The sequence below is a fragment of the Salmo trutta genome, chromosome 33, assembly GCF_901001165.1.
Source record: "Salmo trutta chromosome 33, fSalTru1.1, whole genome shotgun sequence".
In the NCBI taxonomy this organism is placed as follows: Eukaryota; Metazoa; Chordata; class Actinopteri; order Salmoniformes; family Salmonidae; genus Salmo; species Salmo trutta.
In genome coordinates this window covers 5,354,646-5,931,361 of record NC_042989.1, presented here as the reverse complement: position 1 = coordinate 5,931,361, position 576,716 = coordinate 5,354,646, and the positions used below count along the sequence as shown (strand labels likewise).

Sequence of the window (576,716 nt, the reverse complement as noted above, 5' to 3'; positions counted from 1 at the left end):
CCAAGCAGGCTCAGAATCTTGAGGGGGCAGTGCTGCTCTCGGTCTCTGACCGCATTTTTGCTGCATACAGACCGCTTACAGCAGGCCCATAAAACAGTTAGGGACTTCTCCTTAGTATCTGGGTCATTCAGGTGTGTTTCTAGGGTATAGGGTTGTGGACCGTTCCATCAATATAGGATCATAAATGAATCAATTAGATATTAAATAATTTATTTAAAAAATGTAGTTCCCCATGATAGGACAATAAATAAATAAATAACACATATAATTCATTATAAAAAGTATATTCATCATCTGAACAACATTGAAAGCTCTCTCACATCCCCGCTCACAGCAATACATTGGTTCTGGGATATGCAACCATTTCCTTTCTCACTCAACGCCACACTTTCCCAAACATAAAAAACACACACCACACCATCCACACATACTCTGTCTTCTGTTTACTGAGTTTTTATCTTCACCATGTTGAATTAGTGCCTGTATCTTCCAGTTAATTATATTTGAAGATATATAGAAAAGCTATATTTTTTATTGTATTATTACAATCCATAACCGGGCTAGAATTGTGTTTCATTATTTTCCTCATCTATAAGAACTTTGTCATTTTTAAAATAGCCATGGAGTAGTCTTTGTGTCTCTGAACGAATGGTTATCAATATATAGTTTATTGACGACGAGAGCTACTTGTTTCCCTTTTAATCTATTTTCCTTGAAAATTGGATACAGAACTTTACGCCGTTCTGCAATTTACTTTGGGAACAGGTCATTCATGAAAAGTTGGTCCAGCAAGTCTTTTACCCAGGCTTTTAACCATTATTTTATCTTTAAAGGAAGCAAATTTGGCAACGATTGGGCGTTCATACCTCTGCCCTCTCTGTCTGAAGCGCTGTAAGGAGGAACTCTCTAACTACAGATTCAGGAACTTCTCCAGAGCCAAACAAACTTCTTCACCGTAGCTTTTTGTCTCGGACAAAACAGACCATTGTGATGCATAGATCTGTTTAATTGGCCTCTCGCTCTCTCTCTCTCTCGCTCTCTCGCTCGCTCTCTCGCTCGCTCTCGCTCTCTCTCGCTTTCTCTCTCGCTCTCTCTCTCGCGCTCTCACTCTCTAGTTTAAATTACAGAGGTGGCACTAGAGGTGATTGGCCCTGCGGGAGGTGGGATTGAAGACTGCACAGAGGCAGGGGGGAGACAAGGCTGCTAAGTATTGTCAGACTAAGGTCTATTAAAACCTGTTGAGGCCACGGGTTAGCAATGAACCCTGAGACGGGATTGCTAGCAAGGCTGGAAATTCAAAACATCAAAAATCTAATAATTTCAATTTCTCAAACAATCAACTATTTTACACCATTTAAAAGATAAACATCTCCTTAATCTAACCACATTGTCCGATTTTCAAAGAGGCTTTACGGCAAAAGCATAAAGTTAGATTATGTTAGGACAGTACATAGCCACAAAAGTACAAACATCCATTTTCAATTCAAGGTCAGGCGTCACCAAAAGCAGAAACCAGCTAAAATTATGCACCAACCTTTGACAATCTCCATCAGATGACACTCCTAGGACATTATGTTATACAATACATGCATTTTTTGTTCCATCAAGTTCATATTTATATCCAAAAACCGCATTTTACAGTAGCTGTGAAATTCTGATTTTTTTCTTCTCTGAAATGCTTCCGGTGAACAACGTTACAATTTTCTAAATTACTATTCGAAAACATTGGTAAATTATAATATTGTCATTCAAATAATTATAGTTTAACATTTCGTAAATGATACTGTCTTGCCAGATTTCAAAATAACTTTACTGGGAAATCACAAGTTGCAATAAACCAGGTGCTGTGCTAAGAACAATAAGCTAGCCTAATTAGCTTAGCATCATCTTGTAACCATGTAATATCAATAATACTATTGTCAATAATCCATTACCTTTGATTATCTTCATCCATTGGCAGTTCCAGGAATTCCAGGTCCACAACAAATGTGGTTTCTTTTGACAAAGTTCATAATTGATGTCCAAAGAACTCCAAGTTGTTCCATGTTGTTAGCGCTTCGGTGGCTACTAAAAAGTAGCGCGGGGGGGGGTGTGTGAAGTCACGGCAAAAAGTTAAAAAAGTTACAAAAATAATCTATTTATGTTTGTTCAAACATGTCAAACGTTGTTTAGCATCAATCTTTAGAGCCATTTTTAACGTGAAACATCAGTAATGTTTCAACCCGACCTCACCTGTGTCTAGAAAAACGTTTTTGAAAAATGTCCCGTGTCTCATGATTGCGCAGGTGCAGGCCATAATGGAAGTGACGACATCCCACGGACGTCAACTTCAATGCATTCTTATTTGCTCCCTGTTAATCATGGAAGCTTCAAACAACTTTATAAAGATCGCTGACATCTAGTGGAATCCGTAGGAGTTGCGAACTGAATCCTTTCTCACTATGGTATCTAATAAACAATGACACTAAATAGTACAGCCACAAAATTCTCATTTTTTTTTTAAATCTATTTTTCTCAGGTTTTTGCCTGCAATATGAGTTTTGTTATACTTACAGACACCATTCAAACTGTTTTAGAAAATTCAGAGTGTTTTCTATCCGAATGTGTTAATAATATGCATATCCTAGCTTCTGAGTTGGTGTAGGAGGCAGTTAAAAATGGGCACGTATTTTTTTCAAAATGCTCAATACTGCCACCGTGGCCCGTAGAGGTTAAGGTCTAGATAGTAGAGGGCTGACACCCTGTCTTCATCCCAGGCTGGAGTGGCTGTGGTTGGGCTCAGGAGACGCATGGCCCCCCTACTTTACCCTGCCTTCATCTTCCCCGCCTATTTCCTTCTCACACATCACACACACCGCTCCTACTTCACTGGGGACTCAGTGACAGCAGAGGAATTAAGAGAGAACGACACAGCAGAGCGAAGACGACAGAGTGGAGTTACAAAAATGAAGTGGAATATATTACAATAAATCTCAACAAGACCTTGCATTGTATGGAATATTTAAAACTTCTGATCAAAGGGAATTTTAGGATAATTATGGAAGAGAGGATGATAAGGAAAAGCGATAAGGATGAAGCGACACATTTGAATGTCATTAGTGTTCTTTGATATTAACTCAGTCTTCACAATATATTTCACCTAAACAGAGGTCATCTAATATCAAGTGAATGACAAGCCAATTGAGTTAGATTTCCCTGCATGCTAATAGAAACATGGGAATATACTGTATATCATGCCTGCGTCAAGCTTAGAGCCAACTCTGACATCAACTAAAGGCATGTCACCTTCAAACGGTGACAGACAGCAAGGCATTCCTTCAACTGTATGTAACCCTTTAGTGCAAAAAATTGTTAAACACTCCCTCTTCAGTCGAGTGTGTGGTGTTGCTGTTTTTTTTACCCATCCTCTCTGTTGAGTGCTGTCTCCAGGCTTTCTGGAATATCCATCATCACCAGGGTGAGTATGTAGGGCAACGTCGGTCACCTTCACAGTCGGGTCTCTTCCCGCTGTAGCAGTACTGTCTTAACTTTCCCCTGGCCAACGGATCTCCGCAGGTCTGCATCCCCCTTGTTATGTTTGTTCCTTGTTCAATGACAAACCGGGGCACACTTCCAACAACTCCTCATGGGTAACGTAGTTATTAACACATAACAACACATCTTTCTTCCTTTAAACGAAAAGCACTTTTCTGTGTAACTAAATATGTCACATGTAAAATATCAATATTTCAATAATGCGCACACATTTCTTCAATTTTTTGTATTTTTTATGGGGTTTTCAAAATCACTCATCACGTAAGAGGCAATAAAAATATTTTGAATGTGTGAAAAAAAATAAAAACGTTTCTGTCCAATAATACTCTATTGTGGCTCTTAATTGTTTTCACATAAACAAAAACATTCAGTCCAGGTGCTTTTTTGTTGTTGCAATTCTCAGTAAGCCTTTCAGGGGCTTGGACAGTCATTTTTGGTTGTTCTGCTGGAGTGCTTACTGAATCAGTTGGACAGTGTTCGTTGTCAGTCAGTGTTGCTGAAAGCATTTGAGACTTGAGTATAGTCATCCTGATGATTCTCAGTCCCTTGAGTGAATGGCTGCAGCCTTAGAGCCACTCGGTTTCGTCTCCGTTTGGATCTCATAGTATCGCGGTGCAACATCTCTCTGCACATGTCCTTGCTGCATCCAGGTTCCTGCATCCAGGTTCTACGGAGTCGTACATGATCTCCAGGTTTCAGTTCAGTGTCTTCCCTTTTGTCATGTCACTGCTTTTGTTTCTGTTTTCTCTTTGAGAGTTTGACTTTGTGTGCAGATCTGTGTGTTCTGGTCAATTTCCTGGTTCATTCTTGGCCAGTACATTACTTACATTTACATTTTAGTCATTTAGCAGATACTCTTATTCAGAGCGACTTAAGATATCTACATGGGACAACCACATATCACAGTTCTTGTAAGTACATTCTTCCTCAATAAAGTAGCTGTCAGCAAAGTCAGAGTTAACGTAAATTCCGGACTATAAGCCGCAACTTTTTTCCCAGGCTTTGAACCTCGCGGCTTAAACAATGACGCGGCTAATATATGGATTTTTCCAGCTTTCAATTTTTTTTTCTCCAAAAAAACATTCTGTGACGTGCTCAGTTTTTTGGCGGCATGAAGCTTTCATTAGACCAATGAAATTGCCGAACGGGTTATGGTCAAACAACTTTTTTGTTTACTGTTTAGATTAAATCGAGCGCTCTCAAACTTCCCATCATTCTGATTACGGTAGTCATTTTGTCACCCTCATCATGGCAAAGACACGGAGAAATGCATATGATGCAGCTTTCAAGTTGAAGGCGCTTGATCTGGCTGTTGGAAAAGGAAATAGAGCTGCTGCACGGGAGCTTGGTCTTAATGAGTTGATGATAAGACATTGGAAACAGCAGCGTGAGGAATTGACTCAAAAAAAGACAACTAAAGCTTACTGCTAATTTTTTATTTTCTGTTACAAGCCGTGTTTCGTTAAAGCCTATTTATTTTCTGTTACAAGCCGTGTTTCGTTAAAGCCTATTTATTTTTGTTACAAGCCGTGTTTCGTTAAAGCCTATTTATTTTTGTTACAAGCCGTGTTTCGTTAAAGCCTATTTATTTTTGTTACAAGCCGTGTTTCGTTAAAGCCTATTTATTTTTGTTACAAGCTGTGTTTCGTTAAAGCCTGTGTAAAGTTCATTTGTTTCAATGTACCGGTAGGCACCTGCGGCTTATAGACATGTGCGGCTTATTTATGTTCAAAATAATATTTTTTTTTAAATTCAGTGGGTGCGGCTTATACTCAGGTGCGCTTAATAGTCCGGAAATTACGGTAGTAACGGGGAAAATTGAATTATTGTGATCATCGTTTGCATTTTTCCTCACCAAAGTGGCCCTTCTGTATTTTCTGTAGCATTTCTTAGCATAGTGTCATGGGAATGACAAACTTGTTGCCTTTGAGCATGATGTCATTCACAACGCTGAACTCTGCTATGCACATCCACTAATCCTCTACTTGAACAGTTGTTTTACCTGTGCAGGCCACCCTTTCAGTATTGTTTCTTTCAACTAGTCATTGTTTGGTCAGCTGCAGTCTCTCTTTTCATCTGCTCCATTCTCTGCAGACACAGGAAGTGATGCTACGATCATGTCGACGTAGGGCTGAATCTCAGCGTTTTTCTGTGTGTCAGCGCTCTCTTTCTTGTCAACTGCTCGAGAAAGAGTGTTGGCGATGAACATACTTTTGTTGTCTGATCATAATTTTCTGGATTCTCATTGGACAATCATTCAGTGGCTTGGACATGATTGACACCAATGGTTTGTGGTTGGTTTCTACTTCAAAGGCTTGTCAGTAGACATATTGGTGAAACCTTTCGCATGTGTATGTGCTCGCCAGTAGTTCTTTCACTATTTGTGCGTACCTTGTTTCCGCGCCTGTTAAGGCTCTAGATGCATAAGTGACGGGTTGCCAGGTGTCATCATCATGCTGTCACAGAATAACTGCTCCCAGGCCGAACTGTGCAGAAACTCTGCAGAAATCTTTGCACTTTTATCTGGATCGTAGAACCTGAGCACTGGCTCTTCTGTGATAGTCTTTTTCAGGTTTTCAAAGCAGTTTTCCTGCTCACGGGACCATTCCCATTCAATGTTCTGTTCCAGAAGACACCTGGGTGTGGTTTGACTCCCTTCTCTGAGAGTACGTCTCACACAAAGGTAAATGTTTTCACACCAAACTTGCATTTGTTCTTGTTTAATTTCAGGTTGACTTTCCATGTCAGATCCAGCACTTGTCTCATTCTTGTGTCGTGTTCTTCTTTTGTGGACGCTGAGATGATGATGTCATCCATCACGGTCTCAATCAATCAAATGTATTTATAAAGCCCTTCTTACATCAGCCGAAACCCAGCTGTCACGTCCTGACCAGTATAGGGGTAATTTTTATTTGTATGTTGGTCAGGACGTGGCAGAAGGTATTTGTTTCATGTGGTTCGGGGGTTATGTGTATTGTAGAGGGGTGTTTTATTTATATATTCCGGGGTTTTGGTGTATGTTCTTGTTTTTGTATTCTAGGTTTTTCTAGTGTGTTTATTTCTTTGTTGGTTCATGTGGCTCTCGATCAGGAACAGCTGTTCATCGTTGTTCCTGATTGAGAGCCATATTTAAGAGCTTGTGTTCACCTGTTTGTTTGTGGGTAGTTGATTTTGCACTGCTAGTATTAAGCCTGTAAAACTGTCGGTTTGTCGTTCTTTGCTTTCCGTGTTCACATTTATTTAATAAATTATAATGATGAGCACGCAACCCGCTGCGCCTTGGTCCTCTCTACCCAACGACAACCATTACAGAACTACCCACCACAAAAAGACCAAGCAGCGGAGAAAGGAGCGACGTGAATTTGAGTTGGACCAACGGGAGAAATGGACTTGGGAGCAGATTCTGGCCGGAGAGGGTCCATGGAGGAAGTCTGGTGAGGACCGGGGAACACGGCTGGTAAGGGAGCCTGAGAGGCAGCCCCAATATTTTTTTGGGGGGGGCACACGGGTAGTTTGGCTGGGCGAGGATTGAGCCTCAGGCCAAATCCCCGTACCTTTTTTGGGCGACATATGACTGGACAGGTCCTGTGCTTAGGGGTGATGGGTGCTGTGGCGAGGCCGGGTATTTTCAGGCCGGTATGCGCAGTACCAGCGCCCTGCATGTGCCAGGGGAAAGTGGGCATCCAGCCAGTAGGGGTGATGCCAGTCCTGCGCTCGAGACCGCCAGTGCGCCTCTACGGTCCAGTGTTTCCCGCTACACGCACTAGTTTTGAGGTGCGTGTCTCCAGGCTGGCACGTCCAGTACCAGCACCACGCATCAAGCTTCCAGTGAGTCAGCCCAGTCCAACTCGGCCGGTTCCTGCTCCCCGCATTAGCCCTGAGGTGCATGTCTCCAGGCTGGCACGTCCAGTACCAGCACCACGCATCAAGCTTCCAGTGAGTCAGCCCAGTCCAACTTGGCCGGTTCCTGCTCCCCGCATTAGCCCTGAGGTGCGTGTCTCCAGGCTGGCACGTCCAGTACCAGCACCACGCATCAAGCTTCCAGTGAGTCAGCCCAATCCAACTCAGCCTGTTCCCGCTCCCCGCACTAGCCCGGAGGTGCGTGTCCCCAAACTGTCACTTCCAGCACCACGCATCAGGCTTCCAGTGCGTTAGCCCACTCCAACTCGGCCGGTTCCTGCTCCCCGCATTAGCCCTGAGGTGCGTGTCTCCAGGCTGGCACGTCCAGTACCAGCACCACGCATCAGGCTTCCAGTGCGTCAGACCAGGCCCGAGTGTCCGGCAACAGTGCCTCGTCCAGAGTGTCCGGCAACATTGCCTCGTCCAGAGTGTCCGACAACAGTGCCTCGTCCAGAGTGTCCGGCAACAGTGCCTCGTCCAGAGTGTCCGGCAACAGTGCCTCGTCCAGAGTGTCCGGCAACAGTGCCTCGTCCAGTGTCCGGCACCAGGTGAGACGGCCCACTGTCCGGAACCAGGTGAGACGGCCCACTGTCCGAAACCGAGTGAGTCTGCCTGCGACCCGGAACCGAGTGAGTCTGCCTGCGGTCCGGATCAGAATGAGGTTTACAATAACTTTGAATTGTGTGAGTCTGCTTACAGCCCGGAACTGAATGAGTCTGCCTACGACCCGGAACTGAGTGAGTCTGCCTACAGTCCGGGGACAAGAGACTCTGCCTACAGTCTGGAGGACAGTAGGCCAGAACCTAAGCCACCTCCAATATAGGTGGGTTGGGGAGGAGGGGTGTAGCACAGGTGCCGTTGTTGACGGCAGCCACCCTCCCTTCCCTCCCTTTAGTTAGGGGTTTTTCTAGTGTGTGTATTTCTTTGTTGGTCCGTGTGGCTCTCGATCAGGAACAGCTGTTCATCGTTGTTCCTGATTGAGAGATTGTGTTCACCTGTTTGTTTGTGGGTAGTTGATTTTGCACCGCTAGTATTCAGCCTGTAAAACTGTCGGTTTGTCGTTCTTTGTTTTCTTGTTTTCCGTGTTCACATTTATTTAATAAATTATAATGATGAGCATGCAACCTGCTGCGCCTTGGTCCTCTCTACCCAACGACAACCATTACACCAGCCTAAAACACCAAACAGCAAGCAATGCAAGTGTAGAAGCACGGTGGCTAGGAAAACTTCCCTAGAAAGGCCATAACTTAGGAAGAAACCTAGAGCGGAACCAGGCTATGAGGGGTGGCCAGTCCTCTTCTGGCTGTGCCGGGTGGAGATTGTAACAGAATATGGCCAAGATGTTCAAATGTTCATAGATGACCAGCAGGGTCAAATAATATTAATCACAGTGGTCGTAGAGGGTGCTACAGGTCAGCACCTCAGGAGTAAATGTCAGTTGGCTTTTCATAGCAGATAATTCAGAGTATCTGCTATGAGAGAGAGAGAGCTTAGATTCACACATGACACTGGATAAGACAGGAGAAATTCTCCAGATATAACAGACTGACCCTTGCCCCCCGACACATAAACTATTGCAGCATAAATACTGGAGGCTGAGACAGGAGGGGTCGGGAGACACTGTGGCCCCGTCCGACGATACCCCCGGACAGGGCCAAACAGTCTCTTCTCCTGGAATGTGCTCGAAGATCATGTGGATGGTTTTGTGGTAGACCTCTGGCACTGAGAGAATCCCGTATGCTAGATGAAGAAATCTGTACCTGCCCTCAGGTGTGTTAAAGGTGCATAGCCTTGAGCTTGCGTAATTTAGCTTCATTTGTCAGAATCCTGATGAGGCTTCAAGCTTACTGAACCACTTTGCTCTAGCAAACTGTGACATTATCTCTTCTCTGATTGGCAACTTGAAATGCTCTCTCTTGATGGCTTTGTTGAGATCTCTCGGGTCTAGACATATCCTGAGATTGCCGTTCTTTTTCACCACAATTACCAGTAAACTTGCCCAATCTGTGGGTTCATCCATTTTTGTGATGACGTCCAACTTTTCCATGCATCTGAGTTCCTCCTTGAGCTTTTTCCTCAGTGTGAATGGAACTTTCCTGCACGTATGCACAACTTGAGTAACTTTGACATCAGTACATATTTTTCATACTCCAGGTAAACATCCAACACCCTCAAACATGTCCTTGTACTCAGTCAGTAGTGATTTTTGATAATTTTCAGTCTGTGATGCAGTGGTGTAAAGTACATTAGTAAAAATACAACTTAACTTGTTTTTTTGGGGTATGTGGACATTACTTTACTATTTATATTTTTGACTACTTTTACTTCCCTACATTCCTAAAGAAAATGATGTACTTTTTACTCCATACATTTTCCCTGACAACCAAAGTGCTTGTTACATTTTGAATGCTTACCAGGACAGGAAAATGGTCTAATTCACACACTTATCAAGAGAACATGCCTGGTCATCCCTACTGCCTCTGATCTAGCGAACTCACTAAACACATTCTTAGTTTGTAAAAGATGTCTCAGTGTTGGAGCGTGCCTCTTGCTATCATAAATTTAAAAAAGAAAAGAAAATGGTGCCGTCTGGTTTGCTTAATATAATACATTTTAAATGATTTATACTTTTACTTTTGATACTTAATTATATTTTAGCAATTACATTTACTTTTGATAGTTAAGTATATTTAAAACCAAATACTTTTAGACTTTTACTCAAGTAGGATTTTACTGGGTGACTTCCACGTATTTTCGAATAAGGTATCTTTACTTTCACTCCAGTATGACAATTTGTTACTTTTTCCACCACTGCTGTGATGTCACTACAACACTCTATTCACCAGACTGAGCTTTTCACATGCACTGATTCCTAGAATAGGCTTTACAGTCTTTTCCATGAACAGAAGCTGTGCTTTAAACTGTTTTCCCTTTGCAGCTTCCCTTGACTGGTATGTACGTTCTCCCCAGTATATAGGCTTATTCTGCTCTTCACTTTCAGTGTTTTGTAGTCATCCAGCAACAACAGGTTTACCTGAGCTCCAGTATCGAACTTGAATGGTATTATAGTCTCATTCACACTCAATGGCACAATCCATTCAGCTTTTACTGCATTGCAAATACCCACAGAATCAACAAAGAAATCTTCAGTCTCCTCCTCGACTGTGTGAACCTTTTTCTTTGTAGCTTCAGCTTTGCAGCATTTTGAGAAATTATTATTTTCCCCACAGTTGTTACACGATTTGTCATCTGTAGGGCAACTTTTTGGCTTATGACTACCTACACATTTTCCACATGTAGTGCTTTGATTTTTCTCTTTTGCTTGTTTTTGTTTCGTAAAGTGTTTTGTGTGCTGCTCCTCTCTTTGTACTGCATGCACTGCAGTTTCATTCCTGCACAGCTCTTCTTTTATTGATTATTTATTTCACCTTTATTTAAATAGGCCAATAGAAGCGAAGTAATTACAATTTAGCAAATTAACACTGGAGTGATAGATGTGCAGATTATGATGTGCAAGTAGAAATACTGGTGTGCAAAAGAGCAAAAAAAGTTAATAAAAACAATATGGGGATGAGGTAGGTAGTTGGATGGGCTATTTACAGATGGGCTGTGTACAGCTGCAGCAATCGGTAAGCTGCTCAGATAGCTGATGCTTAAAGTTAGTGAGGGAGATATATGTCTCCAAGTTCAGCGATTTTTGCAATTCGTTCAAGTCATTGGCAGCAGAGAACTGGTAGGAAAGGCGGCCAAAGGATGTGTTGGCTTTGGGGATGACCAGTGAGATATACCTGCTGGAGCGGGTGCTATGGGTGGGTGTTGTTATGGTGACCAGAGAGCTGAGATAATGCAGAGCTTTACCTAGCAAAGACTTATAGATGACCTGGAGCCAGTAGGTCTGGCGACGAATATGTAGCAACGGCCAGCCGATGAGAGCACTGTGATAGACTGCATCCAGTTTGCTGAGTAGAGTGTTGGAGGCTATTTTGTAAATGACATCGCCGAAGTCGAAGATCTGTAGGATAGTCAGTTTTACGAGGGTATGTTTGGCAGCATGAGTGAAGGAGGCTTTGTTGCGAAATAGGAAGCCAATTCTAGATGTAATTTTGGATTGGAGTGTCACGTTCACTGTCTTCAAACTCCCTATCGTAAATAAGCCAAGGCGCAGTGTGCATGGAATTCCACATCCTTTAATGAAGTGAAACCAAAAAAAACAATACAGAAGGGAAGGAAACGAAACGTGACGTTCTGGGCTGCTCACAGGCAGCTACACAAAAACAAGATTCCACAATCACAGGTGGGAAAAGGGCTGCCTAAGTATGATCCCCAATCAGAGACAACGATAGACAGCTGCCTCTGATTGGGGACCATACCCGGCCAAACAAAGAAATAAGAAAACTAGATTGCCCACCCAACTCACACCTTGACCTGACCAAATAGAGAAATAGAAAGGCTCTCTATGGTCAGGGCGTGACATGGAGATGCTTAATATGAGTCTGGAAGGAGAGTTTACAGTCTAGCCAGACACCTAGGTTGTAGTTGTCCACATATTCTAAGTCAGAACCGTCCAGAGTAGTGATGCTAGTCGGACAGGCGGGTACGGGCAGCGATCGGTTGAAGAGCATGCATTTTGTTTTACTAGCGTTTAAGAGCAGTTGGAGGCCACGGAAGGAGTATTGTATGGCATTGAAGCTTGTTTGGAAGTTTGTTAACACAGTGTCCAAAGAAGGGCCAGATGTATACAGAAATAACTTGTGCTTTGGTGGTTTCAGCTGCTCGACACATATTCACTGCTCTATCCAAAGTTAAATCTTGCTCACCCAGCAATCTTTCCTTGAGTCTATTATCAAGTATGCTACAGACTATGCTGTCTTTCACTATTGAGTTCAAATTCACACGTTTTGCTCAGTGTGTTCAACTCAGCCAAGTACTGGTCCAAACTGACTCCCTGTTCCTGATCATGAGTGAAAAACTTAGTCAATGTCAAATTTGCCTCATCTAGCTGGAAGCTATTATACATGTCCAATGCATCCTCTCTAATCAATTTGTCATCATCTCCCCCTGCTCCACTGGCTGCTAGGTAGATATTGAATCTCTGCTTGAAACATTTCCAGTTGTCGGCTGTTAACTGCATAGGAGTAGGAGGACTAAGCCTATCCATGATGGGGAACAGGTACAGTTTCAATTTCTCTAACTTCTGTAGCTTGCTCATCAACTTCCTCATCGACAGATTCCAATGCAGCCTCTCTCTCACTGCTGTCACTCTCATTGCTGCAGCTCATTACCATCACTTATCTTTTTTTTAAATGATTTTAAAAGAAATTTAATGAGTGGATCAGCTTAATATTGCTGAAAGATTGTTGCTTCCATCAATGTAAACGTCTGCATCATTTCCAATCCCCCATATAGTTTTTGGGTAAATATACACTGCTCAAAAAAATAAAGGGAACACTTAAACAACACAATGTAACTCCAAGTCAATCACACTTCTGTGAAATCAAACTGTCCACTTAGGAAGCAACACTGATTGACAATAAATTTCACATGCTGTTGTGCAAATGGAATAGACAACAGGTGGAAATTATAGGCAATTAGCAAGACACCCCCAATAAAGGAGTGGTTCTGCAGGTGGGGACCACAGACCACTTCTCAGTTCCTATGCTTCCTGGCTGATGTTTTGGTCACTTTTGAATGCTGGCGGTGCTTTCACTCTAGTGGTAGCATGAGACGGAGTCTACAACCCACACAAGTGGCTCAGGTAGTGCAGCTCATCCAGGATGGCACATCAATGCAAGCTGTGGCAAGAAGGTTTGCTGTGTCTGTCAGCGTAGTGTCCAGAGCATGGAGGCGCTACCAGGAGACAGGCCAGTACATCAGGAGACGTGGAGGAGGCCGTAGGAGGGCAACAACCCAGCAGCAGGACCGCTACCTCCGCCTTTGTGCAAGGAGGAGCAGGAGAAGCACTGCCAGAGCCCTGCAAAATGACCTCCATCAGGCCACAAATGTGCATGTGTCTGCTCAAACGGTCAGAAACAGACTCCATGAGGGTGGTATGAGGGCCCGACGTCCACAGGTGGGGGTTGTGCTTACAGCCCAACACCGTGCAGGACGTTTGGCATTTGCCAGAGAACACCAAGATTGGCAAATTCGCCACTGGCGCCCTGTGCTCTTCACAGATGAAAGCAGGTTCACACTGAGCACGTGACAGACGTGACAGAGTCTGGAGACGCCGTGGAGAACGTTCTGCTACCTGCAACATCCTCCAGCATGACCGGTTTGGCGGTGGGTCAGTCATGGTGTGGGGTGGCATTTCTTTGGGGGGCCGCACAGCCCTCCATGTGCTCGCCAGAGCTAGCCTGACTGCCATTAGGTACTGAGATGAGATCCTCAGACCCCTTGTGAGACCATATGCTGGTGCGGTTGGCCCTGGGTTCCTCCTAATGCAAGTCAATGCTAGACCTCATGTGGCTGGAGTGTGTCAGCAGTTCCTGCAAGAGGAAGGCATTGATGCTATGGACTGGCCCGCCCGTTCCCCAGACCTGAATCCAATTGAGCACATCTGGGACATCATGTCTCGCTCCATCCACCAACGCCACGTTGCACCACAGACTGTCCAGGAGTTGGCGGATGCTTTAGTCCAGGTCTGGGAGGAGATCCCTCAGGAGACCATCCGCCACCTCATCAAGAGCATGCCCAGGCGTTGTAGGGAGGTCATACAGGCACGTGGAGGCCACACACACTACTGAGCCTCATTTTGACTTGTTTTAAGGACATTACATCAAAGTTGGATCAGCCTGTAGTGTGGTTTTCCACTTTAATTTTGAGTGTGACTCCAAATCCAGACCTCCATGGGTTGATAAATTGGATTTCCATGTATTATTCTTGTGTGATTTTGTTGTCAGCACATTCAACTATGTAAAGAAAAAAGTATTTAATAAGATTATTTATTTCATTCAGATCTAGGATGTGTTGTTTAAGTGTTCCCTTTATTTTTTGGAGCAGTACTGCCAATCTTGGTGTTCTCTGGCAAATGCCAAACGTCCTGCACGGTATTGGGCTGTAAGCACAACCCCCACCTGTGGACGTCGGCCCTCATACCACCCTCATGGAGTCTGTTTCTGACCGTTTGAGCAGACACATGCACATTTGTGGCCTGCTGGAGGTCATTTTGCAGGGCTCTGGCAGTGCTCCTCCTGCTCCTCCTTGCACAAAGGCGGAGGTAGCGGTCCTGCTGCTGGGTTGTTGCCCTCCTACGGCCTCCTCCACGTCTCTTGATGTACTGGCCTGTCTCCTGGTAGCGCCTCCATGCTCTGGACACTACGCTGTCAGACACAGCAAACCTTCTTGCCACAGCTCGCATTGATGTGCCATCCTGGATGAGCTGCACTACCTGAGCCACTTGTGTGGGTTGTAGACTCCGTCTCATGCTACCACTTGAGTGAAAGCACCGCCAGCATTCAAAAGTGACCAAAACATCAGCCAGGAAGCATAGTAACTGAGAAGTGGTCTGTGGTTACCACCTGCAGAACCACTCCTTTATTGGGGGTGTCTTGCTTATTGCCTATAATTTCCACCTGTTGTCTATTCCATTTGCACAACAGCATGTGACATTTATTGTCAATCAGTGTTGCTTCCTAAGTGGACAGTTTGATTTCACAGAAGTGTGATTGACTTGGAGTTACATTGTGTTGTTTAAGCGTTCCCTTTATTTTTTTGAGCAGTATATATTTTACAGACCCCGTATGTTTTACATTGGTTATCTTGTTATTAGTCCCATCCTTCAGCTCCATTCAACCCCTCCCATCTATCTCTCAACACCATCCATTTTGGATTTCTCTTTGCCATATATTTTTCAACTGTGCTGTGATGCTTCACAAAAGTACTAAACCTTTCTATTCTCATAGCTTCTACAGATTGTAAATTAAAAATAAACATGTTTGCTAAAATAATTCTTATATTATTGATTGATTGACTATGGCTTTTCAAATGACCCAGTATTGCTATCTGCAGCGTTAGTTCCAGGCAAATGTTACAATTCTTCAGCCATTCCTGGACCTGTGACCAAAAACGAGCTACATATGGACAATACCAAAATAAATGATCTAATGAGTCTGCCTCCTCACAGCAAAATCTGCAGAGCTGGGAAGATTGTATCCCCCATATATGTAACATTCTATTGGTTGCAAGAATTTTGTACAGTAATTTAAATTGAAAATTTATATGGCACAGCTGTCAGTTTTTGTTCCTTAAATGAAATTGGTATATGTTTTTATTTATCACTTTTTTCTTTAACCATTTATCTTCTTCTACAGGGCTGACATACCATCACTTATCTTGCTAGCTAGCATATTCAAATACTCACATCACTTGATTTGTGGTAGAATGTTACATTTTTGTTGAGGAAAGTTGCAGTTAATTCTTCATTTTTTTGGTCTCTTCATAGTGACTACCAATCTAACACCATGTTATGGTTTGTTCCTTGTTTAATGACAAACTGGGGCATAGGTTTAACTACTTTAAAATGAACAGATACTTCAGTTAGCAAGGAATACTTCCAGTAACCCTGCATGGGAGACGCATTGCTTCCTTGGTAACGTAGTCATAATGTTATTAACACATAACCACACACCCCAAACAAATCAAACACATAAACACGCACGCCCACACTGCAACCTGTGCCAGCTGTAATCTTATTTATGTTTCATCCCCTTTACACCGTGCTCCTGCTCCCCACATACCTGATGATTGATGCACAGCAGGAGGGACAGGTAGGAGAGAAGGAGAGAGTAAATTAGAAAGAATAGAGAAAATAGATAAGAAGTAAGAAGAGATAGAGCGAGTTATTTAGCGTTTCTACGAAAGGTCATTGTGATGTTGTAGTCGCTTTAAACCTCATTGGTGACCTGGTGGGTGGCCAGATTTAAATGACCATTTTCAGCGATAGAGGGAGGTGGAGATAGTGGTTATGGATGTCTGGGTAACTCTCTTTTTTCCATGGCAAATGCCATGAGATGAGGGAGTGAGGGAATGGGTTTGTGTCCCAAATGGCACCCTAGTCCCTATATAGTGCACTACTATTGGCCCTGGTCAAACACTATAAAGGAAATAGGGTGCCATTTGGGACGTAACCCTGCCCTGGTGTTCATGTCCTGGAGCTGATACCAGACCCTGGACACTAAATCAATATGCATCACAAAGACTGGGGGAATTTATGGTCTCTATCGATCCTCAGTGTAACCCCTCCCACAGACATCACACTACGCACAGCCACAGACCAGAGCAGCCGAGCATGAATCATCATCACACAGCCTAGACCAGAGCAGCCGAGCATGTTGACTCCAATGCTTCCCACAGTTGTGTCAAGTTGGCTGGATGTACTTCGGGTGGTAAACCATTCTTGATACACACGGGAAACTGTTGAGTATGAAGAACGCAGCAGGGTTGCTGTTCTTGACACAAACCGGTGCACCTGGCACCTACTACTATACCCTGTTCAAAGACACTTAAATGTTTTTGTCTTGCCCACTCACCCTCTGAATGGCATACACACACAATCAATGTATCAATTGTCTTAAGGCTTCTTTAAACTGTCTCCTCCCCTTCATCTACACTGATTGAAATGGATTTAACAAGTGACAACAATAAGGGATCATAGCTTTCACTGGGATTTACTGGGCAGCATGTCATGGAAATAACAGGTGTCCTTAATGTTTAAGTGTATATATAGTGCACTACTTTTGACCAGAGCCCTATAGACTCTGGTCAAAAGTAGTGCACTATATTGGCAATAGGGTGCCATTTGGGATGCAAACAGTGTCTCCTCCCTATATTGATTTAAACTGGGGATTTCCCCTCTTTAGGCCACACTGTAAACCCTGTAAAGGCATTTTTAACTCAAATACTAGTAAGTTGTACTTAAAGTCAATGAAATGTCATTATTACTTAAATTGTTAATGTGATACTGAGAAGTCACACCAAGTACATTGTTTAAACGTATAATACAAATTGAACTTTTCCCAGCATGCTCTGCAGGAATACTTTTTAATATCTGTGTTTTTACATGTACGTACATTGAGTGATTGATTGATTCAATGTTATGCTACACAAAGATACATGTATTTTGTAAACTAAACCAATTATTGCATTTTTGCACCCGTTACTGAAAGGGTTCTTCCAGTTTAAGTAGTTTCCTCCCACTGTTCTTAATCTTGGCAGCCATTATGATTGCAGGTTGTTGGTGAATAGAAATGTCAACTGTTGGATAGACTATTGCTTGTTGTATTCCAATAGGAATTACACTTTGCAAGTCAGCATAATGTGATTTATAGTTAGGGTTACAACATTCTGGTAAGTATCCTGGGTTTTCTGGAAATCCTGGTTGGAACATAACTGGAGAAGAATGGTGAAAGTTGCAGAATTGATGTGGCCTGTGAACTATGTTTAAGGATTTACGATACACTATATACAGAAGTATGTGGACACCCCTTCAAATTTGTGGATTCGGCTAATGCAGCCACGTTGCTGACAGGTGTATAAAATTGAGCACACAGCCATGCAATCTCCACAGCCTAACATTGGCAGTAGAATGGCCTTACTCAGTGACTTTCAACGTGGCACCGTCATAGGATGCCACCTTTCCAACAAGACAGTTACATTTCTGCCCTACTAGAGCTACACCAATAAACTGTAAGTGCTGTTTTGTGAAATGGAAAGGTCTAGAAGCAACAACGGCTCAGCCGCAAAGTGGTAGGCCACACAATCTCACAGAACGGGACTGCCAAGTGCTCAAGCACTTGTCTGTCCTCGGTTGCAACACTCACTAATGAGTTCCAAACTGCCTCTGGAAGCAACATCAGCACAAAAACTGTTCGCCGGGAACTTAATGAAATGGGTTTCCGTGGCAGAGCAGCCGCACACAAGCCTAAGATCACCATGCGCAATGCCAAACATCGGCTTGAGTGTAAAGCTTGCCGCCATTGGACTCTAGAGTAATAGAAATACGTTCTCTGGAGCGATGAATCACGCTTCACCATATGGCAAATCCGACGTACAAATCTGGGTTTGGCGGTTTGGCCCAATGCATAGTGCCAACTTTAAAGATTGGTAGAGGAGGAATAATGGTCTGGGGCTGTTTTTCATGGTTCGGGCTAGGCACCTTAATTCCAGTGAAGGGAAATCTTAACGCTTCAATGACATTCTCAACGATTCTGTGCTTTCAACTTTGTGGCAACAGTTTGGGGAAGGCCCTTTCCTATTTCAGCATGACAATGCACAAAGCGATGTCTATGCAGAAATGGTTTGTCGAGATCAGTGTGGGAGAACTTGACTGGCCTACACAGAGCCCTGACCTCAACTCCATCGAACACCTTTGGGATGAATTGGAACGCCGACTGCGAGCCAGGCCTGATCGCCCAACATCAGTGCCTGACCTCACTAATACTCTTGTGGCTGAATGGAAGCAAGTCCCCTCAGCAATGTTCTAACATCTAGTGGAAAGCCTTCCCTGAAGAGTGGAGGCTGTTGTAGCAGAAAAGGGGGGACCAACTCCATATTAATGCCCATGATTTTGGAATGAGATGTTCAATATTCTTATAGCTTTTAGCCGTACCCTCATACTTATCCTTCTCTGCTCCGCTGGGGATGTAGAGGTGAATCCAGGCCCTTCAGTGCCTGGCTCCACACCTACTCCCCAGGCGCTCTCTTTTGATGACTTCTGTAACCGTAATAGCCTTGGTTTCATGCATGTTAACATTAGAAGCCTCCTCCCTAAGTTTGTTTTATTCACTGCTTTAGCACACTCTGCCAACCCGGATGTCCTGGCTGTGTCTGAATCTTGGCTTAGGAAGTCCACCAAAAACTGTGAAATCTTCATCCCTAACTACAACGTTTTCAGACAAGATAGAACGACCAAAGGGGGCGGTGTTGCAATCTACTGCAGAGATAGCTTGCAGAGTTCTGTCCTGCTATCCAGGTCTGTACCCAAACAATTTGAACTTCTACTTTTAAAAATCCACCTCTCCAAAAACAAGTCTCTCACCGTTGCCGCCTGCTATAGACCCCCCTCGGCCCCTAGCTGTGCTCTGGACACCATATGTGAACTGATTGCCCCCCATCTATCTTCAGAGCTCGTGCTACTGGGCGACCTAAACTGGGACATGCTTAACACCCCAGCCATTCTACAATCCAAGCTTGATGCCCTCAATCTCACACAAATTATTAATGAACCCACCAGGTACAACCCCAAAGCCGCAAACACTGGCACCCTCATAGATATCATCCTAACCAATGTGCCCTCTAATTACACCTCTGCTGTTTTCAACCAAGATCTCAGCGATCACTGCCTCATTGCCTGCACCCGTAATGGGTCAGCGGTCAAACGACCTCCACTCATCACTGTCAAACGCTCCCTGAAACATTTCAACGAGCAAGCCTTTCTAATCGACCTGGCCCTGGTATCCTGGAAGGATATTGACCTCATCCCGTCAGTAGAGGATGCCTGGTTATTTTTTAAAAATGCCTTCCTCTCCATCTTAAATAAGCATGCCCCTTTCAAGAAATTTAGAACCAGGAACAGATATAGCCCTTGGTTCTCCCCAGACCTGACTGCCCTTAACCAACACAAAAATATCCTGTGGCGTTCTGCATTAGCATCGAACTGCCCCCGCGATATGCAACTTTTTAAGGAAGTTAGAAACCAATACACACAGGCAGTTAGAAACGCCAAGGCTAGCTTTTTCAAACAGAAATTTGCTTCGTGCAACTCCAACTCTAAAAAGTTCTGGGACATTGTAAAGTCCATGGAGAATAAGAACACCTCCTCCCAACTGCCCACTGCACTGAGGATAGGAAACTCTGTCACCACCGATAAGCCCACTATAATTGAGAATTTCAATAAGCATTTTTCTACGGCTGGCCATGCTTTCCACCTAACTACCCCTACTGCATTCAACAGCACTGCACCCCCCACAGCTACTCGCCCAAGCCTCCCCCATTTCTCCTTCTCCCAAATCCATTCAGCTGATGTTCTGAAAGAGCTGCAAAATCTGGACCCCTACAAATCAGCTGGGCTTGACAATCTGGACCCTTTCTTTCTAAAATTATCTGCCGAAATTATTGCAACCCCTATTACTAGCCTGTTCAACCTCTCTTTCGTGTCGTCTGAGATTCCCATAGATTGGAAAGCAGCTGCTGTCATCCCCCTCTTCAAAGGAGGTGACACTCTTGACCCAAGTTGCTACAGACCTATATCCATCCTACCCTGCCTTTCTAAGGTCTTCGAAAGCCAAGTCAACAAACAGATTACCGACTATTTTGAATCCCACCGCACCCTCTCCGCTATGCAATCTGGTTTCAGAGCTGGTCATGGGTGCACCTCAGCCACGCTCAAGGTCCTAAACGACATCGTAACCGCCATCGATAAGAAACATTACTGTGCTGCCGTATTCATTGACCTGGCCAAAGCTTTTGACTCTGTTAATCACCACATCCTCATCGGCAGATTTAGTAGCCTTGGTTTCTCAAACGATTGCGTCGCCTGGTTCACCAACTACTTCTCTGACAGAGTTCAGTGTGTCAAATCGGAGGGCCTACTGTCTGGACCTCTGGCAGTCTCTATGGGGGTACCACAGGGTTCAATTCTTGGGCCAACTCTTTTCTCTGTATACATAAATGATGTCGCTCTTGCTGCTGGTGAATCTCTGATCCACCTCTACGCAGACGACACCATTCTGTATACTTCTGGCCCTTCTTTGGACACTGTGTTAACAACCCTCCAGACGAGCTTCAATGCCATTCAACTCTCCTTCCGTGGTCTCCAACTGCTCCTAAACACAAGTAAAACTAAATGCATGCTCTTCAACCGATCGCTGCCTGCACCTGCCCGCCCATCCAGCATAACTTCTCTGGACGGTTCTAACTTAGAATTTGTGGACAACTACAAATACCTAGGTGTCTGGTTAGACTGTAAACTCTCCTTCCAGACTCACATCAATCATCTCCAATCCAAAGTGAAATCTAGAATTGGCTTCCTATTTCGCAACAAAGCATCCTTCACTCATGCTGCCAAACATACCCTCGTAAAACTGACCATCCTACCAATCCTCGACTTCGGCGATGTCATTTACAAAATAGCCTCCAATACCCTACTCAACAAGCTGGATGCAGTCTATCACAGTGCCATCCGTTTTGTCACCAAAGCCCCATATACAACCCACCACTGCGACCTGTATGCTCTCGTTGGCTGGCCTTCACTTCATCATCGTCGCCAAACACATTGGCTCCAGGTCATCTACAAGACCCTGCTAGGTAAAGTCCCCCCTTATCTCCGCTCACTGGTCACCATAGCAGCACCCACCTGTAGCACGCGCTCCAGCAGGTATATCTCTCTGGTCACCCCTAAAGCCAACTACTCCTTTGGTCGTCTCTCCTTCCAGTTCTCAGCTGCCAATGATTGGAACGAACTACAAAAATCTCTAAAACTGGAAACACTTATCTCCCTCACTAGCTTTAAGCACCAGCTGTCAGAGCAGCTCACAGATCTCTGCACCTGTACATAGCCCATCTTTAATTGAGCCCAAACTACTACCTTTTCCCCTACTGTATTTATTTATTTTATTTATTTTGCTCATTTGCACCATATTATTTATATTTTAACTTTTAACTTTCTTCAAACTACAAATCTACCATTCCAGTGTTTTTTCTTGCCATACTTTATTTACTTTGCCACCATGGCATTTTTTTGCCTTTACCTCCATTATCTCACATCATTTGCTCACATTGTATATAGTCTTATTTTTTTCTACTGCATCATTGATTGTATGTTGTTTTACTCCATGTGTAACTCTGTTTTTGTATGTTGTCGAACTGCTTTGCTTTATCTTGGCCAGGTCGCAATTGTAAATGAGAACTTGTTCTCAACTTGCCTACCTGGTTAAATAAAGGTGAAATAAAAAATAAATAAAAATAAAAATAAAAAAATGAGCAGGTGTCCACATACTTTTGCTCATGTAGTGTATATGTATTGGTTCAAATATAAGGATAACTTTGACCTAGGAAATCACTTGTTGAAGGCCAAAGGACTCAAAATGAACAACTATCTCTCTGTCACTAACAAATACCGCCATGGGTGGTAACTCTGGAAATTATTTGAGGTGTGGCTTAGTGGGTGCCTTAAATATAAGTATACGTTACAAAAAAAAAACTGCATTTGTATTACTACTCATATGACGGTAGTACTGCTCAGCTATTTAAGCTTCTTATAAACTTTTTTGTTTTAGGTAATCGGTTTACTCAAAATGATTGAGTAGCCAGAACTTATCCGGTTTTACAGTGCGGTGGGCCAGTCAAGCCACAGGCCTGTGGTCCTGTATCACCTGGTGGTCCTGTATGGCTCAGTTGGTAGAGCATGGTGCTTGCCACCCATATGTAAAATGTATGCATGCATGACTGTAAGTTGCTTTGGATAAAAGCAAGTGCTAAATGGCATATATTATTATTATATTAGCATTCATCTCAACATTAGACCATGCTTTTCGAGGGGTCTGAGTCATTATCCCAAATGGCATCCTATTCCCTATATAGTAAACAACCTTTGACTAGAGCCCTATGAGCTCTGGTCAAATGTAGCACACTATATACGCAATAAGCTTCCATTTGGGACGCAGATGGAAAATGTGGAACTTAGTGAGTGAATTTAACTCAAGACACTTAACAAAGACAGATTCACTCCCAGAAGTATGGTGTTTATTTAGGGAATGGGGCACATTAACCCAAGTGTCCCTACCTGTCTTAGTTTTCAGTGTGGCATAAAATAAAAAAATATCTTGGTCATTTAATTACTTGCCTAATCTGGCTAAAAGTAATTTCTGCACCACTGGGACCAGGCTATCAATCAATGGAAATGATGACACTTACAAATAAAATCTATGATTAAGTTTGATCGATGATGAAGTGTCAGGCTATCAAGTATCAGGCTACCTCTAAAGGTGTGTGTGTGTATGTGTGTGTGTGTGTGTGTGTGTGTGTGTGTGTGTGTGTGTGTGTGTGTGTGTGTGTGTTTACTTGCACAAAGCAATCTGTTCACATGTGTGTACTTGTGTGTGTGTGCGTGCGACAGGGGGGAAAATCTATTTCACGTTGTTGTTTGTAACAGAAGAGGGGTTATTCAGCTCAAGGAAAAACAGTGATTACAATTGAATCTTCAATCGAACAGGGAGCGTGGTGATAAGTATTATACCTTTTTCTTAGACTAATCTAAATGGAATATTTTCAAGGGCAGAGGTCCCTAATGTGAAATGAAACCACAGAAAAACTCCAGAGGCTCACAAACCAAGAGAAAATTGTCTCAAAATGAAAATGCATAAATTTGTCTGATTGTAAATGTCAACCGTTTGTGTGTCTCTGTGTGAGTGTGCGTGTGTGTGCATGCCTGTATTTGTTTGTGTTTGTCTGAATCCACCTTACGTCACAGTTTCAGTGAGGTGGCCTGAGTCAATGAAAGCCCTAAAGAATCTTCTCTCCCTGTGGCTCATAGCTTGTTTATCTCCCACTGTCACTGTTCTGGGAGCTCTGCTGTGATTGCTCTGTGTATGGCTGACAGATGTTTGTTTAGAGCAGTGGTTCCCATACTGTGGGGTTAGGGGATTTTTTTTTAAAGCAACTCAGTCTGGCTTTCAACTTACTCTTGAAAGCTGTGATAGTAGAATGCACAAGGTACAATTTAAAAATTGGGTGGTGCATCATCGGTTTTCGTCTTGTCATGCATACCTTAGAGAGCTATTTATTACTTGTGAGAAATGTCCAGATCAATTAGCTCATGTCAGCTAACGAATTTTAGCTCGATTTTTTATCGCCTAGATTCTGTTGTAATGTTTAAGTCACTCATGAATACACGTTAGACTTGGCAAAATGTATAGAATTGCAAGGAAATGAGCTTTAAAACTTCAAAACATTCTCTGCACCCCATGACAGAATGTGTAGAATTGCAGGAAATACGTTATAAACCTGCAAAAATTTTCTCCACCAACAACCGGGGTGTGAGTACACAGTTTGTGTACTCACATCGCAGGATGTTCCCCAACGCTGGAAGGGGGGCCTGAGTACACACTCTGCTCCAGACTCAGTGACACCCTCAGATCTGATTTACACCTTTGTAAATACCCCCACCCCACTCCATTCACTGGACTCTGTCCATTCCATCTCCCCTCCAAACAGCAGTCCAGCTGTCATAAATACAGGGACGGTCGATAAAGACATAGGGAAGGTTGATTGGGAAAGGGTGGCTCTCACAAATATGCTCCTATCCACAATAGCATGAATGAATGAAAAAAATGAATGAATGAATGAACAAACAAATGCATGAGAAAACAAACAAATTAATGAATTATCTTTTTATTTTCATGTCAACTATTGACCCATTCCCTTACGTGATTAATGCAACTCTCCGCTCCTCTCCACCCCATTTGTATTCATACTGTATACTCCTGTACTTGACATTTCTACTTGTATTTCATTATATCTCTATACTCCTTGTACACTTAAAATCCCATCAAGCACCTATGTCTGCCCCCACATAGACTTATATTGAATCATCAATCTTCTCCACTGTCAAAAACTATTCATAAAACCACGAAGAGCATTCATTGAGAGCCTATCAGTGCTAAGTAGGGCACTTAATCACTGATAGATGCCTTGCTCATTGTAGCGCATGTGTTGTTGACCATAGACATACAGTATATCATTGTTGTTGACATCTGGGGCTGATCTGACCTCTGACCATAAGTGATCTAAAACCAATGGGAACAAAACAGTTGCAGGGCCTGAGTCAACCAGGGTGGTGTTCAGTAGGGAGAAGATGTATTGAAATGGGGAGGTCCTATTTATTTTCTCATCTTAGTGCATGTGTTGGCTGTCTTCTGGAGCATATTTTTCTGTCTATAAGTGGTCTCACTGGGCCTTAAGTTAACCTGATCTTAATAACTCTATTTGAGAGTTAGCATTGACCGTCTAGGCCAAGAGAGGTTGGCCGACCAAGGGATCTAGTATCCATTTCATTTCTATCTCGGCAGCAGTAGTATGTTTACTAAGTCATGTCACACTCTGAGCTGAGGTAAATATGTATGGTTTAATTGCCTTGATAAGTCTAGTGTTGGACATCACTGTCCAAGTGCTAAGAGTAGAGACCAGTAGTGACGAATAGGGACTAGCGGAGACCAGACTAGAGGATTATGGTTGCACATCTGTAAGGTAAGACCAGGGGAGACTAGTGGAAACCAGGGGAAACTAAAGGAGAATAGAGGAGACCAGGGGAGACTAGAGGACACCAGGGGAGACTAAAGGAGACTATAGGAAACCAGGGGAGACTAGATGTAACTAGAGGTGACTAGATGAGACTAGAGGAGACTAGAGGAGACTAGAGTATACAAGAGAAGACCAGGGGAGACTAGAGGAGACTAGAGGAAACTAGAGGAGACCAGGGGAGACGAAAGGAGACTAAAGGATACTAGAGGAGACTAGAGAAGACAAGAGAAGACCAAGGGAGACTAGAGGAGACTAGAGGAGACTAGAGAAAACTAGTGGAGACTAGAGGAAACTAGAGGAGACCAGGGGAGATGAAAGGAGACTAAAGGAAACTAGAGGAGACCAGGGGAGACTAGAGGAGACTAGATGAGACTAGATGAGACTAAATGAGACTAGATGAGACTAGAGGAAACTAGAGGAAACTAGAGGAGACCAGGGGAGACGAAAGGAGACTAAAGGAAACTAGAGGAGACCTGGGGAGACCAGTAGAGACCAGGCCAGAACAGAGTATCCTAGCTCATCTCAGGGGTAAAATCATGTTTACTGTCAGACTCCGAGCTGAGGCTTCATATTTAATGTTTAATTGCCTTCTCTTTCTCAGCCTCCCCCTATTTTATTAGCGTCTTCATGAATATTTATAAGCCCAGGCATCTGCTAAGGGACTTATTTATCGCAACGCTCATATTCAGCACATTTTCTTTCCCCACCAGCAACCCACTACCAACCACTGCTTGTATTTCCTTCCTTCCTCTTTGCTTTCTTTATTTGCTTGTTTTTTTCTCAATAAATGACTGTTATGATGAATGCCCAATTACACAACAATTCTCACCGTGAAGCATAGGGCAAAACCCCCTAAAGTAATGACAGTAAAGAGCGGTTTGTGTGTGTGAACAGTAATAACTCTCCTCTCAGAGAGAGGTGGTGCCAATAACCGTGTTGTTGAACATGGCCAAGTCTAACCTTGTCTAACCCTGCCTGTGTTTACAACACTCTGTTCTGTGTTTATCTAACCTCTCCTAATGCCTACATGTACAACAAGCTGTATTTCTCAATGCACTGGAATGGACTATTTCCCTGGGCTTCTCTATAGAAACTATAGTTTCATTACAGTTACGTTTTCTGAGAATCCTCTTTGACATAACTATCTGGCTTTGTTATACTTTCGAAACTAGCAAACAAATAATTTGTGACTACTGCTGCAATTGGATTTCCTGTTGTTTTGAAGAAATAGAAGAATACTTTGGTGTCCATTTTCTTTCCACAGAGACTCATGAGCAATGTGAAGCATCTATTCCATGGCATCGCTCTTCCTAGAAACCCACTCAGCTCAAGGTCACTGTCAAGGTCACTCCTCTCTTTCGCTATAGCTCAGTCTCCTTAAGCTTCTCCCTGTAGTTGAGGTAGTATCAGGCTCTGAACTCAGATCTGATGTAGTTGTCATTCAGTGTCTGAGGGTCAATGTGTGGAGAGTCTATCTAGCTATCTCACCGGTCCACGTTGACGGCCACTGAAACTATTTGACTCTATGGCCACCCTGACTAGTGTTCACTCCTCCCCACACACTCTATCCCCAGCCCCTAGAGACATAGGTAATGACTGGACTTTCCATCTTTTCATCTATCCCCCCCCCCTTGCTCTAATGTGGATGTCCCTCGAGACTCTTTGACACTTTGTCTCTATGGCTGCGTTTAGACAGGCAGCCCAAATCAGACATTTGTTTTACTAATTGGTCTTTTGACTAATCACATCAGATCTTTTTCAGAGCTGATCCAAATGGTCCAAAAAATATATCAGAATGGGACTGCCTGTCTAAACGCAGCCAATGTTCCCCTCTGGCTAGTGTTCACCATCCCCTCATCCTAACTTATGAGATCTCTGCTTCCACTCTGGACTCTTTATCCCTGTTATGGGGAAGAAAAATAAACTATACTATGAAACAAAAATAAATGATATGAAGCATGATAGTAAAAAGCTTTGGAGCACCTTAAATGACATTTTGGGAAAAAGGCTAACTCGACTCCATCATTCATTGAATTAGATTTCTCATTCATTACAAACCCAATGATATTGCAAAGTACTTTAATGACTTTTTCATTGGCAAGATAAGGAAACCTAGGTATGACATGTCAGCAACAAACGCTGACACTACACATCCAAGTATATCTGATCAAATTATGAAAGACAAGCATTGTACTTTTGAATTCCGTAAAGTCAGTGTGGAAGAGGTGAAATAATTATTGTTGTCTATTAACAATGACAAGCCACCGGTGTCTGACAATCTGGATGGAAAATTACTGAGGGTAATAGCGGACGATGTTGCCACTCCTATTTGACACTTCTTCAATTTAAGCCAACTAGAAAGTGTGTGCACTCAGGCCTTGAGGGAAGCTAAAGTCATTCTGCTACCCAAGAATAGTAAAGCCCCCTTTACTGGCTCAAATAGCTGACCAATCACCCTGTTACCAACCCTTAGTAAACTTCTGGAAAAAATTGTGTTTGGCCAGATACATCCTATTTCACAGTAAACAAATTGACAACAGACTTTCAGCACGCTTATAGGGAAGGACATTCAACAAGCACAGAATTTACACAAATGACTGATGATTGGCTGAGAGAGATTTATGATAAAAATGATTGTGTGGGCTGTCTTGTTAGACTTCAGTGCAGCTTTTGAAATTATCGATCACAGTTTGCTGCTGGAAAAACAGATGTCTTATGGCTTTACCCCCCCCCCCCCCCCCCGCTAGAATGTGGATAAGTTTACCTGTCTAACAGAGCACAAAGGGTGTTCTTTAATGGAAGCTTCTCAAACATAATCCAGGTAGAATCAGAATTCCCCAGGGTAGCTGTTTAGGTCCCTTACTTTTTTCAATCTTTACTAATGACATGCTACCGGCTGTTTCTATGTATGCGGATAACTCAACACTCCCGGCGCCGACAGAGATTGCCGCCTCGCTTCGCGTTCCTAGGAAACTATGCAGTATTTTGCTTTTTTATGTATTATTTCTTACATTGTTACCCCAGGTAATCTTAGGTTTTATTACATACAGTCGGGAGGAACTATTGGATATAAGAGCAACGTCAACTCACCAACATTACAACCAGGAATACGACTTTCCCGAAGCGGATCCTCTGTTTGGCCTACCACCCAGGACAATGGATCGGATCGCACATCGCGCACCGCTCCCAAGCATACTACTCGCCAATGTCCAGTCTCTTGACAACAAGGTAGACAAAATCCGAGCAAGGGTAGCATTCCAGAGAGACATCCGAGACTGTAACGTTCTTTGTTTCACGGAAACATGGCTCACTCGAGACACGCTATCTGAATCGGTACAGCCACCTGGTTTCTTCACGCATCGCACCGACAGAAACAAACATCTCTCTGGTAAGAAGAAGGGTGGGGGTGAATGCCTTATGATTAACGAGACGTGGTGTGATCATAACAACATACAGGAACTCAAGTCCTTTTGTTCACCTGACTTAGAATTCCTCACTATCAAATGCCGACCGCATTATCTACCAAGAGAATTATCTTTGATCATAATCACAGTCGTGTATATCCCCCCCCCCCCAAGCAGACACATCGACGGCCCTGAAAGAACTTCATTGGACTCTATGTAAACTGTAAACCACATATTCCGAGGCTCCATTTATTGTAGCCTGGGATTTTAACAAGGCTAATCTGACCACAAAGCTCCCCAAATTCTATCAGCATATCGATTGTGCTACCAGGGGTAGCAAAACCCTTGATCATTGTTATTCTAACTTCCGCGACGCATATAAGGCCCTCCCCCACCCTCCCTTCAGAAAAGCTGACCACGACTCCATTTTGTTGCTCCCAGCCTATAGACAGAAACTAAAACAGGAAGCTCCCGCCCTGAGGTCTGTTCAACGCTGGTCCGACCAATCGGATTCCACGCTACAAGATCGCTTCGATCACGTGGACTGGGATATGTTCCGCATTGCGTCGAACAACAACATTGACGAATACGCTGATTCGGTGTGCGAGTTCATTAACAAGTGCATCGGTGATGTTGTTCCCACGGCGTCTATTAAAACATTCCCCAACCAGAAACTGTGGATTGATGGCAACATTCGCGCAAAACTGAACGTGCGAACCACTGCTTTTAATCAGGGCAAGGTGACCGGAAACAAATACAAACAGTGTAGCTATTCCCTCCGCAAGGAAATCAAACAAGCTAAGCGTCAGTATAGAGACGAAGTGGAGTCGCAATTCAATGGCTCAGACACGAGAGGTATGTGGCAGGGTCTACAGTCAATCACGGACTACAAAAGAAAAACCAGCCCCGTCGCGGATCACGATGCCTTGCTCCCAGACAGACTGAACAAATTTTTGCTCGCTTTGAGGACAGTACAGTGCCACTGACACGGCCCGCTAGCAAAACCTGCGGGCCCGCTACCAAAACCTGCGTTCTCAGCCCTCTACTGTACTCCCTGTTCACCCATGACTGCGTGGTCATGCACGCCTCCAACTTAATCATCAAGTTTGCAGACGACACTGGTGGCTTGATTACCAACAACGATGAGACGGCCTACAGGGAGGAGGTGAGGGCCCTCGGAGTGTGGTGTCAGGAAAATAACCTCACACTCAATGTCAACAAAACAAAGGAGATGATCGTGGACTTCAGGAAACATTAGAGGGAGCAGCCCCCTATCTACATTGACGGGACAGTAGTGGAGAAGGTAGAAAGTTTTAAGTTCCTCGGCATACACATCACGGACAAACTGAAATGGTCCACCCACACAGACAGCGTGGTGAAGAAGGCGCAGCAGCGCCTCTTCAACCTCAGGAGGCTGAAGAAATTCGGCTTGTCACCAAAAACACTCACAAACTTTTACAGATGCACAATAGAGAGCATCCTGTCGCGGTGTATCACCGCCTGGTACGGCAGCTGCTCTGCCCATAACCGGAAGGCTCTCCAGAGGGTAGTGAGGTCTGCACAACGCATCACCGGGTGCAAACTACCTGCCCTCCAGGACACGTACACCACCCGATGTCACAGGAAGGCCAAAAAGATCATCAAGGACAACAACCACCCGAGCCACTGCCTGTTCACCCCGCTATCATCCAGAAGGCGAGGTCAGTACAGGTGCATCAAAACGGGGACCGAGAGACTGAAAAACAGCTTCTATCTCAAGGCCATCAGACTGTTAAACAGCCATCACTAACATTAAGTGGCTGCTGCCAACATACTGACTCAACTCCACCCACTTTAATAATGGTAAAATTGATGTAATCAATTTATCACTAGCCACTGTATATTATATAATGTTTACTTACCCTACATTATTAATCTCTTATGTATATACTGTACGCTATACCATCTACTGCATCTTGCCTTCTGATGTAATTAAATGTATCACTAGCCACTTTAAACAATGCCACTTTATATAATGTTCTCATGCCCTAAATTGCTCATCTCATATGTTTATACTGTACGCTATACCATCTACTGCATCTTGCCTATGCCGTTCGGCCATCGCTCATTTATATATTTTTATGTACATTCGTATTCATTCCTTTACACTTGTGTGTACAAGGTAGTTGTTGTGAAATTGTTAGGTTATATTACTTGTTAGATATTACTGCATGGTCGGAACTAGAAGCACAAGCATTTCGCTACACTTGCATTAACACCTGCTAACCATGTGTATGTGACAAATAAATTCGATTTGATTTGATTTATACACGTCAGCTACTACAGCAACTGAAATGACTGCAACACTTAACAAAGAGCTGTAGTTAGTTTCGGAATGGGTAGCAAGGAATAAGTTAGTTCTAAATATTTCAAAAACGAAAGCATTGTATTTGGGACAAATCATTAAACCCTAAACCTCAACTACATCTCGTAATGAATAATGTGGAAATTGAGCAGGTTGAGGTGACTAAACTGTTTGGAGTAACCCTGGATTGTAAACTGTCATGGTCAAAACATATTGATAAAGTAGCTAAGATGGGGAGAAGTATGTCCATAATAAAGCGCTGCTCTGCCTTTTTAACACAATCAACAAGGCAAGTCCTACAGGCCCAAGTTTTGTCGCACCTAGACTACTGTTGAGTTGTGCGATCAGGTGCCACAAAGAGGGACTTAGGAAAAATGCAATTGTTTCTGAACAAGGCAGCACGGCTGGCCCTTAAAAGTACACGGAGAGCTAACATTAATGACATGCATGTACATTTCTCATGGCTCAAGGTGGAGGAGAGATTGACTTCATCACTACTTGTTTTTGTAAGAGGTGTTACAAGCTGAATGTACCGAGCTGTCTGTTTAAAATACTTGCACACAGCTCGGACACACATGCATACCCCACAATGCATGCCACCAGAGGTCTCACAGTCCCCAAGTCCAGAACAGACTATGGGAGGTGCACAGTACTACATAGAGCCATGACTACATGGAACTCTATTCCACATCAGTTAACTGATGCAAGCAGTAGAATCAGATTTTAAAAAACAGGTAAAAATACATCTTATGGAAGAGTGGGGACTGTGAAGAGACACACACAAAGGTACAGACACATGCATACGCATACATTGTAATATTGTTGTTGTCACGCTCTGACCTATGAGAGCTGTTTTTTCTCTGTGTAGTTAGGTCAGGGTGTGATATGGGTGGGCCGCCTATGTTTGTTGTTTCTATGTTTAGTTCTTGTTTTTCTATTTTCTATGTTTTTTTGGGGGGGGGGGGTTGATCTCCAATTGGAGGCAGCTGGTCCTCGTTACCTCTGATTGGAGATCATATTTAAGTAGGGGTTTTTCTTCCTGGGTTTTGTGGGTGATTATGTTTGTGAGTAGTGTTTGTTCTCCTCTGCATCACAGTTTGTTGTTTTTTGTATATTCAGTTATTTTTATGTATCGCATGAGTTTCACAGAGTAAATAAAATGTGGAACTACAACCACGCTGCACTTTGGTCCGCTCCTTTCGACAGCCGGGACAGTTGTATGGTGGTATTAAACATTTTCTATTGTAGATATGTAGGGTTGTAATAATGTTAATGTTATATGATGTTTTATCTTTTGTTTTATATGTAATGTAAGTGATTTAATATGTTCGGACCCCAGGAAGAGCAGGGGATCCAAAATAAATACAAATGTCTATGGACTTGTCATCCGATATCCTTCTTCCATGCATGGGTATCCATGACCCCTGACCCTGCCTGTCCTGCTCTGACCATACTCAGAAGGCTCCCCAGAGGGACATTAAAGGTCAGAATAACTCCTTGAAGCACCTCTAACAGCTCACAACAGTCCTAACAAACACAGCAGCTAAGAAAAATAGAAAATAACAACTTTAGAACGTTTAATCCATAGCTAGGAATGCCGGGAGCTGAGAACGAAGAGAGCTTATCAATTATCAAAGCAACAAAAACACAACTCTCATTCTGATCTGTATCATTTCTCAGTCTGTTTCATGAATACAGAGAGAATACATTTAACAAGACGCCATTTGGCGGGGGGAGGGGAGTTGTGTGCGTGTGTGTCTGTGTGTATGTGTGTATAGCGCCACAGGGATGTTTGGGAGAGTGTAGCGGGTGAAGGGAGGGGGGTGATAGATGTGTTAGATACATACTTAACATGCAGAGTCATGATGCTGACCTAGCGTGGTGAAATTTGATTTGTAGTGTGTGTGTCTGTGTATTCATGCGTGTGTGTGTGTCTCAGAGGTCTGACTGGTGCCTGCTGGGCTAGCCCTTTAGAAAAACAACGACAGAACATAGGCATGCCAGGGAGATCAGAGGTGACGTTCGTAGGGATTAGAAAACAAATGATCATCTCTTCCCCTCTCCTCCTTTCTCCTCTCTCTCTCTCTCTCTCTCTCTCACTCTCTATCTCCTCTCTTGCTCTCTCACTCTTTCTCTCTCTCTTGCCCTCTTTCTCTCTCTCTCTCAATGTAATTTCTTTACCTCTCTCCCCAGTCCCTTTCCCCCAGCTTCTCTCTCTCTCTCTCAATGTAATTTCTTTACCTCTCTCCCAGTCCCTTTCCCCCAGGTTCTCTCTCACTTTCTTAATGTCATTTCTTTACCTCTCTCACCAGTCCCTCTCCCCCAGCTTCTCTCTCTCTCTCTCTTTTAATGTCATTTCTGCCTCTACCTCGCCTAAACACCAAATGACGACAAAGTAATTTGATGGAATGATTCATACAATATAATGGCAATTTCGACTTCGATTGAACTGAAGGACTTTGAGGTGCGCTGCGTGGAGTGAAAATAAAATGTTCCTTCTCGTTGCCATCTGCCTGCCCAATGACTTTATCAACATGGAATTCTCACAGCGAGTGGCAGCACGTCACAAGGTCAATCAATCACATTTATTTATAAGGCTTTTTACATAAGCATTTGTCACATAGTGCTTCTTCAGAAACAGCGTAAAACCCCAGAGAGCAAGCAATGCAGATGTAGAAGGAATATGGCTAGGAAAAACTCCCTAGAAAGGCTGGACCTATGAAGAAACCTTTAGAGGAACCATGCTCTGAAGGGTGGCCAGTCCTCCTCTGGCTGTTCCGGGTGGAGATTATAAGAGTACATGGCCATTAAGGCCAGATCGTTCTTCAAGATGTTAAAACTTTCAGATGTCAGTTGGCTTTCATAGTCGAGCATTCAGAGATTGTGACAGCAGGACAGAGAGAGAGGGAGAGAGAGAGAGAGGGTCGAAACAGTAGGTCCGAGGCAAGGTAGCACAACTTGTGCAAAATGAGCCAAAACCCCTTGGTTTAGAGGGCATGTTGCAAGTTAAATTAAAGGTTATTGTCTCTTTTATATGTGTACTATATTTGCTAAGCTATCCTTCTGATTGATAAAGTTGATACAAATTCCATTAACTAACTAGCTAGCTAGATTAGAACTGCTGGGGGAAATCTAGCTAACGTTACCTAACTCCCACCAATAGACTGAGTTCACCACCTTAGCTAGCTAAGTGGGCTGTATCTAGGTTTCTAGAAAATAACATATATTTACTAGCTATAATACAGACTATTTTGTACACTTTTTGTCAAATTACTTCGTTCCCCTGCCTGTTTATTGATGCACTGGTGACTGAAAAGTTTGGGTAAGAAATTGTCCCTCTTGATTTCACTGCAAATAAAATGTTGTTTTGGTATTTACACAAAGTGTAAGAGTCAAGTGATATGTTTCCTAATTCAGTCTGGAACAGGAGAAGAGTGGCTTGAAATACAAAGTATTTGAGGACTACAGTCTAACAATTCTTTATGATTCTTTAGCTCTTTATTGTTAGGCATAGTATATTGTTCAAGTATTGTGCAAAATGAGCCAAAAACCCTTGATTTAGAGGCCATGTGGCAAGTTCAATTTGCCAATATATAGTACCGGTACTTTTAACAAGGCACAACTGTTAATTGAAATGCATTCCAGGTGATTACCTCATGAAGGTGACTGAGAGAATTCCAAGAGTGTGCAAATCTGTCATCTAGGCAAAGGCTGGATACTTTGAAGAATTCATAATATAAAATATATTTTGATTTGTTTCACACTTTTTTGGTTACTACATGATTCCATTTGTGTTATTTCATAGTTTTGAAGTCTTCACTATTATTCTACAATGTAGAAAATAGTTCAAATAAAGAAAAACCCTTGAATGAGTAGGCGTGTCCAAACTTTTGACTGGTACTGTAAATAGAAAGTGGGGGGGCTGCTAAACATTTATTTTTTTTGAAGCACGTCCGCTAGTAATTTACGCCCCCTCAAGTGCTAGGCGCAGCCTGTGATTTTGCCGGTGACGGTCATTCAGGTGAAGACTATGGAGCTGACTGAGGACCAGCCTCTTCTGGTGAAGAGGTCGGTTCTACAAACATGTTACTCCTTGGCCTGAAGTCACAGAATAAAGCTAAAGTGATCTGCTCAAAGGTTATTGTCTCTATATGTGTACTATATTTGCTAAGCTATCAATCTGATTGATAAAGTTGATGAAAATGCCATTAACTAGCTGGCTAGCTAGATTAGAACTGCTGGGGGAAATCTAGCTAACGTTACCTAACTCTCACCAATAGTCTGAGTTCACCACCTTAGCTAGCTAAGTGGACTGTAGCTAGGTTTCTAGAAAATAACATATATTTACTAGCTTTAATATTGACTATTTTGAACACTTTTTTATCAAGCTATTTCATTCCCTTGCCTGTTTATTAATGCACTGGTGACTGAAAAGTTTGGGTAGGAAAATGCCCCTCTTGATGTCACTGCAAATAGGCTGTTCTGGTGTAATTTGGCTGAATAGGCTTGTTTTCATTTACATGAGTGTTTCATTAGTTAACTAAGTTACTGACTAATTCTAAATCGTATTCATGTTTTTGGTGTTGTTGCATTGAAGGATGAAGAGGGAGTTTGATCACTTGGGGTGGCAGGGTAGCCTAGTGGTTAGAGCATTGGGCTAGAAACCGAAAGGTTACAAGTTCAAATCCCTGAGCTGACAAGGTACAAATCTGTTGTTCTGCCCCTATTCCTAGGCCGTCATTGAAAATAAGAATTTGTTCTTAACTGACTTGCCTAGTCAAATAAAGCAGCATGCAGACAGACCAGGGTCTGTGTTCACAAAGCATCTCAGAGTAGGAGTACTGCTTTTTAGGATGTGTTTAGCCTTTTATATCACAATGAATGATGACATTGACAAGGGGGGAGCTAGTCCTAGATCACTGTTCCTACTCTGAAGATGCTTTGTAAATACAGGCCAAGGAAGAATACTGTTGCCCAATACCTTGCAAAGCAGTCTTTCACCACAGGACCCTAGAGGTATTACAGTAAAAGCTTATGAACTGAATATTTGTATGTGAATTTCCATATAAATGACACTAACAAAAAGGGTTGAATTGTTCAGCAACATGTACTGTGAACATGACTTTGGAGATGAAAGGTACATAATACGTTTATTGTCATCTCCCTATCAGGCCACTGTGTGCTGTGGCATGGGCTTGGATGGTGACACACACATCTTCTTTAATAAGCTTCCTGACTGAATACTGGGGTTGTTCCAGAAGCAATGGCCTTACCTGGGAGTACAGCAACAGTCTCTCTGTCTCGCAGCCATTCTGTCAACTTGTATTGAATGTAGCCACTCAAATTCATACAAACTGCTAAGTACGCAAGCACTGACTTATATTCATTGTCCCATTCCTTAATCTTGTCGGGGATATATATTTTAGTTGAGACACCTGTATGATATACATTAATACAAATATATTCACTCTGGACATGATACCTGCATTTATTTTAGACCTTTTCATACGCTCTAAGTGTATTTGATGTTTAAGTTATCACAGAAGTTAGTAAAAAGTTAGTAAAAATGTGATAACCGACATAACAAATACCCTTAGAGTTTTTGTTTTCTAATCTTACAATATGAGAATGAGCTGTTTATAGAACATTTTATTGCATTTGGTCATCCCCAAAATGTGGCCATTGAAAGTCTGTGGATAGCTGACGACAGGGTGGCAGGTTTTGTGATGTGCTGCTCTAGAGTTCCATAGACCAGCAGACTCACCTAGAGGAAAGGGGGATGGACACATGTCAGTTTTGATAAAAGTCTGGGAGACTTTTACATGGTGGAGAGAGCATGAGTTGGAGTTAGTACAGCAAATCCAATCCAACCATTGACCCTGGATAATATACTAGCATCACACAAGTAGACGGCCATAGTGAAGGAGGTTTACATAGTGAATCAAATATACTATTATGAGCGAAGCTTACTTCTCTGTGCTCTGGAGAGATTGCAGGTGCTTGGTCAGAAGGCTCTGGATGTCCTTGGACCAGTCTGTCTCTGTAGCACCTGGAGAGAGAAGGATAGAAGTAGGGAGTGTGCTTGAAAGAGCCCACACCCCTGACCAACCACTGGACCAGAGCCTCGTGCCTAACCTGCTAATCACAGTCTCTCTGACAGGGAGTTACTCCAGGGGTAGACATTTGTATGGTGCAAAAGGCTTCTCCACTTCAATTTGAGTGTAGCTCTTGAAATGGTATAATGCGATGTAAGGAAAATTTGATATCATGACTTACCGGCACGGAGTGCTCCATGTTCCTGTAGATTGCACGCTTCAATCTGGATGCAGAGACATTTCCTGGCTTAGAGTATGGTTGCATCTATCTCTGCCAGGCTCCAATAAATCATTAAAAAACCAACTTGCAGAGATTAACAAACTAAATTGGTACCAGTATTTAGGATTCATGTATCAGTTTGCCTACTTCATGATTGATGCCTGTAATGACAACAGAGCGGTTGTCACTATTTACCGCAGCCACAAAGTCATACATCCCGCCAGTGGCGATTTGTATATCCTGGTGGGGCAAAAAAATAAATAATAATCATGCATGCCAGCAAAAACCACAACACAACACAACACTAAACAATACATTAATTGCACTATAACAGTGACAAATGGTGCACACAAACTGTTAGGGCCTACATAAAGAAGTTCCAACTGCAGAGCTTTCTTTTCAGCACCATGGGATGAATCCTTACCACTGCTACACCTGGCTATCAGTAGTGCCTTGTCTAGCAGTGAAATAGTTCATTCAGCCTCATTTACTGCCTTTAAAAAAAATAGCTGACTTGCTTATTAAACAAATGTGGTTTCTGCTGACAATTGAGATGTACAAACTATGGCATAAGGGGACGACGAGCGGATAAGAGGCAATCAGTAATTTCGATTAAGACATTAATGAGGGAGCTAGGATGGACGTAGTCAATAAAACTATTTGTTCAGCACTTTTCAGAACATGAGCCATTCTTACAGCGACAGAAATCAGAACATGGGCCTTTCTTACAGCAATCTCCCTGAACATCAAGTCAGATCCATAGAATAAATAAAGGGGGCATATAAGCAGACAATGAAAGCTCTTACAATATTTGATGATTACATTTCTCTAAAACAGGCTGTAGGTTACTTGTGCGCCACCAAGTCAGAACAGTAGGTTAAGTTATAGAGGGGAAACGGACCAAATTATTAGGGTGAGGCATATGGACTACTAACAGCTTACTACACAACATACATTACCATTCAAAAGTTTGGGGTCACTTAGAAATGTTCTTGTTTTTGAAAGAAAAGCAAATTTTTTCTACATTAAAATAACATCAAACTGAAAAGAAATAGTGTAGACATTGTTAATGTTGTAAATGACTATTGTAACTGGAAACGGCAGATTTTTTATGGAATATCTACATACAGTAGGGGCACAGAGGCCCATTATCAGCAACCATCACTCCTGTGTTCCAATGGCACATTGTGTTAGCTAATCCAAGTTTATCATTTTAAAAGGCTAATTGATCTTTAGAAAACCCTTTTGCAATTATGTTAGCACAGCTGAAAACTGTTGTCCTCATTAAAGAAGCAATAAAACTGGCCATCTTTAGACTAGTTTAGTATCTGGAGCATCAGCATTTGTGGGTTCAATTACAGGCTCAAAATGGCCAGAAACAAAGACTTTCTTCTGAAACTCATCCGTCTATTCTTGTTCTGAGAAATTAAGGCTATTCCATGCGAGAAATTGCCAAGAAACTGAAGATCTCATACAACGCTGTGTACTACTCCCTTCACAGAACAGCACAAACTAGCTCTGACAAGAATAGAAAGAGGAGTGGGAGGCCCCAGTGCACAACCGAGCAAGAGGACAAGTATATTAGAGTGTCTAGTTTGAAGTCCTCAACTGGCAGCTTCATTAAATAGTACCCGCAAAACAAAGTCTCAACGTCAACAATGAAGAGGCGACTGCGGGATGTTCGCCTTCTAGGCAGAGTTGCAAAAAAAAGCCATGTCTCAGACTGGCCAATAAAAATAAAATATTAAGATGGGCAAAAGAACACAGACACTGGACAGAGGAACTCTGCCTAAAAGGCCAGCATCCCGTAGTCACCTCTTCACTGTTGATTTTGAGACTGGTGTCAGCTGTGCTAACATAATTGCAAAAGGGTTTTGTAATGATTAATTAGCCTTTTAAAATGATAAACATGGATTAGCTAACACAAAGTGCCATTGGAACACAGGAGTGATGGTTGCTGATAATGGGCCTCTGTACGCCTATGTAGATATTCCATTAAAAATCAGCCGTTTCCAGCTACGACAGTCATTTACAACATTAACAATGTCTACACTGTATTTCTGATCAATTTGATGTTATTTTAATAGACAAAAATAATAGCTTTTCTTTAGAAAACAAAGACATTTCTAAGTGACCCAAACTTTTGAACGGTAGTGTACACTTAGTATTATTTTCTTTGATACAGTAGACATATCTCCCTGGCATATTTCATAATTTATGCAGCAACGTACAATACATTTTTGGACTCACCTTGTTGTGCTGTGCTCACTTGAACAGGAAGGTAGCGTCGGTCCTTCATGTTTGTCACGTCCTGGCCAGTATAAGGGTTAATTGTTATTGTAGTTTGGTCAGGACGTGGCAGAGGGTATTTGGTTTATGTGGTTCGGGGTGGTGGTTTTTCTAAAAAGGGCATTTGATTTATGTATTCAGGGGTTTTTGGGCACTGTTCCTTGTTTATGTAATTCTATGTTTAGTCTAGGTAATCTGTTTCTATGTTGAGTTAATTGGGGTGGACTTCCAATTGAAGGCAGCTGTTTGGTGTTGCCTTTGATTGGAAGTCCTATATTAGTTGGGTGTGTTTGTCTGTGTAATTGTGGGAGATTGTTTCTTGTTTAGTGTGAGTGAGCATAACAGGACTGTCTAGTATATCGTGAGTGCGTTTTGTTATTTTATATATTCATTTTGAGTTTATTAAATGTTCAAAATGAACTATCTCAACTCTGCTGCATATTGGTCTTCATTTTCCGACGATGATTTCGATATATTGTCTGACGACGAAGAAATCCCTGACAATGGTCCAATTTTGTCATCAAACAGTATCGTCAAAGTCTGGCATTCTCTGGATGTATGGTGCTTTCAAGATAAATAGGAACTGGGTAAAAAAACAAGGTTGGAGCTCTAGAAAGAATCTTCAGGTCGGAGGCCTGAGTTCCTGACTTGGAATTCTGAGTTGGATGACAGTTCAAAGTGTATTTTCCCAGTCGGAGTCAATTTTTTTCAGAGTTCCCAGTTGTCTTGAACTCACTGAAGTCTGAGATTTCCCAGTTCTAAGCTTTACAGTTGTTTTAAACATGGCAGAAGTCATGCTGGATTGACAGCATGGCTAATGTACGCAACCTTTTCTGGCGTATCGTGTTGAATGTTTATCCTTTTAAGCTTGGAAAAGAGACCCTTAAACCCAGACTTGGACCACACACCCACTCCACTGAATAGCAGGCTAGTGATTGCTTTACAACGCATGCAAGTTAGCCACTGATTCCTTCCAAACCACTCATTGTTGAATTTGAGATTTCCAACTTGTTGTGTAATGTTTATGTCCAATGGCACCGATACGATGAGCACCGATACGTTTTATCTAGAATGAATCATTTCTCTTCTCTAGACAAGGATTGAAAAGGATTTGCCAGTAGATTATCAACTTGATTCATGATGATGACTACTATCTTTCAAGCTAAGATTTTTGAAAGTATGATTTTGACATGATCAGTCCAATCAAAGCTATGGTAGATATGTCATTTGATGTCATTTTATCTGTGGTCAATGACCTTGAGCCTTCTTAGATGGGCACTTTTAATGTAACTTTATGGCAGCAAGGGGCTCGCATTTTTTTTTGCTGTACCTATAGATATTGTATTGTATGCAAAATGTTATGTGACATGTATTAATGCCCAAACAACATGCAAAACAGGCAACAATAATTATTATTTATTGTATTTATTTTTTTAGCTAAACAGTTGGGGCAACTGCATCAAATCAAATGTTAAAATCAAATAAACTCGTATTTGTCACATGTGCCGAATACAACAGATGTAGACCTTACAGTGATATGCTTACTTACAAGCCCTTAATAACCAACAATGCAGTTTTATGAAAAATAAGTGTTAAGTAAAAAACAGATAAGTTAAAAATAACATAGTTAAAGAGCGGCAGTAAAATAACAGTAGCGAGGCTATATACAGGGGTACCGGTACAGAGTCAATGTGAAGGGGTACAGGTTAATCGAGGTAATTGAGTAACCTGTGACCCTGTCTGGGGGTGTAGTCGGACTGGGCCACAGTGTCTCCCGACCCCTCCACAGTGTCTCCCGACCCCTCCTGTCTCAACCGCCAGTAATTATGCCGCAATAGTTCATGTGTCCGGGGGCTAGGGTCAGTCTGTTATATCTGGAGTGTTTCTCCTGTCTTATCTGGTGTGATGTGTGAATTTAACCTGTCTGGGCTAGGGGACAGTATTTTCACGGCCGGATGAAAAACATACCCAATTTAAACAGGTTACTACTCTGGCCCAGAAACTAGAATATGCATATTATTAGTAGATTTGGTTAGGAAACACTCTGAAGTTTCTAAAACCGTTTGAATGGTGTCTGTGAGTATAACAGAACTCATATGGCAGGCAAAAACCTGAGAAAAATCCAAGCAGGAAGTGAAAAGTCTGAGAATTGTAGTTCTTCTTTTGATCCTCTATCGAAGCTACAGTGTCTGTGGGGTGGCGTTGCACTTCCTAAGGCTTCCATTGGCTGTCTAAAGCCTTCAGAAAGTGGTTTGAGCATTTTCCTGTCACTGGGCAGATAATAGGAGCTCAGTTACTGAGTGGTCTGCCTGGCAACAAAGGGATTGGATATGCGCGGTCACGCGAGCACGCCATTCCTTCTTTTTCTTCTTGAATGAATATGCTATTGTCCGGTTGGAATATTATCGCAATTTCACGTTACAAATACCATAAAGATTGATTTTAAACAGCTTTTGACATGCTTCTAAGTACGATAATGGAACATTTTGACTTTTCGTCTCTCGTTCCGTGCTCGCGCATTATGCCTTTGGATCAGTGATCTGTACGCACGAACAAAACGGAGGTATTTGTACATAAATATGGATTATTTCGAACAAAAACAACATTTCCTGTGGAAGTAGCAGTCCTGGGAGTGCATTCTGACGAAGATCAGCAAAGGTAAGAGAATATTTCTAATACTAATTCTGAGGTTAGGTTGCCCCGAACTTGGCAGGTGTCTGAATAGCTCACCGTGATGGCGAGCTATGTACTCAGAATATTGAAAAATGTGCTTTCTCCGTAAAGCTATTTTAAAATCTGACACAGCGGTTGCATCCAGGAGTAGTCTATCTATAATTCTTAAAATTATTGTTATATATTTTGTCAACGTTTATGATGAGTATTTTTCTAAATTGATGTGCACATTCACCGGTCGTTTTGGTGGGAATACATTTTCTGAACATCATGCGCCAATGTAAAATGCTGTTTTTGGATATAAATATGAACTTTATCGAACAAAACATACATGTATTGTCCTAGGAGTGTCATCTGATGAAGATTGTCAAAGGTTAGTGCTTCATTTAGCTGTGTTTTGGGTTTTATTGACACATGACCTTGCTTGGAAAATGTGATTAATTTTTGTCTATGTACTCTCCTAACATAATCTAATGTTTTGCTTTCGCTGTAAAGCCTTTTGAAATCGGACAATGTGGTTAGATTAATGAGAAGTTTATCTTTAAAATGGTATAAAATAGTTGTGTGTTTTTGAGAAAGTTGAATTATGACATTTTGTTGTTTTTGAATTTGCCGCCCTGATATTTCACTGTCTGTGTCCCGCAGGTGGGACGCTAGCATCCCATGTAGCCCATAGAAGTTTTAAGTATGCTCCCTCTAATTCCCTCTTTCTCTCTCTCTTCTCTCGGAGGACCTGAGCCCTAGGACCATGCCTCAGGACTACCTGGCCTGATGACTCCTTGCTGTCCCCAGTCCACCTGGTCGTGCTGCTGCTCCAGTTTCAACTGTTCTGCCTGCGGCTATGGAACCCTGAATTGTTCCGGATCTTCTGTTTTTGTCTCTCTCTCTCTACCGCACCTGCTGTCTCTAACTCTAAATGATCAGCTATGAAAAGCCAACCAACATTTATTCCTGAGGTGCTGACCTGTTGCACCCTCTTACAACCACTGTGATTATTATTATTTGACCCTGCTGGTCATCTTGGCCATGTACTTTTATAATCTCCACCCGGCACAGCCAGAAGAGGACTGGCCACCCCTCAGAGCCTGGTTCCTCTCTAGGTTTCTTCCTAGGTTCCGGCCTTTCTAGGGAGTTTTTCCTAGCCACCGTGCTACTACATCTGCATTGCTTGCTGTTTGGGGTTTTAGGCTGGGTTTCTGTATAGCACTTTGTGGCATATGCTGATGTATAAAGGACTTGATAAATACATTTGATTGATTGATGTACATGTAGGTAGAGTTAAAGTGACTATGCATAGATAATAACCAGAGAGTATCAGCAGCATAAATTAGGGGGCAATGCAAGTATTCTGGGTAGCCATTTGATTACCTGTTCAGGAGTCTTATGGCTTGGAGGTAGAAGCTGTTAAGAAGCCTTTTGGAACTAGACTTGGCGCTCCGTTACCGCTTGCAGTGGGGTAGCAGAGAGAACAGTCTATGACTAGGGTGGCTGGAGTCTTTGACAATTTTTTGGGTCTTCCTCTGACACGGCCTGGTATAGAGGTCTTGGATGGTAGGAAGCTTGGCCCCAGTGATGTACTACCCTCTGTAGTGCCTTTCGGTCGAGTAGTTGCCATACCAGGCAGTGATGCAACAAGTCAGGATGCTCTCAATGGTGCATATAACTTTTTGAGGATCTGAGGACCCATGCCAAATATTTTCTGTCTCCTGAGGGGGAATAGCTTTTGTCGTGCCTTCTTCACGACTGTCTTGGTGTGTTTGGACCATGATAGTTTTTTGGGGATGAGGACATCAAGGAACTTGAAGCTCTCAAACTGCTCCACTACAGCCCCGTCGTTGAGAATAGGGGCATGCTTGGGGTCCTCTTTTTCCTGTTGTCCACAATCATCTCCTTTGTCTTGATCACATTGAGGGAGAGGTTGTTATCCTGGCACCACACGACCAGGTCTCTGACCTCCTCCCTATTGGCTGTCTCATCGTTGCCGGTGATCCCGCCTATTCCATTTCACTTCTTAAAATCTGATTTTATACCTAAGCCTAACCTAACGACACTGCTAACGTTATACCTAATCTTAAATTAAGACCAAAAAGCAAAGGTTTGTCTTCATGAATTTCTACGTTTTGGCCAATTTTGACTTTGTGGGTGTGGTAACTAGTGAAAACCCAACAGACTTGATAAAAAAATCTGCATGCCATTTTGTGATATTAGCTAGGTTTCCACCCATGTACTGGGAATAAAAGGCTGTGCATTATGACGTAGTACACATTAAAATAACTTTTGCGGTTAAATTATCATGGACCGAAAGAAAAATACAAGTTAAATGGGTTTCCATCTCATTTTCAACTCTACCGATGGTTTTGTCACAAAAACTGTTGCTTTATGAAGAAAACGTGCCCACTCTGGTTTTGGCACTTGTGCTCTAACCAACAGTTGGCAGATAAAGTGCAGGTAGGCTGTGCGGGTAGGCTATCTACATTATTATAGCAACCAAGTATCGATCATCATGTCACCAGAATAAGACCCTCGATATTTATTGGAAAGGAGCATCAAGCTCATCGCGTGTACTTTCAACACTGTGAAGTTCATCATAATTAATTTAATCTGCAGTCTAATAAACTATATGGTTTCCGGAGTCGTAGTGGAAGGACCACACAACATATCATTGCGTGACTCCAAGTTTACTTGGATATGATGGTTATTGTATCAATATTTGCGCATAAAAGCCGTTTCACTGCCATTTCTTACATAATACATTTTACAGACACAAAAGGATCTCACCATGTCGAACAAACAAATTGTCTGTCGACATTTATAAAATTGTACCTGCATATCCTGTTTTCATCAGCCCGGTCATGACTTTCGTCATGCGTCAGGTAATTCATCTGCATGAAACGGTTGGATGGAAACCTAGTTAGTGGTTACGACAAATGACATGGCATCTATGTGAATGTATAGCTCAGCTATTATTTATATTAAGTCACAACGTGTCATTTCACTAACAATTGCTACCTCGACTTATTCCATCACAACATCAATGACAACATGCTCCTTTTAAACTTTTGTTAGCTGCTAGCTTAGCCAGATGCAGCCTTTAATTGAGGCCAGGCTAATTTTGCAGCAAAACTGTTTCAAATAGGGTGATTAGCCTAGGTAGCTAGCTATTAACTAAATTACAACCCTATTAATACTAGAAGTATTAACTCTATTGCTTAATTCAGAAAGTAGGCCTCACCTCCGAGTTACATCGTAGACATTAGCTAGAGCGCTCGCTAGCGTAATATAGATAACGTGAGCTAGCTAGCCAACTTGCATTCTTTCTGACATGTCATGATGCTGCTTACTTTGCAGCTGACAGATATTTAGCTACTGTATCTAACTAGATAGTAATGGTTTATGATAATTGCAGTTAGTTCATTATCTAGTTAATGTAAACTCACTCACTTTTGTACATCGCCTTGGTCCGTACAATTGACCTTATATTAGCGCCCCAAAAACGTAATACTTCCAGATCAACTGTAATGTCAATACCATTGTAAAGCACAATTTCTCCCCTGTCCAACAAAATCAATGACATGAGCTCCACGCTGCCCGTTTCTGCATAATTCAAGAAGGCAATGAGCTACGTTGGGTCTTTTTAAAAATGGCGGGTGGGAAAGCAAAACTAATGCGTGATAGTGAGAAGGACAGATGTCATGTGGGAAAACTGCTTTTTTTCACTCGATCTGTCCAACTTATCACCTTATCGCCTCTAAAATGTAAATAAAACACTATAAAGAGTTTATATAATGTGTCATTACATACCTATTTGAAGGTTTGTGTCGAATTTGAATCGGGTTTTTAGGGCGGTGCTAAAGTGATCTTCAGAAGTAAACATTGTCTTTTGAGAGTCATGATCGCTTGCAGTGACGACGCAAAAAAATTGACTTGGTATGCCCCCTTACCCCCGTCACTGTCCATTTCTTGTTTTTAAACGATGAGAGAAGTGGTGGAGAGAGATTGTAAGACAGAAATAGTTGCTTTACGCGTGCTGTACGTTACGGCATGACACGTCACAATGTAACGGAGGGTCAGTTTTTTCTACTTTTCTCCAATACTATAGAGCCATTACCATGGTGATCAACGCTTGAATAGAAACGTAGTTCACACCCCAGATTTTGAAGTCAACACAGTCGCTACAGTCCCATTAGTTTTCTTTGCAGCCTCGTTTGAATGTCGCGGTTGCACACATTTGTACGGAATGGGGTGGGTTTACATTAGCTAACTAGCTAAGTGTAAAATGGAGCTGCTAGCTAACCAACTAGGCAGTTATAAAAGACAATCACTCTGTAACTTACCATACTTCTCTGATTATCTAGACATTTCTTTAGCCAACCTCACCTGACTCCTTCTAGCCTACTGATGTCTACAGGTTCAGAACTATATGGCTGTAGACCTGTGCCTCATTGTCAAAAGGAACCAACTCTCACACTCCGACCTGGTGCAGCCAGGCAGTCAATGACTTAGCATTACAAAAGTATTCACCTAAATTTACGTCAATCCTGGACAAAGTAATTTTTAATATTTTTATGGTGCGCGTGCAGCCCAGAAGTATTTAATCAATTATATCTCCAATTGACACTGTTGGATTGAAAAAATTGTGACATATCAGCCTCATACACTTCATGCACTACTCATTATTGTGTTTTTTTAAGTGAAACATTACCTTTAAGAGGATTATGGTAAAAGAGCAAAAACATCAGGAGATCTCTTTTAAATATAAACCATATGAAACCATATCAAATTCAGTTTCAGGTCCTTTTATTCCAATCATGCACTGATCTTTAACAAAAATTATCCACAATAAAAAGCCCAAAAAACGACCACAGATCAAAGCTTATGTGACTTAACTTTCCAAACACAAACTGATGACATTAATGCATGACCTGTGATGTGAAGAGAGCTTAAATCAATTCTGTCAGACCATCCAGTGACCTCAACATGTCAATAAAGTGTGTCCATGACTGGAATCAATCCATTGAGCATTCCCCAAGGGCACATAATTGAGAGAGTGGAGAGAATAGTATAGCCCAGGGCAGATATTTAGGCCACGGGTGGATGTGATAGTGTGTTTGTGTGAGAATGTGTGTGCACATGCATGCGTTTGTGCGTGTGTGTGTGTTCGTAAGTGGTCTAACGAGAGAAAAGAGGGCTCTGTTAAGTTTTACGAACCAGAACCACCGGTCAAATGTTTTAGAACACCTTCTCATTCAAAGGTTTTTCATTATTTTTACTATTTTCTACGTTGTAGAATAATAGTGAAGACATCACAACTGTGAAATAGCACATATGGAATCATGTAGTAACCAAAAAAGTATTAAACAAATCAAAATATATATTATATTTGAGATTATTCAAATAGCCACCCTTTGCCATGATGGCAGCTTTCCACACTCTTGGCATTCTCTAAACCAGTTTCACCTGGAATACTTTTCCAACAGTCTTGAAGGAGTTCCCACGTATGCTGAGCACTTATTAGCTGCTTTTCATTCACTCTGCAGTCTGACTCATTCCAAACCATCTCATTTGGTTGAGGTCGGGGGACTGGGGAGGCCAGGTCATCTGATGCAGCACTCCATCACACTCCTACTAGGTAAAATAGCCCTTATACAGCCTGTATGGGTGTTTTGGGTCATTGTCCAGTTGAAAAACAAATGACAGTCCCACTAAACTCAAACCAGATGGGATGGCGTATCGCTGCAGAATGCTGTGGTAGCCATGCTGGTTAAGTGTGCCTTGAATTCTAAATAAATTACAGACAGTGTCACCAGCAAAGAACCACAACACCATAACACCTCCACCTCCATGCTTTACGGTGGGAAGTACACATGCGGAGATCATCCGTTCACCCCCACTGCGTCTAACAAAGATATGGCGGTTGGAACAAAAAATATCCAGACCAAATGACAAATTTCCAACGATCTAATGTCCATTGCTCGTGTTTCTTAGCCCAAGCAAGTCTCTTCTTATTATTGGTGTCCTTCGACCATGAAGGCCTGATTCACACAGTCTCCTCTGAACAGTTGATGTTGAGATGTGTCTGTTACTTGAACTCTGTGAAGCATTTATTTGGGCTGCAATTTCTGAGGCAGGTAACTGTAATGAATGTATCCTCTGCAGCAAAGGTATCTCTGGGTCTTCCATTCCTGTGGCGATGAGAGACAGTTTCATCATAGCGCTTGATGGTTTTTGCGACTGCACTTGAACAAACTTTCAAAGTTCTTGAAATGTTCTCTATTGACTGACCTTCGTGTCTTAAAGTAATGATGGACTGTCGTTTCGCTTTGCTTATTTGAGCTGTTCTTGCCATAATATGGACTTGGTCTTTTACCAAATAGGGCTATCTTCTGTATACCTTGTCACAACACAACTAATTGGCTCAAACACATTAAGAAAGAAAGAAATTCCACAAATTAACTTTTAAGAAGGCACACCTGTTCATTGAAATGCATTCCAGGTGACTACCTCATGAAGCTGGTTGAGAGAATGCCAAGAGTGTGCAAAACTGTCATGAAGGCAAAGGGTGGCTATTTGAAGAATCTCAAATATGAAATATATTTTGATTTGTTTAACACTTTTTTGGTTACTACATGATTCCATGTGTGTTATTTCATAGTTTTGATGTCTTCACTATTATTCTACAATATAGAAAATAGTAAAAATGAAGAAAAACCCTTGAATGAGTAGGTGTTCTAAAACTTTTGACCGGTGGTGTACATGGATAGTAATTCAAATTATACCGGTACATTCTCTTACCTAATACCATGCATCTCTAGTGCATACAGTGCCTTCAAAGTATTCACATCCCTTGACTTTTTCCCCCAAAAATTGTGTTACAGCCTGAATTTAATATGGATGCCCCATAATGTCAAAGTGGAATTACGTTTTTAGAAATGTTTTCAAATTAATAAAAAATGAAAAGCTGAAATGTCTTGAGTCAATAAGTATTCAACCCCTTTGTTATGCAAGACTAAGTAAGTGCGGGAGTAAAAATGTCCTTAACATACTCACACAATAAGTTGCATAGACTCACTCTGAGGGCAATAATAATGTTTAACATGACTACCCCATCTCTGTACCCGACACATTCAGTTATTTGTAAAGTCCCTCACTGGAGCAGTGAATTTCAAGCACAGATTCAACTACGTACAAGACCAGGGAGGTATTTTAATGCCTCGCAAAGCGAACATATTGGTAGATGGGTAAAAAAAAAAGCAGACATTTAATATCCATTTGAGCATGGTGAAATTACTAATTACACTTTGGATGGTGTATCAATACACCCAGTCATGACAAAGATAAAGGCATCCTTCCTAACTCAGTTTATGGAGAGGAAGGAAACCGCTAAGGGATTTCACCATGAGGTCAATGGTGATTTAATAACAGTTACAGAGTTGAAGGGCTGTGAAAGGAGAACTGAGGATGGATCATCAGATTGTAGTTACTCCACAATACTAGCCTAAATAACAGCGTGAAAAGAAGGAAGCCTGTACAGAATACAATTTTCTAAAATATGCATCCTATTTGAAATAAAGCACCAAAGTAATACTGCAAAAGAAATTGGCAAAGAAATTAACTTTTGTCCTGAATACAAAGCGTTATGTTTGGGGGTGGCTGCATCATGTTATGGGTACGCTTGTCATCGGAAAGGACTAGGGAGTTATAACATGGCTAATAGCAGGCAAAATCCTAGAGGAAAACATGGTTCAGTCAGCTTTCCAACAGACACTGGGAGACAAATTCAACTTTCAACAGGACAATAACCTAAAACACATGGCCAAATATACAATGAGTGTACAAAACATTAAGGACACCTGCTCTTTCCATGACATAAAGTGAAGGCACTGTATATACTGTATATACTGTGTGTGTGTGTGTGTGTGTGTGTGTGTGTGTGTGTGTGTGTGTGTGTGTGTGTGTGTGTGTGTGTGTGTGTGTGTGTGTGTGTGTGCGTGCGTGTGTGTGCGTGTGTGCGTCTGTGCGTGCGCGCCTGCGTGCGAGTATGTGTGTGTGTGTGTGTGCCTGTGCATGTCTCCACCACTCCTAAATGGCTTGGCTTGAATAAGTTGACTTGGCAGTGTCCCCCTTTCTGCTGGGCACTGCTACATGCCCCGTGCAGCACTATCACCATCTCCAGGCCTCCCAACAATCTATACCACTTCGAAGGATAACAGTCTCATTGAAATTAGTTTTTCCTGTTTTGGAACTCTGACTACACAGTCTCTAACAGAGCTCCTACAGCAAGGTTAAGTCACGCTCACCACAGATACCATACTGGGAGGTCACAGCAGGGGGATGCAGGGGGTTGCCTGGAAAATACACACATTATGGTACATTCACAGTCACACTGTGGTAATGTCATAGTCACACATTCCAGGACACACACATGCACACACACACACACACGCACACACAGGTTTTTAGTAGTCAATGGAATGCGAGTGTGGAGAGGGAGAGAATCAGGGAGAGGAGAGGGAGAGGGGTGAGAAGATGGGTGAGGAGAGAGGGGGAGGAGAGGAAAAGAGAGGAGAAGCGGAAGAGGGGTGAGGCAACTGGATGTCGGGGTGGGCTGGCAGCGCATTTCTAGGGTGAACAGGGAAGGTGTGGCTGCAATTATCTCTATTATTGATAATGATAATGAGTAAGTGATTCCCCGCATTGAAAGTGGCCAGGTCCCGGCGGAGCCAGATCAGACATGACACACACACACACACACACACACACACACACACACACACACACACACACGCACACGCACATACACACACTCCCCACAGATAAGACGCAGCAATGAGTAAGGCAACATCGCTAGATGAAAACAAATGAGGTGTGCTCTCACTCTTTAACTCTCTCTTTGCTCTTGCTCTCTTTCTCGCTCTCTCCCTCCCCCTCTCTATTTTTCTCTCTCACGTTCTCTCTTTCTCTCTCTCTCTCTCTCTCTCTCTCTCTCTCTCTGTCTTACACTAAAGAACCTCATTATCTGGCTAAAATAAAAAATGGAAAATATATTTTTGCTTAGCTCAGCTGGGGCTCCTTGAACGGAAGGTCGTTGCTCGAGCATGAAATGATGTATATACTGTTAATAGATGTGTTGTTTATGGTAGCATGCTAGGTCGTATATGAGAGGTTTGGGGGTACTGTATGTGGCTATGAAGGGTTGGGGGCAGCTTGCTCACAGTAAACATTTTCAGCGAAACCTGCAGGGAAAATGCATCAGGAAACTGTATCATACTTACTTACTTATTCCTTCCTCGAGAAACATAGAACCATAGCAGCGGGAAGTAGGGGTGGTGCAGCAGGCCCTGAAAAATCTGAATTTATAGAAAATGTTTTTAAAATAGTTATATATTATTATTTAATTTTTTTATATATATATATATATTTTTTCTTCACAAAAGTAGTGCGCTGGGCCTTCACTAGTCCTGTATTAGCGGACTGATATAGCCGTCTGTAGCAGGCAAAAAAAATGAATCTCAGCACCTCCCCCAAACTTGTCGTGGTAACATTATATTGCTATACACATCTACATGTATTGAATGCTAAATGCTGGAGGATGTAGGAGCCCAACTGATAGAGTGACTTAGAGCAAAGTCACTGTCAGTTTCAGAAGACAGCAGTGTGACTCCAGGCAGAGATGATGCCTGGTTTCACCCTGAAACATTACCAATGAATGTACTATACTGTAATCCACACTTTTTGCTTAGGCTGGCAAACCTCAAAACCTCAAACTTCTACACTACCTCCGGCAAAGCTTAGCAGGAAAAAAAGACACTTCTCAGATGTATTGCCAATGCCAGCTACAACCCCACTAGCCGCATCTCACCCGATTAACACCATCACTCACACTTTTGCTGCAATGCCCAGGCTACGTCTCAAATAGCAGCCTATTAGAGCCCATAGGGCTTTGGATTAAAGTAGTACACCATGTAGGGAATTGGGTGCCATTTGGGATGCAGACACTTCTTTCAATACACAGTTAACCTCCTAACTCACTCACTGTGGCATGAACCAACATTCCAATACTGCTCGGCACTTGACCAGGTCAAATGTTTCCATCACAACCAATGTTCTCTTTAACTGTGAAGTACTGTGGCAGACGTACTGTACAAGCCGAGCCAGAAAGTATTCATACACTTTGACTTATTCCATATTTTGTTATGTTACAGGCTGAATTAAAAAAAATGTGTCACCCATCTACACAGTACACAATACTCCATAATGACAAAATTAAAATATGTTTTAAGAATTTTTTTTAATTTTATTGAAAATGAAATACAGAAATATAGCATTTACATAAGTATTCACACCCCTGAGTCAATACATGCTAGAATCACCTTTGGCAGTGATTACAGTCTTTGTGGATAAGTCTCTAAGAAGTTCGTTGTTGATTATTGCTAAGTCTTGTTATGGATTTTCATAGCAATTTAAGTCAAAACTGTATCTAGGCCACTCAGAAATAGGGCTGTTGCGGTGACCGTATTGCCGTGGTCACGAGTCATGAAGGCAGTCAAATTCCATGTGACCGTTTAGTCATGGTAATTTGGCTTCTCCAAGCTCTGATGCTGCTGGTGGTCATTAGTAGCCTACCAAACTTGCCAACTGCCTGGTACTCAGCACTCTATTGTCCCTGTAATCACTCTGACATCAATGCAAATGTAATTGAAAAGCTAATCAAACACTTCATGAGAGACCATGAGCTCAATTTACTCCTGTCCCAATTGCTTAAAAAACAGAGTGATGGCATCTACTAAAAAGAGGAGGGTCCCATCAGCTTTCTATAGGCTAGGTCTACTATATTTATTTCTCAACTTTCCTAAAATTAAGCACATTGCTTGTCTTTACAACAGGAGTATAGCCTACCTGGCTGGCATGAAAATAAACAACTCGCTATATATGTGAATAGATGACATGTACCTGTTTTGAGACAGGTGCATCTAAATCAAAACAAATTTCACACATATATTATTTAGTATATGTAAAGACAAGATTAGATCAATTATAGTCTGATGGGTGACAGTATTAGCTTATCACTTGTGAATTATATATTATCACAGCATAAGAAAAAAAGCCTTTTTTTTGCAACTTTTTTGTAATCATAGTCGCACACCTCATGTAACCTAGCCCATAGGCCTATATATTTTGATAAGGTTTGTATCACAACTAAAGTGGCCAAATAAATTCTTAAAATGAAGCACATTAATCCGCTTTACAACTGGTGTAGAGCCTAACTGGCATACATAAGCAGTGCGTGAGTTTCAAGTTTGGGGAAGATCATTTTCACCATAAAAATGCACCTTTATAATAAAAGCATTACATGCATAATTGCATTTGCGGTCACTTTTGATAATGTTTTCTTCTGCTAATGGCACATTCACGCTTATAGCCTAATGCCACGTGCGAGTTGCTGCGCTTAAATATGAAGAAATAGCCTAATAGTTTATCATAATTTAAAACTAAATGTTTTGACCTTTTACGTGAGCCACATTGCGTAAAAAATGTGTTTTTTGATGCTAGTGGTTGAATTAATTTGAGATCTATTTCACCCCACAACTGTCCCAGACTACATTTGGAAAATTTATTTCTCGCACAGAATAGAATAGGTCGACATTTGTACTATGGGGGATAGTAGATTGACATAGGCTAGTGCTTTTGCTGTTCTTTAGGCCTACTCATCTTGTTGGCTGACGAAAAGTAAATGTGGACAGTTCTTCCAATATCTTCAATATTGGAATTGGAATTGTGTCCCCAATGTGTCTGACTACACTTGTAGCCTGTGAGAAAGACCCGATCACGTGATGGAGAGCCATTTGAGTGAGAGGTGCTTTGGAGTGTGCAGCACTCAGGGAGAAGGGCACACCGCAGCAGTCTGGGCCAAGGGAACAACAGCCACTGGCCGCAAAAGGCATGGATTTTTGGGGGAGCATTACAGCCACACAAAGGGGATGCCACTGCAAAATTTGAGGCTTTATCAAGTGCTTGTCAAATTGTGAATGAGGTACTTGTCAGACGATTCTAGGAGTGGTGGTTGGAGTCAGGCGCAGAGAGCAGAGGTAAAGTATACGGTCTTTATTTTCTCCGGCAACAAACTGGTCACACCAAAACAGAAGGGCGCGTAATAATAATGACCAACCCAAAACACAGGGCAAAACGGTCCGAAGAGAGAAATAAGACGTCAGCCAGCACAAAACACAAAAAAATACAAAAGCATCCAAAATTCAACCAGCGAAGCAACTACATTCACAGGGCCCACCGTCCTGAGTGGACAACAAACAATCCCGCACAAAATCCCAACTGAAAACACACATTAAATAAGTCCCCACTAATGACATACACAAAACAGGTGCGGAACAGACAGACAAACTAAACGAAACTGAAACAACGATCGGTGGCAGCTAATAGGCCGGCGACGACGACCGCCGAGCGCCGCCCGACCGAGGAGGGGCGCCACTTTCGTTGGATCCTGTGACAGTACTGATGTGTGTACAGTGTGTACAGCCTGCGCAAAAAAAAACAAAGCAGAGCTCATGCCTTTCAAGAAACTTTTTTCAAATCATCTTAAGAGTTACATCATGCAATGTATTAAAAATCAAAACATATAGCCCAATGTTTGTAGAACAACTAAAGTTACATTAATAACTCTAAATGAAGCATATAGGAATACCTATTTCTTTGTTAACCACTCGACACAGAATAGAATGTGCACTTGCTCAAATCGTTTGGAAAAAATATCCTTTCTTTTTTATTCATCTTTGTTCAAGTAAATTCTTTATACTATAAAATAATATAAATAATGCCATGGAACTAGTGTAGCCCACAGGCATTTGGCATAGCCAGATCAGGACCTAGCATAAGGACAACTCAGAGTATGCTATTCTGTTCTTCTGAAATAGACAACATTTTCTTCATATCATGCTTCTTTAGAACTGTCTAAAATAAATAATGGATTTAGTTTGAGTTTGTTTATTCTTGCTCACAGATGAAACTGAAGAAATGCAGAATTTACATGACTAATAACTGCAAAACACTCATTTCAAATACATAACACATGCGTGACATAAATAGAATATTGAAGAATTGAAAACATTACAGGACATTTTTCATGATGGAAATTTAAATATTAAAATGTGATTTAAAAAAATAGAATTTTTGGGAGAACCATTTAAGAGCTAGAGTTATTATACAGTCCAATAGCAGTGGGTAGAGTGACACACGGGCAGTTATATAGAACAGTTCGTGGCTGTTTCTCAGGAGCCTGGTGGTGCAGTTACCTCTTTTTGGACGGAGCAGGTCATTCAGTGGATGGTCAAGAGTGTGCATGTCCTTCACCAGATGCACTGCGGCCTGCTCTCGCCTGCTCTGCAGTGAGGGGAGCTGTGGTTGGACTGCTCCACCTCTGGAGATGATCCTCAAGGCCCTCCTCTGCACCCTGTCTAGTTGGGCCTCCTGCTTTTCACTGTATCCAACTAACAGCACTACACCGTATTCCAGACAAGGCCGGACCAGTGTAAGCCATATTACAGAACATTCATTTATTAGACTTTAAAATGTAGATGTTCCAAAGGTCTGCATCAGTGGCTTTTAGGCTATGTGTGGAAGTCGAAGATGCTAAATGTGTTTATGTTAATTAACGGTCAATTACCGTGAGACCGACAGTTATTTGCTTGACAATCACCGCTGACCAAATTTCTTGAACGACACAGCCCTACTCAGGAACATTCATTGTTGTCTTGGTAAGCCATTCTAGCGTATATTTGGCCTTGGGTTGTTGTCCTGCTGAAAGATTAATTTGTCTCCCATTGTCTGTTGGAAAGCAGTCTGAACCAGGTTTTCCACTAGGCTTTTGCCTTTGCTTAGCTCTATTCAGTTTCCTTTTATCCTAAAAAAAGTCCTTGCCAATGGCAAGCAAGCCCATAAAATGATGCAGCCACCAGCATGCTTGAAAATATGAATCGTGGTACTCAGTGATGTGTTGGATTTGACCCAAACATAACACATTGTATTCAGGACATGAAGTTCATTTCTTTGCCATATTTCTTGCAGTTTTACTTTAGGTCCTTATTGCAAACAGGATGCATTTTTTGAATATTTTTTTTCCGTACAAGCTTTCTTCTTTTTACTATTTCATTTGGGTTAGTATTGTGGAGTAACTACAATGTTGTTGATCCATCCTCAGTTTTCTCCTATCACAGCCCTTAAACTCTGTAACTGTTTTAAAGTCACCATTGGCCTCATGGTGAAATCCCTGAGCGGCTCCCTTCTTTTCTGGCAACTGAGTTAGGAAGGACGCCTGTATCTTTGTAATGACTGGGTGTATTGATACATCATCCAAAGTTTAATTAATAACTTTACCATGCTCAAAGGAATACTCAATGTATGCTTTTTATTTTTACACATCTACCAATAGGTGCCCTTGGAAAACAATGGAAAACCTCCCTGGTCTTTGTGGTTGAATCTGTGTTTGAAATTCACTGCTCAACTGAGGGACCTTACATATGATTGTGTGTGTGGGGTACAGAGATTATGTAGTCATTCAAAAGTAATATTAAACACTAGTATTGCACACAGTGAGTCCATGCCACTAATGTGATTTGTTAAGCACATTTTTACTCCTGAACTTACTTAGGCTTGCCATAAGAAAGAGGTTGAATACTTATAGACTCAAGACATTTCAGCTTTTCATTTTCATTTAATTTGTTAAAATGTCTAAAAACACAATTCCGCTGACATTATGGGGTATTGTGTGTATGCCAGTGACAACTCAATTTAATCCATTTAAATGCAGGCTGTAACACAACAAAATGTGGAAAAAGTCAAGTGTTTGAATACTTTCAAAAAGGCACTGTATGTATACTGAACAAAAATATAAACTCAACATGCAACAATTCCAACAATTTTACTGAGTTACAGTTCATATAAGGAAATCATCCAATTCCAATAAATTCATTAGATCATAATCTATGGATTTAACATGACTTTAACATGGCGCAGCCATGGGTGGGCCTGGGAGGGCATAGGCCCACACACTTGGGAGCTAGGCCCACCTGCTGGGGAGCCAGGCCCATCTAATCAGAATTCGTTTTTCCCCACAAAAGGGCTTTATTACGGATGTGGAGGTCCTGGGCTGGCATGGTTACACGTGGTCTGCGGTTGTAAGGCCGGTTGGGTGTACAATCAAATTCTCTAAAACAACATTGAAGGCGGCTTATGGTAGAGAAATTAACATGACATTTTCTGGCAACAGCTCTGGTGGACATTCCTGCAGTCAGCATGTCAATAGTACGGTCCCTCAAAACTTGAGACATATGTGTCATTATGTTGTGTGACAAAACTGCACATTTTAGAGTTGTCCATTTATTGTCTCCAGCACAAGGTGCACCTGCGTAATGATAATGCTGTTTTATCAGCTTCTTGATATTCCACACCTGCCAGATGGATGGATTATCTTGGCAAAGGACAAATGCTCACTAACAGGGATGTAAACAAATTTGTGCACAACATTTGAGAGAAATACGTTTTTTGTGCATATGGCAAATTTATGGGATCTTTTATTTCAGCTCATGAAACATGGGATCAACACTTTACATGTTGCGTTTATATTTCTGTTCATTATAGATCTCTACATATGGCTCTGTGTGTAGGCCTAAATGAGTCTGTGATAATATTGTTCTAATGTTTTCTTCCACATTTTGACTTTCACATGTTTAGTATTAAGCCATATCTGTATGGCTCTGGTATTGCTGGGTATGGGGTGACAACCATATCAGTATGTGCTTGATGATATGCTAATACATGTTGTAGTGCAATTAGTACTTTATAAAATTATGAGGTAATATACACTGAGTGCACAAAAAATTAGGAACACCTTTCCTAATATTGAGTTGCACCCCCTTTTGCCCTCAGAACAGCCTTATTTGTCAGTGCATGGATTCTACAAGGTATCCACAGGGATGCTGGCCCATGTTGACTCTAATGCTTCCCACAGTTGTGTCAAGTTGGCTGGATGTCCTTTGTGTGGTGGACCATTCTTTATACACAGTTCTAGACACACTCAAACTGGTGCGCCTATAACCTACTACCATACCCCTTTAAAAGGCACTTAAATCTTTTGTCTTGCCAATTAATCCTCTGAATGGCACACATACAAAATCCATGTCTCAAGGCTTAAAACTCCTTCTTTAACCTGTCTCCTCCCCTTCATCTACACTGATTGAAGTGGATTTAGCAGGTGACATCACTAAGGGATCATAGCTTTCACCTGGATTCACCTGGTCAATCTGTCATGGAAAGAGCATGTGTTCATGTTTTGTACACTCAGTGTATGTTGTAGACCAGAGCGTTTAATTTTCCCTCAAGTTCTCAATTATTCATTTTGCCATGAGAGGTTTGTGTTGGTTGCGTGTGTCTGTATATATATATATATATGTGTGTGTGTGTCCGTCCGTCCGTCCGCGTGTGCTAATAACCTTTTTACTGCAGTGGACTAAATCAGGGTCACACAGAGTGTTTCTTGGTAGTCTTAAACAAATCTACTTTGAAAAGAAAAGTATAAACCTCACAGACATGGTTATGGGCTTAAAAATATATATACACCTGTACCATGTCAGATATAGAGTTGAAATGTATTACATTTTGAGTTTGCATTCCAATATTACACTTTATATATATAGATCACAAAAGATTGAAATATGTGACCCGTTTCAAGAAGCTAGGCACACTGTATGTTGTACATCACTCCTTCACAGGAGAGGCCTTTAACCTTTATTTTATTTTTTGCAGAAATGCCTTCTGGAACATGTGAACTTTCATGTGCCTTAACAACAAACTTGTATACCCTCTGTAAATACGAATAAAACATTGAAATTACAAGCCTAGTTGGTTTAGCCCCGGAAAAAGTAACAAACCTTCCCTTCTAGCCATGATTGGCTGAGATAATGGATGGGCTGGATGTGCTGAGAGATGAGTTCGGATTGGTCTGCCATGTAGGACATTTCTGTCTATAACATGAGCTGCTCAGTATGTGTAGATAATCCTTGCTACTGCGGCTTTTTTGAAAGATAACATTAGCCATGTGGATCTGCAAAAGTGTTGCTTCTGCTCTCAACAACATTGCTGCCCAGAATTTAGCAGGCGCTATCGACAAAGGTCAGTGGGATAACAACAAGTTGTGATGGACAACTTTTCTGCACAAGGTCAGTGTGAACCAGAGTGACTTGACACAACAACGGACCAAACAAGCTGTAGCTAGCTACAAACCAAAAGAAAAAACACGCTGTCGTGAAGCGTTTATCCATGTATACGGGTACGTTTTAAATTTTGTCAAAAAGTCCTTTTCATTGCAAGTTAAAGCATACTGTTAGCTAGCTAGCGAATGTCTGATCTGTGTAGTAATATAATTTGTATGTAAGAAATCCATTTGCATTGCTAGTTATAGCCTAATGTTAGCTAGCTACCTGCAGAAGGAACCTAGTTGGTTAGCTTTAGCTACCTGCAGATTTATACTCCAGCATTTGATGGCTAGCTATGACAATCTGTTTGTACTGTAGCTATGGGTTTGGATTATGGTTCATTGTTTAGCTAGCTAGCTAGCTAGCTACATGTCTAAACAAAAGACTCCATTTTACAAGAGAATGATTACATGACCCATCATGTTAGCCAGGTGCACCTGGTGGTGATTACGGCCATTGTATTTCATGAACATGTGTACATGTCTAGACAATAGTGACCCATCCACTTAACTATAGTTTTACTTGCATTTAAGAGCAGTTGGAGGCCACGGAAGGAGAGTTGTATGGCATTGAAGCTCGTTTGGAGATTAGTTAGCACAGTGTCCAATGAAGGGCCAGAGGTATACAGAATGGTGTCGTCTGCGTAGAGGTGGATCAAAGAATCACCAGTAGCAAGAGTGACATCATTGATGTATACAGAGAAGAGAGTCGGCCTGAGAATTGAACCCTGTGGCACCTCAAAAGAGACTGCCAGAGGTCCGGACAACAGGCCCTCCGATTTGACACACTGAACTCTCTCAGAGAAGTAGTTGGGTTCCTGCCCATCAGACTATTCTCAATTTAATCTTGTCCTTACTAATTTGTGAAATTAGTTTAGATTTGGCCCATGTTCAAATGAGCAGGATCAGGGGAAAAATACATGTTATCCGTACACTGTAAAACCGGATAAGTTCTGGCTGGTCAAACATTTTGAGGAAACGGATTAACCTAAAACAGTGGTTTGAAGTATGCCTGTAAGTAGGTTTGCAAAATTCCACCAACTTTCACACAATTTTCAATGATCTTCCAAACAGGGTTTTGGGAAAACCTGTGATTTTCACCATAATTGTGCACCCTAACTGTAAATGACATTATGCTGGCTTGCAAAGTGATGTGTACCTCCTATTGGAATCTAGCCAGAGTTAGGCTATCCAACAGCTGAAATTTGTGTTCACCCGCAACCTGCAATCATAATGAGTGCCAGAGTTAAGAACAGTGGAAGGAGATTACCTAAGCCATTTAAACTCGAACAACCAGTAACAGGTGCAAAAATTAAATGATTAGATTCGTTTAGAACTTATTTTTTTAAATCTTTGTGTAGCATAACATTTAATCAATAAATCACTCAATGTTTATGCAAAAACACAGATATTAAAAACTTTTTTTTAAAACAACCTGCAGTAGAGCATGCAGGGAAGAAGTTAATTTGTTATCATACTTTTTTTTTTAATGAGTTGGTGTGACTTCTCATTTAGTTTTGAGTCCGTACCACATAAACATTTTACTTTTCATTGGCTTTGAGTACAATTTACTAGGAGTATTTGAGTTAAAAATGCCTTGGGGTTTACAGTGATATGCACTCCAATAGCAAATGGAGGCCTTGCGCTTTCCTGCTGGTCCGTTTTTCAATGTTTTATAGGGGGACCGTGCTTAATATGAGCAGCTGAGAAATAAGTAAGAACACTTACATGTATTTCACTCCACACATCAACCACTGTTTGAGGAGCATGCTCTCGCTACGTGACAGGTGATATTCCGGCCAAACTCTGTTTGCCATGGGCTCTCCAACTCTGTTCCTGCAGATACATAGTACTTAATTTGGGAAACCAAGTGTTCGGGAACATCAGTAATAACATGACACCCCCTCTGCACGTTTGAGAAAGGAATAAAGGAGAGAGGAGGAGATGGAAACGCATGGTGGTGAGATATTCTGATGCTAAAGGTAATATGTCAGCCTATTAATTATGAAAATATACAAAAATCCCTATTACTAGGCTATTCAAAATCATATACAAATTCACTAGAATTGAAAGCTAACTGTAAGCCGCCCTGCACAATCAATGAACCTACAGAATCGCCTAGGGCTATACATTCTCTCCCAGACTTGTGGATAGAAATTTGGGAGCTTAGCATAAGGTAACACAGTTCATCCAGTATGCATAAGAATACAGTCCACACTCAAAGGTGATTACTCAAATGTCTTTAATTATGCACCAAAGACATCTTAAGTCAGGTTTGTTTTATGTTTTTCTGCCATGCATAATATGCGGCAGGCTATGTATTGTATAACAGCACAATCAAAATTTTATTCAGGGTTTTTTCAGGCTTGGGCTCATAAGCCTATGCATATGCATAAGCTCTAATATCCATATGGTTGTTTTTAATTAATCAATTAGAAAGCACTGTCCATTTCGTTGTGCTAGGCTTTGAAACAATATCCACAATGACCATGTTTTACACTCAGTTTCAACCTGTTGTTGAACTTCTTTCTTCAAATGTATCAGTTTTAAAAGCACATACTGTTTTGATGATAAGTGTTTGATGTGATTTTCCATTGTATTTGCATTGACGTCAGAGTGGTTAGAGGGACAACAGAGACCTGAGTACCAGACCATTAGTGACCTGATGATCGTTAGCGAGTTGGGTACTACCAACGCATGTCCTGAGCGCATAAGAGGAGATTACCGTGACTCAACGGTCACGTGGAATTTTACTGCAGGCATGACTCATGACTGCCGGTGTGGCAGTTATACAGTCACTGCAACAACCCTAGTGATGACTTATTTATTTCTACTCTAATATATACTGGTGAAAAGTATTGCACTGTACAGGGAAAAGGATGCCATTTGGGACAAAAACATTGTAGCTCTGTAACAGCAGTTTGAATAGAGTTGACCCTCAGAGACACACAGAACCACAGGGAGCTGCCCAGTTTATTTGTTAATGCCTTTCTATACATCTACCTCCCATTGTAGAGAGAGAGAGAGAGAGGGAGAAAGAGCAAGAGCATGAGAAGGAGAGAGAGAGGAAGAGCAAGAGAGAGGGAGAGAGAGAAAGAGAGAGGAAGTGTGTGAGAGAGTGAGAGACTGAGGGAGCAGCTATATACTGTATGACTCAGTGATGCCAGCGAACCACCTCGCATCACAACAACACAGATCATTTATCACACAACCGTGTGTGTTTGTGTGTGTGTGTGTGTGTGTGTACTAGGTCTGTGCGTTTGTGTGTGTGCGTGTGTATATGCGTGCGCGAGTGGGTTTTTGTGCATGTGTGGGCAAGTGTGTGTCTGTAACTACACAACTCTGGCTTGGCATCTAGTTTAGTTTAGAGTTTATTAGTCACATGCGCAAGGTCGCATGTAATTGCAGGGTACCCTGAAATTCTTGAGCTCTGAGCTCCTAAAGTGCATGTCAAGAGAAGTGAATGGGACAATAATACAAATAATAATATATACATATTTACAACTGTAACAATGATACATGTCCGCAGATATGTGCACATGTAACAACTGCCTGAATGCCTGAACAAAGTACATGCTGCTCAATGAAAACCCAACCCATAGGGGAACATAGGGTCTAACAACACGAAGGCAATTGGTTATATTTGACATGCAGTAATGTAATAGCTATGATTGACTGACAGGCCTGTGTGTAAGTGCCTTTTCTATTATGTTAGAGAAGGACTGTCACGACTTCCGCAGAAGTTGGTGCCTCTCCTTGTTCGGGCGGCGGTCGGCGGTCGACCTCACCGGCTTTCTAGGCGCCACCGATCTACGTTTCTTTTTCCATTTCTTTTGTCTTGATTGTACACACCTGGTTCCCATTACGTTATAATTTATTCTCTATTTAACCCTCTGGTTCCCACATGGTTTTGTGCGTGTTTGTTCTTTGTTTAGTGTTCTAGACTTCTGTGCGCTGGTGCGTTTTTTCCTGCGTAGAAATTATTGTTGTTTCTTTCCGAGTAAAGTACATCTTTTACTCAGTTCTGTGTCCTGCGCCTGACTCCGTCCTACCGCTGCACACAGACACCTGGCAGAAACACACACCTCATATGGAGTCAGCAGGTGCGCCTAGTCCTCCGTTACCAGTGGAGGAGTGCGTCCAGCAGCACACAACGATGCTCCAAAATCTGGGCACAGCCATGGATCGCATGCTGCACACCATGGAGCGATGGGAGAGAGTGGGTTCTCCCACACCCCTATCAACTTCACCCCAACCCACACTGCTGACCACCCCTCCGTCACCTGGACCCAGTGGGATTCGGCTCTCGCTCGCGAGGGCATATGATGGGACGGCTGCCGGGTGCCAGGGGTTCCTGCTCCAATTGGAGCTCTACCTGGCGACCGTCCACCCGGCTCCCTCGGGATACGAGAGCGTGTTCGCCCTCATCTCCTGTTTGTCGGGGAAAGCGCTTGAGTGGGCCAACGCTGAATGGGGAGGAATAAACACAGTGTTGGTCCGCTATGAGGATTTTACCCGCCGCTTCCGGGCGGTCTTCGATCATCCACCTGAGGGGAGAGCGGTGGGGGAACGCTTGTTCCATCTCAGACAGGGGATGAGGAGAGCACAGGACTTCGCACTGGACTTCAGGACCCTGGCTGCCAGCGCGGGATGGAATGAGAGGGCCCTGATCGACCATTACCGGTGTAGTCTACGTGAGGACGTTCGTAGACTAGGGACACCACCCTTACCCTCGACCAACTGGTGGATTTGTCCATCCGGCTGGATAACCTGTTGGCCACTCGCGGACGTCCGGATCGGGGTCCGTCCATTCCATCCCCCAGCACCGCCGATCCTACACCTATGGAGCTCAGAGGTGCTGCTCTAAGAGTGACCGGAGGGGGGGGGGGCGTTTCCTGCACCTCCTGTGGCCGCAGAGGGCACACTGCTGGTCGGTGCTGGGGAGGAGTCGAGGCAGCAGGCAGGGCATTGGTGAATCATCCCAGGTGAGTAGGCACCCGACTCACCTAGAGCTCCCTGTTGCGCACATGTGTGTATGTATAGAATTTCCTGAGTTTTCCCCACATTCCCAGCATAAGGCGCTAGTAGATTCAGGCGCAGCTGGGGACTTTATTGACCGTTCATTTGCACTTAGGGATCCTTATTGTTCCTGTTGATGTGCCCTTCCTTGTACATGCCTTAGATAGTCGTCCTTTAGGGTCAGGCCTACATACCCCAACCAGAAGCCATGGAATACAGGCAACATTCGCACTGAGCTAAAGGGTAGAGCTGCCGCTTTCAAGGTGCGGGACTCTAAAGGATAAAGTAATCCTTCTAACCCCCCCCCCCTTAAAAGATTTAGATGCACTATTGTAAAGTGGTTGTTCCACTGGATATCATAAGGTGAATGCACCAATTTGTAAGTCGCTCTGGAAAAGAGCGTCTGCTAAATGACTTAAATGTAAATTTAAATGTCTAACTCGGAAGCTTACAAGAAATCCTGCTATGCCCTGCGACGAACCATCAAACAGGCAAAGCGTCAATACAGGGCTAAGATTGACTCACACTACACCGGCTTCAACGCTCGTCAGATGTGGCAGGGCTCGCAAACTATTACAGACTACAAAGGGAAGCACAGCCACGAGCTGCCCAGTGGCACGAGCCTACCAGACGAGCTAAATCACTTCTATGCTCGCTTCGAGGCAAGCAACACTGAGGCATGCATGAAAGCATCAGCTGTTCCGGACGACTGTGTGATCACGCTCTCCGTAGCCAACGTGAGTAAGACCTTTAAACAGGTCAACATTCACAAGGCTGCGGGGCCAGATGGATTACCAGGACGTGTGCTCCGGGCATGTGCTGACCAACAGGCAGGTGTCTTCACTGACATTTTCAACATGTCCCTGATTGAGTCTGTAATACCAACATGCTTCAAGCAGACCACCATAGCCCCTCTGCCCAAGAACACAAAGGCAACCTGCCTAAATGACTACAGACTCGTAGCACTCACGTCCGTTGCCATGAAATGCTTTGAAAGGCTGGTAATGGCTCACATCAACACCATTATCCCAGAAACCCTAGACCCACTCCAACTTGCATACCGCCCAAATAGATCCACAGATGATGCAATCTCTATTGCACTCCACACTGCCCTTTCCCACCTGGACAAAAGGAACACCTACGTGAAAATGCTATTCATTGACTACAGCTCAGCGTTCAACACCATAGTACCCTCAAAGCTCATCACTAAGCTAAGGAACCTGGGACAAAACACCTCCCTCTGCAACTGGATCCTGGACTTCCTGACAGGCCGCCCCCAGGTGGTGAGGGTAGGTAGCAACACATCTGCCATGCTGATCCTCAACACTGGAGCTCCCCAGGGGTGCATGCTCAGTCCCCTCCTGTACTCCCTGTTCACCCACGACTGCATGGCCAGGCACGACTCCAACACCATCATTAAGTTTGCTGACGACACAACAGTGGTAGGCCTGATCACCAACAACGAACGACGAGACTGCCTATAGGGAGGAGGTCAGAGACCTCTCCGGGTGGTGCCAGAATAACAACCTATCCCTCAACGTAACCAAGACTAAGGAGATGATTGTGGACTACAGGAAAAGGAGCACCGAGCGCGTCCCCATTCTCATCGACGGGGCTGTAGTGGAGCAGGTTGAGAGCTTCAAGTTCCTTGGTGTCCACATCAACAACAAATTAGAATGGTCCAAACACACCAAGACAGTTGTGAAGAGGGCACGACAAAGCCTATTCCCCCTCAGGAAACTAAAAAGATTTGGCATGGGTCCTGAGATCCTCAAAAGTTTCTACAGCTGCAACATCGAGAGCATCCTGACCGGTTGCATCACCTCCTGGTATGGCAATTGCTCAACCTCCGACCGCAAGGCACTTCAGAGGGTAGTGCGTACGGCCCAGTACATCACTGGGGCAAAGCTGCCTGCCATCCAGGACCTCTACACCAGGCGGTGTCAGAGGAAGGCCCTGAAAATTGTCAAAGACCCCAGCCACCCCAGTCATTGACTGTTCTCTCTACTACCGCATGGTTAGCGGTACCGGAGTGCCAAGTTTAGGACAAAAAGGCTTCTCAACAGTTTTTACCCCCAAGCCATAAGACTCCTGAACAGGTAAACAAATGGTTACCCGGACTATTTGCATTGTGTGCCCTCCCCCTGCCCCCCCCCCCCTGCTACTCTCTGTTTATCTTATATGCATAGTCACTTTAACTATACATTCATGTACATACTACCTCAATTGGCCGACCAACCAGTGCTCCCGCACATTGGCTAACTGGGCTATCTGCATTGTGTCCCACCACCAGCCAACCCCTCTTTTTACGCTACTGCTACTCTCTGTTCATCATATGTGCATAGTCACTTTAACCATACCCACATGTACATACTACCTCAATAAGCCTGACTAACCGGTGTCTGTATATAGCCTTGCTACTCTTATTTTCAAATGTCTTTTTACTGTTGTTTTATTTCTTTACTTATCTACACACACACAACATACCTTTTTTCACACTATTGGTTAGAACCTGTAAGTAAGCATTTCACTGTAAGGTCTACACCTATTGTATTCCGCGCACGTGACAAATAAACTTTGATTTGATTGATTTGACAGCTCCACTATGTATGATAACGCAGGAGGGTCATGAGGAGAGAATTAGTCTCTTCCTGATCGATTCTCCTGCGTTTCCTGTGGTGTTGGGGCTTCCCTGGTTGGCCTATCATGACCCCACTATTTCGTGGCAACAGAGGGCTCTTAAGGGATGGTCACGTCAGTGCTCAGGGAGGTGTGTAGGTGTTTCCATAGGTGCAACTACTGTGGAGAGTCCAAACCAGGTCTCCACCATGCACATCCCCCCTGAATATGCCGATTTCGCTCTCGCCTTCTGTAAAAAGAAGGCGACTCAACTACCACCCCATCGACGGGGGGATTGTGCAATAAATCTCCTGGTAGACACAGCACTTCCCAGGAGTCACTTGTATCCTCTGTCACAGATGGAAACATATGTCTCCGAATCTCTGGGACAGGGATACATTCGGCCTTACTTACTTCAACTGCCTCCTCGAGTTTCTTTTTTGTGAAGAAGAAGAATGGAGATTTACGCCCGTGTATTGACTATAGAGGTGTAAATCAGATCACGGTGAAGTATAGTTACCCGCTGCCGCTCATAGCCAGTGTGACAGAATCATTGCAAGGGCGGGCTTCTTCACCAAATTGGATTTCAGGAGCGCTTACAACCTGGTGCGTATCCGGGAGGGGGATGAGTGGAGCATTTAGTTCCACCTCTGGGAACTATGAGTACCTCGTCATGCCGCACGGGTTGATGAATGCTCCATCAGTCTTCCAATCCTTTGTAGACTAGATTTTCAGGGACCTGCATGGGCAGGGTGTAGTGGTGTATATATGTGACATTCTAATATACTCCGCTACACGCGCCAAGCATGTGTCCCTGGTGTGCAAGGTGCTTGGTCGACTGTTGGAGCATGACCTGTATGTCAAGGCTGAGAAATGTCTGTTCTTCCAACAGTCCGTCTCCTTCCTAGGGTACCGCCTGTCTGCGTCAGGGGTGGAGATGGAGAGTGACCGCATTTCAGCCGTGCGTAATTGGCCAACTCCAACCACGGTAAAGGAAGTGCAGCGGTTTTTAGGGTTTGCCAACTACTACCGGAGGTTTATCCGGGGCTTTGGTCAGGTAGCGGCTCCCATTACCTCCTTGCTGAAGGGGGGACCGGTGCGACTGCAGTGGTCAGCTGGGGCGGATAGGTCTTTTGGTCACCTGAAGGCTCTGTTTACCTCGGCTCATCCTGATCCCTCCTTGGCATTCATAGTAGAGGTGGACGCATCTGAGGCTGGGATAGGGGCTGTTCTGTCTCAGCGCTCGGGTACGCCACCAAAGCTCCGCCCCTGTGCTTTCTTTTCGAAGAAGCTCAGCCCGGCGGAGCGAAACTATGATGTGGGGGACCAGGAGCTGTTGGCTGTTGTCAAGGCTCTGAAGGCGTGGAGGAATTGGCTTGAGGGGCCTAAACACCCTTTCCTCATGTGGACTGACCACCACAATCTGGAGTACATTCGGGCGGCGGGGAGACTGAACCCTCGCCAGGCAAGGTGGGCCATGTTTTTCACCTGTTTTGTTTTCACCCTATCCTACAGACCAGGTTCCCAGAACACTAAGGCAGACGCACTGTCCCAGATGTATGACACAGAGGAGTGGTCCACGGATCCCACTCCCATGGGAGGTTGACACGGACATCGAGCGGGCGTTACGTACGAAGCCCACTCCCACCCAGTGTCCAGTTGGGCGTCTGTATGTTCCGTCGGATGTCCGCGATCGATTGATCTGTTGGGTCCAGAGTCTCCAGCAACGGTCGGCAGTCCAGAGTCTCCAGCGACGGTCAGCGGTCCGGAGCCTCCAGCGACGGTCGGCGGTCCGGAGCCTCCAGCGACGGTTCCCAGTCCGGAACCTTCTGCGATGATCTACGGTCCGGAGTCCCCGGTGACGATCTACGGTCCGGAGTCCCCGGCGACGACCCACGGTCCGGAGTTTCCGGCGAAGATCCACGGTCCAGTTCCTCAGGCGACGATCCACGGTCCGGAGCTTCTGGTGATGATCCCCGCACCAGAGTCGCCACCGAAGGGTGGAGCGGGGTCTACGTCCCGCATCGGAGCCGCCACCGAGGCTAGATGCCCACCCGGACCCTCCCCTATAGAGTCAGGTTTTGCGGCCGGAGTCCGCCCCTTTGGGGGGGGGTACTGTCACGCCCTGACCTTAGAGAGCCTTTTTATTTCTCAATTTGGTTAGGTCAGGGTGTGATTTGGGTGGGCATTCTAGTTTTTCTATTTCTTTTTTTGCCGGGTATGGTTCCCAATCAGAGGCAGCTGTCAATCATTGTCTCTGATTGGGGATCATACTTAGGCAGCCTTTTTCCCACCTTTAGTTTGTGGGATCTTGTTTTTGCGTAGTTGCTGTGTAGCCTGCAGAACTTTAAATTCGTTTTGTATTTTGTTGTTTTGTCGGTGTTCATTTTCAATAAAAGTAAAATGTTCGCCTACCACGCTGCACCTTGGTCCAATGTTTACGACGAACGTAACATTAGTTTATATCTAAAATACATTTAACTAGATTATTCCTGTCACCATACGTAATGAGAATTGTGAATTGCATCAGACGTGTAGAGTTAATTTCATTAAAATAATCGCAGAAATGTTGGAATAAATATTTAAAAGGGATGAAAGAAGTGAAATCTAGTGATTGGGTTAGAATCCAAGGGCTTTGGAAAAACATGGTATTTGAAAACACTTCACAGAAGGGCAAATTTGACAGGCACTTGAGGATGGTGATGTTAAAATGCCTCGGCATTAAAGTGGCCAGAATCAATTAACTTGCCAGGTCTTATTAGACCACATACTTTTAGCTATTCCGAAAGAAGATCACATAATTGATTCTAGAATGTGTATTAAGAAACGACTACATTTTCCTCAATATAGGCTACCTTCCATACAAACGCTATCATCTTGAACAGGTATCTCTTACAAAAGAGATTTGATCTCGGTGAGACTAACCTTCACAAAATATAGGGAAACGATTTACATTAAGTGTATCTTCATTAAGCATCTATAAACACATAAGTGTTACATTAAAGCCACATAGGGTGTCATTAACACTTAATGCATTCATAATAGGATTTTATTACATTTATAGCATTGTTACTGTACATAACACTATCATTGACACATGTATCCTTAATATAGCATTTATGAGACCTTGAGAATGACATCTTACTTATGCTTAATGTCACACATACATAACTAAAATATACTGCTCAAAAAATAAAGGGAACACTTAAACAACACATCCTAGATCTGAATGAAAGAAATAATCTTATTAAATACTTTTTTCTTTACATAGTTGAATGTGTTGACAACAAAATCACACAAAAATAATCAATGGAAATCCAATTTATCAACCCATGGAGGTCTGGATTTGGAGTCACACTCAAAATTAAAGTGGAAAACCACACTACAGGCTGATCCAACTTTGATGTAATGTCCTTAAAACAAGTCAAAATGAGGCTCAGTAGTGTGTGTGGCCTCCACGTGCCTGTATGACCTCCCTACAACACCTGGGCATGCTCCTGATGAGGTGGCAGATGGTCTCCTGAGGGATCTCCTCCCAGACCTGGACTAAAGCATCCGCCAACTCCTGGACAGCGTTGGTGGATGGAGCGAGACATGATGTCCCAGATGTGCTCAATTGGATTCAGGTCTGGGGAACGGGCGGGCCAGTCCATAGCATCAATGCCTTCCTCTTGCAGGAACTGCTGACACACTCCAGCCACATGAGGTCTAGCATTGTCTTGCATTAGGAGGAACCCAGGGCCAACCGCACCAGCATATGGTCTCACAAGGGGTCTGAGGATCTCATCTCGGTACCTAATGGCAGTCAGGCTACCTCTGGCGAGCACATGGAGGGCTGTGCGGCCCCCCAAAGAAATGCCACAACACACCATGACTGACCCACCGCAAAACCGGTCATGCTGGAGGATGTTGCAGGCAGCAGAACGTTCTCCACGGTGTCTCCAGACTCTGTCACGTCTGTCACGTGCTCAGTGTGAACCCGCTTTCATCTGTGAAGAGCACAGGGCGCCAGTGGCGAATTTACCAATCTTGGTGTTCTCTGGCAAATGCCAAACGTCCTTCACGGTGTTGGGCTGTAAGCACAACCCCACCTGTGGACGTCGGGGCCTCATACCACCCTCATGGTGTCTGTTTCTGACCGTTTGAGCAGACACATGCACATTTGTGGCCTGCTGGAGGTCATTTTGCAGGGCTCTGGCAGTGCTTCGCCTGCTCCTCCTTGCACAAAGGTGGAGGTAGCGGTCCTGCTGCTGGGTTGTTGCCCTCCTACGGCCTCCTCCATGTCTCCTGAGGTACTGGCCTGTCTCCTGGTAGCGCCTCCATGCTCTGGACACTACGCTGACAGACACAGTAAACCTTCTTGCCACAGCTCGCATTGATGTGCCATCCTGGATGAGCTGCACTACCTGAGCCACTTGTGTGGGTTGTAGACTCCGTCTCATGCTACCACTAGAGTCAAAGCACCGCCAGCATTCAAAAGTGACCAAAACATCAGCCAGGAAGCATAGGAACTGAGAAGTTATCTGTGGACCCCACCTGCAGAACCACTCCTTTATTGGGGGTGTCTTGCTAATTGCCTATAATTTCCACCTGTTGTCTATTCCATTTGCACAACAGCATGTGAAATTTATTGTCAATCAGTGTTGCTTCCTAAGTGGTCAGTTTGATTTCACAGAAGTGTGATTGACTTGGAGTTACATTGTGTTGTTTAAGTGTTCCCTTTATTTTTTTGAGCATTGTATTATATTGCTATGGGTCCCTCATCAAAGTCCTGTCATACATGACATATGAATTATGTTAATGAAACATAACACATTTTTATGAATGGAGTATTAGGTCATTGTTGGTTGGGCATATGGCGGTGTAACACAAGGTCCTGTTCATTACTTCAGCCTGGCTTCGAATCAGTGACATTTAGCACAACACTTTACGCTCGGACTCCAGAAATGTATGGCTTATCGATGAACTACGCAAAGGCAAACATTTGCTTGTTTAGGGGTGACACCATTTGTAGGTGTGTCACCTACTCATCCCCAACAGTAGCATGTGTATTGCGCTTAGATATCTGAACCCGTCTGCAGCCTTCACTCTGCCTCTGTTGTCTAACACCCCCCATGGTAACCCATCCCAAAACGGTATCGACCATCACCAGAAGGGCCATATCAAGATGTGTTAGCTACCTATATACGATAGGATTTTTCTTGACATAACATTGTGCAGTTCAGATTTGGTTTTGTGTTCTAGGTTATTGTCATGCTGAAAGGTGAATTCCTCTCCCAGTGTCTGGTGTAAAGCAGATTAGAGCAGGTTTTCCTCTAGGATTTTGCCTGTTCTTAGCTCCATTTCTTTTCATCCCAGTCTTTGCCGATATCAAACATATTCATACCACAATGCAGCCACCACCTTACTTGAAATAAGGAGGAAGTTACTCAGTGATGTGTTGTGTTTATTTGCCACAAACATAAGCCTTTGCACTTAGGACAAAAAGTGTATTCCTTTGCTGTGTTTTTTTACAGGATAAAAATCATGTCAACACCAATTATTTCACACAGAGTCCATTTAAGTTATCATGTGATTTGTTAAGCCAAGTTTTTACTCCTGAACTAATTTAGCCTTGCCTAAACAAAGGTGGTGAATACTTACGCAACGACAAAACAGCAAATTGGCCAGTGTTACCTAGTGTTGATTTTTCAGTATAACATTCCTAATGTGGTGTCACAATCACTGTCCTCAAATTCCCTGTCATAAATCAGCCAAGGCGCAGCGTGCCGGTAATTCCACATACTTTAATAGAAGTGAAACCGAACAAAAACAATAAACAGGATAAACAGAAATGAACATGACACAACTGCGGTGCACACAAAACACTAACAGAAAGAATTATAACCCACAAACACAGGTGGGGAAAAGGCTGCCTAAGTATGATTCCCAATCAGAGACAACGAATGACAGCTGCCTCTGATTGGAAACCATCCCCGGCCAATAAAGAAAAAACAACATAGATATACAACACATAGAATGCCCACCCCATGTCACACCCTGACCTAACCAAACAGAGAAAAACTACTCTCTCAGGTCAGGGCGTGACATGTGGATTCAGGTGTTAAATTAACTCCATAAGGCCTTATTCAATACTTGTTGCATTGTGTTAAATACTATAGGTTTAATGATATCATTAGCATATGATTTCTCTTGGTGAATGCCAAAGAATTGAAAATAGAGAAATGTAACAATTATGTCTCTGTCACTAACAAATGCACTCATAGGTGGTAACGCTACATTTCACTTGAAAGCAAGGCACTCTAGGAAATATGCAAATAAGGCTTTGCTCTAAGCAGTGTGTTAATTTAACACTGAAAAGCGTGGACCTGTATAGACACTGGACCAGTGTTAAATTTAACACTGTCAGTGTTGATTTAACACTGGATAATTTTCTGTGTATATTTTAGTTATTTCATTTTTATTAATTTGTACATTTGTAGAATTTTCTTTTCACTTTCACATTATGGAATATTTTGTGTAGCTCAATGATTAAAATATCACAATTAGGCTATGTGTGTGTGTGTGTCTGTGTGTGTGCGTGTGCTTTTAGGTGTGTAGGCGTGTATGCTTGCTCCGATGCTTGCATCTGCTCTTGTGTTTACATTTGCCCTGATGTGTAGCCGGAATACCAGATGACAGCCGCTGATTGGCCACATGCTGAAAAACAATGTCGTCATGGCAACTTGCACAGCGAGGGACAGGACCTTCACAAGGCTCTTTTTAAATTACACAGATGTTTTTCCCGTCAAAAGATATTAGGATTCATCGGCCTGAAAGCTTATTAACAAGCCAAGCTGCCCTCGATGCTTTAATCTAGCAGGCTCTCTCAGTGGAAGAAGGCACACAAATTAATTGAGAATTATACTTCATTTGATTGACAATAGCTATTCCAATACTGAGTGTTATTGAACTGCAACACTGGCTGGGGATTATGGATACTTAGTAACAGCCAATCACATGCTTGTCAGGAAGTTTGCTGGAAGTTAATATAGGCAGAGAATGTCAAGGTTAGAGAAGGAGGAGGTGGAGGATGATATAGTGTTCATCCCAAATGGCAATCCTACTCCCTATAGTGCACACTTTTAATCAGGACCCTCATCAAGAGTAGTGCGCTATTCAGGGAATATGGTTACATATGGGATGCAAACATACAGATGTTGGAGCTTAATTTGAGCCAGTTTGCTACAGTAGAAAAATAATCCTGCAACAACGGGAAATGTGAATTATTATGTGGATTATAATTAATAGACATTTTTGTAGGGGTGGACACATTTTCGTAAGGGAAAATCAAGTCTGACATTTCAAAGTGGAAATGAAAAAGTTCAGGAGCTTTTTAAACCTCAAATACACTACAAGTTTAAAATGTTCTGAAAGTTCTCCAGCAACAGGGTGATCAAATTAAGATCAGACTGTACTTTGTGAAAGTAACCAAAGAGTCTTTCCTCATGAGGAGATGTTGTGAGAGAGAGGGTGCATGCTAAATAGGAAAAAAAGATTGCCTCAGAGGGGAAATTGGTTTGTCTGAAGAATCAGTACTTGACAAAAAAAATTACAATCCTGTCCGTTTTGCATGTTGGGGCATGGACACTCCTTTCTGCATGTGCATTCTGACAGTGACACGGAGATCCATGTTTCGTCTCCCCCACCCACTCCCAAAGCAGTTTGCTTGTTTATTTGTCTTGAGATGGTATTCATTGAAGTCATCTGAATTAAAGCCTAAAAGCCTCCCCACCTCCCAGCTGCTCTCTCTCGATAACACACATATACACACCCCGCTCCCCGGATAAAGGCTGTTGGGTTGTTTGTTTCCATAAATGGCGCTGTGTTTGTGTTTACGCGCTGGGCAACCCACCTATTCCCCAACGGGAGCTGACAGGTTGACTAAATAATGAATGCCTGCACGCAGAGAAGCCCATCTGGCCGCTAACTTCCCTCTCCTTCACACTTCCCCTCCTCCCTCTCCTCTGCCTCTTCCCTCTGCTGCCCGGGCTCTCTGCTGCAGACTGACAGACTACCTAGCATGTCCCTCCACACAGCGAGGCCCCGATAGAGACACAACCACTAGTTAGACCGTGTTTATGTCACCTCAGAGAGAGACAGAGAGAGACGAAGAGAGAGAGACAGAGAGGCAGAGAGAGACAGAGATAGGACAGCTACTTTGCTAAGTAGCACCACAGACAGCATCACAGGAGCCCTGTCAGTGTTAAATTAACTCTCATTGGTATAAAATAACCCCAGTGTTGGTGTTAATGACCAGTGTTAAACCAAAAACATCATTATCATATTTCCCAGCATGCTCTATTGTAGTTGAATTTATAAATAGTTTGTTTCAAAATCTACAGTTGAAGTCGGAAGTTTACATACACCTTAGCCAAGTACATTTAAACTCGGTTTTTCACAATTCCTGACATTTAATCCTGGTAACAATTCCATGTTTTAGGTCAGTTAGGATCACCACTTTATTTTAAGAATGTGAAATGTCAAATTAATAGTGGTGAATGATTTATTTCAGCTTTTATTTCTTCCATCACATTCCCAGTGGGTCAGAAGTTTACATATGCTCAATTAGTATTTGGTAGCATTGCCTTTAAATTGTTTAACTTGGGTCAAACGTTACAGGTAGCCTTCCACAATCTTCCCACAATGAGTTGGGTGAATTTTGGCCCATTCCTCCTGACAGAGCTGGTGTAACTGAGTAAGGTTTGTAGGCCTCCTTGCTCGCACACACTTTTTCAGTTCTGCCCACATATTTTCTAAATAATTGAGGTCAGGGCTTTGTGATGGTCACTTCAATACCTTGACTTTGTTGTCCTTAAGCCATTTTGCCACAACTTTGGAAGTATGCTTGGGGTCATTGTCCATTTGGAAGATCCATTTGCGACCAAGCTTTAACTTCCTGACTGATGTCTTGAGATGTTGCTTCAATATATCCACATAATTTTCCTTCCTTAAGATGCCATCTATTTTGTGAAGTGCACCAGTCCCTCCTGCAGCAAAGCACCCCCACAACATGATGCTACCAGCCCCGTGCTTCACGGTTGGGATGGTGTTCTTAGGCTTGCAAGCATCTCCATTTTTCCTCCAAACATAACAATGGTCATTATGGCCAAACAGTTCTATTTTTGTTTCATCAGACCAGAGGACATTTCTCCAAAAAGTACAATCTTTGTCCCTATGTGTAGTTGCAAACTGTAGTCTGGCTTTTTTTATGCCAGTTTTGGAGCTGTGGCTTCTTCCTTGCTGAGCGGCCTTTCAGGTTATGTCGATATAGGAATCGTTATACTATGGATATAGATACTTTTGTACCTGTTTCCTCCAGCATCTTCACAAGGTTCTTTGCTGTTGTTCTGGGATTGATTTGCACTTTTCGCATCAAAGTACGTTCATCTCTAGGAGACAGAACACGTCTCCTTCCTGAGCGGTATGACAGCTGCGTGGTCCCATGGTGTTTATACTTGCGTACTATTGTTTGTACAGATGAACATGGTACCTTAAGGCATTTGGAAATTGCTCCCAAGGATGAACCAGACTTCTGGAGGTCTACAATTTTTTTCTGAGGTCTTGGCTGATTTCTTTTGATTTTCCCATGATGTCAAGCAAAGAGGCACTGAGTTTGAAGGTAGGCCTTGAAATACATCCACAGGTACACCTCCAATAGACTCAAATTATGTCAATTAGCCTATCAGAAGCTTCTAAAGCCATGACATCATTTTCTGGACTTTTCCAACGTGTTTAAAAGCACAGTCAACTTAGTGTATGCAAACTTCTGACCGACTGGAATTGTGATACAGTGAATTATAAGTGAAATAATCTGTCTGTAAACAATTATTGGAAAAATTACTTGTGTCATGCACAAAGTAGATGTCCTAACTGACTTGCCAAAACTATAGTTTGTTAACAAGAAATTTGTGGAGTGGTTGAAAAACGAGTTCTAATGACTTCAACCTAAGTGTATGTAAACTTCCGACTTCAACTGTATGTTGTGCATGTACATTGATTGATTTCTTTATCTTATGCTACACAAAGATAACATATTTTTTTCTTAACTATTCCAATCGGATAGTTAATTTTTTGCACCTGTTACGGAAATGTTTTTTTTTACAGTTTAAATGCCTAAGGTAGTCACCTTACAATGTCCTTAACCCTGACATTCTTTTTGAATGCAGGTTGCAGGGGACTACAAATATAAACTCTAGTCTATCCTAACTCTGTCTGTATTCAAATAGGAATTATATATCACTTTGCAAGCCAGCATAATGTGACTTGCAACTTTTGCAAAATTACCAGGTTGTCCAAAAATCCTGTTCGGAAGTTTCCTGGAAACAGAAGCAGGAAATCTGAAGTCCTTCAAACGTGATTTTGGGAAATTTGTGAAATTTTGCAACCCTACTTACAGGCCAATTATGCTCTTATTGTCACGCCCTGACCATAGAGAGCCATCGGTTCTCTATGGTGTTTAGCTCAGAGCGTGACTAGGGGGGTGTTCTAGTCATTCATTTTCTATGTTGCTGGTTTGTATGGTTCCCAATTAGAGGCAGCTGGTAATCGTTGTCTCTAATTGGGGATCATATTTAGGAAGCCTTTTCTCCCACCTGCTTTGTGGGATATTGTTTTGGTTTAGTGCTTTGTGTGCTCCATGTCTGCATGTTTGTTATTTTCTTTGTTGTAAGTTTCACTATTAAATAATGTGGAACTCTACGAACGCTGCACCTTGGTCCACTCATTTCAACAATCGTGACACTTATAACTAAAGGTACAAAGGATGCCCTTACTTTGTACCACCACAGTGACAAGTGTTTGTACCACTTTAGGAACAAATCTAAACCTTTATTACTTAATGTAATACAATGGCCAGGAACTCATGGTTTTTACGGACCACATCAGGCCTGCAACCTTTATTTAATGGAATCCAGCCAGCCAACTTTTGGAATGTTTTATCACCCGCAACCTTTATTCAGAATGCCTGCCAGGGTTGGAAAGACTTATATTTATACTTCGCTTGAAAAAATAAATCAATAAATAAACAAATACCCTACCATCTAACACTACACTCTCAAAAAAATGCAAAATATAACACCACCCTACTCCAATATTTAAATCTATTTAGTCCTACCTCATGCCAACAACCTGAAAGGATGGGACATCACCACTTAACACACACTGTAACTCTTCTGATGTCAAGTCTCGCAAGCCCAATTACCTCTCTGCAGCTGCCAACACAACCTCAATTTTCATTCCTGCAGTACAATTGATAACCATTGCTATAATAAGCTAATGACTTCTCCAAATGCTAATTGGAGTCAGGAGTCAGTTAACCTTGAGTCCAATCAATGAGACGAGATTGGAGATGTTGGTTAGAGCTGCCCTGCCCTATAAAAAACACTCACACAATTTGAGTTTGCTATTCACAAGAAGTATTGCTTGATGTGAATCATGTCTTGAAGAAAAGAGATCTCAAAAGATCTAAGATTAAGAATTGTTGACTTGCATAAAGCAGGAAATGGTTACAAAATTATCTCTAAAAGCCTTTATGTTCTTCAGTCCATGGTTAGACAAATTGTCTATAAATGGAGAAAGTTGTGCACTGTTGCTACTCTCCCTAGGAGTGGCCGGCCTGCAAAGATGACTGCAAGAGCACAGTGCAGAATGCTCAATGAGGTTAAGAAGAATCCTAGAATGTCAGCTAAAGACTTACGTAAATCTCTGGAACATGCTAACATCTCTGTTGATGAGTCTACGATACGTAAAACACTAAACACGAATGGTGTTCATGGGAGGAAACCACGGAAGAAGCCATTGCTGTCCAAAAAAAACATTGCTGCATTTGGAGGTTCGCAAAAGAGCACCTGGATGTTCCACAGCGCTACAGGCAAAATATTCTGTTCACAAATGAAACTACAGTTGAGTTGTTAGGAAGGAACACACAACACTATGTGTGGAGAAAAAAAGGCACAAAACTCCAACATCAAAATCTCATCCCCACTGTAAAGTATGGTGGAGGGAGCATCATGGTTTGGGGCTGCTTTGCTGCCTCAGGGCCTGGACAGCTTGCTATCATCGACGGAATAATGAATTTACAAGTTCATCAAGACATTTTGCAAGAGAATGTAAGGCTATCTGTCCACCAATTGAAGCTCAACAGAAGTTGGGTGATGCAAAAGGACAATGACAAAAAACATAGAAGTAAATCAACAACAGAATGGCTTCAACAGAAGAAAATACGCCTTCTGGAGTGGCCCAGTCAGTCCTGACCTCAACCCGATTGAGGTGCTGTGGCATGACCTCAAAAGAGCGGTTCACACCAGACATCCCAAGAATATTGCTGAACTAATACTGTTTTGTAAAGAGGAATGGTCCAAAATTCCTCCTGACCGTTGTGCAGGTCTGACCTGCAACTACAGAAAATGTTTGGTTGAGGTTATTGCTGCAAAAAGGAGGGTCAACCAGTCATTAAATCCAAGGGTTCACATACTTTTCCCACCCTGCACTGTGAATGTTTACACAGTCTGGTCAATAAAGACATGAAAATGTATAATTGTTTGTGTGTTATTAGTTTAATAAGCAGACTGTTTGTCTATTGTTGTGACTTAGATAAAGATCCGTTCATATTTTATGACAAATCTATGCAGAAATCCAGGTAATTCCAAAGGGTTCACATACTTTTTCTTGCCACTGTATATCTTGACATCACTTTGTCGGGCAAAGACTCAACATCAAAACTCAAAAGAACACACGATGACTCTTCTGTTTCACCCCTCTCGCCACCCTGTTTCAGTCACACCAAACAACGAGCATCACAAACACCGGGAATCTTCTCCTTCAGTTGGTCAAATTTTACATTTACTGCTACCCCAGTAATCAGTCCTTTCAATGGTGCCCTTTTCTTGAGAACAAACAATTCATATTTCTTGCCTCCATTCATTTAACGCTGAGCGCCTTCTCCCTCTGACCAGCAAAAACACAACCAATTATCACAAGACCACTTCTGGTTACCCTCACCGATTCCACAGTAGCCAACTCTTTTTTTCACCCACCCTGAAACCACAAATGTATCAGCCAAAAGGCAAGGGTCCACTTTTTCTACTGTCACAGACTCATCTTTAACCTGACCCTCGGTGCAAACCTCGGCTCTGAGAACTTTACCACACCTACCACCTCTGATACTTCGACCTCATTAACTTCCATTTCTCCTCCTGTCTTCAGCGCACTCTGCTTAAACTTTCTACCATTCTTCTTTAACAAACTGACTCAAGCTCACTGTCTTCTTCCCTCTCTCTCTTAGACCTCCCCTGCCTCTCTTTTCCCCTCCATTCCTCCTCCATACTCCAAGTATAAGTCTCCTTATGATAATACTGCACTTCTCCTGACATACGTCTTGTTCTTGCTTTCTCAAGGGACGCCATTTAGCCGGCTGTCACAATCTCCGTACAATCAGCACGAACAGTGCATCCCACTTATAAAGCAGCTGCTTGGCCTTGATGTTATTCTTTATCAAAAGCTACCAAACACTTTTCCATTTTCAAACAAGCACGCTCTTCCAACAACCATCCCCATGTCAATAGCTCACTCTGGACATGTACTTTCTTCTATCGCACTAGGTTGGGAAATATAAACAAGAGACTACCTAAACCATATTAAACTGGAACAACGATTTCAGTAACGGATGCAATAAATCCAAGTAACATATTGGATTCGTTTGGAAACGGTTTGTAACTTATATTTGAGTAATTAATTATTAAATGAACTAATTAACCAATAAATCAACGTACATGCACAGACACAGAAACAATTCTAAAGATAAAGCTGCAATAGAGCATGCTGGGAAATATGATAATTAGGTGCATGGTTTTGGTTCAAAGTGATGTGTATGAGTTTGAGGCCCCTGCATTAGGGTAAAACTAGGCCCTCAAAATATGGCCTTATGAAATATGTACAGTATTTTTTTTATATAACATATTCACTTAGGATCTCACTTTGTGGTGCCCATAGGACTGAAAATGGATGAATGCAACTTCCATGTCTCTGTCCTTAACAAATACAATCATGGGTGGTAACTCTGCAATTTACTCGAAAGGCAAAGCGCTCCGGGAAATATTTGAATAGGGCTTTACACTAAGCAGTGTGTTAATTTGTTTGTTTTTTAACACTGGGGAACTTGCTGTGCAGTATAGATGGATTAGCTGACAACATCACTAAAACGACGCGCGTGCTTCCATGGGGCAGAAGTCAGCGTGTTGTTGTGATTCTGGATGGCCAGATTGCTAGCAAGAATGACAAGAAACTGCCATGTGGGAAATCATAAGTGTCTCATTTCATCTTGTTCTTGATACCATGTCTTGTTTTGAGTTGTTTTGATTGATTTCATGTCAATGAAAACATGGAGAAAAAAAATCACTAGCTAGCTAACCAACAACCTTATCGATGTATTTGAGAGACAACAAGTGCTCATTGTGCAAAGTTATTTATGTTTTCAATAAACATCGGAGACTAAATATAGCTTACATATTGTCAACAATCTAAGCCAACCCGTCTGTTTTGCCACATAGTTACACACACATCAGTTTTACTGCTAAACAACCAACCCGTCTATAGTATCACAACTTGGTTATACTTATCTGTACACAATATTATTGGTTGATTGGATTGACTTATCTACACCTGGGGCATATTAAGGACAATCTAAATGTACAGATAGCAATGTATTGTGTAGATCAAATATGATCTACTGTCAGCTAGATAAAAATATTATAGGACATTGTGTGTGCTGTATTCATTATATTCATATCTGCAACATGCAGTTCCAGATACAGCCCTGCCATTAGCTGATGGCAGAAAATCCAATAGTTTCTGAAAAGTAGTCACTTCCTAAGATCTGCATTCAAATTTTAAAAAATCAAGTAGTTGCTTTCTCAAATCTGTATTCAAATATATATATATAAAAAAGTTGTTGCTTTCTCATATCTGTATTCAAATAATTGTAGTCACCTCCAGTGTAACTATTTGTACCGACAAAAAAAGTATTACTTTGCAAAAAAAGCACATATTTAAACTATTGCTATCCCAGGTTTGTAACAGTGTACATTTAACACTGACCTAGGGTAAAAATCGAATTCTAAAATGTTAAATACAAGGTATTAGTGAACACCATAACAGTGTAACTTTAACACTAAATTAGTGTAACATTTTAATGCCACCGGTGTTGGAAAGTATCAGTGTTAAAAGGGCAACACTTTAAAAAGTGTAAATTCAACACTTTCTGGTGGTTCTCATATCATCACTTAAAAAAGTGTGAAATTGAACACCCACAGTGCTCAATTTACCGATCAAATTTTGCTGTGTAGAGATCTCTGTGGTCAAAGTATTGCAGAATGTTGCCCTAGCATACCAGAACCAGAGAAAATAAGAAAAGCCACGAGGTTAACCAGAAGGTTAATGAAATCTCTGTGTTGTTACCGGACCTTATTCTGCCAAAAGAAAAGCTATTTCACTTCTGCCCTCCACTCAAAACTCCAGACGGGTTTGGAGCAGAGAGGGGAGAGTAGGGGTCACTGATTCAAGTAGTTTTCTCTATTTTAAGCCAGACAGAAAGCTATTTTTCATTACAAAAGACAAATTACTCATTTTAGTCCTGTTGATTTTGATTAAAAGTGGAACTTCATCGCCTTTAGAACTGTGTATTTGGCTGGTGCATTTGGCTGTTGTTGAATCCAGCTCATTAGGACATTCTGAAAATCCCCTTTCCCTTTGTAGCCAAGACTCCAAACTCTGTTCTGTTTTCAATAAGTGATCCATGACCATCGAAGCGCCTGAAAGGATGGATACACAGCTAAATGAAGACTTAAACCCTGTCATTAGTTCCATCACTTCGTGGGGAATATGCATGCAGGGCTGATGTACTCTCCTGGTAATGACATGTGATCATAGCCATGCATCATGGTAACCCTCAGGTGAGCCCTTAGTGTAGACAGCGTGCGTGCGTGCCAGTTCAGACAGCTATATATCCAGATGGAGCCAGGAGGGGACTGAGCCTGGGGTTGATGTGTGACGCTTGTGGCGAGGTCGTTGTATAGTCAGTTAATTTGTTTATTTGTTTGTTTGTCTGTTGACAATTCCAATTTGCTGCATGAAATCACACCCAGGTTTGGCCTGGGTATTATTGCTGCTGAACGACCAATTGAGATACATACAGACACTGGGCCAGCCCTACACACACACACACACACACACACACCTCCCAGTGCTGAGGCAAGCCAGACACTCAAGGCTCATTACGTTGATTACCCAGCATGCCTCATTAATCCTCTGGGCCAGAGGCAGGAAGTTGTCAGGCACCTGAGTCACTCAAGTAACCATGGCACTTACAGAGGTGTGTCCCCATCAAACTAGGACAACACAGGTGTAGACTAATACAGACCAGACCAACATTCACACCACTCACTGTTGCAAACCATTTTGCTACTGTGTGCCCTACTGAACATGACCCTGTACTCTCCCTGCTGACAGAGCTTTTTTTTTTTACTTCCCGTCAGGTGAGGTCAAATCAAAATCACATTTTATTTGTCATGTGTGCCGAATTCAATGGGTGTCGACTTTACAATAAAATGCTTAGGAGCCCTTCCCAACAACGCATAGTTTAAAAAATATAATTGGAACACATGAGGAATAAAATAGAGAAGAATTAAGCTATATACAGGGATTACCAGTACTAGATCAATGTGCAGTGGGGCAAAAAAGTATTTAGTCAGCCACCAATTGTGTAAGTTCTCCCACTTAAAAAGATGAGAGAGGCCTGTAATTTTCATCATAGGCACACTTCAACGATGACAGACAAAATTAGAAAAAAAAATCCAGAAAATCACATTGTAGGATTTTTAATGAATTTATTTGCAAATTATGGTGGAAAATAAGTATTTGGTCAATAACAAAATCTCAATACTTTGTTATATACCCTTTGTTGGCAATGACACAGGTCAAACGTTTTCTGTAAGTCTTCACAAGGTTTTCACACACTGTTGCTGGTATTTTGGCCCATTTCTCCATGCAGATCTCCTCTAGAGCAGTGATGTTTTGGGGCTGTTGCTGGGCAACACGGACTTTCAACTCCCTCCAAAGATTTTCTATGGGGTTGAGATCTGGAGACTGGCTAGGCCACTCCAGGACCTTGAAATGCTTCTTACGAAGCCACTCCTTCGTTGCCCGGGCGGTGTGTTTGGGATCATTGTCATGCTGAAAGACCCAGCCACGTTTCATCTTCAATGCCCTTGCAGATGGAAGGAGGTTTTCACTCAAAATCTCACGATACATGGCCCCATTCATTCTTTCCTTTACACGGATCAGTCATCCTGGTACCTTTGCAGAAAAACAGCCCCAAAGCATGATGTTTCCACCCCCATACTTTACAGTAGGTATGGTGTTCTTTGGATGCAACTCAGCATTCTTTGTCCTCCAAACACGACGAGTTGAGTTTTTACCAAAAAGTTATATTTTGGTTTCATCTGACCATATGACATTCTCCCAATCCTCTTCTGGATCATCCAAATGCTCTCTAGCAAACTTCAGACGGGCCTGGACATGTACTGGCTTAAGCAGGGGGACACATCTGGCACTGCAGGATTTGAGTCCCTGGCGGCGTAGTGTGAGTCCCTGGCGGCGTAGGCTTTGTTACTTTGGTCCCAGCTCTCTGCAGGTCATTCACTAGGTCCCCCCGTGTGCTTCTGGGGTGAGATCTTGCGTGGAGCCCCAGATCGAGGGAGATTATCAGTGGTCTTGTATGTCTTCCATTTCCTAATAATTGCTCCCACAGTTGATTTCTTTAAACCAAGCTGCTTACCTATTGCAGATTCAGTCTTCCCAGCCTGGTGCAGGTCTACAATTTTGTTTCTGGTGTCCTTTGACAGCTCTTTGGTCTTGGCCATAGTGAAGTTTGGAGTGTGACTGTTTGAGGTTGTGGACAGGTGTCTTTTATACTGATAACAAGTTCAAACAGGTGCCATTAATACAGGTAACGAGTGGAGGACAGAGGAGCCTCTTAAAGAAGGTCTGTGAGGTCTGTGAGAGCCAGAAATCTTGCTTGTTTGTAGGTGACCAAATACTTATTTTCCATCATAATTTGCAAATAAATTCATTAGAAATCCTACAATGTGATTTTCTGGATTTTTTTTCTCATTTTGTCTGTCATAGTTGACGTGTACCTATGATGAAAATTACAGGCCTCTCTCATCTTTTTAAGTGGGAGAACTTGCACAATTGGTGGCTGACTAAATACTTTTTTGCCCCACTGTATATACATGAAGGCACTAGCAGGGTAAAGTGACTAGGCGTCAGGATAGATGATAATAAGAGTAAAATAAAGAGCAGAGTAGCAGCAGCATGATAAGTGTAAAAGTTTGTGCAGTGTGTGTGAGTGATTGTGTACTTAGTCTATATCTGTGTATTAGTGTTGAGCGATTAGTGCTTTTTGAGGTTTGTTCGATTTCGGTTCGATAAAAAAATAATCACTGCTTTCGATTTTGGGTTTAGATAATGCATTGTGCATTTGTTTAAAAAAATTATGTGGGTTGAACGCTGTAACAACACAGAATAAAACAATTAATACAAATCACATGACGGTAGTGACTGGCCATTACTGCCTATTAGCCATCATTTATTCACATTACTTTACTTTAATAAAACATTTCAGTTCTTGTGTATATTATTTGTTTTATTAGATGGCTTTATTATTTCATTCCAAGTCATCATCTCATCTGCATAGAGCTGCTGCCTATGCTGTACAACAAAATTATAATTTTAGTCGTTTTTCTAAGTAAGTAATGCATACTTTTATGACTGCTGAACAACAACTATCAATCACTTGAGAATGTATTTTCAGGTATAGACACCTCGCGAAGCAACTGCTCTCTATCCCTCTCGATCGCATTCTGTCTCTTCTCTCCCTCTCCTTGTCTGCCCTACACAGACCGGACAAGTAGGCCTGCAATGGATTATGTCATTGTAGTTAATTACCATGTATAAAATTTTGGCCTGCTGGAAACTACAACTCCCTACTACAGTTCATCGCTCAGTTTGGGCTTGATCTGATTTGTCTCTAGAGAAACTGCGTATTGAGCTCACAGAAAAAGACAGAATTCAAATAAATATAAGTTGTAAAAAAAAATTGCTCAGCACTAGTGTGTGTATATATAGTCTTGTGAGTGTGTGTAGAGTCAGTGCAAGATAGGGTTAGTGCAGGTACTCCGGGTAACCATTTAATTACTATGGCTATTTAGCAGTCTTATGGCATGGGGGTTGAAGCTGTCTCCGAGTCTGTTTGTCAGAGAGCCGATGCTCTGGTACCGTTTGCCGGACGGTAGAAGAGTAAACAGTCTATGGCTTGGGTGGCTGGAGTCTGGCAATATTTTGGGCCTTCCTCTGACAGCAGATGATATAAAGGTTCTGGATGGCAGGGAGCTCAGCGCCAAGGATGTACTGGGATGTCCGCACCACCCCCGTACCACTTTACGATTGATGGCGGTGCGTTTGACATACCAAGAGGTGATGCAGCCAGTCAAGATGCTCTCAAGGGTGCAGCTGTATAACTTTTTGAGGATCCGAGGGCCCATGCCAAATCTTTTCAGCCTCCTGAGGGGGATGAGACGCTGTCGTGCCCTCTTCAGGACTGTGCGGGTCTGTGTGAACCATATTAAATCCTTAGCCAGTGGGCTGGGGAGGATGGACGATAATGTGTGTGTGCGTTTATGTGTGTGTGTGAGATGAAGTCAGGGGGCTGGGGAGGATGAATGCTGAGAGACAGCTGAGTCAGGGAGAGTTAAACTGTCACCGGCTCCCAACAAAAGACTGCCAACATTGTTGTTGTAGTGCTGGTAATGGGAGAAGAGGGTGTGGAGGTCGAGCTGGCTTTGAGAAGTGGAAGTCGGCCAGCTGGGCCAAAAATACTGCCTTTTCTGTCACTACGTTTCATAACATTTTGTCCCTACAGAACACAACCCAACTTAAATCCACTCTCTCTCTCTCTCACAGAGAAAACAGGTGGTGCTATCTCTCAACCTCAGGCATGATGCAAATAACTCAATCTGTTTTAGATACAGAACAATAACAACATTTGTGAGTTGTTGCTAACTGCTAAAATACATTACAAAATAACCTACAGATTATTCCTGCCCGAAAAACAAACATTTTCACAGTAACCTACATTCACTTTTGACTTGTTTTCTTATTCCGTACTAAGTAACAAAACTATAAGCTGTTTAAAAGAAGACAGCCTTGTTCAGCAAAACTGTATTTTTCCTGCCGTTAGTGTATTTTTCCTCCACCTCTCCCCCTCCCTCTCCCAGCCTCTCTCTCTCTCCCCCTCCCCTCCTGCCTTCCCTCCCTCCCTCCCTCCCTCTCCCCTCGCTCTCGCTGATCTCTTTATTTATTATTATTGACCCATCCACTTCAGAGGACAAAAGTAACTTTGTTACAAATACATTTTTGTTACAAATAATTTAAAAAAAGATTTTCTTCTTCTTCTTTTATATATACACATTATGGATTCATTCGATTTTTTTAAACATTTGGATTCATAGTGCTTCGACATGTCCTGTACATATGCATTTTTGTCATTTACCAGATGGTCTTATCCAAGCAATTAGTGCATTCATCTTAAGATACACCACATGACCAAAAGTATGTGGACACCTACTCGTCAAACATCTCATTACAAAATTATGGGCATTATTATGGACTTGGTCCCCACTTTGCTGCTATAACAGCCTCCACTCTTCTGGGAAGGCTTTCCACTAGATGATGGAACATTACTGCGGGGACTTGCTTCCATTCAGCCACAAGAGCATTAGTGAGGTAGGGCAATGATGTTGGCGATTAGGCCTGGCTCGCAATCTGCATTCCAATTCATCCCAAAGGTGTTTGATGGGGTTGAGGTCAGGGCTCTTCCACACCGATCTTGACAAACCATTTCTGTATCACTTTGGGCACGGGGGCATTGTCATGCTGAAACAGGAAAAGGCCTTCCCCAAACTGTTGCCAGAAAGTTGGAAGCACAGAATTGTCTAGAATGTCATTGTACGCGGTAAAATTAAGATTTCCATTCACTGGAACTAAGGGGCCTAGCCCGAACCATGAAAAACACCCTCAGACCATTATTCCTCCTCCACCAAACTTTACAATTTGCATTATGCATTGAGGCAGGTAGTTATTCTGCACAGTTATTCTGTGCTCTGCCTCTGGCAGTCAGAAGAGAGCACTCTGAAATCGGAGTAGATAGCCAGAGAGAATTTACGAATGGATCCAAACAACTATAACACTTAGCTAAGCTGTGAATGACGTGAATAATGAAGTCAATAAATGTTGGGTAGTTAGTTAGATAGCATAAAGTAAATATAATGGCAAGTTCGATGTACTAGTAGCTAACTAACTTTACAATAAGTGGTTAACATACCCGGTACATACTGCTGTAATGATATGCTATGTGCTTCGTAAGGATAGCGTAGCTAACAAGTTGTCAGCCAACATCGCGTGTAACGTCATTTATTTGAAACGTCATTACTTATTACATTGCTCAACATTTTCTTAACATTTGTCAAAATTAGTTAAAGCTTGTATACTTCATATTTTGGCAAATTTTTATTTATTTATTTTACCAGGTAAGTTGACTGAGAACACATTCTCATTTACAGCAACAACCTGGGGAATAGTTTCAGGGGAGAGGAGGGGGATGAATGAGCCAATTGTAAGCTGGGGATGATTAGGTGGCCATGATGGTATGAGGGCCAGATTGGGAATTTAGCCAGGACACCGGGGTTAACACCCCTACTCTTACGATAAGTGCAATGGGATCTTTAATGACCTTAGAGAGTCAGGACACCCGTATAACGTCCCATCCAAAAGACGGCACCCTACACAGGGCAGTGTCCCCAATAAAAAAAAATTTAGACCAAAGGAAAGACTGCCTCCTACTAGCCATCCGACACCACTTCCAGCAGCATCTGGTCTCCCATCCGGGGACTGACCAGGACCAACACGGCTTAGCTTCAGAAGCAAGCCAGCAGTGGGATGCAGGGTGGTATGCTGCTGGCTTGTATGTAGTACGACTTGTTACTTTTGTTTCTTATTCTTATTTTTTTTAACAGCATTGTTGGTTAGGGGCTCATAAGTAAGCATTTCACTGTCAGGTCTACACCTGTGGGTTCGGCGCATGTGACTAATACAATTTTGATTTGATTTGGCTTACTAACTATAGTATGGTTAGTGCGGTTAGTATAAGTATTCAAACACAGCTCAGGCCTGGTTTCTTTGATGTTTCATAGTGTTCTACTATTAAAATTGAGTTTATTTTATTTTTTTACAGGGACAGTGCACATTAATCAACGTTTCAGTAAAAGTGCCGGTTTTAGCCAGCCGGCAAATTTTCAACCGCAGTCCCTGGACAGATTATTAAAAACAATTACAATATAGACAATCATTGAACAGTGAGCACACGCAGAGTAACATAGGACAAGCAAGACATAGCATACAGACAGAATGAATTGCCATATGTCATCTCCAATGTATCGTCCATGTGAAAAGCCTGTCTGTTCAGGATGAATAATATCTGGTAAAACCTTTGTAATTCTATTCGCTATGCATTTATTACGTGAATCAGGGATGACTCCGTCATTCGTAACAAGTTTCTGTAAGTTATTTTTGGTTGGATTTCTATGTTCAATATTCAAGAAAAAGTTGGTGCTCTGTAATGCATTACAGACAATTCTTGAATAAGTTTCTCCAGTGCCTCTATGGAACAGTTTTTATTGCTATCTACCTGTGCTGTTAGTTCCTCTATTTCCTTTGTCATTCTAATCTCCTTCGACCAAAACTCCTATTGTTTTAATGATGAATATTGAATTGAATGGCCTCTGAAAGTACATTTGAAAGTGTCCCACACAGTAAGGGGATCTGCTGTACCTATGTTATGTCGGAAAAAGTCAGTTATTTTGTCTTGGTTAAGAACAGATTGTCATCCAGTAGGCTTCGATTACATTTCCAATAAATGCACGGACGTGGAAATTCTGTATGAGTTATGTGGATGCCAATTAGATGGTGTTTTGATCACATTCTGTCTCCTATGAACTATTTTTAAAACTTTTGGTGCAAGCGAGAAGGACAGGAAAGTAGTCAAATCGACTAACTTGATTAACCCTCTTCCATGTATACAAATATCTCACTAGGTCAAGATGTTTTTGCCTCCATATATTCACAAGTTCTGAGTGTGAAGTGCCTCAAGCTGATAGTCTGCAGTGTGATTTCCTATAGGGTCCATTTTAGATACTTAAAACGGTGATATAATCCCCCGCCAAAATAATAAAATCGTTGGTTGAATGTCAGATCGGTAGAGTGTTGTAGATATTTTAGAAGAAGTGTGGATTGTCGTTATGTGGACCATATACTGTAAATTGATGAGCCAAATCTGTTAATTGTCCAAAAGCATATTTAAAAGGATCCACCTACCTTGCGGATTTGCACATTCTGATTGAAATTATTGTTACTTAAAATCATCACCCCCTTTGAATTTCTTTGCCCATTACAGAAATACATTTCTCCCCCCTTATGCCTTTTCCATACACCCTCATCTACAGTGGGGGGAAAAAGTATTTGATCCCCTGCTGATTTTTTATGTTTGCCCACTTACAAAGAAATGATTTGTCTATAATTTTAATAGTAGGTGTAACGGCTGTTGTCAGGAATAGAGGACCAAAACGCAGCAGGAATGTGGATGCTCATCTTGATATTTATTTTAAATAAAGAGAACACCAAAACGAAGAACGCAAGAACAACAAAACAGTCTTGTCAGGCTCACACAGGCAAAACAAGAAACAAACAATCTCCCACACACACTTAACCAAACACATACCCATATATAGGACTCTCAATCAGAGGCAACTAGAAAACAACTGCCTCCAATTGAGAGTCCAACCCCAATAAACTAGACATAGAAATACAAAAGACTAGAGACCACATAGAAATACAAACCTAGAACATAACCCCAAAAACCCGGAACTAACTAAACCAACACCCTACTAAATAAATCACCACCCCGAACCACATAAACAAAATACCCTCTGCCACGTCCTGACCAAACTACAATAACAAATAACCCTTATACTGGTCAGGACGTGACAGTACCCCCCCTAAAGGTGCAGACCCCGGATGCACCTCATAAATATATATATTTTTTTTTAAAACAACAACAAAAAATCCCTCTAAACTAAAGGGAGGGAAGGGAGGGTGGCTGCCGTCACCGACGGCACTTGTGCTACACCCCCCCTCCCCAACCCACCTACACAGGAGGTGGTTCTGGCTCCGGCCTACTGTCCTCCAGAATGCAGACAGACTTGCTCAGTTTCTGGCCGTAGGCAGACTCCCATCATTCCGGATCGTAGGCAGACCTCTTCCGTTCCACACTGTAGGCAGACTCATTCGATACACAGTTAATCATCTTTAGCTCCGGATTGTCAACAGACTTACTCAGTTCCGGGTTGCTGATCGACTCCCTTGGTTCTGGGTCACAGGCAGACCCCTTCGGTTCCGGGTCGCAGGCAGACCCCTTCGGTTCCGGGTCGCAGGCAGATTCCCTCAGTTCCGGGTCACAGGCAGATTCCCTCGGTCCCGGGTCGCAGGCAGACCCCTTCGGTTCCGGGTCGCAGGCAGACCTCTTCGGTTCCGGGTCGCAGGCAGACCCCTTCGGTTCCGGGTCGCAGGCAGACCCCTTCGGTTCCGGGTCGCAGGCAGACTCCCTCGGTTCCGGGTCGCAGGCAGACTCCCTCGGTTCCGGGTCGCAGGCAGACTCCCTTGGTTCCGGGCTAGACACTGTTGCCGGATACTCTGGACTGCACACTGTTGCCGGATACTCTGGACTGCACACTGTTGCCGGATACTCTGGACTGCACACTGTTGCCGGATACTCTGGACTGCACACTGATGCCGGATACTCTAGACTGCACACTGATGCCGGATACTCTGGACTGCACACTGATGCCGGATACTCTGGACTGCACACTGTTGCCGGATACTCTGGACTGCACACTATTGCCGAACTCTCGAGGCTGGGCTGACACACTGGAAGCCTGATGCGTGGTACTGGTACTGGATGTGCAAGTCTGGGGACACGCACCTCAGGGCTAGTGCGGGGAGCGGGAACAGGCCGAGTCAGACTGGGTTGACGCACTGGAAGGCAGATGCGTGGTGCTGGTACTGGAGATATCAGCCTGGGAACACGCACCTCAGGGCTAGTGCGGGGAGCGGGAACAGGACAAGTCGGACTGGGCTGACGCACTGGACCGTAGAGGCTTACTGGCGGTCTCGAGCGCAGAACTGGCATCGCTCTTACCGGCTGGATGCTCACTTCCCCCTGGCAAATGCGGGGCGCTGGTATTGCGCATACCGGCCTAAAAATACTTGGCCTTGCCACAGTACCCATTACCCCGAAGCACGGGACCTGTCCAGTCACTGGTTGCCCAAAAAAGGTACGAGGATTTGGCCTGGGGCTCACTCCTCGCCCAGCCAAACTACCCGTGTGCCCCCCCCCAAAAGATATCTTGGGGCTGCCTCTCGGGCTCCATAAAATCCTCCACAGCCTTGGAAATGCCTCTCCTCAACTCTGCCCATGTCTCCTTTTCCCGACAGTCCATATCATATTCCCATCGCTCCCTTCTCCGCTGCTTGGTCCTATTGTGGTGGGAGATTCTGTAACGCTGTCGTCGGGAATAGAGGACCAAAACGCAGCAGGAATGTGGATGCTTATCCTGATATTTATTTTAAAATATGAGAACACCAAAACAACAAAACGAAGAACGCACGAACAACAAAACAGTCTTGTCATGCTCACACATGCAAAACAAGAAACAATCTCCCACAAACACTTAACCAAACACATACCCATATATAGGACTCTCAATCAGAGGCAACTAGAAAACACCTGCCTCCAATTGAGAGTCCAACCCCAATAAACTAGACATAGAAATACAAAAGACTAGAGACCACATAGAAATACAAACCTAGAACATAACCCCAAAAACCCGGAACTAACTAAACCAACACCCTACTAAATAAATCACCTCCCCAAACCACATAAACAAAATACCCTCTGCCACGTCCTGACCAAACTACAATAACAAATAACCCTTATACTGGTCAGGACGTGACAGTAGGTTTATTTGAACAGTGAGAGACAGAATAACAACAAAACAATCCAGAAAAACGCATGTCAAAACTGTTATAAAATGATTTGCATTTTAATGAGGGAAATAAGTATTTGACCCCTCTGCAAAACATGACTTAGTACTTGGTGGCAAAACCCTTGTTGGCAATGACAGAGGTCAGACGTTTCATGTAGTTGGCCACCAGGTTAGCACACATCTCAGGAGGGATTTTGTCCCACTCCTCTTTGCAGATCTTCTCCAAGTCCTTAAGGTTTCGAGGCTGACGTTTGGCAACTCGAACCTTCAGCTCTCTCCACAGATTTTCTATGGCATTAAGGTCTGGAGACTGGCTAGGCCACTCCAGGACCTTAATGTGCTTCTTCTTGAGCCACTCCTTTGTTGCCTTGGCCATGTGGTTTGGGTCATTATCATGCTGGAATACCCATCCACGACCCATTTTCAATGCCCTGGCTGAGGAAAGGAGGTTCTCACCCAAGATTTGACGGTACATGGCCCCGTCCATCGTCCCTTTGATACGGTGAAGTTGTCCTGTCTCCTTAGCAGAAAAACACCCCCAAAGCATAATGTTTCCATCTCCATGTTTGACGGTGGAGATGGTGTTCTTGGGGTCATAGGCAGCATTCCTCCTCCTCCAAACACGGCGAGTTGAGTTGATGTCAAAGAGCTCCATTTTGGTCTCATCTGACCACAACACTTTCACCAGTTGTCCTCTGAGTCATTCAGATGTTCATTGGCAAACTTCAAACGGGCATGTATATGTATTCTTGAGCAGGGGGACCTTGCGGGCACTGCAGGATTTCAGCCATTCACGGCGTAGTGTGTTACCAATTGTTTTCTTGGTGACTATGGTCCCAGCTGCCTTGAGATCATTGACAAGATCCTCCCATGTAGTTCTGGGCTGATTCCTCACCGTTCTCATGATCATTGCAACTCCACGAGGTGAGATCTTGCATGGAGCCCCAGGCCGAGGGATATTGACAGTTCTTTTGTGTTTCTTCCATTTGCGAATAATCGCACCAAATGTTGTCACCTTCTCACCAAGCTGCTTGGCGATGGTCTTGTAGCCCATTCCAGCCTTGTGTAGGTCTACAATCTTGTCCCTGACATCCTTGGAGAGCTCTTTGGTCTTGGCCATGGTGGAGAGTTTGGAATCTGATTGATTGCTTCTATGGACAGGTGTCTTTTTTACAGGTAACAAGCTGCGGTTAGGAGCACTCCCTTTAAGAGTGTGCTCCTAATCTCAGCTCGTTACCTGTATAAAAGACGCCTGGGAGCCAGAAATCTTTCTGATTGAGAGGTGGTCAAATACTTATTTCCCTCATTAAAATGCAAATCAATTTATAACATTTTTGACATGCGTTTTTCTGGATATTTTTGTTGTTATCTGTCTCTCAATGTTCAAATAAACCTACCATTAAAATTATAGACTGATAATTTCTTTGTCAGTGGGCAAACGTACAAAATCAGCAGGGGATCAAATACTTTTTTCCCCCACTGTATGGTTGTGGAGTGGGTTAATTATCCTGCCAACAATGAATATTATATTCCTTCTCTTTTAGCCAAGTAAGGACTGATCAGCTTTTTCTATTATCTGCTAAACCAGTACAATTATAGCTAGATATACTTATTTCACTCATTACCATAATGTGACATAAGTTTCAGTTATACTTACCAGTATACTTGTAACCAAAAAACAACACATTCGGAGGGCTGAGTGTCTGTGGGTATTCGGTCCTCCTTTCTACATGGTTGGTGAATTATGGTCACTAATTAGTAAGGAACTTCCCTTACCTGGTTGTCTAGGGCTTAATTGAAAGGAAAAAACAAAAATCAGCAGACTAGGCCCTCTATGGAATGAGTTTGACACCCCTGGAGTAGATTTTACAGCGGCTCATTATCGGCTCACCTTGCAGTTGTCAATCACAACAATGGAAAGCATATCATATAATTTTGTTCAGTTCATTCAGTTCATACACAATAAAAATGTAAGAAGAGCTTGGCAATAACATTATAGCCTCACTTATACTCATTCCATCCATCAAAATAAAGGCAAGGCATATCATACCAGTTCGTTCAGTTCATTAGATCCAATTGTCCGTAAAGAAGAACACGTAATAAAGTTCTTAATGACCATATTTGAGGACCGGCAATAACTGAGGAAGAAAAAATGTAATAATGATTATAAATGGTATCCGATTTACGCATCACAACCCCCTTGAAAGAATACATAACCCATTGCAGATGTCCATCAGAGAAAGATAAATATTGATTCCTTCCGAAAGATATCTCAGTTTCAAGGTCTCATCTTAGAGAGAAGAAGCCTCATGAGGTGTTGGTCTGTCACATGTTATGAAACAGTGTTGGTCGGTCACATGAATGAAACAAAACGGTAATGGTTTAAGATTTTTGAATGACATTTACGGTGTTAAATTAGTAACTATAATTGTAATAAAAATGTATACTGTAGGCTTCTCCAATATAGAACTTAGACCACCTTCAAACTTCTTCTATGTTATCATAACCTTTTTAAATTAATCAATATTCTCTATCAATGTCCTATTCACTCCGATTTACATCCGCTGAGGGAGTAGCCTCAATATAGCAATGTACGGACTTTTAATCAAAACCAATCCTTATTTTCAGTTTCGTTTAGCTTGCCAGTTAACTAATTTAAATCTACGTTTACATAGTCCCCCCCAAAAATGCTATAGTGGAGCCAAAAATGCATGTGGATAAAGTAAAAAATGTAATAAAAAAATTAAATGCAGTGTCTAGTGTCGTCTAATGTTATGTGTTTGGAACTATCTCAGCATACTCACAGCCATTTTGTAATCTTTGAGTCCCTGATGATCTGGTTGTTGATGTAAAGCTTAACCACTACTAAGCGCACGTTCTGGTTCTCTGCTCTCTGCTTTTTGAAAATGGGATAAGCTCTTTCTTTATGATGATTCTTTAGGACTGTGACCAGACCAGACCAGCCACTGTATGTCCTTCCTTCCTTCCTTCCTTCCTTCCTTCCTTCCTTCCTTCCTTCCTTCCTTCCCTCCCTCCTCTCTCTGAGCTCTTTCTTTATGATGACTTTTAGGACTGTGACAAGACCAGCCACTGTATGTGCTTACTGGCAGACTGGCTGTAATTGAGGATCAGCTGTTTAAATGGCCCAAAGCTTAGACTTCACTCTCACTAATTACTAACCACTAATGGGCTCAGCTCTCACAGTGAAGTATATGTGGTCAGGGGTAGATTACTGTTATTGACTTGAAGTGCACTGATCAGAGAGCTACTGTACCACTAACAACAACATCTCAACATGCAGCTGAAATAGGTCATAGGAAGCCACACACACACACACACACACACACACACACACACACACACACACACACACACACACACACACACACACACACACACACACACACACACACACACACACACACACACACACACACACACACACACACACACACACACACACACTGATCAGAGAGCTTCACTAACAACATAATCTCAAGTATAAAGCTTTCATAGCTCATAAGAAGTCAACCAACCCCCCTGCCTTTCAGAAGCATTTCATGTAATATTTTCAGAGCTCATAACTTATAAGCATGTTTCATCCTTCATTCTCATACTGTGCTTTTCATTCCGCTATCAAGTATCCAACTAGCTCTCACAGTCTCAGAATTAGACGTTCATCCATGTTTCTCAAACTTCAAATGTTGAAGTGTTTAAGGTTAAGTTTATGCATTAACTCTGAGACCTTATGGTTAGGCATTCATTCAAAATGGTTAAGGTAAGGGTTAAAGGTTTTGGATAGGCTTAAAACAAAAATCTGAAAAACTACTTTTTAATTGCTGGATTTGAAATTGCAACCTTTGGAATCAGTGGCAGAGGTAGATGCTTCCTGTCCACAACACCCTTGAAAACTGAAACCTACTTGAAGGCAATGTTGCGCACTGTTGCCCCTAGTGGCTGGTTTCCATATCACTCCCGACATCCTCAGACATGAATGGACGTCGAATACTGACTTGCATCACAGGTGACCTGGCTGATAGAAATAGCAGGAGCATAGAAACAGCATTAGAAATAACCATATACTTCTATTACCTAGGCACATCAGATTGTAATCTATGCTTGACTGGAGACCGGGGAAAAAGCAAGCTGAAGAAAAAGTGTTGGCCGACACTGTTTCCAACAACAAGCACTCCATTAATGGGAGTGACAGCAGCTTCCCGGGGCAGAATTTAAAAGGGAGAAGAAGCAAATAGCTCTGTGCATTTCAATGTAACTTCCTATCTCCTATGTCTAACTTCCTATGTGTCACACATGGATACGTCTCAGCAGGAGCTTGTTTCAGTACATTCATTTGTGAGCTTCTCAACATGCACACAAACCCATACCTTTCTAAGTAACTCTCTCTCCTCCCCCCTCTCTCTTTCACCATCTCTCCCTCTCATCAGCTACCAGAATTCCAGACATTTCGAAGTAACTGTCTCTCTCCGCCCCTCCTACCTTCAGCTAGATGAAAAGTCAAAAGGTAATTCCTACAAATGCATCAAGTCTAGCAGGTGCATATCAAGCAGTTACTATGGTATCAAAGTATCAGCAGTCCTCTGCAAGTTTTACCCCTCTAGCCAATCAGAAGTATAAGTACCTTTTAATTAAGTTTTTCATAACTACACAAAGTAAGCAAACACACAAACAGGCCTGCATCTAACACACAGACATGCACGCCCAGGGCCGGCTCCAGACATAAGCAACATAAACAGTATTTATATAGTCCAATTCATCCCAAAGGAATTCAATGGGGTTGAGGTCAGAGCTCTGTGCAGGCAAGTCAAGTTCTTCCACACCAATCTTGGCAAACCATTTCTGTAAGGACCTCGCTTTGTTAATGGGGCCATTGTCATGCTGAAACAGGAAAAGGCCTTCCCCAAACTGTTGCCATAAAGTTGAAAACACATAATCGTCTAGAATGTCATTGTTATCTGTAGCGTTACAATTTCCCTTCACTGGAACTAAGGGGCCCGAAGCATGAAAAACAGCCCCAGAGCATTATTCCTCTTCCCCCAAACTTTACAGTTGGCACTATGCATTGTGGCAGGTAGTGTTCTCCTGGCATCCGCCAAACCCAGATTCCTCCGTCGGACTGCCAGATGGTGAAGCGTGATTCATCACTCCAGAGAACATATTTCCACTGCTCCAGTTCAATGGCAGCGAGCTTTACACCACTTCAGTTGACGCTTGGCATTGTAAATGGTGATCTTAGGCTTGTGTGCGGATGCTCGGCCATGGAAACACATTTCATGAAGCTCCCGACAAACAGTTGTTGTGCTGACCTTGCTTCCAGAGGCTGTTTGGAACTTTAAAGTGAGTGTTGCAACTGAGGACAGACGATTTTTACGTGCTACGCGCAGATTGTTTTTGTCTGGAAAATTGCAAGCCTACTTGCAGGCCTGATATGGCCTCTAAACCATGAGTTTCAGGACACTGAATTAAGGTAAAGCTAGGCCTCAAAACAAGGTCTTATGACAGGGTTTCCCAAACTCAGTCCTCGGGACCCCAAGGGATGCATGTTTTGTTTTTGGCCCTAGCACTAAACAGCTGATTCCAATAATAAACTATTATTGGAAATTTTGTTAAGGCAAAAACCAAAACATGCACCCCTCGGGGTCCCAAGGACCAAGTTTAGGAAACACTGCCTTATGAGACACTGTATGTAATATCATATCATAAAGACTTTATTTACAATTTGTATTTATAATGTAGTCCAGCAAAATTAAGGCAGTTAAAAATGTTACAATACATTCACAGATTTCACAACACACTGTGCCCTCAGGCCCCTACTCCACCACTACCACGTATCTGCAGTACAAAATCCATGTGTATGTGTGTGTATGCATGTGTCTGTGCCTATGTTTGTGTTTCTTCACAGTCCCTCGCTGTTCCATAAAGGGTATTTTTATCTATAATCAATAATTTTACTGCATCAGTTACTTGATGTGGAATAGAGTTCCATGTAGTACTGTGCACCTCCCATAATCTGTTGTGGACTTGGGGACTGTGAAGAGACCTCTTGTGGCATATGCATGAGTGTCCAAGCTGTGCGCCAGTAGTTCAAACAGACAACTCTGAATTCAACATGTCAATACCTCTCATAAATACAAGTAGTGATAAAGTCAATCTTCCTACCACTTTCATTCCTCCTACTGGCCCTCCAACAGAATCTGGTCTCCCATCCAAGGACCAACCAGGACCAACCTTACTTAGCTTCAGAAGCAAGCCAGCAGTGGGATGCAGGGTGGTATGCTGCTGAACAGTAGTCCAGATGTGACAAAACTAGGGCCTGTAGGACCTGCCTTGTTGGTGGTGCTGTTAAGAAGGTAGAGCAGCGCTTTATTATGGACAGAGTTCTCCCCATCTTAGCTACTGTTGTATCAATATGTTTTAACCATGACAATTTACAATCCAGGTTTACTTCTTGCAGTTTAGTCACCTCAACTTGCTCAATTTCACATTATTTATTACAAGATTTTAGTTGAAGTTTAGGGTTTAGTGATTTTTTTTGTCCCAAATACAATGCTTTAGTTTTAGAAATATTTAGGACTAATGTATTACTTGCCACCCACTCTGAAATTAACTGCAGCTCTTTGTTAAGTGTTGCAGTCATTTCAGTTGCTGTAGTAGCTGACGTGTATAGTGTTGAGTAAGGGGCCTAGACAGCTGCCCTGGGGAATTCCTGATTCTATCTGGATTATGTTGGAGAGTGTTCCATTAAAGAAAAACAGTTAACTCTTCATCCACAATATAACAGGGGGTGTAAAGCCATAACACACATTTTTTCCAGCAGCAGACTATGATCAATAATGTCAACAACCGCACTTAACAGCCCCCACAATCTTTTTGTCACGTCCTGACCAGTAAGGGGTCATTTTGTTATGATAGTTTGGTCAGGACATGGCAGGGGGTGTTTGTTTTGTGTGTTGTGGGGTTTTTGGGTTGATCTATGTTATTCTATTTCTATGTTTAAATATCTAGCTTTTCTGTTTCTATGTTGGAATTGTTTGGGGTTGGTCTCTAATTGGAGGCAGCTGAATCTCATTGACTCTGATTAGAGACCATATTTATGTAGGGGTTTTCTCATTGTGTTTTGGTGGGTGGTTAATTTCTGTTTTGTATTACTTACCTGACAGAACTGTTTGGCTGACGTTTTTAGTTTCTTTGTTTCAGTGTTCAGATCAAATAAATACATGATGAGCACTAACCACGCCGCGCCTTGGTCTACTCCATTACACTTTTTATGATCAATTTACACTTCTTATGATCAATTACTCTCAGCCAATCATCAGTCATTTGTGTAAGTGCTGTGCTTGTTGAATGTCCTTCCCTATAAGCGTGCTGAAAGTCTGTGTGTCAATTTGTTTACTGTAAAATAGCATTGCATCTGTTCAAACACAATTTTTTCTAAAAGTTTACTAAGGTTTGGTAACAGGTTGATTGGTCGGCTATTTGAGCCAGTAAAGGGGGCTTTACTATTCTTAGGTAGCAGAATGACTTTTGCTTCCCTCCAGGCCTGGGGTTACACACTTTCCTATGGGCTTAAATTTAAAATATGTCAAATAGAAGTGGCAATATCGTCCGCTATTATCCTCAGTCATTTTCCATCAAAGTTGTCAGACCCCGGTGGCTTGTCATTGTTGATAGACAACAATAGTTTTTTCACTTCTTCCACTCCCACTTTATGGAATTCAAAATGACAATGCTTGTCTTTCATATTTTGGTCAGATATACTTGGATGTGTAGTGTCAGCGTTTATTGCTGGCATGTCATGCCTAAATTTGCTAATCTTGCCAATGAAAAAATCATTAAAGTAGTTGACAATATCAGTGGGTTTTGTGATGAATGAGCCATCTGATTCAATGAATGATGGAGCTGAGTTTTCCTTTTTCCAAATGTTTTATTTAAGGTGCTCCAAAGCTTATTACTATCAGTCTTTATGTCATTTATCTTAGTTTCATAGTGTAGTTTCTTCTTCTTTTCATTCAGTTTAGTCACATAATTTTTCTATTTGCAATACGTTTGCCAATCGGTTGTGCAGTCAGACTTAACTGCCATTCCGTATGCTTCATCCCTCTCAACCAGACAGTTTTTCAATTCCTCATCAATCAACAGGGATTTTCTTAAGTGATACATGCATATTAACTCTGGAAAAAGCAATTTCATAAATGTGTCAAGTGCAGCGTCTGTTTTATTACACACTACATCAACATAGGAATCACTACAAAATGTATTTTATGACCTGTTATACACTATATTAGGCCCAGCCTTTGGGACTTTGATTGTCCTAGATGTGGCTACTATATTGTGATCACTACATCCAATGGATCTGGATACTGCTTTCAGACACATTTCTGCAGCATTAGTAAAGATGTTATCAATACTGTACATGTTGCTGATTTCATTCCTGTGCTCTTTATAACTACCCTGGTAGGTTGACTGATAACCTGAACCAGGTTGCAGGTATTGGTTACAGTTTGAAGCTTTTTCTTGAGTCGGTAGCTTGATGAAAGCCAGTCAATATTTAAATCACCCAGAAAATATAGCTCTCTGTTGATATCACTGACATTATCAAGCATTACACATGATATTCAGATATTGACTGTTAGCACTTGGTGGTCTACAGCAGCATCCCACAAGAATGGGCTTTAGGTGAGGCAGATGAACCTGTAGCCATATTACTTCAACAGTATTTAACATGAGATCCTCTCTAAGCTTTACAGGAATGTGGTTCAGAATATAAACAGCAACACCTCCACCATTGGCATTTCTGTATTTTCTGTAAATGTTATAACCTTCTATTGCTACCACTGTATCATCAAATGTATTATCTAAGTGAGTTTCAGAGATAGTCAGAACATTAATGTCCTCTGTTACTAGCAAATTATTGATTTTGTCAAACTTGTTACTTAAGCAGTGCATTCGAAAAGTATTCAGACCCCTTTACTTTTTCCACATTTTGATACGTTACAGCCTTATTCTGAAATGGATGAAATTATTTAATCAATCTACACATAATACCACAAAATGACAAAGCAAAAACAGGTTTTAATACATTTTTAATATAACATTTCCATAAGTATTCAGACCCTTTACTCAAGTCTGGGCTCTGGCTGAGCCACTCAAGGACATTGAGAGTTGTCCCAAAAGCAGTCCTGCATTGTCTTGGCTGTGTGCTTAGGGTCATTGTCCTGTTGGACCCCAGTCTGAGGTTCTGAGACTGAGTATTCTCCCTCAATTGCTCAGTTTAGCTGGGCGACCAGTTCTAGGAAGAGTGTTGGGGGTTCCAAAACATCTTCCATTTAATAATGATGGAGGACACTGTGCTCCTGAGGACTTTCAATGCTGCAGACATTTTTTTGTTACCCTTCCTCAGATGAGTGCCTCGACGCAATCCTGTCTCAGAGCTCTATGGACACTCCCTTCAACCTCATGACTTGGTTTTTGCTCTGACATGCACTGTCAACTGTGGGACTTTATATAGACAGGTGTATACCTTTCCAAATCATGTTCAATCAATTACATTTACCACAGGTGGACTCCAATCAAGTTTTAGAAACATCTCAAGGATGATCACTGGAAACTGGATACACCTGAGCTCAATTTCGAGTCTCACAGCAAAGGGTCTGAGTACTTATGTAAATAAGGTATTTCTGTTTCTTTGGTTTTGTACATTTCCAAACATTTCTAAAAACCAGTTTTCGCTTTGTCATTATGGGGTTTTGTGTGTAGATTGATGAGGAAAACATTTAATTTAATACATTTTAGAATAAGGCTGTAATGTAACAAAATGTGGAAAAGATCAAGGGGTCTGAATACTTTCCGAATGCACTTTATGGTAACATGGGATATTTTGAGTACTTTTCTTCTTGGATGCTTACTTGTTTTCATTGCTTTACTGGAAAGCTGAGCAGAAGTAGATATGCTTATGTTATTTATGTTAGTGCAGGGTGAGTGGCACACAATGGACATCCTACAAGGGCACACTGCCTCAGTGCTAACAGTATAAATCTAGTTCATAGGCACATGATTACTGCATACAATAGCTGTAGGATCAGCAGAGGCATTCAGGGCAGTTAGAGGGACATAAATTAGGTCACTTACATTGTGTCTACTAACGCCTCTGGTATAATGTACATTTGCTGAAGCATTATGACAACTCAGCATCACAATGATAGGGATTAACTGAGCTGGGCTTGGGTAATTGATAAGTCATTGTTTCAACGCAGCCTTATTATGCTGTGAAAGGATCCAGGAACCCAAATAATTTGGGTGGATCCCATCCTCCTTAGAAAATGTGTTTTGTTTCCAAAAGGTATCGAAGTTGTCAACAAAAGTTCTTTAAAATCCAGCTTCAACTGTTTAGAGCTGCCCTTCATAATGTCAATAAAACCCACATGGACTATGATAGAATGGATTGCCATGTCCTGATGTAGTACATTCAGGAGCAGCTTAGTAATGTCATTTACTCGAGCTCTGGGATAGGACATTGTTTTTGCACTAGGAACGATCATATTTCTTACCATGGAGCAGGAAATACACCTACTCCCATGCTTCACAGGATTCGGAGCCGTTAATGGATGGGCGAGAGGCAGGATAACTTGAGCCCGTTGCTCCCGGCGCCTGGTGCAGGCCTCTGACAGGCAAGGGGGCTCTCAAGCAGCTAGATGTTCTTTACCATTCGGCCATCAGATTTGCCACCAATTCTCCTTATAGGACACAGCACTCTATACTACTCTGTAAACTGCTCATCTCTGTATACCCATCGCAAGACCCACTGGTTGATGCTTATTTATAAAACCCTCTTAGGCCTCACTACACCCTATCTGAGATATCTACTGCAGCCCTCATCCTCCACATACAACACCCATTCTGCCAGTCACATTCTGTTAACTTCTTACAGATCATTGGGACGCTACCGTCCCACCTGGCCAACATCCGGTGAAATCGCTGGGCGCCAAATTCAAATTACAGAAATCGTAATATTAAACATTCATGAAAATACAAGTGTCATACATCATTTAAAAGCTTAATTTCTTGTTAATCCAGCCCCGTTGTCAGATTTCAAAAAGGCTTTACGGCGAAAGCATACCATGCGATTATCTGAGGACAGCGCCCCGCACACAAAAGCATTACATACATTTTCCAACCAAGCAGATCCGTCACGGAAGTCAAAAATAGCGATAAAATAAATCACTTACCTTTTGAAGATCTTCATCTGGTTGCAATCACATGGGTCACAGCTACATAACAAATGGTCCTTTTGTTCGATAAAGTCCTTCTTTATATCCCAGAAAAGTAATTTTCAATGGCGCGCTTGACTCAGTAATCCACCGGTTTCCCTCATTCAAAATGCATACAGAATGAATCCTGTAAGTTACCAATAAACTTCTTCTAAACAAGTCAAACAACGTTCCTAATCAATCCTCAGGTACCCTATTATGTAAATAAACGATCAAATTTAAGACAGAGAATACAGGATACCATTACCGGAGATAAATAACGAAGTACGCACACTTACCGGAACGCGCCACAAACACTATAGCCAAAATGGGAGCCACATAGAAAAAATACAAATGTATTTTTCAAAAAACAAGCCTGAAACTCTTTCTAAAGACTGTTGACATCTAGTGGAAGCCATAGGAACTGCAAGCTGTGAGGACTTCCTTTTATATTCCCATTCCCAGCCGTTGTAATCAGAGGTGAGCTGAAGAAAAAAACATCTGGATGGATTGTCCTCTGGTTTTCACCTGCCATATCAGTTCTGTTATACTCACAGACATTATTTTAACCTCTCTGGCGCAGGTGGGACGAATTCGTCCCACCTGCGTAACAGCCACTTAAATCCAGTGGCGCGATTTTTGAAACGTTTGAAATACTATTACTTCAATTTCTCAAACATATGACTATTTTACAGCTATTTAAAGACAAGACTCTCGTTAATCTAACCACACTGTCCGATTTCAAAAAGGCTTTACAACGAAAGCAAAACATTAGATTATGTCAGGAGAGTGCCCAGCCAGAAATAATCAGACACCCATCAGCCACGTTTTGTTCATGCGTTCTAGACACTATCAGAATACTAAATCACGGTCACGAGCATGGCGCATGGCGTGACAAAAAATTCTAAATACTCCATTACCGTACTTCGAAGCATGTCAACCGCTGTTTAAAATCAATTTTTATGCCATTTATCTCGTAGAAAAGCGATAATATTCCGACTGGGAATCTGCAATAACCTAAACAGCCGAATGAAATTTCTCCACGGGGGCGAATCGCGCACGCGCCTCATTGCATTGTCACCTAATGGGACACTTGGAAAAGGCGATAATCTGTTTCAGCCTGAGGCCGCCTCGTCATCGTTCCTGTTTTTCCTGGGCTCTGAGAGCCTATTGGAGCCCTAGGAATTGTCACGTTACAGCTAAGATCCTTACTCTTCAATAAACAGAGGCAAGAAGAACGACTCCTTGTCAGACAGGCCACTTCCTGCATGAAACCTTCTCAGATTTTTGCCTGCCATAGGAGTTCTGTTATACTCACAGACACCATTCAAACAGTTTTAGAAACTTTAGGGTATTTTCTATCCAAACCTGAACAATAATATGCATATTCTAGCTTCTGAGTTGGTGTAGGAGGCAGTTAAAAATGGGCACATATTTTTTCCAAAATTCTCAATACTGCCCCCTATCACCAACTTAACAGTTTTGGAAACTGAGAGTGTTTTCTATCCAATACTACCAATGATATGCATATCCTAGCTTCTGGGCCTGAGTAACAGGCAGTTTACTTTGGGCACCTCATTCATCCAAACTTCCAAATACTGCCCCCTAGCCTGAAGAAATTAAAGGTCCCCAAAGCACACACATCCCTGGGTCGCTCATCTTTTCAGTTCGCAGCAGCTAGCGTGGAGTGGAAAGAGCTGCAAAAAACACTCAAACTGGACCATTTTATCTCTGTCTCTTCATTCAAAGACTCAATCGTGGACACTTACTGACAGTTGTGGTTGTTTTGTGTGATGTATTGTTGTTTCTACCTTCTTGGCCTTTGTGCTGCTGTCTGTGCCCAATAATGTTTGTACCATGTTTTGTGCTGCTACCATGTTGTGCTGCTGCCATGTTGTGTTGCTACCATGTTGTTGTCATGTTGTGTTTCTGCCATGCTGTATTTTCATGTGTTGCTGCCATGCTATGTTGTTGTCTTAGGTCTCTCTTTATATAGTGTTGTGGTGTCTCTTGTCGGGATGTGTGTTTTGTCCGATATTTTTATTTTATTTTACATTTTTAATCCCAGCTCCCAATGTCGTGGAAATATGAAATCAAATATTTCTCAGATACCGGAACTATCGGAATTCAAATAGACTTCATTACAAAGTAATAAAAGCCGAGCAATTCCATGGAACAACTGATCTCTCCAGTCTCAGGACTCTGCTTTTATACAGTTTTACCATTACATAACAAACATGGTCACTCCTCTCTATGTAAATGACCCTTTGGCCTTTCACCACCATTATCTTTCTGTCTCACTTCTTGCTTGTTCACGGCCACTTCTGACTTGTTCATGCTAAATTAAGATTATATTGGTGGTGTCACCATATTACTAATACAAAAAAGAATACATTTATTACATATATATGTTCCTAATATAAGTGCATTTCTAATAGTACTTGATTAATACAAACATGTCTTCCCTACATAAGGGATGCCGATGGCATTACCCGTATGATTGGTGAGGATCTCCATATTGCAAATGTACGGTCCCTTACTAGACATCCACAAATGTTTTTAAAATAGGCCGACGGCCTCAGGTCATGCCCCAGGGCCAGATCTTCCGGGAAGTCATCAAATAAAGTCTCTCGGACATTTCGTTTCCGTTTTATACAATTAGATTTTTTTGGTCCTTTTTCCGCTGTTCCGGAATATTCCACCAGAATTTGTGATTTGCTTATTGCAAATGGACAAAACATCACCAAAGTGACATGGCCATTTCTCCTAAACGGAAAAGATTTCGAAGACAAAACTCGTGAGCACAAGTTTGGCCAAATGGGCTTTTAGCCCAGAAACAAGATGGCGTCAATGCCTTAAAGCAATTTGTTTTTTTCCCAAAAAGTTATAGATCTAGTTGTGGCGTGTTCAGACGAATCCATTAAGGTGGGTTTCGGAGCTCTGCGTGATTTCTGTAATTTTCTGAACTCACACACACACACACACACACACACACACACACACACACACACACACACAGTCAATGGGGAGTGACACAGTGTGAGGCATACAGACACACAGAGCCTGCAATAGTTACCTGCGTTCAAACTATCAAAGAATCATCAGACCTAGAGCTCTGAAACTTTGTATACATGTTCTAGAGCTTAAGTCGATAGTGCACGGTGAGTTATGTGGCTCTAGAAGGTTCTCAGGCCTCAGCCAATTCCAATGACTTCAATTCATTTTGAACATAGCGAAAATGACGACATTTAGAAAAGTCCCAGAATCACAAGACTACGTACATTGAAACTGCCTCGGCCCATAGAGACGGACCATAAAGTTTCTGTCTGATAGCTCATTCAGGGACCCCATAGCAAAGCCTGGAAAAAGTGAATTTTCAGCAATAATTAAGGTCGCTGCTCGGGCTAAACGAGTTGGACAAAGTGGGTTTGGTGTCAGTATGTGTCAGTTTGGTGTCAGAATGATATCTTATTGACTGATGGACGCTGACTTGATGGCTGACTTTTGTCAGTTTGAACAGTGATGAACCATCACCAAAATGACAGACTGAAATCAACACTAAGTGTTGGCAAATGGCATCACCGTAGTCTCTAGTCCGTACCGAGTTCAAGGAGATGCCCCACTTGACCGTAGCTCGCTCTGTCTGACCGCAGTGACCGTGCAAAAAAGTAGGCCCAAAATGAAGCCTGACCTAAATTTGAGGTGCTTTTGGGTATCTGCCAGAGTAGGTATATCATCAGGAGTAACAGGCATGTCCCTCCTCCCCATCCCTGGACTCTCTGGTCCTTCAGGAGAGAATATTGGCTATCTGTTGGTTGCTGCACCTTGGTCTGGTTCTACCTCTGCTTCCTCCTGACTCCTGCTGGGCGCATTGGCATCCTAGCTCCTGCCTGGTACACTGACATCCTCTGCTCCCATTTCCTCCGGACACCCACCTGGTGTATCAGCATCCTTTGCGTCCTCATGGCTCGGTGGTCACCTCCTTCTCCCTGGTGCAGGGAGAAGGAGGTGACAATGGATCTCGTCTGCCTGCTGTGACCGTGCTTTGTGCCAATGGATTACTGAACAAAGTGCACCAACAAAACAGAGGTTTTTGGACATAAAGAGGGACTTTATCGAACAAAACAAACATTTATTGTGTAACATGGATTCTTGTGAGTACAACCATATGAAGATCATCAAAGGTAAGTGATACATTTTTTCGCTATTTCTGACTTTTGTTACTCCTCTACTTGGCTGGTTACTGTTTGTAATGTTTTGTGAGCTGGACGCTGTCCTCAGATAATCGCATGGTATGCTTTCGCCGTAAAGTATTTTTGAAATCTGACACTGTGGTTGGATTAACAAGAAGTTTATCTTTAAGTCGATGTATAACACTTGTATGTTTTAGGAATTTTTATTATGAGTATTTCTGTTTTTGAATTTGGCGCTCTGCAATTTCACTGGCTGCTGGCCAGGTGTTCCACTAGCTATCCCTAATATTAATACACATTTTCCCTGTTCTATCAGCTCCACTATTTTATGATGTGTATGTATCATTACAGGATATCCCATGGTTAAGGTTGATGCTTTATCATATGCATAATGTAATGCTGCCATCCCTTGTTAACACGGTGGATAACCTTGAGCCACTGGATCTATTTTAGTGTTGTAGTATGCAATTGGCTGTTTTTGTCTTCCTGGTGCATTTCCTGCATAAGTACTGCTGCTGCATATTTGTCACACCTATTTGCTACATATAGCAAAAATGGTTTTGTGTAATCTGGGACCGCTAGGGCTGGTGCTGTTTGCATTTCCATCTTTAGCGTCTCAAATGCAATCAGGGTGTCATTATTCCAGTCTAGTTTTGCCCTAAGATTAAGTTGTCCTGCTTCTTTCATTATCTCTCGCAAAGGAGCTGTTTTAACTACATATTATCCAATCTGAGCTAAATCCAGTCATCCCTAAAAAGGTCATAATTTGAGCTACCGTTTGTGGCAATGGTGCTTTGCTGATTCCTTCCAGCTGTCCTGGTGCTATTGTCTTAGTTCCATGAGCTATGGTTATTCCTAGGTACTCAACCTGGGGCTGGCAGTACTGAAGTTCTGTTTTAGAGACTTTGTGTCCTCCTTCTGCCAATTTTTTTAGTACTTTCATGGAGTCTGTATGGCGCGGCTCCAATGCGGAGGCACAGATCAATAGATCATCAACATACTGAATCAACGTTCCATCAAGCATCAAATCTTCCAAATCAGCTCTCAATATCTGATTGAACACGTGGGGCGAGTGTTTAAATCTCTGGGGAAGATGAGTATACGTGTATTGTTTTCCTCTGTATGTAAACGCAAACAAATGTTTGCATTCTTCCGTCAGGTGCACACTAAAAAATGCTCAACACAAGTCAATCACTGTAAAGTAGTTGGCATCTGGGGGAACATTGGTCAACAGCATGTGAGGGGTTGGAATTTCCGCAAGCCAATCCTGTGCTATGTCATTAAATCATGTACCAATCTCAATTTTGTACCATCTGCTTTAAGAATAGGTAGTAAAGGTATATTACAACAGCTTTGTGTTTCTATCAGTACACCTGCTTTTATCAATCCCTCAATTGTCATGCTTATCCCTTTCCCAGCTTCTGGTTTCATATGATATTGAGCTTTCCAGGGAGGCTTAGCATCTGATTTTACTTTGACGCTTACAGGGCTTGCTGATGTTACCAATCCAACGTCTGTGTTATGTTGTGACCATACCCCTTCTGGTATGATTTTTTTCAATTTCCTGCCTTTGTTCACTAACTAGCTCTACTTCTTCACCTAATTGTACTTGCTGATTAGCTGTAACCTCAACTTCTCTTGGATCCCCATTCAAAACTCTTGTGGCTAGTATCTTAATAAAGATGATGTTATCTACCTTATCTTTGGAGTGGAAAATCAATGGATTGATTATCTGTTTTATCCCATTTACTTTTCTTGGATTTCTTCATAATTGGTCCCAATTATTTTGCTATAAATCCTTGATTTGCCAACAATGTAATGTTAGGGACAGACTGAGAGACATTGTACCATTTTTGTACAAACTTTGATCCATCTCTGTCCATCATATCCATTGCAACTCCCTGTTTCCCTATAATTATGCACTGTGACATAATTGGTACTGACCCAACATTTGCATTCATTGTCCAAAGTTATTCTAACAAATGGTCTTGGTAGGGGTCATACTGCGTTGTGTAATGGTACTCTGATTTTGCTCTGCCAGCTTGGGGTATCTGAGCCTGAATAAACCTTCCCCATTTCACTATGGTTCTGTTCACTTCTGTCTCAATGTCCCCTAACCAATATACATTTGCTGTTTCTCCTGTCATTACCATTTGCAAATGTAATCCTGTTCTGTCTATTATTACCCCTTCAGCAGAGCACTTAATTTGTATGCCCCTTTTGCATCGAGCATCGCTTCCCAGTAGATTAATTTGGGTTTGTTCTGACACTAGTATGGGAAATGTTGCTGATTTGCCATCAGCTGTCAGACAGACTGGAGTTGTCATTGAAATTAGTTGCATTTGTCCCGAGAATCCTATAGTTTTGGCATATTTACCAGACGTGGGGAGATGAGAGGCAGAATTTGGATTTACACATGTGTAAGTGGCTCCAGTATCTATCTTCATAGATGTGCCTCTATTTTTTATTTGAACCTGCAGCATAGATTCTTGATTCTCTGGGCACCCCTAGTATCCTTGATTGGGCCTCGCCCATGGGTTCACAGGGCCTTGTGGTTGCCTCTGGTTGCCCTGCCAGCCATCATCCTGGTTCCAGTGATTCTGGTCCCCACATCCTTGTGGCTGCCAATTATTTTGGTTCCCTTCACCTCTGTTCTGCCAAGGATTTGTAGGGCAGTCTCGCCTGGAGTGTCCCCACTGTTGGCATCCCCAACAGACCCCAGGTAGTCCCTAGTTCCTTTTTTCTGATTATTTTGCAGAGCTTTTTGTTGCTTATTGTCACCATTCCAATTTTGGGGTTGTTGTGTATACACATTCACTACTGGTGGTGTGGGTTGCCCTTGGGCCTGCTGGACCGGAGGTGGTTGCGGCCCTCCAGGGGAGACTGCAGCCATTGTCCCTATTTCCGTCACAGAGCTGTCACGGGCCTGGACTTTCTTTTTTCCTTTGTTGGTCAGTTCTTCCAGCTGTAGCTGGGTCAGTTTTCTCTGAATGTCTCTTCCTTGTTCTGTAAGTCTCTGTTCATCCTTTCTGTGTTTTTCCACAGCATGGATCACGTGGTCACAGAATTCCTTGTGTGATTTTGAAGTCAGTCCCACCACAACCTCCAGCAGGCTCTTTACTGACTGGGACATGGCTTCTATAAGTGAGTTTCGGAATAAAGTTGTCATCAGTGGGTCTCCCTCTGGGTCCCGTTCTGTTTCCAGCTTCCACCGTTTCAGCTGTCCATGTAGGTACGCAGCCGGATTCTCTGTCTCCCCCAGTTGTTCTCCTTTCAGCGATTTTGGTTCAATCCTTGCGGGATACTCTTCTCTCAGGGCTCGCCAGACTCTAGGACAGTGTGTATCAAAGTCCAGTCCATCCCCCATTGGATCTCTCACTGTCCTTCTCAGGCCGCTGGCACATAGTACATCCTCCATTTTTGCCATTCCCACTACTCTCGCCAACAGCGCCTTGTGATCCCCCACAGCCAGTAGTTTCCCAATGGTTTGCTCTTCAAAGGTTCTGATCCACTTTCCAGCTCCATCATGCAAGTCAGGCAAGAGAGCAACCAACCATTCCAGGTCCAGCAATCCCCATGGAACGTAATGCCCCTGTGTTCCCTTTATCAAAATGGGACATTGAGGAGCATATCTAGTTGGCTTCCTCAGAGTTTCCCTATTCCTCAGGTCTCTTCTTACTTCTATCAGCTCGTCCACAGCTAAGGCCTGTTCTTCTCCTTCTTCCTCTTTTCTCAGTTGTTCTTGTTGTCTTAACTTTATTTCTATCTTCTTTAACTCCTTTTCTATCCATGCACAAAATGTTTCTGTCTCTAAATCTTCCTCCAGAGGTTCCTCATGTCCTTCCCAATTTTTCCATGCTCTTTCTAAGGCCTTTCTCATTCCCTTTTTCCTAAGTCCCTTATTCTTTTCACGCTTTCTTCTTCTTCTCTTCTTTCCCTGTAACAGAGTTTTTCCCATTCACTTTCCTCATCTAATTCCCCGAACTCCTGTTCTCTGCAGGCCCCCTGCTCTCTTCTTCCCTTTTCTTTTCTTTTTTCTAGCTTTCGCTTTAATCCTTCTACTTCTCTATCCACTTGCTCATCCATTATTTTTATCTTATCTCTTGTATCTCCATCTGATGATTCGTCATCTTGTTCTTCCTTTTCTTTTTTCCATCTTTGCCAGGGCTTCTCTCAGTCCCTCATAACAGTTCAAGTTTTCCGTCCTTGTTTCTGTGGCCTGCTCAATCTCTTTTTCTCTTTTTTCATTTTTTTCGCTTTGTCTGAGAGGGCGTAGAGGGAGTCTCCTTTTCTTCTTTTTTCTCTATTTCTCCCTTTATTTACATAATTCCTGACACCGTCAGAAATTGTCCATTGGTGTATGGTGGAGGGTTTGTAAACCACTCCACTTTTTCTTTATCTGTTTTCTTGTCATCTTTTTTCAATGTTTCTCTTGCTGTTTTCATGCTCTTCAGCAATCCTTCTCCTTCTGCTTTAAACTTTTTTAGCCCTTCATTCTCTCTTTCTCTTTTATTTCTTCTTTTCTTCCCTGTCACTTGTTTTGTGTTTTTTTTTATCAGGGTTTCTATTTCCTCACACACTGAGATGTCAAATGTTCCTTCCGCTGGCCATTTGGTGCTCCTTTTCCTTGTGTGTTCCTCCCTCTTAGACATTTTTGTTATTTCTTCCTTGCATAGGGGATGCCTAGTCCCCAGAATTTCTACAGGCGTTTTACAAATTTTTTGCCATCTGTTATTCTATTATTTTATTTATTAAAACCACTCTGCTTCTCTCGTTGCCAAGTATCTCCCAGTTAGTCCAGGGCTAAACCTACCTAATGGTCCGTTAAGCCTCGGATAGCTTGACCACACCCTATTTCCTCCTACTGATTGCCACGTTACTTTAACGTCTCTAAACCATGCATTTGGTTTATATATTATTTCTCCTGTCTTTATGTGTTTATAATAGTTCTCTCTTTTATTAATTAAGTGACGGTTCTGTAAAGGTGTGCAATCTTTCCCCACCAAGAAACGGTAACTTCCACACACTCTCACACTTTTAACCACGTTTTTCCTAAAACGACCTGCAAATCCATTTATATATATATTTCACCTTTATTTAACCAGGTAGGCTTGTTGAGAACAAGTTCTCATTTACAACTGCGACCTGGCCAAGATAAAGCAAAGCAGTGTGACACAGACAACAACACTGAGTTACACATGGAGTAAACAATAAACAAGCCAATAACACAATAAACAAGTCAATGACACAGTAGCAAAAAAAGAAAGTCTATATACAGTGTGTGCAAAAGGCATGAGGAGGTAGGCAATAAATAGGCCATAGGAGCGAATAATTACAATTTAGCAGATTAACACTGGAGTACAAATGAGCATATGATGATGTGCAAGTAGAAATACTGGTGTGCAAAAGAGCAGAAAAGTAAATAAAATAAAAACAGTATGGGGATGAGGTAGGCAGATTGGGTGGGCAATTTACAGATGGACTATGTACAGCTGCAGCAGCTCAGGTAGCTGATGTTTGAAGTTGGTGAGGGAAATAAAAGTCTCCAACTTCAGCGATTTTTGCAATTCGTTCCAGTCACTGGCAGCAGAGAATTGGAAGGAAAGGCGGCCAAAGGAGGTGTTGCCTTTGGGGATGATCAGTGAGATATACCTGCTGGAACGTGTGCTACGGGTGGGTGTTGTCATCGTGACCAGTGAACTGAGATAAGGCGGCGCTTTACCTAGCATAGACTTATAGATGACCTGGAGCCAGTGGGTCTGGCGAGGAATATGTAGTGAGGGCCAGCCGACTAGAGCATACAGGTCGCAGTGGTGGGTGGTATAAGGTGATTTGGTAACAAAACGGATGGCACTGTGATAGACTGCATCCAGTTTGCTGAGTAGAGTAATAGAAGCTATTTTGTAGATGACATCGCCGAAGTCGAGGATCGGTAGGATAGTCAGCTTTACTAGGGTAAGTTTGGCGGCGTGAGAGAAGGAGGCTTTGTTGTGAAATAGAAAGCCGATTCTAGATTTGATTTTGGATTGGAGATGTTTAATATGAGTCTGTAAGGAGAGTTTACAGTCTAATCAGACACCTAGGTATTTATAGTTGTCCACATATTCTAGGTCGGAACCGTCCAGGGTGGTGATGCTAGTCGGGCGGGCGGGTGCAGGCAGCGAACGGTTGAAAAGCATGCATTTAGTTTTACTAGCGTTTAACAGCAGTTGGAGGCCACGGAAGGAGTGTTGTATGGCATTGAAGCTTGTTTGGAGGTTTGTTAGCAAAGTGTCCAAGGAAGGGCCAGAAGTATACAGAATGGTGTCGTCTGCGTAGAGGTGGATCAGGGAATCGCCCGCAGCAAGAGCCATCCCCTCCCTGATACACTTCCACAACACAGGATAACTGTATTATACAGGATTTTCACCTATCTAAGCAGACCCTCGCTGGTTAACTTTCTTAACACAATCAAGGCGGTATCATAGGATTTCTTACCCACCCAAGCAGACCCTTGCTAAACCTAGACAAGGCGGTATCGTAGGAATTCTTTCCCACCCAAGCAGACCCTTGCCTAACCTAGTCAAGGTGGTATTGTAGGATTTCATACCCACCCAAACAGACCCTTGCTAAACCTAGTTAAGGCGGTATCGTGGGGGTTTCTTACCTATCCAAGCAGACCCTTGCCGATTTACCTTTCTTAACACAGTCAAGGCGGTATCATAGGATTTATACCTGTTTGTGTTGACCATACAGACAGACAGCCGCTACCTCAAAATGAATCAGGCAGAGCAGTCAACCAGGCAAACGGATGAATTCAAAGAAATTGAACAAATGCCCCAGATGAGCAGCTGAGTGAGCCGGATGAATTGAATTACCCACCCGTCTCAGACTGATTGAACAGGATGAATGGGCTGTGTTCGCGCACAAACCCAAATAGATTGAACAAACAAGTCTGGCCGAACTGAATCAGACAAAAAAATCCTAACTCAAACAAACTAAACAAACTGGTCAGATGAACTACCTGAACAAGACAAGTGGATAACCTCGCAGGCTCCTGAAGAAAATCACACAAACTTTAACTATGAGTAAGAACTCAGCTTACCTCTTGGTTACGGTGGCCATCCGTTTGTGAGACTTGTCCAGAAGACCCGTGCGTAGTCACAGAATTTTCACCATTCGCTGGTCCCTTGTAGCCACTCCTGGCAAGCTCACCATTTATGACATGGAAATATTCAAGCAAATATTTCTCAGATACCGAAACTTGTGAATTCAAATAGACTTTATTACAAAGTAACAAAAGCCGAGCAATTCCATGGAACAACTGATCTCTCCAGTCTCAGCACTCTGCTTTTATACAGTTTTACCCTTACATAACATACATGGTCACTCCTCTCTATGTAAACGATCAACACCCTTTGGCCACCATTATCTTTCTCTCACTTCTTGCTTGTTCACGCCCACTGACTTGTTTATGCTCATTTTAGATTATATTGGCAGTGTCACCATATTACTAATACAAAAAAGAATAAATTAATTACATATATATGTTCCTAATATAAGTGCATTTCTAATAGTAATGATTAACCGAATGTTGATTATACTCCCTACATCTGAGAAAACACTGTGATACTGAAAGATCTGCTTAGGTCATGGAAATTCTCCAACACCAACCCCAAAGGAAGCCCTTTTTCCTTTTGGTAGGCTGCCATAGTAAATAATAATTAGTTCTTAACTGACTTGCCTAGTTAAATAAAAGATGGAGAAGCCCCGCTCTATACAGAGCAGGGACGGAAGGTTGCCGATGTCGACTTTAAAATTGTAGGAGTAGGCACTGTGGCCACAGATACAGACACCCCCAGCGACGAAGGTGCAGTAAGCTCAAGCTCCAGGATGGTGAAACTATTCGTTGTTTGTATCCGCTCCGGGACTCTCGTTGAGAGTGTAGACTGCTTTGCGGGAGGCTGCTGTCTTTGGCTTCCACGGCTCGTGACATGTGACCATCGTTGATTGCCATTCTCCTCTTGCTGTGCTCCTTCAACTTTGCTTTCAGATGGGGGAGCTCCGGGAAACACCGGCCAGTCAGATAACGACAAATGACAAGGCGGAGGTGTATCCAACCAGCGCGAAAACCATCCAGCCACCGACTTAGAAATGTTAAACATTCCACTCTGCGTTTTCCCCAGTTTCTTACATAGGCTGGCGACCTGCATGACCAAAGAAGCCACCTCAGCAAGCAAACAATTGCTGAATTGGAACTCTGAGTGATCCAGTTTGTCCTGAAACAAAGCGTAGTAGATACCGTTCATTTATTTCTCCAGACTCAATTGCAAAACTCATCTGGGACTAACTTCATTAGCTTGATGGCTAGCAGTTTAGCGGCTCTGTGAAGCAGGCTTTGGCCTGTCTGTTAAGGTGGATTACGGGACAAGAAATAGTGGTCCTAGCTATTAAAAGCTAACAAAGTCGCTGAATCCATGCAGAAACAAGTTTTAGTCAAAAATAGCAAACCGGGTGTTTCCAGCATAAAATGATAATATTTGCCTAGGAACTCGCTTTGTGAAGGTGTAACAGTTTTGCTTCAGGTTGTTTTTTGTTAAGGGTGCCAGGTAGGTTGATTTCTCCATTTTGTTTGTGAGGTAACGAGTCCCGTCCGGTCTGTCAAGTCTACACCAATACAAAGGACTCATGTAAAAGTCAGCATGGAAATACACTTTTCACAAACTCTTAAAACATTGGAAATAACTTCAAAACAACTGTGTTCTTTTGCGTTGGTTGTATTACCAAAATAAATGATCACACACATAAAATAATGTCACAACACAATGATCTCTGGTTCCTCAAGAAAAGTCCCATACCTCGGGCCTAAAAATAGTACATCCCGGTAAATGAGTTCAATATATGTCCATTCTTAAAGTGTAGCGTAAAACCAGTCTCAATCATACAATCAAAATCTCAAACTTTTACCACAAAACAATAAAAAGTTATCAGAACTCCCAGTAGTCTTCACCAACAATTGAACACAACCCAACACGATGTAAATCAAGCTAAAACAAATGAAATATTGGTTGGAAAAAGTTGTAGTCAGTCAGTCAATCCAATCCATCAACAGAACTCCAGCGAAAAAAGGCCACGGAGAAACAGTGGAGATCAACTGAGATGTTGCCACGACTCCTACCGTAGGTAGCTCCCCCTCCTGTTCGGGTGGCGCTCGGCGGTCGTCGTCGCCGGCCTACTAGCTGCCACTGATTTCCTTTTCCCCCTTTTTTTTGATTGTGTGCACCTGTTTTTGGTTTGGGCTGATTAGCTGGGCTATTTTAGCCAGGAGGCCCGCCTGCTCTGTGTGCGGGATTGTTTCTCTGTTTGCTTTGCTTGGTGACACTCTGATTTTGTATTTTGCAGTAGTGCGTGTGTTTGCGCCAACAGTGTTTTGTCCCCTGTGTTTGGGGCACCTTGTTTTGTTGTGCGCTTTGATCGCTGTTTTGGGAAGGCTTGTGTTTTAGCCGTTGTGCTTATTAAAAGCCACTAACCTGCATCGCAGCTTCCTGCATTTGATTCCTCCAGTACGACACTCAAGCCTTACAGATGTCGAGTCCAAAGGAATAGATGAGTGAACCCAATCCTGGTTAATTTTGAGAGAAGGTTGAAAAGCACACTTTTTAAATACAACAAAACAAACGAAGTAAAGGAGCTTTGGAACCTTTTTGCACAGCGGATGCTGGCTATTTAATAGGGAATTAAAGGAGAAGCACCCCATCAGCAGGAGAAACACTGAGACGGTCCAGACAAATTCACAGCGTCAGAAAGGCCAAAGAACTGAACCCCAATGAATTCAACAAACATCTCTCCATCACTAACACATACAGTCATGGGTGGTAACAATTTACTTGAAAAGGCAAGGCACTCTGGGAAATTACATTGGAGGGGAGGCTTAGTGGGGGCATTAATTCAAATGTTCAAGCTTATACAACTCAAATCTGGACCCCCTACATCAGCGGTGTCAAACTCATTACATGGAGGGCCTAGTGTCTGCTGCTTTTAGTTTTATCCTTTCAATTAAGACCTTGACAACCAGGTGAAGGGAGTTCCTTACTAATCAGTGACCTTAATTTATCAATCAATTACAAGAGAGAAGCGAAAACCCGCAGACACTCGGCCCTCCATGGAATGAGTTTGGTACATGTGCCCTACATGGTCACAGTGACTGTCGGTTTGAGTAATGACTTCAAAATCACTTTTAGTAACTGTACTCAGATATGTTAAGTGCAATGGGTTTCTTCAAAAGTTTCGAATAATGACAGCACATTGGACTTTACAGTGTAGCGTCACTGGGACCAGAAGACCAGGGCACCACACCGCCGTGCTGAGCTCAGCAACATCCTAGTTGTGAATAAATAAATACATACAGTGCCTTCAGAAACTTTTCACACCTCTTGACTTTATCCACATTTTTTTGTTTTACAGCCTGAATTAAAAACAGATTAAATTGATAGGCCTGCCGATACAGTGTGTCACACAATACCCAATAATGTCAAAGTGGAATGATATTTTTAGAGATTTTTACAAATTAATAAAAAATGAAAAGCTGAAATGGATTGAGTCAATAAGTATTCTAATCCTTTGTTATGGCAAGCCAAATAAATTCAGGAGTAAAAGTCACATAACTTGCAATAATAGTGTTTAATATGATTTTTGAAGGACTACCTCATCTCTGTTCCCAACACATATAATTATCTGGAATGTTCCCTCAGTAGAGCAATGAATTTCAAACACAGATTCAACCACAAAAACCAAGGAGGTTTTCTAATGCCTCGCAAAGGGGACCTATTGGATGGATAAAAAAAAGCAGACATTGAATATCCCTTTGAGCATGGTGAAGTTATTAATTACACTTTGGATGGTGTATCACTATAAAGATACAGGCATCCTTCCAAACTCAGTTGTCGGAGAGGAAGGAGACCACTCAGGGATTTCACCATGACGCCAATGGTGACTTTGAAACAGTTACAGAGTTTAATGGCTGTGATAGGCTGTGATAGGAGAAAACTGAGGATGGATCAACAACATTGTAGTTACTCCACAATACTAACCTAAATGACATAGTAAAAAGAAGGAAGCATGTACAGAATAAAAATATTTAAAAATGCATCCTGTATGCAATAAGGCACTAAAGTAAAACTGAAAGCAATGTGGCAAAGAAATTAATTTCATGTCCTGAATACAAAGTGTTATGTTTGGGTCAAATCCAACACAACACATCACTGAGTACCATTATGTGTCATGTTATGGGTATTCTTGTCACCGGCAAGGACTAGGGAGTTTCTTAGGATAAAAATAAATAGAATAGAGCAAAGCACAGCCAAAATCCTAGAGGAAAACCTGTTTCAGTATGCTCTCCAACAGACAATGGGGGACACATTCACCTTTCAGCAGCACAATAACTTCTTTGGGATAGGGGGCAGTATTTTCACGGCCGGATAAACAACGTAACCGATTTAATCTGGTTACTACTCCTGCCCAGAAAATAGAATATGCATATAATTAGTAGATTTGGATAGAAAACACTCTAAAGTTTCTAAAACTTTTTGAATGGTGTCTGTGAGTATAACAGAACTCATATGGCAGGCAAAAACCTGAGAAAAATCTAACCAGGAAGTGAGAATTCTGGTGCTTGTAGTCCTTTCAAGTCATTGCCAATCGAACACACAGTGAGTTAGTGTTCATTTTGCACTTCCTAAGGCTTCCACTAGATGTCAACAGTCTTTAGAGAGTTGTTTGAGTCGTCTATGATGAACAGAGACCGAATGAGAAGGCTGAGAAGTTGGTGACCCCGGGAATGAGACGCGCATTCACGTGATAGGTAGCTCCACGTTCCAAAACGTTTTTCAAGACACTGGTTTCGTCCGGTTGGAATATTACTGAATCTTCACGTTCTAAAGGCCCTAAAGATTGATGCTTTACAACGTTTGACATGTTTGAACGAACGTAAATAGATTTTTTTTTTACTTTTCTTCGTGACATTTTCCTCGCGCGTCCTACATTTGGAGTAGCTGAACTGAATGCGCGAACAACAAGGAGCTATTTGGACATAAATGATGGAGTTAATCGAACAAAACAACATTTATTGTGGACCTGGGATTCCTGGAAGTGCCTTCTGATGAAGATTACTAAAGGTAAGCGAATATTTCTAGTTTTATTTATGCTTTTAGATGACTCCAAAATGGCGGCTATCTGTATTGCTTGATATTTTTTTCTGAGCGCAGTACTCAGATTATTGTAAGTGTGCTTTCCACATAAAGTTATTTTGAAATTGGACAACGTGGTTGGATTCAGGAGATGTTTATCTATAATTCTTTGAATAACAATTTAATATTTTATCAAGGTTTATGAGTAGTATTTTTGTAAATCGGTGTGCTGATTCACCGGCAGTTTTGGAGGCAAAATATTTTCTGAACGTCACGAGCCATTGTAAAATGCTGTTTTTCGATATAAATATGAACTTGATCGAACAAAAAATGCATGTATTGTGTAACATGATGTTCTAGGAGTGTCATCTGATGAAGATTGTCAAAGGTTAGTGCTGCATTTAGCTGTGTTTTGGGTATTTGTGATGCATGATAGTTGCTTGGAAATGGCTGTGTGTTTTTTTGTGTCTATGTACTCTCCTAACATAATCTAATGTTTTGCTTTCGCTGTAAAGCCTTTTTGAAATCGGACAACGTGGTTCGATTCAGGAGAAGTGTATCTATAAAATGATGTAAAATAGTCCTATGTTTGAGAACTTTGAATTTTGACATTTTGTGGTTTTAAATTTGACGCTCTGATTTGTCACTGGCTGTTGAATAGTGTGGGACGATTTCGTCCCACCTCCCCTAGAGAGGATAACATAAAACACAAGGCCAAATATTTGGAGTTGCTTACCAAGACGAACTTGAATTTTCCTGAGTAGCCTAGTTACAGTTTTGACTTAAATCGTCTTGAAAATCCATGGCAAGACTTGAAAATGGCTGTCTAGCAATGATCAACAACCAACTTGACAGAGCTTGAAGAATTTTTCAAAGAATAATGTACAAATATAGTATAATCCAGGTGTGCAAAGCTGCCAAAGGTGATTCTAACATGCATTGAAGCAGAAGTGTGAATACATATGTAAATGAGATATTTCTGTATTTCATATTCAATACATGTAAAACATGTTTTAAATCAAATCAAATTGTATTTGTCACATGCGCCGAATACAACAGGTGTAGACCATACAGTGAAATGCTTACTTACAAGCCCTTAACAATACAGTTTTAAGAAAAATACCTACAAAAATAAGAAATAAAAGCAACAAATAATTAAAGAGCAGGAGCACAATAACAATAGCGAGGCTATATACAGAGTCAATGTGCGGGGGCACCGGTTAGTTGAGATAATTGAGCTATTATGTACATGTAGGTATTAAAGTTATTAAAGTGACTATGCATAGATAATTAACAGAGAGCAGCAGCGTGAAAGGGGGGGTGGGCAATGCAAATAGTCTCGGAAGCCATTTGATTAGATGTTCAGCAGTCTTATCTCTTGGGAGTAGAAGCTGTTTAGAAGCCTCTTGGACCTAGACTTGGCGCTCCGGTACTACTTGCCGTGCGGTTGCAGAGAGAACAGTCTATGACTAGGGTGACTTGAGTCTTTGACAATTTTTTGAGCCTCCCTCTGACAACGCCTGGTGTAGAGGTCCTGGATGGCAGGAAGCTTGGCCCCAGTGATGTACTGGGCCGTACGCACTACCCTTTGTTCTGCCTTGCTGGCGGAGGCCGAGCAGTTGCCATACCAGGCAGTGATGCAACCAGTCAGGATGCTCTCGGTGGTACAGCTGTGGAACCTTTTGATGATCTGAGGACCCATGCCAAATCTTTTCAGTCTCCTGAGGGGGAATAGATTTTGTCGTGCCCTCTTCACGACTGTCTTGGTGTGCTTCAACCATGTTAGTTTGGTGGTAATGTGGACACCAAGGAACTTGAAACTCTCAGCCTGTTCCACTACAGCCCCGTCGATGAGAATGGGGGCATGCTCGGTCCTCCTTTTCCTGTAGTCCACAATCATCTCCTTTGTCTTGATCACGTTGAGGTAGAGGTTGTTGTCCTGGCACCACACGGCCAGGTCTCTGACCTCCTCCCTGTAGGCTGTCAAGCTGTTGTCGGTGATCATGCCTACCACTGTTGTGTCATCTTCAAATTTAACGATGGTTTTGGAGTCGTGCCTGCCGTGCAGTCTTGAGTGAACAGGGAGTACAGGAGGGGACCGCCTGAGGGGCCCCCATGTTGAAGATCAGAATGGCGGATGTGTTCTTACATATCCTTACCACCTAGGGGCAGCCCGTCAGGAAGTCCAGGATCCAGTTGCAGAGGGAGGTGTTTAGTCCCAGGGTCCTTAGCCTAGTGATGAGCTTTGAGGGCACTATGGTGTTGAACGCTGAGCTCTAGTCAAAGAATAGCATTCTCACATAGGTGTCCCTTTTGTCCAGGTATGAAAGGGCAGTGTGGAGTGCAATAGAGATTGCGTCATCTGTGGATCTGTTGGGGCGGTATGCAAATTGGAGTTGGTCTCGGGTTTCTGGAACATTGGTGTTGATGTGAGCCATGACCAGCCGTTCAAAGCACTATGGTGGTCTGCTTGAAACATGTTGGTATTACAGACTCAGACAAGGAGAGGTTGAACATGTCAGTGAAGACACTTGCCAGTTGGTCAGCGCATGCTCAGAGTACATGTCCTGGTAATCCGTCTGGCCCTGCGGCCTTGTGAATGTTGACCTGTTTAAAGGTCTTACTCACATCGGCTACGGAGAACGTGATCGCACAGTCATCCGGAACAGCTGATGCTCTCATGCATGTTTCAGTGTTACTTGCCTCGAAGCAAGCATGGGAAGTAGTTTAGCTCGCCTGGTGGGCCTGCCAATACAGTGTGTAACCCGCCAGCTGTATGTTATTCATGTCGTTGTTCAGCCACGACTATGTGAAACATATGATATTACAGTTTTTAATGTCATGTTGGTAGGATTTACGTGCTTGTAGTTCGTCCACTTTATTATCCAGCGATTGTCCGTTTGCCAATAGTACCGATTGCAAAGGCAGATTACCACTCATGGCCGGATCCTTACAAGGCACCCCGATCTCCTTTCGCGATATCTCCGTCTTTTTCTCCTGCGAATGATGGGGATGAGGGCCTCGTCGGGTGTCTGGAGTAAATCCCTCTCGTCCGACTCATTAAAGAAAAATGATTTGTCCAGGTCAAGGTGAGTAATCGCTGTTCTGATGTCCAGAATCTCTTTTCGGTTGTAAGAGACAGTAGCAGCAACATTATGTTCAAAATATGTTACAAACAATGCCATTTTTTTGTATAAATAGCACGGTTGGTTCAGAGCCCATAAAATGGCAGCCATCCCCTCCGGCACCATTACAATTTTGTGTAGATACGTGAGAAAAATATATTTTATTCATTTTGAATTTAGTTTGCAAAAATTTGGGGGAAATAAGTCGAGACATATGAATACTTTCTGAAGGCATATTAGACAAAGAAGAAAATCAATGATTCAAGGCCTTATAGATGACCACTGGCTTATAATACCTTAAACAGCCTAACTACTTGTGTTGCAAATTAGTGCCTGTGTTGCCCCTGCCCACTTAGATACACAGAAAATTCTCCAGTGTTAAAATAGCACTGAAAGTATTACGTTTAACAGTGGTGCATTGTCTATACAGGTTCACACTTTTTAATGTTAAATGAACACCCTGTTTAATATAACGCCTTATTTTCACATTTCCCAGTGCCTGGACTTTCTGTGGAATTGTAAAGTTACCACCCATGACCATATTTGTTAGTGACAAAGATCTGTATGTTGCGGACTTTATTTTATCGTGTGGCCTTTGCCAAGAGAGATCCTAAGCAAATATGTCATCATTAAAATTACATTATTAAACACAGTACAAGTATTTAATAAACCTTATCTTCTGGGCCTATGTTGGAAAAACGACACTAGGTTACACCGGCCAATTTGCTGTGCCTACAATAACTGCTTCAGCCTCATATAGCATTCACTCTCTCCCATCCTCTCCCATCCCCTACCACTCTCTTCCTGTGTGTCACATTTAATGCAGTGGTACAGGTAACTGGCAAAATAAAGGAAACACCAACAAATGTGTCTTAATAGGCCGTTGGACCATGATGAGCCACCAGAACAGCTTCAATGCACTTTGGCATATATTCTACAAGTGTCTGGAACTCTATTGGAGGGAAGCGACATCATTCTTCCATAAGAAATTCCATAATTTGGTGTTTTGTTGATGGTGGTGGAAAACCCTGTCTCAGGCGCCGTTCCAGAATCTCCCATAAATGTTCAATTGGGTTGAGATTTGGTGAGACGCATAACCGCCCGCCCCTCCCAGTGCTCCTTTGAGAACCCTCTTTCAAAGACACAGCGATCTCGTCTTCTAGCCATGGTAGACAAAATAATGGGCAACTGGGCATTTTTATACATGACCGTAAGCATGATGGTAGGTTTTAATTGCATAATTAACTCAGGAACCACATCTGTATGGAAGCACCTGCTCTCAATATAATTTGTGTCCCTAATACACAGGGTTAACTGCTGTGACGAGTGACGTCATCTGAGCTCAGGGAGATGACAGGAGTGAGTTTGTCAGATTATTACTCTGGGAGAGGAGTGAGACACACACAGAAGCTGATTCAGCAGAAGCCATCCGCTACTCTCTTTGCCTCCACTGAACCTTTACTGTATGCTACTATCGTCTCTCCCCTTCTCCACCCTCATCCCAAGCACATACCATACAGTACTGTATGCTCCTGTTGAACTAGTATCGCATGTAGAATCAAATCTCATTGATTTCTCTGAGCCTGCATGGCTAACCCACCAATCGGATGTGTGAAATGGGTTACAGTCATCAGATAGATGTTTATGGAATAAGGTATATGTGTAAATATGTCATACTATTATCAATGTTACAGTAGATATTCTCCTTTGTGTCTGTGTGAGAGAGATCTCTAAGTGTCAGTCTGTCTGTAGAGCTAGTCAGTCTGTACCTGTGTGGGCAACAGGATTAAATCAAATCTTAATGTATTTGTCACATGCGCCGAATACAACAGGTTACCGTGAAATGCTTACTTACAAGCCCTTAACCAACAATGCAGTTTAAAAAAAACAAGAGTTAAGAAGGGAGAGGGAGAGGTTGTTTTCCTGGCACTACACTGCCAGTTCCCTGACCTCCTCCCTATAGGTTGTCTCGTCATTGTCAGTGATCAGGCCTACCACTGTTGAGTTGTCAGCAAACTTAATGATGGTGTTGGAGTCGAGTTTGGCCACACAGTCGTGGGTGAACAGGAAATACAGGAGGGGACTAAGTACACAACCCTGAGGAGCCCCAGTGTTAAGGGTGTGTACTTAGACAAGTCACCGGATATCGGACAACTCTGAAGAAGGACAACAGGAGAATAGTTGTTGGAACCATTTCGAACAATCAGAGCATTACAAGCGTGCAGTGAAAGTGCCCAACCCCCTTTCCAAGGCTGCCCCGTTCACCGAGAGATCACCGGCAAACCCAGGTATTTCACATAAATACTTTCATCATTTCTTGCTCAAAGCGGGTGGTGGTTTGTGTGCAAAGTACATGGTTATTGTAGGGGAGAGTAGTTTCTGAATGTGGCAATGTTACTGTAAGTATCTCTGTCCCTCTACCTCTCCATCTCTTCTTTAACTTCTCTAGGGTATGGGGCAGTATTTTGACGTCCGGATGGAAGGCGTGCCCAAATTAAACTGCCTCCTACTCAGGCTCAGAAGGTAGGATATCCATATTATTAGTAAATTTGGATAGAAAACACTCTGACGTTTATAAAACTGTTGGAATGATGAAAAATCCAACCAGGAAGTGTTGATTGCCTATACAGTGTACAGTGACTTAGGGTTCATTTTGCACTTCCTAAGGCTTCCACTAGATGTCAACAGTCTTTAGAACGTTGTTTCATGCTTCCACTGTGAATATGGAGAGAACAAGATGGCCTGGAAGTTGATGAGTGAGAAAATGACATGAGCTCAGAGGCGCTCGCTCACGTGAGCGTTAGCTGTGTTCCTTTTCTTTTCTGAAGACATTGGAATTGTCCGGTTGCAATATTACTGAAGATTTATGTTAAAAACGTACTAAAGATTGATGCTATACATCGTTTGACATATTTCTACGAACGTAAATACAACTTTTTTTGACTTTTTGTCATGACATTTTACGCGCGCTTCCTGCATTTGGAGTAGTGGACTGAACGTGCGAACAAAATGGAGGGATTTGGACATAAATGATGGACTTTTGTTAGGGCTGTCGTCATGGAGAGACTCTTGACTGGCGGGCAGCTCTGGCGACTCTTGACTGGTGGGCAGCTCTGGCGACTCTTGACTGGCGGGCAGCTCTGGCAGCTCTTGACTGGCGAGGCTGGGCTGACGCACTGTACGCCTGATGCGTGGAGCTGGTACAGGACGTGCCAGCCTGGGCACACGCACCTTAGGGCTAGTGCGGGGAGCGGGAACAGGCCGAGTCAGACTGCGCTGACGCACCTCAGGGCTAGTGTGGGGAGCTGGCCTGGGGCTCCATCCTCGCCCCGCCAAACTGCCCCTGTGCCCCCCCCAAAAAAATTCTGGGGCTGCCTCTCGGGCTTCCTTCCCAGCCGTGTTCCCTCATACCGTCGTATGTCCTTCTCTTCTGCTGCCTCCACTCTTCTGAGTGCCACTACCTGTTCCCATGGGAGGCGATCCCTTCCGACCAGGATCTCCTCCCAAGTGTAGGATCCCTTGCCGTCCAGGATGTCCTCCCATGTCCAGTCCATCACGCTGTTCTCCTGTGGCTCCTTCCTCCTCTGGTGGGTAATTCTGTAAGGGCTGTCTTCATGGAGAGAAGAAGACCAAGGTGCAGCGGAGTTAGTGTTCATGATTTAATTCAAAAAGAACACTGGAACACTACAAAACTAGAAAACACCGACAGCTCAACAGCACTGACAGCTGAAACACAACTGAACAGAAACAATTACCCACAACCACAAGGAAAAACACACAATACTATATAGGACTCCCAATCAAAGGCAACTCAACACACCTGCCTTCAATTGGGAGTCCAACAACCAACTCACACGTAACACAAAAATCTCTGCCACATCCTGACCAAAACTAATACAATTGCTCCCTCTGCTGGTCAGGACGTGACAACTTTATCGAACAAAACAAACATTTATTGTGTACCTGGGAGTGCATTCTGATGAATATCATCAAAGATAAGTGAATATTTATAATATTATTTCTGAGTTTTGTTGACTCCACAAAATGGTGGGTTTGGTTTCGTGTCTGAACACTGTACTCAGATTATTGCAAAGTATGCTTTCGCTGTAAAGTTTTTTTGAAATCTGACACAGCAGTTGCATTAAGGAGAAGTGTATCTATAATTCTTTGAATAACAGTTTAATATTTTATCAACATTTATGATGAGTATTTCTGTAAATTGATGTGCTCATTCACCGGAAGTTTTGGGAGGCAAAACATTTCTGAACATTACACGCCAATGTAAAATAGAGTTTTTGGATATAAATATGAACTTTATCGAGCAAAACATACATGTATTGTGTAACATGAAGTCCTATGAGTGCCATCTGATGAAGATCATCAAAGGTTAGTGAATCATTTTAGCTGTATTTCTGGTTTTTGTGACGCCTCTCCTTGCTTGGAAATGGCTGTGTGGTTTTTCTTGTCTCGGCGCTGTCCTAACATAATCTAAGGTTATGCTTTCGCCGTAAAGCCTTTTTGAAATCGGACAATGTGGTTGGATTAACGAGAAGTGTATCTTTAAAATGGGATATAATAGTTGTATGTTTGAGAAATTTGAATTATAAGATTTTTGTTGTTTTGAATTTGCCGCCCTGCTATTTCACTGGCTGTTGAATAGTGTGTCCCGCTAGCGTCCCACATACCCCAGAGAGGTTAACCTGTTAGGGCTAGGGGGCAGTATTTACACGGCCGGATAAAAAAACGTACCCGATTTAATCTGGTTACTACTCCTACCCAGTAACTAGAATATGCATATAATTATTGGCTTTGGATAGAAAACACCCTAAAGTTTCTAAAACTGTTTGAATGGTGTCTGTGAGTATAACAGAACTCATATGGCAGGCAAAAACCTGAGAAGATTCTGTACAGGAAGTGCCCTCTCTGACAAGATCTTGTTCTTCTTGTCTCTGTTTATTGAAGACTGAGGATCTTTGCTGTAACGTGACACTTCCTACGGCTCCCATAGGCTCTCAGAGCCCGGTAAAAAGCTGAATGATATCGAGGCAGCCCCAGGCTGAAACACATTTGCGCTTTTGGCAAGTGGCCGATAAGAGGATAATGGGCTTAGGCGCGTGCACGAGTCGACCCTGTGCTTTATTTTCTTTCGTCTATTTACCTAAACGCAGATTCCCGGTCGGAATATTATCGCTTTTTTCGAGAAAAATGGCATAAAAATTGATTTTAAACAGCGGTTGACATGCTTCGAAGTACGGTAATGGAATATTTAGAAATTTTTTGTCACGAAATACGCCGTGCTCGTAACCCTTATTTACCCTTTCGGATAGTGTCTTGAACGCACGAACAAAACGCCGCTGTTTGGATATAACAATGGATTATTTGGGACCAAACCAACATTTGTTATTGAAGTAGAAGTCCTGGGAGTGCAGGACACCAAAGGTAATCAAACTTTTCTAATAGTAAATCGGAGTTTGGTGAAGGCTAAACTTGCTGGGTGTCTAAATAGCTAGACCTGTGATGCCGGGCTATCTACTTAGAATATTGCAAAATGTGCTTTCACCAAAAAGCTATTTTAAAATCGGACATATCGAGTGCATAGAGGAGTTCTGTATCTATAATTCTTAAAATAATTGTTGTGCTTTTTGTGAACGTTTATCGGGAGTAATTTAGTAAATTGTTAGTAAATTCGCCGGAAGTTTGCAGGGGGTATGCTAGTTCTGAACGTCACATGCTAATGTAAAAAGCTGGTTTTTGATATAAATATGAACTTGATTGAACAAAACATGCATGTATTGTATAACATAATGTCCTAGGTGTGTCATCTGATGAAGATCATCAAAGGTTAGTGCTGCATTTAGCTGTCTTCTGGGTTTTTGTGACATTATATGCTAGCTTGAAAAATGGGTGTCTGATTATTTCTGGCTGGGTACTCTGCTGACATAATCTAATGTTTTGCTTTCGTTGTAAAGCCTTTTTGAAATCGGACAGTGTGGTTAGATTAACGAGAGTCTTGTCTTTAAAATGCTGTAAAATAGTCATATGTTTGAGAAATTGAAGTAATAGCATTTCTAAGGTATTTGAATAACGCGCCACAGGATTCCACTGGCTGTTACGTAGGTGGGACGATTTGGTGCCACCTACCCTAAAAAGGTCTTTACCTGTCACATCTATAAACAGTCAACTTATTAATCATAACCTTGTATCATATCACAGTTCTGAACAGTCGCAACCTCCTTGCATCTGCAAAAACCCAAGCCTTACTTATGATTCTGTACTACACAAATTGGTTTAAGTATTTATTTATTAGATAATTAAATGGGAACACAGGATAAACACACACTGCACCGGTTAGTGAATGGAGACGTAATAAGCAGAAAACAGATCCCTAGCAGAATGACAACAACATGGATGCTTGTTAATTCAGGAGAGGGTAACTCTTAAATGATCCTCTCTCATGGTGCCCCAGATCCTAATGAGTTAATTGTTACATGATTAATTTAATCAAGTAACAATTAAACACAGTTAGTTAACTAGATAAATAACAGTCTTCAATTTAATTTAAAGGCAAGTCACAACATCCGAAACTGTCATTGTGGTGGTACTATATAAAGGTAAAAAATAATGCTCTTGTACCTGTGGAGAAAGGTAATATCTGGGGAACAATTATCATTTATAACTGTCAATGGAGAACTTTACATTATCCCTCTAACTATAATGATGGAATAGGGTGCCATTTGGGATTGAGACCCTCTTTCTCTTGTTCTCTCTTTATAAAGTCATTGAAAGTTATACCTTTTGGGGTTTAGTTATTCTATATGAAAATTGGGTCATACTTGTGAAAGCTAGCAACTTAAACTAAACTTGCCAGAACCAACTATGTGTGAACATCTCTCCAGCAGAACCAAAGTCAACTGGGAGACAATTACTTTGAAAGTGGTGGAGTACAGCATCAGTAGGGTCTATGAGGGAGAAAGGAGAGAAAAGAGGAGTGAAGTGATATATGTTCTGCGGGGTTTCGTCCCTAATGGCACCCTATTCCCTACATAGTGCATAACGTTTATCCGCAGCTCTATGGGCCCTGGTCAAAAGTAGTGCACTATAACAGGAATAGGGTGCCATTTGAGACGGAGCTAGGATATGAGAACAGCAGTGAGACGTACAATGAAGAGAAGACTTCTGAAGTTTGGCTGAAGAAGACAGGCATCATACAGTGAGAAGGGAAGTCAGAATCTGACTGAAATCAAGCTGAAACCTCACTGGAGCTCGATGGTAAATTCTGCCAGTACACAGAAGAACATTTAAAAAACAGAAAGAACAGCTCTTTAAGCAATGCACACACTCACACACTCACACACGCATGCACACACACACGCACACACACACACACACACACACACATACCCACCCCCACCCACACACACGCACACACACACACACAAACACACACACTGTACACAAACACACATTAGCTGTAGTTGGCTCTCAGACAGTCTTGGATATGAGGCGGTATAGAGGAAGCTTGGCTTTAGTCTTTGATATGGTAAAGAGATCCACACTTCTGTGTTTAAAACTGCTGTGGGTGTGTGTGTGCGTGTGTTTACAACTTCTGCATATGAAAGAGAGCCAGCAGAGAGCAAAGATGATGCACAAACGGAGGGGCTAGATGAGGTGAAATGGTTTACTGCTATTGTGCTTTAAATTCTGTCAACGATACCACGTTTTCAGTATTCAGACACATTCTGTATACAAACAGACACACACAGACACACGCATGCTACACATGAACACACACTGTCAGATACCATTCAGCTGTAGTTCAATGTAACATTGAACAGTACATGGCTCTCTCTGTGCCTGTTCCTAGGTGCCTGTCAGTCTCTTGGGTCCGTACCAGCTGGGTGCGAGACAGAAAGCAGCTTCAAATCCCAGAGGCCTAGGGGCACTTGTTTTGTCGCTTTTGTAGTTGGTTAGATTAGAATATTACAGTGATTCTCTTACTATCAAAACCAACCAATTTAACTGTCAGGTTAAGGGCTTACCTGTATGTATTTTTCAGAGATTAATATGTTCATGTATGATTATGTTAGACTGAATAGCTTTGTAACATGCTACTGTACTCAATAGCTGTGTAACATTGTACAGTACTCAATAGCTTTGTAACATCGTATTGTACTCAATAGCTTTGTAACATGGTACTCTACTCAATAGCTTTGTAACATCGTATTGTACTCAATAGCTTTGTAACATGGTACTCTACTCAATAGCTTTGTAACATCGTATTGTACTCAATAGCTTTGTAACATGGTACTCTACTCAATAGCTTTGTAACATCGTATTGTACTCAATAGCTTTGTTAAACAAATCAAAATATATTTTCACACTTTAGATTCTTCAAAGTAGCCACCCTTTGCCTTGATGACAGCTTTGCACACTCTTGGCATTCTCTCAACCAGCTTCACCTGGAATGCTTTTCCAACAGTCTCGAAGGAGTTCCGACATATGCTGATCACTTGTTGGCTGCTTTACCTTCACTTCGCGGTCCAACTCATCCCAAACCAACTCAATTGGGTTAAGGTCGGGTGATTGTGGAGGCCAGGTCATCTGATGCGGCACTCCATCACTGTCCTTCTTGGTCAAATAGCCCTTATACAGCCTGGAGGATTGTTTTGGGTCATTGACCTGTTGAAAAACAAATGATAGTCCCACTAAGCACAAACCAGATGGGATGGCGTATTGCTGCAGAATGCTATGGTAGCCATGCTGGTTAAGTGTGCCTTGAATTCTAAATAAATCACTGACAGTGTCACCAGCAAAACACCTCCACACCATCACACCTCCTCCTCCATGCTTCATGGTGGGAACTACACATGCGGAGATCATCCATTCACCTACTCTGCGTCTCACATGAAATGAGTAAGTGTGTCCAAACTTTTGACTGGTACGGTATATACAGTTGAAGTCGGAAGTTTACATACACTTAGGTTGGAGTCATTAAAACTCGTTTTTCAACCACTCCACAAATTTCTTGTTAACAAACTATAGTTTTGGCAAGTCAGTTAGGACATCTACTTTGTGCATGACACAAGTAATTTTTCCAAAAATTGTTTACAGACAGAGGATTTCACTTACAATTCACTGTATCACAATTCCAGTGGGTCAGAAGTTTACATACACTAAGTTGACTGTGCCTTTAAACAGCTTGGAAAATTCCAGAAAATGATGTCATGGCTTTAGAAGCTTCTGATAGGCTAATTGACATCATTTAAGTCAATTGGAGGTGTACCTGTTGATGTATTTCAAGGCCTACCTTCTAACTCAGTGCCTCTTTACTTTACATCATGGGAAAATCAAAAGAAATCAGCCAAGACCTCAGAAAACAAGTGTAGACCTCCACAAGTCTGGTTAATCCTTGGGAGCAATTTCCAAATGCCTGAAGGTACCACGTTCATCTGTACAAACAATAGTACGCAAGTAAACACCATGGGACCACGCAGCCGTCATACCGCTCAGGAAGGAGACGCGTTCTGTCTCCTAGAGATGAACGTACTTTGGTGCGAAAGTGCAAATCAATCCCAGAACCACAGCAAAGGACCTTGTGAAGATGCTGGAGGAAACAGGTACAAAAGTATCTGTATCCACAGTAAAAACGAGTCCTATATTGACATAACCTGAAAGGCCACTCAGCAAGGAAGAAGCTACTGCTCCAAAAGCACCATAAAAATGACAGATTACGGTTTGCAACTGCACATGGGGACAAAGATACTTGGTCTGAAAAATATACTTTGTACTTGGTCTGATGAAACAAAAATAGAACTGTTTTGCCATAATGACCATTGTTATGTTTGGAGCAAAAAGGGGGAGGCTTGCAAGCCGAAGAACACCATCCCAACCGTGAAGCACGGGGGTGGCAGCATCATGTTATGGTGGGTGCTTTGCTGCAGGATAGACTGGTGCACTTCACAAAATGGATGGCATCATGAGGCAGGACAATTATGTGGATATATTGAAGCAACATCTCAAAACATCTGTCAGGAAGTTAAAGCTTGGTTGCAAAAGTGTCTTCCAAATTGACAATGACCCCAAGCATACTTCCAAAGTTGTGGCAAAATGGCTTAAGGACAACAAAGTCAAGGTATTGGAGTGGCCATCATAAAGCCCTGACCTCAATCCTATAGAAAATGTGTGGGCAGAACTGAAAAAGTGTGTGTGAGCAAGGAGGCCTACAAATCTGACTCCGTTACATCAGCTCTGTCAGGAGGAATGGGCCAAAATTCAACCAAATTATTGTGGGAAGCTTGTGGAAGGCTACCCTAAATGTTTGAGTCAAGTTAAACAATTTAAAGGCAATGCTACCAAATACTAATTGAGTGTATGTAAACTTCTGACCCACTGGGAATGTAATGAAAGAAATAAAAGCTGAAATAAATAATTATCTTTACTATTATTCTGACATTTCACATTCTTAAAATAAAGTGGTGATCCTAACGGACCTAAAACAGGGAATTTTTCCTTGGATTAAATGTCAGGAATTTTGAAAAAACTGAGTTTAAATGTATTTGGCTAAGGTGTATGTAAACTTCCTACTTCAACTGTATATAAACAAGTTAAGAAAAAAGTAACTAAAATAAATCTGTTTATTATCATCTGAAACAATTATCTTCTCCTGTCTTGAATGTAGAAGCTGTATTTTGCGGTCTCCCAAAATAAATGTAATCTCTTTTTAATGAGATGTTCAGTCAGTGAATCAGGCTGTCTGTCCCCATGGTGGAGACTCTTTCTGCCATACATGCATTCAAACTACTGTAAAAACCCTTAATTATGCCCATACCTATGGAATACATTTCAAGGGCTCTATGCAATGCCCTTAAACAATTCTCTCAGGAAAGGGAAAAGTATTCCTTACGGTAAATCCTGTTTTATGCAACTGGGCACATGGTCAGAAGTAGTGAACTTTAAATGGACACATCCCTTCTCTGTACACAAACTATGGTTTAACATAATACTGTTCTGGAAAGTTGTCAGTAAGTTAGAGCTCAAAGGAGGCTGGGGCTTCTCTCAGGAATATAACATATAATCAAGTGTTTGTTTATGGTAATAGGTTCTAATGAAAGACAGGAACTAGTAAAGACAAGCTCTGCTGGCATGGTCTCCAATGGGAGGAGATTTATTCATACACATTTCTAGGGCCTTATAAAGTCCTTGTTATGGAGAACGTGTACGGAATCACAGAATCAAGACATTAAAACCAAATTAAACAATATTTAAAAATGTATTACCTTTAGTAGGAAATGAACAAAAATGTATGAACCTTATTCGAAAAGGCCTTCATTTTAATCAAAAGACATTGAAACAAATGCATCAGTGATTCATATTTTCCTGCAACTTTCTGAAAACGGCACAGGAATGCCCTGTGTGTGTCAGTACGCGCGCGGGATGCGGTGCACGTATGTGTCTACACTTTGTGTAGCCACTAGCATATCATTCTAATTATAACCATTCTAATTATAACTGTGTTCTGGCAGAGATGGAAAGGCTTTTCTAAAAACCTTCTCAATTAAATGTGAACTGCAAAGTAACCTGTCAGAATGATATTATGATTATCTGCATCATTCCAGTCGCCATTTGTATTGCTAAATCTGCAGTCACATGAGCGCTTCAGAAACATTGCTAACCAAACAATGGTCTCTGGCTGGTGCACACTTGAATTAAAGGGTAACTACTGACGTGATTTAAGCTTCTGTTGTAGACTAACAACATTGAAATGTGTTGTTTTGTTATTTTAAAAGGTTTAATATTGAGAGCAAAAACCTGAAAAAACTGGGAAAAACTGAAACCTGGAAAAACCAAACAGAGAAAACGGAATCTGGGGGGAAAAAAGGAATTAGGCAAAAAATAAAACTAATTTTCAGAACAAGCTCCAAATCCAACAATGCAGTAATCAATATTAATGTATCACAAAAAATAACATAAGGTAGAACAAAAACACACGCGAAATAAAACTAAGAAATAAGAATAACACGAGAAAGTAAGAAACAACAGTGCCTTCGGAAAGTATTCAGACCCTTTGACTTTTTCCACATTGTTGTTACAGCCTTATTCTAAAATGGATGAAATCATGTTTAACCCCTCATCAATCTACACAAAATACCCCATAATAACAAAGCAAAAACAGGTTTTCAGAAATGTTTGTTAAAATAAACCTGAAATATTACATTTACATAAGTTTTTTTACCCTTTACTCAGTACTTTGTTGAAGCACCTTTGGGAGTGATTACAGCCACAAGTCTTCTTAGATATGACGCAACAAGCTTGACACACATGTATTTGGAGAGTTTCTCCCATTCTTCTCTGCAGATCCTCTCAAGCTCTGTCAGGTTGGATGGGGAGCGTTGCTGCACAGCTATTTTCAGGTCTCTCGAGATGTTTGATTGGGTTCAACTCCGGGCTCTGGCTGGGCCACTCAAGGACATTCAGAGACTTGTCCCGGAGCCACTCCTGCGTTGTCTTGGCTGTGTGCTTAGGGTTGTTGTCCTGATGGAAGGTGAATCTCACCCCAGTCTAAGTTCTTGAGCGCTCTGGAGCAGGCTTTCAACGAGGATCTCTCTGCACTTTGCTCCGTTCATCTTTCCCTCAATCCTGACTAGTCTCCCAGCTCCTGCCGCTGAAAACCATCCCCACAGCATGATGCTGCCACCACCATGCTTCACTGTAGGGATGGTGCTAGATTTCCTCCAGATTTGACATTTGGCATTCTGGCCAAAAAGTTCAATCTTGGTTTCATCAGACTAGAGAATCTTGTTTCTCATGGTCTGAAAGTCCTTTAGGTGCCTTTTGGCAAACTCTAAGCGGGCTGTCATGTACCTTTTACTGAGGAGTGGCTTCCATCTGGCCACTCTACCATAAAGTTTTGATTGGTGGAGTGTTGCTGAGATGGTTGTCCTTCTGGAAGTTTCTTCCATCTCCACAGAGGAACTCTGGAGCTTTGTCAGAGTGACCATTGGGTTCTTGGTCACCTCCCTGACCAAGGCCTTTCTCCCCCGATTGCTTAGTTTGGCCAGGCAGCCAGCTCTAGGAAGAGTCTCGGTGGTTCCAAACTTCTTCAATTTAGGAATGAAGGAGGCCACTGTGTTCTTGGGGACCTTTAATGCTGTGCCTCGACACAATCCTGTCTCAGCGCTCTAGGGACAATTCCTTCGACCTCATGGCTTGCTTTTTGCGCTGACATGCACTGTCCACTGTGGGATCTTATATAGACAGGTGTGTGCCTTTCCAAATCATGTCCAATCAATTGAATTTACCAGAGGAGGACTCCAATCAAGTTGTAGAAACATCTCAAGGATGATCAATGGAAAGAGGATGCACCTGAGCTCAAATTTGAGTTTGACAGCAAAGGTTATGAATACTTGTGTAATTTTATGTGTGTGTAGAGTCAGTATAAACGTGTTTATGTTATGTGTGTGTTGGAGTGTCAATATGCATGGCGTTTAGAGTCCTGTGAGTGTGCATAAAGACAAAAAATGTGTTTTCAAAAATTAAAGAATACAAGGGTCAACACAGATAGTCCATGTAGCCATTGTGTTAGCTATTTAGCAGTCTTATGGCTTGGGATTGAAGCTGTTCAGAAGCCTGTTGGTGTCAGACTTGATGCACTGGTATTGCTTGCCGTGTGGAAGCAGGTAGTACACTCTACGGCTTGGGTGGCTGGAGTCTAACGATTTTCTGGCCCTTCCTTTCACACCGCTTGTCACGCCCTGACCGTAGAGCCCTTTTATTTCTCTATTTGGTTAGGTCAGGGTGTGATTTGGGTGGGCATTCTAGATTATGTATTTCTATGTTGGCCTGATATGGTTCCCAATCAGAGGCAGCTGTCTTTCGTTGTCTCTGATTGGGGATCATAATTAGGCAGCCTTTTCCCACTGGGTTTTTGTGGGATCTTGTTTTTGTTAGGTACTGTGTAGCCTGCAGAACTTGACGCTCGTTCTTGTATTTGGTTGTTTTGACGGTGTTCATTTTAATAAAGGGAAAATGTTCGCCTACCATGCTGCACCTTGGTCCTTCTCTACACACAATCGTAACACCGCTTGATATAGAGGTCCTGGATGCCAGGGAGCTTGGCCCCAGTGATGTACTGGGCTGTCTCCTCGGTAGCAGCATGCGATACCTAGCAGTGATGCAGCCAGTCAAGATGCTCTCAATGGTGCAGCTGTATAATTTTTATAGTATTTTACACATTTTGCCATGAGGCTGAGAGAAAACGTTATTGTTTTAGAGCTCAGGGATTCTTGAAAGACAGGACAATCTCAACTTTTTTCCCACAAATATTTGTTCTTAATATTAACAAAATGTTAAATATATATATTTGATAGACCAAAGTATCAGCTATCACACCATGTAAAGGAACAACCTCCCATTTTTATTTTTGTATAAAATGCAACTAACTGGATTTGTCAACTCCGTCAGACACCATAAAATGCACTTATAAAATTCCCCTAACGTACATTTTAAGCTCAAATAATGCAAAATAAAAACAATTCAACTATAATAATACAAAATCATGGCCAGACAAGGATTGTCCAGACTTTCAAGAATCCCTGAGCCAATTTCCCGCTATTGTACACATTTCCTGCAATTCTTCCCCAAAGCTACGTCAGTGCATGCACGCACACACACACACACACACACACACACACACACACACACACACACACACACACACACACACACACACACAGAGAGAGAGTTAATTAGTCAGGAGGAATAATGGCTCAGGCCATGGTAATGAGCAGGAGCATTTGGGTCAACTAAGCACGTGGAGTGTTTGTGTGTACGTGTAAGTGTGTGTGTCTGCTGCAACGAAGTGTGAGAGCGAGAGAGAGAGAGAGAGAGAGAGGGAGAGAGAGAGAGAGAGAGAGAGGGGTGGGAGAGATGGCAGCAGAGCATGAGAAATGTGACTGATGTGTAATTAAATTTGTGTGTCAGTCCAACTAAGTCCTCCACTCCACACACACACACACACACACACACACACACACACACACACACACACACACACACACACACACACACACACACACACACACACACACACACACACACACACACACACACACACACACTGCCCCGAGACAACAGAACACAAGTCAGAGCTGGCACTTTAATGAAAGGCTCAGGCTATTAGCTTGGCGTACGCAGTGAGCTGAGAGTGTTTAACAAGGGCGCAGAAACACGCCTCTCTATAAACGCTGTCTGACATAAGTGGCTCTGCTGTGGGTCACTATGCTGCATACAGGGTACAGTGGAGAATACTTACACACACACACACACACACACACACACACACACACACACACACACACACACACGGAACTCACACACACAATGTTATGTGCAGGTGATGGTAGAATACCTTTGATCTCACTGTACAAGTGGTTGAGGCTCCTTGGGCTGGGTTCTAGGATGGCTGTGATGCTTTAGGCCTGTACGTCTACCTTTGATAATATACTGTAGCTGTTTCTAAGAACATTCTGGTTGATGTTGATCCTGTTATATGCTGCAGTGGCTCTGTTGGGCCGTGATGATCAATACACAAGCTAAGATATTAAAATCCATTTCTCAACTTTGATATTGTGTAGGTTTATGAGCATTGTCATAATATTACATACTTTATCTGTATCCACTAATAGGAATGTATCATATCTTGTTTGGATCTGTAATTAGACTCTTGCAGACCTTTCTCTGCAATTCTTTATTATCAGAACATGATGCTGCTGTGTGTGTGTGTGTGTGTGTGTGTGTGTGTGTGTGTGTGTGTGTGTGTGTGTGTGTGTGTGTGTGTGTGTGTGTGTGTGTGTGTGTATGTTTGTTGCTAGAACTCTGTCCTGTCCCTGGGGTGTTGTGCTAGCCAACTCCTTGTGCCACAAACTGATAAATATGTTACATTATTAATGTGTTTCTCAACATAAATCCTGAAAAAGTATCCCCATTGGCTAAGTGAGGAGAATTAATTTCTGTGAAAAAATACATGGGCCCCACCGATGCATTATTAAAGAAGATATGCTAATCTATGTTGCTGCTCACACACACGCACTGCAGTTCCAATAAGAATGTCATGAGTGATAGAAATGTGCTGTCAACCACTAATGTATTTACACGTAACTCTTGTGTGATGCTGTCTAATTGCGTATGTATCACTTTACTAATAAAAATAACTTCATCTTTGTCTCAATTTCAAGTTTTATGAAATTAGAAAAGCCCTAAGAAATGCCCTAAAGACAGAGAGCGAGAGAGAGAGAGAGAGAACGAGAGCGAGCATGTGGAGGCTGTTGTACTATGGTCCAGGCTGGGTAGGGAGAGGGGAGGGGAAAGAGAGCAACTGACTGAAATCTCTCAGCATAAGCAAATTGACGATAAATGATGCTCTCCGCTGGGAGGTTGAAGGGAAGCTGAGAGAGAGAGAGAGAGAGAGAGAGAGAGAGAGAGAGAGAGAGAGCACATCAGAGGGAAGAGAAAAAAGACCAGCGTAACTTGAATTGGACCGGCAAAGTCGGCCCCTCAGCTAGGGTGCATGTTTGCCTCTCTCCACGGTACTAACCGATTTGGGGATGAATTGTGAATTTGCCACGTTCTTATAGTCTCAGTAGTGTGTAACCGTAACCGCAGCTCAGCTCACTATTTGCCTTAGCGCGGACTAAATCCCCCTCCAAGCTGCAGTCTCCTGCCCCGAACGATCAGCTCCATGGACAGCGACTAGCACAGAGGTAGGACCGATGCTTTGATTTACCCTACCAAACTCTGATAAAATTATAACCTTTCTTTAACTGTTTGAAAATAGATATGGTGCAAGTTTAGACTGGCACATCGTAGGCTATTTAACTCAGATGTGTTACTGAATAACGTTGGCTGGGAATGGAACCATATTTTAATTTACGAAATTGCTAAATCTGCATGAGGCTGTTGAGCGTTTGTGGCTGACAGACATGCTCATGTGACGGCAGAATTGTTATTTGAATCGTAGCGCAGCAGTGTTGGATTGTAAACAACTATTACAAGTTCATAAAGGGGAGAGCAGATCCACTGGTTTTTAGGTTAGGTTACTTAGCACAAACACATCACTTCAAGCCGGAAATAACCCCAGCGTTTTTGTCTAATTGATGGTTGGTATTGTTCCCAAAACAATAATTTATGAATGCTGTTTTCTAAAGTGAAATGCTACATTCACACAAGAAGGTGTTTACATGAGGAAAACGAACCCACTTTATTTTGGACTGGCATTAATCTAGAAGTGCCAGGCAGCGTGTGTCAAAGCATGAGGCTCGTCCCCTCTCTTCCACCCCACCGGGCGCAAGTCCCGAGAGGGCTTCAGCCAGCTGGCGCGCGCTATCTACTTGGCATCTGACCGCCTCATCCTTATATCGCGCTGAGCCTCGCTGTGCTGCAGGAAGCTGGAATTTGAATTCCATTCCATTTATTTTACTGAAACGTGCTTGCTTTGGTTGTCTTTGATATAGCCCCTTGTTGTCCAGGTAAGAGTTTGATAGCTCCATAGTGTTCTAAACGGGATGAATGGCTTCTCCATTCGTTTGCACTAACTGCACTGGCTGGGAGCCTATGGTCATCTGACTCCTGCTCTAAGCTCAGGCTGAGGTTGAGGCTGTGGTAGCCTACATAGTGCTGCAGTGTGTTCCCTCATCAACTCCCTACACACTGTAAACCCCAAGGCATTTTTAGCTCAATTACTTCTAGTAAGTTGTACTCAAAGTCAATGAAAAGTTATTATTACTTCAAATGTTTCTGTGGTACTGACTCAACTAAAGCCACACCAACTCATTTAAAAAAAATATGTAGGATTTTTTGGAATTGTTTTTAATGTGTTTTTTTAATGTACATTGAGTGATTGATTGATTAAATGTTATGTTACCCAAAGATAAATATATTTTTTCTAAACTAATCCAATCATTGAATTTTTGCACCCATTACTGAAATGGTTGTTCCAGTTTAAATGGCTTAGGTAGTATCATTCCACTGTACTAAACCCTGGCAGTCATTATGAATGCAGTTTGTAGATGAATACACATTTCAACTGTTAGATAGCCTAACACTGGCTAGATCAAATAGGAATTACACATCACTTTGCAAGCCAGCATAATGTGAGTTACAGTTAGGGTGCAAAATTCTGGTGAAAATTGCAGTTTTTCTGGCAATCCTGGTTGGAAGGTTACTGGAAAGTTGGTGTAATTTAGAAATCCTACAGAACTATGAATCTTAGGCCACTGTGTAAGGCCTTATGATATGTGTAATGGTTAATAACCTCTTACATCTAGACGTTCCGCTAGCGGAACACCTGCTCCAATATCCAATGATAGGCGTGGCGCGAATTACAAATTCCTCAAAAATACAAAAACTTCCATTTTTCAAACATATGACTATTTTACAGCATTTTAAAGACAAGACTCTCGTTAATCTAACCACACTGTCCGATTTCAAAAAGGCTTTACAGCGAAAGCAAAACATTCGATTATGTCAGCAGAGTACCCAGCCAGAAATAATCAGACACACATTTTTCAAGCTAGCATATAATGTCACAAAAAACAAAACCACAGCTAAATGCAGCACTAACCTTTGATGATCTTCATCAGATGACACACCTAGGACATTATGTTATACAATACATGCATGTTTTGTTCAATCAAGTTCATATTTATATAAAAAACCAGCGTTTTACATTAGCATGTGACGTTCAGAACTAGCATACCCCCCGCAAACTTCCGGTGAATTTACTAAATTACTCACGATAAACGTTCACAAAAAACATAACAATTATTTTAAGAATTATAGATACAGAACTCCTCTATGCACTCGATATGCACTCCGATTTTAAAATAGCTTTTCGGTGAAAGCACATTTTGCAATATTCTGAGTAGATAGCCCAGCCATCACGGCTAGCTATTTAGACACCCACCAAGTTTAGCCCTCACCAAACTCTGATTTACTATTAGAAAAGTTTGATTACCTTTGGTGTTCTTCGTCAGAATGCACTCCCAGGACTGCTACTTCAATAACAAATGTTGGTTTGGTCCCAAATAATCCATTGTTATATCCAAATAGCGGCGTTTTGTTCGTGCGTTCAAGACACTATCCGAAGTGTAAATAAGGGTCACGAGCATTGTGCATTTCGTGACAAAAAAATTCTAAATATTCCATTACCGTACTTCGAAGCTGATAGAGTACAGGGAACATAATCACTATGGTGAAGTGCTGTTCCATTCCACGTTTATGTAAATTAAATTAAAAAAAATATATATAACACACACACACAGTACAGCCAATGTGTAGTTTACACATTTCATTACTGATGATATTTTTATATATTGCACCAAAAATAAGAAAATCTCAACAAAAAAATCTCAAATGAATAATATTTTATATTATTAATTTCAAACAATGACATTAGCATTAGCACTTACTTATTCAGCATGGCATCCTCTCCATGCAGAAACATGTCTTCCGCCTGGGAGTCAAAACTAGCTTCGCTGAAAGATTCATCTTCCTCTAGCAACTCGGTCTCACTTTCTCTATCAATTTCATCTATAATTTGGGTTAAATCTGTATACCTAGACTTTGTTTTAGATTTTCCTGATTTATTAGCCATAATTTCAATATATAAACTTGCTGAAAATGCTATTGATTATGTACTGCTATGCGTAACACTCGTGGCTCCGTCAAGTAGGATTTGCAATGGCGAATGAACCTCTTTTACGCCAGAGTTTACGACAAAGGCTGGTCTTCAAATTTATAACCATTACACATTGTCATTTACCTTAGCTCATTGGCTATCTTCCAAGCTAGATTTCAAGATGATCAGTGGTCATTGGGCCAAAATACAGTCAATCAACGATAGACCGGTCCTACCATTGGTGCGCATTGAGGTCATTGATTGCTGTCTTCAAATCGGTTTGTTTCGGTCAATACTTCCCGGGAAAAGAACCATCAAGTATAGTTGTGTTAGTAACAACCAGAGGATTGCAATGAAGCCAACCATGACTGGATAAACGTTTGTTTTGTGCATGTAATTACCACGGATGTTTCATCCAAAGTTGAACGAGACGGAAATCACGACGCAGGCGGTTTACAAATGTTTCGTATTAGGCTATAAAAATGGGATTTTATCAAACATAACGGACATTCACTAAGTAGTTAGGACACTTGGCATTGCCACCAGAGGAAGATCTTCAAAGGTAATTTATTATTTTATTGCTATCTGACTTTAGTGTTGCTAATGCTTGGTTGGAAAATGCTAGTAATGCTTGTGTGTGCGGGAGGCTGTCCTCAGATTATTATAATGTATGCTTTCGCCGCAAAGCCTTTTTGAAATCTGACACAGCGGCTGGATTAACAAGATGTTAAGCTTTTAAAAGATGTAAGATACATGTATTTACATTAATGTTTAATATTACGAATGGTGTATTTAGAATTTTAAAGCTATGCATTTTCACCGGATGTTAGCCAGGTGGGACGCTACCGTCCCACCTACCCTAGAGAAGTTAAACTATCCACAATTCAATGGAATTGCAACCCTCTGCATGCACAGTGATTTCTTCCATCACATGTGCAGCTGATTCTCAAGATCTTGCACACTAATGAGATGCTATTGAGCCCACACTACTACACTGTCTGAGCCAAGGACTACATGCTTTCTGGTAAGTTTTGATTACAATACTAGGTGGGGTGAATATATTTTATATGACATACATTATTTTTTGTTAACTAGTAAATAGTAGCCTACAGCAAAGTGTGTTTAAAACATTTCTAACTTGTTAACACTTTCTGCTAGTTAGTTTTTGCTACCATGTGGGTTTTAGCGTGCTTGAGCCTGCTAACGGAGGAGTGTTAATTCACCTGTTTACATACATGTTTCATTTTAAAACGTGTATCTTCCAAAGGAATTGTTTAATCTAACAGCTTAACTATTTATCTGTACATGGAATTGTATTAGGGTTTTTTTTACAGGAAAAGGCCACATCTGATGTGTGGAGACATTTCACTGCAGCTAATGTAGAAGGAAAATCTGTGTACCTTTGCAAATACTGTGCCAAATCAGTATGTAAAGAATGCAACAAAGATACAGAATCATCTGGCCAAGTGCATAAAGTTCCCTCAGCGCTCACAACAAGAAACCTTTGAGAAAAGTCCTTCTACTTCTATTTGAAGAGAAAATGATGAATCCAACACCTTATCGATAGCAACAGCTCATGGTCCTATGGAATCAGAAGTTTTTTTGACTCAATGGAGGAACGTAGTCAGAGAAATGCTGATGAATGTCTTGCTCGAGCTGTGTATGCAACTGGTTCACCTCTGATGCTCACAGGCAATGTGTATTGGAAGAGATTTCTGAATGTTCTTTGCCCAGCATACACACCTCCAACCAGACATGGTGTATCTACTCATTTGCTGAATGCAGAGGTCAACAGCGTTCAAGTGAAAATCAAGCAAATCATAGAGAAAGCAGACTGTATTGCAATCATCTCTGATGGGTGGTTGAATGTTCGTGGGCAAGGAATAATTAACTACATCATCTCCACCCCTCAACCAGTATTCTACAAGAGCACAGACACAAGGGGCAACAGACACACCGGTCTCTACATTGCAGATGAGCTGAAGGCAGTCATCAATGATCTTGGACCAAAGAAGGTATTTGCACTAGTGGCAGACAATGCTGCGAACACGAAGGCTGCTTGTTCTAAAGTGGAGGAGTCCTACCCTCACATGACACCCATTGGCTGTGCTGCTCATGCTTTGAATCTGCTCCTCAAGGACATCATGGCACTGAAAACAATGGATACACTCTACAAGAGAGCCAAGGAAATGGTTAGGTATGTGAAGGATCATCAAGTTATAGCAGCAATCTACCTCATCAAGCAAAGTGAGAAGAATAAGAGCACCACATTGAAGCTGCCCAGCAACACCCGTTGAGGTGGTGTTGTCATCATGTTTGACAGTCTTCTGGAGGGGAAGGAGTCCCCCAAGAAATGGCCATATCACAGTCTGCCGATTTGGACAGCCCCATCAAGAGGATCCTCCTGGATTATGTATTTTTGGAGAGAATGGTATGCAGCCTGAAACTCCTGAAACCTATAGCGGTAGTCATTGCTCAGATTGAGGGAGACAATGCCATCCTGTCTGATGTTCAGACTCTGCTTGCAGATGTAAGAGAAGAAATCCGTACTGCCCTGCCCACTTCACTGTTGCTCCAAGCAGAGGAAACTACAGTTCTGAAATACATCAAAAAGCCTGAAGCCCATACATGCCGCAGCGTACATGTTGGACCCCAAGTATGCTGGCGAGAGCATCCTGTCTGGTGCAGAGATCAACAAGGCCTATGGTGTCATTACTACTGTGTCTCGCCACCTTGGCCTGAATGAGGGCAAGGGTTTGGCAGTCTCCATTATCCTCCAAATCCCACCAACATCAGCCGCCTCAGAGTGCAACTGGTCCTTGCTTGGGAACACACATACCAAATCCCAAAACAGGCTGACCAATACAAGGGCTGAAAAACTGGTGGCCATCCGTGCAAATTTGAGGCTTTTTGAGCCTGACAACGAGCCATCCTCAACAAGGTTGGAAAGTGACAGTGAAGATGAGGCCTCAGAGTCTGATGTTCAAGAGGTGGACATTGAGGAGGTCCAGGGAGAAGACATGGAAACCTGAGAGGAAGACAACCCAAGCTTCAGTTTCTAGACAATCATTTTACAGATGTATGATGAAAACGTTTTTGGGAGATGCAATGGATCATTGGGGATCATTCAATATTCCCTTTCTTTTGTTGTTCAGTGAAATCATCCCATGTGAAGAGTCAACTAATTTAATAAAAGTTCAATTCGTAACTAAATTGTATTTTTATTTCTATTGGAAGGATTTAATCATTTGCAATTATGTCTACTTATGAGAAGGTAAAATGTTTATGTTTCTGTCTCCATATGATATGGTAAATATATCCAATGCAAAAAAAACATCTACATTTAAATGATATTAATATAAATGTTCATATATTTCTGTTAATTCCCATATATTTCCGTTAATTCCCATATATTCCCATTAATTCCCATGGAAAGTTTCCACCTCTGAATATTCCCAAAATGTGCAACCCTAGTGGTAACTTTATAATTCAATCGAAGAGCAAATGCACACTCTGAAATTATTGGAGGCATGGTTTAGTGGGGGTGTTAAATGTAAGTATACCTTACTAAAAACTGCATTTGTATTATTACTCATATGACGGTAGTACTACTAACAATTTAAGTTTTAAGTTCTTCACTGACATTTCTTTAGATAATAATTTTCCTCAAAATGTTTGCGCATCCAAAACTGATCCGGTTTTACAGTGCAGCCTCCCAGACAGAAATGTCCCCAGCCCAAGGCATATCTCATAAAATAGAGAACACACGTAAACATATCAAATCAAATCAAATGTATTTATATAGCCCTTCTTACATCAGCTGATATCTCAAAGTGCTGTCCAGAAACCCAGCCTAAAACCCCAAACAGCAAGCAATGCAGGTGTAGAAGCACGGTGGCTAGGAAAAACTCCCTAGAAAGGCCAAAACCTAGGAAGAAACCTAGAGAGGAACCAGGCTATGAGGGGTGGCCAATCCTCTTTTGGCTGTGCCGGATGGAGATTATAACAGAACATGGCCAAGATGTTCAAATGTTCATAAATGACCAGCATGGTCAAATAATAATAATCACAGTAGTTGTCGAGGGTGCAACAAGTCAGCGCCTCAAGAGTAAATGTCAGTTGGCTTTTCATAGCCGACCATTGAGAGTATCTCTACCGCTCCTGCTGTCTCTAGAGAGTTTAAAACAGCAGGTAGCACGTCCGGTGAACAGGTCAGGGTTCCATAGCCGCAGGCAGAACAGTTGAAACTGGAGCAGCAGCACGGCCAGGTGGACTGGGGACAGCAAGTAGTCATCATGCCAGGTAGTCCTGAGGCATGGTCCTAGGGCTCAGGTCCTCCGAGAGAGAGAGAGAAAGAAAGAAAGAAAGAAAGAAAGAGAGAGAGAAAGAAAGAGAGAATTAGAGAGAGCATACTTAAATTCACACAGGACACTGGATAAGACAGGAGAAATAATCCAGATATAACAGATTGACCCTAGCCCCCCCGACACATAAACTACTGCAGCATAAATACTGCAGGCTGAGACAGGAGGGGTCAGGAGACACTGTGGCCCCATCCGATGATACCCCCGGACAGGGCCAAACAGGCAGGATATAACCCCACCCACTTTGCCAAAGCACAGCCCCCACACCACTAGAGGGATAACTTCAACCACCAACTTACCATCCTGAGACAAGGCCGAGTATAGCCCACAAAGATCTCCGCCACGGCACAACCCAAGGGGGGGTGCAAACCCAGACAGGAAGACAACATCAGTGACTCAACCCACTCAAGTGACGCACCCCTCCTAGGGACGGCATGGAAGAGCACCAGTAAGCCAGTGACTCAGGCCCTGTAATAGGGTTAGAGGCAGAGAATCCCAGTGGAGAGAGGGGAACCGGCCAGGCAGAGACAGCAAGGGTGGTTCGTTGCTCCAGAGCCTTTCCGTTCACCTTCAGACTCCTGGGCCAGACTACACTCAATCATATGACCTACTGAAGAGATGAGTCTTCAGTAAAGACTTAAAGGTTGAGACCGAGTCTGCGTCTCTCACATGGGTAGGCAGACCATTCCATAAAAATGGAGCTCTATAGGAGAAAGCCCTGCCTCCAGCTGTTGGCTTAGAAATTCTAGGGACAATTAGGAGGCCTGCGTCTTGTGACCATAGCGTACGTGTAGGTATGTACGGCAGGACCAAATCGGAAAGATAGGTAGGAGCAAGCCCATTTAATGCTTTGTAGGTTAGCAGTAAAACCTTGAAATCAGCCCTTGCCTTAACAGGAAGCCAGTGTAGGGAGGCCAGCACTGGAGTAATATGATACATTTTTTGGTTCTAGTCAGCATTCTAGCAGCTGTAATTAGCACTAACTGAAGTTTATTTAGTGCTTTATCCGGGTAGCCGGAAAGTAGAGCACTGCAGTAGTCCAACCTAGAAGTAACAAAAGCATGGATTAATTTTTCTGCCACATTTTTGGACAGAAGGTTTCTGATTTTTGCAATGTTACGTAGAAAAAAGCTGTCCTTGAAACAGTCTTGATATGTTCGTCAAAAGAGAGATCAGGGTCCAGAGTAATGCCGAGGTCCTTCACAGTTTTATTTGAGACGACTGTACAACCATCAAGATTAATTGTCAGATTCAACAGAAGATCTCTTTGTTTCTTGGGACCTAGAACAAGCATCTTTCTTTTGTCTGAGTTTAAAAGTAGAAAGTTTGCAGCCATTCACTTCCTTATGTCTGAAACACAGGCTTCTAGCGAGGGCAATTTTGGGGCTTCACCATGTTTCATTGAAATGTACAGCTGTGTGTCATCCGCATAGCAGTGAAAGTTAACATTATGTTTTCGAATGACATCCCCAAGAGGTAAAATATATAGTGAAAACAATAGTGGTCCTAAAACGGAACCATGTGGAACACCGAAATTTACAGTTGATTTGTCAGAGGACAAACTAATATCTTTCCAACAGATAAGATCTAAACCAGGCCAGAACTTGTCCGTATAGACCAATTTGGGTTTTCAATCTCTCCAAAAGAGTGTGGCGATCGATGGTATCAAAAGCAGCACTAAGGTTTAGGAGCACGAGGACAGATGCAGAGCCTCGGTCTGACGCCATTAAAAGGTAATTTACCATCTTCACAAGTGCAGTCTCAGTGCTATGATGGGGTCTAAAACCAGACTGAAGCATTTCGTATACATTGTTTGTCTTCAGGAAGGCAGTGAGTTGCTGCGCAACAGCTTTTTCAATTTTTTTTTGAGAGGAATGGAAGATTCGATATAGGCCGATAGTTTTTTATATTTTGGCTTTATTACTGCCACTTTTAGTGAGTTTGGTACACATCCGGTGGATAGAAAGCCGTTTATTATGTTCAACATAGGAGGGCCAAGCACAGGAAGCAGCTCTTTCAGTAGTTTAGTTGGAATAGGGTCCAGTATGCAGCTTGAAGGTTTAGAGGCCATGATTATTTTCACCGTTGTGTCAAGAGATATAGTACTAAAACACTTGAGTGTCTCCCTTGATCCTAGGTCCTGGCAGAGTTGTGCAGACTCAGGACAACGGAGCTTTGGAGGAATATGCAGATTTAAAGAGGAGTCCGTAATTTGCTTTCTAATGATCATGATCTGTTCCTCAAAGATGTTCAAGAATTTATTACTGCTGAAGTGAAAGCCATCCTCTCTTGGGGAATGCTGATTTTTAGTTAGCTTTGCGACAGTATCAAAAATATATTTCGGATTGTTCTTATTTTCCTCAATTAAGTTGGAAAAATAGGATGATCGAGCAGCAGTGAGGGCTCTTCGATACTGCACGGTACTGTCTTTCCAAGCTAGTTGGAAGACTTCCAGTTTGGTGTGGCGCCATTTCCGTTCCAATTTTCTGGAAGCTTACTTCAGAGCTCGTGTATTTTCTGTATACCAGGGAGCTAGTTTCTTATGACAAATGTTTTTAGTTTTTACGGATGCAACTGTATCGAGGGTATTGTGCAAGGTTAAATTGAGTTCCTCAGTTAGGTGGTTAACTGATTTTTGTCCTCTGACGTCCTTGGGGAGGCAGAGGGAGTCTGGAGTGGCATCAAGGAATCTTTGGGTTGACTGAGAATTTATAGCACGACTTTTGATGCTCCTTGATTGGTGTCTGAGCAGATTATTTGTTGCGATTGCAAACGTAATAAAAACATTAAGATCCACAACATATATTCCATGGAACAAAACTAGGTCCAGACCTACAGTGAGGAGAAAAAAGAAGAAACACAAAAGAACTGTCAATCTCCCTCGGCCTGGGGCTCCATGCAAGATCTCACCTTGTGGAGATGCAATGATCATGAGAACGGTGAGGAATCAGCCCAGAACTACACGGGAGGATCTTGTCAATGATCTCAAGGCAGCTGGGACCATAGTCACCAAGAAAACAATTGGTAACACACTACGCCATGAAGGACTGAAATCCTGCAGCGCCCGCAAGGTCCCCCTGCTCAAGAATACATATACATGCCCGTCTGAAGTTTGCCAATGAACATCTGAATAATTCAGAGGACAACTGGGTGAAAGTATTGTGGTCAGCTGAGACCAAAATGGAGCTCTTTGGCATCAACTCAACTCGCCGTGTTTGGAGGAGGAGGAATGCTGCCTATGACCCCAAGAACACCATCCCCACCTTCAAACATGGAGGTGGAAACATTATGCTTTGGGGGTGTTTTTCTGCTAAGGGGACACGACAACTTTACCACATCAAAGGGACGATGGACGGGGCCATGTACCGTCAAATCTTGGGTGAGAACCTCCTTCCCTCAGCCAGGGCATTGAAAATGGGTCGTGGATGGGTATTCCAGCATGACAGTGACCCAAAACACACGGCCAAGGCAACAAAGGAGGGGCTCAAGAAGAAGCACATTAAGGTCCTGGAGTGGCCTAGCCAGTCTCCAGACCTTAATCCCATAGAAAATATGTGGAGGGAGCTGAAGGTTTGAGTTGCCAAACGTCAGCCTCGAAACCTTAATGACTTGGAGAAGATCTGCAAAGAGGAGTGGGACAAAATCCCTCCTGAGATGTGTGCAAACCTGGTGGCCAACTACAAGAAACATCTGACCTCTGTGATTGCCAACAAGGGTTTTGCCACCAAGTACTAAGTCATGTTTTGCAGAGGGGTCAAATACTTATTCCCCTCATTAAAATGCAAATCAATTTATAACATTTTTGACATGTGTTTTTCTGGATTTTTTTGTTGTTATTCTGTCTCTCACTGTTCAAATAAACCTACCATTAAAATTATAGACTGATCATTTCTTTGTCAGTGGGCAAACGTACAAAATCAGCAGGGGATCAAATACTTTTTTCCCTCACTGTAGGTCCAACATATAGAGCCCTTACAAAAAGAACAGTCATTTGCAGTAATACATGTGAAGAAACTTAAATAGCTGAAGTGAGCAGTACTACCTTCATATGAGTAATAGAAATTCCTTTTTTTTGTAAAGTGTACTTAAATTGAACACCCCCACTAAGCCATGTCTCCAATACTTTCCCAGTGTGCCTTGGCTCTTCGATTGAATTGTAGAGTTACCACCCATGACTGTATTTGTTAGTGACAGAGACATGCTTGGTGAATTCATTCATTTCATTCCTGTGACCTTCACCAAGTGAGTTCTTAATCATTATAATTAAACCATTACATATATCATAAGGTCATATACAGTGGCCTGGAACACGTACCTTGGAGGCCTGCAAGTAGGGTTGCAAAATTCCACAAGCCTTCCCAAAATGTTCAGTAATCTTCCAACCAGGATTTCTGGAATTCTCCCAGAATTTTGCAACCCTAACTGTAAATCACATCATGCTGGCTTGCAAATTGATGTGTAATTCCAATTGGAGTCTAGCCAGTGTTAGGCTAGCCAACAGCTTAAATTTGAATTCACAATCATAATGACTGCCAGGGTCTAAAAGAGAGTGAGGAAACTACCTAAGCCAATTAAACTGGAAAAAACATTTCAGTAATGGGTGCAAAAATTAATTGATTGAATTAGTTTAGATTAAAAAATATATATATGTGTGTAGCATAACATTTTATCCGTCAATCACTCAATGTACATGCAAAAACACAGATAAAGATTATTAAAAACAATTCCAAGAATACCAAACTGCAGTAGAGCATGCTGGGAAAAAAAGGTAGTTTGTTGTCATATCTTTAGAAAATTCTCATTTTGTTTTGAGTCAGTACCATATAAACATTTTAAGTAACCATCATTGTCTTTGAGTTCAAAGTAGCCACCCTTGTCCTTGATCACAGCTTTGCACATTCTTGGCATTTTCTCAACTAGCTTCATGAGGTAGTCACCTGAAATGCATTTCAATTAACATGTGTGCCTTGTTTAAAGTTCATTTGTGGAATTTCTTTCCTTCTTAATGCGTTTGAGTCAATCAGTTATATTGTGACAAGGTAGGGGTGGTATACAGAGGATAGCCCTATTTGGTAAAATACCAAGTCCATATTGTGGCTAGAACAGCTCAAATAAGCAAAGAGAAACGACAGTCCATTACTTTAAGACATGAAGGTCAGTCAATGTGGAACTTTGAAAGTTTCTTCAAGTGCAGTCGCAACAACCATCAAGCCCTATGATGAAACTGACTCTCATGAAGACTGCCACAGGAAAGGAAGACCAAGAGTTACCTCTGCTGCAGAGGATAAGTTCATTAGAGTTAACAGCCTCAGAAATTGCAGCCCAAATAAATTCTTAACAGAGTTCAAGTAACAGACACATCTCAACAAATCTAATTTTATTTGTCACTTGTGCCGAATACAACACCTTATCGTGAAATGCTTACTAACAAGCCTTTAACCAACAATGCAATTCAAGAAATATAATTAATTAAATATTTACTAAAGAAACTGAAAAATAAATAAATAATCAAATCAATCAAAAAGTAACAATAAATGTACAGGTCTCTGACCTCCCTATTGGCTGTCTCATCATTGTCGGTGATCAGGCCTACCACTGTTGTGCCGTCAGCAAACTTAATGATGGTGTTGAAGTCGTGCTTGGCCACGCAGTCGTGGGTGAACAGGGGGTTGGTACAGGAGGGAGTAAGCATGCACTCCTGAGGGGACCCAGTGTTGAGGATCAGCATGGCAGATGTGTTGTTGCCTACCCTTACCAGCCGGGGGAGGCCCGTCAGGAAGTCCAGGATCCAATTGCAGAAGGAGATGTTTAGTCCCAGGGTCCTTAGCTTAGTGATGTGTTTTGTGGGCACTATTGTGTTGAATGCTGAGCCTAGTCAATGAACAGCATTCTCACATAGGTGTTCTTTTTGTCCAGGTGGGAAAGGTCAGTGTGGAGTGTGATTGAGATTGCGTCAATTGTGGATCTGCTTGGGTGGTATGTGAATTGGAGTGGGTCTAGGGTTTCTGGCATGATGGTGTTGATGTGAGCCATGACCAGCCTTTCAAAGCACTTCATGGCTACCGATGTGAGTGCTACGTGGCGAAAATCATTTAGGCAGGTTACCTTCGCTTTCTTGGGCACAGGGACTATGTTGGTCTGTTTGAAACATGTAGGTATCACAGACTCGGCCAGGGAGAGGTTGAAAAGGTCTGTGAAGACACTTGCCAGTTGGTCCACGCATGCTTTGAGTACACGTCCTCGTAATCTATCTGGCTCCGCGGCTTTGTGAATGTTAACCTGTTTAAAGGTCTTGCTTACATGGGCTACGGAGAGCATGACTGTACAGTGGAGACTGCATGAATCAGGCCTTCATGGTTTGAATTGCTGCAAAGAAACCACTACTAAAGGACACCAATAATAAGAAGAGACTTGCTTGGGCCAAGAAACACGAGCAATGGACATTAGACCGGTGGAAATCTGTCCTTTGGTATGATGAGTCCAAATTTGACATTTTTGATTCCAACCAAAAGACTGTTGGAAAAGCATTTCAGGCAAAGCTGGTTGAGAGAATGCCAAGTGTGCAAAGCTGTCTTCAAGGCAAAGAGTGGCTACTTTGAAGAATCTAAAATCTAAAATATGTTTTGATTTGTTTAACACTTTTTTGGTTACTACATGATTCCATATGTGTTATTGCATAGTTGTGATCCCTTCACTATTATTCTACAATATAGAAAATAGTACAAATAAAGAAAAACCTTGAATGAGTAGGTGTGTCCAAACATTTGACTGGTACTGTACATCTAAGTGCATTATGTGCTGCTCTGTTTTGGACATATTGCTAGTTACCCATTCTACAACTGACTGAAGCTCTATGTTAAGGGTGTCAGTTATTTATGTTAATATTGCAGAAGATGTGTATACTCTTTAGTCATCAGCATACATGGACACACAGGCTTTATTCAAGGTCAGTGGAAGGTCAATAGTAAACACAGAAAACAATAATGGTCTAAGCCGGCTGTCCTGGGGTACACCACACTCAATCGAATTTTCATTAAAGAGGCTTCCATTGAAGAAAACTCTGTGTTCTATTGCATTGGTAACTGTCCATCCATGATAAGGCAAAGGAGTGTTCCTGAGTGGCCTCGTTACAGTTTTGACATAATGCTGCAATATGTAACGTTTGTGCGACCTGACCCAATTCACATAGAAATTTCAGTTGTATATCTGTCATTCTCATTGAAAGCAAGTATAAGAAGAGGTAGATATGTTCTATGTGCGCTATTTCTATGCTTCCCGTTTTTTACGTTTTGTTTTTGTGTCTTTTACTTTTTCAGCTTCAAACAGCTGAAAAAATATATTTTTGGTTATTGAAAATATATTTCACAGCTGTTTAGATGGTGCAATGATTCTTTACACTGCTGTTTAGTCACAAACTGAAATATAATTTTTGAATTTTAGCAACCAATAACTGTAGAAGAGATTTCTGGATATTGCACATTTAAAGCTTTCTTATTAAATCATTAATCAATGCTATTAAAATCCTTAATAGTCTATAGACACACCCTTGCGTCAATCTAAGTAAAATCATAAAAAATCCCCATCAAAATACATCAGTTTAAACTACAGATATCCGTTTTTTTTTGCATGGGCTGCATCTCAATCCATCACATCCTCCTGAGTGGATCAGTGGTCTACGATACTGCATTTCAGTGCAAGAGGTGTCACTGCAGTACCTGGTTGAAATCCAGACTGCATCACATGCGGCTGTGATTGGGAGTCCCATAGGGCGGAGCACAATTGGCCCAGTGTCGTCTGGGTTTGGCCGGAGTAGGCCGCCATTGTAATTAAGAATTTTTTACATAAATAAATCAGTCTACAGTGGTTCCTCCTTTAAAAGTTGCAGCACACATTGCGGACTGCTGCAGAATTCTATGACATGTTATTTAATTGTCAGCCATTTTACCATTGATGCTAGTTAGTGCTAGTTTGACCACCAGAGGTTATCTTTGAGAAGCATTTGATAGTGTTCAAAATTGGCATTACTAGAGAATTTAAAACCTTTTTTGTAAGAACATTGTATGTGGGATTGATTTTAAGAAATGTAGCTAAATTAATTTGATCAATATTATGGTGTTTCTATTCCAAGAAAAACAAAAAACAAAACCCTCAGGGTTTCCGTTAGGATGGAACGGAAAATATGGCGCTGTAAAATGTGACGGTCGGGAGTAAGCTACAGTACTAAGAGCGTAACATTTCCACACCCTAATTGTAGTGTAACCAATACCCAAACGGAGATTCAGTGAAAATAAAAATCTCATTGATTTGTCAAGACCAGTCCCCATGCTTGTCTCAGAGCAGCACAAAATGATGCTGAAATAGTTATTGCTTCAAATCCTATTGCTCCATAATGGGCTATTATAATACTGTACATGGTGTCCAGGTTAGGATAACCAAAACATTTCTTTATTAAAGACTATCAGAAAGAATGTTGGTAGTTATTTATTTTGATCCAAAACCATGAATGAGTGAGTCGCCCAGCTTAATGTAGGTGCCGGGGCTATATGGCTGTGCCATCAACTTGATTATGTATAATGATATTTTTTTGATTATTTTGTTTAAAAAAAATGAAAGTGAGCAATTGTAATCTGAATAAAGGCCAAAATAATATTTGTAAAGGCCAAAACATTTATTTATATTTTTAGAGGGAGAGAAACGCTAGGCCAATTGTGCGCTGCCCTATGGGACTCCCAATCACGGTCGGATGTGATACATAATAATAATGATATTTTCCCCCCCTTCCACATGTTAAAGGTTCCAATTGATAATGTTTTTTTAATCAATTAGTATATTTGAGTTAAACCACAATATTTGTTGTATTATTTGTTCTGTCTTTTCTGGTGGATTGAACTGAAATTGCAACCAATCACGGCCGGTTGTGATACAGCCAACCTAACTAAGAAATACATTTGATGATAGAATTCTCCCCCTACCCTCCTTCTAGGCAAGTCTATTGTCCTGCTAATAGCCCAGCTAATAACCATAATGGCGCTGTACAACGTGACCGTGTGTATTTGAGAGTATTTTCCATTAAGCAACAATTTGTTTACCTTCATTAGCCAACTTTGTTCCAATATTTCTGTTATTCAGTGATAAACTCAGCAAAAAAAGAAACATCCTCTCACTGTCAACTGCATTTATTTTCAGCAAACTTAACATGTGTAAATATTTGTATTAACATAACAAGATTCACAACTGAGACATGAACTGAACAAGTTCCACAGACATGTGACTAACAGAAATTGAATAATGTGTCCCTGAACAAAGAGGGGGTCAAAATAAAAAGTAACAGTGAGTATCTGGCGTGGCCACCAGCTGCATTACATTAAGTACTACAGTGCATCTCCTCCTCATGGACTGCACCAGATTTGCCAGTTCTTGCTGTGAGATGTTACCCCAATCTTCCACCAAGGCACCTGCAAGTTCCCAGACATTTCTGGGGGGAATGGCCCTAGCCCTCACCCTCCGATCCAACAGGTCCCAGACGTGCTCAATAGGATTGAGATCCGGGCTCTTCGCTGGCCATGGCAGAACATTGACATTCCTGTCTTGCAGGAAATCACACACAGAACGAGCAGTATGGCTGGTGGCATTGTCATGCTGGAGGGTCATGTCAGGATGAGCCTGCAGGAAGGGTACCACATGAGGGAGGAGGTCTTCCCTGTAACGCACAGCGTTGAGATTGCCTGCAATGACAACAAGCTCAGTCCGATGATGCTGTGACAACGCCCCAGACCATGATGGACCCTCCACCTCCAAATCGATCCCTCTCCAGTCTACAGGCCTCGGTGTAATGCTCATTCCTTCGACAATAAACGTGAATCCGACCATCACCCTTAGTGAGACAAAACCGCAATTTGTCAGTGAAGAGCACTTTTTTTCAGTCCTGGCTGGTCCAGCGACGGTGGGTTTGTGCCCATAGGCGACGTTGTTGCCGGTGTTGTCTGGTGAGGACCTGCCTTACAACAGGCCTACAAGTCCTCAGTCCAGCCTCTCTCAGCCTATTGCGGACAGTCTGAGCACTGATGGAGGGATTGTGCGTTCCTGGTGTAACTCGGGCAGTGCAGGTGTTGTTACACATGGTCTGCCACTGCAAGGACGATCAGCTGTCCGTCCTGTCTCCCTGTCTCCCTGTAGCGCTGTCTTAGGCGTCTCACAGTACGGACATTGCAAATTATTGCCCTGGCCACATCTGCAGTCCTCAGGCCTCCTTGCAGCATGCTTAAGGCACATTCATGCAGATTAGCAGGGACCCTAGGCATCTTTCTTTTGGTGTTTTTCAAAGTCAGTAGAAAGGCCACTTTAGTGTCCTAAGTTTTCATAACTGTGACCTTAATTGCCTACCGTCTAAGCTGTTAGTGTCTTAATGACCGTTCCACAGGTGCATGTTCATTTATTGTTTATGGTTCATTGAACAAGCATGGGAAACAGTGTTTAAACCCTTTACAATGAAGATCTGTGAAGTTATTTGGATTTTTACGAATTATCTTAGAAAGACTGGGTCCTGAAAAAGGGACGTTTCTTTTTTTGCTGAGTTTATTTATTCCCATAGTTATTCGTTATGGATCCATAACTAAAGAAACATCTGCATTTTGAAAGAGTATTTTTATCATAATTTTTTTAACGAAAGCATAAAGATGCTGATGAAGAAATACAGTACTGTACAGTATATGCTTTTTCCGACATTTTGCTGTTGCATGAGGTCGCCCACACGCACTTCAAACACTTGGATAATAAAGCATTGAAAGCATTTTGAAGACAGAAGCCGCACACATTTGTATATTAGGCTACTGTGCAGTCTGACAAGATAACATAGCCTAATTCCTTACATAAGGGAGAGCAGGCCATGTCCAGACTATCTTGGTGACCTCAAGTACTCATTAAGTCTGTCTTTAATGCTTTTTTGGGTTGCATCAGTCATGAACAGAAACTTTAGAGACACAGTATTAATGATGAACACCGGGAGGTTCACTGGTAAGCCACATTTGCCTCGGGATCCATCCCAGTTGGTATTCTGTGTCCACTCGTTGTATCTCTCTTCCGTTACACATCCTTGGAAGAGCAGAACAGCATAACGGTCCGGACGGCCCTTGCTGTGCCTGATAAGCAGCTGGTCAAGTTCTGTTGTCAGAAGAGAAATGGAAATGTCAGGATGAACCGACGGCCTGACGAACCCGCCAGGTATGTTGACTCTGCCTGTCGGAGGTGGAGTTCCAGAGCTCACAGGTGTGCATGGCATGGATTGTGACTCCATCTCGTTCCTCGCCCTCTTCAACGCATCATTCTCCACCTGACTCTCCGCCAATGCCGCCTGACTCTCTGCCAACTCTCTGCTTGAGAAAAACAAGTGTTTGAAAACCTGTTTTAAAAATGCCTCCAGCTGTCCATCACTACTGTAAATAAAAACACAGCATCTTGTTTACATCTTGTTTATATTCTTTATTGTAACCACAATGTCACAAATAATTTGTATCTACCTTTCCAATTACTTTTAGATTTACAAATGTGCGCTTTTCATGTCATTTTTCGTTAAATCCAGTTTGTATTTAAGTATAACTTTTGGCTGACGCCTTTAGTGAGAGGTCAAATGTTTAATAGTTTCTGCCCTCCAAATTCATATCTAAGGGACATTTTTCGCACTGTTCTTTGTTGCATTGTTTTAGTTTAAACATGCAGACAGGGACTAAGAACAGCGGAAACGTTTCCCTAGTCAGCACCATTATTAATGCAATGTCCCTTAAAGTGTTGTTTTGTGCTACCTGGAGGGAGGGGGGGGGGTAATAGGTCCGTCTTCTGTCCGCTGCTCTGCGGCGCATCCCATGCCTCCAGCCCTCGTGCCTTGAACCTCGTGCACCTACCAGTATCTCAGTGGATAAAGCTGGATAACTACAAGGCAATCCCACTGTGCGCCACTTGGGAGCCATGACCAATATGACCAATATTTATTGTCCTGCTAGAAACGTTGTTTTTTATTTTTATTTTTATTTCACCTTTATTTAACCAGGTAGGCAAGTTTGCAGAATTCACAGCCTGGTACACCTGTGAAAAACAGAGTTAATAATATATCTGTGAGAATACCTAAGGGGCTTTTATATCATTCTAAATTCATTAATAATAATAATAATAATAATAGCTTTCTTTTAAAATTAACAATATTTTGGAGAGGATTTCATTTTCAAATAACGTAAAGTGAGCGAGGAAAAAGTACATTCTTGAACATAGGGTGAGACATTGTTACTAATTTGTAAATAAAGCCAATTTGTTATTTAGAATGATATATTTATGTTTTTAGAGGGAGAGAAATCAAAAGCCTACCATCACCTCATGGATCTCCCGGTCAGAGGTATTGAACCAGCATCTGTAGCAACAAGGTTTTCACGCTACACCACTCAGGCGCTGTACAGCATGACTTGTCGAGAGTAGGCTACACTAGGGGCAAAATAATCCTAACATTTCCACACCCTAATTGTAGTATACGTTTCTCTTAGAATAAAAACCTTAGTGTAACAACAGTTTTAGTAAGTAATACTGAGGAGTATTAACAAAAAAATAAGTGTATTTTTCCGGGTGTGCGCTGCAGGACAGAGGAATAGCAATTCTTACACTATTGTTCTAAATTCAATCACCTTCTTCATCCTCATCATTCAGTTCATTGAAATTCAATTTTGAAGTCGTGCACAATTATCAGTTTCTATTTGGTTTATGTCACCCATTCATTGTCAGTTAGAGACACAGTAGCGCCTTGGGACCCAAAAGCATAATCAGTGCTCTAACTCCCCCTTGCGCTGGTCTGGAGCAATGAAGTAGGGACGCAGGGTATCGTACTAAACCAAAAATGACCTCTAAATCCCGCAGCATAATCGCAAAACTTTTAGTTGAGCCACCACTGCATGTCGGCCTTAAGCTAGTGTCACAGGACTCGTCTGAAGTTGCTAACGCTGATGTGCCAACTTCTGTCTGTAGTGTCCAAACAGTTTGCGCTACAACTCTTACAAGTGTCAGGTAACCCATACAAACAAATGGAAGTATGCAGGTAGATTTGTGCCAACAAAAATAAGGGGTTAAATATGTTTTTTTTAAAAACACAGCTTTTTTATATCTCCTAGATATAGGACAGACACTTCAAAACCTTATTCATTATGATGTATTTTTTCACTGTCTTTTTTTGCCATTTATGAAAGAGTTATTCAATGCGTTTCTATGGGCTATTGTAGTAAAGAGCAAATTCGGCTTAGACTTTTAGAGGTTAACCAGAAAATGGCGGAGCAATTTCTTCATATTGTACCTTTAAGGCTTTCTTATTAAATAATGAATATATGCATGATCTATTATAAGATGAGTTAAAACACATTTTTAGATTTAGATGCTGCTAGATTAGATTAGTGGTATTTCATTCCCGTTAGATTACGTGTACTAACTCCTCAGAGATGCAAATTTAATCAGATCAGTTACTACAGTAACACAGCAAAGTATTATCACCAATTAATCAAACACTGATCCATCCAATCAAATAGCAGAGTAGCAGTCGAACTGATCCTATTGGGTGTTGAGATGGTGTCAGGAGGGAAATGTTTGTGATTTAAAGATGAGAGCTTATTCCTGTGAGCGGAGAGGCTTAGAAGATGAAGAACAGAAACGTGTCTTTTGACTTTCAACTCAAACTCCCCAGACACACAGAAATCAGGGGCATAGGTCCACTGAATGAGATTGAGCAAAAAAAACACTACTGCTTTTTACCTGTCAGTGTTCCAAAAACAACATTATTTGGGCTTTTTACCTAAACATGCATACACCATCAGATATAATTCATAGCAAGCAATGCACTGGGTTAGTCAGATTTGATGAAATATAACAGAACAGATTAACTGGAATGGCATTCACTCTAACGGGATGTGTTGCCAAAAAGAACTAACTGAAAGCCACATTCCCAATAAGCCCTAATATGACCACATTGAGGCACATGTCACTGTGCTTCTATGGCTATATGCGCCATGCCACTGCCTATTTCATTTGTTCATTTAGAGAACAAGACAGCTCGTAATCCAGTGCCTTTATCACAGTCAACAAACCTATATGTTAGCTTAAAAAATGTAACATTTTCTCTCATGGTAAAATGTGTAAAATAGCATGAGATGAGAGATAAAACTGTTCATGTTCCTCTCTGCTCCTTGGCAAAATTTGTAGAATTACAGTAAATTAGCTGCTTTTTGTTTACAATATATACATATTTTACATATATTCTGGTTCTGGTTGAGGTGGGGGGGAATGGATGGGCAAGAGGGGTATCTCTGCCTGCTGGTCTGCCTGCTGGTCTGCCTGCTGGTCTGCCTGCTGGTCTGCCTGCTGGTCTGCCTGCCTGCTGGTCTGCCTGCCTGCTGGTCTGCCTGCCTGCTGGTCTGCCTGCCTGCTGGTCTGGTCTGCCTGCCTGCTGGTCTGGTCTGCCTGCCTGCTGGTCTGCCTGCCTGCTGGTCTGCCTGCCTGCTGGTCTGCCTGCCTGCTGGTCTGCCTGCCTGCTGGTCTGCCTGCCTGGATACAACCATGTGGCTCTGTCTGCCTTCAGTGTTCTACTCATAGTGGAAACTCCATTATCGCAATAACACTCTCATAGACGGACAGATTGTAAAAGGGGATATTGATGGACAAATTCAATATGAAAATATCAATAGCCATGATATCTCTGCTCTCCCTCTGTGAGGAGGATACACTCACATCATGTGTCCTACAGAACAACCACTGGACGGCCATGAATTCCTGTAAATTAATGTACAGGACATTTTATCCAGTCTCAGGTTTGGATTCTGCTGTTACCTGCCACTAAACCATCAGCAGGTTCTTAAGAGCGAGCCAGGGGCTTTCCTGGCAATGAGCACACAATGAACTGAAAGGTAATGTGTCTAATGCTCAGTAAACTGTGGAATTGGCTAAATAGATAGACCTCGTCGTCATTATTCTGTTGTTTTGTTACCCTGGGCGATGGGGGCGCTGGGTTGGTACAAATCCTGTTCCCTGCCATCCTGCCAAATCACCAACCCCTGGTAGGGGACACTAAACTGACACTGGGCGTCCCGGCACAGATCACAACAACCAGCGATGAGTAAAAATGACAAAATACAATGACAAAATACCATGAAGATCAATGTATCAAAATAAACTTCAAATGTATTTAGTGCTGCATAAATGGGAATGTTCATTCTACCTCATGTTCTCAAGGACATTACTGTACACTTTCAAGGATGTATCAGGGACGCATTGAAGTGTGTGAAGTTAAAGTTGTCATGGTAACCATGTATGTACTCAGCCAGTGGGTGGGAGGTAAGAAGTAGTGGAGGATATTTTCTAGGGAAGGGAAAATACACACCTGAGTTGGCAAGTTGGAGGCCGGCGGAAGACTTAGATGAATATGGTAGCCAGAGACTGGATGAAGACAGAGAAGGTTATAATGTCACTCTCTTTATCTCTCACCCTCTCCCACTCACCTGATAATCATAATCAATATCCATACTCCCTCCCTCTCTCCCTCTCTTGACCTTTCTCTCACTTTTTCCAACCCTTCTGTCTGTCTCCTAGCTGGTCATTTATTTACCCATGAATCTCTCTCTCACTGACAACCTCACAATCAGGGATGGGAAAAAATGTCAAAATATAATAATAATATACAATGACTAAATCAATGATCAATGTATCAAAAATAAATGACAACATACTTGTATTTTGAAATGTATTTCATTAAATACATGTATTTTGTATTTTGAAATACATTTGCAACTAGAAGGGCCGAAAAGCAAAAATGTTCTCAGTAAAGGTTACAGAAATGTATTACTTGCTATAACTGTGATATGTTGTTGTTTATCTACCTTAGTTGAATGCACTGACTGTATGCACTCTGGATAAGAGTGTCTGCTAAATGATAAAAATGTAAACGTACATGTGAAAGTGAACATACCTGTCACGACTTCTGCCAAAGTCGATGCCCCTCCTTGTTCAGGTGGTGCTCAGCGGTCGACGTCACCGGTCTTCTAGCCATCATTGATCCATTTTTCATTTTCCATTGGTTTTGTCTTGTCTTCCGACACACCTGGTTTCAATCCCATTCATTACATGTTGTGTAACCCTTTGGTTCCCCTCATGTCCTTGTCAGTGATTGTTTGTTGTTTTGCGCGTTGTCATTTTTGGTGCGTAACAGGGTTTTGTTACCCATGTTTCTTTTTTTTATTGTACTTCGGTTTTAGAGTTTGTTTTATTTTATTAATCTACTCCAGTTCCACCAAGCTTGTTTCTCCTGCGCTTGACTTCTCTGCCACCTACACACACGCCGTGACAATACCAAAATTAAATGCAAAGCACACTGGGTATTATTATCGGCCTTGTTACGGGGCAGAGCTCATTAGAATAATACTCAGCATGCTTTGCAACTGTCAATTTTTACAGATACAGTGCATTCGGAGAGTATTCAGACCCCTTGACTTTTTCCACATTTTGTAACGTTACGGCCTTATTCTAAAATTGATTAAATTGGGTTTTTTCCTAATCAATCTACACTCAATAGCCCATAATAATGAATCAAAAGCAGGTTTTTAGACATTTTTGCAAATGTATAGAAAACTGAAATATCACATTTACATAAGTATTCAGACCCTTTACTCAGTACTTTGCTGAAGCACCTTTGGCAGCAATTACAGCCTTGAGTATGGGTATGACGCTACAAGCTTGGCACATCTGTATTTGGGGAGTTTCTCCCATTCTCTGCAGAGCCTCTCAAGCTCAGGTTGGATGGGAGCTTCGCTGCACAGCTATTTTCAGGTCTTTCCAGATATGTTAGATTGGGTTCAAGTCCGGGGTCTGGCTGGGCCACTCAAGGACATTTAGAGACTTGTTCCGTTGTCTTGGCTGTGTACTTAGGGTCGTTTTCCTGTTGGAAGGTGAACTTTCACCCCAGTCTGAGGTCCTGAGCTCTCTGGAGCAGGTTTTTATCAAGGATCTCTCTGTACTTTGTTCCATTCATCTTTCCCTCGATCCTGGCAAGTCTTCCAGTCCCTGCTGCTGAAAAACATCCCTACAGCATGACGCTGCCACCACCAAGATGGCGCCGACAGACATGGCAGCTCTGCTCGCTCCTATACAACTTTGCATTATTTTGTTTTAAGGCGTGTTATTTATTACATTATTAGCCCAGAACGTTTTTTGTGTTATTACATACAGCCGGAAATAACTTTTGTATGTCAGAGCGGCGGTAACTCACCAGCATTACTTTTCTGAATTGGATCCTTTGTTCTTACCCCCTAGGGCAATTGAACTTATCCCAGAGGCTGCTCCAAGACTCCGCCGGCTCAGGAAGCGAGCACACCATCCACCGCTTCCGAGTATATTACTCGTAATGTTCAGTCTCTGGACAATAAAATAGACGCGCTCAGGGCGAGGATCTCCTTCCAGAGAGACATCAGGGACTGTAACATACTCTGTTTCACGGAATCATGGCTCTCTCCGGATATACTGTCCCCGTCCATACAGCCAGCTGGAACGGGAATGGCAGGGCTCTCCAGAGGGTGGTGCGGTCTGCCGAGGGCACACTGCCTGCCCTCCAGGACACCTACAGCGACCGATGTCACAGAAAGGCCAAAAAGATTATAAAGGACATCAACCACCCGAGCCACGGTCTGTTCACCCCGCTATCATCTAGAAGGCGGGGTCAGTACAGATGCATTAAAGCTGTGGCCGAGAGACTGAAAGAAGTTGTTTATCTCAAGGCCAACAGAACGTTAAATAGCCATCACTAGCAGGCTACCACCTGGTTACTCAACCCTGCACCTTAGAGGCTGCTGCCCTATATACATAGACATGGAATCACTGGTCACTTTAATAATGTTTACATACTGCTTTACTTATTTCATATGTACAGTTGAAGTCAGAAGTTTACATACACTTAGGTTGGAGTCATTAAAACTCGTTTTTCAACCACTCCACAAATTTCTTGTTAACAAACTATAGTTTTGGCTAGTCGGGTAGGACATCTACTTCGTATTAATTTTTCCAACAATTGTTTACAGACAGATTATTTCACTTATATTTCACTGTATCACAATTCCAGTGTGTCAGAAGTTTACATACACTAAGTTGACTGTGCCTTTAAACAGCTTGGAAGTCCAGAAAATGTCATGGCTTTAGAAGCTTCTGATAGGCTAATTGACATAATTTGAGTCGATTGGAGGTGTACCTGTGGATATATTTCAAGGTCTACCTTCAAATGCAGTTCCTCTTTGCTTGACATCATCATGTGTAGAGGAAAAAGGGGAAGGCTTGCAAGCCGAAGAACACCATCCAAAACGTGAAGCACGGGGGTGGCAGCATCATGTTGTGGGAGTGCTTTGCTGCAGGAGGGACTGGTGCACTTCACAAAATAGATGGCGTCATGAGGGAGGAAAATGATGTGGATATATTGAAGCAACATCTCAAGACATCAGTCAGGAAATTAAAGCTTGGTCGCAAATGGGTCTTCCAAATGGACACTGACCCCAAACATACTTCCAAAGTTGTGGCAAAATGGCTTAAGGACAACAAAATCAAGGTATTGGAGTGGCCATCTCAAAGCCCTGACCTCAAACCCATAGAACATTTGTGGGCAGAACTGAAAAAGCGTGTGCGGGCAAGGAGCCCTACAAACCTGACTCAGTTACATCAGCTCTGTCAGGAGGAATGGGCCAAAATTCGCCCAACTTATTGTGGGAAGCTTGTGGAAGGCTACCCGAAACATTTGACCAAAGTTAAACAATTGAAAGGCAATGCTACCAAATACTAATTGAGTGTATGTACACTTCTGATCCACTGGGAATGTGATGAAAGAAATAAAAGCTGAAATAAATCATTCTCTCTACTATTATTCTGACATTTCACATTCTTAAAATAAAGTGGTGATCCTAACTGACCTAAGACAGGGAATTTTTACTAGGATTAAATGTCAGGAATTGTAAAAAACTAAGTTGGTAAGGCTAAGGTGTATGTAAACTTCCGACTTCAACTGTATATACTGTATTCTATTCTGCCTTATTTTAGTCAATGCCGCTCTGACATTGCTCATCCTAATATTTATGTATTTCTTAACTCCATTCTTTTACGTTTAGATTTGTGTATATTGTTGTGAGTTGTTAGATAATAGTGAACTGTTGGAGCTAGGAACACAAACATTTTCGCTACACCCACAATAACATCTGCATAATATGAGTATGTGATCAATACAATTTCATTTGATTTGACCATGCTTCACCGTAGGGATGGTGCCAGGTTTCCTCCAGATGTGACACTTGGCATTCAGGCCAAAGAGTTCCATCTTTGTTTCATCAGACCAGAGAATTTTGTTTCTCATGGTCTTAGAGTCCTTTAGTGTCTTTCACTGCTGAGTGACTTCCGTCTGGCCACTCTACCATTAAGGCCTGATTGGTGGAGTGCTGCTGAGATGGTTGTCTTCCTTGAAAGTTCTCCCTTCTCCACAGAGGAACTCTGGAGCTCTGTCAGAGTGACCATTGGGTTCTTGGTCACCTCACTGATCAAGGCCCTTCGCCCACAATTGCTCAGTTTGGCCACGTGGCCAGCTCTAGGAAGAATCATGGTGGTTCCTAACTTCTTCTGTTTAAGAATGATGGAGGCCACTGTGTTCTTGGGGACCTTCAATGCTGCAGAAATGTTTTGATACCCTTCCCCAGATATGTGCCTCAACACAATTCAGTGTCAGAGATTTATGGACAATTCCTTTGACCTCATGGTTTTTGCTCTGACATGCACTGTCCACTGTGGGACCTTAAATATACATGTGTGTGCCTTTCCAAATCATGTCCAAGCAATTGAATTTACCACAGGTGTACTCCAATCAAGTTGTAGAAACATCTCAAGGATGATCAATGGAAACAGGATGCACCTGAGCTCCATTTGGAGTCTCATAGCGGAGGGTCTGAATACTTATGTAAATAAGATATTTCGTTTTTTATTTGTAATACATTTGTAAACATTTCTAAAAACCTGTTTTTGCTTTGTCATTATGGGGTTATTGTGTGCAGATTGATGTGGAAAAACTCAAGGGGTCTGAATGCTTTCCGAATATACTGTACATTTCTATTTAGTTCATTTAGCAATAACGGAAATACTGCCCATTTCTGGCAACAACATTAGCTACCTACCTCTCTGTTTTACAATATGGGTTTTGTCCCAAAAGGCACCATATTTCCAATATACTGCACTATGTCGGGAATAGGGTGCTAAAAACAATTCACTAGGGTATCACTGTTTTAGAACATAATCTTTCACTGTTTCACTGTTAAATTTCTTACTCTCCTTTGCTCACTGAACCCAGTATAGCAACATTTAAAGTAACTGTCCAGTGTTTGCAGATTTCTATGAAATAAACTCAGCAAAAAAATAAACGTCCCTTTTTCAGGACCCTGTCTTACAAAGATAATTCGTAAAATCCAAATAACTTCACAGATCTTCATTGTAAAGGGTTTAAACACTGTTTCCCATGCTTGTTCAATGAACCATAAACAATTAATGAACATGCACCTGTGGAACGGTTGTTAAGACACTAACAGCTTACAGAAGGTAGGCAATTAAGGTCACAGTTATGAAAACTTAGGACACTAAAGAGGCCTTTCTACAGACTCTGAAAAACACCAAAAGAAAGATGCCCAGGGTCCCTGCTCGTCTGCGTGAATGTGCCTTAGGCATGCTGCAAGGAGGCATGAGGACTGCAGATGTGGCCAGGGCAATAAATTGCAATGTCCGTACTGTGAGACGCCTAAAACAGCGCTACAGGGAGACAGGACGGACAGCTGATCGGCCTTGCAGTGGCAGACCACGTGTAACAACACCTGCACAGGATCGGTACATCTGAACATCACACCTGCGGGACAGGTACAGGATGACAACAACAACTGCCGAGTTACACCAGGAACGCACAATCCCTCCATCAGTGCTCAGACTGTCCACAATAGGCTGAGAGAGGCTGGACTGAGGACTTGTAGGCCTGTTGTAAGGCAGGTCCTCACCAGACATCACCAGCAACAACGTCGCCTATGGGCACAAACCCACCGTCACTGGACCAGACAGGACTGGCAAAAGGTGCTCTTTACTGACGAGTCGCAGTTTTGTCTCACCAAGGGTGATGGTCGGATTCGAGTTTATCGTCGAAGGAATGAGCATTACACCGAGGCCTGTACTCTGGAGCAGGATCGATTTGGAGGTGGTGGGTCCGTCATGGTCTGGGGCGGTGTGTCACACCATCATCGGACTGAGATTGTTCTCATTGCAGGCAATCTCAATGTTGGGCGTTACAGGGAAGACATCCTCCTCCGTCATGTGGTACCCTTCCTGCATGCTCATCCTGACATGGCCCTCCAGCATGACAATGCCACCAGCCATACTGCTCGTTCTGTGCGGGATTTCCTGCAAGACAGGAATGTCAGTGTTCTGCCATGGTCAGCGAAGAGCCCGGATCTCAATCCCTGGGACCTGTTGGATCGGAGGGTGAGGGCTAGGGCCATTCCCCCCAGAAATGTCCAGGACCTTGCAGGTGCCTTGGTGGAAGAGTGGGGTAACATCTCACAGCAAGAGCGGGAAAATCTGGTGCAGTCCATGAGGAGGAGATTCACTGCAGTACTTAATGCAGCTGGTGGCCACAGCAGGTACTGACTGTTACTTTTGATTTTGACCCCCCTTGTTCAGGGACACATTATTCCATTTCTGTTAGTCACATGTCTGTGGAACTTTTTCAGTTTATGTCTCAGTTGTTGAATCGTGTTATGTTCATACAAATATTTGCATATGTTAAGTTTGCTGAAAATAAACGCAGTTGACAGTGAGAGGACGTTTCTTTTTTTGCTGAGTTCATGACCTATAATTTCAATATGAGTGAAATAGTTAATTACAAAGTTTTGTAAGGGAAACTATGTTTAGAAGCAGCTTTTCTGTGTTGGAATTGTGTGGGCATAGCCCAAAAGCAGAATGTTTGTGGGAGAATATAGCGGTCATAAAAATATGAATGTGAATACCACTGATTTGCCAGCTCATCCTCCTCAGCCAGATGACGTCATGCTCTATGAGGAAATAGCAAGTATATTTTAAACGGACTGTTTGAGTTTTTTAAAGTGTTCCCACCCCCAATTTATGTTTTGGCCACAAATACGAGTATAGGATGAGTCAACAACATTATTTGAGTTAACAGAATGTTAACTTTTAAAAGTAAGATTTTCACTTGACAGTTACTTTAAGACACTAAATTAAAGACATCCTTCGCAGAGATAGCAATCAGCTAGGCCAGGGGTTTTCAAACCTCTCCTCGGCGACCCCCAGCCATTTAATTTATTTGAACTATTTTACAGCTAGCACACCTGATTCAACTTGTCAACTAGCCTAATCATCAAGCCTGTGAATCATGTGAGCTAATTCAGAGCTACAACAAAATTGTGAATCGTCTGGGGGTCCCGAGGACATGTTAGAAAACCACTGAGCCAGGCTACCTCTCACTGTGTCATTATTTTACTGTTTCACTGTCTCATTCTCAGTCCGCAAATAAACAGTTAACCCTTTATATACTAAGCCTAGCTGAGTGAAGCCAGGCCAAGCTGTATTGTGCTGGCCTGGTTACGCATCAACTACAGTTGATGGAACAGTGCTGGAAGGCCAATCTGAAAATAAAATATCCAAGCCAGCACAATATGGTTTGGGTCGGCCCTATAGTGTGAATCTGGTATCATTAACCCACTAAACCAAGTCTGGCAGCATGTAAAGAAATAGTTTTGTCATAGGTAGCCAGTAAGGAAATAGTTGGTAACACTTTTTAGTAACTATCATGAATAAACTATATATAAACTATTAATAAATAAGTATTTCATTATTTATAAACATTTACAAACATTTTAAGTATTTATACACCTTACAAGCGAACATAATTATAAAGTGTTACCAAGTAGGTGTGTGATAGGTAGCAGTGTGTACGATGGATTTACTAATGAACTGCTATTCTGTACAGGGCTGGCGGTCTAGTACAGTATATAACATAGTTGACATATCCGATTTCCGATGAGATTAAGTGTGTGTAGATATGCCCCGAGGCAACATGCTGCCATGATGGCTAACAGGACCACTCTCTGAACACTCACTCAATCAATACATTCCTGTGGCTGAACTACAGCGAGAGACAAACACTCGACGTGCATGCAGGGCATAGGCACGCACACACACACACACACCCAGCTCAATCACAGAGATATTTTATCCCAACTGTATGTGTCGGGACCTGGCCCATGTCGACATTAGTTCCCATGACAACAGCATCATACTGCGGTTGTGGTTCAAAATATGAATTATTTAGACAGTTCGACTGCTTTTTGGATAGTAAATTAATTAGGCACATAGTAGGGTTGCTTTTACATGTGTGACCACTGCATGTAAAGGTGATCAGTGGCTCTGTGCTCTGGTGTTATGCTGCAGGTTGCACATACAATGGTGAGGTACTACACCCAGACATTCTCCAAGTACTACACCTGTTATATAGAGAGTGTGCTGACTTTCTGTTTCCTGGCCTGGTACAGTGGGCTGTCAGTGGTTAATAAGGGTATCCCTACTCCCCCTTCTAAGATGCCTGCAAACAACTGACTAGGCAAGTCAGTTTAAGAACAGATTCTTATTTTCAATGACGCCTAGGAACAGTGGGTTAACTGCCTTGTTCAGGGGCAGAACAACAGATTTTTACCTTGTCAGCTCAGGGATTTGATCTTGCAACCTTTCAGTTACTAGCCCAACACTCTAACCACTAGGCTACCTGCCGCCCCTATAGGCAGAAACTCAAACAGGAAATACCCGTGCTAAGGTCTGTTCAACAATGGTCTGACCAATCGGAATCCATGCTTCAAGGTTGTTTTGATCATGCGAACTGGGATATGTTCCGTGTAGCCTCTGAGAATAACATTGACATATACACAGTGCAGGGGGCTTCAGGGCCTTTATGATAAACGGGCAAGGGACATGGTCAAACTCGTCATCGATGACCCCACACACACTTGCCCAATGTTTTGAGCTGTTGCACCACCGGTAGAAGATGAAGAGTCCCACTATTCAGTAAGAATAGGAGCAAGGAAAGTTTTATTCCATCAGCCATCAGGCTGCTGAATAGTGGGACACAGGACAGATGCAGGACCAATACACGGTCGGACAGTATTGGCTGCAGAGACTGAATATGTGGAAATGGAAATGTTTGACTTGAGTACTACCTTTCCAGTTTTTCGTACTGCATTTAATATATTGTGTTGTGTATGTGTATTTGTATGCTGACGTCACAGAATGAATTTCCATGTAAATGGACAATAAAATTATTGTAGCGTTGACTATCATTAAATGTAAAGATTGTATATTATCAAATAAATTGTCTATGTGGAATTTAATTACGTGATTAAACTAATCATGTAACTTTAATTAGCTAGGAAGTCAGAGCACCACGGAAAATGTTTTTTATAGAGTGTAAATTTTTCCCGAATATAACTCTTCAGATATTATCATATCTTATCAAAACACTCGCTTGTTAATTAATTTTACCTCATCAGTCTCATTACTGAACGTCGCAAACCCATGGATATCTGCACAAACCCTAGCATAGAATCATGAATCAGCGATATACAAATTAGCTTAATTATTTATTTATTAACTTAATCAATCACAGAATTACATAAACATGCACACAATAGGTCATACATTGGTTACTACATGATACAAAGAAAAAGTCCCTAGGGGACGAAACTGATATGACGGCTTGGTAGACAAAGGAAAGGGAGTGGGGACAGTTCAAGAGCGGGAAAGTCATAGAGGATAACTGCACTCATAGAAATTGCTAATACTTTGAACATCAACAACCGCTCATTTGAAAAGAAATTGCAATTTACATATTTACGAGTGTATGTTTTGGCTGTCCCTCTGTGATCGCCGGTCCGTCTGCTGGATGGTCAGTCGACAGAAAACCTCTGGTGTGTCCACCAGAGATCAGAGTCCCTCTGAGTTGTAGGTTGTTATAATGGATACTTCAGAGTCCCATTCGGAAATATTCTTACATCGGATGCGTTTACCAGACTAAAGTATTTTTTTGTCACCAAAGCCCCATATACTACCCACCACTGCGTCCTGTATGCTCTCGTTGGCTGGCCCTCGCTTCATACTCGTCGCCAAACCCACTGGCTCCAGGTCATCTACAAGACCCTGCTAGGTAAAGTCCACCCTTATCTCAGCTCACTGGTCACCATAGCAGCACCCACCTGTAGCACGCGCTCCAGCAGGTATATCTCTCTGGTCACCCCCAAAGCCAATTCCTCCTTTGGCCGTCTCTCCTTCCAGTTCTCTGCTGCAAATGACTGGAACAAACTACAAAAAATCTCTGAAACTGGAAACACTTATCTCCCTCACTAGCTTTAAGCACCAGCTGTCAGAGCAGCTCACAGATCACTGCACCTGTACATAGCCCATCTATAATTTAGCCCAAACAACTACCTCTTCCCCTACTGTATTTATTTATTTATTTTTGCTCCTTTGCACTCCATTATTTCTATTTCCACTTTGCACTTTCTTCCACTACAAATCTACCATTCCAGTATTTTACTTGCTATATTGTATTTACTTTGCCACCATGGCCTTTTTTGCCTTTACCTCCCTTATCTCACCTCATTTGCTCACATTGTATATAGACTTATTTTTCTACTGTATTATTGACTGTATGTTTGTTTTACTCCATGTGTAACTCTGTGTTGTTGTATATGTCGAACTGCTTTGCTTTATCTTGGCCAGGTCGCAATTGTAAATGAGAACTTGTTCTCAACTTGCCTACCTGGTTAAATAAAGGTGAAATAAAAAATTTAAAAAAAATGTAAGCAGCTGCAGTCTGAATAATTGTTCTTTATTTAGTAGATTTCTCAGCCATTTCAACGTGGGGACCTGTCCCTGCGTTTTTGACTCTTGTGGAGTTGCCAATCATTTCAACATGTAGCTACCGCTTCATGTTTTCTGATCTTCTTAAGAGGGATTTGAGAACCACTGACTCATTTAAACAAGACCTTTTGGGAGTCTTTCATAAGACATTACTACCAGCCATAGTCAAATATAATATGCAATTGCATAACACAACACATTAGATAAACTGGAATGACACTCTCACTTACTGTTACACAAAAAGAACTGTACGCAAACCACACCCTAAAATATTCTAATGAGACACCTCCCCTACATTTGTATTATCACTAAAAGAGCACATAACCCTTTTGTGAACTGTAAAGAACCATTGAAGAGCTCAAAGGGTTATTTGAGTCATTATGGTTCCACATAGAACCCTTCCCAAAGAACCCTTGAAGAACCCTCTTTTTTGGGGTATAGGAAAGCTGAGATGGTACATGCTACTTGTATTGGGGCTGTCCTGATCTGGCTGATGCTATGGGTTGTGTTCAAGAGACACTAAACATAAGAATAAATACTGAATTATGATGGTTCTATCTGTACTTATCCAATAAAAAAAGCTTGTTTTTAGTTTTGCTACTTTGCGCCCTTATGCTGCATTGTGCACATGACAATGGTCTGGCACGTCCAAGGTTGAGTGACAGATGTTACAGTATTACATGTAACACTCAACTTGCCTCAGACCTGAGGTCCACAGAATCTATGGCTAAGAGGTTAATAGCGACTGCTCCCTGTGTGTGTGTGTGTGTGTGTGTGTGTGTGTGTGTGTGTGTGTGTGTGTGTGTGTGTGTGTGTGTGTGTGTGTGTGTGTGTTGCGCACGCGTGCGCACCAGTATGTCACGACACAGCATGATACTTTAACAGAATATAGAGACTGACCTTGAATAGTGATTCAGCACTGACAGAGAGATGGGGAGAGAGAGAGAAAGGGGAAGGGGGAAAGTGAGGGGGAGAGAGAAAGGGAGAGTGATAAAGAGAGATTAGAAAGTTAAAGAGAGGGTTTTGTTGTTAAACTTGTTTAACAATAAAAACATGTACAGTGTTTGATATTGTCCTGGCTTAGGGACTTTATGATCTAGTCTAGTTTGTGGACTCAATGCTCTCTAGTTCTTTATATCCCAATCTTTATTCCTCTCCCTGTACTGCATACAATGGGGATGTTCATTCTACCTCATGTTCTCAAGGACATTACTGTACACTTTCAAGGATGTATCAGAGATGCATTGAAGTGTGTGAAGGTAAAGTTGTCATGGTAACCATGTATGTACTCAGCCAGTGGGTGGGAGGTAAGAAGTAGTGGAGGATATTTTCTAGGGAAGGGAAAATACACACCTGAGTTGGCAAGTTGGAGGCCGACGGAAGACTTAGATGAATATGGTAGCCAGAGACTGGATGAAGACAGAGAAGGTTATAATGTCACTGATTTCCTCTCCTTCACTAAGTGGGCGGACTGATCCTCCCATTCTGTCGTGACCTCTCTCCTCTCTCTCCCCCTCTCACTGACCTGATAATCATAATCAATATCTATTCTCCCTTTCTCTCACTTTTGCTGACCCTTTTGTCTGTCTCCTAGTGTCCATTCATTTATCCATCAGGCTCTCTCTGACAACCTCACAATCAAGGATGGGAAAGTAACAGAGTTCAAGTAAGAGACACATCTCAACATCAACTGTTCAGAGGAGACTGTGTGAATCAGGCCTTCATGGTCAAATTGCTGCAAAGAAACCACTACTAAAGGGCAGCAATAAGAAGATGAGACTTGCTTGGGCCAAGAAACACGAGCAATGGACATTCGACAGGTGGAAATCTGTCCTTTGGTCTGGAGTCCAAATTGGAGATTACTGGTTCCAACCGCCATGTCTTTGTGAGATGCAGAGTAGGTGAACAAATGATCTCCGCATGTGTGGTTTCCACCGTGAAGCATGGAGGAAGAAGTGTGATTGTGTGGAGGTGCTTTGCTGGTGACACTGTCAGGGATTTATTTAGAATTCAAGGCACACTTAACCAGCATGGCTACCACAGAATTCTGCAGCGATACGCCATCCCATATGATTTATGGGACTATCATTTGTTTTTCAACCCGGACAATGACCCAACACACCTCCAGGTTGTTTAAGGACTATTTGACCAAGAAGGAGTGATGGAGTGCTGCATCAGTTGACCTGGCCTCCACAATCACCTGACCGCAACCCAATTGAGAGGGTTTTGGATGAGTTGGATCACGGAGTGAAGAAAAAGCAGCCAACAAGTACTCAGCATATGTGGGAACTCCTTCATGTAACGGCTGTCTGAAGTAGTAGACCAAGGTGCAGCGTGGAATTTGTTCATCTTTTATTTTAGATGAAAAAAGGCACTTCACAAAGAAACACAGACGACAGCCAAACAGTCCTGTCAGGTATCCTAACACACTAAACAGAAAACATCTACCCACAAACACAAAGGAAAAACATGCAGCCTAAGTACGACTCCCAATCAGCAGCAACGATGTACAGCTGTTCCTGACTGGGAGCCATACCCGGCCAAAACAAAGCAATCTCCAACATAGAAATACAGACATAGAATGCCCACCCAAATCACACCCTGACCAAACCTAAATAGAGACATAAAAAGGCTCTCTCAGGTCAGGGCGTAACACTTCAAGAATTTTGTTAACTTCTATGGGCTTGTCCCACCTGCGGGACACAGCCAGTGAAATATCAGGGCGGAAAATTCAAAAACAACAAAATGTCATAATTCAACTTTCTCAAACATACGACTATTTTACACCATTTTAAAGATACACTTCTCGTTAATCTAACCACATTGTCCGATTTCAAAAAGGCTTTACAGCAAAAGCAAAACATTAGATTATGTTAGGAGAGTACATAGACAAAAATAATCACACAGCCATTTTCCAAGCAAGGACATGTGTCAATAAAACCCAAAACACAGCGAAATGAAGCACTAACCTTTGACGATATTCATCAGATGACACTCCTAGGACATTATGTTACACAATACATGTATGTTTTGTTCGATAAAGTTCATATTTATATCCAAAAACAGCATTTTACATTGGCGCGTGATATTCAGAAAATGTATTCCCACCAAAACGTCCGGTGAATGTGCACATCAATTTACAAAAATACTCATAAACGTTGACAAAATATATAACAATTATTTTAAGAATTATAGATAGACTACTCCTTTATGCAACTGCTGTGTCAGATTTTAAAATAGCTTTACGGAGAAAGCACATTTTTCAATATTCTGAGTAGATAGCTCAGCCATCACGGCGAGCTATTCAGACACCTGCCAAATTCGGGGCAACCTAAACTCAGAATTAGTATTAGAAATATTGTATTACCTTTGCTGATCTTCGTCAGAATGCACTCCCAGGACTGCTACTTCCACAAGAAATGTTGTTTTTGTTCCAAATAATCCATATTTATGTCCAAATACCTCCGTTTTGTTCATGCGTTCAGGTCACTATCCAAAGGGTAACGCGCATGCGCGGAACGAGAGACGAAAAGTCAAAATGTTCCATTACCGTACTTTGAAGCATGTCAAACGCTGTTTAAAATCAATCGTTATGGTATTTTTTACATAAAATTGCGATAATATTCCATCAGGACAATAGCATATTCATTCAAGAAGAAAAAGAAGGAGGGGGGCACTCGCGGGACCGAGCATATCCAATCCCTTTGTTGCCAGGCAGACCACTCAGTAACTGAGCTCCTATTATCTGCCCAGTGACAGGAAAATGCTCAAAACACTTTCTGAAGGCTTTAGACAGCCAATGGAAGCCTTAGGAAGTGCAACGTCACCCCACAGACACTGGAGCTTCGATAGAGAATCAAAAGAAGAACTACAATTGTCAGACTTTTCACTTCCTGCTTGGATTTTTCTCAGGTTTTTGCCTGCCATATGAGTTCTGTTATACTCACAGACACCATTCAAACAGTTTTTTTTTCTATCCAAATCTACTAATAATATGCATATTCTACTTTCTGGGCCAGAGTAGTAACCTGTTTAAATTGGGTACGTTTTTCATCCGGCCGTGAAAATACTGCCCCCTAGCCCAGACAGGTTAAAGCATTCCAGGTGAAGCTCGTTGGGAGAATGCCAAGAGTGTGCAAAGCTGTCATCAAGGCAACGGGTGGCTACTTTGAAGAATCTGATTTGTTTAACACTTTTTTGCTTACTACATGATTCCATATCTGTTATTTCAAATTTTTGATGTCTTAACTATTATTCTACAATGTAGAAAATAGTAAAAAAAAATTAAAAAAAATTGAATGAGTAGGTGTGTCCAAACATGGTACTGTACATTGGAGTGTAGTTCAGTGTAATACAAATTATAAAATACTCAGAAGTAATTTAAATACTTTCAAATACATGTAACAGAAATACTCCCCATCTCTGCTCGCAAAGGATTCTACATTCCCCCCCCCAGTCTCTCTCCTTGCTCTCTCTCTCTCTATTTTGCTCTCTCCATCATTATCTTCATCTCTACTCCCTTTTCTCATCATCTTCTTTATTTTTCGTCACCTCGCTCAGCAACGCAGCAATCTTTCTCTTAAAGAACTAATCTTTCTTTAACTTTTCAAAGTGTGCATCTGTGTCTCTATCACTCTCTTACTCTCTCTTTTTCTCACCTCTTTCTCTATCTGTCTCTCTCTCTCACACACACACACACATGCTATCTCTCTCTCTCTCTCTCTCTCGTTCTCTCTCTCTCTCTCTCTCTCTCTCTCTCTCTCTCTGCCTCCAGTCTGTCAGTGTCATAACTGTCACTGTCACTAGAGGACAGGAGATATCCCCCCGTCTCCACCTATTCCCCATCCCTCGTTCCCCTCGCCCCAGGAACAGACAGGCAGGCAGGCAGGCAGGCACAGCGGTGTCACGCTGAGATAAAGAATCGTCTTGACGTGAGCAGACTCCAAATCGTTTCTCTATCATCTCCAGCCAAAGAGACAGACAAAATAAAAAAAATAGAGAGATGAGAGGGGGGGAAGTGGAGTTGGAGAGAGGGAGAGAGCGTGAGAGAGTGAGAGAGCGATGAGAGATGTGGGATAATGGCAGAGAGAGAGAGGAGAGACAGTAGGGATGGAGAGACAAACAGAGAGAGTAAGAGAGAGGGATGAAAAGAGAAGGAGAGATGGAGCTTAGGGCTTAGATGTATCGGTGTGAGTGATTGTTTCTAAGTTTAACCTCCTCACATTGTGTCTGATTCCACGCTATACCAGACAGGGAGAGAGAGTCACTGGAGGGACAGTGGCATTACAATGGGGCAATTAAATTATACATCTCTACAGTGAAACCATGGTGTCTGCATATTAATGTCTCTGAGATTGATTTCTGAGGAGAGCGAGCCATGTCTGACAGCGAGTCTCTATGCATTGAGTCTGGATCGGCTCTGCGAAAAGACAGTGCTACTGCCAGCAATGTTTTTAACCTAGATAAGTTACTTTTTTTAAGTTGAAGTGTGAGAGCTGTGCATTTCCCCCCCACTCCTGAGAGTTGTCTAGTTAAAAGCCTTTAGACATTTAACTCCCCCAGTCTTTCAGCTTCGTCCTAACGGGGAGGCTTGTTTGACCCTGCTGCTCACAGGGCTCCACAGGGCTGAAATGAGAGACGAGGGGGAGTTAAACATCTTCACCTGCCTGTAGGCCTGCAGGGAGTCTTTGATCCTCTGCTGAGAACCTGCAGATTGGATGTATGATATCTCACAGTGGGAAGGCAGGAGTACACAGCACCTCACCATCTCCTGCTGCTCAACTAGAAAGAGATGGAGAGGAGAGAGTAGAGCAGAGCAGAGGAATGGGGAGGAGAAGAGAGGAAAGGAATGGAATGGAAAGGAAAGGAAGAACATTTTGTCATTGAAATTCCCCACAAAAAATGCAGCTCTAGAGTAAGATAAGATAAATGAGATAGATAAAAAATGTTCACACGCTTAAGATTTCAACACGACTGTCTGTTAAGGATGCACATCATCTCCCTACAGACAACCAAAGGCTTTATACCCATAGGGGTCACAGGGGCACGTGCCCCCTCAGATTTGTCCTGTTAAAAGAAAGAAAAAAAACATATGTTTGGGGTTTTTGTTTCTTTGTGATACTACTAGCCACCTAGCAATGTTATGAAGTTGGCTTTAGCTAGCTTTAATCAAGTTGGAGTAGCTAGCCTGCCTAACTATCTTAGATGGCATGCATTGTGGCAAGGTTGGAAGACTTTAGAAAAGCAGGTAATTACTAAATGTACTGAATAAGACTCACATTCCTTTCAATCTTTTACCCAAATTTTAGCATAGATGAAAAGAAGCATATTTAGTTTCTTAAAAAAAAAAAAAAACAGTCAGGAAGATACAGACAGCTCAGGAGGTATTCTTAGATAATGATTATGGCTCTAAGAAAAAGCTGTTTCAGGTGTTTACCTTTCGAACAGGGGCCCGAGCCCCCTCGGGACTACCCCCCCAGCCATCCTCACGTACATTGTGCCCCCTCAGATTGTTGATGCCCCTGCAGAAAACACAAGGCTATTCAATCATTACTCATTCCTATCCTGGGTTTATTCATCCCTCTTTCATCCCTCTACCATATCTGTATTTAAGATTTCCTTTCCTCCTTCTCTCCTGTCACTTTGCTGTTATCATCTCCTGTGTCTCTTGTATTTCCTGTTCCATCTCTCAGCACTGCTTGGCACACACACACACACACACACACACACACACACACACACACACACACACACACACACACCTCTTCAAAGCTTTATTCAGCATGGCACTGCAGGGATCCTGCCTCTTAAGTGGTGTACTTGTCGTGTCTCTACATTCCAAGGGTAAACAGCTTCATTTAGAAGAACAAGTTAAAATGTTTAGAGCCCATAATTTACAATAGGTGGGGAAGACAATTATTTTTATTGTTATTTTTCTAAATTAACTGAAAAGTGTTTCAACCAACACTTGACAGATGTGGAAATTGTTATTTTATTTTTTTTTAATTACCTTTATTTAACCTCTCTAGGGTATGTGGGACAAAATCGTCCCACCTACTCAACAGCCAGTGGAATCCCGTGGCGCGATATTCAAATACCTTAGAAATGCTATTACTTCAATTTCTCAAACATATGACTATTTTACACCATTTTAAAGACAATACTCTCGTTAATCTAACCACACTGTCCGATTTCAAAAAGGCTTTACAACGAAAGCAAAACATTAGATTATGTCAGCAGAGTACCCAGCCAGAAATAATCAGACACCCATTTTTCAAGCTAGCATATAATGTCACATAAACCCAAACCACAGCTAAATGTAGCACTAACCTTTGATGATCTTCATCAGATGACACTCCTAGGACATTATGTTATACAATACATGCATGTTTTGTTCAATCAAGTTCATATTTATATCAAAAACCAGCTTTTTACATTAGCATGTGACGTTCAGAACTAGCATACCCACCGCAAACTTCCGGTGAATTTACTAAATTACTCACAATATACGTTCACAAAAAACATAACAATTATTTTAAGAATTATAGATACAGAACTCCTTTATGCAATCGCTATGTCCGATTTTAAAATAGCTTTTCGGCAAAAGCACATTTTGCAATATTCTGAGTAGATAGCTCGCCATCACGGGCTAGCTATTTTGACACCCACCAAGTTTGGCACTCACCAAACTCAGATTTACTATAAGAAAAATTGGATTACCTTTGCTGTACTTCGTCAGAATGCACTCCCAGGACTTCTACTTCAATAACAAATGTTGGTTTGGTTCAAAATAATCCATAGTTATGTTCAAATATCCTCTGTTTTGTTCTTGCGTTCAAGACACTATTTGAAGGGTAACGAAGGGTGACGCGCCGGCGCGTATCGTGACAAAACATTTGTAAATATTCCATTACCGTACTTCGAAGCATGTCAAACGCTGTTTAAAATCAATTTTTATGCAATTTTTCTCGTAAAAAAGCGATAATATTCCGACCGGGAAACCCTGTTTTCGTTCAAAGACTAAAAATCTAAAATGGACTCTTCTCGTGCACGCGCGCGCCAGTCTCATTGTTCTCTGATGAGACTGATAATAAGAAATGACCAGAGAAAAAAAAAAAAAAAAAAATCATAAAAAGTACCAGACTCATACTTATCCACCACACATTAGCCTTTTCGTTCGACCACTTACCAAATGCGCTACTGTTTTTCAGCCATGGCCTGCAAAGTCATCATTCAACATTCTGCCGCCTTCTGAGAGCCTATGGGAGCCGTAGGAAGTGTCACGTTACAGCAGAGATCCTCAGTTTTCAATAAAGAGAGTGTAGAAGGCCAAGAAATGGTCAGAGAGGGCACTTCCTGTAAGGAATCTTCTCAGGTTTTTGCCTGCCATATGAGTTCTGTTATACTCACAGACACCATTCAAACCGTTTTAGAAACTTTAGGGTGTTTTCTATCCAAATTATATGCATATTCTAGTTTCTGGGCAGTAGTAATAACCAGATTAAATCGGGTACGTTTTTTATCCGGCCGTGCAAATACTGCCCCCTACCCTAGAGAGGTTAACTGGGCAAGTCCGAACCTGTTGGGGATACCCCTTCCCGTTCGGATCCCGTTAACGGGATTGCTTGACAAGATACAACACGTGAAATTCAAAACAGAATAAATCGAATAATTGTAATTTCTCAAACAATCAACTATCTTACACCCTTTGAACGATAAACATCTCCTTAATCTAACCACGTTGTCCGATTTCAAAAAGGCTTTACTGTGAAAGCAGAAAGTTAGATTATGTTAGGACAGTACATTGACAAAACATTACAGACAGCTATTTTCAATGCAAAGACAGGCGTCACCAAAAGCAGAAAACCAGCTAAAATGATGCACTAACCTTTGACAATCTTCATCAGATGACACTCCTAGGACATTATGTTAGACAATACATGCATTTCTTGTTCCATCAAGTTCATATTTATATCCAAAAACAGCATTTTACAGTGGCGGTGAAATTCAGAAAATATTTTCCCTCAAATGCTGCCGGTGAATCAGCGCTACAATTTACAAAATTACTATTCGAAAACATTGGTAAATTATAATATTGTCATTCAAAGAATTATAAGTTAACATCTCGTGAATGCAACCGCATTGCCAGATTTCAAAATAACTTTACTGGGAAATCACACTTTGCAATAAACAAGGTGCTATGTTCAGAAAAATATGCTAGGCGATACAGGTTAGCGCCATCTTGGAACCATCTAAAATCAAATATACTATTGTAAATATTCACTTACCTTTGATTATCTTCATCAGAAGGCACTTCCAGGCTTCCCAGGTCCACAACAAATGTAGTTTTGTTCGAAAAAGTTAATAATTTATGTCCCAATAGCTCCTTCTTGTTAGCGCGTTCTGTAGGCTACTCAAAATGTATCGAAGGGCGCGGGACTTGTCGCCACGAAAGAGCAAAAAAAATATATTTAAGTTCGTTCAAACATGTCAAACGTTGTATAGCATAAGTCTTTAGGGCCTTTTTCAATCAGAACTTCAATAATATTCAAGGCGGACGATTGCATTGTCTTATAAAACGTTTCGGAAAGAAAGGGTCCCCACACGCATGTGCGTCATAGTAGACATGGCCATCCGGCTGTGACTTAGTTTACAGCCTTCTCGTTCGGTCAGTTTTTACAGGAGAAGACTCAAACCACTTTTTAAAGACTGTTGACATCTAGTGGAAGCCTTAGGAAGTGCTAAATGAATCCTAACTCACGGTGTGTTTCATAGGCAAAGTGTTGAAGATGATTCCACAAATCAGATTTCCACTTCCTGCACGGAATCTTCTCAGGTTTTGGCCTGCCATATGAGTTGTGTTATACTCACAGACACCATTCAAACAGTTTTAGAAACTTTAGAGTGTTTTCTATCCAAATCTACTAATTATATGCATATTCTAGTAACTCGGCAGGAGTAGTAACCAGATTAAATCTGGTACGTTTTTTATCCGGCCGTGCAAATACTGCCCCCTATCCTCAACAGGTTGTTTTTACAATGATGGCCAACCCCGGCCAAACCTGAATGACGCTGGGCCAATTGTGCGCCGCCCTATGGGACTCCCAAATCACGGCCGGATGTGATACAGCCTGAATCGACCCAGGGATTGTAGTGAGGGAGGAAACTATTTTCTCTGCCGCAGGGAAGCAGCTCGTTAGGAGATGTTTTGTCATGAAGACACAGATGATGAGATGAATTGGCTTCCTCGACTATGGATGCATCCTATTCATTACCCTATTACCTATATTTTAGTGCACTACTTTTACCAAGTCCAATAGGGCCCTATGTAGGGAATAGGGTGCCATTTAAGACGCACCCTTGGCCTCACTGTAATACTAGGAGAGAATTAACACTCAAACTGATGCTGTACACACTGATGACTAAAGGGACTAGAAGGACACGAACAGAAACACTGAGACAGGTGTACTCATTAGGAAGGCTGCTGTGTCACTCTTCTGAACACCTTGCCAAATGTGTAACCACTTACCAGTGATGACCTGACTCTTTCTAACACAGCTGTGTGTGTGTGTGCGGTTGCGTGTGTGTGCATATGCGTGCGTGTGTGATCATCTGTCTATGTGTGTGGTGTTTATCAGAGGGATTTTCACAGCTTTGGTTGGCGCTAGTTTTTGGCATGTTTTCCCTCATTTCTTCTCCCTCCATCCCCTGCCTCTGGCTACAGTCACAAAGTCATCCCCAGGCCTGGTGTAGCAGCCAAACAGACTTGGCCAGAGCCCAACAGGGCCTTATCTTAATTATCTGTCCATATGATAAGACTGTGTCCATTAATCCTCATGTGACTCAATATGGTGCATTTTGTCTGGAACAGGCCCCGCAAGCAATCCTTTTGGCTGGAACAGGCCCCGCAAGCAATCCTTTTGGCTGGAACAGGCCCCGCAAGCAATCCTTTTGGCTGGAACAGGCCCCGCAAGCAATCCTTTTGGCTGGAACAGGCCCCGCAAGCAATCCTTTTGGCTGGAACAGGCCCCGCAAGCAATCCTTTTGGCTGGAACCAAAAGACCAGGGCCACATCCCAAATGGGACCCTATTTCCTTAATGGTGCACTACTTTTGACCGGAGCCTTGCAGTATGTGTAGTGCACTATAAAATGGAATAGGGCGCCATTTCAGACACAGACACTGTCCCAGCTCTCCTCACTACAGAGACAGGGTTTGTCATTAGGGCAGCTTTTATATACCAGCTACAATAAAGAAAAGGCCGTAGATGAGGGCTTGATGGCGTGATGAATGGGTTGTATCATAGAAGAGGAAGAGATGGATAAAATGGGTTGATTTTCTTTGCTAGAGCCTGTGTTCTCTCTTTCTGATCTGTTTCCGCTCTACTTGGGAATAGTGCTGTAGCATAATGAATAAGCCAGACACAAATTGATCTATGAAACACAAACAGCTGGGTTTCTTTTCAATAGCGTAATTCATCATCATAAAGACCCTTTTTTTCACCACACTCATTGATGTCATGTCCTCATGTATAATAACAGCAAAGAACAGCTGATGTTTACCTTTTTCCCATATCCTAACAGGTGATGTACTTTCTTCTTTTAAATACAAGTAGAATTTTATGTGCAGTGCATTCGGAAAGTATTTAGGCCCCTTTTTTCACATTGTTAAGATACAGCCTTATTCTGAAATTGATTAAATTGTGTTTTTCCCTTAACAATCTACACACAATACGCCATAATGACAAAGCAAAAACTGAAATATCACATTTAAGTATTCAGACCCTTTACTCAGTACTTTGCTGAAGCACTTTGGCAGCGATTACAGCCTCAAGTCTTCTTGCGTATGACACCACAAGCTTGGGACACCTGTATTTGGGGAGTTTCTCCCATTCTTCTCTGCAGATCCTATCAAGCTCTGTGAGGTTGGATGGGGAGTGTTGCTGCACAGCTATTTTCAGGTCTCTCCAGAGATGATCGATCGGTTTAAGTCCAGGCTCTGGCTGGGCCAATCAAGGACATTCAGAGACTTGTCCCAAAGCCACTACTGCATTGTCTTGGCTGTGTGCATAGTTTCGTTGTCCTGTTGAAAGGTCAGCCTTCACCCCAGTCTGAGGTCTTGAGCGCTCTGGAGCAGGTTTTCATCAAGGATCTCTCTGTTCATCTTTCCCTCGATCCTGACTAGTCTCCCAGTCCCTGCCTATGAAAAACATCCCCACAACATGATACTGCCACCACCATGCTTCACCGTGGGGATGGTGCCAGGTTTCCTCCAGACGTGACGCTTGGCATTCAGGCCAAAGAGTTCAATCATGGTTTCATCAGACCAGAGAATTTTGTTTCTCATGGTCTGAGAGTCCTTTAGGTGCCTTATGGCAAATTCCAAGTGGGCTGTCATGTGCCTTTTACTGAGGAGTGGCTTCGGTCTGGCCACTCTGCCATAAAGGCCTGATTGGTAGAGTGCTGCAGAGATGGTTGTCCTTCTGGAAGGTTCTCCCATCTCCACGTAGGAACTCTTGAGACCTTTCAGAGTGACCATTGGGTTCCTGGTCACCTCCCTAACCAAGGCCCTTCTCCCCTGATTGCTCAGTATGGCCGGGAGGCCAGCTCTAGGAAGTGTTTTGGTTGTTCCAAACTTCTTCCATTGAACAATGATGGAGGCCACTGTGTTCTTGGGGATCTTCAATGCTGCAGAAATGATTTGGTACCCTTCCCCAGGTCTGTGCCTCGACAAAATCCTGCCTCTGCGCTCTGCAGACAATTCCTTCGACCTCACGGCTTGGTTTTTGTTCTCACATGCACAGTCAACTGTGGGACATTATATAGACAGGCATGTGGCTTTCCAAATCATGTCCAATCAATTTACCACAGGTGAACTCCAATCAAGTTGTAGAAACATCTCACGGATGATCAATGGAAACAGGATTGCACCTGAGCTCAATTGCAAGTGTCATAGCAAAGGGTCTGAATATATATATTTTTTAAATGTGCAAAAAGGTCAAAAACTGTTTTTGCTTCGTCACTATAAGTTATTGTGTGTAGATTGATGAGGAAAACATATTATTTAATCCATTTCAGAATAAGGCTGTAACGTAACAAAATGTGGAAAAAGTCAAGGGGTCTGAATACTTTCCAAATGGGCTGTATTTCGTCTAATAGATGACACAGTCCTATCCAGCATAGTGTTGTTCAATGGGTTTGTGTCCTGTTCAGCCTGTGTCCTGTCCAACTCCAAAAGAGTTCACAGACATACATTTAATTCAGTTACACACTACTTCAGACGTCACATTACTTCAGACTTCACTTTAGACTTCAAATATGTCCTTACTCTAACAGATGGCACTGGCCAATCCAAAGTAGTGTTCCAACTTCAGTGTGTTTGCGCTCAGTCATCCTGCTCAGTTCCAGTCAGCTATGATGACTCTAATGCTCTCATCCAGTCAGCCATGATGACTCCACAGGGACCAGTAGCTCATGTTTCTGTTGCCAAACCTAATTAACAGCCTGATAGGATTATTGGAGGACTCCTGCTGATCCCACAGATCATATCTTGCTCTGTCTGATTGTATCTTATCCCCAGGGCCTTGTGTGGCCAACCACCCAACCGCTTGAGCCCTATATGCTGCCTATTACACTGGGCTGTGTCCAAAATGACATCCTCTTCCCTACACAGCTCACACATTTTGACCAGAGCTCTATGGGCCCTGGTCAAAAGTATTGCACTATATAGTGAACAGTGTGCCATTCGGCGAGGAGTCTTGAAGGATAGGGGATTATTGATCCCGGTTTCATCAGGTGTTTAGTCAAACACAATCATTGACTTCTGGAACAATATGGGGTGAGACGGGCGGAAGACAGGTCCCCCGTGGGAGGGCGGGGGGTGCTGCTTTTGGAGGAGTAAAAATATAGGGAAGGGAAGTGTGGGATTGAAGTTGAGTGCAAGGGAGCGAGAATAAGATATATAAATAATAATAATAGATGCCATTTAGCAGACGCTTTTATCCAAGCGGCAGGCTCTATTAACTGAGCTATAAAGGACCACAGGAAATAAGACAGGAGAGTGCAGAGGAAGAGAGGAGGAAGAAGTGATGACTAAGTGTAACCGGTGTGAAATGGATAGCTAGTTAGCGGTATGTGCCAGTAGCGTTTCATTCAGTGATGTCACTCGCTCTGAGACCTTGAAGTAGTTGCTTCAGAGGGTACCTGATTCAAGCCCAGGGTGCAGGGCGAGGAGATGGATGAAAGCATCTCTGTTACATTGATGCTATTGACCTGGATCACTGGTTGCTGTGGAGAAGGAGGAGGTCAAAGTGGGGTGGATGTAACCAGTGTGAAATGGCTAGCTAGTTAGCAGTGCGTCACTCGCTCTGAGACCTTGAAGTAGTTGTTTCCCTTGCTCTGTAAGGACCATGGCTTTTGTGGAGCGATAGGTAATGATGATTCGAGGGTGACCGTGTGCAGAGGGTCCCTGGTTCAAGCCCAGGTTTGGGTGAGGAGAGGGACAGAAGGAATACTGTTACATAAGGAACATAAAGGAGAATATTAAGTGTATGTGACAGAGAAAGAACTGTAAAGCCTTGTTCACATTGGGAGATTGAAGTGACCAAGATCCACATGGAATCAGATATTTCAAGAAACATTTCAAGAAACAAATCTGGTACAAATCTGATCCCTGGTCATGTGCATGTATCTGATTTATTTGCCCTCAAGTGATTTTTTGACTGTCAGGATTCCAAAACGGATTTGGAAAACAAAACTGATTTTGAGCATTAAGGTCTGCAGTGCGAACAAGGCTTAAGTGAAACAGTCCCTACTTACAGTAAGTTACCCATAGGCTTGGGGATGGAACTAAAGCATTTTGGGCACTAGCCAGTCGGGCAAGTAGGCTGCATTTACTGCGCAGGTGGCATTCTACTAGTATGGGTATCAGACCTGTTTTTGCTATCATTCCACTCATGTTTGACATATGGCAAGAAATGGCAAGGAGTGGAATGATAGCACAAACAGGTCTGGTCCGTACTCATCACCCTATGTAGAGCCTTAAAGTTGCCGTACCAAGCGGTGATGCAGCCAGCCAAGATGTTCTCAATGGTGCAGCTGTAGAACTTTTACAGGATCTGAGGGCCCATGCCTAAGGGGGAAGAGGGCCCATGCCTCAGCCTCCTGAGGTGGAGGAGTTGCTATCGTGCCCTCTTCACAACGGTGTGGGTGTATGGACCATGTTAATTCCTTAGTGCTGTGGACACCAAGGAACTTGAAGCTCTCTACCCACTCCACTACAGCCCCATCAATGGGGGTGGGGGGCGTGCTTTTCCATTTGTTTCCTGTAATCCACGATCAGCTCCTTTGTCATGATGACATTGAGGGAGACGTTGTTGTCCTGGCACCACACAGCCAGGTCTTTGACTTCCTCCTTATAAGCTGCCTCATTGTCATCTGTGATCAGTCCTACCACCGTTGTGTCGTCAAGAAACTTGATGATGGTGTTGGAGTTGTGCACGCCCACGCAGTTGTGGATTAACAGAGAATACAGGAGGGGATTACGCACACACCCCTGAAGGGCCCAAGTGTTGATGATCAGTGTGGCAGATGAGTTGTTACATAACCTGGCTGCGGCCCGTCAGGAAGTTCCAGGATCCAGTTGCAGAGGGATGTGTTCAGTCCCAGGGTCCTGAGCTTGGTGATGAGTTTAGAAGGGACTATGGTGTTGAATGCTGAGTTGTAGCCAATGAACAGCATTCTTACATACAGTAGGTATTCCTTTTGTCCAGGTGGGTGAGGGCAGTGTAAAGTGCAATAGACATTGCGCCATCTGTGGGTCAGTTGGGGCGTCTTGGATGATGGTGCTGATGTGAGCCATGACCAGCATTTCAAAGCATTTCATGGCTATAAATGTGAGTGCTACGGGACGATAGTCATTTAGGCAGATTACCTTTTGCATTTTTGACTATGGTGGTCTGTTTTAAACAAAACTGGGTCAGGTATAGGTTGTAAATGTCAGTGTAGACACTTGCCAGTTGGTCCGCTCATGCTCTGAGTACGCTTCCTGGTATTCCATCTGCCCTCACCCACCTGGACAAAAGGAATACCTTGCGAATGTTAATCTGTTTAAAGGTCTTACTCACATCAGGTACGGAAAAAGAGGTTACACAGTCGTCTGGAACAGCTGGTGCTCTTATGCGCGGTTTATTGTTTATTCCCTCGAACCGAGCATAGAAGGTTTAAGTTTTAAATTTAAGTTTTATGAAAACATTTAGATTTCATTTTCATATTATTTCATTTTAGTTTTTGTTTTTGTGTTAAGGACAGAAAGTAGCCTATGTGTAGGAAACTAGGAGACATTTACAGTGCCTTCAGAAAGTATTCATACCCCTCGATTAATCCACATTTTGTTGTGTTACAGCCTGAATTCAAAATTGATTACATAGATATTTTCTCACCCATCTACACCCAATATTCCATAATGACAAAGTGAACATGTTTTTCAACATTTTTGCAAAATTATTGAAAATGAAATACAGAAATGTCTAATTTACATAAGTATTCACTCCCCTCAGTCAATACTTTGTAGAAGGCAACGATTACAGATTTGAGTCGTCTTGGGTATGTCTGTATCGGTGATTGCACATCTGGATTTGAGGATTTTTGCACATTCTTCCTTGCAGATTTTCTCAAGCTCTGTTAAGTTAGATTGGGAGCAGCGGTAAACAGCAATCTTCAAGTCTTTTCAATGGGATTCAAGTCTGGGCTTTGGCTGGGCCACTCAATGACTCACATTCTTGTTCCAAAGCCATTCCAGCATTGCTTTGGCTGTATGCTTGGGGTCATTGTCCCGTTGGAACGTAAATCTTCGCCCCAGTCTAAGGTTGTTGGCACTCTGAAGCAGGTTCTCATCAAGGATTTACCTGTATTTTGGCTCCATTCATTGTTCCCTCTATCCTTACCAGTCTCCCAATCTATGCTGCTAAAAAGCATCCCCATAGCATGATGCTGCCACCATCATGCTTCACTGTAGGGATGGCATTAGACAGGGTATGAGCTGTTTCTCTAGACATAGCACTTTGCATTCAAGCCAAAGAGTTACATTTGTGTCTCATCAGACCACAGAATCTTTTGCCTTTTGATCTCAGTCTTTTGCGTGCCTTTTTACAAACTCCAGGTGTGTTGTCGCGTGCCTTTTTACAAACTCCAGGTGTGTTGTCGCGTGCCTTTTTACAAACTCCAGGTGTGTTGTCACGAGCATTTTTACAAACTCCCGGTGTGTTGTCGCGTGCCTTTTTACAAACTCCAGGTGTGTTGTCTCGGGCCTTTTTACAAACTCCAGGTGTGTTGTCGCGTGCCTTTTTACAAAATCCAGGTGTGTTGTCGCGGGCCTTTTTACAAACTCCAGGTGTGTTGTCGCGGGCCTTTTTACAAACTCCAGGTGTGTTTCGCCGCCCTTTTTACAAACTCCAGGTGTGTTGTCGCGGGCCTTTTTACAAACTCCAGGTGTGTTGTTGTGTGCCTTTTTCTCAGGAGTGGCTTCCGTCTGGCCACTCTCCCATAAATTCCCAAATTAGTGAAGTGCTGAATAGACTATTGTCCTTCTGGCAGGTTCTCCCATCTCAGCCAAGGAACTCTGTTGTCCTCCCTGACCAAGGTCCTTCTTGCTCAGTTTGGTCGGACGGCCAGCTCTAGGCAGAAACTGTGTAGTTCCATATTTTTTACATTTCCCAATGATGGAGACCACTGTGCTCTTGGAAACGTTCAACCCGCTAAAAATTGTTGTATACCCTTTCCCAGATATGTCCCATCACAATTCTATCTCGGAGATCTACGGACAGTCCCTTGGACTTCATGGTATAGTTTCTGCTCTGACATGCGCTGAAAACATTTGGTGTGTACAATTGGTTAGAGAGAGGTCTCAAATATCACTTTCATTTGTATCCCCTGTTCTGCCTGTAGCTTTAATATCTCTGCATCCTGTTTCAGTCAGGTCTTTGGTCACGTTCCCATGGGTCAACCAAAAACGCCTTTAAGATTGGTTGACAAATAGTGTCTCCCACTAGCCAGGCGTTGGCTGCATGGTGCAGTTGGCAGAGGCGTTGGCTGCATAGTGTAGTTGGTAGAGGTGGGACCGAGTCATTATTATTCAAGTCACAAGCAAGTCTCAAGTCACATGGTCTGAGTCTCAAGTAGAACGGATTGATTCTCGAGTCAAGTCCAAGTCTTGCATTCTAAGAGCAAGTCTAGTCGAGTTGTCACAAGTTTTTACACAGGTTTTTACAGCCATTTCATTATTTTGTCTATAACACATTTTGATTATGTAATAATTCATTTTGACAACTAATTCCATATGGAAGGTTCTGAATTCGTCAGACAAAGTTCCGCCTCCATTCATTTTCAACAGGGGCATGCGGAGCAAGGCACAGGGGATTGTGGGGAGGTGAGCAGCGAGAAGCCAACAAGTGGAGCGGTAGAAAAAGTTCAGCTCTGCTCTACTTTATGCAAATTTCACACAACAACCACCGCCGGTAACCAATTAGGTGAGGAGCAGATGTTTGCTTGAAAATCTTCTATTCATGAAACATAGTTCCACTTATTATTTTTTTTAAGCAAAACCAAAAAAGATGGAGGAAAGCCAATCATCGCTGCTTCTGGTTTCCAATTCTATATGATGTCACTTTGCTAGAATACAAAGACAAAATCAGAAGGTCAGTGGCATAGATGAGTATTGCAGAGATTGTTGGTGTTGATGGCGGGTGCACAACAATGTTTGCTTGTGCTGCTAGCTAGCTATGAACATCAATCAATAAACCTCAAAACTGTGATCAAAGCCTCCTTTTGTGAACGTGTTGACTAAATTAAATTGGAAAATGTGTATACCAAAGGATAGAAATCACCAGTAACATTGTAAATGGTACACTAAGTAAGCATTCATTTCCCATGTAATATGCTACCAATTGGATTATGTTATTTTAACATTATGATTCTGTGTCATGCCATTGATGATTATAGCTCACTTCCAGTAAAATACATGTAAAATGCACATGAATAGCACTTTGGGTAAAGGAAATTGTGTCTTTGACTAGCAAACATTGTGCAAATGTCTCTTCACCCACCATCAACACTAACAATCTCTGCAATCCTCCATGTAGAATGACAACGCTCCACGAGCCCCATTGTTTTCCTTTCTGACATTTTTTATTAGCCTACAAATTGTCAGCTGCTTATTTTTATGTACAGTACTGTACTTAGAATACAAGTTTTGGATTTGCATTAAACAATTTCATGTCAGAAAAATTATGGAGAAATCTGGCTTATGGTTAGCCTCATATACATTATCTATCATTTTAAATTGAGAACATATATCTGCTTCAGATGTACAATGACAAGGGTTACATTTCACATGCCCATTAGGCCAGTAATGCCATCATACAGTAGTCCTATGACTGCATTGGTGACGCATGCCGTCATGACAAGCTGCAAAACGGTTTCACATGGCTGATATCCTGAGACAGAGTGACAATCAAATAAAACAGATTGGAGAGCTCACAACTGGACAAAAAGGTAATGTTCATTTGAGGAAGTAACACAGAAACAGACAAATTAGAGTCAGATCCCCTTTACTCCTTGTTATTGCAAAATTGTGATCTGTGATTAATGAACATTGACACTAATTCCTCTTGAATAATATTTGAAGGTAACAATTAAAACAAGTTTAAACACTTTAATGAATCATCATTGAATGAATCAACCTAAAATGTCCAAATTCACAAATAAGCTAACCCGTTTGTAAATGTAAGACATCTTAGTAATTAGGCTATTATTACTAAAGCAACATTTCAGGTGAACAAAAAATTGTCCATACCAGTGGTGGCCAATCTTGATCCACTCCCTGATCCACTCTCTGATCTATTCCAGCCCAGCAATAATACACATGATTTTCAACTCATTAGGTTTGGTAAGTTGAATCAGGTGTGCTGGAACAGACAGCTGCGCAACCAGCATACCTCTAGGAGCAGAATAGGCCTGATCCAGTTGTAATACGTTTGTAGCCTACATTGTGTGTGACTTTTAACTGTATTTCTGTATACAACATTTGCTAACATAAGTACATAAACAACCAATGACATACAAGGATGTGCCAGCAGTCTGTTGGGACATTTACATTTTCATCAGCAGACAAGCTTTCGCAGCTCTCCATATCTGAGGACAGACATCATCACAAAGAAACAGGTTTCATTATATTACAATTACACAGCCCTGACTATTATCTCTACTTCTGTCTTCATAGTTTTCCCCTCTAAAAACTAGAGCTGGAGAATCTTTTCATAATGTCCTCCCACAACCTGTCCTATCTAACTAGTACACCTACTCCCTTTACTGACAGCTAGAGCAGCAAATTCTTTCACCCTCTTCCATTGTTGTTATCTACAAATGCATTTGGAGCATGAGTTTTTAATTTACAATGAGAAATAGGCTTACATCAGCTAATATGAAGTTAGCTAGCTGATGATATTTCACTTAGCTATAGTATATAAAGTAAAGTTGGTTAGCTAGCAGCTCATTAGCCTACACACAGTGGCCTGCTGTAGCCAACAATTTATTGACTTACTTCAATAGGTTCACGCCTACGCCCATGCACCACTCCCATGAAGCGGACAATCTTTTGGAGCGAAGCGTTGTCAAGTGTAGGTGCCGGTTCTAGTCAAGGCGTACTATAAGGCCTACCTGTATGCAGTTGAGGTTGGAGGATCAGGTGGAAAGCATGGTCTGTCTGCACCGCATGCTATCAGTTTGGATGGCTGTCTGGATGCAGAATGCTCGCTGCCAACTGGGTAGCCTTTTTCTTCCTTACAAATACCGTAATTAATTTGCCAGTATAGGCTACATCTTCAGCCAATAATATTGAAGGCAGCGTGATGTTACAGCTATCTTTAGACATATAGCCAGTAGCCACCCAAAATTGCTAAGTAGCCTATTATTGTTCTGGCAATGTTGCCTCTGTAGTAGATGACTAAACTGTATATTTTATGGATAATATCAACATGGCCTACTCTGTTTTTGTGAGGCAAAAAACTGGAGAAAATAAAGCAAGTGCTTTCCGGTCTCTAATCTCTGGATATGACTTCCGGCAAAATGGTGGACTGAGTGGCTGCACATAGTCTGAATGTGTGTGCAAAAGCTCTTCAAAAACAATGTGTCATTTATTTTTACCCCCCACTAAACAGTTGAAATCAACAGTCTAACCATGTCAAACCAAGAAAATGATCTAATAAAAAGCATGAGCTGGCGCACACCCAAAGAAAATGATTTAGTGTAGAGATGGTGAATAAACTGTAAGCTGATAAAAACAGAGAGAGTCACACTCTATATGGATAACCTCCCGGTAATGTTTTTTTTACCCAATAAATTACTGGGAGGTTATACATATGGAGTGTGCGACTCCCTTTGTTTTTAAACCAAGAAAATTAAACAGAGATGGAGCAAGAAGTTCAGAAAGAGCCCATGGAAAGTCCTAGATCCACATCTCTGGTGGAGTATGAGTATGCTATGGCTATGGATTTCACGGCGAGCGGCAGTGATAAACAGAGCCTTGACGAGGCGAGCAATTTCCCACCTATGACACCGTCCAAAGGAGCCCACGTTCGGAAATTGACTAAACCTTATGAACCCAGTCATCCTCCGCTACTGTGTTGGCTGCTATCGCCGCACTCTCGGAAAGATTTGATACACAAGAAAAAAAGATAGAATACCTTGGTACGCAGATGACACAGAAGTGTGTGTTGATTGCCAGTCTTACCAAGGCAATGGAGTTCAATGCAGTGGAGGTGAAGGAATGTAAGCAGAAAGTCTCTACTTTGGAAAAACAAGTGTCTACCTTATGTACAGAAGTCAACGAGCTCAAGGAGCGGTCGAGAGAGCAGGACCAGTACAAAAGACTGTGGAACCTGAGAGTCAAACGAATGAGGGAGAAAATTAATGAAAACATCAGGGAGGTCGTGATACAGCTACTCAGAAGAGTAGTCCCGGAATGGTCACAGAAAATGGACGAGTATGTGGACACTGTATATCGCCTGGGAAAGAAGGACGGGAAGTGGACCCGCCTGGAGATCATACACTTTATTAAACGTCAGTACAGAGATGGCATATGGAAGATGTCCAAGTATTTTACTGTATTTCATTGTTTTAAAAGACAATGTGAAGCGGAAAGCTTTTCAATTTTGTAAAGGGCAAAAGGCCCATTCACTTTCTTACAAGAAACGAATTTGAGTGATGCTGTTGCCATCTTCTGGTCAAACCAGTGGGAAGACAAAATTCTGTTCAGTCATGGCTCTAACCGGTCCTAAGGTGTAGTCATATGTGTCAACCAATGCCCTGGGAAGGTAGTTACATTCAAAGCTGATGAGGACGGTCATTTGCTGGCTGTTGTGTTAAATGTTGAAGGGACCTTTTTTATTTTGATGAATATTTGTGGATACGATAATAGTAACCAAAACAAACTGTTGTTATTAAAAGTGACGCATGATATTTCTAAATATAAGGATCTTTATCTGGGGATTGCTGGGGATTTTAATTTGACACCAGATAAATGGCTTGATATAGGAGTGCTATATGTTTGGAAGGACAGAAATACAGATTTTAGCCAATTTTCATGGGTAAAACATAAATGGTAGCTGCGTCCAGAATAGATTTCTGGTGAGCAACACCTGAAATTATAAGATGTGTGTCTGATGTATCAAGTTCTAGTGCTCCTTTGACAGATCATTGTGTGATACAGTACAGCTTGTCTTGATGCCAGAAGTTAGGATAAAAAATCTGGAAGTTCATTGCAGACCTTTTGCATTATGAAGATTGTGGTAATGCTATTAAATATTTAATGCTGAAGATTAAGAATGATATGACTGTAACTAGCTATAGTAGTAGATGGAAAAACTTTACATTTGAATGAGTTTTTGTTACAGTTTAGTGAAACCAAGAGTAGGCAAAAGAGAGAATTTGAGGTTAAGTTGGTGTAGGACATTAGTGAATGCTGTAGTAGGATAATAATATCTGATAAAAACAAACATATCAGTTTATGGTCCAAGTTACAGCAGATGATCTATATCTTAAGAGCACAAGGTGCCTATGTAAGGTCACGAGACAGATGGATACAAGAAGGGGGGGAAACTATTCTTACTTTAGTGGTATATAAAAAAAGCGGTGTCGAGGTAGTTGAGGTAATTATGTACATGCAGGTATGGTTGTTAAAGTGGCTATGCATAGATAATAACAGAGAGTAGCAGCAGCGTTGGGGGTGGGGGTGGGGGGGTGCAAATAGTCTGGCTCTAACCAGAATAGAAAGAGGAGTGGGAGGCCCCTTTTGGATACAATTGTGAACTTTATCGAACAAAACATACATGTATTGTGTAACATAATGTCTTAGGAGTGTCATCTGATGAAGATCGTCAAAGGTTAGTTCTTCATTTAGCTGTGTTTTGGGTTTTATTGACACATGTCCTTGCTTGGAAAATGGCTGTGTGATTATTTTTGTCTATGTACTCTCCTAACATAATCTAATGTTTTGCTTTCGCTGTAAAGCCTTTTTGAAATCGGACAATGTGGTTACATCAAGGAGAAGTGTATCTTTAAAATGGTGTAAAATAGTTGTATGTTTGAGAAAGTTGAATTATGACATTTTGTTGTTTTTGAATTTGCCGCCCTGATATTTCACTGGCTGTGTCCCGCATGCTAGCGTTCCACGTAGCCCATAGAAGTTAAAGTCGGTTGCTTGAACCTTACCTCTTAAGCCCAATCTCAATGTGACCCGCCAGATTCAGAAGCTTGAAAACGCCATTAGAAAAAAAGCTTGAAAACCCCATTGAAAACCCCATTTGAGTTTTACCCAAAATCTGGAGACACAGAAACTACAATTGAACATAATTCATGATGGTTTATGTTTTATTTTAGTTTGTTTTGCAGTCAAAGTTAATAGTTTCAGTATACAGCAGTTTGAGTTTTTCAAACAAGTTTGTTAATTATTTTATTTCAGTTTACTAAATAGTTCTCATGATTAGTTTTCGTTTCAGTTTTCATTTACTATAATAACCTTGGTGGGGATGTTGCCTGTAATCCACTGCTTCTGGTTGGGGTATGTACGTACGGTCACTGTGGGGATGACATCATCGATGCACTTATTAATGAAGCCGGTGACTGATGTGGTAATCTCCTCAATGTTATCGAATGAATCCCAGAACATATTCCAGTCTGTGCTAGTGAAACAGTCATGTACAATAGATTAGCATCCGCTTCATCGGAAAACTTCCGTATTGAGTGCATCACTGGTACTTCCTGTTTGAGATTTTGCTTGTAAGCAAGAAGCAGGAGGAAAGAGTTATGGTCTGATTTTCCAAAGGTAGGGCAGCGGAGGGCCTTGTATGTGTTTCTGTGTGTGGAGAAAAAGTGATCAAGAGTTTTGTCACCTCTAGTTGCACAGATGACATCCTGGTAAAAATGAGGTAAAACAGATTTCAGTTTCCTTGCATTAAAATCACTGGCCATGAGAAATGCAACCTCTGGATGTGCATTTTATTGTTTGCTTATGGATCTATACAGCTTGTTGAGTGCGGTCTTAGTGCCACCATAGGTTTGTGGTGGTAAATAGATAGCTACAGTTTGTGGTGGTAAATAGAATGGTCTGCAGCTTATCATGAGGTATTCTAACTCAGGCGAGCAAAAACAACAGACTTCCACATTAGAGATCACACACCAGCTGCTGTTAACGAAGAGGCACACCCCTCCTCCCTTCGTCTTACCTGAGTCTGCCATCCGGTCTTGACGATGCATAGAAAAACCAGTGAGATGTATATTATTAATTTACAACGTTCAGCCTCAACTCTGAGAAACATAGAATATTACCGCTTTTCAGGTCCCGTTGATTGGATATTCTCGAATGGAGCTCATCCAGTTTGTTCTCCAGTGACTGCACAATAGAATAGAGGGCAATGGTGGTCTATTTGCTTGTCAACATAATCTCGTCAGGATGTCGCTTCATCTTTTGACCTCCGGGGATTAGGGCCTGGTCCGGAGTAAGTAGTACGGCCAGAGCTGCCGATTCATTGAAGTTAACATTTTCATCCAAATCGAGGTTAGTGATCACTGTTCTGATATCCAGAAGCTGTTGGAGGAGGAGACATTATGTACAAAAAAAGTTAAGCAGAATTGATCAGGAGCCCGTAAAATGGCTACTATCCAAAGACATCTTTGCATCTTCTCGCAGTATCGCTCAATGCTTTCTCCTTGGCTAAACTAGGCTCATGCCATGGAACATCCCTACAGGCTCCGGGCCATGGATCATCACTAGAGGCTTCATGCCATGGATCATCTCTACAGGCTTCGGACCATAGATTATCACTGGAGGCTTTTCTCGTGGAGCTGGAACAGGTCTCACCGGACTGGAGAGACGCACTGAGGACCGGGTGCTCAGAGCAGGCACCGGCCGTATTGGGCTATGGAGGCGCACTGGAGGGAGAGTGCGAGTAGCAGGCACAGGACGTACTGGGCTATGGAGGAGCACTGGAGGGAGAGTGCGAGAGGCAGGCACATGCTCACCACAATAAGCGAGGGGAGTTGGCTCAGGTCTCAGCCCTGGCCCCACCAAACTACCCGTGTGCCCCCCCCCAAAGAAAATTGGGGGGGCTGCCTCTTGTTCTTCCCCGGTAGGCTACGATACCTGGCCCCAAGTCCAGTTTCTCCTTTCCAGCCAATCCTCCGTCAACCAGGTATCCATCTCTGCCCGGGCACGCCGCTTGATCCAATCGTGGTAGGTAGTTCTGTAACGGGCGTCATATAAAGGGGACCAAGGCGCAGCGTGTTGAGTGCTCATCTTGAAGTTTAATGAAAAATCGAACACTTTACGAAATAAACAAAATGACAGCCGACAGTTCTGTCAGGTACTTAAATGAAACAGAAAACAACTACCCACGAAAACCAAGGGAAAAACAGGCTGCCTAAGTATGGCTTCCAATCAGAGACAACGATAGACAGCTGCCTCTGATTGGAAACCATACCCGGCCAAAACATAGAAAACAAAAACCTAGAATGCCCACCCCCTATCACACCCTGACCTAACTAAACAGAGAAAAAACAGCTCTCCTAGGTCAGAGCGTGTGTCTTATTGTCTCGGCTTTAGGCCTATATGTCACGGACACAAGGCATATGAACTAACAGGTCATAGAGCATACAACGCAATTATCACAACACAGGTTGTATTAAATGATGGCTTTTTCTTCTGGCTTGGCTTCCCCAGGGAATTTACCCATGCACTGCTACTGCCTCCCTTTTGTACACACCAAGCTTCCATTCCCCCTGTCACAAGGGAATTCCTGGTTGATTTAACTAGTAATCTTTTCTAGATGTGGCAAATTTTCACCTCCCACTTGATTACGAACGCACCATAACACTGCTAACCATCCATTGTAGAGCTGTATAAATGATTCATTGGAAGCACAAGACCTAGACCTAACAGTTTTACATACTGTGGAGTGTTTTATGATGTACAGTGCATTCGGAATGTTTTCAGACCCCTTGACTTTTTCCACATTTTGTTACATTACAGCCTTATTCTAAGATTGATTCAATTTGTTTCTCATCTACACACAATACCCCATAACGACAAAGCAAAAACAGTTGTTTTTTTATTTGTAGGACATTTATTAAAAATTTAAAACAGAAATACCTTATTTACATAAGTATTCAGACCCTTTGCTACAGTATGAGTCTCGAAACTGAGCTCAGGTGCATCCTGTTTCCATTGATCTTCTTGAGATGTTTCTACAACTTGGAGTCCATTTGTGGTAAATTCAATTCATTGGACATGATTTGGAAAGGCACACACCTGTCCATATAAGGTCCCATAGTTGACAGTGCATGTCAGAGCAAAAACCAAGCCATGAGGTTGAAGGAATTGGGGAAGGGTACCAAAGAAGTTCTTCAGCATTGAAGGTCCCCAAGAACGCAGTGGCCTCCATCACTCTTAAATGGAAAAAGTTTGGAACTACCGAGACTCATCTAGAGCTGGCCGCCCGGCCAAACTGAGCAATCGGGGGAGAAGGGCCATCGTCAGGGAGGTGACCAAGAACCCGATGGTCACTCTGACAAAGCACCAGAGTTCCTCTGTGGAGATGGGAGAACCTTCCAGAAGGACAACCATCTATCCAGCACTGCACCAATCAGGCCTTTATGGTAGTGGCCAGACAGAAGCCACTCTTCAGTAAAAGGCACATGACAGCCCGCTTAGAGTTTGCAAAAAGGCATCTAAAGAACTCTCAGGCCATGAGAAACAAGATTCTCTGGTCTGATGAAACCAAGATTGAACTCTTTGGCCTAAATAAGAAGCGTCACGTTTGGAGGTGGTGGCAGCATCATGCTGTGGGGATGTTTTTCAGCGGCAGGGACTGGGAGACTAGTCAGATTAATGGAGCAAAGTGCAGAGATCCTTGATGAAAACCTGCTCCAGAGCGCTCAGGCCTGCAGACTGGGGTGAAGGTTCACCTTCCAACAGGACAACGACCCTAAGCACACAGCCAAGACAACGTGGCTTCGGGACAAGTCTCTGAATGTCCTTGAGTGGCCCAGCCAGAGCCCGGAATCGGGAAACCAGATCTAACATCTCTGGAGAGACCTGAAAATAGCTGTGCAGCAACGCTCCCCATCCAACTTGACAGAGCTTCAGAAGCTCTGCAGAGAAGAATGGGAGAAACTCCCCAAATACAGGTGTGCCAAGCTTGTAGCGTCATACCCAAGAAGAGTCAAGGCTGTAATCGCTGCCAAAGGTGCTTCAACAAAGTACTGAGTAAAGGGTCTGAATATTTATGTAAATGTGATATTTCAGTTTTCTATTTTTAATACATTTGCAAAAATCGAAACCTTGATGGCCCTCAAAGAATTTCACTGGACTTTATGCAAACTGGAAACCACATATCCTGAGGCTGCATTTATTGTAGCTGGGGATTTTAACAAAGCAAATCTGAGGACTAGGCTGCCAAAATTCTATCAACATGTTGACTGTCTTACTCGCGCTACTAAGACTCTCGACCATCGCTATTCAAACTTCCGGGTTGCTTACAAGGCCCTCCCCCGCCCTCCTTTCGGCAAATCTGAACATGACTCCATCTTACTCCTCCCGTTCTATAGGCAGAAACTCAAACCGGAAGTGCCCGTGCTTCGTACTATTCAACGCTGGTCTGACCAATTGGAATCCATGCTTCAGGATTGTTTTGATCACGTGGACTGGGATATGTTCCGGGTAGCGTGCGAAAATAATCTAGACACACACACATACACGGATACAGTGACTGAGTTCATAAGGAAGTATATAGGAGATGTAGTACCCACTGTGACTATTAAAACCTACCCTAACCAGAAACTGTGGATAGATGGTAGCATTCGCACGAAACTGAAAGCGCGAACCACCACATTTAACAATGGCAAGGCGACTGGTAATATGGCAGAATATAAACAGTGTAGTTATTCACTCTGCAAGGCAATCAAACAAACTCAATGTCAGTATAGCGATAAAGGGGAGTCGCAATTCAACGGCACAGACACGCGACGTATGTGGCAGGGACTACAGACAATCCCGGATTACAAAAGGAAAACCAGCCACATTGCCGAGACTAACGTCTTGCTTCCGGATAAGCTAAACATTCCTCGCACGCTTTGAGGATAACACAGTGCCTCCGACGTGGTCCGCTACCCAGTCTGTTGTCCCCAAATGCTTCAAGATGGCCACCATTGTTCCTGTAACCAAGAAGGCAAAGGTAACTGAACTTAATGACTATTGCCCTGTAGCACTCACCTCTGTCATCATGAAGTGCTTTGAGAGACTAGTCAAGGATCATATCACCTCTACCTTACCTGCCACCGTAGACACACTTCAATTTGCTTACCGCCCCAATACATTCACAGACGATGCAATCTCCATCACTCTGCACACAGCTCTATCCCATCTGGACAAGAGGAATACCTATGTAAGAATGCTGTTTATTGACCATAGCTCAGCATTGAACACCATAGTACCCTCCAAGCTCATCATTAAGCTTGAGGCCCTGGGTCTGAACCCCGCTCTGTGCAACTGGGTCCTGGACTTCCTGATGGGGCGCCCCCAGGTGGTGAAGGTAGGAAACATCACCTACACTCAGCTGATAATCAACACTGGGTCCCCACAAGGGTGCGTGGTCAGCCCCCTCCTGTATTCCCTGTTCACCCATGACTGCGTGGCCAAGCACGCCTCCAACTCAATCATCAAGTTTGCAGAAGACACAACAGTAGTAGGCTTGAATACCAACGATGACGAGACGGCCTACAGGGAGGAGGTGAGGGCTCTGGGAGTGTGGTACCTGGAAAACAACCTCTCACTCAACGTCAACAAAACAAAGGAGATGATTGTGGACTTCAGGAAACAGCAGAGGGTGCACCACCCTATCTACATCAACAGGACCGCAGTGGAGAAGGTAGAAAGTTTCAAGTTCCTTGGCGTACACATCACTGACAAACTGAAATGGACAACCTACACAGATAATGTGGTGAAGAAGGCACAACAGAGCCTCTTCAACCTCAGGAGGCAAAAAAAATGTGGCTTGTCAACTAAAACCCTCACAAATTTTTACAGATGCACTATTGAAAGCATCCTGTCGGGCTGTATCACCACCTGGTACGGCAACAGGACCGCCCGATACCGCAAGGCTCTCCAGAGGGTGGTGCGGTCTGCCCAACACATTTTCCGGGGGCAAACTACACGCCCTCCAGGACACCTACAGCACCCGATGTCACACGAAGGCCAAAAAGATCATCAAGGACATCAAGCACCCGAGCCACTGCCTGTTCACCCCAACTATCATCCAGAAGGTGAGGTCAGTACAGGTGCATCAACGCTGGGACCAAGAGACTGAAAAACAGCTTCTATCTCAAGGCCATCAGACTGTTAAACAGCCATCACTAGCACATTAGAGGCTGCTGCCTATAGGCATAGACTAGTAATCACAAGTTTGGAGGGTACTCTGGTATTAAATGCTGAGCTGTAGTCAATGAACAGCGTTCTTACATAGGTATTCCTCTTGTCCAGATGGGTTAGGGCAGTGTGCAGTGTGATGGCGATTGCGTCGTCTGTGGACCTATTGGATCGGAAAGCAAATTGGAGTGGGTCTAGGGTGTCAGGTAGGGTGGAGGTGATATGGTCCTTGACTAGTCTCTCAAAGCACTTCATGATGACGGAAGTGAGTGCTACAGGGCGGTAGTCATTTAGCTCAGTTACCTTAGCTTTCATGGGAACAGGAACAATGGTGGCCCTCTTGAAGCAAGTGGGGACAGCAGACGGATAAGGATTGATTGAATATGTCTGTAAACACACCAGCCAGCTGGTCTGCGCATGCTCTGAGGACGTGGCCGGGGATGCCGTCTGGGCCTGCAGCCTTGCGAGGGTTAACACGTTTAAATGTTTTACTCACGTTGGCTGCATTTTTCGTAGTATAACTTCAGTGCCTTGTTGCAAACAGGATGCATTTATTTGAGAAAAAAAAGTCTGTACAAGCTTCCTTCTTTTCACTCTGTCATTAATATTAGTATTGTGGAGTAACTACAATGTTGTTGATCCATTCTCAGTTATCTCCTATCACAGCCATTAAACTCTGTAACTCTTTTAAAATCACCATTGGCATCATGAAATCCCTGAGCGGTTGCCTTCCTCTCCGGCAACTTATGTTAGTTAGGAAAGGCGCCTGTATCTTTGTAGTGACTGGGTGTATTGATACACCATCCAAAGTGTAATTAATAACTGCACCATGTTCAGAGGGATATTTAATGTCTGCTTTCTTTTTTACCCATCTACCAATAGGTGCCCTTCTTTGCGAACCATTGGAAAACCTCCCTGGTCTTTGTGGTTGAATCTGTGCTTGAAATTCACTGCTCAACCGAGGGGACCTTTCTGTACAGATACAGTAAATGTGTGGGGTACAGAGATGGGGTAGTCATTTAAAAATCAGGTTAAACACTATAATTGAACACAGAGGGAGTCCATGCAACTTATTATGTGACTTGTTAAGCACATTTTGACTCCTGAACTTATTTAGGCTTGCCATAACAAAAGGGTTGAATACTTATTCACTTAATTTGTAAAGATTTCTGAAAATATAATTCCACTTTGACGTCATGGGGTATTGTGTGTAGATCAGTCACACAACATCTCAATTGAACCCATTTTAAATTCAGGCTGTAACACAACAAAATTAGGAAAAAGACAAGGGGTGGGAATACTTTCTGAAGGTACTGTATGATAGATGTGCGATGAGAGCTTTCGTATCCAAGCAGTTTTTTTGCCGTAATTGCAAAAAGTATGGCCGTGTATCAAGTAGGGTAGAGTTTGAAGTGGCAAAGGTCATGGCTGTACAGCAGGTCTCCTACATAGAGGCACGCAAAATAGTTGCAGGATTGAGTGGAGCTGAAGATATGGCAGTGGATGCACCCTAGACTGTGGAAATTCAGAGGGTCATTCAACAGTTGATGGACACTGACATGCTGATCATGAAGAAGATGGATTTTGTGGCATTTATTGCGCATGTGATTAATTGTACTCCCCAAACAAACAAAGAAGTCCAAGAAACTGTCCATAATTGTATCTGCGGCTGAAAGGTTCTTGGGTCTCCTGGCCGAAACATCGCAAGGAATACTGTCCGAAGTTGCTCTTCCTTCTCAGGCCACAGAGCCTGTAGGGTTCAGAGTTGACATTTGAATCTGACTAAAGGAGTACATAGATTTTTGTTTTTGTTTCTTTGTCTTTTGTTAATTATTTGCGAACAATATGGGTGTATCCATTTTTTTTATCTCATGCTGTATACTACCCCGTACAGTGGGTGCCGGCATGCACCTTTAATGTATGTTTGTGGACCGCCATAATACCATAGATGAAGAAAAAGTTGGCTTGTGACCATGTTTCCCATGTTTACCCTGGAAGTGTTTGTGCATGCATCCGCAATGTAAGATGGGGCTTTAATTGTTGGGGATTGTAATATGATGATTAATGCATGCTACTGAAACCTTGCTGGTGTTGGTTATCTTGTTACATCTGTAACGTATTTGTTCTGTCGCCAGCTGTAGCATTGTGTACCTGTTTAACTAATACATATCGTCTTGCCATTTAATGTGATATTGCATGGTTGTATTTAGTATTATGAGTATGAGGTGCATCTTACTCATGCTGAAAGAGTGTGTGTTATATGCCAGCTGAAATGAGTAGAATATTCTAGATGGCCTGGTGCTATGCACACTTGATTTATGGCCTGTCAGATAAGATCTCTACCTGCCTGGAGAAAGAGGGTCAGTAATTAGCCTCTCTCTCTGCTGAAGTGTTTACATGTTGTTTGTAGTAATGTGTGAATAGGTCGATGTTCCTGCACAGCTATGCTATCGAGGCTATGTACAGTTCCTGTTGTACTGCTACGTTATCAATGTTACTATTATGCATATGCTATTTCCTTTTTTGATTAAGTGTGTGTGGTGAGGATGTAGATCAAGAAAGTCCTGAACTTAGAAGCATCCCTACTGTTCTTGCCTGACAGCCTGTAACGAGTCAGAACCTTAACAATCAGCATTAAGTACATAGCTGGTGAGGGCATCCAAAGCCAACCGCTGTGTGTGTGTGTGTGTGTGTGTGTGTGTGTGTGTGTGTGTGTGTGTGTGTGTGTGTGTGTGTGTGTGTCGGTGTGTGTGTGTGTGTGTGTCGGTGTGTGTGTGTGTGTGTGTCGGTGCGAGCCCCACAACCACTTGAACAGACACACAACATCAGTCTGACCTTTTCAGAGTGGCTCCACTGACACGTGTGTGTGTGTGACTGAAATCCCCAAGTGTTTGGTCTACTCTTGCGGCATTCAAATCAACCACTACACACACACACCACAGTGTCTTTTAAGAATGCATGAGCAATGAAACATTGAACAGCAATTACCATCTAAATATATTTTAGAAGGTAGAAGTTAGTCTGTTATGTGCTCATTGAAAATGTATGACTGTCTGCAGCGGAACGTGGAATGCAGATGATCCCTAACGTTAACAGTTTAAGAAACAGTGTTTGCGACGAGAAACTGTCTAGTTAGTTTTTCATTTGCATGGCCTGTTTATATGGATGCCTTTAAAGGTGAAAATACTGTAGTATCTTGATTCAATTAAATAAACTGTCTGATGCTTTTAAAAGTCAATAAACATGACTGACTTATCACAGAGGAGACTACACGCACATGTGCGTACGTGGGTGTGTGAAAATTGGTTGCCGGGTAAATCCATGACCTCAATAACTTTTCGACAGCACCCTTTTTGATTTGAATGAAACCTCTATACATACATATGTGCCCTTTGTGGGAGTGTTCAGGAAGTGACTTTCTGAACCTGAATTCTAAAACATTCAACAGAAAATGGTGCCTTTTCCATACTCCTCCATACCATGAGTTATCGATGTCTTCATCACTGGAAAAGATAAACGGTTGAGATTGATGTAATTTAGAAGCTTACAAACAGGGTAGTGAAACTATTTGATCATTTGGGGAAAACTTTTTTTATGTATTAGTTTTTTATGCTTTAAAGCTGCAATATGTGAATTTTTGGGTGACCATCTGTCATTCTCATTGAAAGCAAGTCTAAGAAGTGGTAGATCTGTTCTATGTAAGCTTTTTCTTTGCTTCCAGTTTTGTATACCAGCTTCAAACAGCTGAAAATCCATTATTTCTGGTTATTGAAAATATATTTCACACCGGTTTAGATGGTACAATGATGCTCTACACATTGGTTGTTTTGTCACACAAACTGAAATTGAATTTTGCCAACCAGGAAATGGCAGAGAGATTTCTGCATATATCACCTTTAACGTCAATTACCTAAAATGCATGAACACCCTTTTTTTTATATATATTTGCATAATTGTATTTAGACCCTGATTTACATAATCTAAGGTTGAGACAACATGCTCTTAATTACATGGAATAAATTGTAATAACATGTTAAAAATAATTTTTAAAAGGTGGGTGGTGGTCCACACATCAGAGAATGTTGATTTGAATGGGAATATTTGTTGTTTTAAATTACACTGTCAATCCTCTATAGTAAACCTATTGAAGTCATAGAAATATAAATACTAGAATATACATGACCATTTAAACTGACATTCAACTGTGGGTGGGCTGGTGGTAGATTTTATGGTAGTAATTAGAAGTTAACATTTCAATTCAATTTCAATGGTGTACCAGCTAGTGATCTGAAGGGATATGTCCATTCTAGGAGTTATATTTCTATATTTTAAATGGCACCCACCCTGTATTCAAGATCATGTTGTACCTCAACCGATCGCTTGCACAACACAAAAATCTCAGATGATGTGAAGTAGAGTCTAAGCTACAACGTATGTGAATATGAAAAACATCTGGGTTCATTCGTTTTTCGATCATTTACGTTCAAAAACTATTAAAATAGTTTGACAACACTGTACGCTTTTAAAATATATCATACTCAACCGTTTATATTTTCCAGTGATGAAGTCATGGCTGCCTCATGGTACGGTGGGGTACAGTGCATTTGGAAAGTATTCAGACCCATTGACTTTTTACACATTTTGTTATGTTACAGCCTTATTCAAAAATTGATTAAATAAAACATTTTCCTCATCAATTTACACACAATACACATAAAGACAAGGCGAAAACAGGTGTAACCCTCTCACCAGGCTCGAATTTGACTCTCACGATATTAGCTTATGTAGAGTATCCCAACAGCATGGGATGTTAGGTGAGAAGGACATCTCCAATAAGAATTCCTATTGTAAACTATCTAGGGTGATGACAAATAGGGTATTAACTTCAGATGGAATGATTATAGATTTTTGTTATTGTATAAGGATATACTTTCCCATGCATTAAATTAAATTGAAACAGTAAATGACTCCACCAAGGCAACATACATAAGGTTCAAGATGTGTATTATTACATTTTCAAAGCACCAAATCAAAAGAAATAAAAATAATAATCCCCAATGAGTCGTGCACAACCCATGACCAAATTATTTTGAGTTTACTTAACCCGTTGGCGCGCGTTGGAGCAAAAAAAAATTATGACACACATAAAGTCCCGAAGCACCCCACCGTTGTGGTTACTCACTGCTTGTAGATATTCCCTCAGTGAAGTTTGGCAGTTCCTTGCAGGTTTCCTCACAAGATCCACAGCAAGCACAGCTATCAATGCAGACAGTACTCTTTAGCAGTAACCAATATCCCATGGGAACATGAACTCGTTAATCTTCCCCAAGCAATTCTCTCTCGGTGTCACACGATGCTAGGCTAGGCTAGGCTAACCTGGCAAATACCTCGAAGATGAGATGGTAGCTTCAGTCTTTACTAAGTCTTTCTTAACGAAATTATAACAACTCTCTTATAAAATAAAATTGGTATTTCCTTTCAAAACTCGGTAGGTATGGGTTTTGTTCTATTTGTATCGTCTTCTGTTATAATTCTTCTTCACCAACGGTCATGCAACGCCAGGGTTGTGGGTTCGATTCCCACGGGGGACCAGTACGGAAGGAAAAAAAATGTATGAAATGTATGCAATGTAAGTCGCTCTGGATAAGAGCGTCTGCTAAATGACTAAAAATGTCATAATGTAAAGTCCATCCTTTTCTCAACATCTCTCTCCCTCGATTTCTTTCCCAGGCCTCCCGTTAACCAGGTCAACTCCCATTGGCCACAGCTTAACAAGCGACCTTATTGGTCAAAACTTAAACTTAAAAGTAAACCAACCTATTCACTTATACGTTAAATAAATATTTCTTCAAAAGAAATGCATTAACAACATTACAATTCGGGAGCAATTCAATCACCTTTTAAATCTAATACCAAATTAATCATTACAAATAAACTCACTACAAGAATTAACTCAATACTTGGTTCTAACAAGAATATTACACAGGTTTAAAAAAAAATTGGCCAATGTATTAAACATAAAAAATAAACACCTTATTGGTCAAAACTTAAACTTAAAAGTAAACCAACCTATTCACTTATACATTAAATAAATATTTTCTAACCAAACATAGAGAATAATAAGGATCTCTACGGTCAGGGTGTGACACTTATTTACATAAGTTTTCAGACCTTTTGCTATGAGACTAGAAATTGAGCTCAGGTGCATCCTGTGTCCATTGATCATCCTTGAGATGTGTCTACAACTTGATTGGAGTACACCTGTGGTAAATTAAATTGATTGGACTTGATTTGGAAAGGCACACACCTGTCTATATAAGGTCTTACAGTTGACAGTGCATGTCAGAGCAAAAACCAAGCCATGAGGTTGAAGGAATTGTCTGTAGAGCTCTAAGACAGGATTGTGTCGAGGCACAGATCTGGGGAAGGGTACCAAAACATTTCTGCAGAATTAAAGATCCCTCAGAACACATTGGCCTCCGTCATTCTGAAATTGAAGAAGTTTGGAACCACCAAGACTCTTCCTAGAGCTGACCGCTCAGTCAAACTGAGCAATCGGGAGAGAAGGGCCTTGATCAGGCAAGTGACCAAGAATCCGATGGTCACTTTGACAGAGTTCGTTTATCGGGAGAACCTTCCAGAAGGACAACCATCTCTGCAGCACTCCACCAATCAGGCCTTTATGGTAGTGAGCCAGACGGAAGCCACTCCTCAGTAAAAGGCACATGACAGCCGCTTGGAGTTTGCAAAAATGAACCTAAATGACTCTCAGGCCATGAGAAACAAGATTCTCTGGTCAGATGAAACCAAGATTGAACTCTTTGGCATGAATGTCAAGTGTCACGTCTGGAGGAAACCTGGCACCATCCCTACAGTGAAGCATGTTGGTGGCAGCATCATGCTGTGGGGATGTTTTTTAGAGGCAGGGACTGGGAGACTAGTTGGGATCAAGGGAAAGATGAACAGAGCAAAGTATAGCGAGATCCTTGATGAAAACCTGCTCCAGAGCACTCAGGACTTCACACTGGGGCGAAGGTTCACCTTCCAACGGGACAATGACCCTAAGCACACAGCCAAGACAACACAGGAGTGGCTTCAGGACAAGTCTCTGAATGTCCTTGAGTGGTCCAGCTAGAGCCCAGACTTGAACCCAATCTAACATCTCTGAACAGACCTTAAAATAGCTGTGCAGCGACACTCCCTATCCAACCTGACAGAGCTTGATAGGATCTGCAGAGAATAATGGGAGAAACTCCCCAAATGTTTTATTTTTATTTTTTTATTTCACCTTTATTTAACCAGGTAGGCAAGTTGAGAACAAGTTCTCATTTACAAATGCAGGTGTGCCAAGCTTGTGGCGTCATACCCAAGAAGACTCGAGGCTGTAATAGCTGCCAAAGGTGCTTCAACAAAGTACTGAGTTAAAGGGTCTGAATACTTATGTAAATGTGATATTTCAGGTGTTTATTTGTAATAAATGTGCAAAATTTGAAGAAAAAAAACTGTTTTTGCTTCGTTATTATGGGGTATTGGGTATAGATTGATTAGGGTGGGGGAAACAATTTAATACATTTTTGAATAGGGCTGTTACGTAACAGAATGTGGAATGTCAAGGGGTCTGAATGCTTTCCGAAGGCACTGTAGGTCAATTTTGTGCGTATTTTGTCATTCAGGTCAAAAACATCACATTCTGACCAAGTTTTGTATAAATCAAAAAGATACTGTCAAAAAGTGATACAATTCAAATGGATTTACCCTGCTATGATGCTATATACTGCTCTGCCACATCCTCTCTCTGACCCCCATGTGTCCTGCCATTTTAATTAAACTGCTGATTTAAAACCTCAGCCCAAAAACCCTCACAACACAGCACAGTACTAGAGAGAGAGGGAGATGTCAACCCACTAAAGCGGATTAACACAGGCGTATATTTGCAATTCAGCTAAATGGAAATTTCACAGGATACATATATGTTGTGTGTGTGTATCCACTGCATTCTGTATATGTGGTTATCTTTATAACATTAATACAAGTCATACTAATGCCCTCTTCTGTAACAGTGTGAGATCACAGGAGTTTAGACACAGGAGCCCACAAGCAATGATTTATATGAACAGCAGAATATTGATGGGGCGCTGTGTTGAAGCCACCGTGCCTCCATCTTGGCACTCCCCCACCAGTTTAAAAAAGATTTTGAAAGCTATGGAAATGCATTTATGTTCATGTTTGCCATATTTATATTATTACAGACACCTTAATGCATACTTTTTGATTATATTATGTGAGCTAAACATACATTTATGGAATGCAAAAAATATATTATGGAATGAAAATATATATGAAAACATTTTCCTTAAAGTACATTTTTTTTAGATGACTAATGTTGCTGTCCCCACTACAGCAACAATTTCATTGATTCAATGTAATTTCATTGAAATAATGTAGAATTCCATTCATTTCTATGGAGAACTGCTCCGACCGGTGGCTCCAAAGCCTTCAATGGCCAATACAGATGGCCGGCGTTATGGGCCTGGCCCGTCCTACCATACGTCCTTCCCCATCCAAATAAAAAATTGAAATGTTGATCATTTATTTGACCAAGAAGCGGGCCGACAGAAAGACACATCAATCTCAGAGAAAGCATCCAAGCAAGTGAAACAGCACCCCTCTGTCTCAGTATGTGTAGACCATGTATCTGATGCTGTCTGGACAAAAAGAGTATGGCATGTTTCAGCAGAGAGGAACAGGCAAAGCGAGAGGGCTCACTCTCATCAGAATCTGTCCAGAATAAGCCCAATGCGTTTCCGTGGGCTTAATATGTAGAACTAAGCGTGTCACCTGCCTTCCTGCCTTTGGGACAACAACTCCCGGAGACATGAGCATCTCGTCATTATGTACAGGTCTCTGGTTTCAAGCAGCCAATTGGGAAAGGAATGTTGGTGTGTGCTCAGGGCACTGTTCGGATGCTGGCTTCCCCTAAAGTAAATTGATGTTTTGCCAAAATTATAGAATTACTCATGTCTAAATAAAATCATTCAAAATACTTCACCAGAGAACATGACTTAGCCACAGAGGAACATTAGCTTCTTAAAAAAAATGACTGTGGATTGTTTCAAATCACAAGCATGAAGCCGGAGGTCAATAATCAGCTAGGCCTATTGCCACGCGGGCTTCCCAATAGGTAAAGGCCTAACTGATTATTAACTTGCAGCTGTCAGTGAAAAGCATCTAACATATGTGTGCAGATAACGTGTCTTGAATTTGATTTTAAATGTTGAGACAAGAAGAAGGGTGGCTAGGATATAGCACGACTCTCTCCAGAATGCGTGCACTCAGCTCTCCAGAAAGCGCTCAGCTGTCTCCCACCAATTCTTGCATGTTCATTGTTTCATTTTGTGAATTGTTTGCCTTTTGATTGTTGATTTTGGATCAATTCCTCATTACATATGTCACCAGTAGGCCTAGTAGATGTACCGTTAATCCCCGTCATTTGGTTACATTAATTTCTGTTAATGCATGTATTAATTACAGTCATTTACCGTTCTCATTTTTGGAGTGGAAACAATGTTTGCAGAGAAACAAGTTTTATTATTTAACGAGTTTTGTACATTTTTTCATTGTCTTTTGTTTGGAGTGCTCCATGTGACCGATGAGGATGGGAGCGCACGGGCCTGAGCATATATAGAAGTACATGGCCTGCTGCGCACAAATGTAGGAAAGTGCCTATTTGGGGATGTCTGATTTCTGACTGTCTTAACTCACCACGTCCACCACAAATAAGCTGAGCTCTCAGTACTTTTTAATTCACCTCACACGGGAAGTCAATTAATTCCGTTTTTTTTAAAATCTATTGCGAATGATAATAGTTCCTCACAGTATTTTAAAAATCTTTCCAACACTCTCCCGGCCTCCATAATCAACAAACCTCCCATATAACCCATATATCCAGTGAAAACATCATAAAATACCTGTACATTTTTCCCTGGTGTGTCAATGTGTCCATATAGCAGAGACTGAGGCTCTCGCATTTGTTGAATTTTAACTTTGAGATTTCTATCATTTTAATTCAGATTTTTATGATTAACTTCATGACAATGATATTGAGAAACAAAAATGTTATTATTGAAATTAAACTGTTCCACAAAAATGTTAATTTGAAAATCATAACTGGCACACAGATCGGTAGAAATGTAGAATAAATTGTAAACTTCCCCAAACTTGAAACTCACACCAAGGAAGTTCTGTGAAAAAATTAAAATGCCCATCCAACTGATTAGTTCTGGCACCAGCCCTGCCAATACATAGCATCAGCAATCCAGGGTTTATATACATAATTGGCAACAACACAGTTTGTGCTAAGCTAACCCCTTTTTCTCTTCTCTCTTCCCCAGACTCCACAAACTGGCGTATCACAGGAACTACACATCACTCTCAGAGGTCCGTCTCATCAACAGTGGGTGGAACTCCATTCTCTCCTCATTGGTAGATCCACTTTAGAAGACCTTTCCCTGATACCTTTGGAAAATTGAAGCAAGCACTCACATTGTCTTCAGGAAATGTACTATTGTTGTTGTTGTACTATGCTAGTCCATGCTGCTAAAAGATGCTGACTCACATGATCAGTTGCCACCAATGACGTGGTCCTTCCATGAGGACTCGGCCACTACAAAGTCTGCAACTGAAGATATATGGTTTTGTCATTTTCCTATGGAGCAATAAACCCCAACTGCTATATTACTGAGAGGATTCCAGAGTTATGGAGCCTCAGAGGTGTGTTGTGAGGCCTTGATCACGGCAGTAGCTGACAGCAGTAGCACATCAGACTCAATGGAACTGCGCTGAGAGAGTGGATGCACCAGTCTGTATGGCTTAAACAGACCATAATCTATCAATGCAATTCTCCTAACCTGGATTCGTTCCATTGCCCTCCTGGTCCTAAGAGTGTTGTCTTTCTCAAACGCATCGATGGGGGACCCATTGCGTCATGCTAAGGAGTGGGAGTGCATTTTCCCAATAATGTAAAAAAAATTGGAACGTAGGCTATTTGTTACCCTAATAAGGATTGATGAGATACACTTGACATTTGCCCCAAAAATAACTTAATAAGAAAACTGTAAAGTAGGACAACAAGTGCAGTTGGACTACAAGTGCAATATAACTACAAGAGCACTAGGACTACAAGCATAATAGGATTACAAAAAAGTGTAATAGGACTACAACAGGTCCATTGTACCACAAGTGCAATAGGACTACAAATGCAGTAGAACAACATCACTTTTTTTGTAGGACTACAACAGGAAGTTCAGTTCAGCAGAACTACAACCCCCATTGCCCACCATGGTGTTGCCGCAGCCAGACAAACGCCACGTGTGCCTGACCACCATGGTGATCATGACCAGCATGGCCTTCATGGACGCCTATCTGGTAGAGCAGAACCAGGGGCCCAGGAAGGTAAGAGGCCATTTAGTTCTTATCCTTTGTAAAGCTGTTGGGTCAGATGCTTTACTGCGCAGTCGAAGTTGCCCCTCCCTTGCATGCTTGACTCACCTGGGACAACTTTAGAGATTCCTGTTTTTCTACAGTTAAAGTACTACAATAGCTACGCGGCTGTTGTTTAACATAGAAGTCAACCTATTTCCTGTAGCCTCAAAATGATTCAATTTTTTGTTTCAAGTAATAAAGTTATTTTCGATTTCTACTTCAAATGGAGCAGACTTTATTAGTAATATTAAATCATTTGAAATAATGTCAATCAAATAAGTTGACTCACCCACATAAGTATATATCTGGATGCACATGTATCAACTTTGAAACATGGTTTTCTATGTTTGGGCTAATTGAAGCCATTAGCTGTAGCTATCTGAGCACATAGCGCGTGGTAATTGTCTACAATTCACACATCCCATATAGATGGCAACAATTAGCAAAACACCGCTAGGCATCTCTTTCCCTCCAACCATTCTGTTGTTCTTTGAGCAGAATTGCTGCATGATTTTTTGGAACAGCTGGGACACTTCTTTCGGCTATGAACCCAGTGTGAACTGACAGGAATTAGCCCATTGGTTGTTGCGTTGCCTCGCCTGACCAGGGGAACACAACTACTGGGCTCGTTCCTCTGCCCAGGCTTTGCTGACGCTTGCCAGATCTTACAACGCCTGGATAGGTCCAGTATTTTACTTATAAGCTAAACACATCATATGTTATAGCAATATGTCAGTATGTCAGAATATGTCAGAAATAATGGAGTGCAAAGGAGCTAAATAAATAAATAAATATAGTAGGGGAAGAGGTAGTTGTTTGGGCTAAATTATAGATGGGCTATGAACAGGTGCAGTGATCTGTGAGCTGCTCTGACAGCTGGTGCTTAAAGCTAGTGAGGGAGATAAGTGTTTCCAGTTTCAGAGATTTTTGTAGTTCGTTCCAGTCATTGGAAGCAGAGAACTGGAAGGAGAGACGGCCAAAGGAGGAATTGGCTTTGGGGGTGACCAGAGAGATATACCTGCTGGAGCACGTGCTACAGGTGGGTGTTGCTATGGTGACCAGTGAGCTGAGATAAGGGTGGACTTTACCTAGCAGGGTCTTGTAGATGACCTGGAGCCAGTGGGTTTGGCGACGAGTATGACGCGAGGGCCAGCCAACGAGAGCGTACAGGTCGCAGTGGTGGGTAGTATATGGGGCTTTGGTGACAAAACGGATGGCACTGTGATAGACTGCATCCAGTTTATTGAGTAGGGTATTGGAGGCTATTTTGTAAATTACATCGCCGAAGTTGAGGATCGGTAGGATGGTCAGTTTTACGAGGGTATGTTTGACAGCATGAGTGAAGGATGCTTTGTTGCGAAATAGGAAGCCATTTCTAGATTTAACTTTGGATTGGAGATGTTTGATGTGAGTCTGGAAGGAGAGTTTACAGTCTAACCAGACACCTAGGTATTTGAAGTTGTCCATATATTCTAAGTCAGAACAGTCCAGAGTAGTGATGCTGGACGGGTAGGTGCAGGCAGCGATCGGTTGAAGAGCATGCATTTAGTTTTACTTGTATTTAAGAGCAGTTGGAGAGAGCAAGAGCGACATCATTGATGTATACAGAGAAAAGAGTTGGCCCAAGAATTGAACCCTGTGGCACCCCCATAGAGACTGCCAGAGGCCCGATGACATAGCACTTAAAGTAACATATCATACTAAATATAACATTTAGTAAATATAACATGTTTGGTTGATCAGCCTGGTCTCAGAGCAAAACATGTTATATTTACTAAATCCGTGCCACTCCATTTAGTATGATATGTTACTTTACGTTGGGTTGCATTACATTGGCCTATGTAAATCCTGAACACTCAAATTAAGATGATTTGTTACGTTTGGTATGACAGTAGGTTACTTAAGGCAAAAATGAAAGGAGGGTTGTTGATCGGGTGGTTGAGTAGATGTATAATGCAAAAGTCTAGCAACACAAAGGTTGCTTGTTTGAATCTCATCACAGACAACATTATCAACTTTGCAATGACTTACTACTTTTTAGCTACTTTGCAACTACTTAGTACGTTAGGTAACGCTTCCCCTAACTCTAACCTTAACCTTAACCCTAACTTTAACCCATAACCTAACATAGCATATCATGCTAAAGCAGTCAATCGTATTAAATCATACTAAAGCAGTCAAACATAATATATCATACTAAAAGAATCGGAACGTAATATGTCATACTAAAGCAGTTGAATGTAGCATATCATACTAAACAGTCAATAACGATACTGGGCGAGGCCCAGATGCAGACATGGAAGGCAGATGGTTCGAGTCTCTAAAATGTATTATAAACAAAGCAAGACAGGTCATTGACAGGCAAAAGATCATAAACCAGGTCAGAGTCCAGGAGGTACAGAGTGGCAGGCAGGCTTGAGGTCAGGGCAGGCTGAATGGTCAGGCAGGCGGGCTCAGTGTCAGGTCAGGCAAAGCTCAGAACCGGGAGGACTAGAAAAACAGAGATATGGAAAAAGCAAGAGCACGGAAAAACACGCTGGTTGACTTGACAAGACGAACTGGCAACAGACAAACAGAGAAAACAGGTATAAATACACAGGGGAGGATGAGGAAGATGGGCGACACCTGGAGGGGGGTAGAGACAAGCACAAAGACAAACAGATCAGGGTGTGACACAGTCGAACGTAGCATATCATACTGAAGCAGTCGAACATGGCATATCATACTAAAGCAGTCGAACGTAGCATATCAAACTAAAGCAGTCGAACATGGCATATCATACTTGTGCAGTTGAACATAGCATATCATTCTAAAGCAGTTGAACGTAGCATATCATACTAAAGCAGTCAAACGTAATATACTGCTCAAAAAAATAAAGGGAACACTTAAACAAAACAATGTAACTCCAAGTCAATCACACTTCTGTGAAATCAAACTGTCCACTTAGAAAGCAACACTGATTGACAATAAATTTCACATGCTGTTGTGCAAAAGGAATAGACAACAGGTGGAAATTATAGGCAATTAGCAAGACACCCCCAATAAAGGAGTGGTTCTGCAGGTGGTAACCATAGACCACTTCTCAGTTCCTATGCTTCCTGGCTGATGTTTTGGTCACTTTTGAATGCTGGCGGTGCTTTCACTCTAGTGGTAGCATGAGACGGAGTCTACGACCCACACAAGTGGCTCAGGTAGTGTAGCTCATCCAGGATGGCACATCAATGCGAGCTGTGGCAAGAAGGTTTGCTGTGTCTGTCAGTGTAGTGTCCAGAGCATGGAGGCGATTCCAGGAGACAGGCCAGTACATCAGGAGACGTGGAGGAGGCCATAGGAGGGCAACAACCCAGCAGCAGGACCGCTACCTCCGCCTTTGTGCAAGGAGGAGCACTGCCAGAGCCCTGCAAAATGACCTCCTCCAGGCCACAAATGTGCATGTGTCTGCTCAAACGGTCAGAAACAGACTCCATGAGGGTGGTATGAGGGCCCGACGTCCACAGGTGGGGGTTGTGCTTACAGCCCAACACCGTGCAGGACGTTTGGCATTTGCCAGAGAACACCAAGATTGGCAAATTCGCCACTGGCGCCCTGTGCTCTTCACAGATGAAAGCAGGTTCACACTGAGCACATGTGACAGACGTGACAGTCTGGAGACGCCGTGGAGAACGTTCTGCTGCCTGCAACATCCTCCAGCATGACCGGTTTGGCGGTGGGTCAGTCATGGTGTGGGGTGGCATTTCTTTGGGGGGCCGCACAGCTCCCCATGTGCTCGCCAGAGGTAGCCTGACTGTCATTAGGTACCGAGATGAGATCCTCAGACCCCTTGTGAGACCATATGCTGGTGCGGTTGGCCCTGTGTTCCTCCTAATGCAAGACAATGCTAGACCTCATGTGGCTGGAGTGTGTCAGCAGTTCCTGCAAGAGGAAGGCATTGATGCTATGGACTGGCCCACCCGTTCCCCAGACCTGAATCCAATTGAGCACATCTGGGACATCATGTCTCGCTCCATCCACCAACGCCACGTTGCACCACAGACTGTCCAGGAGTTGGAGGATGCTTTAGTCCAGGTCTGGGAAGAGATCCCTCAGGAGACCATCCGCCACCTCATCAGGAGCATGCCCAGACATTGTAGGGAGGTCATATAGGCATGTGGAGGCCACACACACTACTGAGCCTCATTTTGACTTGTTTTAAGGACATTACATCAAAGTTGGATCAGCCTGTAGTGTGGTTTTCCACTTTAATTTTGAGTGTAACTCCAAATCCAGACCTCCATTGGTTGATAAATTGGATTTCCATTGATTATTTTTGTGTGATTTTGTTGTCAGCACATTCAACTATGTAAAGATAAAAGTATTTAATAAGATTATTTCATTCATTCAGATCTAGGATGTGTTATTTTAGTGTTCCCTTTATTTTTTGGAGCAGTGTATATCATACTATACGTATAAGACGTAGGATGCTATATGTCCTACAATTCGTATTATAATGTGCGACTGCTATTACATTGTGACACAGGTGGCACAGGTGGCACGGGTTTCAGTAAAATATGTGTTTGACTAGGTTGGGATGATGCATGCAGTGTCTGAGCAGGGGAATGCTCAGCTATACATCACTAATAAGTCCAACAGTAGATGCACCAATCGCAGACTCTAGCTTTGAATTACACTTAAAAAACATAGTTTTTTACCTAGTGATTTTACTGTTTTGATATCCTTTGTGGTTTGACATCTCTTTCCTTGTCTCCCAATTGTTTATTTTATATTTCCTTTAATGTATTGTTTAACTGTAACAACTGTTACAATTCTAAATGCACGTTACGTAAATAAAGTATGGTATTTATTTGTAGATCGGAGTGTGCATCATCGTGCTGGTGGGAGACATCTGTTTCCTCATCGTGCTGCGCTACGTGGCAGTGTGGGTCGGGGCTGAGGTGAAGACCGCCAAACGCGGCTACGCCATGATACTCTGGTTCCTCTACATCTTCGTCCTGGAGATCAAGCTCTACTTCGTATTCCAGGTAGGTAACCTAGACGTTAGACAGGTAGGCCAGAAACCAGAGGGTTGCCGGTTTGAATCCTAGCACCGACTATGGAAAATCTGGTGGGGGGCAGGCCGGGAACCGAAGGGTTGCTGGCATCAGTCTCCCATATACAGTGCCATCTCCTTCCATTGCTCCCTTGAGCAGGATATTTAACCCCTAAGCTGCTCCAGAGACGCTGCACTGCGGCTAACCCTGGTGTATGTGTGTCTTGTCAGGGGGGATACTCACAGAGATATTGAAAAATACACGTTTCAATGTGTGACAATAAAGTATATCTTATATCTTATAGAACTACAAGGCGGACAGGAAAAGCCTGGAGACGGTGGCCCGGAAGGCTCTAACCTTACTCCTCTCCGTATGCGTCCCGGGGCTATACTTGGTCCTGGTGGCTCTGGACAGCATGGAATATGTGAGGACCTTCAGGAAAAAGGAGGACATGCGGGGGAAGCTGTTCTGGGTGGCCCTGGACCTGCTGGATGTTCTGGACATCCAGGCCAACCTGTGGGAGCCCCAGCGGACGGGCCTGCCCATCTGGGCCGAGGGACTGATGTTCTTCTACTGCTACATCCTCCTCCTAACCCTGCCCTGCGTCTCCCTCTCTGAGATCAGTGTCCAGGGGGAGCACGTCTCGCCCCAGAAGATGATGCTGTACCCTGTTCTTAGTCTAGTTACTATAAACATAGTCACGATCTTGATCCGCGGGGTTAACATGGTGCTGTTCCAGGATAGTAGGGTGTCTACCATCTTTATAGGGAAGAATGTGGTGGCTATAGCCACAAAAGCCTGTACGTTCCTGGAGTATAAGAGGCAGGTGAAGGAGTTCCCCCCACAGGACCCTAGCATGGCAGGCATAGCCCTGGAGCTGCATCAAGGGAACTCTGTGGGTCACAGCCACGGGCACAACCAGACCCTGCCCAATGCCACCACTAGCCTCTCTGACAAACCATCACCGACCGAGGTCATAGACACATGACCCTCGCCCACAGATACTTAAATCCTTTTCACACTATAATGTCGACCGGATCCATGTTGTGACGGCTCTGATATTTACCTTTTACATTGTGCTTACCAGCACGGGTTCAGCAACTACCATTGCAGTACAGCTTGGCTTAGCTTGGCTCAGTAGTGTGAAAAGGGTGGTAAGTGTCTGACCCTGAGCTCAGCTAGACTGGACTAGACTTCTCAGAGCTCAGCTAGACCGGACTAGACTTCTCAGAGCTCAGCTAGACTGGACTAGACTTCTCAGAGCTCAGCTAGACCGGACTAGACTTCTCAGAGCTCAGCTAGACTGGACTAGACTTCTCAGAGCTCAGCTAGATCAGTATGACCTCAACTAAGACTGCTCCGGTCCTATGGAGTGGCAGAAAGAAACGACACGTTTCACTGAGACCACTCCAGCTCAGGAAAACGGCCCAGCGCCTTGCCAGCCAGCCTCCCAGATGAACTGATGAGATCATTCTGATGAAGACTGATGTGATTTTCTATTCTATTATGTGTGTTTCTATACTTCTCAATGGTGGACTAACAGACACATAGAGACAGAGACAAAACCCAACCCAGCTCAGCAGATATGAGCTCATAGTCTACCTGTTAACCATACCTGGGTTCAAATACTATTTGAAACAACATCAACTACTTTATCTGGACTTGATTGAGCTTGCCTGACACAATGGAACGAATGGAATAGTAGCAAGAGTGAAAACCACACCCACCTGGCACTCCAGGCAGACTAGAGCAAAACCTAAAAGTGTATTTTTAAATTCAAGTAGTATTTGAAACCAGGTCTGCTGTAAACTCTGTATTTTTTGACTCTTTGGTGTTTTTGTATTTCCAAGGCAATGTTTTTACGTGATGGTGTACTGCTGTAATTCTCGTTGTGATTTTAAAGATATCTATCTATATATATATATAGCCACTGTCATTGAAGTGGCATTCATTTGAGGATTCCTATCCTCTGCAAGAGAATTGCAGAGCAAGAATGGATCGAGTGAAACAGAGAGGCAGAGGGAAGGTATGTGGGGTTGGAGGAGAAAGCAAGAGAGAGATGGAGGGAGGGTGAGAGTGGGAGGAAAATGGTTGGGGAGATGGGTAGTGTGTGTGTGTGGGAGGATGGAAAGGGGTGGAGGGGTGGAGGGATGGAGGTGTAATCCTCTCAGAAGAGGATGTCCCTGGTACTGTGTGGATTTTGAAGAATGAGACCAGACCATATGTACAGTGTCCATATTAGGACAGCCTTAGAAGTCACAAGACGTTAGTGTCAGACACCAGGGCCTGTCTGTGTCAAGCGTCTCAGAGTAGAAGTACTGATCTAGGAGAAAGTTTTGCCTTATAAATCATAATTAATAAGAAGCGGAACCTGATCCTAGATCAGAACTCCGACTCTGAGATACTTTGTGAATATGGGCCCTGACTATATTAACTCCTCGTGACTCAGAGGCTGTAATAACAGGTGATTTGCAGACCTGTCTGTTTCACTGAGCTCAGCAATATCTGTCGATGGAAGAATAAAGAAGGTTCACAGGACCTATAGTTTCTCAATGTGTCTGAGTCTGTGTTTCTATTTAGCGGTATACTTGTGTGTACTATGTGTGGGTGGGTGTGTGTGTTGGCGTGCACGGCGTGTGTTTTGTTTGTGTGTGATACACGCATCATATAAACCATACCTAAAAGACTACCATGAAAAACGATCTCCTATAATATTCATATGCTCTCTCTTTCGCAGGAAACATGCATAATCTGTTGCATAAAACATGAAAGGCCTGGCTCACAAACAACGCTCACAATACCAAATATGTGTTTAGTTGAGAGATACAGTACACGCAGTGTTTACTTGTCATTCTGATCAAGGAAAACAGAATATTTCCAGTGGCTTGGCCCGGGAATTACTGTGCATCTGCTATCTGTGATGGATGACAACATAGCAACACGTAATATTACCAGTATGCATGACTGACTAGCTCTAAATTTGAATTTTATGGGGACCACTAATATCACTCTACCCCTGCCTGTGGTATTTACTTCTATAGTATAGACACATGCATTTACCCACTGGCTCCCGTACTGTTCACTGCATCATCTGTGTAGGCTATAGGACCCAGGCTATACAGTACCATACCCAATAAGATTCTCAACTCATACTTAGTACAGTAAATTACTCTTTGGTTGCTGTGGCCCAGGAGTATGAAATGGACAACCAGCGCTCGCTATACAGTAGAGCGAGAACAAATGACTGCAATAAGAGAGGACATAGAAGAAACGATAGAGTATGATAGAGAAGCAGCATATCAGTTGAGGAGAATCAGTGGGATGCAGAAAGCAATTTAGCGTCTGCTGATTGGGTGGGTCTGCCAGGTAGCGGCGCTGGATCCAGTGATAAATAATAGTCTCTGTGTGCCTGTGTCTGCTCATCCATCACATCACAGCAGAGCACAGGCCGGGTCTCTAGGTCACTAGCTGATTCTGATACTCTGGCTACTTCCCCCTGGACAATAAGGAGGCAATACAGGAGGTCCGAGTGTGATGTTTTAAAGTAAAAGCCCTGCACACACATAAACGTACACACATGCGCACGCTCATGCACACACTCACACACACACATACACTACATGACCAGAAGTATGTGGACACCTGCTCGTCAAACATCTCATTCCAAAATCATGGGCATTAATATGGAGTTGGTCCCCACTTTGCTGCTATAACAGCCTCCACTCTTCTGGGAAGGCTTTCCACTAGATGTTGGAATATTGCTGCGGAGATTTGCTTCCATTCAGCCACAAGAGCATTAGTGAGGTCGGGCACTGATGTTGAGTGATTTGGCTTGGCTCGCAGTCGACGTTCCAATTCATTCCAAAGGTGTTCGATAGGGTTGAGGTCAAGGCTCTGTGCAGGCCAGGCAAATTCTTCCACACCAATGTTGACAAACCATTTCTGTAAGGACCTCCCTTTGTGCACGGGAGCATTGTCATGCTGAAACAGGAAAGGGCCTTCCCCATACTGTTGCTTCAAAGTTGGAAGCGCAGAATATTCTAGAATGTCATTGTATGCTGTAGAATTAAGATTTCCCTTCACTGAAATTAAGGGGCCTAGCCCGAACCATGAAAAACAGCCCCAGACCATTTTTCCTCCTCCACCAAACATTACAGTTGGCACTATGCATTGGGGCAGGTAGTGTTCTCCTGGCATATGCCAAATCCAGATTAGACCGTCGGACTGCTAGATGGTGAATCGTGATTCATCACTCCAGAGAATGCGTTTCCACTGCTCCAGAGTCCAATGGCGGCGAGCTTTACACCACTCCAGCCAATGTTTGGCATTGCACATGGTGATATTAGGCTTGTGTGTGGCTGCTTGGCCATAGAAACCCATTTCATGAAGCTCCCGACAAACAATTATTGTACTGATGTTGCTTCCAGAGGTCGTTTCGAACTCAGTAGTGAGTGTTGCAACCGAGGACAGAAAATTTTTACACGCTATGCGCTTCAGCACTCGGTGGTCCTGTTCTGTGAGCTTGTGTGGCCTACTACTTTGTGGCTGAGCTGTTGTTGCTCCTAGACTTTTCCACTCACAATAACAGCACTTTCAGTTGACCGGGGCAGCTCTAGCAGGGCAGAAATTTGACGAACTGACTTGTTGGAAAGGTGGCATGCTATGACGGTGCCACGTTGAAGTAACTGAGCTCTTCAATAAGGCCATTCTACTGCCAATGTTTGTTTATGGAGATTGCATGGCGGTGTGCTCGATTTTATACACCTGTCAGCAATGGATGTGGCCGAAATAGCCGAATCCACAAATTTGAAAGGTGTCCACATACTTTTGAATATATAGTGTACAAACAAACCCACATACACATGTACACACATAGACATACATGGCTCATCATCGTTGAAGGATATCTCTCTGCTCATCATAGCTTACCCAAGCCACAAGTCTGCCTCTATTGTCAGGAGCACATGTAAAACATGATTAGAAACATTATGGGGTGAGAGAGAAAGCGGTAGAGAAAGAGAGTGAGAGAGGAAGAAAGAGAGAGGCCAGCTGAGAGAAAGCGGGGGGAGTGAGAGAAAGAGAAAGGGGCCAGCTGAGAGAGAGGATGAGAGAGAGCCAGCCATAAAGTATGACACAGATAGGAAGAAGAGAGAGAGACAATGCCCAGCCAAGGGACAGATATATAGAGAGAGAGGGAGAAAGACAGAGAGAGAAAGACAGAGAGAGAAAGACAGAGAGAGAGAGAGAGAGAGAGAGAGAGAGAAAAGATTAACTAATAAATCACAGGTCTGTCACATCATCAAATTAATGGCCCACTCGCCGTAAGTAATGGGGTCAGGCTGGTGTATTTAGCTGTGGCCCCATTTATTTTCTCAGCCATAAGTTTATTAAAATATTCAATTTTAAACACATCATAACTCAGGGTGTTGGGGGAATTGATCGTCACCTGCAGTCCAAGGTCTTGGCTAAGGGTCTGTGCCCCCTAAGACACACACACACGCACACATGTACACATTCACACCACCACCACCACCTTCCTTTATCACCCTGCAGATTTGACTACCTCTCCTTTGAAGTCTGTCTCTTCCTCTCCTCCGGTGTGAATGATGCCATCGCTATACTGTTTATCAGGTTTGGGGCGAAATCCATTTAAATTCAGGCCCGAGATTAAATTTGAGGCGCTTTGTAGAGCGCTGTTGGCAATACGCTTTTTAAAGGCAATATTCCCGAAGTAAACTGAAATAACAATTGCTTTTCAATTTACCCAAACTCTGCTGTACATGATACCTTCCACCAGAGGGCATTAGTTTGGAGTGCAAGCTAAAAAAAATTGAAAATGACTGTTTGACAAAAATAAACTAGAACATTTGAACATAGAGGAACAACAACCATATTAATACAAGACATTATCACTTATTTGCTTTATTTCACACTCATTAATATTAACAATGTATAAAGAGTCCTATGGCAGACCCTCAGCTGTACAACAGCGCCATCTTAGTGGGAGTATCTCAACGCATTTATTACGTCAATCAATAATTCAACTGGATCAAAGCAATCATATAAGCATAGGCATGTAAATCATGTGTCAAATGACGCTTTATATTCAGAGTTAATTCTTCATCAAACGTCACACAAAAGGTCTGATAAAAATCTTTATTGACTTTTAAATTCTGAGTAATTGTTTTCAAATTGTAATCAGTAGGTTATTATTATTTTTTTAAATCAGGGTTTGTTATTAACATTTTCTTTAAACCACGTTCCGTTATTTATATGTAGGCGTAGCAGTCATCTTATTACTGGGAATTGACGACCAACAGTTTCTGCATGTAGGAGTTAAGCCACTTCTGTCTCTCCATAGCTGTGAGCAGCTTACTCTTCTCTCTGAACGCTGCATCATCCGCCACCACGATGTTCCTCTTCTCCTCATTGTTGGAGCCCTGCGGAGCCCAGTCGCCCAGCCAGCCCTTGGCCATATCCTCGTCCATCTGCCACTGGCCCACCACTGGGAGCCACTGCTCCCCCAGGAGCTCTGCTTTGCTCTTGGCCTCACCAAAGTATGGGGCTGACATCATCTGCATGCTCCAATCACGGAGCGAGATGGAAGGGTAGAGCACCTCCCACTCCTCCCTCTTGTTGGAGTCCCCTGGATCACCTGGAGAGGAGCCTCTGGAAGCAAAGAGTAGAACAGGATGATAGAACAATAGATCTCATTAGGAACAATAAAAACATTTCTATGGATAGAACTACCATATAAGAATAATAGAGCTCACTACCATAGAAAGATTGATCTCCGTAACATTGTGTCTCAGTCTCAAAATACATCAGCAAAACGGTAGATTCGGATGAAGGAGCGCACACTTTTGGGGAGAAGGGGGAGAAAGCTGCCCAGGCGAATGTCAAAATTGGTCCTGTTTCCACGGTCCTCACCTCGCCTCCTTTTCAAAATGTCAGAACGAAACGAGTTCTGTCCTCAAATCCTCTCCACGCTTCCCTCTGACATTTGGGAAAGGAGACATGGAGAGGACAGAGGATAGGGGACACAAGCGTCTCGTCATTATATCCAGTATATCAGGTCATACCTCTGTATGGGTCGGAGGCGTGGCTGAGGGTAGCTGGAGGTCACCAGGGTCATGGCCATAAGGGTGAACAGCAGGAGGGCGGAGCGTGAGGCAGGGGGAGGAGCCAAACCAACCATCCTTAAACCCACACGACTGGCCTGACCGGCAACACAACCCACCAATCAGAATAGCACATATTAGTGTTTTCTAATTTGACCAAACAGTACATTCATAGTCACTCCCTCTTTGAAATAACTCTTTCACATTTATATTCAGTGGAAAAAATAAGAAGCTCACGCACTTTAAGCTCCTACTTTACTAGCTATATACTCAGTACCTTCTCAAATCTCAACTGTCTAGCAATCAAGGAAAAAATATAGAATGCAGACACACTATCAGTACACTACATATTCTCACTGAATTATAAAACAATGGAATTCTCACAGAATTCTAGAGAACCCTCATTAACGTACGGGTGCCGCATAATGAGTCAACACTCACGTCACACAATTCAGAAATACACATGAACTGTGAATAAATACACGTGTTACCTACTCATCCCAGATGTACTGTGTTTTATACCGTCTATTGCATCTCGTCTATGCCGGTCGGTCATTGCCAATCCATATATTTATATATACAAATTCTTATTCCATCCCTTTACTTAGATTTGTGTGTATTAGGTAGTTGTTGTGGAAATGTTAGATTACTTGTTAGATATTGCTACATTGTCGGAACTAGAAGCACAAGCATCTCGCTACACTTGCAATAACATCTGCTAAGCATGTGTACGTGACCAATACAATTGGATTTTATTTGATTTGCTATGCTAAGAAATAAGTGCTAAATTGCTGCCAATAGTATTTCTACTAGGCCTACTCTATTTCTTCTGCTGTTGTTTTTGTGTGACTTTTCTTTGTTGCTTTTCTTCCGTCTTAAAACATAAGCAATCCCAAAGACACCAGGGAGCAGATTAAATTCATCATATTAACTAGAATACTATAAATATATACATAGATTTTTTTAATAAAAGCAAAAAAAACTAACATTAACTTGAATGATAGGGCAAAATGTAGATTTCCGCCTAAATTGACATACCCGAACGTAATAATTTTTCATTAGATGGCCATAAACAATAACTGGTCATGTTGCATAGTTTCAGAAAGGTCTAGAACTCACCTTATTGTAAAAAAAGATTATAAATTGCTGAGCTTTACAAATTCTGAAATTAACATATTTCATAAATTAATTCAATGAAAGTATGTCCCAAGAATTTCATAAATGTTTCACTTACTTTTGTTGATGAGCAGCGCCTTGTCTCCAGTACGTTGTGGTCAGGAACCTAAGTCTTCAGCTTTTTTCTGACTTCAGGCTGGTTAGCTCTTCTGTCATACAGTGTGTTGAAGAATGTATGGAAGTTCCTCCAGTGGTGACCTGAGTCTCCTGCCCCTGGGCTCCAGCTCAGACTCAGGTAATGTACCACAGGTGAACCGCTCTTACTGTGTGTGTGTGTATGGTGGAGAGATTAAGTACTCTCAAGTGTGAGTGTGTGTGCCCAGGGGTATGCTTATATACTCCTGCTTCTGACAGGGGGTAGGGATGATGTAGGGAGGGTAGGGATGGTAGATGGTATGAGATGAAAGGCCACATCTCATTGTCTCCTTTAAAACAGACCTGAAACATCATAAACAACACCGCTGGATGGATGGCCTGTTTGGTACGATTCTTAATATAGAGACAGGAGGAATCAGAGGAAGAGAGAGAGAGAGCGCGAGAGAGAGAGGAAGCCTAGCTTGTACCCTACAGAACATAATGATGTCTTGTGAAATGTAAAAAGTGTTTTAATCTAATAGCAGCACACATGTTGAGTCCATAACCCCGGAAGTCCTCATTCCCCGTGGTGGAATATCAGGTGGACAACATAGCGGCTAAGGGCTTGACTCAAAGGGAACCCAGAATACAGAATACATGAGAGTGGTGTTTGTAGCATTAATTCTGTCTACTGCCTACGCACACCTTGGAATACGGGGAAGCAGGGAGAAGCAATGCATTGGTCTCGTTAAAATTGAAGAGTCCCTTTAGACACATGTCAAATACGACAAATCACTCTCAGCAAACAAACACATATACACACACAATAGAAAACATGCACACAAAAAAATGCGGTCTTCTGTATACGACAACTATGACGTACCATTTACACTTCACTTTGTAAATGGTTTCTTTAGCTATCTATTGGCCAATCAAATTAATAAATATGTCAACAAAAAAAGCCTCATGCAAAATGTACCGTTTCAACACCTACACTCATACCCATACCTATATTTCAACATCAATGAACACCTTAGTCATAGAAGTAGAACCGGTCTGATTGATGGCCAAAGAACTGGACGTGCTCCTCTTTGTGAGACGATCAAAATGCATTTTCATACATCTGGTCTCGTTACCCAGGTGGAACTTCATTAGGTAGTCATTTAAAAATAATGGCCGGCATGGAAGGAGCTGTTTGTCAGAAGTATATATACCTCCTTACCTGACGCTCATTATGGACAGATAGAGCGGAAGGAAGGAGAGGTGGAAAGAAAGACAAAGAGGGGAAGTAGGCGAGATGGGAAAATAAAAACACAGAGGGAGAGAGATAGAGATGCACAAGCGGGGAACTTTTTTCATTTGCTTAACTCATACTTAATTAACATATATTAAGTGTATTACAAATTATCTAAATTGGAACAATTTTAAATACATTTAATGCATTTAATGTCAATTTTATTTGTATTTTATTAGCATTTTAGTATATTAAATACATTTAAAATGATATATAGGGACACTTTTTTGTACCTAAGTATATTCTTAGTATATTAGATAAAGAGCAAAACAAATAGACTTTGAATACACCTTAAATACATTTGGTGTATGGTTCTCATAAACTATAAATATACTAAAATGGTATTTGAGTTAGAATTCCTGTATTTTCTTTACAAAAAAGTGTACTTATTTATAAATGTTTTTCAAGTATACTTTTACAAGTATACTTTTACTCATGAACCACATTAGCTATTTTAATTAGCCATGTAAAGGTTACCTTGATTGACCAAGTGTAACGCCCTGGCCATAGAGAGGTTTTTTTTTGTTCTTTATTTTGGTTAGGCCAGGGTGTTACATTGGGTGGGCGTTCTATGTTTTTTCTAGGTTTTTGTATTTCTTTGTTTTGGGCCGTGTGTGGCTCCCAATCAGGCACAGCTGAAGTTCGTTGTTGTTGATTGGGAGTCACACATAAGGAGCATGTGTTTTCTTTGGGTTTTGTGGGGGATTATTTCTGTTTAGTGTTTTGCACCTGACAGGACTGTTTGGCTGTCGGTTTTCTTGTTTGTTTTGTATAGTGTTCTTATGTAATTAAAAATACAAAGATGAACACTAACTCCGCTGCGTTTTGGTCCACTCTCTCTTCAGACAGCCCTTACAGAATTACCCACCAACAACGGACCAAGCAGCGGAGGAAGGAGCAGCGCCAGGAGGAGCAAGAATCCTGGACCAGGGAAATAAAAACTGGACATGGGAGGACTTCCTGGAAGGCAAGGGATCCTACACTTGGGAGGAGATCCTGGTCGGAAGGGATCGCCTCCCATGGGAACAGGTAGAGGCACTCAGAAGAGTGGAGGCAGCAGGAAAGAAGGACCAAAGGTATGAGGGAACACGGCTGGGTAGGAAGCCCGAGAGGCAGCACCCCCAAAAAAATTGGGGGGGCACACGGGGAGTGTGGCAGAGTCAGGTTGGAGACCTGAGCCAGCTCCCCGTGCTTACAGGAGGCAGCGCAGTACTGGTCAGACACCGTGTTATGCGGTAAAGCGCACGGTGTCCCCAGTACGCGTGGAGAGCCCGGTGCGCTACATCCCAGCTCCTAACATCTGCCGGGGGAGGTTGGGCATCGAGCCAGGACGGGTTGTGCAGGCCGTGCGCTCTAGACCTCCAGTGCGTCTTCTGGACCCGGTCCGTTCTGTGCCTCCTCCTAGGACCAGGCCACCAGTGGGTCTCCCCATCCTGGTCCGTCCTGTGCCACCTCCCAGGACTAGGCCTCCAGTGGGTCTCCCTATCCTGGTCTGTCCTGTGCCTGCTCCACGGACCAGGCCTCCAGTGGGTCTCCCCATCCTGGTTAAGCCTGTGCCTCCTCCTCGGACCAGGCCTCCAGTGGGTCTCCCCATCCTGGTCTGTCCTGTGCCTGCTCCACGGACCAGGTCTCCAGTGGGTCTCCCCATCCTGGTTAAGCCTGTGCCTCCTCCTCGGACCAGGCCTCCAGTGGGTCTCCCCATCCTGGTCTGTCCTGTGCCTGCTCCACGGACCAGGCCTCCAGTGGGTCTCCCCATCCTGGTCCGTCCTGTGCCACCTCCCAGGACTAGGCCTCCAGTGGGTCTCGCCAGTCCGGAGCCACCAGAGCCGCCCGCCAGTCAGGAGCTGCCAGAGCCGCCCGCCAGTCAGGAGCTGCCAGAGCCGCCCGCCAGTCAGGAGCTGCCAGAGCGGCCCGCCAGTCAGGAGCTGCCAGAGCGGCCTGCCTGTCCGGAGCTGCCAGAGTGGGCCGCCTGTTCGGAGCTGCCAGAGTGGGCCGCCTGTTCGGAGCTGCCAGAGTGGGCCGCCTGTTCGGATCTGCCAGAGTGGCCCGCCTGTTCGGATCTGCCAGAGTGGCCCGCCGGTCCGGATCTGCCAGAATGGCCCGCCTGTCCGGATCTGCCATCGCCGCCCGCCAGCCGGGCGCAGCCAAGGTCATCCGCCAGTCAGGCGTAGCAAGGGACACCCGCCAGCCGGGCGCAGCCATCGCCGCCCGCCAGCCGGGCGCAGCCAGGGTTGTCCGCCAGTCGGGCGCAACAAGGGTCGCCCGCCAGCCGGGCGAAGTCAGGGTCGCCCACCAGACCTTCGGCGCGGCCAGGTGCGCCACCTAAGAGGGCGACGCCAAGGGTGGGGCAGGGGCAACGTCCCGCACCTGAGCCGCCTCCGTAAGAAGGCCCACCCGGACCCTCCCCTTCAGTGTCAGGTTTTGCGACCGGAGTCCGCACCTTGGGGGGGGTACTGTAACGCCCTGGCCATAGAGTTTTTTTTTTGTTCTTTATTTTGGTTAGGCCAGGGTGTTACATTGGGTGGGCGTTCTATGTTTTTTCTAGGTTTTTGTATTTCTTTGTTTTGGGCCGTGTGTGGCTCCCAATCAGGCACAGCTGAAGTTCGTTGTTGTTGATTGGGAGTCACACATAAGGAGCATGTGTTTTCTTTGGGTTTTGTGGGGGATTATTTCTGTTTAGTGTTTTGCACCTGACAGGACTGTTTGGCTGTCGGTTTTCTTGTTTGTTTTGTATAGTGTTCTTATGTAATTAAAAATACAAAGATGAACACTAACTCCGCTGCGTATTGGTCCACTTTCTCGGACGATGACTTCTCTGTTTCGTCTGACGAAGAAGACAGCCGTTACACCAAGACATCTTCTCAACAAAGCAGTTGTGGCTGGAGCAGCAATTTACAAGTAACGCTTTTGAGAACTGTGCACAATTTGCATCTAACACTTTAGTTGTTCACATTACGGTAATGTATAATGTGCAATGTGTAATTAAAAGTACAACATTATTCAGTTTGAAAATGACCAAAACATTTGAATACTGCAGAAAAGGATGCTGGGAATATGCACATGTTTGTGCACATGCATGAAAGTATACTTTAAATATATTTTGTGGAAATTTAAGTTAAATATTATTTTTTGAAAGTATACTTTAGTATTCATACCTCTTGGATTTATTCATTTTGTTGTTACGAATTGGGATTAAAATTGATTTAATTGTAATTTTTTGTCAACAATCTACACAAAATAATGTCAAAGTGGAAGATTTGTACTTTTTTTTCATTGCTAGAAATTAAATAACCAAAATATAAAATATATATAATATTACTGTCACTCCTCGGTTTTCTCCCATCACAGCCATTGAAGTCTGTTTTACAATCACCAATGGACTCATGGTAACATTCCTATCATGACTCAGGATGAAACCCAGATGCAGACACTTGAGGCAGATGGTTCAAGTCTCAGAGATTTAGTGTATATACAGGGGCAAGAAACAAAAAAGAGACCATGTTTATATGTGGCTTTATTAACTCAATGATATATCCTTTTTTTTACATTGTTTGCAAACTGATATGTGACACGTATTAATGCCAAAATAACATGCAAAACAGGCAAGCCACCCCCCCAAAAAATAAAAATAAATGTTGTTTGAAATTCTTTGCTAAACATGTGGGGCTGAAAACAGGTGGGGCTCTGCCCTTTGACATTACAGGGTATTTTGTGTTCATTGTTGACAACGAATGACAATTAAATCAATTTATTCCCACTTTTTAACACAATAAAATTTGAAGAAATACAAGGGGTATGAATACTTTTGCAAGGCACTGTACACTTATAGTTTTCTTTAAAAAAAACAATGCTTCGTCCAACTCCAAGTGTATTTTGAATGAATACTAAATTACAAATAAAGCGATTGAAGTTGAAGAACAGTTTTAATGAGTGTGTTTAAGTTTAATGATAGTGAACATATAGTATTTTGTTATTTTATTTTATTTAACTAGACAAGTATAGTATTCTAAAAGACTGAAAAAACAATTAATATAAAGTACACTTTTAACTTTTAAAAAGTGTGTTGAAGTGTAATGATATTATATACTCGAAAAATACATCTCATATTTGAAGTATATTTTTACAATTTTTTGTATATTTACAGTTGAAGTCGGAAGTTTACATACACTTAGGTTGGAGTCATTAAAACTCGTTTTTCAACCACTCCACAAATTTCTTGTTAATTTTAACAAACTATAGTTTTGGCAAGTCAGTTAGGACATCTACTTTGTGCATGACACAAGTAATTTTCCCAACAATTGTTTACAGACAGATGGTTTCACTTATAATTCACTGTATCACAATTCCTGTGGGTCAGACGTTTACATACACTATGTTGACTGTGCCTTTAAACAGCTTGGAAAATTCCAGAAAATGATGTCATGGCTTTAGAAGCTTCTGATAGGCTAATTAACATAATTTGAGTCAATTGGAGGTGTACCTGTGGATGTATTTCAAGGCCTACCTTCAAACCCAGTACCTCTTTGCTTGACATCATGGGAAAATCAAAAGAAATCAGCCAAGACCTCAGAAAATTATTGTAGACCTCCACAAGTCTGGTTCATCCTTAGGAGCAATTTCCAAATGCCTGAAGGTACCACGTTCAATCTGTACAAACAATAGTACACAAGTATAAACACCACGGGACCACACAGCCGTCATACCGCTCTGTCTCTTAGAGATGAACGTACTTTGGTGCGAAAAGTGCAAATCAATCCCAGAACAGGAAAGGACCTTGTGAAGATGCTGGAGGAAACGGGTACAAAAGTATCTATATCCACAGTAAAACTAGTCCTATATCGACATAACCTGAAAGACTGCTGAGCAAGGGAAAACCGCCATTAAAAAGCCAGACTACAGTTTGCAACTGCACATGGGGACAAAGATCGTACTTTTTGGAGAAATGTCCTCTGGTCTGATGAACCAAAAATAGAACTGTTTGGCCATAATGACCATCGTTATGTTTGGAGGAAAAAGGGGGAGAACACCAAAGAACACCATCCCAACCGTGAAGCACGGGAGTGGCAGCATCATGTTGTGGGGGTGCTTACTGCAGGAGGGACTGGTGCACGTCACAAAATAGATGGCATCATGAGGTAGGAAAATTATGTGGATATATTGAAGCAACATCTCAAGACATCATTCAGGAAGTTAAAGCTTGGTCGCAAATGGGTCTTCCAAATGGACAATGATCCCAAGCATACTTCCAAAGTTGTGGCAAAATGGCTTAAGGACAACAAAGTCAAGGTATTGGAGTGGCCATCACAAATCCCTGTCCTCAATCTTATAGAAAATGTGTGGGCAGAACTAAAAAAGTGTGGGCGAGCAAGGGGGAGATCATGACAGAAAGAGATGTGGAATGTGTAAGATTGCGAGATGTAGGGAGAGCGAGGGAGGCCAAGAGAAGCAACGTGATGAGGTGTAAGTAGTAAACGAGGGGCCACCTTACAAAGACATGCTGGGGTCACACTATTCTAAAATGTCCTTACAATGTCATTGTGTCGAGCAGAGCAGGGCTAAGATAGTTACTTCTGTAACAATGACACTAAGGCACAAAAAAATGTTGTCCTGAAAAAGAGAGAAGAGGAAAAGGGAAAGAAGAAGGATAAGGAAGTGAGATGTGTTTGACTCACCTCGTTTCAACACACACTCTTATGACGCCTCCATAGCCTTAACCTCAACCTCTTTCTTATTTGTCTCTCTTTTTCTTCCTCTTTTTATCACCCATGATCTATTCGCAGTAAGCTTCTCTGTGCTGTCTTCTTACTGTTGTTAGCTTCATCCAATCAAATTCAAATATACACTGCTCCAAAAAATAAAAGGAACACTTAAACAACACAATGTAACTCCAAGTCAATCACACTTCTGTGAAATCAAACTGTCCACTTAGGAAGCAACACTGACAATAAATTTCACATGCTGTTGTGCAAATGGAATAGACAACAGGTGGAAATTATAGGCAATTAGCAAGACATGCCCAATAAAGGAGTGGTTCTGCAGGTGGGGACCACAGACCACTTCTCAGTTCCTATGCTTCCTGGCTGATGTTTTGGTCACTTTTGAATGCTGCCGGTGCTTTCACTCTAGTGGTAGCATGAGACGGAGTCTACAACCCACACAAGTGGCTCAGGTAGTGCAGCTCATCCAGGATGGCACATCAATGCGAGCTGTGGCAAGAAGGTTTGCTGTGTCTGTCAGCGTAGTGTCCAGAGCATGGAGGCGTTACCAGGAGACAGGCCAGTACATCAGGAGACATGGAGGAGGCCGTAGGAGGGCAACAACCCAGCAGCAGGACCGCTACCTCCACCTTTGTGCAAGGAGGAGCAGGAGAAGCACTGCCAGAGCCCTGCAAAATGACCTCCAATAGACCACAAATGTGCATGTGTCTGCTCAAATGGTCAGAAACAGACTCCATGAGGGTGGTATGAGGGCCCGACGTCCACAGGTGGGGGTTGTGCTTACAGCCCAACACCGTGCAGGACGTTTGGCATTTGCCAGAGAACACCAAGATTGGCAAATTCGCCAATGGTGCCCTGTGCTCTTCACAGATGAAAGCAGGTTCACACTGAGCACGTGATAGACGTGACAGAGTCTGGAGACGCCATGGAGAACGTTCTGCTGCCTGCAACATCCTCCAGCATGACCGGTTTGGCGGTGGGTCAGTCATAGTGTGGGGTGGCATTTCTTTGGGGGCCGCACAGCCCTCCATGTGCTTGCCAGAGGTAGCCTGACTGCCATTAGGTACCGAGATGAGATCCTCAGACCCCTTGTGAGACCATATGCTGGTGCAGTTGGCCCTGGGTTCCTCCTAATGCAAGACAATGCTAGACCTCATGTGGCTGGAGTGTGTCAGCAGTTCCTGCAAGAGGAAGGCATTGATGCTATGGACTGGCCCGCCCGTTCCCCAGACCTGAATCCAATTGAGCACATCTGGGACATCATGTCTCGCTCCATCCACCAACGCCACGTTGCACCACAGACTGTCCAGGAGTTGGCGGATGCTTTAGTCCAGGTCTGGGAGGAGATCCCTCAGGAGACCATCCGCCATCTCATCAGGAGCATGCCCAGGCGTTGTAGGGAGATCATACAGGCACGTGGAGGCCACACACACTACTGAGCCTCATTTTGACTTGTTTTAAGGACATTACATCAAAGTTGGATGAGCCTGTAGTGTGGTTTTCCACTTTAATTTTGAGTGTGACTCCCAATCCAGACCTCCATGGGTTGATAAATTGGATTTCCATTGATTATTTTTGTGTGATTTTGTTGTCAGCACATTCAACTATGTAAAGAGAAAAGTATTTAATAAGATTATTTCTTTCATTCAGATCTAGGATGTGTTGTTTAAGTGTTTCCTTTATTTTTTTGAGCAGTATACATTTCCAAATGGAGAACAACATAAAGACACTTCGAGAAGATTACAGAGTGTCATTGCATAATACCAATTCGATGATTCTGAAACCATGTCGTCTCTAAATCTCTGTATTGCATTGCATAGAGGATCCAACATATTGCATCATCACCTTGTACACTTTATGCAAATAGGGATTCAACCAATTGAAATGACGTCAGTGTGCTGCTGACAGTACAGCTTCCTCCACTGTCCCTGCCTCTGCTCGTACCAACCAATTAAGCTATAAAAAAAGTTTTAATTTGATAGTTCCATTGGTGACATTTCAAGCTAGCTGTGGAGTGAGCTTTCGGTAAGTTCTTAAAGCTAAAATCCTTAGTTGCTACATCCATTTTTGGACTTTAAATCAATGATATAATACCCATTGATTCTTGAAGAATATAACGTATAAATGCTTCATGAGCTTAGATCGATTGTCAAACCCCATCAGAACCCTAAATAGAAGCTTGTTTTACTCCATTGGTTATAAACACTGTAAATGTAAACAAACACTGTGTAGCCTCAAAACATGGTTACAACTATACTTATGACATCATGGATGGTCAGTCCTCGCATCCATAGCTCTGTCTATGAATTTTGAGAGTGGTTACATTTCTCCAGTCCCATCCCTCAGCTTGTTAGCAAAACAGAGGCGGGGTGACGCTTTGTTATTGCTTCAATTAAGGACTCTGTTACGTGTGCAAACTGATAACCTCTTAGACGTCAACTAGCGTACTCTCCATCTCCCTCTCTCCTCATCGCTCCACCTCTCCATCTCCTCCATCTCTTTATCTCTCCCTCTCTCCATCTGACATACAGACAACACACCCCCTCATTTCTTTGTACCCCCAAAACGTCACAGACAGAAAGACATCACACATGCACTCACCAACACAAATAACCTGGTATATCCTTGTCCTGTCTCCTTTTGTAAGTCAATATTTCACTTCATTACGATTTTTTGGAAAGCAACCCAATATGACATCATTTTCCACCGAATTCTACACGGGTAAATTAGGGATTTTGTTATTCAGTGTGTGGATCAGTTCTATTGATACCACATTGGAATTTCTGAAAGGATAAGAAAATGTATATCCAGCATTTCTTCTCCTGATACGTCCACATAAAACAGTTCACCTATGAAAAAACGACACAATTCACTTATCAAATGTGAAAAACAATAAAAGACACATGCTATATAAAAGTCATGGTGTCAGTTTAATTAATTACAGTATAATATGGCTTAGCACCATTAACCAACGTAAACCATGAGCGCCTGGCAGACTTAATAAGGGAATTGCGTTTGACCTTAATGGATGGTATTATAACAGATACCTTCTAGAATGAGACATCAAAGGTTCTTTCAGGACATTGATGAAACCTATCCACAGCACAGCAGTAAGAGTATACCAATCCAGCAGAGCAAATATGGATATACAGAGAGTAGCAGTCTTTCTTGGGCATATAAACCCATTCAGATAATATTGGCAAGGATATTGTCATGCAAAATTCAATTAGCAAAACCATTGAACAGCTCATTGTCTGTCTGAACTGTTGAAGAAGCGTAAAGTCTGTTAAATATGAAAATGAACACCGACCAGACAGGATACATGGTAGGCGGCCCAAATTAGACCCTATTCCCTACATAGTGCCCTGTGGTCCCTGGTCAAAAGTAGTGCACTACATAGGGAATAGGGTGCCATTTGGGATGCAAACCGAGTCTCCTTGTCCTGATCCTTTCTCTTTTAATTATCCATGCCATTGTACCCTTTCAAACTAGAGGAGGACAATATCCCTTTATCGCTGCAGCTTTGGTCAACCTTGCAGAGACTCACTGAGCAAGATGAGTCAGCGTAGAAGTCATACAGAAGCGAAAGTAAACTTGAGTGAAATTTAGACCTGAGGTCCTAGGTGAGGTGAAGGTTCTCTTCTTTCACAAAGTCTCCACATGTTCTCAAACCTGAAGATTGTATTGTATTGAAGATTGTATGGTTTGGCAGAACTATCATGTCCATCTTGGAGTCCATTTTGCTCCACTAAAGAAAAAATCCATGTCTCGTTTAAAATGTCTGTTCTGGTTGAGGAGGATGCCATTGCATTCCCTTGGGCAGCTCCTCAATCATTTGAGCTTCGTCTAGGCCATGCATGCATGCATCACACACACACCTTAATATCATATCTCGATCAGACTCTTCTCCTCGTCAGGCTCTGTCTCTGCTGTGGGCGCTGGCTCCTCACTCTCTGCCTCCTGCCCTTCCGACTCTGTCCTTCCAGGCCGGTAGACAAAGTGGTACTCCTTGCGGGGCTCACTGTGGTGGAAACTAGACTTGATGGTGAGGGGGAACTCCTCCGGGGCCAGGGGCTGGTAGTGGCCCTCAACTAGCACACTCAGGCTGTGGAATAGAATAAAATAGAATCGATACTTTATTGTCCATTTTGTGAGAAAGCGAAGTGTGTCTTTTGCCTACATCAACCATCCCAAAAGCATACACATACAGTATTGACAGGCACAGTGTCAGCCACAGAGCAGCATGCCTGGATGGAGATGGAGTCGTTTTTAGGGGTTAAATGCCTTGCTCAAGGGCACAACGGCAGGAGATTGTACCTGTAGAACTCTGGCTCCAGCACCTCGAACTTGTCAGCACACTGGGCACACAGGTCCTGGGCCGTGGTGGTGGGGAGAACCCTCAGGGTCTTAGTGTTAGACCCCGCCTCCAGGAACGACACATTGATGAAGTCCTGTAATGGGACCAGAGCAAAAAGCGGGAGGACGTCAGATATCATAGGAACAAAAATTTCTTAGTGACAATTACAATTTCAAAGAATAGTTATATAGTCATAATTATCCAATATCCCAATACTGCAGTGACATATTGTATTGTATTCATATGGTGGTCCAAACTGACCTGTACAGATGAGCGGGACACTCGGGCCTTGTTCAGGGTTCGTCTCTTCTCCCAGCGGTGGATAGAGTCCTGGATCTCCAGACTGAGCTGCTGTGTCACCGCTTGCGTGTCATAGTTCTTTATGTGCTCCAAGGCTCCATACGTGGTCGTCAGGTAGTAGGAGCCTGGTGAAACACACACAAAATATAGTCACTATTAACAGTGGTACTATCTGTGTGTTTGGGTATAGCAGTTAGTATGTGTGTGTCTTGGATAATTTCTTTCCTGAGGATGGCTCACCCCTCACAATTCTGGGTGACTTTAACCTCACTACGTCTACCTTTGACTCATTTCTCTCTGCCTCTTTCTTTCCACTCCTCTCCTCTTTTGACCTCACCCTCTCACCGTCCCCCCCTACTCACAAGGCAGGCAATACGCTTGACCTCATCTTCACTAGATGCTATTCTTCTACTAATCTCACTGCAACTCCCCTCCAAGTCTCCGATCACTACCTTGTATCCTTTTCCCTCTCGCTCTCCTCCAACACTACTCACTCTGCCCCTACTCAGATGGTATTGCGCCGTTGCAACCTTCGCTCTCTCTCTCCTGCTACTCTCTCCTCTTCCATCCTATCATCTCTTTCATCTCAACCATTTTGAAAGGAAGGTCGACGACATCCGATCCTCGTTTGTTAAGTCAAACGACACCGCTGGTCCTGCTCACATTGCCCTACCCTATGCTTTGACCTCTTTCTCCCCTCTCTCTCCAGATGAAATCTTGCGTCTTGTGATGGCCGGCCGCCCAACAACCTGCCCGCTTGACCCTATCCCCTCCTCTCTTCTCCAGACCATTTCCGGAGACCTTCTCCCTTACCTCACTTCGCTCATCAACTCATCCTTGACCGCTGGCTACGTCCCTTCCGTCTTCAAGAGAGCGAGAGTTGCACCCCTTCTCAAAAAACCTACACTCGATCCCTCCGATGTCAACAACTACAGACCAGTATCCCTTCTTTCTTTTCTCTCCAAAACTCTTGACTGTGCCGTCCTTGGCCAGCTCTCCTGCTATCTCTCTCAGAATGACCTTCTCGATCCAAATCAGTCAGGTTTCAAGGCTGGTCATTCAACTGAGACTGCTCTTCTCTGTGTCACGGAGGCTCTCCGCACTGCTAAAGCTAACTCTCTCTCCTCTGCTCTCATCCTTCTAGACCTATCTGCTGCCTTTGATACTGTGAACCATCAGATCCTCCTCTCCACCCTCTTCCAGTTGGGTATCTCCGGCGCGGCTAACTCTTGGATTGCATCCTACCTGACAGGTCGCTCCTACCAGGTGGCATGGCGAGAATCCGTCTCCGCACCACGTGCTCTCACCACTGGTGTCCCCCAGGGCTCAGTTCTAGGCCCTCTCCTATTCTCGCTATACACCAAGTCACTTGGCTCTGTCATATCCTCACATGGTCTCTCCTATCATTGCTACGCAGACGACACACAATTAATCTTCTCCTTTCCCCCTTCTGATAACCAGGTGGTGAATCGCATCTCTGCATGTCTGGCAGACATATCAGCGTGGATGACGGATCAACACCTCAAGCTGAACCTCGGCAAGACGGAGCTGCTCTTCCTCCCGGGGAAGGACTGCCCTTTCCATGATCTCGCCATCACGGTGGACAACTCCATGGTGTCTTCCTCCCAGAGTGCTATGAGCCTCGGCGTAACCCTGGACAACACCCTGTCGTTCTCCGCTAACATCAAGGCGGTGACCCGATCCTGTAGGTTCATGCTATACAACATTCGCAGAGTACGACCCTGCCTTACACAGGAAGCGGCGCAGGTCCTAATCCAGGCACTTGTCATCTCCCGTCTGGATTACTGCAACTCCCTGTTGGTGGGGCTCCCTGCCTGTGCCATTAAACCCCTACAACTCATCCAGAACGCCGCAGCCCGTCTGGTGTTCAACCTTCCCAAGTTCTCTCACGTCACCCCGCTCCTCCGCACACTCCACTGGCTTCCAGTTGAAGCTCGCATCTGCTACAAGACCATGGTGCTTGCCTACGGAGCTGTGAGGGGAACGGCACCTCCGGACCTTCAGGCTCTGATCAGGCCTTACACCCAAACAAGGGCACTGCGTTCATCCACCTCTGGCCTGCTGGCCTCCCTACCTCTGCGGAAGCACAGTTCCCGCTCAGCCCAGTCAAAACTGTTCGCAGCTCTGGCACCCCAATGGTGGAACAAGCTCCCTCACGACGCCAGGACAGCCGAGTCAATCACCACCTTCCGTAGACACCTGAAACCCCACCTCTTTAAGGAATACCTGGGATAGGATATAGTAATCCTTCTAACCCCCCCCCCTCAAAAAAATGTATATATATGTACTATTGTAAAGTGGTTGTTCCAGTGGATATCTTAAGGTGAATGCACCAATTTGTAAGTCGCTCTGGATAAGAGCGTCTGCTAAATGACGTAAATGTAAATGTAATGTAAATGTGTCCGCATGTGTGCTTGCGTGTGGTCTGTGTGTGTGTGATCTTGTCTGCACCTATGTGTGCGTGTGTATGGCATTTAGTTTCTCCCTACCTTCTCCTAGCTGCAGTGCAGGGTCCATCAGTTCCATCATGTACTCTACATCCAGTAGCAGGAAGGCCATGTTGCTCCTGGCCAGGACGTACATCAGCACTGGCAGGAAGTCATCTACACCATAGGCTTTTCCTGTTGGCAAGTCAACCGCCATCCCAATCAGTTCACGTGACAGTCAGGTATTTGTAGACGTTGGTGTCGTCAGGCAGTAATGATCACTCATCATCAACTTCAATCTGCACTCTTATACTAGCCTTGATTTCCATGCTTTACTAGCAAACATGACAAAGATCATTATAATTTAACCACCAAAATCTACCAGGCAACAAAGACAGTGCCTCACCTGGGCAGCCTATAGACATGGACTCATAGATGATCTTGCAGGTCTTGAGGAGCAGATCAATCTTCTTCTGAGGAGAGTACTCAAGGTGGAGGGTCATCAGCTTCAGCTGGATCTTAGATAGATAGATAGATAGATAGATAGATAGATAGATAGATAGATAGATAGATAGATAGATAGATAGATGTTTGCACATTTTATGTTACAAAGTGGGATTGAAATAGATTTTTAGCTGCAATATGTAGCTTTTTGAGCTACCTGACCAAATTCACATCGAAATGTGTGTAATAGATATGTCCTTCTGATTGAAAGCAAGTCTAAGAAGTGGTAGATCTGTTCTATGTGCGCTATTTTTATGCTTCCCTTTCTTAAGTTTCATTTTTGCGGGGTTTTTTGTACACCAGCTTCAAACATCTGAAAAAATACAATATTTTTGGTTATGGAAAATATATTTCACAGCGGTTTAGATGGTACAATGATTCTCTACACTATACTTGTCACATATACTGAAATTAAGAGAACTATTCCAATTTTAGCCATGATCCCCAACACCTTGACAGAGCTTGAATTTTTTTGTTTAAGAATAATGGGCAAATATTGCACAATCCAGGTGTGCAAAGCTCTTAGACTTACCCAAGAAGACTTACAGCTGTAATCACTGCCAAAGGTGATTCCAACATGTATTGACTCAGGGGTGAATACTTATCTAATCAAGTTATTTCGTGTTTTAGTTTTAATTCATAATTCATCTTCCACTTTGACTTTAGAGTATTTTGCATAGATCACAATTAAATCAATTTTAATCCCACTTTGTAACACAATAAAATGTGAAGAAATCCAAGGGGGGTGAATACTTATGATACAAAGTATAGGTATGTACTTTATAAATCCCCGAGGGGAAATCCACATCGGACAAAAACACACAAGACAAAAAGTCAGGAGCCATAGAAAGTGATCAAGGGGTCAAAACAATGCACTGCATAGAGAATCATGTGCAATTTCAGATGCAGCCCTGTCTACCTTCTCCATGACAGGGATCTCTGGAACGCTGGTGGTGACCCCCAGATCTGTGGTGGTGGTGCCCAGGACCACACTCTGGTTCTCCCTCAGTCTCTTTAGACCGCCCCCCCTGGTGTGGATGTCCTTCAGACCGGAGTAGACAGCCTCCCGCAGAGGCTTCAGCACAGCCTTACACAGAGCAGCTTCCATAATCACCTCTGGAGAGGAACAAGACAAAAAACACTGGTCAGAAATCATTGGGGAGAGAGCATGTTGCGGCCACAGTTAGTCTTCTGTGCAGTGCAAAGAGTAAAGGAGGAAACTAAAATGTGGCTACTCAATGCTGCTGGTTATTATACTCTCTATGCAAATATGGAAGCCCATTAATTAAAGTGTTTTTGCCAACTATTGTCATTTTGCCTGCAGTTATACTGTAGTTCTTTATGGGGAAAACTCTATCCAAATGGTTATTAATTCAGTATGAATATTATCCTCCCTTTAATATATATTGTATTCTGTATGTACACTGTGTAAGAAAACCTGACATTCAGCATTTCATGCTGGAGGCAAAATAAGTTGTATATCAAAGGGGACTTCTTGTATACTAGCAACCCAGTTAAGCCATCAAATGTCAACGGTGACAACCCTGACTAACAACTATGTCTTCTGTCCCTGTTGTAATTTGATAGGTGCCACTACAAAGTCTAAATGACCACGCACAAAGAGAAGACTGTTAATGACAACTGCCTCCTGTTTGACAGGGAATAATGGTAACATAACGGGAACATTTTTGCCCAAAATCTTCAAATGAACATGCCCACCATATTCAGTGTCAAACAGGGCAATTAAAGTAAGGAGCAAGTGGAACTTTGACCGTGTAAGGAATCTACAGAATGGAGATTTTTAACGCTGGGTATTGACAGATGAATGTCGAGTATATCGAGGAGAATTATGTAAGTAAGCAGGTACCTAGTTTGTCCTCTGTGTAGACGTTGGGCTCCAGTAGGTTCTGCAGCTCAGTGCTCTGGATGAGGTAACTCTTCAGCTGGGTCATCATCTGCCTGATCTCCTGCAGCAGCTCAGTGCTGCAGCTGTGCTTCCCCATGGTCTCCAGAATATACACCCTGGAATAGATTCCTTAATTAGTCGATTGAGGGTTTCTGAAGTGATTTAAAAAAAAAAAAAAAAATGTATGCCAATTTAAGTGACATTTTCCATGGCTGGACAGAGATATGAGTTGTAATGAACAAGATTCTGCTTTGAATGAAAATATGTTTGGCCCTAATCAGCCCATCAACTAAGCGATTCTAAAAAAACTTGTGTTGAACTGATCCCACCTGTAATCCTTCACCAGGTTCCCGAAGTAGGAGCTCCCGTCCCGGGACAGTTCCACGATCCTCTTCTGCAGCTTATGGTCAGCGCTCATGAAGTTGGTGAACACACTGGCGAAGTTGACCATGGAGAGGCGTTGCTTGGCCCGGTCCAGCATGATGGTAGGGGTCCTTTTCATTGACACCTGGGGTTTGTTGGTTTTGAATGATAAGTATTTTATTTTACAGGAAAATGTCATGCAAATTCTCATACAGTAAGAAAGCCACAGCAGCAAATGAAGCTTGTAGTTAGGATAATGTTAGTTACACAGCTGAGCTGCATAATAATGTTAAGTGGGACTTCCTGGGGAAATAAAGGTTGAATAAATCAATAAAATGAATATATATACTTTGATATTGTTGGTCCCAACGACCCCTCCAGCCTGACTGGCCACCGTGTCAGCCTCCTCCTCTGTGCTGCTGGTAGAGTAAGAGTCATGGTCCAGTGCAGGGAGGGCCGCGCCACCATCAGGGGCGTACAGGGACACATCTGCCCCCCTGGCCTCCCTCACCTCCCCCTCAGCGATGGAAATGGCCCTCCGGGCTGGCGAGGGGATGTTGGAGGTCTGGGGGGTGTCTAATGATGCATTGATTGAAAGAAGTCCTCCACCTATCACGTCTGGGGAGAGAGTTGTAGTGGGCGTGGCCTGGGAGGGCTTATTCTTTCTGGGAGGCGGGACTGGCGGTGCGGTCCTCTTCGTCAGAGGGGCTGGTGCAGCCACGCTGACAGCGTCACTGCTGTTTGAAGTCTCTGATGTCCCTTGCCTCTGCAGTGTCTCTGTCTCACCAGCATAGGGCTCCACTCTTAACTCCTTCTTCTCCTCTGCCATGTTGGTGGTGCCGTCGGTGCACACCTGCGAAGCAACAGGAACTGTGCCAACACTGCCCTCCTCCTTCTCCTTCCTCTTTGAGGGTGTGGTGAGGGTCAGGGTGCCTCCTTCTGGCTGGAGCGGCTCCTGTCCTGGGGGTGGGGGACGCTTCTCTGTGGGCATCCGCCGTAGGGGCACAAGTGGTATCCTGTGTGGTGGTGGCCGGGGTGCTGGGTGCTGATGTCTAGCTGTTGCTCCATGCGGTGACAAAGGCTGTAGAGGCTGAGTAGCTGCTACTGAGTCAGTGGCTGTAACTGACACCTCTTTCTCTGAGAAAAGTTGAGAAGCAGCTCTCTCTCCCTCCCCACTGCCTTTGCTGCTGTTTCCTTCTCCTTTCTGCCCTAACTTGGCTGTAACTCTAAGAGGTGTGGGTGGTGAGCGTGGGGAGGGGGAATCAGACGTCCCTCTGTTCCCATGCTTGGCCCCCTGTGACAGTAACAATCCCTCAGGGACATTAGGGGGTCGGGGTGGGGGGCGTTTGAACTTGAGGGGTACTTGCCCCTGCCCTTGGCCTGCGGTGTTCAGGCTCTGGCTCCTGAGGATGGGAGCAGCGATGGGAGTGGAGGCCTCCAGGCTGCTGCAATACTCCTCAATGAAGATGGGGTTAACGTACCACAGCCGCTCGTTACCGGTCCCAGCAGACAGATGGATCTCACAGGAGGAGCTGTGACCCTGGCCCTGGCCATGGCCTACTGGTGTGCCCCTTTGTCCTGGCTCCTCAGAGGAACTGTTCAGCTGAGAGACCCAGAAATCTGACAGGAGAAACTGAGAGTTACCATCACACTATCACTAGAGAGCTGAACCCCAAACGGACAGTTCCATCATTAGACATTCATGTTACTCTTATGTTCAAAATATGCTGCTTCCTGATGAAGAATCAATCATTACAATGAACAAAAAGCATCAGAGAGAATGTAAACTGGTCTTTGTTGAATCTGGAGGGTTGTGTTGTGTGGCTATTAAAGGAGGAAGCTCGCCGTAATATATTCAGTACAGGACACTTCACTGTCTGAATATCCGCTCACTCACACATTATCACAGTTGTCACACTTCCTCTCTATTTCACCAAAAGGCTCCCCCACTTTTTTTTTATCTTACCGTGAGATAATGTGCTGCTACCCCATAGACACACTTAAGGAATATACATTCAAAGTACCTGAGCCTAACGTCGATATCATCTCTATATCTTCATACTTGGTTGCCTGGACGATGACCTCAGGCAACCTCAGAGTGAAGGGGAGAATATCCCTGGAAGATAATTCATCATTATTCATTTAGAACAAGTGAATATTTTGAGTGCCAGGCTGTACTGTAGGATATGAAGGACAGTCTTGTCTTACCGGCTGACACAGTAGAAGGAGATGAGTTTGAAGATGGTGTCAAAGACCAGGACAGACCCTTCCAGGTAGATCACTGTTACGGGATGGAAAGGGTGTTATAACGCAAAACTGTATCAATATTGACACTGTATCAATGCTGATATTAGATACTGATACTGTATAAATTCTGAAGCAACTTACAGTCATGCGTGTATACATGTTTCATTTATGGGTGGTCCTAGGGATCAAACGACACACCCTATTATGGCATTGCAAGCGCCATGCCGTACCAACTGAGCCACAGAGCATCACTCTACATCACAATGATCCCTTAATCATGTCGTAAGGACAGATTGGGGCTTGCACACATGATTTAGGGGCTGAATCTCTCTCTCTCTCTCTCTCTCTCTCTCTCTCTCTCTCTCTCTCTCTCTCTCTCTCTCTCTCTCTCTCTCTCTCTCTCTCTCTCTCTCTCTCTCTCTCTCTCTCTCTCTCTCCTCTCTCTCTCTCTCTCTCTCTCTCTCTCTCTCTCTCTCTCTCTCTCTCTCTCTCTCTCTCTCTCTCTCTCTCTCTCTCTCTCCTCTCTCTCTCTCTCTCTCTCTCTCTCTCTCTCTCTCTCTCTCTCTCTCTCTCTCTCTCTCTCTCTCTCTCTCTCTCTCTCTCTCTCTCTCTCTCTCTCTCTCTCTCTCTCTCTCTCTCTCTCTCTCTCTCTCTCTCTCTCTCTCTCTCTCTCTCTATATATATAATGTGTAACTATCAATGTGCAAAGTGAAACTTAAACCCATCCAAGCCACAGACAGTAGCTATTTATAGAGGGTAGAAAACTTTGAAAGTTGACAGAGATGAGCAAAAGATAACAGCTTTGTTACAAGCACTTCCCAATCCTAGGCCAACACATTTACTGGACGTATCTGCAAGGATGTGCATACCAAGTGCATTTCATGCACTCCTTGACAAATATAGATTCTGAATATGCAGCTATTGTTATACTGGATAATTTACATATCTGGACATCTCTCTCTCTCACACACACACACACACACACACACACACACACCTACCTGGACTCAGGGGTAGACGTAACATAGTAAACGTAAATCGGCGACATTCCAATTATACTGTATGTTGCGTTTTGTATGGTATGTATTACGGATTAGGGTTAGGGCTTAGTTATGTTTGGTATGGTTATATAAGACAGAAGGTTACGTAGGGCAAAAACTAAAGTAGGGTGGCCTGGATTCATATTTACTATGTTGTGTAGTCTATGAGACCAGGCTGCACACACACACAAACACACACACACACCTGCTGACACTGCGGCCGAGGTCTGGTAGGCTCAGAGTGTCAGGAAGTCCTGTACTGTCGACATACAGCCCAGAAGAGCAGGGGACAGGAAGTTGATACCCTCAACCTCCCCTCTCCACCACAGAAGTCACACATGTCACATAGAGCAACTGTAATAATGTGTTCTGTGTGTGTGGATGGATGGGCTAGCATCATGTGTTCTGTGTGTGGATGGATGGGCTAGCATCATGTGTTCTGTGTGTGGATGGATGGGCTAGCATCATGGGTTCTGTGTGTGGATTGATGGATGGGCTAGCATCATGTGTTCTGTGTGTGGATGGATGGATGGGTTAGCATCATGTGTTCTGTGTGTGGATGGATGGGCTAGCATCATGTGTTCTGTGTGTGGATGCATGGATGGGCTAGCATCATGTGTTCTGTGTGTGGATGGATGGGCTAGCATCATGGGTTCTGTGTGTGTGGATGGATGGATGGGCTAGCATCATGTGCTCTGTGTGTGTGGATGGATGGATGGATGGGTGGATGGGCTAGCATCATGTGTTCTGTGTGTGGACGGATGGATGGGCTAGCATCTTGTGTTCTGTGTGTGGATGGATGGATGGGCTAGCATCATGGGTTCTGTGTGTGGATGGATGGATGGGCTAGCATCATGGGTTCTGTGTGTGGATGGATGGATGGGCTAGCATCATGGTTTCTGTGTGTGGATGGATGGATGGGCTAGCATCATGGTTTCTGTGTGTGGATGGATGGATGGATGGATGGGCTAGCATCATGGGTTCTGTGTGTGGATGGATGGATGGGCTAGCATCATGTGTTCTGTGTGGGTGTGGATGGATGGATGGGCTAGCATCATAGGTTCTGTGTGTGGATGGATGGATGGGCTAGCATCATGGTTTCTGTGTGTGGATGGATGGATGGGCTAGCATCATGTGTTCTGTGTATATGGATGGATGGATAGATGGATGGTTGGATGGATGGATGGGCTAGCATCATGTGTTCTGTGTGGATGGATGGATGGATGGATGGATGGATGGATGGATGGATGGATGGATGGATGGATGGATGGGCTAGCATCATGGGTTCTGTGTGTGTGGATGGATGGATGGCCTAGCATAATGTGTTCTGTGTGTATGGATGGATGGACTAGCATCATGTGTTCTGTATGTATGGATGGATGGACTAGCATCATGTGTTCTGTATGTGTGGATGGATGGACTAGCATCATGTGATCTGTCTGTATGGATGGGGTAGCATCATGTGTTCTGTGTGTGTGGATGGATGGATGGCCTAGCATCATGTGTTCTGTGTGTATGGATGGATGGACTAGCATCATGTGTTCTGTATGTGTGGATGGATGGACTAGCATCATGTGATCTGTCTGTATGGATGGGGTAGCATCATGTGTTCTGTGTGTGTGGATGGATGGGGTAGCAGGACCAAGGGCTTTAACACTGATAGTCCCCATATCTATTTCCCACTGACTGTTCACAAGGGTTTGAGGACAGGACACAAACAGACATCCCCTTTCAGTAGGAAACTGTGAAGGCTTAGGGTTAGGACAAAGTTGTTACAAGGGGCATTAGAACATTATAGACCATCTCTAGTTAGGATACTTACATGACTTCTCTTCTTTAACCAGAATGTCCTGGACCTGAAGCTCCTCCTGCTGGTTAGACACACGTACTGACAGAACCATGGCCTTCTGGTCCGGGCTTTTACGCACTAAAAAGATCTGGGTGCACAAAGTCACTCTATCAATATCATAACAAAGATCACTGTAGAGATATTTCCTTATGTCAGAAAACGATGTCTGGCCCTTCATGTGTATGTGTGTGTATGTATTTGACGTCTATGTTTGCAAGTCTATGAAAGGGTGCTTGAGTAATAAATGAATCAACGTTTGAGGCTGGTTATGCTCAGACAGTTACAACATGTGCCTGTGTGTTTGCGTAAAGAGAATGTCTGTCACTCACCCCAGGAGTTTCTTTCTTCAGTATAAGTGAGGATTTCTCCTGGGCCATGGCTAACTGCAACCACACAGGACACGTTTTGATCAGCTTCTCCAGGATACTGATGCTAGGTGGTGGGGCTGTGGCTGGGGCTGTGGCTGGGGCTGTGGCTGGGGCTGAGGAGGGCTTAGCTGAAAGGGGGACTAGTGGGGTGGGGAGAGGGGGAGACGAGGGCTTGGTAGATGGAAGAGGGGGTCTGGGGAGAGAAGGTGAGGATGGCTTGGCTATCGAGTGAGGGTGAGGAACAGGGGGTCTCGGCTGGGATGGACTGGAGAGTTTTCGAGGTGCTGAAGGTCTAGGAAGAGGGGGTGAGGATAACTTTGAGACGGGAGGAACAGGGGGAGAGGAGAAAGGAGATAAGGAGGGTTTTGAGAGAGGATGGATGGGGGGAGTGGAGGGAGGGGGTTTTGCTATAGGAGGTACACGGGCAGAGGAGAGAGGAAGTGAGGATGGATTTGGGACTGGGTGAGAGGAAAGTGCTGGTGCGGTTGGCTCTGAAGAAGAGAGCTCTGGGACTGAAGAGGACATATCTAAGGGGAGAGGAGGAGGAGAGACATCCAAGATATTAGGAAAAGGGAGTGTAGAGGGCACTGAGACTTGAGGTGATATTGGTGTGGGGAGGGGTGAAGTGGATGCCTCTAGGACATCAGGTGCTAGGGGTTTGGGGAGTGGGGGGGTACAGTCCTCTGGGACAGTGGCATGAGGGACATCAGTGGTGTCAGTGGAGCCAATGGCCAAGTCAATTTGAGGAGGGAGCGGTTCAGATGCTGAAAGAAGGGGTGGTGTGGATGAGGAGGGTGAGGAGGGAGTGAGGGGTTTAGGGGGGAGGGGGGTGGAGGAGTCTAGATGGAATGGTGGTGAGGGAGTGGGGTCAGCGGGTGAGACAGGGGGTGGGGGTGAGACAGGGGGAGAGGAGGGTTTAGAGGGGGGAGTCGGGGGAGTCATCAGGGGTGGTCCTGAGGAGAGGGGGGTCTAGGTGGAGTGAACCTTGCTGTTGACCCTGAGGATAAGTTAGGCGTGGGGGGGGGGGGGTTCTAGGTGGGGAGCGAGGCTCAGCATTCACCCTATGGAGAGAAGTGAGGGAGAGATTAGATTTCCTTACTAATGTAATTGTCATACTTGAGTGAAAGTAAATGTAATTGCTAAAATATACTTAAGTATCAAAGTAAAAGTATAAATATTTTTCAAGTTCCTTATATCAAGCAAACAAGAGGGCACCAATTTTTTTTTGTTATAGATAGCCAGGGGCACACTCAGACATCATTTACAAACGAAGCATGTGTGTTTAGTGAGTCCACCAGATCAGAAGCAGTAGGGATGACCAGGGATATTATCTTGATAAGTGTGTAAATTGGACCATTTTCCTGTCCTGCTAAGCATTCAAAATGTGATGAGTACTTTTGGGCGTCAGGGAAAATGCATGGAGTAAAAAGTACATTCATTTCTATAGGAAATGTTGTAAAAAATACAAAAAGTAAAGTACAGATACCCAAAGAAACTACTTAAGTAGTACTTTAACGTATTTTTCCTCAAGTGCTTTACACCACCGCATGTACTGTATATTAGTCACATGTGCAGTACATAACGCACCTACGCCTGAAATACTTTGGAAATATCTGTGGCGAACAGTTAAAATGCAAAGAGATCCAAGAACGTTTTCAGTAGTCTCAAAGGTAGTGGAGAGATCATGAAAAAACATGTAAGCCATGACTCATGCATGCCAGTCTGCAATCCTCCTCTCCAGTTAGGAACATTTTCCCACATTCTCAGCAGATTCAGCAAATACATTTTCCCCTGAAGCTGCTCTCTTCTCGTTTTCATCTGAATCCCCCACCCCAACCTCTTGGCAGGCAGTCCTAACTTAATCATATCCTAGAAAGCTTTGTGCATGTATCAAATACTATTCATACATCATATGTTTGCTTTAAAACAATCATGTGGTCAAGGGCGGGCTATCTTTGACACAAGCTTTTCAAAAACTTTAGCAAAGTTAGGATTGTTCAAATAGAGGTACACAACCAAAACGGTTGCTGAATTAGTGTCTTCTCTTAGGTTTAGAAAAGAAAAGAGGGCGAGGCCTTGAGCCCCGAGTTGCATAGACTAAACGCCTGTCCATTTAGTTTGGACTTCAAGAACAGATTGTTTCTCCTACAGACCCAGCAGACCTTCTAGTTCTACAACAGATTGTTTGCACATACCCAGCCAGCAAATGCTCCGGTTTCCTTAGCAAGAACAGCTGTTTTCATAATTATGTTGTTTGGACGCCAAACCTGTCCCTGCGTCAGTCACACACAACTCCACTGGAACAATCCATGTTGGTAGACTGAGAACTCCAAGTTCTTCTCTCTTTTCGCCAATATCCTTCTTCTATCTTTTCTATTTCACAATGTGTTCCTACCCTAAATCTGTATTTCTCACGCTCCAGTCCAGCACCGTTTGCAAGAAGTTAGGTGACAGGAAAAGTATTCTTGTCTCTCTGTCTCTCTCTCTCTCTCTCTCTCCCGTTCCCCCTCCCCTCTTTCTGTGTGTCTCTACTTCCTGTCTCTGTGAACTGCAGTGCTGTCAGGAAGAGACAGTTCAGGGTGGTCAGCCTGCCCTCCCCCCTCCTCTGTCCTCTCCTCCACTCCTCCCCCCTTCACACAGCTATCCTTCAGGTATGTCAGTTTTAGTTTTATACCTACCCTCTCTTCTCTTCTTGTCCCACTTCTCTCTCTCTCTCTGTCACTCTTAGTTCCTCAACAGTCTCATCTGGCTTTTTTCTTATTTTCTCTGTAAGGAGTTTGGAAACTAAAACTATAATACAGCGTTAGGTCTTGATTGGGTTTAGCACGAAGAAGAAGGCGTGTTTTAGCTTAAACAGATCCAGATGCCGACCCCTATAATCCCCCCTCAAACACTGCACAATGCCATTCCCCCTTCTCTATCTAGCCTGGAACCCAACTGAATTGTTCACTCTATTTACAACGTTTCACTATAATAAAACGAAGCAATTCAATGTACATCTTTTCTACTCCTCATCTCAATCCTTACTTCTGACCAAACACGTGAAACATATTTCCGAGTTGTGTATGTCTATGAACTGTGTGTGCAACGCCAGGGTTGTGGGTTCGATTCCCACGGGGGACCAGTGCACAAAAAAAAAAAAAAAAATGCATGAAATGAAATGTATGCATTCACTACTGTAAGTCGCTCTGGATAAGAGCGTCTGCTAAATGACTAAAATGTAAACTGCATAGGGAAATCAATGACTAAACAGATCCCTGGCCATAGATGTCTTGTGTTTGTAATGTAGGCTGCAGTTCATTTAAATGATGGTGTAGAACTTTTTGGAGTTTCAGCCAGTATGATTACTTTGATTGCTTTTGAATGAGCTGTCACTGAAAATCCTACTCTTCCTCTTTTTGTTTATGTAACGCAAGAGCGTAGCGGAGCAGATGCTTCCTGTTAGCAGAGTGTGTGACCTCTTCTGGACAGTGGGGAGAGAGAGAGACAGAGAGACAGAGAGAGAGAGAGAGACTACACAAAGGTTAGAGACTACACAAAGTTTAGAGATTACACAAAGGTTAGAGACTGAACCACAGGGAGCTAGTGCACCATGTGTGATCATTACAGTACGCAAGTTCCCTCTGAAATACATCACTCTAAATTAAAGGGCAATTTTGGTATCACATACTGTATTGTTCTGGCAAATCTCACATAATAACGTAATTGGGAGAAAGGATGTTTAACATGCTTTTTACATTTGTATCACACCCATTTTTAAAAAATCATGACGAAAGTAGACATTTTAGGCTCTTTTTTGTTATAAAAATGGAAAAACAAACACCGCTGCCACAAATGTAACACGTCTTTTGGAGGGTCCATAGAGTGGACCATCAGCTATAGGTGTCACGGATCCCTCCGTAACTGTGTCGTTACGCACACCTGGTCCCTATTCCCATTGATTTGTAATTGTATAAGTGTGATCTTTGTCCATTAGTGGTGGGAGTACCTGTGCTGTGTGTTTTGGGCTTTCGTGACCTTGTGGATTCCGTGCGTTAATCACTGTGCGCGTGTGTTATTTATTCAAGGTACTCCTCGTTCTTTTGTTTTGGTTTCAACCCTGTGTTTTGTTACGTGTTTGTTTGGTCTTCGTCCCAGGGCCTTTACACGGCACTGTAATGTGTTCTTTGTGTAGCTTGTGTAGAGGAGTCGTAAATAAACGTAATTTACTCAAAATAGGCAAATATAATACAATGAAGCAAGCCCACATAACGGACCGTCTTACATACAAACAATTACTCACAAACAAACATGGGGGAACAGAGGGTAAATAATGAACAAGTAATTGGGGGATTGAAACCAGGTGTGTAAGACAAAGACAAAACAAATGGAACATGAAAAGTGGATCGGCGATGGCGATGGCTAGAAGGCCGGTGACGTCGACCGCCGAACGCCGCCTGAACAAGGAGAGGGACCGACTTCGGAGGAAGTCGTGACAGTACCCCCCCTTGACGCGTGGCTCCAGCAGCGCGCCGACACCAACCTCAGGGACGACCCGGAGGACGAGGCGCAGGGCGATCCAGGTGGAGACGGTGGAAATCCCGCAGCAACGAAAGGTCCAAGACGTCCTCCACCGGCACCCAGCATCTCTCCTCCGTACCCCTCCCACTCCACGAGGTACTGAAGGCCCCTCGTCCAACGCCTCGAGTCCAGGATGGGTCGAACAGCATACGCAGGGGCCCCCTCGATGTCCAGAGGGGGCGGAGGAACCTCCCGCACCTCAGACTCCTGGAGTGTACCAGCCACCACCGGCCTGAGGAGAGACACATGGAACGAGGGATTAATACGGTAATCTGGGGGAAGCTGTAACCTGTAGCATACCTTGTTCAGTCTCCTCAGGACTTTGAATGGCCCCACAAACTGTGGGCCCAGCTTCCGGCAGGGCAGGCGGAGGGGCAGGTTTCGGGTCAAGAGCCAGACCCAGTCCCCCGGTGCGAACACCGGGGCCTCACTACGGTGGCGGTCGGCACTCGCCTTATGCCGCCTCACGGCCCGTTGCTGGTGCACATGGGCGGCATCCCAGGTCTCCTCCGAGCACTTAAACCATTCGTCTACCGCAGGAGCCTCTACCTGGCTCTGTTGCCAAGGGGCCAGAACAGGCTGATACCCCACTATGCACTGGAAGGTGGAAACGTTAGTGGAGGAGTGGCGGAGTGAGTTTTGGGCCATGTCTGCCCAGGGGATGAACGCCGTCCACTCCCCCGGCAGGTCCTGGCAATATGACCGCAGAAACCTACCCACATCCTGGTTTACTCTCTCCACCTGCCCGTTACTCTCAGGGTGAAAACCTGAGATGAGGCTGACCGAGACCCCCAGACATTCCATGAACGCCCTCCAGACCCTGGACGTGAACTGGGGACCCCGATCAGAGACTATGTCCTCAGGCACCCCGTAGTGCCGGAAGACGTGAGTGAACAGGGCCTCCGCAGTCTGTAGGGCCATAGGGAGACCGGGCAAAGGGAGGAGACGACAGGACTTAGAAAACCGATCCACAATGACCAGGATCGTGGTGTTGACCTATGAGGGAGGAAGATCCGTCAGGAAGTCCACCAACAGGTGCGACCACGGCCGTTGTGGAACAGGGAAGGGTTGTAACTTCCCTCTGGGCAGGTGCCTGGGAGCCTTGCACTGGGACCACCGAGCAGGAGGAAACATAAACCCTCACGCCCTTGGCCAAGGTGGACCACCAGTACTTCCCCCAAAGGCAACGCACCGTCCGACCGATGCCAGGATGACCAGAGGAGGGTGACGTGTGGGCCCAATAGATCAGACGGTCGCGGACAGCAGACGGAACGTACAGGCGCCCAACTGGACACTGAGGGGGGGGTGAGCTCTGTGCGTAATGCCCACTCGATGTCCGCGTCCAGCTCCCACACCACCGGTGCCACCAGGTAAGAGGCGTTCTGGGAAACTGGTCTGTAGGACAGAGTGAAAACAAAACGGGTAAAGAACATGGCCCACCTTTCCTGGCGAGGGTTCAGTCTCCTAGCCGCCCAGATGTACTCCAGATTGCGGTGGTCAGTCCAGATGAGGAAAGGGTGTTTAGTCCCCTCAAGCCAATGTCTCCACGCCTTCAGAGCCTTGACAACAGCCAACAGCTCCCGGTCCCCACATCATAATTTCGCTCCGCAGGGCTGAACTTCTTCGAAAAGAAAGCACAGGGGCGGAGCTTTGGTGGCGTGCCCGAGCGCTGAGAGAGCACGGCTCCTATCCCAGCCTCGGACGCGTCCACCTCCACTATGAACGCCAAAGAGGGATCTGGATGAGCCAGCACGGGAGCCGAGGTAAACAGAGCCCTCAGGTGACCAAAAGCCCTGTCTGCCTCAGCTGACCACTGCAGTCACACCAGTCCCCCCTTCAGCAGTGAGGTAATGGGAGCCGCTACCAGTCCAAAACCCCGGATAAACCTCCGGTAGTAGTTGGCAAACCCTAGAAACTGCTGCACTTCCTTTACCGTGGTGGGAGTCAGCCAATTACGCACGGCTGAAATGCGGTCACTCTCCATCTCCACCCCTGAAGTGGAAATGCGGTACCCTAGGAAGGAGACGGACTGTTGAAAGAATAGACATTTCTCAGCCTTGACGTACAGGTCATGCTCCAACAGTCGACCAAGCACCCTGCGCACCAGGGACACATGCTCAGCGCGTGTAGCGGAGTATATCAGAATGTTGTCGATATACACCACTACACCCTGCCCGTGCAGGTTCCGAAAAATCTCATCAACAAAGGCCTGGAAGACTGATGGAGCATTCATCAACCCGTACGGCATGACGAGGTACTCATAGTGCCCTGAGGTGGTACTAAACGCCGTCTTCCACTCGTCCCCCTCCCGTATACGCACCAGGTTGTAAGCGCTCCTGAGATCCAATTTTGTGAAGAAGTGCGCCCTGTGCATTGACTCGATCGCACCGGCAATGAGAGGCAGCGGGTAGCTGTACCTCACTGTGATCTGATTGATACCCCGATAGTCAATGCACGGGCGCAGACCTCCATCCTTCTTCTTCACAAAAAAGAAACTCGAGGAGGCAGGTGAAGTGGAGGGCCGAATGTATCCCTGCCCCAGGGATTCGGAGACATATGTTTCTATAGCCGCCGTCTCCTCCTGTGACAGAGGATATACGTGACTCCTGGGAAGTGCTGCGTCTACCAGAAGATTTATCGCACAATCCCCCCGTCGATGGGGTGGTAATTGAGTCGCCTTCTTCTTACAGAAGGCGAGAGCCAAATCGGCATATTCTGAGAGGATGCGGACGGTGGAGACCTGGTCTGGACTTTCCACCGTAGTCGCACCGATGGAAACTCCCACACACCTCCCTGAGCACTCTCGTGACCACCCCTTGAGAGCCCTCTGTTGCCACGAAATAGTGGGGTCATGACAGGCCAACCAGGGTAGGCCTAGCACCACGGGAAACGCAGGAGAATCAATAAGGAAGAGACTGATTCTCTCCTTGTGACCCTCCTGCGTAACCATGCTTAGTGGAGCGGTGGCCTCCCTAATCAGCCCTGACCCTAATGGTCGACTATCTAGGGCGTGCACAGGGAAGGGCATATCTACAGGAACAAGGGGGACTATGAGCAAATGAACGGTCAATAAAATTCCCAGCTGCGCCTCAATCTACTAGCACCTTATGCTGGGAATGCGGGGAAAACTCAGGAAATGTAATTAACACATACATGTGAGCAACAGGGGGCTCTGGGTGAGCCTGGTGCCAACTCACTTGGGGTGACACGATAGTGCCCTGCCTGCTACCTCGACTCCCTGAGGAACTCCCCCAGCACCGACCAGCAGTGTGCCCTCTGCGGCCACAGATGGTGCAGGGAATGGCCCCTCCTCCGGTCGCCCTAAGTGCAGCACCTCCCAGCTTTATGGGTGTTGGAGCGGAGGTGCTGGGGAATGGAACTGACAGGCCCCGATCCGGACGTCAGCGGGTAAGCCAGCGGGTTGTCCAGCCGGATGGACAGGTCCACCAGCTGGTCTAACGTGAGGGTTGTGTCTCGGCAGGCCAACTCCCGACGGACGTCCTCGTGCAGACTGCACCGGTAGGGATCGATCAGGGCCCTGTTGTTCCATGCCGCGCTAGCGGCCAGGGTCCAGAAGTCCAGAGCGAAATCCTGTGTGCTCCTCGTCCCCTGCCTCGGGTGGAACAGACATTCACCTGTGCGTAATGGTCCAACGCCGCGTCTCCTTCACTCCATACGGCGTTGGCCCACTCCAGGGCTTTGCCTGAGAGGCAGGAGACGAGGGCGGACATGCTCTCACGTCCCGAAGGAGCCAGGTGGACGGTCGCCAGGTAGAGCTCAAGCTGGAGGAGGAACCCCTGGCATCCGGCAGCCGTCCCATCATACTCCCTCAGGAGCGCGAGCCGAATTCCGCTGGGACCTGGTGAAGGAGGGGTGGACAGTGGGGCCTGCTGTAGTGGGGCTGGTGGAGGCGCTGGACGACCTCCTCCTCTCTCCCAACGATCCATCGTCTGCAGCACGCGATCCATGGCGATGCCCAGATGTTGCAATATGGTCGCGTGCTACTGGACGCGCTCCTCTATCGCCACAGGGAGGGCGTCTGCTCCTGCTGACTCCGTTCTAGGTGAGTAATTCTGTAATGTGGTCTTTGTGTAGAGGAGTCAGGCGCAGGACAGCAGATATGAGTAAATAAACATAATTTACTCAAAATAGATAAATATAATACAATAAAGCGAGCCCACATAACGGACCGTCTTACATACAAACAATTACTCACAAACAAACATGGGGGAACAGAGGGTAAATAATGAACAAGTAATTGGGGGATTGAAACCAGGTGTGTAAGACAAAGACAAAACAAATGGAACATGAAACGTGGATCGACGATGGCTAGAAGGCCGGTGACGTCGACCACCGAACATTGCCCGAACAAGGAGAGGGACTTCGGCGGAAGTCGTGACAGGCACGCCGTAATTTGGGCTGAATAAAAACATATATTATGTATTCCTGTGCCTGTCTACCGAATCTCTTCATACCAGCGTGACAATAGGAAAGATAAAACTTGGACACGAGACAGGATATGGAACTATAACAGGACGTGACTTTATTCCAGGACATGCTACCACCATCTCAATTAGTTCATGTGACACAGATGAATTTATAGACACAGGTCTGGAATTAGTAATCAATGATGAACATCCAAATATCATCCTTACTCATGCCTCCTGTTAGACTATGATCCATGAACCGTACATGAAACAGACAACATCTTGGTGTCATTATAGTCCTTATAGTGTGCTCTAAAATAGACAGTAAATCTATATTCTGGAGAAAAAAATTATCACTTTAATTTATTCAACATGAATAATATTATCATTAATATCTCAAAAGTGGCCTTATTTATTTAGCTTATTTTTTTAACAATATACTCTTCAAACCCACATTTACAGAGAGGGCTCTCTGTTACTTTTAAAGAAATTATGAATTTTATACATAGAGTTGAATTCAGAAGTTTACATACACCTTAGCCAAATACATTTAAACTCAGTTTCACAATTCCTGACATTTAATTAGAGTGAAAATTCCCTGTCTTAGGTCAGTTAGGATCACCACTTTATTTTAAGAATGTGAAATGGCAGAATAATAGCACAGAGAATGATTTATTTCAGCTTTTATTTCATTCATCACATTCCCAGTGGGTCAGAAGTTTGCATACACTCAATTAGTATTTGGTAGCATTGCCTTTAAATTGTTTAACTTGGTTCAAACGTTTTGGGTAGCCTTCCACAAGCTTCCCACAATGAGTTGGGTGAATTTTGGCCCATTCCTCCTGACAGAGCTGGTGTAACTGAGTCAGGTTTGTAGGCCTCCTTGCTCACACACACACTTTTTCAGTTCTGCCCACACATTTTCTATAGGATTGAGGTCAGGGCTTTGTGATGGCCACTCCAATACCTTGACTTTGTTGTCCTTAAAGCCATTTTGCCACAGCTTTGGAAGTATGCTTGGGGTCATTGTCCATTTGGAAGACCCATTTGCGACCAAGCTTTAACTTCCTGAATGATGTCTTGAGATGTTGCTTCAATATATCCACATCTTTTTCCTCCTCATGATGCCATCTATTTTGTGAAGTGCACCAGTCCCTCCTGCAGCAAAGCACCCCCACAACATGATGCTGCCACCACCGTGATTCATGGTTGGGATGGTGTTCTTCGGCTTGCAAGCTTCCCCATTTTTCCTCCAAACATAACGATGGTCATTATTGCCAAACAGTTCTATTTTTGTTTCATCAGACCAGAGGACATTTCTCCAAAAAGTACGATCTTTGTCCCCATGTGCAGTTGCAAACCGTAGCCTGTCTTTTTTATGGTGGTTTTGGAGCAGTGGCTTCTTCCTTGCTGAGCGGCCTTTCAGGTTATGTCGATATAGGACTAGTTTTACTGTGGATATAGATACTTTTGTACCCGTTTCCTCCAGCATCTTCACAAGGTCCTTTGCTGTTGTTCTGGGATTGATTTGCACTTTTCGCACCAAATACGTTCATTTCTAGGAGACAGAACGCGTCTCCTTCCTGAGCGGTATGGCGGCTGTGTGGTCCCATGGTGCTTATACTTAAGTACTATTGTTTGTACAGATGAATGTGGTACCTTCAGGCGTTTGGAAACTGCTCCCAAAGATGAACCAGACTTGCGGAGGTCCACCATTTTTTTCTGAGGTCTTGGCTGATTTCTTTTGATTTCCCCATGATGTCAAGCAAAGAGGCACTGAGTTTGAAGGTAGGCCTTGAAATACATCCACAGGTACATCTCCAATTGACTCAAATGATGTCAATTAGCCAATCAGAAGCTTCTAAAGCCATGACATAATTTCCTGGAATTTTCCAAGCTGTTTAAAGGCACAGTCAACTTAGTGTATGTAAACTTCTGACCCACTGGAATTGTGATATAGTGAATTATAAGTGAAATAATCTGTCTGTAAACAATTGTTGGGAAAATGACTTGTGTCATGCACAAAGTAGATGTCCTAACCGACTTGCCAAAACTATAGTTTGTTAACAAGAAATATGCGGCGTGGCTGAAAAACGACTTTTAATGACTCCAACCTAAGTGTAAATACCAACCTAAATGTAAACTTCCGACTTCAACTGTATATACGTTGACATTATAGGTCATTAACCAATCACAGTCCTTCTGTAAGATTGAACTTTCAGCAAATCACCAGCAGAGGGATTTCCCTTTAAATCCATTTTCCCATTCACCATGCTGGTCGTGCTCATAAAATGTATCAAAACTTCAAAAGTTACTCTGGCAAACCAGGAGAAATTAGGAGACAGGAGAACATTAGTTATAACCCTTTTAGTTACATTGTACTTGTAATGTAACAATCTTTAACAACCATCTCTGTAATTAGTGTTGTTACAACTTACCCAGGAGCAAGCAACTTAACACATTTGTAAAAAAAAATAATAATAATAGTCCCAGACATGCCACTATGAAAATATTGTGCCATTAGTAACCCTAACATGTAATACATATTGCTGTTACCCCAATGCCCTAACACCCACTTGCCAATACCTTAATATTGATACAATCAAGTACCAATATACCCATATCCTACCCTTAAATGCCCTATTTCTTACTCGTAGACCCCAGTTCCTTTGCCAATACACCACATCCCTCTTACTTGCCTATCTCAGCCCTGTTACCCACTTTCGTTAGCCTGTATTCCTCAAGTCACCAACAGTAACCTGTATCCAGCTAGTTCACTGTACACCCCAACCCTGTTATTTGCATATCTTAATCCCATGAGCTCTGACCTGTATATGCTAATCATTTCATAGATAAACTCAGTGTACAGTGGTATGACACATGTGCCCCATCCCCATTCATTTTTTTCCTACCACAAACTTGTTGCCAGAAATTATTTGAATGGGCAATAAACGTCAATCTGGACTCATTACCTGTATGAACATTGTGTATCCCTACACCCCATTACTCATATAAACCAGATAAATCCACGGGCATACTCATATAGAACAGGTCCACCCCAGTGCTCAAGCCTCAGCATTCATAAAAACCAGGTCTAAACTTGTGTACACCTGCACATGTAACCCAATATAGATTTCTTTTAAACTAATCTACTGCTATATGTCCTCCCAAATTGTCATAAAAATAGGTGTACTTCAGACCCAATATTCATACAGACCAGGTCTACACCTGTACTTCAGCTCCAATTTAGTTACCTACAAAGTCTGCACCAGTGCTTGAACCCAATTAGTCAACAAATCCAGGTCTAAATGTGCCAAAGCCTGAATACACATAAGATGTAAACCAATTCTACCACTGCACCTCAGCTCCAGTAGTCCTATAAACCAGGTGTACACCTTTGAGTCCCAATACTAATATAAACTAGATCTACACCTGCATAGATCAGCACAAATGTCACGCCCTGACCAGGTGAACTCTGCTATTTTGGTCAGGGTGTGGCATTTCTATGCTTTATTTTCTATGTTTTGGTTATAGCCTTTCTTTGTGTTTTATTTCTATGTTGGGCTCGGGGTGATTTCCCAATCAGACAGCTGTCGCTTGTGAAGTCTGATTGGGAATCACATTTAAGTTCCTTTTCCCCCACGATGTTTGTGGGTTGTTGTCTCTTTTGTTTGAGCAAGTAACGTATTGGCAGTTTTTCCTTGATTTTGTGTACATGTTTAATTCTAGTGTGTTAAATAAACATGTATTCGCTCCCAGCTGCGTTTTGGTCCGCTTCCTCGTCTCCCGACGACAATCGTTACAACAAATAACAATACAAACCAGGTTTACACCTGTGGTTATGTCTCAATACTCTGATTCTGATAAACTAGGTCTACCCTTGTGACTATAAAGAACAACTCACATAAACCAGGTCTATGATTGTGCAAGAGAGACTAAATAAACCTATTGAAATTAAATATTTGTTAAGTTATTACACTAATTCAACATACAGTTGTGGCCAAAAGTTTTGAGAATGACACAAATATTAATTTCCACAAAGTTTGCTGCTTCAGTGTCTTTAGATATTTTTGTCAGACGTTACTATGGAATACTGAAGTATAATTACAAGCATTTCATAAGTGTCAAGGGCTTTTATTGACAATTACATGAAGTTCATGCAAAGAGTCAATATTTGCAGTGTTGACCCTTCTGCAATCCGCCCTGGCATGCTGTCAATTAACTTCTGGGCCACATCCTGACTGATGGCAGCCCATTCTTGCATAATCAATGCTTGGAGTTTGTCAGAATTTGTGGGTTTTTGTTTGTCCACCCGCCTCTTGAGGATTGACCACAAGTTCTCAATGGGATTAAGGTCTGGGGAGTTTCCTGGCCATGGACCCAAAATAGGATGTTTTGTTCCCCGAGCTACTTAGTTATCACTTTTGCCTTATGGCAAGGTGCGCCATCATGCTGGAAAAGGCATTGTTCGTCACCAAACTGTTCCTGGATGGTTGGGAGAAGTTGCTCTCGGAGGATGTGTTGGTACAATTCTTTATTCATGGCTGTGTTCTTAGGCAAAATTGTGAGTGAGCCCACTCCCTTGGCATGAATGGTCTCAGGACGCTTTACTGTTGGCATGACACAGGACTGACGGTAGCGCTCACCTGATCTTCTCCGGACAAGCTTTTTTCCGGATGCCCCAAACAATCAGAAAGGGGATTCATCAGAGAAAATGACTTTACACCAGTCCTCAGCAGTCCAATCCCTGTACCTTTTGCAGAATATCAGTCTGTCCCTGATGTTTTTCCTGGAGAGAAGTGCCTTCTTTGCTGTCCTTCTTGACACCAGGCCATACTCCAAAAGTCTTCGCCTCACTGTGTGTGCAGATGCACTCACACCTGCCTGCTGCCATTCCTGAGCAAGCTCTGTACTGGTGGCGCCCCGATCCCGCAGCTGAATCAACTTTAGGAGACGGTCCTGGCGCTTGCTGGACTTTCTTGGGCGCCCTGAAGCCTTCTTCACAACAATTTAACCGCTCTCCTTGAAGTTCTTGATGATCCGATTAATGGTTGATTTAGGTGCAATCTTACTGGCAGCAATATCCTTGCCTGTGAAGCCCTTTTTGTGCAAAGCAGGTAACCATGGTTGACAGAGGAAGAACAATGATTCCAAGCACCACCCTCCTTTTGAAGCTTCCAGTCTGTTATTCGAACTCAATCAGCATGACAGAGTGACCTCCAGCCTTGTCCTCGTCAACACTCACACCTGTGTTAACGAGAGAATCACTGACATGATGTCAGCTGGTCCTTTTGTGGCAGGGCTGAAATGCAGTGGAAATGATTTTGGGGGATTCAGTTCATTTGCATGGCAAAGAGGGACTTTGCAATTAATTGCAATTCATCTGATCACTCTTCATAACATTCTGGAGTATATGCAAATTGCCATCATACAAACTGAGGGAGCAGACTTTGAAAATTAATATTTGTGTCATTCTCAAAACTTTTGGCCACGACTGTACTGTATTGGTCTATACAGGGCCAATTCGCCCTAAAATATTTATTTTTAAAGTCAAAACCATTGATTTAAACATATGTAAAGGCTAAGGGATGGATTGAAATTTACATGATGGGTACCTGGAGGAAAATGGGGGAAGGTCATGCATTTCAATTTCAGTCAAGGGGAGTGTTAAGTATTTTTTTAATCTAGTCGAGGGGAGGGTCATGTAATTTGTTATGGGTGAAATGTAAATATTTATCAGTGTTTTAGAATGTGTTGCTTATTAGTGTCACGTCCTGACCAGTAAAGGGGTTATTTGTTATTATAGTTTGGTCAGGACGTGGCAGGGGGTATTTGTTTTATATGGTTTTGAGTGTGTGTTTATGTAGAGGGGCGTTTGATTTATGTATTCCGGGGTTTTTGGTTTAGTTCTATGTTGTATAGTTCTATGTCTGTTCTAGGGTATTTAGATCTATGTTTAGGTAATTGGGATTGGGGCCTTCAATTGGAGGCAGCTGGTTATTGTTGCCTCTGATTGAAGGTCCTATATTTAGGAGTATGTTTGTTATGGGTATTGTGGGAGGTTGTTCTTTGCACTGCTGTATTTAGCCTGCAAGACTGTTAGTTCGTTCGTTTCTTGTTTTGTTTATTAAGTGTTCACAAATAAAAGTTAAGATGAGCACTCGACCCGCTGCGCCTTGGTTGAATTACTACGACGTACGTGACAATTAGGCTATATAACTGTTAAGTTCAAATCAAGACTCGAATTGAGGGGGGTATGAGAGGGTAAGCCATAGGCCTACTTTATATTCAAGAAAATGGCAAAAAGCACAGGCCTTGTTAGTTTAACATTTTGAAGAAAATGAAACAGATCAGATGATATAAAGTGATCTATAACAGCGCTTTGGTCCGATGATTTATGCTCGAAACAAAAGACCCCGGAAAGACTCCAAAGTATATGGGGATATCATTGTTTTGTTTCTTTGACATTCAGAGGCTGAGCTACAACCTTTAGCCGAGGAGACTGGAAAAATTGACTTTGCTTGGGAACTAATCAGATTCTGTCACTATCAATTGATTAAGCCTTTCACGTTCTGTACAATAGAAGATGTTTAAACCCAAACAGCTTTTAGGGTGACCTTCTCTCATTGGGTTAAGCCACGGAAGAATAGTAGCCAGCAGCTAAAGTTTATATTTTTCTGCGTCAGTAGGCCTACTCTGTCTGTGGTGGAAAGATAGGCCTAACTTTTGTTTGAAAGTACCATGCTCAGATTCCTAATGAAGTCTCAGGTTTAATTATTTGCAAACAAGACACACTGATTTGTCAGTGAATAAATATGATAAGATGAACACCTAGGCCTATCTCTCTGTCCATTCTTATCCTGTAATTTCGGTAATATGTGTGGTATTAAAAAAAATATTCTGCTAATATGTACAATTATGTAGAGTTGCATGAAATGTTAAAAAGGCAATTTTTTTTCTCTGACCTGCAAATACGATGATAGATTCATGCAATGGTTTTACTATATAGAGCTTTCCACCCCTACTCTTGTCCAAGGTGGTCTGTAAACCCACTACCTTCTGGCTTGCAGCCCTACGCATTATCAAAATTCCTGCGTTGCCATGTGATGTTTTTCAAGACGAAGAAGAGATTATGAAACTGTACTATTAAGGCTCTGGTCTTTCCAATAAGTGAGGGTAAACGGTAGACATGTTCTCTGCTATCCACTTTATGTTTAAATTATTATTGTGGATATAGGGGAGGGTCACTTGTTTTTTCAAGCCTTCAGGGAGGGTTTAGGTCAAATATATGGGAGGGCCAACCATTTTTATTTCAGAGCTCCAATTTTCTCTGTGTAATCCTTATTATAAATAACGTTCACTCCCTATTGGATAAGGGCAAAATAATCTGTAAGATCATCTTGATCAAGTATATTCATAACCAAACTCAACTTCAATCTAATAAAAAAATTATGAATCTCCTATGATTAAATATACACCGAGTGTACAAAACATTAAGAACACCTACTCTTTCCATGACAGAGTATCCAGGTGAATCCAGGTGAAAGCTATGATCCCTTATTGATGTCACCTATTAAATTAACTTCAATCAGCGTAGATAAAGGGGAAGAGACAGGTTAAACAAGGATGTTTAAACCTTAAGACAATTGAGACATAGATTGTGTATGTGTGCCATTCAGAGGGAGAATAGGCAAGACAAAAGATTGTGCCTTTGAACAGGGTATGGTAGAAGGTGCCAGGCGCACCGGTTTAAGTGTGTCAGGAACTGCAACACTGCTGGGTTTTTTCCTGTGTGTATCAAGAATGGTCTGCCACCCAAAAGACATCCAGCCAACTTGACACAGTCGTGGGAAGCATTGGAGTCAACATGGGCCAGCATCCCTGTGGAATGCTTTCGACAAGAAGTCCATGCCCCGACGAATTTCAGGCCGTCCTGAGGGCAAAAGGGGGGGTTGCAACTCAATATTAGGAAGGTGTTCCTAATGGTTTGTTCACTCACTGAATTTAATAAATTAGAGCCACTGTATTTTCCCATGGGTCAGAAATGTGACTGTCACGGGTGTCGTAGGGATTGGACCAAAACGCAGCGGGAACGTGTAAACTCATCTTCTTATTTTATTAAAGAAGGAAAACAAAAGAAACACGTATACAAAAACAACAAAATAACATTAAACAGTCCCGTCAGGTGCACAAACACAAAACAGGAAACAACTACCCACAAATCCCATAGAAAAAACACCCTACTAAATAGGACCTTCAATTAGAGGCAACGAGGAACAGCTGCCTCCAATTGAAGGTCAAAACAATAAACTAGACATAGAAAACTAGAAAATAGAAATACAAAACATAGAACACAACCCAAAACCCCCGACAACACAAAACAAACACACCCCTGCCACGTCCTGACCAAACTACAATAACAAATAACCTCTTTTACTGGTCAGGACGTGACAGTGACTGCTAAGGTATTTTCATAAACAGTACACTGGCGACGTGTCATTCAAAATTAGCTAATAAAGTCGCTTACAAACATGGTCTCTTTCTTGAGTAAGGCAGCTCCAAAATGCAGGTGTTTCAGCCTAGCTCAGTGCTTTCTGTGGTTGTGGGGCAGCCAGTGGAATATACAGAGCGTAGGCGTTGGTAATATTCTCCAGCGCCGTGGTTGGCTCACTGTTCTGTCACTCATGGGGACACTATGTCACTGCAGAATCTACAGGGAGAGCTAGGCAGTTCAAGCCCCCTTGGGTACTGCCATAGAGTTACATTAGAAGTGCCCAGCCAAGAAGGCTCAAGGTCATTGACCACAGATAAAATGACGTCAAATCACGTTATATCTACCAAAGCTTCGATTGGACTGATCATGTTACTATCAAAATCTTATCTAGCAAGCTAGACAAGCAGTCATCATCATGAATCACGTCGACAATCTACTGGCAAATCCTTTTCAATCCTTGATAAATTATAGATAAAGGTATCCGTACTTATCGGCCATAAATGTTATACAAGAAGTCGGAAATCGCATATTCAACAATGAGTGGTTTGGAAGGAATGAGTGGCTAACTGCAAGCATTGCAAAGCAATCACTATTTTGCTTCCCCTGCCTGCTATTCAGTGGAGAGGGTGTGTGGTCCAAGTCTGGGTTTAAGGATTTAAAACATCTGTCTGAAATGGTCTCTTTCCAAGTTTAAAGGGATTAACATTCCCAACACCATGGACCAGAAAAGGTTGATGAATCCAGCATGATTTCTGCCGCATTCAAACTGGGAAATCTCAGACTTCAGTGAGCTCAAGACAACTAGGAACTCAGAAAAAAACTAGCTCAGACTGGGAAAATACGTTTAAAATGGTCATCCAACTCGGAATTCCAAGCCGGCAACTCAAGTCTCTTTCTAGAGCTCTGACCTGAAGATTACTGACGACATGATTCCAACCTTGTTTTTTTCAGAGTTTCCAGCTGTCTTGAAAGCCCCTTTGATGACAAAATCTGCCCACAAAAAGAACCTCCTCACCACCTTCCTGTTCAAGTGAGACAAGCACAACAACGGTGAGTCCAAAAATGTCTTGTACGCTGCTGCATAAACTAACTCGTGCTTTTCTTCACGAGGAGGGGATACTATATAATGTTGTTGTGTCTGTATCCATGTTTGACAGTCTCTTCTTATTCAAATATTTGTTTTCAGCAAAAAGTTCAGTAATAGACCTATGTAATTCCAGTTGATATTGCAAGGGTTGTTGTCTGTGAGTTGGTATGTTGTGTACATAAAAGTGAATCCTCGTGATTGTATTGTCCTTCCTTTTTAGACCACATAGACCAAATAAAATACTTGATAGGCTAACCGCATCTCTCTCTCTCTCTCTTTTCTCTCTGTGTGTGTGGGGGGTGACCTAAAGAAGAGTAAAGTTAAGGCCTCAACATCTATCTGAATTTCTTTTGGTGTCCATTTTGAAAGTGCTGAATGAATAGGCCTACCTCGTCGCAGCTCGTTTGGTTGCACTTGCTTAAACTTAGAGCTAAGTGTTAATGATATAAGAACAAACATTATGAATATACTGAACATTAATGTAATAATGTGTGTGTATGGTTCAGAAGTCAAAACTCATGCTGGCGTTCGTTATTACTGAAGGACAGTGTGATTCTTATCGACATACACAAATCCACAAGGAGTCAGTAGAAACCCCATTTGTTTAAGCAAGTCAGCCATATCAGCTATGGTTTAAAAAAGTAAATAAATGAGGTTGAATGAGCTGTCTCGCTGCTAGACGAGGCTCGCTGATCGCCAGGTGTAGCAGTGGTAAGGATTCACTCCATAGCGCTGAAAACAAAGCTCTGCTGTTGGGACAGCTTTATGTAGGCCCTAACAGTTTGTGGGCACCGCTTGTTGCCGTTATAGTGCAATTAATGTATTGTTTAGTGTTGTTGTGTCTTCGAGTTGGCACCAACAAGATTTACATGCTTAAGTCGCCACTGGTAACAGTTGATAACATATATTTTCAAACTATTCTTAAGGAAAATATAAGTCCAACATGCAACAATTTCAAAGATTTTACTGAGTTACAGTTCATATAAGGAAATAAGTCAACTGAAATAAATCAATTAGGCCCTAATCTATGGATTTCACATTTATTACATTTTTTATTCAACCTTTATTTAACTCGGCAAGTCAGTTAAGAACAAATTCTTATTTACAATGACGGCCTACCAAAAGGCCTCCTACGGGGATGGGGGATTAAAAAGTAAAAAAATGCAAATATAGGACAAAACACACATCACGACAATGGAGACAACGCAACACTACATAAAGAAAGACCTAAGACAACAACGTTGCATGGCAGCAACACATGAAAACCCAGCATGGTAGCAACACAACATGACAACAACATGGTAGCAACGCAACATGGTAGCAGCACAAAACATGGTACAAACATTATTGGGCACAGACAACAGCACAAAGACCAAGAAGGTAGAGACAACAACACATCACGCAAAGCAGCCACAACTGTCAGTAAGAGTGTCCATGATTGAGTCTTTGAATGAAGAGATTGAGATAAAACTGTCCAGTTTGAGTGTTTGTTGCAGCTCTTTCCAGTCGCTAGCTGCAGCGAACTGAAAAGAGGAGCGACCCAGGGATGTGTGTGCTTTGGGGACCTTTAATAGAATGTGACTGGCAGAATGGGTGTTGTTTGTGGAGGATGAGGGCTGCAGTAAATATCTCAGATAGAGGGGAGTGAGGCCTAAGAGAGTTTTATAAATAAGCATCAACCAGTGGGTCTTGGGACGGATATTCAGAGATTACCAGTTTACAGAGGAGTATATAGTGCAGTAATGTGTCCTATAAGGCGCATTTTGGCAAATCTAATGGCTGAATGGTAAAGAACATCTAGCCACTCGAGAGCACCCTTACCTGCCAATCTATAAACTATGTCTCCGTAGTCTAGCATGGGTAGGATGGTCATCTGAATCAGGGTTAGTTTGGCAGCTGGGGTAAAAGAGGAGCCATTACGATAGAGGAAACCCAAGTCTAGATTTAACTTTAGCCTTCAGCTTTGATATGTGCTGGGAGAAGGACAGTGCACCATCTAGCCATACTCCCAAGTACTTGTATGAGGTGACTACCTCAAGCTCTAAACCCTCAGAGGTAGTAATCACACCTGTAGGGTGAGGGGCATTCTTCTTACCAAACCACATGATCTTTGTTTTGGAGGTGTTCAGAACAAGGTTAATGACAGAGAAAGCTTGTTGGACACTAAGAAAGATTTGTTGTAGAGCGTTTAACACAAAATCCGGGGAGGGGCCAGCTGAGTATAAGCCTGTATTATCTGCATATACATGGATGAGAGAGTTTCCAACTGCCTGAGCTATGTTGTTGATATAAATTGAGAAGAGCGTGATGCCTAGGATCGAGCCTTGGGGTACTCCCTTGGTGACAGGCAGTGGCTGAGACAGCAGATGTTCTGACTTTATACACTGCACTCTTTGAGAGAGGTAGTTAGCAAACCAAGCCAAAGACCCCTCAGAGACACCAATACTCATTAGCTGACACTCAAGAATGGAATGGTCTACCGTATCATAAGATTTGGCCATGTCAATAAAAATAACAGCGCATGACTGGACAGGGGTACAGCCATGGATGGGCCTTGGAGGGCATAAGCTCACCACTTGGCAGCCAGGCCCAGCCAACCAGAATCAGTTTTTCTCAACAAAATTGCTTTATTACAGACAGAAATACCCCCCCCCACCCCCCACCCCACACACACATACACAGTTTAAGAAGCCGGATGTGGAGGTCCTGGGCTGGCGTGGTTACGTGTGGTCTGCGGCTGTGAGGCCGGTTGGATGTACTGCCAAATTCTCTAAAATGACGTTGGACGCACCTTTTGGTAGAGAAATGAACATAACATTTTCTGGCAACAGCTCTGGTGGACATTCCTGCAGTCAGCATGCAAATTGCACGCTCCCTTAATGCTTGAGACATCTGTGGGATAGTGATATGTGACAAAACTGCACATTTTAGAGTGACCTTTTATTGTCGCCAGCCCAAGGTGCACCTGTGTAATCATCATGCTGTTTTATCAGCTTATTGATTTGTCACACCTGTCAGGTGGATGGATTATCTTGGCAAAAGGGAAATGCTCACTACCAGGGAGGTAAACAAATTTGTGCATAAAATTTGAGAGAAATTTCGGGGATATTTTATTTAAACTCATGAAACATGGGACCAACTCTTCACATATTGCAATTATATTTTTGTTCATTGTAGATATATTTTGCTATGGAAGGATTTTAATATGGCTGAATTTCTCTGTATAAACTAAATCAGAGAACAAAAAAATAAGCTGGGGGACGTCATTGGCTGCTATTATAGCCAGTTAGCTAGCCAACTTGCCAGTAGCTACAAGTCAAAAAGACTGTAACATAGCTGTAAAGATGGTGCACCACAACTCAATATGACTATATATCATAGCTAGCTACAGTGCATGCGGCAAGTATTCAGACCCATTGACTTTTTCCACATTTTGTTACGTTACAGCCTTATTCTAAAATTGATTCAATTGTATTCTTTTCTCATCAATCTACACACAATACCCCATAATGACAAATAAAAAAACAGGTTCAGACATTTTTACAAATTTATTAAAGATAAAAAACTGAAATATCACATTTACATACGTAAGTATTCAGACCCTTTACTCAGTACTTTGTTGAACCACATTTGGCAGCGATTACAGCCTCAAGTCTTCTTGGGTATGACGCTACAAACTTAGCACAACTGTATTTGGGGAGTTTCTCCCATTCTTATCTGCAGATCCTCTCAAGCTCTGTCAGGTTGGATGGGGAGCGTTGCTGCACAGCTGCTATCAGGTCTCTCCAGAGATGTTCGATTGGGTTCAAGTCCAGGCTCTGTCTGGGCCACTAAAGGACATTCAGAGACTTGTCCTGAAGATGGGTGTACTTCTGGAGGGTTCTCCCATCTCCACAGAGGAACTCTAGAGCTCTATCAGAGTGACCATCAGGTTCTTGGTCACCTTCCTGACCAAGGCCCTTCTCCCCCGATTGCTCAGTATGGCCGGGTGGCCAGCTCCAGGAAGAGTCGTGGTGGTTCCAAACACCTTCCATTTAAGAATGCTGGTGGCCACTGTGTTCTTGGGGACCTTCAGTGCTGCAGAAATGTTTTGGTACCCTTCCCCTGATCTGTGCCTCGACACAATCCTGTCTTGGAGCTCCACTGACAATTCCTTCGAACTCATGGCTTGGTTTTTGCTCTGACGTGCACTGTCAACTGTGGGACCTTATATAGACAGGTGTGTGCCAAATCATGTCCAATTGATTGAATTTACCACAGTTTGACTCCAATCAAGTTGTAGAAACATCTCAAGGATGATCAATGGAAACAGGATGCACCTTAGCTCAATTTTCATGTCCCATAGCAAAGGATCTGAATACTAAGTTATTTATAAATTTGCTAAAATTCTAAATTCATGTAATTGACTTTGGCATTATGGGGTATTGTGTGTAGATTGACGAGAATATATATATTTTTTAAACCAATTTAGAAGAAGGCTGTAACAAAATGTGGAAAAAGTCAAGGAGTCTGAATGAATCCTTTCCGAATGCACTGTATATACAAAAGTATGTGGACACCCCTTCAAATTAGTGGATTTGGCTATTTCAGCCACACACATTGCTGACAGGTGCATAAAACCAAGCACACAGCCATGCAATCTCCATACACAAACATTGGCAGTTGAATGGCCCATACTGAAGAGCTCAGTGACTTTCAATGTGGCATCGTCATAGGATGGCACCTTTCCAACAAGTAATTTTGGCAAATTTCTATCCTGCTAGAGCTGCCCCGGACAACTGTAAGTGCTGATATTGTGAAGTGGAAACTTCTAGGAGCAACAACAGCTCAGCCGGGAAGTGGTAGGCCACACAAGCTCACTGAACGGGACCGCTGAGTGCTAAAGCGCGTAACGCGTAAAGATCGTCTGTTCTCGGTTGCAACACACACTACTGAGTTCCAAACTGCCTCGGGAAGCAATGGCAGCACAAAAACGGTTCGTCTGGAGCTTCATGAAATGGGTTTCCATGGCTGAGCAGCCGCACACAAACCTAAGATCACCATGCACAATGCCAAGCGTCAGCTGGAGTGATGTAAAGCTCGCCGCCATTGGACTCTGGAGCAGTGGAAATGCGTTCACTGGAGTGATGAATCACGCTTCACCATCTGGCAGCCCGACTGATGAATCTGGGTTGGGAGGATGCCAGGAGAATGCTACCTGACCCAATGCATAGTGCCAACTGTAAGGTTTGGTGGAGGAGGAATAATGGTCTGGGGCTGTTTTTCATGGTTCGGGCTAGGCCCCTTAGTTCCAGTGAAGGGAAGTAAGCTACAACGACTCCATCAAAACTGCACGTTTTACAGAAATGAATGGTCAAATACCAATCAGAATAATGTAACTGTTTATTTCAAGGTCTGTTGTTATTTTTTCTGAACTGCCTGATCCAGGATTCATCCGATAACATTGAGTTTACCACATTGAGTTTACCGCTTCATCAATAAATGCATAAGAAGGTATCCCAACCAAAAACCATGGATTACAGGCCAAATCTGCGTTGGGGACTTTTTCCATATTTTGTTACGTTAGTCTTATTCTAAAATGTATGAAATAGTTTTTTCCCCTCATTAATCTACACACAATACCCCATAATGACAATAAAAAAAAGTTTTTTATACATTTTTGCTAATTTATTCAAAATTAAAAACAGAAATCTTACATTTACACAAGTATTCAGACCCTTTACTTAGTACTTTGTTGAAGTACCTTTGGCAGCGATTACAGCATTTCTTTTTCTTGGGTATGACAGTACAAGCTTGGCACACCTGTATTTGGGGAGTTTCTCCCATTCTCTGCAGAGCCTCTCAAGCTCAGGTTGGATGGGAGCTTCGCTGCACAGCTATTTTCAGGTCTTTCCAGAGATGTTCGATCGGGTTCAAGTCCAGGCTCTGGCTGGGCCACTCAAGGACATTCAGAGACTTGTTCCCAATCCACTCCTGCGTTGTCTTGGCTGTGTGCTTAGGGTCGTTGTCCCATTGGAAGGTGAACCGTCGTCTCAGTCTGAGGTCCGGAGCACTCTGGAATCTCGTTTCTCATGGTCTGAGAGTTCTTTAGGTGCCTTTTGGCAAACTCCAAGCGGTCTGTTATGTGCCTTTTACCATCTGGCCACTCTACTATAAAGACCTGATTGGTGGAGTGCTGCGGAGATGGGTGTCCTTCCTCCACAGAGGGACTCTAGAGCTCTGTTAGAGTGACTATCAGGTTCTTGGTCACCTCCCTGACCAAGGCCCTTCTCCCCCGATTTCTCAGTTTGGCCTTTCCAAATCATGTCCAATCAATTGAATTTACCGCAGTTTGACTCCAATCAAGTTGTAGAAACATCTCAAGGATGATCAATGGAAACAGGATGCACCTTAGCTCACTTTCGGGTCTAATAGCAAAGGGTCTAAATACTTATGTAAATAAGTTATTTCTGTTTTTTATTTTTCTAAATTTGCAAAACATTCTAAAAACCTGTTTTAGAATAAGGCTGTAACGTAACAACATGTGGAAAAAGGATAAGGGGTCTGAATACTTTCCAAATGCACTGTACAATCACAAAGCCACCGTGATTATGCATTACCAGGACGTGACTCAGAGCATGTGCTGACCAGCTGGCAAGTGTCTTCATTGACATTTTCAACCTCTCCCTGACCCAGTCTGTAATACCTACATATTTCAAGCAGACCACCATAGTCCCTGTGCCCAAAAATGCCAAGGTAACCTGCCTAAATGACTACTGCCCCATAGCACTCACATCTATAGCCATGAAATGCTTTGAAAGGCTGGTCATTACTCACGTCAACAACATCATCCCATAAACCCTGGATCAACTCAAATTCGCATATCGCCCCAACAGATCCATGGGCAACACAATCTCTATTGCACTCCACACTGCCCTTTCCCTCCTTGACAAAAGTAACACCTACGTGAGCATGCTGTTCATTGACTACAGCTCAGCGTCCAACACCATAGTTCCCTCCAAGCTCATCACTAAGCTAAACACCCTGGGACTGAACACCTACCTCTGCAACTGGATCCTGGACTTCCTGACGGGTCGCCCCCAGGTAGTGAGGGTAGGCAACAACACATCGGCCACACTAACCCTCTACACGTGGGCCCCTCAAGGGTGCGTTCTTAGTCCCTTCCTCCACTCCCTGTTCACCCACGACTGCGTGGCCATGCACGACTACAACACCATCATTGTTTGCCGATGACATGATGGTGGTAGGCCATGAGAAAGACAAAGGAGCTAATTGTAGACTACAGGAAGAGGGCAGAGCAAACCTCATTCACATCGACTGGACTTTGGTGGAGAAGGTCAAGAGCTTTAAGTTCCTTGGTGTCCACATCACTAGGAACTCTCTTTGTCCAAACAAACCAACACAGTGTTGAGGAGGGCATGACAATGCCTATTCCCCCTCAGGAGGCTGAAAATATTTGGCATGGGTCCTCAAATCCTCAAAAAGGCCTACAGCTGCAACATCAAGAGCATCCTGACTGGTTGCATCACCACCTGGTATGGCAACTGCTTGGCATCCGACCGCAAGGCGCTACAGAGGGAAGTGCGTACGGCCCAGTACATCACTGGAGCTGAGTTCCCTGCCATCCAGGACCTCTATACCAGTCGGTGTGAAAGGAAGGCCCTAACAATGGTGAGACTCCAGACACCCAAGTCATAGACTAAGTCTGGGACTAAAAGGCTCCTTAACAGCTTCTACCCCCAAGCCATAAGACTGTTGAACAGTAAATCAAATGGCTACCCAGACTATTTGCATTGAGACCCTTTTTTTATTCTTGTATATTGCACTGACTCTCTTGCACAGGTGTGATGTACTCACTGGACTCTAACCCCACACTCACACATACTACACTGACACTCCAACACACACACTGATACACGCACACATTCCTTCACACTCTTCACATATGCTGCTGCTCACACTCTTCACACAATGGCTCGTAAGTAAGCATTTCACAGTAAGATCTACACCTGTTGTATTCGGCACATGTGACATTTACATTTTACATTTAAGTCATTTAGCAGACGCTCTTATCCAGAGCGACTTACAAATTGGTGCATTCACCTTATGATATCCAGTGGAACAACCACTTTACAATAGTGCATCTAAATCTTTTAAGGGGGGGGGGATAAATTGATGTGATTTCATTTTTTATTGAGATAGCGCTGCAGGCAGAGCAGGCATCTGAGTGAGTGATAGGAGAGAAGCACCAGCACACGTGTACTTCATGACATGCTGTGTGAAAAAAAATTGGCTAGTTTTCAGTGTTCGTGCTACCCGGGATCCTTGGGACGTCCACCCAAAAAATATATATGTTTTACTGTCACATACTCCGATAGTACAGTTTTACGAAGCATGTGAGAAATACAATTTGACTTGATGAGCTTGGCACCTTAAACACTGTAATGGGTGCCAGACAAAAGCGCTCATGGGATTAATGACACATCCTAACTTGACGTTGGTGGGTAAAGACTCTGCACCAAGACAGTGGGTGTTTCTCAATATGAATAATACCGTGCTCCACACTCTAATTCTCCGAGTATGTTCTCTTGAGTACGTTCTATGAGGACTAGAGTGTGGAGAACACATAAAACATTACATTTGAGATTACATCACTCTCCCCAGCTACTGTATTACCTCACGCTGCACCTACCCATTCACTGAACCGTCTTCCAGCCTGGACAATGGCAACAAAAGAGACTAAAAAAGATATACACAAAGCAAACATTTTACTTCATAATCATCAGCTAGCTATATGTGAATTGAAATAATCTAGCTAGAAAGCTAGTTAAACAGGCAAAAATGACCTAAAACTAGTGTTATGCAAGGTAGATTCTTCGTGGGTAGCTAGCTACCAATTCTTTGTGGCTATCTAGCTACCTAACAGCAGTAGCATGCCAGTTCACCTTATTGAATTACTATTGGCTTGCGATCTACGCACACTACCGCGGGTTTTGTAGGCAGGTTAACATGCCAAAATGAACACAGTATGTATTTATTAACATATCAAGATAAAATATTGTAATCAGGCTACATATGAGATGTGAATGGGCAACATTTCATTCCGAAGTCAGAGTTTACACCATTGATTTCAATCAATTTTGCTTGTTTTTTACATGGTTGCATCATAGTTTTGTGCATACTTTCTGTTGAAGCATGCATACTTTTATTTCCCTTTTGACCTACATTATTTTTATTACATGATAGACAATCTGGGGAAATCAAGTGTCAAACAAACATGACGATGGCTCGCTAGAGGCAATCAAGATGGCGTGTCCTCGACAAGGGAGGGGGGGACGTTACTGCAGCAACCAAGGGGGGGAGTCACACTAGGCAATCACACTATTATTGGAGACAAAAACCAACCCCTCCCTGCTTGGTAGGCCTTCATCAACCAAAAATGATACTGTTTTTAGCCGGGGGGGAGACTGAAATATAAAAATACTAAATATAAAATATGTTTGGTATATAATCCACTTGTCATTGTAATCAAATATCAGAATAATAGCTACAGATACCACCGTAAACCGTAGGCTACTGAAATGTTGCTGGTAAGGTGTGATCCAACGCATGCGCAAATCGCCTTCCTCCACTTGTGAAATCATATGACAGGACATGCGCACCACCGACACTCAGTCCATATCAATGAATTTCAGAAAATTGCAAAGATCACATACGGAAAACCTGAAGGAGTTTTTTTTCTACTTGGGAAGCTTAGCAGTAAGTATCTGTCATTCAGAAGACAACCCTTTCTCATTATGTGTTCATCCATCAAATGATCCTCAGTCGGGGAGTTTTATGCGACTTGTCTGTGAGGAACTAGCAAGCCTAGCTGGCTTCCACTGCTAGCGGATCTAACATTACTAGTAGTATGCTGTGTTGGGCTAGCACAAAATACTTCATTACAGGAAGACGTTAACTATTTAGGTTAGACAGAAACTAGTAAAGTTAATTAGTAATGATTTTAGTGTGTCGGGACGAAGTTTAGAGCATTAAAAGTTACTTGAAAAACTGTCACCAACTTTATTTTGGTATCTTCGCTGGGTGGGTATGATTTGTGGAACGTTCAACAGGAATCTGTTCCAAAAAACGTAAAGTAAAAGGTTGCCAACCAACAACGCACACAAACCTAGCTAACTAGCTGCCGAAAAGGCATCAACTCACCACGTAACTTATTCTTAATGTTTGTCCATAGGCAAACAGAGTGAGGACAGACATTTTTCGGAATAAACGTGATGAGTGAAAAACGCAATGACATAGACCACTCCCTACCCGGTATCTTATTCTGCCGCTGTACAACTTTGTATGCGTTGTTTTTGGCAACCTTGTTATTTACGAAGTTTTTGAAACAGATTCCTGTTGGAACGTTGCACAAATTATACCCATCCAACTTCGCTAGCTAGCTCACTTTTGCTAGACTACCTAACAACTCCTTTGGTGGTTGGGTGTCTGTTTGCGATCACCCTGTTACAGTATAGCTGGCCTCACTGTACTTGTAAACCTTGTCAGCTGATGACCAAGCATGTCCAGCTAGTTACACTGTAACTGTAGCTAACCCCAATGAACCGATACATGAATATCAGCACAGACACGGCAGTGGAATCACCCACATTGCTCCAAGTTTGCAGATAAATGATTAACAGGTGTCATGATCATGAGGTTATGTGTTTTGAAATAGAGGTCGACTGATTATGGTTTTTCAACGCCAATACTGATTATTGGAGGACCAAAAAAAGCCGATACCGATTAATTTGGCCGATTTTTAAAAAAATATATATTTGTAATGACAATTACAACAATACTGAACACTTATTTTAACTTAATATAATAAATGAAATCAATTTAGTCTCAAATAAATAAACGTGTTTAAATAATGAAACAACACAGTGTTGGAGAAGAAAGTAAAAGTGCAACATGTGCCATGTAAAAAAAAAATAAAAAAAAGCTAAAGTTTAAGTTCCTTGCTCAGAACATGAGAACATATGAAAGCTGGTGGTTCCTTTTAAAATGAGTCTTCAATATTCCCAGGTAAGACGTTTTAGGTTGTAGTTATTATAAGACTATTTCTCTCTCTACCATTGGTATTTCATATACCTTTGACTATTGGATGTTCTTATAGGCACTTTAGTATTGCCAGCCTAATCTCGGGAGTTGATAGGCTTGAAGTCATAAACAGCACTGTGCTTCAAGCATTAAGAAGAGCTGCTGGCAAACCCAGGAAAGTGCTGTTTGAATGAATGCTTACGAGCCTGCTGGTGTCTACCACCGCTCAATCAGACTGCTCTATCAAATCATAGACTTAATTATAATAAACACACAAATACGAGCCTTTGGTCATTAATATGGTCAAATCCGGAAACTATAATTTCGAAAACAAAACGGTTTATTCTTTCAGTGAAAATATGGAACCGTTCCGTATTTTATCGAGCGGGTGGCAACCCTAAGTCTAAATATTGCTGTTACATTGCACAACCTTCAATGTTACGTCATAATTATGTAACATTCTGGCAAATGAATTACTCTGTTAGGAAGAAATGGTCTTCACACAGCTTGCAACGAGCCAGGCGGCCCAAACTGCTGCATTTACCCTGCGCAACTGCGCTTTTGTTTAATCATCACCCGTTTGGCGAAGTAGGCTGTGATTCGATGATAAATTAACAGGCACCGCATTGATTATATGCAACACAGGACAAGCTAGTTAAACTAGTAATAGCGTCAACCATGTGTAGTTATTTTTTTTTTTTTAAATAAGTTTAATGCTAGCTAGCAACTTACCTTAGCTCCTTGCTGCACTCGCGTAACAGGTGGTCAGCCTGCCACGCAGTCTCCTCATGGATTGCAATGTAATCGACCATAATCGGTCAATTTAAATAAATAAATAAATTAGGCCCTAATCTATGGATTTCACATGACTGGGCAGGGGTGCAGCCGTGGGTGGGCCTTGGAGGGCATAGGTCCACCCACTGGGGAGCCAGGCCCAGCCAATCAGAATTTGTTTTTCCCCACAAAATGGCTTTATTACAGTGGTGGAAAAAGTACCCAATTATCATACTTGAGTAAAAGTAAAGATTCCTTAAAACAAATTGAAAGTCACCCAGTAAAATACTACTAGAGTAAAAGTCTCTAAAAGTATTTGTTTTTAAATATGCTTAAGTATGAAAAGTAAAAGTGTCAATAATTTTCAAATTCCTTATATTAAGCAACCCAGATGGCACGATTTTCTCTTTATTTTTTTATTTTTTTTCCGTTTACAGATTGCCCGGGGAACAATTCAACAGTCAGACATCATTTACAAACAGAGCATTTTTGTTTAGTGAGTCTGCCAGATCAGAGGCAGTAAGGATGACCAGGGATGTTCTCTTTATAAGTGTGTGAATTTGACAATTTTCCTGTCCTGCTAAGCATTCAAAATGTAACAAGTACTTTTGGGTGTCAGGGAAAATGTAAGGAGTAAAAAGTACATTATATTCTTTAGGAATGTAGTGGTGTAAATGTTGTCAAAAATATAAATAGTAAAGTACAGATACCCCAAAAAACTACTTAAGTTTTACTTAAGTACTTTACACCACTGCTTTATTACAGACACAAGTACTCCTCAGCACCTCTAGATAATCTCACAGGTGACGAAGCTGGAGGTCCTGGGCTGGCGTGGTTACACGTGGTCTGCGGTTGTGAGGCTGGTTGGACGTACTGCCAAATTATCTAAATTGACGTTGGAGGCGGCTTATGGTAGAGTGGTCTTTTGTTGTCCCCAGCACAGTGCACCTGTTTAATGATCATGCTGTTTAATCAGCTTCTTGATATGCCACACCTGTCTGGTTAATGGATTATCTTGGCAAAGGGGAAATAATTACTAACAGATGTAAACAAATGTGTGCACAACATTTTAGAGAAATAAGCTTTTTGTGCATAAGGAACTTTTCTGGGATTTTTTTTTTATTTCAGCTCATGAAACATAGGACCAACACTTTACATGTTGCATTTTTATATTTTTGTTCAGTGTGTTAGGCGTTATAAGAAGGTGGTGAGAAATTGATCAACTTTTCTGTTCTGGTCATTTTTACCTATCTTGTACTAGACGTCTCAATTCACTTGGCAGACAAATACATGGACAGGTAGTGCCATAGGCTACCTCTGTGTGTAGCCATTGTCATACTGTCTATTGTCACAAGACATTGTCAGTATGAAAGAATGGAACGGAGGGAGGAGGGATGTCATGTTGTTGGAACCTAACCTGGAGGAACTGGTTTGAGTAGAAGAGCAGGAAATGTGTGTCCCTGTTATGTTGTGGAGGCATGTATGGATCAGTAGGCTAGGTAAAACACTACAGTAGTTGGGCTGTATGGAGTGGAACGGTGGAAAGATGAATAGGTATGTACAGTAGGTTATTTAATTGCTGTTAATCCTCATTGTTGTCATAATCATAAGTGTGTGTGTATTGCTGCTGGGTGTAGTGTGACAAAGTATTTTTATGGTGTGAGATTGAGGGCCATTGGTGGATCATAGGGTGATGTAGCAATAGCCTATGTGTTAGGCTTACCATAAAAATCAGCAGCAGGGTCGTTCCATGTCATTTCAGCAAGCCTTGACACCCACCATCCCGAAGCATTATTTTGTTGGAAAATAATTTGATCTCTGAGAAATTAAGCGAATTGATTGCACCCAAATTGGCAATTTTTTTTATTTATAGGATTCATATAAGATTAAACAATTTTAGTGTCTAACATCCTATTTGGACCAAACTTTTTTTCTAACAATGGGTAAGACATGAGGAATCAAAAGGGGTCAAAGGTCATTCCACACTTCATATCCAAATAATCTAGAAGTAACATTGTTGAGTTACACAATACATTTTTAGATCCTTTAGGATGATTTGGACATGAATCGTGATGATGCTAATATAGGTACCATTGACACAAATGCTGAAAAGTTACCATTTGAAACAGTGGCCAGGTATACAACCAACGCATGGGTTGCTGTCATACCAGAAGGTTATCCTACGGGTATCCTACTCAGGGTTTTCTAAAGCTAACCAGCTTCAGTTAGCTTTACATTCCAGCTCACGTTTCATCCGCACTACGACAGTGGATATTGTTCGTCCGCCTGCCTCTAAATCTAGCAGGCTAGAGAGGGGGAAATACGATAGGATTGACCTAAACATACAGTGGGGTCTGAAATTGACACCCTTGATAACGATCAAAAAGTGACTAAAATACCTTTGATATATTGTTTGCTCAGACAAATGGGGAGATTATATTAATGTGTGCTAATGGAATTGCTCAAAGAAAGATTTTGTTTCAGAAGAAAAGTGTATTTACTATGCCTGTGATATGTGGTTGTCCCACCTAGCTATCTTTAGATGAATGCACTAAGTAACTAAGTCGATCTGGATAAGAGTGTCTGCTAAATGGCTAAGATGTAACTGCGCGTGCATGTTGCACATGGCTAAGATGTAACTGCACGTGCATGTTGCACATGGCTAAGATGTAACTGCGCGTGCATGTCGCACATGGCTAAGATGTAACTGCGCGTGCATGTTGCACATGGCTAAGATGTAACTGCGCGTGCATGTCGCACATGGCTAAGATGTAACTGCGCGTGCATGTCGCACATGGCTAAGATGTAACTGCGCGTGCATGTCGCACATGGCTAAGATGTAACTGCGCGTGCATGTCGCACATGGCTAAGATGTAACTGCGCGTGCATGTCGCACATCGAATGGCACTCTTCATTGATACAACGCTGAAACATCAATGCATGGGCGAGTCAGTGCCACATTTTAATTTGTGCCGAAATCAAAATGAAAAAAGTTACCCTGCAAATTCAGCAGGCTACAGTGTGAAATAGGCTTTTAGAAGTGCTGTCTTTTAATTTATTACTAATCGTTGAAGGGATACTTCAGTATTTTACCAATGAGGCCCTTAATGAATTCGTGGATACCATGTTTATGTCTCTGTGTCCAGTATGAAGTAAGTTAGAGGTAGTTTCACAAGCCAATGCTAACTAGCATCTTAAGAATAATCACCTAATAACATGAACACCACCATCTAGTGGTCAGAACCTGGTAGTATTAGGATGTAGAATGGAACATAAACCCAACAATTGAAATTACTAATTTCTCAGAACGGGGGGAGACATCACCAAATTCACAGAGAACACGTTACATAGGATGAAGAAACAATACTTCAAGACGCAGCTACACACTACTTGTCAAACAGAACACTGATACTATATACTCATTGTCAATTTGGGTGCAATTAATTAGATTTATTTCACAGATATTATATTTCAACAAAATAGTGTTGCAGGAATGGTAATCTTATCTGTTTCTAACAACAGAAATGGTTTCAGAAAAATCTAAGATGGTGGGTGTCAATCCTTTCTTGTGCTTTTTGAAGTGGAACAACCCAGCACTCTGAAGAGTGAGACATTTCCTGTTGGTCTGAAATGTGCTGATGTGTTCTTAAGTTTGAGATGGTACGTATTCTTAAATTTGAGAGAGGCTATATTCCTGTAAAGATACCATCTCATTTTTTGAATCCAACTTGAAGTTTAGAAGTTCAGCGTTTAGGCCAACAATATTTAGGGAAAGGCTATAGTGTGAAATAGGCTTTAAAAGTGCTGTCTTTTATTTTATTACTAATCATTAAAGTAATACTTCGGTTTGTTCTGAAATCATTTCTGTTAGAAACTGGACAGTTTTCTCAATCTCTTAATTCAAAGACTCAATAATGGACACTCTTACTGACAGTTGTGGCTGCTTTGTGTGATGTGCTGTTGTCTGTGCCCAATGTTTGTACCATGTTTTGTGCTGCTACCATGTTGTGTTGCTACCATGCTGTGTTGTCTTAGGTCTCTCTTTATGTAGTGTTGTCTCTCTTGTTGTGATGTGTGTATTGTCCTATATTTATATTGTATTTATTTTTTATTTGTTCTTAACTGACTTGCCTAGTTAAATAAAAGTACGCAGTTAGGCATGTGAAAACTCAACATCACTAACAGCCATCCACTTTCCCTGTTTTTGTAGTTCTGTGTGTGTGTGTTGGGAAGAGAAGGGAAGTTATAGTTCAGGGGTTATTGCAAAAACAGGAAATAGTTCCAAAGGGGGGGGGCAGGAGAGGTAGAGCGAGCATGGGGGGAGTGTGTCCTGAGAAATAAATTTTCAGGTAGTGTAGCTGAACCCTAGATCCTGAACTTGAACTAGATCCTTGCTAGGCCTACATCTAAGGCTAGGCTATGCATGCTGGTACAAACTGTCAGTCCCCCTCTGGTACCAAAACATCTTAATTGCAGCGGTCTTCCATCAAAGAGCTGGTCAGCATTTCACACATTAACCTTGAACAGCACGTACTTTTGGTCATGTAGTGTATGTGGAGACCTGCTCATCGAACATCTCATTCCATATTCAGGTGTCCGATGGAGTTGAGATTAGGGCTGTGTGCAGGCCAGTCAAGTTCTTCCCCACCGATTTTGACAAATCGTTTCTGTATGGACCATGCTTTGTGCACGGGGGCATTGTCATGCTGAAACAGGAAGGGGCCTTTCTCTAACTGTTGCCTCAAAGTTGGATGCACAGAATTGACAGATGATTTTTACGCGCTTCTGCACTTGCCGGTCCCGTTCTGTGAGCTTGTGTGGCCTACCACTTTCCGGCTGAGCCGTTGTTATGCCTAGAAGTTTACACTTCACAATAACAGCACTTACAGTTGACAGGGGCAGCTCAGGCAGGGCAGAAATTTGACGAACTGACTTGTTGGAAAGGCGGCATCCTATGACAGTGTCAAGTCACTGAGCTCTTCGGTAAGACCATTCTACTGCCAATGTTTGTCTATGGAGATTGCACAGCTGTGTGCTCAATTTTATATACCTGTCAGCAACGGGTGTGGCTGAAATGGCCAAATCCACTCATTTGAAGGTGTATACACACACACACACACACACACACACGTATATCTTCTGCTGCTTTTCTCAAATGCAGTCCACAGGAGTAGTGTTGTGCTGTCATGTGAGCCATTAAACTCTCTGGCTCAGTTCCAATATCTATGCTAGTAAGCCGTATGCTAGTTTAGATATTGGAACACACTGGCACTAAAACGTGACTAAAACCCTCTGTCTGTCATAAACCAGTGGAGAATCCAGGGCAGCTTGTCAACACCGTGTCATCCAGTGCTAATGTGTTCCTGACTGTGTAACATGGCAGCCAACGGTGCCAAATGCATGATCCTCATTTCCCTATCAAGCTCTCCTTATCACCAGCCTCCTCATTGTCAGCATGCTTTCTGCTTAACAATACCAGACCATAATGTCACTGACAAGGAACTCGCCTACTGCTGTTTCCTTTTCCATTTTCCACATTCCAACATTGGGCTGGCAGAAAAATAATCAAATTTGTTTAATGTTTTGCATAATTTCCCTTTATGTAGGCCTAAGCCAAACAACGTTGTTTATGAAGTTCCATAGTATGCCTTTTCTGTCCGCAAACTTAAATGGTACCTTTTCAGACAACTTTAAAATGTATATCTGTGAACCTGATACATGACTTATGACCCCCCCCCCCCCCCCCCCCCCCATCCCTCTCTCTCCCAGGCCTCAGAGTGTAGAGCTTGGTGTGACAGGAGGAACCTCCAACTTTGACAGCAGCAAAATGGCAGACATGTCAGTGGAAGATATCACCATGAGGGCCAACCAAGTGACTGATGAGGTACAGCTGCCACCCGTATCCATGGGGACACCATAGGAATGCTGGGAATGGGGGTAGTCAGTGTTTACCATTAGCGTACATTTTCCCACTTCAATTTAACTAGGCTACTTAAAAAAAAAAAATGATTGACCTTATTGGGGAATCAACTAAATGTTTTGAAAATGTAATTAATTTGCCCAAGTTTATCATAAGACATGAAAAGAAGGCGTCCATGATTCATATTTCCTGCAACCTTCTGAAGAGAAAACGAGAATGTTCTTGTCTGTGTGTGTGGTGTGCGTGGCTACCACTTTGTGTATCTGTTAGCAATGATGCTAATGAAAATGGTAGTGCGATTTAGTGCTTTTTGAGGTAAGTTCTATTATAAAAAAATAATCACGGTTTTCAATTTCGGTTTCTATTATTTTGACATGAAATGTATTATGTGGGTTGAAACACAGAATAAAATAAATAAATGAAAGTCCCATCATGGTAGTGACCCCCCCATTACTGCTCATCACTTATTAACCCTCATTTATTCACATTACTGTAATAGAATATTTGTCTAAATGATTTTAATTTGACATTTATTTTATTCCAAGTCATCTCATCTCTATAGAGCTGCTGCCTGACAAAATCACAATATCAGTAGTTCTTCAAAGTAAATAAGGCATACTTTTATTACTGCTAAATACCAACTATTAATCACTTCTATCATTTATTTTCGGCTGGAGATGCCTCCCAAAGCAACTGCTTTCTATCCCTCTTGCGCGTCCTCTTCTCTCAGGCCGTGTCATGACTTGACAGTCCATGTAGCTACAAAGTAGTCTGTTTACCTGGCAGAATGATATCAGGATTATTTTTATTAATCCAGTGGGTATTTGTTTCGCAAACTCAACCATCACATGTACCTTTAACTCGGCTTAACAGCAGCCTTTTGCTTGGCCATGCACACTTGAATTAAAGGGTAACCACACCCCAAAATAAAAAATGTATCAAAAAGGTGCATGCTGAAGACATTGGAAGAACTGTCCACATTTAACTTTTCGGCAGCCAACAAGATGTAGGCCTAATGAACAGCAAAAGCACTAGCCTACGTCAATCTACTATCCCCCATAGTACAAAAGCTAACCTACTGTATTCTGTGTGAGAAATAAATATTCCAAACATGGTCTGGGACATTTGTGGGATGCGATAGACCCAAATAGATCAGAACATTTAGCTTAAAATGTTGATAAACTATTAGGCTATTTCTTCACATTATGAGTTCACCAATACGCACACGGCAGTAGGCTATAAGTGTGAATGTTCCAAAATGCAATCAATTAGCTGAAAAACACCATCCTCAAAAGTGACCGCAAATGAGATTATACATGTCATTATTTTATTAGAAAGCTTCATTTTTATGGTGACAGTGATCTTCCCCAAACTTGAAACTCATGTGCTGTGTATTTATGCCAGTTAGGCTCTACACCCCTTGGAAAGTGGATTAATGTGTTTTAAATGTATGTTATTTGGCCAGTTTAGTTGTGATGCAAACCTTATCAAAACATATAGGCCTATGGCCTAGGCTACATGAGGTGAGTGACTATGATTTGGAAAAAGTTGCAAAAAAAGGAATGCGTAGTTTCTTGTATTACTACACAGAATCTGGGCATCGTTCACAAGTGATAGGCTAATATTGTCACCCGTCGGACTATTCTTGATTTAATCTTGTCTTTACACATACTAAATAATATAGGTGGGCAGTGGGAAAAAAATACATGTCATCTATGCACTTAAATAGCGAATGGAGGAAGCTTTTCCCCGTGGTTTATTTTCATGCCAGCCAGGTAGGCTATACTCCTGTTGTAAATATAAGTAATGTGCTTAATATTAGGAAAGTTGAGAAATAAATATAGTAGGCCTAACCTATAGAAAGCTGATGGGATCCTCCTCTTTCTATTAGCGGCCATCACTCTGTTTTCTCACGCAATTGTATAGCCTATAGAAATGTTGCGCAACATGAGCTCATGAAATGTTTGATTAGATTTTCTAATACATTTGCATGATGTCAGAGTGATTAGAGGGACAATAAAGTGCTGAGTACCAGGCACTTAGCAGGTTTGGTAGGCTACTAATGACCATCCGCAGCATCAGAGCTTGGAGAAGCCAAATTACCATGACTAAACGGTCACATGGAATTTGACCGCCGTCAACAAGTGTTTGCAACTCTTTGTGAATTGCAGTAAGTCATTCATTAAAAATAAAATGATTTTTTTTAACTGACCCACAGATTATTCTTAAAGAATCCTGTAAGGGTCTGCTGACTTCCACAGGCTTCAAGCTTCCTTTTTAAGGGGTATTTTCTTAGCTATCTGTAATACAGGTATGATTGAAGAATGAAGCAGGTGCTAATCAATGGCTTTGCTACACAGAAAGCCGCATTTGACTACTCCATTGTCAGTCAGTAGACCTATATAATATCTTTGAAAATACCATAGAAGTATCATTAGCTTTTAAAACAATTCAATCGGTTTTCTTTGATCATATTTTGGATCATATTTTCTCTCCATTAGCCTAGTTACTCCTGCAGTGAGGAGGATTCACCATCTATCAAAATGTTTTCATAATTTATCTGCAGATAATCACCAAAAAGCCTACCAGTGCAAATTATGGCGCCAAATGAACGGCTCTCTTACCGATGCGATTCTGTAGGCTACTGACGAGGAACTCACTTTAACGTCACTGTCTGACAAGTCCTGATGGACTTCATATTGAAAATACAAACAGAATCTTTAGTTTACTTGTCCCGGTGCATTACAACAGTTTTGTCCATTTTATGAATGGCAAGGATTTGAGATCGACTTTATTCAGTCAGTTCGACACCATTTATAAACTAGTCAAGTTTGCTGTTCGTCAATCAAAGCTCAGTAAGCCTATGCGCCAGCACTTTGTGGCTGCATATGAAACACTCTCACTTAGATTCTAGATTGAACGATGCGCATCGTCTAGCATTCTAGTGGGAGAGGGCTCGGCAGACCTTTTTTCTGACTTGCAAAATGTAAACAAAAAGTAGCCTAGTTCATTTGTGGGAAAAGTACCCGGCTGAAAATGATTGTGTAGCCGACAGCCGGCGCTAGTAAAAAACACTGATCTAAGCAAAGAAGTTATTCAGGTCTAGAAAACCGTTCTATTAACACTTTCTGTGATTTCAGCCTATACTAAATAGAGTGGTCCTCTGACATTTTGATTCTAATCTTTATCTCTTGTCTTACCAACCTGAATTTCTCCCTCCGTCTTTCTCTCTCTCCTTGCTGCCTGACTGACAGACTGATACCTATGTGCTGGGTTTAGGACAACATGGCTTAGGGTAAACTGTCACAGTAACCTGCTTACTGTAACACACACACACACACACAGTTTTGAGTAGTTCGGACACAAGGTAAGCTTAAATGTGTCAGAGATTAATCATTTTCAACTCTGTTAGCTTAAGCCATTTTAGTGAGGTGGCATGGTGTAACCGCTCATACTGATGAAGTCGTCATACCCTGAGTCATCCTTTCTCCTAACTCTACCTCCAAGTGCTCCTCTGCGGTTGGCTACACCTTTCAGAGTCTTTCACACTCAGTCCCGTCCTGCCTCCCTTGTTATTATTAAGTCCTCTGTCTCACCTGACTGCATTCCATCATTACGCCATGTCACCTGCTGCTGCTGTTATTTTGTGTATTGATGTGCTGCTGGGAGGGAGATGGTTCCTGCCTGACTTTATTTATTCTACCTCACCTGACCAGGCACAGTTCAGCCAGATGTACAGTAAACTGGGCTAGTCATGGAGAATACCTTCTCTGCCTCGCCTACCTGATTTTAAAATGAGGACATTGTTGTATTTTAGTCCAATAGAACCTAGGGTCTTTATGTTTCTAGAGCATCCTCTCATGATTCCCTGTAACCCTAAAAGACACTGACATCTGGGTCTCTGTTCATGCATTCGGAAAGAATTCAGACCCCTTGACTTTTTCCACATTTTGTCACATTACAGCTTTTTACTAAAATGGATTAAGGGGTTTTTTCCCTTATCAATGTACACACAATACCCCAAAATGACAAAGCAAAAACAGGTTTTTAGAGATGTTTGCAAATTTATAGAAAAATAATGAAATATCACATTTACATAAGTATTCAGACCCTTTACTCAGTACTTTGTTGAAGCACCTTTGGCAGTGATGACAGCCTCGAGTCTTCTTGGGTATGACGCTACATTCTTGGAACACCTGTATGTAGGGGGTTTCTCCCATTCTTACATTTACATTTTAGTCATTTAGCAGACGCTCTTATCCAGAGCGACTTACAGTAGTGAATGCATACATTTCATACATGGCCCCCCGTGGGAATCGAACCCACAACCCTGGCGTTGCAAACACCATGCGTTGCAAACACCATGCTCTACCAACTGAGCTACAGGGAAGGCTCTGTGCAGATCCTCTCAAGCTCTGTCAGGTTGGATGGGGAGCGTCGCTGCACAGTTATTTTCAGGTCTTTCCAGAGATCAGGTTCAAGTCCGGGCTCTGGCTGGGCCACTCATGGACATTCAGAGACTTGTCCCAAAGCCGCTCCGGCATTGTCTTAGCTGTGTGCTTAGGTTCGTTCTCCTGTTGGAAGGTGACCCTTTGCCCCCAGTCTGAGGTCCTGGGCTCTCTGGAGCAGGTTTTCATCAAGAATCTCTCTACTTTGCTCTGTTCATCTTTCCCTCAATCCTGAATGGTCTCCCGGTCCCTGCCACTGAAAAACATCCCCACAGCATTATGCAGCCGCCACCATGCTTCACCGTAGGGATGGTGTCAGATTTCCTCCAGATGTGACGCTTGGCATTCAGTCCAAGAGTTCAATCTTGTTTCTCATGGTTTGCCTTTTGGCAAACTCCAAGAGGGCTGTCACTCTTTTTACTGAGAAGTGGCTTCCGTCTGGCCGCTCTACCATAAAGGCCTGATTTGGTGGAGTGGTGCAAAGATGGTTGTTCTCCTGGAAGGTTCTCCCATCTTGGTTACCTCCCTGACCAAGGCTCTTCTCCCCTGATTGTTCAGTTTGGCTGAGCAGCCAGCTCTAGGAAGAGTTTTGGTGGTTCCAAACTAATTCCATTTTAAGAATAATGGAGGCCACTGTGTTTTTGGGGACCTTCAATGCTGCAGACATTTGTTGGTACCCTTCCCCAGGTCTGTGCCTCAACACTCCTGTCTCGGAGCTCTACGGACAATTCCTTTGACCTTTTGGCTTGGTTTTTGCTGTCAACTGTGGGACATATAGACAAGTGTGTGCCTTTCCAAATCATGTCCAATCAATTTAATTTACCATGTGTGGACTCCAATCAAGTTGTAGAAACGTCTCAAGGATGATCAGTGGAAACAGGATGCACCTGAGCTCAATTTCGAGTCTCATAGCAAAGGGTCTGAATACTTATGTAAATAAGGTATTTCTGTTTATTTGTAATACATTTGCAAAAAAAACATTACCTGTTTTCGCTTTGTCATTATGGACTATTGAATGTAGATTAAATAAAAATCTATCAATTTTAGAATAAGGCTGAAACATGGAAAAAGGGAAGCGGTCTGAATACTTTCGGAATATTGTATGTACTACTTGTAACATTACTGCTTTATTGCTTCTCTATTGTCCTCCCCCAGTCCTTGGAGAGCACTAGGCGGATGCTACAGATGGCTGAGGAGGTGAGAAAGATTGTTATTGCTCGTATAAGTTATCTGAACTGTGGTCTTTGAGTTCCTAATGTGGTGCTGAACTGTGGTCTTTTCTTGTCCACAGAGCAGGCAGACTGGTGTCAAGACCATTGACATGCTGGACCAACAGGGGGGTGAGTCAGAGATGCATAGTTCACTACCAAGTACCAGCTCTGGAACACCATCTTTTGTTAGAGGGTGATTCCATGCCAGGAAGGCCCGAAAATATTTTTGGTACAGTGGTTGCCCAACTAAAAGTTGAGATTATGCTGTGGGATTTAGAGGTAATGTATGGTACCCTGTGCCGCTCTTTCAACCCCCTGAGGGTTTCGTGTTTTTGTAGAAACACTAGAATATTAATATAATTAAGATACACTTCCTAAAATCAATCCCATATACTAAGGTTTCTCTAGTACAGACTGTTTACTAAAGGTTTCTCTCGTAGGTTTCTCTAGTACAGACTATTGAAGGCTATCAAATGCTTCTCAAAGATGCCCTCTGGTGGTCAAACTAGCACTAACTAGCATTAATGGCAACAATGGCTGACAATTAAATATCGTGCCATAGTATTAGACTGACTTTTTTAATTGGAATTGTAAAACATTTTATTTAATTTGAATTCAGTATTTTTACATTTCCCAGTAAATGGAATTGATGCACATAGTATCAAACATTGGCTACAGGATTTGTTATAAATCATTTCAACTTGTATTTCTATATTTCCACTATACAGTGGGTATCATAAGTATTCACCGCACTTTGATAAAAACAATTCTAATAAATGCATGCCAGTGGAATTGAAACGGATTTAGTTGTGATTTCTTGTCATTGATCTATACAAAATACCCCACAATGTCAACACATTTTATAAAAATAACATATAGTTGTTGTGAAAGTGTTCACCCCTTTTTGTTAAGGCAAGGGTAAAATAGTTCAGGAGTCAAATTTGGCTTTACATATTACATTAACTCTTCCTCCGTACCCCATACATGTGTAAGGGCCCTCAGTCAAGTATTGCATTTTAAGCACAGATTCAACTACATAGATCGGGGAGTGATTGGTAGAAGGGTAACAATAAAAAAAAAATCTGATATTGAATATCTCTTTAAGCCTGGTCAAGTTAATAATTATGCTGTGGATGATGTATTAAACCACCCACACACATCAAAGAGAGTCTTTCTGAACAGAGCTGCAGAACAGGAAGGAAACTGCTCAGGGGTGTCACCATGAGGCCATTGGCCATTTTTAAAGCAGCTACGGGCTTCAATGGCTATGAAGGGAGAAAACAACAGAATGGAGCAACAGAATTGTACTTACTCCAGAATAATGACCTAAATGTGAAAAGAAGAATTAAAGTATACAGAAGATATTCCAAAACATGGATCCTGTATCCAACAAAGGCACTACAGTAATACTGCATAAAAACACCACAAAGGAGTAAAATGTTTAGCCTAAATGCAAAGCCTTGTGTTTGGTGCAAACCCCCCCCCCCTGATACATGTTTCAATATTGTTCCTTTTTCTATTATACTTATGCTAAAATGTTTATTCAATTCTACTGAGCCATTTACTTCGCTCGTCTTTTATTATTTCTTATTGTTGTGTTGTCAAGAAGGCACCTGCAAGTTAGCATTTTGTTGGACGGTGAATACCATGTGTATGCTGTACAAACGACTAATAATAAAACTTTAAACTTCAAATCCAACGCAACACATCACTTAAATGCTTGAAAATCTATGGCAAGACTTAAATTGCTGTCTAGGCATGATCCCCCAACACCTTGTATGTTTTCATGCACACTAATAATTCGATATTAAACTGATTATGGCAGTAGGCAGATTATGCAATAGTCATGTAAACACCCTACTCTGCTTACCTTAATTGGCGTAAGGTCAAAATCGAAGTAAGCATACGTCGGTTAAAACACCTGGTTTTCTGCGCAATCTTTCACATTATTATGACATGTAAACACCTTAATCGGCCTTCCAGCGGTGTATTTGATCTGCACGTGTTCTAGGACCAGCCAAGTGAAGCCTCCCTTATTTAAAAGAATAATGGGTAAATATTACACAATCCAGGTGTGCAAAGCTCTTAGTTACCTAAGAAGACTCACAGCTGTAATCACTTTTTTTTTTTTTTTCCGTTTTGGTTTTGTTTCGATCAATGACAAAAAAAATCACAATGAAATGAATTTTAATCCCACTTTGTAATGCAACAGAATGGGTGGGGGAATACTTCTGATACCCACTGTAGCTATGCTGTCTGAATAGTGACATGATAAGCCTGAGGGAATTGAATTCTAATTTGTGGAATTGTTGGGGATAATATTGAATTACTGTAATGTACCTACAATTGGAATTGGATCTTTTTGATGTTCTGTTTGTGTAACAGAGCAACTGAAGCGCACGGAGGAGGGTATGGACCAAATCAACCAGGATATGAGACAGGCTGAGAAGAACCTGACTGACCTGTCCAAGTGCTGTGGCCTCTGTGTCTGCCCCTGTGACAGGTAACAAACTGTAACCTAACCTTTCAGCTACCTGGTCTCACTCAAACTCACGTCTGTCTGCTACGCTGGAAATTAGTCGTCGTAACTTTCTGTAATGATGGCTCTCAAAGTTTCCTAGCATGTTTTAATCTATCTTCCCCTGATTGATTGGCGGACTGAATGACTTTTATTGATTGATCTATTGTCCATCAGGGTGACGTCCATAGAGCATGACTCTAAGTACAAGCGTACCTGGGGAATGGGTGATGGTAGCAGTGGAGGAGGAGGAGGAGGAGGAGAGGGAGTGGACAGCTCGGTGGTGTCCACTCAACCATCAGGTGTCCGTAATGGACAGGCCAACCAGCAGCAGTCCATGGGGGGACCTTACATCAAGAGGTGAGTGAAGCCAGTCAACCGTATAATACACACCTAGTTAGAATTTATCAGCCGGTCCCAAGTCACTCTTGTTCCCTTTGCCCTTTCAATGTTTGCAGATCTGTAAGGTGGCCGGCAATATGGTGGAAGGTCCATCGCTACATTGATTATACTTATCTAGACCCTTCAGATCTGGTAACACCGAAGGGTTAAGGCTATCAAGCAAGTGCAAAAAGTCTCATGAAAATGCCTATGAGATTAGTAGATATTTATGTGACGTGTCCCTTTCTCTCCCCAAGGATAACCAACGATGCTCGGGAGGATGAGATGGAGGAGAATCTGGACCAGGTGGGCAGCATCATAGGTAACCTGAAGAACATGGCCATGGACATGGGCTCTGAGATAGACAAGCAGAACAAACATATCGACCGCATCACAGATAAGGTGAGTTGTCGTCATAGCTGGGCTGTGTTATCCATCCATACGCTGCCTCACTCCTTACGGATTTATTATACCGTGAGGCTCTCTTCTTTTTTTTTCTTCACTAATTGGTCTTTTGACAAATCAGATCAGCTCTGAAAAAGAGCTGCTGTGAAATAAATCTAATGTGATTTGTCAAAACACCAATTAGTGGAAAAAAGATCAGAACTGGGCTGCCTGTGTAAACGCAGCCATGGATGCCACTAGTATGCTCCGAAGGTCTTTGAGCACAAGTTTGCCATATTAAATGACTGAAGTTTGCATTGATCTAAGTGTGAAGAGACTATTTTATACAGATTAGTCTTTCACCTTCCTACACCTCGATACCTTAGTCAAGTCTGTGGTATATTTCTCTAGTGCACCCTGAGGCTGCCTAACATTGGCCTCCACTGTCAAGGAAGTGCTACGGTCGCACTAAGTGATGGAAATGTAAATGTGTTCATCCACCTCTCACCTGGTGCCTGTACTGTGTCTCTATCTCTCTCTCTCTCTCTCAGGCGGACATGAACAAAGCACGTATCGACGAGGCCAACCAGCGAGCTAACAAGCTCATCAAGTAGAACGACCTGCTCTTGCTTCCACATCATCCACTTTGACTCTCTGCCTCAGCTTGCATGTGCACACATGTACATACTAGTGTTTAAATATACAATACATACACACACTCACACCTTGAACAAAGATAATCAACCAGGACAAAAAAAAAACATTGAACAACACTTGCCTTCTCTGTAATGATATGTAAATATGCACACACACACACACACACTCTTATTGTGCCTTTTATGACTAGTTAAAAGTCCTCACCCGGGTCCCCATCCCTAGTATGTGACCCGATGAATCACTTCTCCAGGCGTTGTGAGATCTGGGCCCATATTCATAAAGCGTCAGTGTAGGAGTGCTAATGTGAGAGAAGTTGCGCGAGACGGGGGACCTGCTCCTAGATCAGCACTCCTACCCTGAAATGCTTTATTTATAAGAGCCCTGACAATCTGCTGTGCGTTCTAGGAGTATAACGTGGAACTCCACCAGATTCACAGCCGTATGTGTCTGTCGCCCCCCGGAGGTCTAAAGGTGTCACAGCAGCTGTATCCTCTTTGGGGTATGCAGGGAGAACGTTATGAGAGACGACGCTTTAGGTCATGGGTGTCAAACAATTTTTTTCCCGGGGGCCGCATTTGATCTTCAATGAGGTCCGGAGGGCCGCACTGAAAATCGGTTATATTTCCTCGCCGTCAAAATTAGCTTGTGGCATTTTCGATGCTCCCTGACTGTCTAGCTTTCATTTCGGTGATTTATTGGCGAGCTGGACACAGCCAAGAAACTGTATAAATGTAGGTCCATTTTGAATTTTTGCAGTTTCGATTTGGTTTTTGTCATTTTAAAGTATATTGAGTTTGTTGGACTCCCCCCCCCCCTCATGCAGCCGTATGTTTAACACCCCTGCTTTAAATCGTATAATTTGGTTCCTGGCTCTTGTAATTATTGTTATTGTATCCAATTGTTATTGTTTGAAATTATGTGCCTATTTAATTATTCGTATAAAGCAGAAATGACTTGTGAATAACATTCGCTTTTTTTAACCCCCCCCCCCCCCATTTATCCCTGTTTAATGCAATGGTTGATCTATTAAGTTCTATGCTGGAAGTCCCCTAGAATTGTATCAATATCTCTTTGATCAAGAGTAACAACTAATATTAATGAAGGATCTTAGCATGGTTAGACTCCCCTCGGCTAGCCTGAGTGCCAGTCTGTTTGCGCAAAACTCCTTGTCCCTCATTACAATGAGCGATGGAGTTGGTAACAGTACAAACAGATCTGGGACCAGGCTACACCTCTGTCACCAATGGATCAAGTGCTGTACTTCACCTCAATGTTATTTCACTGATTTGTATTTGAACTGTCTCATTGTCACCTGAGAGAGGCCTTACTGCCTGTTTCTTGGAAAGGGCAAAGTGGCTGCGTTGTAACAGCCTTGTCCTCAAAGCGGCTCTTCTATCTGTCGGTAACCTACTCATCCAGAAACTTCCCATCAGTTTCTTTCCTTTCATTATAAATATTTGTAAGAAAATGTCAAACAAAATGTTATGTTCTTCTGCATTCAGGTATACTTTTGGTCAGTTATTGATTTCCTACAGAGTGAACTAAACTGTTATCCAAGGCTGTATTTAAACCAAAGTGACACTTAGACTTCAGAGTGTCTTAATATTAGTCGTTAATGCTAGAGCTACTGCTACGTTATACTTCTGTCTTGATGCAGTGGGGTTACCGACTGTAATGTAAACTCAGCGACTGCCTCTTTTAAATTTGAATATGTCGAGGAACACAGCTTGTTCTGTCTGGAGGATTGTTTAACATAGTAAAAGTGCCTTTCTATTTCAGCAACAGATTTCTTTCTGTTTAAAAGTAAATTGTTATATTTGTATAATTCATTAAACTCTTCAGTAAAACCTTTGTTGAGCTTTGAATTTTACCGTTGTGCCCTCAAGCAAGGCACCCTTACGGCGGCTGACCCTGCTCTCTACCCAGTGTGTGTGTGTGTTGCCTGGGGGGAACATGCAGTAACTCCAAACTGTCGCTTTATGAGTTTATTTTCAAGTTCACCTCTCAATGTAATAGACATTTTCTGTCCACATTTTGGGAATTTTTACATAGCTTGTAGAGAGTAGAAAATGCTGATTTAAAAACCACTACACAAAGGACTGGAAGATCAAGATGTTGACTTTAGTATGTGGCGAGTAGATGTGAGGGTGGGAAAGTGTAATGGATGAAGGATCTAGAGGGACAGTACAGCCTGTACATTAAAAGGCAATGTTTAGCAGGTTTGGGGTCAATTCCATTTAAAGAGTGATTGCCCCTAAAAAGCAACTTCTCGTTTTGGAAACAACCTATGTAGCTTCAGTTTCAGTCAAACATTTATTCTAGTGTCAAAATTGATTACAATGTGACATGTACAGGGCATTCCGAAAGTATTCAGACCCCTTGACTTTTTCCACATTGTTTTACGTTACAGCCTTATTATTTTTTTCCCCTCAATCTACACACTATACCCTGTAATGACAAAGCAAAATGGGGACAATTCTTTGACCTCATGTTTTGGTTTTTGCTCTGACATGCACTGTCAACTGTGATACCTTTTCATATAGACAGTTTTATTAGACACTTTTGCAAATGTATTAAAAAAAAAAAAACATTTACATAAGTATTCAGACTCTTTACTCAGTACTTTGTTGAAGGACCTTTGGCAGGGATTACAGCATCGAGTCTTCTTGGGTATGACGCTACAAGCTTGGCACACCTGTATTAGTGGAATTTCTCTCATTCTTCTCTGCAGATCCTCTCAAGCTCTGTCAGGTTGGATTGGGGAGGTGTTCTCCAGAGGTGTTCCATCGAGTTCAAGTCTGGGCTCTGGCAAGGACATTCAGACTTGTCCCGAAGCCACTCCTGCATCCGATTGGCAGTGTGCTTAGGGTCGTTCTCCTGATGGAAGTTGAACCTTTGCCTCGGTCCTGAGCACTCTGGAGCAGGTTTTCATCAAGAATCTCGCTGTACTTAGCTCTGTTCATCTTTCCCTTGATCCTGACTAGTCTCCCAGTCCCTGCTGCTGAAAAACATCCCCACAGCATGATGCTGCCACCACCATGCTTCACCATAGGGATGGTGTGAGGTTTCCTCCAGACTTGACGCTTGGCATTCTGTCCAGAGTTCAATCTTGGTTTCATCAGGCCAGAGAATCTTGTTTGTCATGGTCAGAGTCCCTCCAAGCGGGCTGTCATTTGCCTTTTACTGAGGAGTGGCTTCTGTCTGGCCACTGTACCAGAAAGGACTGGTGGAGTGGTGCAGAGATGGTTGTCGTTCTGGAAGGTTCTCCCATCTCCACAGAGGAACTCTAGCGCTCTGCGTCCCCAGATCTGTGCCTCAACACAATCCTGTCTCTGAGCTTTATGAACAATTCCTTCGACCTCATGGCTTGATTTTTGTTCTGACAACTGTGGGACCTTATGTAGACAGGTGTGTGTGTGCCTTTTCTAAATCATGTCCAATCAATTGAATTTACCACAGGTGGACTCCAATCATGTTGTAGAAACATCTCAAGGATGACCAATGGAAACAGGATGCACCTGAGCTCAAGTTCGAGTCTCATAGCAAAGGGTCTGAATACTTATGTAAATAAGGGGTCTGTTTTGCAAATGTAATTAAATAGAACGTTCTAAAAACCTGTTTTCACTTTGTCATTATAGGGTAGTGTGTGTGTGTGTGTGTGTGTGTGTGTGTGTGTGTGTAATATATATATATATATATATATATATATATATATTTAATCCATTTTAGAATAAGGGTGTAACTTAACAATGTTGAGCAAAGTCAAGGGGTCTGAATACTCTATCGTACACCAGCAACCTAGCACAAAGGAAGAAGGTATACCTGATACAAAGTACACAAACAATGTTGGACTGTCAGTAGTCAAATGTATTAGTATATTTTCCTAGCAATGCGGTTCCATTATATACTGTACATGTATAGATTTAGGTGATTTAAAATAAATTATTTGAGAATGGATTCCTTTTTAAAATACGTTTCATTAACTTTACCAATGTCATTGAGGGGAAAAAAAATGAAATTCAAATATTCTGACAGTCGATGTCAAATTAAATCAATTTTTTCTGGTTTTCCACATTGCACATCGTTGTCTTTACCCGTCTTCAACGCTTTCTGTATTTCCATACGTATATACATACATACATACATACATACATACATACATTCATTCATTTTGACACATTCTTCCATTATGAATTTTCATACTGTGTGGGTTTTGGAAAAGCAATTTAGATTTGATTGACCCACAATTTTTATCCTCGATTTTTGACAGATTAAAAAAGTATTTCTGTCTCCGATTAAGTAATTGAAGGTGTTTTGAGTGAAACCAAACAAAGTGTAATAGAATCAGTTGCATATGACTCTGCAGTCCAAAGTAAAGAACAAATAGGGCCGGCCAAGTTGGTCTAGTTTGAAAGTGTAAGTCCTAGATTCAATCAGATCAAGCGTTTACCGGCGATAGCAGACACTCGCATAAGAGGATGTGGATTTGACAAATCTGACACAGTTCCATCACCTACACTGTCAAAACAACCGCTATGCAGAGGTTGGCTAAAGCAGAGCTGGTTGAATATAGCCTTAGTAATATCACGACACTATAGCACCATATTAAAAAGAAAAAACATGCATCTTTAGATACAGTGCCAGTCAAAAGTTTGGACACACCTACTAATTCAAAGCTGGTTGAGAGAATGCCTTGAATGAGTAGGTGTGTCCAAACCTTTGGTACTGTATATAGATATGAGATTCGATACACAGGTGTTAGGCATAGGCTATTTCAAGTTCTCAGCAACAGAGATGGCCACAGTGCTATTCTGGTAAAAGTCATGTTTGAAAGTAATTTGAGTTGTTTTTTGTTTTAGGTAAAAGCATGACAATAACAAGGTAACATTATCGTCTTTCAATTGTGTTACTTTCATTATCTCAGCTAAAACAGTCTATAACATCCAATTTCTGTAATGTTATTTGGCTTTCACAGTGCATAGGACAATTAGTTTGCATACTTGCTGTTGTACTTGTCGTGCATGCAGGTATTGTACAATGTCTGACTCTCTTTCAGGCAACACTAGGCCTATCATTTAATGAGCTAAAATAGCATTTACAAAGCTCTTTAAAAGAAAACAGCTACCATACCCAATCCTGATGAATTTACAAACATTCTTTGGTTGAGAGTCAAAAGAACATTCCTGTGCTTTTAATTAACTATTTAAATGTAGCATATTTTGTCAAAGAGAAAACAAAAAGAGAAAGAAAAAGGTGGACATTTGCGTTCATACACTGGCTTAAATACACTCAGCAGCGTGAGCGTAGGTTTAAATCTTAACTACAATATCTCATCTATTTTAATGTAAAAAAATTCTATATTTTAAGGTGATAAAAATCTGTCTTACTGATTGTACACTACAACTTCTGCCCAAGTGACTGAAATATAGTCAGTCAGTCCTCACTTCTTCTTTGCGAACCGACTGAATCCCTTCCTCTCCTTGTCTTTCTTGTCTTTCGCCGGCTCTGGGGTGGCGGAGGAGGGAGGAGGGGGCAGGCTGTGGGCCCGGGCCCCTGCGGACCCTGAGGGTCCTACCTCTTCCTGCGCCAGGGGCTTCACTGCCTTCTCCATCGCCTGGGTCCAAAGATCCAGCTCCTTCTGAAATAACCATTTATGTTCAATATATTTAATTGAATTTGGGTGTTGGGTTTAAGATCACTACAAGATCAACGTTCATAATACATTGACAGATGTAATACATCTGCACAGATACTTATGATTTAATTCCAGAAAGAGCAGAACGTTTATCTTGTAGATGGTTCAACGGAGCTGTATTTTGATGACTCGTTGACTGACTGATATAGTATAACATGATTATTTAGTAGTGCATGAAGAACTCACCTTTTCTTTACACTGGAACAGGTACTCACTACCATCTCCAAGCCTGGAAGAGAGACAGCCAAATGAACAAAATTCAGTAAGGATTCAAACGAAAAGTGCAATAACGGAGAGTGTGAATCACAGGTGGTTGGCGGCAACTTAATTGGGGAGGACGGGCTCGTGGTAATGGCTGGAGCGGAATGGGCAGAATGCTAGCAAATACAGCAAACACATGGTTTCCATGCGCTTGATGCCATTCCATTCGCTCCGCCCCAGCCATTATTATGAGCCGTTCCTCCCGTCAGCAGCCTCAACTGGTGTGAACTATGTAAACTGAGAGACTCCGGATCCTCGCCTCAGTTTGAATACGTGCTTCTTCTTCTTGTAGTTGGTCAGGACTTCACAGTTGGCGTTGCAGAGCGACAGAGGGTCCTCTCCGTGGTAGGTGGAGCCATGGCTGATGCTCTTGGCGTCCTTATAGACAGACAGCTGACCAGGTTTCAGCACACAGTACAGGTTGTTCCAGGACCTGTGAGAGGACAGAAGCACAAACACATTTTGCTGGAGAAGACCTGACTATTTGAATTATCTTGCGCTAAAGCCATGAACTTGAATGATGCTAACTTGAACTATACTTTATATCCTATCCACTGTGAGGCCTCGATTCAATCCGATCGAGCGCTAACCTGTGTTGGCAGACATCCGCATAGCGGATGTTTTGGAGGTGTAACTGCGGTATGAGCTGACAAATACACTATTCATACAAAAGTATTTGGACACCCCTTCAAATTAGTGGATTTGGCTATTTCAGCCACACCCATTGCTGACAGGTGTTAAAATCGATCAAACAGACATGCAATCTCCATAGACAAACATTGGCAGTAGAATGGCCTTACTGAAGAGCTCAGTGACTTTCATCCTGGCACCGTCATAGGATGCCACCTTTCCAACAAGTTTGTTTGCCAAATTTCTGCCCTGCTAGAGCTGCCCCGGTCAACTGTAAGTGTTGTTATTGTGAAGTGGAAACATCTAGGATCAACAACGGCTCAGTCGGGAAGTGGTAGGCTACACAAGCTCACAGAACGGGATCGCCAAGTCCTGAAACGTGTAGCGTGTAAAAATTGTCTCACTACCGAACTGCACCTGGAACGTCAGCACAACAACTGTTTGTCGGGAGCTTCATGAAATGGGTTTCCATGGCCGAGCAGCTGCAAACAAACCTAAGATCACCATGCGCAATGCTAAGCGTCGCCTGGAGTGGTGTAAAGGTCGCCGACATTGGACTCTGGAGCAGCAAAAACACGTTCTCTGGAGTGATGAATCACACTTCACCATCTGGCAGTCCGACAGAGGAATCTGGGTTTGGCGGATGCAAGGACAATGCTACCTGCCCCAATGCATAAGGCCAACTGTAAAGTTTGGTAGAGGAGGAATAATGGTCTGGGGCTGTTTTTCATGTTTTGGGGAGGTCCCTTAGTTCCAGTGAAGGGAAATCTTAACGCTACGGCATACAATGACATTCTAGACAATTCTATGCTTCCAACTTCATGGCAACAGTTTGGGGAAGGCCCTTTCCTGTTTCATCATGACAATGCCCTGTGCAAGGTCCATACAGAGATTGCGAGGTCCATACAGGCCTGCACAGAGACCTGACCTCACTCCCATTGAACACATTTGGATGATTTGGAACGTCGACCGTGAGCCAGGCCTAATCGCCCAACATCAGTGTCCGACCTCACTAACGCTCTTGTGGCTGAATGGAAGCAAGTCCCCACAGCAATGTTCCAACATCTAGTGGAAAGCCTTCCCAGAAGAGTGGAGGCTGTTATAGCAGCAAAGGGGTGACCAACTCCATATTAATGGCCATGATTTTGGAATGAGATGTTCGACGAGCAGGTGTCCACATACTTTTGGTCATGTAATGTAGATGAGTGGCTGCTCTTGTATGTCACAAACCACTCCCTTCCTTATCATCACTACCAAGTTAGATGTCCAAAACGGCAATAGAAAGTTTACTCTAAGGCATGTTTTCATGTTCATTTGGATGGGGGATGTTTATCTGTCTAATTGAGGTGTAGACATTAGAATACTTGTAACGTGGCTGCGTAGGATTTGTCCGATTAGAAAGTTGGCTGGTTTCATTGCATCCAATGGCAGTGTCCGCGACAAGCTAAAGCAAGGAGCCACTTGTGGATTTGATTGTTCTAACACAGTTCTACCTCTTACACCGCCAAAACAACCCTTGTGCGGGTGTTGGCTAGCGCGGATCTGATCAAATGTAGCCCTCAGTCGAGTGAGTGCGATGGTACCTTCTTATATTACCCCAAATGATCAAAAGAATGTTACACGTTATGTGGATAGTCCATCTATAGATGCTCTACAGACTCAATAACCTTTCCACTATCTACTAACCCTAGCTCTAACCCTAACCTTAAATCTTATCCTAACCCAAAACTTAACCGTAACCCTAACCATAACCTTAGCAAGAAGTTGCTTATCAGCAGATAGTTTGTTGATTGTATGGCCTTCTGTAGAGCATCTACAGATAGAAAATCTGGTCTATCCAAATAAAGTGTGACCTAAAAAATAACTGGCAAAATGTGCTGCCTGAATTCTACGCAAATCATTGCGTATCTACCTGTTAGAAGTCTTCTTCCCAGCAGCCTCCAGGTCGTGTTTGCGTCCCAGCATGCCCTCTTGCAGCACAGCCTTAGCACTGAGGGGTTCAGCGGGCAGGGTAGTGGCCCTGATCTCCCCCTCTCTGGGGGTCTGTCCAGACACAGAAGCATCCAGCAGCTCCAGAGAGCTAGCCTCATGCAAGCCAGCACCCTGCATCTCAGAGAGCATGGGCATCGTGGAGTCACCTGCTGTCCTCTCCAACTGACCTGAACTTGGCTCCACCACTGCTCCAGATGCAGGCTGGGAAAGGAGTGAGGGAGGGAATATGATATTTTATGTATAATCAATGTTAATGTACACATACATAAGGATATAACATCCTTATATACCATCCATACACAGAGAGAAAGGACAGAATAACTAATGGACAGAAAACAGGACAGATTGGGAATAATATTGTCATAGATGGGCATTTTGTCAGCATACATTAGCTCAGTACTAACCAGTGTCTGCTCTTCAATGGTGTAGAGCTGAGAAGAGTCCTCGGCGAACCCTGTGTCTTCTCTCCTGCTCTCCATCTGTGAGCGCTGCTGCTCCTCTGTTACAATCTGCTGCATCTCCTGCTGCTGCTTCCTCAACTCCAACAGCTCCAACTGAGAGAGAGACACAGACATAGAATGTAGTAATTTTCACCCACAAATAGAGGTAATGGGTAGATACACACACACTGCACTTGTTTATATGAAAAATGGGGACATCAGAAAAAAACTGCTAAAGGAGACAGATTTACACAGATCACAAACAAACAACACCCCCCCAACGCACACACAATCCTATCCACAATATACCGTAGTAAGTCTCTCCAGTGCTGAGAAGCGCTCCTCCCAGGTGGCGGTGGACTTCTCAAAGGCTTCATGTCTCTTCAGCAGTTTCTCCACCTCGTCTACCGTCTGTCCCAAGTCCTTGCTGGCCACGTATGGCTCCTGAGCCACTAGCCACGACTCCGCCACTGAGGCATCCCGTGCAAACTGGCACACCTCCAACACTGGGACATAACACAAGAGAAGACAAATGTGTAAGTATGCTATTTGGACCCAGGCCTTGTGTTTTTGTGTTCACTCGGATCTATAATACAGTATCAGGAAGGAGGGGAAAAGGGAGGGTCGTTGTTGTTGCTGTACTCACAGAGCCTGAGCCAGTCCCACCGGTCCTCCCACTTGATCATCATTTCCTTCCTCTTCTCCCTCTGCTGGCTCAGCTTAATACTTATCTGACAGAAAATGAGGATGACAGCAACAGATGAATTCAGTTTTCAAATGAGGTAGAGTCACAAGGTAAGGAAATAGCCACATATCTGAAAGAATTTAGTGTAGCCCCAGGCTCTTCCCCAATTCAACTTTACTTGATTGCTTGCATACGCTCTCCTCGCCTTCTTCTCAAAACACATTGGAGGAGAAGATCTGAGGGAAGGGAGAGGCGCGGAGATAGGATGCAAAGAATTGATATAGAGCCCTGGTGTTCCTCACCTCAACAGAGTCTTTGTGTTTGCGAGCCAGCAGAGCTTTGCCGTGCTCCTCACATTCAGAGAATTTGGGTCCACGCTGGTCGATCTCTGACATAATCCCTTGGTGGTATTTCATCAGCAGCTCGACTGATGACACGTCCCTGAGGAGAGAGAGGTAGAAACAACATGTGATCATCTAGCTTTATCGCTCTCTCTCTCCATCCTCTATTCCTCCATCCCTCACCCTTCCTTTCTCCCTTCATCCCCTCACCTCTCCGTATCCCCAGTCCAATCTCTCCTCCGTTTCCTGTTGTTTAGTCATTTTGAAGATGTTTTTCTCTGCATATATTCAGTATGTGTGGTATACACCTTGTGACAATTAAACCCACAGCTGTTGTTGCAAATATCTGGCTCCAACCAACAGAGCCATGGGACCCCCTTTCCTCCCTGTCCTGTTCACCTTAAACTCAGAACCAAGTTTCGCCTGCACTAGCTAGCTAGCATTTATGTTAACAGTCTGTCACATGAGATTACCGTGGTTTCTCCTGTGTCTCTATCTGTTGTATGGTGCTCTCCATCCATGCCATGAGGTCTCGAACCATGGTGAAGAAGCGGAACTTATCAGCTGTCTCCTCCAGGCGTTTCCTGCGGCCGTCACAGGCATCCAGCAAGGCTTTCCAGGCCTCCACCACCTCCTTCTCCTGGGTCTGGATCTCCACAGCCTGGTCCCCAGCGTACTGGGCATGCAGACGGACCGCTGTCTCCTGGAATTGCTGCACCTGGTGGGGGAGAAGGAGGGAGGTTGAGGTGGTGAACTTAGATATAGAATCTCTATGGTGGTGACTATGAGAGAAACCCATGTGAGAGCAAAATTACAAGATGATGTTATAATACTGTTACTGCATCAAATTATTGTTTTATGGAATAGAATAGGGTTCTTAGAACACTCTCATCTGTGCGTAGTCTTCTGAGTTGGGCCTCTGGGGGCTTAATGCTGACAGTGGATTTACAATGCCTTTGGTGATAAAACCTAAAAGACCGCATTCCATAGCATGAGTTGGTGTTTGTGTGCAGGGAGGTACCGGGGTGGAGATGGCTCGGTTGTGGATAATGATGAGGGGAACCTTGTTTTTGGGGCCAGACCCTGGTTCCCAAACAATGAGAACAGTCTTTACAGCAGTGATTCATTTCTTTCCTATGAATCCTAACCTTGTGACCCATTCCACACATCTGTTGTTTGACATGTAGATTAAGGGGGTGTATCTTGCCATTTAAAAGATCTTTGTATCCTTTGTGTCGGGGCTCTCAATTAATCATCTAAGAGTGATTCGTCAACCAGCCATCGTAACTGCAGAGCACTCACATCATTCACTTGTGTGTGTGGTGTGACATGCTTTCCTTATTAATAAGTGAATAAAGATTTAGTTTAAGTATAACTCTGACTTGCGTGATGAGTTTGTCTTTCCTCATTTGATAATACAGAAATGAACCATGACACCCTCGATGTAGAATACTTTCAATCCCATTTCCCATATTTTCGTTATGGTCCTTCGAGACGGATTCGAGCGACTCCAATCACGACTGGCGTTCAGTGTTATTGCAATGTGTTGTTACAGGGAGGCCAACAAGGTATACAAAAACAAATGCTGTCTTACAACTACTCACCTTGATATAACGTGAAATGTACATGGCTGTACACTATTGCCATCTCTAAATCAGCATAACACCTCTTAATATCTTAACGCTGCCTCTCCTGTCAACCTCTCAACTAAACTCCAGGCTTCCCAGGTAGTAAGGGGTTAAGGTGTACCTGTTTTCCCAGGGCGCTGATGTCCCTCTCGAAGGCGGCGTGCATCCTGTGGAAGGTATCTGCCTTGCTGAAGTCTTCTCCCAGGTCAGCAGGAATCTCATTATGTTTCTCCTGGATCTGAGCCACCAGCTCCTTCCCATCATCGAAGTACCTGAGAACCACCAGGGCATTCTGTTACAGCTGAGCACTCACTGTACCACCACTGTAGTGTACAACTGTAATCTGTCAGAAGTCAGATCTCAACCGTCTATGAAAGGAAAAATGAAACGTCTTCACTGTCTGAAAAAATGACCAATTATTGTCTTGTGTTTGTCTTGTGTTTTTGAGCCTAGGCATACAAAGCCAAAAACAGTTAGTGGCATTAATGGACTATTTGCCAACCAGTTGTGTCCAGACTCACTTGAGCAGGTCATATGAGGCTTGTAGGAGCTGAGCGCGGGTGTCTATGAGTTCCAGCAGGTCAGCCCAGCTCTCATTGACGCTGTCCTTCCACTCGGCCATGGCAGAAGCCTCTGTGTGGCCCGCCTCAATCAGTTCGTCTATGGTCTGATTCACATAGTCCACACGCTCCTGCCCCACCGTCCCTGTCTCCCGGGCAAAGTCACGGAACTTGTCCCTCAGGAGCTGGACGGTTTAGATTTGGGGAGGGAAATGAAAAAGGAAATTGTTTTAAAAATACGAGTGCTCAATCATAAGAGCTCTCAAGCTTGGATATACTCCATAAGAATACAGAAAATTACAGAGAGAACCAATACAAGGTGTGACTTCACATTCGTGCTTGGACCATTTTCTATCCCTTCAGCCACCTAGAACGTTCCATTAACTTGTTCGTTTCCACCGCCGCTTTTCCAAGAACCCCATAGAAGCTCATAGAAAGCCTCCAGAGGTCCTAGGCTGAGAATCCCTGGCTGAGAATCCCTGGCTGAGAATCCCTGGCCTCTGTATTTAGTATGTATTCCACCCTCACCGTGACATGGTCCAGGTCCTGTCCCATCTCCTGGGAGGAGGCCACCACATAGAAGAACCCCATAGAAGCTCATAGAAAGCCTCCAGAGGTCCTAGGCTGAGAATCCCTGGCTGAGAATCCCTGGCTGAGAATCCCTGGCCTCTGTATTTAGTATGTATTCCACCCTCACCGTGACATGGTCCAGGTCCTGTCCCATCTCCTGGGAGGAGGCCACCACATCCCTCTCAGCGATCAAGTGCTCCAGATCCTCCACCTCTCGACTCAGCAGGAAGTGATGATAGACATGGTCCAGCTTCCTCCTGCGGTCCTCTGCCAGGTCCTTCAGACCAGCGTACTGCTTATCTACCTGGCCCTGACGACGGATGACAGACTCACTATCGGGAAGGAGGAAGGGAGAGGGAGAGGGAGAGAAAGAGCGAGTGACCGACAAGATGAGACAAGTCATCATCATGCATCAACATGTATCATAGCTGTCTGATCTTTGTATGGTAAGGGACCCAATTGTAACCACACCCATCACTCTCAATACTGTTACACAGTGAGGAACAAGAGACCAATCCTAAAAAGGAGGATTCTCCACATGTATGCAACATAGTCTTGCATAGTCTGAGGCCTACAGAGGAGGTAGTGATAGCTATACTGTAGTTCCCAAGGTAAGCTGACTGAACCCTAAATATCTAGGTTCCACTCACCCATCAGGGTGGTCCTCGTTGAGCATCTTCTGTGCGCGGTCAGCCAGCTTCTGGATGGAGTCTGAGTAGTCATCTACAGCCTCCTTCATGATCAGGTGACGCTTCAACATCAACATGGCACCCCGCTCGTCCTTAAGAGAGGTGGAGGGGGGGAGAAATTAACACTTTAAAGCCACAATCTTTTATATGTTTGTTCAGCCAAACAGCAGCCCCACCACTTGGTTTACTATGGGGGATGGGATTGGATAACTGTCACCACACTCGATTCACCAGTGGAGTTATGGTTGCAAGGACCGACAGTCCATAAGATCAACTTGATAGTTGTAAATATATTTTGAGCACAATGCCTTGGCCTTCTCATCAGCAATCATATAGAGTTCCTGCTTTTCTATTCATATCTCATCTCTCCTCCCCTTTCCTCTCCTCCCCTCACCTCCTTACCTTGGCTTTCTCATCAGTGATCATGTAGAGCTCCTCCTCTCCTATCCAGGCCTCAGCTTCATCAGCGTCGTTATAGTACTGTTGGGCCAGGTTAGATCCGTTCAGCCTGTCTCTCCTCTTAGCCATCTCATCCTGCAGCCGAGACCACACCTCCTCCAGCTCCTTCACCTGGAATCAGAATATAGTGCTTTTCAGGGACACAATATATAACAAAAACAGTATCAGTAACAAACCATTTAAAAAACAAACCGTTGAAAACAAGCGAAAATGGGAAGAGGTGGAAGGAACAGAGGGTGAGGAGAAGGGACACGGGGTAGAAAACAAGAAGTGTGTACTGGCGTGTGCACGTGCAATCGTGAGCATGTGCACACCTGCTGTCCAATACGCTCAGCCTCCAGCCCGCCCGCCTCTGTCGCGGCCGACGCCATCCTCCGGCCACGCTCCAACACCTCATCCAACCGGGGCTGGTGACCCTCGATCTCTCTCTGTAACATCTGGTTCTTCTTCAAAAGCATTTGGACCACTTGGAGATTGTTGCCATGTTCATCTGACATCGCAAGGGGCAACCTCTCCTCGACCCAGAGCTATGATAGAGAGAGAAAAAGAGAGAGAACAGAACAGTGAAACACATAGTGTTCATGTCAGCATTTCTCTGAGGAAGCATTCTGACACGTTTCAGATGGAAACAACAACGCTGTAATGGTGCTGATAATAAGCTGAAAGGCATCCTCACAATTTCATCAGCCAGGTCCCTGTAGAACTGGTGCACGGCTTTGGCTGCCTCCAGCTTGCCCCTGCGCTGGGACAGGGGGTTGAGGAGCTGCTGGAAGTCCATCTGGATAGCTTGCTGCTCAGTCTCAAGCTGGCCCTCCCTGCTCCCGGCTAAGCCTCCGTGCTTCTCGACAGCCTTCTGGAGCTCTTCCAGCTCCCGCGCACGGTCACGCACCTGGTTCTCTGTTTGCTGGAAGGGGGGGGGGGGTTAAAGTAGTGGCTGGGCAGACTGGAGGCAGAACTTCTTTTTTCTCATCAAAAAGATTGGAACTCTCCGGCTTATGGTCAGGAGTCTAGAGTGTTATTGTTCGATCAAACTCCGAAACTTGGGGAGGAACATTAGACAGACACACCCCTCCACACACACACCTGGTGGTTCTTGAGCAGGATGTTAGCGTTTGTGAGGTCCTTGACCTCATCGTCTCCCTGTAGCTCCTTCTGAAGCTCAGCCAGCCACTTCTTTATGTCGGCCAGACTCTGGTCAAAAAGCTCGGAGCGGTTAGCATCAAACAGCAGACGGGCCTTGTCCTCGGCAGTGGACTCTAGCTTGTCCCACAGCTCATGCAGCTTCGCCAGACGCTCTGTCACGATGGGCTCGAACTCAGGTTTGGCATCCATCAGCTCCTGACCCTCCTGTGGATGAGAAGAAGGGACGGTGTTAGAAAGGTCACAGGAGAAACGTTCATACTTGTTATATAATCCATCAGCGTCTGTGGCACATGTATGATAAGTAATATGGGTGGGATGTACACCAGAAATAATTCAAGTAGGCTATATGATTACTGGGATAGACTAGTGTCATGTCCAGTGGGTGTACTTTAAGCTGCCTCACGATCCACAAACAGAAGATCATGCCTTTTGGGACATTCTGGCTCAGGGCAAGGCGACTTACTTTGTATATTATTATTTCAATCCAAAATCATAATGTTAAGTGAACAGAAACAGAAGCCAGTTAAGCTAGATGCCTTTGCGAAGAGCAGGGTTGATGTTAAAACATCACATGGGTAATATTCTTACTTATTACACCATGTGGCATATAGCAAGGATGTGACCACAAGGACACATAGAAACTGATACTGTAGTGGAGCGAGCGTACAGGCTCTGACAGCTCAGTGTAGCTATGTCACTTTGCACATTGCACACACACACACACACACATGCATCCACGCACACACACCAGGTCTATTTTGTTCATCCAGTCTTTGTTGGAGGACAGCTCAGCCATGAAGGCCTGATGCTTCTTCCACTTGGTGTGAATGTTCCTGTCCCCGTCATACGACACGTCCTGAGCCGTCAACATCTTCTCGTTTATCCACAGAGTGAGCTGGAGAGAGGGAGAGGACAGAGGGTATGGAGAGGAGGGGGAGAGGAGGAGGATGGAGGGGTGGGGAGATGGAGATGAGAGGCGGATTGAGAAAGGATAGTTGGGAGGATGGGGAGAGGGAGTGGAGACGGAGAGGATGGGGAGAGGGAGAGGGAGTGGAGAGGGAGAGGATGGAACGAGGGAGTGGAGAGGATAGAGAGAGGGAGTGGCAAGGTGGAGGATAGAGAGACGGAGATCAACACAGAGTCAGCACAGACAAGAACAGTAGTAAGAAGTAAGACAGGAACACATTTGCTGTATCGTGTTACCAAAAAATGAATCAAATATCTTACATCCTGTGTGTTTTGCAGGAAGTGTTGAAGATCACGGTTATCCTTGAGTACCCCTGTAACCTTGTTGGCTTTGCCTTTGTTCTTGTGGTACCTGCAGATCGAAAACACACAGACACAACAGAACAACACGTTAGACTCAGTCCCATATCGCCAAGGTCGTGTTCATTAGGGCCCGCAACGAAAAATGTTTGAAAACATTTTGCAACAGACAACTAAAACGAGCATCTCTTATTCGAGTCCCTCCCTGTTTCAGTCCATTTTTCTCCGTTTGGTGCCTAATGAACATGACCCAGGTCCCGACAACAGAGACTGATGGTAGGGTGTAAACAACACATGCAATCTCCTCTGCTGAACCATTCCAGTTCCAGCCCCAGCGCCACACAGTAAAGAGTCTTTACTAATGACCTTGCTTCCACAGCCCCCCCACCCCTCCTGATCTCTCAGTATAGCTATCACTACCTCCTCTGGGTTGAAGAACACTCTCTCTGCGATCAATACCCATCATAGCAGGCACCCGGCGCCCTCCAACCGTCTCCCTCCCAGCAGAGTAGAGTGAAGCCGGATGGGATGATAATGGCGTGTGTTAATGGGAGAAGGAGCTCCCTCCCTCCCTCGCCTCTCCCCCTCTCCACTAGAACAATGTTAACACTAATTATGTATTGCTGACCTAGCTGACTCAGAATGGCAGGCTAATAGCAAGCTGAACTACTGAACAGTATGTCTACGTCCCAAATGGCAACCCATTCTCTTTATAGTGCGCGAGTTTTAGCCAGGACACATCTGTGCTCTATGTAGGAAGTACTGCAACTGTGAATGGAATGGGGTGCCATTTGGGACACACCCTATGTGTTTCATGCTCCTCAAAGTGGCAGGATAATAGCTAGCTGAACTACAGTACGTGATTAACGCTCACTACTGAGGGAACAGACAAAACAAGTAAAGGTCAATAGGTCAGATAATGTGGAAGTTCATTACAATATGTACAGACAGATCCTCTTATAAACCCATGGCTGACATTAGAATTAATTGAATAAAAGAGAGCCATTTGTATTCATTTATAGTTCATAAACTAAGACGTTTTTTACGTCTTCTCAAAGAAAGCTGATGTCTTTTGGGTGGTGTTTTTGTTTTTCATTTTAATTACGCAAATATTAGACCAGAAAAAGATCCAAGACTAACCTGTCATGGATTAGATCCATCTTATCTTGGACCCTGGGGGAGTAGAGGTTCCCCCTGTCAACCAATTTCTGTCCCCCCTCCAGCATGCTGGCGATCCTCTCTATGTTGGCGTCCATGGTGCAGACGAAGTCCTCGTGCTTCTTCAGGGCCTGCTCTGCTCCATCCAGGGTGTCAGGCTTGTCCGTGTGGGCCAGAGTGTACTCCTGAAGTAAAGAAGAAAAGAATCCACAACCATTACGTTAGGTGCTGACTAACAGAAGATAAACTACATCAATGTACTCTTGACCCACCACAGTCACAAACATAGCACAGCACCTTTCAAATTGTTCACTTTCTGCTTTACAGTTTTTCGATTTCCATGAGGTTTTTAGCTCTATTCACATTCCACGTTTTCACTTTATTATTGACTCTCCACAGTCACAAACATAGCTCAGCAACCGTCAAATAGTTCACTTTCTGCTTTACAGTTTCCGATTTTCATTGGGTTTTTAACTCTATTCATATTCCATGTTTAAATGTTCACTTTATTTGCCATGTGTAATGAATACATCAAAAATCATACTCACTCCAGCATTCACAGTAAATCCCACAATAAAAACACAATGCAAAGACAACAGGAAAATGCTATACTGTAGTAAAGGGAAAATCACAATATTATTTGTTTATCTTCTTATGTAAACCTATATTTCGCTAAGTAAGTAATTAGCAAGGTTTCCATCCAATTGGCGACAGATTTTCATGCGAATATTCGATAATCCACATAAAACAATTTGCGTATTTTCCCACCAGAGATGTATTTCCATCACATTTATTTTATTTCTTTATTTTATTTCACCTTTATTTAACCATGTAAGCAAGTGGAGAACAAGTTCTCATTTACAATTGCAACCTGGCCAAGATAAAGCAAAGCAGTTCGACACATACAACAACACAGAGTTACACATGGAGTAAAACAAACATACAGTCAATAATAGAGTAGAAAAATAAGTCTATATACAATGTGAGCAAATGAGGTGAGATAAGGGAGGTAAAGGCAAAAAAAAGGCCATGGTGGCAAAATAAATACAATATAGCAAGTAAGTAGTGGAAGAAAGTGCGAAGTAGAAATAGAAATAATGGAGTGCAAAGGAGCAAAATAAATAAATACAGTAGGGGAAGAGGTAGTTGTTTGGGCTAAATTATAGATGGACTATGTACAGGTGCAGTGATCTGTGAGCTGCTCTGACAGCTGGTGTTTAAAGCTAGTGAGGGAGATACGTGTTTCCAGTTTCAGAAATGTTTGTAGTTTGTTACAGTCATTGGCAGCAGAGAACTGGAAGGAGAGACGGCCAAAGGAGGAATTGGCTTTGGGGGTGACCAGAGAGATATACCTGCTGGACCGCGTGCTACAGGTGGGTGCTGCTATGGTGACCAGTGAGCGGAGATAAGGGGGGACTTTACCTAGCAGGGTCTTGTAGATGACCTGGAGCCAGTGGGTTTGGCGACGAGTATGAAGCGAGGGCCAGCCAACGAGAGCATACAGGTCGCAGTGGTGGGTAGTATATGGGGCTTTGGAGACAAAACGGATGGCACTGTGATAGACTGCATCCAGTTTATTGAGTAGGGTATTGGAGGCTATTTTGTAAATGACATCGCCGAAGTCGAGGATCGGTAGGATGGTCAGTTTTACCAAGGTATGTTTGGCAGCATGAGTGAAGGATGCTTTGTTGCGAAATAGGAAACCAATTCAATTCAATTGACTTGTTGTGGACAAAAAAGGCTGTGCGTGATGACGTAGTGCACATAAAAATAACTTTCGCAGTTCAATTGCCATGTACCGAAAAAAGCAAAAAAACAAATGGGTTTCCATCCCATTTTCAACTCTACTTATGTCACATTTTTCTTTTATATATGCGGGTATAGACTACATGATGAGATTATTATAGACAAAAGAGCGAGATTATTTTTATTTGTCAAACGGCAACCAAGCATCGATCATCATGTCACCAGAATAAGACTCTCGATATTTATTGGAAAGGAGCATCAAGCTCATATGCACATAATACTGTAAGTCGCTTAAGATAAAAGCGTCTGCTAAATGACATATACTTTTGTATTATCGTCACCTTGCACATTCACCACCCTGTGAAGTTCAAAACGTATTTAATCTGTAGCCTAATAAACTGCGTGCTTTCCCAAATCGTATTGGGAGGACAACACAACATGGCATCGCTTGCCATGTTATTCAAATCAAATTCAAATCAAATTCTTACTCACCGGTCCATTTCAAACAATGCAGAGTTAAAGACACAATAAAAAAATATAAATAGTGACACGAGGAATAAATACACAGTGAATAACGAATACAAATAAAAAGTAAAAGTAACATGACTATACAACGCATTCGGAAAGTATTCAGACCCCTTTACTTTTTCCACATTTTGTTACATTACAGCCTTATTCCATAACGGATTGAATTGTTTTTTCCCAGCATCAATCTACACACAATACCCCATAATGACAAAACAAAAACATGTTTTTAGAGATTTTGGGAAATTTTATTAAAAAATAAAAAACTTAAACATCACATTTACATAAGTATTCAGACCCTTTACTCAGTACTTTGTTGAAGCGCCTTTGGCAGCGATTACATCGAGTCAAGCTGCTAGCTTGGCACACCTGTATTTGGGGAGTTTCTCCCATTCTTCTCTGCAGATCCTCTCAAGCTCTGTCAGGTTGGATGGGGAGTGTTACTGCACAGCTATTTTCAGCTTTCTCCAGAGATGTTTGATAGTGTTCAAGTCCGGGCTCTGGCTGGGCTACGCAAGGACATTCAGAGACTTGTCCTGAAGCCACTTCTGCATTGTCTTGGCTGAGTGCTTAGGATTATTGTCCTGTTGGAAGGGGAACCTTCGCCCCAGTCTGAGGTCCTGGGCACTGGAGCAAGTTTTCATCAAGGATCTCTCTGTATTTTGCTCCATTCATCTTTCCCTTGATCCTGACTAGTTTCCAAGTCCCTGCTGCTGAAAAACATCCCCACAGCATGATGCTGCCAACATGCTTCAAGGTTTTCCAATCTCCACAGAGGAACTCTGGAGCTCTGTCAGAGTGACCATCGGGTTCTTGGTCACCTCCCTGACCAAGGCCCTTCTCCCCTGATTGCGGCCAGCTCTAGGAAGAGTCTTGGTGGTTCCAAACTTCTTCCATTTAAGAATGATGGAGGCCACTAAGTTCTTGTGGACCTTCAGTGCTGCAGACATTTTAGTACCCTTCCCCAGATCTGTGCCTCGACACAATCCTGTCTCTGAGCTCTACAGACAACTCCTTCGACCTCATGGCTTGGTGTTTGCTCTGACATGCCTTGTCAACTGTGGGTCCTTATATAGACCGATGTGTGCCTTTCCAAATCATATCCAATAAATTGAATTTACCACAGGTGGATTCCAATCAAGTTGTCGAAACATCTCAACGATGATCAATGGAAACAGGATGCACCTGAGCTCAAATTTCGAGTCTTATAGCAAAGGGTCTGAATACTTACTGTGTGAGTGTGTGGGTACAGTGTGTGTGCAATGAGTCAGTGCAAGAGAGTTAGTATGAAAAAGGGTCAATGCAGGTATTTAGCAGTCTTATTTACAAGTCTTATGGCTTGGGGGGTAGAAGCTGTTCAGGGTCCTGTTGTTTGGTACCGTTTTCCATGTGGTAGCAGAGAGAACAGTCTATGACTAGGGTGGCTGGAGTCATTGACAATTTTTTGGGCCTTCCTCTGACACCGCCTGGTATAGAGGTCCTGGGTGGCAGCGAGCTCGGCCCCAGTGATGTACTGGGCCGTATGCACTACCCTATCAATACCTGCGCATAAAAGCGTTTCCACCGCTATTTCTCACATAATTAATCTTACCAACACAAAAGATGCCACGTTGTCTAGCGTATTTTGTTTTGTCGACATTTGGAAAGTTTACCGAAACTTGTGTGACAGCCTGTACTTTATTCACATAAAAAGGTTGGATGGGAACCTGGTTAAGGAAAACAATTGCTTTCTTTCAATATAACAACCTGGTATCACAACGTTGGTTTATCTTACCTGGTTGTTGAGGATGGTCTCCACCTGCTTGGCGTCCCTCATGAACTGCTGGAAGCCCAGGCCCTGGTCCAGGAAGCCCTTCCTACTGTCCCACATCTTGTGGAGCTCGTCCCAGCCGCGGTCCAGACCCTTCAGCCTCTTGTCCAACTCCTGGTATTGAGGGTCATCCAGCTGGCCCTGGGTCACCGCCACGCCCGTGTCCCTCACCTAATGTAATAGTAATCATAATATGCCACTTAGCAGACATTTTTATCCAAGCAACTTACAGTGCAGTAACTGTATACATTTCAGTATATGTGGCCCCAGCAGGAATCCAACCTACGACCCTGGCATCACTAGCACCATGATCTTACTAACGGAGCCACACAGGACCACATATTTATGTCACTGCCTTGATAACTCTTTGAAAAACTATGCCCACTGTCCTAGCTGTGTGTTGTGGATTTGTGTAAAATGTACTTTCAATCTTAACAAACTTTACACTTTACAACTTGAAACTAACCTTGTAGTAGTCCTCCTCATGTGTGCCCATGTCATCATGCACGGCGTCATGGAGGCTCAGTAGCTGCTCTGCTTGGGGAAGAGTCTCAGGCATATCCTCGGATGCCACAGCCTTCTGGGTCTTGAAGAGCCAGGACTGGAAGTCATCCATGTCCTGCAGGAAGTTCTGCAGCTTGGACACCTCTCCCAGAGAGTCCTACAATACAACTTTATTAGTCCATTTGTTATGGAGAAGTGCACAACAAAAATGTGTTTTCTGCTTGTTTCCCGACACAGACATAGACCCAGACACACACGCACAAAGATACACCCGCACATGCACGCATGCACGCGCATACCTCCCGTTCCTTCAGGGTGGCCTTCAGGTTATCCCAGGCTGCGTCCAGCTCGGCTCGTCTAGCCAGGATGTCTGCAGCGTTGTCCGGGTGATCCTTGGCCAGCTGGTCCGCCTCACTCCGCAGGAAGGTGAGCTTGTCTCCGATGGCGGCCAGGTCGCGCTCCATACCATAGAGTTTCCTCTGGATGGTCATGACAGCGTTCAGATCGTTGCCCAGTTCCTGGGTGGATTCGATGACCCGGGTTTTCTCTCGAATCCAGGACTCTGTCTCGTCACACTCCAGGCCATAGTTGTGGTAGCTGAGAGCAGAGTCCACCTTCCGCTTCCTCTCCTCAAGCATGGCCTTGAAGGCCTCCCACCTGGAAGAGAAGAGAAGAGACAGACCAGAGGGTTAATACTAATGTTACTGTACAGTAGACTGTGGATCATAATGACGAAATGTCCTTCTTGCTATGAGTATACACTACGTCGACACATGAACATCACATCATCATGAGTCTCACCTCTTATTCAGTCTCGTCTGGCATTCCTTCACCTCTTTGGTACGAGGGTGTCTGCTGTCCTCAAGCTGCTTCACTGCTTTGTTGACATCATCAACCCGTGACTGGACGTTAGCCATGTCTGAAGAAAGTATACTCAACCTGAGAAAAGAAAAATGAGTAAGCACTAAATCAAACAGTACACACCAGAGCTAGCAGGTTACATTCAGAGCAGCGACCAATCCCCCATCAGTCAGTCCAACTATAACCCGCATAGCATACTGGTACACGCACATTTGCAGAGATCTGATACAGATGTGATTGGTGTCAGATTGATACAAATGTAAAAGTACTGTTTAACATTGCTCGTACCCCAACAATATGACATATCATCATATCTGTGGTTTGTACCTGTTCTGCACCACCTCCAAATCCTCTAGTTTCTCAGGCACATCCAGCCCTACCAGCCAGGTCTCCTTCTCGCCCATCCACAGCTCACAGGCGTCTGTCTCGCTGAAGATGATGTACAGGGCCATGGCATCATCCAGCTTCTTCTGTCGCAGGTCGCACAGGGACATCAGCTCCAGGTATAGGTCTCTGATTTCCTTCAGACGTCTCTGGATGTCCGGCGTGTTACGCAGCTCCTCGGGTAGCGCCGCCGCCTGGTCATAAAAAGTTCACGTTTATTAGCCATATGTAATAAATACATTGGGGAAATCTGGGGAAATCATCAGAGCCCTTGTGATAAAAACAGCATTAAAAACAGTAAGATTAATCTGGATGAATATCAACAAATATACACATATATGACAACTAGCGGTTAAATGATAATGCTAACATAATCTAGTAGATCCTAATTGTAAAGCTATGTAAAGTATAGTAAAACAGGTTTATAGGCAAGAACCAGCCATTTGGTCAGTCAGTTATTTACCTGTTTGGTCAGAGCGTCAATGGTGGCTCCGTTCTTGGCGACGTCGTCCCTTAGGCCTCTGTGTCTCTTCAGCAGCCTCTGGGTGGTATACTCATCATGACCCACTTCATCACTAGTCATCTGCCTCTTGGCATCCAGCAGCCAGGCCTTCAGGTCATCAGCGTCTCCCTGGAACTGGAAGAACCTCTGGGTGTCCTGGAGGTTCTGCCTTCTGAACGCTGCCAGCTCCTCCAACTGCTGCCACTGCCTCCTCACGTCCTGCATGCGATCCTCGACCTTAAGATAACATAAACAAAATAATGACTTTATTGTTCCCATGGGCACATTGTATTTGTGTCCATGTGCATACATTTAAAGACATATCATGTATAAACACATGATATAGGCAGTTACAAACAAAAGAAATACAGTCAACGTGGGAAAAAAAATCTACTTGTGGTGTGTCGAAGTGTCCAGCCTGGATTATCTTGTCTCCTTCGTTCATGATCTCCTGCAAGTGGGCACGGCGAGCCCCCAGCTCGTCCTCGAAGGCACTGTGTTTGCTCTGCAGAGCCAGCACACTGGTCAGGTCCTTGCCGTAGTCCAGCGAGGAGAAGATGTGCTCCTTCTCCTTGATCCAGCTCTCCAGCTCGGCCATCTAAGATAAAATAAGATATACTTTATAGTCATTTATCACAGAGACACTGAAATGTGCATTTTTCTTTATCATAAAAATAAGATATATTTTATAGTCAATTATCACAAAAACCCCTTGAGAAACACACATACAAACACCCACGGAGAGGTTGGAGGACAGGGTCCGCCGCAGTGCGTCGCCCCTGTAGTAGGGCCTTGCTCAAGGGCAAGACCTTTCAGTTGCCTATCTCTGTAGCCTACATACCTCCCAGAAGAAGTACCAGAGACGTCGTGACTGCTCCAGTCGGGCACGGCGCTGGACTGCCAGGGCACACAGCTCCTGGTAACACAGGTCTAGGTGTTGTACCCGGTCCTTAATCACCTGGGGGTCACAGGGCTTGTAGCCTGGGAGGTGAGGATGGGGGTTTAAAAACAAGAGCTACGTTTTGGCATGATTATGTACTGTATCTTATAGGTTAACACTTTACATGAAGGTATCTTTTAGGTTACACTTTAGAAAGGGAAAGAAAATGAAAGGGGGATACCTAGTCAGGTGTACAACTGAATGCATTCAACTGAAATGTGTCTTCCACATTTAACCCAACCCCTCTGAATCAGAGAGGTGTGGAGGGCTGCCTTAATCGACATCTACATCATCGGATGAAGGTATCTTTTGGGTTACACTTTACCTGAAGGTATCTGTTGGATTACACTTAACATCTAGGTATACACAAAAAGGATAATGTAAAGTGTTTCCCTCTTTTGTAAGATGGGATGTACGATCCAAAACAATTTGCTAAGGAGGGACAATTAAATGAATTGGAAAGTCGACTGCACTTACTGTCTCCATTGGCAAACTTGAGAGCAGCTGCATTGGCATTGTGAACTCTCTCTGCCTGCACTGCGATGTCAGCCTCGACCAGAGCATGCTTCTGGAGCAGGTCCTCCACCTCCAACAGGTGCTTCCCAAAGTCAGGAGACAGCAGCCGAGTCTGGGGACATACCACAGGTTCAGGGGTCAGGGTTGAGAGGAAGGGGTGGGGGTGGTAAGGAAGGGATCAAACATGGCAAAGGAATGTTCTGGCATACAGATGTGGGAGCGTAATTTGACCAGTAGTTTTGTCGCAACAAAATATTACTGTAGAAACAGGATGTGAACGTTTAGTCCATAATGATGCTTGCTAGGTGGTTAGGCTAAAGTGCAATACTGTTAATATAACCATGTGATAGTGTGGGTTTTCAGTGAATTTATGTACATCGTGAAGCTCATCTGCATTTCCTGGTGCAGGAAAATTCTCAGCAACAAAAGAGATTAAATGAAGATCTTACATCTATAGCTATAGCAGGGAGAAAGCTAACATATTCTTCTGTATGAATATAGATTCTAACCTTTACCAAACATGGCTTTTTCAGATTCATAATTTATAGATTCTGCACATGGCCTATGACAGTGGTAGGCAACTAGTTTCAGTCACGGGCCAATTTTCGTCGGAGCGGATGGTCGGGGGGCTGGATCATTATAATAATTTGTACACTGCAAATTGACCCAAACTAAGCCCCAAAGAGATTGTATTTGAAAATAACAATAATTTCATACCTTGATTACATTGAGACATGTTTCTTTTTTTATTTGTGGCAATACTTGGGAACAGATTTCCTAAATTATACAAATGTTTAGCTGAATTCCTGGGGATTTTCCAGTCTCTCTCTCTCTCACTATACCCCTGTCAATATCTAACATTCTGCAAGTCACCTTCGACAGATCATTTCTATGACCCTATTATTAATAATCTACCTTCATCTCATCGATCCAGTTGATAATGTACAACATCTCCTGGAAGATCCTCTGCAGGGTGAGGTTCTTGTCCAGGCGTGCCCTGCGAGCATTCAGTAGTTCCAGTAGGTAATCCCTTAGCCTCAGGATGTTTTCCTTGCGCACGTCGATGCGCTTGGCGTCATGGTAGCGCTCAGACTGCAGCTCTTTCGAGATAGCCACTATGCCCTGGATGCGTTCCTCGTAGGCAGCGATGTCCGTCTCGATGGCGTCGTGCTTCTTTTTCGCCGCTTCCACCGCCGGCAGGTCGTAGCCAAAGTTGTCCTGAAGGGGGAAGGTGAGGGATGTTTCAGAGGTGGAGGGGTTAAACTGTTGAGTATGTCTATTTGGAGCAGGAGGGTGTTCTGACTTGAGATCTGTGCAAGTTTTCCCTCAATTATTCCACTGATATCAATGAATGATTTTCGGTCGCTTTATCTCAGCTCATGTCTGTTTTGTTATGGACTATATGTGTGCAGGAGTGCTGTCCAAGTGGACATATTATTACCTGTGCCACCAGTCTCTGGTTCTCCAGTAGCCAGGTCTCTCTCATGGCAGCTTTCCTGTCAAAGCGTCTGGCCATCTGCTCCAGCTTCTCCTGACGAATCAGCTCGTCTCTCAGGACACGCTCCCTCTCATGCTCCTCCCGTTCCAGGCGCTCCCAGGCCTGCAGAGGACAACATGGTTGTTTAAAGTGCCAGAGGGTTACCGTAGGATTTTGTTATAATAAGTAATTATTCTGTCTTTGTGCTTGTGTCTTTGTGGATTAATAAATGACCCATTACTGAAGTTACTAAATGTGTCTCCTCCATTCCTGAATCCCGGCAGACTCAAAATAGCGTCAGTAAGTACGGAACCAGCCGACTAAATGAAACTTACACTCTTTGTTTCAGTATTACTGAAAAATCAGGTCTCTTACCCTGTTGATATCAGCCACTAGAGCCCCGTCCTTGGGGGTGTAGACCCTCTGGTTGTTGGCTCTCATACGGCTCTGGATTGTGAACAACAGCATCTCAAGGTAACCTTTCTCCTGGAACCTTGTACATCACAGACAAAACAATAAACAATGTGTCAGAACCAGAACTTGTTGACCAGCACAGGAAGTTGGTGGCACCTTAATTGGGGAAGACGGGCTTGTGGTAATGGCTGGAGCGGAACAAGTTGAATGTTACCAAACGTGTTTTCAATGTGTTTGATGCCACTCCATTTGCTGCGTTCCAGCCATTATTATGAGCCATCCTCCCTTCAGCAGCCTCCACTGCTGACCAGATGTCTTTTTAAAAAAAAGATGGGTGACGATATACAATGAGAACAATGCTCAGACATGCTATAACATGTGTTACAAATTTGCGGAAATGTTCCCCAAATTCCCAGTTTCGCAGTTTCACATTTGGAGGATTCGTGGAGGATTTCTAGAAAACCTTGATGTTTTTGGGGACAATTTACTGGATTTGTGCAACCCTAGTTGGGGCATATAGTATTAAGGCATGACTAACTTGGGTGGTTTCTCCACAGTGCGGTAGGAGTTGAAAGCTTGGAGCTGCTGCTGGACACCGGTTAGAGAGTTGGCCAGTTTACGGTTGTTCAGGATGATGATGGTCTGCTCTATCCATATCAGCAGGTCTGACGATAGGGTCTCGTACTTGTCAATCATCTTCTCTGTCTCTATGGCATGGTCTAGCACCTAGAGGATGGACACAGAGGGTGAGGTTAACCAAACGCTTTGGTGTAATACTGCCACATGAAACAAAGCAGGCACGGATGTATACACACACACACACACACAAGCATACACACACTGCATTATTTATCCCATCCTCACCTTGCCAACTCTCTTCCCCTCCACTGCTAGTGCCTTCATCTTGGAGAAGTAGTGGTAGAATGCTACAACATATGTGATGATGGACTTCTCATCTGGGTTCTCCGTGAATACATCTGCAAACATACAGACAGTCCATGAAATCTAGAAGATCACTGGACTCTTTTATTTCAGCCTTGAGTCCAGCTCATAAAGGTTACCGGTTACCCGAACACAGGTAAAGCATAGTCCTGGACTAAAAAGCTATTTCAATAGAGATTATCCATTAAGCTTTTTAATCCAGGTCTAGGTTTAATCTGTGTCTGGGAAAATGGCCCATAGTTCTAGATGGAACAGGAAATTGTCACTTGCCTTCAGGGTCTAACAGTTTGGTCACGCCAAGCTTCTGCTCTGCTACGTTGAAGGCATTCTGGAGGTTATGGGTTGGGTTGGACTTCTTTAGGCCACCATAGTCCACCAGGTCTGGCCTGAGAGAGAGAGAGAGAGAGAGAGAGAGAGAGAGAGAGAGAGAGAGAGAGAGAGAGAGAGAGAGAGAGAGAGAGAGAGAGAGAGAGAGAGATTTGCCTGCAGCGAGATCCATCAGAGATGGTATGGCATTATACACGCCATTATATCTCTTCTTACCTGTGTTTGTGTATGAGAGCATTGAACGCAATGCCATCTTTCCAACTGGTGGTGAAGTTGGTGATGTTTACGTTTGGATATCTGTAGAAACACAAGAGGAAAGACAAAGAGTCAATGTCACGGACTGACCTCAATCACAAACTGATCCCAGTAGTTTACAGGACTTAGCAGCGTAATCAGATAAACAGATCTCTAATCAAGATGGCGTTCTCCAGGCAACCCTGATCATTGATCATTTTGCGGTTCCAATGTCTCAGTGAGTTAGAGCATGGTTGTTGGCAACATCAGGGCTGTGGGTTCTAGCACAGAATTCCATATAGAAGCTCTATGGGTCCTATTCTCGCATGGGCCCAACATCCTGAATATATGTGTCTTTGTCAACACTGACAGTTCTGTTAGCTGCTTTGGATAAAATAGTCTACTAAATAAGACTTTTTTTAAAATCTCACCCAGCAGTCTTCATCTGGCACCAGAGTAGCAGAGCGTCCTTGGCTGTGCGGCTCTCCCGTTGGGTCCCGTCTGCCTGTCCCATCTCCACCACAATGTCTTGGATCTGTAGGTCAGGGACAGGCAGGACAGACAGTCAACCACAGTAACGACAACGGAGTGGACACTAGACTAGATAGTTCTTACGTGGTAGAGGAGACAAGACCTACATAACGAAACCTAAATGTTATTGGGCATCTAGTGTATACATATTGTATATTTGAAAATGGGAGAATGTTTAGGCATACACTGCCTATTTCCTATTTTAGGTTGAAGTACGAAGTGTATATTTTATCAGTATGAACCTATGAAAACAAGGTTGATCAAGTAATGTATTAATTTACACTAATTGTAACCTTAGTTAAAACTGTTAATTATCAAGGTTCCTATTTCCCCACTAACTACCAGCACACACACACACACACACACACACACACACACACACACACACACACACACACACACACACACACACACACACACACACACACACACACACACACATGCACACAAATGCATGTACACCCACATACACACACAGCTATTTCCCACCAACACACACACACCAGAACGAACAAACGCACACACATCCAGACACACCTATTTTCCCACACACACTGTCAGTAATTAGAACAGTGATTTTATCTGTGACACATACCGCTCCTCAGAGACTAAATTTAGCACCGCTTTGCTTCTCTTCTCCTCCGTTTGTTCTGATGCTACGTAGGGATGCCGACAGAGGCTAGCTAGTCGCCTCCTCTTTTTCCCTCTCCTCCTTTTTGAAGGTGTGAATAATGCAGCAACAAGGGCATATTGTTTGAACTAGCAAAGCTAAAAATAACAATAGGCTGTCAAATTGAAAATAAATACTGTATCAGCCTGTTCCCAGATAAAATGATCTAACACACGGTATATTTTGTTTGGGATGTGGTTTTAGTTCTAGCATCAGATGTCAGCTGTTGGCTGAAACCAGACTGTATACAGCTTCAGCCAGAGGGGGTTTACGTTGAGTTCTAGTTGATTTTGTAACCAGTGTTGTTGTTATAGTGGTTAGCTAACTCACCAAGCCTGGTGGTCCCAAATCAGTTTGTTCTATCTTGCCACCTGGACATAGAAGTTGGCAATACAGAACAAACAGATCTGGGACCAGGCTAGCAGAGGGTGGTTTAAATTTAGGCCATTTTGTAACCTGTGTTTTTTTGTTGTGGTTGGCTAGAAGAAGAAGAAGAAGAATCCTAACTCACCTGGAATCTGAGGATGATGGTCCAGATGAGTCCCAGGATGAGGCGGTGGTTGCCGTCGACGATGTCGTGTGATCCCATGTTCTCCAGGTGGACCCTCTGCTCCTTGAGGAACTGCAGGGCCTTGTCCACGTTCTCCAGGCAGTGGATACGCATACGACCCTTAGTGGGCTTGGGCTGGGGGGAGAGAGGGAGAGATGGAGAGGAAGGGAGGAGATAGGAAGGGAGAGAGAAGATAGAGAGAGAGAGCGTGAAAGAGAGAGAGCGAGAGGGGAATAGAACGTAAACGTGTAGTGTGTTGCTATTTAGTGCAGTGAAGTGATTAATGAGATTGTGACGAGTATTTCCATTCTGATCTGGACATCATCAGATCATGTCATAACAGGGACAAAAAAAAGCACCCAGACTAAACACACATACAATACATCATAAATACACATACCGTACACACCGTCCACACACACACAAACGTACCAGCTTCTCTTCAGAGAGGAGCTCCAGTAATTTGATGAGCATACGTCCATCCCTCAGGTCCAGGTACAGGTCAGAGATACGGCAGTTGACCCGCGACAGGATGGAGTTGACCCATTTAGTGAAGGTCTTCTTCTGGACCGCCTCGCGCTCATCTGGAGGTAGACAGAAAGAGAGCTAGGTCAGATATCCCCTGGTTAGACAGTAATAACCTAGGAGTTTGTTTTGTTGGGGTTCGTTCACCCAAGCACCTCTATACCAGTAGAATCTGAACTGTAAAATAAGTGTTATCCTTCTTGCTTTATCCTTTACAGAGGGGGGGTGTACATTATGGAATGTATCATGTATGGAACGTAGCAGGACACAAACCATGTGTTTGTGTGGGCAGTTGCGTGAAGGAAAACTCAAGGCTTGACTGAGTAAGTGTTGAGAACAGACATTAGAATCCACAAGGCCCCTGAGAGTAGGAACATCAATGTTGTTGTGAGTTATGTAAGTTGGAATAGCGAATACCACTACCCACCTGGTGGCATCGGGTCTCCCTACTGGTTAAGAGCAGGAGATCACAGTCACACTTTAAAGTCCCCATCAACACACTTTCAGAGTTTCAAATGACACCATATTCCCTATTTAGTGCAGTACTTTTGACCATAGTATGTGTGTGACCATAGTATGTGTGTGTGTGTGTGTGTGTGTGTGTGTGTGTGTGTGTGTGTGTGTGTGTGTGTGTGTGTGTGTGTGTGTGTGTGTGTGTGTGTGTGTGTGTGTGTGTGTGTGTGTGTGTGTGTGTGTGTGTGTGTGTCTGTGTCTGTGTCTGTGTGTGCGTCCCAAATATAAGTGCAAAAAACTGCATCCTTAATGACTTGTACTATAAATGATTCAGGCCCTCAGCCTGTGGAGAACAGAGACAGAGAGAGAGACAGAGCGAGAGAGAGGGAGACAGACAGAGAGAGAGAGAGGGAGAGAGACAGAGAGAGAGCGAGGGAGGGAGATAGAGAAAGAGAGGTAAGAGAGAGAGGTAAGAGAGAGGGAGGCATATTGAAAAGAGGGAAGATAGAGAGAGAGTGAGGCATGGGAAGAGAGGGAGAGAGAAAGAGAGGGAGGCATGGGAAGAGAGGGAGAGCAACACACACTAAGAGAGCGGAAGGGAGGTAACCCTGAGATAGAGGGAGAAAGTAGAAGGACAAGCAGCTAGAGGGAAAGGTGAATGAGAGAAAAGGGGGATAGAGAGAAAATGATACTGGTGGGGACTAGAAAGAGATGTAAGCTTTTAAGCCTGGTCTGTAGAGACCAAAATAGGAACATTTAAAAAAAAAAGAGTCCTTGCTTTTGAATCTCTCAAAATAACATGTCATCATTGCTCTCACATCTATTCTCTGCATCGTCAAAATGTAACAAATCTGTCATCTTTGACCATGTTATATAGTCCTATATTACATAAGAGACCAGGCAGTATTGTTAAATGAGCCATGTCCCATTCTGTTTCTTGCCTGGTAAATAACAAGGACCCTACTGCACAACATCCACGTGGATTACCCCCACCATAATGAAAAAGTCATGACAAATAAAACATCCAAAACAATGTCGCAAAGTGCGTCCCAAATGGCACCCTATTCCCTACGTAGTGCACTACTTTTGACCAGAGCCCACACTTCTCCCATCCAGGCCAGGTCTGTATCAGTACAGGTTGAACTAAATACTACTATGTTGGTTCACATGCTGCTTCCTCCCACTGCTTTCCAGCCCTATCCGCACTCTGACTCCAGCGAGCGACAGCCACAAGACACATGACTTATTGATGCTGATGGGTTTTCCCCTGTACTCAGGCAGAGCCAGAGAGCCAGAGAGAGAGAGCCACACTCTTAGAATAAAAGGTGTTCTCTGTCCCCATAGGAGAACCCTTTGAGGAACCTTTTTGGTTCCAGGTAGAACCCTTTTGGTTCAAGGTAGAACCCTTTCCACAGAACCAAAAAGGGTTACCCTATGGGGACAGCCGAAGAACCCTTTTGGAACCCTTTTTTCTAAGAGTGCAGAGCCAGGCTGTTTTCCCACAGTTAGCCTCCTTATATAGCTCTGGATGTGGCTAGCCCAGCAGAGTCAGCCCGGCAGAGTCAGCCCGGCAGAGTCAGCCCGGCAGAGTCAGCCCGGCAGAGTCAGACCGGCAGAGTCAGCCCGGCAGAGTCAGCCCGGCAGAGTCAGCCCAGCAGAGCCTGAGACCATAGGACGTAAAGAGGAAAGGACTGGTAGTGTTACCTGCGGGTATGTAATCTCGGTTAACCCAGAACTAAACTCTTGGTTTATGTTTACGTAGATGTCCACGAGAGATTAGTTTAGCTGGTATGTAACCTCGACTTGGAATCCCCAACTAAATCAGCTGTGTTGACTAGCTACTCCATTTGTTATATTAATGTTTAAAGTCTGTCATGAGAGACTATAGCGGGTTCTGCAACCGTCCACGGCTAAACACAAGACCAGAGAACACAACACACTGTAAAAAAGCCAACCAATTGATTAATCAGCGTTATTCTGGGAGTTGGGTGGACTTCATAAGGACAAGAAATGTAGCTCATGTGTCAAAGTTTGCTCACTCAACGAACTTTGCTCACAATGAGCTGAATGTTTAAAATCTTGTTGAGTCAATGTTTTTAAATCTATGTTTGCCTTTGTAAGTCGACGCTGTATGTTGGTTCAGCTATATGCCCAAGTGTTGAGCAAACTCCCAATCCTATCGCTGCTGGTTGCCTTACAATACATTGAATCAGCAAACTCTGCTCGAAGTGAGCTGAATTTGAACAAGCTTGTTGAGTAAAATGACAAATGTATGTTTGCTCAAAACCACGCAAACCACGCCCATCACTATGATATTTCTCAGCGTGCTCTATTGATTTCCACAATTGTTGGTTTCAATACCTGTGTTTTTGCATGTACATTGATTGGTTGATTCATTTTATGCTACACAAACATCAATAACATATATTTTTCTAAACTAATCCAATCTCTTAGTAGTTTGACTTTTTGCACTCGTTACTGAGATGGCTGTTCCAGTTTATAGGCACTCGCACTAATCACTCTTTCATGCCCTGACAGTCATTCTCAATGCAGGTTGTGTGGGAAACGGGTAAAATGATGTTTGTAGTGTAGCTAGCCACTGCATGGCTCTGAATTGTCATAAAGAGTTCATAAAGAGTTTCATTTTGCACTGGGAAATATGCAAATAAGGTACAATAAATTCTCAAGTTGAATTGTATGTTCACGCAACCTAAAATTGTAAGTTGAGTGAACATGCAAATTCAAAATTGAGAATGTATGTTGGTTCAGCTAAAGTTATATGCCCAAATTCACACTCCTATTGCAGCTGGTTGCCTTACAATTATACACTGAATTACCTTTTTTACAGTGCACAACACAACACAACAACAGACAGAGCACAACGCGACACATCTGCAGCAGTCAAAACAGAGACAGAACAAGACATTAACAAAAACCTTGTGGAGCCCGTGGTCTAGCAGTAATGCTCCCACCAGAAGCCAGGTTCAATCCCCACGTCCACCTTTTCTACTATTCTCCCACTTGCCTGTCTCAACCTCTGTTTCCCCCCAAAAACGTATATAACCTTCTATAACCAGAATACAACCTGACAACCTGACCAGTTTAGTCCGTTGGGAAGAGTGCTGCAGGAGTCTGGGTCTGGTGTGGAGCATGGTTGATGAGAGGACAGACTGACAGAGACACCGGGGTAGCAGAGGCACCCAGCACAGCTAAGCAACACCCACCCAGGGCAGTGGGAAATACTTTTTTTTTAAAATGGCATCATTTCAACTCAACACAGGGAGCCGCCTGAAGGAGTCTGGAACAGGAGCAGGGTGAGAGGACAGAGACAAAGTAGAGGTAGAAATAAACAATGCATTGCAGACAGGTACAATGTATGACATTGTTACTCTAGCAGATACACAAAGACACACAGCAGAGACAGAATGAAGTACAGTTGGCGGAGCACAGAATAACAGAGATATAACACACAGACAAGACAGAAAGACATAACACTAACAAAAGCATGATGGAATAACAAAAGCATAGGTCATGAATCAATATGAGGCAGGAGAGATGATGAAGACATAAACGGAAACACAGAGAGAGCGAGAGCGAGAGCGAGAGAGAGAGAGAGAGAGAGTACCAGGTTACATCATGGGTAAGAGAGTTGTGTGCATCAGCATTTGGGTGAATCCAGGGGGGCTATATTCAAAACACTCTGACTTGGAAGAGTTTCACATCTCCATAAGAATCCCCTGAGCCCATTAGACAGCAGCGGTCGGCTAAATGTTGAAATATACCAGAGAGAATAAATGAAAGTATGTCTCTCTCTTTCTCCTTCCAACCTGTCCTCTTCTCTTCCTCCTCTCCTCTCTCCTCCTCCTAATGTGTTTCTGTCATCAGGGAGCAGGCTAGAACAAGCTAACGTAAATTCACAGTGACGGACAACAGCTCTCTTTGAAATTCGAATAACGGAGAGAGAAATTAGCAGTAAGGAGAGAAGGAGAAAAGGAAGAGAGGAGGGATGGATTATTCAATAGATGTTCAATACAGTCATCTGTGGCAAATATAAAGTTTCTGAATAGTCCCATAGCTCATCAGGAGAAAAGAAACCAAATGAATATGAAAACAGCTTGTGTTTATGTTACGTCATGCCACGGTGACGGAAGGTGAAAATAGTTCACGTAAAATATGAATGTAGCAAGTGTAACGAAGGGGTGGTAGCGCAGCTAAGAAGACAATTCGGTGAACACGTAATCATACATAATCAATCCCGCTCGGATTAAATGGGAATGAACGGTTACAACAACGGCCTGCCGCGAATGGCAGAGGGAAAAAAGAAAAACACGCCATATCCTTTTTAGGAGTTTGCTCCATGAAATATTCAGATCAAACTCAGCGAACAATTGGGGCATAGCCACTGCTTCCTGAAAATAAATAAATAAATGCACACACACATTAAAAAAGGGCCACTACAGCGGAAGCACAGCACTTTTCCCCCGACTCTCCAGCTCACACGACAGCAGGAACAATCAAACCACCCACATGCTCGCTTGCATCACAAGCTAGACCTCGCCATCAAGCCCTCCCCCACCTCAATCTGTCCCAAACACAGAGAGAGGGATGGGAAGGGCACACAAGGAAACGGTGCTCTCTTTTTTTTACCCACTGTGGGGTTGGAGGTGAGAGGTGGGAGGGACAAATCCCCACCACCACCATCCCCACCACCACCACTGCACCTTAACCCTAACCCTGAGGGGTGGGAATGAGAGAGGGTGGGCCGTGAACCCACCACTACCATCACCACCCCCAGCCCCAGACTGGACCTCGACAGCAACTTGTAGCTAGTGTCCAACCCACTACCAACACCATCACCCCTAGACCAGTCTGAACACCAGGTACCTTGCAGCTGCCTGAAGCGTCCATCCAGGATGGAGCTGAAGCAGATGTTGGAGGTACTGTAGCTCAGCCACCTCGCCTTCTTCATACTCCTGCCAGAGGTGGAGGCGTAGGAGGAGGTGGTAGGGGGTGGAGCGGGGCGCGGGAGAGAGGGGGCATGACGCTGCTGACGTCTGGCGGGGGTGCAGGTGGAGGAGGACGAGGAGGACGAGGAGATGGGGGAGAGACCCAGACCCAGTCTCAGAGGGTGAGGTGCTCCAGATCCTGTCTTGGGTATAACCCGGAGGGTCCCATTCCTCTCAGGCTGGTTCTCTGGCTCCCGCCTGGTCCTCCCATCGCCCTTAGCTTCCCTTCTCAGGGCTCTGTGGATGGGTGGGGTGCTCCGGCTGCGGCTGCTGCTGCTGCTGCTCAGAGTTGCCCGGAGCGGGGTCTCTCTTCCTGGGGTGATGGCTCTGTCCCTGGTGGCCTCTCTGTAACTGTCCCTGTCCCTCCCTAGCGCCACTCCACTGGATCGGAGGTCTGTGGAGGTCTCCCTGTTGGTCTCCCGGGTCACCCTGGTCTTCAGGCTGATCTTCACTTCTCGGAGCCGAGGCTGGGTGATGGCACGCAACAGACATGGAGACGGGCTGCTCATCTTGAGTCCTGAGTCCTGACCCCAACAACGGAGGGAGTCTGCAGGACCTGGAGTATGGAGCTGGGAGAGATGCTCAGCTCAGCAGCACTCCACTTCTCTCCGCTTCTCTCTCTCGCTCTCTCTCACTCAGTCCTCTTCTCCTGTTCCCTCTACCTCTCCCGTATGACTCTCTCCTGTTCCCACCCCTCTCTCTCTCTCCCTCTTTCTCTCTCTCTCCCTCGCTCTCCTTCTCAGCTCAGCTCAGAGTGGTTCTTTCTCCAGCGCACCAGCCATGCATACAATATGTTCCAGGCTGCACACAAGTGTTCCTGACAAGGCTGTGCACCCCCCCACACACACACCCCGACTAAATGGGACGTGTAGGATGGAGGGCTTATCCTTTGCACATGCCTCAGTGATCATACATGTTTTACATGTTTTAGGCAGTGGGGGAACATCTTCATCAAAGTGGATCAGACAAGGCATTCCCAACCTGAATTTTAGAAGGTTATGACTTTGGATGTAGAGTCGATGTTTGACGTAGGGTCTAACATGTCTAACATGTTGTGTCATGTAAGTGTAATCTCATTATGAACAGCTCAGACAGTAGATGTAGCTCATACTTGGTTTGTCCACAAGCTGAAAATCAACACTGATGTGTAAGAGCTACTACCTCCTCTTTCCATTGCCTCCGTCGTTCTCTCTCTCCCTCCCCTCTCTCTTTCACCCCCCCCCCCCCTGTCTGTGACAGGACACTCTGATTGCATTACAGAGACATCAGTGCAGTAACACAACACACCAGCTAGCTACACAAAAAGGTTCTAAAAGGGTTCGGCTGTCGCCATATGAGAACCCTTTGAAGAACCATTTTTGGTTCCAGGTAGAACCTATTTGGTTCGGCCTCCCGAGTGGCACAGCTGTCGAAGGCAATGTGTCTCAGTGCTAGAGGCGTCACTACAGATCCGGGTTCGATCCCGCTGACACGGTTGCCAGTTGGACGGTGTTTCCTCCGACACATTGGTGCGGCTGGATTCCGGGTTCAGCGAGCAGTGTGTCAAGAAGCAGTGCGGCTTGGTGGGGTCGTGTTTTGGAGGGCACATGGCTCTCGAACTTCGCCTCTCCCGAGTTCGTACGGGAGTTGCAGCGATGGGACAAGACTGCAACTACCAATTTGATATCACGAAATTGGGGAGAAAAAGGGATCAAAAGTACCAACAAAAATTGTAAATATTGTGGAACCACTTGTCCACGGCATCACTGACCCGACCACTGTTTGTGGCTATAGAGCTATGTGCCCCTCACCTCTGCATCTCCAGTCCCATGGTTCCCCTGTTCCATAGACGGAGGCACTAGTTAAAAGGCCTTCAGAGTGAGTACCTATTGGCCCCAAAGGTGTGTCACTGATTACGATCCCAGGCAGATATCCCAGAGATCCAAGCTATGGGAAGGCTGAGCCTGTATCCAAAATGGCACCCTATTTCCATATAGTGCACTACTTTTGACCAAATAGGGAAATATGGCGCCATTTGGGACTCACGGGAGGGCAGCTGTCCACATCGCTCACACTGGAGCATTCTGGGAATGTGCAAACGATCCCAGCAACTTTAGGGGTGTGTATGTGTGTCTGTGTCTGTGTGTGTGTGTGTGTGTGTGTGTGTGTGTGTGTGTGTGTGTGTGTGTGTGTGTGTGTGTGTGTGTGTGTGTGTGTGTGTGTGTGTGTGTGTGTGTGCGCGTGTGTGTGTGTGTGTGTGTGCGTGTGTGTGTGTGTGTGTGTGTGTGTGGGTAAGAGAGACTGTACGTATGATAAGTCTCAACTGCTCTGCTGGGAGTGTGTGTGGCTGGCAGCCAAACTCTGACATGATGATACAAGGCTCAAAGCTATCAGGTAGACTTATTAAACATACTGCACAGCACAAACAAGCCTAGATAGTATTCTGCCACTGCCATCTTTCATGTTTTCTTATATGGACAGAATATAGACATTGAAATAGATGAGAGATATGGATGGAAATGGAAATACAAGGAGGGGTGGGACCAGCATTTGATCCCATGCAGACATGCACTGTAAGCGGTGGTACTAGCTGCTGGTGGCTAGCTAGACCATCCCCAGGCATCGCGTTCTGCCAAGAGGCTTATTCATATAATAACTGATTTCAAGAGACAGTAGGTGACAGAGAACGACCCATAAGGGAAAAACACCCCAATAACACAACCCAGCCCACATCAGAGCCCTAGGTCTGCCCTCCCAGCTCCAACTCACCTGTTAGGGTTTTGATGCGTGACCTCTCAAACAGTCGTACAGAGCTCTTGTCATTGTCCAGCTCCTCTTCCAGCAGCTCGAAGCGCGTGTTGATGCGGCTATACTGCTGAGTGATCTCCACGTTGTCAAAGTCCGTGGTGGACGTCATGGCAGCAGCCATCTTGGCGGTGGGACGGGGGCCGTTGGCTGGGGTGAGGTAATTGGGGGCCGGGGACAGCCTCAGCTGCTCTGGGAGGGGAGGAGGAGGAGGAGTGGAGGAGGGAGAGATACAGTAGAATGGACCTCACACAGCAGGACGTCTGAAAGAAGGAGAAATAAAGAGCTATTAGCATTGATTTTTTTCCCATCTTTGATTCACAGACATGTGTGGAGACAGGGTTTTCTATCAAAGGTCAATGGCTGAATTATGTTATGAGTACGATAGCTGTATTATGTTATGGGTATGATAACTGTATTATGTTATGGGTATGATAACTGTATTATGTTATGGGTGTGATAGCTGTATTATGTTATGGGTATGATAGCTGTATTATGTTATGGGTATGATAGCTGTATTATGTTATGGGTGTGATAGCTGTATTATGTTATGGTTATGATAACTGTATTATGTTATGGGTATGATAGCTGTATTATGTTATGGGTATGATAACTGTATTATGTTATGGGTGTGATAGCTGTATTATGTTATGGGTATGATAACTGTATTATGTTATGGGTGTGATAGCTGTATTATGTTATGGTTATGATAACTGTATTATGTTATGGGTGTGATAGCGGTATTATGTTATGGTATGATAACTGTATTATGTTATGGGTGTGATAGCTGTATTATGTTATGGGTATGATAACTGTATTATGTTATGGGTATGATAACTGTATTATGTTATGGGTGTGATAGCTGTATTATGTTATGGGTGTGATAGCTGTATTATGTTATGGGTATGATAACTGTATTATGTTATGGGTGTGATAGCTGTATTATGTTATGGTTATGATAACTGTATTATGTTATGGGTATGATAGCTGTATTATGTTATGGGTATGATAGCTGATTTATGTGTATGATAGCTGTTTTATGTTATGGGTATGTATGATATCTGTATTATGTTATGGGCAGGATAGTTGTATTATGTTATGGTATGATAGCTGTATTATGTTATGGTATGATAGCTGTATTATGTTATGGGTATGATATCTGTATTATGTTATGGGTAGGATAGTTGTATTATGTGTATGATATCTGTGTTATGTTATGGGTAGGATAGTTGTATTATGTGTATGATATCTGTGTTATGTTATGGGTAGGATAGTTGTATTATGTGTATGATATCTGTGTTATGTTATGGGTATGATATCTGTATTATGTTATGGGTAGTTAAGTTGTATTATGTGTATGATATCTGTGTTATGCTATGGGTAGGATAGTTGTATTATGTTATGGGTAGGATAGTTGTATTATGTGTATGATATCTGTGTTATGTTATGGGTATGATATCTGTATTATGTTATGGGTAGGATAGTTGTATTATGTGTATGATATCTGTATTATGTTGTGGGTAGGATAGTTGTATTATGTGTATGATATCTGTATTATGTTGTGGGTAGGATAGTTGTATTATGTGTATGATATCTGTGTTATGTTATGGGTAGAATAGTTGTATTATGTTATGGGTATGTATGATATTTGTGTTATGTTATGGGTAGGATAGTTGTATTATGTTATGGGTAGGATAGTTGTATTATGTGTATGATATCTGTGTTATGTTATGGGTATGATATCTGTATTATGTTGTGGGTAGGTTAGTTGTATTATGTGTATGATAGCTGTATTATGTTGTGGGTAGGATAGTTGTATTATGTGTATGATAGCTGTATTATGTTGTGGGTAGGATAGTTGTATTATGTGTACGATAGCTGTATTATGTTATGGGTAGGATAGTTGTATTATGTGTATGATAGCTGTATTATGTTGTGGGTAGGATAGTTGTATTATGTGTATGATAGCTGTATTATGTTGTGGGTAGGTTAGTTGTATTTTGTGTATGATAGCTGTATTATGTTGTGGGTAGGATAGTTGTATTATGTGTACGATAGCTGTATTATGTTGTGGGTAGGTTAGTTGTATTATGTGTATGATAGCTGTATTATGTTGTGGGTAGGATAGTTGTATTATGTGTATGATAGCTGTATTATGTTGTGGGTAGGATAGTTGTATTATGTGTATGATAGCTGTGTTATGTTGTGGGTAGGATAGTTGTATTATGTGTATGATAGCTGTATTATGTTGTGGGTAGGATAGCTGTATTATGTGTATGATAGCTGTATTATGTTATGGGTAGGATAGTTGTATTATGTGTATGATATCTGTGTTATGTTGTGGGTAGGATAGCTGTATTATGTGTATGATAGCTGTGTTATGTTATGGGTAGGATAGTTGTATTATGTTATGGGTAGGATAGTTGTATTATGTGTATGATATCTGTGTTATGTTATGGGTATGATATCTGTATTATGTTGTGGGTAGGTTAGTTGTATTATGTGTATGATAGCTGTATTATGTTGTGGGTAGGATAGTTGTATTATGTGTATGATAGCTGTATTATGTTGTGGGTAGGATAGTTTTATTATGTGTATGATAGCTGTATTATGTTGTGGGTAGGATAGTTGTATTATGTATATGATAGCTGTGTTATGTTGTGGGTAGGATAGTTGTATTATGTGTATGATAGCTGTATTATGTTGTGGGTAGGATAGCTGTATTATGTGTATGATAGCTGTATTATGTTATGGGTAGGATAGTTGTATTATGTGTATGATATCTGTGTTATGTTGTGGGTAGGATAGCTGTATTATGTGTATGCATAAAACAAAATAAAGAACCCAGAAGACTACCACTATGTTGAGAATTAGCATGTCAAGATGGGAAAATAGTGAGGTGTAGAAGCCGTTTGGCCTGTTTATGTGTTGTGCATATGTTGTCTGTCAATGGTTATTTTTACTTGTTTTGTACACCAGAGGGCACTATATGTTGGGGTCATGGGTCACTGGTCAGTGTGTGTATATAGGTAGCACAGGTGACCAGGAAGTGTTAGCACAGGTGAGAGGAGAGCACATGTAGTTGTTACTGTGTCACAGATATAGCTTATAGAATGCATCTCTCTCTGCACCTTTTCTATAGGAATATGTGTTTTGGAGCTATTTATATTTTATATACCCAATAAATGAGAATTTCACCCAAAAAGAGTAACATTTGGAAAGTTGATTTTTGTGGACGTGTTATGGACAGCTCTCTCCTGTGCCAGTGGCTTTTCATAGGGAATCGCCACTACATGAAGTCTTACTAAACTATACTGGTGGCAAGTAGTCTAGCGGTTAAGAGCGTTTGGCCAGTAACTGAAATGTTGCTTGGTTGAATCCCTGAGCCAACTAGGTGAAACAAATCTGCCGACGTGCCCTTGAGTAAGGCACTTAACACTAATTGCTACTGTAAGTAACTCTGGATAAGAGTGTCTGTTAAATGATGTAAGCATTTAGTATTAAAAAAAAGACTGCCTGTCCATGCCTACAAAAGATGGCAGACTATAGGAAGACAACAAACTCTTCTGAATGTAAAGCAAAAATGTCAAGAGAAGAAATGCTGTAACATACATCCTAGGAATGTATACTGTTTTGTTTACAACCTTTTGCTGCTATTTAGGAATCACAAGTAGTTCCCTTCACTCCTCAACTCACTCATCCCTCATCAGCCGTGGCCATTTTCAGCGACATATCCCCCAACCGTCACAGAGTGGGGTGTGTGTGTGTGTGGAAAGGCGGGTAAAGGTTAGCCACCAAGATAGCTCTATCTTAGTGCAGCGTGCCGCTCTTATCACCCCACACAAGGGAAGGGCAACCCCCGTATCTGTCTCTACTGGGTAACTTGATGAATGTTCCGCACAAACCGCCTTCCTGTGATGCTGTACCGTCAACGTTTCAACTGTAAATGTGGGTGTGCGGGTCTGTGTGTTTCTGCTAGCTACACCTGGTTTAATGTTAGCGTGGCTGGGAGGCAGGTAGCCTAACAGTAACAGAAAGGTTGTTGGTTTGAATCCCTGAGCTGACTAGGCAAAAAAATCGGTTGATGTGCCCGTGAGCAAGGCACATAAAACGACTTGCTCTGGATAAGAGTGTCAGCTAAATATTGTGTGGGAATGTGTCTGTACAGTCCAATGAATATGGGAGTCCTTGTGTGGTGTTCTCCTGTAGTGCAGAAATACTAGATATTAGTACTAGAGAGTCATAATTCAATGCAAATCATAGATATTGGAGCCAGTTATGTTTACAATGTGGCCAGCGCCCGACTTGAGCTATGCACGTGCAGCTTGAACCTTCACATAAATCATACACTGATGTCAACGGGGATCTGGGAGAAAGTTAGTTATAACACACAGACTTTATGTTCATATTGTTATCTTTGATCATTTCTTATTGTTGTTGCGTTGTCGAGAAGGAGTCTGCAAGTAAGCATTTCGTTGGACGGCGAACACCATGTGTATCCTAATAATAAAACTTGAAACGTACTGTATCTCAACTGCGTCTCAAGGATTCAACCCAACCCAGCATTATTGCTTTGAGTTCTATTCACATGTTCAGAAGTGTAACTGTTCCATCTTTATTGTGGAGGTACAGTTACACTACGCACATTACCTCTCTCCTCTCCTTACACGACATAGTCAACCTCTGGTTTTAAGGAGATAAAAGGAGGGGGCCCTGGTTGTGGTTACGTAGTATACAGTGGTGTTAGTCCAGTCGATCTAGACTCAGTTTAGCCTTTATAAATCATAAGAAATAAGAGGGAGGATCGTAGATCAGCACTTCTTTTAAATGTGTATTTTTATTTGCGAGGGCGATCTGGCAAGAAGGCAAAACAGGGAAATAGCAGCGTGTCCATAAAATATTACAAAAAAAACATACAAAATACACACAAAAGACAAAGTGTCACAAGTTAAAGATACAATTGAATATTAGAAACAACTGCAGTTATCACAAACAGTGTTGTCAATCAGAGTCTTAAAAACAGGCAAGGACTAACTTCCTAATTTCACTAACTATCTTTTGAAACATGTTCCAGGATGAAGGGGCATTATGGGACAAATATTGTTTCCCCATCTCAGTTCTAGCCTTAGGAACAGACAGGGACAGCAGCGACTGGGAACGAAGACTGTATTGAGTGACTGATCTGGTCAGTATGGAACAGAGAGGCGCTTTGTGAATTTCAGGCCCAGGTCTCCCTCCTCCTCATCTCTGTATCAGTCCCGTGCAGGGGGATGTTATCAGACATAACCCTACCTCCACCCACTAACTAGCAGCACAGGGGATCCCCTTATCACCGCACACAAAACCTGGGCCAGCTCCAACAGAGCAGGCATGTCCCTCCGCTATGTGACGTGCATGTCTGCTGACACCATTAAATCCACTCGCCTAACTGCATGAAACTCAGGACGCCATGTTGGTCTGGGCCAAACTGACGACAGGAGCACATGTCATGGCATGGCCTCTCTGGATTCTACATGGCATGGCATGGACAAAGACTACCTCTTTGCTGAACTGGCAGCCTCTACCCAGGCACAGCTTAGTTCAGGTGGAGGCAGAAACCTTAGCCCCATTACAGTCCTCACCAATTATAATATCAAAAACACCAGCTGGGTACATTCAGCAAGACACATCTGTCAATCAATCATCCTGATTGAACAGTGATTAGAGTGTCTATTCAAACCTTTTCAAAGGAATTTCATGATAACTAGAGAGGGTAATGGAAATACAAAAACACCTCCCTTCGTATAAAATATAAAGGCTAACACAAAACAACCGAGCAGGAACCATGGCAACTAACTAGAGAACACAGCCAGCAGATGTTCCATCTGTAATTCTTGGATTTTCGGAGTAGCATGGAAAGTGGAGAGGGAGAAATGAGAGATGGCAGATGGGTGTGGTCAGGAGGACTAGTGACTCAAAGGGTGGGGAAGTGTAACAGCAACAGCTGGAGTGAGGTCTGTGACATCTTGTCTTCGCATGGTGAAAATCTGGTAGAGGCAAACACATAGTACCATGTTTTCAGACACAAATTAAGCCTAGCACTGCACTAATACGCATAAGTGTTCAGATGCTTTTTAGTGCAGAACTAGGCTTAATCTGTGCCAGGGAAGATGCCCCACAGTGAATAAAGAAAAAGGGGCAATCATCTTCCTTCCTCTCCTACACTTAGGGGACAGTCTGAGATCTGTCATTCCTGCTTCTGATCGATTGTTAATATCTATAGATTGTCCTCTAATGCACAACTATACCTGCCACACAGACAGAGACAACACTACACAATATTATTTTCATAGAAGCTACCACAACATATCAATCTATACATAAAAAGATCCCACTATTTTTGATTTACATTTGGTTGAGTTGTCATGAAATCAATTTGAAATCAAAAAAAAATTTCAACATGACATTCGATTTGGGTAAAAAAAAATCATCACATTTAAATTTGGGGGTTGAAATGATGTGGAAACAACGTTGATTGGACCAGTTTTTGCCCAGTGAGATGAAGTTGCACGGTTTATCTTACAGAATGAAATAGAGTATGTAATAGCTCTATTATGGGCTGGGTGGTAGCCTAGCGGTTAAGAGGTTGGGCCAGGAACTGAAAGGTTGCTGGTTTAAATCCCTGAGCTGACTAGGTGAAGTCTGTTGATGTGCCCTTGAGCAAGGCACTTAACCCTACTTGCTCTGGATAAGAGTGTCTGCTAAATATGACTGAAACAGAATGGTCAAGTGGCTTCATGTTGATTTTAATATTGAGTTAAACCCTCATTCATTTAGGATATGAACATAACAGTATCTTATATTACTATACCATGTGTAGCCTGCTACAATGGCAATATTAAACCCTGTTTGGACCGCCATAACACGTGAGTTTGATCTTGGGACAGGATTGGGTGTTCCAAAATAGGGGAGGGTTGTCAAACTTCTGGGGGGCTTTGGGGAGGGTTGTGTGGTTTTTTTATTGGGCACAGAGGAGGGTAGAGAGTTTTCTCCCTGGTTTGCATTCACTCTTTTGCATGTTTTACTATAGCATTTCTTCCATCCTAGCCAAATGTCTTCATCTGCTTACATGTGCCTCCCCTATATCAAGGTGTTTTGGTACTACCCTTATACGCGACGTTTTTCTGCGCGGTAACTTTTACTATACCACAGGTCAATATAGTCTACCAGTCTGTCTATCCTGCCCACTATCCACTATTAATAGTGACAATAGTGGTAGGTGGAGCATTTGTACATATCTGCAATAGGCTATTAGCAATCATACCACACACAAAAGCATTCAAAGCTGCATCAATTTTCAATATGAATCCACAATAACAACTAGGAATAGCTGATAGGCAGTGGAGAGACCAGGTGCATCACTGTGCATGAAAGAACAGTAAAGACATGAGACAGGCAGCTGGAAATGATCCCCTATTGATCTTGTTTAGAGGCAATACAGGCAGAGCAAGCTTAATGCTTGCTCTACCTCCTCTCCAATTCCGAGGGCTTTTCCTCGCGCACCTAGAACGCTTCAATATAGCCTACATATTTGTCATTTAAAATGTATTACAAGGTATATGTGGCATAAACACAACCAGTCACAATGTTTTCATCTGATTTGTCTACTTTAAAAGTCTCCTCTAGGCATACGCACATTCGTCCAAAATATCATTCCAGCGTCCTCAAAATGGCTTGACATCAACCAGGTTTCCATCCAACCTTTTTATGCAAGGAAAGTACATGTTGGATAAAAAATGTCACCACATCCTGGGAAAGCATGCAGTTTATCAGACCAGGGTTTCCCAAACTCGGTCCTGCCCCCCCTGGGTGCACGTTTTGTTTCCTCCTGAGTGCATGCTTTGGTTTAATGCCCTGGCACTACACAGCTGATTCAAATAACCAACTCAGCATCAAGCTTTGATTATTTGAATCAGCTGTGTAGTGCTAGGGCAAAAACCAAAGCGTGCACCCAGGGAGGGCCCCAGGACCAAGTTTGGGAAACCTTGTATTAGGCTACATGTTAAATAATGATGAACTTCACAGGGTGATAAAAGTGCATGGGGATGATCTTGATGCTCCATTCAATAAATATCGATGGTCTTATTCTTGTAATATGTTGATGACAGTATAATTTGACAAATTAAAACAATCTCTCAATTTTGTCCCTAATAATATTTTTTTGTTGGCTATTCTCACACTGTATCCACAAGCTATTGGCTAGAAAGCACGTGGCAATACCAGGGCACATTCGCAATACCTACACAACATGTTTAGTGACAAAACCCTCAGTCGGCCAAGAGTGGAAACCTAGCTATAGACCCCTTAAAGCAGAGATCATCAACTAGATTTAGCCACGGGCCAATTGTTTCTTGAGCGGATGGTCTGAAAATTGACCGCACGAAGCCCAAACATATAGCATTTTTTACTAAAACATAATCATAATTTCAAACCTTGCTTACATTTGCATAAGATAACATCTCCTTATTATGTGTGGGAATACTTGGGAAAAGAGTTCCAAAATTAAAATCAATTGGAGCTGACTTCCTTGTGTTTTTAGTGTTTTATGTCCAACAATGAAGAATATTTTTTTTTTTTAAATAATAAACATTAAAAAAAAATGCTCAGAAAACTTGGGAGGCCAAATAAAACAATTTGGCTTGTGGGCTGCAAGTTGGGGAACCCGAAAGACTTGGTCTGAACCACAGAATTATCACTGACTCAGCCCCCAGGTAACTATCCAACAATTTTTCATTTGTTAGTGTCCAAATCAAATCAAATTGTATTTGTCACATGCGCCGAATACAACAGGTGTGAACCTTACAGTGAAATGCTTACTTACAAGCCCTAACTAACAATGCAGTTTTAAGAAATTACCTAAGAGACTCTAATATTCACAGTTTTAAATATGAGTCTATCTGGTAGGTATACATTATTATATACCGGCGCTTTAGAATGGAACAAACTACCACAGCAACTCAAAGTCATACCAACCGTAACCACTTTTTAAAATAAGGTCAAAAGCTGGCTTATGTGTGAACAGTATATATTTTTGGGATTGTCCCTCTGTAATGTGTCTGTATCTATGTAATTTACATACAAACAAAGATAGGGACCAGAATGGAAATAAGTCCTGACTTTATTGTGTAATCATGGTCACGTTAAAAATTGTTGTAATGTGTGTATGTACAGTGCATTCGGATAGTACTTAGACCCTTTGACTTTTTCCACATTTTATTACGTTACAGCCTTATTCTAAAATGTATTAAATCGTTTTTCCCCTCATCAATCAACACACAATACCCCATAATGACAAAGAAAAAACAGGTTTTTAGAAATGTTTGCAAACGTATTAAAAATACAATTCTGAAATATCACATTTACATACAGTACCAGTCAAAAGTTTGGACCCACCTACTCATTCAAGGGTTTTGTTTATTTTTTACTATTTTCTACATTGTAGAATAATAGTGAAGACATCAAAACTATGAAATAACACATATGGAATCATGTAGTAACCAAAAAAGTGTTAAACAAATCAAAATATATTTTATATTTGAGATTCTTCAAATAGCCACCCTTTACCTTGATGACAGCTTTACACACTCTTGGCATTCTCTCAACCAAATTCATGAGGTAGTAACCTCGAATGCATTTCAATTAACAGGTGTGCCTTATTAAAAGTGAATTGTTGGAATTTCTTCCCTTCTTAATGTATTTGAGACAATCAGTTATGTTGTGACAAGGTAAGGGTGGTATACAGAAAATAGCCCTATTTGGTCAAAGACCAAGTCCATATTATGGCAAGAACATCTCAAATAAGCAAAGAGAATCAACAGCACAGAAAAACAAAATGTATGAAATGAAAAGAAATGTATGCATTCACTACTGTAAGTCGCTCTGGATAAGAGCGTCTGCTAAATGACTAAAATGTAAATGTAAATGTAAATCATTACTTTAAGACATAAAGGTCAGCCATTCTGGAAAATGTCAAGAACTTTCTTCAAGTGCAGTCGCAAAAACCCTCATTCGCTATGATGAAACTGGCAATCATGAGGACAGCCACAGGAAAGGAAGACCCAGAGTTACCTCTGCTGCAGAGGATAAGTTCTGAAGCGTTAGCAGCCTCAAAAATCAGCAATTAACTGCACCTCAGATTGCAGCCTAAATAAATGCTTCACAGAGTTCAAGCAACAGACACATCTCACCATCAACTGTGCAGAGGAGACTATGTGAACCAGGCCTTCGTGGTCAAATTGCTGCAAAGAAACCACTACTAAAGAGACTTGCTTGGGCCAAGAAACACAAGCAATGGAAATCTGTTCTTTGGTCTGATGAGTCCAAATTTTAGATTTTTGGTTCCAACCGCCGTCTTTGTGAGACGCAGATTGGGTGAACGGATGATCTCTGCATGTGTGGTTCCCACCGTTAAGCATGGAGGAGGAGGTGTGATGGTGTGGTGGTGCTTTGCTAGTGACAGTGTCAGTGATTTATTTAGATTTCAAGGCACACTTAACCAGCATGGCTACAACAGCATTCTGCAGCGATATGCCATCCCATCATGTTTGGACTATTATTTAATTTTCAACAGGACAATGACCCAAAACACACCTCCAGGTTGTGTAAAGGTTATTTGACCAAGAAGGAGAGTGATGGAGTGCTGCATCAAATTAACTGTGTGAATTCAAGGATGCTCCCTCTAATTCTCTCTCTCTTCTCTCTGAGGACCTAACCCCTAGATCCATGCCTCAGGACTACCAGGCCTGATGACTCCTTGCTGGCCCCAGTCCACCTGGTCATGCTGCTGCTCCAGTTTCAACTGTTCTGCCTGCGGGTCTGGAACCCTGACTTGTTCACTGGATGTGCTACCTTGTCCGGGACTTGCTGTTTTCGACTCTCTCTCTACCGCACCTGCTGTCTCTAACTCTAAATGATCGGCTATGAAAAGTCAACTGACATTTACTCCTGAGGTGCTGACCTGTTGCACCCTCTACAACCACTGTCATTATTATTATTTGACCCTGTTGGTCATCTATGAACGTTTGAACATCTTGGCGATGTACTGTTATAATCTCCACCCGGCACAGCCAGAAGATGACTGGCCACCCCTCAGAGCCTGGTTCCTCTCTAGGTTTCTTCCTAGGTTCCAGCCATTCTAGGGAGTTTTTCCTAGCCACCATGCTACTACATCTGCATTGCTTGCTGTTTGGGGTTTTAAGCTGGGTTTCTGTATAGCATTTTGTGATATTGGCTGACGCAAAAAGGGCATTATAAATAAATTTGATTGATTGATGGATGAACTGGCCTCCACAATCACCCAACCTCAACCTAATTGAGATGGTTTGGGATGAGTTGGACCGCAGAGAGAAGAAAAAGCAGCCAACAAGTGTTCAGCATATGTGGGAACTCCTTCAAGTCTGTTGAATTCCAAGCATTCCAGGTGAAGCTGGTTGGGAGAATACCAAGAGTATGCAAAGCTGTCATCAAGGCAAAGGGTGGCTACTTCGAAGAATCGCAAATATAAAAATATTTGTTTAACACTTTTTTGGTTACTACATGAATCCATATGTGTTATTTCATAGTTTTGATGTCTTCACTATTATTCTACAATGTAAAAAATAGTAAAAAAATAAACAAAACCCTTGAATGAGTAGTGTGTCCAAACTTTTGACTGGTACTATAAGTATTCAGACCCTATACACAATAGTTTGTTGAAGCATCTTTGGCAGCGATTACAGCCTCGAGTCTTCTTGGGTATGACGCTACAAGCTTGGCACACCTGTATTTGGGGAATTTCTCCCGTTCTTCTCTGCAGATCCTCTCAAGCTCTGTCAGGTTGGATGGGGAGCATCGCTGCACAGCTATTTTCAGGTCTCTCCAGAGATGTTCGATAGGGTTCAAGTCCGGGCTCTGGCTGGGCCACTCAAGGACATTCAGAGACTTGTCCTGTTGCCACTTCTGCGTTGTCTTGCCTGTGTGCTTTGGGTCATTGTCATGTTGGACGGTGAACCGTCGCCCCACTATGGAGCAGGTTTTCATCAAAGATCTCTGTTCTTTGGCCGTTCATGTTTCCCTCGATCCTGACTAGTCTCCCAGTCCCTGGCGCTGAAAAACATCCCCACAGCATGATGCTGCCACCACCATGCTTCACTGTAGGGATGGTGCCAGGTTTCCTCCAGACGTGACGCTTGGCATTCAGGCTAAAGAGTTCAATCTTGGTTTCATCAGACCAGAGAATCTTGTTTTTCATGGTCTGAGAGTCCTTTAGGTGCCTTTTGGCAAACTCCAAACGGGCTGTTGTGCCTTTTACTGAGGAGTGGCTTCCATCTGGCAACTCTACCATAAAGACCTTATTGGTGGAGTGCTGCAGAGATGGTTGTCCTTCTGGAAGATTCTCTCATCTCCACAGAGGAATTCTGGAGCTCTGTCAAAGTGACCATTGGGTTCTTGGTCACCTCCCTGACCAAGGCCCTTCTCCCCCAATTGATCAGTTTGCCCGGGCGGCCAGTTCTAGGAAGGGTCTTGGTGGTTGCAAACTTCTTCCATTTAAGAATGATGGAGGCTACTGTGTTCTTGGAGACCTTCAATGCTGCAGAAATATTTTGGTACCCTTCCCCAGATCTGTGCCTCGCACAATCCTCAGCGCTTCTCAGAAAATTCCTTCAACCTCATGGCTTGGTTTTTACTCTGACATGCACTGTCAACTGTGGGGCCTTATATAGACAGGTGTGTGCCTTTCTAAATCATGTTCAATCAGTTGAATTTACCACAGGTGGACTCCAATCAAGTTGTAGAAACATCTCAAGGATGATCAATGGAAACAGGATGCACCTGAGCTCAATTTCGAGTCTCATAGCAAACGGGCTGAATACTTTTATAAATAAGGTATTTCTGTTTTTTATTTTGAATAAATTAGCAAAAGTTTCTAAAAAACTTTTCGCTTTGTCATTATTGGGTATTGTGTGTAGATTAATGAGGATTTTTATTTAATACATTTTAGAATAAGGCTGTAACAACAAAATGTGGAAAAAGTCAAGGGTTCTGAAGACTTTCCCGAATTAACTGTTTACTGTATGTATTTTTTTAAACTGACAAATAACATATATCAATCTAAACTGTGTAGCAGACATTTGATGAACGGAAAGAGACATCTGTTACAAAACACCAACAAGCGTAATGACATTCAGAGATTGTCAAGCCAAGCCTTCAATACTGGGTAGGCCTACAGGGTAGGGAGGGATGTATTTTCTGTTTGTCGGAATTGACATAGTCTATTTATTGTGGTGTTGAAAACGTAAACCATGACATTAAAGCGGCCGAAGTCGGTGTGCTTTGCTGATTGGTTGTGTGGTGCATTGGCACAGAAACCTGTTAGTGGAAAATGTGTTATATAGTTAGAAATAGGCATCAAAATGTTGAAAATCTAATTTCCTCCTAGCTGGTCATTGTCTGCAGCTGGCTCTGATCACAGTGTAGGCCTAATGAAACGGGCAGGGAGCGTGAGCTCGTCCGTGGTGGTGATCGGCGAAACCTCAACCTTCTGGCCGGTAGCCCTGCGTGGCACCGACTGCTCCCGAAAAGGATGCTGGTGTGGTCTATATCCACGTTTATAAACACACGGTTATTATTTGTGGCCTTCAATATTATTTTTAGTTAATTCTATGAGGGGGGAGAGTGTGCAATTATTTTACACTACAAGGGGAGGGTCATGTGAAAAGATAAAAAATGCAACCCCAACATAAGTTATGACACCTTGAGTTGGTATGGAAATAGTTATTTGCCTCAATACTGCCTCCCACTCATGTAGAGTGCAGCATGTAAGTAAAATGATGATATAACAGTTACATACTCCTAGTGTGGAGAGGAGCACATGCGCCTAGTCAGTGTATTTTTGCAGCAACCGAATTGCCCTTTAATAAGGAGGAAAACAATGGTATTCTATTCTATTGTATTATTCTCCATGTGCCAAAGGCAAGGAGGGGAGAGAGCTCTATGTGGCCTTGTGGCCCAAAAGGGATGTATGAAGAGGATTAAAGAAAGTAGTATCCGTCCAGCAGTCAACAACTTTGAGGCAATATTTTTGTCTTCATCTCTCCCCTCTCTTTGAAAAGTATGTAATGTTTCCAACAACACTAGAAGGGATGGGCAGCGAGCGATGCGCCCTTTGGATTTCTGTCAGCAGAAGCGCGCAGAATATGCGGCAAGACCGTTATGACCCCGCATAGCGCGCGCGCCAAAAGTTCACCTAAACACCCGACTACTTACCGAGTACCGAATTAAATCCTTTCAAAGTTCAAATTATAAAATTGGAATAATATATGTCAGAATAATAAGAAAGAAATACAAAACTGAAATGTAGCCAAGGCTACAACAGTTTATCCATCGTGGTATTTGAAAGGAAGGGAATGTCCTTTAAGTTTTGCATTGAGCAACAACAGGTGGTAAGCACAATTTGCCTTTGGTGTCTACATTTAGAAATGAATCGCACTTAAAGACCACTATGTCAATAAATATATTTGTAAACAGTATTCTCAATAATAATCTAACACATAACCATTATAATTTTAAGAATGTAAATGGTTCACCTGTATGAATTTACATGAAACGTTTCCCTATCAAAGAAACTCACCTTTGCTTGATTTAATCCTGTAGGAAAATATACACGTTTTGATTTCCCTCGAATTAAAACCCAATTATAATCCCACTGAAGCTTCCCACCGGTCCTGGTCGCGGCAGTGGACTCCGCACAGAGGGAATGGTCTTGGTGAGCCAGAGGGGGCAAGGTGGAGAAAGGGGTTGTAAATCTTGCGGTCCAAAAGCTGCGGCCGCGCACACAGCACGCTCATTCCTCATTTCCGTCAGCCAGTGAGCCATCGTTTGACCCATCCAATGTGTTAAAAATAAAGTAGACGCATCTAGTACATGATCTCTGTGCGCAGGGGACAGACATTCCTGTCATGAGCTGGTGACTTTAAATGGCAGCTATAGACACACTTCTGTGTGGTGGGGTGCGCCCCCTCCCCTCCTCTCACTGCCTGGCTGTCGGTCTGGTCTAATTGGAACACACAACACCCTCCGCCCCCGCCAGAAATGTCACCTCCACTACTCTGCTCCCACCGGGTCCTCATTCAAACAAGCCAGTGCTTCACTCCAGTAGGCTATAGCAGTGTACACGCAGTATAGACGCTCCACTATTTCATGTAATGATTCATTGACTGTGGTCAAATTTAAAACATTGTTGATCATGGCCAACATTGCATACCATACAAATAAATAGGAGGGCGGCAACAATCAACATACATAAGAACATACTGTTCATACATCATGGATATGTTTATGTCTAGGGGCTATAGTCAGGAACTGGATAACAGTCCTACAATTTACAATGAATATACCTAATATTTACACAGCTAAACAAGTGACAAGCTGCAAGTATGTACACATTTTAAAATATGTCAAGTTTATATAGGAAAACAACATACGCTCATTTGCATTTCTGTAGGATTAGAATATATAGTTATTAAAATAAACATAATAAAACAAAATAATTATACATATTGACATGGTGTTATACATTCATGTCACATAATAGGCACTTAGAAAAATATGGATAAAAATACAACTCAGTACAAAAAGGTTGTCAGTTTGCTACTTCATTGTTCTATCCCCGGGGAAACTAGATCTTTCATATCAGTTCCTTCTTCTTTGGTTTCCCCGGGGACCTTCTTACTGTGACACTGTGCAGTACAACAACTAGAGCAAAATAATGTCCTGAACAGTCAACAAAACACATAATATGGCTTTTCAAAGGTTGGATTTCAATAACTGTGCATGAATTGCCTGAAGCCTCGACTAATTAAACGATGAATAGGCTTGGTCTGTTATTGACCAATTAATACGTTGTCTCTCTCACCAACACCACCGTGAACGCCTTCCATATAGCCCGGTCAGAGATCTGTTTGTGCGGTCTTGTTAATCAACGTTCAGAGCAAAACCCATTGTTCATTATATCCTCGAGCATATGGTTTACTACACGACTCTGTGTGAAATGACCAGTATTGCAGATATGCAGCGCTAATAACATTGTCATCGGGAGACAGTAGAAACAAAGTAGTAACAGTACGTACAAATCTGACTAAAAAACAGATAAGGACCTATAGACTCTGCTTATATGGTTTTGGGGCTATAGTTTACAGTATGTAACTTAGCGTTAGCTTTATTTTATTTTATTTTTTCATTCCTTTAGACTTAAAGCTACAATCCTTAACCCTGATTAAAAAAAAGTGCTCACCCTTACTCTGTTTTTGGTAAAAAAAGATGAGGGATGGGCCTGGAGAAATGTAACCACTCTAAAATTCATAGACAGCGCTATGGATGCAAGGATTGACCGTCCGTGATATCAACATTATAGTTCTAATCGCATTTTGAGGCTACACGCCGTTTGTTTACATTTACATGGTTTCTAAACATTGGAGGAAAACAAGCTTATATTTTCGGTTCTGTCGGGGTATGACGGTTGAACTAAGCTCATGGGGCATTTCTAAGTTATACTCTTCAAGAATCAATTAGTATATATCATTGATTTATAAGTCTGAAAATGGATGTAGCAACTAAGGATTCTAGCTTTAAGGGTAGTGAGTGGGTAAAGTGTGCTGTGCCTTGGGACGTTACCACAGGATTCAGAAGATAAGAATCATGTTATGGAGTGGTCTTTATAGCGGTTAGGACTGAGGCTGAGGCCTGTGAAATGGGAGACAAATCATTTTGTATCATAAAATCAGTAATTATGGAAGTAGTGCAACTGAGGCTCACAGTACAGATAGATTAAATAGAGGAACGGGCAATAGGAGACATGATCATTTTGCGTTATATATAAATCAGTGTTATTATAGTGTTATTATGAAACGTTTGGGGAATTGTAAACCTTTAGGAGCCTGGGGTCTCTCTGATCAGACGTTACAGTAAGATCTGTTGAATGGGTCAAATCTAGGAGCCAGCCCCTCAAATCCTCCCTGACACCCAGTCTACACCACTCAAACATTAGCAAGATACGATTAAGATTGCTAAAAGCATACATATTAAACACAGATCTACAATTAACAATTTTAAACACACAATACTCAAATATGTACTGACATATATATATATATAAAAAAAAAATGTACATAAAAAAAAGCTGCATGATACTTCGTATCACAAAATCAATGTCATCAGTGCTCTTCATAAGGTTAAAATCAAGTAAATAAATTCAGGTGCAAATTGAAAGAGTGACAGGTCACAGATCAGATTCCGGACATAGGTCTAAGTGCTCACTGTTACATCTGTGGCCTTTAACCTGGGGCCTGTTCATTAAGGCACACCGTAGCAAAATGTTTTGAAACATAACACGAAAACGATTATTTCTTATTGGACAAGTCCAGGTAGCCCCTCACTTTTTCAGTCAGTTTTCTTCAAATTGGTGACTAATGAACGCGACCCTGGCCAGCTGTCAGTCTCACAGAGAGAAAAGGGAATCGAGCTCTGCCAGGACTGCAGCCTGTCTCCTAGCCACTGTCCCCAACAGCCTCTGTGGGAAGGATGGAGTGCCAAGGTCGACCTGAAAGACAGGAGGACAAAAAGTGAGCCAAGGGACTGATGGAGAAGAGAAGGGGAGGGGAGGAAGAAAAGAGATAGGAAGAGAGACTCCACATTGAGATAAGGAATCATTAAGCATATCTGCATCTGAAGTGCTCTTAAGAACTGTTGATGTAAAAGAAGATTGAGAAATCATGAATTGATTGATAGATTCTTCAGACCACTTTACATTGACATATAGTAAACTGGTTCCTGTCTCACCTGCAGCAGGTAGATGACCCTGACAACCTCTCGGCCGTGGCGTGTGATTGGCTGAAGGACCCAGGCGCTAGGCAACATCTCCCCTCGGATTGCCTCCACACTGGGCCGAGGGAGAGACTCCTCGAAGACAGACTGCACGGCCAGCACACAAAAGTCATCCTAGGATGAGAGAAGAGGGCACTGAGTTAGGCTTTTCCTGACCATGTAAAAAAAAACACGTTAAATAAAAGGGTGACAGGTAGCCTTTTGCTGCACCTATCCGGTGTATGTGACAGTAACACATAAACAACTCCTGGCTATAGGGCAATAAGAATCATTGCCCCTGAAATGAAGATGTTCTTTGTCCCCCTGATTCCACACAGCAAATTCTCCAGTGTTAAATCCACACTGACAGTGTTCAATTTAACACTGGTCCAGTGTCTACACGGGTCCACACTTTTCAGTGTTAAATTAACACACTGCTTAGTGCCTTGCCTTTCAAGTGAGTTATATCACTATATTTGTTAGTGACAGAGACATCAATTTTCAGTCCTGTGGCCTTCACCAACTGAGATCCTAAGCTTATTTCTGTTATCATGATGTAGAATTCCTATTGGAATCCAGCCAGAGTGGGGATATCCAGCAATTTGAATTTTTATTCACCCACAACCTGCATTCAAAATTACCTTAAGCATCTAAACTGGAACAACCATTTCAGTAACAGGTGCAATAAGTCCAAGTAACAGATTGGATGAGTTTAGAAAAATATATTTATATTTGAGTAGCATAAGACTAATAAATAAATGTACAGTACATGCAAAAACATAGATATTAAAATAAAACTATTTTAAAAAATCTACCTGCAACAGAGCATGCTGGGAAATATGATAATGATGGGCAAGGTTTTTGTTTAACACTGGTTATTAACACCAACACTTGTGTTCTTTTACACCAATGGCTGTTAATTGAACACTTAAGAGAGTTAATTTAACACCTGAATCAACTCTAGAAATGTTACACTGTAAAATCAACACTAGATAACACTGGCCAATTTGCTGTGCAGTTAAACATTTAAAACAATTCCTGGTAAGAAAGAGCAGTTGGGACTTGGAAGTCAACTGGAGGTCCATCAAGTGTGTAGCGTCTGACCTGTGACCTCTGACCCTTACTGACCTGTCGTGACTGGGTGCTGATGCAGCAGAAGTCTCTGGGCTGTTTGAGGTGGCAGCAGGACGGGTCTGTCAACAGGTACACTGAGGAGAAACACATGGAAAAGCATGAGGAAAATTACAATTGGAATCTGAATTTCACTTTACTTCCTGGAAGTAATTTGTCTGAACTGAAATGGAATGACTCAGACATGGAAAGATGGTGCATTTTCCAAAACGCCTGTTTTAGCATGGGCAGCAGCATTGAAGGCTTTCACCATTTTCAAATAGAGAATTGACCTCAACCCTGCTATACTCCAGCCAGCAGACTCACCCAGCTGAGTGCTGTCATCTAGTGGCCGTGTCCGGGCTGAGTGGATAGCCTTGTGGTACAGGTGGGTCTTGGAGTGGTCTCGGACCATGCTCCACAGGCTGGCTAGGGGCCTCTCTAGCTCCACCGCCCCCAGGAAGGAGTGCACTGACGGACTATAGGAGGGCTTGTAGAAGGCCTGGACACCTCGCTCTAGCCCCTGGTACCTGAGAGAGAGAGAGGACAGGGAGGTGGTTAAAAGACAGTATCTCATTTTTGTGTACCTACAGTCGCGTATAACATGTTTTGGTAACACTTTACTTAAAGCCTGATGGTGTAATTTTTTATGCTTTATAACTTATAAGGGTGTATGAGCATTTGTCATGTGTTATGATACGGGTTATGTGGAGTGTTAACCATGTGTTTTCTCAGAAGTCTTTACAAATGATTATGTAAATGGCGGGAGGAGAAACCATAGTGCAACTCACCTCCAACCAGCAGCAGCCGTCCCCCTTACCAGGTTCCCCATGTCTCCAGCAGCAGCCAAGCGCACCTGGAGCACAGGTGAGAACAGCACAGCTGTTTATTCGACATAATGTTCACATAAATAATAATTATTCAGCTGATGGATTTGGTCAGAGCGTGCAGTACATTCACAACCATGGCTGAAGGTTGTGTAACAGGTGGATGGCGAGGAGGAGACGCCATAGAAATAGAATGAGCAGGTTCTACTTTTAATGGAGAAGCGTCATATTCTACCTCAGCCATGGCGCGGCCAAGCAGACAGGATGTGAGGTCCTGATAGGCTGTAGATAGAGAGGAGGCAGAGCCAAAGGAGGCTGTGCGCGGGCGTAGGCTTGTGGGAGATGACGGTGAGGATGACATCAGAGGGTCAGTCCCTGACACACCGGGCTCCAGACGTACATCTGCACAAGACACAGGAGAAAAGACAGGAATGGCAGTGTTTCCGCTGCAGTCGTTTAGCTGTGGCGCTGCGCCACGGCAAAATCATTGGCACCACACCAAAAAAAATATGGAACATGAAAGAATATTTCTGGCGAGGCACACTTTGAAGATGCTAGAACAGTCCACATTTTCTTTTCTTTTGCAAACAAAACGAGTAATGAATAGACAATTCTGACAACCCAATAGTAGAATAGTCTATTTACCTAGTCGGCTTGTTGTTGTGTGTTCTATTCGAGAGAAACATTCATCTCGAGGCGCATTCAAGTTACGAGTGCCATAGGGAGGGAAATACATATTCTGACAAGCAGTCAATGGGCAACAATTCTTGCAATCGCAGGTGAAAACAGCTTTCACGGTTTTAATGGGATGAAACACTAACCTACCAAAAAAAATAATTAATAATTGTAGTGACTTAAAAAATAGTGATGAGACGGATGACATTTTTTGTTGAGCGACAGTAGTGGCAACCAGGGAAAGTGTTGGGGGAAAAAATTGCGACATGAAGTGGTTTCTGTGAAATGTACAGGTGGGTGGCAGGTCACCCAAAGTTACCCTAACAGGTAGGCCTTCATTATATACACTGTGTTTATGCAAGTTTTCTGGGACCTAAAATTCAACAGGATGCTAACTATACTGAACAAAAATATAAATGCAGCATGCAACAATTTCAACGATTTTACTGAGTTACAATTCATATAAGGAAATCTGTCAATTGAAATAAATTAATTAGGCCCCAATCTATAGAAGTCACATTTCTGGGCATATAAATATGCATCTGTTGGTCAGATACCTTTTTAAAAAAAATTTAGGAGCGTGGATCAGAAAACCAGTCCGTATCTGGTGTGACCACCATTGGCCTCATGCAGAGCGACACATCTCCTTCAGGTAGAGTTGATCAGGCTGTTGATTGTGGCCTGTGGAATGTTTTACTCCTCTTCAATGGCTGTGCGAAGATGCTGGATATTGTCAGGAACTGAAACACGCTGTCGTACACGTCGATCCAGAGCATCCCAAACATGCTCAATGGGTGACATGTCTGGTGAGTATGCAGGCCATGGAAGAACTGGGACATTTTCAGCTTCCAGGAATTGTGTACAGATCCTTGCGACATGGGGCATCATCATGCCGAAACATGAGGTGGCAGGGGTGGATAAATGGCACGACAATGGGCCTCAGGATCTCGTCATGGTATCTATGTGCATTCAAATTGCCGTCGATAAAATGCAAATGTGTTTGTTGTCCGTAGCTTATGCCTTCCCATGCCATAACCCAACCGCGAGCATGGGGCACTCTGTTCACAAAGTTAACATCAGTAAACCGCTCACCCACACAACGCCATACACGTGGTGTGCGGTTGTGAGGCCGGTTGGATGCACTGCCAAATTCTCTAAAACGACATTGGTGGCAGCTTATGGGAGAGAAATGAACATTAAATTATCTGGCAACAGCTCTGGTGGACATTAATGCAGTTAGCATGCCCCCTCAAACTTAAGACATCTGTGACATTGTGTTGTGTGACAAAACGGCACATTTTAGAGTGGCTTTTGATTGTCCCCAGCACAAGGTGCACCTGTGTAATGATCATGCTGTTTAACCATATTCTTGATATAGATGGATTATCTTGGCAAAGGAGAAATGCTCACTAACAAGGATGCAAACAAATTTGTGCACAAAATGTGAGAGAAGTATGATTTTTGTTGCGTATGGAACATTTCTAGGATCTTCTATTGCAGCTCATGAAACATGGGACCAACACTTTACATGTTGCGTTCATATTTTTTGTTCAGTGTTATTAAAATATCACATTTAGATCCAGCTAATGATGAGCACAATAGGGTAAATGCAGATAGGCTGAAGCATAGGGTTGCTTATTTATTTGTAGCTACAATACTGCATCAGTTGGGCTACAGGTGATAATGCTTATTGCTAATAGCATACCTGATCATTTCTGGAAGTGGAAATTCTATTTTAGATGGTGTCAGCATCATTCTATTTTCATTCATTTTGGAGTAGAACGTCCTTTTAAAAAGTCACCATAACTGACAGTCAGCTACCTTTTCTCCCCACTGCAAAACATTTTTTCAGAGGAAACACTGCTAATGGTTAATATGAGTAATCAAAATATTACAATTGTTTGTTGAAAATTAGGAAGTAGAGAGTGGCTCAGGGGGTCTCCAGACGGAAGATGCAAATGTAGATGCCCCAAAACAAGAAAAACAGTTGAATCTCTGTTTACTTTTATTTAACACTTATTTTTCTTAAAACTGCATTGTTGGTTAAGGGCTTGCAAGTAAGCATTTCACTGTAAGCATTTCACTACACCTGTTGTATTCGGCGCATGTGACAAATAAAATGGGATTTGATTTGATAAAGGAATTGATGCCAGGCTGCCAAACAGGCTTTAGACCATCAGAAGTGGAGAGATGTTGTCTCTGCCTTGTGCATGAAGAAAGCGGCTGGTAGTAGTGAGTCACTCAAACCTTACCTTGGGCAGAGAGCCAGGCACGCTGGGTCTTCACACTCTGAGAACCACAGATGGGAGGGCGAGACCTGACCTTCAGCCCATTTATACCATTATCCGGGACCCCAGTGACCTTGGACCAGACAAAAACAACAAAGAGAATTCATTAGGCTCTTTTATTTATTTGTAGTCGATTTAAATAGGGACAAAAACAAACTAGGACTGTCAATGTTAACGGGTGGAAAGAGGTGGGAAACATGGTTTCCAGGTGGGGAGGGAGGATGCTGGCGGGTGGATGGGGACTGAGGGGTTGGGGAGGGGGAGCCCTTTTTGGTTTTTTTCCCCTTGCATGCAGAACATTACAAAACTGTTGATGCTGTTCTTTGTCTTTGTAAGCATTTCTCAGTTAGTTTTTTGTTGTTGTTTTTCAAGTGGCAGCCCACAGGTACCATAAAGTATGAAATATGAAAGGCAAATATTATAACTGTAATGTATGAACATATCTGAATTAATATTATTTTGAACGTTATTCCTGTACCCCCCCCCCCCCGTCTGAAAAAAATGACAAACTAAATAAAACGTTTTTGTTGTAGTTCTCAGGTCAAAAGATTTAAGCAAATGATCCCAATTGTAGTAGTAGCAGCTTGTGACTAGTTTATGTTGAAGAACATGAATAAGTAGCCTAGGCTAGATTAAATAGCTTTATTATATTTTACATGAACTCAGACCTGGCTAATCGGTTGTTATTGTCTTCTGTGGAATTCATAACATTGTTGGGAAAGGTTTAAAAGCTCTTTGTTCTTTGTATGAGAGAAATAATTATGATTTTTTTTGGAAGGAAAACTAAGTACAGTATCAGTCAAACGTTTGGACACACCTACTCATTCCAGGGTTTTTCTTTATTTAGACTATTTTCTACATTGTAGAATAATAGTGAAGACATCAAAACTATGAAATCACACATATGGAATCATGTAGTAACCAAAAAAGTGTTAAACAAATCAAAATATATTTTCTATTTTGAGATTCTTCAAAGTAGCCACCCTTTGCCTTGGAAGGAAAACTAAGTACAGTATCAGTCAAACGTTTGGACACACCTACTCATTCCAGGGTTTTTCTTTATTTAGACTATTTTCTACATTGTAGAATAATAGTGAAGACATCAAAACTATGAAATCACACATATGGAATCATGTAGTAACCAAAAAAGTGTTAAACAAATCAAAATATATTTTCTATTTTGAGATTCTTCAAAGTAGCCACCCTTTGCCTTGATGACAGCTTTGCACACTCTTGGCATTCTCTCAACCAGCTTAATGAGCTAGTCACCTGGAATGCTTGAAGGAGTTGCCACATATGCTGAGCACTTGTTGGCTGCTTTTCCTTCACTCTGCGGTCCAACTCATCTCAAACCTTCTCAATTGGGTTCAGGTCAGGTGATTGTGGAGGCCAGGTCATCTGATGCAGCACTCCATCACTCTCCTTCTTGGTCAAATAGCCCTTACACAGCCTGGAGGTGTGTTGGGTCATTGTCCTGTTGAATAACAAATGATAGTCCCACTAAGTGCAAACCAGATGGGATGGCGTGTCGCTGCAGAATGCTGTGGTAGCCATGCTGGTTAAGTGTGCCTTGAATTCTAAATAAATCACAGACAGTGTCACGAGCAAAGCACCCCCACACCATCACACCTCCTCCTCCATGTTTCACGGTGGGAACCACACATGCAGAGATCATCCGTTCACCTACTCTGTGTCTCACAAAGACATGGCGGTTGGAACCAAAAATCTCACATTTTGACTCATCAAACCAAAAGACAGATTTCCACCGGTCTAATGTCCATTGCACATGTTTTTTGGCCCAAGCACGTCTCTTCTTCTTATTGGTGTCCTTTGGTAGTGGTTTCTTTGCAGCAATTCGACCATGAAGGCCTGCTTCACACAATCTCCTCTGAACAGTTGATGTTGAGATGTGTCTGTTACTTGAACTCTGTGAAGCATTTATTTGGGCTGCAATCTGAGGTGCAGTTAATTGCCGATTTCTGAGGCTGGTAACTCTAAAGAACGTATCCTCTGCAGCAGAGGTAACTCTGGGTCTTTCTTTCCTGTGGCGGTCCTCATGAGAGCCAGTTTCATCATAGCAAATGATGGTTTTTGCGACTGCACTTGAAGAAACTTCTAAACATTTTCCGGATTGACTGACCTTCATGTCTTAAAGTAATTATGGACTGTTTCTCTTTGCTTATTTGAGCTGTTCTTGCCATAATATGGACTTGGTCTTTTACCAACTCTACCTTGTCACAACACAACTGATTGGCTGAAACGCATTAAGAAGGAAATAAATTCCACCAATTACCTTTTAAAAAGGCAAACCTGCTAATTGAAATGCATTCCAGGTGACTACTTCATGAAGCTGGTTGAGAGAATGCCAAGAGTGTGCAAAGTGGTTATCAAGGCAAAGGGTGGCTACTTTGAAGAATCTCAAATATAAAATATATTTAGAATTGTTAAACACGCTTTTGGTTACTACATGATTCCATATGTGTTATCTCATAGTTTCGGTGTCTTCACTACTATTCTACAATGTAGAAAATAGTAAAAATAAAGAAAAACCCTTGAATGAGTAGGTGTGTCCAAATTTTTGACTGGTACTATATGTTACAATGCAGCTTTACTGTGTTGGAATGGTGTCAGCGTACTCCAACAACAGAATGATGTGGGTGAATACCGGTCATTAAAAATATTCATGGGAGTAGTCCGCTGATTAGCCAGCTAATCCTCCTCAGGAGGATGACATCATCCTCTATGAGAAAATAGAAAGCATTTTTTAAACAGTCTGTTTCAGATACAAGTTTGAGGTGGGGTTTTTTTCTCCAATTTATGCTTTGGCCATAAGTATAGGATGAGTTAACAGAATATGAACTTTTAAAAAGTGAGATTTTCACTGGACAGTTACTTTAAGTTTGGTTTACAGTAGGTCTACCATTAGGCTTTACCTCATAACATTTAGTTTTTCAGGGACAGCGCATATTAATCAACATAACTGTAAGTGTGCCCGTTTTAACCAGCCGGCTAGTTTCCAAGTGCAGTCCCTGGGCGTAAAAAAGCAACAAAAAAAGTATTCAAAAACAAGTACAGTACCTGCAGTGTCAGTGAGGGTCTACTGCCATCCCTCAGCTGGGCTGTGTTGCCACTGTTGTAGCCAGAGGTTGGTCCAGATGATAGGCTCAGACTCGACCCAGTGCATAGTGTACTGTTGCTGACTCTGGTCCGATACCGCAAGTCATCCTAAATGTGAATGAATAATCAGTAGACATAGGAGAAGAAAGATAGATGTTTTAGGAAAACAGCACAGATCAGGGGACAACACACACTATATATACAAAAGTATGTGGACACCCCTTCAAATGAGTGAATTTGGCTATTTCAGCCACACCCGTTGCTGACAGGTGTATAAAATCGAGCACACAGCCACGCAATCTCCATAGACAAACATTGGCAGTAGAATGGTCTTATTGAAGAGCTCAGTGACTTTCAACATGGCACCGTCATAGGATGCCACCTTTCCAAAAGGTCAGTTGGTCAAATTTCTGCCCTGCTAGAGCTGCCCCGGTCAACTGTAAGTGCTGTTATTGTGAAGTGGAAATCTCTAGGAGCAACAGCGGCTCAGCCGCGAAGTAGTAGGCCCCACAAGCGCACAGAATGGGAAGCGCGTAAAAATTGTCTGTCCTCGGTTGCAACACTCACTACCGAGTTCCAAACTGCATCTGGAAGCAACGTCAGCACAATAACTGTTTGTCGGGAGCTTCATGAAATGGGTTTCTATGGCGGAGCAGCCGCACACAAGCCTAAGATCATCATGCGCAATGCCAAGCTTTGACTGGAGTGGTGTAAAGCTTGTCGCCATTGGACTCTGGAGCAGTGGAAACGCATTCTCTGGAGGGATGATTCACGCTTCACAATTTGGCGGATGGCAGGAGAACGCTACCTGCCCGAATGCATAGTGCCAACTGTAAAGTTTGATGGAGTGAGAATAATGGTCTGGGGCTGTTTTTCATGGTTCGGGCTAGGCCCCTTAGTTCCAGTGAAGGGAAATCTTAATTCTACAGCATAAAATTACATTCTAGATGATTCTGTGCTTCAAACTTTGTGACAACAGTTTGGGGAAGGCACTTTCCTGTTTCAGCATGACAATGCCCCTGTGCACAAAACAAGGTCCATACAGAAATGGTTTGTCGATATCGGTGTGAAAGAACTTGACTGGCATGCGCAGAGCCCTGACCTCAACCCCATCGAACACCTTTGGGATGAATTGGAACACCAACTGCGAGCCAGACCTAATCGCCCAACATCAGTGCCCGACCTCACTAATCCTGTTGTGGCTGAATGGAAGCAAGTCCCCGCAGGCAATGTTCCTGCATCTAGTGGAAAGCATTCCCAGAAGAGTGGAGGCGGCTATACCAGCAAAGGGGGGACTAACTCCATATTAATGCCCATGATTTAGGAATGAGATGTTCGATGAGCAGGTGTCCACATAATTTTGGTCATGTAGTATAAGTCTTTCAATATAAGGGCAGTTCTTTTCATGAAAAAGAGCTCCACCTTCTAATCAATTGTATTTATTTATGTATCCCTTTAACTGTCTCTCATTGAAAAACATTGAAACAATTATTTCACCTTAATAAATTCCTGTTACTAACAACTTAAATAAGAGTTCAGGTGAACCTTCGCTTCTTTTATTTTTTTTATTGCACTTAGCTTTTATTTATAGCCTAGTGGCTCATTGAGATAAAACAATTATAATGATGTTTCAAGGTAAATGGCAAATTATAGCACAAAATAAAAATATAAATAGTGTGTCTCGTTAATCAATAGGCCATGTCAAAATATACATGGGTGATATTTGGATGTCTGTGAATCAGGAGACACAGAGACCCCAAAAAATCAAGGCAACACCCATTATAGAAACGAGGACAGTGAAAAATCATCGTTTAGCCCCTTTGGATTCGCATTGTCTAAGGAGTACTGCCAGAATGCTATCTTTGTTTTAGTTTACATACGATATCACCTCCTCTTGCTGAAATTTGAACATGAGCAATAAGAAATCAATCTCTGCCTTTTTTGTTGAGAGCTTTTTACCTATAATTAGAACTTTTGAAAGTTTTTCTTGGTAAGCCATTCTTGTAACTCAAATAAGAACTTCCAATTGATTTTTTTTCTTCTCCAACTTGATGTTTATTTTGGAAATAACAGAGCTCTACCAGGCGGTTGATATGTCAAAAGAAGGTCCTAACATTTGTATAGCATTTTCACAAATTTCAACAATATAAAAAAAAAATACTTTAGGTCTGCTTCAATGGCTTTTTAGGTAGGTAAGCATTGTTAAATAAGGACTGATGTCAAATGTTTACAAATGATGGTAATTTGTATGTCTAAACATTAATATTCAAATAAAATCAAATGTTATTTGTCACATGCACCAAATACAACAGTGAAATGCTGACTGACAAGCCCCAACCAACAATGCAGTTAAAAAATAAATAAAATAAAAATAAAATAAAAAATACCTTACATTTTTTTATATCAATTAATGCGTTTTCAGGTAGTGTATAGAGTGCAATGTTCCTCAAAATAGTTTTTCTTAAATTTCAAATGATCCAGGTTCTTCCACCATCTTCAGACTTTCATGTTGAGATAATATATGACAAAGTGCAGTTTTTTATTACTATTATAGGCATTATTTTATAGGCGACCTTAAGTCGGAATATTGATTAATTGACCCCATGAAATGTGGATTAACCAATTTATGTTGCCTAATATAATGTGTTGTCAGCAATTCAATCACATCTTTTACCAAAATAAGTATTTTCAATAAAAAAATACCTTATTCTTAGTCCACCGTCCTTTTTTACAGCATTTTCACTATTATTTTCATATTCCTACTCTTCAAGGTCTCTACTAACAGGAATGGTGCAATATTAATCCCTGACCAGGGTTATTTAACCTTTATTTTGACAGGGATGAATTCGGCGGGAGGTGACTGAAAGGTTTTATTATAGAATTAATGGAGAAAATATGCTGAATACATCTTGAGGCTTTCGACTAACTATGGAGTGTGAAACTAGGACTTCTTGCTGCGACTAACCTTGACCACCTGAGACAGAGCCTGTTGCTGGAGACGTCTCTTCTCCTGCTCTGTCCTCTCGCGGAGCCGTTCCCTTGCACGCGCTATTTCCGTCCTGGCCTCCTCACGGGCACGGCCATAGTCACGCAGCAGCTGCTCTATCTCAGAGGGATAATGACCCTCTCCTCTGGGTGGATCTGGGACCCTGGGAAAGACGGATTTGCAATCAATCAATTGATAAATGAATCCAGAGATATAACCCTCTTTACAACAGAGACTAAATAATCTGACATTGAAAACTGTTGCGCAATTTAGCACAAAAATATAATTTGGTCTGGATCCTGTCTTACCTACTGCCCTCCATTTCTTCTTGGCGGAGCTGTTGGAGGTACTCTCTGCGTTGGCTAGGCAAGGTTGAAACCCTGGAGGAGGATATGGCTTTTTGAGGAGGGGATCGGAGGTGAGAAGGGGATCGGGATTGAGGAGGGGAATGGGGGTAGTTATGTTTGCTGGGGCTGAGGCTGCGAGCCCGACGACAGTTCTGAAGCCGAGTGTCCCTCTCCTGCCTCAAACCCTCGATGCTCCTCCGGTGCCTGAAACAAGAGGAACATAGAGAAAAATGTACATTTAAAAAAAACGACCATTTTATAGATATCTAATTACATCATAATATCAAGACAATCACATACATAGGGCCATTTCTAGCCTTACCGGTCATAGAGCTGCTGTTTAGTAGGGACAGTGGATGGTTCCTCCTCCTTGCTTCCTCCAGATGTTAGGATCTTCAACAGCATGTCTGTCTCTCCCAGACCGTAGTGTAGCTTTGCTTCAGTCAGCTCCACGGTCAGCTGATGAGGGTTCATGTTCAGTTGGACTGTAGCCATGACCTGCTCTCGCTCCTTACGCAGCCTCTCTATCTCCCTCGTCTTCCTGATCTTCTGGAACGTGGACTCTGGACTCAGACTGGACCACTCTGTCTGGTTCCTCTGTGCTTTGTGACCAGTGGGTAGATATATGGCTGGTTTCATTGAACTACTAATCTGTCCTCTGTCAGATGGATGCTGGCTGATACCAGACCAGTTGGTGAACTTGTTGTGCACCGGTAGGTCCTCAGGGAGACACTGGCAATCTCGCTGCTGTGGGGAATGTTGGTGTTGGAAGTTGGAAGTGTGGGTGACTGGGTTGATGTTCACAAGGACGTCTGTGTTGCACTCACTTGGGGCCAACGACACCATGTCATCCTCCTGAACCTGGATGGTGTTGTCACTGAGAGGGGAATGTTCATAAGCACCACTGAAGCACTCTACTGGGCCCTCTGATGGTCTACAGTGGTGGTAGTCTACTGAATGTCTCCTGTGGCTTAGTTGATCTCCAAAAGAAGAGATGGATTTCTCCTCCTGTTTGGGAACATCAGTCTGCCTGAAGGTGAGAGAGGTGTGATTCAGTAAAGTGACTCCATTACTGCTTAGAACAGAAGGAAGAGAACATCTTGGACTTTGGCTGGTTTTGTGCCATGTGCTCATTTCCCCTTCTTCTTCGTGGCTGACAATTCTGGTTTCATTGTGGATGTATTTATCAATGGACGAACTAAGACTTTCTGAGCGTCCATCAGACCCTTTTGGGCTTGAATTGCTGAGGGCACTCACATTCTCGAGAGATATTGATCCCGCTGATTTTGTGGTGGAGATATCACAAGGCTTCCCAGAAAGATGAAGGGAGTCATGTCCTGATATCTTATCATTCTCTGTGAAAGATATGCATGTTTTCTGCTCTCTGACATTTAAACAAGTTGTTGACTGGCACTCTTTTCGGTCCAAAATGTGTTCTTTACTTCTATTTTTCATCTCAAACTTCTGTTGTTCTTTGAGACTCTGTAAAGACGTTCTACTGCTCTGGTTGGAACCAGCCCGAGGACCTACAGTGAGAATGGGTGAGCACGCGCGATCTGTGGAGCTCGCTTGTTTTATACAGCCTATTCCCGGGTCACTCCTTCTCAAGACGTTACGGCTTTCTGGTCTGAGTATTTCTGACAAATTATTGCAGACTTCAGAGACTCCCAAGCTTTTGGAGAAGGACACTCTCTCAGGTTTGCAGTCCTCATTGCTTCTACAATGAACGGCAGGATTTGAATGGCTGTGACGTTGGACAACAGTCTCCAGAGAAGGCACTTTGTGAGGGACACTCTCTGGTACCAAGATATATCTTTGGTTAACAGTGGAGCCATTGAGTCGCAGGTCAGGAAAGCTCTGAATCCTATCATCTGGCCTGTTCTTGAGTTGATGTTGAAGGGGGAGCTCTTTCTCTTGTGACACATTAAGAACTTCTGAGCCAATCACTTTGACTATCACATTAACTTCATGAGCTTTGGACCTCTCCGTGGACGGACTTTGGTGGATAAATATTTTGTCTTGAATGGTTGTTGAAGTCCTTTCAGTCTGGATTCCAATATCTACTGCAGTTTGGGTTGAGCAGTCTCTCTTGGTCCAATCTTTGGAGGAGTACAGATGAGATGAAGATTTAACATTTCTTATCGGACTATGTCTGAGGCTATCGCCAGACCTCATACCCTGAACATTTCCCAGAAGATCGGAAGTGTTGTGTATCAGCTGAGAGAGATGCTCAGACATGTTTTGAAGGCTGGCCCATGTGGTGGTCTTTCTACTGGCCTCTGTATTCTTCTGCAACACTGGTACCTGAGTGCTGCTCCGTCTGTGATGGTTGTTTCTCCTCTGTAGATCACTATGGTTGATCGTTGTCTTAGTCATGGTTTCTTGAGTCATGGTTGTCTGGGTGCTGTGGTCACATGTGGTGTGTGTTTCAGGACTCTGAAACCCATTAGACTGAGACTCCTGCTCCGAGGAGTAGACCAAGATGATCTCATCTACTTGGCCAGAGCTGTTACCAGGATCTCCAGATACATCATTGCAAGAAGAAGAGTTACAACTCATGGTCCGGATCAGTGGTTGATTGTGATCGTCAATACTAGAGGCTTGGGTAGTATGTCTTTTCAGATGGGCTTTGGGGGATGTTTGACCTTTTAAATCTTCTTCCATGCTGCTCAGGGTACTGGAGAGTCCCTTGTTGTTGGCGTAAGTGCTCAGGTGGGAGTTGAAAGGAGAGTTCTGTACGTTTAAACCGTTGTCGACACTGCAGCATCTAGTGATGCGTTTGTCAGTGGAATCCAGCATGGGGGATTTGCAAGATATGTCAGCAGCACTTCCAAACACCTGGTTCTTGTAGCACCTTTGGCTTGGCTCTTCTTCTTGCCATTGGTGAACAAAGGGATTGACGTCGCTGGAGGCAAAATGCATTGGCGAATCCTGAGGCTTTGGTGTGTAGTGTGACATCTCAGTTTCTTTGATACTGGAAGACATGATTTTCTCCCGATTGGTTCTTTTCTCCATTGCAAGAGCATGTGCTGATTGTCCATTGGGGCTGTGTTCTTTCTTACCCAAACTGATGCCAACTCCAGCTTTACCGTCATATTCACCCGGGGTCTGGACAGTACAAGCTTCCATATTGTGATTGTCTTTTGACTCTGGTGATTGTCTTTTCACTGGAGGAATTGCTGCACCATTGCATTGACTAACCTCTAATTTCCCCCTAGTTTGAGATTCAGGCTTCATTCTTGTTGATGAAGATCTGCTTCGATGCAACCTGGGAATTATTTTCTGTTCTTCGTCTGAGGAAGACTTGAGTGTGGAGTCAGAGGATGAGCTAGGAGGTGCCTGGACTTTGGACCTTCTGAACCTCTTGGACTTTCCCTTTTTGCAATGAACAACACTACTACCACTGAACTGATGGGGTTGCCTGAAATTAGATGTTTTGTTATTTCCCTTTCTGGACATGATATCTCCGCAAATGTCACCCAATATCTTCATATTAGCATCACTACTTCCCTGTGTTATTTGGGATATAGAAGATCCATTACTATTAATTTCACTTGGTACGTCAAGCAAGGTTACAGGAGACTTTGTCAGTGGTTTTTCTGTCATTGACCCCTCTTCATTGTTTGCCATTTGGCAATCTTTGGTATTGTCTGAGGCAAAATTTCTCATATTGCACTGAGCCTTCAGCCATTTTTCAATATGGCATTTGTTGTGTTTTACACTGGGATGTTTATTTTTAGGATCAGGATCGACAGTTACACAAGTGTTATGAAATGTGTCTACCTGAGTTTCAGATGAGCACTTTGACTGTGGTAGTTCCTTACTGAGATTTGTGGCATAAGGAGTGTCTTTTTGGAACTCTTTTCTGGCCCCTTTCTCCTCTAGCTTCTGTGATTCACATAAATTGTCACAGTGAAGACTGACAGTCACAGTTTTTATAGCATCGACAGACTGTGGATTATTTGAGCGTATTTGACTGTTGTCGTGCTTGTCAATGTCTTCTGGTGTACGTTGAAGTCTGCCTTTGTTAGAGAGTGAATCTACAGCTGCATGCCGATCACGATCCCTTAGGTCAAGTTGTCCACCTGCACCTGTTGGAGAGATCAATTTGCATTGGTTCTTGTTTTTACCTTGAACCTCTGAATCCATTATGATGTCCCTTAAATGTGCAAAGGCCTTATTTGGTAGCGTAGTCACTGAGGACATTGTTCCTGGGCAGTTCTGGAGAGGTTGTAGAGCACTAGGTTTCAGGGTTTGCTGAGGTGAACCAGCCTGGTTGACAGTTTGGTTATCATTATTACCAAGACAGTTAAGATGAGGATGATACTTCTCAGGACCTGTTTGGATCTTTATGTTCCCCATATGTGGAAAAGGGACATCTCTTTCAAACCTTTTTCCTTGAGAAACTAAGCATTCTTTGGGTACGGTGGAAGTGAAAGTAGACCCTGAAGAATGTCCCATTGGTAGCAGTACAGGTTTGTTGATGTATTCAGGTTGCCCTTGGTTGTTCAATGCCAAACTTAATTTGATCTCATGGCTTTTTACAGTGAAAGATGCAGCACCAGAATTGACACTTGTTTGATCATTTGATGTTTTGACAGAACAGCCAGAAGCATCCAGACCCTTGTCAACATCAGTTATTCCATGTTTCAGTTGCACGTCTCTTACTTTCTTTTGAATGCTCTGACTTAACTGGGACTCTGAGGGGATCTTTGTCGTACCGTCTGAATCATTGTCTTTGGTAATGAAACTTGATTGATTCATGGAAATTAATATGAGGGAAGTAGAGTGTCCAAGAACTTTTTCATGGCTTAGATGTTCTATGTCTGTCATGTCGTCCATCTTTAGCTTCTCAGAACAGATAAGAGACTTTTCTGATGTCGAACAAGAGACAGGCTTAATGCTTCTCAGTGGGGCGGCTACTTGATGATTATTAACTGTTTGTAGATCCTTTGGTGAATCACATTTGTTAGGATTACTTGTTGGCAAGGCATTAAGGCTTTGACTACTTTGACTCTCTAGTTCACTGTTACTGTTGTCTCCATTCCCATCTATACCTGACATCCTCATATGCTCCTTTACCACCTCTGAGATTCGCTGGTCTATTGGACTACAGTTACTGTCCCCATGGTGAGGTCCCCATCTATCATTTTCTACGTCTCTTCTCTTGCTATCTGAGATCAGCTTTTCACCCTGCTTTTGAACTTCTATTCCTTCACCTTGATTTACTTGTCTTATCTTTATAATAACTGCATTCTCTCCGAAAGGAGTGCCTTTGTGGCCATCTGTGTCAATGGTTTTATGGTCACATGGGGAGAAATTTTCTTGGGATATGTGCACAGACACTGACATTGCTACTAAAGCCGAGGTATCTTGTTTGAAGTTATCTTCGTTGCAGCCCAGATTTAGCTTAAATGAATCAACTGCAAATGAAGTTTGTTTGTCTTTTAATTCACTGGTGTTATTTTTGTCATCTGACCAAATAACTTCCTGGCTGTTCTTGACAGTGGAGAATGTAAAAAAATCCCCTCCATTGCTCCTCTTTGGAATTTTCAAGCTGCCAATGAAACTGTCCTGCAGGACTTTGTTCCTCTTTCTGGAATTTTTACAAGATGCTTTGAAAGACTCCTGCTCTGGTGACACAAAATTCTGCTCTGTGACTTTGGCTCCAAGATTTTGCAGCAATTTAAACTCACTTTTAATTGATGTGTCTTTGGTATTGCTAGCTTCACAAAACTCCTCCTCTCTGACTTCTTCCATGTCTCCATCTACATTGAATAGGTCATTATCTCCAGAAGGATTCTTTGGGGCATTTTCAATGTCCGATGTCTCGTTCAACATGTCACCTTCAGGTTTAGGTAATGTTTCCTGCTGCATCTGATGCCCATGGAACATTGCAGCCTCCAATGTTGATGGGATGCATTGAGTCTTATAGTCAATGGCTGGAGAAAATGCAGATCTATGCGAAGGAAGCTCTGATGAGACATCTCTATTTTGATTGTTGCAAAAACCTGGATCATCAATAGATACCTTCAGCAAACCTTCTGTACTGACTGACTGCCTTTTAGAATAGTCTTCGCAACATACTGGCTCCTGAATCAATGGTATCATTATATGTGGTGCTGACGTTTGGAGGAGCTGAGAATTATGGAAATTCAAAGTATCAGTTGTCTCCCCTGAAACCCCAAGTCTTTGTTCCTCTACTGTGACATGTTCTCCCTCTGTGCCATCAGTAGATGCGGAGCTATGGGATTCAGTGGATCCAGATACACTCAGACAGTCAGATAGATCCGCACTGACGGGGCTGGGACAACTGCTGCTGTCCAATGCACCATGACTAAACACCGTCCTCCTCCTCAACACGGCAGAGTCCCTGGGTATCCTGGGACTATCTGCTGCATCAGTGGAGGACCAGGCGTCTGTAAGCGCTAGCAAATTCTCTGGCTCCCTCACACTACAGCTACTTAGAGAGCGAGGACTGCTGGTCAACATGGGGTGGACGTGCCCAAGCTCTTCACTCAACTTTGATACAGTGTCTCTACACCTGGGTTCTTTTGCTGACTGCTTCTGGTACCGTGATTCCCTTGTCGCGCTGGTTGCTTCATTGACTCCTGTTTTAGGACCGCCATGATGGCTCCAGTAAACCTCTGCTGGCATTTCATTTGGTTTCCCAATGTCTTCTATTCCCTCTCCAGTTTGCTGAATATCTGAGGCCATGTTCATAGTCTTTTCAATCGAAGGATTGAGAACCCTCACCACAGAGTGACTGGGTACTACCCCAGCCCATCTCTGTGCCAGCCTAGATGCAACATGTTTCCCTTTGCTCTCCATAGCTAGTGAGTCCTTTGACATCTGACTGTCTTCGCTCTCTGCTTCGCTCTGGATAGCCTCCTCCTGCTTCAGCTGCTCTGCCAAAGCTGTGGCATAGGCCGAGGACAGGGAGTCCATGGAGAACAAGCTGTCACAGTCTGAGGAGTGGTCACCCTCCCTTTCCTCTTCTTCCTCACTGTCATACTCCTTCCATCCTGCCAGTCCCTGCGGTCTCTCCACCCACCTTAGGATGCTAGTCTGGTTTATCAGAGTCTCTGCACTGTGCCACCGTCTTTGTCTCTGCCTACAATCATGTGAAGGAGTCTTCTGATCAAGATCCTCACACGAGACAGTTGTTTTCATCGTGCATTTCTTTCTGCTCATATTGGCTTCTTCTACACCTCGGTTTTGTTTCCAGTGAAATCGGCTTGCTGTTTTACCAGTGGGCTTGGTCCTTCTACTCAGTCCTGATGGTGGCTTTCTAAACACCCTAGCCAACGCGGTCTTTATTCCAGGGCCGACTGAATGTGATAAGACCTTCCGGATGGTCTCCAAGCCCTTTCTACCTCCACGGGGAAGGCTCTTCACTGCCTTACATTGAGCCTTCTGAGTCTGACTGCTGGATTTGCTTACTGTAACTGTTGGTCCCTTCACGATGACATTACTGCTTGACTGTAAAGTCCCACCATTTTGTGACTGCGATGGGTTCTGATTGTTCTTGAATGTAAATTCAAGCCCACGTTTTGGAAGCAGTGGTTTCCTCTCAGGTCTTTCACGACATGGTGGCTGAGCTAGAGCCTCCTCCTCGTCCTTCACAGGCAGCTTAAGGTTCTCCGAGGAACTGGTTCTGCTCCTCCACCCCTGCTCCTGACTACTGGGTCCTGTTCCTGAGGAGAATGTGTTGGAGCGACTCCTCGTCCTTTCGCGTGGAAGACATTCGTCAGACACCCACTGTCTTGAGTTGATGGATCCAAATGTCAGTTCAGATGGTCTGTTTCTCTTCAGGAAGTGGCTGTTGGGGAAAACAAAACGGGGGTAAAGAAATACATTATCCTTTACACCATGCCTGTGTAATTCCTTTATACTACTCAAATATTGGCTTGAATAGATATATATTTGTGAGAGACTTCATACTGACCTGAAGATTGGGGTGTGTTGAGGGTACAATCGGGACAGAAGGTCTGATGAGAAAGAATGCCTGCGCAACACAGGTTGACGTCCTCTGGAACTTGAGGAGGACCCTAGTTCAGGGGAAGCAGGGCTCTCTAGACCTGGTGGCAGGGCCTTCTCCAGCCGCTGCAGTTCCCTCTTAGCCTCCAGTAGATGGCGCTTGCGAGCGATCCTCTCCAGCTGGTAGTGAAGTCTTTTGCGTCGAAATCGGCTCTCGGCACGCCGCAAGGCGTGATGTCGTAACAGCTCCTCATGAACAACCTTCCTGTTTAGAACAACTTTAGAGGGAGGGGGCACTGTTTGACCACACCCTTCCTCAGAACCTTCCGAACCTTCTGTTAGCAGGCTGTCTAGGATGGGAGCTGGTATAGGATCAGTCTGTACACCAAACTCCTGAGTTCCTCTTTCCTCTAAAGTTATAGCTGCCAGATGCTGCTTCTCCTGCAGAATCCACTGCTGGACTGTAGACGTAGGAAACAAATAACATGCATGAATGAAATAAGCACTATCTGCACATACAAACTTTAACAACATATTTTTCAGATACACTCCCTTACGTATTTATTTGGACAGTGAAGATAAAACTTTCAATTTGGATCTATTCTTTAGCATTTTTTTTAATCATATGTTTCATATGAGGCGACAGTACAGAATGTCACCGTTTATTTAAGGTTATTTTCATACATATCTGTTTTACCATTTAGAAATGAAAGCATTTTATGTATCTATTTCCCACATTTGAAGGTGTCATAAGTATTTTGACAAATTCACTTACACAGGTATGTGTATTAAAGTAGATAAAAGTTGAGTATTTGGTCCCAATATCCCTAACACAATGCCTACATCAAGCTTGTGACTCTACAAAGATGTTGGATGCATTTGCAGTTTGTTTTTGTTGTGTTTCACATTATGTCATGCCCAATATACATTAATGGTAAATAATCTATTGTGTCATTTTGGAGTCACTTTTATTGTAAACAAGAATAGAAGATGTTTCTGAACACTTCTACATTAATGTGGAGGCTACCATGATTATGGATAATCATAAAGAGTGAGAAAGTTAGAGGCATACATATCCTACCCCCAAGACACGCTAACATCTCACCATAACCAATATTGGCATTTTGGGGGGGGGGGGGGGTATGATATTTAAAAGCCTCTAACTTTCTCACTCATCATTATTCACAATTCATTCATTATTATCTGTAATCATGGTAGCAACCACATTAATGTAGAAGTGTTATGAAATTAAAACATTTGATCTTCAAATATGAAACATTTAGGAAAGGGGGATACCTAGTCAGTTGCACAACTGAATGCATTCAACCGAAATGTGTCTTCTGCATTTAACCCAACCCCTCTGAATCAGAGATATGCAGGTGGCTGCCTTAATCGACGTCATCGGCGCCCGGGGAGCAGTTGCTGTTGGGGGTTAACTGCCTTGCTCAAGGGCAGAGCGCCAGATTTTTTCCACCTTGCCGGCTCGGGAATTCGAACCAGCAACGTTTCGGTTACTGGTCCAACGCTAAAAGTCCTAGCTTCACTGTCCAACTAAATACGTAGGGGAGTGTATAATGTTCTGTGACAAAATGCAAAACATGTATCTATTTCTCCTTACATCTCTAATTTATCAAAACATGTCTCTACTGAGAGACACATAAAATCCTCATTCAAGCTATTCTCTCAAAGTATACTGTACGTTATGGATTGTACTGAGTACTGGGTGACTTGACGAAGGTGTGCTACTCACTGTCAATGTGTTGTTGTCTCAGCTGGGCCTGTTCGCTCTCCAGATCTCTCTCAGCCCGTCTCTGTTCAGTCTGGATCTCCTGGCGTAAACACTCCACGTACCCCCTTCGCTCCTCCACGAACTTCACCTGGTCCTCTACATACTGCTGCTTACTGGCTGGATCCTCTCCTTCAGCCACACAGTACCCGGTCTGTCCCAGGACCACCTCTCCTCCAAGCCTGTTCACATAGACATAAATACAAATAAGTGAGAAGTAGGGCCAGTACACAGACATTACCAAATACCAAATTAAAACAGAATTCATTCCAATGGAATAGAGATAGTTGAAAACAAATCATCAAGCCTACACATTTTCAGTAATCTGTTCAAAGATATTCTACAACAATTTTACCTCAAAGATTTCGTTAAGGACAGAGATCCCTAAAACACTGAGACCTCTGGCTCCTTGCCTAAGCAGAGTTTTAATGAGAGCTGATGTTGTTAGAGTTTAATGCAGCGTCTCTCCTGTAACCAAGCAACGGCCCAGCCTTGTCTGTAAACAACAAGCTATGATTCCACCAAGACACTGATAAAAAAATTAGAACACCTTCCCCATGCTGGCCCATGTTGACTCCAATGCTTCCCACAGTTGTGTTAATTGGACCATTCTTGATACATACAGGAAACTGTTGAGCGTGAAAAACCCAGCAGCGGTGCAGTTCTTGACTCAAACCGGTGCGCATGGCACCTACTGTACTCCCATACCCCGTTCAAAGGCACTTCAATCTTTTGTCTTGCCCATTCACCCTCTGAATGGCACGCATACACAATCCATGTCTCAATTGTCTCAAGGCTTAAAAATCCTTATTTAACCCGTCTCCTCCCTTTCATCTACACTGATTGAAGTGGATTTAACATGTGGCATCAATAAGGGATCACAGCCTTCACCTGGATTCACCTGGTCAGTCTATGTCACGTCTATGTACACTGTAAGTACTCTCTCTCTATCGTTCTGTACACAGAAACATGCATGAAGCATTACTAGCCATTTATCCTTTGTACCAGTGGTATGTTGTACTACATAGACTACAAAGAAAATATGTATTCCGTGAGTCTACTATGAGAGCTCAGCAGAATCCTTTCAGCACGTAGTGTAGTACAGAGATGCTCCTGGCCTGTGCTTGTCAGTGGGTGCTGGTTAGTTTACATTGAGTGTGTGTGTGTGTGTGTGTGTGTTCGTTTACCTGGGGTCAGAGGTTAAGGATCGAAGGTCACTGTAGCTGCAGTTCAGTGCACCCTCACTGGCCTGTCAAGAAGAGGATGTCGTTAGGTATCATCATCATCATCATCATCATCATCATCATCATCCCCACCACCATCACTATCGCCGTCATCATCATCATATTTATGCTCAGCAGTACCCACCCGTCTGCGTTCCCTCAGGACTGCAGCCTCTGCTGGGTGGTTGAACCGGAACTTGTGAACACCTCCAATAGTGATCACTGACCCTGAAGACAGAGAGATATATACCAAAAATGTTACACAGTTGTTGGGCCTCCGAGTGCTACTCTACACGCTCCTAGCTGCACAGCTTACTCTGGCACTGTTGTTACTGTAAACTGAAAAAACTGTAATATCCCATGTTTCACGGAATCGTGGCTGAATGATGACATGGATATTCAGCTAGCGGGATATACGCTGCACCGGCAGGATAGAACAGCACACTCCGGTAAGACGCGGGGGGGGGGGGGGGGGGGCTGTGCATATTTGTAAACAACAGCTGGTGCACGAAATCTAAGGAAGTCTCTAGATTTTGCTCGCCTGAAGTAGAGTATCTTATGATAAGCTGTAGACCACACTATTTGCCAAGAGAGTTTTCATCTATACTTTTCGTGGCTGTTTATTTACCACCACAGACAGATGCTGGCACTTAGACCGCACTCAGTCAGCTGTATAAGGAAATAAGCAAAAAGGAAACCACTCACCCAGAGGCGGCGCTCCTAGTGGCCGGAGACTTTAATGCAGGGAAACTTAAATCAGTTCTACCAAATTTCCATCAACATGTTACATGTGCAACCAGAGGGAAAAAAATTCTAGATCACCTGTACTCCACACACAGAGACATGCACAAAGCTCTCCCTCGCCCTCCATTTGGTAAATCCGACCACAACTCTATCCTCCTGATTCCTGCTTACAAGCAAAAATTAAAGCAGGAAGCACCAGTGACTCGGTCTATAAAAAAAGAGGTCAGATGAAGCAGATGCTAAACTACAGGACTGTTTTGCTATCACAGACTGGAACATGTTCCGGGATTCTTCCGATGGCATTGAGGAGTACACCACATCAGTCACTGGCTTTATCAATAACTGCATCGAGGACGTCGTCCCCACAGTGACTGTACGTACATACCCCAACCAGAAGCCATGGATTACAGGCAACATTCGCACTGAGCTAAACGGTAGAGCTGCCGCTTTCAAGGTGTGGGACTCTAACCCGGAAGCTTACAAGAAATCCTGCTATGCCCTGCGATGAACCATCAAACAGGCAAAGCGTCAATACAGGGCTAAGATTGAATCATACTACACCAGCTCCGACACTCGTCTTATGTGGCAGGGCTTGCAAACTATTACAGACTACAAAGGGAAGGACAGCCGCGAGCTGCTCCGTGACACAAGCCTACCAGACGAGCTAAATCACTTCTATGCTTGCTTCGAGGCAAGCAACACTGAGGCATGCAAGAGAGCATCAGCTGTTCCGGACGACTGTGTGATCACGCTCTCCGTAGCCGACGTGAGTAAGACCTTTAAACAGGTCAACATACACAAGGCTGCGGGGCCATATGGATTACCAGGACGTGTGCTCTGGGCATGTGCTGACCAACTGGCAGGTGTCTTCACTGACATTTTCAACATGTCCCTGATTGAGTCTGTAATACCAACATGTTTCAAGCAGACCACCATAGTCCCTGTGCCCAAGAACACAAAGGCAACCTGCCTAAATGACTACAGACCCGTAGCACTCACGCCCATAGCCATGAAGTGCTTTGAAAGGTTGGTAATGGCTCACATCAACACCATTATCCCAGAAACCCTAGACCAACTCCAATTTGCATACCGCCCAAACAGATCCACAGATGATGCAATCTCTATTGCACTCCACACTGCCCTTTCCCACCTGGACAAAAGGAACATTTATGTGAGAATGCTATTCATTGACTACAGCTCAGCGTTCAACACCATAGTACCCTCAAAGCTCATCACTAAGCTAAGGATCCTGGGACTAAACACCTCCCTCTGCAACTGGATCCTGGACTTCCTAACGGGCCGCCCCCAGGTGGTGAGGGTAGGTAGCAACACGTCTGCCACGCTGATCCTCAACACTGGAGCTCCCCAGGGGTGCGTGCTCAGTCCCCTCCTGTACTCCCTGTTCACCCACGACTGCATGGCCAGGCACGACTCCAACACCATCATTAAGTTTGCAGATGACACAACAGTGGTAGACCTGATCACCGACAACGACGAGACAGCCTATAGGGAGGAGGTCAGAGACCTGGCCGGGTGGTGCCAGAATAACAACCTATCCCTCAACGTAACCAAGACTACGGAGATGATTGTGGACTACAGGAAAAGGAGGACCGAGCACGCCCCCATTCTCATCGACGGGGCTGTAGTGGAGCAGGTTGAGAGCTTCAAGTTCCTTGGTGTCCACATCAACAACAAACTAGAATGGTCCAAACACACCAAGACAGCTACCCGGACTATTTGCATTGTGTGCCCCACCCCGACCAACCCCTCTTTTTACGCTGCTGCTACTCTCTGGTTATCATATATGCATAGTCACTTTAACTATACATTCATGTACATACTACCTCAATTGGGCCGACCAACCAGTGCTCTCGCACATTGGCTAACCGGGCTATCTGCATTGTGTCCCACCCACCCACCCGCCAACCCCCTCTTTTACGCTACTGCTACCCCCTCTGTTCATCATATATGCATAGTCACTTTAACCAAATCTACATGTACATACTACCTCAATCAGCCTGACTAACCGGTGTCTGTATGTAGCCTCGCTACTTTCATAGCCTCGCTACTGTATATAACCTCACTACTGTTATTTTTCACTGTCTTTTTACTGTTGTTTTTATTTCTTTACCTACCTATTGTTCACCTAATACCTTTTTTGCACTATTGGTTAGAGCCTGTAAGTAAGCATTTCACTGTAAGGTCTACACCTGTTGTATTCGGCGCACGTGACAAATAAACTTTGATTTGATGTGTAACAAGACAGAAACTCTTTGACAAGGGATTCAGAAGAGAGTGTTTGAGAACTAGGTGAGGGCCTACCTTGGGCCAGTCTGCAGGGCTCTGTCACCTCCCTGTCGTTGACCATGCAGACACTCCCTGGCAGCGGCCTCAGAGTGACCACCCCAGACTGGTTTTCTATCTCACAGGTGGCGCCGCCCTGGAGGACTGGAGGGGAAAGACATTCCAAAAGACATGAACTGCATGCACGAGATCTATCTAATACTCACGTAGGAGATATCAATATGACAGATAATAAACAGAGAACATAGGAGATATCAATATGACAGACAATAAACAGAGAGCATAGGAGATATCAATATGACAGATAATAAACAGAGAACATAGGAGATATCAATATGACAGATAATAAACAGAGAGCATAGGAGATATCAATATGACAGATAATAAACAGAGAGCATAGAAGATATCAATATGACAGATAATAAACAGAGAACATAGGAGATATCAATATGACAGATAATAAACAGAGAACATAGGAGATATCAATAAGACAGATAATAAACAGAGAGCATAGGAGATATCAATATGACAGATAATAACAGAGAACATAGGAGATATCAATATGACAGATAATAAACCCGAGAACATAGGAGATATCATTATGACAGATAATAAACAGAGAACATAGGAGATATCAATATGACAGATAATAAACAGAGAACATTGGAGATATCAATATGACAGATAATAAACAGAGAACATTGGAGATATCAATATGACATCAGCCTACCTATTTGTGGTTCAACCAGTTTGTCCTGAGGTCCAATCGTGGTCACCCCCTCCTACAACAGAGGGTAGTCAAGAGTTCAGGATGACAGAGGATTGAAACAGTGGATGGGAAAAAAACATGTCAACAAACGCACAGTTGGGTGTGCCGAAAACAAACATTTCATAACAGATGAAATTACTACCACATGACGTTCTACTACACTAAGCATGACTCTCACAGAACTCAGAGCCCTACACTTAGGCTATCTTTCAGGAAAACAAGTATTTGTTACCCAAATGCTATCTTGTGGGATAAAAAGGCTAGCTTATGTAACTACAGTCCCACTACAGGAGCAGTATGGATTCCAAGGTGGTTTCAGCTCTTTAAATACAGGAAGTGGTATAATCATCGGACCTAAAGCCATTCTAGTCGCTGTCAGAATCAGGATGGGTGTAGGTCCCCAGAGCCCGTGCCTCACAACGGGGGGAGAAAAGGAGAGGGGACAGAGTGAAAACGCACCTCGTCTCAACATCGAGCAGTACAAAGAGAGAGAAGGAAGAACAGGGAGGGAGAATCTAGTAGACAAAAAAAGAGAAACATTTCAGTCAGAGAAAGAAGCAAAAGAAGAATAGTGTAGTGCAGCGGTACACGTAGAATGTGAGTTCTGTGGATGTGTGTATGTGCCTGCTCGTGTGTCTGTGCATGTGTGCCAGCGCCCATGCATATGCACGCTCGTACCGCGAGCTGATAGAAGCTGACTCCGGTGCTGAGTACGTTCCGGGGTCCAGGGAAATAAGGTGTGGTACCAGGGCGTGGATGAGGATGTGTGTGTTAGTATCCGAAGGTGTGTATTATATATACCCTGAGGTGGTAGAAGGTGACCCCGGTGCTGAGTACATCCCGGTCCAGTGTAATAAGGTGTGGTAACAGGGAGTGGATGAGAAAACCAGCCCGGTCTCTGTTGATATCCACACTGTACTGTTCCAACAGCTCCTTCTTGTCCCGCCAGCTCTCTGACCAGTCCTTCGTCAGCTGGTCCACCTGGAGGAGGGAAGGGTCAGGCAGAGTGGAGAAGAGTCAGGAGCATAGACTGTATACAAAGGGCAGGATGTGGTAATATTTACTATTAAAAGTGACGGGGTACACAGTTCTAGTGGAAAGTCTGATAGATGAGCCTCTCTACCTTCAGCTCGTTCTGTAACACCATGTCAGACAGACTGCCATCTCGCTCATCGCTCAGAGAAGGGCTGGGATTCCGCTGCTGTGAAGGAATTACCACAGACATGTTGGTCAATGTTACCAGACAAAGGCAGTAATAACCTCGAATTGAAATAACTTCCAAATCGTTTTATCCCCAAAAACACCGCCGGCGCAGGAGATTATAATTCCTAGTGAAAACCCCGGCCCCGTGGAATCAGTACCATCTTGAAGCTGATCAGCATGCTCTTCAGCCTGTCAATCTCCTCACGTAGCTCTCTGATCAACCTCACGCTGGCATCCTGTCGAGAGACAAAACATGATCCTTTACGATACTCAGACACTAGCACAACCAAACACAAGGCAAACGGTACCACTAATATTGTAGCCCCAACCGGTACTCAAACCCAGGTCCCTACGACTGTCAGTCCGACACCTCCATCGTTACGTCGAGAGGTCATAACCTCTTGGCAAGGTTCACTAGGTGGTGGACTAAAGGTCGCAGCAACATACAACAGAATGCTCAGAACACTCGCCTCGTTGACGCGCGGCTTGTTGACGATGTTCCTGGCGTGAGCAGCATAGCGCAAGGTGCTGAGAGTCTCGTTGTAGCTTCTGCAGGACGGGGACACGGCTGCAAGACACAGGCAGGGGGGTGGGTCAGATTTATTGTTGGGATTATAACGCTACAATACCCTCATTACAACCACAGACTGGACTCATCCAGCAACAACTATCTATACTACAGCACTGAAGAAAGACAAACGATTGTCCATCGTACATTGCTAAATGACTAAATCATAAGTGCAAAAAAGTTGACGCAAATGTGTAATGCAATGCCAATATTCCTCACTCACTGGCGATCATGATGGTCTTGGAGTTTCCTCCCAGGCTGTCTTTGAGGAGCCATGTGAGGACAGAGTCCCTGTAGGGGATGAAGCAGTGTCTTCTCCCTCCTCCTCCTCCACCACCACCACCTCCCCCAGACAGAAAGCTGGTGTGGCTGCCCACAGTGCTGCCTGCATCGCCCTCACTGGCCACGCTGTTGATGCTCTGACAACTACTGGACATCTGGGAGTTCTGGGCTGGAAAGGGATGGACGCAGTTCAAGTTTTGTGTTTATTGGAGAGAGACGTACACAGGGGAGACAAGGGGAGAGTTAGGTTACAGAGACAGAGAAAGGGAAAGAGACAGGACAGGGACAAAGGATAGGGACAGAGACAGAGACAATGAGAGGGAAGGACAAGAGACAAGGACAGGGAGAGATACAGGGACAGGGTTGGGTTAGAGGTAGGGTAGTCTCACTTGGTTAGTCTTACAGAACATAACATAAGTAGGGCACTGGGTCAGTTACGTGAGGCACACTGCTGTATGTAGAGCACATTATCTACACATATCAGCCTGTATGAATTAAAGATGTGCATGTAGGTACAGCATGATCTGCGTACTGGAAGCTAAGAGGATTCTGACAAGGAGATGGTAGAACACAGATAGAAAGGCAGTACTTCACAATAAAAAAGTCAATTTGAATATTTACCCAGAGCAGAGATGACGATACCCAGGGTCACCAGGGATTTGTTGATGTTGGATCCCTCAGTGAGTCGGTCTCTGCAGTAGTGGGGGTCTGCTCTCTCACTGTCAGGCAGAACACAACAACACACTGAACATCACATATTCTAGAGAAACACTGGAAATGGTACCTAGTGAAAAGCTATCGTGTGATAAAATGAAACTGCCGGGTCAGTGCACCCACAGTCATGGCAGAAGAGATCCACTAGGAGGCAGCTTGCTCATGGATACTGAGACCTGTATCTGGGATGATTAGGCATCTGGGAATAAGCAGGGCTAAGCTCTTCAACAAACTCACCTGCCAGCCAGGTCTACCAGGTGGATCTTGCTGACGATCTCTGAGGGAAGGTTATTCTCCAGAATAGCCTGTACGGGGACGAATAAACAGACTGGAATAACTACTGTGACTGATGGATTGGCAGGGTCGTGACCTGGGCGAGTGAATCTAAGTGCTGGGATTGGATCGACGCCGGGTTGGGACCTCACCTGGGTGTACTGGATGGTGAAGATGGCATGGGATCTGCTGCTGGCATCGTGGATGTGTGTTGCCGCGGTGATGCGGTTGGCGATGCCCTCCTCCAATAGATCTACCGCCTGCTTGTAGTCAGACACTACGTGCTGGGACAGGTCTGTGGAGAGGACAGACGAACAGACAGACAGACAGAAAGCAGTTATCAATACCACCTAAAAATATGCAGAATCATATCAAACAGAATAATAATGTTTAATTGAACAACATTGTCTGAGTTGGCAGTGATGTGCGATTAGGAACTAAGTTAGTACAGTGTGGTTCAGCTGAATCACGTTTGGTGTCTCGCTAAGCCACAAAAACCCTCCAATAGCTTTTAGCTTCCCAAATGATGGCATAACATCATCCTGTTTCTGCAGTAAACTCAGAAGTCAGTGGTGAGGAAAACATTTTTGCACGCTTCTTAGACCAAGAGACTTAATGGTGGTAAGGGATTTGTGGGAACCAGATAGAGAAAGAGAGATGGACTCTGGAGAACCAAACATTATAATGTGGTCTGTGTGTAGAGTAGAGCAATGTGCTTCTTGCTGCCACCGGGAAGTGACATCCCTTCCTGTGATGCTCGGGGATTTCTCCTGATACAGACAATGAATGGATGTTGGGCTTGAAGGAATAGAGGGAAGAGGGGGAGACAGAGAGAGAGAGACAGAGAGAGAGAGAGAGAGAGAGAGAGAGAGAGAGAAGGGGAAGTGATGAGAGAAAAAGAGAGAGAGAGTGAGAGAGTAAGAAAGAGAGCGAGAGAAAGGCAGAGAGAACGAGAGAGGCAAAGGGAGCGAGAGAGCGAGGGAGGGAGAGAAAAAGAGAGTGCAACATGCAGAGCCTGGGTTCAAGCCGGGATTGCAACTCCGTTAATAAATCAAAGTTGAGTCCTGAACACCAGACTAGAAGACTAAGGTGACCACAGCATCCCACTAAGACTGACCTCTAAAATAAGCATGCAAACCTTTATCATTATACCGCTCACCACAGCTACACAACATCTCCACTGAGTTGGCGAGTGAGTCCTGTCCTGAACAAACACATTCCTCCCCACACATTGGATCGCTGTAAATGTGGACTTAATGGGTATTGTATCTACCATCCACTTCTGCTTCATGTAGTAGACACTCGTTCGGCCCCCTCACCTTGTACGTAGGGTCCCTTCTCAGGGTGCTCCCTAACCCGTAGGGAGGCTTTCTTCTTCTGCTCTCTGCCTCGCAGCAGGTCACGGACACGCTCATTATAGATCTCCAGAAAGCTGCAGGTGAAGGAGAGTAAATGCACCGTCACACGGAACTGATACGACACCTAGATACCAATGTGCACTCACTGATAGCTGGAGTCAGACGATCACTCAAGGAGAAATAGGCAAACACACAGCCCCCTCTTACCTGATCTCAACCCTGCTGGAGTTTTGTCCTTCGGGGAAGGTGGCGTCAGCTCTGAACAGGCCCTGGAGAGGAAAGATAAACAGTCAAATCAAATGCCCTCAATCTGGTGCTGAATCATTTTGTGTAATCCACAGAGCAAAAATAGTACAGCACTCCTGTGAATAACTTAAATGAACAACTTTTTATTGCCGCATGAAGATTTCGGGTATGAGCCCTTGTTCAGCGTCCACAGGAGGCAATGTAACGACAACTATACAGGTCCTGGAGATACCAGACAGGTAGAACAGGTCAATAGTCAGAACGCTTCCTCACGAGACCCTCTAGACTGAATTATGGGACCGGTTCCTTACCTGACAAATCCTGGGGGTCAGGCCCATGGAGTCCTGAGAGGAGAGGAGGAGGAGAGCACAAGGGAGGAAAAGAGAAGAGTCATTCACTTTATTGGTGCTGTGCCTCCTTTCAACACACAGCAGAGAACGCCAATGGGGATTTTCCAGATTATATGATAGGTAACACTGTCCTTACAACACATTATAAGTGCGTCGTAATGGATTATACCTGCATAAAGTCAAGCGGTACCGTTTGATAGTTCTAACCCTTCCTCACCTGTGTTCCCATCATTGTGTAGGTCTTGCCGGTGCCAGTCTGCCCGTAGGCAAACAGACAGACGTTGTATCCCTCTGACGCCCCGGCCAGCACCGACACTCCCAGGTCCTGGAACACCTACACAAACACACAACTAGTATGAAGAAGAGACGACATAGTGTGGGGCGACAAGAAGACAGCAGACAAGCAGTGTTTTGTTAGATTCTATGCGTAACGGCGACAGTTAAAGGGCAGAGGTATGGGCAAGAGCAGTTAGCGTCCTCGGTGTGATACTCCATGACACAACGTGTCTCTACAGCTGTATTCAGATTAAGTTCAGCCAGGCACAACGCTGAGGGACCCAGCCAGTGGCCTGGGTTGTTGCTTTCCTGCAGAGGTGTTTCGGCTAGGAAGCAGAGCAAGGGAGGTGCTAAGGAGAACAGAGTCAGGAGGTCAGCTAATACTGAGAGCAAACACCCTGCTAGAGCTAGGAGGAGGGCCGGGAGGCTGGGTGGCAGGGCGGAAAGGTGGGGGAGTTGAAAGCGAGTCGCCGAGCAGGAAAATAAACCTCCCGAAGGAGCGTGGAGCTAAGAGCGCAGTGTTCCTGAGGAGGTCCCATACCTATAGCCACAGAGCCAGTATGGGCACATTGTTTTCCTTCCTCCCCTCGGCCAGGGAGAGATCAGAGAGAGGGGGTTGAAGCAGGCCTGAGGACATGCTTGACCCCCAGCAGCCCAGCCAGCAGGCCCAGCCCCAGGTAAACACACCAGCAGCAGCAGGAACTTGATCCAGAGCCAAACCCCAGACACAGTACATTCTCCTTCATAACCATAACACACGGGATCAGTGAGGGGGCTCAGACCCACTGAGAGTCACACACGGGATCAGTGAGGGGGCTCAGACCCACTGAGAGTCACACACGGGATCAGTGAGGGGGCTCAGACCCACTGAGAGTCACACACGGGATCAGTGAGGGGGCTCAGACCCACTGAGAGTCTAGGGAACGTTGAGACAGCGTGAGGGGAGGAATGCTCCCACACTGCTCCCCCAGCACAAACGATCACACAGGTTTCAACACAGCTCTACACCTCCCTCAGAAGCTCTCAGCCAACGTAACGACCAACAGAACTGGACGATATACGTTACTGAAGCTATACGTTACACAAACCCAGAGAAAAGCCCTCAAATGTACACAAAGAGCAGTTTTGGCTGGATAAAATCCCTCAACGACCAGGACGATGTTTTAGTTGGATAAAATCCCTCAACGACCAGGATGATGTTTTGGTTGGATAAAATCCCTCAACGACCAGGACGATGTTTTGGTTGGATAAAATCCCTCAACGACCAGGATGATGTTTTGGTTGGATAAAATCCCTCAACGACCAGGACAATGTTTTGGTTGGATGACTGGATGCCCCTTCTAATATTTTATGAAAGACCACGTAAAGACCCTCCAATGAGATTCGCATAATAACCAAACGGTCAGTTTCAACAAGGTCAACATTTGTTTCCGTCAGTAAAGAGGGTCAATATTGACTAGAGAGGTGTAGTCAGCCAGTCAGTCAGCCAGTCAGTCAGTCAGTCAGTCAGACAGTCAGCGCACATGGAGAACAGCACAGAGGGCACCAGTAGTTTTATGTCTTAATTATGGCTTGAATCCCGTTAGCGGGATCGATATGACAACAGCCAGTGAAAGTGCAGGGCGCCAAATTCAAAACAACAAAAATCTCATAATTAAAATTCCTCAAACATACAAGTATTATACACCATTTTAAAGCTTTACTTCTTGTTAATCCAGCCACAGTGTCTGATTTCAAAAAGGCTTTACGGCGAAAGCAAACCATATGATGATGTTAGGTCAGCGCCTACACAGAAAAAAACAGCCATTTTCCAGCCAAAGAGAGGGGTCACAAAAAGCAGAAATAGAGATAAAATTAATCACCAACCTTTGATGATCTTCATCAGATGACACTCATATGACTTCATGTTACACAATACATGTATGTTTTGTTCGATAAAGTTCATATTTATATCCAAAAATCTCAGTTTACATTGGCGCATTATGTTCAGTAATCTTTTGCCTCCAAAACATCCGGTGATTTTGCAGAGAGCCGCATCAATTTACAGAAATACTCATCATAAATGTTGATGAAAATACAGTTGTTATACATGGAACTTCAGATAAACTTCTCCTTAACCTCTCTGGGGTATGTGGGACGATTTCGTCCCACCTACGTAACAGCTACTGAAATTCCAGTGGCGCGATTTTTGAATCGTTAGAAATACTATAACTTCAATTTCTCAAACATATGACTACTTTACAGCTATTTAAAGACAATAATCTCGTTAATCTAACCCCACTGTCCGATTTCAAAAAGGCTTTACAACGAAAGCAAAACATTAGATTATGTCAGCAGAGTGCCCAGCCAGAAAAATTCTGACACCCATTTTTCAAGCTAGCATATCATGTCACATAAACCCAAACCACAGCTAAATGCAGCACTAACCTTTTATGATCTTCATCAGATGACACACCTAGGACATTGTGTTATACAATACATGCATGTCTGTTCAATCAAGTTCATATTTATATCAAAAACCAGCTTTTTACATTAGCATGTGACGTTCAGAAAAAGCATAACCACCGCAAACTTCCGTGGAATTTACTAACAGTTTGCTAAATTACTCAGATAAACGTTCACAAAAAGCATAACAATTATTTTAAGAATTATAGATACATTACTCCTCTATGCACTCGATATGTCCGATTTTAAAATAGCTTTTCGGATGAAGCACATTTTGCAATAATCTAAGTACATAGCCCGGCATTACAGGGCTAGCTATTTAGACACCCGGCAAGATTAGCCTTCATCAAAATCACATTTCCTATAAGAAAAATGTTCTTACCTTGCTTGTTCTTCATCAGAATACACTGCCAAGACTTCTACTTCCATAACAAATGTTGGTTTGGTCCCAAATAATCCATCGTTATATCCAAACAGCGACGTTTTGTTCGTGAGTTCTAGAATGCTTCTTCACGGTCTCGCGCATGGCGCATTGGCATGTCAAAAATGTCTAAATATTCCATTACCGTACTTCGAAGCATGTCAACCGCTGTTTAAAACCAATTTTTATGCCATTCAACTCGTAGATTAGTGATAATATTCCGACCGGGAGTATGCATTGAGCCTAAACAGCCGAATAAAATTTCTCCTCAGAAGCGACTCATGCACGCGCATCATTCAAAGGTCCTCGGAGCAGCCACTTACAAAAGGTGATAATGTGTTTCAGCCTGAGGCTCCCTCGTAAACCTTCAGGTTTTTCGCGGGCTCTGAGAGCCTATTGGAGCCCTGGGAATTGTCACGTTACAGCTAAGATCCTTACTTTTCAATAAAAAGATGCAAGACGCACGACTCCTTGTCAGACATGGTACTTCCTGCTTGAAACCTTGTCAGGTTTTTGCCTGCCATAGGAGTTCTGTTATACTCACAGACACCATTCAAACAGTTTTAGAAAATTCAGAGTGTTTTCTATCCAAACCTGAACAATAATATGCATATTCTAGCTTCTGAGTTGGTGTAGGAGGCAGTTAAAAATGGGAACATATTTTTTCCAAAATTCTCAATACTGCCCCCTAGCCCAGACAGGTTAATGCAACCGCTGCGTCAGATTTCAAAAAAGCTTTACTGAAAAAGTAATAATCTGAGTACGGCGCTCAGACACAAAAACATGCCATACAATATATCCGCCATGTTGGAGTCAACAATAGTCAGAAATAGCATTATAAATATTCACTTACCTTTGATGATCTTCATCAGAATGTACTCCCAGGAATCCCAGTTCAACAATAAATGTTTGCTTTGTTCAATAAAGTCCATCCTTTATGTCCAAATACCTTATTTTTGTTCGCGCCTTCAGTTCACAAATCCAAATTCACGGTGCGCAGGTCAGACGAAAACTCAAAAAATCCCATTACAGTTCGTAGAAACATGTCAAACAATGTATAGAATCAATCTTTAGTATGATTTTATCGTAAATCTGCAATAAAGTTTCAACCGGAGAAATCCTTTGTCTTCAGAAATGCAATGGAACTGAGCTACCTCTCACGTGAGCGTGCATGGCTGAGCCTCATGCCCTGCTGGCAGTGTTCTGACTCCAGGAGCTCTTACTCATCCCCACTTTACAGTAGAAGCCTCAAACAAGGTTCTAAAGACTATTGACATCTAGTGGAAGCCTTAGGAAGTGCAAAATGACCCCACAGACACTGTAGTTTGGATAGGCAATCACTTGAAAAACTACAAACCACTTCCTGTTTGGATTTTTTCTCAGGTTTTTGCCTGCCATATGAGTTCTGTTATACTCACAGACATCATTCAAACAGTTTTAGAAACTTCAGAGTGTTTTATAACCAAATCTACTAATAATATGCATATCTTAGTTTCTGGGAGTGAGTAGCAGGCAGTTTACTCTGGGCACGTCAGTCATCCAAGCTACTCAATACTGCCACCATCGATAAGAAGTTAACTAACTGCCGTTGACCACATGCCAACACAGAAACAACCAAACAAGCACACGCACACAAAGTATCTCAGACGAAAATCAACAGCATCACTACTGCAACGCATCCTGTCTCTCCTAACAGCTCGCAGCAGGCCAACACACGTTAGATTTCAGGTTTGGTTACGCGATTACTACCAGTAGCCTTGTGTCTTATCTAATGGCTATTTCCCCACACGCCAACACATAAACAGTCAAATTACTACAGCACAGAGTAACCCAATAAAGACATGTGTTCATGTCTACGTGTTAAACCCTTACGGCAGTAACAGCCTATCAAACGTCACCATAGGATGCCTCAACAGCAGGAGAGAGAGAGAGAGAGGGTACTGGGTAGGCTGTTGTTATCCTACAAAGGAATGCACAACAACACCTATTGCAGTGGGTCCACAAATTGTATTTTTTGATAATGATTTTATTTTAGATTAAAAACAATTTTTGGGGATAATAACAGTGTAAATTGTATTATAAGCTTTTGACAATGCAAAATATTTATAATAACAATAATAGTTCACTGCTAAAATGGACTAAATTTGACCATCAAGATATTTTATGTCTAAAATAATCCTTGACTTGTGAATGGTGGTCCTCAAGAGCTTCTGACAGTGACTTCGTGGCCCCCGTGATTTGATAAGTGCACAGAGGGTGGGAGCACTAGTCTGGTCCCAGATCTGTTTGCTCTATATAGCCAACTCCATCATGACCATGATGACCATAGGAGCTGGCAAGACAGCACAAACAGATCTGGGACCAGGCTATGGGAGCAGTGGTTGTAAATTCAAAGTGTGTTTGTGTGTAAAGTCAATTAGCAGAGCTGGCAAAAAAGAGCAGCCATTACGAATGCTGTGCTGTTGTCGTTAGTCTACATGATGTGTTTGGCTGAAACCGGTGTTGAAGAAGCTAGACTAGCACATTGTGTAAGTTATGCTGACTGTAGTGCAGTGGAATCCAGAACACCAAGCTATGCAACCCTGTAACTCTGCCGCTTGAATAGGGGTTCCCCACCCACACCACAAAGGGCCGTGCAATTCCTGTCCCCATACCATTCGTTACGCTGGACTCTGTCCCTCCCTCCCTCACTCTTGTCCCCCTCTCTCCACCTCAAACTTGCCCCCTCCCCTTCACTCCTGTCCCCCTCTCTCCACCTCAATCTTGCCCCCCCCGCACCACTGTCCCCCTCTTTCTCTCTCGATAGCTCAAACTCTCCTCCCTATCCTCGCTAGCAGACAGAATCAATAGTAACCTTGTTAAAGCAGAAACTCTCAGCACACAAAGAGCACGAAACTCCACGTCGCCACACTACTGTCAACTCGTTCTATACTGACCTTGAGTATGCACACGCACGCACGCATCTCTCCATTAGCACAATGGCTTCTACAGGCAGGGAGGTATGCTTATTGAAGATGAATAACACAGGCCCTGACATCCTCTGAATCACTCTATTGTGTCTCATCATTGTCATATAACAATCATTTGGTGGAGGGCAATAGCTGCTGCGGACGGCATCCCTGAAAGACCACAATAGGTTCTCACTGCTCCAACCTACTTTCGCACAGCCTGGCCTGGCCAACTGGTGTGGCGGCGCAGCAAACTGGGAGGTATGTGGCCAACAAAGCAGACCTGTGAGGTAAGAGACACAGTGCATTATGGGGCTGCTGACTAACTAACTAAGGATCCAGATTCAAGCAGGTCATAGAGAGAATAGCCAACAGAGAGAAGGGCCAGAGCGAGAGTCTGTAGAATGATCACCCAAAACACACTGTGACAAACTGAATTCACTCCCATCAACAGGAAGGCTCTGTCTGTCTGTCTGTCTGTCTGTCTGTCTGTCTGTCTGTCTGTCTGTCTGTGTGTGTGTGTGTGTGTGTCTGTGTGTGTGTCTGTGTGTGTGTCTGTGTGTGTGTGTGTGTGAGAGAGACAGTGTGAGAGTAAATGTGTGTTTGTGTAGGTGTTGCTATGTGTCCAACCGGCCCAGAGGAAACTGTATCTGAATACAATGACTAAAGGCTTGGCGTTTGCTTTCCTTCTCTTGACAAAAACAGAAACAAATACAAACCTGCTTCACAATGAAGGGAGGAAAGCAGAATATAGATTCCACTCTGGCAAGGAAACACAGGTCCAAACCATCAGGCCAAACAGTGGGACAGGAAGGAGGAAGGAGTGGGAGACCCTGGTGACCAACTGAAGGTCTAGTTGGTGTGTGTGTGTATGTGTGCGCGCGCACAGTAAAACCAAGTGTTTAGTATCTGAACACACAACTAAACACTTTTCTGTAACACTTTTTAAATGCGCCAAGGCATTTAGAATTTCAATGAAAACGCATCACAGTGTTTAGATTGTAAACCCCAGGACATGTTAATTCACTGTAACACTTTTTAAACACAGGAACATGTTTATTCATCACAAGCCGTTTAGATTTTAAACACTAAACACTGGGGGGGGTTGTTTTAAAAATGTAGGGCGTAAAGCCATATCTGCATATTTCCCAGCAGGCCTTTCGAGTGAATGTGAGAGATACCCACCCATGACTGTGGGTGACAGACGTATGCTTGTTGCATTCAATCATTTCTATTCCTGAAGCTTTCAACAAGTGACTGCCTAAGTTCAAGTGTTAATTACAAGTAAACTCTTTATGACCACATACTATTCATTTCATAAGGCATTTAGTTATGGCCTACTTATCCTCAACATTGTGGTCTCCAGCCAGAGCGAGGATATCCAACAATTGAAATATTTTATCATGTCATGTTCAGTTGGGCTGAAATGTAGGTAAGGTGACAGACATTCCTAACACTGATGGAATGGAAAAGTCACATCAATTTCTAATGACTAAATGCACTCTAAACAGGACGATCGGCAAAAAACGAGTGTTTAAAATAGATAATAGGTGTTCTCCTGGTTGGAAACTAGAAAAAGCTGACTATCATGTTTAATCTTGCATTCTAAACGCCTGCGTTTAAGATGAGAACACTTACTGGCTAATCTAAATGCCTAATCTTTACGTTTTAAACACTGATGTTTAGGTTATAAACGTGTCACGTGTTTCATGGTTTTACAGCGTGTGTGTGTGTGTGTGTGTGTGTTGGTATGTGAGTGGGTGTGGGCATGTGTGAGTGTGTATGGGGATAAGGAGGGTTCACTCCAGAAGTGGGTCAGTCCAAGCAGAGGTCAGATGTGGAGCGAGCCGACCCAGAATCCCCCCCTCTCTCCGGACCATGACGTCTTCTGATAAACAAGGGATGGGCAGATTTGTCGCCAGAGATCTGAACCTGGATAGCAGCTGTTTATAAGAGCTTGTTTTGAAACGTGGATACTTTTTAGATTGGAAGCCTGTATGTCTGGAGCGTGTCAATGGAAAGGAAAAACAGAACGAGGGGGAGAGAGAGCGAGATGGGGAGAAGAAGGAGAGAGAGAAAGAGAGATGGAGGCAGGCAGCTGGGATGGTGCTTATTAATGGTCTCAGTCTATTAATCATTGCCTGTGGTGGACTGACTACAGTGGCTGGGTCTGTTTTCATGTGGCCTGCTCTACACCAGCCCCTGGACTGGAAAACTCCTTACTTCTCTCAGTCTGTCTGTCTGTCTGTCTATGCAAGTGCTCTTCTAAGGAACCACGGCCAAAAAACGTCAGCGCCTCACCACTTTCCAGGTTTGAAGAGACAAAAAACCCACAATTGACTTTCCTACTACTACACATACACATTACACAACATCTCATATAGTAAGGGGGTTCCTTGGGCTAAAACAGTGGACATTGGTTGGGCAATCAGGAAAAGTAAAGAAACAGACACAGCAGCCATAATCCGACAGAACCAGGGCCGTACTCACAAAGCCTCTCAGACAAGGAGTGCTGAGCTTGGATCAGGTCCCACCTTTCTATGTAATCGTATTCTAAAAGGCAAAACTGATCCTATATCAGCACTCCTACTTTAAGACTCTTTGTGAATACAGGCCCAGGTCTCACGGTCAGTTCTGCCCTCTCTCCAAGACTGGACAGGACAGCTGCATTGGTACTGGAACCTACAACATGGGTCAGTCAGTCCGTTTCAGTCCCACACTTTCCAACTAGGTTACACAAACACTGCAGCTGGACCCTGAGCAGACGTTAGACAAAAGTTGAGCTTTTGTTTAGCCTGAGGAATACATACATGTTATTGGAGATGGAGTCGACTAAACTCGACTCCGCGATTATGGAGTTGAGCGGACACTAGTGTGGCTACTACCGACGTCACATAAAAGGACGTTTTTTAATCAAAAACTACAGATTTCAGCGTTTCAGATTAAATGCGGGCTATTTTATCAAAACTGAATTTCATGTGACGTCGGAGCTCCGGTACGCCCAGACTAGTCGCCGGCTCAACTCCATCGTAAATCGTGGAGTTGAGTTTAGTGGGCTAACACGCATCCTAACTTTCTGAGATATGAGTGAGAGAAAAAGGGTAAGAGAGACAGACAGTGAAGCTGGGGGAGGCGTTGAGGGAGGGGGCAGGAAAAACTAGCGAAACACAGAGGGAGGCAGAACGACGACTGAGAGAGAGAGAGAGATAGGGAGGAAGAACATTGACTGGAGTTCAACAGTGTTCTCATTCATTTGACATACTTTGACAGAATTTGTAGGTCAAATTAGCATATAAGGGCAGGGAGGCGGGAAGGGGAGGGAGAGACTGAGGGCTACACAGATAAGCTGTTGGACATTATTCATGCCTGCCTACACATGGGATACAGAGAGAAAGAGAGACATAGAGAGAGAGAGAGACAGAGAGTGAGAGAGAGAGAATGAGAGAGACAGTTGGGAGGATGAGGGGAAAGGGATAGAGTAAAAGGGAGGGAGAAAACGTCGGGAAAGGGTGAGAAAGAGGGGAAAATTCTATTGTTTTATTTTTTAAATTTGATTGAACCTTTATTTAACTAGGCAAGTCAGTTAAGAACAAATTCTTATTTACAATGACGGCCTACCCCGACCAAACCCGGACGACGCAGGGCCAATTGTGCGCCGGCCTATGGGACTCCCTATCACGGCCGGCTGTGATACAGCCTGGATTCGAACCAGGGTGTCTGTAGTGACGCCTCTAGCACTGAGATGCAGTGCCTTCTATCGCTGCGCCACTCGGGAGCCCTAAAACAGCATAGATAAAGAAGGGTAGGGAGAAAACGTTGGGGAACGAGAGTGAGAGAGAGGGGGTGTGCTGGCATGGCACTTTCAACTTTTCAGCAAACATTTCTAACTCTCTCAACTGTTACTGCAACAACTGACACTGGGGCAAACGCTCGACCTTAAACATATAAATAACACTAGCCCATATCTGTAGCGACTCTCTGTTGCTCCTCCCTCTACCGCTTGTTAAAGCAACCAGAGAGAGGGAGCTAACGAGAGAAAGAGAAAGAGGGAAATAGCAGTATTAATGGCAGGGTCCAGGGAATGACAATGTTTAAGCACCCAGAGCCCTCTCTGGCCGAAAAGGTTTAATGACAGGGGAAGAAAACAGAGAATGGAAAGGAGGACAGGGAATGGCTTCCCCAGGCTGTAGCCTCCTTTACAAAAAAAAACACATGTCAAATTTGCATTTTCACATGTAAAATCACAGGTGAAAGTTCTGCAGCACTGAAGGTCCCCAAAAACACAGTGGCCTCATTCTTAAATGGACGAAGTTTGGAACCACCAAGACTCTTCCTAGAGCTGGCTGCCCGGCAAAACTGAGCAATCGTGGGAAAAGGGCTTTGGTTAAGGAGGTGGCCAAAAACCCGATGGTCACTCTGACAGAGCTCCAGAGTTCAAGAAGGACAACCATCTCTGCAGCACTCCACCAATCAGGCCTTTATGGTAGAGTGGCCAGACGGAAGCCACTTTTCACTAAAAGATACCTAGCAGCCTGCTTGGAGTTTGCCAAAAGGCACCTAAATACTCTCAGACCATGACAAACAAGATTCTCTGGTCTGATGAAACCAAGATTGAACTATGGTGAAGCAAGGTGGTGGCAGCATCATGCTGTGGGGATGTTTTTCAGCGGCAAGGACTGGAAGACTAGTCAGGATCAAGGGAAAGATGAATGGAGCAAAGTTGAGAGAGATCCTTGATGAAAACCTGCTCCTAAGTGCTCCGGACCTCAGACTGGGGCGATGGTTCACCTTCCAACAGGAAAGCGACCCTAAGCACACAGCCAAGACAATGCAGGAGTGGCTTCGGGACAAGTGTCTGAATGTCCTTGAGTGGCCCAGCCAGAGCCCTGACTTGAACCCGATCTAACATCTCTGGTGAGACCTGAAAATAGCTGTGCAGCAACACTCTCCCTCCAACCTGACAGAGCTTGAGAGGATCTGCAGAGAAGAATGGGAGAAACTCCCCAAATACAGGTGTGCCGAGCTTATAGCGTCATACCCAAGAAGACTTGAGGCTGTAATTGCTGCCAAAGGTGCTTCAACAAAGTACTGCGTTAAAGGGTCTGAATACTTATGTAAATGTTATTTCAGATTGTTTTTTTTATAAATGTGCAAAAACTTCTAAAAACTTGTTTTTGCTTTGTCATTATGGGATATTGTGTGTAGATTGATGGGGGAAAAACTATTTAATACATTTTTGAATAAGGCTGTAACATAACAAAATGTGGAAAAAGTCAAGGGGTCTGAATACTTTCTGAAGGCACTGTATATATTTTTTGTATATATTTTCCTTTATTATGTTCCCCTAACCCTGGAAAAATTAATGGACAACAATACTTGGGATTCTACTTTCAGCTTATACATACTATATACATTTTACAGACAGTGTATTTTACAATAGTTATCTTTTGTTTGTTTTAATACCAACCTTCAGCTACCCTCAACCCCTCTCATCTATCTCTGAAGACCATCCAGAATAAGTTTCTCCATTTCTTTTTGTTCTTCTTGTAACTTATTCTGTCCCTCCATGCCTCAAGTTAACTATTTGTATATATTTTCTTTATGCATTGTCTGAAAGCGTTTAAAATTCACTGAAAACATCAACATACATCATCTATATAGCTAAAAACAATGCGATGGCAAAACAAATTGACTTTGAGGTTAAAGAAAGTGTGTTCATCAATTTACCCGATTTTGCTAACCGTTACTTTCGACAAAATGAAAACGCAAATATTATTGTAATACTTTTTGTAAATTACAGCTCAATTTTAGCAAATTACGAATTTGCTGGTAATCCCAGCAAATCCTGCGATTAACTCTATTGCATTTTTGAATGGTTTGACAACCCTAGTCGACATTAAAATGTGAAAATGCACATGTGAAAGCGTAGCGGACATGAGTCGGTCATGGTTGCTCACGGTCACATGATGAGGTAGCCCCGCCTGCGCCTTATTAAAATTGAGTGTTGTCCTTCATGGTCAAGACGTTGGCTTCTCCTGTGGGAGTCACGGGTTCTAAACCCGCCAGTTACAAAAGCACACGTGATACTTATACTGGACTGGAAAACACATACAGTACGTCTGTGATTTGTTCACATGTGTTCTTTCAACATTGTGATTTTTTTCATGTGTTTTTTTGTTGTAAGGGGTGGCTGTCTCATCTGCTATATTCTCTATAGGGGTACAGTATAGGGGTTTATTCTGGGGGGGGGGGGTCTGGTATGGTAGTGTACATGGGTACTCTATGTACTGGACTATCCCCCTGAATAGCAGGTCTGCTATTACCATCACTAGTCCAGAGAACTGCAAGTATGCAGAGATATGGGCAGCAACACCGTGTGCTTAACTAAGATAACGTTTACATATTGAAATTAAATTAGAAGACTTTATGTCCATCACAGGTGCTCCACGTTTTTTTTTTTTTTTTTTTTTTTTTAAATCGGGATTTTATAAGCGATTAAGCAAGACCAAACTATTGGTGTCTTTGTGGCTTGTGAGTGTCCATATCTAGTCTAATAGTCTGCCATAACAAGATCAAATATGTGTGGCAGTCATGGTTCCTTTAACCAGTCATCAGTAAAGTGGATTAAAGCTCACTAGTGGGGAATACAGTGTGAGAGGAAAATGCACACCAATCACTGTGAAGCACAGAGCAGTTATTCTTCTTCTTATAGCATGACTAACACACAGACATAGAAATACCAAGAGCATAATCAAGTCATGAACACAGCATGGGGGAGGGAAGGAGAGAGAGAGAGAGAGAGAGAGAGAGAGAGAGAGAGAGAGAGAGAGAGAGAGAGAGAGAGAGAGAGAGAGACGAGAATGAGAATGAGAGAGAGATGAGAATGAGAGAGAGAGAGATGAGAATGAGAGAGAGAGAGATGAGAATGAGAGAGAGAGAGAATGAGAGAGAGAGAGAGAATGAGAGAGAGAGAGAGAGAGAGAGAGAGAGAGAGATGAGAATGAGAGAGAGAGAGAGAGAGAGAGAGAGAATAAGAGAGTGCAAGAGAGAATTCCAGAGGTGGAGGAGGGGAATGGGCAAGGGGGAGTCGACAGAACCGCCCATTTCTCGTCTGCCAAACTCACAGCTGCTCCACTAAGTCATTTTTCACAGTTAGATTTCAGCCCAAATGACGTCATTGGACAGGATCTGAATCTGGAGCTCAACGCTGGGTTTCATTACCAAATGAAGTCAGCTTGGAGCTTGGACCGGGGTGTTTTTGCTCTCCCTCCCTCGTTCTCTCCCTCCTCGTTCTCTCTTCTCCATCTCTCTCTCTCTACCCCAATATATTCTCCTCCTCCCCCCTTCCCTCTTTGTCTCTCTTTTTTTCTCCCCCCCCCTCTCTCTGTCTCGGTCTCCCTCTCATCCCCCCTCTCTCTCTCTCCCTCTTCCACCCTCCTCTCTCTGTGCTCCAGATGATTCCCAGTTCTCAGCTATTTCCGTTTTCCATCTATTTAAATGCCCCAGTCCTGGTTAAATGGCCCATGTTAATTAAACATAGAAGAGAATATGTTACGCAGTAAGTATACACATCTAACACTTGACAAAGTGAGCGCTAAAATAAACAGGGCCATTCTCTCTCTAGTTCACCACTACCTCAACAGCTGGGTCCCATTATGGATTATATCTCTTCTTCAGCTCTGTTCCAAAGCCCAACTCCGTAGTGAATACCTAGGATCTCTCATTCTCTCTCTCTCTTCTTCCTCTCACCTTCCCCTCCTTTCTACTCTCCCCCTCTCTCTTTCTCTTTTCCCTCTCCATTTCACTCCTTCTTTCTGACTAGGGTGGAGAGCATGCAGTTAAACCAGCTCTGGAGGACACTCCAACAGCTCACTGTCACTGCAGCATATACCGTAACAAGTCAACATTATTGACGCCCCCTAAAGATTCCTATAAATAAAGTAGTCAAACGTTTAGTATTTCGTTCCAAATTCCGAGCACGCAATGATTACATCAAGCTTGTGACTCGACAAACTTGCTGGATGCATTTGGAGTTCATTTTGGTTGTGTTTCAGATCATTTTGGGCCCGATAGAAATGAATGGTAAATAATGTGTAGTGTCATACTGGGGTTACTTTTATTGTGAAGAAGAATAGAATATGTTTCTAAACACTTCTACATTAAATGTGGATGCTACCATGATTACAGATCATCCTGAATGAATCGTGAATAACGATGAGTGAGAAAGTTACAGAGGGGTCAAAGATCATTGCGTGCTAGGAATACAGGAACAAATACTAAACTTTGAACTACTTCATTTATAAGAATCTTTAGCGGTGTCAATCATTTTGACCACTGCCTTGTTGAGGAAAACAAAATATGACTTGCTCTTTTTCAGAGCAATTTTATTAGTATAAAACAATATTATTTCCCAAAATGTTTTTGCATACAATATATAGCTCAGTATTTGAATTATTTATTTTATACAGTCATTATGGCTAAGCTTTATCAAGGGTGTCAATCATTTCAGACCCCACAGTATGTGTTATTTTTCATTCTGTGGCATAATACAGCACATCCAGACAGTACAGAGCAACACAGCGGAGGTCTAGCAGCTTGGGGTGGTGGGAATAGGGGGTTTGCTCCTCCAGGGTAGAGACTGGAGGAGCAGCAGTTAGGTTTGAGTTTCCCCTCCCCCCACCACGGTTCTCAGATTGACTCAGTCCCTCAGGGCTCAACAGGAAGTTAAGCCAGGAGGACAACGTCTTCTCTGGACACACACAACTACACTGCAGCGCTCCGACATGTTGCTTGAGAAAAACACAAGGCTAAATTGTGACTTTAAAATAGTGCTTAGCACCAGTGAGAGGAAAAAAATCTGACGCTTATCTAAAATAGTGAGACTTTTTCAATGGAATTAAAGACTGTTTAAATTATAGGTAGGTCTGTTACACAAGTGGTACTATTGTTAGTGGAACGCCTCACCAATATCCAATGGTATAGAGTGGCGCGAATTACAAATACCTCAAAAATGCAAAAACTTCAATTTCTCAAACATATGACTATTTTACACCATTTTAAAGACAAGACTCTCCTTTATCTAACCACATTGTCCGATTTCAAAAAGGCTTTACAACGAAAGCAAAACATTAGATTATGTCAGGAGAGTACCCTCCCAAAAATAATCACACAGCCATTTTCAAAGCAAGCATATATGTCACAAAAACCAAAACCACAGCTAAATGCAGCACTAACCTTTGATGATCTTCATCAGATGACACTCCTAGGACATTATGTTATACAATACATGCATGTTTTGTTCAATCAAGTTCATATTTATATCAAAAAACAGCTTTTTACATTAGCATGTGATGTTCAGAACTAGCATACCCACCGCAAATTTCCGGTGAATTTACTAAATTACTCACGATAAACGTTCACAAAAAATATAACAATTATTTTAAGAATTATAGATACAGAACTCCTTTATGCAATCGCGGTGTCCGATTTTAAAGTAGCTTTTCGATGAAAGCACATTTTGCAATATTCTGAGTAGATAGCTCGGCCATCACGGCTAGCTAATTTGACACCCACCAAGTTTGGCCCTCACCAAACTCAGATTTACTATAAGAAAAATTTGATTACCTTTGCTGTTCTTAGTCAGAATGCACTCCCAGGACTTCTACTTCAACAACAAATGTTGTTTTGGTTCGAAATAATCCACACTTATATCCAAATAGCTCCGTTTGGTTCGTGCGTTCAAGTCACTATCCGAAGGGTGACGCGCCGGCGCATTTCGTGACAAATTTTTTTTCAAAATATTTCATTACCATAATTCGAAGCATGTCAAACGCTGTTTAAAATAAATTTTTATGCTATTTTTCTCGTAAAATAGCGATAATATTCCAACCGGGCGACGTTGTGTTCATTCAAACACTGAAAGAATAAAATGGATTCGTCTCGTGCACGCACGCCTCAGTGTCATTGTTCTCAGAAGGACCACTCACAAAAACCCCTGCTGTTTTTCGCCCAGAGACTGGAGAGCTCTCATTCCACTTTCTGGCGCCTTCTGAGAGCCAATGGAAGCCTTAGAAAATGTCACGTTACAGCAGAGATGCTGTATTTTTGATTGAGATGCCCTAGAAGGAGAACAAATTGTCAGACAGGGCACTTCCTGTATAGAATCTTCTCAGTTTTTGGCCTGCCATATGAGTTCTGTTATACTCACAGACACCATTCAAACAGTTTTAGAAACTTTAGAGTGTTTTCTATCGAAATCTACTACTTACATGCATATTCTAGTTTCTGGGCAGGAGTAGTAACCAGATTAAATCGGGTACGTTTTTTATCCGGCCGTGAAAATACTGCCCCCTATCCCAAACAGGTTATAAGGGAGAAAACAAAACTCTATTATTTTTTTAATAAGTACAGTCGAAGTCGGAAGTTTACATACACCTTAGCCAAATACATTTAAACGCAGTTTTTCACAATTCCTGAAATTGAATCCTAGTAAAAATTCCCTGTCTTAGTTCAGTTAGGATCACCACTTTATTTTAAGAATGTGAAATGTCAGAATAATAGTAGAGAGAATGATTTATTTCAGCTTTTAGTTCTTTCATCACATTCTCAGTGGGTCAGAAGTTTACATACACCCAATTAGTATTTGGTAGCATTGCCTTGAAATTGTTTAACTTCGGTCAAACGTTTCAGGTAGCCTTCCACAATAAGTTGGGTGAATTTTGGCCCATTCCTCCTGACAGAGCTGGTGTAACTGAGTCACGTTTGTAGGCCTTCTTGCTGGCACACGCTTTTTCAGTTCTGCCCACAAATTTTCTATAGGACTGAGGTCAGGGCTTTGTGATGGCCACTCCAATACCTTGACTTTGTTGTCCTTAAGCCATTTTGCCACAACTTTGGAAGTATGCTTGGAGTCATTGTCCATTTGGAAGACCCATTTGCGACCAAGCTTTAACTTCCTGACTGATGTCTTGAGATGTTGCTTCAATATATCCACATAATGGATGGCATTATGAGGATGGAACATTTTGTGAAGTGCACCAGTCCCTCCTGCAGCAAAGCACCCCCACAACATGATGCTGCCACCCCATGCTTCACGGTTGGAATGGTGTTCTTCGGCTTGCAAGCCTCCCCCTTTTTCCTCCAAACATAACAATGGTCATTATGGCCAAACAGTTCTATTTTTCTTTCATCAGATCTTTGTCCCCATGTGCAGTTGCAAACCGTAGTCTGGCTTTTTTATGGCGGTTTTGGAGCAGTGGCTTCTTCCTTGCTGAGTGGTTATGTCGATATAGGACTTATTTTACTGTGGATATAGATACTTTTGTACCTGTTTCCTCCAGCATCTTCACAAGGTCCTTTGCTGTTGTTCTGGGATTGATTTGCACTTTTCGCACCAAAGTACGTTCATCTCTAGGAGACAGAAGGCGTCTCCTTCCTGAGCGGTATGACGGCTGCATGGTCCCATGGTGTTTATACTTGAATACTATTGTTTGTACAGATGAACGTGGTACCTTCAGGCGTTTGGAAATTGCTCCCAAGGATGAACCAGACTTGTGGAGGTCTACAATTATTTTTCTGAGGTCTTGGCTGATTTCTTTTGATTTTCCCATGATGTCAAGCAAAGAGGCACTGAGTTTGAAGGTAGGCCTTGAAATACATCCACAGGTACACCTCCAATTGACTCAAATGATGTCAATTAGCCTATCAGAAGCTTCGAAAGACATGACATCATTTTCTGGAATTTTCCAAGCTGTTTAAAGGCACAGTCAACTTAGTGTATGTAAACTTCTGACTCACTGGAATTGTGATACAGTGAATTATAAGTGAAATAATCTGTCTGTAAACAATTGTTGGAAAAATGACTTGTGTCATGCACAAAGTAGATGTCCTAACCGACTTGCCAAAACTATAGTTTGTTAACAAGACATTTGTGGAGTGGTTGAAAAACTAGTTTTAATGACTCCAACCTAAGCGCATGTAAACTTCAGCTGTATGCCTGCGTATGAAAGTCTAGGGAAAGTATGAACTGCTGAGGGAATTAAGTGTTCTGAAACTGCACAAAACAACACAAACTTTTCGTCATCTGCCCTTACGACCAGTCCTTAGTGTTAGCCTCAGGTCACCTGACACAAGTCATTTTGTTCAACACCGCACTCAAATGTTGTCAACCTACAGCACTGTAAATAGTGTATATTCTACAGTCTTTGGAACAGAGCCTAGAGAGAAGGGTAGACCTAGCAACTATCTGTGACGTGTGGCCAGTAAATGTCAGCTCTGGTGCCACTGTGTCAGAGTTTGTGTGGAACAGCCACACACTTAAAGGCCTCAGAAAGAGGTCAGATTGTGACCCTGCTCCACAGAAGGAAAGAGAAAACACACACTAACAACACTATATTGTATCTCTATGCCGTGCCCCTGTTGCTCCTCCTCCTCGCCCACCACGGGTCACCAGAGGAATGTAGTGGCAGGGCCACCCCACCAGCACCCTCTGACTGGGCACAACTCAGAGATGGAGAGAATGGGGCAATAGAGACAGAGAGAGACAGAGAGAGAGGGAGGGATGAAAGACGGTGACACAGACAAAAAATGAGAGAGAGAGAGAGAGAGAGACTGTATATAGACATGTGACATTTGAAATGTCTTCATTCTTTCGAAACTTGTGTGAGTGTAATATTTACTGTTCACTTTTAATTGTTTATTTCACTCTTGTTTCATCCATTTCACTTGCTTTGGCAATGTAAACATACGTTTCCCATGCCAATAAAGCCTTGTGAGTCGAATTGAGCGAGAGCGAAAAGAGCGCTGTGTTTTGCTTTAAAGAGTGGGCCGTCACAGCTCTTTCACTCACACACACACAAAGAGGAGAGACAGCAGAGGAGAGGCAGTGAGGGTGGGACACTCCAGTCTTCACAGACAGAGACCGGAACAAAATCATTGGATCTAAACCAGGCCAGGGTGGTCCAAGGCTTTTCCCATGTCCTGGTACTTGTCTTCAACACCAAAGGCAACATTGCTTGCATAGCTTGTCCATAATGGAAATGTTTGTTTGTAAATAAATCAGCCTGGTATCAGAACAAGACAATGCAGAATTCATCAAGTTTGAGTTCTATAAATGGAGGTCCATCTAACATGACACAATGGACTCTGCTAGTCTGTATCTGAGGGGTTGGGTCTTATTCTGGCTCCTACTCCCATCAGTACCGGGAAAAACGGTAGCACCCACCAATCAAAGCAGCACAAACAGATTTAATCAGCCAATCACAGAGACATAAAAGGGAATCTGAGGCCCGCACAAATCTGGAGAACAGATGGAGCTGATATCAATATCCAAGACGTTTTGTTTCTTTCCAAACACGGTATTATTTCCCCTGGACGTCTTCCTTCAGTCCAGGTTGTGATTCCCCGTGCCCACCCTGCCCAACGTCCCCCTGGCTGCCTCACACGCAAATGCCAGGGTGGTGTTGCTTAGGGTACATCATGACCGTGGAAAAAGTACAGATAGTACCTTTCACTCCCATTTCGTGCTTACTGACCCCCACCCCTGCCAACACCCCCAAGGCTATCTGGCACGCACATGCCCGATGCCGCCACTCAACCGGCACGAAACCCGGTACAAAAACAGCTCAAATCAAAAACAAACACAACACACAGGACTCCCTCTTACCTCTTCCTGTGAGGCGTAGTGTGGTTCCTCTGGGGCCACAGACCAGTAACAGTAGTCAAAACCAAACTCCAGCACCTTCTCCCTGGAGTCTCCATGTACGTCCTGACGTCCATCCAGCTGGGGGGGGGGGGCACAGACAGAGACAGTGAGACAGACCGTCAGTCAGTTAGGGACTCTCAGGGACAAATGTCATGCTTATCAAAGCGGAGGTACGGTTTAAGCTGTACTGACACGTGTGCACGTTTCGCTGCACATTCAATCAGGTTTTCAAAATAATGTGTCGAAGCTTATGCTTTACGGGACTGAAGTTACAGGGTTACAGCCCAGACAAGACAACCTGTGTTACTACTAGAGACAACCACTTCAATCATCTACAGTGTCAGCATTACTAATGAGACTGACTGCCCTGGTGTTGACTGTTGACTAAAGGGCCATGCAACTGAAGGAGAGCATGTATCTACACGCCCGGACAGAACTGTTGAGCTGTTGCTCTGGACAACTTTAGTTTACAGCCACTGAGCATCATTTCACAAACAGTACTCTCATCTTGTGCACGAGACCTTTACAAACCGTCGACCTCTTGTGTATTTTCACCATGATACTGTCTAACCTTTATCTTAACTTGTAGATATCGTTGTCTCCATGTACAGTGCATTCGGAAAGTATTCAGACCCCTTCCCATTTTCTACATTTTGTTACATTACAGCCTTATTCCAAAATGTATTTCTCATCAATCTACATATAATACCCCATAATGACAAAGTGAAAACAGGTCTGTAAAAATGTTTGCAAATGTATAAAAATTAAAAAACCTATTTACATAAGTATTCAGACCCTTTGCTATGAGACTCGAAGTTGAGTTCAGTTTCATCCTGTTTCGGCAAATGGCAAACACCTGTCTATATAAGATCACACAGTTGACTGTGCATGTCAGTAGCAAAAACCAAGACATGAGGTCGAAGGAACTGTCCATAGAGCTCCGAGACAGGATTGTGTCGAGGCACAGATCTGGGGAAGGGTATCAAACATGTTTTTTTTTGCAGCATTGAAGGTCCCCAACCACCATGACTCTTCCTAGAGCTAGCCACCTGGAAAAACTGAGCAAATGGGGGAGAAGGACCTTGGTCAGGGAGGTGACCAACAACCCGATGGTCACTCTGACAGAGCTCCAGAGTTCCTCTGTGGAGATGGGAGAACCTTCCAGAAGGACAACCATCTCTGCAGCACTCCACCTATCAGGCCTTTATGGTAGAGTGGCCAGACAGAAGCCACTACTCAGTAAAAAGGCACATGACAGCCCATTTGCAGTTTGCCAAAAGGTGCCTAAAGGACTCTCAGGCCATGAGAAACAAGATTCTCTGGTCTGATGAAACCAAGATTTAAATATCTGGTCTGAATGCCAAGTGTCACGTCTGGAGGAAACCTGGCACCATCCCCATGGTGAAGCAAGGTGGTAGCAGCATCATGCTGTGGGGATGTTTTTCAGCGGCAGGGACTGGGAGACTAGTCAGGATCGAGGGAAAGATAAACGGAGCAAAGTACAGAGAGATCCTTGATGAAAACCTGGGCGAAGGTTCACCTTCCAACAGGACAATGACCCGAAGCACACAGACAAGACAACACAGGAGTAGCTTGAACCCGATTGAACATCTCTGGAGAGACCTGAAAATAGCTGTGCAGCGACGCTCCCCTTCAAACCTGACAGAGCTTGAGAGGATCTGCAGAGAAGAACAGGAGAAACTCCAGAAATACAGGTGTGCCAAGCTTGTAGCATTATACCCAAGAAGACTCAAGGCTGTAATCACTGCCAAAGGTGCTTCAACAAAGTACTGAGTAAAGGGTCTGAATACTTATGTAAATGTGCTATGTTTTTTATTGCTACATTTGCAAAAATGTCTAAAAAACGTTTTTTGCTTTGTCATCAAATCCAATAAAAATCAAATAAATGTTTATCTGTCACATGCGCCGAATACAACAATGCAGTTAAGAAAATATTTACTAAATAAACTAAAGTAAAAAATAAGACTATAAAAAATAGTAACACAATAAAATAACTATAACGAGGCTATATACAGGAAGTGCCGAGTCAGTGTGCGGGGGTACAGGTTAGTCGAGGTAATTTGTACATGTAGGTAGGGGTGAAGTATTGTGTGCAGATTGATGAGGACATTTTTTTAAAAAAATACATTTTAGAGTAAGGCTGTAACGTAACAAAATGTGGAAAAAGTCAAGGGGTCTGATTACGTTCCGAATGCAGTGTATGTACAGCTGACATCACCATCGTTTCAGAATACACTCTCAGTTTAAGGGGATCCGGTTGAGCAGGGCACATACGAGTAGTTATTTGGGATGCAAGGTTGTAGATCAGTGATTCTGCACAATCTGACAGTAATCAAGTCAATCTTCAATAAAGTTTCGAACAGCAGCATTAGGCCACACTCAAACGTAGCTATTCATTCCTCACAGCCAATTGACTGCAGTTAAAACCTGTTACTTCAGCCATGCACCATTGTTATGATACTAAACAATAGCCTTGCTTCGGATGGCTGGCCTGAGAGTGAATCACATAGCACACAGGCTTAGGTATGGTGTGTGAGCTCGTCTCTGTGGTCATTACTCTATCCATCCATCTATCTCCATTTCTGTCTCCTTCATTCCCCTGTTCTCCCGTCCTCCTTCAACTTTGCCCTCTCTCTCCCATCCGTGTGTGTGTTTATTCTCCTCTTCCCCTCTTTTCACTTTCTCCATCCCTCTCTTTCTCCATCTTAATCCAAACTGTCCCCCTTGCCTAAAATAATTCTCCCCGTGCGACCCAGCTCCAGGCTGCTCTCTAACAGCAGGACGCCATATGTGGCTCGTCTCTTTTGCATCATTTCAAAAAAACATATCCTCTCCCTTCTCTAACTTCTGCCGTAAACATCTCCAGCCCTGAACAACCAGTGATAATATTGATAGTATTGTAAAGCTGAACATTCACACTCAAGAAACTTGATTTTGAGTCACTAAGAGGGAGTAATAAAGCAGTTTCCTCCTAATTGCTGGATCTGGGAGGCAATAATTATATCGTGGGGGGGGGGGGGGGGGCTGTCACAGATACTCAGTCACGCTATGGAGACGGTTTTAAACCACTTGCTCTAACAAAGGTATGAGGGTTGTAACTTGGGTTCACAACTTGTCATCCTCCAGCGAATAGCAGAGGCTTGAGTGTCCTATTGGAGTGTGTGTATGAGTGTCGTGGTGTCTGTGGGAGGATCCCTTTGCCTCTGTGTGTGTGTGTGTGTGTGTGTGTGTGTGTGTGTGTGTGTGCCTGTGGGCCCTGTGTATGACAGTCCCTCCCTCTAAGTATCTCCGAATGTGTGAGGCAGTGTGTGTGAGGGAGAGTAGGCTCTGCACAATCATTATAAACAATATTGGAATCAGACAGCAAAGGGCCCAGTCCTGGGTGTAAACATCCTCTGTGTAAGAGACACATACCCTCTGGATGCCCCCACCTCCTCGAAACCTGCTGCCCTCAACCTGCCCTCAACCTGCCCTCAACCTACCCTCAACCTACCCTCATTCTGCCCTCAACCTGCCCTCAACCTGCCCTCAACCTGCCCTCAACCTGCCCTCAATCTGCCCTACACACATAAACAGTACGTCAAGATCGCCACCTCAGCTCTGATGTTGATTGACAGATATATTAGCCAATATCAAAGAGCAATAGAACATGGGAATATCACATACAGTACCAGGGGTTCCTCAAGGGTTCTTTGGGAAGGGTGATGGTTCTTTGTGGAACCATGATGACTCAAAAAACCCTTTGAGCTCTTCGATGGTTCTTCACAATTCATAAAAGGGTTCTTTGCTCTTTTAGTGATGAGTAAAATGTACAATGTTTTGGGGTGTAGTTGGAGCACAGCTCTTTTTGTGCAACCGTGAGTGAGAGTGTCATTCCAGTTGATCTAATCTGTTGTGTTATGCCATTCTATATGACCATGGCCACTGATGTGTCTTGCGAAAGACTCAGGTATGGCCTTGTGTCAATTGAGGACAGTTGACTTAATCAGTCAGAGGACCCCTGCTGTTCTAGAGGGAGCTCACTTGGTTGAACTAGCCAATTAGCACAATAATAACACCTATGGAATTTGAACAATATAATATGGCTGACCAAAATAAAACCCTGTATGGTTCTACAAACGGATCTACAAAATAACCTTTCAGATTTTTTATAGAACCAACCTCTCTCATTCTCCATAAAGGTTCTATAAAGAACCATAAAAAAGGGTTGTAACTATAGCAGAGCCCTTTTCCGCTATAGTATATAGAACCTTTTTTAATGGTTCTTTATAGAACCTTAGGAAAGGGTTCCTTATAGCCCAATACAGGTTCCATTTAGAACCTTATGACCATGGTTCTTTATTGAACCTTCAAGAAATGGTTCCGTATAGCCCCCCAAAAAAGGGTTCTGCTTTGGTTACAAGAAAAATAACCCCAATCTGATACTATTTAGGAGACGTTTGTGTGTGTGTGTGTGTGTGTGTGTATCAGATTCACCTGTGCAGTTACATGCTGGGTACAGTATGTTACAGTATGGCACTCACCTTAGTATTCTTTATCCTAACCAACTTGTCCTCCACCTGCACGGCTAGCCTCCCTCCATCCACACCTTCCCTGTGAAAGACAGAGAGATAGACATTGCGTTAGCATACGTTCATTTGTATAGTTTCACGCAGCAACATGCATTTGCCCACATGAACTACACATTATAAGTCATGGTGGACAGACATGACCACAAACTGGTGGTCCTCTGTAGCTGTTAGCAGAGCATGGCACCTGTAAAGTCAGGATAGTGGGGTGAATTCCTGGGACCACCCGTGCATAAAATGCATGCACACATGATTGTCAGTCGCTTTGGATAAAAGCGTCTGCTAAAATGACATGTGTTATTATATATTAACTGAGTATGAGAGGTAATTACAACAACAAATAAGGTGACAGACCATGTCCGTTCATTCATGGGTTCTTCTGATCGACCCAATAATATCATTATTATATTACTGGTTGTTGCAGAGACATCATTTCATCATTTCATCTGTACTATCTTTTCAAATGCCAGATCACTCTGTTTTATGTACTTTATTTGTGTGACTTTTAAAGAGGAGGGACTGCAGACAAATCTAGCAAGTGCTACCTGAGAGTAGTGACATGAGACGAGTACATGGTGTCAAAGACAATCCCCCAAAAAATCCCTTAATCAGAGTTGGAAAATACTGTCCAGTTCTTATTCAAAAGAAAACAGTCCAAACGGGCCCTGCAAAGAGGCCCTTGGGTGAGAAAGCTTGAGCCATTCCTTGGACAAAAGCCCATGTTTGTGTGTGTGTGTGTGTGTGTGTGTGTGTGTGTGTGTGTGTGTGTGTGTGTGTGCTCCAGCTGCTGGCTCTGGACACATATGATGCAACAGAATGAAATCTGAGGCTGTAGAAGAGTAGAGCTGAATGAGTTTAAAACTCCTTGAGCGATAATGGGGGATTGCAACAATGAGGGACGCTGCAATAGTACTAATAACCTCTCTGTCCTTGGTCTGGGTGTGTGAGGCGGGGTAGATAAATCAGACCAGGGACTCTGTTGGAAGTTGTAATAAGCACATGCTCCACCACGTGGGATTCATTTTGCCAACCCCAGCAGCCCAACCCAAAACCACGACAACCTCAAGAGAGACGGCTTCTAACTGGGGTTCCACCAGCATGAATGGAAGGAGGAAGGAAGGAGATGGAAAATAAAATGAGGACTCTTCTGTTTTGACACAAACTGAAATATTTCTCAAATGGATTGACACTTTGTAACATATGTAGTAGCTGGTGCTGTCCTCTCTGTTTCTCTGTCTGTCTCTCTCTTTCCCTCTCTATCGCTCTCCAAAGGCTTCACGGCATACTGTAGCCAATTGGAAAGAGTCGGATTGGCTGTCAGTAGGCAAAGGATAGATTACGTAGGGCCCTATTGGAGCTTTGAGAAACATGCAACAGCTTGGGTTCTCCTGTTATCTCTGTGTCACAATGCAAAGCCTGAATGATGGCATGACAGCTACTATTAAACTGTACCGAAGGGCAAAACACTTTCCATTAACATATGAACACACACACTGCACCACACACACACACACACACACACACACACACACACACACACACAGCACCAACTCAAATCCCTGTAAAAGACACAACCAGGAAGCATGTATTTGCATGACAGTGAATGTTAGCTATTAAGCCCCCTTTTGTAATGCAAAGCACAAGGAAAGGATTTAAAACAACCAATGATGTTCAGGCAAAGACATAAAAAAAAATATATACATGCTTTATAGCTAGGCCTATATTGCTTGGCCAAATGCAATGGCAAAATACAGTTAACTTAAATTTGATTTAACTGTACAACCCCACCCCCTAAGCACCCCAAAGAACCTTTAACTTGACATACTGTTGTAATTTGGGCTAATAGGCGGGTGCTTGTGGGGCCCAATGCTTACTACACTAGTCTAGCTACCCCAATAAAAATATGTTTTATGCCGCTGTAAAATAGACCCCAAAAAGTTTTTCCGTGAGTGTTTCACCAACAAATGTTGCTTATTAGATTGTGATATGAGCGATATAACAAAAAGGGATACGTATTCACTAGAAGGCAGCACACACATGCATTTGTTCTAACACTGCAATTACAATAGTGTTGTTACTGTAGCATATAGATGACTACTTTAGTAACTGCATAATCATAGCGTGAGTGGAGCCAACATGATTTTTCAAAATGTCAACGTAAATGTTTTTATTCTGACAGTGTAGCCTGCCCTATACATGCTGTCAGTGGCTTTCCAAGAAGTAACTTGCAAACTGAGACCTAGGGTGTAGGCACAGTACATAAGTCATGCACATTTAAGGCATATAGGCTTCCTACGTCGCATCATCAAGATATTAAATCCATTGTATCAGAAAGTAGGTAAGAGATCGCATGAGCTGGAACTGCCCAATTCCCATGCGTAGTAACACTGACAACACACAACAGCAAAGTAAATCACAACTATTGTCATCTACTCTAAAATGATCATTTGCCTATAAAGCAAAGTTAGTTAGTAGTCCAACTTTACTGACAGTGAACTCAGAATAGAAGAGAAATAGGCTGATTTTACCTTGCGTTGAGAGGGCGAACTCGAATGGCGACTTTCACGTTTGCCATGGTTCCTCTCTTGGTAAGGGCGACTCGTTATGATATAAACACCCCCTTAATAATTACATTCACCCGTTAAAACGGGAAAATGTGTCTTCACCGTCCGTCAATCAAGACATTTCTCACGATGAAGAGCCTCTTCGTCCCGACGCTGAACGGACAGTGGGACACACTGAACGCAACTTCCTGCTGGCCTGGAGTCTCAGCCTGGCGAGTCTGTGTAGACGGAGTGAGGCGGAGCAGCTCAGCACTAGCGGTTCTGGTGGGGCCCAGTGCCCCTGTGACAACAATTTTGGCCCCCCTAAATGTGGAGTATGAAATCATTTTTACATAACTAATTTTTGCTATGGTTCTTTTTTTTCAACATCCGTTATTAGACAGTGGCAACGATGATGATTATGAACATGGTCTTTTGCCTGCTAATGCCTGCAATGCAGTGAAGAAAACGATATGACAACAATAACGTAATGTAACTGGCCCCTCTAACAGTACAACTGGCCCCAGCTTACCCCCCCCCCCCCCCAAAGTATGAAAAATGACAATGAAAAGGAGGCCACCACCCCAAGAATATATCTTCATTAGTTCAATCAAAAGCATTGAAAAGACATAGCCAAGGCCTCCTTCTAAAAACATTTCTAACCGTTTAGTCCCAAAGAATATATCTTTATTATATTTCAATATGTGACAGGCAGCATGCAAAAATGTAAAGTTTAAAAGCAGCAGACAGTCATAGTACCATTATTAAGTCCAACGTGAACTAAACATTACAAATGCACAGAAAGCATCCATGAACACACGAACTCACAAGTGACGGTTAAAGGCATTGTGTTAAGTCTCAGAAGCACTTACTCAGAGTATAACACAAATACATATGGCTACATTATCTGTGAACATTTATAAATGACAAATTCCTTGGCCCAATACCAAATCATCCCCCAGCCAGCCCTTACGCACTATTGCTGAATGCTGACACATGCAGTATCTACTATAATCCTTTCAGACCTACATATGTCTAGGGCAGTAGGGGTCGATTAGGGATTGGGTTCTCATGTTTTTGTTGTTGTCCATTTTTGATTTACTAGTGTCTGTCCATCAAGTTAGTTAATATCTTATTGATATGCACCCCTCGTTCTCAGCCTTCTGGTACACCCTTCCCCCTGGCCTATGGCTCCACCACTGGTCCTGAGCAGCAGGACTTTTTGGTTCCCATGTGCACCTCTAAACAGGACAGTGTCAGCCGGTCCCAACTCGCTCCCAACCGCATCCCTTTGGCCCTAACCCTAACGATGTTTGAGGCTAGGGCTTAGTCTGAACTGACTGTGGCTGGCTGTACAGATAGATGAGTGATTCCAGGTGATTGTCTCCTCTGTTCTGTACACAATGGCTGTTCATCTCAGCACGGTCTGTGTGTGTTTAACATCTCAGGAACCTAGAACGGCACTATGGACTTACTGGCCAGAGTAGTAGAGTTCAGCTACACCTGTCAGTGACATATGTCTTCTAACAGACTGGGCAGTGTTGGCCAACAGAGCATGTGTCTCTCAGAGCCATGTGTTTTTGTCTAGATGGTTAGTTGGCTCCCTCTACAGGTTGTGGTGAGACCTGCAACAAGTCCATGTGGTTCTGAAGCTCAGGCAGAGGAAGGGACGTGGTAGAAGACGACTGCTGCTGGATCTTCCCTATGAATTCCTAAATAGTGAAAAGAGAGAGAGTTATTCACAAGCAGTCATAGAGTGTATATGTGTCTTTAACAGTTGTCAGGTTTCGCTTGCCCAAATTATTTTTGAACAATTATCACAATGAGCACCACCGATTTCCTGTTCCACGCAGTGCAGAGGAGACAGACATGTTTCAAGTTTCAAGAAAACAATCACCGTTGGCCAGGGTAACTGTGACAGCTTCCTCCAATGAGAGACCACTTCTTCCTCTCCCAGAATCCCCCGCTCTACCAGCTGTCTGACCAGGAACAGAAAGTTGTCCCACTGTAGAGATATGACAGAGAGCATGCTGGTTTATCTGGGGGGCATAAAACCTGAGCTTCACATACTCACGTCTACAGAATTGTCCCTGAAATAAGGTTGACATAGTTACATTTAGGATGACATTTACATTTAGGTCATTTAGCAGATGCTATTTTCCAGAGTGACTTACAGTAAGTGCAATCAACAAAGGTAGGTAAAAACAACCACATATCAGTCAATGCAAGTCATTTCTTCAATACATACACTACCGGTCAAACATTTTAGAACACCTACTCATTCAAGGGTTTTTCTTTATTTTCTACATTGTAGAATAATAGTGAAGACATCAAAACTATGAAATAACACATATGGAATCATACAGTAACCAAAAAAAGTGTTAAACAAATCAAAATCTATTTTATAGTTGAGATTCTTCAAAGTAGCCACCCTTTGCCTTGATGACAGCTTTGCACACGCTTAGCATTCTCTCAACCAGCTTCATGAGGATTCACCTGGAATGCATTTCAATTAACAGGTGTGCCTTCTTAAAAAAGTTAATTTGTGGAATTTCTTTCCTTGTTAATGCGTTTGAGCCAATCAGTTGTGTTGTGAGAAAGTAAGGGGGTATACAGAAGATGGTCCTTTACCAAATAGGGCTAAGTCCATATTATGGCAAGAACAGCTCAAATAAGCAAAGAGAAACAGCAGACCATCATTACTTTAAGATATGAAGATCAGTCAATACGGAAAATTTCCAAGAGTGCAGTGGCAAAAACCATCAAGCGCTATGATGAAACTGCTTCACAGAGTTCAAGTAACAGACACATCTCAAAATCAACTGTTCAGAGGAGACTGAATCAGGCCTTCATGGTCAAATTGCTGCAAAGAAACCACTACGAAAGGTCAACAATAAGAAGAAGAGACTTGTTTGGGCCAAGAAACCCGAGCAATGGACATTAGACCAGTGGAAATCGGTCTGAGACCGTGTCCTTGAGACGCGGTGTGGGTGAACGGATGATCTCCGCATGTGTATTTCCCACCGTAAATCATGGAGGTGGTGGGGTTATGGTGCTTTGCTGGTGACACTGTCAGTGATTTATTTAGAATTCAAGGCACACTTAACCAGCATGGCTACCACAGCAGCGATACACCATCCCATCTGGTTTGGGCTTAGTGGGACTATCATTTGTTTTTCAACAGGACAATGACCCAACACACCTCCAGGCTGTGTAAGGGCTATTTGACCAAGAAGGAGAGGGATGGAGTGCTGCATCAGATGACCTGGCCTCGACAAATCACCCGACCTCAACCCAATTGAGAAGGTTTGGGATGAGTCAGACTGCAGAGTGAAGGAAAATCAGCCAACAAGTGCTCAGCATATGTGGGAACTCCTTCAAGACTGTTGGAAAAGCATCCCAGGTGAAACTGGTTGAGAGAATGCCAAGAATGTGCAAAGCTGTCATCAAGGCAAAGGGTGGTTATTTGAAGAATCTCAAACATGTTTAACACTTTTGATTACTACATGATTCCATGTGTTATTTCATAGTTTTGATGTCTTCACTATTATTCTACAATGTAGAAAAAAATGAAAAGAAAAGAAAAGCCCTTGAATGAGTAGGTGTTCTAAAACATTTGACCGGTAGTATACATATTCTGCTTCAACTACATACAGTTGAAGTCAGAAGTTTACATACACCTTAGCCAAATACATTTCAACTCAGTTTCACAATTCCTGACATTTAATCAGAGTAAAAATTCCCTGTCTTAGGTCAGTTTGGATCAACACTTATTTTAAGAATGTGAAATGTCAGAATAATAGTAGAGAAAATGATTTATTTCAGCTTTTAGTTCTTTCATCACATTCCCAGTTGATAAGAAGTTTACATACACCCAATTAGTATTTGGTAGCATTGCCTTTAAATTCTTTAACTTGGGTCAAACATTTCAGGTAGCCTTCCACAAGCTTCCCACAAAAAGTTGGGAGAATTTTGGGCCATTCCTCCTGACAGAGCTGGTGTAACGGAGTCAGGTTTGTAGGCCTCCTTGCTCGCACACGCTTTTTCAGTTCTGCCCACACATTTTCTATAGGATTGAGGTCATGGCTTTGTGATGGCCACTCCAATACCTTGATTTTGTTGTCCTTAAGCCATTTTGCCACAACTTTGGAAGTATGCTTAGGGTCATTGTCCATTTGGAAGACCCATTTGCGACCAAGCTTTAACTTCCTGACTGATATCTTGCGATGTTGCTTCAATATATCCACATAATTTTCCTACCTCATGATGCCATCTATTTTGTGAAGTGCACAATTTTTGTTCCCATGTGCAGTTGCAAACTGTAATCTGTCTTTTTTATGGCGGTTTTGGAGCAGTGGCTTCTTCCTTGCTGAGTGGCCTCTCAGGTTATGTCGATATAGGACTCGTTTAACTGTGGATATAGATACTTTTGTACCTGTTTCCTCCAGCATCTTCACAAGGTCCTTTGCTGTTGTTCTGGGATTGATTTGCACTTTTCACACCAAAGTACGTTCATCTCTAGGAGACAGAATGCATCTCCTTCCTGAGTGGTATGACGGCTGCGTGGTCCCATGATGTTTATACTTGCATTGTTTGTACAGATGAACGTGGTACTTTCAGGCGTTTGGAAATTGCTCCCAAGGATGAACCAGACTTGTGGAGGTCTACAATAATTTTTCTGAGGTCTTTGCTGATTTCTTTCGATTTTCCCATGATGTCAAGCAAAGAGTTTGAAGGTAGGCCTTGAAATACATCCACAGGTACACCTCCAATTGACTCAAATGATGTCAATTAGCCCATCAGAAGCTTCTAAAGCCATGACATCATTTTCTGGAATTTTCCAAGCTGTTTAAAGGCAGTCAACTTAGTGTATGTAAACTTCTGACCCACTGGAATTGTGATACAGTGAATTACAAGTGAAATAATCTGTCTGTAAACTATTGTTGGAAAAATTACTTGTGTCATGCACAAAGTAGATGTCCTAACCGACTTGCCAAAACTATAGTTTGTTAACAAGAAATTTGTGGAGTGGTTGAAAAACAAGTTTTAATGACTCCAACCTAAGTGTATGTAAACTTCCGACTTCAACTGTATACACAAAACATAACATACACCAAGTAGCTATGCACATGTAAGCTATACTGAGACGTACCTGTGAGTCGCTGGCCATGAGGACAGCACTGAGTGTCATTTCTGTGAAGAGCAGGTGGAGGGGGGCTGATGAACAACAGTCTCTCCCCCACAGGAGGATCAACTGCTCCAGCAGGACTTTGATTGAACAGCCTACCCTTTGGACTGGGGAGTCCGGTAGTACTGGACCAGAAGACACTGTCCTACCAGGAGACACTGTCCTACCACATTCCTCCTGTGGGGACACCATGGGCAGCTCCCCTGAAACTGCGCAGACACACATATAAACAAATTCAACGATGATAAAGATCAGGTCTCATCTGGCTTCATTCCATAATATATATGCTGTAGCCAACCCTTGTCATACAAGACATGCATTTAGGGCATGACAACAATGGTGTTGGCAACAGGCAAATGAATGTACACAGTGTACAAAACATTAGGAACACCTTTCCTAACATTTGTTGCACCCCCTGTTTCCCTCAGAAGAGCCTGAGTTTGTCCGGACATTGTGTCAAAACCGTTCCACAGGGTTGCTGGCCAATGTTGACTCCAATGCTTCTCACAGTTGTGTCCAGTTGGCTGGTGGACCGTTCTTGATACACACGGGAAACTGTCGAGCGTGGAAAGACCCAGCAGCGTTGCAGTTCTTGACACACTCAAACCGGTGCGCCTGGCACCTACTACCATACCCCATCCATGTGTCAAGGCTTTAAAATCCGTCTCCTCCCCTTCAATCTACACTGATTAAAGTGACATCAATAAGGGATAATAGCTTTCACCTCCTTCTCATGGAAAGAGCAGGTGTTCCTAATGTTTACACACTCAGTGTATCTCCCCTGACCTGGTTTCTAGCCATAGTCTCAGCTCTTGTGATCTTACCTAGTTTACAGGCTAGCAGGACAGTGCAGCGTATCAGCATCTGTTCAGGCATTGGGAATGAGAACTGTGAAGTAATAGGTAGGAGGGAGAGGGGAGAGAATAAATACAAATCAAAAACACATTTGTAGTATACAGGTCTAGGTCTGTGGCGGTCACGACATTTCGTCAGCCGGTAACCGTCACGCAAATAACTGCCATTCTCACGTTTATCTGAGCATTATTTAACAAACACGTTTGGCATCTCCAAGCCGGCACACACACACACTGCTGATGGTGGCAGGTGAAACATCTACAGTGCATTTGGAAAGTATTCACACCCCATTGTTACGTTACAGCCTTATTCTAAAATGGATTAAATACATTTTTTCCCTCATCGATCTACACAAAATACCCCATAATGTATTAAAAATAAAAAACAGAAATACCTTATTTACATAAGTATTCAGACCCTTAGCTATGAAACTCGAAATTGAGCTCAGGTGGATCCTGTTTCCATTGGTCATCCTTGAGATGTTTCTACAACATGATTGGAGTCCACCTGTGGTAAATTCAATTGATTGGACATGATTTAGAAAAGGCACACACCTGTTTATATAAGGTCCCACAGTTGACAGTGCATGTCAGAGCAAAAACCAAGCCATGAGGTTGAAGGAATTGTCTGTAGAGCTCCGAGACAGGATTGTGTTGGGGCACAGATCTAGGGAAGGGTACCAAAACATTTCTGCAGCATTGAAGATCCCCAAGAACATAGTGGCTTCCATCATTCTTAAATTGAAGAAGTTTGGAACTACTGCCCGGCCAAACTGAGCAAACGGGGGAGAAGGGCCTTGGTCAGGGAGGTGACCAAGAACCCAATGGTCACTCCTGGTCCACTACTACTCTCCCATCTCCACAGAGGAACCTTTCAGAAGGACACGCATCTCTGCAGCACTCCACCAATCAGGCCTTTATGTGGAAGCCACTCCTCAGTAAAAAGGCACGACAGCCCGCTTGGAGTTTGCTAAAAGGCACCTCAAGAACTCTCAGACCATGAGAAACAAGATTCTCTGGTCTGATTGAACTCCATGGTCTGAATGCCAAGAGTCACATCTGGAGGAAACCTGGCCCCATCTCTACGGTGAAGCATGGTGGTGGCAGAATTATGCTGTGGGGATGTTTTTCAGCGGCAGGGACTGGGAGACTAGTCAGGATCGAGGGAAAGATGAAAGGAGCAAAGTATAGCGAGATCCTTGATGAATACCTGCTCCCGAGTGCTCGGAACCTCAATCTGGGGCAAAGGTTCACCTTCCAACAGGACAACCCGTTAGCACACAGCCAAGACAATGCATGAGTGGCTTCGGGACAAGTCTGTGAATGTCCTTGAGTGGCACAGCCAGAGCCCGGACTTGAACCCAATCGAACATCTCTGGAGAGACCTGAAAATAGCTGTGCAACGACGCTCCCCATCCAACCTGACAGAGCTTGAGAGGATCTGCAGAAAAGAATGGGAGAAACTCCCCAAATACAGGTGTGCCAGGCTTGTAGTGTCATATCCAAGAAGACTTGGTGCTGTAATCGCTGCCAAAGGTGCTTCAACAAAGTACTGAGTAAAAGGTCTGAATACTTATGTAAAAGTGATATCAGTTTATTTTTAATACATTTGAAAACTTTCCTTAAACCCCGTTTCTGCTTTGTCATTATGGGGTATTGTGTGTAGATTGATGAGGGGGAAAAAACAATTGAATCTATTTTAGAATAAGGCTGTAACATAAAATGTGAAAAAAGTGAAGGGGTCTGAATACTTTCCGAATGCACTGCATTTATTTTAGGGTTAGGCAGGTCTAAAAATATATATTTCATAAAAACAAAATAGTGTATTCTGAGTCGGCCTAATGCACGTTATCTGGCCATGCCAATGGCAGCCTCGGGTGTAGGTAGTCTGTTAAATTATCAAGATATGATCCTTTGAAACAGGTCCTATACACTAGATTTAGAGTTACTTGGCAACTTTAGTTGTGAATGATACAAACCTTAGAAAAGATATGGGCTGCATGATGCGATTATAGGGTATTGATGATTTGAGAAAGTTGCACCAAAAAAAAGCTGTCGCTCTGTTCCTTGCCTCAGGCTGCACACGCTTTTCTCTCATCAAGTGATCATATTTTCACTATTCTAAATGTAATCTTGTCTTTACTATTATGTCAAATTAGTTTTAATTTAGAATGGGCCATTATCAAATGGGCAGAAACAGGGGCATGGGAAAAAAGACATGTCATCCATTTGCACTCGAATAGTGAATGGAGGCTGTGCTTTCCTGCGGTTCCTTTTATGCTGGGTAGGCTACTCCGGTTTTACAGTAGAGCAATGTGCTTAATATTAGCAACTGAGAAATAAATATATTAGTACTAGAAAGCTGGGATCCTCCTCTTTTTAGTGGCAACCATCAAAACTCTGCTTTCACACAGGATTGCATGTAGAAATGTCTGGGCTCATAAGAACACTTATTTCACTACGCGCAACACTGCATGAGGAGCAGCCTCTCGCTGAGCGACAGATGATATTCCACCTAAACTCTGTATGCCATGGGCTCTCTAACCCAGTTCCTGCAGCTAAATTGTGCTTCATTTGGTAAACCAAGCGAAATCTGTTCACGAACATCGATAGTAACATGTTTAATAACCAACGAAACACATTTCATTAAACTGTTGACAGCCCGTCTCCGCGTGCTCGAGAAAGTATTGAAGGAGAGAGAATAGACGGAAACGCGTGGTGGTGAGATATTAATTATGATAATATTTTTTTTAAAAGACCCTATTTGTAGGCTATTCAAGATCAAATACAAATTCACTATAATTATAGGCTAACTATACTCCGTAAGTGAATGAACCAACTGCATCACCTAGGCCTATACATTCTCTCCCAGACTCCTGGATAGAACGTTTGGAGCATAAGGTAACCAGGCCATCCAGTATGCATAACCCTACAGTCCACACTCAAAGGTGATTACTGGAGTTGTTGAATTTTGGAATAGCCTATAGGCTAGACAATTATGTACCAAAGAAATCTTAAATCTGTTGGTTTTTTATGTTTTTCTGCCGTGCGTAATATATATATATAGACCTATTGTATAATGGCACAATCATTAATTTAATTCAGGCTTTATACAGGCCAAAGCATAAACTTTAATATGTCAATGGGTGTTCTACATGCGATGCCTTAAATGCTTTGCATTAATCATCACCTTAGAAAGCGCTGTCCATTTTGTTGTGTTTGACTTTGAAACAACATCCACAACGACCATGTTTTCCACTCAGTTTTAACCTGCTGTTGAACTTCTTTCTTCAAAGTGATCAATCACAGTGAGGTCAAACAATGACAATAACAGTGAGTTTTAAAAGCATGATACTGTTTTGATGAGATTTTCAATTGTATTTGCATTGATGTCAGAGTGGTTAGAGGGACAACAGAGACCTGAGTACCAGACCATTAGTGACCTGATGATCGTTAGTGTTGGGTATTACCAACGCATCAGTGCCATTCATGTCAAAGCGCATAGGAGATTACCGTGACTCAAACGGTCACGAGGAATTTTGACTGCGATCATGACTGAAGGTGTGGAGGTAATACTGTCACCGCAGGACCTCTATCTGAACCATAAACCCATGTTCATTGTGGGAGTATAAAGCATGTGTTAATCAGGGCCAATGTGACAACAGCCTGCGGTACCTTTTTGCAGCTCAGTGCGTCTCCTACTTTGCCCAGTAGAGCATTCAGCTGTAGACAAGTTAGCACCTCCTTTTCAGACCTGGGGCCTACTGCAATACTCAACACCTCCTGTAGGGGGCACAATCATCCTCTTTTATATCATTATCAATAAGACTGATTCACCAGAGCTGAACTTCACATAATATACCATTATTCTGATAGCATACAATCAAACTTCTGTCTATCTAGTAAAGTCAAATCAAATTTTATTGGTCTCATACACATATTTAGTAAATGTTTTTGCGGGTATAGCGAAATGCTTGTGTTCCTAGCTCCAAACTAGTGTCCATAATAAGGATAGCATTACATCCTGGTATTCTACATTCATTAGAACAGTACCTTAATCTCTACCAGGACATCAGATGGTAGTGGTGCACTGTGGGGGCAGTCTGGAGGGCAGGACGTCCCAGCCTCCTCCTTGCCCATGTCCCGTTTTGGGGTACGTGACTGCTCCTGGGTGACTGCTACAGCTCCAGCTTTAGCCCCAAGACCAGAGCCAGAACCTTCCACACCACTAGCCTCTGGGCTGGGAAGAGACTTCATCACACGGTCAAACTTTGTTTTCCACTCTCGCTTGACCAGGGCTGTGATGTTGGAGGAGAGCCAGCTACAGGCCTTCTCAGTGGCCAGGCGCTTGGTGATGTTCTCAGACGTAGTGAGAACCTGGCGGGAGAGACAATACATGTTAGCATCGTCAGCAAGGACTGATTTAGCTAGAGCTATTTTATTACGATTTTTTTTACTATGAGTGTGATATGCGGTTGTCTCACCTAGCTATATTTAGACCGATGCACTAACTATGTCGCTCTAGATAAGAGCGTCTGCTAAATGACTAGCATGTCAATGTAGACAAGAGTTAAAAGGGCAACGCTGAATAGACTTACAGCGGGAGATGTCTCGTCAGGAAGAAGAACCCTGATGGCTTCTGGACCCTTCTCACTGCAAAACCTGAACGCACAAGAGTCTGTAGTCAAAGCCCCACAAAAATTATAGTCACACCCCTACAGACCTGGGTTTAAAATAGTACCATAGGCAGGGCTTGCACTTTAGGGACCATTTCATTGGCAAGCTCCATGAATCAAGTATATAACCACACACAGAGGAAACCACGTGTACCTGGTAGCTCTCTCCAGAGCCTCCTGACCCCCGTCACAGAGCTGAGCACAGATGGAGTCGTTGAGTATCAGAGGGTTGGCCCCTGGTGAGATCAGCCCCTCCCTCAGCAATCGCTCTCCACCACGGACCAGCTCAGACACCAACGTGACCCTGCAACACAGTCACATGAGGATACTACACGTATCAACACAGACACCTACAAACAGTGGATACATACGATCACTATATTATATACCACGAGTGTGCAAAACATTAGGAACACATCTTTCCATGACGTAGGCTGACCAAGTGAAAGCTTTGATCCCTTATTGACGTCGCCTGTTAAATCCACTTCAATCAATCTGGATGAAGGGGAGGAGACAGATTAAAAAATGATTTTTAAGCCTTCAGACATGGATTCTGTATGTGTCATTCATGAATGGGCAAGACAAAAGATTTAAGGGCCTTTGAACGGGGTATTGTAGTAGGTTCCAGGCGCACCGGTTTGAGTCAAGAACTGCAATGCTGCTGGGTTTTTCACGCTCAACAGTTTCCCGTGTGTCTCAAGAACGGTCCACCACCCAAAGGACATCCGGCCAACTTCACACAACTGTGGGAAGCATTGGAGTCAACATGGGCCAGCATCCCTGTGGAACGGTTGACACATTTTAGAGTCCATGCCCTGGCAAATTGAGGCTGTTCTGAGGGCAAAAGGGGGTGCAACTCAATATTAGAAAGGTGTTCCTAATGTTTTGTACACTCAGTGTATACTGTACACACACACACGACAGTACCCACTTCATGTGTTTGACACAGTTGGATCCCACCCTCTCAGCTACAAACTCCACCGTTCGTCTGAGCGATGGAGGCTGGTTATGGAAGAAGGCTTGCTCCAAATCCACCTTTACAGACAAAGGTAACAACACAGTCAAATCAATGTGCTTCCAGAGACACATTTCTTCCTATTTAGTATGCTTTGCTGGAAAGATGGAAAGATAGTAGGAGAGTATCACATAGGCGGTAGGTGGGATTCGAACCCAGGCACTAACCACTAGGCCAGCTACACCTAGAACCGTACCTGTAGTTTTTGCTGTGACCTGGTGATAATGGGGGTTCCTCTCAGCTCAGCAGAGGTAGGGGTGATCTTACGGATGAGGCCTCCACCCCTGGCAGAGCTACCGGCCACAAAGGCAGCGAGGAGCTTACGGAACTCACCTGAAAACAGGAGATGGAACAGATAATCAAACAACTACATTTGTGAGAACACCATTCGGGGCCCCTGCAGAAGACTTTGCAAACATAGAAATAGAATAGCTATTGTCCATTGCCAGGGTTGGGGAGGAACGGATTACATGTAAGGGATTACAAAAACAACAGTAACTGTAATCCGTTACCAGCAAAAAATATTGTCATCAGATTAGATACTTTTGAAAAACTAGATGATTACTTCGAGGATTACTTTTAAATTCAGAACGGATGTTTGTGAGAAAAAGAAAATCTTTGACACTTGTTGTTTTCTCAATGACATTCAAATCAGCATTGAAAAAAGGAGCAAGCTTAAGTTTGTTCCACCTGAGTGACTCGGCTACAGTCCAAGCCATCATCCAATGGCGCGACTACTGTCGGCATCCAAAGATTATCCAACTTCAACAAAGGCATGGAGGTCAGGACAACAGCAGGGGTGTAGTCTACAGCGATACGGGTATCACTTATTATTAATATCTACATAGCGCATTGATGTGAATCACAACGCAGCTCTCTCATTTAGCTATTTGCGCCTTACGGATTGTGATTATTGTGGATGGCTGTTCACAAATCTAAATGTGTATTTGAATGCAATAATGGGTGAATTCAAGAAGTTTAAGCTGCCTATCAATCATTCTTCATGAAACCAGTGGACAGCCAGTGAAAAATGCACTCTTGCAACAGCTGCATAGTGCGGATCCCAGCCTATGGAATAAAATGGGGCTTTTATTGCTCATCTAATTCATGCTGATAAAACCATTATCCATAGGCCTAATGGACACATGCTCAAACTCACACACTTTTGATAAACTTAAGGGGCAATCTGTTGTTGCTACATACATTTTGGGACTTGTAAATTATATCAATATAAAGATATAATTTATGTAGCAGAAAGTGATGGTTAGAAGAAGCCTACATAACCAACCCATAAAAGTAAAATTTAACATCCATATATGGCCAGCTATGTAAACTTTAACATTGATTTATCCTGCAATTGATGTCATTCAATTGGTAACATACACTTTTGTCTTCTTAAAATGCCTCTCAAGGGGAAAGTAATCTAAAAGTAACTGAATGTAATCAGATTTGGGTAATCCAAAAGTTACGTTACTGATTACAATTTTGGACAGGTAACTAGTAACTAACGGATTACATTTAGAAAGTAACATACCCAACGCTGTCTATTACTATAAATGACTCATTTGATTTCTATGGGATGTACCCACCCAGGAAAGGACAGCAGGTGTAGAGGAGCTGTTGGTCCACCAGGGGGAGACAGTCCTAAAGAAATGTTAAAAAAAGATCATCAAAACTCATGAAAAGACCGTGGCATTTCACCTTCAAATTTAATTGGCAAGAGCCATTCCAGTTAACTCACAAGTCCCTGGACGTTGGTCTGGCTCTCCTCTAGCTCAACATCTACAGTGAAATCAGTACTGAAGAAAAGCTCCTCCGGGATCACTGGGATCTGGAACAGCCAGCCCAGTACAGCCACCATGAGAAGCTGATTCAGGTAACACACCTCTCCTTCTCTAGACAGCACCATCCGCCTAAGAGACACACACACACTGGGTCAGGACTTCAGATCACGAGAGAGAGAGAGACGGGGAAGCAGAGTGGAAAGGGAGAAAGAGAGAGATGGGTAGAAAGAGAAAGGGAGAAATGAAGGAAGAAACTGGAGACAGGAAGAAGGTAGAAGGAGGGAGGAGGAGGAGTGATAACACATGCAAGAGAGAGAGTGAAAGCGCTAAAAAAAATGAGAATGATAGAGAAAGTAACACACACCTGTATAGGCCGAGCAGCAGTCCCAGAACGGTCCTGTAGCAGAGGAGGAAGGGACCGGTGAAGTCCAGCATGGAGAGGAACTCCACCAGCCAGGGTACAGTCAGGATGGTCCGTCTCCTACGAACACAGCTACGCAGGACCGCACACACATCCAGCACAGACATACTCTGAGAATGGAGGAAAGGAAAAAGCACAGAGGAAGGAAGCCACAATCTGGTAAGAAACTAGTACTTTACTGACTTGTAATAAAATCGTGATCTTCTGCGGATGGATGAAAACATATGCCTCTTCCAACCAGGGTGAGGGTCAGTGACATTTCAATTCAGTCAATTCTGGTTTGAAGTCTACTTCCTGAATTGCTTCCACAGACTACTATTCCAAGTCTGGTGCCACAGTACCTTGCTGCGGAGGGTGGCAGTAGCCTCCTGTATCTCCCTGGAGGGCCTCTCAGAGGTCTGGTACGGCAGGAAGGAGATATAACCCAGGAACTTAGCTAGAAGACGAGCCAACAGCAGGACAGAGGAGAAACGCTGCTTCTCATCCTGAGAGAGGGAGAGATGAGGTGGCACAGAGAGAGGGCAAGAGAGGAGATATAGGAAAGGGGGATATTAAAACAAGAAAATATATTCTCCACCAAGCCCCATTCTGAATGAGGTGAGAGATCTTGCACCAGGTCTACAGAGTAATCAGTGCTGACTTGTTGTTCCATGTCTCCCTCTCCCTCTGTACTGGAGGCCACAGGGGCCAGGACGGACACCTCGTCAAGCTGGAGGAGCTGCTGACACAGACTGTCCTTCAGGTGCTGGTTCAGCTGGCAGCTAGGACAGAGAGGCAGGGTTACGGGTAGACGTTCACCCAAATGACAAATCAGGATACTTCCGCATCTGTATAGATCTGAGAACCATCAGTCTGTATAAGACCGCTGCAAAATGCACAAGTAATGTTTAACACTGCAGGAGCCCGATCAATATGATTTGACAATCTGGTAATCTGCTAAATGCGACTGCATTGTATCCAAGCTGGAACACCACGGTCAATAATCTCACCAGCTTGCGGTCTTTAAGAAGTCCCTGAAGAACTCCTGGTGTCCTGGGAAGGCAGGTGGAGGACAGGGTCCCAGAATGCCTTGGGGCTGGATCAGACGCTCCTCCAGACGCTTTAGACGCCCCAGGCTGTCTGCTCCCAGCATGCCTAGCAGGTCCGCGTCGGGGGTGTCGCCAGGGGAGCCCAGAGCACGGGGACCTTTACACATCTAGAGGGAGAGAGGGGTGTGAGCGAGAGAGAGAGAGCGCGAGTGTGTGTGTAATTGCACCATCCCAATTCCATACCTGCACCAACTGCTTGAGGAAGAGTCTGGCGAAATGGGAGTGGTTTCCAGTGGAATTCAGTTGACTCACCATTCCTCTGAAAGGAAGAAGCACAACGGCACCACCATCATAACATGACCAATAACTAGGCCTTTTTCCTATAAAAACAAGACACCACATTTTGCCCGGAACCAGACTTTTTTAGTCCAGGAATAGGCTTAATCTCGTTCTGTGAAACTGGCCCTTAGTTTTCTAACACTAGTATTGGTCTTACCTGACCCTACTGCCTAGTGCAGCTTCAAACTCCCATCTAGGTTCCTTGTGGAAGTCTTCCCACTCTCGCAGCACCTCGTAGAAAATATCCCTCTGCTTCTTGAAGGTGTGGAAGGCCTTGTCACTGCTGAAGTTGGAGCGGTTGTCAGTGGCAGGCTGGAACGGGACAGAGTGGATGAAGGTGTCCACAGAGGGCGAGACCTGGAAAGGAAGAGAGAGGGCTCAATTACATTTCAATTCAATGCTTTGCGATTAGGAACATTTGAATTGCTGTTTACTTCGGAGTTGACTGAAGTGAACGAAACATGAGTGTATTAGTGCTCTTGTCATATTGTGATAATGTTGGGTTATGTACCTTGGCTGTGCTGGCGTCCTGGGCTAGGGTCAGTCTGTTCCTCAGGGATGGAGAGAAGCAGGTCACTCTCTCGTTCTCAGCCAAGAGACGCAGGGTGTCTTTATCCAGGTGAGACACCAACCTGACACAGACAAAGATTGTTTTAACCTTTATTTTGCCAGGTTGTCACATTGAGGTCAAATTACCTCTTTTACAAGGGAGACCTAGCCAAGAGTGCAGGTCCGGTACAAACACATATGGAGCCAGACTATCATAGGATTCAAGTCTTAAATGTTCAGTATAATATGCCCCATAAAGAAGGAAGAACTCACTCAAACTGATTCTCCAGCACCCTGACAGAGAAGTAAACACAGTTGTGCACCTTGCTGAGGTAACCTCTTTCCAGGACATCTGTGTAGATCAAACACAACAAAGGGTTTAGCAAAGTCATATTGTCACCAATAAAACATGAATTAACCCAGACATTTAAATAAATACATTTGAGCTGAAAGAAAGAATATTACAAAACTCCATCCATACTGATTACAGGTCATGTTAAAGAATCTCCACCTCTCACCTAACTTCCTCATACTTAGATCCTTGTCTTCTTCCTCTGTGACGGCTGGTGTTCTAGATGTCAGAAGCTGCAGCACAAAGAACAGCTCCAGGAACACGTTGGGAACCAGGTTCTCTGTCAGAAAGAGATAGACCAAACACAATATTAGAATCTTCACCAGAATTAATGCTATTATACAACAGTAATTCTAAAAAATAAATGTAAAAAAAAAAAAATCACACTACATGCACATTACATCGACTAAGGTTAACCCCCCTCTCTGGCATGAAACACTGTCTCCCCCTACAGGTCATGTACCAGAGATGCAGGTGCAGTAGAGGTCAGCCAGAAGGTCCAGTTCAGAGGTCAAGGTGACTTTAGAGGGGTCAGGACACGACCCCTGGGTGTCAGGGGTCATTTTGGAGCCTGATACCGACCGGAGCCCTGATTTGGTAGGGGTACAGGGGTCCAAAGAGGTGGGTCGAGGGGAGCCCACCTGCTGGGCTCGTTTACACCTAAAATAAACAAGTAACAGGTTGAAAATGACAGCAAAGGACTGGTTTCATGATCCCAAATAAGACTACTCCTGGATTTAAAAAAATATTTTTAGTCCAGGATTTGGCTTACTCTGTGTTTGGGAAATCAGTCCTAGAAGAAGTCTGGATTAAAGGAAAAGAGGTGTGTGTTATAATGGTGACTGGCCTCCTTAACCCACTTACTTCACTCTCTTTAGCAGTTCTCTCTCCTCCTGCAGACTGAGAGGGGGGCTGCCCACGTTCAGGGCCCCAGTGATGCCCCCTTCGATGGCCCCAGTGACTGCCTCTGGGACTGGGGGAGGGCTGGAGGGCCTGGTGCTGAACGGGGTGGAAGTGAAACATGTCTTCGGTCTGGAGTGAGGCCGCTCCGCACTGACTGGGGTTGGGTTGATCCTCCGAGATGGTTTTGTATGCAGTCTAGTGGAGAAAGAAGTGGGGGGGGGGGACAGAACAGTATGACAAAATGACATTGTTGTTCATTGTTTAGGTTGAAGTAAGATATTTTTGATCGATCTCTTAATTCACAGGTGAGACGTTTCATTCAGTGTTCTTAAATTCAATTCAAGGCATAGAACAGAACTCACGGTGGTGATGCATGCGACATCCCCATAGGTGGGAAGTCTTCCAGATTGGTTAAGTTGAGCTGGACCAGCGTTGTCATCTGAGCCATTGGAGGTGACACAGCTGGGTCACCCATTTTATTAGCCCCTCCTCCCCTTCCCTTCCTCCCACCACCCTCAGATCTTCCTGGCCCCACCTCCTCAGTCTGGAACACACCACGCCCCCCACCCTGCCTTCCCTGCCCTCCCATCCCGGCACTCCTCCTGCGGCCACGCGGCTGCTGCTGGACCCCCAGGCTGAGACTGTGGTGGGGTTGGTGCTGGAGCTCTGGAGGTGACAGCATGAAATCCCCCAAACTGGCTCTCTGGGCAGAGCGGCGCTCTGAGGGAGTGTGCCTGGAGGTGGAGGCTGAAGCAGGGCTCCTGGCTGAGCTGAAGGAAGGACTACTCAGGGCACTGATCCCACCCAGGCAGTGGGAGCCAGATGGGGGGTGGGTAGTATCCCACTCAGCCCCAGGGGACAGGGAGGGAGTGGAGGAGAATAGCTGGACACGGCTGGCGCTACGAGGACCGGTTCCAGGTCCGGTAGATCTGCAGCCCCCCCTACGGTCACTGGAGAAGCCTGGCCCCTGCTGAGAGGGCTGGGAGACCCTGGGGTGGCTGGGGGTCTTGGCGGGTGTGGCAGGGCCATGGGTGAGGGCAGAGCAGCTCTGCTCTCGCAGGAAGTTCAACAGGAAAGGAACAAACTCCTGTCTCTCAATCTTCAGTGGTTTACACCATGCCAAGCTGTCACTGTCCTGTTGTGACAATAACAGTAGGAAGAATGTATGAGAACATCTCAAGAATATCTAGCTACATAAGGTTAACTAGCTAACGTTAGCTAGTTATCTTGAAGTGATCATCGTTAGCTAGCTAGCAATACTTTCCTAAAGAACTAGCTACGTTAGTTGATGACCTGATTTACATCATTCTGAAGATGATACGACAGGTAGCGAGTTGTCAGTTGACTAGCTGGTAAGCTATTGATTTCATAACAGTTAGCTAGCAAACTGGCTAGCTAGCCTAGTTTCCATATTGAAAACAGCAGGTGAGCGAGCAGTGGAAAAGTTTTGTTTACATCCGTTCCACGATGACATTTCGCAGGGCATGCAAAACTATTGAAACCAGACCCCACGAAATCCACTTAATCTCGGGTTTGCATTGTCACTTACCCCGTCGTGTTTTAGCCATTCTACGGCCTTGATAGTTTCCACTTCCTTCTGCAGCAGCGATTCCAAAAGAGCCGCCATTCTGGTCTGAGCAGGCGCTGTCTGGCACTCTGCCTGCTGCTTGGAGTTGGGGGCGGACCCGAATGGGAGCAGGGGCGGACCAGAATGGGAGCAGGCGCTGTCTAGCACTCTGCCTGCTGCTTGGAGTTTGGGGCGGACCAGAATGGGAGCAGGCGCGCGAATGTTGCTACCGCATTGCCCTGAGGCGCGCTCCAGAAATAGGACAGCATGTCCACTTCAGTCAGATCGCTTTCTGTGACTGACAAGTCAACGTTTAAGCGCAAACAGCACTCAAACCGGAACCGGTTCCAATATTACGTGCAAATGCTAGGCAAATGTAACATTTGCATTACTATAGCGCACTGTGCAGACCACATCTCAAATAAAATAAATAGGCAAACAGTCAGGTGTTTTCTGCATGCTGAATGAGTATTTTATTTATAACCAGTTTATAAAAATAAAATACAAAATAATTGTAAACGAACAGAAAAAAAACACTGTACAAGGCATTGATATGGTACAAATGATAAAATAAGCATACTTAATTACAGTTATGTACAATGTCGATCCTCCTCTTGTTACATTCTCTCCTTGTGACTGTACATACATTTCAAAACCGTTACATTGCAACACAGGACTAAAACGTGAAGCATTTCGAGAAATATCTAAAACTGAAGTCACACAGGCAATGGGTGTCAATTATGAGCATCACTACCCAATACATCAATAAATCAATTTGTTGTTGTTTTTACATTTGGCCTATTGGCCCAAAAACACAGTATCTGTGACCATGAATGAGTACAATCATTGGACCACAGATACAGGCAGGCTATGACACATTTGTGACACCTTTACAATCACACTACCATACAGTCAGTGGCAAATCATAATCTCAGTCCAAAAAGTAACATTATAAACTGGGTGGTTTGAGCCCCGAATGCAGATTGGCTGACAGCCATGGTATATCAGACTTGTATACCACAGGTATGACAAAACATTTATTTTTACTGCTCTAATTACGTTGGTAACCAGTTTATAATAGCAATAAGGCACCTCGGGGGTTTGTGGTATATGGCCAATATACCACGGCTAAGAGCTGTATCCAGGCACTCCGCATTGCGTCATGCTTAAGAACAGACCTTAGCCGTGGTATATTGGCCATATACCACACCCCCTCAGGCCTTATTGCTTAAATATACCACTGTTTGTGCAATAATAACAATAAAATACAAATATTATGAATGGATTGATGATATTTTCCCAAAATCAGCAGCACTCTTTATTCCTTTAGCACTTTCCTTTTATTAAAGCCTTTAGTGAAGCAATAATACGGTTAATCAAGATGACCTTCAAAAATAAATACATGAAACTTATTACAGGTATATATATATATATTAAACATTTTGAGCAACTACAGCTGAAGTCAGTTAGCTTATGGAAGTTCCAAATATAACCTAGAATTGAAAAGATCACTCGCTGCTTGGTGTGGTACTACTGTATATGTACTGTACATTCGTATCGCAATCTCAATGTAAAAACAGAGCTTTATCATACACCTTAAAACACCTTCAAACTAATTTCTGAATCCAGAATCCAGACACAGCTCAGTGGTCAAATGGCTATTGGCTACTGACGGTGACTTCAAAACATTCTGTCCAGTCAATGGACAACTTGATTGGATCAAATTGGCCAGTAAGAGCAGAGCTGCCCACAGAAAGAAAAGCTATATATCTGAAAGTCAAACACCAATACTCTGCCTCTAATTTGCTGGATAAATCATTCTCACAGATCTGTAAAGGCAGGCAAGACGGGACGGACAACACACCTGTTAAGGATGGAAAAGGACTCGGGAGAACCCTATACAGTCTATGGAAGAAAGTGACAGTAGCTTGGTGGCTAAGCAGTGGAGTGATCCTCAGCACAGACCAGACAGACAGACACAGTTCAGTCATCCCTTGCTTACACAGCCAAGGGAAGAGAAGAGGCAAGATTAAGGCGACCAACTGACTGAACACTGTCTGTGTCTAGCCTTGGGGATAAGTCATATCATAGCTGCTCTGTGAAACGGTTCCCACTGCAGAAAAACAGAATTAGCTTTTTGGTCTTAATTGAAGGTTAGGCATGAGGTCAGCACTGAGGTTAGGGTTAAGGTTAGGTTTAAAACCAGATTTTAAAAAGAGAACTTGTAGAAATAGGCTAGGGCTTATGACTTTGCAACTTGGCCAGATAGTGACGACCCTGCGAGACAGGGGTTTTTCAAGGTTGCCCACATGTTGCATAGATCATGAGATCATGAAGTAATTGATGGGGTTCCCGCTATGTTACACACTACGCCCACATTTGTAGAGATCTAAGTTGAATCAGATCTGTATCAGCTTGTCTGCAATGTAAGCAACCTGGAACGCCACCAGGCTGTATGCAGCCAGGTACCAAGACAATCTATCACAATGGACCAAGTAAAACAACTCACTTGACATACAGTACTGTACATCATGACAGAGCAATGGAGTCCATATCATACTGCAGTGGTATAGTAGATATCTTCCCACTGCATATTGGTTGTATACGGTTTGGGTGGTAACTAGATTTTCATAGCGTCTTACCGTTTCTGTACATACAGTATTACCGGAAGTGCTCACAAGGGGCGCTGTACTTTTTTTTTTTTTTGTGCACCTTGTGGGTATTTTCTGATGCACAAAACAATTTAGGCAACAGGGATCTTGATCCAGGAGGGAGTTGAATGTCTCTGTTATAACCAAGAAGCTTGATCTTGACATCTTGCCACTTAGCTAGCAAGTTAGGAAACTAAATGCATAGCTGGAGCCCTGAGCTGGATATCATTTACTTGACACATTTTAGATTTCTTATAGCTATATTTAACTTATAAGCAGTGGCGTGGCGTGGCGTGGCCACCCTCCCCTCCCCCCAAATAAAAACAAAACAAAATGTTTTTTTGTTTTTTAAACGGTATTAAAAATTATACCGTCGCTATTTCGCCCAAGCCTAGGATGTAGAATGTAAATACTCCAGGCAAGTATTTTCCTCTTTACATACTTTACTATGCATGTGCCACATCATGATAATAAGCCAATCAAACAGATGTAAAATAAATACATTAGATCCCTTTTTAGGAGTATCCTTGTTCAGGAGTATTACCCAATCAGTCAGTGCAGTTGTCCTAGGATTATGAGCGTTTGGAGAGCTAGAAAAGCAGATCAATGCTGTGGACCAGGTGGGACGATAAGAGTGAAGAGTGACTGAGATTGTGAGGAGAAATGGAAAACGAAACAAATTAAATATTCCAACCAAAATACATACGGTACTATCCAACAAGAAGAAGAATTCCCTTTCAGACATTCCCAATGCATTATGGGAACTGGTATGCTGCTTACTTTTCTGATTGGTTGATTGTTTGGTTTTTGTCTGTTCTTGGTAGGCAGCGCATGCAAGGAGTAATAGTGCTGGAAGCAGTAGTTAGTTATAGTACAGTATCTTACAAGCAGAGGGGTGGGGAGGGTAGCCTGTGTATCAGCTGGTTTCTGCTATCATTCCACTCCTTGCTACTCCTTTTCATTCCAATGTTGGGTAGTAACACAGAGTACAAGGACTGGAATGTCAGAACAAAACCGGTTCTGGATTTCAGGCTAGAGGGGGCCGAGGGGGGGGGGTTTAGTAGGTAGAAGAAAGGTCAGGTGAGGGAGGTTTTAAACGATAGTGTTCATTGAAAATGTGGTTGGTTCTCAAACAATACATTAACTCTGAGGTAATAGTGCACACAACATACAGTATGTCATTACAAAAGAAACAAAACATTCTCTTGCACATGTTTTTTTTTTTATCCTTTGGGAAGTTTGAAACACTGATTTGGTATGTGATACATGATATTTATATGGCATAAATAGCATGACATTATGTGACATAAATATTGGACCTGTCATAAAATTTAGACAAACAGGATATGGAAGTTTTAGTTTAAAACATTCCCTTTCTTTAATATCTTAAATAAAAAATGTTCTTTCTTAAAATAATGTCTGAATAAATAAAATAAAAACATTCACTTTGCTTCCTTTTCCTTGTAGTGAATAATATAATGTTACACTCACATGAAGAGGACCGTCTTTGCAGCTGGCACAATTTTTGCAGGGGGTCATTTTGTAAAAATGAGAATCGTAGCCTACTTTGTAGTGAAACCAGGATCTGCCCAAAGTGCCAAGGCAAGGCACACATTAAGACAAGTGTTTGTTATACAGTAATAATCATTAGGACTTAGTGTTGCCTTGTATTCACTACTACTGTTCTAAAGAGTACCATAAGTTATCAGCAGGCTGCGTCCCAATTCTCCCCAAATGTGCAGTTCCCTCCCATCCATGCATTTACAATCACTGGATTGGTGTAAGCATGGGCAAGGCTAGGGAGGGTTGCCATCATAGTTCTTACACCATTACTTTTACGTCCAGGGCAGAAGGGTAAAGAATTGGGACGCAAAGTCAGACTCCTTTCTCAAGAGGAGCATACAAAGGGAATCAAGGCCCAGTTACTAGTATTCAATCACACATTTACTTTGACATTTAGGTTCCCCCAATCAATCAATCAATCAATCAATCAATCAATCAATCAATCAACACAGTAGGCACAAGTAGGTGTGTGAGCTCACACACACTATACGATTGTATTAAAGGAAGGATCACTCAAAATGATCACTTCTTTCATTGATCGATCGATCGCTTTAGATGCCTTTGAAATAAAGAACCCTCGCTATACAGTACATCTGAAGTCAAAGACGGAGCGAGAGTGTGTAACTGGTGTGACAGGCGCGTCAAAATAGAAATAAATAGGATCTGTAGATAGTGTACATTTCTCTGGCTTCATGGCCATACATGTAGGCCTGCTATGCACTGCGCTCCCTAGGTCAGTACAGAGGAAACACAATAGAACAAGCCAATATAATGGTTAGTGATTAATACATAAGTGCTCATCCACTGAATTTCCAACATTAGCGTCCTAGGGTAATCTGAACGAAGTGTGTTCACTTTCACAGAGGAGATGAGGGAAGTAAGTACCCCTACATTTTACACACAGCCTGACGCATCTGGATACTTTTTTGCATGAAGTATGAACGCTTAAAGTGGGCTTATAAATGAGTGACTAAACAATGACAAAATGGAAGGAATAAGAGAAGGAAGAGTGAAGGATTTACAAGTGAAAGAGATAGAGGACAGCGGGGTGTGGGGAGAAACTGAACGGGGAGGAGAGGGGGAGGGGCATTAAGTCCAGTACTCTCTGACAGAGGCCTCAGGTCTTCATCGATCCCGAGGGTGATCGTCTGGTCTGTACGAACATCCCACCCTCTGCTGTGGCAACAACACTGACCCCCAGGGTCTACTCACAAAGCATCTCAGGATAGGAGTGCTGATCTAGGATAAGTTTAGTGATTTGTTATTATTTGCGTACTTCATGAATAAGATTACATGGACAGAGGGGACCTGCTCCTACCCTGATACACTTTAATAAATAGGCCAAGAGCTTCCTACGGGCCAGGCTTGGACCAGAGCTGGAGCAGTGGGCCACTATCTGCTGCTCAGCTTGCTGGAGCACTTCCTCTCTCTCTCCTCGCGGCTGCAGACTTTCCCCCTGGGGGCGTGCTGGTGGAAGGGGCCGGTGCGGGCCTGGCGACCGCAGCAAGTCTCCTGGTGGTGAGGGTAGGAGCGCCGGGGAGGAGGGGGGGACCCGGAGAAGCTAGGAGGGGATCGGGACCGACCGAAACAAACGCCTCCTCCTCTCTCTCCCCCGCGGTGTTCGTGGCGGGAGGGGGAGGAGGAGACAGAGCGCTGTAGAGAGGAGGAGCTGCGTGGAGATGCGCTGGAGCTCCGGTGGTGGTGGGGGGAGCTGGTCAAGCTACACATGCCCATCCGGGAGCCTCCGTGCTGGGCTGAGGAGCGGCCGTGGTGGGGGGAGGCGCGGACAGAACCACTACCATGACCATGGTGCATGAGCTGGGCCAGGCAGGTCAGGAGGTCTGAGTCGCTGGTGCTGCCCGCTCGAATTCGGTAACGCCTCAGCCTTGGGTGGAGGATGGAATATGGAGAATAGGTTTGGAACTTTAGATATACATTGTCAATTGAGATCATTAAGGCAAAATGAGAGTAATTCAGCTGAATGATAGTAGCCTCATCCCAGATCTGTTTGTGTCCAAACATTGGCATGACAATGACCATAGGAGTTGGCAAGGCAGCACAAACAGATCTGGGACCAGGCTACTATGACAGATGGCACAGACAGGTAATAAAAACTAATAAGGAAGAGTTATATTACCTGCCCTCCACTGCAGGGCGACTGGGTGGCTTGCCCGGGGGTGGGCGTGGTAGGTACTGTGCAGCTCGCTCCTGCTCTGGGGCCGGGTTAGGAAGGTTAACGGGGCGAGGGATCCTGCTCTTACGGGACAGGGGGCTGGAGGAGGAGGACAGGGAGGGGGCATCATCCCCCTGGCGGTCGGAGCGTGAGCCCAGGAATGACTCATCGGCCGCCTCGGAGCGGTCCGAGGCGGAGGACAGCTGTTCCCCGCGGGGGAGTGAGGCCATGATGGAGCCGCGGTGGGAGAGAGAGGGAGAGGCTGTGGGAGAGGGGGCTGGGTGGTGACCTCCCTGGTGGTGGTGGGCTTTCTTCTGAAGCAGCTTCTCCATGGCAGAGCCAGGAATGGGGAGGAGGTCCAGCAGGCTGGAGGGTTCCAGGACAGGGATACGGCTCAGCCTGCGGGAGGGGTCCCTACGTGGGGCGGAGGGCAGGGAGGAGGGGGTTAAAGCTGGGGCTGGGTCACTGGTCTCCACCCCATCTCCCCTGTCTGGCTGGGGCTGGTCACTCTCATGGTCCTTCAGCTCTGGGAAGGCTCCACTGCTGCCATCCCCCTGGCCGTAAGCTGGGGGAGAGAGATGGCCGTTGACTAGCCCTAACACTGGGCTGTGGGGGGAGCGGGGAGAGTGTGGAGAATTAGAACGGGGAGAATTAGGAGAAACGGGAGAGCGAGGGGAGTGAGGAGAAGACATTCGGCTTGGCACAGGACTGTGGGCTTTGGTATGGGTCTGGGTGTTGGTGTCTCCTCCGTTGACCAGGGTATCTGCCAGGAGGTCATCCAGAGTGGTGGGACTGCCGGGCTGGCTGCCAGGCCGGATAAAGGTGTGGTTAGGGCTGGGCAGGCGCTCCCGGCCCTGGGAGGAGTGGATATCAGCGGTAGCAGTATTATCCTGCGGCTGCTTGGCCTCAGCTGCTGCTTCACCTCGTCTCTCCAGCTGGAGGCAATGTGGAGCACTGTCTGAGCCTGACTGGGACCGCTGAGCTGTCAACTACAGAGAGAGAGGGGGAGAGGGAGAAAGACAGAGAGAGACAGAGAGAGGCAGAGAGAGAGAGAGAGAGAGAAATAGAGTCAAATGGCAACATTGTAAGAGATCATGTGAAAAGATTTAATTAAGATCAAGGCAATGTCAGTTAAGTTGTTAGTCAGTATCAAACCAGCAACAAGACAGACCTGGGTCAAATAGTATAGATAATGTATTTTATTTAGCTTGGAGTTTTGGGGACTATTCCATTCTACCTGGAAAGCTAAACTAAGTACCCCACATGTATTTGACCCAGGTCTGCAACAAGAACAAAAACATTTCCACAACCATGCATGGGACTACAAAAGAGAGAGGGGGTCAGGGTCAGTAAAAGAAAGAGAGGGTCAGGTTGAGTTTTTAGAAAAGAGAGCGCGAACAGGAGAAGAGGAAAGGACAAAAGACAATCACCAAAACAAAAGTTACTGTCACGTAACCTGTTGTCATGGCTCCACATTCTAAACACACACATACTCCAATCAGAAAGCTCCCTGAGCAGGGTTGGGCTCAATTCTAGTTCAATTCAGGAAGGAAACTGACATTCCAATTCCAATTTTCAACATCGCTTTTCAATAAAGAAAAGTGGAAGTGCAATTTCAGTTTACATTCTGAATTGACTGAATTGAAAAGGAATTGAAATAGAATAGACCGAAATCCTTCCCCTGACACGAGGACACATTGGTCTGAGCGTGCTCAGTCTGCATCACAATGATCTGCTGTTCCCTGGAGAGAGCAGCCTGCCTGATGACAACACAACAACACGACAACACAACAACACAACAGCCAAACAAACGCACTAGCAGCAAAAGGAAACAAAAAAGAAGCAAATGGAAGAACCAAACAAAACTTGTAAAAAAGGACGGTAAGTAACTAATAGCTGAGGGAGGAAGGTAGGCGGTGTGTTATGGTTAAGATAGATACGACTGATTGGTTAGTGGCCCCGGGGCAGAGTGGGCGGCTTGGTCATCACCTGCTGAAGTTGGGCACGTGTGATACGTATAACGGAAGGGAACTTGCTGTTGGCGGCACCCGCCGGGATCGCGGGCAGTTTCCTGCGCCCGGTAGGCGATTGGTTACGGGTGGAACCGGGGTGAGGTGGTTGAGGTAGGGAAGCGTGGCAGGAGGAACAGGAGGTGGGACGGAGGAGGTGCTGTTGGTGGTGGTGGTTGGCTGAATAGCTGTGCCTCATTCCAGGAGGGTCCCTTTGGTGCAGGGGGTCCGACAGGGTGGTGAGGAGGGTCTGGGTGTGCGGGCTGGGGGAACGCAGGAGCAGAGGACTGGACGTCCTGGCCAAAACCTCCTCAGGCAGGGACGGAGGAGAGGTGGGGAGCTAAGAGTAAGGGAGGAGGGGGGAGAGGGAAGGAGGGGGGAAAGGAAAGGAGGGAGGGACAGAGGAAGGGAGGGAGAGGGGGATGGGAGAGGAGGAGGAGAGGGAGTGTGGAGTGAGAGGTGATGAAAGGGAGGGTGAAAAGAGGGAGGGTGAAAAGAGGGAGGGTGAAAAGAGGGAAGGTGGTGAAAGAGGAGAGATGGTTTGAACAGGTAGAGTGCGGGGAGAGAAATGGGAAGAGGTGAAGGTGGAGTGGGGAGAGAAGAGAGTGGGGGAAATGGGCGGATTGGCATGGGGGTGAAGGTGAGAAAGGAGGAGTATAGCATATATTTAAAACTTTGAGGGAGCGGGCGGCGAGGTGGGAGGAATCCTGAGATCTAAAACGTCTCCTTAGAGGAATCTCATGAGTCAGTGTACAATCTATTTCTTCATATAGCACCGTTTGTGAAAGGGCCAACCCAGGACAAGAATTCAAGCATAGAAAAATCAACATAGCAAACGAAAGTTGTAAATAAAGAGCAAATAATGATATCAAATGCAAATCAAAGTGCCCTTTCAAGCAACAGCCACTCTCAAACAAAACCATTGTCTGGGGAGTATCTGTAGCTTTACCAAGCTCACACAAGAAAAGAAACAAGCTCACATGACATTAGTGATCACAATCACATTTCACTTCAATCCACAGCAAGATGATACTGTTGACCCAGATGAATCCTACCGTGTCTAGTTCTGTGTTAGGTGTATTACACTTTCAGTGAACATTGCATGATATGTCTTTACCTGTGTGAGGTATGTAATAATGATGTGAGTTACAGTGAGGTATTTAATAGGGAAGTGTATTACAGTGAGGTATGTAATATAATAGTGAAGTGTGTTACAGTGAGGTACGGAATATAATAGTGAAGTGTATTTCAGTGAGGTACGTAATAGCGACATGTGTTACAGTGAAGGATGTAATATAATAGTGAAGTGTGTTACAGTGAGGTATGTTATATAATAGTGAAGTGTGTTACAGTGAGGTATGTTATATAATAGTGAAGTGTGTTACAGTGAGGTATGTAATATAATAGTGCAGTGTGATACAGTGAGGTATGTAATATAATAGTGAAGTGTGTTACAGTGAGGTATGTAATATAATAGTGAAGTGTGTTACAGTGAGGTATGTAATATAATAGTGCAGTGTGATACAGTGAGGTATGTAATATAATAGTGAAGTGTGTTACAGTGAGGTATGTAATATAATAGTGCAGTGTGATACAGTGAGGTGCGTAATATAATAGTGAAGTGTGTTACAGTGAGGTATATAATATAATAGTGAAGTGTATTACAGTGAGGTATGTAATATAATAGTGCAGTGTGATACAGTGAGGTGCGTAATATAATAGTGACGTGTGTTACAGTGAGGTATGTAATTTAATAGTGAAGTGTGTTACAGTGAGGTGCGTAATATAATAGTGAAGTGTGTTACAGTGAGGTGTGTAATATAATAGTGAAGTGTGTTACAGTGAGGTATGTAATATAATAGTGAAGTGTGTTACAGCGAGGTATGTAGTAGCGATGTGTGTTACAGTGAGGTATGTAATATAATATTGCAGTGTGTTACAGTGAGGTATGTAATATAATAGTGAACTGTGTTACAGTGAACTGTGTAATACTAGTCCATGAGGTCCTTACCTGTGTGAGTACTCCCTCAGCCAGGCCCTCAGCAGGGCTAGTCGGGGTGAGGGGGGGCAGGCTTCCCGGGTGTCCCACACTCAGCTCCAGCCTGTCCACTCTAGGGGGTCCTCTCCTGGACCCTGGTGACCCCTGGAGGTTTTCATTCCTGTCCCCATGGACCTGACCAGGACTTGGGTTCCCCCTTGACCCCTCCCCTGCCCCCAAGGGTACCTCCAGCACCTCCAGGTCCTCTTCTTCCTCCTCGGAGGGGCTGGTCGTAGCCTTCGCCCCAGTTCCTGTCCCTGGGGACTCGCTGGGCCTCTCCACCATCACCCACTCCCTGGAGTCCACCTCCCCCCTGCCGGAGCTCAGGTTGAGGGCCACGAAGCCTCCACTGCTGGGTGCCCCCTCGCCTTGCTCCAGGGAGCCAGGGGAGTGAGGGGAGACAGGTTTGGGCGAGCTACCGTTGGTGCCACCACCAGATATGAACTCCTCGTCGTAGTGCCAGACTCGGTCAGAGCCACCAGCTCGACCTAGCGCTGTGGCACCAACAGGTACAGACAGACCCTGGCCCACCTCAGACCCCTTCTCCTGCTGCTGCTGCCCACAACCCTGCTGCTTCACTGAGCTGAAGAGAGAGAGGAGAGAGAGAGAAAGACAGACAGAAAGACATTAACATGTTAGTCATTTGGCAGGTGTTCTTATGCAGAGCAACTTAAAGTCAGGGCATTCAGAAAAGACAGGATAGGAGTAGGGCTGTTGCGGTGACCGTATTACCTCCACACCTGCAGTCAAGACCGCAGTCAATTTCCACGTGACCGTTTGACTCACGGTAATCTCCTATGCGCTTTGACATGAATGGCACTGATGCGTTGGTAGTACCCAACACTAACGATCATCAGGTCACTAATGGTCTGGTACTCAGGTCTCTGTTGTCCCTCTAACCACTCTGACATCAATGCAAATACAATTGAAAATCACAAACACTTATCATCTAGGGCCTCCCGAGTGGTGCAGTGGTCTATGGCAGTGCTACTAGAGATTCTGGGTTCGAGTCCAGGCTCTGTCGCAGCCGGCTGCGGGATAAGTGGGCATTGTGTCAAGAAACAGTGCAGCTTGGTTGGGTCGTGTTTCGGAGGATGCACAGCTCTCGACCTTCGCAGCAATGAGACAAGACTGTAACTACCAATTGGATACGCAACGAAATGGACTCTTACTAAAGTGGTGATTCATTCTAAGCATTTAAGAAGTTGCATGTAGAACACCCATTTCATTTTAGAGTTTATACATAAGCATAGGTCTATACGGGCTCAATCCCCCCCAAAAAGCCTGAATTAAAATAACAATTGTGCTGTTATACAATAGCCTAATACACAAAATTCAACAAAACTCTAGTAATCACCTTTGAGTGTGGACTGTAGTGTTATGCATACTCGATGGCCTGGTTACCTTATGATTCGCTCCAAACGTTCTATCCAGGAGTCTGGGAGAGAACGTATAGGCCAAGTCGATGATGTTGGTTCACGGATTGCGCAGGGCGGCTTACAGAGTAGTTTGTCTACAATTATAGTGAATTTGTTCATTCCTTTCTCGAGCGCGTAGAGAGAGAGAGGGGCTGTCAACAGCTTAATAAAATATATTTAGTTGGGAAAACATGTTTCTGTCGATGTTCCAAAACAGATTTCACTTAGTTTCCCAAAATTAAGCACTAGGTAACTGCAGGAACTGGGTTAGAGAGCCCATGGCATTCAGAGTTTAGGTGGAATATCATCTATCGCGCAGCGAGAGGCTGCTCCTCATGCAGTGTTGCGTGAAGTGAAATAAGTGTTCTTATGAGCCCAGACATTTCTACATGCAATCCTGTGTGAAAGCAGAGTTTTGATGGTTGCCACTAAAAAGAGGAGGATCCCAGCTTTCTAGTACTAATATATTTATTTCTCAGCTAAGTCCCATTCCTGATTGCAAGTAATAGTGTAGAAGCATAGAGATACAGGTGGTTAGTAAGGGTACTGACCATGCCTCCAGAAAGCGTTCAGGGCTGGGCTTGGCCTCTAGGGTCAACCTCCTCTCCAGCTCAAAGCTGTGGATGTTACGAAGCTTCCTGAGCAGAGGACCACCACCGTCCTGCCCTGAGGCCCCCACCATCTCAGAGTGTACCCGGACAGGAGAGCCCAGACTGGGGTTGGCGTGTGGGCTCTGGAGACCCCCCTGGTTGTTGCTGTGCTCCTCCTCTGTGGCTGCCTGGTGGGGATGGAACCAGGGGATGGAGTGGTAAGGGATATGGGTGCGTGTATACGTGTGTGCTGGTGTGTGTGTGTGGGTGGGTGTGTGTTCACGTGTGTGTGGGTGTGTTCACGTGTGTGTGTGTGTATACCTTCCAGACAGCTGTCCTGATGCGGTTGCGGTCACGGTCCAGCATCTCCCAGACGTCAGCTTCCTGGTTGGCCCGGGGCATGCTGGGGGATCCAGGGAGGCGGTCTGGAGGAGGGTTGTTCTCCCCATTGTCACTGAGCTGCTCGTCCTGCAGCACGTCGTCTGTGTTCTCCCTCGCCAGGTCCCCAGGGACCAGGGACGCATTCGCCATTCTGGAATCATAGAGTAGATGTTACTATGGTGTCACTAACTGACAGCAACTGGAAGATTCATCCATTCAGGTAGATTAATTCATTAATTCATTCTGTAAACAAGTTATAGTTGTTTTTAAAAACCAGTGTGCGATCGTGAAAGAGACAAGAAACCCCTAAACCCTCAGTGGACTTTCAAACAGCTAGTCCATGATTCCCAGTCTCTTACCCCATGTGTGCAGGCGTGAGGCGTGTGTGGTGCTGTGGTGTGGTGGCTGTGGCGTTGATGCTCAGAGTGCCATCAGACCCAGTCCTCTCCCAGTCATATGGGTCATTCTCCACCACATTGTAGGTCTTCATACTGTTGTCAAACACTGACATCAGCAGCTACAACACAACAGGAAGTCACATGATGTCATATCCTGAGATACCTAAGGGCTTGTACGACTTCACTGACTGACTGGCTGACTGACACTTCGTACTCCAAGAGGGATCAGACATTCAGACACTCACTGCTATGACATTTTGCTATGACATTTTGAAGACAATCCAAGATTATGTAGACAGTCAGTCATTCTGCAAAAAGACACTGAGTATACTAAACATTAGGAACACCTTCCTAATATTAAATTGCGCACCCCACAGGGATGCTGGCCCATGTTGACTCCAATGCTTCCCACAGCTGTGTCAAGTTGGCTGGATGTCCTTTGAGTGGTGGACTATTCCTGATGCACACAGGAAACTGTTGAGTGTGAAAAACCCAGGAGCATTGCAGTTCTTGACATAAACTGTTTCCCCTGGCACCTACTACCGTATCCTGTTCAAAGGCACTTACATTTTTCACATACACAATCCATGTCTCAATTGTCTCAAGGCTTAAAAATCCTTCTTTATTCTGTCTCTTCCCCTTCATAGACAAATATTGACTGATTAGGGCTGTGGCGGTCACAAAATTTCGTCAGCCGGTGATTGTTAAGGAAATAACTGTCAGTCTCACAGTAATTGACCGTTAATTAACATAAACACATTTAGCATCTGCTGGCTTACACACATAGCCTACAAGCCACTGATGATGACCTTTGGAAAATCTACAATCTACAAATCCATGTAACAAAATCAAATCAAATCAAATGTTTTGTCAAATGCGCCGAATACAACAGGTACAATACAACACCTTACCGTGAAATGCTTACTTACAAGCCCTAACCAACAGTGCAGTTGAAGAAATATAGTTAATAAAATATTTACTAAATAAACTAAAGTAAAAAAAAAAAATGGAATCAAAAAGTAACACAATCAATTTACATAACAATAATGAGGCTATATACAGGGGGTACCGGTATCGAATCAATGTGCAGGAGTACAGGTTAGTCGAGGTAATTTGTAAAATGACTATGCATAGATAATAAACAGCGAGTAGCAGCAGTGTAAAAAACAAAGGGGGGGCAATGTAAATAGTCCGTGTGGACATTTGATTAGTTGTTCAGCAGTCTTATGGCTTGGGGGTAGAAGCTGTTAAGCTTTTTGGTCCTAGACTTGGTGCTCCGGTACCGTTTGCCGTGCGGTAGCAAAGAGAACAGTCTATGACGGCTGACTGGAGTCTGGGCCTTCCTCTGACACTGCCTAGTATATATGCCCTGGATGTCAGGAAGCTTGGCCCCAGTGATGTACGAGCTGAACCCACTTCCCTCTGTAGTGCCATTAGGATCAGATGCAGTTTCTATACCAGGCAGTGATGCAACCGGTCAGGATGCTCTCGATGGTTCAGCTGTAGAACGTTTTGAGGATCTGGGGACCCATGACAAATCTTTTCAGTCACCTGAGGGGGAAAAGGAGTTGTTGTGCCCTCTTCACAACTGTCTTAGTGTGTTTGGACCGTGATAGTTTGTTGGTGATGTGGACACCAAGGAACTTAACTCTCGACCCGCTCCACTTCAGGCCCGTTGATGTTAATGGGGGCCTGTTCGGCTCGCCTTTTCCTATAGTCCACGATCACCTCCTTTGTCTCGCTCACATAGAGAGAGAGGTTGTTGTCCTGGCACCACACTGCCAGGTCTCTGACCTCCTCCCTATAGGCTGTCTCATCGTTGTCGGTGATTAGGCCTACCACTGTTGTGTCGTCAGCAAACTTAATAATGGTGTTGGAGTTGTGCTTGGCCATGCAGTCATGGGTGAACATGGAATACCGGTAGGGGACTAAGCACGCATCCTTTGAGCGGTCCCAGTGTTGAGGATCAGCGTGGCAGATGTGTTACCTACCCTTACCCCCTGGGGGTCGGCCCGTCAGGAAGGTCAGGATCCAATTGCAGAGGGAGGTGTTTAGTCCCAGGTCCTTAGCTTTGTGGGCACTATGGTGTTGAACGCTGAGCTGTAGTCAATGAAAAGCATTCTAAAATAGGTGTTCCTTTTGTCCAGGTGGGAAAGGGCAGTGTGAAGTGCGATTGAGATTGCGTCATCTGTGGATCTGTTGGGGCGGTATGCGAATTGGAGTGAGTCTAGGGTTTCTGGCATGATGGTGTTGATGTGAGCCATGACCAGCCTTTCAAAGCACTTCATGGCTACCGACATGAGTGCTACGGGGCGGTAATCATTTAGGCAGGTTACCTTCGCTTTATTGGGCACAGGGATTATGGTGGTGTGTTTGAAACATAGATAGGTAGTACAGACTCGGCCAGGGAGAGGTTGAAAACGTCAGTGAAGACACTTGCCAGTTGGTCCGCGCATGCTTTGTGTACACGTCCTGTTAATCCGTCTGGCCCCGCGGCTTTGTGAAGGTTGACCTGTTTAAAGGTCTTGCTCACATCGGCTATTTAGAGAATGGTCACACAGTCGTCCGGAACAGCTAGTGCTCTCATGCATGCTTCAGTGTTGAAGCCTACACCATTATTTATTTTAGACAGGTCTAAAGAAGCATGATATGAAGAAAATGTGGTCTATTTCAGAAGAACAGAATAGCATACTCTGAGTTGTCCTTATGTTCGGTCCTGATCTGGCTATGCCAAATGCCTGTGGGCTACACTAATTAATTTAGCAGACAAGATTTGCTTAGAATTCTGTAGCATTATTTTATAGTTTGAAGAATACAATTGAACAAAGCTGAATAAAATAGAAAGGATATTTTCTCCAAATGATTTGAGGGAGTGTGCACATACGTCTATTCTGTGTTGAGCGGTTAACAAATAAATCGGTACTCCTATATGCTTAATTTAGAGTTAATGTAACTTTAGGTGTTCTGCAAACGTTGAGCTATATGTTTAGATCTTTAATACATTGTAAGGCTGCATGATGAGACTCTAATGGTGATTTGAAAAAAGTTGCTTGAAAGGCATGAGTTCTGTTTTGTTTTTTTGCGCAGGCTGTACAGACTACATCAGTCACTCATTCACAATTTGACAAACACTTCATAATGCCTAGAATTTCACGGTGTCATCCCCTTTGTGTGGCGTTAATGCATCCTAAAAAAATCCATGCCTTTTGTGGCCAGTGGCCACTGTGCCCTTCTCGCTGAGTGCTGCGCGCTCCATCATGTGATCGGGTCTTTCTCACAGGCTATAAGTGAAGACAGACAAATCGGGGACACAACTGCGTGCCTCCTTATCCAATTCCGAGGTGCATATTGAAGATATTGGAAGACCTGTCCACATTATCTTTTCATCAGCCAACAAGATGAGTAGGCTTAACGAACAGCAAAAGTACTAGCCTATGTCAATCTACTATCCCCCGTAGTACAAAAGGTACTATGGGGGATAGTCTGGGACAGATGTGGGATGTGGGATGTGTCATGACGTTGGCCTCTTTGGGTACAGGAAGGACAGTTGACCCCCTCCCCTTTGTACCATCACCCAACCTACCTTCCCCCCAACCCAGGGTTGTGAAAATTCCAAGAGGAGAATCTACTACAACATGTTTCATAGAGAGACAAAGGAAATTCTTCCAACTCATAGAATTGGAGAACCTAGCGACATGTGTGTTCTGGAGAAGATATGGAAGATTGATGAAGACTCCAGCTACGAACTGATCCGCTTGGTACAATTTTGTGATACTCAGAAGAGACAATATAGCCATGTTACCCTAAAACGGTCTACATGATAGCCTCAGCGATGAGACTGAATCCACATGGTTGTATACAATGTATTATTAAGGATAAAGCTATTTGTAATACATTGAGATGCTATGTACTGATGTTAATGTGATAGAATTATATTTCTGTAACCAAGTCTAGCTCAGTCATAGGCACGCCCCCAGGGACACATACAGGACCAGGCGTCATTTGACAAGCCTGTTCTATGGGTACTATAAAACACCCCTGATTTACATTTCTACAGACCAGGCCTACACTCCATGGCGAGTTGGCTCATAGGTTTGACCAGCCAAGTACTCTACTGAAAGTGAACCATACCACGTGGTTAACTTTTAGACTATCGATATCGACAGAATAAGAACAAGTCTTTGATATTAATTATTAGTCTGCAGCTAAGTAAATTATATCATCGAACGCGAAGACCAACCACATCCATTCTATGATGTCGCTCTGACAGATCCATTCTAACCGAGAGAGAGAGAGAGAGAACGCTGACAAACTCTCCATCAGAACAAAACTCTCCAACAAGAATCCCGACGACACATGAGCGTAAATATATATTGATTGCAAATGTTCCCGAATGAGTGAGCCTTCAATTGCCAATTGTTAATATTAATGAACTCTGTGTAACTTCTCAGCTTACCGTTTTATGACCCATTGTCTAACAGACCAGCCATGCTTGTTAGCCATTAGGGCACATTCCTCTACCCATTATTTGTGACGATAGTTGCTGTTTGTATGTTTTCTGTTAATTACTTAGTGTAGTAAATAAATGATTTTAAGACAATTGATGTATGGATGATTTTAGTAAAGACTGGGTTCGTGCAGATAACCAAGAATTTACAACTTTCATGATGAGACTGAAACAACATACGGGTTAAGATTGACTGCTATCGATGTAAAATATTACTAAGTATTTTAAGAGTTTATTCAGAGGATAACAGCTCTATAAACGTTCTTCTGTGGTGCCCCGACTTTCTAGTTAATTACATTTACATGATTAGCTTAATCAGGTAATATTAATTACAGAGAAATAATTTTATAAGTTAGCATGTCATATCACTTAATCCGGCATAGCCAAAGACACGACAGATGCGATAGATCCCAAATGAATATAACCACTACGCAATGTGGCTGACCCAACAGATCAGAACGTTTAACTTAAAATGTTGATCAACTATTAGGCTATTTCTTCACATTATAAGCGCAGCAATGCGCACACGGTAGTAGGCTATAAGCGCGAATGTTGCATTAACGGAAAACACCATTATCAAAAGTGACCGCAAATGCGATTATGCATGTAATGCTTTTATTATAAAGGTCCATTTTTATGTGAAAATGATCTTCCCCAAACTTGAAACTCACATGCGGCTTATGTATTTCAGCCTCTATCCACTTTAGTTGTGATACAAACCTTATTAAAACATATAGGTCTATGGGCTAGGCTACATGAGGTGTGCGACTATGATTCGAAAATGTCACAAAAAAATACATTGTTTCTTATGCTGGGCATCATTCACAAGCGAAAAAATATAATTCACAAGTGATGGGCTAATATTGTCACCCATCAGACTATTCTTGAAATAATCTTTACATATACTAAATAAGCTATGTGTGAAATTTGTTTTGATTTAGAATGGACCGTTATCATGCACCTGTATCTAAACAGGGACAGTGGGAAAAAATACATCATCTATGCACTTAAATAGCGAATGGAGGACGCTTTTCCCTGTGGTTTATTTTCATGCCAGCCAGGTAGGCTATACTCCTGTTGTAAAGAGAAGCAATGTGCTTAATATTAGGAAAGTTGAGAAATAAATACAGTAGGCCTAGCCTATAGAAAACTGATCCTCCTCTTTAGTAGAAGCCATCACTCTTGTTATCTCACGCAATTGCATAGCCTATTGAAATGTTGCGCAACATGAGCTCATGAAGTGTTTGATTCGATTTTCAAAGACATTTGCATTGATGTCAGAGTGATTAGAAGGACAATAGAGTGCTACAGTTACCACGTTTGGTAGGCTACTAACGACCATCAGCAGCATCAGAGCTTGGAGAAGCCTAATTAACGTGACTAAACGGTCACGTGGAATTTGACTGCCTACATGACTCGTGACCACCGGCGTGGCGGTAATACGGTCACCGCAACAGCGCTAACTGTCACTTGCTGTATATTGACACATGGAACTAACACAGTGCTTAGTTCTAAACAGTTAAAAGGTACAGATACTGTATACATACACATGCAGTAGGTGCAGGGAGAGAGATGTGTCATGTTACCACCCGCCCACACAGTTACCTGATAGTCTGGTTTGGTGAAGTAGTCCAGGTTAGAGATGTGATCCAGGAAGACAGTGAACTCAGCAGGCAGGTGTTTCAGCATGAGCCTGTGGTCATAGGTGTCCTTCAGCTTCCCTACATGCTCCTGGGGAGGGTTCACACATGTTACAATGGAACTATTTTATCTACGCACACAGGAGCATGAGTACATTCATATGCAGTGACATCAGAGCTGTGACATAAGTTAGTGTTAGCCAAAGGTAATGTTGCCACTACGAGTCATGTACGTCTGTATCCTGACTATTATTTCAGAGACTGCTGATTGGTTGGTGTACAGGAAGGAATGTTCAAGCTAGATGCTTACCTTGTCTTTGATCTTTCGCCATGGCAACTGGCCAACCATGAACTCCACCAGCATGTAGAAGAGAGACCACAGGTCGTCATGCCGACCCATCTCCTTGTTCTTGTGTGCATTGACGGATGCGTAGCGGACTGTACCTCTGAACCCTGCTACTGGTCGTGGCTGGGGGAGAAAGAGAGACTTCACAAGCTGCTGGACGACTAACATAGTAGGAATCTTACATGACAATAGCACACATTCAACAAACAGACATTGCCAGTTTCCCGGACATAGATGGAAACCTAGTCCTGGACTAAAGAAGCTATTTCAACTGAGATTCACCATTAAGCATGCTTTTTAGTCTGGCGCTAGGCTTAATCTGTGTCCGGGAAACCGACCCCCAGTGTCTAACCACACTCAACACCACAGACACTTACCGGTCGGACCTCTTGGCAGGAGTTAGTAAACTGGCGAGCTAGACCAAAGTCCAGCATGTAGCAGGTCCTACAGGTACTGGGAAAACGGCCCATGGCAAAGTTGGACTAGGAGAGAGATGGGGAAAGAAGAAGGTAGTGAGATAAAGAGAGAGAGAGAGAGAGAGAGAGAGAGAGGGAGAGAGAGAGAGAGAAAATATTTAAATATCAACTATCAGTCTGATTCTCTTCACTATCACAGAAATACATCCCTTCGTTCCAAAAAGTCATACCCGCTCATAGGGCTGTGGCGGTCATGAAATTTTGGCAGCCGGTTATTGTCATGCAAAAGTCTTCTGGTCTCATGGTAATTGACCATTAATTAACATAAACACGTTTAGCATCTCCAGGCCTCCACACATACAAGCCGCATATAAGCCACTGATGCAGCCCTTTGGAAAATCTACATTTAAAAAAGCATATTAAATCAATTGAAAATACACGATCACAATAAATATTTTAGGCAGGTCTAAAGAAACATGATATGAAGAAAATGTATTTCAGAAGAACAGAATACGAGTTGACCTACTGTATGTTATCTGGCTGTACTCCATGCCATAGGCTGTAGGCTTGTTCATTTAGCAGACTAGATACTGTATGTTATCTGGCTGTACTCCATGCCTTAGGCTGTAGGCTTGTTCATTTAGCAGACTAGATACTGTATGTTATCTGGCTGTACTCCATGCCTTAGGCTGTAGGCTTGTTCATTTAGCAGACTAGATACTGTATGTTATCTGGCTGTGCTCCATGCCTTAGGCTGTAGGCTTGTTCATTTAGCAGACTAGATATGCTTATAAGTCCCGTGCCATTATTTTAGATTTGTACCGATGTATGCTGAGAGTCGGGAAGCAAGTTCAGGGAGTGAATACATTTCATTAATAAATAAACTAAACAAGAAACATGAACAGCCCACCGACATGAAACAGGAACAATGACGACTGGGGAAGAAACCAAAGGGAGTGACATATAAAGGGCAGGTGATCAAGGAGGTAATGGAGTCCAGGTGAGTGTCATTATGCGCATTACGCTGGTGACAGGTGTGCGCCCTAACGAGGCGCCTGGTGACCTAGAGGCCTGAGAGGGAGCACATGTGACAATATTATATGATTTTATAGTAACAAGAATATAATTCAACTTAGCTGAATAAAATATAAAGGATATTTTTCCCATTCTGGAGCGAGAGTGCGCATATGAAGTGGCTATGTTGAGGATAAAAGTTATCATTTGAAACAGGTCCTATAAATGACGTACCAAAGAAATCTTAAATCAGTTTTTTTTTAAATGTTTTTATGCCATGTGTAATACACGGTAGGCTATGTATTGTATAACAGCACAATCATTATTTAAATGTTTTTCTTTTTAGTTTTTTACGGGCTTGGGATCATATATACAGTATGCATATGAGTGTCCTGAATGAATCATCACCTTGGAAAGCTGTGTCCATTTAGTTGTGTTGGGCTTTAATACATCATCCACAACGACCATGTTTTCCACTCAGTTTCCACCTGTTGTTCAACTTCTTTCTTCAAAGTGATCAATCACAGTGAGGTAAGTTTTAAAAGCACCTACTGTTTTGATGATAAGTGTTTGTCGTGATTTTCAATTGTATTTGCATTGATGTCAGAGTGGTTAGAGCGACAACAGAGCCCTGAGTACCAGACCATTAGTGACCTGATGATCGTTAGCGAGTTGGGTACCAACAACGCATGTCCTGAGTGCATAAGAGGAGATTACCGTGACTCAACGGTCACCGCATCAGCCCTACCCCCTCACACACACCTCTGACCCCGTCTCACCGGTTTGATGTCTCGGTGCAAGAAGCCAACAGAGTGGATGCTCTCTATAGCTTCTAGTATCTGTCGTCCCAGTCTCAGGGTGGTGCTGATTGTAAACGTGCCCCGGGTCATACTCCTCCGCAGGTCGGCCAGGTTACGACCCTGAAGCTCCATCACCACGTAGTTGAAGCGATCATTGCGGCCGCACCCTACAAAGCGACACACGTGGTCTTTACCTGGGGGAGAATAGAATACAATTCAAATTGAATAGAAGAGATTTGATAAAATGATCAAGCACAATCTAATCTAATCTAACCATTATCTAATCTCAATCTGATACAGCACGTGTATATTTCTACTGGCCATCCAATGTGCTCCCCACCCCCCATCCAGCCCACAACTCGCCTCTGACAGCTTGCCCGTGGCCCATGCTGATTTATGGTGTGTGTGTGTGTGTGTGTGTGTGCGTGCACGTCTCAGGGGAGTCTGCTGCACAACCCGACTCCGGCCACACCCTTCAGCACAGGGAGAGACCCCACTCTTACTCTCCCGCACACTCAATCTTTCCCTACATTCTCGACTACATCTTCCCTCTCTCTCTCTCTCTCGTCCTTTTCCTCCTCCCATTCACCGGCATCATTATATTTGACGGCGTACGAACGCTCGAGAAGTGTGAGAAGGCCTACCATACATGTTTGTTCTCCCATAAAATAATCTACAAAGGCTTCCTGTAAGCCTTTCAGTCAATGTCTGTTGAGAAAGAGAGGCTGGAGGAGCCATGTTGGGGGATGGGAGAACAGGAAGAGTTGAGCACGTTTCAAGTTACCTCCTCTTTCCCTCAGGACGCTATAGAACCATAATCCCCTAGCACATGACCATTATACACACACACACACTCACACACACACACCATTAGAAAGCAAACATGATCTTTCTCAGACCATTGATTTTCGGGAACGAGAGAAAAAAAACAGACAGAGAGGGGAAAAGGGCAGGGAGAAGGAAGAGAGGGAAAACAAGAAAATAAAAAAAGAGAGCAGAGAGAGAGAGAAACAGAAAGACAGACAGAGGGGAAGAAGGCCAAGGGAGAAGAGAGAGAAAGGAAGAAAGAAAAATAAAACAAAATGCCCCCCAAAGGAACTCCTCTCCTAATTGGCCTGTTGAACCGCTGCTATGAAGGAGGATTTTATCAGGAGTTTGATTTGAAGCCAGGCTAGGGTCATTTATATTTGTAACCTTATTTAACTAGGCAAGTCAGTTAAGAACAAATTCTTATTGACAATCACGGCCTACAAACCCGGAAGACGCTGGGTCATTTGTGCGCCGCCCTGTGGGACTCCCAATCACGGCCGTTGTGAGACAGCCTGGATTCGAACCAGGGTGTCTGTGACGCCTCAAGCACTGAGATGCAGTGCCTTAGACCGCTGCGCCACTCCGGAGCCCCCTATACACACCAGTAGTGATGCCCTTTCACACTCTGTGTCCTGTATCCCCGCTGCCAACACTTCCTTGTTTTCTCTCTCTCCATATTAACCTTCAGTGTCAGTATCACCTTGCCTTATAAAATAGAGCATGTACCTTTAAGAAAATATATATTCAATTTATTGAGATTACATTAGATTGAATGTCTACTTTGAAATTACTACTGGTCAGGTTAGGGGAGGTTGAGTTTAGTGCCGAGGTGGTTGAGTTTTGGGCAGGGAGTATGTGGTTGAGGTTAGGACAGGGGGCTTGTGGTTGAGTTTAGGGCAGGGGGTTGTGGTTGAGTTTAGGGCAGGGGGTTGTGGTTGAGTTTAGGGCAGGGGGTTGTGGTTGAATTTAGGGCAGGGGGTTGTGGTTGAGTTTTGGGCAGGGGGTTGTGGTTGAGTTTAGGGCAGATGGCTTGTGGTTGAGTTTAGGGCAGATGGCTTGTGGTTGAGTTTTGGGCAGGGGGTTGTGGTTGAGTTTAGGGCAGGGGGTTGTGGTTGAGTTTAGGGCAGATGGCTTGTGGTTGAGTTTAGGGCAGATGGCTTGTGGTTGAGTTTAGGGCGGATGGCTTGTGGTTGAGTTTAGGGCAGGGCAGGGGGTTGTGGTTGAGTTTAGGGCAGGGGGTTGTGGTTGAGTTTAGTGTAGGGTGGACAGGGGGCAGAAGCCAGAGGGCAGGTTAAGTGCAGGTAATTGCTGTCTTACCCTGGAGTTTCTTGAGGACGGCCACCTCCATCTTGAGGACCTGTTTGGGCTGCAGTGCTGACTCCACCTTCAGAGCAACACTGACCCTGGTCAGCAGGTCCAACGCCTCGTAGATCTCCCCGAAGCCACCGCCACCAATCTTCTTTGCCTACACACACATCCCAAGGCAAAACATCATGTCATAATGTGGAAAACATAGGCTTCATTATTTTATTTTTCAAATCTTCCCATCACCCTTCCTCTTCCAAACTTCCCCCTTCCCATTACCACAGACATATTTACATGTTTCTCCCTCTCTTATCAGTATCCACACACACATTTCCCCACCCCCTACACACACACAATTGTGTGACAGAAGCAGCTCATCTCAAATGGATTAGCAGTGGCAGAGTTACGTAACATCAGTTCCTCAGTCAGTACTATACACAGGAAGTGGAGCCATGGCGCTGTACTTTGTTACTGCCTAGTATTCCTCCCAGGCCCAGTCCCAGCTACACTAACCTCCCAGGCCCAGTCCAAGCTACACTAACCTCCCAGGCCCAGTCCCAGCTACACTAACCTCCCAGGCCCAGTCCCAGCTACACTAACCTCCCAGGCCCAGTCCCAGCTACACTAACCTCCCAGGCCCAGTCCCAGCTACACTAACCTCCCAGGCCCAGTCCCAGCTACACTAACCTCCCAGGCCCAGTCCCAGCTACACTAACCTCCCAGGCCCAGTCCCAGCTACACTAACCTCCCAGGCCCAGTCCCAGCTACACTAACCTCCCAGGCCCAGTCCCAGCTACACTAACCTCCCAGGCCCAGTCCCAGCTACACTAACCTCCCAGGCCCAGACCCAGCTACACTAACCTCCCAGGCCCAGTCCCAGCTACACTAACCTCCCAGGCCCAGTCCCAGCTACACTAACCTCCCAGGCCCAGTCCCAGCTACACTAACCTCCCAGGCCCAGTCCCAGCTACACTAACCTCCCAGGCCCAGTCCCAGCTACACTAACCTCCCAGGCCCAGTCCCAGCTACACTAACCTCCCAGGCCCAGTCCCAGCTACACTAACCTCCCAGGCCCAGTCCCAGCTACACTAACCTCCCAGGCCCAGTCCAGCTACACTAACCTCCCAGGCCCAGTCCCAGCTACACTAACCTCCCAGGCCCAGTCCCAGCTACACTAACCTCCCAGGCCCAGTCCCAGCTACACTAACCTCCCAGGCCCAGTCCCAGCTACACTAACCTCCCAGGCCCAGTCCCAGCTACACTAACCTCCCAGGCCCAGTCCCAGCTACACTAACCTCCCAGGCCCAGTCCCAGCTACACTAACCTCCCAGGCCCAGTCCCAGCTACACTAACCTCCCAGGCCCAGTCCCAGCTACACTAACCTCCCAGGCCCAGTCCCAGCTACACTAACCTCCCAGGCCCAGTCCCAGCTACACTAACCTCCCAGGCCCAGTCCCAGCTACACTAACCTCCCAGGCCCAGTCCCAGCTACACTAACCTCCCAGGCCCAGTCCCAGCTACACTAACCTCCCAGGCCCAGTCCCAGCCAAACTAACCTCCCAGGCCCAGTCCCAGCTACACTAACCTCCCAGGCCCAGTCCCAGCTACACTAACCTCCCAGGCCCAGTCCCCAGCTACACTAACCTCCCAGGCCCAGTCCCAGCTACACTAACCTCCCAGGCCCAGTCCCAGCTACACTAACCTCCCAGGCCCAGTCCCAGCTACACTAACCTCCCAGGCCCAGTCCCAGCTACACTAACCTCCCAGGCCCAGTCCCAGCTACACTAACCTCCCAGGCCCAGTCCCAGCTACACTAACCTCCAGGCCCAGTCCCAGCTACACTAACCTCCCAGGCCCAGTCCCAGCTACACTAACCTCCCAGGCCCAGTCCCAGCTACACTAACCTCCCAGGCCCAGTCCCAGCTACACTAACCTCACATGGCACCCTGTCCCTGTTGGCTCTGTGATGGCCGGGAGACACGGGCACACACACACACTCGTGCAAGTACACACTAGAGGTCGACCGATTATGATTTTTCAACGCCGATACCGATACCAATTATTGGAGGGCCAAAAACCCTCCGATGCCGATTAATCTGCCGATTATTTTTTGTTGTTGTTGTAATAATGACAATTACAACAATACTGAATGAACACTTATTTTAACTTAATATAATACATCAATAAAATCAATTTAGCCTCAAATAAATAATGAAACATGTTCAATTTGGTTTAAATAATGCAAAACAAAGTGTTGGAGAAGAAAGTTAAAGTGCAATATGTGCCATGTAAGAAAACTAATGTTTAAGTGCCTTGCTCAGAACATGGGAAAATATGAAAGTCTTTAACATGAGTCTTCAATATCCCCAGGTAAGAAGTTTTAGGTTGTAGTTATTATAGGAATTATAGGACTATTTCTCTCTATACCATTTGTATTTCATATACCTTTGACTATTGGATGTTCTTATAGGCACTTTAGTATTGCCAGTGTAACAGTATAGCTTCCGTCCCTCTCCTCGCTCCTACCTGGGCTCGAACCAGGAACACATCGACAACAGCCATCCTCGAAGCAGCGTTACCCATGCAGAGCAAGGGGAACATCTTCTCCAAGTCTCAGAGCGAGTGACGTTTGAAACGCTATTAGCGTGCACCCGGCTAACTAGCTAGCCATTTCACATCGGTTACACCAGCCTAATCTTGGGAGTTGATAGGCTTGAAGGGGTGGGTATAATTTGTGAAACGTTCCAACAGGAATCTGTTCCAAAAAACGTAAAGTAAAAGGTTGCCAACCAACAACGCATACAAAGTAGCAACGCATACAAACCTAGCTAACTAGCTGCCGAATAGGCATCAACTCACCACGTAGCTTATTCTTAATGTTTGTCCATAGGCAAACAGACATGTGAGGAGAGACATTTTTTGGAATAAACGTGGTGAGTGAAAAACGCAATGAAATAGACCACTCCCAACCCGGTATCTTATTCTGCCGCTGTACAACTTTGTATGCGTTGTTTTTTGGCAACCTTGTTATTTACGAAGTTTTTGGAATAGATTCCTGTTGGAACGTTCCACAAATTATACCCACCCAGGTTGAAGTCATAAACAGCGCAATGCTTGAAGCACAGCGAAGGGCTGTTTGAATGAATGCTTACGAGCCTGCTGCTGCCTACCACCGCTCAGTCAGACTGCTCTATCAAATCATAGACTTAATTATAATATAATAAACACACAGAAATACGAGCCTTAGGTCATTAATATGGTCGAATCTGGAAACTATCATCTCGAAAACAAAAGTTTTTTTCTTTCAGTGACATACGGAACCATTCCGTATTTTATCTAACGGGTGACTAAGTCTAAATATTCCTGTTAGGCATTGATGTTTATGGTTAGGTACATTGGTGCAACGACAGTACTTTTTTTCGCAAATGCGCTTGTTAAATCATCACCCGTTTGTCGAAGTAGGCTGTGATTCAATGAGAAATTAACAGGCACCGCATCGATTATATGCAACGCAAGACACGTTAGATAAACTAGTAATATCATCAACCATGTGTAGTTAACTAGTGATTATGTTAAGATTGATATTTTTTATAAGTCTAATGCTAGCTAGCAACTTACCTTTGCTTCTTGCTGCCCTCGCGTAACAAGTAGTCAGCCTGTTAATCCTTGTGGAGTGCAATGTAAGGCAGGTGGTTAGAGCGTTGGACTGGTAACCGAAGGTTGCAAAAACGAATCCCCGCTGAACAAGGCAGTTAACCCCCGTTTCTAGGCCGTCATTGTAAATAAGAATGTGTTCTTAATCTGACTTGCCTAGTTAAATAAAGGTGTAAAAATATATATATATATAATAATAAATAAACATCGGCAAATCGGTGGCCAAAAATACCGATTACCGATTGTTATGAAAACTTGAAATCAGCCCTAATTAATCGGCCATTCCGATTAATCGGTCGACCTCTAGTATACACACACACACACACACACACACACACAAACTCCCGCAAGCACACACGTGCAAGCACACACACCATCGCTCAGGTGCACACACGCTCAGGCGCACACACACACACACACACACACCCTGGTGGAGCAGAGAGGACAGGGGGATAGGGCCAAGGCCTAGTGCTGAGAAAAGCACACTGAGTGCCTACAAATAGCTACTCTGCTGCTATATTAAGTTCCACTCCACTTCGTGACAGAAAGCTGCATGTGCACTGCACACAAAGGGAGTTGACCCCAAACTGTCCAGGACAGTAGGTGAGATGGAGAAGATGGGGACATAGGGGAGAATTTAAGCAACGTTTGGGGGACAAAGATAGCCTTGTTGTGATGAATTGGTGCTTGCAGAGGGGGTGAAAACATGACATAACTTAACGGTGAGACACACAGACATAAGCTTACGCGCACACTTACCACTTTCCATCGTTCCTTGACCAGGACGAGCACAGTTAGGATGTCAGCTTGCTCTGTTGCTGTAGCACTCATTCCGCCGGTGGTGGACTCACTGCTGCTTTCTTTATGCTTCCTCCCCTGCTGCGACTCTTGCTACCTACGACCAGCTTGATTAGATTGTGCCGGGCATCAGGACCCTGTGGAAACCTGGACAACAGGCCAGGAGAGAGGAAGAACACACAGAAGACCACCACCCCAGTCAACGTACTGTAACGCTGCAACCCCTTTAGACATAGCTTTGATTGAGGCTTCCTCAAATTGATTTATAAAAGCCCTTTGTACATCAGCACATGTCATGAAGTGCGTATACATATGTTGTTGATGTAAAGTGCTGTATGCAGGAGGAATGTCAACTAGCCCGTGTAGATGATAGCTGGTGACAGCTGAGGTGGGGCCTATGGGTCTTATGACTGAAACCTGGATATTGAAAGTTGACTTCCCGGGTTGAGGAGTAGCCTGCTAAGCCTAGTTTGTGCTGCATGGCCTAAGTGCAGCTGCCACAACTGCCGCTCCCAGTTGTCTCATGCAAGCTCTCTCTCAAGCCCACAGCACCACCACGCAGGTCCACATGCCAAGCAGAGCCAAACACACGCTGACAGCAGCACCTCTAGCTTCACTCTACAACATATCGATAGCCTGCATGTAACACATCTATAACCTGTCTTACAACATATCTATAACATAACCAAGTGACGAGCCATGTGTGTAATAACAAGTCAGGCCTACTTCCGTATTGACTTGAACAGTCACAGATGTGTAAAAGATGGGAGTCATTTGAATGCTTCCATGACTCTGCCGCTTTTCTGTCATAAAACAAAAGCTGGAGGTCCAATGCCTAAACAGCTACATCATTTGACTTCAATGGTATTGTCACTAGGAGTTTTTTTACAAATTATACTTTATTAGCAAACTCTTAAATGCGAGTGTGACGAAGCTGACCTGGTAGCTCTCGTCACGTACGCGCATTATTTAACTCGCCTTATAAATTGTTTCCCCATATATCTAGTAATTAATGTATCCTGAATGTATATACTGTCGTTCTTTTCCTCTTTTGCCAATATCATGAGTAGTTACAGTGCGCAAGGCTAATTATGTGTCGAGGAAACGTTTGGTGAAGCTGCATTGTGAAGCATTTCAGGTTCATATTTAAATGCGGTAGTTGACACTCTTTCAATCTTCCAAGTGCATGCGATGTTCAGAGATACATGAACACTCGCTGCACTGACGAGAAAGACGTGTGTTTATTTCCATACTGTCGAAGTGTTTGAAGTTCGCGTCTCGGCGCTCTATGTCTTATTGTTCGCCATGTCTGTGCGTAATGCGAGCGCACACGGGTGAGCGGCTGCACTATACGTTTTGCCGCCTGTCGGCCTGCAGAACTATTGCTACGAAAAGCATCTATATTCATTCAATTGAATGTATTCCTGCTTTGAGGATAAGCCGGGAATGTTTAAGAGCCTAAATATGTAAATGTGGGTATAATGAAGATGCTGTTACATGATGTAAATCCATATTTATGTAAAGAGCTCCATGATTAACGGTATGGACCAGAGGGAGGGGCCATAGGTATAAAGGTGCCCGTTTCACCTGTGAGCTTCAGTTAAGCTCTAGCTCCATGTATGTCATCGGTGTGGGGAGACTGTCCACAGCCTGGTATACCCCAACCTGCTATAGTTTGTTTGGAGGAGTAGGCCTGATTGAGGCTTAGGTTTCCCATTTATATTCGAAACCTGTATTTGCAGTCTGTTCATTTTGCAGATACCTTTGTAGATAATTCATTGGATTTCGTCATTCACCTGGAACAACCTTTCGCTGTTAATAAACTGGACACTATTTTGCTGCCTCCTGCTATTTACTGCCCTTAAGGCTGCTCTAACTTCTGGTCTCTACCACAGCAATGAGAACTTTTCTTCAGCATTCTGTGTGTGGAACAAGTAGGCTACTCCAGCATTATGCAACAAGGGCGCAGAGTATTCTTTGGTTACAGGACATGACATCAGTGTCAGTGTCTCCCCAGCACAGGAGCAATCCCAAGATGCAATGGGACAGGGGTGGGAAACGTCAAGTACAGCACAGGAACAGACGCCGTTACATCACAGTGAAATCAAGACCGTGGCATCTGACACACTGTTGTTGACACGCTGTTGGAGTCAGTGGCCTTCGCTCAGCAGCGTCGCTCTTTCTGCTCACACTCGCTGTCTCTCGCTCTCCCCTCTCTCTCCCTGTCGCTCTCTCCCCCCTTCTCTCTCCCTCTCGCTCTCTCCCCCTCTCTCTCTCCCTCCCTCTCCCTCCCGCTCTCTCCCTCTCGCTCTCTCCCTCTCGCTCTCTCCCTCCATCTCCTCTCCTTCAGACTGCAGTCATGAAGTCAAAGCACCACTCCATGGATGTCAGGAGATGATTTTTTTAAAGGACACAGATAGTTCAAGTTCCAGATAAGACTAGCAGAGTAGCATGCATTTAGTGTGGTGTAGTAATAGTAGAGAAAAGATAAGTGTGTCTGGGAAAAGAGTGATGTTAAGAGATGGGCTGGATTCCTGTCTGAATATAGGCCTAATCAGTGCAGAAGCAGCAGCAGCAGCCCAACATGAAACCACACAGAGGTCCTAAAATGAACTCTGTCTGAAGGTCGAAATGAGAAACATCCATCTTCCGCTAAAACCCTGAGGCAGGAAAGTTACACACAGTCAGGGAACCCCAACTTCCCTGTCTCTGTGTGAGAAGCCACCAATATAAGACACTGCAGTAGCGTAAATGTCAAGGTCACAGAGGCTTTATTCCAAATCTCCTCCCTCCATGGAGTTCGATACATTTCTGTTAGAAAAACAGCACTAGTTTGAACAGTGGAAGTAGCATCCTCTCTTCAATCTGTCCATCTGGGCCAATAATAATTTATTTCATTTGTAAAGCGCTTTTCATTTTACCGAATCATCTCAAAAAGTATTCATAAAGCACTATACAAAATAATATCTGTATTTATAAAGCATCTCTGAGTGCCGATCTAGGATCAGTTTTGACTTTCAGCTCATAATGAATAAGATTACAGTATTTGGATAGGGAAAACCTGATCCTAGATCAGCACTCCTTCTTTGAGATGGTTTATGAATACAGGGGCCAGAAAGCAGCCTGCTGCCTCAGAGCCAGTCCAGAACCATCCCACTCAGCCAGCAGGTGGCTGGTCCACATGGTTGTGGAATGAATCCAAAATAGACACCCTACTCCCTTTTAAGCGCACCCCTTTTGCAAAAGTAGTGCACTGTAGCCTATAGGGTATAGGCTGCCATTTGGGACATATTTGTGTGACTCACTGATCAACACAACACTGCTGTTCTGACACTTCTCAATGCAAATCATGAATCAGAATAACACATTGGTTGCACAGATTTGGTATTAGACCGGTCATCATAAATCTTTGACACCCATCTCAGTCTCGCCGTGAATCATGCTGCCTGACTCTATGGCGATTGAACTATTTAAATGTGCTGCCCGCTGCACTGCTCTCCGGAGAACTGGAAGTCTACATGCCACAGTAATAGCGCAGTAATGATGAAATGAGAGATGGATATCTGTTGGATAGGCCTACTTCCATTCTTATGACTCTGAGCAGTCATACACCCACACAGACCCCCCCCCCCCCCCCCCCCCCCCCCCCACACACACATACATTCTCCGCCCCAAACACACACGCCAAGTCAACACGATAAATAGGGCTCATTAAACTAGGGGAAACATCTCCCATGTTTGCTTTAATCTAATTCATTAGAGGGTGTTACAGCAGGCTCAGCCTGGGCCAGTGGACCAGAGACACCTTCCAACCTATTCCTTATATAGAGCCCGGGTTTTGGTCAAAAGCAGTGGACTACGTAGGGAATAGAGTGCCATTTGCGACGCCCTCCTCTGGAGATGAAAGGAGTGAGTGTCTGATTCCCTAGCTGCTGCCGCTGCCATGGGCCTGGCTGTTCAGTCATCTCTCTGTTTAAAGCCCTGGAACTTTGCCAGCGTGGGGATGGGATGGGTAGGCCCTGCTCCACCCCCGGCCAGGCCCGTTCCATCTCCACCCAAAGAATGATGCTACAGTACAGAGTGAGTGGGCATGATAGTAGTGAATGATGTTGTCTCTCTCAATATCAGAACCTTACTACAGTGCATGTAGCCTACTGTATTGATCAATGACTGAATAAAGCAGGTATTGATTGTTTGTAAGCCTCTGTATTGTAATGTTTGCCTGTACTGTTGATAAGATATTCTTCTCAACTAACTTGTTCTGGATCTTGAATCAGGTGGCATAATAATCATGTAATGGCTAACATCTTTCCACACCATGTCAAGCTATGAATTCAGTACTGTACTACTTGAGTGACAAAGCTGATATGAAAAATGTATTTCCATGTGGATTGTAGCTTGCTGTGCATCTCCTCTCCCCCTGCCCTCTCTCTCGCGTTCTCTCATACACAAACACACACACACACACACACACACACACACACACACCAGCTTAACATAACCATGGCATGAATGGCATGTGGTCAATACACAATAGAAATGCGCATGACTTACAGGCAGCTGTTACAATGCAACAACTATGTAACTGGCTAATTGGTGGTTGCAATGTGCCACCTCCGCGCCTGTTGTTGCATAGCGAAGCTGCGTAATTAGCTAGCCTAGTGGATTTACGAATGCGCGTACACGCACAGTGTACACACGGGCTATGCTAGAGTGCCTCTTTGCATTGATTTAGCTATGGGGAAAGCGTTGCGTTCGAGAATGGAATCGTACTGCATCTAGCTATGGAACGACCTTGGCAGCGATGCTATGCTGCATCAGTCCTTTTAAAATGTAGCCAATGTGGCCTACTCTATCCCTGTATGTTGACATCAGCTAATGTTAGCTAGCTGTCAGTGTCATCCGATTGCATAGCAGCGGTGTCCATACCTTAGCCGCTCCGATCCTTGATCCGAAAGAAGCCGGGTGTGGTTACAAAAAATCCTTTACGTTTGTCTTGATGGAATGTTGAGACATCGAGTGGAATTCCATAGTGGGTGCTTTATCCATGTGGTGTTGATTCTGCAGCTGAAGTTCACACGCACACATGTGAATTTAGCAGCAGGGATAATGAGTTTTATCTAATCGTCCCCTTTCTCCTTCTCTCTCACTGTCACCTCAGCATCTCTCTCTCGATCGCTACAGATTCGTGACGTGCTATCTACTCTTTTCTGATGATCTGCCTGCCTGCCCGCGCGTTCACGATCCTATCCCCCTCGCAACAGCTCGCTATGTGAACGAGCGTGGGCTTTAAAGCGCTAGTGCACGTGTATTCTGAATCATGAGCGTGGCCGCGCCCAATATTCCCTAATAATACATTTGTACATTGCGTATTTATTTGCCGGATAGGAGGTGCCCAGCCTTTAGTTACTATTACACGTGTAGCCTCGTATTATAATTTCACCAACCTCTATTATATTCAATTGTATTATATTCTATTTTCTTTCTTTCATTTTAATCAGGCTTGTTTTCATCAATCAAGATCCAGATATGACAGCATTGTAGAAATTGTTGCATAAGCATACTGTTGTGTGATGATAACATGCCTCCGCACATTATCATGTGTGCTTTGATATGAATAACCATAATAAAAGCTAAGCATTAGATTTGTAAGAATAAAATACTTCAAAAGAGCATGAAGAGGATGTTAAACACTGCTCACTTCGATTTGGAGCCAATCCCAAACAATTACATCTCAACCTCTAATTCTTGCCACTTGAACATTGCCTATCTATAAATAGGTATTAGGAACGGGCATGTGCTAGGTTTTCTCACATGTTGCTTACACCTATCTGGTTGTGTATGTATTTTCAGAAGTGCCACGAGCAAATCAACAAGAAACTAGGAACAGAGTCAAGAGATTTGGTTTGGAACTGGACCCTAAATTACACCCGCGCAGGGACTTGTGGGAGTGATTCATATAGCGATGACGTTGCCATGCACAACCGGTCAGTATGGTATTTCCTTTAAGCTAGCTTTTTCCAAACAATCTGAGAGGACAATGTTTCGTGTGTAGCTCGATCTGCCTATGATCGCAAATGGAAATCGAACTGTCTGAACGGCCAGCGGCTCAATGTAGTCAGTAGCTAATATAGCTAGCATAGTCTTGTGTGTGTGGATGTCGCTCTCGCCAGTATTCTGTCCAGTAGATTCCCACCGCTCTTTCGTCACTACAGGATGCTCAAGCTGTTCGGAGCGCTAGTTCTTGTGGGACTAGCGCTGGCGTGCTTAGCTTCCTGGGTGCTGGAGAGCTATGACACCTCTTGGCACCCCAAACGGAGTGTTCGGCGGTTCAACGCCGGGGATGGAGAGGAGGCTAGTAGGACATGTCTTCCTCCGTATCCCGGCGGCGAATTGGATAACATATTCTGGTTCGTGCAGGTGAGTGGATCCAGCTGCTAAATCGGATTTGCTAGCTAATTGCTAACTGGCTAACTAAGTGGTGTGACTGTCAGTGTTAATTGTCACTCTCAATTGTCAGGGTGACAGCTGTTAGCAAGTAAGTAGCCCAATGAGTAGTAGTGGTCATGTAAAAATCGAAACTGAATGGGGTCACAGTCCAGTTTCCTTTTTGGGTGCTGTACTGTCATGCATGGCACCAGCCAGCCATCAGGTTTTAAACTTTGAGCCCAGTTGTAACTAGTTAGGTAATAAGTAATATGTTTGTTGACTAGAGGGGATGTACCAAATGGAATATCTTGTCAAAACGAGCTAGATGATGCTCTAGGTTGTGCTTTTAACCCCTGAATTATATCCTGTACCCGCACAGGTGTCTGACATTCATATCAGCCGATTCCATGACAAAAAACGAATTTCAGACTTTGAGAAGTTCTGCACTGATACCGTTGAAGTGATCCAACCTGCTCTTGTGCTCGCAACAGGTACGTCGGCCATTGCTTCTTGCTCATTAGTTTTGTAGCAGCCCCCAAACATTACAGCTTGCGGAGTTTCTCCACTATCACAATAGCAGCCATGAACCTGAAGTGAGTTATTATTTCCCTCTAAGTCCCTCTGTCTGTCCACCTAACAGGAGACCTGACGGATGCGAAGACCGAGAGCAAGGTGGGCTCCCTGCAGCATGAGGTGGAGTGGCAGGCCTATCACGACATCCTGAAGAGGTCTCGGGTGCTGGAACGCACCAAATGGATTGACATCCGCGGAAACCACGGTCACTAATAGAATATACCTCCTCTAATATTCTCTTACACCTCATGATTTCTAGAATCCCTCCCAAAATTGTGAAGATCCTATGAACAGGGTTGATAGATTGGTATGGAATTGGGTCGTAAATGTCTAGAAATGTGCGAAGCCAGTCAGTTGAATTGGACTTGGAAGGTTTGAAAGGGTTTTTCGGCTGTCCCCATAGGATAACCCTTTTTGGTTACAGGTAAAAATCCATTTTGGTTCCATATAGAACCCTCTGTGGAAAGGGTTTTACATTGAACCCAAAATGATTCTACCTAAAACCAGAATTGTTCTACCTGGAACAAAAAAAGGGTTCTCCTATGGGGAGAGCTGAAGAACCCTTTTAGGTTCTAGATAGCACCTTGTTTTCTAAGAGTGTAGAATATGTAAAGAATCCACACACCTACAGATATGTGCATTCTTTGAATTTTACCTCAAAGCTGAGCAGTCAGGCCCTTCACTGCTTAATGCCCCTCCATTGATATTGAATTACAAACGCTATTAGAGTTGAAACAAGAAATCTCCTACAGCCTAACTGTCCACTACAACCTATTGTTGAAGACGCTTCAAAAGAACCTTTCTCTGGTTGACATTAGTTCAGTACAGAATAGATCGTAACAGCAGGACATTTAGGCTAAGTGAGTTCCTGTGGTTACTGCTAAGGATAGATGTTAATCAACAGGATGAGGGAATTAATAACAAGGCTAGATACCTTTGCCAGAAGATGGTATGTTTTCATTATGTTTTGCAAGGTCTCTCTTACTTAGCTACATTCCTGTTTTTATTATGTTCCTTACAGATGCTTTCAATATTATTTCCTTGGACAGTGTCAACAACTACTACAGGTCAGTGTTCACTCTTGCCTGTTATATCTGGAATGAATGTTGTTTACATGTGTCAAAGACATACAGTAGGCCCTTCAAACTCAACTCTGGACCTCGAAGCCACTTCCACTGCGCTTTTTCATTGTTCCCCTCTATTCAAGGACTGATTTAGACCTGGAACACCAGGTGGGTGCAATTAATTATCAGGTAGAACAGAAAACCAGCAGGTTCCGGACCTCGTAGGGTAAGGGTTGAATACCCCTGCAATATGACAAGTGTCACTGTGATTCATGTTCAGAGACTCCTTCTAGCAACCAGCTCTCTAAGCCACCAGTGTAGCTAGTGTGAGTGAGTTGCCTCTCTGCGTTCGCTTGTCTGTGTAACATGAGCACCAGACTTATTGACATTGATTCTAGCGATCTGAGCTAGATATAAAGCCATCTAAAGCCAGATATACAATTTACAAGCTGATTCAAATGATCAAAGCTTGATGATTAGTTGATTATTGGAATCAGCCGTGTAGTGCTAGGGCAAAAACCAAAATGTGCACCCCTCGGGGTCCCGAGGACCGAGTTTGGGAAACGCTGCTCCACAGTATAAAGACAGTTTTTGTAGCGCACTCTCTTTTTGAAACACAGTCTCTCATAATATGACATCTGTCTCGTGTCTGCATGGTAATTGTTGAGGTTTGTTCCTTGTCCGTTTTAAATAAATATGTTCTCCGCTTCTCCATCATAAAACAAGGCAGAGGTGTTGAGAGCAACATGCACACCACACTGTATCCAGTCACGAACTCGGCCACACAATAATGATGCCTGTTTTTATTCCCAGGAAGTACTCAGCCAATCAGAAAGTTGGATCCTTCCACTATGTCCACAAGACTCCCTTCGGCAACTACTCCTTCATCTGTGCTGATGCAACCATCACCCCCGGACCCAAGCGGCCATACAACTTCTTTGGCATTCTCAACCAGGTACAGTATGCCCCCAACCAGCTTAACACCAGCCTGGTCCCAGATCTGTTTGGCTTTACAACAACCATGTGAGTTGGCTATACAATACAACACAAACTGATCTGGGAGCAGGCTAGCGCAACACAGCTAAATACTTTTCCACCCTACTCTGTCATTAATTTAAACATAAGACTGAGACATTACAGTCTATTTGCGTAATATTTTTTTTATGTCCTTATGCAACACCGTACATTACAGACTCAGATGGACCTGTTGGCATCCTTCAGGACTGAGAGCCACAGCAGCAACCAGACCATCTGGTTTGGCCACTACACCACTTCAACGGTCATCTCCCCCGCTCCAGGGGTGAGAGGCGTGATGAGGTAACAGAAGTGTGTGTGTGAGATGAGGTAACAAAATAATGTTTGTGGGTTTCTATAAGCCTGTCTTCATGTTAGTCTGCCTCTCTAATTTAAACACCCTCTAAAAAGGCTTTGGATAATTAACTAGTATACTGTTTTTGTTGTTATAACAGTTCTGACATAGGTCAAGGTATAGTTATAACATAGTTAATAGCATAGTGGAAATGGTAAAAGAAGGTTCCGGAAGGCCATTCAATTATATTTATTGCCAACGTTTTTTGGAACAAGCTCATTCTTCAAAGCACTATTGCAACAGTGTCAGAACGTTATACAGTCGTGGCCAAAAGTTTTGAGAATGACACAAATATTAATTTTCACAAAGTCTGCTGCTTCAGTGTCTTTAGATATTTTTGTCAGATGTTACTATGGAATACTGAAGTATAATTACAAGCATTTCATAAGTGTCAAAGGCTTTTATTGACAATTACATGAAGTTGATGCAAAGAGTCAATATTTGCAGTGTTGACCCTTCTTTTTCAAGACCTCTGCAATCCGCCCTGGCATGCTGTCAATTAACTTCTGGTCACATCCTGACTGATGGCAGCCCATTCTTGCATAATCAATGCTTGGAGTTTGTCAGAATTTGTGGGTTTTTGTTTGTCCACCCGCCTCTTGAGTATTGACCACAAGTTCTTAATGGGATTAAGGTCTGGGGAGTTTCCTGGCCATGGACCCAAAATATCGATGTTTTGTTCCCCGAGCCACTTAGTTATCACTTTTGGCAAGGTGCTCCATCATGCTGGAAAAGGCATTGTTCGTCACCAAACTGTTCCTGGATGGTTGGGAGAAGTTGCTTTCGGAGGATGTGTTGGTACCATTCTTTATTCATGGCTCTGTTCTTAGGCAAAATTGTGAGTGAGCCCACTCCCTTGGCTGAGAAGCAACCCCACACATGAATGGTCTCAGGGTGCTTTACTGTTGGCATGACACAGGACTGATGGTAGTGCTCACCTTGTCTTCTCCGGACAAGCTTTTTTCCGGATGCCCCAAACAATCGGAAAGGGGATTCATCAGAGAAAATGACTTTACCCCAGTCCTCAGCAGTCCAATCCCTGTACCTTTTGCAGAATATCAGTCTGTCCCTGATGTTTTTCCTGGAGAGAAGTGGCTTCTATGCTGCCCTTCTTGACACCAGGCCATCCTCCAGAAGTCTTCGCCTCACTTTGCGTGCAGATGCGCTCACATCTGCCTGCTGCCATTCCTGAGCAAGCTCTGTACTGGTGGTGCTCCGATCCCGCAGCTGAATCAACTTTAGGAGACGGTCCTGGCGCTTGCTGGACTTTCTTGAGTGCCCTGAAGCGTTCTTCACAACAATTGAACTGCTCTCCTTGAAGTTCTTGATAATCTGATAAATGGTTGATTTAGGTGCAATCTTACTGGCAGCAATATCCTTGCCTGTGAAGCCCTTTTTGTGCAAAGCAATGATGACGGCACGTGTTTCCCTGCAGGTAACCATGGTTGACAGAGGAAGAACAATGATTCCAAGCACCACCCTCCTTTTGAAGCTTCCAGTCTGTTATTCGAACTCAATCAGCATGACAGAGTGACCTCCAGCCTTGTCCTCGTCAACACTCACAGCTGTGTTAACGAGAGAATCACTGACATGATGTCAGCTCTTCCTTTTTTGGCAGGGCTGAAATGCAGTGGAAATGTTTTTTGGGGATTCAGTTCATTTGCATGGCAAAGAGAGACTTTGCAATTCATCATAACAGTCTGGAGTATATGCAAATTGCCATCATACAAACTGAGGCAGCAGACTTAGTGAAAATTAATATTTGTGTCATTCTCAACTTTTGGCCACGACTGTACATACTTAATAGCAGAGTTATAGAATCCAGTTAGTTAGTTGAGATTTTTGTACCACATGTAATTGTACCACATGTAATTGTTACCTATGCGTGTGTGTAGCTCGGCTGTAGCGTACCTGTGTGGTCACCTACACACTCTGGGCGGCCTGATGCCTGTACTACACAGCAGACACCCTGAGGGCACCCTGGAACTGGAGCTAGCCGACTGGATGGACAATCGCAGGTAAATCTTTATACACACTCGCTCACTCACTCAGGCTCAAACAAACACATTCACCTTTTATTTGTGGTCTGTTTTAAATTGTGCTACCAATAAAGTTTATACACAACACTGATATATTCCTTTTCTCTCTCTTTCTTGGTCATTCAGTCCCTCTTTCGCTCCCAATTTCTTTCTTTCTTTCTCCCCCTCTCTTCAGGTACAGAGTGCTGGCGTTCGACCACGACCTGCTGAGTTTCATGGACCTGAAGTTTCAGCAGTGGCCTGCAGTACTCATCACTAACCCCAAGGAGGCGCAGTACCTCCATCCTGGAGTGGAGCCACTAGGGAGAATACAAAGCTCTACCCACATCAGGTGTCCCCTCTGTGTGTGTTCTCCTCAACCCTAAACCCCATGCCATGACCTCTAACCTACACCACCATACAGAATCACCATCACCCACTCTGCCTTTTTACACACATATACCATCTATCTCTATCTCTCTGTTCCATAAAACGATCACCCTTTTCACACTACTCTGCCGAACTGAGCCGCACTGGTTACACATCCACCACAGTTGCTGGAACTGTGCTGGACAGGGTAATGTGCAAAGAAAATATCGGAACCAGCACAGTACAGTTTGTGTCAGCACACTCGTGTGAAAAGGTTCTTTATCACCTACAGTTGAAGTGGGAAGTTTACATATACTTATGTTGGAGTCATTAAGACTCGTTTTTCAACCACTCCAGACATTTCTTGTTAACAAACTATAGTTTTGGCAAGTCGGTTAGGACATCTACTTTGTGCATGACACAAGTAATTTTTCCAACAATTGTTTACAGACAGATTATTTCATTTATAATTCACTGTATCACAATTCCAGTGGGTCAGTAGTTTATATACATTAAGTTTACTGTGCCTTTAAACAGCCTGGAAAATTCCAGAAAATGATATCATGGCTTTAGAAGCTTCTGATAGGGTAATTGACATCATTTGAGTCAATTGGAGGTGTACCTGTGGATGTATTTCAAGGCCTACCTTCAAACTCAGTCCCTCTTTGCTTGACATCATGGGAAAATGAAAAGAAATCAGGCAAGACCTCAAAAAACTAATTGTAGACCTCTACAAGTCTGGTTCATCCTTGGGAGCAATTTCCAAACACCTGAAGGTACCATGTTCATCTGTACAAACAATAGTACGCAAGTATAAACACCATGGGACCACGCAGCGTCATACCACTCAGGAAGGAGTCCTATATTGACATAACCTGAAAGGCCGCTCTGCAAGGAAGAAGCCACTGCTCCAAACCGCCATAAAAAAGCTAGACTACGGTTTGCAACTGCACATGGGGACAAAGATCGTCCTTTTTGGAGAAATGTCCTCTGGTCTGATGAAACAAAAATAGAACTGTTTGGCCATAATGACCATCGTTATGTTTGGAGGAAAAAGAGGGAGGCTTGCAAGCCGAAGAACACCATCCCAACTGTGAAGCACAGGGGTGGCAGCATCATGTTGTAGGGGTGCTTTGCTGCAGGAAGGACTGGTGCACTTCACAAAATAGATGGCATCATGAGGATGGAAAATTATGTGGATATATTGAAGTAACATCTCAAGACATCAGTCAGGAAGTTAAAGCTTTGTCGCAAATGGGTCTTCCAAATGGACAATGACCCCAAGAATACTTACAAAGTTGTGGCAAAATGGCTTAAGGACAACAAAATCAAGATATTGGAGTGGCCATCACAAAGCCCTGACCTCAATCCCATAGAAAATATGTGGGCAGAACTGAAAAAGCGTGTGTGAGGAAGGAGGCCTACAAACCTGACTCAGTTACACCAGGTCTGTCAGGAGGAATGGGCCAAAATTCACCCAACTTAGTGTGGGAAGCTTGTGGAAGGCTACCTGAAACGTTTGACCCAAGTTAAACAACTTAAAGGCAATGCTACCAAATACTAATTGAGTGTATGTAAACTTCTGACCCACTGGGAATGTGATGAAAGAAATAAAAGCTGAAATAAATCACTCTACGATTATTCTGACATTTCACATTCTTAAAATAAGTGGTGATCCAAACTGACCTAAGACAGGGAATTTTTACTTGGATTAAATGTCAGGAATTGTGAAAAACTGAGTTTTTAAATGTATTTGGCAAAGGTGTATGTAAACTTCCGACTTCAACTGTATCTCCATACCACAAAGTTTGTCAACAATGTTTCATTTTGGCTCACCTGTCTCTGCAGATGTGTGTGATAATCCTCCCCTATCATCCTGTATTCTAACCCTGGCCTCTCCGGTCCCCTCAGGATCCTGGCCTTCTCTGATGCCCCGGTCACAGCAGTTCACGTCAGCGTGGACGGGGTGGAGATGGGTAAAGGCCAGTCTGCTGGAGGTCCTCTGTATGTGGTGCCATGGGAACCCTCGCTCTACCTCACTGGGCTGCACACTGTCACTGTCAAAGTGAAGGTTGCACAACACCTATTACCTCATATCTTCTATTATATAGACGTTCTAAGAGGTTGTCAAATGTTTTAAATAGTAGTTCAAAAGTTATCCAATGTTTTCTCAGATCGCTACCAGATGTTTTGTTACTAGTTCAGGTGATGTGGCCTCTCTTATTCTGTGTGCGTGTTTTTGTGTTAGGACGCGGTGGGGCGGTCGACTTTCCGAGAACAGCTCTTCACCCTGGAAGAGGACCTCACCCCTAGCTTTGGTTTCTTCCAGTCCTTCATCCTGCTCACTGACCACTACATTCTGGTAAGAAGACAAAGCAGAATACTTTGATTTTCCTGTCAGACTTGCGATTCGAACGGGCGACCTTCCAGTTGACCCGCCGTTCTCACTGTACGTTACTTGCTGACCCAACCTCAAGACCAAAAGGTCTTCTAACGTTTAACCACGTCTTCACCAGGTGTGACTAGCTGTGCTCTGTGGGTTATAGACCTACTGTATAAACGGTCCTGTCTGTCCACAGGCCCGGTTAGCCTTTGTCGCAGGGATGCTGCTGAATATTGGAGTGCTGGTGGCGTTCAGGTTCATGCCTCTGCCCTCTGTCAGAGGTGAGACACTCCTGTCACATCAACCTTGGTAGTATCAAGCTGGTTGTTACCTGTGTGAAAATTGCCATAGTTATTGTTCTCAGCCATCCTATACAGTGAAAAAAAAAATCTAGGATTTTTGCATATCATTCCGCTCATAACCTCATGTTGATAAATACATGTATTGTCTGTAATACGCAATTTGTTGTGTGTAACAACTCTTTTCGACAATGTAGTTTAATCTTACCTGTTTTCCTGTGTCTCCCAGTGTCTTCAAGTCTGTCCTCTTGTGCCTGTCTGTCCCTGCACCTGGTCAGTAAAGCAGACACTTTCTACTACTCTCTACTGCTCTTCAACCTCTGCACTGCCTTAGGTGAGTTTCCTACTGGGTCCAGACGACAACCATCCATTAAACTTCGTCTCTTCACCCTGTCAGCCGGTCTCAACTTGCTCCCTTAGGGTTAGAGCCAAGGGGAAATACGCCAATTAGCACTGACTGTGTGTCCCTGTCTACTCACCCTCTGTCTCTCTGCAGGTCCCTGGTTCATAGGCGAGTTGATTGATGGTCACAGTGGGGCTTGCTTTGCCTTCGGAGTGGTTATCGACGGACACTTCCTCGAGGGAAGTCTCACTTATGTTGTTGGGGTTGTGCAGGTGAGGCTGGTATTTAGTCAGGATTATTATGAGATGATATTGAGAGATACAGTGGTCATACATGCTCATGACAGGCCTTAGTGCATTATAACTGCATTATAATACATCATGCCTGGTGGCTTTTAGTAAAGTTCTACCAGATGTATAAAAAAGGGGGAGAATTTAAGGCAGTGGTCCTTTTTCCCTTAAAGTGTTACCTGTAGTTGACAAACACTTATCCCTGTTTCTTCCCTCCATTTCCCAACAGCTGCTTTTCTTCAACATGCCTCTCACCTGTTACCTGTGCTGGAGCCTTCACCTGCGTAGTCGTGGTAACTCCTTCCGCTCACACTTCTTGCGTCCGGGCTATCGGTGGAAGACTCTGGGGGTGCATACGGCCATGTTGCTGCTGCTAGCCTGGCAGGGATACTCTTGTTACTTCCTGCTGGAGACATATGGACCTCTGGCCTTCTTCCTGTCCCCAGTCCGCACGTGGGCAGTAGGGATCGCCCTGCTATTGGTCTACCGCGCCTGGAAGGGCCCCGCCCCGTCTCCATGACGACAGCACGACAACCACAACCTCTTGACAGTTGCACTTACTTTCTACTGGGGGATTCTCTTAGTTATGGCAAACTACATTGGCTCTCTACTTTTCTATCCCATATTTCAGAGTACTCTTTTGTGCAAAGTTGTTTCTCACTCTCCCTTCAAAGCTACTTTCCCCTCATGATCCTATTTCCCACATTTTTAAACAGTTTAAAAGTAGTTGTTTCATATGCATGTTAGTGTATTGCATGTGTAGACCCCACCCCTATACACAGTCAGCGCTATGAAGGTGTTGGTACAGTGAAGTCACTACTTTAGTGTATATATTGTGGATAGAATTGATTGTTCAGCCAATATGACTGCTGTTCCTCAGAAGGCTGATGTAGACGTTGAGTCTCTCGCCGCTGTATTCTGCTGTGGTAAAACGTATGTATTAGTTGCCCACTTGACTTGTAGCAGTTATTCAATTCAAAGTTTTGCCTCGGCCAACTGACACATCACCACTGCCAAAGGATACGTAAACAGTCCTGCTCTGGCAGGTTTTGTATTTGGTTATTGCAAACTAGCTAAGATATCAGCTGTTTCTCAGGAATGGGAGGACTTGAACCAAAAACAGACTGATGACCCATTTTTTTATATATTCAATATTAGCTCAGTGGTGAACCTATCCACTTAAAGCATGTTAAACAATCAACACTTGTGATAAATTAATGTTAAATAATAGCAAGGGTGCAATGACCTGAGATTGTGCTGGTTTAATTTGTGGTTATTCTCTATTGAGAAGTTGATTTGGGCAGCTTTGTTATGTATAGAACACATTTTGGGGAGTTTCAGACCAGCACTGGGCGCTCGACTTAGACTGAAATTGGTGCAGGAGCTCCACAATATTTGAGCTAATATTCTTTAAGAGGAACAGGAGCTCAAGCAGTAGAAATGTTGAGGTGCCAGTACTCTGCTCCGGTGATCTCCTGCCAAAGTCAAGCACTACTCTGGACTATCAGGGTTGGGGTCCAATTTCTACATTGAATTAAGAAAATTGGAATTTCAGTTTATGACAAACTGACTCAATTTTACTGCTAGTACCGCCCACAAGCAATGTGACATGGCTTCCACACTAAGGGTTGAAGTGTCTCGTTTTACCATCATGTCCACATCCCATTGACCTCATTTCCCCTGGGATGGGATCTTCAGTCAGGGAGTTGTGGTTCTCTATAGAAGATTGTTGGTATTGGTTCCATGTATCAGGGTTCATTAGAGCATCCAAGTTACCCAATGCTGATTATGAAGTGGAGATTTCAAAGGTTTCATGACTTGATTGTCCAGAGCTGTACTTTTTATTCATGTCAGCTTTAACACCAGAATGTGAAGGGTTGGCTGACTGGCTCAGTTTCACCAGCACTTGGCCCCAAGCTAAGTAGGTAGCCTGGGTGCCAATGTGATATTTTGCCAACTCCTTGTCAGGCCAAACATTACAATTCCATAAGGACTTTGCATGAGAGCAGAAATAAATTGGCACCTGGGCAGAGCATAACCACTACTTTGATACGTTTGCTGTACTGTTACTCATAAAATAGATTGTGGCAAGTGTAAAATCAGATACCCATTTTCAAATTGATCATTGAAAAGTTTCGATTTTATTAATGGTTTATAGTGCTGTGAAATAAATTGTTTAGTCAAATGGAATCAGATCTAAGACTTCCTTGAATTCTTTGCAATTCAGCATGTTGGTAATTAGACTGTCACAGATCAGTTAAGTATTTTACAAACGGTACAAGTAAAGAGACATGCAGCAGTGTTGTAACTACAAATCATTTTATTCAGTCCATCCAGTTATTGTCAGTATAGAAAGCAAAGGCAGGAAGTAGTGTAAACAACAAAAAAGCTTGTGATTCCAGTAGCTTCTGATGGTGCCACCAGGGATTTGAATCAATCTGATATTTTAATGATCTGTTTACCAATGTTTCCTCCTTTCATCATGGAGCAAAAGGCCACTGCAAAATAAAGTAAAGCTCAATTCTCAGGTTTGTGGTAAATTGATTTTAAGACAGTCATTTAAGTTCAACTACACAATTACCATCGACACACTTACCTCCCATATTCTCAATGCCATCTACTACTGTCTCCAACACCTGAAGGGAGAATGGAGGGACAAAAATCAGTGCAAAAAAATTAAGGTACTCAGATATGAGCCTCTCGCGTGAGGGGGGGGGGGGGTTTAAGCTGAGGGGGAAGGTTGAGTAACTACTTCTGGCAACATGGCGCCACTGTTCACCATGTGCTCAAAAATCTTTTGTATTTTACCAGTCTGTGTGGTTGGTCCTTGTGGGTCAGAATTAGAGAAAAAAAATATCCACAGGAAAGTATAATTCAAACAACTTTTTAGGAGCGCCTGTAGGTATATGGTTCTGTCGGCTTGTATCTCGATGCCGTCACACGTAAAGCACACTATGTAAACAATAGCTGAATGTAAACAAACATTGCTGACCGAAGCCAATTTACTGTCAATCAGCTGGAAGCGCTTGAGTCGTATTGCACCTCACCTGAGGTGTATTCATTAATCGGATTCCGTTGCATAATGTTTCATCTGTTGCGAAAATACAAAGACAAGCGTTCTGAAAGTCGTTTTAATAACACTTACCTTTGGATAATTTCTCTCAATTTCCACCCACCTAAGGACGAAAATCAGCTGACCAAAAAAGGTAGAGCAAGTGCAAATTAAGTTTATGCAACATTTTGATTTGTGAAGGGGCCGCTGGGAATTTTTTACCCTATATGTTAAAGAGGGCAGACGGACACTTCCACACTCAGATTTGAAAGCTAGCAAGCAAGCAATGTGCAGGCTTCAATCAGAAGAAAAAAATTGACTTTTGTCAACTACTCTGATTATGTGACTCAGTTGATCAGTCAATCAGAAAAACCTGAAAATATCAGAGTGGCCACCGACTTTGGTATTCGATCAGTTTGGTGTTGAAACCCCCCCCCCCCAAGTAACCTTAAATGCAGCATCATGTTGGTAGAAGTTGTTTTATGTGCATAACCTCCCTCACGAGAGAGGTCTACTCTAAAAAGATTTAAACTTCAGAACTTCCAAGTATACAAAACATCAAGATTGCCTTGCCTTGATCTGCCCCTCTCTGACCCACTGACTGAGCTGGATTATGCCGGCTTCGTGTTTCTCCATGTAGTTCAGCACCATGAACCGCTCCCTGGAGGGATAGAGTAGAGCTTTCTAAACAGATGCAGACTGGGCCAACTAGCAGCTCAGGCATCTCAAACATGTTAGAACTGTTTACAGATTAATAAAATAGTAATACAGTTTACAAATGACTATTAAGTATACCATAATGTAAAGTACTACTGCAACTCCAAATGGTCCTTCAGTTATCTGTGAGACAGACCGTTGAGTACCTGGTTATGTTTTTACTTTGCAGTGCCTCCTGAGTCTCATCACAAAGTGGTGGTGGGTAGGGCACGTCCTTGTTGTACTGGGAGATCTGTCCACAGAGGATCACGTGACCATCATTGTTCATCTGGAGATGAATGAAGGGATTTGTGTCAGTCACTATCAGGGTGGACAGCAAAAATGCCACATACTGCAGGGCCCCCGCCCCACCGTTTCATTTGTTTTAACAGTAAACACCTGATTAAATTAGTCAAAGGCTTGATGATTAGTTGACTAATTGAATCAGGTGTGAGGAGGGTTGGGAATTAAGGTCTTTAAGGTAATTCTTGCAGGAACATGGTGTGAGCCGTTGTCTTTACACTGTACCACTCAGATGGTGTATGTGTCCCACACTACCTTCGGAAGTAGTGTGGGAGACATCTTAGAGATTTTAATCTAGAGCTGTCTCCTCACACGAGTACCTCTCCTGGACCTAGTTTGTTGTCAAAGTAGTGTAAAGAAGGCCTTAAACCTTGGCAGTTTGAAGTGACTGAAATTCTTTTTTGCATATCCTACTGAAAAGCGTTCTTTCCTGCAGTCTGAACAGACACATTGGATAGGATATTTCATGCCACTTTCATAGGTTATTTGAAGTCAGAAACAAATCAGATTCCTGGCCATGTGAATTGTCAAATCTGATTTGCCCTGTGGTTGACTGTTTTTTGGCATCTTGTTGCTTGCTAGATACTCTGAGAAGGACATGTGGTAGCCAACTAGCATATTGTTTACAAGCAAATAAGTGAATGTCCTAGAAAGCTAGACAGCTAACGTTACCTAGCTAGCTAGTTGAGTGCTGTGGCTAGCCCAAAAGGACTAGGATAATCTTATCCTTTGAGGCTTAAAAAAAAAAAAAAAAAAAATTCTTACACTATGATTTTGAAACTGCAACGCAACTGGAAAACGTCCACGGCAGGCACTGTCGTCACAATCTTGCTACATAACTTCGAGTGATGGGAAACAGGAGCACCAATCATCCTACACCACTGCACACACCTGTTGTTACTCTAACTAGTGTAGCCATTTTAGCAAATGATAGCTGTCTGAACACACAAATCAAGTACTATATAGTTAGAGAACATTGAACATCACAAGGCTAGGTCAATAACACAATTTCAACAAATGCAGATAGGATATTGAGAGATTAGGCATCTTTACGCAGACAGTCCCAAAGACAGTAAAACCTGCTTACCTGTGCTATTACAGCATCGCTTATGGGCCCTCCCACATTGTCAAAGTAGACATCCACTCCATCAGGACAACTCTCTTTCAGTGCTGTGGCTACGTCCCCCTGACGGTAGTTGACTGCTGCAGAGAAGCCCAGATCCTCCACAAGGACTCTGCACTTCTCATCAGACCCACAGATCCCCACCACCCTGGTACAACCATCCACACGGCCAATCTGGGGAGCAGGAGGAACACAGAAACCCTGGTAGTCTTAAATTCATCTCTCGCGTCCCATCTCACCTCTTCCTCGTAAAACGCATTGATGGAAAATGTCAGAGGGACCTTGGAACTCAAGTGTATTGGGGCAAGTATAGAGAATTTGAGGATAGACAATTGACAACCACTGTATTCACAAAGAGACCATACTATGTTTAACTAGATCAGGTTACTGTAACATGCTTGTGTTTACCTGCCCAGCTATGGACCCACAAGCCCCTGCAGCTCCACTGACCACCATGGTCTGATTGGCTCCTTCAGTCACATGACCCTTCTCTCTAACACCCAATAGTGCGGTGAGGCCAGGCATGCCAACTGCACCCAGGAAGTAGGATATGTGTCCATCAACCAGCTGTGGCTCAACCTGTAGAAAACTTAGATAATTTTAGAAAAAAAAAGTCCAAGAACATAGCTATAGTGTACAGGCTCCTTCCTATATAGGCACGATTTCAGCAACTATGGTGGATCTGCTCGCCTCAGTAGTATGAAAAGTGTACGACCGATATACTTAAGCAATAACGGGGGGGGGGGGGGGGGGGGATTGGGGTGGGGTTGTGGTCCAGTTGAAGTTTACTAATACGTTTAAACTCACTTTCACAATTGCAGACATTTAATCAATAAAAAAAATCCCTGTCTTAGGTCAGTTAGGATCACTTTATTTGAATGTAAAATGTTAGAATAGTAGAGAATGATTTAATTCAGCTTTTAATTATTTCACATTCCCAGTGGGTCAGAAGTTTGCATACTAATTGGAGTGTACTTGGTAGCATTGCCATTAAATTGTTTAACTTGGGTCAAACATGTCAGGTTGCCTAACAAGTATCTCACAATAAGTTGGGTGAATTTTGGCCCATTCCTCCTGACAGAACTGGTGTCACCGAGTCAGGTTTGTAGGCCTCCCTGCTCGCACCCGCTTTAACAGTTCTTCCAACAAATTTTCTATGGGATTGAGGTCAGGGCTTTGTGATGGCCACTCCAATACCTTGACTTTGTTGTCCTTAAGCCATTTTGGCACAACTTTGGAAGTATGCTTGGGGTCATTGTCCATTTGGAAGAACCATTTGCGACCAAGCTTTAACTTCCTGATTGAGGTCTTGAGACGTTGCTTCAATATATCCACATGCCATATATTTTGTGAAGTGCCCCAGTCCCTCCTGCAGCAAAGCACCCTCACAACATGATGCTGCCACCCCCGTGCTTCACGGTTGAGATGGTCTTTTTTGCTTGCAAGCCTTGCCCTTTTACCTCCAAACATAATAATGGTCATTATGCCAAACAGTTCTATTTTTGTTTCATCAGACCAGAGGACATTTCTCCAAAAAGTACGATCTTAGTCCCCATGTGGCTTTTCAGGTTTCAGGTTGCTGAGTGACCTTTCAGGTTACGTCGATATAGAGGACTTGTTTTAATTGTACCCGTTTCCTCCAGCATCTTCACAAGGTCCTTTGCTTTTGTTCTGGGATTGATTTGCACTTCTCGCACCAAAGTACTTTCATCTCTAGGAGACAGAAAGCATCTCCTTCCTGAGCGGTATGACGGCTGCGTGGTCCCATGGTGTTTACTTGCGTACTATTGTTTGTACAGATGAACGTGGTACCTTCAGGCATTTGGAAATTGCTCCCAAGGATTAACCAGACTTGTGGAGGTCTACAATTTTTCTTGCTGATTTCTTTTGATTTTCCCATTATGTCAAAGTGGCACTGAGTTTGAAGTTTGGCCTTGAAATACAGCCACACCTCTAATTGACTCAAATGATGTCAATTAGCCTATCAGAAGCTTTTAAAGTCATGACATTTTCTGGAATTTTCCAAGCTGTTTAAAGGCAGTCAACTTTAAACTTCTGACCCACTGGAATTGTGACAGTGAAATAATCTGTCTAAACAATTGTTGGAAAAATCACTTGTGTCATGCACAAAGTAGATGTTAACAGACTATAGTTTTGGCAAGTCTGTTAGGACAAGAAATTTGTGGAGTGGTTGAAGAACAAGTTAATGACTCCAACCTAAGTGTATGTAAACTTCCGACTTCAACTGTATATGGCCAATATACCACAGCTAAGGGCTATTCTTAAGACAACACAGAGTGCCTAGATACAGCCCTTAACCGTGGTATATTGGCTATATACACCAAACTCTCGAGGTGCCTTATTGCTATTATAAACTGGTTAATTAGCACAGTAAAAAAGAAAAGAAAACATTTGTCATACCTGTGGTATACGGTCTGATATACCACAGCTGTCACCAAATCAGCATTCAGGGCTCGAACCACCCAGTTTATAATGTAGGACAGATAAACTGGTGGATATATGATAAACTAAGCCTACCTTCTGTAAGAGCTTTTCATCCATCAAACATTGTGTCTGCCAGTGCCAGTTGAACGAGGTGACCATGTCATCCACAGAGAGGCTTTCGCAGCGGCTTAACTCCACCACCCCGACGCCTCCACCGTCCACACACTCCGACAGCCCCCATGGAGCCAGGTACTCAGCACCCGTGTCGTCGTTCATGCGACATCGCTACAAGAGACGAATATGGAACGTCATTATGAACAGTGGAATTGTTCAGGGTACCTTACCCATAACTTACTGGGCACTTGTGAAAGTAAAAATGTATGTTTGTATGCCTATAATTGCATTTCATGCAGGTGTTAGCCATGCTCATTTATTGGACACATCTTTACATAGCCTATATAAAATAGGAAACTTATCATAGGTCACTAATGGTCCCATTTTGTTTATTTCATGCACATTTGATATAGTCAGCAAAGTGCAGACAAATTTCAGCTTTTCTTTCCAGCCATGCATCACCATGTAAGGGTCAACAGACAGGAAGAGGGTCCGGACAAGGACTTGTCCTTCTTTCAAAAAAGGTCCTACAATCGCCTCTTCCACGCGGAAATGACCAGGGACTGGCTCTCCATCAGTCCCTGTAAAACACAAACATAGAAGAGCCATTTGGCCTACTTATGTGGTTGTTGTGTAGTCTATAGTTTGTCTCTGTACATTAAACTTAATTAGTACACTAAAGGGCACTATATATATTGGCTTATGGTCACATGGATGGAGCATAGGCACGCCAGAAATATTTAAAGAAATTAGGAGATAGTAAACTCATTGGCTAATGAATGTATAACAACCCTCCCAGCATACTGTCGACCAATTGCGTTCACGTCGGTGCATCACACGGTTACTAAACTAATCGTCACGAAACCCTTATTAGAAAGTCAGGGTATGTGGTGCTTTTTAGACAACTAGGAACTTCAGAGTTCAAATGTGCATGTTTTGTTGCGCATTGGTTGCCCATTGGTTAATTCTGATATTTTCCAAGTGGAAAACTCGGAGCTCATCTTGCTACTTCATGCCTAATGTTGGGTTTTTGAGCAAGTGCCCAATTTACTCCTTGAAGGAGTACACTTGGATTTGAGTCGAGAACGAAAATGATCTCTGGTGTTCCAGAACAGAACCGTTAATTTAAAATCTTGAGAACCAGTTAATGTTTTAGTAACAAAAATATCCCTAAATCTCTAGTAGGATATATATAAATAATTTGGTGAAGTAATAATTGCTAGTAATAGTTTAAAGACATTCCAATTCACGTCATGATGTTCAGCACTTAAAGCTAATCCCCATGTCCAACGCTCTCTCGCTCTGCCCACCCGTCAAATATAATTTGCATTTTGCGCCTTCACTTAGTTGACCAATCAAACATGTAATCAACCCTTACCAGTTCAACAGCAAGCGGCTCTAATAGGGGGGGGGATAAATTAACTGAATGTAATGTTGATTTCACAGGTTAAATTTACGAAAATGGGACGTTACTTTTTTGTTACGAACTGGTTCACAACTTTATTTTCTGGTCGGAACAAAACAAAAAAACAGGGGGGGGGGGGATCCTGCTCGGGACGGAGCAATTGGAAAATAATTTAGGTTCCAACCCCCGGTCATAACTGACTTATTGAAGGAGGTTAGGGTAATTTATGCATCAGGTTACAATAATTAGGGTCGCTAAAGTGCTAAACGAGACTCGATTATGCAAATGTTGATGTCACTGACATTAGCGGCATCCCTTCTAGACATGGCCAGTGCACTAGTTGTCACAGAATGACCCTGAATACATTGTGTGGTCAATTGGCAACGCACACACTTGGCATTAATACGAATCCAAGTTTACAATCCTCATTTTCTTAAAATATTTCTGGCCACACAAGTGACCCCGGAAGTGAGGATGCACGGGTATGGAGAATTTAAACCCTTCATTCCTTAAGAGTATTGACACACCAGTACATCAATGCATGGGCTGCATCTCAATCCACCACAGCCGCCTATATCAACCTTCAGCATCTGCGGTGGAAGGTGGCCGAGCTACAGTGGTGTTTGTCAGACCATGAGACATCCCGAAAACCTGTCTCTTCATGAAAACATCTGTAGCATCTGAACAGTTTGTCCTACAAACTTATGACCACTCTGGAAAGAGTCACGAACAAGATGGTGTTCTCAGTTTTGCTCTACAACCCCCACAAGTGTCACGGACTCGTCTGAAGGTAACCATACAAAACAGGAAGTATGGAGGTAGTTTTATGAAGAAAAAGGGGTTGTTCAAAAACAAATACACTGCTCAAAAAAATAAAGGGAACACTTAAACAACACAATGTAACTCCAAGTCAATCACACTTCTGTGAAATCAAACTGTCCACTTAGGAAGCAACACTGATTGACAATAAATTTCACCTGCTGTTGTGCAAATGGAATAGACAACAGGTGGAAATTATAGGCAATTAGCAAGACACGCCCAATAAAAGAGTGGTTCTGCAGGTGGTGACCAAAGACCACTTCTCAGTTCCTATGCTTCCTGGCTGATGTTTTGGTCACTTTTGAATGCTGGCGGTGCTTTCACTCTAGTGGTAGCATCAGACGGAGTCTACAACCCACACAAGAGGCTCAGGTAGTGCAGCTCATCCAGGATGGCACATCAATGCGAGCTGTGGCAAGAAGGTTTGCCGTGTCTGTCAGCGTAGTGTCCAGAGCATGGAGGCGCTACCAGGAGACAGGCTAGTACATCAGGAGACGTGGAGGAGGCCGTAGGAGGGCAACAACCCAGCAGCAGGACCGCTACCGCCGCCTTTGTGCAAGGAGGAGCAGGAGAAGCACTGCCAGAGCCCTGCAAAATGACCTCCAGCAGGCCACAAATGTGCATGTGTCTGCTCAAACGGTCAGAAACAAACTCCATGAGGGTGGTATGAGGGCCCGACTTCCACAGGTGGGGGTTGTGCTTACAGCCCAACACCGTGCAGGACGTTTGGCATTTGCCAGAGAACACCAAGATTGGCAAATTCACCACTGGTGCCCTGTGCTCTTCACAGATGAAAGCAGGTTCACACTGAGCACGTGACAGACGTGACAGAGTCTGGAGACGCCGTGGAGAACGTTCTGCTGCCTGCAACATCCTCCAGCATGACCGGTTTGGCGGTGGGTCAGTCATGGTGTGGGGTGGCATTTCTTTGGGGGGCCGCACAGCCCTCCAGAGGTAGCCTGACTGCCATTAGGTACAGAGATGAGATCCTCAGACCCCTTGTGAGACCATATGCTGGTGCGGTTGGCCCTGGGTTCCTCCTAATGCAAGACAATGTTAGACCTCATGTGGCTGGAGTGTGTCAGCAGTTCCTGCAACAGGAAGGCATTGATGCTATGGACTGGCCCGCCCGTTCCCCAGACCTGAATCCAATTGAGCACATCATGTCTCGCTCCATCCACCAACGCCACGTTGCACCACAGACTGTCCAGGAGTTGGCGGATGCTTTAGTCCAGGTCTGGGAGGAGATCCCTCAGGAGACCATCCGCCACCTCATCAGGAGCATGCCCAGGCATTGTAGGGAGGTCATACAGGCACGTGGAGGCCACACACACTACTGAGTCTCATTTTGACTTGTTTTAAGGACATTACATCAAAGTTGGATCAGCCTGTAGTGTGGTTTTCCACTAATTTTGAGTGCGACTTCAAATCCAGACCTCCATGGGTTGATATATTGGATTTCCATTGATTATTTTTGTGTGATTTTGTTGTCAGCACATTCAACTATGTAAAGAAAAAAGTATTTAATAAGATTATTTCTTTCATTCAGATCTAGGATGAGTTGTTTGAGTGTTCCCTTTATTTTTTTGAGTAGTATATTTCCTGAGATTTCTTATTGGGGTGGCAGGTAGCCTAGTGGTTAGAGCGTTGGGCCAGCAACAAAGGTTGCTGGATCAAATCCCTTAACTGACAAAGTAAAAATCTGTCCTCCTGCCCCTGAACAAAGCAGTTAACCCACTGTTCCCCAGTAGGCCGACATTGTAAACAACAATGTTCTTAACTGACTTGCCTTGTTAAAGATTAAATTGTACCTAAAGGGGTACTAAAATCCCAAATCCATTGTATGATCTTAAAAACAATTCCATAACATGTATTTTTTGGGCTGTATTTTTTCCTTATATGAATGTGTTTCTATGGGCTATAGTAGTAAAGCCCCTACACCCTTAGACTGAGGTTATTTGTCACATGCGCTGAATACAAGTGTAGATTAAAATGAAATGCGTCAAAAGAAAACAATGCAGTTAAATTTAAAAAAAAATATTTTTTTAAAAAATTTAACTAGGCAAGTCAGTTAAGAACAAATTCTAAATTACAACTGCTTTGTTCAGGGGCAGAACGACAGCTCCGGGATTCGATCAAGCAATCTTTCGGTTACTGGCCCAACCCTCTAACCACTAGGCTAGAGCACAACTGGTCAGGAACCCTGTAAAACCGCAGCCATTCCCTCCAACGCCATTACATAATCTTAGATCGTGTTTACCGTGCTCACCTCGCATTGGAATTTCGCGTTTACCTAGCCAAAGGGCAGGCAGATGACGATAATGAGATTGTTCTGTCTGAAATCGCAATAAACAAGAACAATTAGCAAGATATTTGACCGGATGTATAAGTGTGAAGCATCCGGTTGGTGTTTCCCCTCACTACCACATATGGTGATGAGGAACCCCAGTGGCCGGCAGTAGGAGAAGGATTTTGGCCAACATTCTGCATATTCTCTCATCGATTAAACATTTCATCTCCATACAGTTATGTCGCCAAAACCATCATTCTAAAAATAGCGTTCAGGAACGCAAGGGCGAATTGAGATATTGCACACAGGCACATCAGAGCAGGTGTTCCCTAACGGAAATATGCAAATAGAACGCGCCAATAGGATCTCACTACCTCGTACTTGGCTCTGCCCACCTTGTTTCTTTCTGCCCACTATGATTAATTTGACGACTCAATATCGCCATCTGCTTGCGTTTGGACTAGCACCTATGCTAATTACATCTATCTGTATGTAAATATTGCAGTGTTTTTATCTTTACAGCTAATAAAATGGGCAAGGGGACCCAACCAATGATGTCCGTTTGGAAACCGGTTTGTTTTGTACGCGTTTATTTGCAATCCTACCTTTACAAGAGTTGCAGTCAGGAACTTTTGACGAAGTTATGCTGCATTCACGTGCTAGTTGGAACTAAGACAATTTCAACATACTAACCGCTTGAATGCGGCACGTGTATAACTACAACCAGATAGCAAGTTGTACATTTGAGTTTAGTTCCGACTTGGGCGTGAATGCCGCATTAGTCGTAACGCCATTAATGCGATGCTAATCATTGACCAGTCGTTTCAAAAAGTTAACTATCTCCCTTCATACACTTGCTAGGGTACAATGACCGCTATATGAGAATGATAAAATGTATCACATAGCTGAGAAGTCTACACATACCAGGTCGGGAGTTAAGCACCACTCTCTGCACAAGCAACATATTCTCTCGTCAAAATGGCAGAAGTAAACGTTGTTTTTTTTTTGTTTTGTTTTTTAAAAGTCTTTCTTCTTCGATGAGGTTTAATGGCGGTTGGCATCCAATAAATGTTGCATCACCGCCACCTACTAGACTGGAGTATAACTCCTTTATACTGAGCTTAATTTTTTTCACAAAAGAAAATCAACAACAAAAAATGTTTTACTACAAATACCCTACCATCTAATAATACACTCACAAAAAAAAAAAAAATGACCATACTCCACTATACCGCTCTGCAGCTGCCACCACAACCTCTATTTTCTGCGACTTACAGTTGATAACCATTACTATAAATGCCAAAAATCTAATCTTACTGAAACATATATCACTTGTTGGTGTTTCCCTCTCTACTGGTACAGACCTACTACTCACACCACTCCTCTCAGGATCCCTTCCCCTTGACCCATCTTCCTCTACTTTCTTCACTACCTCAGCATATGACAACTTCTACACTACTCTAACCCTGGAAACCTCAACCTGCCTCTCGCGCACGGGACATTTCTGATCATACAATTAACACATACCACTACTTTCCTCAATGCTACAAGTTCCTCTGTCTCATGCTTCATTTAAGTCCATTCAATTTTGTGTTTATGCTGCAAATGGCTTGGGAAGCAGACAAGAATAACTAAGTATTCGGGTCACGGATTTTGAAAATCCTTCAGAATATGAGTCTCGTCTTGTATACTTTGTAAATTAGTAATTAAGATGAAAGTAATGGAAAATGTGCACAATTATCAATATATTATCGATATATTGTTCACTAGTTATCATACAAAGAATAATTAAAAGTATTCTAGTAGATATTATGTTTTTTTGCCTAAAGGTCAACAAAGTTTTTTGGTGTATACCCTATCATTTATTTCACTGTACAACATTTTCTTTCTGTTGTGTTGCAATAAAAGGGGGGTGCACTCAACTCAGGAGCGCTTCTAGTTCAAGAGTGGCCAATCAGCTTAAATCCAATCTTTGTTCCATATTGGACATACATACATAATTCCCAGTACATTGTGTCAGAGTAAAAGACTCAGGAGAACTTCTAGTTTCCAAATCCACAGAGTTTACACCCAGAGAAGCATCAGTGCTCATTTTGCAGATAAATAGTGGCCTATCAGCTGAAATGCAGTATGTTTTTATACTGGACATAACGTTACATATTTCACAGTGCAAAATGATTTTGAACAAAAAACTAGGTTATTTAAAATGTTGCAGGACATCTACTGTGGTCAAACAGCTTAATGTAGGGTGCCTGGACACTATACAGTACAAGTATAGCACTGTACAGGAAAAACAATTGATTGTTTGTGTCCATAAAACCAGGGTCCAGTCTGCACTTCTGTTCTGTCCCTTTAACTGTTTACTGACTGACTGACTAACTACAAAACAATAAATGCACTATTTTAGCTTACTCTTTGTTTGCTTCCAGTGTGAAACAAAACACCATTCTATACTAGTCTTGCACTCTTGGCTTGCCCTATATTGGAGGTGACAAATTCTGACTATTAGGAGGTGATTAGGTGAGAAGCTAACTGCTTCAGTGAAACACTGGAAACAATGTGATCAGTAGATGGAGTGTTAACTGACTGGTATACCTGTAAATGACCCACATTATCCTAATGATGAGAAGGCTGCAGACTTCACCCATTTAAATCAGCCAGCCTTATTGCCAAAACGTGCATCAGGTCAAGTGTTCTGGCTAGACGAATAAAATATATTTTTTGAGGCCGTATTTATATTTTTTAACCTTTATTTAACTAGGCAAGTCAGTTAAGAACAAATTCTTATTTTCAACGACAACATAGGAACAGTGGGTTAACTGCCTTGTTCAGGGGCAGATCGACAGATTTTTACCTTGTCAGCTGGGGATTTGGTCTTGGAACCTTTCGGTTACTAGTCCAACCCTCTAACCACTAGGCTACCTACCGCCCCAAGTATCCCAGTAAGATCGTGTTGCTACAGGTTAGTATCACCCCAATCATCACCATTTTTTCCTTCTTAAAATGACATGGAAACAATGTTGATTCAAGCAGTTCATGCCCACTGGGTTGATACCCATGAGATGTAGAGGATCTTGCATATTATTTAAAACTTCTCTTTTACTCTTGATCAATTTCACAAAAAGAATTTGATTAATTCAATTCATTCTAATATTTGTAATGAATAAGCTTTTATGAACAAATCGCATCTCTCGACTTTTTGAATAAACATAATGTTTGTTTGTAGAATGAGTGTACACTTTGTGGATTTGGAAACTACAAGTGCTCCTGGTATAAGGGCACAAGGCGAGACACAGATGCAGACACAGGAGGCAGATGGTTCGAGTCCAAGATGTCTATTAGCAATCCAAAAGGGGTAGGCAAGAGAATGGTCGTGGACAGGCAAAAGGTCAAAACCAGTTCAGAGATCCAGAGGTACAGAATGGCAGGCAGGCTCAAGGTCAGGGCAGGCAGAATGGTCAGGCAGGCAGAATGGAGTCCAGAAAACAGGCAAAGGTCAAAATGGGGAGGACTATTAAAAGAGAATAGAACAGTGGGCACACGGGAAAAAAAACACGCTGGTTGACTTGAACATACAAGACGAACTGGCACAGAGAGACAGGAAACACGGGGATAAATACACCAGGGAAAATAAGCGACAACTGGAGGGGGTGGAGACAATCACAAGGACAGGTGAAACAGATCAGGGTGTGACACCTGGGTAGAATTACTGTGATACAAGGTACAGCAAATTGTGTACTTTGCAATATGTACACTATATATACAAAAGTATGTGGACAAAGCTTCAAATTTGTGAATTCGGCTATTCAGTCACATCTGTTGCTGACAGGTGAATAAAATCGAGCACACAGCCATACAATCTCCATAGAAAAACATTGGCAGTAAAATGGCTTTACTGAAGAGCTCAGTGACTATCAAGGTGCCACTGTCATAGGATGCCACCTTTCCAACAAGTCAGTTTGTAAAATTTCTGCCCTGCTAGAGCTGCCCATGTCAACTGTAAGTGCTGTTACTGTGAAGTGGAAACATCTAGGGGCAACAACGGTTCAGCCGCAAAGTGGTAGGCCACATAAGATCACAGAACGGGACCTCCGATTGCTGAAGTGCCGAGTGCGTAAAAATCATCTGTCCTCAGTTGCAACACTCACTACAGAGTTCCAAACTGCCTGTTGAAGCAACATCAGTGCAAGAACTGTTCGTCAGGAGCTTCATGAAGTGGGTTTCCATGTCCGAGCAGCTGCACACAAGCCTAAGATCACCATGCGCAATGCCAAGCGTTAGCTGGAGTTAGACTCTGGAGTTGGACTCCATTGGACTCTGGAGCAGTGGAAACGTGTTCTCTGGAGTGATGAATCACGCTTCACCATCTGACAGTCCGACGTATGAATCTGGGTTTGGTGGATGCCAGGAGAACGCTACCTGACCCAATGCATAGTGCCAACTGTAAAGTTTGGTGGAGGTGGAATAATGGTCTGTGGCTGTTTTTCATGGTTCGGGCTAGGCCCCTTAGTTCCAGTGAAGGGAAATCTTAATGCTATAGCATACAATGACATTTTAGACAATTCTATGCTTCCAACTTTGTGGCAACAGTTTGGGGAAGGCCCTTTCCTGTTTCAGAATTCCAATGCCCCTGTGTGAGGTCCATACAGAAATGGTTTGTCTAGATCGGTGTGGAAGAACTTGACTGGCCTGCACAAAGCCCTGACCTCAACCCCATCGGACACCTTTGGGATGAATTGGAACGCCGACTGCAAGCCAGGCCTAATCCCCCAACATCAGTGCCCGACCTCACTAATTCTGCTGTCCCCGCATTAATGTTCCAACATCTAGTGGAAAGCCTTCCCAGAAGAGTGGAGGCTGTTATAGCAGCAAAGGGAGGGGGGGACCAACTCCATATTAATGCCCCTGACTACTGTAGCTGGAAATGGCTGATTGTTAATGGTATATTTACATAGGTGTACAGAGGCCCATTATCAGCAACCATCACTCCTGTGTTCCAATGGCACGTTGTGTTAGCTAATCCAAATGTATAATTTTAAAAGGCTAATTGATCATTAGAAAACCCTTTTGTAATTATGTTAGCATAGCTGAAAACTGTTGTCCTGATTAAAGAAGCAATAAAACTGGCCTTCTTTATACTAGTTGAGTATCTGGAGCATCAGCATTTGTGGGTTTCGATTACAGGCTCAAAATGGCAAGAAACAAATAACTTTCCCCTGGAACCGGGCAATCTGTCTCTAACCAGAAAAGATAGAGGAGTGGGAGGCCCTGGTGCACAACTGAGCAAGAGGACAAGTACATTAGAGTGTCTAGTTTGAGAAACAGACGCCTCACAAGTCCTCATCTGGCAGCTTCATTAAATAGTACCCACAAAACACCAGTCTCAACATCAAAGTTCCTCTGCCCAGTGTCTGTGTTCTTTTGCCCATCTTAATCTTTTATTTTTATTGGCCAGTCGGTAGAGCATGGTGTTTGCAACGCCAGGGTTGTGGGTTCGATTCCCACGGGGGACCAGTACGGAGAAAAAAATGTATGAAATGTATGCATTCACTACTGTAAGTCGCTCTGGATAAGAGCGTTTGTTAAATGACTAAAATATAAATGTATGTTGTAGTTCTAGTTTGTCTATTTCAAGGTTGAGGTTTATTGGGTTGACCTTCAATTGGAGGCAGCTTTTCCTCGTTGCAAAATAGCCTCCAACACTCTACTCAGCAAATTGGATGCAGTCTATCACAGTGCCATCCGTTTTGTCACCAAAGCCCCATATACTACCCACCACTGCGACCTGTATGCTCTCGTTGGCTGGCCCTCGCTTCATATTCGTCGCCAAACCCACTGGCTCCAGGTCATCTGTAAGTCTTTGCTAGGTAAAGCCACGCCTTATCTCTGGTCACCATAGCAGCACCCACCCGTAGCACACAGTCCAGCAGGTATATCTCACTGGTCACCCCCAAAGCCAATTCCTCCTTTGGCCGCCTTTCCTTCCAGTTCTCTGCTGCCAATGACTGGAACGAACTGCAAAAATCACTGAAGCTGGAGACTCATATCTCCCTCACTAACTTTAAGCACCAGCTGTCAGAGCAGCTCACAGATCACTGCATCTGTACATACCCATCTGTAAATATCCCATCCAACTACCTCATCCCCCATACTGTTATTTATTTTGCTCCTTTGCACCCCAGTATCTCTACTTGCACACTCATCTTCTGCACATCTATCACTCCAGTGTTTAATTGCTATATTGTAATTATTTCGCCACTATGTCCTATTTATTGCCTTACCTCCCTTATCCTACCTCATTTGCACACACTGTATATAGACTTTTTATATTGTATTATTGACTGCATGTTTGTTTACTTCATGTGTAACTCTGTTGTTGTTTGTGTCGCTTTGCTTTAGCTTGACCAGGTCGCAGTTGTAAATGAGAACTTGTTCTCAACTGGCCTACCTGGTTAAATAAAGGTGAAAAAAATAATAATAATACAAGTATGAATACTTTCTGAAGGCACTGTATGCCTGTCCAATATGAAAAACGTAGTGAACATCATCCAATATGAATGGGCTAATTAACAATGTGATTTAAGTGTTTTCTAAAGTGTATTATTATAATTGTATTATTATTATTATTAATAGTTGCATTATAAACAATGTGTTTTAATTGTTTTACTGCTGTTACCATGATAACTGTCTAGTAATCATTCATTTTAATGCTGTAACAATAATGCCAATGCTATAATATTATTTGTGCAATAAAGGCGTTGACCTTATTTCCTTTTTTTTATATATTGTTAAACAAAATTCAAGTCTGCTAACATTTCCTCATAAAATGTTAATCATTATGACAATTGTATTACTTTTATTTTGAAGGATAATCGCCGAGCTCCTGGACTGTTCTTGCTAGGTCTTGCTTATTCTTGCTGGCGGAACGGAGGTGTGGTGGTTGACACTTTCTTTGCCTCTACTCTTTGCGATTGAGCATTTGCGTCACCTACAGTAGGGTATCGTTAAATGTATTAAAATGGTATGCGCCATGGTTTCTCATAAATTGTAGATATTCTTTGTTTATTTTTATGTTTTATCTCTGTCGCAATACTTGAAGAGATTAGCGTAGTTTAGTTGACATCGCAACAACTCACAAACCAGCATTTGCTATAGTTACATTCACAATCGTGCAATGAATTCAGCAGCAAGAGTAGGAAGTGACGCTTCGAAAAGCAGAAAAAAAGTTTTCTGTTTCTGAAGAGGGAGAAAATGCCAACTAGAAATGGTGTCAGCGATGCATACTAGCCTACAAGGTAACGTGGAACCTACTTTGCTTTTATTCATGTGTGTAGTAATGTAACAACTTATTCATGTTTTTAAACTGCTTTATGGTTAAACAAAAAAAAAAGCCAAGGTGTCAATATAAGATTCCGGATTCAAGATTCATCGTTACTGTCCCCTCCCTGCTGCATATGTCAGCGACAATGGTTGCATCTAAAAAACACATTTCAATGAATCTTCATGGAGGTCCTGCTGAATGATCTAGAAGTTCTATGCAGTAGTCTAGGCTGGATACAGATTCGCGTGGTTCGATATAGCTCGGATGCCAAGGGTTGCTGCACGATGAGTAGCCTTGTGCACCTCCCTAGATGTGCCTGGAGAAGCGGGTGGGTGTACTCTAATAAGCCTAACGTTCCCAAAACAGCCCGCCCTGCGACGGCGACCTGTTTGACATCCGGAGTTTTTATGAAAGTAAAGTCATAGTGTATATAAAAAAAATAATCACGACAGCTGTGTTGGGAACTGGAAGTTTCTGTACAATTTTAAAAATGCCTAGAGATACTTTTGTTCGTTCGACATGGTGGGATCTTTTTGTGTCGGTAAAATGTGTTATGAGAGAAATGGCAGTGGAAAGGCCTTTATGCGCAAATATCGATATAATAACCATCATATCTAAGTAAACTTGGAGTCACGCGATTATATGGTGCGTGGTCGCTGGTGAACTCGGGAAATCATGTAGTTTATTAGTCTCCAGATTAAATCAATTGTGAACTAAACAGGGTGGTGAAAGTACTGTGATCTTGATTCTCCTTTCCAATAAATATCGAGGGTCTTATTCTGGTGACATGATGATCGATGCATATCATGCAGTGATTTTTATCGGCAAAAAGTCAATTTGGTGCAAACACCACTGGTGCGAAAATGCTCATACTTTCTTTATGCAAATTCTAGAGTATTCACATGAAAATCTGTCATCAATTGGATGGAAACCTAGTAATACACTCTGAAGGACCTAAAATGATGAATCCCATAGGCCTATTGGTCTTTCACAGTCAGGCCAACCCAAGCTGTATGTAGTCTACTATGCAAGTAGGCTAATAGTATGCCAATTATTGAAATAGATAAATGAGACTGTCAACTGAGTCAGAAATTCACAGGTTTCAGATTTGTACCAATTTCTTTTCCAGGTTTTCGCTCTCAAAGTCACACTTTTTAAATAGAAAAACAACCAAATTGGATGTTCTAAGTCCACAACAATGCTTAAACCACGTCAGGAGAACACTTTTGAGGTCTGGGTAAAAATCTAAGAAAATTCGTTAGCATGTTTCTGTAGACCACATGAGATGGCGTTTGCAAAACAAATATTAATGCTATCATTCTGCCAGGTGCAGGCATAGGCTACTTTGTAGCTAGTTCGTTTTTGTGAAAGTTTTTCCATCTACCAGAAGATGGTTAGGCTTATCATTAGCAGCATCACTATATTTTTCCTGAACCTTAATTGTTTGAAACCTGGACGTTTTACTTCGTATTATGAAGCATGTCTTACCTTGCTTCAAAGTAGCCTACAGCCAAAATCCCAACATAGAAACCCAGAGGCAATTATTGTATAAAGATTTCCTCATATGCATTCTCCTGTTCTATTGGTTTTCAAATCAATTTTCTTTCATTGTGTAGCAGCCAAAGGCATTATCCTAGTCATATTAGCAACCCATGATAGTTGTTGCATCTTTAGAATTTCACTCTTTATACATTTCTAACGGATATGTCCATCTCAGTTCTTGAAACCGCTCGCATGTGTGGTGAGCATTTCAGAACGGTGTTTTCCCGCAAATTGCATTTTGGAACATTTGCGCGCAGGACAACCGCTGGGTGCATATTGGTGCGCTCAAAATCTGCTCTATTAGCCGTATTAATTGATACGGCGTATACCTCCACTACCCTACTGTGGTACACAGGCAGCTCTTTGTTGCAGCCCTTCTTCCTGGTCTATAGCCAGAAAGTGTCCATCTGTCTGTAACAACACACCTGAGCTACTATACGTGTCCTGCACGGTCCTGCACCCAAGAGTGGACTAGACTATAGTCTTCATTTTATTAACAGTTTAAATATGACCCGTTTAATGACAGACAATTATAACTAAATCAATGGATGGATATATTGTTTGGCTAATGGATATCTAGAGGCGGAAAACCCCCCCCCACAGCAATTTACGCGAATTGCTGGCTAGCGGAGTAGAACACTTGAACAATTAAAGGAGAGCCGCACACTCTAGGAGCTCAGATCCAATCATCTAATAACCTAATAACCAACGTTTCTACAGACAAGCTGTCTTCTTCAGGGTATAATGACAAACACTGCGGGGTCACTAGTTTATATAGTGCCAAAGGACACACACAGGTGTCTGGAATCATGCCTGGGTGTGGCCTGATATCATTGGTTAATTCTCAGATATAAAAATAACATACCAAAAACATGAATGGATAGCATAAGATCATAGATACAATTTGGCTACATAGGCCTACAAAACATTTACAAAAGCAAAATCACAATAATCACTAATGGATATGCCATGTGCCAAAACATCATTTCTCTTTAGCATCTTACTTCTACAATCAGTTCAGTCATTTAGGCCTTTCTCCCAATGAAAGAGTGGATATGATATGGACATCACTTTGATTCAAAACTATAACACACACGGTCGTACATACCTCACGCACTCTCACATAGCAAGGCTGGCATATTTCTTATGCAGCGAATAGCATGCATGAATGTGTTCAGGCTTTGTAGCGTTATTTTAAGGTACAGCAGAGTGCAGAGCATACCCTGACATAGAGGGACTGGCAGTGTCTCCTTTCATGCTTGGTCATGGTCACTGCTATTCGCTATGCACCCCAGTTGTGCAGCCAGTCGGCATTCATACGGCAGCGTTTAAAAACAGTAGAAAACAGCAGCATTTGAAAGCTGTGCGCAAACTCAATCTCAACGGCTTTATTCCTAAATCTCAGCGCATCTTTCTATCAATGGCTGATAGAGTGAATGAGTCTACCTGCTGATTCATTGAGATCAGTGTGTATGAGATCATAGATATGACATCTCATAGTGTCACCTCGGGGATGTCTTGCTGCTTTCCCTCAAGGCATCTTGAAAAAGGCAGCTCTGCAGTTGGATTGTGGGGTTCTGCTGATAGACTGTTTACTCAACGGTTTGTGAACTGTAGATGTTTGTGTGGGTGCGATGGCTGTGTAATAATGCTGTAATAACGTTGAAGCGCAACAGCTGAAGAATACTGAGAGTAGGTAGACATATTCTCTCTAACTTGGAACTAGTGCGAGGCGCGCCCCTGACATGTTTTTAATATTGATGGGATTGAAATAAGGGCACCTCTTTGTTTCAGTAGACGACTGACGGAATTTCCCCGCATGGATCTGAGCAGAGTTTGCCCAGTAAATTACAGTGCCTCGCCATACAAGATGAAAGCCATATTTGGTCGTGGAAGTAGGTGTGGCGAACCGCCTGGAGGGGGTCACAAGACAAGCTGAAAGAGAACGTTTGAGAGAGCGTTCCACATCGAGAGGAAAAAAGGCCGCATATGACAGCGGCGTGTGGTGTGCATGTGGGCGATTTGTGCAATCCTAACGCAATAATGTCCACCTTTTTTGCAGATCAGTGCCCTATTTCGGACTGGATAGCACTTCTTTTCTAACGATATCGATCTACCTCCTTTCTTTGACTTGGTAATATAATAGTGAGCTCAGCATAGAATGACTCAACGCTAGAGATGTATGCTGACGTCTCGGTGCGGTTGTACTGCTGGGCGCATGGATCCGGGGATAGTTGCTGCACTGGGTGGCGGTGGGTGATTGTTGGGGCATCGCAGAAACATGACAAGCACGGTAAGTGATCGGATAGCAACTTTGATTTCTTTCTATATCCGGCTTTTTGATCGGTAAAAGTGAACTAAGAAACATGCACGTGAATGGATGACATTAGTTGTAAACAAAGTTGACCATTTAGTTACATAGGCTTCTATGCATATTGAACATGAAGATTGCTGATCAGCTGTTGATACCTGTGTGTGTGTTTATTGCTTAATATGGGGACTTTCTTAAAAATAGGAAGCAATGTCAGTTCCTATGACGTAGGCTATTAACCATGTTGACAAGTTGAGCAGCCCTAGCCGCGCGGTTTATATTATCCTTACTTTTTGTCGTGGTGCTTTTGTAGCCAATATAGGGTGCATTGTTGTCTCACTTTGTTGTAATGTGCCATGGAATTAGTGACTGGATAATCCGTTTTCTGTAACAAAGGGCTGCCTTCTCGTAAATAGCGCTGAGCTGGCGGGGGTTCAGCAAGGGTTGTTCAGATGTAGGACGCAGCATGTTGGTTTTTGGGTGCTGTCTGGGGGGGGATTCTCACCCCTCCATGTCAAATAGCCAGCCTATAGCCGACATCGAATGTGCCATTGGCTGCAAGGGTATTCGCTGTTTAAATTAAGAAACGCTCTGTCGTCTCAGGGATTAGGTAATTACGGTTGACGGTACAAACCTAGACTATATTAACGGCTTTTCCTCGGTTGGCTGGGTTAATAAACCCGGCAGGGGGTTGTGTAATTCGCTGCAATGTTCGGTCCACTTTGTCGTGACCCTACTAGTCTACACCCGATCGCCTACAGAAAGGTTAGGGGGAAATCGTGTTGTTGTGCAAATATTTCATATTGCAGAAACCCTTCCATGAAAAAACAACACTGCAAAACCAACTCCATCTGATTTCTGCTGTTTAGCTAAATAGGCCAAGGCAATGAGTCTTGCATGGTCTTCTCAAGCCACGCCTCTCCCATTCCCGGAAATTGATAGAGGTATTTCTTCATAAATACAGTGACGCATGCACATTGTTTTATATTGCTATAGCGGAACCGCATCTACAGAATTATTCATAACTTGGATTTCTGAACAACCTTATCATATAATAAGCATACCGAAGAACACGCTATAATGAACCATGGTGTTTAATTCTCCTTGGCCAATGCAATAGTTTCCTCACCCTGAAGTGTGCGTGGTCGGTCAGACAAGTAAATGACTGTTTATATCCTGCCACAGTGCAGGATATGAGCAGCTGCAGCTGTCTATTTTAAGGTGTGTGTTTGCTAAATGGTTGCTGCCTAGGCTAAACAGTAGCGTGCTATCAGTGCATGCTACAGTATAAAATGTGTTTTAAAAGAAAAATACTAGAAAACAACTACTGACTCATGTGTTGTTGTAAGTTCTACCAAATATATTTTGCACAGTTTTCGGTCACCTGTACCTTGTACAATCACTGTAGCCTACCATACAACAAGGCCTATAACATGTATACGTCTATATTATAGACAACTGTAGGCTGGCCTACTGCCCTCATCTCAGCCTTGCCTGCCTTCAGGAACAGAATAGGTGCAGCTATCGATTGTTCTCTAAGCAGCTCTTCGGTCACAATAAATAGCTCATATTATAAAAGCCACATGCTATATTTGGCCCTAAAGGCCTGCAGCATTAAAGTTGTTGTGCTGAAGATGCAGCCACAGTCAACTACTGAATAGGGGGTAGCATGTGATATGCCTGAGTAATATATATATATATATATATATATATATATATATATACTGAACAAAAATATAAACGCAACAATTTACAGTTCATATAACGAAATCAGTCAACTGAAATACATTCATTAGGCCCTAATCTATGGATTTCACATGACTGTGAATACAGATATGCATCTGTTGGTCACAGATACCTCACAGATAAGGTAGGGGCGTGGATCAGAAAACCAGTCAGTATTTGGTGTGACCACCATTTGCCTCATGCAGTGTGAAACATCTCCTTCACATAGAGTTGATCAGGCTGTTGATTGTGGCCTGTGGAATGTTGTCCCACTCTTCTTCAATGTCTGTGCGAAGTTGCTGGATATTGGCGGGAACTGGAACACGCTGCTGTACACGTCGATCCAGAACATCCCAAACATGCTCAGAGGGTGACATGTCTGGTGAATATGCAGGCCATGGAAGAACTGGGACATTTTCAGCTTCCAGGAATTGTGTACAGATCCTTGCAACATTGGGCCGTGCATTATCATGCTGAAACATGAGGTGATGGCAGCAGATGAATGGCTCGACAACGGGCCTCAGAACCTCTTCACGGCATCTCTGTGCATTCAAACTGCCATCGATGAAATGCAATTGTATTCATTGTCCGTAGCTCATTCCTGCCCATACCATAACCCCACCTCCGCCATGGGGCACTCTGTTCCCAAGGTTGACGTCAGAAAACCGCTCACCCATATTACACCATACACGTGGTCTGCGGTTGTGAGGCCGGTTGGACATACTGCCAAATTCTCTAAAATGACGTTGGAGGCGGCTTATGCTAGAGAAATGAACATAACATTTTCTGGCAACAGCTCTGCTTGACATTCCTGCAGTTAGCATGCCAATTGAACACTCCCTCAAAACTTAAGACATCAGTGGCATTGTGTGGGTGACAAAACTGCAGATATTAGAGTGGCCTTTTATTCTCCCCAGCACAAGGTGCACCTGTGTAAGGATCATGCTGTTTAATCCGTTTTATTGATATGCCACACCTGTTATCCTGGTAAAGGAGAAATGCTCACTAACAGGGATGTAGCACATTTGTGCGTATGGTACATTTCTGGGATCTTTTATTTCAGCTCAATATAACATGGGACCAACACTTTACATGTTGCGTTTATATTTTTGTTCAGTGTACATATGCAATAGATTATGTAATAGATATGTTTATGTAATGTTTATTTGTATTTAGCTTAAGTCAGACCTGGTGCAACAGTTTGCACAAGCACATCAAATATATTCTTATACAGACCAGAGGACAGTTGCATTGCGTTACATTGTATTGCATTGCATTACATCGTCACCACTCTCACCATTGAAATGTCCATCTCTTCAAACTGTAAATTCAATGGCAGAGGGGTCTGTATCTTTGTGCATTGGGAAGATGATCGTAGTATACTCTGCACAAACACTATGCCCCTCAGATACGCATCCAGATTGTGATTATCATTATGTGTTACCATGGCAACGAGAGTGATGCCCAGAAAGATTTCCACTACAATAAATGTGCCTTTTGATCTCGTATTATAATTTTTTACTCTTAGGTTGACTGACTAGCTGTGACGGAAATTGAAAATGTAATATTTTTCCTTTTGGCCTTTTTTTCCTGTAGAAGGTTATTGTGACTCATAGTTGTTCTCTCTCATTGTCCTGTCTCTTGCCTTTCCCTTTTGACGATGCAGGAAGAGGATCAACGGGTAACAGGTTCCCCTTTTGTCCTGGATGATTCGGAGACCACTGAGTCAGAGCCTCAGTGCAAAAAGAGCAAGTAGGCTGCGTTCCCTATATGGTGCACTACTTTTGACCAGGGTCCATAAGGAATAGGGTGCCAATTGGGATGCTTCCCAAGTAATATTTTGCCACAGGGCTATTCCACGGTAGCATAATGAGGCTGAGACTCAGATTAAAATGTATTAGGGCTGTCCTGACTAAAAACAATCTTGATCGACCACCATTCTACTGTTCGTCGAAATTTTAAAACGTGTGTTTTTCCCTGTATACACACATCCTATGTGTTTTTAATCAAATCAACTATATTCACTGAGCTTGTCTGATGCTATTAAGCACACTGTTTGATTAAATAATTAAGACACAAATGACTAGAGGGAGTCTGACCAGCAATTCATTTGATTGTGCCGGGCCCGGGCTCAGACTTGCTGTGTTTAAAAAAAAAAGACTGTGACTAGCACCCGTTGTCTTTCTCTCCTCCCTGCTGCAGCGACCACCGCAGTGTTGCTGTCACGTTCTGACCAGTAAAGGGGTTATTTGTTATTGTAGTTTGGTCAGGACGTGGCAGGGGGTGTTTGTTTTATGTGGTTCGGGGTTTGTTGGGCTATGTGTTTATGTAGAGGGGTGTTTGTTTAAGGTGTTCTGGGGTTTTGGTTAATGTTCTATGTTAGTATATTTCTATGTTCTAGTCAAGTCTTTCTATTTCTATGTTTAGTTGATGGGGTTGACCTTCAATTGGAAGCAGCTGCTCCTCATTGCTTCTAATTGAAGGTCTTATTTAAGAGGGGTGTTTTTGTCATGGGATTTGTGGGTAGTTGTCTCCTGTAGTTGTGTTACCTGAAATCCCTAATTTCATAATCATATCAACAAATTGGTTAAAACAAACTACGTATCAGAAAAATGGATGCAGAGGACGTAACAAATAAACTCGAAACAGGGGAATGTTTACTGGTTGCTCAGGAGGTAAAGGGGAAGTCACATGTGTGGAATAAATTTGACTAGTTGTAGAAAATACTGGAGATCTCGAAAAAGAAGGTAAGGAGCAGGCACTGCATGCATATTATGTGTCCCAAACTGGTGCTGTTAGATTACAATATCATTTTTCAGACCGTTTGGAACGATGTAAACAACACAAAATAAATTATAAGCCTACCAGACAGTCTGTTGTAGTGTTTTTTTTGTTAAGCCTCTATTACAGAAAAGACAAAATGGTCGCATGGAACGGTATATTTATTGTTTAAGCTAATTATTCAAGGCTCGCTTTATTTTAAAATTAAAATGCTTGATTGCATTTCAAATCATGAATGACTTTAATGCTGTGTGATGACTTGAACGAATGAATGAATGATTGCTTGATACTGTAGCCTATATAAGTATTGAAATACAGGCTTAAGTAAGTTAAGGTATTAAGATTAAACAGGATGCCGTTTTAGGCCTACAGCTCAATGGTGGTAATACATTTTATTTGTCACAGGCGCCGAATACAACAGGTGTAGACCTTACAGTGAAACGCTTACTTACAATCCCTTAACCAACAATGCAGTTTTAATAAAAATAAGTGTTAAGTAAAAAATAGACAAAAGTAACAAATAATTAAAGAGCAGCAGTAAAATAACAGTAGCGAGGCTATATACAGGGGGTACCGGTACAGAGTCAATGTGCGGGGGCACCGGTTAGTTGAGGTAATATGTACAGTAGGTATGTAGGTAGAGTTAAAGTGACTATGCATAGATAATAACAGAGAGTAGCAGCAGCATAAAATAGGGTGGGGCAATGCAAATAGTCTGGGTAGCCCTTTGATTACAAGGCTGCTATTCTAAGCATAATAATGACATTACTTATTATTTGAATAATGATGATGATGATGATGATGATGATGATGATGATGATGATGACAATAAAAAGGAGATCAAGAAAAAGGAGAATCATTATTATTATTTTAAATAATATTTTTTAAACAGTGTACATTTACACTGGAGTGTCAGAGTGCGCTCAGATTGCGCTCTGGGCGTTCGTAAATTCAGAGCGTTGTCAGATTGTCCGTTTTGTTTAGAGCACACACTGGACACTGGCCGAGGAGTTGGGTTGATCCGAGCGTTCTGACCTCACAATGGCAGTCAAGCACCCAAGCTAACTGGCTAAACTTGGCTAGCTTGCTAGCTACTTCCAGACACAAATGAGAGAACACCCCACTCTGACCATTTGAATTGCCTTAGCAGAGGTGGTTTGGCTGTTTTCATGTTGTCTAGAGCGTTGGTGACTGTAACTGTGCTGCTAGCAACAATTGAATTATGTTTTTTCTGCCGATGTTTACTGACACCTGTCATATTCAACGGGTGTTTCGTGTTCGTAAATTCATCAGTTATTCTGCGGTCTGGCACATTCAGACGAGAGTGCTCTGAAATCAGAGTAGATACCCAGAATGAATTCACGAACACACCCTAAATAATTTATAAATAATACCAGAGAGGCTGTTGTAATGAACAAAAAAAGTGGAAAGCCTTTATTACAGAAAGCAAAGATTAAAAACAGCCGAATTTGTGAAATTGTCATTGCGTGAGACTTGGCTCTCACGGAATCAGTAGGTTATTAAACAATCATTCAAACAGAAGCAGGATCTGTCTTATTTCTGCAGATATATATGGAGGATTTATAAAGCCAGGCACATTTAACAGTTAGGCTATTGATTACAGACCTAATTAAGTTGGTTTCCTCACTTTTCTTAGACAATAAGGCAAGAGCTGTTTTCTCGTCTCCTAACTCTGCTGCTGCCTCCGCCGCATTGTTCTCAACACCTGGTTAACATTGCTATAATGCACATAGCAACATGGTCTAGGAAAAGACGCCAATTTAACAGCGCACTGATGTGTTTCAGAACCGCGGACAGCGACCACTATCCAACGTGGGAGAGAGCGCATTTGTTAGAAAATAATATTTTTATTAGTGATGCACCATTGTTCTTATTCAATATAACCATATACAATTTCAGTAGCACGTTTTGGAGTGATGGCCTTCCTCAAGGCCTCCACAATGGATCAGTCCACTCAGACAGACGCGAATCAGACAGGTGTCTTTGCTACTGCTCGACTAAAGAAATCTGTCAGCCAACAGCCTATCGACCAAACAATCGACCAGTCGACTAAATGGGGTCACCCCTAAAATGTACGTCAAACAAAACCAATGATTGCGAAGTTAAAGAAACTATGCAACTCTTTGGACTACTTAAAACAAAAATTCTGCAGAACATTTTACAAAAACTTATTTACTTGGAGTGTACATGCAAAGTTTGGTAACAGAAAGACGGCACAAAATGTAATGGAAATTGTTAAAAGTTGTCCTTGTGCATGGAGTTGTGCTTGTTTAACTTTGCAATCATTGGTTTTTGTTTGGCATACATTTTAAAGTGAAAGATCTGAGTCTTGGCATCACACCTGCTTAATGTTCCATCTGAATTATCACTGCCCATGCCAATATCATCATGTTCAATGTTGCTGTCCAAATCCTCTCTTGAATTTATCTCGCACTCCACATATACACACACGCTTTCATTCCCACCCAACCCGATACATTTCCCTGGTACTCCATTGTGTTGGAAAGGCCCCCAGGCCATAGCAGGTTTCCACATGGCTGCAGGCAGCTTTTACAATAGGACCATTAGGATCCGTGTTTTCGACCTTTCTGGACTGCCCTGTATAACATGCCTGACCCCTCTGGTCTCTTCACAGGGTGTCTCCCATAAATGAATGAGGCCAGTGGACATCCAGACATCTCTATCATCACCGGCAACCTCTCAATACACCAGGAAGAGGAGTTAAAGGGAAGAAGATTGGGTTTTGTCTACGTTCAGTCCAACTCCCTGGCTGTTGGTTGCACATGTGGTTTGATGATTTCTATTCAAATATGCAACACCCTCTCCTAGGGTGTGCTCTGTAAACATTATATTCCTTTTTTCTTCAGATTGGGCCATTTAAAGGGGACATTGGTTGGTGGTTTGTGTGGCTGGGGGACTGTTATGCACCTAGTACCCCGTAGCCCACCTCAACCTCGCCCCGTTATTCATGCTAGCCATGAGTTTACCACCCCAGCAGAAACCCAACAGTAAGAGAACAGGCAAGCGCATCTCATTTTTCAACGACCAAGGAGTGGCGATGAAGGAGACGTCCTCTCAGCAGCATCCAGAAGGTTCTTACTACGCCCTTGGTGCCCCAGCCTCAGGGCCTGGTCCTGGGCAGAGTGAGGCTGCAGGCACCGTCACCTCCACAACCTCCAACCCAGAGGCCGCCCATACTGGTATGTACCTCAACTCGGTGATATTCAGCCCAGAGAAAGGAGACCAGAGTCGGGGACATTACCAACAGACTGTACCCATGAAGTGGGTTCACCAGGACCCAGCAGCCCAACCGCAGCCTCCACAAAGAACTGGGACTGGGAGCTGGACACAAGGTGTCACTATGGCTAGCTGGGGGCAGAACTTTGCTCCGTACTTAGGGGGTGTCGGTGACTCACGTTCCCAGGTCCAAAATGCCTTTGTCAAGCAGCAGATCCGTGAGGGGCCTTCACCCCTGCAGCCACAGCAGCCCCAGCCCCCTAGTAGGGCTGCAGAGAAGCAGCCGCCCCAGCAGCAGCAGGTGGTTAACCCGAACTCTCTCCCTGCTGGAGGAGAGGCCTACAGAGACATTAGGGATGAGGCCAAGGCTCACAGTCTAGAGTGGGAGCAGCAACAGCAGTCCCAGGCGTTCCCACAGACCCTAAAACCTGGTGCTCTCAACGCCCAGCAGCACAGCACATCCAACCCTGGGGGCAGCTCCGTGCTTCAGCCCTTCCAGCTAGCCTTCGGCCAGCCCAAGCAGCACCTAACGGCTGGCTACTACCAGGTGTTTCAGGGGGGCAACAGGACTTTACCCAATCTGAACTACACCCAACAACCCCAACAGCATCCCCAGCCCCAACAGCATCCCAAACAGCATCCCCAACCCCAACAGCATCCCCAACCCCAACAGCATCCACAGCTCCAGCAGCAGCTGCAACAGCATGAGCAGCAGAAAATGCAACAACGTCAACAGCAACAAATATTACAGCAACAACAACAAATGCAACAAAAACACCAGATGCAGCAGCAGCAAATGGTTCAGCAGCAACAGCAGAAAATACAACAGCAGAAAATACAACAGCAACAAATACAACAGCAACGAATACAACAACGACGCCAAATACAACAACAGCAATTGCAGCCACAACCACAACATGTACTAGAATATTACCCCAGCAACCAGAACCCACCTACCCACCCACATCCTCTCTCCCAGCCGCCCGTGTTGGTGCACTCCCAGGAGACCATTCCTCCACCAACCCCCCCAGACCTCAAGGAGACGTCCCCAGACTCTCCACACATTCTCACCCCCACAGACCCCCAGTTCCCCCCCACAGAGACGCAGCTCCAACCTCCGCAGCTCCAGCTGCAGCCTCGACGGTCCAGGAGACTCTCCAAGGAAGGTGGACCACCACCAGTTGACAACCCTTTCGTAATCCCATCTGACGGGGCCCAGAACGGGGCCTCTGAAGGGCCAGGTGGAGCCCCCAAGGTGGAAGAGGTCCACGCTGCCCAGTTGGCCCCTACAGGGGTCATTCAGAGCACATGCAGGAAACTAAGGGTTTCCCAGGAGGTTAACCTGGTGACACTGGCCCAGAAAGCCTCAGAGATGGAGTCACTACCGCCACACGTTGTCAAGGTAAATATTGCTGCATGTCCTGGTGCTTGTGGTAATGCTTTGAAGGGTATAATGTAGTTACATGATGTAACAGGGATATCCAACCCTCAATTTTAACTAGGAATGGGCCCTGTTATCCAGATATCTGGGTATCTGAACAGAAGTTAGTATTCGATTACTTGAGTGTTACGTTCTGGAGAAAAAAAAATGGTAGGCCTATTTTGACAATGAAAAAGCTTATTTATGAATTAAATGAGGTTTATCCTTTTGAAATTGTTACCTACAAGGATATTATACCATGACATACCAACATTTTGAGTGTCATTTTTAATAACCATGCGTTGAGCTACCGCTGCACATTTAGCGCTCCAGCCTACCCTGACATATGCTTTTCTCCCCACTTCAAATAGCAATTACAGGCACGCACCTAACAGAGTTTCCACAAGACCTGACACAGACCAATGCAAAACACTCACCAGAAAAAGTTTTCGTAACGGAATCAGTTCACGGCGGAAATCACTTATCTTTCACTGTTGCTTTTAGCGAGGGAAAACCAATTATTCTTTTTTTTACTATCTGGCTATCCTCAAAAAATGTCATGATATTATTTAAATATTGTCAAATGCACACCCCTACTTCTAACCCAACTTTTCACGCATGCACTCAGTTAAAAATCTATTCAAAAACACAGTGCCGAAGCGTTATTGGGCTGTAGGAGCTGCGTTAATAGGAATCTTTTCTAGATGTTAAAACATTCATTTTGTTGTTGTTTACCTGGGTATAATTGCAGAGGGATTATGGCGCCCTTATCTAGAATTACAACAAACGGAAAACCTTAATGCATCTGCCAAGGCCAACTGAGTCAGAAATGATGTTTATGAATGATTTAGCACTTTGCTGAGCGGAATAAGCAGTCATCAAGCCAATAGAGACACAGTAGGACCGATTTGATTTTTCAGGACAGAACATTACAGTGCATTTTGTTCTGTTTACATTTCAGTCATTCACGGTCTTCAGGTACATTTGGTAGATAATAAGCACTGCTCCTGATCTTTTTGTGTAAAGAAACTGCTAGGAGAGTTTTGACCTATTACTTTATAATACATTACAGCATGGTGAGTGGTGATGGTATTGCTGGGGTATGCAGCCCTGGTCTTCCCCTCCGTGACTGTGCAGTTACCTAGTAACGGTGCACTCCCACGTGGGTGCCTCGTGCCTTGCCATATACATTATAAAATAGGACCGCTGAATGCTGACTGGACCCCATTTCACTCTGCACTCCTCCCCCATTCATTCCACCATAGGGCTGAAATTCCACCCCCTGGGGGAACTCTGTTGGGGAGGGGTACAGGCAGTAGAAGCCAGGGGGGGCCGGTGTAGGGGGCCCGGGGTGCAGTGCTCAGCAGAATGTATGCCTCTCTTCCTCCTGTCCTGGTGTCGGGGCTGGAGGCTTGACTTTTCCACAGTGAATAGGGCTCCAGAACCAGGCCACGCTCACTCACTCGCTTCAGCTGATCAAATACTCCTCTAGGGATGAGCGACAACCTCACTTCATTTTAGAATGTTTATTCAGGGAATGGAATGTCACTTCCCGGCAATATACTTCTGTTAGCTTCCGGGCAGTATAATTCTGCTGAAACAGGTTTTCCATTCCTCGACTTCAACACGACAATACAAAGGTAATACATTACGTAGTGAGGAATAGCTATGGTTGCTCATTTGATCTGTAAAGGAAGCCTGTTCAGGTAGCCTCAAGTTCGATATGGGATGATGTGTGTATGTGTCTGTCTCCTCAGCAGGAGCAGCCCCACAGGCCCTGGAGCCCCCAAAGACCAGCGCCACGGCGAGGGACCATGGATAGAGATTCAGGAGGCCACAGCGCCAAGCGGCCTCGTGATGAGAGCATGATGCCCCTGGTCATCCCTGTGTCAGTCCCCGTACGAAGGCCAGACCCCCTCTCGTCCTCATCCTCCCCAGACGGGGAGCATTCTATCCTGGGAACAGGCTGGCCACAGCGCCCCACGCTCCAGGACATGACCAGCATGGACCGCAAACCCTCCGTCATCGTCACCCGCCGACGATCACTCAGGAACTCTCTAACGGACAGCTCAGGACAGGTGGGTCCAGCAAGTCTTCCCCTCACACCTAACTAAGGAGCTTGGTTCATACCTCCTTCTCCTATAAACCCTCATATCTTGCCACCATCTTCTCTCCCACTCCCCCTTGTCCAGCACCCCACTCTCCCCTGGTTCCCCCATGTTCTCTCTCCCCCCTTGCCCTCATTCCGAACCTCCTCCCCCCTGCTGCCTCAGATCAGGTCAAGCATATTAGCAGGGGTTATCCACACTATTGATGGAGATATAGCCTGCTACTGTACTGTACATCTATTAGGGAATATGTACTATACAAGGACCATGGTGGGGGTGAACTGGACATGTAAAGTATGGGATGATAATTCTACATATTGTAGAATGTATCCTCTCTCTTTAGTATCTGACCAGATAAACAACTCACTTACAATACATCTCTTCTTACTAACTGGTGTATGCTAGTTTGGACATTGGAACAGTGCTGTGTTGTCAGTTATGTAAGTATGTTTGTATTGATGTTCTACCTCCTCCTTTAGAACGGCGGAACCCAGGGAGGGAAGGACGACGACGACGACGGCAAAAAGTCCAAACGGCGTCCCCGGCCCGAACCTCTCTTCATCCCGCCTCCCAAACCTGGCACCTTCATCGCCCCTCCTGTCTACTCCAGCATCACTCCCTACCAGAGCCACCTCCGCTCCCCTGTCCGGCTGATCGACAACCCCCTGACCATGCCCCCCTACACCCCCCCGCCCATCCTCAGCCCTGTGAGAGGGGGATCAGGTCTCTACTTCTCTACCTTCCTCTCCTCTGCTGCAGCTGCGGTCTCCAGCCAGGGTCTGCCTCCACCCATAACACCCAAATCAGCCACACGCAGCCTGCTGAGATCCAGTGAGTACCACTACCTGGGGTCCTACTGGGGGTTGTAGTCCAAACATAATCAACCTGGGTCCGACTAGGATTTGTAGTCCCAAACACATTCTACCTGGGTCCTACCGAGGGTTGTCGATCATTTGGCACCAGTTTCCCAGACACAGTTTAAGACAAGTCCTGGACTAAAAAACACTTTCAATGGAGATTCTTTCATGCTTTTTAGTCCAGGGAAAGGTTTCATCTGGGACCTGGAAAGCAGAAATTATGGTTTGAACAAGCTGTGCTCAGAATGATCTGTAGCTGTGGGAGTTGAACCATAACATTGTTCTTTCATATAAACCTTTCTTGAGTAATATGCATGAGGTTAGCTCAGTTCCTCAAAATCTGCGCTTCTAAATATCTTCTGCCCTAAGAAGATAAGGAGGAGATATAAGGATAGTCAATTAAAAGTTCACCCAGCAGCATACCGCACTGCATCCCACTGCTGGCTTGCCTCTGAAGCTAAGCAGGTTTGGTCCTGGTTGGTTCCTGGATGGGAGACCAGATGCTGCTTCAAGTGGTGTTGGAGGGCCAGTAGGAGGCACTCTTTCCTCTGGCCTAAAAAAATATCCCATTACCCCAGGGCAGTGATTGGGGACATTGCCCTGTGTAGGGTGCTGTCTTTCGGATGGAATGTTAAACGGGTGTCCTGACTCTCTGTGGTCGCTAAAGATCCCATGGCACTTATGGTAAGAGTAGGGGTGTTAACCCTGATGTCTTGGCTAAATTTCCAATCTGGCCACCTAATCATCCCCAGCTTTGAATTGGCTCATTCATCCCTCCTCTCCCCTGTAACTATTCCCCAGATCGTTGCTGTAAATGCGAATGTGTTCTCCGTCAACTTACCTGGAGTAATGTTTTTTTGTGTTTTTCAGACAGCGTTGACATAACCCCACCAGTCCTCTCTGCAATCGGCGAGGCCACTCCAGTTAGTATAGAACCGTGAGTACAGAACACACACTAGGGTTGAGTATTTTCCTGAAAATCTATACATTTTTATTCCAGAGAAAATTACAACCGTCTTTGTAATATCCAGGTATTCCCGTTCAATATGGACAGGAATCTACTGATTTCCTGTTGTATTTGTCACAATTGAATCATCTCAAAGTTATGTCAAAGTCACCATACAATTTGTTGATGTAGCATAATTTGAATATAGACCTAAGTATTGTGAAGTTATTAGCCTACAGCCTAGTTAAAATGACATTTGTTTTAGCTTACCTTTGACTGAAAGATGACAGCCAGCTTGTTGGCCCTTTTCTCTCCCCTTGCACCTGGCTCAGGGGGATATCGGAAGGTTGAGGTTTTTTCTTTATGATAACTCGCTTATTGTGGTGACTTTGTCACAGGGAACACACCCGATTCTCCGCTAAACAGACAAGCAAATAGGCCTACACTCCAAAAAATGCTGCGTTGTTTGGATGACCCATCTGCTGGGTTCCAGGCATTGGGTCACTTAGTTGAGTTGTTTTCTTCTGAAAGGATCCAGGTTGTGTTTTTGATGCTGGGTTATTAGGATATTACCCAGTGGGTCAGATCAGAAGACTGGAGGAGTGGCTTAGTTGGGGTGTGGTTTTCAGATAGTTATCTTTGGCCCCCCGTGAGTCACTTTTCATTCCGGTTCAGCTGTTCTGTTGTATTGTTATCTCATGTTAAGGTTGAACACTGACACGTTTGTAGCTTTTAACGAGTATTAGTTCTCCAATGTTGGGATAGTTACCACTTTGTTACAATATGTAAATAATAATGTTATACATTTTATATTTGAATATGTAAAGTGCAAAATATTAAAGGAACATTTGAATTTGCAGTGTACAAAGTTAACATGATGAACTGGAATGACATATACTCTCACGAGTGGCCAAAAATATCTACCTGAAAGACACGCCCCTAATAGGCCACGTCTCCTGAAAATAACCTATGGATCAGAATAAAAAAAGTCCCAGCTGCTGGGTCAATGCTGCATTAAAGTGAATATGGGTCAATGCTGCATTAAAGTAAAGTGAAAAAAAGTCCCAACTAATGGTTCAATTAACCTGTTTGGGTAATCCAAACCACCCAACATGTTGGGTTATTCACGTAAACCCAACTGGCTGGGTCAAAATAACCCAGTTTGTGTTCTGTCCAATATTTACCCAATATTTACCAGCTAACCCAAATTGGGTTGTTTTTAACCCAGCATTTTTTGAGTGTAGTAGCAGAGATTCAGCACCATGGATAGTGCAATGTTAAGCAAATCCCTACAAATCTGACTAGTCAAACCCGTGCACTCGCTTTTGTTGTTGTAACATCTTGGAAAGCTGTTGCAAATGTCTATTTCCTCGAGCACGTTTGTGAACATAATGTACCAGACATTTTGTTAAGTGAGTAGCTGCAGTTTATATTTTGAAACGAAATGCAATGGGGGAAACAAAAACTATTGTTTCTTATTAGACAAGTCCATTTAGTCTTCACCCAGATCAGCTTATACCAGGGTTAGTTCAGGAGAGGCAATCTTTGTGAAAGTTGCAGATAGAAATGTAATGAATACAACTGCCGTGATTCTTTATTCTACATCGGCCTAATATATTTCTCTCTGAACGTTCTACAACGTTGTGTCCTGCTGAATGCGCCCCAGCTAGCCCACTCTGCGAGGGAGGAGGAGGGGCCTGGACTGAGCTCGCAGTCTGCAGGCCTTTGCAATCTGTGCACAGGCAGGGAGCAGGCAAAATAGTGGCTGCTTTCCAGACGGTTTCCAAAGCAGCCATTAGCTATATTTGGAGTATCCTGAGGGTAATCTGATAGACTTACAGCATCATTTTTACCCTGTAGATTTGGGTGCGGAGATTTATTTCTTAATGATTAGCTTTGGCTTATTTCTGCAACACAGCAGACCCCTAGGTAGCTACATGTCTGGATAAGAACATTTATTCATGTGATATTTCTTTAAATAGAACATTTACAGTAGTTACAAAAGCTTCCCTGTCAATGACAATATGATTTAGAGCCCTCCAATTTCAAATCTGGACCTCGAAGCAAGTTCCAATGCGTTTTTCCATTGTTCCCCTCTAGTCAGGGACTGATTTAGACTTTGGACACCAGGTGGGTGCAGTTAATTATCTGGTAGAACAGAAAACCAGCAGGCTCTGGACCTCGTAGGGTAAGATTTGAATACCCCTGATCCCAGAGTGTTAGCCATATCATGGCTGTACCCTCCACAGACACCAGAATGGTGAAGGCTATGCCAAAGCAGGGCTACGATGGTACCTCATGCAAACAAATGTAACCCCTCTCTCTGTCTTCCCAACCAGCCACTGACTGTACATTCTGTCATCTCAGGCGTATAAACATCGGCGTCCGGTACCAGGCAGAGGTTCCAGAGCTGAGGCAGCGTTCAGCGGCCAAACACGACCATCACAAGGCTGAGCTGGTCTGGGCTCCTCTCCACGACTTGGAGGCTAAACCTGGACACCATGAGAGAGGTAACAGACTAACATATCAGCTGACGCAGCTTTAATACTCTGTCCTAATACTGTCAATAATCAGGTTGGTATTTGTCAAATTTAAATGAGTCTCAGTGAATCAACTATTCAGTGGTGATTTGAAGAACCCAATGGCAACAATGGGCTGATCACGCTATCTCGATCTTGATCCCAATCTCTGTTTCTTTCTCCTTCCCTTCCTCCCTTCCCCCTCTCCCCCCTCCCTCCCTCTCTCTCCCTCCAGTGGATGACCTCATGCACCTGTCATGCTCCAGCGCTCTGCACGGAGGAGGGACCAATCAGGAGCTGGTGCTGCACTGCCTGTATGAGTGCAAGGGTGACATCATGGTGAGCAATGCATGACGGGTCATGTAAGACTGAGAAGGGATGACCGGGAGGGGATGAGAGCTGGGTTGTGTTCATTAGGGCGCACTGTAGCGAAATGGGTTGAAAAAGAAAAATAGTGTTTGTTATTGGACAACTGCAGATGGTGTTTGTCTGTTTGTGATGGTTATCGTCCGTTTTGTGTCTACTGAGAACAAGCGCGGCTTTAGTGGGTGTGATTTAACTGGACGCAGGCTGTGTTCCAATATCCTACTAGAATAACAGCTAGCCATACCACCTCCGAATGTATACACACAATGCATTCATAATATAATAATATATGTAGTTAAGCAGACGCTTTTATCCAAAGCAACGTACAGTCATCTGTGCATACATTGTACGTATGGGTGGCCCCAGCGGGAATCAAACACAAATGGTGTATGGTAAGGGGTGGGCAGTGTAAACAGCTGTATAAACTGTGTGGTGAATATGTAACAGGTATGATACAGCACTGGGGCTATTGAGTTCACTACTCTCCCTAGTAGCCATGTTCTCCTTAAATATATGTAGGCAAGACAAACCTATTTTCACAATTTTCACTATCATCAATATCAATAAATCGTAACACGTTTTTGGTCACCTTCAATAGTTTTTACCTGATTTAAGTAGCATCCTGTTGAAAAATTAGGCTTACACAGTTATCAGTTCTTATGCATATCCCAATGCTGGGATAGTTATCACTTTGTTACAATATGTAAATAATAATGTTATTAATGTTATATTAAAGTATGTGAAGTGCAAAAATATTCAAGGATCAGTTTTATTTGCGGTGTACGAAGTTAACTTGATGAACAGAATGATGTTTACTCTCACGGGCTGCCAAAAATAACTATCTGAAAGCCACACCTCTAATTGGCCACGCCTCCTGGAAATAACCTATCAATTACAATAAAGAAGACCCAGTTTCTTGTTCAACGCAGCATTAAAGTGAATATAAACTTAATTAATGGTTATATTAACCTGTTTGGGTAATCCAAACCACCCAACTGGCTAGGTCAAAATAACCCAGTTTGTGTTCTGTCCAATATTTACCCAGCGCTGGGTTACAAGCTAACCCAAATTAGGTTGTTTTTTTACGCACCATTTTTTTTTGTGTAGTGGCAGAGATTCTGCACCATGGATAGCGCCGCGGTTGACCAAATCTGATGAGTCAAGCCCGTGCACTCGCTTTTGTTATTGTAACATCATGGAAAGATGTCTATTTCCTCGAGCACGTTTGTGGACACAATGTACCAGACATTTTGTTAATAGTGAGTAGCTGCAGGTTATATTTTGTGTCTCGGCCAGAGCCATAAAGATAGTTTGGAGATTTGTGAATGTGAGATGGAGATTGCCTTCAGTAACTGCATTGAGAGTTCACATGTAGTCTACACAAGATGTGATTCAGCTGGGCACAGACTAGGCGACGCTTCCTCCTTAAACATCCGTTGCCCCCTCAGCATCAGCCAGATCAGCTTACACCAGGGGCCTGTTCATTAGTGCACAATGTAGCAAAAGGCTGCTCAGTTGAAAACGTTAGTTTGTGTAGTGTAGTAACACGTTCTTTCCACTGTAGGGAAATTAGCCTAATATAAAATAATTCCCAATGTCAAAATAATGTCATATTTCGATGTAAGATGAAGCACACTCACTGTTTTTTACAACAATTAAATAAATGTATTACTACTTTAACCATGGAGACTGTTTAGAAATGCGCCTAAACACAATTTAACGGGCATTCTAGAAAGAGCTCCCATTTCATTCGGCCGCCCTAATCTGTGTGTTGTTTTGTTATAAGATATGCCCAGTGCTCCATATGTCCAATGTAGAAAACACATATACAGTATACACACACACACACACACACACACACACACACACACACACACACACACACACACACACACGATCCCTCTTACTCACACTGGAGTAAAGGTCACATATGTTCAGCAGAGTGTTGAGAGAGAGAGAGAGCGAGTGAGACATTGAGTTAGAGAAAGGGAGATGGAGAGAAAGATAGAGGAAGAGGGCTTTATGGTAGTGGCACCATGTTGTTGTCAAGGAGACCGAGGGTGGTTATCGGTGTGTGCGGTGCGCCCACTCTCTCTGTCTCTCTCTCTCTCTCTCTCCAGCATCAGGAGGCATGCTGTTGCTCTCTTACAGTAGCTCTCCGGGTTAATCCATCCCATCACAATTACCAACAGATCAGCTTCAGTATCAAAGAATCACTCAGTATCAATATCAAGCATTACTCTGATCAGTGTCCGGTGTGTGTGCTCTGAAAACCAACCAAGTAGCCCTTGATTTCAAGTATTGCTCAATGTCTCGTGAGCTGTTGATCGACGTGTTTACTCTTGAGTGTTCATTTGTGAACGATTGGGTTGATAATGCTGTTCTTGGTGTTCAGGGAGCGTTGGCCTTCCTGCTGTTGAAAAACCCCGTCTTCCCTAAGGACCACCGTCTAGGAGACTACCACTACTCAGGTTTGTCATGTCATCGATTAAGACACTATCTGTGCAGTGTTAGTTATATGGGTACTGGTCATTTCTTACTGTGTCTACTGGGTTATGTTGTGTGTGTGGTGTGTGTGTGTGTGTGTGTGTGTGTGTGTGTGTGTGTGTGTGTGTGTGTGTGTGTGTGTGTGTGTGCATTCCTGCAGGCAGGCCTGTGTGCATAACTCTCTGTGGGTCCTTTTACTGAATCAGAATCATCAAACTTCACTGGAGTATGTCGAAGTGCATTCCTGCAGGCAAGCCTGTGTTGTATGCTTGCTTACATGGGGCCTTTTCTTCTATTTTCTATACTGAACAAATGTATAAAATCAACATGCAATAATTTTACTGAGTTACAGTTCATGTAAGGAAATCAGTCAATTGAAATGCATTCATTAGGCCCTAATCTATGGATTTCACATGACTGGGCAAAGGCACAGCCATGGTTGGGCCTGTGAGGGCATAGGCCCACCCACTTGGGAGCCAGGCCCAGCCAATCAGAATTAGTTTTCCCCTACAAAAGGGCTTTATTACAGACAGAAATACTCCTCAGTTTCATCAGCTGTCCGGGTGGCTGGTCTCAGACGATCCCGCAGGTGAAGAAGCCGGATGTGGAGGTCCTGGGCAGGCGTGGTTACACGTAGTCTGCGGTTGTGAGGCCGGTTGGATGTACTGCCAAATTCTCTAAAACGACGGCTTATGGTAGAGAAAATTAATATTAAATTATCTGGCAACAGCTCTGGTGGACATTCCTGCAGTTAGCATGTCAATTGCACGCTCCCTCAACACTTGAGACATATGTGGTATTGTGTTGTGTGCCAAAACGGCACATTTTAGAGTGGCCTTTTAATGTCCCCAGCACAAGCTGCACCTGTGTAATGATAATGCTGTTTAATCAGCTTCTTGATATGCCACACCTGTCAGGTGGATGGATTATCTTGGCAAACGAGAAATGCTCACTAACAGGGATGTGAACAAATTTGTGCACAGACTTTGAGAGAAATAAGCTTTTTTTGTGCAAATGGAACATTTCTGGTATCTTTTATTTCAGCTCATGAAACATGGGACCAACTCTTTACATGTTGCGTTTTATATTTTTGTTCAGTATAGTAGCAGGGATGTCTCCAGAGCTCCTCTCAGCTTCAAGGCGTTCCGAACGAGTGTGCTTGCATACTCCCTTAAAAATACCTTTGAAAAACGAGAGGAAAGCGGCAATAGTACTGTTTGTCCATATTGAGATGCCATAGTCAAAATAGGGAGAATTAATCTAAGATGACTCAAGCAATCTGTCATTAATTTTCACGTTTTTGCCGAAGAGATCTTAGTCGCCCAATTCTACATCTAACTATGATGTTTGGTGTAGTCCCTACTGTTAACCAATCAAAGACGAAGGGTCGTAGACTTCGGCTTACTTACAGAAAAAATGTTGTGTACCCGAACAGCAGGCAAAACCCTAGCCGAATTCCATCATGAACAAAAATGACCCAAAATGTTGTCATAACATATGCACAAACTCGACCGAACTGTTTCGGCTAGGAAGCATGCCTTTTAACAATGGCAGCTGAAGGGGGGGTGCTAGAATGGGAGTGTAGTGAGAGCAGGGGGGGTGGATGGGGGGGGTGTAGTTGGGTTTGTGGCGTGTGGTTAATCCCAAGCAGAGGACAGAGAACCATTGTTTATCCAACCAGTCGTGTGCGTGTCCACCCTGTGCATACAGAAGCAGACAGTCACCAGTCAGTCTGTCCATCTAACTCTCTCTTTCTTTCTCTCTCAGGGTCAGACAGCTGGACCTCAGTAGAGAGACGTTACTTTAACAAAGGGATCGCTGCCTATAAGAAAGACTTCTTCATGGTCCAGAAACTGGTATGTGCCAGTCTGTGTATATATCTATAAAAGGCATGGGCTGCTCAGTACTCACATAAATAAGTCAACTGAGGGCCTTGCTTAATCTGTTCCCATTCACCATTCCTACTTGGTTACTGTAATATGCTGCAAAGGTTACTGAGAGGTTGCCTCTGTCCCCCAAAAAACTCCCAGGTGAGTCATTTTTTTCAGGAGGATATACAGTACCAGTCAAAAGTTTGGACACACCTACTCATTCAAGGGTTTTTCTTTATTTTCACTATTTTCTACATTGTAGAATAATAGTGAAGACATCAAAACTATGAAATAACACATATGGAATCATGTAGTAACCAAAAAAGTGTTAAACAAATCAAAATATATTTGAGATTCTTCAAAGTAGCCACCCTTTGCCTTTGACAGCTTTGCACACTCTTGGCATTTTGTCAACCAGCTTCATGAGGTAGTCACCTGGAATGCATTTCAATTAACAGGTGTGCCTTGTTAAAAGATAATTTGTGGAATTTATTTCCTTCTTAACGTGTTTAAACCAATCAGTTGTGTTGTGACAAGGTAGGGGTGTATACAGAAGATAGCCCTATTTGGTAAAAGACCAAGTCCATATTATGGCAAGAACAGCTCAAATAAGCAAAGAGAACCGAGAGTCCATCATTACTTTAAGACATGAAGGTCAGTCAATCTGGAACATTTCAAGAACTTTGAAACTTTCTTCAAGTGCAGTCGCAAAAAGCATCAAGCGCTATGATGAAACTGGCTCTCATGAGGAAGACCCAGAGTTACCTCTGCTGCAGAGGATAAGTTCATTAGAGTTACCAGCCTCAGAAATTGCAGCCCAAATAAATGCTTCACAGAGTTCAAGTAACAGACACATCTCAACATCAACTGTTCAGAGGTGATATTTAGATTTGTTTAACACTTTTTTTGGTTACTACATGATACCATATGTGTTATTTCACAGTTTTGATGTCTTCATTATTATTCTACAATGTAGAAAATAGTACAAATAAAGAAAAACCCTGGAATGAGTAGGTGGGTCCAAACTTCTGACCGGTACTGTAGTTGAGTCGATGATTTTGTGTCTTCTGCTCTAAACCTTGTAACGGGCCTAGATATGAAGTGTGTTTCTGTCTGTGTCGCTGGTACACAGGTAAGCACGAAGACCGTGGCTCAGTGTGTGGAGTTCTACTACACCTGTAAGAAACAGGTAAAGATCGGTCGGCACGGCGCTCTGATCTACGGAGACACGGAGACACCTGAGAGCAGGAACACTGATGAGGAGCTGGACCTCAAAGTGAGTTGATTTACCTACATAAGGACTTCATAACACATTCATGGCCCATATCTAACACATTCATAGCCCGTACATAGTCCATTCATAAGCATGTCCTGAAGCCAATGAAGGGTACCAACTATATATATATATATAACCCCAAAGTGAGTAAAATCATGTCACTCCCTCAGCCAAATAAAAAGCATCATAAAAAACATAAGCTGGAGCACACCCAGAGAAAATGATTTAGTGTAGAGGTGCTGACTCACTCACAGCCACCCATTTTAACCTAGGACACTAGTTGTGATTTGTTGGTAAGACTTTATTTGAGGGCTACCTATATACGGATTTAACCCATTCATAACAGCATTGCATACGTATTTCATAACATGTACTGTGTAGGATACCCTGTTACTGTACAGCATACTGTATACACAATCCTGAAAGTACAATGAAACGCATCTCTGCCTCTCCCTACCAACAGAAACAACACTACATAAACTATCTTTCTACAGTGACACTCTTTCTCTCTCTCTCTCTCTCTCTCTCGCTTTCTCGTTTGGGCAAAAGTCTGTCCTCTCTCCTCCGTGGCCCAGAAACCAATAAGAGATCGAGGAGTGGGTCAGATCGTTAGTAGGCAAACGGAAAATGGTCCTCCCCTCCTTGATAGCCTCCTTTTGGCGAGGAAGCAAATCGTTTTTACTTATCCTTTTATCTATGAAATGTCTTGCACAACTAACTTCATTTGTTTTGAGCACTTTACACATTTATTTTGGGATCCACCCCTGTACACGTAGTTTTCCTAATGACGCACGAGTGGAGAAGGACCGTCTCATTTCAAGCGAGCGCATTTCCATCCATGTTCGCTCTCCTCGATTTGAACTTTGACCTTTTCAAAGTGAGGGGAGAGAGGATGCAGGAAGTGAGCAAATCTAAATGAGAAAATACCTCTCTCTCTGTCTCTTTCTACCAACAGTGCTCTCAGAGATTAGAATCTCGGAAGGAATACGACGATCACAGGAAGTGGGAGGTGTCAGCTGACAGGAAGCAGTGGGGCTCCAGTCCAAGCAGGGTGACACAGAAGGTACAGGCCACTGAGGGCGTGAGTGGGAGATGCAGGGGAACTGTGTCTGTGTGGAGGAGCATCTCCTCCTGAATAGAGGAGACACTGACTAGAAGATGAATGAGCATGGATGTCTGTGATATTTTTATTGTTGTGTAATCAACACCCCATGCCGTAAACAATATTTGCACTTTTGAACTTGCGTTGACTGAGTTCACAGTAGAGCAGTGGCGAGAGACACCAAGCTACGGTGTTCTTAGGTCTGCTGCCGTCTAGTGGCGAAATACTGAACAGCTGATTTGGCTGGCTTCCCCACTCCCCATGTTGCGCAATTTGACTCTGTCAGCAAACAATGACTCAGAAAACCTTTGACCCCATTTCTGCTGTTAGTTGGTGACCTGGTAGAAATCTATGGTTTTAAAATATGGCCTGAGGTGAAACCTAAAGCTTTGTTATGTTTTGTAAGATGTGTAAAAAATCTACCTATGTTGTACTTATTTTGAAGGGGTGTGTGTGTGTGTGTGTGTGTGTGTGTGTGTGTGTGTGTGTGTGTGTGTGTGTGTGTGTGTGTGTGTGTGTGTGCGCTGACCAGAGTTGTGGGTGCAGTTGGCAAGGCACTGCTCTGACATCACTGGGGGCTGCTGAGCGGCGGACGGCTCACAATGGCTGGAACGGGATTAATGGAATTTAAAATTGTATTTATTTTTATTTAACCTTAATTTAACTAGAGAAGTCAGTTAAGAACAAATTCTTATTTACAATGACGGCCTACACCGGCCAAACCCAGACCAAACACATGGAAATCATTTGTATTTGATACCATTCCACCCAATGAATGTGCCACCAACCTCCTGTGTCTGATTCTGATCAGCTGTCATGGTTATTGGGCAGCTTGGCAATGTGGAGGACAAGGTACTTTTTCTATCCATGCCTGTGTCCTTGCATCTAATGATCTTTTGCATGCATAAATAATTTAGCAAATGGAACTATTTAAAATGTATGTGCAGGCTGGAGCAGTCCTGGTGTTGAAGAGTCAGGAGGGCTTGAGGAGAGACCAGACGTCGTCCCGTGTCAGTCTCCCTCCTCAGCTCCCTTCCAGTGCCTCCTCGAAACCACGACCGGCCCCCAAGACCGGGGCAATATCAGGGACAAAGGGCCCTGCGGGACCAGAGGGAGAGTTCCCCTGCAAGAAGTGTGACAGGTCAGTGTCTGAGATATTTTTGTATTTATTTAACCTTTATTTAACTAGGCAAGTCAGTTAAGAACAAATTCTTATTTACAATGACGGCCTACACCGGCCAAACCCGGACGACGCTGGGCCAATTGTGCGTCGCCCTATGGGACTCCCAATCACGGCCAGTTGTGATACAGCCTGGATTCGAACCAGGGTGTCAGTAGTGACGCCTCTAGCACTGAGAGGCAGTGCCTTAAACCGCTGCGCCTCTCGGGAGCCCCCATATCTAAGATATGTCTTAGATGCCAATAGGCAGAGCAACATGGCGTCGTCATGAGTGTCAAAGTTGGCCGAACTCTTGATGTGGTGCTGGTTAAAGGTACTTGGGGAAAAAAGAGTCTTGCGATTCCAGATTTGGATAAAGCATTTTGTCTATGTTTGCAATTAGACGTTGTCCACTCTGTATTTACAGTAATAGCGCACTAACCAATGACATCACCGCTCGTGATTTTGACACGTATTACTCCGAGAGTGAATTGTATGGACTGGTAGTTGGGATTTGCATATTGGAGGAGAGACCTTGAACAAAGAGTACTGAGATTCGACAAGATCTGCAGGATAACTGCATTGTTGTACACGTTGGTTTGAATAGGTTGGAATCTTGGAGCTGCTGTTGGTTGCAGAAACACTGACTTGAGAAGCGCTCTGAGCGATGTGTGTGCGTGCGTGCGTGCGGGCGTGCGCACGTGTAATATAGTGAAAAGTGCTCCTTGGTGGTTGTTTGAGCTTCCTGCTATAAAAAAATCTAGCAGCGCTGACTGACTCTGATTTGAAGAGCTCGTCCAGTTAGCAACCACAGTTCTGTTATTATCAACTGTCTCCTAGCAACTGAAACACAGCAGTGATATGGCATGCTATGCCCCCAGTCTATGCAGCTCTTATCCTGTATCCGATTCCTCACTGGTCCACATACTGTAGACTACTCTACAGTATTCTGCTGTGGCATGGTGTTACACTTCATCCAATTCTAGAATTAAGCATTTTATGGTTTGGGAACCTCGAATATGAAGTAAGGAAATGTAATATTTCATGGACAAATGTTTCTGGCATTTGGACTTCATCAGTTCTCCTTCCTTCAGGTTCACACACAGTACAGTGCTTGTGCAAAGAGGAGGTCTACACTCTTCAAATTGAAGTGTGGACCTTCTATTTGTCTACTGTGAACCAACACCATACAGATGTAGGATCTTAATTTGAGCCAGTTTTCTACAGCGGGCCAATAAACCTTGCAGCTACAGGAAATGGGGATTATAATGAATGGACATTTTTCAAAAGGGAAAATCAAGTAGAAATTACAATCTCCAGAAGCCTTTTTAAACCTCAGATACAGTTAAAAGTTTGACATTTCCTGCAGCGGGGTTATCAAATTAGAGTGTTTGTCCACAGATACAAAAGCTAACAATGAAGCCAAACCAGCCTTCTCTCTGACTTCTAACCTCTGCCCCTCTCCTCCTCCTCCTCCTCCTCCTCCTCCTCCCTTTAGGATCTTCTACAAGGTGAAGAGCCGCAGTGCCCACATGAAGAGCCACGCGGAGCAGGAGAAGAAGGCCGCGGCGCTGAGGCAGAAGGAGGCGGAGGAGAGGGCAGAGGCCCAGGCAGCAGCGGAAGCTGCAGCGTTACTGGCCGCGCGGCAGAACGGAGCACGGGAGGGGAACGCAGCCGGAGGAGACAGCGCTGACGATGACTCATCTGATGAAGATGATGATGATGATGTCGAGGAAGATGAGGACTGGCACTGAGACCATGAAGATAGAAAGGGAGCCCACGACATATTGTGTCGTTATGGCAAGTGCACCCTCTAGTTATCTCTATGGCTAAGACGGCCGGCCGGACAGACAGACAAGACAGGCTGACTGCTCCTCTACTGGCAGGGTGAGGGGAACATAACAGAAGTACGAGGCCTCCGCTGCTCCCAGCGCTCTAGGGACATTTTACGCCCTCTTGTGACACCTGCTTTAGCAGCATTTGTCTTGAAACAAACTTATTTTCCATTGTTTCGTGGAACAGGATCTCCTATCTTGACACTTTCAGGGACAGGTTCTCTCCAGCGTTTTCTCCCTCTTCCCTTTAACCTGCTTGTGATGCGTTCAGGGTTACCTCTCTCTGACACGCCCACGGCTATACAGTAGGGTATGAAAGCCATGCCATCTCTCTCTCCTCTCTCTCTCTACCGCCATTGACTTTTTCTTTCTCCTCCTGTCTGCCATCCACCCCTGGCTTCTTCCTGTTCCTGTTAGCACTTTCAGCCAGTCACAGCACAGCACACAGACTCATCAGGTGGGAACTCATAGCCACGCCCCCAGCCCCGTGTAGGCTTTAAAAACGAGAACACTGTGTGATGCTTGGCAACGCAAGACTACATGAACCACAATGCAACCCGGCTTGGCCACAGCCCTCCGCTCTCTCTGCAGTTTGATATGTTGTTATGAATAGAAGGAGATAAAATGAGTGATTGGGACAATTGAAGTGGAAAGGACTTCTAGATAGACTGGTGTGGTGGTAACACTACCTGTGTGGAGACCTGCCTACATGTGGAGGAACGATCTGTTTAGAGAACACTGCATTGTATGCGTTTCATAGTCTTTCCTGTTTGGGACTTTTTCCACTCAAGACTGCCAAAAGCTTGTACAGATGCGTCGGTCCTCAGTTCACCAAACTGGTTTCTTTCTTAGTTTTAAGTGCTGTTCTTTTGGGTTGGTTTTAGTTTTGTGAATCCCTACCTTGTCACTTTTTTTTATAGATTTGGTATTCCTCCTCACTGTCGATGCCTTGGATGTTTTTAAACACGTTTTATCTTCGAATGAATGACAATTCATTTTACAAAGGTTACTTTTTGATATTCAACAAATTACTGTTGCTTTTTTGTTGTTGTTGCTTATTATATCAAATGGTCATTGTTGTTTCTGTTCATTTGATCATTGTTATTAATAATGTCACTGTTCTGTTCTCTCGTGTGTTATATTGTTTTTGCGGCAGGTTGCTTTGGAGCTCTCTTTCTCATTTGACCACAGTATAGGGTTATTTATGACATTGCTTTTGTTGTCTGTTTCGAACTGTGAGGTTTGAGAATGAGATCTCCAGAAAAAGAAGTCGGAGAAGAGAAGAGAAGAGGTGAAACAAAAAATGTAAATGTGCAATAGAACAACAATGTGATCCCTGATGCCCCCCTCCCCCCATCCTGTACCCAGAATGCCCCTCTTTGTGCCCTCTCCAAATTGGTCCTTCTTAGTAGCTTTATAGGTAGTTAACCCTCTGTTAACCATATCATTACACCAGGAGGAAAGAGAGGGGGGGGGAAACATGATATTGAATTGAATGGGAAGGTCTGCTCTGGTCATTCTATTTCTATGGAGACAACTCCTAAGGGCTTCCCATAACAGTTCTGTCTCTATCGATCTATGTCGACATATCTCTTTCTGCCAAGCACTATATCTCATATCTCTGTTCCCTCTGCCAAGCGGCCAGACCAGGCTCGATCGGTCGCCATGGCAACAAATGAGCAGGCAGAACATTTTCTTGTTAAGTAGAGTGGGGAGCAGAGAGTAGCTGCTCCAATTACCTAACTAGGTTAAACCTACCTGCGTACTATGCACTGTGTGTCTGTGTGCATTCTGGGGTGTTTGTGAGTGTGTGTGTGTGGATGGCCGCTTGCAAATGTGCTTCTTTTTGGTCAAATATCATTCTGAAATTCAGCCATTTGTGAAAAATAGGTTTAATCCTGACTTTTCACTTTTGTTATCTTAATTTATATCTCCTTTTTTCTTATTTGTTTTACTTCTCCTGAGATTGTCATGAGGCATTGTTTGTTTTGAAAGTTTTTTTAATACTGTTAAACATAATAAAGAATGAAATTGAGGGCATGCCACAAATGCTAAGAAGCTGTAAACCTTATTCGCTTTCATCGAATTAGGGAAGGGAATAGAAAAATGTAAAGGTTTATTTAGCTAATATATCTATAAATTAAATTCTATGAATGCAAACATTCGATGCTATTTTCATATGGGGTTCATTTCACACTAATGATGTAATTGAAATGGATTCTCAAGTGCTTTTTACTATGTAATTTATTTGTTTCAATTAGATTTTTACCACCTGTGTTTAAAAAAAAAAAAAATATATATGGGAAAAGCACTGTTTTATTAAAATTGTGCAATACTGATGAAATAAGTGTGTTGGTCATTTTTCAAAACGTGCATGTATTTACCATAACATGAGATCAGGGTTGTTTTCAAATGTTTTGCAACAGAAAACAAAAATGTACTTTTGTAACTGGACCAGGTTATTCGCTGTTTTTATTCCATTATTTTTCCATGTTGTGCCTAATGAACATAACCCCAGTGTGTTTTTGCCTCCAGGGAGAAGTTTCCCCCTAGGTGCTGAGCTAGGATCAGCTTCCTAACCTTAACCATTCGTGTGGAAAATACTAAACTGGATCACTTTCTAAGGGCAACTTCACCTTACACCGTGTCTGAGGGTAGTTGTTTTACTAAGATCCACCACGTGGCAGTATTGTAGCAGGAATCTAACACGCCTTTACATGGTCCAAGCACCGGATGAAACCATTGACATATGTTCATTTGGCTTTTACTTTCTTTATTTCTGTCCCTTTTTATAAATACGGTGCCTTTTATTCCACATAACATTGAGCTGGAATAGTGTACAATACTGGATTTACTCTCTGTAATGTAAGAGTAAGTAAGCTGTAAGTAAGACATCTATACAGAGTAAGACTGCTTCTCGTGTGGCTGTGTGAGTCACACTTGCCCGGATGTGGCTGTTTTGGTGGAACCTCCAAACTGGTGTTTGGGGTTTGGATGTAGAGTTGGTTTGGATGTTTGATAGTACGGTTAGATATTTATGTGTGTGTGTGTGTGTGTATATGTATATATATATATATATATATATATTACTTTTTTCTGCTAGTGTCTTTGTTCCGCTCTTAAAATGTTTCCTCTCACTCTGTGACGTCTCTGCTTTCTCTCACTCTCTCTTTTCAGTGAAAGTGTTGGACACGCTTGAGCAGTGGTGCTGGACAGAGCTTTAGTACAAGAACAGAACAGAGTTGGATCTGGAAGAGAATATGCACCTGGTCTGGCCATCTTCGAAAAAGGCCAGACTGTGTAGTTCGGAGGATGAAGGGAACTGCCAACTACGTTAAGCACCGGAGCGAGCAGCATGGAATTCTGGGAAACAAGAACAGTATGAGCCTCAGATGTCTCCTCACACACACTGCGTATGTATAGGGTCCTGGGAGAAGAGAGGGAAGGGAGGAACGACGGGTTAAGGATGAGGATGAGTTATGTTTAAACTGACAATGATTCTTCCACATGACACGTTGCTTTATACTGTAAGCTGTATGACACCATCTGGGAACGATAAAAGATCAGAGCCACGCTCACATGAACTTATTGACAAGTGTTGAATGTCAACCGCATAATCATCATAATAATCATTCCGATATAATGTTCGCTGTAAAACTGCATGCTAGATAATCATTTAGATTGAGTTCGCTGGTTTGGGTGAGTCAGAGAGTTATGACACATTTTGTAAATCTTTACGTCCCAAATCACACCCTACACCCTATGTAGCGCACCTCTTTTGACCAGAGCCTGGTCAACAGTAGTGCACTAGGGAATAGGGTGCCGTTTGGAACGCCTCCACGCAGCCCAGGCCCTGTGTGTGAAGACCTGAAGTGATGTAGCTATTGCAGAGGGCTGTATTGCAGACCTGACTGACCTCCCAAGCCTCTAGGCTGTCTCGAGGATAACAATAACACACACACACACACAAAGTGCTTGACAGCTCGAGGAATGCCTACCGCCTACTATACAGTTTGAGCTTTACCTCACTGTGTACGAATATGTAACAGTTTCGTTCCATCGAACAGGTAGAGCTCCCACCACCTACCTATAGCAATATTACCAAGAACAAGTTGCCTAATAGGTCACGTGCGCTGTGAACAATTCTCAAATCATCACGTCAACGTCATCAAGGATATGCTGACCAAAATCATCACGAATGTCTTCGTCATCAACGTCACGTTATCCTCATCATCCCCATGATATTACAACCAATGACAATGAAACCAGTTAGGACAGACTAGCCTACCTCCTCATTAAGCGTTTCGCTCTATCAGTAGGCTATTTAAACTGGAGTTCAGTCCTATCATTGGATATGTAGACCTCTATAATCCATATTAGGTCAGATCCCAACCCTGTGGAAACATTGCCCTTCACTTCCATCCCTCAGTCTGACCAGACTGGACCATGATTGGCCCGCCCCTAGCCACACCTTAGGGAACTATTTGGTTGCCTGGTTACTAAACAGAAGTCCCTTGGTTCTGCTAACAAGCTATACAGACTGACCAGGCTGCAAACAGTCACTACTCAGCTAGCACATAACATTCCGAGAACCATATGTTTCTTAAAGCTTGGTGTGAGCATGGTTGTTCTATGGTTATTTTGCATACAACCTTCCCACAACTTTCTGGGAATGGTGCTGGATAGTTGCTTGGATTTGCAACATTCTCAGCACATTTTAAGGAACTTGACAAAATACTTTATTTTCTTGATATTTCATTACTTTAACAGAAAGTTTCCTAAAAGTTCAAACATAGTTACATTTCAATTTTGCTAATGTTCAAGAAACATTCTCCAACTGGTTGGATGTTGGGAATGTTCTCAAATTGTTCCGAGAACGTTATGAAACAACGTTCTTCTGTGGGAATTTCAGTTCAACATTTTCTACAGGTTTCTTCATGTTTCTATTTAAAGTAATGTTCAGAGAACATTAAGAAACAGTGTTCTTCTGTGGGAATTTCAATACTTCAGCATAAAGTTTTCTTCAGGTTTCCTCATGGTTCTATTTAAAGTCATGATTTAAAAACATATGCATTCTGTTTTCAACAAACCTATCTCTGTCCTCTATCTTGTTAAGTGTATTCAGGTGTGTTGGCCACACCCACTAATTGACCACACCTGATCTTAATGTGTGCTTGTTTCCTTTGACATGGGGTCTGTTTGAATTAGTACTAGGTGATTAACCAACATTCTGGTTATTAAACAAGTAATTGACCGACATCTGTTCAATTTTTTGAATTCCATTTAGTTCGTATTTTTTTGTGAGCTCAATGCGCACATTGCAGTTTCTCTAGAGAGAAATCATCCTGAGTGGCATAGCGTTCTAAGGCGTCACTACAGACCCGGGTTCGATCCCGGTCTGTATCATGACCGGGAGTCCCATAGGGCCGCGCACAATTGTCTGGGTTAAGGGAGGGTTTGGCCGGGGTAGGCCGTCATTGTAAATCATTTTTCATTGTAAATATTGTGGGTTTTTTATGTTCCTGGAGGCTGTTGCCATAGTGATAACCAAAAGATAGCTGTGTTGTCATTCACTCCACTGAGTCCACTGGTTCCACTCACACAGAACTACACTATGCCTTGACCTCTTTCTCCCCTCTCTCCAGATGAAAACCTCCGACTCGTGAGGTCTGGCCCGCCAGACAACCTTTCCGTTCGACTCCCTTCCCCTCCTCCCTTCTCCAGACCATCTCTGGAGACCTTCTCCCATTCCTCATCAACTCACCCATCCCTTCTGACTTCAAAAAGGCCTGAGTCGCTCCCCTCAAGAAACCAACACCCGACTCATCTGACGTCAAAAACAACAGACCTGTATCCCTCCTTTCTTTTCTTTTCTTTTCAAAACACTTGAGCATGCTGTCTCTGATCAACTCTCTTGTTATCTCTCGCAGAACGATCTTCTTGACCCTAACCAGTCTGGCTTCAACACAGGTCACACAACCGAGACTGCTCTCCTCTGTGTCACAGAGGCTCTCTGCTCTGTTCTCATCCTCCTAGAACTATCCACTACCTTCGACATCATGAACCATCATCCTCCTCTCCACTCTCTCAGGGCTCTGCACAGTCTTAGATCGCATCCTACCTGGCAGGCCAGTCCTACCAGGTGACTTGAAGAGGATCTGTGTCTGCACCACATGCTCTTCCTACTGGTGTCCCCCAGGGCTCAGTTCTAGGCCCTCTTCTCTCTATACACCAAGTCACTAGGCTCCGTCATATCCTCACATGGTCTCTTCTATCATTGCTATGCGTATGACACTCAACTACTTTTCTTCTTCCCCACCTTCTGACACCCAGGTGGCGACACGCATCTCTGTGTGCCTAGCAAATATCTCAGCTTGGATGTCGGCCCACCACCTCAAGCTCAACCTTGACAAGACGGAGCTGCTCTTCCTCCCGGAGAAGGCCTGTCCACTCAAGACCTCTCCATTACGGTTGACAACTCCACAGTGTTGTCCTTCCAGAGTGCAACAAACCTTGACGTGACCCTGGACAACACTGTCGTTCTCTGCAAACATCAAAACAGTGACTCGCTCCTGCAGGTTCATGCTCTACAACATCCGTAGAGGACAACCCTACCTCACACAGGAAGCGGTGCAGGTCCAAATCCAGGCAAATGTCATCTCCCGTCTGGACTACTGCAACTCACTGTTGACTGGGCTCGTTGCTTGTATCATCAAACCCATCATCAAGTTATCCAGAACGCTGCAGCCCGCCAGGTTTTCAACCTTCCCAAGTTCTCCCATGTCACCCCGCTCCTCCGCACACTCCACTGGCTTCCAGTCTTAGCTCACATCCAATACAAGACCACGGAGCTTGCCTACGGAGGAGCAGCAAGAGGAACTTCTCCAAGCTCTTATCTGTCCTGTCACCCCAATGGTGGAACCAGCATCTCCCTGAAGCTAGAACAGAAGAGTCCCTGCCTATCTTCCGAATGCACCTCTTCAAAGAGTATCTTAAATACAAATAAATATTCTGAACCAACACTTGCACTTGACTTCTCCCCCCCCTCCCTTTCTAGCTCTGACTTTGCTGATGACTACTTTTTTGAGGAAAAGTGTACTTAAAGTACCATGCCTGTGATATGTGGTTGTCCCATCTAGCTATCTTAAGATGAATGCACTAACTGAAAGTCATTCTGGATAAGACCATCTGCTAAATGACTCAAATGTAAAATGTAGTTTCCAACAGGCCAATATTCTACATAGTTTAGCGCATAAAAAAAAGTTTAAATGTTGAATCGAACTGAAGCCGAACCAACCTCAAAAAGCACTAATCGCTCAGCACCAGTTTGAATAGACTAAAATGAACAGCTTTGTATGCGTATAAAAACCATGGCATGCTAGCTCCATCCTGGTGGTGCGGTAGACTAATTCCATGGCTAGTGAATAGAGGATTATAGGTTTGAATCTCACTGATGCTGTGTCACAATAAAAAAACACATGTGTTTGCATGATTAATGCCTAAGGAAGTGAATTTCCATGTGTTCCATCTGTGCTGAGAGTTAAAAAAAAAGTTCTCAAAATAAGCTAGCAGTGTAATTAAAAGTCTTATTGAAACATTCAGTGAAAGTTAAGGAAGTTATTTCTACATTTCCAAATTGTAATTTCTGTTCGGAGAGCGTTAAATAAAACTTTCAAGGAACTAGAGTAAAACGTTCTCAGAACCTCCCTACAATCTAAAAATGAAGGTTCCTAGAACAGGTGAAATTTTAACACATGTTCTCAGAACGTTTAAAAAAACGTTACATTTTACAGGCCAGGGAACATATGGCTTCATTCCCACAACCGTTGTGAAACCAAAAACATACGTTCCCACAACTTCGGAACCAAATGTGCTAGCTGGGAGAGCTTTGGCTACCCCTGTGATGAGGGTAGCCAAAGGAAACAAGGTCTGTTTAGATTAAGGCAGCATTAGGAATAACGACAGGGGTCCGTGGAGGCTCTGCTCCAAGATCTCTCTCACTGCTCCACAGGCTCTGGACAGTGTGTGCCTTCAAAGAGACATTGGGTCAACACAACTACCGCACAACCTTCATACAACTCTCAAACAACTTTCATATAACCTACAGACAACCTTCCCCTGCTTCAGAGGGTCTGGGCAGTGTATACACTCTCAAAGAGACAGAGAGACAACACAACCATCAAATAACGTGCACACAAACACCAAACAACTTTCACACAACCACCTAACAACCTGCCTCTGTCTACTGATTCCAAAGAGTAATAGAATGTCCTCTCTAGGATCTTTAAAGACTATTCTTTCAACAGAGAGACACTTACAGTGCTTTGCAAAAGTATTCACCCCCCTCTGCGTTTTTCCTATTTTGTTGCATTACAACCTGTAATTTAAATTGATTTTTATTTGGATTTCATGTAATGGACATACACAGAATAGTCTAAATTGGTGAAGTGAAATTTAAAAAATATATGCATATGTATTCACCCTCTTTGCTAAGAAACACCTAAATAAGATCTGGTGCAACCAATTACCTCAGAAGTCACATAATTAGTTAAATAAAGTCCACCTGTGTGCAATCTAAGTGTCACATGATGTGTCACATGATCTCAGTATATAGACACCTGTTCTGAAAGGCCCCATAGCCTGCAACACCACTAAGCAAGGGGCACCACCAAGCAAGCGGCACCATGAAGACCAAGGAGCTCTCCAAACAGGTCAGGGACAAAGTTATGGAGAAGTACAGATCAGGGTTGGGTTATAAAAAAATATCAGAAACTTTGAACAAAAATCCCACGGAGCACCATTAAATCCATTATTAAAAAATGGAAGAATATGGCACCACAACAAACCTGCCAAGAGAGGGCCGCCCACCAAAACCTACAGACCAGGCAAGGAGGGCATTAATCAGAGAGGCAACAAAGAGACCAAAGATAACCCTGAAGGAGCTGCAAAGCTCCACAGCGGAGATTGGAGTATCTGTCCATAGGACCACTTTAAGCCGCACACTCCACAGAGCTGGGCTTTACGGAAGAATGGCCAGGAAAAAGCCATTGCTTAAAGAAAAAAATAAGCAAACACGTTTGGTGTTCGCCAAAAGGCATGTGGGAGACTCCCCAAACATATGGAAGAAGGTACTCTGGGGTGAATAGTGATGCACACACAAGTTTTCAGTTTTTTTGTCATATTTCTTGTTTGTTTTACAATTAAAAATATTTTGCATCTTCAAAGTGGTTAGGCATGTTGTGTAAATGAAATGATACAAACCCCCCAAAAATCTATTTTAATTCCAGGTTGTAAGGCAACAAAATATGAAAAATGCCAAGGGGGGTGAATACTTTCGCAAGCCACTGTATTTCCTTTTTCTGTCTTTATTTTTTCCTTGACCATTACTTCCGTTTTCATCGAGAGAGAAGAGATTTTGACTGACATCGTCAAATGATATTTCCACCATCATCTACAGTAAACTCCTAAATAGAAGTGTCTACTGGTGATTTGAAAGTAGCATAGATTCAACTCATCTACCAGATGGGCTGTCCCAAACCCTCAGTGATGTGGCCGGAGCCTGGGCTTATGGGATTTGAGGGACTGGATGGGTCACTAAAATGGAACCATGACTCCAGGGTCGCATCCCAAATGGCACCCTTTTCCCTTTGTAGTTGACTACTTTTGACCAGGGCCCATAGGAATCTGGTCAAAAGTAGTGCACTATGGAATGGATGCTATTTGGGACACATCCCAGTAGTCTCAAAGGACCATTGAGCCACTTTAACCCTACATTCCCTCCTTGCCCTGCCTTTAACTTCGCATGCAGTGTCAACTTCATACATACACTATAACACAGGACTCACAACATCATCTAGTACACAGTACTCAACATTTGTCTTGAGTTTGCACTCAAATAACAATTGTTTTAATGTTTTAAAGAAGTGAACTCAGATAGTCAGACAGCTTTAGAGGGGGGAGGCAGTGAGTCAGGGATTCTGGAGTTGTTCTGGGTCAGTGAGTGGTTGACCCAGACCCTCTGTGGCAGCCGGTCCGGACACAGATCCTGTCCAGAGCCACAGCCTCCAGTGGACTTCCCCATGTTAGATTCAATTATCTCCAAATTCTATTTGCAATTGGTTTGACTTCTGGTGACTGTCTGCCAAAGTCACAGTGTTTTTCTCAGCCAGTTAAACCATTGCGAGTGCACACATACATATACACACACACACACACACACACGCACACACACACACACACACGCAGTTAAAGCGTCAGAATGACTTGGTGAGGCGCCTAGCTGGCAGTAATGGTAATGAGATTCCTGTTCCCTTTGGTTTCACGTATCTGTGGTGATTATAGAGGCTTTCCAATGCTGACCATACTTAAGTGGCGGCATTACGGTTATCATCAGTGTTTCTGCTGTTACCATCATCATTATTCTCCTCATCCTCCCCCTCATCTGCGTCATCTCATTATTCTTAACGATAGTTCTACGTCGGTGTCTTTCCCTCCCCTTCTCCCTCCCAGCTCCACCTCGATGTCTCTCTCCAGTTGTAACATCTTAATAAACAGATGTGAACCTGACCCAAAGATGTTCTGACTCCAATTGCAAACACATTGCATTCCTATTGATTTTGCTTGTTTATGTCCTCCTATTGGATTGTCTCTAATACCCAGAGCCTTATTTAAAAGTTCAGGCATAGAAACAGATGTTACTTGGATCCCAGATGGATCAGCTTCACATAGATGGCTCCTCTTCCTCCCTCTCGTTCTCTTTTCTCTCTCTCTCTCTCTCGCTCTCTTTTCTCTCTCTCTCTCTCTCGCTCTCTTTTCTCTCGCTCTCTTTTCTCTCTCTCTCTCTCTCTCTCTCAGGACATCCTCCCATCCTCCCTACTCAGCCCTAGCGCAAGAGAGCCATTGGACAATCAAGTAAAACCTGTGTGATCAGGGTTAATGTTGTAATGATGAAAGAGGAGGTTCAAATGGAACCCAGAGCTCCCTTGCTACCCTGAGGGCCCAGACATATTCCCTGGCCCGGCACAATCCTTCAACCCTTCTTGGACCCACTGACAACCCCCCACCACCCCCCTACATAATCACATGATGTCTCAGAGCGGCACAGGTGGGCCGGCTTGGCAGGCGCACTTGCGTTTCAAATTGATGAGAGAGACTCGAAACCATGGCGCCCTGCCACTGTCAAGGTCAGGATCCGATCCTCTCTTCCACCACCTCCTCCTCCTCCTCTCCTTTCCTTTACCACAGTTTACTATGTCCCTCTCTCCCCGTTGGCCCAATGAGCTGGCCAGACCAACACTATAAAAGACGATTATATACGCTTTTAGTACAGGAGATATGGATGGGAGTATGTAGGGATTTATATTATCTCATAGGCATATCTCATAGGAACCAGCTGTTTTGTCATGTTATCTCACACCCATTGTGTGTCTGCGCTGTGATGAAAGTTGACAGCCGGGCCGGGCGGGGGCCAGTGGGGAACACATAGGGATAAGTGCTGCTTCGGCCCTTGGCCCCTGGTGTACACAGTTGGCCCCTGATCTACACAGTCCAGTCCAGGCAGGGAATTACATGATAGATTAGTTAGTGAAACGCTCCAACAGCAGCTTAGCAGTTCCCTTTGGTTTCTTCTCCAACACCAACACCAGGCCTTTCCTGTGCTCTGCTCTTTATGTCCTCGTTGGAAGTGGCCATGTTCCACAGTGGGAGTTATCACCGAGTTTCCTTTCTGCCTATACTACAGGGACGAGCTAAAGAGATTAAAAGCAACTACACACACACACAGTCTTGCGCGGCTAACCTTGTGGGAGATACAATTCAGTCCCATTCAAAATCCAATTTTCCCTAACCTTAACCCTAGCTCCTAACCCTAAGGGGATACTCAAAGCAGTCACTGAGGTACATAAAGGCACACACACTGGCAGGCCTCACCCAGAACAGAATGCTTTATCCCCCTAACCCTAACACACTGGCAGGCCACACCCAGAACAGAATGTTTTATCCCCCTAACCCTAACACACTGGCAGGCCTCACCCAGAACAGAATGCTTTATCCCCCTAACCCTAACACACTGGCAGGCCTCACCCAGAACAGAATGTTTTATCCCCCTAACCCTAACACACTGGCAGGCCTCACCCAGAACAGAATGCTTTATCCCCCTAACCCTAACACACTGGCAGGCCTCACCCAGAACAGAATGCTTTATCCCCCTAACCCTAACACACTGGCAGGCCTCACCCAGAACAGAATGCTTTATCCCCCCTAACCCTAACACACTGGCAGGCCTCACCCAGAACAGAATGCTTTATCCCCCCTAACCCTAACACACTGGCAGGCCTCACCCAGAACAGAATGCTTTATCCCCCCTAACCCTAACACACTGGCAGGCCTCACCCAGAACAGAATGCTTTATCCCCCCTAACCCTAACACACTGGCAGGCCTCACCCAGAACAGAATGCTTTATCCCCCCTAACCCTAACACACTCGCAGGCCTCACCCAGAACAGAATGCTTTATCCCCCCTAACCCTAACACACTGGCAGGCCTCACCCAGAACAGAATGCTTTATCCCCCTAACCCTAACACACTGGCAGGCCTCACCCAGAACAGAATGCTTTATCCCCCCTAACCCTAACACACTGGCAGGCCTCACCCAGAACAGAATGCTTTATCCCCCTAACCCTAACACACTGGCAGGCCTCACCCAGAACAGAATGCTTTATCCCCCTAACCCTAACACACTGGCAGGCCTCACCCAGAACAGAATGCTTTATCCCCCTAACCCTAACACACTGGCAGGCCTCACCCAGAACAGAATGCTTGATCCCCCCCTAACCTCCACAACTTTCCCTGCAGAACTCTGGACCAGGCACTGACTCCTTACCTGGACGAACAGCCCACACCTATTTTTAACCCTTTCCAGATTCTGGGTCCGTATCCCTATCCCCCCATCCTATCCCTGTCCTCCACCCTCAGACCTTTCCCAGACCCCCTGTTCCTATTCCCCCAACAGATACAGAACCCCAGATTATACCATCATCAGCACCTTCTCAGACAGACTCCTTCATTCCACATTCACCCAAACACAACATACATTTCCCCCACTCCAGGGATTCAGACCTGTATCAGCATTCTGCAGAAACCCCAACCTAAGGGATCTCTTAGTCTATGTAAAATGTTCCAACAAACCCACTCCTAAACCACCTATTGAGCCATAGTACTATAGATAACTCCCACACATTCAAAATCCACATGCACAAACCTCCAGTCCTATCCCACAACCATTCAGAGCACCAACATTGTCCATGCCATAACATGCACATTATGCCTCAACATTTCTATAGGAGAAACCAGTCACACAGTCTTGACATGCCTCAAACAGCACCTCTACACAATTGAAAAAAACATGACAAACACACCTGGTAAAACACTTTCAAAACCACCCTACAACCTCCATCCGCATCACCGGTCTAGAGATTAAAGCCTCCTGGACCATAGGCCAAAGAAGAGCAGCTGAATCCAGGTGGATAGCAAACCTTAAAACCATGGCTCCACTTGGTATGAATGGTAAAGAGTAGGATAAAGCATTGTGTAATGAACACGAGAGGGACAGAGAGCTGGTTTCAAGCGCAGCAGGGGTTTAAGGAAACGGACCACAGGAGGAGGCAGGTAGCTGGGTCCAGGGGCAGGCAGAAGGTCAAACACGGTAGGTCCAAAAATGGCAAAAGTACAGGCAGGGAATAGGCAAAAGGCGTCGTGAGTGAGGCAGGCAAAAACTCTCCTACACGGGAGGAGAGACGGACGGGGAAAAACCAACGCTCCCGAAAAAGTGTGTCTCAAAACAAACAATACCTCACAGTGATGGGGTGCAAGGAACTGAACTAAATAGTGTGTGATAATGACATGCAGGTGTGTGAACAGGTGATTAGAATTCCGGTGATTGGGATCAGGAGAGTGAGCTGGAAAGTGGTCGTCTGCGTTCCGGGGATGTTTGGGAGTGTGAGTTGGACACTGACATTACACACTGACGGTGGGAGTTAGCGAGGGCCTAATTAAGAGAGCCGGAGGAGCCACCGACACGAGGAGGAAGTTTAATAAAAAATGATGTATTTATATGCTCAATCTGGTTTTGTCTTTTTTATATTTCATTTTATTATATCAAGCACTTCAACATAGCACTCATCTTTGTACCACTTAATCCCTTCATCCCTTGGTGTGATTTCCAATTATGTACTTATTTATCTATTCATTTATTGATCCAGATTGCATGTTTTATTATGATTTTATTATATAAAATGTGTTTTCAAATTAAACTTGTTTACCCCCAGCACTTTATCAACACTTTATGAACTGTGATGAGTGACCCCTTGGAGCTCTGGGCCTTTAATGTTCTCTCACCCTCTCCAGGCCGGTCTGATGTACAATATAGAAACAGGGCAGAAAGAACCCAAGGTTCGATACCAGCATAAACAGAAACCCTCTTAAACCTAACCCTAAATCTAACCGTAACCCTAAACCCCCTAGAAATAGCATTTGACCATGTGGGGACTAACAAAATGTCCCCAGTTGATGAAATTGTTGTTGGTTTACACAAGTATAGTTAAACATGCCCGCACGCACGCCCGCACGCACGCCCGCACGCACACCCGCACGCCCGCACGCACGCACGCACACACACACACACACACACAAGCTCTAAGCTGTAAATGTGCTATTCAAACGATTAGTCATTGGGTTTTATGATATCCATATAATCTCAGTCTACTATAGCACCTCTCAGACATCAGGAAACAGCTGGCTAGCTGATCGTGTTGGTGACCTCACCGCCTGCCCCTCGTCACGTCTGTCTGGCCCGAGTCCTTTCCCTCTTTTGTCACTGCCTTTCCTGTTGTTGCTGTTTTTTACGGCAACCCTCTTACCCCTCATGTTCTGACTGTGTTGTAATTCCCTATAATGACATGTACACCTAACCATTAAACAATAGTACAATTAGATTAACACAATGTACATAAACTTGTCCGAGGCCGAAACAGAAATGCCAATACTGTACCGTACACATAATGTACAGAGTTAATAAAAAGAAACTCAAACATGGTTTCTCATGTGTGCACTGTGTCACTGAATAGGGCTCTTAGTCCTGTGATATATTATCTGCCTAAACTGTTCTAAGTTACACACTGCTTGTATGCACACTTCTAAGCTATAGATTAGGCATAAGTAGGGTTTGACATGCAAGGTGATTTGCTACCCTCTGCTCTGCCTATCTCAATGTATTGTAGCGATCTTAACCCAACACCAAGAGACCTCGTCACAGGGTTCGGACCGAATTTGCTACAATATGTACAAGAGGAATGATTAAATCATTTCACCTTTGCCAGAAAGCTAGTCCGGTCACCAGGTAAGATAGAATAGCTAGGGTTCCTACTGCACTGAGCTGTCAGATGATGCAAAATGGTATGGGGTGAAATATCCCCCTTGCTGCTGCTACCAGATCAGTTCCACCGAGGCCCTGGCTGCATCCTAAATGGCATCATACAAATTAAAAACTGAAAAGTGGTGGGTACATATGTATTCACCCTCTTTGCTATGAAGCCCCTAAATAAGATCTGGTGCAACCAATTTACCTTCAGAAGTCACATAATGATTTAAATAAAGTCCATGTGTGAAATCTAAGTGTCACATGATCTGTCACATGATCTCAGTATATAGACACCTGTTCTGAAAGGCCCCAGAGTCTGCAACACCACTAAGCAAGAGGCACCACCAAGCAAGCAGCACCATGAAGACCAAGGAGCTCTCCAAACAGGCCAGGGACAAAGTTGTAGAGAAGTACAGATCAGGGTTGGGTTATAAAAAAATATCAGAAACTTTGAACACCATTAAATCCATTATTAAAAAATTGAAGAATATGGCACCACAACAAACCTGCCAAGAGAGGGCCGCCCACCAAAACCTACAGACCAGGTAAGGAGGGCATTAATCAGAGAGGCAACAAAGAGACCAAAGATAACCCTGAAGGAGCTGCAAAGCTCCACAGCGGAGATTGGAATATCTGTCCATAGGACCACTTAAAGCCGCACACTCCACAGAGCTGGGCTTTACGGAAGAATGGCCAGAAAAAAGCGATTGCTTAAAGAAAAAAATAAGCAAACACGTTTGGTGTTGGCCAAAAGGCATGTGGGAGACTCCCCAAACATATGGAAGAATGTACTCTGGTCAGATGAGACTAAAATTGAGCTTTTTGGCCATCAAAGAAAATGTTATGTGTGGCGCAAACCCAACACCTCTCATCACCCCAAGAACACCATCCCGATGTTTTTCATCTGTAGGGACTTGGAAACTGGTCAGAATTGGAATGATGGATTGTGCTAAATACAGGGAAATTCTGAGGGAAACCTGTTTCAGTCTTCCAGAGATTTGAGACTGGGACAGTTCACCTTCCAGCAGGACAATGACCCTAAGCATACTTCTAAAGCAACACTTGAGTGGTTTAAGGGGAAACATTTAAATGTCTTGGAATGGCCTAGTCAAAGCCCAGACCTCAATTCAATTGAGAATCTGTGGTATGACTTAAAGATTGCTGTACACCAGTTAAACCCATTCAACTTGAAGGAGCTGGAGCAGTTTTGCCTTGAAGAATGGGCAAAAATTCCAGTGGCTAGATGTGCCAAGCTTATAGAGACATACCCCAAGAGACTTGCAGCTGTAATTGCTGCAAAAGTTGGCTCTACAAAGTATTGACTTTGGGGGGGTGAATAGTTATGCACGTGCAAGTTTGTCTTATTTCTTGTTTGTTTCACAAGAAAAAATATTTTGCATCTTCAAAGTGGTAGGCATGTTGTGTAAATGAAATGATACAACCCCCCCAAAAATCCATGTTAATTCCAGTTTGCAAGGCAACAAAATATGAAAAATGCAAAGGGGGGTGAATACTTTCGCAAGCCACTGTATACTCTATTTAGTGAACTAAGCTTCTGGTCAAAAGTAGCGCACTAAATAGGAAATAGGATGCCACATTGTTGTCCACAAGCAGTCCAAGCACCCAGGTAAAAAGGATAGCTAACATAATTCCTGAGATTGAGAGTAGGCAAAATGTTCTTGTGTAGTTTTCTACTCAGTCAGTGGCCTGTTGCTTTTCAACATCTATGGCTTTTTAACCGCTCAGTCACCATCACTTCACCATACAGTATAAGCACAGTATAATACAGTTACATACACCAGAACTGTCAAAAGACAGAAAAAGCAGGGCACAACCAAAATGCCATTCTAGCATGCCAACCCAGTTCAGTTCACAGCTGCAGCTAAATATATTATTTTACGGAATTCTTCAGCGGTTTGAAAGCGTTCCAAATGCAGAACCACCACAGGAGCCCCTCCACAGCTATCACTTGGTAAAAAATGTTCTCTGCTCTCTCTCCCTCTCTCTCTCTCTCCCTCCCTCTTTTATCATCTGGAGAGAAAATCAAGGAGTTTGTTTGTGTTTTGGAGGGGGAGATGGTTGCTATGGAGATGCACCAAGGATCTCAGACTCAGTGCATTCCAGTTCTATTTTCGAACCCCTCTTACTTTTTATATCATACAGACAGAGATGTTGGAGAGGAAGTTGACTTGATTCTCTAATTGTCACGCCCTGACCATAGAGAGACATTGTTTCTGCGGTTCACTTAAATAAAATATGTGGAACCCAGATCACGCTGCACGTTGGTCCGACTATGTTTCCAGTTCGTACGACGAGCGTGACACTAATGGCCTTTGTGATTATATTTTGGATCTCAGCAAGGGTCTGGGCTTGTTTTAAATCAGTTTGGGAGGATATTACAGAGATCCAATTAGATTGTTTGAAGCTCTGCTTTACAGGAACACTAATGGAACTGGATCCCCAAATTACTGGAAATCCCGACCTCTCATTGAGATAACATGTGATTAGCACTTGATTATGGGTTGCCATGTTAGTCACTGGACTGGAGCACAGCAGGCAGGAATTGATAGGGGTTTCGGTTGTCAGATATGTTTTTAAAATCCCCAACCAACAGAAACCCTAGTTGATTGGCTGAGGCAGGATTGTATCAGAGGAAACCACAGTAACAGCCCTCTTGGTTCCTTCCAACAGAGAAGAATCCCACTGGGCACAGACGTCAATTCAACATCTATTCCATGTTGGTTCAACGTAATTTCATTGAAATGACATGGAAGCAACTGTCACGCCCTGATCTGTTTCACCTGCCCTTGTGCTTGTCTCCACCCCCTCCAGGTGTCGCCCATCTTCCCCACTTATCCCCTGGGTATTTATACCTGTGTTTTCTATCTGTCTGTGCCAGTTCGTCTTGTTTGTTCAAGTCAACCAGTGGTTTGTCTCTGCGCCTTGGTTTCCCCAGTCACTCTTTTTCTCGGTCTCCTGGTTTTTGGCCCTTGCCTTGCCTGTCCTGACCCTGTACCTGACCACCTTGCCTGAGCCTGCCTGCCTGCCATCCTGTACCTTTGCGCCACTTCTGGATTACCGACCTCTACCTGAACCTGCCTGCCGTCCTGTACCTTAGCCTCTACTCTGGATTATCGACCTCCGCCTGCCTTGACATGTCGTTTGCCTGCCCCTGTGGTTACATAAACATTGTTACTGCACTTGGGTCTTACTTTGATTCCTGATAGCAATGTTGATTAAACCAGTGTGTTCATTAAACCAGTGGGATGCATTCTTTGGGCTAAAATTAATCTTTCCTTGGGTAGAATTTAAAAATGGTAGTTCAGATGAGTTTGTTATTCAATGATCTTTGGACTGCTGGAGAGAAATAAAGCATATGTGCAAACTAACTGTACCAAAAATACAACTTGGCTAAAGCAACATCTTGCAAGGCTCTGGTGGTTTATTTATGAACAATAATCATCTGAGCTCCACATGATTCTGGACATTTAATACAGTGCAGATTTGTTTTTGCGTCAAACTGAACATCATGTATATTTTAGCAGGGAAGAAACAAACGACATGCCATATGCAATCGATCCATTTCTAGGCCTGCCGGGTTCATCAAAGTCTACACTATTTGCTTTTTCTCTCAGTCATACTCATAAATGCACCTCAATTATCTCTGGAACCTTCTGGAAAGATTCTGTTCCTTGTCCCACCCATTAGCACTGCAATGAGGAAACATTCCAGAACTCCAGACAGCAGGCTTCTGGGACAGACAGAGCCACCACATCAGAGAGAGTGATTCAAATATTTCTGCAAATAAGATGAAGATATCTTCATACAGTTGGAATGGAGTGGAGTGCAGAGAGGGGAAAGTACAGGGGAAACACTGTAACCACCCATCACTGGCCGGGGGTGAACTACGCCATGGTGGTCAGCTCTGTGGAGTATCAGCTTGATAGCTAGGCCTAACTGCTAAACCTCTGAAGGCCTAATGACAGAGTAAATATCCGATTGGAGTAAATATGGTCATTCTGGCGAAGTACTGAGTTACCGTATTTATCCAAGGTGTGTTTTTCATTACTGAATCTGTAATCCTGGCCTACCTCTCTAGTGATTCACTGGTGCTTTCCAGAGTTCTGCCGTACTTAATGGCCCGGTTTTATAAAGAACAACAGCCATCGTAAACAGCAGACCGCAAATGCAACCACCAGAGTTCTAGCAACGTTGGTGGGAGAAAAAAAGCAGTGAACAAAATCCTCACAGTCAGATTTTTAATCATCACAGACTCCAACTAGGAGGAGTCACGTTTCACGAGACTCCAAAGCTCCGATAGACCTTCTAGACTGAGCCCAGAGTACTATCAACATCCTCTAATTATTATTTAACCTTTAATCCAGATGGCCTCACAAGGGAGACCTGGCCATAGAGGTCAGCTCAGTAAAAAAACACTCTGTTATTCATTCAAAATGAACCCCCTTTGATCTGTGCAGCTACAGTAGATATACTTTTTTTTCTTCTTCTACTGTATATAATAGATGACATAAGGATGGCCTTACAGCAGCGAACACTGTCCGACAGAACCCATCCAAAAGAGTGATCCACGGTATGAGTCTGTGGCCAGACATCCATTTGATGTTGGGTCAGCTTGGATCTCTGCCATTCACAGATTATGTGTAGCGAAGAGAGACTCCTGACTGATGACTTCTCCAGAAACACTGCTTCTTTGAGGGCATAAATACCACGAGACCTATTTTGGTTCTTTTTTTTTCTTCCACTGCCTCACACAACTCTCCTGTTGCATACTACAGTACAGTATTTTCCACATACCAGTCCATTTTATTAATTTGTTCCCATTCATTTCCCACAAATGGTCCAAGCACCAGATTGTGAGAGAGGGAAGTTGGGAACAATCAGCTACTAGAGAGATCAAACGACTCCACTAAAGCTTTCAGAAGGAGCTGAGGGAATTCAACAAAGCATATCTTAACATTCATTCCTCACGCCATCTGACTTGATGGAGGAGATTGGTTAATGGGAGTAACAGTGGCCACAGCTGCTCTAGCAGACTATAATGCATCCTGTGCTTCAAGCTTCCCTCTGGACTGTTCTTACATCAGAACCTATTAGAATAAAAGCCACTGGACGCTGCCATAATATAAACAAATTCCTCAATCACTGAACATGAATCAATACAAAGTCAATCAAATCAAATCAAATTGTATTTGTCACATGCGCCGAATACAACAGGTGTAGACCTTACAGTGAAATGCTTACTTACAAGCCCTAACCAACAATGCAGTTAATTTATATATATATATATATATATATATATATATATATATATATATATATATATATAAATGTAATAAAAGTTTAAAAAATATATAAAAAAATAAAAGTAACAAATAATTAAACAGCAGCAGTAAAATAACAATAGCGAGGCTATATACAGGGGGTACCGGTACAGAGTCAATGTGCGGGGGCACCGGTTAGTTGAGGTAATTGAAGTATTATGTACATGTAGGTAGAAATATTAAAGTGACTATGCATAGATAATAACAGAGAGTAGCAGCAGTGTAAAAAGGGGGGGGGGGGAGCAATGCAAATAGGCTGGGTAGCCATTTGATTAGATGTTCAGGAGTCTTATGGCTTGGGGGTAGAAGCTGTTTAGAAGCCTCTTGGAACTAGACTTGGCTCTCCGGTACCACTTGCCGTGCGTTAGTGGAGAGAACAGTCTATGACTTGGGTGGCTGGAGTCTTTGACAATTTTTAGGGCCTTCCTCTGACACCGCCTGGTATAGAGGTCCTGGATGGCAGGAAGCTTTGCCCCAGTGATGTACTGGGCCATACGCACTACCCTCTGTAGTGCCTTGAGGTTGGAGGCTGAGCAGTTGCCATACCAGGCAGTGATGCAACCTGTCAGGATGCTCTCGATGGTGCAGCTGTAGAACCTTTTGAGCATCTGAGGACCCGTGCTAAATCATTTCAGTCTCCTGTGTGGGAATAGGTTTTGTTGTGCCCTCTTCACGACTGTCTTGGTGTGCTTGGACCATGTTAGTTTGTTGGTGAAGTGGACACCAAGGAACTTGAAGCTCTCAACCTGCTCCACTATAGCCCCGTCGATGAGAATGGGGGCATGCTCGGTCCTCCTTTTCCTGTAGTCCACAATCATCTCCTTTGTCTTGATCACATTGAGGGAGAGGTTGTTGTTCTGGCACCACACAGCCAGGTATCTGATCTCCTCTCTATAGGCTGTCTCGTCGTTGTCGGTGATCAGGCCTACCACTGTTGTGTCATCGGCCTACTAATGATGGTGTTGGAGTCGTGCCTGTCTGTGCAGTCATGAGAAGAATACTGAGTCCAATAATAATTATTCTAAATAAATCCTACACTATGTTAATGATGACTTTTGTTCCGAGGCTGCCGTTGTACAATGAATATTGGAACTGCTGTACAGGACCAGGGTTTGGTAGCTTGTCCGATGAAGGACTTATGGGTGACAATATAGCACAGACATGTAATTTCCTGCAGTTTGTGGAGTATGGGTACAGGGATTGATCTGAAACGTTTTTTATGTGGTTATACGAAGGGATGGAAATGTAGCCGTTCAAAGCTCTGGCATAGCTTCTACGATTACATACTTACTGTACAGTAGGCTACATTGTTCCAAGTTTAAATACAATTTCAGTTGAGATTCAAACCAACCATGAAGCTTTTAAAAGCATCAAAAGAAAACCACTGTGTAATGTAAAATTGCCTGTTAAAGTGGAGGAGTGGCGGACCTTCTGAATAGTGGGGTTTGTCATGGAGAACTTTCTGATGTACTGTAGGTCTGCAGGTCCATGTGTGTGTGATTACTGATTAGACCTCCTTATGGTGCACTAAACCATAATGGAGACCCCTTAATCCTTAATCAAAATCATATAACCCCTCCTTCCCTCCTTCCTGTCTCCCTCTGCTCTGGGAAACCTCATCTCGCCAGAAACAGAGAGTACATATATTGTATATATACCATAACAACACATCTTACAGGCTCCAAACTAATGTCTACTCAAAGTTCACAACTTATCAGGACTATTTAGAGTTGTACATTCAATGCTGAGTTTTCCTTCCTATCTTTGTGGGCTACCCAGAGTAGGTCGCCGGGAACTGAGTGGTACCGTACGCATGGCAGAGAGTTTCCAAAATTGACAGGAGCCAGCCGGTAGGCACGACTTTTTACACACCCACAACAGAAACCTTCAGGACTGTCAAGAGTCCCGTGTAGCTCAGTTGATAGAGCCTGTGTAGCTGGTAGGGCCCCTCTAGCTCAGAATGTAGAGCCTGTGTAGCTTAGTAGGTAGAGCCTGTGTTGCTTAGTAGGTAGAGCCCCTGTAGCTCAGTAGATAGAGCCTGTGTAGCTTGTAGAGCCCCTGTAGCTCAGTAGGTAGAGCCTGTGTAGCTGGTAGAGCCCCTGTAGCTCAGTAGGTAGATCCTGTGTAGCTTAGTAGGTAGAGCCTGTGTAGCTTAGTAGGTATAGCCTGTGTAGCTGGTAGAGCCTGTGTAGCTGGTAGAGCCTGTGTAGCTTGTAGAGCCCCTGTAGCTCAGTAGGTAGAGCCTGTGTAACTTAGTAGGTAGAGCCTGTGTAGCTGGTAGAGCCTGTGTAGCTGGTAGAGCCCCTGAAGCTCAGTAGATAGAGCCTGTGTAGCTGGTAGAGCCCCTGTAGCTCAGTAGATAGAGCCTGTGTAGCTGGTAGGGCCCCTGTTGCTCAGTAGGTAGAGCCTGTGTAGGTGGTAGAGCCTGTGTAGCTCAGTAGGTAGAGCCTGTGTAGCTGGTAGAGCCCCTGTTGCTCAGTAGGTAGAGTCTGTGTAGCTTAGCAGGTAGAGCCTGTGTTGCTGGTAGAGCCTGTGTAGCTGGTAAAGCCTGTGTAGCTCAGTAGATAGAGCCTGTGTAGCTAGTAGAGCCCCTGTTGCTCAGTAGGTAGAGCCTGTGTAGCTTAGCAGGTAGAGCCTGTGTAGCTGGTAGAGCCTGTGTAGCTCAGTAGATAGAGCCTGTGTAGCTGGTAGAGCCTGTGTAGTTGGTAAAGCCCTTGTAGCTCAGTAAGTAGAGCCTGTGTAGCTGGTAGAGCCCCTGTAGCTCAGTAGGTAGAGCCTGTGTAGCTGGTAGAGTCTGTGTAGCTTAGTAGGTAGAGCCTGTGTAGTTGGTAGAGCCCCTGTAGCTCAGTAGGTAGAGCCTGTGTAGCTGGTAGAGCCCCTGTAGCTCAGTAGGTAGAGCCTGTGTAGCTTGTAGAGCCCCTGTAGCTCAGTAGATAGATCCTGTGTAGCTGGTAGAGCCCCTGTAGCTCAGTAGATAGAGCCTGTGTAGCTCAGTAGGTAGAGCCTGTGTAGCTGGTAGAGCCCCTGTAGCTCAGTAGGTAGAGCCTGTGTAGCTTGTAGAGCCCCTGTAGCTCAGTAGATAGATCCTGTGTAGCTGGTAGAGCCCCTGTAGCTCAGTAGATAGAGCCTGTGTAGCTCAGTAGGTAGAGCCTGTGTAGCTGGTAGAGCCCCTGTAGCTCAGTAGGTAGAGTCTGTGTAGCTGGTAGAGCCCCTGTAGCTCAGTAGATAGAGCCTGTGTAGCTCAGTAGGTAGAGCCTGTGTAGCTGGTAGAGCCCATGTAGCTCAGTAGGTAGAGCCCCTGTAGCTCAGTAGATAGAGCCTGTGTAGCTGGTAGAGCCCCTGTAGCTCAGTAGATAGAGATATAGAGCCTGTGTAGCTCAGTAGATAGAGCCTGTGTAGCTGGTAGAGCCTGTGTAGCTCAGTAGGTAGAGCCTGTGTAGCTGGTAGAGCCCCTGTAGCTCAGTAGATAGAGCCTGTGTAGCTGGTAGAGCCTGTGTAGCTGGTAGAGCCTGTGTAGCTCAGTAGATAGAGCCTGTGTAGCTGGTAGAGCCCCTGTAGCTCAGTAGATATAGATATAGAGCCTGTGTAGCTCAGTAGATAGAGCCTGTGTAGCTGGTAGAGCCCCTGTAGCTCAGTAGATAGAGATATAGAGCCTGTGTAGCTCAGTAGATAGAGCCTGTGTAGCTGGTAGAGCCCCTGTAGCTCAGTAGATAGAGCCTGTGTAGCTGATAGAGCCCCTGTAACTCAGTAGATAGAGCCTGTGTAGCTGATAGAGCCCCTGTAGCTCAGTAGATAGAGCCTGTGTAGCTGGTAGAGCCCCTGTAGCTCAGTAGATAGAGATATAGAGCCTGTGTAGCTCAGTAGATAGAGCCTGTGTAGCTGGTAGAGCCCCTGTAGCTCAGTAGATAGAGCCTGTGTAGCTGATAGAGCCCCTGTAACTCAGTAGATAGAGCCTGTGTAGCTGGTAGAGCCCCTGTAGCTCAGTAGATAGAGCCTGTGTAGCTCAGTAGGTAGAGCCTGTGTAGCTGGTAGAGCCCCTGTAGCTCAGTAGGTAGAGTCTGTGTAGCTGGTAGAGCCCCTGTAGCTCAGTAGATAGAGCCTGTGTAGCTCAGTAGGTAGAGCCTGTGTAGCTGGTAGAGCCCATGTAGCTCAGTAGGTAGAGCCCCTGTAGCTCAGTAGATAGAGCCTGTGTAGCTGGTAGAGCCCCTGTAGCTCAGTAGATAGAGATATAGAGCCTGTGTAGCTCAGTAGATAGAGCCTGTGTAGCTGGTAGAGCCTGTGTAGCTCAGTAGGTAGAGCCTGTGTAGCTGGTAGAGCCCCTGTAGCTCAGTAGATAGAGCCTGTGTAGCTGGTAGAGCCTGTGTAGCTGGTAGAGCCTGTGTAGCTCAGTAGATAGAGCCTGTGTAGCTGGTAGAGCCCCTGTAGCTCAGTAGATATAGATATAGAGCCTGTGTAGCTCAGTAGATAGAGCCTGTGTAGCTGGTAGAGCCCCTGTAGCTCAGTAGATAGAGATATAGAGCCTGTGTAGCTCAGTAGATAGAGCCTGTGTAGCTGGTAGAGCCCCTGTAGCTCAGTAGATAGAGCCTGTGTAGCTGATAGAGCCCCTGTAACTCAGTAGATAGAGCCTGTGTAGCTGATAGAGCCCCTGTAGCTCAGTAGATAGAGCCTGTGTAGCTGGTAGAGCCCCTGTAGCTCAGTAGATAGAGATATAGAGCCTGTGTAGCTCAGTAGATAGAGCCTGTGTAGCTGGTAGAGCCCCTGTAGCTCAGTAGATAGAGCCTGTGTAGCTGATAGAGCCCCTGTAACTCAGTAGATAGAGCCTGTGTAGCTGGTAGAGCCCCTGTAGCTCAGTAGATAGAGATATAGAGCCTGTGTAGCTCAGTAGATAGAAACTGTGTAGCTGGTAGAGCCTGTGTAGCTGGTATGACTAGGCTTTTGGTTTATGGGACAACACCGTACCCCGGGTTTCTATTTACACTGAATGTTTGGATCTTTTGGGGCCAAGGAGAGGGGAGTAGATTTCCATTAACTGGATGAAATACAGTCATTTCATACAGGCCAAAGCACAAAGAAGGAATTATATCCTTTTAATTTCTTGCTAGTATGAGGAAATCCACTCCAGATAAAACAAAGCATAAATATCGAAGCAACACTTTCGACCTGTGCATATTTTTTCTCTCTCTTTCACTTTCATCCTTTATTTTTTTGAACAGATCATTCACACAAATCACTGGAGACACCCAGGGATCTAGGGTATCAATAAAGTTGGTAGGGTATATATTTCAATAGGCAATTTGTGTTCCGCTGTTCTGATAAAAAGTGTACATTGTTCACAGTATTGATGTCATAAAAAGTCGCTGTCATTAGTCTCGGTTTTCTTGTATCTATTGTACCTTCTGAAGAAATTAGGTCTCAGAAGTAGGGCTGAGAGCTTTTCCTGGTGATGACACATTATCAGGCAAAACTCCAGGTCCTTACTCATATATACATTACTTTTATATCTAAGGGCTATTGTATGAGTGTAGACAATTGGAGCCTTTCATTTAATAATAAAAGACCCAGCTGCATAGCCGGGGCAAGTAGGGGTGCTGAGGGTGCTGCAGCAACCCCTGAATAATCTGAATATTTTCCTCTTTGACTGACCTTCATGTCTTAAAATAATGATGGACTGTCATTTCTCTTTGCTAATTTGAGCTGTTCTTGCCATAATATGGACTTGGTATTTTACCAAATAGGGTTATCTTCTGTATACCACCCCTACCTTGTCACAACACAACTTTTTGGCTCAAACGCATTAAGAAGGAAAGAAATTCCACAAATTAACTTTTAAGAAGGCACACCTGTTAATTAAAATGCATTCCAGGTGACTACCTCATGAATTTGGTTGAGAGAATGCCAAGAGTGTATAAAGCTGTCATCAAGGCAAAGGGTGGCTATTTGAAGAATCTCAAATATAAAATATATTTTGATTTGTTTAACATTTTTTTGGTTACTACATTATTCCATATGTGTTATTTCATAGTTTTGATGTCTTCACTATGTAGAAAATACTAAAAATAAAGAAAAACCCTTGAATGAGTAGGTGTTCTAAAACGTTTGACCAGTAGTGTAGTTAATATTTTTTCACAATTTTTCACAAAAGGAGTGCACTGAGCCTTTACTAGTCCTTTATTAGTGGACCTATTCGTGCATTCGAAAAGTATTCAGACCCCGTTGCTTTTTCCACATTTTGTTACACTAAAATGTATTAAATAGTTTTTTCCCCTCATCAATCTACACACAATACCCCATAATGACAATGCAAAAACAGGTTTTCAGACATTTATGCACATTTAATACAAAATCCCCCTGAAATATCACAATTACATAAGTATTTAGACCCTTTACTCAGTACTTTGATGAAGCACCTTTGGCAGCGATTACAGCATTGAGTCTTCTTAGGTATGATGCTACAAGCTTGGCACACCTGGATTTGGGGAGTTTCTCCCATTCTTCTCTACAGATACTCTCAAGCTCTGTCAGGTTGGATGGGGAGTGTCGCTGCACAGCTATTTTCAGGTCTCTCCAGAGATGTTTGATCGGCTTCAAGTCCGGGCTCTGTCTGGGCCAGTCAATGACATTCCTTCTTGCGTTTTCTTGGCTGTGTGCTTAGGATCATTGTTCTATTGGAAGGTGAACCTTTGCCCCAGTTTGAGGTCCCGAGCGCTCTGGAGCAGGTTTTCATCAAGGATCTCTCTGTACTTTGCTCGATCATCTTTTGCTCGATCTTGACTAGTCTCCCAGTCCATGCCATTGAAAAACATCCCCACAGCATGATGCTGCCACCAACTTGCTTCACCGTAGGGATGGTGCCAGGTTTCCTCCAGATGTGATGCTTGGCATTCAGGCCAAAGAGTTCAATCTTGGTTTCATCGTTAGTTTTAGTCCAGACTGCTCCGTTACCATAGCGGGGCCTTAGGCTCTGGGCTGTGAGAGACAGCCGGGTGATCCCTCGACCTGCTCGGCAGGTGTCTGTCTTCAGCGCATCATGCTGTCATGTCTCTGATGTGTTCTCAGCATAAGATCCCACAGATGGCACATCCTGTCAACACGCAAAGAAGGGACGAGTCAGAGCCAGTCTGAGCAGGACACATGCACCTACACACACATACAGAGTACACACACATCCGCCGATAACATTAATACCTATAGCTGCTGTAGCAGTATATAGAAAACAGTGCCAAAGTGATATATGAGGCTTCTGTCCCGAACAGGTAACAAATATTGGAGAAGTTCTGTATTGTACAGTGAAAAATCATGAAGTGAATCATATCGGAGCGGTAAATATGACAACACAGTGAGAGTGCTGGGGGAGACGGAGGGAGACGGAGGGAGACTACTGGAGCACTGAGACCAGATGGTGATGACATATAGATGCTTCTGGACTAGTTTTTATTTTCCAAAATATGCCTTACCTTCTCAGTCTCACTGAAACAATATTGCTTTGACATCATGAAGTCCATTTTGATTCAGGCAAAGTGCGGCACATGTATCTGGATTACCCAATCATTGACAATTCACACACATTTGAATTCCTTTGTCATATCTTCAATCTCCTTTGGAACCTAATTTTAACTTTGATTGAGAGATTTCATTTCGTTGATAAAATATAGTATTTCATTGATAAGAGATGGCAATTCATTGATACGGGTGAACCTAATGCTTCAAATCTCACTCTGCCCAGAGAGAACCGAAAATTACTATAGACCATCATCAAACACACATCCCTGTTTCATATCCTGTTTTGATTGAGCTTCTTGTAACCATGGCGCAGTACACACAACCCTGATAAATAATGACACGTTGTCTAGGAAACCATCGTTTTTATCCCGTTGATTGTTTGTTTGGGTTTTTTCTAACAAATAGTTGTGTTCCTGCCAACACCATGCCCGGCTGGAAATTGGTCTTGATGAGAACAGTTGGAGGGTAGCAGGTATGGGTTTAGATAATTGTTTTCTGAACCGATCTTTCTCAATGGCTTCAATGAGATTATCCTATTATTCTAGTATGAGAAACCTCTGTGAAATGTTCCTGTTATGTTCTTGCTTATTTTTGTAGCTGACCCTTTTTTTTTTTTTACACACACAAACACTGAATGCAAGAAGAACATTCACACAATGTGTCTAGAACAGTGCAGACAAGGACAGATACACTCTTGACATTTGACCATGTTTGTGCCTCTTCCCATAGTGTATTGGTGTGTGTGTGTGTGTGTGTGTGTGTGTGTGTGTGTGTGTGTGTGTGTGTGTGTGTGTGTGTGTGTGTGTGTGTGTGTGTGTGTGTGTGTGTGTGTAGTATATTTGTTTTGACTGTAAGCCACGTCTTGACACTTATCCAAGTCAAACACAGAGAGGCGCTGGAATGTTTTCTAGGTGACACTGTGAGCTGAGCAATCATCCAACAAAAGGATTGTCAACCTACACAGAAACACCACCCCGAGTCAAAAAGTCCCAAACAACACAAGTTGTTTTCTCTGCAGTCGTCAACTCTTTCACAGCCTCTACGACAACGAGGAAGTAGCCAACATGTTGATCTCCTATGACTTGTTACCAGGATCTGCTCCTAAATTCATGATGCCTGTAGCGTGTGTAGACAGACTGTATCTGGCCTTGGGATGGATGGATGAAAGAAAGAAAGGAAGAAAGCTTAGCTACGCCTCAGAGGAAATGGCATGATACAAAATCTCGACATAAATCTCATAAACATGTCCGTAACAATAGTAAGAGCGACGTTTAGGTCTTTTGGGGGAAAAACTCTTTGAGGATATGATGTGTTTACGTCCTACAGTATATCCATCAAAAGGGGTTGCTTCCGTGCTGTCGTTTTACCAACACAGCTGCCACTGATGTGACAATTATACGTCAATGTAAGATGTTTGTAACGTTTGAAGCATGGGTGTGGTACACCGGAGTTACTTTCTGTCTGCTCATTAACGGTGTCAATAACCTGTTGACTGACAGCACTGGTGTTTATGGACAAACTATGATGTGGTGGGAACATTAATCTGCCTGGCAACCACATCAAAGTGTTGCTAGTAGCTCAATGTTTCCCATGCTGATGACGTCATAGTGTGGGGGTTATCAGTATAATGAGGTAATGGGAGTATTAAGGAGAGAGATGGTGCCACAGGTGGTGACCATACAGAACCTCTCCTGTGTGTGTGCGTGTGTGTGTGTGCGCATGTGTTCTGACTGGCTCTGACTTTGAGCATCACAGAAACAAGGACATTGAGTCCCAATTTACTGGCCATGTTCCTGTATTCTGTGGCCCTCTATACCACGCTCTCTGTCTCACTTTCTCTCCCTCTCTCTCTCGTCCCTCCCCCTTCTGCCTCTCTCTCTTTTTCCTGTCTACAACATGTTCTCCTCCCAGTCCTGGACTTCTCTCTCACTTCCTCTCTGTCCCAACATCCATATCTCCCTCTGTCTGACAGATTTGCAGGAGTAATGACCTAGAACATGTCATGGCTTGTTTTACTAACAGTCCTGATTAACTAATCACAGCCTGTATGTTCGTAATCACAGCCTGTATGTTTGCTTGTCTCTCTCTCCGCTCTCACCCCACTGGATGGACCCCAATCCATCATTCTGGGGAGCTACTCCCACAAATAAAAGAGTCCAGAAATGTCTGGTTCAAATAAAATAAACGGACCGAATATTCTTAAAGAGGCAGTCCTGTCAAAAATGTGATTTCATGTTATTTTAATTATATTTCCACACTATGAGGGTGAAATAACATTCTGAAATGGTTAAAATTATGATAATGCCCTTTTAGTGTAAGAGCTTATTTATATTTTTAACTCCTGGAATTTCAGCTTGTTCAGGTGGGATGGAGTTTTTGGCCGAAAAGCATGACATCACAATTTTCTTGTTTTTTTTATTGAACTAGGCAAGTCAGTTAAGAACAAATTCTTATTTATAATGACGGCCTACACCGGCCAAACCCTAAACCCGATGATGCTGGGCCAATTGTGCGCTTCCCAATGGAACGGCCGGTTGTGATACAGCCTGGAAACGAACCAGGGTCTGTAGTGACGCCTCTAGCACTGAGATGCAGTGCCTTAGACCACTTTACCACTCGATTATTCTGACCTATGACCAGTCGTCTTTTATTTGCATATGTATCTTCCTACTTTGGAGGGGTAAGCGGGGTAGTCTCTTGACTTGAGTCTAGACGATCCAATCCGCCAATCAGGGCTGTGTATGTAAATATATTCAGATTTGTATCAACACGCCCACTAGTGATGCGCGGGACAGCTCTTTGTCACCCACACCCACCCACAATTGCTAATAACCCATCCACAACAGCCAGACGTTTTGAAGTGTCTGTCCTATATCTAGGAGATACTGTGTAAGAAAGCTCAGGAAATATACACTACCGTTCAAAGGTTTGGGGTCACTTAGAAATGTTCTTGTTTTTGAAAGAAAAGCACATTTTTTGTCCATCAAAATAGCACCAAATTGATCAGAAATACAGTGTAGACATTGTTAATGTTGTAAATGACTATTGTAGCTGGAAACGGCTGATTTTTAATGAAATATCTACATAGGAGTACATAGGCCCATTATCAGCAACCATCACTCCTGCGTTCCAATGGCACGTTGTGTTAGCTAATCCAAGTTTAAAATTTTAAAAGGCTAATTGATCATTAGAAAACCCTTTTGCAATTATGTTAACACAGCTGAAAACTGTTGTCCGGATTAAAGAAGCAATAAAACTGGCCTTCTTTAGACTAGTTGAGTATCTGGAGCAGGCTACTATTTAACGAAGTTGCCAGTTGAGGACTTGCGAGGCGTCTGTTTCTCAAACTAGACACTGTTTCTCAAACTAGACACATCTCCGGCCCTAGCCGACCCAACAGAGCAGAGCCCAGGGCAGGCAGAGTAGAGCAGTGAGGCATGGCCTCGACCCGGGCCTCCTGGGTGGCATGGAGATCTGACTAGGCTGGCCTGGGAGAGATTAGCTGACTGATTGAGCTGCTGCTGCGGGCACTGAGGGGCAGGGGTTGGGGGGCATCGTCTGATCTGAGACAGTTTCAGACGCCAGACAGCCAACAGAACAGAAGACAGTCATCCCAGACTCATCCCAACCACAAGGGAGACTATTCACAACACAGAGCTTCAATAACTTCATAAGGTCAGGCTTTCCATGAAGTATAAGAAATGACCAGTGTCAAACAGCCCTATGCTACTGTACAGGACAAAGCAAAGTCAGTGATCAAACACAGTCCTTGACTTAGACAGCAGCTCATCGGTACTGAGTACCGGCACCTCAAATGTTCTACTGTTCGAGTTTGTCAGAGTATTGCGGAGATCCTGCACCTACAGTGAGGGAAAAAAGTATTTGATCCCCTGCTGATTTTGTACATTTGCCCACTGACAAAGAAATGATCAGTCTATAATTTTAATGGTAGGTTTATTTGAACAGTGAGAAACAGAATAACAACCAAAAAATCCAGAAAAACTCATGTCAAAAATGTTATAAAATGATTAGCATTTTAATTAGGGAAATAAGTATTTGACCCCTATGCAAAACATGACTTAGTACTTGGTGGCAAAACCCTTGTTGGCAATCACAGAGGTCAGACGTTTCTTGTAGTTGGCCACCAGGTTTGCACACATCTCAGGAGGGATTTTGTCCCACTCCTCTTTGCAGATCTTCATTAAGTCATTAAGGTTTTGAGGCTGATGTTTGGCAACTCGAACCTTCAGCTCCCTCCACAGATTTTCTATGGGATTAAGGTCTGGAGACTGGCTAGGCCACTCCAGGACCTTAATGTGCTTCTTCTTGAGCCACTCCTTTGTTGCCTTGGCCGTGTGTTTTGGGTCATTGTCATGCTGGAATACCCATCCATGACCCATTTTCAATGCCCTGGCTGAGGGAAGGAGGTTCTCACCCAAGATTTGATGGTACATGGCCCCGTCCATCATCCCTTTGATGCGGTTAAGTTGTCCTGTCCCCTTAGCAGAAAAACACCCTCAAAGCATAATGTTTCCACCTCCATGTTTGATGGTGGGGATGGTGTTCTTGGGTTCATAGGCAGCATTCCTCCTCCTCCAAACACAGCGAGTTGAGTTGATGCCAAAGAGCTCCATTTTGGTCTCATCTGACCACAACACTTTCACCCAGTTGTCCTCTGAATCATTCAGATGTTCATTGGCAAACTTCAGACGGGCATGTATATGTGCTTTCTTGAGCAGGGGGACCTTGCGGGCGCTGCAGGATTTCAGTCCTTCACGGCATAGTGTGTTACCAATTGTTTCCTTGGTGACTATGGTCCCAGCTGCCTTGAGATCATTGACAAGATCCTCCCGTGTAGTTCTGGGCTGATTCCTCACCGTTCTCATGATCATTGCAACTCCACGAGGTGAGATTTTGCATGGAGCCCCAGGCCGAGGGAGATTGACAGTTCTTTTGTGTTTCTTACATTTGCGAATAATCGCACCTACTGTTGTCACCTTCTCACCAAGCTGCTTGGCGATGGTCTTGTAGCCCATTCCAGCCTTGTGTAGGTCTACAATCTTGTCCCTGACATCCTTGGAGAGCTCTTTGGTCTTGGCCATGGTGGAGAGTTTGGAATCTGATTGATTGATTGCTTCTGTGGACAGGTTTCTTTTATACAGGTAACAAACTGAGATTAGGAGCACTCCCTTTAAGAGTGTGCTCCTAATCTCAGCTCGTTACCTGTATAAAAGACACCTGGGAGCCAGAAATCTTTCTGGTTGAGAGGGGGTCAAATACTTATTTCCCTCATTAAAATGCAAATCAATTTATAACATTTTTGACATGCGTTTTTCAGGATTTTTTTGTTGTTATTCTGTCTCTCACTGTTCAAATAAACCTACCATTACAATTATAGACTGGTCATTTCTTTGTAAGTGGGCAAATGTACAAAATCAGCAGGGGATCAAATACTTTTTTCCCTCACTTTATGATTGTCTAGGATTTATGGCCCATCATTCCAATGGACTTATATATAATGGAAAACATAAAAATAGCTTTTGGTTGATAGACAAGTCTGAGAGCGCTCGCTTTAAGGCACATCACTTCAGCAGTCTGAGGTAATTCACCTTAGAGCACGTGCTCTCAATAGGCCAACTTGGGGGGTCATTTCAAAAATGCTGTTGAGTTGAGGGGCCCCACTAACCCCAAATTTGACATTGAAGAAAAATAGGATTGTGGCGTGGTAGAGGCGGTTTATAAGGTAAAGGATGTGGGGAAGGTAGAGTAGTGAAATGATATGCGGCATTTGTTATTTTCTTCTAGAATGGATTACTTGACAAGTCTCTTTTGAAATGAATTAAGAGAGAGCACTATCAAAAGGAGTTGTGGGGCAGAGGTAAAGGTGAAGGTGGTTGATGCTGACATGGAAGAGTTTATCAAAATGGGTCAAGGTCACTGATAACACCTGCCAATTTGTCTTGTCGCTGGCCTCTATGGCTTCTAGTACTCTTGTTTATTGTAGTTTCAATTCTGGTTTCTAGATAAAGCTCTAAAATTGTTGTGTGATAATCTGTCTTCTGTACAGTACTCTGCCAATTCCTCCTGCCCCTGCTTCACCTTCCTCAGCTTCACTGACCTCACTCCCACTTGGTCCCTCTACGGATGGGGAAACAGAGGACAGAAGTGTTGCCAGCATGGAAGAACTATAAGAATGTGTCTTGTACATAAGTCAATAGCCTGTGGCGGAGATAAACAGCACAGTCCTGTTCTAGAACTCACGTGACACATGGATTCGATATTCAAGTTAAAGCTGTTGGAAACACATCATAGCAAAACCTAGCTCGACATGACTAACTTTAGTTTCCCAGAGGGAACTTCATTTGTGGTGTCAGATGCATCAAGCAAACTTTAATTTAAAACACCTTGATGTTCGACAAGGTGACATTCTGGTGAAATCCATCCCTACTCCTGGTAATTTATTATGTTTGCATATCATCAGTCGACCACGATTCTATCTATAACTGCATTATTATCCTACTATCAGGCGCGGCATAATCTGTCTTATGTCTGTTATCTGATAGCCAGTCCTGCCCTGTCGTAAACCTATTTCAATGTTTGGTCCTTGCCTCGTGAATAGGAGACAAAGGGAGTCAAATCAGTCAGACATATTTAATAAAAAAAAAATCGTATCTCCAAAAGCACTATACTAATTTGAACAAATATATCATTATAAAATGGAATAAAGTACTGTCCAAATGCAGTAATTGATGTCAACATCTTTTGTTTCCAACATTTCCGTTTCTGTGTCGTTGGCAGTCTGCAGGATGTCTGCTGCTTTCTTTAGAAATGCTTCTCCAACTCCATGTGTGACCATGTGGCCAAACTGTTTGCAGTGGTCTGCCATGCTGTCAACTAACTGTGAGCATTTTCCTGATAAGCAAGAGGATCATTGGTTGTGTTCTAATCATTCTGATTCTCTACCTTCATCGAGATGTGTCCATTCATTCACTCCACTTCATGCATTCAAAAGCATTGAAATGGTGCAAGCATATACATTTAAATCCCACATTATACGAAGTACAAAAGATTTATACAGCATATAGAAAGGCTTCTTAAGCACTAATTAGATCGTTCCCAAATTACCCATAAGCATATGACATACTCTATAATTGGGGTATAAAGGGTGACATAACCATTCCCACTGTGGGGTAAATTGCCAAATGTGACATAATGCGCTATGTATATTTATACACCACGAAGCATTTATGTAGTAACTTGTATGTGTGCTATATAAAGCCTTTATAAGTTGTACTTTGTCTAAAGTGGGACCGAAGTTCCCACCATATTCCTTAAACGACTACATTCCTTTTAAATTCACGAGGGACAGTTCTGAAGTTACCTTGTGTTATTTAGCTCAAACATTCTTTGAGGGACATTCACTGCAAAAGCAGCGTGGTTATCTGTCGCATGACGCAGGTTGAGGAATCTTGCAGACAGCGTCTCAGTGCCCCTCAAAAGCCTTAGAACATCACATGGGACACACACACACACACACACACACACACACACACACACACACACACACACACACACACACACACACACACACCCTGTACTACAGTATGCATCATTACACAATATCATAATTCATCGTTTTAAGCTCTTTTAGTCTCATGTTTCTATCTAGATTACATTTGTATTTACATTTCACTATGCCTTCTTTGAGAGTTATCATGATACATGAATGGATGGTTTCCCGGACACAGACAAGTCTAGTCATGGACCAAAAAGCAAGCTAAATGCAGTATCTTTGCAAAAAATACTTTTTAGTCTAGGACTAGGCTTAATCTGTGTCCGGGAACAGGTGGACAGCCATAACCTCTGCCTGAGATGATACCGGGGAGCTGGGGTCCGGTGGCAGTCCGCTTGTCATCGATACCTGGAGGTGGTCTTGAGAAGAGCCGACCGGGCTCTCTTCCAGGTATGACGACAGTGGCGGACAAACATCTGGGCCGAAGGTATGCCGACCTCTTCCTCTTGCTCGGGAAGTGCGGGGACTGATAACCCAGGGAACAATCAAAGGGCGAGAGACCTGTGGCAGAGCAAGGAAGCGTGTTGCGGGCATAACAAAAGTGTATTACTAGAACAGTGGGCAGACAAAACGACAGGTCAAGGGCAGGCAGAGGTCAGTAATCCAGATCAGAGTCCATAAGGTACAGCACGGCAGACAGTCTCTGGGTCAGGGCAGGCAGAGATCAATAATTCAGGGTGGTGTGACAAGGTACAAAATGGCAGGCAGGCTCAGGGTCATGGCAGGCAGAATGGTCAAACTGGGGAAACTAGAAAACAGGAACTAGAAAAAGACAGGAGCAAGGGCTTGACGCTGGCAGGCTTGACGAACAAAACGAACTGGCAACAGACAAACAGAGATGGGCGAGATGGGCGACACCTGGAGGGGGGTTTGAAACAAGCACAAAGACAGGTGAAACAGATCAGGGTATGACAAACATATTGATAAGATGGGGAGAAGTCTGTCCATAATAAAGCGCTACTCTACCTTCTTAACAGCACTATCAATAAGGCAGGTCCTACAGGCTCTAGTTTCATTGCACCTGGACTAATGTTCAGTCGTGTGGTCAGGTGACACACAGATGGAATTAGGAAAATTGTAATTGGCTCAGAACAGGGCAGCACGGCTGGCCCTTGGATGTACACATAGAGCTAACATGAATAATATTAATGTCAATCTCTCCTTGCTGAAAGTGGAGGAGAGATTGACTTCATCACTACTTGTATTTGTGAGAGGTATTGACATGTTGAAAGCACCGAACTGTCTGATTGAACAAATAGCACACAGCTCAGACACCCATGCATACCCCACAAGACATGCCACCAGAGATCTGTTCACAGTCCCCAAGTCCAGAACAGACTATGGGAGGCACACAGTACAAAACTGAGTCATGACAACATGGAACTTTATTCCACATCAGGTAACTGATGCAAGCAGTATAAAAATACACCTTATGGAACACAGGGGACTGTGAAGCAACACAAACAGAGACACATGCATACACACATGATAACATACGCACTATACACACGCATACACATGGATTTTGTGTTGTAGATATGGTAGTGGATTAGGGACCTAAGGGAACACACTTAGTGTGTTGTGAAATCTGTTATGAATAATGATATTTTTTTTAAACAATGCAATGCAAATAATCTGGGTAGCCATTGGATTAGGTGTTCAGGAGTCTTATAGCTTGGGGGTAGAAGCTGTTTAGAAGCCCCCTAAACTTGGCGCTCCGGTACTGCTTGCCGTACGGTAGTAGAGAGAACAGTATGACTAGGATGGCTGGAGTCTTTGACAATTTTTAGGGCCTTCCTCTGAGATCGCCTGGTATAGAGGTCTGGGATGGCAGGAAGCTTGGCCCCTGTGATGTACTGGGCCATTCGCACAACCCTCTGTAGTACCTTGCGGTCGGAGGCCGAGCAGTTTCCATACCAGTCAGGATGCTCTCGATGGTGCAGCTGTAGAACCTTTTGAGGATCTGAAGACCCATGCCAAATCTTTTCAGTCTCCTGAGAAGATTTGTCGTGCCCTCTTCACGACTGTCTTGGTGTGCTTGGACCATGTTAGTTTGTTGGTGATGTGGACACCAAGGAACTTGAAGCTCTCAACCTGATCTACTGCAGCCCCGTCGATGAGAATGGGGGCGTGCTCAGTCCTCTTTTTCCTGTAGTCCACAATCATCTCCTATATCTTGATCACATTGAGGGAGAGGTTGTTGTCCTTGCACCACACGGCCAGGTCTCTGATCTCCTCCCTATAGGCTGTCTCGTTGTTGTCGGTGACTGTTGTGTCATCGCTAAACTTAATGATGACCGTGCAGTCATGAGTGAACAGGGAGTACAGGAGGGGACTGAGCACGCACCCCTGAGGGGCCCCTGTGTTGAGGATCAGCGTCACGGATGTGTTGTTACCTACCCTTACCACCTTGGGGTGGCCCGTCAGGAAGTCCAGGATTCAGTTGCAGAGGGAGGTGTTTAGTCCCAGGGTCCTTAGATTATTGATGAGTTTTGAGGGCACTATGGTGTAGAACGCTGAGCTGTAGTCAATAAATAGCATTCTCACATAGGTGTTCCTTTTTATCCAGGTGAGAAAGGGCAGTGTGAAGTGCAATAGAGATTGCATCATCTGTGGATCTGTTGTGGCGGTATGCAAATTGGAGTGGGTCTAGGGTTTCTGGGATAATGGTGTTGATGTGAGCCATGACCAGCCTTTCAAAGCACTTCATGGCTACAGACATGACTGCTACGGGTCGGTAGTAATTCAGGCAGGTTACTTTAGTGTTCTTGGGCACAGGGACTATGGTGGTCTGCTTGAAACATGCTAGTATTACAGACTCAGTCAGGTACAGGTTGAAAATGTCAGTGAAGACACTTGCCAGTTGGTCAGCGCATGCTCACAGTTCACGTCCTGGTAATCCGTCTGGCCCTGTGGCCTTGTGAATGTTGACCTGTTTAAAGGTCTTCCTCACATCGGCTGCGGAGAGCGTTATCACACAGTCTTCTGGAACAGCTGGTGCTCTCATACATGTTTCAGTGTTATTTGCCTTGAAGCGAGCATAGAAGTAGTTTAGCTCGTTTGGTAGGCTCGTGTCACTGGGCAGCTCTCGGCTGTGCTTCCCTTTGTAGTCTGTAATGGCTTGCAAGCCCTTCCACATCTGACGAACGTCAGAGCCAGTGTAGTACGATTCAATTTTAGTCCTGTGTTGACGCTTTGCCTGTTTGATGGTTAGTCGGAGGGCATAGCGGGATTTCTTATAAGCTTCCGGGTTAGAGTCCCACTCCTTGAAAGCGGCAGCTCTAGCCTTTAGCGCAGTGCGGATGTTGCCTGTAATCCGTAGCTTCTGGTTGGGGTATGTACGTACAGTCACTGTGGGGACCACGTCATCGATGCACTTATTGATGAAGCCAATGATGAAGCCAATGATGTGGTGTACTCCTCAATGCCATTGGAGGAATCCCTGAACATATTCCAGTCTGTGCTAGCAAAACATTCCTGTGGCTTAGCACCTGCTTCTACTGACCACTTTTTTATTGATCTAGTCACTTCCTGCTTTCATTTTTGCTTGTAAACAGGAATCAGGAGGATTGAATTATGGTCAGATTTGCCAAATGGAGGGCGAGGGAGAGAATTGTATGCATATCTGTGTGTGGAGTATAGGTGGTCCAGAGTTTTTTTCCCTCTGGTTGCACATTTAACATGCTGATAGAAGTTTGGTAAAACTGATTTAAGTTTTACTACTAGGAGCACCGCCTCTGGGTGAGCGTTTTCTTGTTTGCTTATGGAGGAATACAGATCATTCAATGCTGTTTTAGTGCCAGCCTCTGACTGTGGTGGTATGTAAACAGCTACAAAAAATACAGATGAAAACTCTCTCGGTAGATAGTGTGCCCCCAGGATTATATGGACTGGTAATGCAGGTTTGGTTAGAATAGAGTGCAATAGAATGAGTGACATTCAATAAAATCTACTTCATGAAAAGGGGAATATTATTTTCTATGAAAATGTTGAAAGTAGTTGATTTCATGATTGAATATATAGATTTTACAGACAACAATTTCCTACAGTGAGAGCCAGGGAAGCAACCTCTGGTGGGCAGATGGAGACGAGGACAACAACACAAGGTTAGGGGTTTTATGACTTACACATAAAAAAACGTTGTTACAAACTATACTGTATAGTGTTAAATGTAGCCCTGCCTTGTTACAAAGTCTACTGTGTAGTGTTAAATCTAACCCTGCCTTGTTACAAAGTCTACTGTGTAGTGCTACATGTAACCCTGCCTTGTTACAAAGACTACTGTGTAGTGTTAACTGTAGCCCTGCCTTGTTACAAAGTCTACTGTGTAGTGTTAAATGTAACCCTGTCTTGTTACAAAGTCTACTGTGTAGTGTTAAATGTAACCCTGTCTTGTTACAAAGACTACTGTGTAGTGTTAAATGTAACCCTGTCTTGTTACAAAGTCTACTGTGTAGTGTTAAATGTAACCCTGTCTTGTTACAAAGTCTACTGTGTAGTGTTAAATGTAACCCTGTCTTGTTACAAAGTCTACTGTGTAGTGTTAAATGTAACCCTGTCTTGTTACAAAGTCTACTGTGTAGTGCTACATGTAACCCTGTCTTGTTACAAAGTCTACTGTGTAGTGCTACATGTAACCCTGCCTTGTTACAAAGACTACTGTGTAGTGTTAACTGTAACCCTGTCTTGTTACAAAGTCTACTGTGTAGTGTTAAATGTAACCCTGTCTTGTTACAAAGTCTACTGTGTAGTGTTAAATGTAACCCTGTCTTGTTACAGTCTACTGTGTAGTGTTAAATGTAACCCTGCCTTGTTACAAAGTCTACTGTGTAGTGTTAAATGTAACCCTGTCTTGTTACAAAGTCTACTGTGTAGTGTTAAATGTAACCCTGTCTTGTTACAGTCTACTGTGTAGTGTTAAATGTAACCCTGAATAAATAATTGCAGAAGATCACTGTAAATCAGATAATAATAGGTTTTATGACATAAAACGTTAATCATTTTCTACATTGAAACATGTCTCTTGTTTATTTTTCAAAAACCACTGCCAAACATTGTGTGTCTAGAGTGAAATGTGTATTTAAAGACATTGTAACCATTCTTTGCATAACGCTCAGCACTGCTATAGTAGTTCACTAAAATACAGAGTATGCTGTCCATTGAAGTTGTTGTCACTGGCTCTTCTGATATCAGATTTAGAATGAATGAATAACAGGTTTTGTGGTGGTTTAAAGGGTTTGATTCACATTAGACCAGAAGTGTTTTCAATTCACATGACCCGACGAGAAAACGCCCAGCTCTATGGTCATAGCACAGATGAAAAAGAAAGCTATCTATAATAATAATATTTGGTGATTAGCCTACGAATAGCACCCAAAGTTTTATCTGACCAGGTCATGAGATCAGGAAAAACTACAGGCCCCAGAAAAAGACACATCTGAATTTTCTCACACCACTTTTGAACCTGTGGTGCCACCTCATCTTTCTACTGAACCTATGATGACTCCTGTGTGTTTTTCGTTCATTGTTTGGTTGCCATGGTGACTTCATTAAAAGGAGGGTCAGCGACTTAACTATCTTTTAGAAATAAGTCAACAGTGGAGGAGTACACAGAGGCACGCACTACTGACAAGGTGTGTGTGTGGGCGTGTATGTGCATGCGTTGGTAGGTGTTTGTATAGTGATTACACACAAGCCCCCTTTACATAGATTCTAGTGTTTGTGCTTGAAGCGGTTGCCTATGAGTTAAAAATACAAGCACAGGTTACGACCAAGTAATATCCGATGGTCAAGGCTAAAGTGTTACAAAAGGGTTAAAGTCTAGTTCTCTGGTCCTAGGCATGGTGTGCTGCATTTTCTAATCATCATACAGGTCTGGGTTAGTCTGACAGGGCTGGTAATTCACACGCTGATCTTTCACATGCTGGGCTGAGAATCAAAACACTCCCTGTGTTTCTGCCGAAGACATTTGTGACGACACCGCACAGTTATTACTGCAGTCGCAAGTCAATTCAGCTTCTAAACTGTCCTAAACTGTCCTAAACTGTCAGAGACTGTAACCAACAAACAGTAGCTGTGATCACATGGGTGGAAACATGGTTACTAGGCTGTAGTAGGTCAACTACAGCCAAACCCAAGACCAGAGGGGTATACTACAAAACAGGATCAATGAGTTAGTCAGCTATCTTTAACCTCTCTGGGCAAGTGGGACGTGACCTTCCCACTCTATTCAACAGCCAGTGGAACAGCGGGCGCGAAATACAAAAACCTCAAAAATGCAATAATTTCAATTTTTCAAACATACGACTATTTTACACCATTTTAAAGATAAGACTCTCGTTAATCTAACCACATTGTCCGATTTCAAAAAGGCTTTACAGCGAAAGCAAAACATTAGATTATGTTAGGAGAGTACATAGCCAAAAATAATCACACAGACATTTTCCAAGCAAGCATATATGTCACAAAAACACAAAACACAGCTAAATGAAGCACTAACCTTTGATGATCTTCATCAGATGACACTCCTAGGACATTATGTTATACAATACATGTATGTTTTGTTCAATCAAGTTCAAATATATATCCAAAAACAGCTTTTTACGTTGGTGTGTTATGTTCAGAACATGCATTCCCACCAAAAACGTTCGGTGAACTTACTAAATTACTCATCATAAACGTTGACAAAATACATAACAATTATTTTAAGAATTATAGATACAGAACTCCTTTATGCAATCGCTATGTCAGATTTTAAAATTGCTTTTCGGCGAAAGCACATTTTGTAATATTCTGAGTACATAGCTCAGCCATCACGGCTAGCTATTTTGACACCCGCCAAGTTCGGGGCACACTAAACTCAGAATTAGTATTAGAGATATTGTATTACCTTCGCTGTTCTTCATCAGAATGCACTCCCAGGACTGCTACTTCCACAAGAAATGTTGTTTTTGTTCCAAATAATCCATAGTTATGTCCAAATACCTCTGTTTTGTTTGTGCGTTCAGGTCACTATCCAAAGGGTAACGCACGAGCGCATATCGAGACAAAAAAATTCTAAATGTTCCATTACCGTACTTAGAAGCATGTCAAACGCTGTTTAAAATCAATTGTTATGCTATTTTTCTCGTAAAATAGCGATAATATTCCAACCGGACAATAGTGTATTCATTCAAAGAGGAAAAGAAAAAACAGCCTGGTCGCGTGAATGCGCATATACAATCTCTTTGTCACCAGGCAGACCACTGACAAACTGAGCTCCTATACTCTGCCCAGAGACAGGAGATGCCTCAATCCGCTTTCTGAAGGCTTTAGAGAGCCAATGGAAGCCTTAGAAAGTGCTATATAACCCCACAGATACTGTAGTTTTGATAGAGAATCAAAAGAAGAACTACACATTCTCAGACAGGCCACTTCCTGCTTGGAATTTTCTCTGGTTTTTGCCTGCCATATGAGTTCTGTTATACTCACAGACACCATTCAAACAGTTTTAGAAACTTCAGAGTGTTTTCTATCCAAATGTACTAATAATATGCATATTCTCGTTTCTGGGAAAGAGTAGTAACCAGTTTAAATCGGGTACGTTTTTTATCCGGCCGTGACAATACTGCCTCCTAGCCCCAACAGATTAATAAACCACCCCAAATAACTATAGATGTTCTGGTTAATTAAGAAATCTAAACATAGACATGTGTTTTTGGTTGTTGAGTCAATTAGATCATGCCAATTTCAAGCTTTTCTTTTGTAAAAAATATAAAGTATGTATGTGAATTTTCCACAACTTTGTACCGTGCTGAACACAGCCCATGCCCTGTTTTATCTTTAATAAACATAATCTATAATAATGATCTAAATGCCCTCCCTGGGCTTGATAATTTATCAGCTTGACATGTACTCTCACGGGTGGCCAAAAATAACTATCTGAAAGCCACTTCCCTATTAAACTACGCTTACGGTCTTCTGATGTCATATCTCAATAACCCAGCACCAACAACTCAACCTTTCTATATTTAATGAAAACAACCCAACTAAGTGACCCAATTACTGCAACCCAGCAGTTAGGTCATCCAAACAACCCAGCATTTTTTTGAGTGTGTAATTCATCTGTAGCAGAGTAGCAGTCGGAGGAGTGTGTTTGATCATATTTCAAAGAAGCAATCAGCTGAGCTCCCTTCCAATCCCTTCCTTCACTCGTATCAGTTCCCTGCTCTGGGTCATTCACATACTCAGTCTTTTCAGGTACAGTCAGAAAAGCAAATTAATATTACATTTCATCATAAATCAAACACTTTCCCTACCTCCTGCTGCACACACACGCACGCGCGTGCGTGCACACATGCACACGCGCGCATAAACACACACACACACACACACACACACACACACACACACACACACACACACACACACACACACACACACACACACACACACACACACCCTCCACCCTCAGTACCTCCTTTGTTCTGGGAAGGTGTGATATGAAGCTGCCAAAGCTGTGAGAACAAGATGAGGTATTTTCTAAAGGCTTGTTAATAATGCAGTGTTTTCCGATGAGGAACTATAGTCAGATTAGTTAGTGGAACAGAGCATGACTTTACTCACACTAATTACTGGACTGTATTTCAGATGATATTTAGGGCAGCAGAACATGTGTGTCAAATCAAATCAAATTTATTGGTCACATACCCATGATTAGCAGATGGTATTGCGAGTAGAGCAAAGTACTTGTGCTTCTAGTTCTGACAGTGCAGTAATATCTAACAATAATCTAACAATTCCACAACAACTACCCAATACACACAAATCTAAGTATAGGGATGGAATAAGAATATATACATATAAATATATGGATGAGTGATGACCGAGCGGCATAGGCAAGATGCAATAGATGGTATAAAATACAGTATATATATATATATATATATATATATATATATATATATATATATATATATATATATATATGAGCTGAGTAATGCAAGATATGTAAACATTATTAAAGTGGCATTGTTAATGTGACTAGTGATCCATTTATTAAATTGGCCAATGATTTCAAGTCTGTATATTGGCAACAGCTTGTGTGTGTCACGTTCTGACCAGTAAGGGGTTATTTGTTATTGTAGTTTGGTCAGGACATGGCAGGGGGGGTATTTGTTTTATGTATTTCGGGGTGTGTTAGAGTATGTGTTTATGTAGAGGGGTGTTTGATTAGATTAGTCCGGTTTTTGGTTAGGTTCTATGTTGTGTATTTCTATGTCTGATCTAGGGTGTTTAGTTCTATGTTTAGTTAATTGGGATTGGGACCTCCAATTGGAGGCAGCTGTTTCTCGTTGCCTCTGATTCAAGGTCCTATATCTAGGGGTGTGTTTGTTATGGGATTTGTGGGAGGTTGTTTGTGCATAGCTGTGTGTAGCCTGCATTACGGTTTGTCGGCCGTTTGTTTTCTTGTTTTGTTTGATAAGTGTTCTAAATAAAGTTATAATGAGCATTGACGTACCCGCTGCATTTTGGTCCACTTCCTACGACGGCCGTTACAGTGTGTGTGTGTGTGTGTGTGTGTGTGTGCGTGCGTATGTGTGTGTGTGTTGTTGCAGTGCACACAGGTCCCAATGCCAGGGAATATGTTAACGATCCATTGGAAGGTGACTCTCGTCTCTCCCTCTCGCCATTATAAAAATATGTTTATTCTAAAGTTGTTATTATACGTTTAAAACATGATGGACATATTCCACTCAAAACAACCTGTCCTCATATTCCCTCACATGACTTTTTACAGTTTTATTTTCTATCATCACTGAGTCGCTAGCTCAGTAGCTACAGCATGAGGTGGACATGGGAGTGGATTGTATTGAAAGCTCAGCACCTGTACACTCAGGAAAGAAACTGAACTTTGAAACTGGGTGTCGCCTAGTGAGCAGAATAGGCTACAGTGAGCACAAGCATGCTAAGTACAGTATGGCCCATCATGTATGTTGCAAACATGTTGTTACAGTTTTCTTTGTCAATCGCTTTGGTGTTATTTTCACAAGTATGCGGTACATTTTCACAACTCTTAGTACAAAACTCTAAACTGGTCACACTTGTAACGCAGCCAGTCTTTCATTCAAAACCTGTAATTGTACGTTCATTTGGATTGTAAACATCTGTCACCACACAACCATTGATTCAAAATATACGTTTATTGATAAATGCAATGACAACATTGGTTTAATCACCAAAACACAACATAATGATATATTTTCAATTTTGTCGTTTTAACTACCAGTTAATCATATATCAAACAATGCAAGATAGGTGTTTTAAATCGCTCTTTAGAAGTGTTGAAAGTAATATGCTACAGTACTGCCAGCAGCATACAACCCTGCATTCCACTGCTGGTTTGCTTCTGAATTTGAGCAGGGTCGGTCCTGGATGAGAGACCAGATCCTGCTGGAAGTGGTGTTGGAGGGCCAGTAGGAAGCACCCTTTCCTCTGGTCTAAAAAAAATATCCCAATACCCCAGGGCAGTGATTGGGAACATTGCCCTGTGTAGGGTGCTGTCTTTTGGATTGGATGTCTTGACTCTCTGTGGTCACTAAAGATCCCATGGCAGTCATCGTAAGAGTAGCGGTGTTAACAAGGGTGTCCTGGCTAAATTCCCAATCTGACCCTCATACCCTCACGGTCACCTAATCATCCCCAGTTTACAATTGGCTCATTCATCCCCCTCCTCTCCCCTGTAACTATTCCCCAGGTTCTTGCTGTAAATGAGAATGTGTTCTCAGTCAGCTTACCTGTTAAAATAAATACAGTAGATTACACAATTTTCACATTTGGCAATACACTTACAACACCGTTCAAAAGTTTGGGGTCACTTAGAAATGTCCTTTTTTGTCCATTAAAATAACATCAAATTGATTAGAAATACAGTGTAGACATTGTTAATGTTGTAAATGACTATTGTAGCTGGAAACTGAAGATCTCGTACAACGCTGTGTACTACTCCCTTCACAGAACAGCACAAACTGGCCCTAACCAGAATGTAAAGAGGAGTGGGAGGCCCTGGTGTACAACTGAGGAACAGGACAAGTACATTAGTGTCTAGTTTGAGAAACAGACGCCTCACAAGTCCTCAACTGGCAGCTTCATTAAATAGTACCTGCAAAACACCAGTCTCAACGTCAACAATTAAGAGGTGACTCCGGGATGCTGGCCTTCTAGGCAGCGTGTTTGTCACAACCTGGCTCATGGGAAGTGACAAAGAGCTCTTATAGGACCAACTCTGCATAAATCTTTTACAATATATGCTTAATAAATGCATCGTATAGTGTGTGTGTGTGTGTGTGTGTGTGTGTGTGTGTGTGTGTGTGTGTGTGTGTGTGTGTGTGTGTGTGTGTGTGTGTGTGTGTGTGTGTGTGTGTGTGTGTGTGGCAGACTTACAATGATGGCAAAAAACAACATTTGAGAGTGCACTGACCCTGGTGCTAGAGGTGGTATGCAGCTGGAGGTTGAATGTTTGAGGTGGTACAGGACTATAAAAAGTTTGGGAACCACTAATCTAGATGAAACAGTGATAAGGTTTGGTGAAAAAGTTACCTTGTGATTTTGTGTGTTGTACTTAGTCAATTTAAAATGTGCTTAAAGTTTTGAAAAAAAGCCTATTTGTTTATCTGTTTTCAGTTTTGTTGTAAGAGTTGTGAAATTTTACCACATTCTAGTGAAAATAGTACCAATGTGATAAAAAACTTTAATAACTGAGATTTATTGAAATTCAATTAAATTATTTAGAATATGTAGCTCAAACAGTACATTTTACAGTGTTGAATCAACACTTAGAGTTAATTTCAATACTACCTCAGAAAACATATGGTCCCACTCTACAGAGTGTAAAAAGTACACTCATTATAATGTTAATTTTTTTGTGTTAATGTAACACTGCGTAATGTAAAACATTAACACTGCATTACACTTGCCATTGTTCATCAAATGTAACACTACGGTGTAATTAATACTCACAGTGTTATTTCTATTCAACACTAGTGCTAATCTAGAATTAACTGCTATTAGTGTTATGCAAAAACACTGTTACAGTGAGTGATTTTGGGTGTTGTTACACTATATGGTCTAAAGCCGAATTTACATATTTTCCATGGTGCCTTTTCTTTTTGAGTGAATTGTAGAGATACCACCCATGACTGTATTTGTTAGGGACAGAGAGATGGCTGTTGAATTATTTCCTTTTAAATGTCTGTGGCTTTCACCAAATGAGTACCCAGGTAAAAGTTATCACTAAAACTGTAACTTTATGACATTATATCATAAGGCCTTGCTTTTAAAAAAATATATATATATTTTACCTTTATTTAACTAGGCAAGTCAGTTAAGAACAAATTCTTATTTACAATGACGGCCTAGGAACAGTGTGTTAACTGCCTTGCTTTGACCTAGTTTTACCTTAATCTAGTTTTACCCTAACAGTGGGGTTAGGAAAATGCTGGTGAATTTATTATAGGCCACCTCAGGCTGGCAAAGTGATGTCTAATTCCTTTTGGAATCCAGCCAGTGTTAGGATTAGCCTGGTACGAACCATCCTGATCTCGCAAACGTACATTTTATGTAAAAAATGTTTTATTTAACCTTTATTTAACTAGGCAAGTCAGTTAAGAACAAATTCTTATTTTACAATGACGGCCTACCCCGGACAAACCCTCCCCTAACCCATAGTGTAAACTCGCGAGATCAGGATGGTTCATAAGAAGTCAGAGTTTTTATTCAACCACAACCTACATTCAGAATGACTACGAGGGTCAGGAATTCAGATAAAGGAGACTACCTCAACCATTTAAACTGGAACAACCATTTCAGTGACGTGCGCAATACATCTAAATAACTAATTGGATTAGTTTAATTTTATATTTGTGTAGCATAACAGTAATCAATCAATCAATGTACAAGCAAAAAAACTAAAACAGATAGTAAGTACAATCCCCCCCCAAAATCAACCTGCATAGCATGCTGATATATGATAATGATGGGTGTGGTTTTGATGGGACTGTTTTACTCTCCACAGTGTAAAACAATAACTCTGGTTACTAACACCAACACTGGGGTTCTTTTACACCACTGTGTGTTAATTTCACTTTAACAGAGTGAATGTAACTCCTGAATCAACACTACAAATATTACACAGAAAAATCTACACTTGCTGTGTATGCACATAAAGGGGAGAATAAAACTCTAACTAGCCAAAACAAATAGTGCACAAAAAAAGTTGCACACTCTACTCCAAATCACATGAATACATTTTATTTCCCCTGGTATAATTTTCGTATTTTACATCTCTATCTCTCTCTCTCTCACACACACGCACACACACACACACACACACACGCACACACACACGCTGTCAAAGCCTCACCCTCTATTCTTTTCCACCAAACGCATTTCCTTCACCGTATAAATAGGAAGGCGCGCACATCTGCACTTCACAACGAGGCGTGGTTTAGAACGGACAGGTGGGCTGCTGCTGTAATACTGCCGTGAACATTAGTTCAACTAGGATACTTATTTCACTCCCGGAGACCAACACTTTACCCTGCAAACATGCCCAAGTGCCCAAAATGCACGAAGGAAGTTTACTTCGGTAAGACATCTTTATTGTGTCGATTCAGATTATTATTCATTTGTTTTGCAATTAGTTTACTCAACATACGCGCTTGCGTGTCACGTTTCCCATATGTGTCTTACGGACAGTTGGATATAGTTTTTAGTTACTGTCTTGTCTGCAGCTATCAAAAAGCTATTGAGAGATTGTGAGAGCGATGATGAACGCATCACTTGAACAATTTCCTGTTATGAATTATGCTTGCAAAAAAAAATGATTGTGACTGCAAAATATTTTTGCGACAAAGTTTGAATAACTAGTTAATAGCAATTCTAGTAAATGTAGTTGACTAGGCCTAATTGGTTGAGGACTGCAATATTTTTTTGCCCAATCCTACTAAAATCCACTACACGTAGTATATTATGGGAGTCCCTTTCCCTCAGAATAAAAGTAAACTAGAGATTTCTCATGGTGATAACATTTTGCTGTCATAGGAGTGGCACTGCAGGTCCTGCCAAGTCAGTGGATCAGCAGACAGCACTTACTGCATTAGGGAGAGAGGGAGAGAAGGGATAAGACAGGGATAAAAAGCTACAACGGGCATTAGGACCCCCTTAATACATCTCTCAGACCTTAAATGGAATATGAGATCGTTTAGCTATACATCAGGTTTGAAATTCATGCAAGGTCAGGTTGGCAGTAACTATCTGTTTGCATTGGAGATTTGATGGAGTTCTAGCCTGCTTGATTTATCTCTCTTAACAACTGCGATAGTAAGGGAGTGTAATGACGAGTACTGTGTGGGGGATGATGACCTCTCATACCCATGTGGGAAGGGTACTGGGTTTATCATTGCCAAGGCTGAAGGAGACAAAGTAGTTCCATCAAATAACTATCGCTGGTTCCATCTTTTAGACTAGTATTTTGCTTTCGTACTTCTTTAAGTTGGAAGAAAGAAATGTCCTCTCTTTCATCCGGTGAGTCCCAATAGCCTTGGTTGGCCTCTGTCTGGGGAGGTCCATGGAGGCAGCAGGGCTGATTGGTTCATCTGGGGGAAAGAAGGAAGAAAGAGGACATGACCATTTGATGTATGTCTTGATCCATTTAGCACATTTCCTTCAACTCCAGTAGTTGAACTCTTAGACTTAGTCATCTCCAGTAGTTGAACTCCTAGACTTAGTCATCTCTGGAGACACACAAAGCCATGAGACACAGTGCAAAGCCACAAAGCCTCTCTCTCTCTCGCACTCTTTCTCTCTTTCTCTCTCTCTCTGTCTTCTCTTATCTTCTCTCTATTTCTCTCTTCTCCTCTCTATTCTCTCTCTCTCTCTCTCTCTCTACAGTAAGTTTGGCCTGTCAGTCAGATGAATTGACGCTGCTGGCTGGGGAGCCACACTTTCCTTTTCTCCTGCAGATTAACTTCCCCCTCGGCCAAAACAAGCGAACCGATTTATTTCAATCGTTTGTTCATGTATTGCTGAAAAATCCCCAGTGAAAAAACAGCTCTGTGTCTCTCTCCAGCCATGAATTAAAATGTCTCAGGGCGAAAGGGCATTGAAGCTAAGCTATGTTTTCTTAAACCTCGAGTGAGTGCTATCGGTTTTCTCTTTCATAAATACATCTTTGAAATGGTTGTTTCAGAAAGTTCTCTCTGTCATATCAGTTGTATAGCTGTGCTCAAGGTAGAAGCTACAGTATACGGTCTTGCTTGGGAATGCTTGTGCAGCGACTCTCCATCATCAAGGTGGGACCATTCACGATCTGTTCCACTGTAGCCCTGTTTTACTACCTGACCAGGCCTATTTCCTATTCACTGCCTCTCTCTACCCACCTGATCTCCACTCCCCAGAGCCCCCACCTCTCCTCTACCCCATCCCTCTCTCCCAGCGGTAGCTGAGCTCTCAGATGGAAGCAATCATGCTACTGCTGCCACAGTCAGGGACTGATGGAGGGAAAGTACATCTGCTTCCAGAGAAAGGAGGAGGAGGGGGGGAGGGAGGGAGAGCGGAAAACAATAAAACTTATCCACCCTCCCTGGAACGAGAGACAGAGGCAAAGGGAGAGAAACAGAGAGACAGAGAGACAAAGATGGAGAGAGAGAGTGAAGCATGAAACACATGAGAATATCATTGCCAATAGACTGCCTATAGGTACTTATCACAGTGGGAGGCCATTCCTTCTCTTGCTAGAACAAATGCGGTATCTGCTGCGTGCCAACCCGGTAGCGACGAACCTAACGAAATGCTCGTCAGTGGCCAACGACTTTGAGCCAATCAGAGATCACGAACCCCCACGTGGGTCAGACAACAGAACATTTAAAAAAAAAATAGGGCATTTTCTCCATACATCCAGTCACACTTCATATGCAATGTGGGCTATGGGATGGTAGCTAGCTAAGTGCACAGACGCAATGCACACAATACTAGATACTTCCTCCAAGCTAGCTTACCACTGTAGCTTGTATTGACATTATAATTAAATTAGCTAGTTTCCATGAAACAGCTGCCTGTGTTAGCTGCCAAGTTAGTGCAGTGTCCTTAGCTAGCTAGCTATGTTGTGCTAGCTAAAAATATGCAAACGTTAGCTAGTTAGCAAAACATGTGGCTATGGGCTGGCACTGGCAGTATGGGATTATGGAGAGTGAATTAATTTGTTTCTTCATCTTCTTGCTAGGTTGTTATCTAGATGTGGCCATCTGGCTAGTAACAAGAAGGGCTTTCTACAAAGTAGTAACATTAGCGCAGATAGCTTAGAAACTAGACCATAAGCAATATGCACAGATATGCATTGCCAAACAACGCTACTGCCACCTTCTGGTT

The 576,716-nt window shown here is 43.3% G+C and overlaps 12 protein-coding genes and 1 long non-coding RNA gene across 19 annotated transcripts in view; 6 read left to right on the top strand and 7 right to left on the bottom strand.

The window, feature by feature from the left end:
- The first annotated feature begins 141,034 nt into the window (after positions 1–141,034).
- LOC115172295 (transmembrane protein 121-like) lies at positions 141,035–223,198 on the top strand. Its single transcript, XM_029729601.1, has 4 exons — positions 141,035–141,406; positions 215,035–216,094; positions 220,972–221,142; positions 221,456–223,198. Exons 2-4 carry the CDS (start codon positions 215,981–215,983, stop codon positions 222,137–222,139), a joined length of 969 nt encoding a protein of 322 aa, XP_029585461.1. The 5' UTR covers positions 141,035–141,406; positions 215,035–215,980; the 3' UTR covers positions 222,140–223,198.
- A 3,862-nt stretch (positions 223,199–227,060) lies between these two features.
- LOC115172113 (tuberoinfundibular peptide of 39 residues) lies at positions 227,061–229,854 on the bottom strand. Of its 2 annotated transcripts, XM_029729294.1 has the most exons (3): positions 229,507–229,854; positions 228,234–228,370; positions 227,061–227,820 (listed from the first exon to the last, which is right to left on the bottom strand). In XM_029729294.1, the coding sequence occupies exons 2-3, from the start codon at positions 228,347–228,349 to the stop codon at positions 227,448–227,450; spliced, it is 489 nt and encodes a 162-aa protein (XP_029585154.1). In that variant the 5' UTR covers positions 228,350–228,370; positions 229,507–229,854; the 3' UTR covers positions 227,061–227,447. The 2 variants fall into 2 exon arrangements, with proteins under 2 accessions (XP_029585154.1, XP_029585155.1); XM_029729295.1 differs by lacking the exon at positions 229,507–229,854 and having other exon boundaries at positions 228,234–228,468.
- An 8,340-nt stretch (positions 229,855–238,194) lies between these two features.
- On the bottom strand, positions 238,195–254,467 carry LOC115172293 (ras and Rab interactor 3). Its single transcript, XM_029729600.1, has 14 exons — positions 254,111–254,467; positions 251,877–252,976; positions 251,521–251,635; positions 248,620–248,692; positions 248,436–248,527; positions 246,761–248,031; positions 246,378–246,556; positions 246,010–246,164; positions 245,062–245,258; positions 244,045–244,156; positions 243,702–243,833; positions 241,153–241,316; positions 240,852–240,985; positions 238,195–240,639 (listed from the first exon to the last, which is right to left on the bottom strand). Exons 2-14 carry the CDS (start codon positions 252,855–252,857, stop codon positions 240,420–240,422), a joined length of 3,825 nt encoding a protein of 1,274 aa, XP_029585460.1. The 5' UTR covers positions 252,858–252,976; positions 254,111–254,467; the 3' UTR covers positions 238,195–240,419.
- LOC115172294 (uncharacterized) lies at positions 254,468–270,399 on the top strand. Its single transcript, XR_003871415.1, has 2 exons — positions 254,468–254,566; positions 270,348–270,399. It is a non-coding gene; the product is annotated as an uncharacterized LOC115172294 (long non-coding RNA).
- A 9,715-nt stretch (positions 270,400–280,114) lies between these two features.
- LOC115172292 (synaptosomal-associated protein 23) lies at positions 280,115–299,708 on the top strand. 2 transcript variants are annotated; one of them, XM_029729599.1, is made up of 8 exons: positions 280,115–280,242; positions 288,109–288,223; positions 293,863–293,904; positions 293,999–294,047; positions 296,304–296,421; positions 296,614–296,796; positions 297,075–297,219; positions 297,753–299,708. In XM_029729599.1, exons 2-8 carry the CDS (start codon positions 288,167–288,169, stop codon positions 297,813–297,815), a joined length of 657 nt encoding a protein of 218 aa, XP_029585459.1. In that variant the 5' UTR covers positions 280,115–280,242; positions 288,109–288,166; the 3' UTR covers positions 297,816–299,708. The 2 variants fall into 2 exon arrangements, with proteins under 2 accessions (XP_029585459.1, XP_029585458.1); XM_029729598.1 differs by lacking the exon at positions 280,115–280,242 and adding an exon at positions 283,752–283,893.
- Positions 299,709–301,707: 1,999 nt separating this feature from the next.
- Positions 301,708–352,090, bottom strand: sptb (spectrin, beta, erythrocytic). Of its 2 annotated transcripts, none has more exons than XM_029729597.1 (41): positions 351,724–352,090; positions 337,041–337,339; positions 328,741–328,892; positions 328,270–328,443; positions 326,989–327,092; positions 326,540–326,620; positions 326,267–326,382; positions 325,919–326,031; positions 325,593–325,780; positions 325,016–325,133; positions 324,605–324,763; positions 324,079–324,381; positions 323,125–323,275; positions 322,549–322,688; positions 322,102–322,305; positions 321,669–321,944; positions 321,149–321,399; positions 320,762–320,899; positions 320,260–320,617; positions 319,923–320,117; positions 319,421–319,627; positions 315,358–315,560; positions 314,179–314,269; positions 313,700–313,846; positions 312,892–313,155; positions 312,485–312,712; positions 312,123–312,335; positions 311,752–311,919; positions 311,311–311,441; positions 310,788–310,992; positions 310,052–310,275; positions 309,652–309,802; positions 308,376–308,620; positions 307,864–308,002; positions 307,523–307,607; positions 307,186–307,382; positions 306,841–306,990; positions 306,357–306,637; positions 304,074–304,247; positions 303,740–303,782; positions 301,708–303,493 (listed from the first exon to the last, which is right to left on the bottom strand). In XM_029729597.1, exons 2-41 carry the CDS (start codon positions 337,198–337,200, stop codon positions 303,299–303,301), a joined length of 7,122 nt encoding a protein of 2,373 aa, XP_029585457.1. In that variant the 5' UTR covers positions 337,201–337,339; positions 351,724–352,090; the 3' UTR covers positions 301,708–303,298. The 2 variants fall into 2 exon arrangements, with proteins under 2 accessions (XP_029585457.1, XP_029585455.1); XM_029729595.1 differs by having other exon boundaries at positions 301,708–303,496; positions 351,724–352,089.
- A 318-nt stretch (positions 352,091–352,408) lies between these two features.
- On the bottom strand, positions 352,409–413,260 carry stard9 (StAR-related lipid transfer (START) domain containing 9). The gene is made up of 32 exons (XM_029729594.1): positions 413,013–413,260; positions 410,440–410,509; positions 405,857–405,973; positions 386,321–386,437; positions 386,065–386,097; positions 385,715–385,776; positions 385,469–385,581; positions 384,302–384,444; positions 384,114–384,181; positions 383,784–383,881; positions 383,104–383,331; positions 382,783–382,880; positions 382,471–382,548; positions 382,233–382,310; positions 381,911–382,090; positions 381,071–381,122; positions 380,359–380,484; positions 377,438–377,520; positions 377,257–377,318; positions 376,034–376,251; positions 374,252–374,744; positions 366,626–374,125; positions 366,265–366,507; positions 365,936–366,119; positions 362,932–363,078; positions 359,818–359,926; positions 357,126–357,292; positions 356,855–356,919; positions 356,391–356,593; positions 356,082–356,161; positions 354,930–355,088; positions 352,409–354,690 (listed from the first exon to the last, which is right to left on the bottom strand). Exons 1-32 carry the CDS (start codon positions 413,057–413,059, stop codon positions 354,589–354,591), a joined length of 11,523 nt encoding a protein of 3,840 aa, XP_029585454.1. The 5' UTR covers positions 413,060–413,260; the 3' UTR covers positions 352,409–354,588.
- A 432-nt stretch (positions 413,261–413,692) lies between these two features.
- cdan1 (codanin 1) lies at positions 413,693–431,954 on the bottom strand. The gene is made up of 25 exons (XM_029729593.1): positions 431,686–431,954; positions 430,499–431,271; positions 430,098–430,331; positions 429,697–429,893; positions 429,400–429,513; positions 429,155–429,233; positions 428,844–428,964; positions 428,490–428,689; positions 428,237–428,312; positions 427,955–428,160; positions 427,606–427,726; positions 427,307–427,450; positions 426,909–427,075; positions 426,502–426,673; positions 426,350–426,404; positions 424,957–425,093; positions 424,677–424,780; positions 423,900–424,049; positions 423,668–423,731; positions 423,123–423,446; positions 422,745–422,852; positions 419,040–419,103; positions 418,180–418,424; positions 414,925–415,032; positions 413,693–414,739 (listed from the first exon to the last, which is right to left on the bottom strand). Exons 1-25 carry the CDS (start codon positions 431,761–431,763, stop codon positions 414,620–414,622), a joined length of 4,161 nt encoding a protein of 1,386 aa, XP_029585453.1. The 5' UTR covers positions 431,764–431,954; the 3' UTR covers positions 413,693–414,619.
- Positions 431,955–433,028: 1,074 nt separating this feature from the next.
- Positions 433,029–465,590, bottom strand: LOC115172285 (tau-tubulin kinase 2). Of its 2 annotated transcripts, XM_029729589.1 has the most exons (14): positions 465,144–465,590; positions 460,176–460,361; positions 455,775–455,922; positions 453,627–453,841; positions 451,795–451,899; positions 451,382–451,540; positions 451,037–451,162; positions 444,886–445,043; positions 444,467–444,677; positions 444,107–444,333; positions 442,111–442,720; positions 440,080–440,439; positions 438,055–439,079; positions 433,029–437,802 (listed from the first exon to the last, which is right to left on the bottom strand). In XM_029729589.1, exons 2-14 carry the CDS (start codon positions 460,245–460,247, stop codon positions 437,310–437,312), a joined length of 3,909 nt encoding a protein of 1,302 aa, XP_029585449.1. In that variant the 5' UTR covers positions 460,248–460,361; positions 465,144–465,590; the 3' UTR covers positions 433,029–437,309. The 2 variants fall into 2 exon arrangements, with proteins under 2 accessions (XP_029585449.1, XP_029585450.1); XM_029729590.1 differs by lacking the exon at positions 440,080–440,439.
- Positions 465,591–466,123: 533 nt separating this feature from the next.
- tmem62 (transmembrane protein 62) lies at positions 466,124–477,544 on the top strand. Its single transcript, XM_029729591.1, has 15 exons — positions 466,124–466,201; positions 466,430–466,634; positions 467,023–467,134; positions 467,284–467,421; positions 468,238–468,283; positions 469,094–469,235; positions 469,473–469,597; positions 471,545–471,667; positions 471,864–472,019; positions 473,948–474,107; positions 474,285–474,398; positions 474,616–474,700; positions 474,948–475,052; positions 475,215–475,333; positions 475,581–477,544. Exons 1-15 carry the CDS (start codon positions 466,191–466,193, stop codon positions 475,869–475,871), a joined length of 1,932 nt encoding a protein of 643 aa, XP_029585451.1. The 5' UTR covers positions 466,124–466,190; the 3' UTR covers positions 475,872–477,544.
- A 109-nt stretch (positions 477,545–477,653) lies between these two features.
- Positions 477,654–488,627, bottom strand: ptgr2 (prostaglandin reductase 2). The gene is made up of 9 exons (XM_029729592.1): positions 488,523–488,627; positions 483,547–483,665; positions 483,064–483,255; positions 480,934–481,104; positions 480,490–480,699; positions 479,267–479,388; positions 478,977–479,064; positions 477,948–477,987; positions 477,654–477,849 (listed from the first exon to the last, which is right to left on the bottom strand). The coding sequence occupies exons 1-9, from the start codon at positions 488,560–488,562 to the stop codon at positions 477,785–477,787; spliced, it is 1,047 nt and encodes a 348-aa protein (XP_029585452.1). The 5' UTR covers positions 488,563–488,627; the 3' UTR covers positions 477,654–477,784.
- Positions 488,628–494,508: 5,881 nt separating this feature from the next.
- Positions 494,509–526,821, top strand: mideasb (mitotic deacetylase associated SANT domain protein b). 3 transcript variants are annotated; one of them, XM_029729587.1, is made up of 13 exons: positions 494,509–494,893; positions 505,935–507,938; positions 509,714–510,034; positions 510,544–510,895; positions 511,792–511,858; positions 514,235–514,377; positions 514,622–514,725; positions 517,148–517,223; positions 519,007–519,095; positions 520,243–520,386; positions 521,342–521,449; positions 522,436–522,629; positions 524,146–526,821. In XM_029729587.1, exons 2-13 carry the CDS (start codon positions 506,268–506,270, stop codon positions 524,399–524,401), a joined length of 3,525 nt encoding a protein of 1,174 aa, XP_029585447.1. In that variant the 5' UTR covers positions 494,509–494,893; positions 505,935–506,267; the 3' UTR covers positions 524,402–526,821. The 3 variants fall into 3 exon arrangements, with proteins under 3 accessions (XP_029585447.1, XP_029585448.1, XP_029585446.1); XM_029729588.1 differs by lacking the exon at positions 494,509–494,893 and adding an exon at positions 498,132–498,754 and having other exon boundaries at positions 509,717–510,034; XM_029729586.1 differs by lacking the exon at positions 494,509–494,893 and adding an exon at positions 498,140–498,754.
- A 46,908-nt stretch (positions 526,822–573,729) lies between these two features.
- crip1 (cysteine-rich protein 1) overlaps positions 573,730–576,716 on the top strand; it is a 7,718-nt gene continuing 4,731 nt past the window's right edge. Inside the window, exon 1 of the mRNA XM_029729585.1 lies at positions 573,730–573,936. Within this exon, the coding sequence (XP_029585445.1) occupies positions 573,897–573,936 (40 nt within the window). The 5' untranslated portion in view covers positions 573,730–573,896. The remainder of the gene's footprint in view (positions 573,937–576,716) is intronic.

Coding starts and splice junctions, on each gene's coding strand:
- stard9 (XM_029729594.1), bottom strand. CDS start 413,059: ATGGCAAACGTGAAAGTCGCCATTCGAGTTCGCCCTCTCAACGCAAG. Junction 384,445..385,468: donor GAAGGGACCCTACGTACAAG/GTGAGGGGGCCG, acceptor TCCTCTCCACAG/ACCTGTCCCAGCACGTAGTG. Junction 359,927..362,931: donor GACCCTCACTGACACTGCAG/GTACTGTACTTG, acceptor GTCTGGTCCAAG/GTCACTGGGGTCCCGGATAA.
- sptb (XM_029729595.1), bottom strand. CDS start 337,200: ATGGCTGCTGCCATGACGTCCACCACGGACTTTGACAACGTGGAGATC. Junction 328,893..337,040: donor ACGCATCAAAACCCTAACAG/GTGAGTTGGAGC, acceptor GTCTACCTCCAG/ATGAGCGCGAGGCGGTCCAG. Junction 327,093..328,269: donor CCATCATCCTCAGATTCCAG/GTGAGTTAGGAT, acceptor CCTGACCTACAG/ATCCAAGACATTGTGGTGGA.
- LOC115172293 (XM_029729600.1), bottom strand. CDS start 252,857: ATGACTCCCCCGACTCCCCCCTCTAAACCCTCCTCTCCCCCTGTCTCA. Junction 248,528..248,619: donor TCCTTCTACTGTGTCAGCCG/GTAAGACAAGAC, acceptor ATTATCTTCCAG/GGATATTCTCCCCTTCACTC. Junction 240,986..241,152: donor TGTCCCGCTCATCTGTACAG/GTCAGTTTGGAC, acceptor GTCCCATTACAG/GACTTCATCAATGTGTCGTT.
- LOC115172295 (XM_029729601.1), top strand. CDS start 215,981: ATGGTGTTGCCGCAGCCAGACAAACGCCACGTGTGCCTGACCACCATG. Junction 216,095..220,971: donor AGAACCAGGGGCCCAGGAAG/GTAAGAGGCCAT, acceptor ATTTATTTGTAG/ATCGGAGTGTGCATCATCGT. Junction 221,143..221,455: donor AGCTCTACTTCGTATTCCAG/GTAGGTAACCTA, acceptor TATATCTTATAG/AACTACAAGGCGGACAGGAA.
- tmem62 (XM_029729591.1), top strand. Junction 466,635..467,022: donor ACATATTCTGGTTCGTGCAG/GTGAGTGGATCC, acceptor GTACCCGCACAG/GTGTCTGACATTCATATCAG. Junction 468,284..469,093: donor AGTGTCAACAACTACTACAG/GTCAGTGTTCAC, acceptor TTTTATTCCCAG/GAAGTACTCAGCCAATCAGA.
- ptgr2 (XM_029729592.1), bottom strand. CDS start 488,562: ATGTTGCTTGTGCAGAGAGTGGTGCTTAACTCCCGACCTG. Junction 483,666..488,522: donor GGTGCTTAACTCCCGACCTG/GTATGTGTAGAC, acceptor TGTGTTTTACAG/GGACTGATGGAGAGCCAGTC. Junction 479,065..479,266: donor CAAAGTAAAAACATAACCAG/GTACTCAACGGT, acceptor CTATCCCTCCAG/GGAGCGGTTCATGGTGCTGA.
- LOC115172292 (XM_029729598.1), top strand. CDS start 283,865: ATGGAGTGGAACGGTGGAAAGATGAATAG. Junction 294,048..296,303: donor CATGCTGGACCAACAGGGGG/GTGAGTCAGAGA, acceptor TTTGTGTAACAG/AGCAACTGAAGCGCACGGAG. Junction 297,220..297,752: donor TCGACCGCATCACAGATAAG/GTGAGTTGTCGT, acceptor TCTCTCTCTCAG/GCGGACATGAACAAAGCACG.
- cdan1 (XM_029729593.1), bottom strand. CDS start 431,763: ATGGCGGCTCTTTTGGAATCGCTGCTGCAGAAGGAAGTGGAAACTATC. Junction 426,405..426,501: donor AGACCAACGTCCAGGGACTT/GTGAGTTAACTG, acceptor ACATTTCTTTAG/GACTGTCTCCCCCTGGTGGA. Junction 423,447..423,667: donor CTGACGAGACATCTCCCGCT/GTAAGTCTATTC, acceptor CTCTCCCGCCAG/GTTCTCACTACGTCTGAGAA.
- mideasb (XM_029729587.1), top strand. CDS start 506,268: ATGCTAGCCATGAGTTTACCACCCCAGCAGAAACCCAACAGTAAGAGA. Junction 510,896..511,791: donor ACGCAGCCTGCTGAGATCCA/GTGAGTACCACT, acceptor TGTGTTTTTCAG/ACAGCGTTGACATAACCCCA. Junction 519,096..520,242: donor TCTTCATGGTCCAGAAACTG/GTATGTGCCAGT, acceptor GCTGGTACACAG/GTAAGCACGAAGACCGTGGC.
- LOC115172285 (XM_029729589.1), bottom strand. CDS start 460,247: ATGAGTGCTACAGCAACAGAGCAAGCTGACATCCTAACTGTGCTCGTC. Junction 439,080..440,079: donor CACGTGCCCAACTTCAGCAG/GTGATGACCAAG, acceptor CTCTCTCTGTAG/TTGACAGCTCAGCGGTCCCA. Junction 437,803..438,054: donor CGCCCTGCAGTGGAGGGCAG/GTAATATAACTC, acceptor CCTCCACCCAAG/GCTGAGGCGTTACCGAATTC.
- LOC115172113 (XM_029729294.1), bottom strand. CDS start 228,349: ATGGTTGGTTTGGCTCCTCCCCCTGCCTCACGCTCCGCCCTCCTGCTG. Junction 227,821..228,233: donor CGCCTCCGACCCATACAGAG/GTATGACCTGAT, acceptor CTTTGCTTCCAG/AGGCTCCTCTCCAGGTGATC.